This window comes from Nilaparvata lugens, chromosome 1, assembly GCF_014356525.2.
Source record: "Nilaparvata lugens isolate BPH chromosome 1, ASM1435652v1, whole genome shotgun sequence".
Lineage (NCBI taxonomy): Eukaryota > Metazoa > Arthropoda > Insecta > Hemiptera > Delphacidae > Nilaparvata > Nilaparvata lugens.
Window position 1 is genome coordinate 41,618,510 of NC_052504.1, and position 576,716 is coordinate 42,195,225.

General features: G+C 35.4%; 3 protein-coding genes and 2 long non-coding RNA genes across 9 annotated transcripts; 2 read left to right on the forward strand and 3 right to left on the reverse strand.

Annotated features, from left to right (window-relative positions):
* Positions 1–35,938: 35,938 nt before the first annotated feature.
* Positions 35,939–466,740, reverse strand: LOC111044247 (reversion-inducing cysteine-rich protein with Kazal motifs). Of its 3 annotated transcripts, XM_039434188.1 has the most exons (18): positions 466,608–466,711; positions 391,467–391,496; positions 364,881–364,933; positions 196,815–196,898; positions 195,058–195,072; positions 107,486–107,522; positions 74,077–74,240; positions 72,904–73,099; positions 61,630–61,763; positions 57,344–57,590; positions 53,170–53,446; positions 47,624–47,901; positions 45,865–46,050; positions 43,699–43,900; positions 42,802–42,956; positions 42,337–42,464; positions 38,074–38,333; positions 35,939–37,505 (listed from the first exon to the last, which is right to left on the reverse strand). In XM_039434188.1, exons 1-18 carry the CDS (start codon positions 466,678–466,680, stop codon positions 37,085–37,087), a joined length of 2,940 nt encoding a protein of 979 aa, XP_039290122.1. In that variant the 5' UTR covers positions 466,681–466,711; the 3' UTR covers positions 35,939–37,084. The 3 variants fall into 3 exon arrangements, with proteins under 3 accessions (XP_039290122.1, XP_039290138.1, XP_039290133.1); XM_039434204.1 differs by lacking the exon at positions 391,467–391,496 and having other exon boundaries at positions 466,608–466,740; XM_039434199.1 differs by lacking the exon at positions 195,058–195,072 and having other exon boundaries at positions 466,608–466,710.
* On the reverse strand, positions 217,960–219,606 carry LOC120352651. Of its 2 annotated transcripts, none has more exons than XR_005571999.1 (2): positions 219,468–219,589; positions 217,960–218,078 (listed from the first exon to the last, which is right to left on the reverse strand). It is a non-coding gene; the product is annotated as an uncharacterized LOC120352651 (long non-coding RNA). The 2 variants fall into 2 exon arrangements; XR_005571997.1 differs by lacking the exon at positions 217,960–218,078 and adding an exon at positions 219,149–219,169 and having other exon boundaries at positions 219,468–219,606.
* Positions 218,027–219,607, forward strand: LOC120352653. 2 transcript variants are annotated; one of them, XR_005572001.1, is made up of 2 exons: positions 218,027–218,067; positions 219,457–219,607. It is a non-coding gene; the product is annotated as an uncharacterized LOC120352653 (long non-coding RNA). The 2 variants fall into 2 exon arrangements; XR_005572000.1 differs by lacking the exon at positions 218,027–218,067 and adding an exon at positions 219,115–219,158.
* Positions 466,741–494,865: 28,125 nt separating the features above from the next.
* LOC120351023 lies at positions 494,866–495,354 on the forward strand. Its single transcript, XM_039426872.1, has one exon. The coding sequence runs from the start codon at positions 494,866–494,868 to the stop codon at positions 495,352–495,354; it is 489 nt and encodes a 162-aa protein (XP_039282806.1).
* A 65,692-nt stretch (positions 495,355–561,046) lies between these two features.
* Positions 561,047–563,296, reverse strand: LOC120351030. Its single transcript, XM_039426962.1, has one exon. The coding sequence runs from the start codon at positions 563,294–563,296 to the stop codon at positions 561,047–561,049; it is 2,250 nt and encodes a 749-aa protein (XP_039282896.1).
* Between the last annotated feature and the right edge of the window lie 13,420 nt (positions 563,297–576,716).

The window sequence follows — 576,716 nt, forward strand, 5'->3', positions numbered from 1 at the left end:
ATAATAACCAGTCCCGTCAAGGTTACTGAATTATTTGAATATTTCTACAAATATTTTTTTAAAATAAATTGAAGTTAAAATTCCAGGGCTTTTCATGTCCTATACAGTTATTGACCCGGGTACATAGGGTTAGTTTGGTTTATTTATAAAAGCAGAATAAGCATGAAGAGCATCTCCAATATCGACGAGATCCATGTTTATTTATTTATTTGGTTAGCACAAACAATTCAATGATCAAGAAAGGAAAAACAGGCTATATTGCCTAAAACTTTTCCAGTTCCTAATCTAGTTTCAAATTGTCCAAATATTATACATAGGTTATGTCCATTTCAATTTCTACACCAAATCACAATCTGAGAATATAGATTAGAATAAAACAAAAAAATTTAAATTTGGATAGATTGATAGTAAAACTTTCGTAAAAACATGAAACAAACTTCAAATTCACAAAATAAAGAATGAAACCACTTAAATTTTGAGCTCGAAAATATCACGTTCACCTTATAGCTACATTATGCTACATAGAGCCGGCTCCAGACTTGTGTCATTTGGCAAGCAGCGAATGTTCAGCGTTCGGCGAACTATTCGTCTAGATATTTGACGATTAACGAGCAAGCATCCTAAACACATGCATGGTTTGCCGAACAGGGGGCGCCGAACAGTTGCTCGTTTTGGGAATAGCAAATACTCGTCAACTGAATGTCATCTACCGTCAACATGAAACAGCTGTTATGTAGCTAAGGTGAACGTGATATTTCCGAGCTCAAAATTTAAGTGGTTTCATTTTTTTTAATTATGTGAATTTAAAGTTTGATTCATGTTTTTACGAAAGTTTTACTATCAATCTATCCAAATTTAAAATTGTTTGTTTTATTCTAATCTATATTCTCAGATTGTGATTTGGTTTGGAAATTGAAATGGACATAACCTATGTATAATATTTGGACAATTTGAAACTAAATTAGGAAATTGGAAAAGTTTTAGGCAATAGCCTGTTTTTTTCTTTCTTGATCATTGTATTGTTTGTGCTAACCAAATAAATAAATAAACATGGATCTCGATATTGAAGATGCTCTTCATGCTTATTCTGCTTTTATAAATAAACCAAACTAACCCTATGTCCCCGGGTTAATAACTCTATAACTTAGAACATGAAAAGCCCTAGAATTTTTACTTCAATTGATTAAAAAAAATATTTTAATAATTCAGTAACCTGGACGGGACTGGTTATTATCTAATTTTCATCAAGATGTGAATTATTCATTAACAAGCAGGTATCCCGTGCTCAACAAGGGTCTATTTTAAAAGTTGACTAATTAAAAACATGAGCGAGTAGAATCTTGAGGAGCTTGAAGTGGGCCTAAAACCATCTTCGGTTAATTATATACAAAATTTCAAGTTAATTTCAGTCCAGTAGTTTAGGCCTGATGATGCATGAAACATAATTTTCCTATCCCGTACATGTATAAGCCAGTTTTTTCTTTATTATAATATAGATAAGTTCTCCCACTTGGTACTAACATACGTGGGAATACAAGGAAAATCCACTAAATCCATAAAAGTAGATTTCTCAGGAAATCAATTTCTAATTTCTAACATCAATCATAATTTCCTTACAGTGATTTTTCACAATATAATATCATACAGCAAGAAATGAAATATTCTTCATTTGTTTGATAATTGATTATTTGATTTGATATGATTTAATATTCATAGTTTATACAATCAATTCAAAATGATGAAAAATCAAAGTTTGGAAAAATTGCACTCAGTGCATTTTCCTTGTACGCCCATGATAATAAAGTGACAGAACTCAAATCTTGTTTAGAAACCTTCAACTTAATGCCAACCTTACAAAATTGGACTGGGTATTAATTTAGTTACCAATTTTAACCATCTGTTTCGGAGAGGTAGTATCTCTAGATTATAGTTCTATATTAACATATGGTATGTACATTTCACATGAACATTCGTCCACTTTGATGTGCTCAAAAGTCCCACAACGAGCACAAATGTTCACTGCTTGCCGAATACCAAACATCCATCCACACTACTCGTGATTCGGCGAGTATGCTAGGTGTTCGCCGAATGTCTGGAGCAGTGAACTCTATACTAACTGGAATGGACTAGTAACACAAAGAAAGTGAGGCAGCTGGTGAAGATAGGCAACCCGCATTGCTGTGGGATTCGTCATTTTGTAACACATTGGCTCTTATGGGAAAATGCATTGCACAGTTGCAATTTCTATTTTATTTCTATATTGTATGTCTTATTCCATGGAAGCGTTATTTTTCCTTTATTAAGGAGTTTATTGTTAACTTTTTGAGAGCGAAAATAATGAAATAGGTTGAATATGAATAAAGAAAAGATTTTTTTCATTTGTGACTGCAGTAGTTTTAGTAATGTCAACTTTTCACAAGCAAGGGAATAACTTTGGGCCAGATTTCAGAGAAGCGTATCATTTATTAATTTTTATTTATTCAACAAGGACAAATATAAACTGTCATGAAATGATTGGGAATGAAAAAGCAGGCTCATAGTCCTTATTATTCCAATCCCGAATTTTGTTTGTACACAGTCCAAAGGAGGGCTGTGTTTAATTGAAACTATCACAGTCTGATGTTTATTTTGATAGGATATACTATTGTTTTTTGGATTATATGATTTATTGTTATTGTTAAAGGAAAGATTTATGATTTATTGTTTAATGAAATAAATGTAATAATATAGGCCTACTTACAGCAGGTGTGCCTACTTAATTATGTAGGTGTGCATTGGTGTAATTTCAAATCATGTAAGAGTGGGAGTTTCAGAAATGAAGCAAATAACAAAGAAACATGTTATTATATTATATGACTATGATAAGCAAAAAGTAAAATATGCTACATAATTACCAGAGTAAAATGAACAATTTGAGATTAAAAGGTTCCAAAAATTAATAAATTATAATTCAGCTGATAACAATATTATATTTTTTACAATAAAAGTAGGTAAATAAAATGAATTATGTAATGATAGCAATAGGTATTCTGATAACATTTCAAATCATGTAAGTTTGGGAGTTTCAGAAATGATGCATAGAAATCTATGAAGAAACATATCAATTGTATTATAATTATGACCATATCTCGGGCCACTCCCGTGTTTCGGATGGACACATTAAGTCGTCGGTCCCGGCTGACTAAAAAGCAGTCGTTAGGTCATGTCAGAGGCCCTGAAATTGATCAGTTGCAACCTGAAAACTCTGACACCAGACCTGAGCCAGCCAGGTCACTCGATATTATTATTATTATTATTATTATTATGACCATTGTCACGATGTATATCGTAACTAGAGAAAGGAATTGAATTTAGGGCTCATTTATTCGACGCTCGGCTATCTTTCATAGAATCTGAGGGGTCAACGTTCAAGCCAGCCACTGGCCTACCGCTCAGCGATGCTGCGCATCCTCTCTCCCCTCCCTCTCGGTCACTGAGGGAGGCTCGAGAAAGGCCAGCAAGAGGCAGTCGAGTTCGGAGAGCCAAGTCGAGCGGTCGAGAGAAGTGAGAAGGAAGCAGCGAGCAGCTAGCAACGTCACAGTACACCAGTACTAAGTGAACTCCGATTTCTTCAGCGACCGGGAGTTGTGTTGAGGCTAAAGTCGATTAGCCTCTCACACAGTGAACTCCACTGCTCTACACTCGTTTGGGCGAGTGTTAAACGACACTTAACCTGTTTGGACGACGGGTTGCCAGTTTCGACCAACGACAACACGTCAGGTTTGGTCGAAACCTGAATCCCCATTGGTAGGCCACCAGTGGGGCATCGAGGCGAGATAGGACATCTGGGAAGGTGTGGAAAAGCCTTTCCCGCAACTCCGCGGACGATCCGGACCCCAGGAGGACAGCTAGTGCCCGGCCAGTAGGACTTAGGAAAGTCCAGAGTGCTGGCCGCCGCAGCGCACTGGTCCAGTGCGGGATCGCAAGAGGACGTCTAGGAAGGCCGGGAAAAGCCTTTCCCGCAACTCCGCGGACGATCCGGGCCCCAGGAGGACAGCTAGTGCCCGGCCAGTAGGACTTAGGAAAGTCCAGAGTGCTGGCCGCCGCAGCGCAGTAGTCCAGTGCGGGATCGCAAGAGGACGTCTAGGAAGGCCAGGAAAAACCTTTCCCGCAACTCCGCGGACGATCCGGACCCCAGGAGGACAGCTAGTGCCCGGCCAGTAGGACTTAGGAAAGTCCAGAGTGCTGGCCGCCGCAGCGCACTGGTCCAGTGCGGGATCGCAAGAGGACGTCCAGGAAGGCCAGGAAAAGCCTTTCCCGCAACTCCGCGGACGATCCGGACCCCAGGAGGACAGCTAGTGCCCGGCCAGTAGGACTTAGGAAAGTCCAGAGTGCTGGCCGCCGCAGCGCACTGGTCCAGTGCGGGATCGCAAGAGGACGTCTAGGAAGGCCAGGAAAAGCCTTTCCCGCAACTCCGCGGACGATCCGGACCCCAGGAGGACAGCTAGTGCCCGGCCAGTAGGACTTAGGAAAGTCCAGAGTGCTGGCCGCCGCAGCGCAGTAGTCCAGTGCGGGATCGCAAGAGGACGTCTAGGAAGGCCGGAAAAGCCTTTCCCGCAACTCCGCGGACGATCCGGACCCCAGGAGGACAGCTAGTGCCCGGCCAGTAGGACTTAGGAAAGTCCAGAGTGCTGGCCGCCGCAGCGCAGTAGTCCAGTGCGGGATCGCAAGAGGACGTCTAGGAAGGCCAGGAAAAGCCTTTCCCGCAACTCCGCGGACGATCCGGACCCCAGGAGGACAGCTAGTGCCCGGCCAGTAGGACTTAGGAAAGTCCAGAGTGCTGGCCGCCGCAGCGCACTGGTCCAGTGCGGGATCGCAAGAGGACGTCTAGGAAGCCAGGAAAAGCCTTTCCCGCAACTCCGCGGACGATCCAGGCCCCAGGAGGACAGCTAGTGCCCGGCCAGTAGGACTTAGGAAAGTCCAGAGTGCTGGCCGCCGCAGCGCAGTAGTCCAGTGCGGGATCGCAAGAGGACGTCTAGGAAGGCAGGAAAAGCCTTTCCCGCAACTCCGCGGACGATCCGGACCCCAGGAGGACAGCTGGTGCCCGGCCAGTAGGACTTAGGAAAGTCCAGAGTGCTGGCCGCCGCAGCGCAGTAGTCCAGTGCGGGATCGCAAGAGGACGTCTAGGAAGGCCAGGAAAAGCCTTTCCCGCAACTCCGCGGACGATCCGGACCCCAGGAGGACAGCTAGTGCCCGGCCAGTAGGACTTAGGAAAGTCCAGAGTGCTGGCCGCCGCAGCGCACTGGTCCAGTGCGGGATCGCAAGAGGACGTCTAGGAAGGCCAGGAAAAGCCTTTCCCGCAACTCCGCGGACGATCCGGGCCCCAGGAGGACAGCTAGTGCCCGGCCAGTAGGACTTAGGAAAGTCCAGAGTGCTGGCCGCCGCAGCGCAGTAGTCCAGTGCGGGATCGCAAGAGGACGTCTAGGAAGGCCAGGAAAAGCCTTCCCGCAACTCCGCGGACGATCCGGACCCCAGGAGGACAGCTGGTGCCCGGCCAGTAGGACTTAGGAAAGTCCAGAGTGCTGGCCGCCGCAGCGCACTAGTCCAGTGCGGGATCGCAAGAGGACGTCTAGGGAGGCCAGGAAAAGCCTTTCCGCAACTCCGCGGACGATCCGGGCCCCAGGAGGACAGCTAGTGCCCGGCCAGTAGGACTTAGGAAAGTCCAGAGTGCTGGCCGCCGCAGCGCAGTAGTCCAGTGCGGGATCGCAAGAGGACGTCTAGGAAGGCCAGGAAAAGCCTTTCCCGCAACTCCGCGGACGATCCGGACCCCAGGAGGACAGCTGGTGCCCGGCCAGTAGGACTTAGGAAAGTCCAGAGTGCTGGCCGCCGCAGCGCACTAGTCCAGTGCGGGATCGCAAGAGGACGTCTAGGGAGGCCAGGAAAAGCCTTCCCGCAACTCCGCGGCCGATCCGGACCCCGGGAGGACAGCTAGTGCCCGGCCAGTAGGACTTAGGAAAGTCCAGAGTACTGGCCGCCGCAGCGCACTAGTCTAGTGCGGGATCGCAAGAGGACCTCTGGGAAGGCCAGGGAAAGCCTTTACCAGAGCCCCGCAACCAACCCGGACCCCGGGAAGACACCCGGTGCCCGAGGACTAAGACTTAGTCCCGACACGAAGCCCTTTCTCACGACTAACACTGCAAGGTTCCTGTTCCCTTCTTTCCGCGACCAACCCTGTTTGGCAGTGCGAAAGCACGGCCCCTCTTTCCTAAAAGAGGGAAACATTCCTCCAAAGCACTCAAAACCCTGTTTCAACCCCCAACCCGAGCGAGGGTGGTTGACGGACGCCCCACCAAGACTCCCGTCCCCTGCCGCGGCCCTCCCCAGTAGCCGACTGAGTCTAGCCGGCCCAGAGCGACACTGGGAACTCTGATAGAGATAGGTGTGGGCAAAAATCTACTCAGAAGATTGGCACACGAACGTGGGGCCCAAGGCAGGAGGAGAAAAACAGCAATGAGTGCAGAGGAGAAATGTAGTCGCGCCGGAGAAGACCAGGAGGCGCGAGAGGAAAACAGCGATCCAGGAGTGACCTGGATCTACAAACTCCACCGGAAAGAAGCAGTGGACCTGGCAACAGCAGCAGGGCTACCTACAACAGGTACGATGGCGGAGCTGAGGAAGGTTCTTGTGGACCATCACAGGAAGACGGCAGAGGAAGCCAGCAACCTGAACCAGGCTAGCAATGGAGCTAGCACAAGTTACCACGGGGCGGAAGGAGCAACGTCTCTGTGGCCTCCTGTAGAGGAAGATCATCAGGAGTCTTCCAGACTCGGGAAGCTGCCCGAGGAGGCCTCACCAGCCTCCGATGGCGAATCATGCCATTCATGGGTGTATCGATTGCGGAACAGAGACGCGGTCGAATTACTCCTAGACTCGATGCCCACAGATGGCACCTGTTCCGAGTTGTGGAGAGCGTTAGCGGAGCAGCGGCAGCGATGCCTCATGATGCTACCGCTGCCTCCCGCTGAAGAGGCGGTGATACAGCCAGCGCCACCGAGGTCAATGTCGGCGCATGTGGACGCTGGCCCACAGTATCACGCGAGACCTGCATTAGTGCGACCAGAGGAGTCGTCGGCGCACCAGTACAGGCCACGACAGGCACCGCACTCACCGGTCCGGGCTGCAGCCCACCATACACCATTTATGGACCCAGGGACGGTGTGCGATAAGGTGCGAGGATGGAGGTTGTCATATGATGGCAACGGAGACGCTCCCAGCTTCCTAGAGCGTCTCGAGGAGTTACAACAAGCCTACGGGCTGACAGGGGAGCAGCTGTTCCCGGCGCTACCAGAAATGCTAGCGGGAAGGTGTTCCTTGTGGATGCGGAACCGAAGAGGGTTCTGGCGGCATTGGAACGACTTTGTAATGGACTTTCGGTCCCGTTATTATCCAGCAACCTATGAGGAGGATCTGGATGCTCAAATCCTGGGTCGACGGCAGCGTGAAGGCGAGGCTATCGATGACTACGTAGAAGAACTTCAGACTCTCATGAGGAGAAGAGGAGATTGTTCAATCAATCACCGGCTACAGAGGCTGTACAAGAATCTTCTACCCCGGTACAAGCTGTACATTAGGGAAGCTGAAATCTATTCCGTGGACGACCTACTCAAGCTGGCCAGGCAGTATGAGAGGATAAAATCAGAGGAGAAGAGTGCTCAACAGCGGCAGAGGACTGTGAAACAGGAAGAGGTTCGTAAACCTGTGAAAGCACGCCCCGAGCCAGAGCCTACAACTTCACAATGGCGAGTGGAGCCGACTCCAGTAGGACCTACCTGCTGGCATTGCAAGAAAGAGTCTGAGTAGATTTTTGCCCACACCTTTCTCTATCAGAGTTCCCAGTGTCGCTCTGGGCCGGCTAAACTCAGTCGGCGACTGGGGAGGGCCGCGGCAGGGGACGGGAGTCTTGGTGGGGCGTCCGTCAACCACCCTCGCTCGGGCTGGGGGTTGAAACAGGGTTTTGAGTGCTTTGGAGGAATGTTTCCCTCTTTTAGGAAAGAGGGGCCGTGCTTTCGCACTGCCAAACAGGGTTGGTCGCGGAAAGAAGGGAACAGGAACCTTGCAGTGTTAGTCGTGAGAAAGGGCTTCGTGTCGGGACTAAGTCCTAGTCCTCGGGCACCGGGTGTCTTCCCGGGGTCCGGGTTGGTTGCGGGGCCCTGGTAAAGGCTTTCCCTGGCCTTCCCAGAGGTCCTCTTGTGATCCCGCACTAGACGAGTGCGCTGCGGCGGCCAGTACTCTAGACTTTCCTAAGTCCTACTGGCCGGGCACTAGCTGTCCTCCCGGGGTCCGGATCGGCCGCGGAGTTGCGGGAAAGGCTTTTCCTGGCCTCCCCAGACGTCCTCTTGCGATCCCGCACTGGACCAGTGCGCTGCGGCGGCCAGCACTCTGGACTTTCCTAAGTCCTACTGGCCGGGCACTAGCTGTCCTCCCGGGGTCCGGATCGGCCGCGGAGTTGCGGGAAAGGCTTTTCCTGGCCTTCCTAGACGTCCTCTTGCGATCCCGCACTGGACCAGCACGCTGCGGCGGCCAGCACTCTAGACTTTCCTAAGTCCTACTGGCCGGGCACTAGCTGTCCTCCTGGGGTCCGGATCGTCCGCGGAGTTGCGGGAAAGGCTTTTCCTAGCCTTCCTAGACGTCCTCTTGCGATCCCGCACTGGACCAGCACGCTGCGGCGGCCAGCACTCTAGACTTTCCTAAGTCCTACTGGCCGGGCACTAGCTGTCCTCCTGGGGTCCGGATCGTCCGCGGAGTTGCGGGAAAGGCTTTTCCTGGCCTTCCTAGACGTCCTCTTGCGATCCCGCACTGGACCAGCACGCTGCGGCGGCCAGCACTCTGGACTTTCCTAAGTCTACTGGCCGGGCACTAGCTGTCCTCCTTGGGTCCGGATCGTCCGCGGAGTTGCGGGAAAGGCTTTTCCTGGCCTTCCTAGACGTCCTCTTGCGATCCCGCACTGGACCAGCACGCTGCGGCGGCCAGCACTCTGGACTTCCTAAGTCCTACTGGCCGGGCACTAGCTGTCCTCCTGGGGTCCGGATCGTCCGCGGAGCTGCGGGAAAGGCTTTTCCTGGCCTTCCTAGACGTCCTCTTGCGATCCCGCACTGGACCAGCACGCTGCGGCGGCCAGCACTCTGGACTTTCCTAAGTCCTACTGGCCGGGCACTAGCTGTCCTCCTGGGGTCCGGATCGTCCGCGGAGTTGCGGGAAGGCTTTTCCTGGCCTTCCAGACGTCCTCTTGCGATCCCGCACTGGACCAGCACGCTGCGGCGGCCAGCACTCTGGACTCCCCTAAGTCCTACTGGCCGGGCACTAGCTGTCCTCCTGGGGTCCGGATCGTCCGCGGAGTTGCGGGAAAGGCTTTTCCTGGCCTTCCTAGACGTCCTCTTGCGATCCCGCACAGGACCAGAACGCTGCGGCGGCCAGCACTCTGGACTCTCCTAAGTCCTACTGGCCGGGACTAGCTGTCCTCCTGGGGTCCGGATCGTCCGCGGAGTTGCGGGAAGGTCTTTCCTGACCTTCTGGATGTCCTATCTCGCCTCGATGCCCCACTGGTGGCCTACCAATGGGGAGTCAGGTTTCGACCAAACCTGACGTGTTGTCGTTGGTCGAAACTGGCAACCCGTCGTCCAAACAGGTTAGGTGTCGTTTAACACTCGCCCCAAACGAGTGTAGAGCAGTGGAGTTCACTGTGTGAGAGGCTAATCAACTTTAGCCTCGACACAACTCCCGGTCGCAGAAGAAATCGGAGGTCACGTAGTACGGGTGTACTGTGACGTTGCTAGCTGCTCGCTGCTTCCTTCTCACCTCTCTCGACCGCTCGACTTGGCTCTCCGAACTCGACTGCCTCTTGCTGGCCTTTCTCGAGCCTCCCTCAGTGACCGAGAGGGAGGGGAGAGAGGATGCGCAGCAACGCTGAGCGGTAGGCCAGTGGCTGGCTTGAACGTTGACCCCTCAGATTCTATGATAGATAGCCGAGCGTCTAATAAATGAGCCCTAAATTCAATGCCTTTCTCTAGTTACGATATACATCGTGACACACTGTTCCTACTAAGGGAAGGGGGGGGAAAAGAGAGGGGGAGGAGAGGGGGGGGGGTGAGGATGGAAGGGGTAAACGGCAGACAGAAGGTCCCAAATGCCTGAGTACATTCTGCTGCCTCTCCGCCGGTCAACATAGACCGAACATAAACTGGGCGCCAGGTTGGTTCCTCGCCAACCGTGGTGATGCGTCGGCACCATCCGAAGAAATGAGCAAGCTACCCGCCAGATCCTAGGCCTAGCTTCAGAGAAGATCTTGAAGATCTGCGCCGTGCTTCGCACTGCGTTGAGACGCCGTGTTCGCACACTGCAAGAGACCGCCGTGTTTGCACACTGCAAGTGGCCGCCGTGCTTCCGCACTGCGATGGGGGACGCCGTGCTTTCGCACTGCAAGAAACGCCGTGCTTTCGCACTGCAAAGGACCGCCGTGCTTCCGCACTGCAATGGGGGACGCCGTGTTTGCACACTGCAAGAGGCCGCCGTGCTTCCGCACTGCGATGGGGGACGTCGTGCTTTCGCACTGCAAGAAACGCCGTGCTTTCGCACTGCAAGGACCGCCGTGCTTCCGCACTGCGATGGGGGACGCCGTGCTTTCGCACTGCAAGAAACGCCGTGCTTTCGCACTGCAAAGGACCGCCGTGCTTCCGCACTGCAATGGGGGACGCCGTGTTTGCACACTGCAAAAGGCCGCCGTGCTTTCGCACTGCGATGGGGGACGCCGTGTTTGCACACTGCAAGAGGCCGCCGTGCTTCCGCACTGCGCGGGGCGCCGTGCTTCCGCACTGCCAGGAACGCTATGCTTTCGCATCGCGAAAAAGGACGCCGTGCTCTCGCACTGCAGAGTTGCCGTGTTTCCACACTGCCGAGGACGCCGTGCTTCCGCACTGCAGATGAGAATCGCGGTGCTCTCGCACTGCCAGGAGGGGCGGGTAACACAAAAAAAACGAGGTGAACAACACCTCAGACAGGTTCTGAGAACCTAAATAACATTGCAAGGGAAACGCCGTGCTTCCGCACTGCAATGAGTCGCCGTGCTCTCGCACTGCAAAAATAAGGACGCAGTGCTTGCGCAAAAGGAACGCCGTGCTTTCACACTGCCCGGGGCGCCGTGCTTCCGCACTGCCAGGAACGCTATGCTTTCGCATCGCGAAAAGGACGCCGTGCTCCCGCACTGCAGAGTTGCCGTGTTTCCACACTGCCGAGACGCCGTGCTTCCGCACTGCAGATGAGAATCGCGGTGCTCTCGCACTGCCAGGAGGGGCGGGTAACACAAAAAACGAGGTGAACAACACCTCAGACAGGTTCTGGGAACCCAAATAATATTGCAAGGGAAACGCCGTGCTTCCGCACTGCAATGAGTCGCCGTGCTCTCGCACTGCAAAAATAAGGACGCGGTGCTTGCGCACTGCAAAAGGAACGCCGTGCTTTCGCACTGCCCGGGGCGCCGTGCTCGCGCACTGCTTGTGCCGAGCTTTCGCCCTGCATGGCCGTGTTTTCACACTGCCTTGCTTCGCCGTGCTTGCGCACTGCATGTGCCGGGCTTTCGCCCTGCATGGCCGTGTTTTCACACTGCCTTCTTCGCCGTGCTTGCGCACTGCATGTGCGGGCTTTCGCCCTGCATGGCCGTGTTTTCACACTGCCTGCTTCGCCGTGCTTGCGCACTGCATGTGCCGGGCTTTCGCCCTGCATGGCCGTGTTTTCACACTGCCTTGCTTCGCCGTGCTTGCGCACTGCATGTGCCGGGCTTTCGCCCTGCATGGCCGTGTTTTCACACTGCCTTGCTTCGCCGTGCTTGCGCACTGCATGTGCCGGGCTTTCGCCCTGCATGGCCGTGTTTTCACACTGCCTTGCTTCGCCGTGCTTGCGCACTGCATGTGCCGGGCTTTCGCCCTGCATGGCCGTGTTTTCACACTGCCACAACTTCCAGCATCAGACAGCTGGGATGAATCTCCAACACGACCAGGAACCCGTCATGGTCTCAGCAACAGTCAGCTGAGATACAGCTCCAATAATCCCAGGAGCTCGTCGAGGAAGTAGACTCAAGTTGCAGTCCCCATCCTCAAGAAGAAATGTGATACACAACAATGTAACACTTCACAGGAGGCAGAAGTTGATAGAGGCGAATTGGAGTCCAGGGAAATTACCAAGTGTCAGAGTGATTGATACCCTTTGTTAGTTCAGTGTATCAGCAACTTATTGCTCAGCAGCATATAAAATATGAGAGATTATAATATGATGAGGAATACTGAATTATATGGTTGACATGAAGCCACTAGTTGTGATGTTACACCACATATTTCGATTTTATATCACAATTAAATGTGGTCGAAAGAATAATTCATTCTCGATCTGTTATGAGGATCACAGCCTTCTCATTATATCACAATAATAAAATCGAAAATATAAATTTCAACTCAATATTCCACTTCTCACTGTTCATTTCAATAATGAAATCAATCACATGATTTACTTATGCAAAGTAACCATCCATTGGATATAAATGACAGTGTGTTTATTATAACAGATAACATCTGCTAATTAATTCACAATCCGTGAACATTTATTGCTCAATCTCTCTTTTCACTCAAGACTTATTTCACCCGAAATAAATCTTAATTTACTTTTTCAAAGTAATTATTCACACAAGGTGTGTATAATGACACAACAGCTGTTAATTAATTCACACTATATGAATATTGATTTTCCGAAAAATAATCACAACAATTAGCACAAATAATAATTATTGAATGAATCAATACACCGCCAATAAACTCATGATGGTAGGCTGAGTAAAAATTAGATTCACTCTCGAGACGTGATCTAATTACAAAACTAACAACAGCACGATCAAACTCAGACTGACTCAATAACAGTAGAATATCTGGAAAAAACTAGAATTCTCATGAATTCAATTTTATAAATTGTTATTGAAAAGGAGAAAGACAATTCTCTTGCACAGACTAGAAGCTTGGCGATAGCAGTTAGCCAGTTGAGATAACGTTTATCTTATCTTCACAGCACAGCACAAACAACTTTTTGATCCAACATAGAATTAATTCCAATTGAAATAATAATTATTTTATTCCAATTTATAGTAAGTCCTCCGACTTTATTTTCAAGTGAAATATTAGAAAATTTAAATCATAATCTGAAGCTAATAACCCCCGATTGTAGTACATCTCGACTCACAATCAAACGCAATTTATTCATTCCACATGAATAATTAATTGCAACGTAATTCACTTTTATCCCACAGTATAATAACGTCTGTTAATTAACTGCATCGTAACACCTTACACGGATTAAAGCAATTACCACCAGCTTCATTAAATGATTTCAATTATTATAACCATTACCTCATGGTTAAAATATTATTCGGATCACACCGATCTATAATATTTTCTAATATTCTATATCCACTCATTTCGCCATCAACTATTTATGGCAAGTAGAAAACAGCTACTGCAAGTTTTGTTTCTTAACCTGTACCTGGTTACAACAATATCGGTAATATACCGATCAAGAAAATTTAGTCTAGTTTGAATCGACCTTAGCTGTTATTAACTAGTCATAGACTGTAGAAAATTTTCTTGATTATCCTGCTTGGTCACATTTTAATATTGTAAATAAATTTCAATCTGAAATTATTGGGATTGCCTTCAGATCAAAAGAAACGTATTGATTTGTCAATAATAATTTTTTTCCATTTAATCCAGCCAGTGCTTTCTGACTGATTATATTAATTAAACTGTAATGGTTGAGTTGCCATTTAGTTTAAGTAGAACTCTATTTTATGAGAAAAATTAAACGGAATATGCTGTTTCCTTTTAATAAGCTATTGACCAATTTCTTTCAATAACAATAATATTGTCAGTCTTTTAATATTTTCATTATTTTCGGAATCGTGCTAATGCTATTAATTTTCAAAATCGGCTAAAGATTCATGCTATAATTCTGAATTAATTATTCTTCGATTTCTATGCAATTTTGTCTTTGACAACAAATTTATTTCCTCATTTTAAATGGGATAATTTATGAATCAAAAATAGCTCTAAAGCTGTGATATGATGAACTCTTACGATATTCACCCCTTCTCGCCTCTTACCTCCTTATGGCGGCGCGTGACACCTCTCTGGTATCCCATCCTCGGATAGGCAGCGACCCTCTATAGACTCGCTCGGCCTCCTGCTGTCCATCCGCTCGAATTCCGTCCACCTTTTCCGCAACTGCTCCATCACCATCCTCTTCTCATCTTCGGGCAGTGTGGCTGGAGCTTGGTGCCCTTCTCGTGCACAGTAACCTCTCACCGGCACTCAACATTTCCTGACCTCATATGGGCCAGAAAATTCCGGCAAACTTCGCGGCAAGCTGATTAGCACCCGAGGACAGGTGACACTCCTTCCTGTAGACTAGCTGTCCAGAGTTCACCTTCTTGTCCTCCTTTTCCAACTATAATACCGGTTGGCATTATAATTCTCGTTTCCAATAACTGAAACTACTTCTGTGTAGTTTCCAGCACGGCAGTCTTCTAGACTGCACTGCTCGACGAATATCTCCAGCGCCTTGCTGAAAATAATCCGCCTTCTTCCGCCTCCGGTACAGATTTTCCAGACAGTTGAACCTCCCTGATGTAGAGCTTGTAGCGTGGTAAAAGATTTTTGTACAATCTCTGTACCTGGCTACTCTCTGAAAAACCACCTCTTCTCCTCATCAGCGTTAGCAGCTCCTCAACATAGTCGTCTATGAGCTCGCCTTCTTTCTGCGCCTGTCGAGAATTTCATTCTCAAGATCCTCCACATAAGTAGGTGGATAGTAACGAGACCGAAAGTCTCTCAGAAATCGTCCCAGTGTCTCCACTGTTCTCTCCTATTCCTCATCCATAAGGAACATTTCCCCGTAACATTTCAGGTAGCGCTGGAAATAACTGTCTGCCAGACAAGCCATATGCTGTTGCAGCTCCTCGAGCCGCTCCATAAAACTTGGAGCATCTCCACTCCCATCATATGAGAGCCGCCACCTCGAACCTTGTCACACACGGCACCCGGGTCCATACAGGATGTAACAGGCACCGCTGGACTGGTAGGTGACCTCAACACATGCCTAGGCATGTTATCATGCCTCTCCGGCATCTCCGGCCTCACCAGTGCAGGCTCTGCCTCCTCGCTAACTAGTGCTGGCCTTCGCGCTCTTCGACGAAGCGCCTCCTCCCCATTATCCAGAACGGGGAGCATCGCAACAATCCGCTGTCGTTGCTCCAGTAGAGCCCTCCTCAGGCTCGTACTTGTGCTATCTGTCAGCACTGAGTCGAGTAGTAGATCAATCAAGCCTGATCGTGCACTCTGTACACCCAGGAGTTGCTGGAGTCTCCATAAAACTCTGGAGACGTCTCCTTGGGTATTTCTTCAGTCTGGAACATGCAGTGGCCTCCACTACTGGTGGCCACAAAGCTGCAGCTCCTTCCTCTTCCTGACCTGTGCCAGCTCCGCCACCGATCCTGTTTAGACCGGCGGCCTCCACCATTGTCCTCCGGTGGTTTTCGACAAGAGCTCTCCTGAGCTCTGCCATGGTACCTGTTGTAGGTAGCCCTGCTGATGCTGCTAGATCCACTGCTTCATTCCGGTGGAGTTTGTAAATCCAGGACACTCCTGGATCGCTGCTATCCTCTCGCGCCTCCTGGTCTTCTCCGGCGCGATTACATTTCTCTTCTGCACTCATTGCTGCTTTTCTCCTCCTGCCTTGGGCCCCACGTTCGTGTGCCAATCTTCTGAGTAGATTTTTGCCCACACCTTTCTCTATCAGAGTTCCCAGTGTCGCTCTGGGCCGGCTAAACTCAGTCGGCGACTGGGGAGGGCCGCGGCAGGGGACGGGAGTCTTGGTGGGGCGTCCGTCAACCACCCTCGCTCGGGCTGGGGGTTGAAACAGGGTTTTGAGTGCTTTGGAGGAATGTTTCCCTCTTTTAGGAAAGAGGGGCCGTGCTTTCGCACTGCCAAACAGGGTGGTCGCGGAAAGAAGGGAACAGGAACCTTGCAGTGTTAGTCGTGAGAAAGGGCTTCGTGTCGGGACTAAGTCCTAGTCCTCGGGCACGGGTGTCTTCCCGGGGTCCGGTTGGTTGCGGGGCCCTGGTAAAGGCTTTCCCTGGCCTTCCCAGAGGTCCTCTTGTGATCCCGCACTAGACGAGTGCGCTGCGGCGGCCAGTACTCTAGACTTTCCTAAGTCCTACTGGCCGGCACTAGCTGTCCTCCGGGGTCCGGATCGGCCGCGGAGTTGCGGGAAAGGCTTTTCTGGCCTCCCCAGACGTCCTCTTGCGATCCGCACTGGACCAGTGCGCTGCGGCGGCCAGCACTCTGGACTTTCCTAAGTCCTACTGGCCGGGCACTAGCTGTCCTCCGGGGTCCGGATCGGCCGCGGAGTTGCGGGAAAGGCTTTTCCTGGCCTTCCTAGACGTCCTCTTGCGATCCCGCACTGGACCAGCACGCTGCGGCGGCCAGCACTCTAGACTTTCCTAAGTCCTACTGGCCGGGCACTAGCTGTCCTCCTGGGGTCCGGATCGTCCGCGGAGTTGCGGGAAAGGCTTTTCCTAGCCTTCCTAGACGTCCTCTTGCGATCCCGCACTGGACCAGCACGCTGCGGCGGCCAGCACTCTAGACTTTCCTAAGTCCTACTGGCCGGGCACTAGCTGTCCTCCTGGGGTCCGGATCGTCCGCGGAGTTGCGGGAAAGGCTTTTCCTGGCCTTCCTAGACGTCCTCTTGCGATCCCGCACTGGACCAGCACGCTGCGGCGGCCAGCACTCTGGACTCTCCTAAGTCCTACTGGCCGGCACTAGCTGTCCTCCTGGGGTCCGGATCGTCCGCGGAGTTGCGGGAAAGGCTTTCCTGACCTTCCTGGATGTCCTATCTCGCCTCGATGCCCCACTGGTGCCTACCAATGGGGAGTCAGGTTTCGACCAAACCTGACGTGTTGTCGTTGGTCGAAACTGGCAACCCGTCGTCCAAACAGGTTAGGTGTCGTTTAACACTCGCCCCAAACGAGTGTAGAGCAGTGGAGTTCACTGTGTGAGAGGCTAATCAACTTTAGCCTCGACACAACTCCCGGTCGCAGAAGAAATCGGAGGTCACGTAGTACGGGTGTACTGTGACGTTGCTAGCTGCTCGCTGCTTCCTTCTCACCTCTCTCGACCGCTCGACTTGGCTCTCCGAACTCGACTGCCTCTTGCTGGCCTTTCTCGAGCCTCCCTCAGTGACCGAGAGGGAGGGGAGAGAGGATGCGCAGCAACGCTGAGCGGTAGGCCAGTGGCTGGCTTGAACGTTGACCCCTCAGATTCTATGATAGATAGCCGAGCGTCTAATAAATGAGCCCTAAATTCAATGCCTTTCTCTAGTTACGATATACATCGTGACAAGAGGGTCACTGGAGGTCGGAATGCCCTGAGATTTCTCTCTGCGTGGGCTGTAGAAAACCTCATCCCGGTTGCACCTGTGAGAAGGATCAGAAGAGGGCGACAGACAAAGCCGCAGTGGTGAGAACTAGGAACCAACTCCAATTGGAACTGGAGTTGCAGTTCGACAACAGACTGTATACCACAGTCGAGGTAGCTGGCCACCAGTATCGAGCTCTACTCGATACAGGAGCTGAATCCAACTACTTAAGCTTGGCAACGTTTGCGAGCTTAGAGGCAGCTGGGTGTGCAAGGAGAACTGCGACAGAGAGAGGCGCGATTCTGGCGAATGGAACCGCGGCGCGGCTATATGGAAAGGTGGAGATCAACCTGAAAATCAGCCAAGAAATTCTTCCCACAGTGATGACGATCATAGAAGGATTATCCCCGAATTTTTATTCGGCATGGAGTTCCTGCAGGAGCACAGGGTGAAAATCGACACCCGCGCACGCACGGCGGAATGGGAGCCTCAACTCAGGGAGAAGAGTGCTACAACTACCCAGAAAGCTGCGAAGGCCAGAGGAAGAGAGGTGAAGTCCGGTGCAGCCCCGATAGAGAGGCAAGGAAGGTGTCCACAGCCTCAGGAGACACGCGTCTTCATGCTAGTACGTGTCTGAGATGTCTGGCTAAATGCACTGGTCGACACCGGGGCCGAGTCGTCCTATGTCTCTGGAGAGGCAGCAAGGCGACTGAAGGAATCTGGCGATTGCCAGGTGAAACCAATTAGTCATCAACCAATCTTGGTGACTGGAGAAAAGCTTCCCGTAGTGGAAGAGCTGAAGCTGACTGCCGAGGTGTGTAGTAGACGAGTCTACTGGAGAGTGGCAGTGATCAATGAGTTAGAATCCGAAATGATTTTGGGATTAAGTCATTTAAGAGCGATTCAAGCAAAACTCGATTTGAGGCAGAGGAGGATGATATTACCTCCGGCTTTAGTGGGACAGGTGGCAGCAGTCGCTTCAGAAAGGGAGGAGTTCGAGAAATTCCTGGAGACGGAGCTGATAAAATTCAGAGATGTGCCAGGTGCGACTCACCTCCTGGTTCATAGAATCAGGCTGAAGGAAGGAGCTGAGCCGTTCCGACAACGTCCGTATCCTCGTAACCCGCTTATGCAAGCGGTGATAAACGAGGAGGTGGACAGCATGCTCGATCAGCGGGTCATTGAGCCGAGCAGTAGCCCGTGGAGTTCACCAATCGTCTTGGTGAAGAAGGCTAATGGAAAGATGCGGTTTTGCATCGATTTCCGGCAGATTAATGCACTCACTGAACGAGATGCATATCCTTTGCCGAATATGACAGGCATATTGGATAGATTGAGGAATGCCAAGTACATTTCTTCAATCGACTTGAAGAGCGGTTACTGGCAAGTACCGTTGGAGGAGCAGAGTAAGCAGCTTACAGCGTTTACTGTTCCTGGAAGAGGGCTGTTCCAGTTCCGGATGATGCCCTTTGGTCTACACTCGGCTGGAGCTACGTTTCAGCGCCTCCTAGACCGAGTAATTGGGCCGGAATTGGAGCCTTGTGCTTTTGCTTACCTAGACGACGTCATCGTTCTAGGAGAAACGATGGAGGCTCACATGCTGAACCTAGCTAGAGTGTTCAGTAGGCTGAGAGAAGCTGGCTTGATAATCAATCAAGAGAAATGTCAGTTCTTGAAGCGAGAGCTACGCTACCTGGGACACATAGTGACGGAACAAGGGCTCAGGACTGATCCTGAGACAGTGAGAGCGGTAAACGAGTTCCCAACTCCGCAGCGGCTCAGGATGCTCCGGAGTTTTCTGGGATTGGCGTCCTGGTATAGGAGGTTTGTCCCGAATTTTTCGGACCTTGCAACACCTCTTTACCGGTTGCTGAAGGTAGGAGTGAAGTGGCACTGGGGACCAGAAGAGGAGAGAGCTTTCCAAGAGATAAAGGGGGCTCTCACTAGATCTCCAGTGCTCACATATCCTCACTTTGAACTACCGTTCACGCTCCAGACAGATGCCTCTGAGTATGGACTAGGGTCTGTGCTTACTCAGGAGGTCGATGGAGAGGAGAAGGTCATCGCCTACGCAAGCAGAGGGCTCAAGGGGGCCGAGCTGAGGTATTCTACCACCGAGAAGGAGTGCCTAGCTGTGATTTTCGTCCTGAGAAAATTCAAGCCGTACATAGAGGGGTATGAGACTACAGTGATTACTGATCACCAAGCTCTAAAGTGGCTTAGAGCCATCCCTAACCTGACAGGAAGGCTAGCAAGGTGGGCCTTAGAGATGCAGCAATATAACTTGGTCATCAAGTATCGAAGAGGGAAGCTAAACGTGGTCCCGGATGCTCTCTCACGAGCGTTGCCAGGAGGCGACGTGCCGGCAAGTCCACAGGAAGGTCAGGAGGAGCCCACAGGAGCGGTAGCCGCCATCGTCATGGAAGACGACAGATGGATAAGGAGGATGAAGAACAATCTACTCCATCATCCACAGAAATACCCCGACTATATGGTAAGGGGTGAGGCGTTGTATCGTCACATATGGGCCCGTCAACAACCTCCTGATGCACCGGAGAGTGATGGCTGGAAGCTATGTATTCCGAGAGGTGCTAGGAGGGAGATACTTCAGCAGAGCCACGATGCCCCGACAGCGGGCCACCAAGGAGTATTCCGGACTTATCACCGGATAGCCTGTCGCTATTATTGGCCGGGCCTGTATGCGGACGTCGCGAAGTATGTGAGGCGCTGTGAGACGTGCATGAAGCATAAGGTGGAGCAGCGGCCTCCATATGGACAGATGAACAGCCAGAGGAAAGTGGTGCGACCCTGGGAGACTGTCAGCACCGATATTGTAGGTCCGCTACCTCGCTCGAAAAGGGGGAATAAATACCTGGTGGTATTTCAGGACCAGTTCACGAAGTGGACGGAAGCTCGGCCGCTAGCTCAGGCAGACAGCAATGCCGTAGCGCGAGCTTTGAGGGAGCTAGTCGTCACCAATTTGGGGTGCCGAAGCTGCTTATATGTGACAATGGAACACAGTATACAAGTAGACTTTTTAAGTCATACTGTAAGGAGAATAGCATCACATTATTCTATACCCCACCCTACACACCGAGCTGCAACCCTACGGAGAGGGTTAATAGAGTCATGAAGACTATGATACAGCTCTATGTGGGCGAGCACCATGCGGATTGGGATCGCTATGTGGAGGAATTTTGTTTCGCCATGAATACAGCGGTGCATGTAGGCACTAAGTATACTCCTGCCTTCCTCAACTTCGGAAGAGAGTTGAGAGCACCAGGAGATGCTTGTGGTGAGGAGGAAGACGATCCTCGACAGGAGGATGGAGGCACGAGTCGAACAGCCCAGCTGAGGAGGTTGCAAGTACTGAAACGTGCACAGAAACTCGTTTTAGATAATCTAAACGAGGCCTATAATAATACTAGGAGGTATTATAATCTTAGGCGAAGACCACTGGAACTAAGGACGGGCCAGTTGGTGTACAAGAGGGATTATCATCTCTCGTCTGGAGTGAACCAGTTTGCGGCTAAGCTGGCTCCAAAATTTTCTGGGCCTTATGAGGTAGAGAAAATGTTGAGCGCCTCTGTAGTGTTGCTGAAAGGAGCTGCTGGTAAAATGCTGACGGTTCATGTAAAGGATATAAAAATCTTGCCGCCCCTTCCCGAGGAAGAAGAGGAGGAAGATGGAGAGGACGGCAGCGGAATGCGAGCCGCCCGCGACGGCGGAGAGGACAATGATGGAGGAGCCAGTGTGGAGGAGAGCGGTGACGGCAGGAGGAATCGAGTAAGCCGGGTGTCGCTGCCCACTCGCCTGATGGAGTATCGAGGAAGAGTAATTCAACAGCAGCAGTAAGGTGAGTGACCAGGAGGAGAAATAATACCTAAAATTTGGAGGAAAATATATTTGGAAATATAGCCCGTTTATTTATGGGGTTTGAGATGATTGATAGCATTGGAATAGTTGAAACTAGCCTGATATTGGAGCATGAAATAATTATTTCTCGATTCAGAGAAATATGTGAACAGTAGGCCTATATTTAAAGGTAGTATTCATAACAATTTTCTTTCGAGTAAATGGTCCTGGTTTAACAGAGTCGAAATTAAGCTGAATGGCAACTCAACCATCCTAGTTCAATTAAAACAGATTAGCGGTTTCTAGGCTTTTTCTGTAAAGTCGAAAGATTATTGTTGCTTTTATTTTCATCTCCAACTATATCGCCATCTTATTGTCTCAGAGCTCTTAATCCAATTCCCCTTGCCAAGCACGGGTCAAAGAGATGGAATTTGAATTATTTCATTTATCATGTTGTCGTCCACAATTTGTGAACTGTATAACGATAATAAACATTGGAGGAAATTAATTGTCAGATTTTTTCTGAGTAATATTATTTGTCCATGAGGTTTTGGATTGAATATTTATTTTGATCATAAAATAAAGCCGGCGATAATTGCTTGGGTCCGTGGTAATAAATGTATTACGTTACAGAAATAACAGGAGTTATTTTTCTGTGGATAGAAGTATATTATGTAGCAACCGATTATTCATGGTATTTGAATAAGTTGCGTGTGATTAGGCAACCGATTATTCATGGAATTTGAATAAGTTGTGTGTGATTCGGCTACCGATTATTCATGGTATTTGAATAAGTTGCATGTAATTAAGCAACCGATTATTCATGGCATTTGAATAAGTTGCGTGTGATTGTAAGTCATAGTGTACTACAATCGTTTTTGTTGGTTTCAAATTTTGATCAATCTCTCTCCAATATTTTATTAAGAATGAAAATATCCATAAAGTGATTTTACTGAAATAAAATCTTCATTATCTCATTATTTCGAATTCATCTCGTTTTGAAAGAAACTGGAGCTGTATTGGTATTACAGTAGTCTATGCTTCATTGTGCTATTGTTTTAATTGTGATTTAGTCACGTTCAGTAGACAGGTCCGAGTTTCCCACGGCCTGTGCTTGTAGACATTTTCTATGGCTATATTTCTATCTTCAATAATATAATTCTAATAAGGAATTTTATGAGAAAAGGCTTGTCATCATCTCATATAGGAATTGGCATCGAGAAACAACATTTTTCCTATTATACCGTTCTGCCAGTTAAATCTGAATTTCAGTGCTACGTGCCTGTTGAGCGGTCGACGCATAGCGATAAGATAAAATAATCAATTTATTTTGTCTACTAAACAGATTATTCTCGTCCGATCCTGCATTGTTTTTCATTTTATGCAATCTAATAATTCCCGTTTATTCCTGTTTTTCCCCGTTTATGGTTGCTTCTCAAACTTCACTTAGTCAGTCCGTTGTAAGCTACCGTGTAGGCAACATCGGGTGACAGGCTACAGTAAAGCGACCTTATTACTAGTGACTTTTTGATTTGCATCTTTATTTCTTTCAACATTTTTCACTTCAAATAACATCTCCGAATTCTAGTTCTTTTTTTTGGTGCTTTTCCTGGAGTTGTGAGACTTGTGTTTTTTTTTATTATTATCTCCAAACTTGGTCAACGCCATCACCAACTGCTCTCTTTTAACATCACTCATCACCGCCTCTTATCTTCCTCCCTGTCTACGTCTTCGAGTCCCCTCAACGACCACTTTTTTTTTGAAAAAAAGAGGAGAAAATGCCGTCGTTCCGGGCCTGCTTTACGGATCAGGTGCTGCGGGAAATGGAGCGGCTGTCGGTGACCGAGAAGGCGAGGTTCACGCCTTTTCAGGCGTTGCGCACCCGACACGCGAACCGAACCCCTGAAGGACTTCGGGAGGTGTTGAGGAACTTAAAGAGAGACACTCTCCTCGGGTTTCCTCTGATTCGGGGGGGAGGTATTGCCCTGGCAGTGGTGAACAGGAAAGAGGCTACTACCACCATCTTAGACCCCGGCCACAAGACATCGGCAGACGATCATGAGGCCATCCATGCCATCATGGCCAAGTATTGCCAGGTGAAGAGAATGCGCTGCGTCACCAGATGGGAGGTGCAGGTTTTCCAACACAACCGGGAAGGCCTCACCCGGTGGCAATTGGAGCGGATTATAGGTCAACAGCTACTCCGGCTCCTCCAGCAGCGGACTCCGCCGGTTGATAGCATGGTAGAGGCTGCCTCCAGGGAGCTGTTCGAGGAGTTCCCCGCTCTGCGGACGAGCCGCGACCGCAACATTGTAGTCACGGTGACTCAACCTGCTCACCAACCTCTTCCTAGTCCGGTTCGGGCAGACACTCCACTGCCATCGTCATCTACAGTCGCTGATACCCCTATGGAGGTCCCGGAGGTCCCCACGGAAGATGAGGACGCCTTACTCGAGGGAGGAGGCGGGGGCTTCTCAATCTCACCCGCATACGGGACCTCTGAGGAGGCTGTCCGCCCCGCGACCCCTCCTTTTGCCGTAACGACGACTGCGACCCCGACTGCCCCTACCCCCGTTTGGGTGCGAGAAAGGGGACTCACTGAGGCTTGGGGAGCAGCCTCCACCGAACCCCGCGAACTTCCAGGGGGTTCCAGCTGCTTCCCTGTTACCAGCAGCCAGCCATCGTCACCCCCCCGTCCCGCCGCTGCCGTCCACCCAGCCGAATCCGAAGTCTTCGAACTCTCCTCTGAGGACGAAGAGGAAGACTCATCATTGCCGCCGGCAGTTCGCCTATCTACCACCGACTGCGGATGAGGCCTCGCCCTAATCACCATTGGGGATCGGCCTACGGTGAGGAAGGTCACCCACCAATCCTTCCACCCCAGAAGGCGCCCTCGCGCCGGCCGTCCGAAGATCCGAGTGCGCCTCCCGGACGGTCAACGGGCTTGGGTCAAGCCGTAGGTGAGTAGTCACGGACCCAAGGCAGTGTGAAAACACGGCCATGCAGGGCGAAAGCCCGGCACATGCAGTGCGCAAGCACGGCGAAGCAAGGCAGTGTGAAAACACGGCCATGCAGGGCGAAAGCCCGGCACATGCAGTGCGCAAGCACGGCGAAGCAAGGCAGTGTGAAAACACGGCCATGCAGGGCGAAAGCCCGGCACATGCAGTGCGCAAGCACGGCGAAGCAAGGCAGTGTGAAAACACGGCCATGCAGGGCGAAAGCCCGCAAATGCAGTGCGCAAGCACGGCGAAGCAAGGCAGTGTGAAAACACGCCATGCAGGGCGAAAGCCCGGCACATGCAGTGCGCAAGCACGGCGAAGCAAGGCAGTGTGAAAACACGGCCATGCAGGGCGAAAGCCCGCACATGCAGTGCGCAAGCACGGCGAAGCAAGGCAGTGTGAAAACACGGCCATGCAGGGCGAAAGCCCGGCACATGCAGTGCGCAAGCACGGCGAAGCAAGGCAGTGTGAAAACACGGCCATGCAGGGCAAAAGCCCGGCACATGCAGTGCGCAAGCACGGCGAAGCAAGGCAGTGTGAAAACACGGCCATGCAGGGCGAAAGCCCGGCACATGCAGTGCGCAAGCACGGCGAAGCAAGGCAGTGTGAAAACACGGCCATGCAGGGCGAAAGCCCGGCACATGCAGTGCGCAAGCACGGCGAAGCAAGGCAGTGTGAAAACACGGCCATGCAGGGCGAAAGCCCGGCACATGCAGTGCGCAAGCACGGCGAAGCAAGGCAGTGTGAAAACACGGCCATGCAGGGCGAAAGCCCGGCACATGCAGTGTGCAAGCACGGCGACTCATTGCAGTGCGGAAGCACGGCGTTTCCCTTGCAATGTTATTTGGGTTCCCAGAACCTGTCTGAGGTGTTGTTCACCTCGTTTTTTGTGTTACCCGCCCCTCCTGGCAGTGCGAGAGCACCGCGATTCTCATCTGCAGTGCGGAAGCACGGCGTCCTTGGCAGTGTGGAAACACGGCAACTCTGCAGTGTGGGAGCACGGCGTCCTTTTTCGCGATGCGAAAGCATAGCGTTCCTTGCAGTGCGAAAGCACGGCGTCCCCCATTGCAGTGCAGAAGCACGGCGGTCTCTTGCAGTGTGCGAACACGGCGTCTCAACGCAGTGCGAAAGCACGGCGCAGATCTTCAAGATCTTCTCTGAAGCTAGGCCTAGGATCTGGCCAGGTAGCTTGCTCATTCCTTCGGATGGTGCCGACGCATCACCACCGGTTGGCGAGGAACCGACCTGGCGCCCAGTTTATGTTCGGTCTATGTTGACTGGCGGAGAGGTGGCAGAATGTACTCAGGCATTTGGGACATTCTGTCTGCCGTTTACCCCTTCCATCCTCACCCCCCCCTCTCCACCCCCTCTCTTTCCCCCCCCCTTCCCTTAGTAGGAACAGTGTGTCACGATGTATATCGTAACTAGAGAAAGGAATTGAATTTAGGGCTCATTTATTCGACGCTCGGCTATCTTTCATAGAATCTGAGGGGTCAACGTTCAAGCCAGCCACTGGCCTACCGCTCAGCGATGCTGCGCATCCTCTCTCCCCTCCCTCTCGGTCACTGAGGGAGGCTCGAGAAAGGCCAGCAAGAGGCAGTCGAGTTCGGAGAGCCAAGTCGAGCGGTCGAGAGAAGTGAGAAGGAAGCAGCGAGCAGCTAGCAACGTCACAGTACACCAGTACTAAGTGAACTCCGATTTCTTCAGCGACCGGGAGTTGTGTTGAGGCTAAAGTCGATTAGCCTCTCACACAGTGAACTCCACTGCTCTACACTCGTTTGGGCGAGTGTTAAACGACACTTAACCTGTTTGGACGACGGGTTGCCAGTTTCGACCAACGACAACACGTCAGGTTTGGTCGAAAACTGACTCCCCATTGGTAGGCCACCAGTGGGGCATCGAGGCGAGATAGGACATCTGGGAAGGTGTGGAAAAGCCTTTCCCGCAACTCCGCGGACGATCCGGACCCCAGGAGGACAGCTAGTGCCCGGCCAGTAGGACTTAGGAAAGTCCAGAGTGCTGGCCGCCGCAGCGCACTGGTCCAGTGCGGGATCGCAAGAGGACGTCTAGGAAGGCCGGGAAAAGCCTTTCCCGCAACTCCGCGGACGATCCGGGCCCCAGGAGGACAGCTAGTGCCCGGCCAGTAGGACTTAGGAAAGTCCAGAGTGCTGGCCGCCGCAGCGCAGTAGTCCAGTGCGGGATCGCAAGAGGACGTCTAGGAAGGCCAGGAAAAGCCTTTCCCGCAACTCCGCGGACGATCCGGACCCCAGGAGGACAGCTAGTGCCCGGCAGTAGGACTTAGGAAAGTCCAGAGTGCTGGCCGCCGCAGCGCACTGGTCCAGTGCGGGATCGCAAGAGGACGTCCAGGAAGGCCAGGAAAAGCTTTCCCGCAACTCCGCGGACGATCCGGACCCCAGGAGGACAGCTAGTGCCCGGCCAGTAGGACTTAGGAAAGTCCAGAGTGCTGGCCGCCGCAGCGCACTGGTCCAGTGCGGGATCGCAAGAGGACGTCTAGGAAGGCCAGGAAAAGCCTTTCCCGCAACTCCGCGGACGATCCGGACCCCAGGAGGACAGCTAGTGCCCGGCCAGTAGGACTTAGGAAAGTCCAGAGTGCTGGCCGCCGCAGCGCAGTAGTCCAGTGCGGGATCGCAAGAGGACGTCTAGGAAGGCAGGAAAAGCCTTTCCCGCAACTCCGCGGACGATCCGGACCCCAGGAGGACAGCTAGTGCCCGGCCAGTAGGACTTAGGAAAGTCCAGAGTGCTGGCCGCCGCAGCGCAGTAGTCCAGTGCGGGATCGCAAGAGGACGTCTAGGAAGGCCAGGAAAAGCCTTTCCCGCAACTCCGCGGACGATCCGGACCCCAGGAGGACAGCTAGTGCCCGGCCAGTAGGACTTAGGAAAGTCCAGAGTGCTGGCCGCCGCAGCGCACTAGTCCAGTGCGGGATCGCAAGAGGACGTCTAGGGAGGCCAGGAAAAGCCTTTCCCGCAACAACGCGGACGATCCGGGCCCCAGGAGGACAGCTAGTGCCCGGCAGTCGGACTTAGGAAAGTCCAGAGTGCTGGCCGCCGCAGCGCAGTAGTCCAGTGCGGGATCGCAAGAGGACGTCTAGGAAGGCCGGAAAAGCCTTTCCCGCAACTCCGCGGACGATCCGGGCCCCAGGAGGACAGCTAGTGCCCGGCCAGTAGGACTTAGGAAAGTCCAGAGTGCTGGCCGCCGCAGCGCAGTAGTCCAGTGCGGGATCGCAAGAGGACGTCTAGGAAGGCCAGGAAAAGCCTTTCCCGCAACTCCGCGGACGATCCGGACCCCAGGAGGACAGCTAGTGCCCGGCCAGTAGGACTTAGGAAAGTCCAGAGTGCTGGCCGCCGCAGCGCACTGGTCCAGTGCGGGATCGCAAGAGGACGTCCAGGAAGGCCAGGAAAAGCCTTTCCCGCAACTCCGCGGACGATCCGGACCCCAGGAGGACAGCTAGTGCCCGGCCAGTAGGACTTAGGAAAGTCCAGAGTGCTGGCCGCCGCAGCGCACTGGTCCAGTGCGGGATCGCAAGAGGACGTCTAGGAAGGCCAGGAAAAGCCTTTCCCGCAACTCCGCGGACGATCCGGACCCCAGGAGGACAGCTAGTGCCCGGCCAGTAGGACTTAGGAAAGTCCAGAGTGCTGGCCGCCGCAGCGCAGTAGTCCAGTGCGGGATCGCAAGAGGACGTCTAGGAAGGCCAGGAAAAGCCTTTCCCGCAACTCCGCGGACGATCCGGACCCCAGGAGGACAGCTAGTGCCCGGCCAGTAGGACTTAGGAAAGTCCAGAGTGCTGGCCGCCGCAGCGCAGTAGTCCAGTGCGGGATCGCAAGAGGACGTCTAGGAAGGCCAGGAAAAGCCTTTCCCGCAACTCCGCGGACGATCCGGACCCCAGGAGGACAGCTAGTGCCCGGCCAGTAGGACTTAGGAAAGTCCAGAGTGCTGGCCGCCGCAGCGCACTAGTCCAGTGCGGGATCGCAAGAGGACGTCTAGGGAGGCCAGGAAAAGCCTTTCCCGCAACAACGCGGACGATCCGGGCCCCAGGAGGACAGCTAGTGCCCGGCCAGTCGGACTTAGGAAAGTCCAGAGTGCTGGCCGCCGCAGCGCAGTAGTCCAGTGCGGGATCGCAAGAGGACGTCTAGGAGGCCAGGAAAAGCCTTTCCCGCAACTCCGCGGACGATCCGGACCCCAGGAGGACAGCTAGTGCCCGCCAGTAGGACTTAGGAAAGTCCAGAGTGCTGGCCGCCGCAGCGCAGTAGTCCAGTGCGGGATCGCAAGAGGACGTCTAGGAAGGCCAGGAAAAGCCTTTCCCGCAACTCCGCGGACGATCCGGACCCCAGGAGGACAGCTAGTGCCCGGCCAGTAGGACTTAGGAAAGTCCAGAGTGCTGGCCGCCGCAGCGCACTAGTCCAGTGCGGGATCGCAAGAGGACGTCTAGGGAGGCCAGGAAAAGCCTTTCCCGCAACAACGCGGACGATCCGGGCCCCAGGAGGACAGCTAGTGCCCGCCAGTAGGACTTAGGAAAGTCCAGAGTGCTGGCCGCCGCAGCGCAGTAGTCCAGTGCGGGATCGCAAGAGGACGTCTAGGAAGGCCAGAAAAGCCTTTCCCGCAACTCCGCGGACGATCCGGACCCCAGGAGGACAGCTGGTGCCCGGTCAGTAGGACTTAGGAAAGTCCAGAGTGCTGGCCGCCGCAGCGCAGTAGTCCAGTGCGGGATCGCAAGAGGACGTCTAGGAAGGCCAGGAAAAGCCTTTCCCGCAACTCCGCGGACGATCCGGACCCCAGGAGGACAGCTAGTGCCCGGCCAGTAGGACTTAGGAAAGTCCAGAGTGCTGGCCGCCGCAGCGCACTGGTCCAGTGCGGGATCGCAAGAGGACGTCTAGGAAGGCCAGGAAAAGCCTTTCCCGCAACTCCGCGGACGATCCGGGCCCCAGGAGGACAGCTAGTGCCCGGCCAGTAGGACTTAGGAAAGTCCAGAGTGCTGGCCGCCGCAGCGCAGTAGTCCAGTGCGGGATCGCAAGAGGACGTCTAGGAAGGCCAGGAAAAGCCTTTCCCGCAACTCCGCGGACGATCCGGACCCCAGGAGGACAGCTGGTGCCCGGCCAGTAGGACTTAGGAAAGTCCAGAGTGCTGGCCGCCGCAGCGCACTAGTCCAGTGCGGGATCGCAAGAGGACGTCTAGGGAGGCCAGGAAAAGCCTTTCCCGCAACTCCGCGGCCGATCCGGACCCCGGGAGGACAGCTAGTGCCCGGCCAGTAGGACTTAGGAAAGTCCAGAGTACTGGCCGCCGCAGCGCACTAGTCTAGTGCGGGATCGCAAGAGGACCTCTGGGAAGGCCAGGGAAAGCCTTTACCAGAGCCCCGCAACCAACCCGGACCCCGGGAAGACACCCGGTGCCCGAGGACTAAGACTTAGTCCCGACACGAAGCCCTTTCTCACGACTAACACTGCAAGGTTCCTGTTCCCTTCTTTCTGCGACCAACCCTGTTTGGCAGTGCGAAAGCACGGCCCCTCTTTCCTAAAAGAGGGAAACATTCCTCCAAAGCACTCAAAACCCCTTTTTCAACCCCCAACCCGAGCGAGGGTGGTTGACGGACGCCCCACCAAGACTCCCGTCCCCTGCCGCGGCCCTCCCCAGTCGCCGACTGAGTCTAGCCGGCCCAGAGCGACACTGGGAACTCTGATAGAGATAGGTGTGGGCAAAAATCTACTCAGACCATATGATAAGCAAACAGTAAAATATGCTAAATCATTATTATAATATTGTAAATTGAACGATTATTTATTTGAAACGGAAAGGTTTAAAAAATTAATCACAATTCAGCTGATTGCAATATCATATTTTTCAAAATAAAAGAAGGTACGGTACCTAAAATAAATTATGTCATCTCATGATGATAACACAGAATTATTAATCATTTTTTTGTATTTATTCTTTTTTGAATAAGGATTAATTTGTTCTTCAACTATGTTTCTTTATTTTAGATGCTATAATGTAGGCCTAAATTTTCAATTAGCATAGAGACTATCACCGTATACTAGGAATATAACCAAATTTGTTGTTTTATTTTTGGTCAAATAAACTGATCAATATAGAAAAAAGTATTGGAAATGTATGCAAAACAAAAAGGTTTCTTCAAATTAATTCAAAATGATGAAAAATCAAAGTTTGGAAAAATTGCACTCAGTGCATTTTCCTTGTACGCCCATGATAATAAAGTGACAGAACTCAAATCTTGTTTAGAAACCTTCAACTTAATGCCAACCTTACAAAATTGGACTGGGTATTAATTTAGTTACCAATTTTAACCATCTGTTTCGGAGAGGTAGTATCTCTAGATTATAGTTCTATATTAACATATGGTATGTACATTTCACATGAACATTCGTCCACTTTGATGTGCTCAAAAGTCCCACACCGACCGGGAAAACAACGAGCACGAATGTTCACTGCTTGCCGAATACCAAACATCCATCCACACTACTCGTGATTCGGCGAGTATGCTAGGTGTTCGCCGAATGCCGCATGTCTGGAGCCGGCTTAAGCAATATTTTTTACTAGAATATTATTCGTTCTGATGTTTTGGTTTCATGTAATAAATTATACTGATAAAGTTGAACAGTGAGCTAAAATAATAAGTTGAATTCTTGGCAAAACTAGATTGATAACTGCGACACAACAATAACATAATAGTAAATAACGGTTATTAAATATTGATTACATGGGTATATATTGGAATGATTTGCAAACAAATAACTAAAACGTTTATTATAAATGCTGTAATTCACAATATCCTCTTATTTACATATCTGTATAAATTCAGGGTACATTAACACCTTATACTATTTTCATGGTGAACAAACCAACAGATTCAAGCAATTCAAACCTTTTCAAGAGTATTCTTTGGTACGGTATACTATTTGACTACATTATTAAAGACGAGTTTCAAAGAGCCAAAACTTTATAATCAACAACACTTTTCATTATCACAGTTGAATTACAATTCTTCAAATCGTAATTTCAGTTTGAGTAATTTGATAGACAAATGCTTGAATAAAAAAAACGAGTTTTAAGTCAATTTTTAGAGCTGATAGAAACTAATTTTGAATTGTGACAATAATTTGACTGATTGAATTGAAAATAATTCTTCTATGTATTAAAAATCCTCTACTCTGGTATGCCAAATATGTATTGTATTATCATTATACTGAACTAGAAAATTCATTCATTGAAACTTTAGAAAAATATAACAATCATATTCTATAGAATTCATGAGGATGAGTGAGAAAAATCTCCTCCACAGTCTTTCATGAATGCATCATTATTTTAATTAATGATTTAGAAAAATAAATATAGACAAAATTCATCATCATCATTCCATTCAATTTTCCATACTCTCATCTAGTTCTCGAATTTAAAAAAATAGATTCGATATCTCACAAAGATTTTTATTTGTTTAAAGTGACATGCCTGATGAAATAATTAGTTTTGAATGTCATAAAATATGAATTAGCTTTAAAAACAATAATGTAATAGATCTCTCTAGTGAATGTTATTACGTTTACCTATATTCAAAGTTGATAGTTACGTTCACCTATATTCAAAGTTGATAGATTTCCTCATACTCAATTAATTATGGCAAAAAATAGAAGGATATTGGTCACCTGTGAAATAAATAATAATTGAATTAGACATGGAACGTGCATCCGATTCTGTTCACATAGGTCTCCCTACGAAATCAAATCCATAGACTCATTCAATATTATCCTCAAAAACTTATGACCAACTCGTTCGTTCTGAATTTTTTATGAGAAATCATTGACTTTCAATTTTCTCTCACTGGGGTTGAGATTGACATTTGAGTTCATAAACTAAATTCACCCAACCACAAAGAAGAAAAAACTACAGAAACACATAATTGACTGATAGCATTCTTCAATATATTCTAAATTAACTTGACCAACCACTGTGAAACAATTCATTGTTAGTGAAAACCACATTACATATGAATATCGAATAAAAAGAAATTTTTTGAACTTGTTCATACTTTTTGTTTGATTATTCCAACTCTGAAATCAGCATGATGAAATGAAGCACTACTGAACTGAATAAATTTTTCAGCTTGTATGAGCTTGCTTGTCGTTTCAGCAGAACAGAAGCAAAATTTCAAATTTTATCATCATTATTGCCCATTAATGATGGTCAAAATATTATTATTGAGTTAATGTTTTAGAGGACAGCATATTGAGCATGATAGAAACGACTAGAAAATGCTTCTAAGAATTTCTCCTGCTCAGCTATATCTATGACTTACATGGGATGTGTGTGGATAAATAAATTATCGACTAGAATTAATAAATCTGCATCCTAAAATCCACATACATGAAAATAACGTTACATCCACTAAGTTTTTAATATAAATTATTTTGAACATGATGGCATTTTAAAAATTCTTTGGAAATTTTTTTTCAAAACGAATTATCAATGTTAGTTGGTTTTTCTACTCTACTAGAAATACTTCACATACTTCTTGCTTGCTGTTAATTTCCTTATAATAATATAAAGTACTGTGAATTCTATAAACAATAACTTTATTCAGAGGTCAACATAATAATTAAAATACTAATTGCTATGAAAGTGAATTTTTGGCAATATTATTAAATACTACATACCAAACTATGACAACACTTGAAAAATAATATTATATAGATATGAAGTACAATATTATTGAAATCGCTCAGATTCAATCATGATCAAATTTGCATAAACTTTACAGGATAAAAGAATATTATCGATTACTTCCATTCAAGCGAGAGTCATTCAACATGGTTCATAATGAGCTTCTATTTTACAATATTTATTATCTTCAACAATTAACATCAATAATAGATAACCTAAGGACACACTTTTACAGTATTGAAGGCACATCGTTTCATGATAACAGTTATCGGATTTATAGAATTATATACATTTTATCAACAATACAAATTATTATAGTAGACTTTAAATCTTATGTACAAAGAATGTTGAGGGAAGTTCGAACTGTCTTTAAATCTCTACTGAAATGTGTGCAATTAATATCATGTTGTGTGAGACCTGATTTGCAGAATGAGAACTGGCGTGAAATAAGCTTCTTCATTTGTGTCTTCATTATCAGAAGATATATGAATACTATTCAAAAGAATCATCCAGAATAAATTTTCTTTCAAATAAGCTGACGATTCTGATGAGAAAGTTGGATAATTTTATTGAAAACTGAAATATTTAAGCTTTTCCAGGAATAATTAGGAATTGGTGAGTATTCTCAGACTGACCCTATTCTATTAATGGGCATAGTGGGCCACTCACTGCCTTGGATGGAGAATTTCAGGGGCGCGAATTCTAGGCAAAATTAATAGTGTTTTTCAAACGTTATATTCCATACTGAACATTACAACATATAGAGGCCTATATCTCTAATCAAGAAATTAATAATTAGAACATAATAGACCTAGCGAGAAGGAGCCAGTTACCCAGTAACTCACAGTAGACCCCAGAGAAGAATCGCACGAAGAAAATGAATTAATAGAAATCAGAAATGGCTTTCATTCGATTGGTTTCCAACATTTTAAAGACTCGGTACAATTATTGGACACTTGAGGAATAAATATGTAACATGACATATCCGTCTTCCACTTCAAATTAAGATTCCAGGTTCATCCAACATTTGAAATTTAATTTTGATACATTTGAACACACTCCAATCAGAGAAATAAAATGGTAACATTATACGGTAGACAATTACTGCATTACTCAACTAAACATTAACTAATTCTCGCTTGAATAATGAATAGTTATTGAATTTCTCTGTATTAAAAACAGAATAAACTGATTGGTATTGTGATTTAAAAATATATACATATAAAATAATTAGTAGTAAACATAGTACACAAGTTAATGCCCAAATTTATCATTTTCAATCATACTAGTCCATACAATATTAATATTAAGATCTGGCTGCTCAGAGGGCCCTGATGCAATACCCACGTTCATTGTAAAAGGCTGTGCTCCTGTTCTTGTGAAACCTCTTAATTATATTTTAAATCTATCTGTAAAATCTGGCAAATTTTCTCAAAAGTGGAAAACTGCTAGAATAATACCTGTTTTCAAATCTGGTAAAAGAACTGATATTGTAAATTACAGACCCATTTCTATCTTGAATTGCTTTTCAAAAATATTCGAAAAAATTTTGCACTCAATTATATTTAGGCAGGTCAAGAGTACCATACCGGATGAGCAACATATATTCTTGCCAGGTCGCTCGACGGTGACCAACCTAATGACTTTCAGTAATGAAATATCACAAGTATTGGATGGAGGAGGACGTGTTGATGTAATCTATACAGACTTGTCCAAGGCTCTCGATACTATTAGTCATAGGCTATTGTTGAGGAAGCTTGGGCAGATGGGTTTCAGTAATAATTTAGTGAGCCTTCTGCAGAGTTATTTGCGATCAAGAATGCATTATGTTTAAAAAATTTGAATCTAGATTGTTCGAGTGTGCATCAGGGGTGCCTCAGGGTTCCAATCTTGGGCCCCTTTTATTCCTTTTGTACTTAAATGTCCCTTCTATTATAAAAAATTTCCTCCTGCCTAATGTATGCAGATGATCTTAAATTGTTTAAGGAGATCAGGAATGTGGATGATAGACTTGTATTGCAGGGTGATATTGACAATTTTTCCCATTGGTGTGTGAAGTTGATGAACTAAAAATTAATGTTCTAAAACGCAAATTCCCAAGTTTTAATCGCCAGATAAATCCACAGATGAATTCATACTGCATAAACGATAGGCCATTGAAACAGGTGATGCACTTCAAAGACTTTGGAGTTGAGTTTGCTTCAGACTTATCATTCAACTTGCATATTGATTCAATGGTTTCTAGAGATAATCAACAAATGGGCTTTATCCTTAGAACCAGTTCGCCGTTTAGTGATGTGACCCCCTTGATTTTGATTTATAAGTCACTGGTGAGAAGTCTGCTTGAGTATGCATCCGAGATATGGAATCCATACCATGTGGATAGAATGAGTACTCTGGAACGGTTACAGAATACAGTTTTACGATTCGTGTACTTCAAAAAATTCAAAAAGTTTTGTCCATTTGACTTCCCAACAGAGTCATTGAGAAGTTTATTCCATGTGACATCCTTGAAAGTAAGGCGTGATGTTAGAGCGCTTATTTTCCTCTTAAATAATGAAATTGATTCACCATATTTACTCTCCAAAATGAATATATATATATATATATATATATATATATATATTTCACCAGTGACTCGGCGCTCTGAGTTTTCTTTTTCCGTTCCTCGATCCAGAACACTTAAAAGTTACAACTCCCCTCTTAATAGAATGCAAAGAACTTATAAAAGTTTGTCTGGGCGCCTAGATGTCTTCTGGTTTTCTCGCGCTAAATTCCGGAAAGCGTTATATGATAATCTTGTGTAAGCATGATCTGATCAATTGAATAGTTGATGTGTCAGTGTGGATGTGCATATGGTTTGGGACATCGTTTAGTTATAAATGTTATTTATTCTATTGATAAAATTTTTGTTCATTATTTTTTATTATATTCTTTTTTTTTTTTTTATTTTTAGAATTTTGAATTCTCAATTTGTTTTATTTTTACTTTTTTCATAAGTAGGTATTTGAAATCTTTGTATTTTTCATTTTTGAATTAGGTGGCATTTTTGTTGTTTGTATTAGTTATTATTGCATAAGTTCATATTATTTTTATCATTATTTTTCTTTTTTTCATTTGTATCTGTACAATTTTCATTGTCAAGGAGACTCATTTGGAGAGACCCGTTGTCTCCATTGTGAATAATAAATAAATAAATAAATAAACATTATTGAACTTCTTCAAACCAGGCTTAAGAAAATATCCCTCACCGGCTTTGCAAGTTTTATGATGGTGTCATTTTTTAAATGTTATCTACCCTTTGTAATAGGGAGTAACGCTTATATGTTATGTACCCTCCCTCGTAGTGTTGCGTAACAGTAGGCCAGGGCGTAATATTCAAGAATGCTTCTTTTTATCATTGTCAAAAAGTAAAAAAAAATGAACGCAATGCCTGATTATAACTCATTAGTTGGATATGTTCTTGATTTTTAATGTAAATTATTGAAAGAACGTGATCTCAAATCAGTAGTTCTTGATGCACACAATCCTTCACTGTTATGGTTTGGCCAAGTCTTGTTATCTACAATTTACTCATGATCCACAAACTATTATATGGGAGTAAATTACCCACAATAGTTACAACACAGATATATCCACCCGATGCCTCATTCAACATTTATTAATTGAATATGATTATACATCAAAACATAAACATACACAAGAAGAAACCCAGTTTCAGAGATGCTGTAGTATTGATCCATAAGAAAATAAAAAACAAAATATTATTTTTCTTACTTCTAACTAAGAAAAACGATTGGTTTTTAAATAAATTAAAAATACTACTAACGAAAACACAACTTTTGTTCGAATAAACCTATAAAAAATCCTAGATATTTTGTTTTTATTTTATTATAGGTACACGAATAGTTAATAGAAGTATTATTCTACAGAAAACACTCGCGCTGCAACTCGAATTAGTTTGATTTGATTAGAAAACTGTAGTATCAAAAAGGGTACATATAATTATTCACAGATAACAACAGGAAACGATGCAACAAGGATCGTGAGGAGAGCAAAGACTAGGGTGGGTAGTGCGACCACCTGAGCAGGAGGAAGAGCGAGGGCGCGAGTAGGTGCGAGAGAGAGAGCAAGTCGAGAGAGAGCAGCACTGAGGCGGTGTTGTAGGTGACCGAGTGAACGACTGCCGCCGCGGTCAGAGCGCTGAGGCTCAGTTCGCTCATCATGCGTGGACTGCTACGTCTCACCAGACTGGACAGTTTTTCTGCCTCGCGGACGCACGCCTCGAATTGGAGAGCGGACGCGTGTTTGTCGGTGGGCGTGATTAGGACTAGAATGTCGAGTTGGACGGTGAGGATGCCGCGTACCACACACTCGGCCACCTGTATCTGTCGCTCCAGGGCGCTCAGCACTGCTTCGACGGTCAGGGCGCTCATGCTGTTGCCACGCAGCGCGTACAGCGCTCGGTCCACCTGTTTCTGGCTGTAACATAACAAAAACCAACACCATTGATGATCACTTGCACATAATCATGAGAACCATCTTGATTAGCCAAGCAAAAAATCAGATCAATGATAGATGGCAACATATCAGCAGAATTGGCAAGGCTAACAAATACAAATTTGCCGAAATCGAAGCCAATCTAACTCATTCCAACCAGTTTATTTATATGTTTTTTATTGACAGAGAGATCCTTTTGGATGTTCTGCCGTGCTGTATTAACCAATGTCAATTCCAACCAGTTAGGCACTCTGATGAAAGAAAAAAAATCAATGAACAAGTTAGAAAAGGAATTTTGAGCATGAAATCTTCATTGGAGATAAATAACATCCTTGATCCTTCTTAAACTATTGGCTACAAATAGGATTGTAGCCTATATTCTTTCCTATTGAAGTACAACATTATTGAAGTCAATAGGAAAAATATCATCCTTTCCTATTGAAGATGTTCTATCCTATTGAAGTACATGATATATAGGTACTCCTGATGATAGGATTCAAAACATTATTCTCATAAATAATTTAGAATGGGATAAGTGGCTTTTGCTAACCTGTACAAGAGGTTGACAGCGCCGGCACAGACGGGGCAACAGGCGGTGGGAGGCGTGATGCCGACACAGTCGGGCCGTGCGAGGGGGGGACAGACGACAGCGACGTGACGGCACTGTGGCTCAGCGTGGTCGCCGATCAGCCCCACCGTCATGCATGTGCCCACGTAGTCGACGGTAACGCGACGCGCCAGGGCGGCACACTCTGACGCGTACGTGTTGCCGTCAATGCCACACACTGTTCCTGTTCTCTTGCAAGAATACTGAAACACATATTCCGTCAAATAATTCATTTCTTCCTCAAATAATAACATAATATAATATTAATATTATTATAATATAAGTAAGCATTAATGTATACAACTCAGTGTATAGTAAACACTTGTTGAAAACCACCCGCAACTCGCATTTTCAATTTCAAAACAAATCTTTTTATTTGTCCCAAAAATCATAATAACAATGGTTTCAAAAGAAAAAAAAGTAGACTACAATATCAAATGAAAAATGAAATACCATTAAATAGGATGAGTTAGGATAAGATATATTTATACAGAAAGTCCCGGCAAGGTTCGAAAAAACATGAGGTCGAGTGTTCAATGATAAACAATAATGTATTAATAGTATATTTCGCACCTAGAGCAGAAAAACATTTTTGCCCATGGTGCGAACGCTATTTTTCGCCACACACAAAAATAAGCAATATATATACCGGGTGATTACAAATGAAATAGACAGTTTGAATAGCTTGTAGAGAATTTATTATTTAAAAGTTTAGATCATTACTTACATGATTACATAGAAGAATTCTTGAAGTTTTTATTGAAAATTTACAGATGTTCAATGTGTGCACCATTTGCAACACGACAGATATCAACACGGTAGTCAAATTCTGACCACACACGACTAAGCATCTCACGGTTAACTGTAGCAAGAGCATTTGTGATTCATTGTTTAAGATCATCGATATCAACAGGAAGCGGTGGTACGAAAACTTTGTCTTTTACATAGCCCCACAAGAAAAAGTCGCAGGGCGTTAGGTCCGGACTATGAGGTGGCCACGGCTGAAACACAACGTTTTCCTCACTTGCACGGCCGATCCATCGTCTAGGAAGATGTTCATCCAGATACCCTCTGACATCTGAGTACCAGTGAGGCGGAGCTCCATCTTATACAAAAATGAAGTTACAACTATCTTCATGGAGTTGAGGCATTAACCATTCGGTTAACATGTCCAGATAAATTCTTCCGGTTACTGATGGTTCTTGGAAGAAGAAAGGCCCGTAAACCTTTTCACAAGATAAAGAGCAAAACACGTTCACTTTAGGAGAATTGCGTATGTGCTGTACAGTCTCTCTTGGGGTTTCTGTTCCCCATACTCGTACATTATGTCTCTTAACTTTTCCACTAATGTGAAAAGTGCATTCATCACTAAAAATTAGGCGATTAAACAATGTGTCGTCATTTTTAAGACAATGTTGCATCTCTTGACAAAAATTTTTACGTACAATTTTATCATTGTCATTTAAACTTTGTACTAACTGCAATTATAAGGTGTCATTTTCAAACGTTTCCGCAGAATTTTTCACACAGTAGGTTGAGGAATTTGCAATTCTAAACTCACTGATCTAGTGGATTTTCCTGGACTTCGTACAAAAACATCACGAACACTATCAATTTTTTCTTTTGTAACAGAAGGTCTTCCAGTACTCTTCTTCTTACACACACATCCACTGCTTTCAAAACGTTCATACCAGTCATAAATTGATTGCCTTGTTGGTGGTGGTTTACCGTATTTTGTTCTGAAATGACGCTGCACAACAGTAACAGAGTTTGTTTTGGCTAATTCAAGAACACAATAAGCTTTCTCCACTTGAGTAGCGGCCATATTGCTAAACTAAACTGGCTGTTGTAACACGGAGCAGCCGACAATAGCCAGCAACAGTTCTACCAACATAAACTTAAAGAAATTCCCTACAAACCTATATCACTTACTATGTTGAAATACACCAGTTTAATTTTGTACAGGCTATTGAAGTTGTCTATTTCATTTGTAATCACCCGGTATATATTTATATTAGAATAGTTGTTTACTAAGCACTTCCGATAGCAGAAGTGGAAGGTGATAGCTCTAGCAAATCTGAGGTAATCTGAATATCAGGAAATTGTCCAAGTATTTTTATTTTTTAATCTGATTTGTCTAAATAACTTAAAAGATGATGTTCAATTATGTGGGAGGTTGAGTTTATACTTTTTTATTCTTTCGAATTACAATAAATGATATTATTATAAATGTTTTAATTATTGAATAATGAACACAAATAATGAAAAGTTTTTTGATCACCTTTCTTAGTTCCATGTTCTTAGGCCAGAAAGAAACCTGTTCTGACATCAGACGAGAGTCGTCTGCAAACAATGTCTTTCAGATCTACGTAGGGACTGGAAAACAGCTGCTTTCTGTGCAGTGTGGCGAAAATAGTTATTTTCCTACAGATACCCTGAAAAGTGACCATTTCTGCACTGATTGCTGGCCACAAAGAATCACTTTTCCGCACTAGTGCGCAAAGTGAGTACTTTGTGTACTCCAGATTTGCAGCATGACAACACAAAATAATTAGTAGGTAATATGGAGCACCAGTGCAGCAAAATCAAAATTAAGTTGGTAACTCATAGTGAGGCCCACGTTATAATAATATCAAGGACATCGTGGACAGCTGTGGCCACCACCCACACAGCACACAGCCCCACCCCCCCCCCCGCCATTCAAACACTACTACATTATTCTATTTTATTTATTAATAAAATTACACAGAAAAAAATTTGATGGATTTCAGGGAATTTCACCCATACTTACCCACTTTTCATATTCAATGGTAACTGTAGGAAAAATTAAAGTAAGTAAAGTAATTACTCGCCTACGGCTCGGGCGTAAACGCTTCTTTCGGTGGTTGCACAATAGTTATTTGTGCAACTAGTGCGCAAAGTGACAGTTTGCTGCACCAAAAGAAACGTTTAAGGAATGGTTTGTTGAGTGCACCAGAGGAACTTTGCGCACGTACTTCACATCTAATTTTTCCTACAGTTTCCTACAGTAATTATGGGTAAAATCCCCTGAAATCCATCAAATGTTTTTCGGTGTAATTTTATTATTAATAAATAAAATTGAATAATAATGTAGTAAATGAATGAAGGGGCGGCTGTCACTCATGTGGTGGCTGTCGCTGTCCTCGGTGTCCTTAATATTATTATAACGTGCAGTGAAGTATACCACAGTCACTGTTACCAACTTAATTTTTGTTTTCGTGCACTAATCCTCCATATAACCCACCAACTATTTTGCGTTGCCATGTTGCAAATCTGGAGTGCAGAAAAAATTTTTCCTGCACTAGAGCGGAAAAGTGATTCTTTGCGTTCTGTAATCAGTGCAGCAATGGCCACTTTTCAACGTAACTGTAGGAAAAAATAATTACATAAAACGTTAACAATGGGCACAACTATTGAGTATTGACTCATTGTATATTCAAAAAGTGCTGTAAAATGTCTAAGTATTTGCTTGATCATCAGCTCCAATGAGAAAAAATATTGTACCTTTTGTTTAATTCAGGTTTTCCTTGCATTAATATTTTTTCCTTGTTTATTTATTTTTGTAAATTTTGAAACTGAAGAAAAATGATGTATTTCTTTAAATGATCTGGTTTTCACTTTTAAAATTTCAGTATTTTTTAATCAATTTTATTTCAAAATTCCATTTCTAAAATTTTCTAATGCGGTTTTGATTATGTTTTGCATTTGGTATTTTATTTGTTATAGCCCAAGTTAGTTGTATGATTTTGTGATGTCATTACCTACTCTATGAGTAGTATTACCCTATTCTGTAAGCCAGACACTTGAGATCCAGAATTATTATTAAATACCGGTAAGCGTCTTGCAAAAGTGAAAAAATATTACTACCCACTAAGCTTATGATTCATTTTTTTTCAATTTGTGAGTGACTTTATAGTATGACGGTTCAAATGATTGAAAGCTGGATCAGTCTACTGGTACTTAATGAAATCCTCCCAAATTATCTGCTTGAAATATTATCACTTATGAAAAAATATCACAAGCACTAATGAAAATAGCGAAAGACTAGTTTATGTTGTTACACCATTCATCAATCTCTAGTAAACTGAATCTTAAACATCAAATAGCACAATGACAGTTATTCATATAGTGTATATTAGAAAAAAACACAGATTATTCTTGAAGAGAATCTCTATTTAAACTTACCAGACATGGACCGTGATAGTCAAGCGTTTTTCCATGTTGCAAGAGGAAGCAGATATTTTGATGTTCATGACCGCTTGTATCACAAACTGGATCATAAGGAAGGTCTTTACACGAGTTTCTGGCATTAACTGAAAAAATGCCATAAATAAGAAAAGTAAAATAGTTATTCCATTTTTTAATATCATTTTCCATGAAGTTTTAGAATCAGAAAAATATTTTCCATATTGGATGATGAGAGTTTCAAATACAGTTTATCAAATTCCATAAATTACCGTATTCTGAAAATTTATAATAAGCGATCCATATAATAACCTTGCTTGAATACCGTAATATTGACAACCATAATATTTTTTATGATCATCCATATTATATTATAATCAATATTTGTTCGAGCTTGAGTAACTTTCACTCAAAGTCTCAGATTCACAGAAACATGACGCATATTTTACAGCAAACAGCACTCACCGCATGAATATTGTTGGCATGGTTTGTGTAGAAGAGACAAGCAGACTTGTCTATCTGGGATACAAACTTCGTTTTCGTTGCAAGGATTGCTTGCACATGGGTTTTTACTCTCACAAGCTCCAAACTCGAAATCTGCATCTGATAATCCAACACATCTGAAAAATGTTGTATGAAGTGAGTAGACTAGCCTACATTTTTTAAACATAGAGCACAGTTCTAATAGAATAAATCCACTCAATATATTATTCTTAACATATTCCAAGTTGTAATGGAGAAGTGAGTGTTTACGTTGCATGTAACACAACTATATTATGAATGTTCACGACTCATACTAGTATACTATTCAATATTATTGATCAAGGTACCGTATTGATTATTTTTATATTATTTCATATTAATTAGAAAGACGTTTCCGTTCCACCGTAGAACCATGCTTTTTGTGAAAAATATAATTGTGAAAAAAATGTAAACTTTATGATGATTTATGAAGAAAAGTACCATATATATTCAACTTTCTCAGTGTACCAATATTTCATTTGCAGAATATTTGAAATAAAAATGAACAAGAGGTAATTGAAGATAAACTGCGTTGAAATATAATAAAAGAGATGATATGCTTGAAGTAAGGTAAAATGATTCTATTTAGAAATGTTGATAAAAAATAAAATATCTTTGGAATTTTTACTCCATGTGAGTAAATTTTCATCCTTATGAGTTAGCCAATTTTCAAAACAAGAGAAAACCTGAAAGTTGAGACGATTTAAAAAACTGATTATTCCGATTAATATTATGGTAGTACCGTATTGATATGATTTGAGGCGAACAATAACTTTGAGAGATAATAATTGAGAGGATAATTTCAAGAATGGAAGCACAATTATTATTATTAATACTCACTTGGCAAGGCATGAGCTTGGATACGTGTTTCCATTTCTGCCACATACTGGTACATGATGAGGTGGACAATTGCATGGCAGACTTGTGTATGCTGAGTCCTTCACAGAAAGAGAGGAGACTTCACACTGCTTTTTCGAACATGATATTTCACCAGCATAGCAGCTGCATAAGTTGCATTCCATGTAAAACCAGGATCCATGATCTGTGAATTTGATGAAATTGTGAATAAAAATATTTATTGTATAACGAGGTAGGTAGATTCTTTTCATATGAAACATTTTCTTCATTTGAAAATGTTTTTACCAAATCGTCACAAAATATTCGATGCATAGTGGATATGAATAAGATAGTCACCATTTCAAAATAAATAAATGAAAATATTTTCTATTGAAATTTAGATAGATCAATATGGAATCTATTCATTTTCTCTCGCAATCAATCTGAAATATTAGACAATATAGGCCTACGCTAACATACAATTATTTAAAAGAAATACGGTACATATTGTGGAACTTTTTAATGTAAAAGAAAAATCACCCTATTATTATTCAAATTTCTATAATATATTCCTACAATTGTGATAAAGATAATGAAGCAACATACATTACAACCTCATTTTTTCTTTATCTCGACCATCATAAATGATCAAGATCATGAAATAAGTTTTCAAAATTAAATAGGATATTAATAAAATTTATAAGCTATAATAACATACATTTTTGTGAAAATGTCTTATGATTATACAATTTTGTGAAATTGAGTTAAGCCTGATTCCTGGTTTAACAAAACACCATTGATTTTTATTTACTCTATTTATTTAAAGTTAACAAGTAAAAATATCGATAGTAATAAGTACACGACATTGCAGGAGTCATCGCCATTACAGTGATCATTGAATAGCTCGAAAACACAGAGATGTCGCTGCCATGGCGAACACAAGCTGCCAACTGTATAATATTGAACACAATAATATCAAAAATAAAATATTATAATACTTGGCGTATATAGTAACGTTTTAAAGTGGTGGCATGTTTCGTGCTGGTAGCCTATAGCACATTGTCAAGCCCAGAGAGTCGTCAAGTCCTAGTTCTCTGGATGACAATGGGGTGGTACCGGTATACCAGCACGAAACATGAGTGTTAATATATTTTTGTCAGAAAAGTATTCTTATTATAACTTATTTAGACAAGTGGAGAGGAAGAATGGATAACCAACAGGACATCCACATATTTATAAAATCATTTGTTATTCAATTAGCAGCTTTTGGAGAAGCATATAAATTTTGCTGAGAAAATCCATAATTTTAAGTTACACATGAAACTTATGGAATATTATCATGTCGTGTGATCCTTATACGGTGCCTACTACCAATCTGCATAATCTGAATAGGTGAAGAATGAATAAAGCTGCGTTTACACCAAACTTATTAACAAAATGTTTATTTATCCGTCCTTATAGATTCTATTAGATTGAACGCATAACTTATCATACACATGATGTGCATGTATATTCTTGTCAAGCTCGATCCGTTCAATCTAATACAATCTATAAGGACGGAAAAATTAACATTTTGTTAATAAGTTTGGTGTAAACGCAGCTTAGACCTAATTTAAAATTCAAGGCTTGTATGTGACATCAACATGACACTCGTCATCTTCGATGCTTCAATTCCCAAACATGTAACTTAGCTCTTGAATTCCCCCGAAAATGTAATTCTATTGAAGAAATTCATCTTTTTTGAATAATCATTAATAATATATCTTCAAAAAAAATCATGGGAACGACTCGTGAATTGGAAGCCAGAGAATTTTGAGATTGAAGTACAATTGATTTTTATTCATTCTCTCTCAATAACATATCACCACCTAAACATAAACATAGTGAGTTTTATGAATGGATATTCATAGTGGAGGCTACCAAGCTGCCATTTTTCTGACAGTATGGAAGATGAGGCGCATTTCTCTTTTCATTTTCCCGGTTTCATGTTGCCAAGTTGAAATGACTCAAAACGTTTCAATACGGTACTAAAGACTAGTAGCCAATGATGCTCATCTCAACTTTTTCTTAACAGACTAAACTACACAATTCATCGTTAGTATTTTCTTATGAATTTAATTTTGGTTCAATGAAACAGACACTTATTACATCAGCCTTTGGTAAACATACCAATTTTCTTGCTGCCGAGCCAGCACGAGTCCAAAGGAAAGCAGGGCATCGGCTGACATTGATCAATTGTTCCTAGAGATGAGCACTGGCATATTTTCAGGCAACCCTTCTGGCCGCTCGGTACTGGAATGCGTACATACGACCCAGCCGGCACCGTGTACTGCGATACTTCTCCCAGTTTGCAGCCTGAAAAAGTCAATTGATCAATGAACTGCATCAAACTAACAAAAACTATGGTTTTTGGAAAAATCGAATAAATCTTTCTTGTATCATTTATCTTTTGAAATAAGATGGAAATATGTACCACCATTCAATATACCTTATCATCTTTATCCCTTATCGGTGTACCGTACACAATATTTGATATATCTTTCATGATAGATTCTCTTATCAATAAAATCTGAAATGCATTTAATGGGTATTTCGATAAAAAGAAAGTATTGCGAATGATCAAATCAGATATATCAATAAAGGATATATTAATACATAATTTCCGTAAAAACTATTTCAACATTCTATCAGTGAGAACTATGTGGAAGGAAACTCAAAATCAACAAGAATGATTCATCCAATGGAGAGCCTTGTCATGAAAAACTCATATCGTTATATAATATAATTGCATGGAATTATAAGCTCTGTAGATGTACAGATGTACTATATAGCCTAATATAGCTAACGATCTGTGATTATTGCATGATGAGTTTTGAGATTCCTATTGCAGTTGGTTGACACTGCAATAATGAGCTGGTATCCTTCATAAATATATTTCTGTGTTTTCAATTTGCCTCTACATTAGAAAACTTCAACCTTATTATTTATAAGTACACTAATGTCAACAACTATAATATTGTTAAAAGTGATTCAATATGAATTTGATGAAACTGAGCTTGTAGAGCATGGAATTCTTTTCAATTTAAGACGAATCACAAGGTCCTATCATGTCTTAGACCCTATTTAGATGCTGTTGATTGACAGTAAAATCGTGAGAAAAATGAAAAACGGAATCGTCATATTTTATTTGGCTGTCACTTTTCAATTGTAATCGCATATGAATAGAATTGTTTATTGAAATGGAAAGAGCAGAGAATTTCACAAAAACTTAAACTACATAATTTTCACATCGAGTATTCCACGATAGAGAATGATTTATTAATAAGCCTCTAATATAATAGCCTCTCTATTGGAAAACTCTAACCTTATTATTCATAAGTACACTATAATGTCAAGAACTATATATTGTTCCTGACGAGAATTCATTCCGTTTATATTTGATGTATTGTCAATACTTGGAAGAGTTTAGAACTTCAATTGTTGCTAGATTGGTTTTATTTTATTCTATTGTGACTATGTCATATAAATATTAAATCGACCATCTGATGGTGGCCTGCCGCCAGAACTTGACGATCCAGCTGGTGGCCCTAGTGGATGTAATGAGCGCAATGCCTTGCAACTTGCTCGGTCACTTTTGGCAACTCACTGATCACTTATAATAAGAGCCAAACTCTAGCTGTCCTTCAAGGTCTAATTACAAGATAAAAATGTTGATCTTCATTATGAGTTCTACAAAAATTGCATGATATCGCTAAACAATACTAGATAGAATGTGTCATTAATGAATAATACTAAATCAATACGGTATGGATTTTGCACCTAGATAAAAAAGTGAATCACAGTGTAGTTTGAGCTGGTAGGCCATATAGTATTCACTTATCAATCAATAAAATATGCATGTGTCCCATGAGTATTTAATGAAACATACCTTGAAAACATTGGTATGGTTGACATCCGTTGGAGTGGTGACAGTTTCTGTTAACCTGGCATATTTGACTAGAATTGCAAGGATCGCCCTTGCAGGGCTGGGTGAGCTGATCGTGTGGTGGGTGATATGGGTGATCAGAAGGTGCAAGGTAGGGTGATAATGATATACAAGGAATAATGGGATTGTCTGGAGAGAGACGAGCACAAAGCGAAGCCGCCGAGTAGCCTGGCATCTTGGCCCAATCAACGCAGTGACTCAGCAGCTCAAAACAGTCATCCCTGCAAATAGAAGAGCTTTTTAGAAGTAAAAGATTTTGAATATAACAAATAATTTTTTTATAAATAAGAGATACTACTTGAGTGATGTTTGTCCAAATTGAATTTTTCTCTCGTTAATTCTAACAGAAAAATATTTGTAAAAATTATAAAGCTGATGAAACAAAAATGTCTATAGCCTACTGATGTGAATGATTCTATAATAGTGATTCAATTCAATTCAATTAAAATTTCTCCACCAAGTTAACACTTTCGATCTCAAATTACTAAAGTCTTAAATAAGTTAACCCCATTCGATCACAAATGATCGAAATCTTCTGAAAAGATCTTTCGGCCACACTACCTGTCGAGGTAGCAAAGTCATTTCTTCAATATTGAATTGTGCTCCAGCCTAAAGGGTTATTACATATTCAAACAAAAACCTTTCGAAATAAATAAGGAAGAATCCTATTACGTACATTTCATTGGATTGTGAAATTCATTAAATAAAAATCGCTACAGGATAATCCTTAAATAAGAGATTGAATCACCCTTATCATCCTTAATCATAGCTGCCATAATCTTATTATCTCTCCATCTTGAGCCTCCTCTAAAGTCTAGTCAATATAGACATAAAAAAAGGGTGTGCTTGTAATTTATATTTTTGTTCTGATTTTCTAATATATTATTTGAGTACATAAGAGAAGTCAAGAACCAATTTTTTCATACAACATTTCTTTGTGCTAGTTACAGAGTGGCCCAAAAACCTCATATTTTCGACTCATTTTCCAGCTATATCTGCCAAATCTCGTAATCGAACAGAAAAATTTGCTCTCGCTTTTTTCAGATTATAGAATTCTGAATAAAATGAGATCATTCGGAACTCTCTATCTCCAATGAGTACTGAGTTATGATGTAATCAAAAATTACCGGTAGTGAAATTTGAAAAAAAAATCAATTTTGATGAATTTCAGTTTTTGATCAACAATATCTTCCTATTGTTACCATTTAGATTTTATGACGTTGTGTCTTTTCACCATAAAATAATTTTGAGGTAAACAACTAATCTTTAGTAGAATTGTGGAATTAAAAGAATTGATAGCCTAGTCAAGGCATCACTCAAATAAAATCGAGTATTATTTATGATAAAGAGTAGTCATATATTATCTATAAAGCGATAAGAGAACCATGCAAATTTATAATCATGCAGTAATGAAAATTCTTTGGCAGAAATAAAATTATAAAGCGGCTTGTTTATTATTGGCGGATTGTGGAAAAAAATTGCTTGTACAATTTGAGGTTAGAATCCTTTGTTTTGATTTAATACGTCAATCGATCTTAGATCAATTGACAATTTATTGGAGTAATATCGAATAAATCAGCTGATTGCTCAATCAACTATTATGAATAAATTAATTATATTTTACTCAGATGATTGTAAATATTATTTATGTTAAAGAAGGTTTATGTAATGAGAAAACAGTGATTATTATGTTATTTGAATATTTATTGAAATCTAAAAAAGTATGAAAAACTAAGAGTATACAAAGCTCACATAAAAAATTAAATGTATATCGCATTATAGCTTCATATATTGAGATTTATTTATTGGAATGTTCACAGGCTATTATATAAGCTATTTATGTATAAATTTTTATTTATCTTTGTATAACAAAGTTGGGGAAACCCTGAATCTTAGGTAACCAATTACATCACGTTTTACTAAGACTAGAAGCCAATCAGAGGAAGGCTTACTTATTGTTAGAGGAAGAGATGAGAATTTTCTGAGAACTGCTTCTATCTGGCTTGTGATCTCGACCTATATGGCAGATAGGATCTCTTTTCAATTAATCTTTAAAAGCATCAAGCCAGTCCCTTTTTAAAATATCAAGTATGTGTAATTAATGTTTGACTGTTTGTGAACTCAGTGTTTGTTAAAGAGTTCTTAACTGTAATTTATTCCCGTATATATATCCTTAATACTGATAGGGACTTATACATAATCTGGACCATACACGAGCCCTGCAGAGTCAAAAGGATCCGACTAATTTAATTATTGGAGATAATCAATTATTCTACAAGAACTTCAGAACATCATTATAGTGAGTGTGCTGGTTATCCTAATGAGCTCATTAGCAGGCCTTTATCAGTGAATTGGGGAATTAATCAAAGCGCTATATAAATATTATTCAAGTTTAAAAAATTTGCAATGTGGCGACTGCTATTAAGCATATAGAACTAGAGTGATCTATATAAATATATATTTAATACTATTATAGGAAGCTTATTTCCGTGCATGGCACGAATCCACATAAATATAGTACCCTGAGATTTTAAATTATTAATTTTATCAATTATTATTCATTGATCAAAGTATGTTCCATTAAACCTATAGACTGGAGAGGTTCCAAGTTGTTAAATTCTGAACCGACTTGAAGTCCATACATCAGTAGGTATTAATAAAGTAAATATTTTGTAGGTCATAATATTGTGAATGCTAGCAACTCCTATGATAACTGATATATTAAAGAATTTATTTATATGGAATTATAGTTATAAGGAAGTTTTATATAAATTATAAATTTTATGGGAATATATTTGTGTTTTATGTCAGCATACAAGATCTTAGAAGTTTCTATTATTTTCCTAATTCATCTCGTGATATACAGTTTGAGCTGACTTGGTACCAAGTATTTTTATTCTGCAGCATATATAATTAGTGAATTAATTAATATTAATCTTATTCAGAGCACTTATTACTTATCATCCTTTGATGATAGTAATACTATTCAGCCAGCACAATATTACTGATATTTGTATTATTAAGTCTGCAATATATCATATAAGGATCCAGAGAACTTCAAGAACTGGCGTTGTAAGTCTCAAGGAATTTCGGAAGGATAAATTAGTGCATACCTGTATTCATGACGAGCGTTTTAAGGATCAACTAGAAAAAACATAGTTGATTTTCATTATTCTCGATTGAGTATATGGTTACTGATAATCAGTCACTAACTATCTTTTTGACTTCCTTATTGGTAATCTTCAATATCTTCACGAGAGCAGCGGTAGGAATTGTTAATCAGCAGTTATTGAAACCCATGGTGGTTCATTACATTGAGAATATTCATGCATCTACCACTGAGCTAGAGCTGTGGTCTGAACCCAGTATATTTGCGAGCCGGACGGCCTTAACTTTTCGCAAATTTATTTGCAAGCTAGGGATATTAACAGCTACACTGGTATATATAAAATATACCATTTCACAATGTATAATTCAAAATTCCTCTGGGCGTATTTTTGTGCTCTACAATCTGAGATCAGGTAGAGCGCTCTATCTCATATAGATTTCTAAGTACACCTGACAACAATGCTCCTTGTATTGTGAAAAACTCCTAATTTTCAGCTTCAACCATCATCACCAACTACATTGTCCTCACATTGATATTTCGCACAATGACATAAGTTCATGAGATTATGTTCTATGCAGTCAGATGCACTTCATTTCAGTATTTCCTAGTGGAGAGGCGCGCTTAAGGATACCTTAAGGATCAAAATTTCAAACACATAACTTCTGACACAATGCTCAGATTTCATCGTACTACACTTCATTCTTCTCGGCTCGTCAAGGCGGTCCAAAATCATGCATCATAAGTCAAATTCATTTATTGTTTTAGTGCACTTAAACCTATATTCCAATAAACAAAAAATGACCAATGGTTTGAAGAAATTAGTTCTGGACTTTATTCTTATGTACCCAAATTATATAGCCTATAAAAAATCAGAACCACAATATGAATTGCATGCACTAATGTATATTTAGTGACTGGACTACGATAGCATACGTCTGTACTGAACAGTTATTTCTCATCTCAACTCTGAATAGAACCCCCAGTACATGTCTTCAGATGTATTGGCAATAAGTTGAACATTCAAATCTCTTCACTCCTCTCATACACATAATACAGTCCAATGTATGACATTTCTGAAATCTTGCCTATTTTCTAGTAGCCTACCTTACTAACTCAATAGTCCAGTCACTATATACTTTGGTGTTTGCAATTTATATTGTAGTTCTGTTTTTGTAATAAATATATTGTTTGGATACATAAGAGAAGTCCAGAACCAGTTTTTCATGCAAAATTCCCTTGTGCTAGATACAGAGAGGCCCAAAAACCTCGTATTTCCGGTTCATTTCCCAGTTTCCAGCTATTTCCACCAAATCCAGTCATCATTTTCTTGGATTATGGAATTCTGAATGAAATGAGATCATTTGAACTCTCTATCTTTGATGGGTAATGAGTTATAATTTTTCCTTAATGAGTAAAATTTTAAGAATGAATACATTTTTATGAATCTCAGATTTTGATTTTGACAATTTTTCACGATTGTTACTATTCAATATTCTTTTTGGCATAATTTTGTGCTCTACAACGTGAAACCAAGTAGAGCGCTCTATCTCGTGTAGATTTCCAGGTACACCCGATAAAAATGTATTTTTTTAATCAGGTTTATCTTCAAGTAGGTACACCTACTTATATTTTGAAAAAACACCTAATTTCCAGTTTCAACCATCTCCATTAACTACATTGAGATTTCGCACAGTGATATAAGTTCATGAGATCATGTTCTATGAGAATCATCATTTCTGTTAGATGCACTCCATTTCAGTTTTTCCTAGTGGCGAGGCACGCATAAGGACATCACGAAAGGATCAACATTTCAAACATTCATAACTTTTGACGCAATAATCGGATTTCCTCGTACTTCAACACAATCTTGTTGGCTCGTCAAGGCGGTTCAAAATCACGTATCAATTAGTGGATTGATAGAAAATCATTAATATGGAACAACATTTTTTGAATTTCGTAGAAAAGACGTTAATTCTACTCCGATAATTCGCATCATACTTGTAGGAGAATCTTTGCAACAGTGTGATTGATCTGGAAAATAATGATTAACACTGTCAAAAGTGTTTTATCACCAATGATCGATAACCAAGAATAAGTAGGATAGTTCGAAGGACCTGTAGCCTACTGAACTCCAGTCACAAAATTCAATAAGACCCAGATTTCATTCTAAATCTGTAAATTTTTGTGGATTACGAAAATCTTTATTTTATTCTCAACTCAGACGTGTTGCAACTTTAATGTTTTTCTCCTGATTGCGTCAGCTGATGGATTCTTAGAAATCTGTTGAAATGTCACAACATAATAAGAAACGATGGAGTGAACAATTGAAAATGTTATTGATTTGTACAACAAATAAAATATTGCAAAATCACACGCTCACCTGCAAATTCTGTTAGCATGTGAATGCCTGTGACAGGGCTTTATCTGCAGGGTGCAAGCAACAGCCTTCCACATGTGCGGCGAGCAGCGAGATATGTTGCGGACGTGCAGATTGAGGCCGGGAAGGCTGAGGAAGCCCTTCTGCTGCCACAGCGCCACGTCATAGCGAGCCGCTTCATCCGCCTGCGACGAGCAACTTCGAAAAAGTTCGGTCGGCCTGTTATTGAAATTGGTGCAGTAGCTGAGCCCCTCGCAACCCAGTTCACAAGGTTCTTCAACTGGAACATACATGCAAACTCATATTAGCAATTCGATGTGGAATGAAATTTCATTTTGCAACAGTAACTTCGTGTTCAGTTGAATCCAAACTCGTTTCAAGGAACCATCTTCAATTAGCGATCAACGTGTGATACTCGAAGGAAAAACTTTGGATTATGGCAAGGAGGGAATACACTTTGAAGGAAAGAAGGAACACGGAGAACCGTGTGATTTGAAATGATCTGTGATTTGAGAACTCTGCTTGATTACAACACAATACTCACTCTCTAATCCAAGTTCATATAAACCTTAGAATGAGAAATACAAGGATTTAATTCCTCTCAAATATCACCGTATCTAATCGTACAAATTTGATAAGCACTGTGTTTTCGGTTCATCTGTTGAAAGGGAAAGGGCATATGCTTCAGGCCACCTCCACTGATGGAAGCTTCGCGATGTAAACCCAATCAGAACTGTAGCCAATCGTATTCATCTCTCACTTTCATAATTATCGACTGACAAGCCTAGGGCTCATGTGAACATAATTAATACTCAGTATTTGTGAACAAGACCATTTTATCAAATATTTATCATTGTCAACTGTTATTTATCAGCATATACTAGTAGCTCTGTGTACAGTAGACCTCATCCACAAGTATTTAATGTCACCTGTTTGAAATGTTAGGTACTCATCTCCATTGAGTACTGAGCTATGATTTTTTTTAAAATGAGTGGAATTTGAAGAAAAAATCAATTTTGATGAATTTCAGTTTTTGATCAACAATATCTTCCTATTGTTACTATTTAGATGTATAATTCAAAATTCCTCTGGGCGTATTTTTGTGCTCTATAATCTGAGATCAGGTAGAGCGCTCTATCTCATATAGATTTCCAGGTACACCTGACAACAATGCTCCTTGTATTGTGAAAAACACCTAATTTTTAGCTTCAACCATCATCACCAACTACATAGTCTTCACATTGATATTTCGCACAATGACATAAGTTCATAAGATTATGTTCTATGCAGTCAGATGCACTTCATTTCAGTATTTCCAAGTGGAGAGGCGCGCTTAAGGATACCTTAAGGATCAAAATTTCAAACACCTATAACTTCTGACACAATGCTCAGATTTCATCGCACTACACTTCATTCTTCTCAGCTCGTCAAGGCGGTCCAAAATCATGCATAAGTCAAATTCGGTCAAAAAGTGGAAAATTTATTGTTGAGTGTACGAAAGCCTATATTCCAATACACAAAAAATGGCCAATTTCTATATTCAAAGCTGAATGTCTTTTGAAATACAGTACTTCTCATAAAATTTCCAAATCTAGTGAGGATATAAAAATTGTCCCCCTCTGCCCACTCCAATAAATAATACTTTCAATTCCAATACCATTCGAAAGTTACAGACGATTTCAAAAATGGCGATTTCAGTTTTCACATTTTTTCTGTGATTTTACAGTTGATCAAGAGTTTCTAAAACGAGTCTGATACATCATAGAAACTATCGGTTGATTCCAAATTGTAGATAAATTCATCCTCTACAAGCTCAGTTGTCTAAAATCCATCTTGAATCACATTTCCCTATCATAGTACTGCCAAAACCGTTAATATGATAAAAATATCTACAATTTCCGGATTTTTTTCAACAATCAAATCTCACTTTACGAAAATATTTTTCCATAAATCGTTTACAGCATGTGAAAAAGAAAATTATAATGTACATTTCAAGATCAAGTAATGATTTTTATAATAAGGGGTTACCAATATACATAGCTTTGAATTTAGAAATTGGCCATTTTTGTGTATTGGAATATGGGCTTTAGTACACTCAAGAATAAATTTTCCACTTTTCGACCGAATTTGACTTATGATGCATGATTTTGGACCGCCTTGACGAGCCGAGAAGAATGAAGTGTAGTACGATGAAATCTGAGCATTGTGTCAGAAGTTATAAGTGTTTGACATTTTGATCCTTGAGGTGTCCTTAAGCGCGCCTCTCCACTAGGAAATACTGAAATGAAGTGCATCTAACGGGTGATTCTCATAGAACATATTCTTATGAACTTATGTCATTGTGCGAAATATCAATGTGAAGACTATGTAGTTGGTGATGATGGTTGAAGCTGAAAATTAGGTGTTTTTCACAATACAAGGAGCATTGTTGTCAGGTGTACCTGGAAATCTATATGAGATAGAGCGCTCTACCTGATCTCAGATTGTAGAGCACAAAAATACGCTCAGAGGGATTTTGAATTATATATCTAATGGTAACAATCGGAAGATATTGTTGATCAAAAACTAAAATTCATCAAAATTGATTTTTTTCTTCAAATTTCACTCAGTTTTGAAAAATCATAACTCAGTGCTAAATGAGGATAGAGAGTTCCGAATGATCTCATTTCATTCAGAATTTCATAATCTAGAAAAAAGGAGAGAGCAAATTTTTCTGTCTGATCACGAGATTTGGCAGAAATAGCTGAAAACTGGAAAATGAGCCGAAAATACGAGGTTTTTGGGCCACCCTGTATCTACCTCAAGGAAATTTTGCGTGAAGAAATTGGTTCTGGACTTCTCTTATGTACCTAAATAATATATTAAAAAATCAGAACTACAATATAAATTGCATGCACCAATGTACGTATATAGTGACTGGACTAAAATAGACCTCACTACGTTCTGTCAATAATTCCATGTTTATGTACAATCCTATTTCCATGCTCAATAATAGCTCTCTTGGGCTGTATTTTGTCAATTCCAGAGGTTTTAAACTCTGTTTGCCAACTTCAGTGTACAAGTTTCAAGGTATTGATTAATGAAAGTAGTGAGTTTGAAATTTTCTATACTTTATTAGACCCTCACAAAAATAAATCTTTTGTTGAACGTGGAAATTGGTTAAACTGGGATTCACTTTTGCTGAATGAATTCAAGTTTACAAATTGTTTACAAGCTCATTAAACTGGAACACTTATTTGAACAAATCGAGTTTACAGAATACCATTTTTAAAGTGAAGAGATGCTAGAAGCTAGACGATAATGTAGCTATTTAACTAATTCATCTACCAATACTATGAAAGGAAGAATAATTTATCAAAAATGTGTTGCAGAGGTGCAGAGAATGCAGTTATACTGGGAATTTATGAGCGTCATAGCTCGATTCAAGGGAGTGGAACAAAAGCTGTAGTTTTATCTACGCGAAATATAATGAATAATTGAACGTTCACGTACATTTTTTATTTAAATGAAGAAAATATTCAAAATGCGTGCTTTTGTGTGTACGTGTTCATGGTTCCCATTTTAAATTGTTGCTAACTTGTAATATTGCAAGAATTTTGAAGATAATCACATTGTAGCATTTATAACGGCATCCATTCAATTTCCAATCAACTTATATTCTCCAGTATTTGAAACCTTTATTCAATTTCAATTTGATCATCAAGGAGCTACTAGACGTACAGGCTTACTCTGTATCAGCAGAATTTCTAGGTAGGCTACCTATCTAGGTACCTATTATTGATATTAGTCCGCTGAAATCTGAAGAATCTAAAGATGCGTACAGATATACGCGCCGCGAACATGAGCAATTAACTTTTAATCAGCTGATGCCAAGATTTTTATATCTGTATCTTACCTTTTCTGTAAAAATACAGATATAGTCGGCTGATTAAAAGTGAATCGCTCAAGTTCGCGGCGCGTATCAAGAGAACCTTAAGAGGACGAGAACCTTAAGAGAACGATTTTATTTTTTCTTTAAGTTGGGAATAATTAGTCTAAATTAGGATTCTATGAGTTCTCTTAAATTCATTTTCTATCAGAGGTCATAAGGTATCATAAGGGTCATAAGGTACTAGATGTATAACATAAAATATAAGAAATATTTGAGTTTGCACATAAAATGTAAAAAAGAACGTACCCTCATCAAGACACTGAAGCAGTTTATCTTCAGTCAACTGCGAGAGACATTCTTTGGCAAACTCTTCCCAAGACCGCGTCCACTCATTGGAGAATGTCTTGAGGCAGAGACGGCGGCAGGATGGCTGAACGGCTTTGAAGCAGCAGTGCATTTTGGCCGAATCCATGCCCATGCGTTCGATTCTCGACGACTCCAACGAGCTGGGTACCGCCTCGCCTCCTTGCAGGAAACACTGCCATAGGGCCTCCTGAGATTGAATTCAATTGTAACTGATAAATTAGTTCTTAACAATAAATAGCTACATAATATATTAACATACAAGGTGTACCGTAACTGTGTCGTAGGTTATGGCATGTAGTTTCATTATATTTTATTTTCCAATTACTTTGGAGATTCAATATTCCATCTCGCAGCCTTCACGAAAAATTATTCTCTTTTAATATTCTTATGGGTTTTATCATTCTTGTTTATTTCTGTAGAGGGATTTATCTAGTGGTATAGGTATGGATAGAGGGCCTATAATATTAGTAGGACTAGTAGGCCCATAATCCTCATTCAGAGACTATCATTGAGATACGCGAATTCTAAAATAATTGAGTGAATGTTGATTCAAAGCCCTTGAAACGAATGAGATAATCAGTAGAGTTGATGTTTCTTATTCATACTTATTGAAAACATAAATATAGTTCCTATACTTTGATATTTTTCTCAACACATGAGATTCCGATTTATTCTTTGTCGACAATAGAATGAAAAATATTCTTTCATTACTATAACATTGAAATAAGAAAAGTTAACTTCCTTACATTTTCTTCATGTTGAATCATAGATTCTCCCAGCACCCAGGTAGCACAGAAACGTTGAAATAACGTTAGAAACACGGAATACCTTAACATTGAAATTCAACGTTGAAAACACGAAAAAATGTCCTCCGTTTCCACATTATTTTGAACGTTGAATAATAGTTGAAAAAACATTGTAACAACCATTATTTTCAACTATAAATAGACGTTGAAAGCACGTCGTGACAACCATTATTTTCAACTATCAATAGACGTTGAAAGCACGTCGTGACAACCATTATTTTCAACTATAAATAGACGTTAAATTAGCCATACTTTTGAACCGGTACCTTATCAATTACATGGCAATATTTCTAAAATCATTTGAAAAGAAATGAAAATAATGAAATCATATTTCCATTTAATTTCAAAAAAGGTTTTGAGATTTTTCCATATGACTTCAATTTTGATCCACAAAAATTAGTATGATAAAAGTTTGTTTAAAAAACTCAGATGGTTACAACCAAATTACCATGGTAATTACTCTGCCAAGCTCAAAAACATTTTATGTCTGTAAGAAACAAAACTTGAAACTATTATTTCAAAAATTCAGCAGTTGTTTAAAAATCTTGAATTTTTAGTAAGATAATTTCATCTGTGGTGAGCGAAAATAGCTCAATTCTTTCTAGCAAATAATATAGATCATCTAAATTTTTACTTGACATTTATGCCAGGTTTAAACTATGCCAATTGGCAAAACAATAATAAATTGTCTTCTTAAACCATCAGCTGATGTTGTCAATTAGTTTTTATCTAGCCATGCCTAGATGATGGTTTTAGAATTAAAAGGTTCAATTATTGATACTTTAGACCAGCTGTACATTTCAGAAGACAATATTATTGTCTTGCCAATTGGCATCGTATTTCAATAGCAGTTTTCAGGTATGATGATAATTTGTGATTTATGCAATAGACAAACAAATATTTTATTACAGTGTTTCAATAGAAAGGAACTTTCAAAATAACTTTCCACTTTCATTCCATAATACTTTTTAATTACTGACAAAATTAGATTGTTTTTTTTTTCTCCACTGAAAATACTCTGACTGTCCCATATTTTAGCCAATCCTTGATAGCGTCTTCAATTTGGGTCTCAATGCCCACAGTCGACCCACAAGATTTTTTGATAGAATCTGAAACATAAGGTAATATAAATTTTAATGAGAAATTCTATAAATATGAAGGCAGATGAAATTTTGCCACCACATAGGGGTTATTATTTGATACAGATGTTGCATGGTTAAAAGGGATTTTTTTTATTTATTTATATTTTTTACAAAGAAGTACTGATTGGGAGAGAAAAACTAAGGATACTCCTTGTACTATTTCTCTCCCAAATTTAAATAACATTTTAAAAGTCCAAAATAGGGTTATGATTTCACTTTACTAAAATTTAGTTCATTTTCACTCAAAAACAACGAAAACAAAGATGTTTAAATAGAATTGCTTTTAACAACAAGTAAAGAAATTTTTCTTAAGTGCACATCTATAATATTCTGTTATACACATTGATATTTTGAATCACAAGGCGAGGTGATGACTGTTTTCTAGATGAAAATAGTCCATTACTATACAATAGTCAGACGAGAAAGTCACGCCAGCTGTTCGTTCAAACGGACTAAGAATAAAGTGAGAATATTGGGTTTCCAAATTTTGTAGCATAGACGAATTTTAACTTGAAATACTCCTCTTTCATTAGGCCTATAGAACTAAACAAATAAGGCTCCATATAAAAACGGTCAAAAATTTATTTTTTAGATTTATGAGTAAAATTTAATAGTTACTGTAGGTACATACTTAGTTTTATGAAAAAAAAACAGTTGTATGCCGATATTTCAACCATTTTTTATTGGCCTACTAAACTTTGTAAACCTAGAACAAAAGTTCAAAATCACAATGAAATTAATCAAAAATATACTTGACATATGTGTTATGAACATGCATAAATTAATTGAAAATTTAATTTCAAAATGAACAAGTTTGAGCTAAATTTCGTCACCATGGAATGAAGATATTTGGAATATGTTAATATTTATGAGCTGAACTCCGGACACCCGTTTTCAATTTCTTGGATCACCGAGTTAATTACTGAACTTGTTAAAAGCAATCACTTTGATATTAGCCTACATAGACTATTTATGAGTGCCATAGCAACAAACTTTCATTGTTTGCAGGCTAAATTGGGTTATGTTTGACAAAAATTTATATTTTTTATTATATTAAGTTCGATTGAATTTCTCAACACAAGCAGTCCTGTGACAAAAACAATACATAGATAGCATAATGAAAATATTTGTGCAGAAATCAAAGTAATTGTGATTTATTCGGAAGTTAAGTAGTAGGCTACATGTACAATACTTAAAACCAAGCTCATTGTATTATATTAATTTTTAATATATTAAATTGGAGCCCTCTATGTAATTTAACAAATATACCTAACCCTAATCTCAAAATGTAAACACATGTAAATAACACACAATATTTGTTTTCAAGTTTAGACAATAAATCACCAAACAATCTTATTTTTTAAATGAAAATAATAAATTAAATAAACTTACCAAGTCAAAGTGGAATAGGTAGACACTTCTAAAAGAGTTCACAGCTTTCATCAACGTGATGATAATTCAAACATGAAATGGCATCGATTGGTGGTGTTCGTCGTTGAAGAGGGTTGCTAGATCCGTTTTTGTATAAAGGTGCATACAGACTCTCGCTCTGCTCCGCAACCGAACGTCACTCCAGCAGAGCGATTGATGATCGAACGGGGAGCAAGAGTAGTTTGACCGGGGAACGCGAGAAGATCTAACATCTTCCGTAACGTTCATGATGGGTGCGTGGGCGGTCCAACTGTGGTTCGATGGTGGTACAAAGGCGGTACGTGGGCGGTACGAGGGAGGAGCGTGGTCGGTGCGGGTTGGAAGCCCGAATATGTGTATGCAGCTTAAGGACTACTGTAGCGCTGTGAGTGGTGGAATTGGAAGCTCGTTTTCAACGTGTTTTCAACGAGAGGGCAACCGTTGAAAACAACGTTGCATTTAAAACATTGAAAAATTCAACTGCCAATGGTTATTTGACCTCAACAACCAAATTTCAACGTTGGAAACACATAGGTGTGCTACTTGGGTAATAATTTAATTGAAACCAATAATTATGGAGATACAGGAAACACATTTTGTATATATCCCAGCTATAGACGTGATAATAATAATTATTGCTGATTGTAACTGTTTAAGAACTGATCAACGAGATAACGCTCAATCAGTATAATCAAATAGGTTGATTCATTGTTGCTAAATTATTGAAAAGGAGATTTTTGAACTTAGAAATAGTATTTCTCTTTTCAATATAGAATAGCTCAATGCCTTATAACTCGAAACTTCAATTCCCTATAAAAAACTAACTCAAGACAAAAGTTATGAAAACGGATCAATGAAGTACACTCACATGTAGGAGTGGCGGTCCACAGCCACCTTCTTGTAAACTATCAATAATTTCTTGATCAGTAGATTTTGTTCGTAAACTTGTACGACACGCTTCTCTACAATCGACTTTGGTTGTTTTCTCACAGCAATGTAAATCTGGAATAGAATTCAAACAATCGAGAATAAAATTCATGAGATTGGATATTTTATCAGGATATTCAATATTGCAAGAAAAGGAATGAAAAATTGCAATAAAAATGTGACTTTTTATTGTTGTCAAACATTTATCTCCAGTCTACATGTTTACAAGCTTGTTGCCTCTTTTATAACCTCTTTATAGAATCAGAAGTTGTATACTCTGGCCAGACTGCGATGAGCGCTGAAAGATTAAGCCGACCCTCGCTCCCCCACGCGCAGGCACACACATTTAGGCCTACCTGCGCCATTGATATACAGAGTGAGCATAAAGTCTTGCCCTGATTTAAAAAAATTATTACATAATAACCGTTTGACATATCAATTTATATCTGGCGCTGTTACATAGGTTAGTGTTAGTAGTTTTTTTTTAATATCACTTATGTTAGTAAACTTCAACGTATGCCCCCTTGCAGGGCCGGAACAAGGGGGGGGGGGGGCAGAGGGGGCGGTTGCCCCGGGCGGCAGGGTTGAGGGGCGGCAAATTTCTGGTTGCAGAAAATTTGTTTAATACAGTTTTTAATGAAACGAGCCAAACGTCATAAGTAACGTCAATTAAGTAATTTCAAAACTGCATAATGTAATAATCAAACAATAATTATAATTTTACAATAGCAATCAATATAAATCTATTGCAACGAGTAGAAAACACTGAGCGAGTGAGAGCCCTAATAGCATAATAAGCAGCACAGCAAAGTTTGTTTACAATTCTAGCTGATCGCCATCCCACTCAATGCCAGCCTCACTGCCATGCCGCCCCCAATTAGTGTTGCCAGATGAGGGGAATTTCCGCCTAGTTGAAAGGTAAATTTTTACTCTTAGAGTAAATTTTTAAATAAAAGAATTACTCAATTTGAAAATATATTTTACTAATTCTTGTATTTCTATGACTTTTTCACTTATACTAGCTACATCGGTACTTCAATATTACTGATAAGAGGATAAATATTGAAATGTGGGGGAATTTTCAATCGAATGTGGGGAAAAACAGCCTCTGGGATTGTGGTATCTGACAAGTGGCAACACTGAAGCATCTTTTGCTGCTTTGCTAAGTGCAAGTTTGCAAAGGAACTAAAGTTAAAAGGTCGTGGTTAGGTTACAGTGAAACTCGTAATGCTTTATACTGTATTCCATGTAGGTTGTTTTCTAATACAATACCATTAACAGAAGCTAAGTTATCTTCACTTTGCAAAAAGAAGGATTTGTTTCATGGAAGAAACTAAGTGACAAAATACCTGATCATGACACTGCACCATACCATCAAAACTGCTTTGGTCAATGGAGGGCTCTAGAGGCTAATCTTTTACCAGGGAAAGGGGGTATTGACAAAAACTTGCAAGATCAAATAAACAAAGAAATATCTCATTGGAAATCTGTCTTGCACAGCATAGTTGATGCTATCTTGTTCCTAGTTAAACAAGGCAAATCTTTTAGAGGAACACATGAAACTAAAGATTTTGGTGCTCCAGAAAGTGGATCTTTTTTAAACACCATTGACCTTATATCGAGGTACAATGTGCATCTTTGTCAACATATTGAGCGACATAAGAAAGGTCAGGTTCCTACTTTTCACATCAAATACAGGATGAATTTTTAAATATTATAGCAACCGAAATCAGAACAGATATCATCAAGGACATTAACAATGCAAAGTATTATTCATTGATATTTGACTGCACTCCTGATATCAGTCACAATGAACAAATGACTGAAATCCTTCGATATGTCAAACCAAACAGCTCAGAGGTTGAAGAAAGTTTTTTGGATTTTTTTACAGTAAGCAACAAAACAGGCGAAGGACTTACACAAGAAATTCTTGAAAAAGTTGAAAAAGATGGGCTTAATATAAAAAATTGTAGAGGACAGTCTTATGATAATGGAGCCAACATGGCTGGGAAGTACAAAGGGGTACAGGCTAGAATTCTAGAGAAAAATGAACTAGCCTATTTTGTGCTCTGTGTAGCCCATTCGTTGAATCTGGTAGGGGTACATGCAGCAGACGCTTCAGTTGAAGCACAAAGCTTTTTTGGAACTTTGGGGAGTTTATACAATTTTTTTGTTGCTTCCACTTCACGATGGGAAATTTTAATGAAGCATGTACCAACAACTCTGAAATCACAAAGTAAAACTAGATGGTCTGCTAGAATCGAGGCTGTTGAAGCTGTGTACAAACACTTTGGCAAAGTCATAGAGGCACTAGAAGAAATCCTAGATCACCCTTTCTCATCATCTGACTCAAAATCAGAATCTAAATCTTTGCTTAACAAGTTGAAAACTTTTGAATTTATTGTTTTGTGTTGTTTTTGGTATTCACAACTGAAAAAGATTGATGGTGTTAATAAGCTTCTACAAAGAGAAGACTTAACAGTTGACCAGGCTTCCAGAAACATTCTAGGACTTTGTCAGTTTCTGAAAACTTCACGAGAGTATTCACAGTCTGAAGCACTTTCTGAAGCAAAGTTGATTGCACAAATGAATGATATATCTCCAGAATTCACAGAAAAAAGGAAGAGGAAAAGGAAAAAAATGTATGACGAACTTTGTGAAGATGAAGATGAAGCTGTAACCCACACCCCTGAAGAGCTGTTCATTACATCCATGCTGCAAATTTCGGATAGGTTAATCATGGAAATGAGCAACAGATTTAAATCATTGCAGAATATAAATGATAAGTTTGGGTTTTTGAATGGCAGCCAAATTAATGAAATGAGCTTAGAGAACTTGAAACTCAAAGCTGGTGAGTTGGCAGACACATATAAGGAAGACTTGAACAAAAAGGAGTTGATATCTGAAATTGAAAGTTTCAAAGGCTTTGCATTAGAAGTGGATAATAAATTGCAAACGTCTAGTGCTTCCACTTCATTAGAACCCATTTTAAAGAACAAGCTGGAAGAAATGTACCCAAATATCACAACAGGACTTAAAATATTCCTCACACTACCAGTATCGGTTGCTATCGGAGAAAGGAGTTTCAGCAAGCTCAAGTTGGTCAAAAATCACCTAAGAAGTTCTATGTCTCAACAAAGACTCACTGATCTTAGCATTATTACCATTAAACACAAGCGAGCCTCAAACATTAGTTTTGATAAAGTGATCAAAGAATTTGCCTCCAAAAAGAGTCGTAAAGTAATCATTAGAGATTAAGTTATGATGCATCTAAAGTCTATACTACTACGACCTACATACCATTATTTATAGTGTGAATATTTGTATGAATTATAATACTTTATAAAAACTATCTCAACTTTTCTTAATTTATTTGTTTACCTGTTCCATTTTTGTTTAATTTGTGAGGGATTTTTTTGTGGGTGAAGAGGGGGAGGGGCGGCACATTTTAGTTTGCCCCCCCTCAAAAATTGTCTAGATCCGGCCCTGCCCCCTTGGTAGCCCGGAGAATGTCGAAGCGGTATTCCAGTTCTCGCCAGGTGTTTTGTAACATGTGTTCTGTCACAGTAGCAGCTTGTATCCTAGCCTTCAATTCGTTGATGTCAGCAACTGGTGTGGCGAAAACTCTGTCCTTGATATATCCCCATGGAAAAAGTCAAGGGGAGTAATGTCTGGAGAGCGGGGTGGCCAGGGTGTTGGACCATCCCTTCCAATCCACTGATCTGGAAATGTCATCTAGGAAATTATGTACTATCAAAGCCCAGTGGGGGGGTTCTCCATCTTGCTGGGAAATTATCCATGATTGATAATCTTCTAACTGTGGTGCAATGAACTGGTGCAACACGTCTAAGTAAATTTCAGTGCAAATGGTTTTTTTCCATGAAGAAAAACAGCCCAAAAACCTTGTTGTGCATTAGGCCGCACCAAACATTAACTTTTACACTGTCTTGCTGTAACTGTACAGTAGTGTGTGGATTCTCTGATCCCCATATACGGACATTATGCCTATTCACCATTCCACTGACATGAAAGGTGGATTCATCTGTAAAACATATGCAATTTAAGTAATCGTTAGCGCCATCAATCCTGTTGAGAATCTCAGTTGCAAATTCTGCACGTCTCAGCAAATCATTCGGTTGCAAGGCCTGCATGATTTGCACTCTATAAGCATGCAACCTAAGCCTTTTATGAAGAATTTTCACAACACTTGCTTGCAGTATTTGAAGTTCACGTGATGCTTGACAAGTTGATTTGGACGGACTCCGTTGAAATGATTGCCAAACATGATCAACATTTGCTTCACTCACACTAGGCCTGCCACTTCTAGGAAGATCTTCAATGCTGCCTGTTTCTTTGAACCTGTCATACCATCGCTTTATTGATTTAACATCAGGAGGGCTGCATCCATAAGAAGCCCGAAAATTACGCTGAACACCGATGGGTGATTTTGTTTCGTGAAACCAAAGCACACATTGTGCTTTTTACTGCTTCGACGCTATTTTGAATGCAACTAACAGACAGCGTCATTGTTTAGGACCACTAGCGCCATCTATTGGTAAAAAAAAAAATACTAACACTAACCTATGTAACAGTGCCAGATTCAAACTATTATGTTGAATGGTTATTCTGTAATAAATTTTTAAAATCAGGGCAAGACTTTAAATATGCTCACTCTGAACTATATGTATACTACTCAGTATACAGGTAGACAGACCGTCCCTTTACTCAAACACACGAAAGGAGACTGTGCTTGTGGGTGTGAGTAGTAGGAGGGTCGGCTTAATCTTTCAGCACACATCGCAGTCTGGACAGAGTATAACTTTCTAGGTGAAATAATGAATTTTCATTGGATCATATCATACCGCTCATAAGAAACCATATCTAGGAAAAACTAGATTTTTGCATGATAGCATGCACGATAGCATGCATGTTGAAGCTATCCTTCTCATTACATGAGAATTACAAAAGATGAAAACAATATTCAGAATTTTGTATGGACGAACTGAAAGAAATAATTGGCAGTAGATATAAATTGACAATCCTGGTGCAACATGTTCCAGACTTCCCCACCTAACCTAACCAAACCTAACTAAAAAATTCAACCTAACCTAACCTAACTAAAAAATTCAACCTTACCTAACCTAACCCAACCTCAAGGTCAAGGTTGAGGTCAAGGTCGAGGTCAAGGTCAAGGTCAAATTTTCAAAAAAAAACTTGGAAAAAAAACAAACTTAGGAAAAAAAAACTTGGGGGAAAAAATTGAAAAATTAATAAAATTTAATAATAAAAAATTTAATAATGAAAAATCAAAAGTAATAAAAATAAATCAGAAGGTCTCTAACCCACTCTGGAGTGTATATATAGTGTTTACAACAGTGGGGGGACCATCAGTGTTCAGTCAAGAGTCATACAGGACACATCTCGCACGTTCAGCTTTCTAGAACCAGACATTTCAGCAAGACTTTGTGAAAAGTATCCTAGGACACATGGCCACCGTTTTGATCTTCAATAAAATAGCATATGTTCAATAAATGTAGCAATGAATTGCTGATTTTTATTCCTCAAATCCTCTTCACCCACATTTAGTAATGTAAGAAGAAGTGATCATTCTATAGAATTACAAGGAGCTTGAATATCCAAACAGTAATGAGATATCCTCTGGGTAGCATGTATGCTTTCAGATATGAATTCTAGAGTATGATCAAATCATTGTATCACAAGGAATATTTTTTCCCAGTTATATTTCCCAGAACAGCATCCAATAGTATTCAGTCAGTGTTCAGTCACTGTTCAGTTACTGTTCAGTCACTGTTCAGTTACTGTTCAGTCACTGTTCAGTAACTGTTCAGTTACTGTTCAGTCACTGTTCAGTCACTGTTCAGTCACTGTTCAGTTACTGTTCAGTCACTGTTCAGTAACTGTTCAGTTACTGTTCAGTCACTGTTCAGTCACTGTTCAGTAACTGTTCAGTTACTGTTCAGTCACTGTTCATTCACTGTTCAGGCACCATTCAGTTACTGGTTAGTCACTGTTCAGTCACTGTTCAGTAACTGTTCAGTTACTGTTCAGTCACTGTTCAGTCACTGTTCAGTAACTGTTCAGTTACTGTTCAGTCACTGTTCATTCACTGTTCAGGCACCATTCAGTTACTGGTTAGTCACTGTTCAGTCACTGTTCAGTCACTGTTCAGTCACTGTTCAGTTACTGTTCAGTCACTGTTCAGTCAGTGGCACTTGGCACTTGGGGTCCAATATGTATAAATAGCTGAGCTCAAACTCTCAGACCTCAGTATACTGATAAACACTGACCAGTTAGTATATCAAACAAAGGAATCATAAGCCAACATTGGAGGAGGTTGCTCCTACCATATTGGAGATTGCTAGGCTGAAGTGTGGAATCAAAAGGAGGCATAAGGAAATCATGCTGGGTAGACGGATTGCAGAAGAGAAACATGTAGAACACTTCAAACCTCTAGCTGAGCCACTAGCCAACCTAGTCGAAACTCTCCAACAGATGCCAGTTTAACAACCACAACTACTTCCATCAAGAGCATCCAAGAAGCGTCCCAGGTATCTAAAGCCTAGAAGAAAAATGCACTCAAGGCATGTGAAGGGTAGGCAGAGACAATCCAAGCCAGAGTTGGCATCATCAGAACATCGTCCTTCCTCAGCAGCATCAACACACCACATATATCCTACTCCACCAACAACACCAATTGTTAAACATGCCACATATACAAGGTGTGGACTTACTGGTGCAAGGAAAGCAAAACATAAGCTCCAACTCTCCAGCATTGATGAAGAGTCACCAACATTTGAATCATGGAACTGGAGAAGTTTCAAGTCCAATAGCAGGCACCTCAGGAGTTGGACGACAACTATGGGAAGCAGGAAAGTAGGCATTTGAAGAGGATGATGGTGAGGAGTATAATATGAGTAGAGGATATGATGATAGCAGTGATGAGGAGCTGTCTGGAGATGGACAGGATGATGATAAGAATGTTGAACAATTATTGAATGAAAGTCACAGTACAATAGTTCAGAATATTCTTGATCTAACTGATCCAGCTGGAAAACAGGTAGCTGATTACATTAGAGAATCATTGATCAAGGACAATGACAATTCTGATTACATTTTCGGGCCAAGAGTGAGAGACAATGCTTACCACCTGGGCAATAAGTATTTAACTTTTGGAGAAAATGGTGATGAAATTGTGCTGACTGACCCTGTAGATGAGGAAGAAAAGACCTTCACAGCCACATTGGGACTTTGTGAGTTGATTTTCAAGAAGAATCCAAATCGTGCATTAGTTGAATCTGCTGACAGACAGGACTATGGAGAAATATTGAACTGGACCAGTGTGCACAGACAGAACAATGATCCAAGAGGTGAGATTGTTAACTACAACAAAGCCAAGTATAAGAATACAATCAAATGCCTTTTGGATGATGGCAGAGATGGCAGTCAAAGACATTCTGATAGACAAGTGACTGGGAGAGGATCATGCTCCAAGGCATGATTTTCGTAAGGAGAAAAGTCGGAAGATCTATAGAGGAAGAGGTGTTCTGTCAGCTATCAAGGGTGCTGCTGGAACAATAGTTAATAAGGCAATCGACATTCTACCAGTTGAACTTCATATCCCTGGCTATCAGTACTGTGGACCAGGAACAAAACTTGAGAAGCAATTAGCACAAGTTGATCCAGGAATCAACAAACTTGATCAGGCTTGCAAGTAGCATGATATTGCCTATTCCAAGAGTGGTGATACAGCAAGCAGAGCAGTAGCAGACAGCATCTTGGCAGAGAGAGCCTGGGACAGGGGGAGATCTGAAGATGCAGGGGTGTTGGAAAAAGCTGCAGCACTTGCAGTCACCAACATCATGAAGGCTAAGGCAAAGTTTGGGGGAGGTATGAAAAGATCACTGAAGCAAGTCAGCAGGGTGGCTAAGAAGGGGAAGAAACAAAAGATTCAACCATCAAAGAAAAAATCAATGAAAGGAGGTCGAGGTCTTTACTTGAGACATCAGAAACCAAAGGTTGGTACAGGTCTTCACTTGAGACAGCAAAGAACAGCAACACCTTAGACACTAGGTAATATATTGAGGTACAATCAAAATCATAATGCTGTAAATATATGGATATATATTGGATACATAGCAGATTAGATTCATTGTGCTGGAATCATCTGTGGAGAACAGACATTTTGTAGATCAACTGTGTATCTGGAACAATAGAGAAGATGGTACTCCTATTCTCAAAGTGGGGGGACTATGGTGAGACAAATTTACCATCAATTTTCCATTTGACCTGAAGAAGGATGAGGATCATGTAGAAGATAAGGAAGAGGAATCTGATATGGAGGTAGAGGAGAACGATGAGGAAGAGGTGGAAGAGAAAGAGGATGAAGAGGAGGAAGAGGAAGAGGAGGAGAAGGAGGATGATGTAGTGGTGAGAAATACTACTACACCTATACTTTCGACTCAAAGGAGCATGAATTACCTGAAGGAAAGAGGTTGTGAGGTGATTCAACAACAATGACAGGGTGTTGTCTCTGACTGAAACAGTGTTCTAGAGGTATCACTGAATATCAGTCAAAGACTATCAGACATCAACATGGACGACATGCCAAGGACTATTGCTGGAAAAGGAGTCTACTACCTGGGACATCACCTGCTTGACATGGGCCAAGGAGAAACATCATGGATACATCACTTTTCTGCACCCTCAATATAGTAAACAACTTAGATTATGGAACAGAGATATATCTGTTTGTAGTAAACTTTTCAATGAAATAGATGATGAATTGATTAATAGAGAACTAATTGTATTCCAAACTGTTTACTTATTATCTACCATCTCCTTAGATATAGTTTAGCTATAAGTACATTAGGATGCCAAGTGCAACTGACTGAACAGTGACTGAACAGTGACTGAACAGTGACTGAACAGTAACTGAACAGTGACTGAACAGTGACTGAACAGTGACTGAACAGTGACTGAACAGTGACTGAACAGTGTCTGATCAGTAATTGAACTGAATGACTGACCACTGAGTGGACGACCCAACCATGCCATACAGCCATGTTGAATACTGGTGAGCATGGTCCATGTGACAGGAGGAGTGAGGGTCATTGAAAATGTCCATGTAAAATAAGTCATGTCTAAACACAGAGGAGGTGGAGTGGGAGTCGTTGAAAATATCTATCTTCAATGCCATTTTGATCTAGAGCAACATGGCCATGTTGATCTAGAGTCTCCCATGGACATCTTGATCTAGTAGGTCTATCATGGACATATTAAGCTGGTGTGATAGAGGTCTCCATGACCATGTAGAGTGATAGGTCCTGCATGACCATCTTGAGCTAGAGTCCCCCCCATTGATGCCCCTAATGCTGGTGGGCGTGGCCATTAGTCATGTGACTGAACAGTGACTGAACAGTGACTGAACAGTGACTGAACAGTAACTGAACAGTGACTGAACAGTGACTGAACAGTGACTGAACAGTGACTGAACAGTAACTGAACAGTGACTGAACAGTAACTGAACACTGACTGAATACTATGGAATGCTATTATGTTGAATATAACTAGGAAAAAATATCCTTGTGATACAATGGTTTGTTCACATTCTAGGATTTATATCTGAGACTCTTGAAAGCATGCATGCTACCCAGAGGATATCTCATTACTTTTAATTTTTTTCTCCTAAGTTTTTTTCCAAGTTTTTTTTTCTAAGTTTTTTTTTTGAAAATTTGACCTTGACTTTGACCTTGTCCTTGTCCTTGACCTTGACCTTTGACCTTGAGGTTAGGTTAGGTTGGGTAAGGTTGAATTTTTTAGTTAGGTTAGGTGGGGAAGTCTGGGACATGTTGCGCCAGAATTGGCAATTTATATCTACTATTAACATTTATTTACAGGCATATAACATCTTTTAAGTATTGTTGCATATTATTACTAGATTATTAGGAGACTAAGGCGCGGTTGCACAAAAGCATGTTGGATTTCATTCGTGATTAAGTATCACGAGAACCAATCAGAGAAGCCTTCTTTTCAAAAAAGCCTTCTCTGATTGGTTCTCGTGGTATTTAATCATGCCTTTCAAAAGGCTTTTGTGCAACTGAAATTGTGCTATTTGTACAATTCTATAATTCCCCCAGTTGTCCTCAAGGACCAACTTATGCAGAAGTTCATCCACATTCGAATTCGATGAAAGGCTAAAAAATCTAGCCTAAATTTTTCTATTTTTTCCATTTCTCTTTAGGGGTATAGAAGGACAGATAAAAATTTTGCAATGCTAAAAGTGCAGCAAATCTGTGCACAAATTCACTTTCAAATTGTGGTAAAATGCCATAGAGATGCGAGCGATTTATATTTTCTCTATTTATCCTATAGGGATACGATCTATAGACGGTCAATACGAGAAAGCTAGCATGCCGACTAGTTTGGTATTGTCTGGATTCTTGTTTTAACGGGACTGTATTCTAACTAGAGAATTTGGATAGTTGAACCCTTCACCAATGCATTCATCTAAAGCCGCGTTTACACCAAAGTTAATGTTATTATTAACACTATTATTAGTTTATTATTAGTTATTGTTAACACCAAATTAATGTTAACAATATGTTAATAAGTATAAATTTTTATATTTATAATTATTAATTATATAAAATAATATCATTTATATATAAATATATGTGTATCATAAGTTATGTTCAATCTAATAGAATGTATAAGGATTAAGTTATTGAAATTTTGTTAATAACTTTGGTGTAAACCCAGCTTAAGAGGTATGATTCCTCATAATTCTCAGAGAGAAGAATTGAATAATGGGAAATTTGGATAAACCGCCCTGATTTCTGAATAAGTAATCTTTATAGTATTTTTATCGGATGAAAAATAATCATTTCAACTATTCTAGATGGTTTTATTACACAAAATAGTCCACGAAGTTGTAGTTTTTGATGGAATTTAAGTAACTTATTAGTCACTATATTATGCCAGTCTCACACACATCGATTCTAGACGTTTGATTTTTTGCCGTCCTTATGAATTCCATCAGATTAAACGGAACTAGACGAACATCATATGTCTGACATAATCTGTCCAATCTAATAGAATTTATAAGGACGGCTAAAAATTGTCTGTCCAAAAATCGATGTGTGTGTTACTATAGACTTAATATTGGAAGTATTAAATTGTTAGAAATGATACTCACACTTATGAGCATTGCTGACGGTAGACACTCTAATAAAATTATTTATACAGGACATAACTCTAGGACTAGAATCGCTGCAGGCGACTGATAGGTTTTCACGCGCCTCGCGATTCGGAGTCAGCTCGGATCTGAACACCGTTTGGCACGCAGTTTGGCACTCGGCATTTCGCGCCGATCCACAGCAGTCTTCTCCCACCTGCAAACGACATTCATCACATTCCACTAAAGTGTTGTTTACAACGAAATTAGGGAATAATTAATACAGAACATTTTCGATGAAACAGGGTATGAGTAATTATTAATAATATATTATCATCATCATCATGTACCATGCTTCCTAAACAGTTGTGATATTTGTCGAGCTGAAACACTATCGGGTCTTTCCACCAACAGAAGCCATCCCATAGATACCAACATCATGAATAAGGCTTCCTAAACCTGTGTGTTTAACAAATTAATTATAATATAGTAATATAATGCTCAAAGTGAAGTTTTCAAATATTGTAGAATTTTGATGTGTGATGCGAACCTTGTTTAGTTTTCTGATACTACAAATAATATCGAGCTGGATGTCATTCAGGTATTTTCTGTACCTGGTGCTTGATTTTAATGTATTATGAACTTGATAATTATTCAGTTCATATAGATTAAGTATGCAACTTATTCTATTATATTCCTATCTATATTTATTTATATTCACATTTATTGCTTTATTGTTCTTTATTATCAATAAAATAGTATGGATTAAATGGAGAGAAATTAACAAATAGATTGAATCGTGGGATTAAGCTCTTAATCACTTCTGTGATAAATAATAACAATAGTTAAGGTGGTTGTATATAATGATAAATCTATTTGTAAAGAAATAACTTTAATTGTAACCTTAAGCCAGTTACAAACATAAGTTATAGATTTTTTGGACGTTCGATTTTTTGCCCTCCTTAAGAATTTATTCTATCAGACTTAGATGGAACTTGACGAACATCATCTGTTTGATATCATCTGACTTATCAAATAAAATTTATATGGACGGTAAAAATCGTACGTCCAGAAATCGATGTGTCTGTAACTAGACCAGATTATTATTATTATCCCCATAAGTACCACTGTAACTTATGTTGTTTTAGGTTTGCTCATGATACTCTGGTGGTTTATGCTTATTCTTTAACATACCTGCTGTCTGTCAAGGCAGTTGAAGAATGATATTTCGTCACTCTGCCTACAATTTGGTATCAGATCATGGCGGGAGCCTGCCGAAACACACGCTTGTTGGCATTTCTCTGAGTGCGGCAGAGAACAGCACACCGAGCCCGACCATTGCTCCACTCTATTCAGTTCTGAAAAATACCATAGTGCAAATAACTATTCCCTATTTATTGTTTTATCAACTTATTGAATTTATCAATAATTTACAATGACTAGAGATTTATCGTTAAAATAGAAGCACATTTTTGTTTAGTGAAAGGAGCTTTTGATCCTTAATGTCAATATGCATACTAATATCAAAAGCACGATTTCGATACTGTTATCTTCTTTGTACTAGTCCTATTGAAGAAGATTGTAAAACCAAAACAGAGAATCCGATTCAATGTGAGATGTAATCAGTGATTATTCACAAAAATGCCTATTCTCAGAATAACAAGTGAGAAGTTTGTTGGGAAATTTCAAAGTTATCAGTTGACAGGATTTAACAATAATGGCACTTTATCCAGGTATAGCCGCCCCGGTCATTTGAACTGTCACCTTTATGTATTCTAAATAAGATTTAGGAAAGCGCGGACAAAAAATAACCCTGCAAACGGTCTTAATCCGTCCCTTAAAATTACCCGCTATAAATTTCCAGCTATGGCCGTAAGCGAGAGAACGACTGCCTTTTACCAGAAATATTAGAGTAACTGTGAAGAACGGTAATGTAGAGCAAACTGCAAAAAAGACAGAATTTATTAGGAATGAGGCTATTTAATGCAGCTGAAAAAATGACTAAGAGGCGATACTCTCCAGCACGCAAAATCTAAAAAAGCACAAAAATCATAAAAGTTTTTATGACACATTTTCAATGGATTACGCTCATTTGACGACATATTAAGCCAATTTTGATGCCAAGTTATGGACAGCTGTCCTTTTGCAGTGAGCTAACGCGATTGCCGTGGCTTTGCAAATTTTTAACTCATCATTTTATAAATGAACAGCAGTTTTTCCAAGTTGAATTCTCTCCTTTCTGTAATTTGCAGCGATCGATGGTTTTGTGCATAGTCAACTGGACTACAATTGGTTGTAAATCTACTTCTAAATCTATATCGGTTGTCAAGGTACTGAGCTTGGTGGCAGTTCCTACGGTGACGTTTCCTACGAGACAAAATTAAATCGTGGACCTTCCTACGAAGAACTGTTAGAGCCCAAAAGATATAAATAGCATGAGCCTAGGACTCCCACCACATGAGACTCAACTCTGATTTTTTAGGGTTGGGGGTAAGAGTTTGGACAGTTTGTTCTTGAAGGCCGGTATCCTTACTTCCAACATTCTGTACACTAGTACAGTATGCAGAGTGAGAGGGGATGATGTGTGAAAGAGACATTCTCACCCCTACATCCCTACCACGCCAGTCACTCTTCTACCATTTGAAAGTTGGGGTTCATGTTATAAATCGTGGCCTATACCTGTACTCAACTTGTATCTGTTACACGTGTCTCAAAGTATATGGTTATGTTATTCGAAATTTTACTGCTACTCTTCTGCATCTATGTGTGGGAGTGGGAGAGACGTTTGAGAAGTCCATGAGTATTTTTAGAACATCATGTTCATTTTGAAACGTTTATATTATATTATAGGGCTAGAATTAATTCTCTTAAATGTTGTTTTCCATCACGAACTGCTTATTATTTAATCACTTTTTGCTATTAGAAAAAACGACTAGCAGTCAGATATTTTACAATAAATGAATTAATCACTCACTGTGAAATGAGATCTTTCGGCAGGTTCGCCATCTTCTTGGTTGTGACAACTTGGTTGTAAAATATCTGACTGCTAGTCGTTTTTCTAATAACAAAAAGTGATTTAATTAATTTTCACTATTCTCATTATTTCATTATCATTCATTTTCATTATAAAAGCTTCATTAGCGAGCTATACAGAGTGAAAGATTTCGCCCAGAATTCAGTTCCTCTGGTGAAATACACCGATGCTGAATTGTTTGGGCACTAGTTTTTGAAAAACTTATGCTGAATTCATATGGAAAAATATCTGAAAAATTGAATAAAACTAGTCTGGAAGCTGTAGTGTGAGTAGTTTTTGAGAAAAAAGTTTAAATATGCAAAAAATCTAAGTAGAAAAACACAGACTTCTACGTTTGATGCCCAATAATTTTCTTTAATGACCAGTAAACAAATAATTTTTCGCAATAAAAAATGTAGAAAATTTAATTCTGAAAAGAATGATGTGAGCTGTGTAAATTGAATTTAAATAGAAGTTGAATAAAATGTATTATTATGTATATATTATATATATATATTATTTTTAGAATGACTTAAGAAGTTACTTTGTAAGAAATATCACTAATGAGAGTCCAACCATCAGCTACATATATAAATATATATATATATATATTTAAGAATGGCTTAAAAAGTTACTTTGTAAGAAGTATCACTACACGAGAGTCCAACCATCAGCTACATACAGTACATATATGAATATATAAAATATACGGTTATATATATATAAACGTATATTTTATATATTTATATATGTATGTAGCTATTATGCTACATATTTTTTTATTATTCGAAATCTCGTGTAGTAATACTTCTTACAAAGTAACTTTTTAAGCCATTCTTATATATATAACCATCAGCTACATACAAATAACAGTAACATTTACATTACTAGACAGATAACAGTACAAGATTCAAGTTGAGTAGAGGTAGCAGTTCTTCGTAGGGAGGTCCACAACTGAATTCTAGCTCAATGGAAACGCCACGTTTGATAGGTTCGTTGGAACCTCCACCATAGGAAGTGCGGTAAATGAACGGTGAAGAAGCTACCTTCAAGTGTACGAGTTTTGTTGATGTATATACGACCTTTGCGGTAGCCCCATGAAAAATAGATACAAGGTGACGGATCCTGTAAACGAGGAGGCCACTCCACATCTCCACGCAACGAAATGAGGCGTCCAGGGAAGTTCTGTCCTGGAAATTCCATAGTTTCTCTTGATGTATGGCATGTCGAAATCATACAGTAATATGTGTTTTCTAAATTGTGGCAAAAAGTGGTGCAATATTTTCAGATATCGATCTGGATTGATACTTGACAGTGACGTTTTTTCGAAAAAGTAAGGGTGCAATGCTGAAGTTTGCACTAATGCCACAACAAACAGTCAATTATTCGCCATTCATACAGAACATCAATCTTAGAGAATCTCAATCTTCATCCAACAACATTTCCTACACGTACATTTCGCTCCCCCCCCACCTAGCCAAATGGCAATTTGAGCATTACACATAGTTTGTGCATCGTTTGTGCACGAATGTGCACGACCACTTTGCATTTGTGCACGCAAACTGGACAAATTATTTGAAAATTTAATTAGGGGGGCTGGGGGAACGATAGCCCCCCCACTTAGTGTAATTGCGATTTGAGCATTACACATAGTTTGTGCATCGTTTGTGTACGAATGTGCACAATCACTCTGCGTTTGTGCACGCAAACTAGACAATTTTTTTGAAAATTTGATTAGGGGGGCTGGGGAAACGATAGCCACCCCCCCACTTAGTGTAATTGCGATATGAGCATTACACATTGTTTGTGCATCGTTTGTGCACGAATGTGCACGATCACTCTGCATTTGTGCACGCAAACTAGACAAATTATTTGAAAATTTGATTAGGGGGGCTGGGGAAACGATAGCCACCCCCCCCCCACTTAGTGTAATTGCGATTTGAGCATTACACATCGTTTGTGCATCGTTTGTGCACGCAAACTGAACAAATTATTTGAAAGTTCGATTAGGGGGGCTGGGGAAACGATAGCCCCCCCCCCACACTTGGTGTAAATGCGATTTGAGCATCAGACATCGTTTGTGCACGAATGTGCACGTACATGTAACGTTTGTGCACACTTTTTAAGCAAGGAAACGGGTCATCACAGGAGTGAGGTATAGTAGATAAGGTAAGGTGGGCTGGGGAAATGCTATCCTCCAAACAGTCAGAACACTCCAATTTTCGGTTCAATCGTTTGTGCTTCGTTCGTGCACGAATGAGCACATACATGTAACGTTTGTGCACACTTTTTAAGCAAGGAAATGGATCGTTGCAGGAGTGAGGTATAATACAACGGCCAAGGGGGCTGGGGGAAATGCTATCCCCCAAACCGTCAAAACACTCCAATTTTCGGCTCAATCGATTGTTCTTCGTTTGTGCACGAATGTGGCAGGATCTGCCACAAAAATTATCATCCAATGTCATACTTCCATTATATTGTACTATGTATGTCTATAAATATAATATAAGGAATGAGAAAATAGCACTACAATAGCAATAATAATAATTAATTATCAATCATGAGATATTTTTTTATAGACAGTGAGTTTTTTATATGTTTATTCCTTCACTTCCCGAAACAGAACTGTGAGTTAAAAAATTTTCTTCTAAAATTTTTTCCTCTTTAACCCCTCTTTGACTCTACTCATATTGTTTACTGATATTTTTTGCTTCAGATATTGAAATCCCATAAATATCGATGGAAAACTATCAGTATTTTTAAATATCGATTTTTTGATACTCATCCAAAATGCTTAGACATTAATTTTAATCTGTTCATTAACAGAATGAACAGATTTGGTAATCTGTTGATTGAATGTAATATAAAAAACTGACCCAACTTTTATGTAAGAGAGATGCATACAGAATGGGTGAAAAGTCCGAGAACGGCTCATTGCAACTTCATTTTTCTGATTAATAATGTGAATATCTTCAAAATGGTGGATCCAATATGGCAGACCAGATTTTCAAAGTCATACTAAAGTAGTATGTTCAATTTGAGAAGGATTCCCAGTCACACCCACCTTGGAATCACATTTTTTATGAAATACTAAGCCATTCTCATACTTTCTTCTCTCCTTTCTGCTTTGATTAATAATGTGAATATCTTCGAAACTATTTGAGATATCGATATGTTGTTTTTGGCATTCACTTCTTCTTGAAATTCCGTTTCAAAATCATGTATTGCATGACGACCTTCCTATTTAAAAAAATAAAGTTGCATTCAAAGTGGTGGATACAAGATGGCGGACCAGATTTTTAAAGCCATAGTAAAGTGATATTTCAAATTTGAGTACGATCCCCAATCACACCCACAGTCAAATTACTTTTGTTTATGAGATATTTATGTTTATATTGGTTATTGGTTATATTTATATTGGTTTATATTGAGGTATTATGGTTATATGTTTTTATGTTTATATTTATGTTTATGTTTGTGAGCCGTTCTCAGACTTTTCACCCACTCTGTATATGAACAGAAATGGTATTTTGAATTATGAAAAAAATGCCTTTTTAACTGAGATCAGATTTTATTTTTATACAAACCTGAAATGGCGGCTAATTTAAAAAGCCAATCTGAATTTCAAAAGAACAGAAATTAAGTTATTTGGTAGGCATTCTATTCCAATTTCTTTCAATAATAGGATGGGCACGTTAAATTGTCGGTTTCACTGAAGTATGACAGCGGTGAGGCCCATTGACGGCCTAAATGGTATATTTAGGATACACTAACAACATTATAATAGTATGGCCATGAGAGCTTTTTTCTCGCCGCCGCCATAAAGATTCCAAATATTTGAATAAATTTTGTAATGTAGCTTGAAGGGGATTGTAGGTAAAATTGCTTGCCTTTAATTATTAAAGCATATTTTACTTATGAATATAAAGCATATTTTCTGAAAGATGAATCTCCAAAAAATTACCAATCTAATTTTGAAATATGTTGTGATATTGTAGTTGGGGATATAAATAGGTAGTTAGTTTTATTAGTTTACAGCCGAGAAGTCTGACGAAATTATTATAAAGCACAACATGAATATAAACTGTGGAAGAGCCAACTGTTCTAGCCATAGTACTACTTTATGAATTACGCAAACATTTAGCACAAACTTTTATTATTAATCCATCCAAATTTAAAATTGTTTGTTTTATTCTAATTTATATTTTAGATTGTGATTTGGTGTAGAAATTTGAATGGACATAACCTATAATATTTGGACAATTTAAAACTAAATTAGGAAATTGAAGAAGTTTTAGGCAATAGCCTGTTTTTTCTTTTCCGATTATTGTATTTTTTGCTAACCTTAAGTAATTTAAAAAGAAAATACATGATAGCTGAAGACTTGTTTCATCAATTTCCATCACATTTTCCTGAAATAATCCTTCCCTGGGGGCGGCAAGGGACCTGGTTACCTACAACCCTTCCCCCCCGCTGATAGCGGGCCCGAAATTTGAAAGTGGTATCACATGATAGCTGAAGACTTGTTTCATTGATTTCCATCACATTTTCCAGGAAAACTCCGTCCCTGGGGGCGGCAAGGGACCTGGTTTAATACAATCTTCAGTAATAGGGTAATATGGTAATAGGGCAAGGAAAGTAAAAATAAACACTAGAATATGAATTTCAAGCACCAATGTATTAGTGACTGGACTTTAGTTCCTAGCGCCAAAGTATTTGATTAAAATAACTAGCTCCACGTATAAGTATATTGGATTCATTTCAGTATTGATGACTGCATAAAAGGCGGACGTACTTGCACAATCTTGCACATATTGCAGTGTTTTGTCTTGTAAAATTGGAGTGTTCTGACTGTTTGGGGGACAGCATTTCCCCTGCCCCCCTTGACCACTCTACTGTACCTTACACCTGCAACGACTCAATTCCTTGCTTAAAAAGTGTACACAAACCTTATATGTACGAGCACATTCGAGCACAAACGATTGAGCCGAAAATTGGAGTGTTCTGACTATTTGGAGGATAGCATTTCCCCATCCTCCCTTGCCACTCTACTATACCTCACTCCTGTGAAAACCCATTTCCTTGCTTAAAAAGTGTGCACAAACGTTACATGTACGTGCACATTCGTGTACAAACGATGCACAAACGATGTGTAATGCTCAAATCGCAATTACGCTAAGTGGGGGGGGGGGCTATCGTTTCCCCAGCCACCCTAATCGAATTTTCAAATAATTTGTTCAGTTTGCGTGCACAAACTCAGAGTGGTCGTGCACATTCGTGCACAAACGATGCACATACGATGTGTAATGCTCAAATTGCCATTTGGCTAGGTGGGGGGGCCAGTGAAATGTACGTATTTCACGCACAGCAGACAAGGCAAGGCTATCTCTTGCTCGGCACTCTCATCAACTTCTCACAACGTCTACAGGAGTGTTGTGCCGAAATTTATTTTTTTTCAAAATTATAACTTTTCCTAGATAAAATTTTATTAGAGTGCTGGATTGACTTGCGATTCTCACGGTATCGGTGTAGTTTCATTATGTAATTAAGCACATTATGTAATTAAATTCTAGTATTTCCTCTATTGTTTTCCAACGTTTTTCTTTGAATACTTAGAATTGTTGTAGACGCAAAATCATAATAAAAAATCAGTTGAACGTCCATTCTATTGCTGAGTCTTCTACTTTGACTGAGGGAATTTTCCTGTACATATTCTGTCCTTGTTAGTTTTATTCCTTTCTCGTTTTATTGAGGGAAATTATTGTCCCCACCACGTCCTTTGTAATTTGGTATTTTTAATGTATAATATTGCTAGCCCTGTTACCTATTTTTTTAGCCTGATTCGGTCGACTTGGAGACCTGAACGAGAGACCGCTTTTAGATTCTGTAGAGTACAGACATGTTTTTGAGCTAAATTATATCTTTGTCTGATTGAATCATGACATACTCATCTTGCTTTTCGTTCTCTCTTGGAGACTAAAATTTTATAATCGGGTGTGCCCAAAGAAGATAATTTAGAATAAAATTTAGAATTTAGAAATAGGCCGACACATCTAGAAAATACCTGAGTCTATACCTAATTCATGCAGGTGAACGGGCTAGAGTCAAGAAACTTCAATTAATCTTGCCATGCCTGATTTAATAGGTTTATACTATAGAAAATCACTACAATTTGAAATAATTGAAAAATACAAACAGTTTCAATAAACATTGGCAACTAAAATTGAACAACAGAAACAACAATTTCATGTTACTTTGTTGACATTCTTCATCTGATTCGGGGGCGCATTACTATCCCCGTTTAGATAGCAATACGTCACAAAACCAAACAATATCAGTCATCAAATAACAAATAATTAACTTCAACATAAAATTACTCAAGAAAGAAAAGCCCGTTGAACCCAAGTTTCGTCGATAGTAACCCATATAACCATTTCATAATAATTTTGAATCCCCACTTTTGATTGACATTCTCGAATGAACCTTTGTTTCACTACACTGCACTTTCGTTGGTCTGTACGTTGCTTTATCGTCGGGGTTACAGTACCTTGTTTTTGGCGGTGAGCTTTTACCGGTTGAATTTGGCTTGACGGCGACGTCCTCTTACGTCCCTAGACCTGTCGTCTGAAGGGTGTCTTGAAGCGGTGTTACATAAAGTTGTGGAACCAAGGGGTGGTAGTACAAGAAGTTGGTTTGGGGACACACATGAACCGCTGTAAATAAATGTATTACAGCATTAATTTCTAACTCTTCCTACAATTCATCAAAAGCTAAAACAGGAGTTTATTCTGTTATTTAATTTAGATTTTATCTTGACGATCTGATTTCCTTCTCAAAATTTAACAGATTTAAAACAAATTTACTTGCCAGGGTGTCATTAATCTACAATGCAACTTTATGAAAACACTCGTAATAAATTAATATAATGCTTTTAGAAAAATGAATACTTCATTAATTATGATGTTAACTTTTATGATATTTTTCGTTTGGTTTGCAAAATCAAATATAATTCTTCATATAGTAGCTCGACTAGTATTATTGGAAACTTGTGCGCTAGCCAACATTTATTAATATTAATTTCATGGAAAAGAAAAACTTTCTTCTTTGTCTATTAAGATTTCTATCATAAAAAATTTACTAAATCATTCAAAAGCCTTAATGACATAAGAAAACAGAGTCTGAAAAATATAAATTAAAAAAAATGTCATAAACTCAATATGAACAGTTCTTAAAAGTTTCATTTCAATTTAAAGGCTATCTTCCTGACTTTCAGCAATACTCTACGATAATATATCTCCAGGAACAATAACTCAAATGTAACGTAACTGAAAACTTTCTATACTTCTGTAGAAAAAAATTATAAGTATCTTCCATCACTAATAAAATCAAAAGGATTATTCTCAATCAATATTATTAACTTGAAAAATAACAGGCTTTGTTGATAAAATCTTTTGATTGAAGTTTCACTTAAATAATTTCCCTAAATTATATTTTAACCTTAGTTTACGTACCTTAGCGGTTATTTGAAGAAACAATTATTCGTACATGATGAAGAAACACAATTAAACCTTTCAGGACATGGCACTACTAGAAAATTTAAACTTTAATAAAAAATAAAACTAGCTCCTACATTAACTAATGAAATACTTGTAAACCTGCCCAAAAAGGGCGACACATAATGACTACATCTTTACTCTTGTAGTGCTCCTAGCAAAGTGTCCTCCGGAACGTAATCTGGTCTGTCGGCTGGGGAATCCCCACTACTGTATTTAGAAACAGGTCTCCTATTGGGCGAATGGAATCAATTTGACCAATCGTCGCGTGGCTTCTACAGCCTTTGGACCAAATAGTAACTGCAAAATCGGTAGTTTGTTATAATTTCAATGCTTGCTGTTTTCCAACTTATCGCATTATATGTCACGACAAGAAGGCTAAGTTTTAGAGATAATTCCATAATCTACATTCCTCGACGACTCGGAGCCACAATTTTTAAATATCTATCATGGGAAACTCGAAGTCATGGCCGTTCATAATAGAGAGAGAAAATAATTTATTTCGCTAACTCACTTACAATAATGGCTCTAGTCTATTGCGTATTAAATTTACTATTATAACTTGGGAAAAGGCCTGAATTAAAGACAGTGCCCGGCACACGGGAATCATGTATTCCATCAGTTTTTAATCGCTCATCTTTTCTTCAATAACTTGTTTATGGAGTATTTTAATTAATTCAGAGCGGTTGACTGCTGCACTTTATTATTATTGTAGGCTTTGGATTAGTAACAGTCGAAAACCCATTTTAGGGTTTTTTTGTGTGTGTGTATTCTTAAATACTCTGTACTGTAGAGTACAGACATGTTTTTGAGCTAAATTATATCTTTGTCTGATTGAATCATGACATACTCATCTTGCTTTTCGTTCTCTCCTGGAGACTAAAATTATATAATCGGGAATCATGTATTCCATCAGTTTTTAATCGCTTATCTTTCCTTCAATAACTTATTTATGGAGTATTTTAATTAATTCAGAGCGGTTGACTGCTGCACTTTATTATTATTGTAGGCTTTGGATTAGTAACAGTCGAAAACCCATTTAAGGGTTTTTTTGTGTGTGTGTATTCTTAAATACTCATTCGAGGATCGAGCTGTAACTATGCCTTGCTGTCGAACGAGGGCTGACGAATTCGCCGACCGAGATGGCCGGTGATATCGGACATCTGACCTTGCCGTGCGGGGCTGAAAGACGATCTTCGATCTGACGCCACTAGCCCGATGCCTGGAGGCCATCACCCTCCACCCTCATCCATCACCTTCTGGACACCGGACTCGAGGACGACAGATCTTAGATAAGTACTTGATACCCCCCACTACAGTATCAGATGTGCCCCCGTAAATTTGGTCTCTTAAAGACATGAATTTTTGGTCTCTTAAAGACGTAAGTTATTCTATTTGGTCTCTTAAAGACATGAGTATTTGGTCTCTTAAAGACTTATTGTATTTGGTCTCTTAAAGACATGAGTATTGGTCTTTTAAAGACAGATTGATTATTGATTATCCATGTAAAGATGTATAGTGTAATATTTTCTATATTATTTTCATTATTATAAGAGCAGTCAGTCAACCACATATCTATGTTTTTATTTCCAAAACCCTCAAACTACTAGAATTAGGATCACTTTATTGATACGATTCAAGTCCGCAGACCTCATGGCCTAGCACAATTTCAACAACTAAGCCTTCTCCGACAAAATCATTTGTCACCTGGAGATCGGCTCTGTGTTTGATCAAAAACGGACGCTACTCAATATTCCAAAACACTTTTTGCAAAATGGAATCGATTTATTAATGACAGTTTATAAATACAAATCATCAATCTCGCAGTTATCACACTATCAAAATTCCCAATGATCATATTTTGAACTCATCTATTGTAGTCTTGGATATTTTCTTAACTATTTGTACAGAATATCCTTGATTAGAGAATGGAAAGTGTTCAATTCCTATACATAGACTATTCCCGTATCATGTTAATGGAGAAATATTGGTACTGATATTCAGAGTACAAAGTACGTCCCACATACAGAGGAATTATTTCGACTGTGATCATTGTAACGAATGAAACAAAGTATCGTCGAAATGAACGCACAATGTCTCTTTCCGCCAAATTTGGTAGCAGGGAGAGGAAGTCCATTCTTGTTTGCCGAAATGCCGAAATGCAATCATGACGAGTGCTTGGAATAAAAAGGCAATCAGTTTGGGAATCCAGAGGGTTGAGGCATTCCTGCAACCCCTTCCCCGGCCTACTACTGGCCTGCAAAAACGTAGAGAAAGTAATAGCAGCATGAACGAGACCAATAGCGAGCGTCTCATTGAACTGATAAGCTCCTGAAGAAAATTTTAATCATTCATTTCCTTTCACTCTCATCCTCCTCCGATTTTCCTAATTGTCCTCCACTCTCATTTAGTAGGGTTGCGATTTCGTCTGTAAAAGTGCTCTATGATCGATATTGAAATGCAAGAAATACAAGAAATGAAATTCTCGAATCGATGATTCCAATGACTCCACCATGCTACAACAAGATTCTTTATTTGAATATATTTGTTGATATATTCATATCTGATATATCAATATCGTATCCACTCTTAGATCTGGATAAATATCAATGTTCCCCATGATGATGAATGAGAAGACAGATCATAAAGCACTTTAGAAATCATGATCAAAGAAATTTAATAGGATTGCAAATTATATAATAATTTATTAATATGAAATTAAGTAACAATAAATTATGTTTCAATTGAATATTATTAGCGTCTCGATTGGATTGATCTGCCTCTCAATCAAAATTGAGAATCCATCTTGATTGAGATGGCACCAATTTATTGATATAATTGATGTGAAGCAATGCCTTTTGATGTCATTGATATAATATGTGGCAGTATTACGGGAGATGTCATTGCCCATTGATGTCATTAGGGAGCAATATCGTAAGCAATGTCATCGCCTATTGATTGCTTATCATTGATAATCAAATCCCATTCCATTATTATGGATCCAGAACATTTTTGCTCGTATCCTCTAATATTGATTGATAAAATGTAAAACTTATCAATGAAACCGATTTTTATTTCAAGCTTATTTCATCAAACGTGTCTGCTCTTCTCTGAAATAATGAGTCTGAATTCGGTGTCATTCAGCGCGTCTCACACTCCGATGGCGATTGAAGGCAATGTTGTAGGTATGGAGGGAGGGGTGTAAGGGGGTATGTTTCATACACATACAGACAGAATAGATGTCGGTCGATGATGATACAGCCGTTGGGTAATGTAGTGACGTTCTGATGCGGACAGTGAGCCATTAATCTCTCTCGACAGTTGCAAACGGCTCGGCCGCCGATATTTGTTCTAAAAAAGAAAATGATCGGTGCCCGTTATTTTTCTGTAGCGCGGCAGTTGTAAGTCGGGGGGCAGTTGAAAACAGAAAAATGAAAAATGCGAAAGTATGATGACACCGCTTCTTGCCAGTATTGGGCCAACCCTCTGCTACAACTCCAGCTGGAATGTGAAAGCCCTTCTCCGCCAAACGTACGAGTTGTTATTGTTTCATAAAATGCGCCGCTCAACTTTAGTGTGTCATCTCGCCCCCATTCTCCATCCTCCTGCATGTGTTCTGTCGCCAGCAGGACCAGTCTCAGCGGTTGCTCCTCAAAACTCACTCACCGCTGACTGGCGTTGTCACATTGTCTCCAAATTCAACTTTAATAGTAGACGGATGACTGAAATAATTAATGATGAATACGTAAGTTGCGCACACTTCATACAACTGCCAGTGACAGTTATTCGCCTAATTGTGTGATACATCAATCAATTCTCTATTGAAAAAGAATTTAATGTGTTAGCTACTCATAATTTGTTTAGTGGAGAGACTTCAGTTGAACTGTTGTTCCTGGAACAAAAATAGAATATAGACCCCAAGTTTGAAGTCCAGTTTATGAAGTCATTTAGAAGAGAAATATTGTTAGGAACAGACATGCCATATTTTATCACAAATACACCAGATCAACTTTTGCTCATTCATTTGATGTAGAGGATATCTATAATTCAAAAATGATATTTTTGAAAAATTGACCTAACCAGTCGATACATTCTGTGGATCTAGGATTACTCGTATGTATGTATTCTGTTCTGAAACACCCTCTTCAAAATGAGCGAAAGGCTTCTAGGGATGGATGAAATTGATACTCTACTCAGGAACTGTTTCCTCAGTTACCTGGCCAGAGGATTCGGAGAAAAGAAGATCGAACTGCTTTGCAGAATGTACATTTTTATGTTTTCTCCTTACATTTTAAGCCACTCTCCCGTCTTTTCAAAAACAGAGGCAGTAAAACTCAACATGTGCCAAGGCTCTTATCACTATTCAAGAATACATTACTATCTATCTACTTGAAAAAATCATGTAATCTTTTTGTGAGTTTTTAAGAAGATTTTCAAAGAAATTATCTGCTGAAGAGCCGTAAGATGTAAAAGATATAAATCATATTACCTGACTGAGGGAGCTTGGAATATTATGAATCAGTTTTATGATGAAAGTGTAGGAAGAATGTATTTTGCAGTATGTTAAACTAAGAAACTTGGCATCCATTTCATTCATGTAATAGCTTTCCATTCACACAAAATTCCAATTTTTTTGTCTTCAATAAGCAATTCATTGAAGTCTGAGAAACTGCATGATGACCATGTTATATCATGGATGAAATAATCAGTGTAGAGTTGAGCAATAATTTGATAATAATACAAATTATAAACTTCCAGTACAAAACTACTGTGCTTGAAAGCTAATTTTGGAATTTCAATTATGAATACTATTAGAAATGAATATTAGTCATTGATGATAAAGATATTATTGAGTTTCCAATTTCCAAGTTTACTCTATCACCATTGAACAAGTAATTTGAAATATAGAAAGAGATTCCATTGAAAGAGTATTGAACTCTTATTGAACTGGACTTTCGAATGGGCTTTCGAAGATGTGATGAATTTTTAATGCTGATCAAAATGAAGGCAAATGTTACGCTGTTATTTTAAAAAAAAGCTTCCAAACAGACTCTCTTTTCTTCTATAGTGGAATCCTCGGGAGGACCTCCAGGATTTATCACGCCTTTCCGTGGTAGAGAGCTTTGTTGCTTTCTCTACAATCGTTTTTCAGCCTTTACAAATGGCTGCATCACTGTTTCACTTCGAAATACAATGGATCAAGAGTGAAATCCCCTTTACAATTCACATTTGCTTCTTCCCTAGCTCAGTATCTTCGAGTGAGTAATTGATCTTCTGAATTAGTGAGGAAGATGCTGGAATTATTTCAATGAGTGAGAACTTCAATCGATTATTGAGGAATCTTGTAATGAATTAAACACTTGACATACAATTGTCGAATATCTAGAACATTGAACTCATCATATATTTCATTTGATGGCGTTCGAATGAGTTTATTCAGAGCTGTTTTAATAATTCGTTTCTGTGTAATGAGTAGAGGATTGAGTATGGATTTGTACGCCCCTCCATAGGCTAAAATTCCGGCAGTTATCACAGATTGGACGTAAGCAAAATAAACTTTTCTCAAATCATCTATTGTTAAGAATTGGCGTAGGTTTAGGAATATGTAAATAGATCTCCGGATTTTGTTTTTCAAGTGGTTTATGTGGTCTGACCATTTTAATTTATCGTCAACTATAATGCCCAAATATTTATATGAACTGACTCGCTCAATGGACTCGCAGCGGCAATGAATATTGTTAGGGTTTAAACAAGAATGTAAAGTTATTGAGTCAATGGGAGGATCCTGACTTTTTCGCAGAGAAACTTCAATGAATTTGGACTTTCCTATATTGAGTGTTAATATATTTTGGTCAAACCACGCTTTCAACAGGTGTAGGTCAGTGGATGCCTTTTGATACATTTCGTCTCTATTTCTACCGGTAACATGTAGCGCTGTGTCATCAGCGAATAAGGAAAGGCTGCCAGTGAGAGGTAGTTTAGCCAGGTTATTGATATAGATTAGGAATAATAATGGTCCCAATGTGCTTCTTTTTGATCTCCATCGATTGTCTCGAGAGATTGTCTCGTGGGGAAACGCCTTGTTCTTCTCAGTATCATTTTAGCACCTAGAATATCGTTTGTGAAGCTGTAAGGTATGAAATATTGGTTCAGACTTCTATATTGGTTGAGGACTATATATTGGATTTAAAATTTTCTCTTCACATTCCTTTGATAAAGGATACTCTGCTTTTGCACTTTAACTTGGATACTTTGGAACTAAACTAGTTCGTGCGGCTTTGTACTTTGAAGTCTCGCCTTCTCAATACATGTACGTTGAGCAGGTGGCTTGCTTCCTCGTTTACCTGTTGATGAGGTCTTGCCTCGTGTTTTTCTACAAATCATAGGACTTCACTAATGACTGTCACCACTCCCAGATCGCGATGGAGATCAGATTTCCTGATCAGAATTCCTGATGTACCAAGGATCGTCCACACAACTCCTGAGTATTTTATCCTGGAAGCGCTGGATTATGTCAGCATTGGATGGTCGAATGCAGCGCCATAGGTGAATTTCGTGGGTCCATATCGGCTTGAGAATTTGCTTGTAAAAATCAATCTGTTTAGAATTGGCAACTTTGATGTCCTCCCAAATAGCCAGTACATTCCTTGAATATGATACCAAGTTGTTCTATTTTATTATTTACATGCTTCCAGCTAAGCTAGTCATCTAGCTTTATGCCCAGATATTTTGCGGTGCTGGAGTATGGCCAAAATACTCCTATAATTATATTGCGTATTCTCATATTAATATTCCTATATAAATTGAGTGTTATGTGGGATAAATGTTTGTGAAATGTGAGATATGTGTTTTTGTTTGTAAGATTAACATGAACTACCTTTGCTCCATTCAAATTAATAAGCCAGTGCTTTGTGCTTTTAAGAGCCATGTGATTGCCAAAACATTCCTAAAAGGATAATGAGAGAGAGAGAGAGAGAGAGAGAGAGAGAGAGAGAGAGAGAAAGAGAGCTCTCAATAGTAATTCCTGAAAATTTATGTTTTAATGTATAACACGCCTGAATCAGCAAACACAGTATTGTACTGAATCAGCACATCCAGTGCTGTATTTGAACAGTACTACACTACATCCCTTAAAACTAGCCCTTGCCTCATCCATTGAACCCTCATACTAATTCTACTTTAATCGAGCATTCCAGTCCAAACATTTCTGAGAAAAACCACTACCATTCCAATTCATTCTTCACTCTTGATCCAATTATAGTGATATTTCCCATAATACAAATGAAAAAGCTCACCTTTGTTTTAATTTAAATTTAATACAAATTGACTCTACATAACTGCATCAGTAGCTGTCATTACTTTTGGAGAACTCTTTAAATGTGGTGGGATACAAATTTTTAGCAATAAAACTGATGTTAGAGTGCGTGAGCCCTCAGTGAGAAAGCATCGAGAATTGGTGAAAGGCAAATAAACTGAAAGTCAATGTCGAGAAGACCTGTTTGATGGATTTTTCTATTAGTAATTCCAACCGCCCGGAATTCTTCAATTTACTTAATTTCAAGTTGGATTCAAAGCAAATCAAATAAACTGGTGCTTGTGGTTTTCTAGGGATCGAGGTTGATTCTGGATTGAGGTGGAATCATCATGTGGACGAGGTCGTGAAGCGACTTAGTAGGGCAACATTTGCGATATCAAGATTAACGACGAGTCTGAACAAGAAAGTAGTATTCTCGGCTTATTATGGTTACTTTCAACCGCTACTGACCTACGGCTTGATCTTCTGGGGCTCATCAACTGGAATTGTCAGAGTTCAATTCAATTCAATTCAATTCGTTTATTTCCACTTGGCATACAATACATGTACATATTTATATTTGATATTCAACAAAATAAGAATCACATTTTTACAAAAACAGTAGAAATAACATATTGATTGAGTGGAATCCCCCCAGTAAGACTATGCGTCTGAGATTGGGGGACAGTTCCTGCAAGCAGTATTATTCAATAAGTAGTTATAATTATGGTATTATATTTACTATAAATTACAATGTGTGAAATTAAAATTACACAACTAAGATTCAGATAACAGTAGGTGAATTATAAGTGATAACATAATATAGTGTTGGGTGTAGCTTGATATCTAGAGTGGGAGAGCAAGAGGACACAAAAACCGGAGGTAATTTATTGTTTTATAAGCCTCTATTATGTTTTGAAAATCTAAATACTTGAACGTTAGGTATGAGTGTATAAATGAATTTAGCATTTCGAAATATTAATGTATAACGTTATTCCCCAATGCATTTACTCTTGCTAGGTGTAAGGTGAGTGAATTAGCCTCTCAAGGCACAGAAGCGAGTGGTCAGGATGATGCTGGGGAAACCTCCCAGAACCCCTTGCAGGCCACTGTTCCATGACGCTTCCCTGTCTATACATACTCGAGGCTGCACTACATGGACTCAAACATAGAGCTTCCTGGGCTAGAGGATCAGATATACATGGGTACAACACGAGGTCTAGGAATGCTCTAAGACTAGATGCTCATAGAACGTCTTTTTTCCAAGGTAGTGCTGATCACATGAGCAGGAAAATATTGAACTTTCTCCCACCTGTTATATCTGAGATTGACTCTGAAGTTTTGTTAAAGATTGAGTTGAAGGATTGGCTGATCGAAAAATCCTTTTACAGTATAATGGAATTTTTTGAATTGAGACATTTTTAAAATGATGTGATTCTTGCCATCTTGGCAGCGAATTGAATTATTTCTTGTTATTTAAATATCTTAATATTTTTACAATGTAATTTACCATTGTGACTATGTATTTGACTTGTGCCAGTATTGTATTATTGTACAATGCATGACATCAATAAAATTGAAATTGAAATTGAAATTGAAATCATCCGAGTAATTGGAGAACGAATATTTTGAGAAGGACGATTGAAAATAATTATTATTGTGTCATGACTGATTATTTACTGTTTAATCATCTGCATGAATAACTCATCCAAGAGTAACACAATTTACACATTGTTTCAAACGTGAACAATTGAGTACAGCTTTGATCCTTGTTGAGACCATCAATCACTGTATTGCATAATTGCTGCTCATAACTCTGATGTGACTTCCTCTAACTAGACATCCAAGAGTATTAATTTGGCTCTGACGCATTTGATCTCAAGTAGCTTGTCGTCTAATTCTAGATTGATGATTACTCACAGGTGATGTAGTTTAGTCTAGCAAATCTTCGAATAATCTGTATTAGAAAACGTTGAATTATCTTAAACACATCGAAATTTCTGTCAAGTAATAGAGAGAACGAGTTGTGCGTCTTCAAATACTCAATATATAGGCCTATTTTATTAAAAAAATATAACAATAGAATAGATATTTACAAGTACTTAAAATGCTGTGATTGCGTATAGGGTGAGCGAAGTCGGTAAAATGTTCCCTTATTTCATATATAGAAATCGTCGAAACACAAAGAATTCCTCTATGATTGTGCACAAGCTGTTGATCTCCAATATGGAGCCGAAATGAATTTCGGATCTCGCAACTCACGATAAAAGGGCGTGCACATCTCTCCCATTTTCCATCAGGGGATTCACTGACTCTACCAGGTGTTTCATCTTCAACTTGTGACTGAATTATTTTTCCGTAAATCATTTTCTCCGATCAAAGCAGCATCTATATAATATATAAAAGCGAAATGGCACTCACTCACTGACTGACTGACTCACTCACTCGTAGAACTAGAAATCTACCGGACCAAAAACGTTCAAATTTGGCAGGTATGTTCAGTTGGTCCTTTAGAGGCGCACTAAAAATCTTTTGGCAATATTTTAACTCTAAGGGTGGTTTTTAAGGGTTTAAAGTTCGTCTTTTAGCATATATATTCTTCTTATTCTCTTAATTATAATTGAAAAAAGGCCATACCATATGTTAATATAGAACTATAATCTAGAGAGAGTACCTCTTCGAAACAGTGTTGTTAACTGGTAACTAAATTAATAATTTTGTCAGGTTGGCATTAAGTTGAGTTGACTTTGTTAGGTTGGCACCAAGTTGAAGATTGAAATGCATTTTTCGCGGAAAAATTGATTGGGCACTGCTACTTCAATCAGAGCTATTCCTGGGAATATTATATTACTAGCCATCAGGCTCGCTTCGCTCGCCATATCCGTTTAGCCAGACGTTTAGTCTGGACCCCCGATTGGATCGTCCTAACATATGATAAAAATGCTCAAATGGAAAATGCAGGCGAGCGAAGCGAGCCTGCTGATCTCATTCTTGGACGATCCAGTCGGGGGTCCAGGCTAGGCGGATATGGCGAGCGAAGCGAGCCTGACGGCTAGTTATCTATAGAATTGAGTTGTATGTGATTCGTTGAACGGAGTATGATTTTTTTTGTAATCAGCAATAATTTATTGTAATTTGTAACTGGTTAAATAATTTATGTTTTTTAAGAAATAAACTTTTTTGTTTGTAACAGAGAAAATACAGATACAATAATACCTGATACTGAATCTAATTATTTCTTCAATAGAATGCGAATGAAAATGATAATATTAGACAAAATATCTCCTATGATTTGAGTTACATCAATTTGATCGGACATAGGAAGAGTAAATTAGGAACACAACATTTGAACACATTAGTCTCTTTCATTCCAGTTATTCATAGTGGTAAGGTATTGGAAGTATAAACAGTAGTAGACGAAGTATAAGGTCGTAACAGTCATTTTGAAATTTTCAACAATCATTATTCATCCAGAATAGTATTGGGAAGAACAAGAATAGAACAACATAAATGGTCACCACACACTCTTGGATACTCTTTTACTGAGAAATGTCGATTAGAATGAATTTAATATCATAATTTGATCACGTGGAGAAAGATCAAACCAAGAAACCGTATAACGTTCTCTAATTTTACTATCCTTCTCCAAAACGAGATTTTAAACCTCTTTGATTTGCTGGAATCAATCGATTCCCTTTGCTTGCCTCTTGATATGATGATTGCATTTTTGGTGATTCAAGCGGTCCAGCAGGTTGAATCGTGATAAAGAGCCATCACTGCTCAGCTGAACAGTCATACTACTAACTGTTCCATCTCGGAGCACGCATCACGCGCACGTGCTGAGCAGAGAGGACCGACGTTTCCTCTCGCAGACGCGGCACTTAGTTGGGATCGAAGCTCAGGTGGGAATGGTGCAGGAAATTACTTGGAAAGTGGAGATGAGGTTGGAAAAGAGTCACGGATTCCAATGACATTCCTGCTCAACTTCTGATCCAACGACCGGTGGAATGTTCAATAGATCTGAAATTGAGAGCTCTCTACAAATATTGACTCTCCGAGATGTCTTCCGCCTCGCTACGCCTTCCATCAAAGCAAGAGTTCAGAGTCCCGATATGATATTTATTATGATTTGGCTGGACCAGATAATTTATTTTGCCTCAATATAATGTCAACGTTGTGTAATGTGTAAAAGTAGTTGTAACTCCTTCATGTTTTATAGCTGTATTATAGCATGAGCTACAGAACAAGTCATTGACGTATTACATAATATACTAATTCATAATGGAAAATTTATAGTGAATAAAATCATATATCCTCTTAATAAACTTACTTCAGTTAGCTTTGTAGCATTCTCATACATATTCGGTATAAGAACAAATCAGTAATTAATTTCAATTGATATAATATGTGAATTCATTCATTCATTCAGTCATTATTAAAAATTATTCGGAAGAATATTTCCTGGCTATGCAGATTGATAAAACTGAAAATACCTACGTAGAAATTAGAAATACTATGATTCAATGTTCGTTGAGGTAAATTTCAATTGCTTCTGAGTTCAGAAGCTATTCAATTTTTTTTACTTTCCTTGCCCTATTACCATAGGTGAGGAAAGTATTGCTTTCCGAAAAAAATTAAGGTACCCCAATTTCTAAATTTCTATACGTTTCAAGGTCCACTGAGTCCAAAAAATTGGTTTTTTGGTAATGGTCTGTATGTGTGTGTGTATGTGCATCTGTGTACACGATATCTCATCTCCCAATTAACGGAATGACTTGGAATTTGGAACTTAAGGTCCTTACAAGATAAGGTTCCGACACGAACAATTTCGATCAAATGCAATTCATGATGGCGGCTGAAATGGCAAAAATGTTGTCAAAAACAGGGTTTTTCGCGATTTTCTCAAAAACGGCTCCAACGATTTTGATCAAATTCATACCCAAAATAGTCAGATAAGCTCTATCAACTGCCACAAGTCCCATATCTGTAAAAATTTCAGTAGCTCCGCCCCATCTATGCAAAGTTTGATTTTAGGTTCCCAATTATCAGGCTTCAGATACAATTTAAACAAAAAATTCAAGTGGTAAAGATTCAGCATGAAAATCTCTACAATTAATGTTCAGTAACATTTTCACCTAAAATTGAAAATAAGCTCGAAATTCGAGAAAATATTATTGTTCAATTGCAAACTCTTGGCAACTGTTGATTCTATTAAATCATTCACTATGAAGAGATAGCAGACCTCGTATGTCTCCAGCGTTATTGTCCTGTCACCAGCTGACTCAGATCTTAGAATAGTGGACTTGAGATGCGCGGGAACACTGGCGTCGGGTAATCAATTTTCATAACGGCAAGGAAAGTTTTGTGAATGCGCTACACCAGATTTTTAATTCATGTACTATTATCATTAACGGAATAATAAGCTATTTTTTATTGAATGGAAATTGATTACTATTATCATTTGATTGTTCATCTACTCTACTGCAAAATTTAGCAGTATGGACATGTCCCCTTTCTGCATCTAGCGATTCAAGTACAATATTGAACAAATTCAGCGGTTTTTCATAATTCAAGTTGAATTTGTAACAACTCTTGCAAATAATGAATTATTTTTTCAGTGATTACGTAAGGTGATGAATAGGGAAACGGAGAGTTTCTTTTTCCATTTTTGATCGCCATCAAATTTACACAGCATTCAGAAATATACGAGACCACATTGTGGCATCGGTCATTCATCACTGACATTCAAGCGATTGAATGTAGGTAGACTGCATTGTAATATGAACGTGTGTATTTTCATGCATATTCTTCAACTGCAGGAAGATGGAAGTACAACAGGAATGCCATCCAGCTGTGCTCTGTTGAAATGGCGCACTCCCACTCCTGTGAACAGTGGAAATAAATTCGGACAACATAATCCATGACTCTAGAACTGTCACATCTGTCTCAAATGCGATAAATACTACAAGTCTAATTTTGTTTCGGTTTTTTCTCTCCACCAAGCGACTAAAATATATGTGTGCCACCAGAATAAATAATACAGGAAAAAGAGCGGCGACATTGAAATCGGCGTGCTTGTGGGCAACAGCGAACTGTGCTTGCTGCTCGCATTTCTACGTGATTTTATTATCTTGTCTTTTTTACGAATAATGCGATAATTTCTAACTGTTGTTTAAAACTTTGTAATGCATTTTTATCTTTAACAAAATTACGTGCAAGAGATGAATTTCTCGCAATTGAATTATCCATAGGAAATGCGATGATAGAAATTGATTTGGAATTGACCTTGAGCTCTCTCCAGTTCTTAGCCTGATCAATATAAGCAAGTTATAACAAACTGGAAGCTTGACGAACTGGAAATATGCTTAATATAACCATCTTCGGTAAATTAGGAATCTTCATTCAAAATTCCAAGTTCATCATTTTAGTAGTTCAGAAGTGATGATGCGTCATTAGTATACTTTCTATCCTGTACATGTATAAGCTAATTTCTTCTTTATCACATTATCGATTTCGATAATGTTAAAGATGAGATTTTGTTATAGTCCTAATTGAGATATAATAGATTTTGAGATGCTCCTGGTAATATTCAGGCCAGAGAATGAATGGAACTAAACATAATATTATTTATAAGTTTAAAGAGACTTGCCCGGCCCGGGACAAGATATTTATCTCGGGCCACTCCCGTGTTTCGCATGGACACGTTAAGCCGTCGGTTCCGGCTGCCTAGAAAGCAGTCGTTAGGTCATGTCAGAGGCCCTGAAATTGATCAGTTGCGACCTGAAAACTCTGACACCAGACCTGAGCCAGCCAGGTCACTCGATATTATTATTATTATTTATAAGTTATATACAATATAGTTATATATGTATATATAACTTATCCTATATATAGGACTTACAGTGTGCACTCGATTACATCAACGTCATTGAAGGATTTTCTTGTAGCATCCCACAAACTAACAAGACATTTCATTACTTTAGCTCCACATTTTCCAACCTATAGGTCTACCTTGTGTATACTTTGTATTGTTAATGTGTGATGCACATGGGTGATATTGATTTCAATAATGCTGCTCAATTTGCTGAAGGTCGACGAGGACTAAAAACTGGTCTTGGAATCTTCTCCTGGGAGCCATGATTTCTCAATTTTGTGAACTTTGAGGTAGAATCAACTCGTGAGGTGGAGCAAAGGTCTAGTAGGCTAAGTAAACTGTCTACTAAATTCTTCTTTCTCCTAGATCCTACTCATGTTTTACAATGCGGTCTACCTGTTCATGAAACAAAGAGCATTGAGTAGTAATTTGGATGCGGTTGTGAGTGGGGCTCTTTGTAAACGAAAAAGTAGTAATGAAGATGTAGGACTTCTTTTTGTACCACACTACCTATACTCCAAATTCACCACTTGTTTTCTCACTCAATTTGAACAGCTTGCTGCAGAGTTAGAGTATTACAGATAAGTCGAAAGAATACTGCAATCTTTTTTCGTTTTAGTACCTAATTCCAAATGTACCATTCGCTATATCAAGGTTAACGACGAGTCTGAACAAGAAAGTAGTATTCTCGGCCTATTAAGGATACTTTCAACCGTTACTGACATACGGCTCGATCTTCTGGGGCTCATCTACTGAAATTGTCAGAGTAATCAAGACACAGAAGCGAGTGGCCAGAATGATGCTGGGGAAACCTCCCAGAACATGGACTCAAACATAGAGCTTACTGGGCTAGAGGACCGGATATACACGGGTACAACACGAGGTCTAGGAATGCTATAAGACTAGATGCTCATAGAACGTCTTTTTTCGAAGATATTCCGAATCATAATATATGAGCAGGAAAATATTGATCTCTTCCCCACCTGTTATATCTGGGATGAACTCAGAAGTTTTGTTGGAGTACAGTGTAATGGAACTTTTTGAATTGATTGTTTTCAAAATGATATGATTCTTGTCAAATTGTCATCGTACTGAGTTTTTTTTTTGTAATCTTAATATTTTTCACTATGTAAATGTGACTATATATTTGACTTGTGTCAATATTTTATTATTGTACAATGCATGACATCAATAAAATTGAAATTTGCAATTATTGAAGCGCATCGATAGTAAATTATTATTCATATACATGTGAAAATGTATTAAATTGATTTGCGCCTGTATGAAACGTGATTATGATTTATGTTAGAAAGGAAGATAAGTTGAAAACAAGGTCAATCGATTTCAACACAGCACTTGCTACGATATAATGAATTTAGTGCGAGAATATGAGATTTGAATGATTAAGTTTTTAATCAGTAATAACGAATTTGTCGGAATTATTCCCTCAAATATTCGGTAACATGATATAAGTAATCGTACACATTAATATTAATATAAGAATGCTGGAAAAGTTTGGACTGAGAGGAGAACACCCTTGACATTTTCTCAATAATATCATGATGCATGATGAATAGAATGGAATTTCTCCTAAACAGATTCCACCTCGATGAGGTTCCCAGTTTGGTGTCAGAAGAAGCCTGCTTCTAATTTCTCGCCAGTAAGTAATAATTTTGCAGCACATCTGCGCGAGTCCAGTTGGAGGATGTTCTCTCAAATAGCTTCCGAAATGCACAACATTAATTAACTCGATATCAGGGAGCGTTGCTGAAAAGAGGGAATGGGGCGAGACTAATTTGCAAGTACATCAATTAGATCGAGTCTGCCCTAAGTATGGGTCACTTATAATATTAGATTTTCACATTGAAAATGTTTGCTTCCCTCTATTTTGTGGATAAATACTCAGTTACTGTGACCTGTGACCCTCTCAGCTGAATTTGATGGGGAGAAACATTCTGTTATTCAACATTTTCTCATGATCTCCAGTAGTTAGTTGAGGACATTGAGTATAGAGAATAGAAATGATAGGTTTTCGCAATATATTGAAGATTTCAAGCTTCTATAAATATTAAATCTGAAAGATTAGGGTAGTGAATCAGAAAAAATATTGGTGACTGCAGTACTTTTTGCGCCTACATACACGAGTATAGACAACCTGCAACACAAACAATATACCTGCATCCATACTAATAATATACTCGTACATGTGCATTGCGGAAGAAACCTAATGTATACATCTGTAGATATTTTTCCTGCTATAATTTGGGTCGTTCCATTATCTTACTATCATGGAAAATTAGGTATATTATGAGAATTGATTTAGAAAAAGTGATTGAAGTGTGATTTGATTTATTCTGATTTCATTTTTATACGTATGGTAGCATTGACATTGTTTGGGAACAATAAGATTATCGTTTAGAGAAAAATGTTGCAATAATAACGTAGCGAACAGTCGAGAAAACGGCTGGCCAATCTGCTCCATTTTGGTTCATTCAAATGTAAAGGAAGCGCTCAGTGTTTCAGATACGTAATAATCCCTACTCTGCGGAGTTTTTCATTATCATTTACTTTTCGAACGCAATGGAGTAAATAAGTTGGGTTACAATAACACTGCCCAGAAGAAATCCAAAATTTCATTCGACAAAATACGTGTCAACACCGGTGCCACAGAGAATCGCTGTAGAAGAGTGGATTATTCAGTTTTGTGGGCACATAACGCTGCGGATTGTGTATAATGGGTAAGAACATCTCTTCCAGCAGCACTAACGATTATTCTTGCCGGGTTTGTATGGCAATATGGCACCGAGGAATGTCTGTTTCGTGAGCGCGGCGTGTACCAAAGTTGAAATATGTGCTTGAGCAGCTAGATGGCTTTCGAATGCAGCCGGCTAGAGGAATAACAGGCGCTCGAGCGATCAATTTGCATACGGTGTACCACCGTACAGTGTCTTCTGCCAGAAAACGACGTCGCATCACCACTTGTTTACATTTCATTCGTACTCACACCAACACTTGCTGTTCTAAGCTGTGGAATCACAACACACTGCCACACACTATCTGTCCCATCCTCATTCTCTTATGAGTCTCATTTTTGTAACTGTACACTTTCCGCTTGAAGCTCGTGTGATCCTTGCACGTGGAGCACGAATGGTTTTCATGATGTTTTTGATGATAATATGAGTCAACTCATTGGAATAATGAAGAAGCGGATATATGTGAGGAGCTAACCTGAGTAGCCTTTTGGAATCGTTTTGGTTTTAAAACATATTCTTAAAACCCAACTATTGCAATTTCAATCGAATTCTGAATTTAAATAGAGAAACTGTCAATGACTGTGAACCACCAATCTCGAAATCTTTTTGGTTTTAATCGATAAAACTGATTCAATATTTCTGATTCAGATCAATATCATGCATGGAGGAATCATACTCATTGGTAGAGAATGAATCGACTCAACTAACGAATGATACTGGTATTGTTAAACACACGAAAGGAGAAAACCTTTTTATCTTCTTCAATAATTCTTCATTTTAGCTACAATTAATTTCAGAGCTGTGATTCGATCATTATTTCATTGCAACCAATAATTTTCCGTTTGATAGGAGATGAGCTTGTGACACCTCTTGTGAATATTATTGGAAGAAATGTCGTTGAGTTCCTGAGAAAGTAAATTTGATAACTCCCAAAATAGCTCAGAATTTATATTATTTTTAACGGATTATTCAATTTATATTCATTTACAGAGTTCCATACGAAGCATTTCTGAATGAATATTAATTAAAACGTTTCTCCTCTTTCAAAAGTTACATGAATTCTCCATGTCTGACTGGAGGCAAAAAGAAATACTGATTGAATGTGGGAAAGCTTTTCTATCTGAAATCAGTATTTTTCAATCCACATAAGCATTTATAAACCCAGATAAAATATTATTAACCATAATAATATGATAGATTAAGAAGGTAAGCCAGTGATTCAATCGATTTAACCCTCTATCTAGCCGGCTTTTTCACCAACACAGAAAAGACAATCATCTGAAAATCGACTTTCCTAATTTTCTGCAGGATTCTCCCTTCTCTTATCCATACGAGCGCAGAAAAGAGAAAGAGTGAATTGAAAAGGAATTATTGTTGGATTGTAGTGTCAGTGCGAGTGTGTTGGTGTGCTTTGTGTTGATGGGTTTGTGCAGTAAACGTGAGTGTGTAACACTGAAATGAGATTTGGGAAAAGCAGCAATAGCAGCAGCAGCAGCAGCAGCAGCAGTGGTAACAGCAGCAGTGGGCTGTCAACAGAAAGGATTTGACAATAATGAAAGTAGACGACGAGAAAAAGGAAGTCGGCAGAGCATCATTGTACAACTGTTGATTCAGAGCTTTGAGATATTGGCAACCAATAATATCACGGCGAAGATCCGGATACGAAGAGCGGATTTGTTCACAGTAAACTCGAAAAGATTAGGAAATTCGGCTGCCTTCCATCAAACTCCGCTCTTTTCTCTTTGTGTGGCAGATCAACTCCAACACGACAATACAGTCTACCAAAAATGGAAACAGGTGCACGTGATGCGAGAAAAATTCAGATGATTGATTGTCTGTTGGAATATTATTGACCGAGCGAAGTGAGGTCTAAGATTCAAGTCGACGGTTTGGCATTTCTCTTAATGTTCAAATGTTTATGTGTATCGGTATGTAAATATAATTAAATGTATGTAATTATAATGTAAATGTATAATGTTTAATGTAATGCGTATGTTGCGCATTTACGGCGAAACGCGGTAATAGATTTTTATGAAATTTGACAGGTATGTTCCTTTTTTGATTGCGCGTCGACCTATGTACAAGGTTTTTGGAAATTTTGCATTTCAAGGATAATATAAAAGGAAAAAGGAGCCTCCTTCATACGCCAATATTAGAGTAAAAATCAGACTATAGAATTATTCATCATAAATCAGCTGACAAGTGATTACACAGATGTGTAGAGAAGCCAGTCTACTGCTGTATTTCTATAAGGTCTATAGTTTCAATCAGGTACTTGTGGATGAGAATACTGCGTGAGGTCTACTGTTCACAGAACTACTAGTTTGGTAACTGTATTTTACAAATTAATTATCTACGATTCCTCATCTGCTTGATTCAGATTGCTTGATTCAGTTTGAAGAGATTTTCCACCCATCATCTTCAATATCTTGAGTCCAACACAAACTGGAGGTGATTCTCAACTTGTAATAAGACAGCGTTTGGCCACAAAAGATCGCCCTATCACTTTGTATATTATCATTCGTTTGTCGCGTATAGTGGCTGAAAGACTAAAATGAATAATATTAGATAATACCATAGAGAAACAATAGCTTGAGTAGATATCCCATGGTATAGGACGATTATGTCGGAACTTTTACTGTTATCTCAAGCCGATAGTCCACGTTTTTCTTTCCCAAAGAGGTGTGTGACGCTGGTAGTCTCTCATATTCTGCCGTTCATACACTCTCACACTAACAAAACAGTAAAAATCTACAATAATCGATAGTAATCGACTTGAGATAACAGTAAAAGTTGCGGCATAAATGTCCTATACCATGGGATATTTACTTACGATATTGTTTCTCTATGACAATACCTACAATGAGATGATGAACATTCATTCATATATTAATCTTCATCAGCTGATCATCATTGTTACACAGTTTGGAGCAAGGAGCACATATAAGTTCTTTCGACTATTTTGAGATGTGGATGATGAAATTATCCATCAATTTCGAAATGACAAACATTGTCAAACTTGATAAGCCAAATCAATCTTCTCCCAAACCAGAAATCATTCAGTGAAGCTGATTTGAACAAATCAAGAGAGTTCAGTTACATGAGAAGTCAAGTTCTCTAGTTCCAATGGAAAAAGATTCTCTGTGATCGAACTCACCTCCGCCTCAGGGCTTTTTTAGAATATCAGTTCGTGAGCTCTAATAGGCTGCATTTGACAGATCAGTTAGTCTCTCACAATTTTCGTGTAAAAAGTTCCTTATGAACGAATATTGCCTGCCTAGTAGTAAACAATCTAAGGGAATTCGCAATTGACATGCGTCAACTTATCATGATAATTTACCTCTAGCTATTGCGAATACTTGTTTTGAATATGATCGGGTGAGCAAGTAAGTCAGAAGCAAGATGCATTTCCAATCAGAGAGTATGGATTGTAATTACACTCTGTCTACAATATTAAATTTCGCTGATTCAGTTTCCAAATCTGAGGTTTTATCTCAAGTTTATCTCCCATCATTTAGGTTAGATTCTATTTTTTTGCATTTGGACGGAGGTTCTATTATACATTTAGTATTAACAAATTTAGATTTTAGTTTCTTCATTTCCTCCGACATTAGACTACATTGATTTTTTAGATTTAGTGTTTCTTTTTTATGGTCTTCATCTTGTAATTTTATAATCAGTTCCAAAGATTTAATTTCTTCTACCATCCCTAACCTTTCTTCCTCAGACGTTTTTAGAGTTACTTCTAATTGGTTTTTTAAATTAGTGTGGCTACTTTGTAGTTGAGCAACTTTTTCGGCTAAAGTAGTTTGAAGAACTGGGGTTTTTGGTTTTGGCGTTTTTGAATTTTGGTTTTGGGAACGCGTAAGTACTCCCGCTATGTTTACATTTCTATTATTAACCTTCGGTGTTCTACTTGAGCTCATCTTCCTATCTAAGAAATTATATTACTTGCAATAATAATAATTGATTTATAAATGATAGGATTTTAATTTGGTTATAATTTTAGTCAAGTAAACTATCTATGTTTATTTTTAAATCTCGAAAACCTAACCTCAAACTAACCTCTAAACGGTGTTTGGCTTATTAAAATAGAATTAAGAATTAAAATCTAAAACAAAATGATAAAACGTCATCAAGAAACAATTAATAATGAAATAAACACAAAATTTGTACTTATCCGTGACTATTTATAACACAAAATCTTCCAAAACCCAGGAGCGAAATTATGTAGGACTTTCATTCACAACCTCTCAAGGTCAAATGAATGGTATAGAACTAAAATGGTTTGAATCATATCTCATAGGTAGAAACCAGTGTGTTGAGCTTACCAAGGTGGATGAGAATGAAATAGTAAAAATTAAATCTCAAAAACTGGAGGTCCAGGCTGGAGTACCTCAAGGATAAATTCTTGGTCCCTTACTGTTTCTGTTGTATGTGAACCAATTACCAAAAGAGTTGAAAGATCACAGAGCTCTGTTGTTTGCTGATGACACATCGCTTATCTTTAACAATTATTTATTAGATAGTCTAGAAATACATAAATGCTTTTACTGGAGTACAGTCAATTGTCCAATTCTTGAAGCAAAGGCAATTAACAATAAATAGTAAGAAATGTCAATTCCTACAATTCAAAAGTAAATATAATTCAGTAGAGGATAGAGAAATAAATGTGTTTGTAGAGGAAAATGAATTAGACCAAGAAGAGAAAGTAGCATTCTTGGGAATTTTATTGGACAGGAAATTAACATGGCATCCTTACATTGAGAGGATATGTAATAAGATATCATCTGGGGTATTTGTCCTGCGGCAGCTTGCTAGGCTGAATGATAAAAAACTACTGTTAACTGCTTACCATGGACTTATACTATCTCATATTAGGTATGCTATTTTAGTATGGGGTAATTCATCTCAACAAAATATGGACAGAGTGTTTAAGATTCAAAAGAAGGCATTCAGATGTATAGAGAAAGTGAATAGGTTAGACTCTTGTAGGCCTTTATTTAAAAAGCTTGGTCTATTAACTGTGCCATCTTTGTATGTATATAAAGTTGTAATGCATGTGAAAACGAGTGGTGTGATCCAGAATTCAGATGTTCATGAGTATAATACGCGAAACAGATCAGATTATCATATAATGGGTCACAATAGTAGGTTATTTGAACAAAAACCAGATTATATTGGTAGGAAATTTTATAACAAGCTACCTCAAATCTTGAAAAGTAATGATGATTTGAAGATTTTCAAAAAACAAATGAAAAAATATTTAGTTGATAAAACTTTTTATAGTGTACAAGAATTCCTTTCAAACCTAAACTAGGTTGAACTACTGTACTTAGTATTAGAATTATTATGTAATAACATGACTTGTCTTATACTCCATGACTGGAGTCTTTAGGACGTAATCTTGAAAAAAAAGTGTCTCAACAACTAACAATAATTACTACTAACCAAACTACTAACTAATAAATACCGAATTCGTATCGTACTAACCAACAAAAAATGCGAAGATGTCAACCCACCATGAGCTAGCAATCATTTCATTAAAGGAAAGCAAATCACTTATCCATTCAGAACTCACTTAAGAATCTCAGCATGAGATTCATCATCTGAAGATGAGTAGTAGTGAGCACCAGTAGATATATTTTGTTAGAAGAGAAAATGGGAATTAAGAGAGATCATTGGAATGGGAGTTTTATAATATGAACACGATACAGATTCCAGAGAGTTCTAGATCATTGTCTTTGGTGATGTGATCGAAATTCAATGGAAATATAACAAAACATGATAATGTAGAACCTGAAAGGCACAAAATGACCAGTGAAAATCTTGTAGACCTACCCCTATTCGATCCACTCTCAATGGCTTTTAAAATCTTATCGTCTGGTATTGGTCAATAAAACATAGACACTGAATAATCGAAAAGGATAAAATTTAGAATTCCGGAAGTATCGAAATGTCTGCAAGGCTTTCATGCGGGACCCACTTGAAAGGGAGCACTTCCAACGATAAATGATTATTGGGGGGATTGTGGGTGAGAATGAGGAGATTTGTAAGGGGGTATATGTAAGTTGAGGAGGAAGAGTGGGTAGAGAAGGTTGCGGAGGGGAGAATGATGCGGATGAGGAGGAGGTGTTGAAGGAGAAGGTGATGAGGAGGAAGAAAGGTAGGAGAAGAATGATGAGGTGGTGATGGAGGAGTGGGAGGAGGAGGCGATAGAGGCAGAACAGGAGATCAGTGATAAACAGGAAGTGGAATTGCCAGTAACCGAATGGACGTCTGTAGCAGTGAGCAGTGACCTGGCACTCTCTCGGACAAGCTAATGGGTTGGACAAACGACTAACGTAAGTAGCGGACAAACCCTTTTCCCGAGAACCCCCTACCCATCACGTTGACAGGGTTCAACACAATTGGTGCTCTGAAATCAGAACACTCACTATTTCCCCTCCTCCTCGCGCTGGAAAAGCCTCTTATTTAGTGAACTACTCAGACGAAAGTTCCTTGAGGTTGGTTCAATCTCTAAAACAACACTTTGAGCAAGGACAACTTATAACAACTGATATGAGGTCTACGATTACATACAGAATTGTCGGTAATTACTGCACATACTATTATGTACTGCCTCATCTTTTATGTCCAATCAAGATATATGAGTGTTATCAATCATTCACTAAGATTCATGTATTGTTTGTCAAAATAATGTATAGTGATGAATAAAAAACTACTGAGCAATTGAATTACTTTAGTTGATTTCAATTACATGTGATGAGTAGGCGATTGCAGGATCCCTTATATCTGCATGATAAGATTATTGATAGTTTTCTTAATTTTCTTAATTTTCTTTGTTGTAGGGTTTCTTACATAACATTCCTGTATGAATCCCGGAATACAAGTTTTTCTTCACACTGTAATTTATAAGGTCATATTACATTTAGCATGGAAAATCACAATCCATGCCACGGGAATTCAATAAATTGTAATTATGGAGAAATTTTCTCAGCAATCACACAATATTCTCAATGAATTTTTCTTTCACTTGGAGTTTGCATCCGAGGCTGGGACAAGAATTAAAAACGTGCCGAAGAATGCTTTCAGAGAGTAAAGTTATGGCCTTACCTTTCAATGTTTCATTCATGCAGTTCCAGAAGGAAGCCTGTAACAAAGAAAAAAAAGAATAAGCAAACATAGTTTATTTGATGCATGTGACGCAATACAACATTCAAGTCATTCAAATAATAGACCCAGTTTGATTTTCCTCAGATTAGAATATATTAGTGACAGTAAGAGTAAGATTATAAGCCATTTTATTGACTTTTTTCTTTAGGGCTACTTTTGATATAAATAAAAATATAAATCTCAGTACCCTTTTAAATTATTCTGTCACAACATGTTTCGGACATTAATGCCGTTTTCAAGTCGATTTTAATGCCTTTTCAATCATTTTGTTGTGACAAAATATTTTAGAAGGGTACTGAGATTTATATTTTTATTTATAAGATTATAAGCTATACCATGACAAACCAACCACAAAATTAAATAATCACAATCAATCAATTTTAAATTATTAATAATAATTTATTGATTGAAATTACAATCACTACGGTAAGTACAGCTCTTGAATAAATTTATATTTATCCTTCAAAAAAGAAAAAGAAATCAAGGATCGGATTGTTTTTCTCACAAGGAGTGAATTCAGTCATAACTCGAGGAAGGTGAAAGAAACTTTATTTCGCCAAAATAAAAAATACAGATTCACTAAAGAATATTTTCAATAATTATTCAAATTTACATACATAATCATAGTAACTAAAAAATACATTGTACGAAATAAAAAACACTGCATGCAAATGACCTAGATAACAAAGTCACATCCGCATTACAGGAGCATCATTGAACAGAAAGAGGTTCTTTAAAGTAAGCATTTTGAAGGTGATGAAAAATAATTCTTACAGTTTCTGACCTAATAATGATCTAATAATATTGATCTATTGTATAATTGTATCTCTTGTCTCTACAATATTCAGAGTAGCTTCAATTTCCTTGGGATAAATAATTTGTCCCTAATTAAATAATAATTAGTGCGAATTCCGCTAGTAGAATGTAATCGACGTACAGTACTAATCAACTATTGGACACCTCCTTTGTCACAGACTCCTGCTAACGACCTCCGCTTTGGGTGGAATTTGGAAGTTTGATCGAAGTTTAAAGATGCATTTGGCAACTGATAGTGGAACCGTGAATCAAGTGCAGGGTGCGACGACCCATTCAGTGTTTCTCGCATTTTGGAATTGAAGTGGCGCAATAAATCAATCCCGAATATCATTGGATTTATGTTCATCTGCTAGTCACTTTGCGAAAATTTCCGCAGCGGGATTGGGTGAAGGTGGGGGTGATTGTTTTGGGCATGTTCCAGCTTTGCCAGACCATCTTACCAACCAGCCCTCTTCTTTTTATTCTCCTTTTGTACTCCTCTTCCTCCTCCTCCTAATAATATTTCGTTTTCCTTCTCACTATAAGTTTCATTGACTTCTGCTTTTTCAAAAAAGGGAGCTAGAAATGCCATGGTAATAGGGAGAGGAAAGTAAAAAAATAAGAATTATAATAAATAGATTTCAATAGAAAATGAGAAGAAAGTATTACTTTTTTCTCACTTCTCTCTTCTCTTATTCGACTTATTTCTTGTTCTCCCAATTCTTCGCTTACTCCTATTCCACACTTCTCGACTCCTTTATTCCATCTCGCATACCTACTTCATATCACCCTTCACTACAACTTCGTCTTTTCGTTTCTCTTCTTAACCTGCCTTTCTTACACTCTTAGTTTTTAATTCATTTCTCCTCCATTAAAACTCCATTTATTCATTCTACTCCTACCTTGTTACACCCTTTCTTCTCCATTTTAACTTTTTTTTCTCATCATCCTTCTTATAATCCCAACTGGTTCTTCCTCACATTCTAATAAATTATTCTCCTTTCACGATCCCTTGGCTTATCTTCATTTTTATTTTTCCTTAATAATATAAAAGTAATATATACTTCTCTCCGTCTTCATATTTGCTGTATTCTTCGTTTCATTCTTCATCCTCCTCTTTTCTTCCCATGCTATTCTATACTCACTCTCTACTGCATCCACATTTCCTCCTCATCGAACTATTCTATTTAGTTCTTTCTCCTTTTCCTTCTCGTTGCCCTCCCATTCTTCTTCTCCCCCATCCCACCCATATCTTTTCTCCCGCACCATCTTCTTCTTCGTCTTGCTTCTCCACTATATCCATTCGGGCTTTCCCCCTCTCCGTCATTTTCGGAAAAAATATTGCTCCAGTTTTTACTGTAACCTTCTTTATCGTCTCCAACCGCCCATCTCTTTCCGCTTACGACATTCACCATCTCTTTTCTTCGTATCGAATGTGTGTGTGTGAGTGAGTGCTCACACATCGCTTTATGAAACGTCGCACGAGTGTAGTCGTATAAAGTTAGGGTGACAAGAAGGTTATGAACGAACGAAAATGTTTGAAAAATTAAGTCGAGTTGTTGTCGCTGCCAAAGGAAAGTATTCCAATCTTGCCAGCAGAAGCTTTTCTCTGCCACTTGACAGAGCTGGGCAACTTCGTCGAGCTCGGCTGCTATTCCAAGTTTAATTCTGCACCTGGCGTTTGAGAACTCGGTGATACTCCAGCGAAAGATGTTTTGCGATGACCTCTTCTCACCCGAAATTGCCACGTGTGTAGAAATAAAATCCTTGACTATTCGTTTATGATTACTGGAGGATTATATGAGAACGCATAGTTTTCAGAACTGGGCGACAATTAAGTGATAAATTCAATTCGTAGAATCATTCTATGTTTATTGTTCTCTTACTGACGTATAAATTGATTTTAGTCAAAAACTATACATTAGAAAGCTTTAACATGTAAATTAGCTTTCACTCCTTTATGAGATCTATATGAACGATGTAAATAAATTACTAAACGCTCAACTAATCATGCTACAGAAAACGACCTATTTTATTGAAGTAATTGTTATCGAACTGGCGGGTAGATCTGGTAGCGGGCCCAACCAGTTCGGACATCGGCCCAGTCCTGCCTATACGACCCTGGAAGAGGCCCTCTGACTTCAAGTGGGTTGAAATCTCAACCCACTTTATGATCTTCTGAAATTAAAATTGAAAAATGGCAAGATTGTGTCATTTGCAGATGATACAGCAATAATCTTCACCAGTGCTGATTGGAGGAGTTTGTTCAGCGATGCAGAAAAAGATATACTGACAGTCAAAAGATGGCTTGACATAAATACCATGAGTTTGAATGTAAACAAAACAAAATATATAACATTTTCACTAAATTCAACTGGACAACCAGAAAAACTAAAATCGTTTCAAGCTGAAACTGCATTAACTTTGCACAAATCATTCAATATGTAACTGCCCGGAAATAGAAAAAATAAATAATACTAAATATCTTGGAGTGATAATAGATGAACACTTTAAATGGCAATCTCATATAACTTTACTGTGTAAAAAACTAAACTACATTTCTTATAAATTCTATAGATTAAACAAAGTATTGAATATAAATAACTTAAAAACCGTTTATAATGCCATAGTTCAATCAGTTTTACAATATGGATTAGTGATATGGGGTGCTGCATATGATGTACACATGCAAAATCTATCTATCATTCATGAAAATATAATAAAAACTATCTTGAATAAACCAAGATTTTACCCAACAAATCTAATTTTCCTGGATTTTGATGTTTTTACCGTGAGACAACTATATGTCATAGTCTAAATAAAATATGTTCTGGCCAGAGAATTCGAATTGTAGCGCCAGAATGCCAGACTGTGGTTCTGCAAATAGCAGGCTTGTGTTGGAGCCGGCGCAAACCGTCCTGCTTGCTTGGCATTCTGGATGTTTTTTGTGAGTCGTCCTAGTTTTGTCTGTCTTGTCTCGTCAGCCCGTTGTCTTGCAAGACAAAATTTGTGTTTGTCTGTAATGTAAATTGTTTGAGTGTCGTGTGTGTGAATCATGAATATAACAGCGTAAATAGTATTGAATTGAATTAATTTGAATCGGATTTGAATTTTATAAAGAATCCAGTTTGAGCTTTGTTCGAAACACAGTGTATGACCTGCAAATTGAACACAGAATCAACGAGAAGGCAGCCCGTAAGCAATAACCTGTCTATTCCCCGATTTCGTCCCACCCTGAACCTGACCAGAACACCTAATAAAGGCTTCGAAGGGCAAGCAGTCAAGATTGGAATAAATTTGGTGAGTTTTTGCTCTTTTTTATTGTTTATTAATGCAGAGTTTAACTGTACAAATAACCTGGCTCAAATTGAAGATTAAATTTTGCCCCTTGTTTGTATTTGATTATTTAAATAGTAAATTACAGTCCTCTGGTAGCTCTAGCCTGAGCTTTGTTCAGAACAAAATACTTAGTAAAAAATAAAAATATCTTCCCAAAGTTGATCAAGAACATTTATCATTTTCAGACCGGGTGTAACAGAGGAATTTCAAGTTTAACTTTCATTGATCAGAAGACAGCTAATTTACACAAGCAGTAAACTGATCAACGCAATCAATACCTTTTGACTTGGATTTCAAAATTAGTAAAAAGAGCATCAATGAGTGGATCAAGAGGGAATATTATTTTCTTTACCATAAATATAGCAAATTAATTTAAATTATTTTATTTTCATATTATAGTCTTTTTTCTGCACACTATTTTGTTTGATTTTTTATGATTCTGCTGTTATAAAGTTTTGTAATTATTAGTTAAATTTAACATTAACTTTTTGCATTATTTAGAAATATTATGTTTTTCTTTCACTATTTTGCAACTCTCACCAGCGGGCAGACTTTCTTTTTGCTGATGATGCCTAGATTTTATATTTTATTTTAATTCTATTCAAGTATATGTATGGGCAATTATGCTTATTTAATTATATTTTCAATGATATGTCATATTATAAAGAGTTTGTAATATGTTTTGAATATTCTAATTGGCAATAAATGGAATAATTGAAATTGAAATAATATTCAGAGTAATTATCAACTTGTAACACTAAATAATACTTAATGATAATAGCACAATACAACCTATCTCTTACTCCAGCCGCCAAAAAGACTACAATTGAAGTAATTTTCAACAATTTCAAGGGAAGGTTCGGTCAAATGTTAAATCGATTAAAGTGGCCAGAATAAACTCACTCACCCGTGATAATAATTCTGAGGGTCACTTTCATTGGGGTCCAAAACCGCATCTTGGCTTCTGGATTCGGGTTACAGTCACACGAATATGTTGTTCCCACGAATTAAGTTGTTCTCACAGAAATAATCACACGAATAAGTTCCACAGATTATAACGAAAAACTATAGACAAACTTTATCGTTTGTACCACACGAATAAGTTCAACAAAATTTAACAATAAAACTGGAAACAATCTTTATCGTCAGCATCACACAAATACTTCCAACATAATATAACGAAACACAAAAGACAAATTTTATCATTCATATCTCAAGAATAAGTTCAACAAATTATAACGAAAAACTGGAAACAATCCTCATCTTCCGTATCACTCGAATAATTTCAACAAATATAACGAAACACAAAGATAGATTTTATCATTCGTATCTCACGAAATAGTTCATCATAATACAATGAGTACAACGAATATCACGAATTACTTCAACATAATATAAACACTAAAGACAAATTTTATCGCTTGTAACACGCGAATAATTTCAACCAATATAACGAATCAACTGGAACCAATCTTTATTGATCGTATCATTAAAATAAATAAATTCATAAATGAATAAATAAATTCAACCAAATATAACAAAAACTTATTTTGCCGCAGCGTGTCTCGCGTTTCGAGAGTAACCGTTCCCTCAGGAGTCCATCGCTGACTGACTCGAGAGCCGTCCATGGACGTTACCCTAGCCTAAAACGCATGAAAAACTCACCTTTTCCCACGGGAGAGAAGAGTGAGAGGCTCAAAATTGGATGGAGAAAGAGCTCGTGGAAAACTGTCACAAGATTGCAGTTTTTTCTCCACGAGGCAGAAGAATATGCTGTACTGTGCACAATTCTTAAATTCTAAAACGCAATAATCTATTTCTCACACTAGAGAAAATTGAAATACCCTTATACGTCTAGAAAAAAATGAAACATTATGCAAATTCAGTCCGTTCACGTCATCGAGTCCAAAGTTCAATGATTTTGAATGGCATATCATGAGAAATAAAAAAATAATTAATTCACCTCCTCTCAATAATTCTACCCATCACATCATGAAAATAATTTTTTCTACAACTGTGCGTAAAAAAAGAATTTACATACTCAATTATCCTCGTAAAACAGCTTATTTCTGAGGAGAATCTACTTTTTCGCTCGCTAACCATTCGCGCATGTGCAGTAGATTTACTTTACGCTCCCTCATCATTCGCGCATGCGCAGAAGAGTTTCTTTACGCTCCCTAATCAGCTGATTGTAAGCAGCTCGCCAAAAAGTCAAATTTTAACCTAAAAAGTCGGTAATTGTAACTCCGCCGATATAAGTAATTAATAATTAAGTATTAATAATCAAGTCAAATCAATATTCTATTGCCTCAGAAAATAATACAAAACAATAAATTATGTAAAATAATTCATTTGAATATTAAGTGCAAAAAATAGAAGGTTAAATTCCTTGAAATTTATCTGCGTTACCAGCAGACATTGGTCATTGGTGTGCTGATGATGAGTAACTAAACAGTTCCAAAATTTAGAATCGTATATCGACTGTGTGCTGGCGACTGGTAACAAAACAGTTCCAAAATTAGAATGGATTTATATTATCTCAACCAAATTAAATTTATTCAGAAACAATAATACTGTACATTCTACAGTGGAATATCGATTTCCAATTTTTATTCTTGCCCATAAAGGGTTTAGGGACAAGTAATCTAAGAATAAATCCAATAAATTTATATTCTTGGAATGAATAAAACATTCCTTCAAGGTAAAGCATTTCCATGAATTTCACATGATTTTACTGAATTCAAGGATTGATATCCTGAAATAATGGAATTGATATTTTTAAACGTCAAAAACTTAGTTTATAAATTCGAGATCGTTTGCTAATTGATCAGAAATGGAGAAAGTATGTCACTGTATTGAAGGATTGATATTTCATCCGCTTCTACGCCATACTGCAATCTCGTAAATCTCACGTCGGATGATATCATATAGCACTCATTAATTTCAGCCATTATTAGAGCACAGAATGACGTAGTCCCGAATAAATTGGATGTGACAGTGTTGGACAAATGGGTCAGAGTGTGGTGGTGAGTCGGTGACGATGAGGGGTGGGGAAGAAAGGGGGTGGCTATTGGGGGAGGTTGAGATGCAAGCGAATTCTATCATCGGCCCACATATTGGACGTGAAGTTGCCGCATTTCGCAATTATTATCATGCGTGCAAATGTGTTTGCGGCCGTTGGGGCTACAACTCTTAGCGCCGCCATAAATTGCAACTAACAGCAACCAGAGATATTGTCAGCGCCCAGACTCGTACTGGAGTCGGCGGACGGCAGACGGCAGACACTGTAGTGCCCGTTTAAGAATAGTAGGCACTGTTATAGTACCTATAGCTATGTACTATCCTTGTGTTGTGCCTACAGTGCAGAGACGGTAGTCGGCCGCTGTGTAAGGGGTACCCTGTGATCTGATACCCTGCCTACAGAGTAGCGAAGAACCGACGACATGATTCATGGCGATGGGTCACTCTTTCAACCAACCAACGATTCCGGACGTTGAGCGTTTCGTTTACCACTTACTGACTGGAATAATAGGTTTGCCGACTGAATAATGTTGTTGACAAAAAATTTTTTTTGGAACATTGAGGTGATAGATGGAAAATTGGAGTTAAAAATCTTGACATGGACCATTGTTTGTGATGCTGGACTATTATGTTTTCGTTAGTTTGCAGAATTAGACATGAATTTTTTTATTTGTATTTATTTATTATTTTTACAAGAAAGCACTGCCCGAGAGAGAAAAACACTCCTTGTACTATTTCGCTCCCAAATTTATATAACATTTTAAAAGTCCGATACAGGAAATGATTTCAGTATTCTAAAATCTGGTCCATTTTTACTCCAAAATAACAAAATCCGATGTGGTACACTCACACAACTTTCCTTGCTCATTGAACTGTAAGCCCCATTCTTAAACGAGAATAAGTAAGGTGAATAATGACGATTGGCGACAACATATTTGAAACTACGATCAGACCTCTGTATATGTGTATATATAATTGTTTTCAGAGTACTTTTTCCTTTGTGTAAATTATAAAATTTGATGATTTTTTTGAAAGTCGTCAAAACAGCTGTTCTACAGATGAAATATCTCGTCTATGTGTTCTTTTTATGAACTGCTCTACCTACCTACCTCATGCACGAGAAGGAGGTTACAAAGTCCATTTCTCAAGGATCGGGTGGACCCCCATTAGTTTACCAGAAAGGAGACTCATGCCAGTTGATGGAGCTGATAAATAGCTATACAGGGTATGAATTTGAAAAAAATCGGTCAAGTCATTTTTGATAAAATCGTGAAAAACATGTTTTTTTAGTAATTATCCGCTATTTTTCTCAAGAATATTACGGAGCTCCTGCAATTTTCCCAGTATTGGGACTCATTTCAGTTGATAGGGCTTATAAATAGCTATCCATGGTATAAATTTGAAGAAAATTGTTGGAGCCGTTTTTGAAAAAACCGTGAAAAACATGGTTTTTTAGTAATTATCCGCCATTTTGAATTCAATTTTATTGAATTTCTTATTGTCGAATCCTCATGGTATAAGGACCTCAAGTTTAAAATTTCAAGTCAATCGGTTGATTAGGAATGGAGTTATCGTGTTCACAGACATACACACACACACACACACACACACAACACACACACACACACACACACACACACACACACACAAATTGAAGTCAAGTGTATGGGAGGGACATAACCTACTTTTTGGAATATTTATAGTGTATAAATCAAAATTCGGGGAAGAAACAGTTTTGGGCTGTGCCTGTTAAGCTGCGTTTACACCGGAGTTAATAACACACGTTTTTTAAATGTTTGTTATCAACTGATGTTGATTACAAAAGTCAATAACATCATGTTAAGTTGCGTTTACTCCGGAGTTGATAACATGAGTTATCAATAAGAAGTTGACAACTTGACTGAATCGAAAAAAAATCTCTTGAAAAAGTCAATAACTCGTGCTTTTAACAGAAAAGTCCTTGTTAGCAGGGGTGCCCAGCCCCCCCCAAGGCCAATGGCGCATGCCCCCCCACCAATTCAAGTGTAATGCCCCCCCAATCCATGTGTAATGACACCCCCCAAAGTACCCCAACTCCCTACTCTTTAGTTTTTAACATTAGTCAGTGTATGACAATAAAATTCACATCTTAAGGTGCTTACAGATATACGCGCCGCGAACATGAGCAATTCACTTTTAATCAGCTGATGCCAAGCTTTTTATATCTGTATTTTACCGTTTCTGTAAAAATACAGATATAATCAGCTGATTAAAAGTGAATTGCTCATGTTCGCGGCGCGTATATCTGTACGCACCTCTACATTCTAATCTTCCAAAGGACATTTACCTTTGGTCTTGTGAGGAATTCTTTCTGTTTTCATAATATTGTAAAAATATATACCATCGTTTCTTATCTCTTCAAAATAGAAATAAAGTATTTTTTTGATATTATTTTTGAGACTAGCAGTGCACCCGTTCTTGTTCGGGAGGACTAGAAAGAACTTCATTATATCAGGAAAAACTACATGACACATATTTTAATAGGATATTAAAAGATAAGAAAGGGAGGCTTTGCTTTTTGAATGTTAAGGTTACTTATAAAAAGTTGAATAATAATATCATTGATAATTCTTTATTGCAAAAGAATATTGCATAGCAATCTTGGTAAACATTCATACATATTTGGAACGATTTTATTCATACAATATATAATGTCGGCAAGTTTAGGTATTCTAAATCCTATACTATTAAACGAGCAATTTCTGTTTAAATGTTTTGATGTTTAAATTTTTAGATGTTTATATGTTTGTATTTCACCGGATCTCGAAAACGGCTCTAACGATTCTCACGAAATTCAGAACATAGTAGGTTTATAATATGAAAATTCGATTACACTAGGTCTCATCCCTGGGGAAACTCGCTGAAGGACATTAAAAGAACTTATTCATCCTTGGAAAAACAGCTGATAATTTCGGCGTCTGTTGATGATGGAAGTGAGTGAGCGAGTGCATGTGTGTGGGACTAAGACAAAATTATGACTCAGCTGTTGAACTTTTGTACATAATTCAATCAGGTACTTAGTGACAGTTGTACAAAAGCCGGTTAAATTTCAATCCTGATTAATTCCAGTAGAACCAATCGGATAAGCTATCTTTTTGAGATGGTCTTCTGTGATTTGGTTCACGTGACATGAATCAGGATTAAAATTTAACATGCTTTTGTGAGAGAAATTTTTGCATTCCTCTGCGAATTAATCTCAATCCACTGTGATTAGATAGAACCTTTCTGTATGAACTATGAATATTTATTATAATTTCTTCTTTCGTAATAGTTTTTATATGCTTTTGTAGGTACTCTAGAGCGGAGCTCGGTGCCCCGATATTTATCATGAATTGGAATAGGTTGTCACTGATGTTGTGTTGTTGGTAGTATTTACTTTTCAACATTACAGGAGTAAATAACACAAGTCGAACAAAATGTACCTTTAAATGGTTTGGCTTTTGGAATAAAGATATCATCTGAACAAGTACATTTTGTAAATTCTATCTATTAATACCAAATATTGGGGCACCGAGCTTTGCTCGTTATTTATTCATTGATAAACAGATTTATTTCATTGATAATCATTTCTTTAAAATGATTTGGGAAGTACTAACAGGCACAGCCCAAAACTGTTACTCACCCGAATTTTGATTTATTCACTAAGAAAAATATATTTCGTCTGTAATTTATTCACAGACGAAATCATCATCTGTTTTTCCAAGGATGAATTATACTTTTCATGTCCTTCAGGGAGTTTTCTCAGGGATGAGACCTAGTGCAATCGAATTTTGATATCATAATCCGCTACTATATTCCGAATTTCGTGAAAATCGTTAGAGCCTTTTCCGAGATCCGTTGAACATAAATAACCAGATAGCCAGATAACCAGATATAGAAATAGAAAAATATAAACAGATATACATAAATTGCTCGCTATTATAATAGGATAACAACTTATAGTCCAGTCAAATGGTCGTTTTTCAGGAAACAGCCCCGAAATTTTTTTTTCGATGGTTCTATATATATTTTGGGGCGCTGAATTCTAATCTGAAATTTGCTGACACACCAGAAGGCGACTTCATCCCAAAATTTTGGAGTTTTTATGTTTTCCATTTAATCTCGAGAACCTTGAATTTTTCGAGAAAAAGCATTCTCTATATAATATTAAAGATAATAAATTTCCAATGAATTGAGTGGTCACGCAGGACTACTTTTTGGATTTTATATCTGAAGTGTTCCACAAGATACGCAACTTTGAATGTGCGAGAAATTTGCGATATTTTCCCCATTCTCACAGTCTCGCATATGCAATGTTGCGTATCTTGTGGAACACTTCAGATGCAAAATCCAAAAAGTGGTCGAGGTTGTGATGAATTTTCTCCTCTTTTCACTCCCATGAAATATACTTCTGTTTTCAATACCGTTAAAAAGTTACAGCCAATTGAATGATGATCTTTATTTTCTCATTTTTCTTGCGATTTTACTGTTTAGAGTCTCTAAAATGAGTACAATGCATGATAGAAACTTGCGATTGGTCTTAAATGAGAGAAAATTTCATGCTCTATAAGCTGAGTTGCCCTAAATTGATCTTGCATTACTGTTTATATCGAAAAACTGTCGAGACTGTGAAAATGAGAAAAATATTGCATATTTCTTGCAACAGCAAGGAAACTCAAACACAGGACCATTAAAAATTAAAATGAAGCAAAGGAAATCAGAATAATAGTGGATGATGAAGTTATAATTTATTTTTGTCAAAGATTTACCTTCAAACTCATAGGCTTAAAATTACTAAAATTCCTGCATACAAAATATTATCAATTTATTGTGCTTATGCTTCATATTGAGTTACACTTAGCAAAATATAACATTTTAAAGGTGGGAAAAATTAACTACATTAGGATATCTCTATTTAATACCTTGATTTTTTAATCATAATTCAAAATGTTGACATAAAATATACAAAAAATCATGCCCCCCCCAAAAATGTTGATGGCGCAAATTGCGCCATGCCCCCCCCCTTGTGGGCACCCCTGCTTGTTAGTAACAAGATTTATGTTATCCATCGAGAGTCGGTAAAGATCAGAGGAAATGTTTTAACTGCAATCGACAGTACACAAACACACAGACACCACTCACAACAACAGCAACCACAACTAACCCCAATCACAGCCAACTGTCTTGTAATCAAACGCATATTCTTCAAGCTATTCTGACAACACTTAATAACAAAAGCCTCTTTTATAACATCAACTTTTGTTAATAACAGGTTACTATCTTCCCCGCAACTCCCTCGCCCAGCATCCCTACCCTACAAATACAGCTGTTCCCTAAATCACAGCTGCAGACGAAACACGTGACAAAGTTACTAACTTTGGTTGATAACAAAACTAGCAGCCAAAAGAAAATGTTATTAACTTAGGTTGAAAGCTTTTGTTTTAAACTCTGTTGTAAGCGCATTATAATTTATTTACATTAGATCAGATGAAGATCATTATGTTAATGATCACACACATGTTTCAATTTAAAGTATTTTGAAGAAAAGTTTTTGCTTTTTATTCCGGCTATATCATATTCATTTGCTTATATCATATGAATACTCTCGTTAAATGAAATCATATGGAAGTAAATTATATTGATAACCAGATCTTGTTAATAACAAGGAATTTTCTGTTAAAAACATGAGTTATTAACTTTTATCGAGAGAAATTTTTGACGATTCAGACAAGTTAATAACTTTTTGTTAATAACACGTGTAATAACACAAGGTGTAAAATAACTCCGGTGTAATAACACAAGTTTTAACATTTCTGTTATTAACTGATGTTAATTAAAAAAGTCATTAACATCATTTTGAGCTGCGTCACAGACACCTCTAATACAAGGCCCCGGCCTACGATAATTATTGCAACGTCGCAGTGTAGGCCTAGAATCTAATACATGATTGGTGAAAAATATTTAAAAAATACCAGCTGATCTTTTTCACCAATCATGCATTAGATTCTAGGCCTACGCTGCGACGTTGCAATATCGTAGGCCGTGGTCTTGTATTAGAGTTGGTTATGGCTGGGTTTACACCGGAGCTAATAACAAGATTTATTAACAAAAGTTATCAACTTGACTGAATCAACAGAAATTTTTCTTAACAAAAGTTAATAACTCGTGTATTTAACAGAAAATTCCTTGTTATTAACAAGATTTATGTTATCCATCGAGAGTCGGTAAAGATCAAAGGAAATGTGTTATGTTTATAACAAAAGCCTCTTTTATTGCATTAACTTTTGTTAATAACAGGTTCCTATCTTCCCGCAAACCCCTCAACCAGCATCCGTACCCTACAACTACAGCTGTTCCCTAATCACTACAGCTGCAGATGAAACATGTGACAAAGTTATTAACTCTTGTTGATAACAAAACTAGTAACCAAAAGAAAATGTTAATAGCTTATGTTAATAGTTATTTGTATAATCTAGAGTGAAAAGTAAAACTTTTTCTCCCTGTGGGAAAAAGTTTGAAGCCCGAGGCGAAGCCGAGGGCAACAATTTTCCTGAGGGAGAGAAAGTATTTTTCGCTCATGATATACACAACATTTTTCCTCCATCTACATTCTTTATAGAAACTGCAAATCAAATCATTTTAATAACTTACCTTATTGGTGACATTGTTTTCCAACAACATAACCTGAAATCTAAAACCTGAAAACCGGTTGTCTGATTGGCACTCCCAATTGTGCTATCTATCGGCAAAAGTTGTAACAATTATCAGCTGGGCGGCTATCAAAAATGGCTGACTCCAGATCACGCGTTTCAGATTTGAATTGCAGATGAAAAAAATTGTTATTATTATTATTTTCATTGCATCCCAAACATCCGAATAATCAGACTGAGGATAAGTCAAGAGGAGCAACCTAAAGGAGGTTCTCAACACATATCATAATACATTAATAAAATACTGTAGGCTAATTATACAATAGTCACATGAAATATTATATATATATATACAGTATAAATAAAAACGCAGTTAGTCAAGAGTACCTATGTACAAGGACCCGGGAAGAATAAAAGACAAGGAACACTATCACTTTAGTATGATAGTGTATGATAGTATGAGTACAGAGTGATATATCACTCCTGCAGAAACTCATCCACAGAATAGTATGGCCATGGAATAAGCATACCACAGAATTATGATGGTCAGATTCTCAAGATTCTCGATAGAGCGCGCTTGTGTTCAGATTTTGATCACATAATATTATGATCACGGAATAAGCATACCAGAAGTGCTTCTTTCCTCTGTGGTATGGCCTTTCTAGCAGCAGCCTCTTTAACATTCCTCTGAATCTTCGTAAGTCCACCATGTCTCTAATATCCTGAGGTAATCTATTATATATTTTTGGGCCCATATATTGCTGAGATTTTTCAAACATGGCGGTTCTATGAGCAGCCACTGATAGGGAGGCTGAGTGCCTTGTATTGTATCTGTGGATTTCATTATTGCAGGTGAAGTATGGTAGGTTTTTGTGAACATATGAACAGATCTCCAAGATATACATTGACGGCAGTGTAAGTATCCTGCTACTCAGGAATAGTTCTCGACAGGGATATCGGGGGGCTTACCAAAAATAACTCTTAATGCTTTTTTCTGAGATCTAAATACTTGGATGAAGAATTTTGATCTTCCCCAATGGGTTATGCCATACTTGAGTAAAGGAAAAAGATAACCCGTAATATACCATCATTAGGGCTTTGAAGCTCAATGTGTTTTTGAGCACTCGCAGAGAGAAAATAGCCAAGTTAACCCTGGAGCATATTTTTTGAGTGTGTACTGACCAGTCCAATCTACTATCTAGTGTTACTCCTAGAAGATCAACAGCAATGCTCTGCTGGGGTACACTCAAATCGGCCAACTCATTAAAGTTTCTGGCTGCAAAATGGGGGGGTTGGAAGGTAATGAACTTTGTCTTACTTGAATTCATAGACAGACCATTTGCAGCAAACCATCACTTGATATTCAGTAGCTCTTCCTGTGTTTGGGTGACTACAGCTCTCAAACTTGAATTAGTAATAATAGAAGATGTGTCATCGGCATACTGAATAAGTGGCTTAGTAGAGCAAGATGACAGATCATTTACATATATAATAAATAATGTGGGACCAAGAATGGAGCCCTGTGGTACACCAGCATTGATTACAGCCCATTTTGATTGATAATTTTCATTGTCATTGTTTATTAGGGTGGCCTGCATCATCTCTTTCAAAAACGAATTGAACCACCACAGCTCCTTTCCCCAAATGCCATATTTTCTCAACTTTTCAACAAGAATATCATGATTTATGCAATCGAATGCTTTTGACAGATCGCATAGCACTCCACATACCTGCTGGGAGGCGTCTAAGCTTGCCGACACAGTATTGAAAAATTTTATTTGAGCAGCTTCTGTATCAAGTCCCTTAAGAAGCCAAATTGTGTTTTTGAGACTATATTGTTCACTCTCATAAAATGAAGAATTTGTTCATTAGCTGCCTTCTCAAAAAGTTTGGAAAAGGCTGTGAGGATGGCAATGGGTCTCTAATTGTTCAAGTCCTCTTTGTCATTTTTCTTGAAAATAGGTCTCACCAGTGCATACTTCATTTTATGAGGGAACTCGCCAACAGTAAAAGACTGGTTGAGGATCCTGGACAAGGGTTCAGGCCAAGGGTCACCCAATATATCAGCAACCATTCTGAAAACTTTCACTGGAATTTCATCCCATCCAGTTGAATTTTTATTTTTAAGCGATTTAATGAGCACCTCCACTTGCTTGGGACTAAGAAGTTTAAATCTCATCCTAGAGCTGCAGTTACCTACCACGTTTCTTGTTGAAGCAAGCAGATTGTGAGTACTTCCAACACGGTTTGGAACATCGATGAAAAAACTGTTAAAATCCTCTGTTACTGAACTAGGATTGATTCTTGCTATAGATGGGATTGTACTTGCTTTATCAAATTTCACTATGTCCCATGCAGCCTTTACTTTGTTGTTGACTATCTCTAAGAACTTTTCATGATATTTCCTTTTGGCAAGTTCAATGACACTTTTGAATATTCTATTATACGATCTGTAATAATTTTTAAAGTTTTGATCCTGTGTTTCCATGTACAGTTTATGTAATTTTCTATTCTTCCTACTTGACGTTACAATTCCAGCAGTAATCCAACCCTTTCTATTAGTTTGTTTTATAGAAATGGCACGGAATGTTTCATTGAATATAGGCAGGAATTTTCCTAGAAAGCAATCAAAGTTCTCATTGACTGTGAGAGACTCATTGAAATCCCAATTTACAACATAGAGCTTGTCTCTGAATACCTTGAAGTTTTTAATAGAGAAGCTTCTCATTTTCACACTTTTTGAACTTTTGACTCCGGTATGACTCTCTCTGACATGGGTAAAAACAACCCCCCATGGTCAGAGAACCCCATGCTGAGGACAATTCTGTTGCTGACTTCCACATTGTTTTTAGAAAAGATATTGTCGATGCAGGTAGCAGAAATTGATGTTACTCTGGTTGGGGTGTTGAAATTGGGGGATAAGCCATATGATGCAAAAATTTCAACCAAAGTTTTAGCATCCTCGCTGTCACCAAGCAAGTCCACATTGAAATCCGCTGAAAAAAAGACGTTTTCATACCTGGCTCCAACACCAAAGTGATGGAGGAAAGAGTCAAAAATTTCAAAAAATTCTCCTACATGCTCCTACATGGTCTGGGGATCCTATAGAGGGATATTATTAGTACCTTAGGTCTGGTAAGCTCAATGTACGATGCCTCAAATACCTTTTCTTTATTAAATACATGTGAATCACCTCTAACTTTATATTTAACATAATTTCTCACGAGTATTGCTGAGCCGCCATGATTATCTACTGCCCTAGAGAAACTATCAGCACAAGAGAAACCAGGAATCGAGTTAAGTAGGCTGACATTTGAAGTGTTCAACCAGTGTTCATTAAGACATATTATGGGAATGAGTGTGTGGAATCCAGAAAGGAAGACTTGCAGATCATTTCTATTGCTTCTCATTCCACGGATATTGATATGTAGCAGATGAGGAATATCCTCCTTCAAGCTACTTGATAATATGCCCCTGGGTTGCGAACCACTCAGGTGAGAGGTCATGCCACTGCGCCCCCTCTCAGCCACTTCATTAAAAAAGTCTCCCTTACAGCAGTGTCTCTGAATGGCACCCTATCTCTGATCAATTCTGAAAATCTGTTACACAAAATGTGTTTTCCTGACTTGTTTAAGTGTAGTCCATGCCTCGTGAAACCTCCCCTACTTAATCTCTCATTAATGAAGCAGATTCCCAGGTTTTTGACATTCTTTCTTGCAATTGTGTTTATATATTTATGGATGAAATCATTTGCCCTGTCTATTGCCATGTTCAGTTCGGGTTTATCAAATCGATTAGGAATGGTGGTTACAATCAAGTTGGTTCTTAGACTGATAGGGATCAGGTAATCCAAATTCTCTTTAAACCGGTCGAAGTTTTGGGATTCAGTGTCATCAAAGTCATTTGTACCTCCCATTACTATCAAGTAGTCCTTGGGTCCAAAATTTGATGTTTGTTTGTCCGCTCCATTTATCACCTGGCCAAACGTAGCATTTGGCTTATAAAAGACTTGTACACCAGAATTAGGGAGTCGAGCTTTGACAATCTCACATATATCACGTCCATGACTATCAGCTAAGATAAGGATTTTGTTTTTTTCATTTTTTACTCGCTTTTTTTTCTCAGTTCTCGGTTCATCTTCCGGGCGTTCCTGCTCTGCACAAATCGTTTTGTTTGTTTTATTCGGTATTCCGATTGGTTTCGTTGTTTTTGTTGTTTTCGGTGAAATGCTATCAATGCAATTATTATCGTTGGATGATGCATCTGATATAGAGTCAGCCATTGAATTGTTTAGTATACTATAATATTTTTTTGTTGCAGGGATCATGGGATCAATGACTTTGTAATTAGTAGCTGTGTCACCAGGAGAGTAGAAACCTCGGAGATTTTTTAGCTCTATCTCGAATGATTTATTTTCGCTCCTCGAGGCAGTATTCTCGGCCTCCAAAACCTCAATGCTTATTTTCATCTGCTCTATCAACGTTTTATTCTCCATCAATTCCTTGTCAACATCGATTGAATGATCCACTACATCGCTCCATTGCTGTTTGAGTGTAGTTAAATCCTTCTTCAGTTTGCTGTTTTCTTTTCTCAACAATACAATAGTTTCATCGTGATCGTCACATGAGTGGCTTAAATCAGAATTCAAAGGAGGCGCAGATAAGTTCGGGGTGCTATGTAATTTAGATTCATTAAACATATTAAACATATTGGGAATGGCCGAGAAAATTTCAGCAGTGTCATTGAATGACTTTTCAAAAGCTACGACTTTATCATCCTGCGAGGTATTTTCCTGCATTTGAGACTACTAGCTTTGTTCAATATGTGCTGGAAAACTCACAGGATCCCTACAGAGTGGGAAACCTCGAATGTGGTGTCAATACACAAGAAAAAGGATAGAGCTAACCCAGAGAATTATCGTGGAATAAGCCTCTTGAACACTGCATACAAGTTATATGCTGACATCCTGAATAGACACCTGAGAGTTATTGCAGAAACACTGATAGGAGAAGAGCAGATGGGATTTCGCCGAGGAAGATCATGTATGGATGCTGTATTCACCTTAAAGCAGATCATTGAGAAAAATCGTGAATACAATTGTGAAACTCACATGGCGTTTATTGATTGGCAGAAAGCATTTGACAACGTTTCAAGGGCCAAATTGTGGGACATAATGCTCGTAAAAGGATATCCCAAACATCTTGTTGCTGCAATTGCGGGTGCATACACCAATACAGATATCGTTATCACGTCCGGCAATTATAGAAAAACGGGAAAAATCAAAATAAATAAAGGTGTAAGACAAGGGTGCCCAATGTCGCCTACTCTCTTCAATATATACACTGACGAGATTCTGGAAATTTGGAATCGATATGTTGACGCTCTGCAATAATGTTTCTATGAATTCATTACTATATGCTTACGACACTGTGATCATTTTCAACACTGAAGATAAACTACTAGGTTGGACTTTGGCATGAAAATCTCACCTCAAAAATCCAAGATAATAGCATTCAGGGGAAAGTGGCCAGTCAGATCAAAAATCGTGATAGACAATCAAGTGAGAGACTTCAGCTGCTTGGGATGCCGCATTTCATTCGATAAGGATGAAGATGTTGGTGAAAAAGTGGCGAGATTCAGTGCGGTCTGTGGCACTATAAGACGAGCTATAGGAAGGCGAACGAGACAAGATACCCAGCTGAAGTTTTACAAAACAATGGCGATACCGTTAATAACATACGGTAGTGAGGCATGGATCTTAAACAGACAAACTGAATCTCGTATACAAGCTGCTGAAATGAGATTTTCACGAGCGGTCAAAGGTTGTAGTAGACTGGATAAAATAAGAAATGACAACATAAGAGCTGAATTGAATGTAGAACCGCTATTGGATATTCTGAAGAAATATCGGGAAAATTGGTCTACTCATTTATTCAGAATGCCATCCAATAGGCTCCCAATATTAGCATGGGAGTACAAACCCGAAGGAAAGCGAGGCATAGGAAGACCAAGGAAGAAATGGATGCCGGTACAGGACAATAGAGCCTAATCCTTGTAAGAAGATGATGATGATGACGACATTATCAGTAACCAGGCTACCTACTGAGTCATTCAAAGACAACTTAGATCCATTGGCAGTAGCATTCGGTGGATGATTATGAATAATTGTCAGATTTGACTCTAGAAAGTATGCGTGATCTGTTTTTACTGTACAAATGCACTTCTTATTCAGACAACGCCAAACTATATGACCCTGGGGTGTAGTTCTAGATTTCCTGAATTTATAGCCATTATAATTCACCGCCAAGTTTCCCGTACTGGTTGTCGTCATCTGTAGCTTCATATCAAGTGCAAAAAACCTCTAACCAGATCAGAATAAAATTAGTATGGAAATTAAAAAGCCGTAATTCCAATAGCAGTACGGAATCAGAAGAGATGAAAAATTATTGCTTACTTTAAGAAAAATATAAATTTAGATGAATGGGAAAATTCGTGAAAAAACTATGAAATGTAAATCATTATAAAAAAATATTTATGCTTAGTGATAAGAAAGAAATTATTCACTCGGATTTATTTTCTTTCTCTTTTATATTTTCTTTATATCTTTTATTATATTTTTCAAAAGTTTTAATGAGAGATTAAATATTTTTCTCGGTATATTATAATTATTCTATAAGAAGGTTTTTATGAAGGAAAGGACAACAAATTTGAATGAATCAAGATAAATTTAAAAGTTACTATGTATCAAGTAATGAGAAATTGGGAATGAGAGATTCTTGTAAAAGAGAAAATTCTACTTAAGACAAAGTGATCAATTTAATAAACTGCCTCTAGTCATATGTTAGGACAGGTTTAGAAAGACATTCACAGGAGAAAAATATCTAATACGATTAAGTGATAAATTTATCTGGGATTAAGAAGATTGCAGATTGATCAATTTATTCTAGGAATAATTATTGGAAAAGTTCAGAGTCAAACGTAATCAAAGAGTTTAAGCTACTTATGTAAAGGCTAAGGAAAAAGTTGAACTACTAATGATATATGTTAAAAATATATGAAAATAATGTTAGAGTTAAATTAATTTATTAGATTTTAGATTTATAGACTATTGGAATATTGTTAATAATTTTAAAAATATACTCTCTAGGTTATGAAATGCTACGAAAAACAATGAATAACATTAATGTCTACAGGAAGAATAAGAAACAGTCAAGCCTATCTTATCTGAGCAGAGCAGCTACGAAAACACTCCTTCTATCACCACGGCCTGAGCCGAACTCTCTTCAGAATTTAGTTTTTTGTTAACTTCCTTTTACTCATGATGATAATATAAGTTATCACTCTTCAACTTCTACAATAAAAACTCAACCGAAAGCAATCTGAAATATTTGTTGGCTGGTATTTTGAATAGAATAAAATATTTTTAAATATCTATAAATTTTTATCATCTACTAATATTAAGTATGTAATATCATACAAACATTTCATGAGTTGATAAAATTTCTGGTTGTGGTATTGAATTCAGTTGACTCAATGATAGACACCTCTATTATGCTTCCTCATCTGAGCTTAGACCTTCTAACATATTTCAAATTTAAGTTATCAAAATAGAGAAGATTCCCATGTTATTGAAATGGAGTTACTTTTACGCTCTTTTCGTTTTTCTCTTTTTTCGGCCCGAGAGCGAAAAAGTGACACTTTAGTATTATGTTCCAGGGAGTAAAGTAAGCACTTGGACAGTAGCTGGAGGAAAAAGTCTGGTGTAAACGCATTATGATTTGTTTACATTAGATCAGTGATGAAGATCATTATGTTGATCACACCTGTTTTAATTTAAAGTATTTTGAAGACAATTTTTTGCTTCTTATTCCGGCTGTTATATCATATGAATACTCTCATTAAATGAAATCATATATGTCAATTGTATTGATAACAGGATTTTGTTAATAACAAATAATTTTCTGTTAAAATCACGATTTATTAACTTTTGTTAAGAGAAATTTTTGACGAATCAGTCAAGTTAATAACTTTTTGTTAATAACTCGTGTTATAAAATCCGGTGTGAACGCAGCTTAAGTCCTTCCCCAATCATTTTAGAGAATTGAGTTCTGTTTATCAATAAATAAATAAAGAGCGAAGCTCGGTGCCCCGGTATTTCTCTATGATTCCTGGTGGAATTTCGATAATTCATCGACTTGACTTTTGTTATGGCTGGGATTCAGCTGTGCAAATACTGACAAACTTATTCACTGTACAAACTTATGACTCGTTCAATGTTGATGAGAACAGAGCACAGAGGTACCGTAAGAGATAATTCTAATCTAATTCCTACATTATTCTTTGTGGTACGATGTTAGATGCATGATGTAATTCAATACTTCTCTCATTATTATCATTTTCATTATGGCGAAATTTGTTCTCAACATACTGGATCAACGTTGAAAACTGTTGAATGAAAAAGACTCAGAAATTGTCAAAAAACCACAGATTTATTGATACTTAGAAAGATAAATCAGTGGTTTTTTGACAATTTCTCAGTCTTTTTCATTCAATATGAATAATTACCACAATATCAACCTCTCAACTACACAAAGAGTTAAAAACTGTATTTTTATGTCTCGCATTTCTGGGCCTAATCAATGAAAACTTGAATTGAAAATTGAGAGATGAACGACGTGAGAACGAGTAGCAGAAGCGGAGGTGCAGAAATAAGGTGAGATGGATTGCAAGTATCACGTGTCAGGCGAAAAAGCCTGATTGATTGGTCTGAACCTGCGAGAAACATTGATTAATTCATTACCTTCAGCCTGTTTACTTTTTTGGCGAAGTTTTTGGAGCAAGATGCATTAAAATATTAACTATTCATCAGCTAATAGGATTGTAGCCGAATCATCCTCTTGTAAACTCATCGATCTTCGGATTATTCTATTCTTCTAAAACCTGCTTCTATGAGAGAGGCCATCAGTAATTCTATTAGTCGGGTTTTCTCTATTGAGAGCTACAATTGATTGAGTAATCCTCTTGTCGTTCTTATCACAGAAAATATCATCGAATCCAATCAAATTCATTATTCGCATTATTAGAATAGGCTACAACACATCTCATTATGGAAATCTTCATTGTTGGAACTCCATAAAAGTTATAAGTATAATGAAATAAATCGTAACAACGTTTCAAGGTCCCCTGAGTCCAAAAACATGATTTTTGGATGGATGTTGGTCTGTGTGTGTGTATGTGTGTATGTATGTGAACACGATAACTCCATTCCTAATTAATCGATTGACTTGAAATTTTAAACTTAAGGTCCTTATATCATGAGGATCCGACAATAAGATAAATGAAATGAAATTCAATTCAAGATCGCGGAAAAAATGGCGGATAGTTACTGAAACACCATGTTTTTCACGGTTTTCTCGAAAACGACGAAACGATTCTCTTCAAATTAATATCATAATATAGTTATTCATAAGCACTATCAACTGGAATGAGTCTCATTTCTGGGAAAATTGCAGGAGCTCCGTAATATTCTTGAGAAAAATAGCGGATAATTACTAAAAAAACATGTTTTTCGTGATTTTCTCGAAAATGACTTGACCGATTTTTTTCAAATTCATACCCTATATAGTTATCTATCAGCTCTATCAACTGGTGTGAGTCTTTTTCCTGGAAAACTAATGGGGTCGACCCCATCTTTGAGAAATGGACTTTGTAAACTCCTTCTTGTACACGAGGTAGGTTGAGCAGTTTATAAAAAGAACACATAGTCGAGATATTTCATCTGTAAAACAGAGCTGTTTTGACAACTTTTAAAAATATCTTTGAATCTCACAATTTACACAAAGGAAAGAGTACTCTGAATACACAGAGTATATAATACATAATTATATTATATACACATATATAGTAGTCTGATCGTAGTTTCAAATATGTTGCCGCCAATCGCCATTATGTTATTCCCCTAAATTATTCTCGTTTAAGAATGAGGCTTACAGTTCAATGAGCAAGGAAAGTTGTGTGAGTGTACCACTCCAGATTTTTCCAAAAGAAAACCCAACATTGAACCCACATCTTCAACAACAAGAAAAACTATTTTCCAAATAACATTCTCTATTGTCAGTGTGTCAAGATCATACATCTAGATAGCCTTGGACTGGAATATCAAGCAATATCTAGTCATCCATCACATGATATAGGATCTGAGAAATTTGCAAATAAGAATATCAATTATTGTAAATAAGTGTTCATTTTCATTTTTTAGAATCTTTCAAGGTCTCATATTCTGTGATCTTCACTTTAAGTTCTTCAATCAATTTCCATAATTGTGCAGTCTCTCTGTACTGTTATTAGACGAATTTTTGATAGGTTCTCAGTAGGTTCAGTTCTTGAATATCACCGAAGTAAGATTTTAATATGGCAAGCCAAGCAGGCCAGAAAGATGGCCGACTGTAAATTGGCTTCCGGCAGTTGAAGAGAGGTTTTTGACAGGCGGCTCTTTTTCAAAAGATATTGAGCTAATCCCGGGCATCAGTCGTCGCTGGGCCGCTCGGCGCGTTTTGCTGCTGATAAATTGCCGCGTCAGACGCCGTCGATAGTTTTCCGGAATGAGACGCCGCTGGAACCGTCGAATGCCAACTGTACAAATCGCTTTCCAGCAACGAAAAATAGCAACATCACGCAAAACAGCGAATACTCAGATTGTGGAGGTCAAGTGAAATCCACACGCGGCCCTTCTTCAAATATATGAGGAAGCAAATGATTGAGTTGCAAAGGGTAGTATTTTGTTAGCTGGGTCCTGTTTTCTGAACCAAACATTAGAAAATAGTTGAATGATTTTAATCGAATAATCGAGATCTTCCCTGCCATACAACCCTAAAAGGTCTTATAATTGCCTACTGTAAAAAATAATTTCCGAACGGTCAATTCAGAACCATGATGAACTAATGATTTTTGAGTAAGATTATCGAATGAGATCAATATGATTTCGTTGTAATCATTTTGATAACGGGATACTCCCCCACAAAAATTGAAAAGTCCTCTCTCTAGTATATAAGGCAGAATACCAAAACAACAAGCATAAGGCTAGCTACACACAAATCGATTTTAGTCGTTCGATTTGTTATCGAACGACCAAATTCCAATGGTAGCACAATGAAATAAATGGGTTATTACAAACACATCGATCAACGATTTTTATCGTACGGACGCCGTGTAGTGGTCGTCTCTTGTCTCGACTGAACACGGTGCCGTGTAGTGGTCGGTCAGTGGTCGCAAGGTCTATAAATACAGGTCATGACACAATCCCGTGATGCATTGCAAAATCGCCATTTTATGGGGTCCTGGTTCACGAATTTTTAAATTCATCAGCTGTTATCGTTATAGATTGAACAACATGATGTGTTATTTTGTAATATTGTTCAAGGAATATTGCTTGGCTTTGAATTGTAGAATAAATTGTTCCGACACAATAATAATATTTAAACATTTAAACATTTAAACATTTAAACATTTAAACATTTAAACATTTAACATTTAAACATTTAAACATTAACATTTAAACATTTAAACATTTAAACATTTAAACATTTAAACATTTAAACATTTAAACATTTAAACATTTAAACATTTAAACATTTAAACATTTAAACATTTAAACATTTAAACATTTAAACATTTAAACATTTAAACATTAAACATTTAAACATTTAAACATTAAACATTTAAACATTTAAACATTAAACATTTAAACATTAAACATTTAAACATTTAAACATTTAAACATTTAAACATTTAAACATTTAAACATTTAAACATTAAACATTTAAACATTTAAACATTTAAACATTTAAACATTAAACATTTAAACATTTAACATTTAAACATTTAAACATTTAAACATTTAACATTTAAACATTTAAACATTTAAACATTTAAACATTTAAACATTTAAACATTTAAACATTTAAACATTTAAACATTTAAACATTTAAACATTTAAACATTTAAACATGACTGCCAAAAGTGAAACCTTCAAGCGCCGTTGAGCTGAAATTAATAATAAATTATCAATATTGTATGTTAAATTATATTGATATACTTTACTTTGATAACTAAGCTATCTTTTAGTTTCACAGTTTCTTTCATTCAAAACACTGTATTTCAACTGTCTGATTTATTTTGACTCTCCCTTGCACACGGACAAATCATACGCGCAGGAAGATATTCATTAAATTATTGTTACACTATTATTTTGTAGAATAAATACATTTGAATTCGAATTATTGAAGAAGGAGAGAAAACGGAGAAAGATGCAAAAAAACGCCGGAGGAATGCGAATTTTTGGCGTATCTTCAACGAAATTTTCGAGTTCTCTCTCATCACAAACTCTCATGACCCTAGTTGGATCACTATGAAACTTGAACGTTTTCTGTCAATCTGTTCTCTAGAAAAGCTGAGAAAAGCAGAAAAATGCTAAAAACATAGATTATGGGCTATGTTTGAAGTTACTCTAAATCCCTTCTATAGTTGAGTTTTTACACCTCAGTGGAACCTGTTTACCAAATTTCAACATTTTCTGTTCGTTCTCGAAAACCTTAAGAAAACGCAGACAAATTGAGTAAAGAGTCGCTGAAAAGACGCTAAAAAGCCTTCGATTTTCGGCGTATCTTCAGTATGATCTTGAAGTCTTTCTAATATAACAATTTCTTCAAATCTGAAATGTTCTACTGAATATGAACATTATATATTCATTTTTCTGATAACAAATAAAAACTGATAACACTAAAAAAACGCAGGGATAACTCCGATCTTGGTCGTAACTTTGGATTATTTTTCAAATTTGTCCTTAGTGCACCCCTAGAGGGCCAACTGAACACACCTATCAACTTTGAACTTCATGGTCACGTGAATTTTCAGTTCTGTTGAAGAGTGAGTGAGTTTCATTTCGCTTTCTTATATACAGATGAAGATAGTTTGAAAACACTTATTTTGTGTAGTCAAAATGAAGAATTCTTAGAAACCATGAGACTACAAAATATGCTCAGGAGTCTACGATCTACTCCTACTAGAACTTGTATGAGGCAATTCAGCACTATCGAACTATTAAAGATTAAAATTTGAAGTGTTTTCCTCAAAACAACACTGTAAACAGTTCTATATCTTTTCTGAATAAATTTTTTAGGAATTATCAAAGTTGTAAAGTCTTTTTTGAGAAACATTGTATAACCTCGAAAATTCCTTCTCTGATGACGGTGAAAACGCCAAATGTGGGAGCTGGACGTTTGAATAAAATTCGATGCGTATGAAGTTGCCGCTTTGACCACATGCACCACTGTATTCACGACCACTACACGGTAGTCGTATATAGTCGAGGCTAGAGACGGCTGCTACACGGCATCCGTACGATATCAATCAATCAATCAATCAATCAATCATTTATTGTCAAGGAACATAAAAATGTTACAAACAACGTCATTTTCTACAATAGATTATACAAAGACCGACAATACAATTAGTAAACAGTAAAATAATACAATAAAATAATAGCAGACACTTAGACGCCTAACACAATTTACAATATATCACAGTTAGCTTTGGTCAGACAAAAAACTCTCTCACAGAATACAGGCACCTTCCTATTAGCAAATCCCTCAAGTGAGTCTTGAATTGTGGAACGTTCATCGTTCGAACGTCAACATCAAGTTCATTGAATTAATGTTACACTATTATTTTGTAGAATAAATACATTTGAATTCGAATTATTGAAGAAGGAGAGAAAACGGAGAAAGATGCAAAAAAACGCCGGAGGAATGCGAATTTTTGGCGTATCTTCAACGAAATTTTCGAGTTCTCTCTCATCACAAACTCTCATGACCCTAGTTGGATCACTATGAAACTTGAACGTTTTCTGTCAATCTGTTCTCTAGAAAAGCTGAGAAAAGCAGAAAAATGCTAAAAACATAGATTATGGGCTATGAAGTTACTCTAAATCCCTTCTATAGTTGAGTTTTTACACCTCAGTGGAACCTGTTTACCAAATTTCAACATTTTCTGTTCGTTCTCGAAAACCTTAAGAAAACGCAGACAAATTGAGTAAAGAGTCGCTGAAAAGACGCTAAAAAGCCTTCGATTTTCGGCGTATCTTCAGTATGATCTTGAAGTCTTTCTAATATAACAATTTCTTCAAATCTGAAATGTTCTACTGAATATGAACATTATATATTCATTTTTCTGATAACAAATAAAAACTGATAACACTAAAAAAACGCAGGGATAACTCCGATCTTGGTCGTAACTTTGGATTATTTTTCAAATTTGTCCTTAGTGCACCCCTAGAGGGCCAACTGAACACACCTATCAACTTTGAACTTCATGGTCACGTGAATTTTCAGTTCTGTTGAAGAGTGAGTGAGTTTCATTTCGCTTTCTTATATACAGATGAAGATAGTTTGAAAACACTTATTTTGTGTAGTCAAAATGAAGAATTCTTAGAAACCATGAGACTACAAAATATGCTCAGGAGTCTACGATCTACTCCTACTAGAACTTGTATGAGGCAATTCAGCACTATCGAACTATTAAAGATTAAAATTTGAAGTGTTTTCCTCAAAACAACACTGTAAACAGTTCTATATCTTTTCTGAATAAATTTTTTAGGAATTATCAAAGTTGTAAAGTCTTTTTTGAGAAACATTGTATAACCTCGAAAATTCCTTCTCTGATGACGGTGAAAACGCCAAATGTGGGAGCTGGACGTTTGAATAAAATTCGATGCGTATGAAGTTGCCGCTTTGACCACATGCACCACTGTATTCACGACCACTACACGGTAGTCGTATATAGTCGAGGCTAGAGACGGCTGCTACACGGCATCCGTACGATAAAAATCGTCGTGTTTGTAATCACCCATTTATTTCATTGCGCCTTTATGAAAAACTGGACATTCGATTTTTTATCGAACGACCAAAATCGATGTGTGTGTAGCTAGCCTTAGTTTATGTTTTATGGAAAATACGACAGTGATACATTAATAATCTTGAGATTTTGATGATATCTGAATATAGAAAATCCTCTGACAGAGCTCTTAAAATTAATTCATAAATTTCTATAATTGAAGTGAGTTTCCCGATGATTTCCATTGAAGTGAATTTGCAAGACGGAACTATTTCCCTATCAACCGTGGTTGGTAACCTATGAAAACATGTGGTTATTAGTTAAAAAGTGGAAGGCACCCGGAAGAGAACTTTTACATCTGTTTATCCAGAGTAACAACAATGCAAGTAAATTGTGATTAGTGAGCCCTGGAGACTTTCTTAGCTGCTCACTAAATCATTGCAGCCGGCTGAAATACATATTCCTCGAGGAACACCTCGCTTCATTTTCAAACCACAACACTGTTTTACTGCCTGCCTCACTTGAACTGCCTGCCTCACCAGAACTGTAAAACAATGTAAATGAGTCTGATATTCATCTCGTTTGGCGAGCACACTCAAACGCGAATAATTCACTGGCCCAAAATGTTTTTTCGCCGACAATCTAAATAAGAAAGAGCAAACAGAAGTGGGCAGAATCACATACAAGCAATTCCCATCACAGGGATCGAGATTCCTCTTCTGAGCGTTAAATTCATCGCATGAGAAGATTAAGCACAGTGTCCGCTGTTCAATTTACTTTACGCGTGTTGTAAAGCCGCGCACTACCGGAACGCATTCAACCCAACCATCTGTAATTCAAAATCTGCTGATTCGGGAAAAAAGTTGAATTCCCTTTACTACTTTGCGAGCTCTGCGAATGATAAACGCCTTCACTTCTCACGCGAATCGCTTTCAAGTTTATTTGGAGGCGGTTGAAATTATTATCAACGCGAGGGAAGCTCGCCTGCCAAGTTGAATTTTTATTGTGCTGATGGTGACTGGAAAAAATGAAGGGTTGAGTAAGTTTTACGATTTTGCCTGAGTTAAGATGAGAGTCGGTTAAATTTTCCGCATTTTTATTATTATTCTATGATCAATCCAGGATGACCTCTTCATATTTCCAAGTGAATCTTCAAAGAGAAATCCTTCCTCGAGTTTCACTCACGGAGGAGTTGGTTTGGAAAAATCAAATTTACTTTTGCAATCGAACATGAAACCAAATCAATCACTCAGTAAAAATTGAGTGCGAATTGAAAGGCGAAAATTCTTCATGAATTTAGTTATGACTTTTATATTCAAACCAATCCAAGGTATAACGAAGTAAACTATTGAATTTTTCTTCGAGGACGATTCTCAAAACAGTCGAGCAGGTTGATGATAACAAGTTTGAGAAAAACGAGGAAGTTCCAAGAGGAGTAAGGATAACGCCTCTAGTACTCCATCTCAATCTTCACAACTTGAAACTACTCAATTTCTGTACTTCAAGGAATTCATGAACGAGGACTTTCAGGAAAGGAAATGATAGAATTTCTAGGAAAGTTAAATCCATCTCAACAAAATTTATCCAGAAAATTTAATAAATCTTCAAAGAAGTATAATCTCCCTTATCGTGGGCATACTATCAAAATTCCAATTTCTTATGAATTATTGAATTTGTTATTTCAACTTGCATTATTTTGATGAAATAGAGATTCCACGGATCCATTGGATTTTGACAGTTACCGCATTGGAGGCTCATTAAGGACAATTTTTTCTCAAGTTTATTCTTCTTCCAGAATTCTAGATTTTATTGAATGAGCGAGCCTTAGCGAGATCTTACTTTCAATCCAAGGCTGAAATCATTGTTTGCCTGTGTGTCTGTTTGTTTGTTTTTTGCCCGTATGTTAGCTAGCTTAATTTCTGATCTTTATTGTCTTCTAAGTCTGTTGTATTCTACCTTGATATTATCGGTTCTAAGTGTCCTAAATTTATGAAATAGCTGCTCAGATTTATATTTCAAATTTCTTAATTCAGGTGTGTACCATTTATTTTTGGCTGCCCTTGAACCTGTCCTCTTCTGTAGCAATGGATACGCTGTGTCCACAGCCCTCAAGAAAAGACTGTAGAACTTGTCAACTTTCTTTTCAATGTCTACCAATTCATAAACGGCTATCCAATTTATACGTCTAATTGATGCTACAAATAAGGACGTTCCATAATCGCTAACCATTCTTGATAGGTGTATTCCCTGTTTCTTTTTGGCACCGGATTTATTATTAATTCTCACTTTAAGGGTTAGAGCCAAGTGATCGGAGAGAGCAGTATAAACAATTTTACTTTCCCACCTAGTGTGATGAATATCAGTGACGATGTTATCTATACATGAACCACCTGTATGTAAGTTTGGTCGTGTCGTCTCTTTCGTTGTGATTCTTAAGTTAAAACTGGCCAATAAATTTAAAAGATCATCTCTGTACTTGTTTGCTACGTTGAAATCAACATTGAAAAATCGTTCATGAAAAATCATTGATAAAAATCGTCGTGTTTGTAATCACCCATTTATTTCATTGCGCCTTTATGAAAAACTGGACATTCGATTTTTTATCGAACGACCAAAATCGATGTGTGTGTAGCTAGCCTTAGTTTATGTTTTATGGAAAATACGACAGTGATACATTAATAATCTTGAGATTTTGATGATATCTGAATATAGAAAATCCTCTGACAGAGCTCTTAAATTTAATTCATAAATTTCTATAATTGAAGTGAGTTTCCCGATGATTTCCATTGAAGTGAATTTGCAAGACGGAACTATTTCCCTATCAACCGTGGTTGGTAACCTATGAAAACATGTGGTTATTAGTTAAAAAGTGGAAGGCACCCGGAAGAGAACTTTTACATCTGTTTATCCAGAGTAACAACAATGCAAGTAAATTGTGATTAGTGAGCCCTGGAGACTTTCTTAGCTGCTCACTAAATCATTGCAGCCGGCTGAAATACATATTCCTCGAGGAACACCTCGCTTCATTTTCAAACCACAACACTGTTTTACTGCCTGCCTCACTTGAACTGCCTGCCTCACCAGAACTGTAAAACAATGTAAATGAGTCTGATATTCATCTCGTTTGGCGAGCACACTCAAACGCGAATAATTCACTGGCCCAAAATGTTTTTTCGCCGACAATCTAAATAAGAAAGAGCAAACAGAAGTGGGCAGAATCACATACAAGCAATTCCCATCACAGGGATCGAGATTCCTCTTCTGAGCGTTAAATTCATCGCATGAGAAGATTAAGCACAGTGTCCGCTGTTCAATTTACTTTACGCGTGTTGTAAAGCCGCGCACTACCGGAACGCATTCAACCCAACCATCTGTAATTCAAAATCTGCTGATTCGGGAAAAAAGTTGAATTCCCTTTACTACTTTGCGAGCTCTGCGAATGATAAACGCCTTCACTTCTCACGCGAATCGCTTTCAAGTTTATTTGGAGGCGGTTGAAATTATTATCAACGCGAGGGAAGCTCGCCTGCCAAGTTGAATTTTTATTGTGCTGATGGTGACTGGAAAAAATGAAGGGTTGAGTAAGTTTTACGATTTTGCCTGAGTTAAGATGAGAGTCGGTTAAATTTTCCGCATTTTTATTATTATTCTATGATCAATCCAGGATGACCTCTTCATATTTCCAAGTGAATCTTCAAAGAGAAATCCTTCCTCGAGTTTCACTCACGGAGGAGTTGGTTTGGAAAAATCAAATTTACTTTTGCAATCGAACATGAAACCAAATCAATCACTCAGTAAAAATTGAGTGCGAATTGAAAGGCGAAAATTCTTCATGAATTTAGTTATGACTTTTATATTCAAACCAATCCAAGGTATAACGAAGTAAACTATTGAATTTTTCTTCGAGGACGATTCTCAAAACAGTCGAGCAGGTTGATGATAACAAGTTTGAGAAAAACGAGGAAGTTCCAAGAGGAGTAAGGATAACGCCTCTAGTACTCCATCTCAATCTTCACAACTTGAAACTACTCAATTTCTGTACTTCAAGGAATTCATGAACGAGGACTTTCAGGAAAGGAAATGATAGAATTTCTAGGAAAGTTAAATCCATCTCAACAAAATTTATCCAGAAAATTTAATAAATCTTCAAAGAAGTATAATCTCCCTTATCGTGGGCATACTATCAAAATTCCAATTTCTTATGAATTATTGAATTTGTTATTTCAACTTGCATTATTTTGATGAAATAGAGATTCCACGGATCCATTGGATTTTGACAGTTACCGCATTGGAGGCTCATTAAGGACAATTTTTTCTCAAGTTTATTCTTCTTCCAGAATTCTAGATTTTATTGAATGAGCGAGCCTTAGCGAGATCTTACTTTCAATCCAAGGCTGAAATCATTGTTTGCCTGTGTGTCTGTTTGTTTGTTTTTTGCCCGTATGTTCTGCAATAACTATTGAAAAATTTGATCAATCAGCTTAAAATTTTGAAAACATATTCTTCAAACCTTTTTACAGATCAAGTTCATTGGACAACGAAATCAACTCACTCCTTCGTCCTTTTATATAATAAAATAGCATTGAAAGAGCATGAGGAAAAAAAATGTTGTGGTCGGTTTCCGAGCTCGGGATTTAGCTAAGTTCTAGACAGCTGGAGTCAGAAAGCTTTGGCTTTCCGAAATGGGGTGTAGTCGTAGATACAGTCAAAGTCACGTTTAAATTAAATTCCTAGAAATAGAAAATTGAACACAAAATAGAATAAAGAGAAAACTATGTAAAGTTTCAGCTATTTTGAATTATTTAGGAATGTTTCATTTCGTCAAGGAATAACGTTCCCAATTATAGAAATGAGAAAATAAAGATTTATTATGCTGCAACTATTTACTTCGACTACGCCCCGTTTTGGAATAGTTATTTGTGCAACTAGTGCGCAAAGTGACAGTTTGCTGCACCGAAAGAAACGGTTTCTTGAGTGCAGCAGAGGAACTTTGCGCACGTATTTCACATTAAATTTTTCCTACAGTTACCATTGAATATGAAAAGTGAGTAATTATGGGTAAAATTGCCTGAAATGCATCAAATGTTTTTCTGTGTAATTTTATTATTAATAAATGAAATTGAATAATGTAGTAGTAAATGAATGAAGGAGGATGTCACTGATGTGGTGGCTGTCCTCGAACTCGGTGTCCTTAATATCATTATAACATGGACCTCACTATACCACAGTCACTGTTACCAACTGAATTTTGTTCTCGTGCACTAATCCTCCATATAACCCACCAACTATTTTGCGTTGCCATGTTGCAAATCTGGAGTGCAGGAAAAATTTTTCCCGCACTAGAGCGGAAAAGTGATTCTTTGCGTTCTGTAATCAGTGCAGCAATGGCCACTTTTCAAGGTAACTGTAGGAAAAGCCAATTTTCTGACTCCAGCTGTTTAAAGTCTAGAACATACCTAAATCCCGAGCTCGGAAACCGGCCCTATGTCAGCTGGATTATTAATTGATGCAATCTCTACAATGTGTTCACTCATTTATAACAGCTGATGCTATTTGGGAGCTTTATGCGCCGACAAATGATTTCAGGTGATTAATAAATACCAACTGATCAATTTACAACTTTGACATCAACTCGCTTTCATTTCTAGTAGTTCTGTGGACAGTGGACCTTGTGCAAAGTTATAAACAATCAATACTGTCCATCAGAGTGAATTCTGTCCTCAAGTGTCGTGTAGGCGAGATAACTGTGTGAGAACGGGCAATTGCTGATTGGGTTGGCGTATCGACGATGCTAATCATCTGTTGTTGATATAGATGTCTGGATATCTGGTTATAAAAATTATAACCAAAAGATAATTTCCTACAAGACATATTGTCAACTGGTCAGCCCGAGTTTAAAGCAGAGAAAGGTAGAAAATATACGTTGTTACTTTGAGTTATTAATTGCATCCAACTAATAATCCACTCGACAGTTGATTTATTATGAATAGTTGAGTCTGATTCTCAAAGTAATTCAATATTGGAATATGCAGAAGATTCCTTTTCCTTCCATATTATTATTATTATTCTATATTACATGGAAAATTTCCAAAAACCTTACATGTACATCGACGCGCAATTTCCACTTAAATGTGGGACAAACATGCATACATAAAAACATACATTATACATACATGCATGAAAACATACATACAAACATAAAGAGAAATGCAAAACAGTCGACTTGAATCTTAGACCTCACTTCGCTCGGTCAATAATGTCTGTCTGCCTGTCTATTTTCTGTCTGTAACATACACGTGATCCATTTTCACACATACTACTTGTGATAGCAGTTGCTATAACTTTAGTATTATCAAGTTAGGGATTCTGAATCTTGTTTCTGGATTATTATTCACCCATATATAGTAAACTATAAAGTTCTATGGATTCCAACAGGGTTGGAGAAAAAAAAGGAAACAGCTTAATATTCCTTTTCAAAGATAATTTACAGTGGGTTTCATTGGGGATCCTATTTGAACTGAAAAAAAAACTATATTTCTGGAGCTTTGAAATTTTGGTTCGCAATCTTGGATCCACCATATTGAATTCAACTTCATTTTGTTCAATGAGATGGTCGTCATGTGATACTTGATTTGAAACCAGAATCTCAAAAGTGAATGAATGGTGAAAACCGCTTATCAATTTCTCAAACCGTTCCAAAATACTGGAAAATCATTCAGAAATTGAATGAATGAATGAGTAGACTACATAAAAAATACAACAAAACAATTTCTTTGTTCAACGAGTTGAATATACGAGTAGATGTTAATATTAGTGTTTACAGACACTTGAAAAAGTAAAATTAGATAATTTCGATTTTTAGATTTTTCAATGTGCTTATTTATTTCATTTTCTGTTTGTATATTTGATTGTGAATATCATTGAGCTATCGATGTCATTCATTTTCTCTTTAAATTGATCACATGATCACCTTCCAATTTGGAAAAATGAAGTTACATTCACAATGTTGGATTCAAAATGAAATTGGATTCATATGACGGATCCTAGATGGTGGACAAAAATTATGAAACGACAAAAAAGTATTTTTTCTACTATGGATCCCCTATGAAACTTACCGTCAAATTATCCTTGTGAAAGAAATATCAAGCTGTTTCCATAATTTTCACCAACTCGATAGGCCTAATTACAACTTGCGGAGTTCAGGAGCTAGTTCTCCAGCCCATGGGGTCACTAGTTGTATCTATTAAAATTGTTTTATGCTCTCAACCCTTATCTTATCCTTAATAGACAAATCAAATTATAATATTATTTACGCTTAAGGAATAAATAGAATAAATATTTTTAACAATTTGAGAAAATGCGATTCTAAGATTCTCTAAATAGAATACTGAAAACCAAAAAAATCAAAACAGTACTTTTTTCTGTTCACTCAGAACAGATTGGGACAACTTGGGAGTGAAATGTGGAACATGTTCATACATATATAGTACATGAGTTCATTCATGTAGTGCATTAATAAAATATGAGAATATAATTGGGTTCGAACCCTGTTTAAAATTCATGCGTCAGGAGTGTCCCACTACTTCTCTTGGAAACAGTGAAAGAAAACTGGCTCAATATTGTTACAACAGCAAAATGGGCTCCAGTTTCATATTAGATGGAAACATTACTTTAGCAACACAGAGAAAAATAAATCTGAATACTGTTTGTGATATGCGGAACTACAGATATCGTCGTTTGTTAACCTTCCAAGCTTTTTCATTTGGAAATGAGCAAATAAAACGGGTGGAATGAGTTACTAGCCGGTTCTATATGATGCTCTCTCTACCTACAATTGGAATTGAATTGATCACCCGGAACTTTCTCAAACGCAGTACAACTTTCGCTCGCTATTGTTTGAACTGTATTCGGGAACGGCAAAGCAGTGGCTACTGTGTTCTATTGTGCTGAGTTGACTGAAAATGGGCAACTTGATAAGCCAGCATAGAAAGAATCGAAAAGGTTTCCATTTGCATGAGAATTAGGGTGTTTTGCAGAATTTTCCAACTTCTATTTAGAGCTTATCTAGAATAGTATACATGAAGAACAAAAGATTACACATGCATTAAGTTAAAGTATACATTTCTTATTTTAGGGGAGAGAAAACCGATTCATTGGAATATTGTTGAAATGATTGTTTCTCCCTTAATTGGAGTGAATTGAATGAATTAGATGTCAGGTACGGAAAAATATTCATGACCAGAAGTTCTAGTTTGACTAGCTGTGAGAGCATTCCTGATGAAAATGTGGTCATTTGACCTGAATGGTTTGCTGAAAGTAACTTATTGGCAAGAGGTGATTAAGCCTATGTAGCTATGATACCCACTATAACAGCGGTGCCTCATGCCTAAGACAGTGATTTCCATGACATTTTTGGAAGTGGCGCAATGTTATTTTGGTTATAAACAATGCTCTATTGAGTTTAAAAGACTATGAAAGTGTCGTTCAGTAGTTAACACCACTAGAAGCTCATTTATTTCGATTGAATTCATCATTGGTTTGTATTTTTTCTGATATTTCAATTCCATTCTTATTGATCAACTCAATTGTTATTATTTACATCGAACTTTCCTACTAGATCCATAATATATTTCTAATGAGCATATAGAGATGAATGTTAGGCAATCAGTACCCAGTATTTATATAGTAAGTGTTGTTGAGCGATAGATGAAATTTATATTTTGTAGAACCATACTGTAAATATGTTAAATATACTATGCATCAATGTATATTTTTTCTATTAGCAAAGGACTACAAACTCCAAAGTGAAAGATTGAACAAGTGTCTGGGGGCTGTTGAATCACTAAAGGGGGAAATTGTTCAGTTGAAAAACGAAAATTCTACTCTAAGAGAGCAGGTTGAAGATCTCGAGCAATATTCCCGGATTAACATGCTTGAAGTGAAAGGAATTCCTCAAGAACCCAATGAAAATCTGGGGTCAATAATTAGCAAAGTGAGTGAAGTCCTGGGTGACAAGTTGAGTACGGATGCTATCGATGTCTGCCACCGAACGGGGAGGAGGATGACGTCGGAGGAGGGGAACGTATCATCACGTGAGGGACCGGCGCCTATTCTCGCCAAATTCGTCAGGCGGACGGATAAGGAGGCGATTCTCAACAAGCGAAGAGTGAAGAGGGATTTCTCTACTAGACATATGAATCTCCAGATGGACAACAGCATATACATGAATGAATGTTTGTCACCAAGCCGGAAAAAGGTCTTCGCCACTGCGAGGAATGCTTGGAAAGCGAAACAAGTCAAATATCTGTGGAACAGAAACTGTAAAATACTGATAAGGAAGTAGGAGGGTTGTTCTGTGATAGAATTAAAATCGAGTGAGCAGCTACGGAACTTATTTAAGGTATGACTTACGAACTGATAATGATGATTTTCCTGGTTGTATAAATAATCGTTTCTCATAAATCATCTATTCCACTATAACAATAAAATCTAATGGAGAGTACTGTAAGTGAAATTATAATTATTCATAGAAATATTCGTAGTATGCGACAGAATTTTGATAACTTTCTTGCCAGTGTAATGCAGTTTCAGTTTATGCCCTCTGTAATAATATTGACAGAGATATGGTTAGATGAAAATGAAGCTAATTGTTACCAAATTGATGGGTATACAATGGTAGGTTGTTATAATGATAATTACCGAGCCGGAGGTACTGTAGTTTATTTGAGTAGAGATGTAAAATGTGAGACAAAAAAAGTTGATTTATTATCAGCTGACTGTATTTACTGTCAGTGTTCATGCCAAGGCTTACTTTTTTCGTTCTTGGCGGTATATAGATTACATCTATATTCACCGGGATTGTATATAAACGAGATAAACGAATTCCTGATAGAACTGAATGAGATAGAAAAATATCCCAAACCATTCTTCGTTATTGGTGACATAAACTTAAACCTATTATCTAATGAGAATATCGTAGATGAATATAGAATAATTATGAGTTCTTTTGGATCTGATTCATTGATAAATGAACTCACAAGACTAGTTAACAATACAGGATCGTGCATCGATCATGTTTTTGTTCAGTTCACTAAGACTAAATAACAAAATAAAGGATATAGAAACTGAAATTTTACATTTAGATATAACCGATCACTCATTGATAAAGATAGGAATACAATACGAAAAACCAATTATAAATCAAATTACATCGAATGAAACAAACAGGGAAAGTAGAATAGACCACAGAAAGCTTAAAAACATATTAGCAGCAACGGTATGGAATAATGTTCTAGGAAAAACAGTGAATCGTAATGTTGAAACAGCATGGGAAAAATTTATTACATACTTGCAGAAAACAAATAACGAAACTGTAACTTGGGAAACTATGAAAAATAAGAGGTTAAAACCAAGGTCAGAGTGGATTACACAGAAATTAATCAATAAAATACAATTTAAAAATTCTCTATATAAAAATATCAAGAGCAACCAAATAATCCGATAAATAAGGAAAAATATTTAAAATATAGAAATAAATTGAGAAATGAAATACGTATTTCCAAACAAGATTATTTCTTAAAGCTATTTGAAACTTGCAAAAGCAACACTAAAGAACAATGGAAAATTGTAAATAGATTGTTGGGGAGGGGGGAAAAAAGAAAGACAGTTGAAAAAATAACACTCCAAAACGGTGAAACAATTGAGGGTACAAAAGAGATAGCTGAGAGTATAAATAAGTACTCTCTTACTATTGATTGATTGATTGTAGAGAATAATAGAACTATTGTAGAGAATAATAGATCTAAATTGGAAAACTGTTTGCAAGATCAAGTACTGGCTGATGTTTTCCCAATACAATATCAAGCTGGATCTATGTTCATCCAGCCCGTGAATGCAGAGGAGATGCAGGTTATAATAAAAGATCTCAAGATAAATACTGCACCGGGAGTGGATGGTATCTCGACTCAAACAATTAAAGAAATTCTAGATTACATCCTAGTTTAAGTTGAGCTCTGCAATCTGAGCTTACAAAAAGGTGTTTTCCCCGAAATATTAAAAAAATCCGTTGTAATCCCAATTCCCAAAAGTAGCAAAAACATAAACATTGATAACTTTAGACCAATAACACTATTATCAATATTCGCCAAAATACTTGAGAGGGTGATGAAATACATGATTCTGAACGACTTAAATTATAGAAAATTGTTCAGCTAGAACCAATTTTGATTCCTCCAAGGTAGAGGTACTGAGGAGGCAATGAAAACTTTGCTATCAAAGGTAAATAACAGTTTCAATGAAGGCTTGAAATTCTCGGCAATATTCCAGGATATTTCGAAAGCATATGATTCCATTGAACAAGATTTGCTTTTGAAGAAGCTAGAGAAAATATGCATAAGAGGAGAGGCAAATGAATGGTTTCGGAGCTACCTTAGAAATAGATTCCAACAAGTAAGGCTGAATAGTGAGTTTAGCGACTTGGGGTTTGTTGATTACGGCATACCGCAGGGATCGGTTTTGTCAGCAGTTCTTTTCCTAATTTATGTGAATGACCTATGCAATGGAAAGCTTTTGGGTGAAATCGTATCATTTGCGGATGACAAGTCTATTCTCTACAACGGCCAGAATGAATTAGCAATATATGCTAAAATGCAAGAAGATATTAAGTGTATTAACTGGTGATTTGTAGGAATTAATTACTGCTCAACGCAAATAAGTCGAATTTAGTTCATTTCAGGCTCAAAAATAACAAATTGAATGATACCTTGCCATTACTAAAATACCATAAGTTCAATTGTGAGGATACCTTGCTTGATTGCCATTGCGATTTCATAAAAGAAACAGATTGTGTCAAGTACCTTGGTTTGCTAATAGATAATAAACTTTCATGGTATGTTAATTTCCATAAGGAACTTCTACTTTATAAAAAAATATGTGTCCAAGATATTTTCTAGTACATTTGTATCATACTCTGGTTGAGTCAAGAATTAATTATGGACTCATATGTTATGGAAGTGCAAATACAACAAATTTGAAACCTATTATTGTAGCACAAAAGCATTACAATACTTTACAATAAGAGTGATGTGGGCGAAATTGAGGCAATAGAGGCCCCCTCTTCCATTTAACCCACGATGATAAGTTACATAAAAATAATAATATACATAACAATTTGAAATTAAATGATAATTGAAAATTATAAGGACACAACTAAATCAATTCACTACAAATTGAATAAATTAAGAGGAAAAAAAGAGAAAACTAAAAGCAAGAAATCTTATAATAGTGAATAAATCACACACACACACACACACACACACACACACACACACACACACACACACACACACACTATACGAAGAAAGGCCCCACACAGGATTACCTTTGGGGCTTCATTTACACTATGATGATAAACATGTATTGTGCATGCGTGGGTGTTTGCTACACCAGTTATGTTATTTTATTTCAATTTGTTTGTACAATGCTTGTTTTTGGTCAAATAAATTATTATTATTATTATGTACATAGAATACATTATTAACTTTATACATTCCGTATATTGCTATATATGTATATGTTGCTTGTGATGAATACGGTAACCAAGATCAAAGGCTCTATATTATGAACTAAAATTCGACAACTAAAACTGTCATCGTTGTGATTTTCACTGTGTGTTGAAAAACTATACGCGAAGGAGTGAACTGTATTATAATATCATGTACACTCACTCACATGTAGTCCAGGAAACCAAGTATTATAATAAAGTATTAGTAACATATCGTTCTGTTTTTTAATGTATATCATATTCGAATATGGAAATAGAACATTATTCCAATCAAAAGAAAAAGTTATTGAAACAAAATAATTAATCAGGGAAGGCACGTTGCAACTGAGTGAAATGTTTTTCCAGTTCAAGTACTCCGGAAAGGGAAAACACAAATTCTGTTTTGCCAGTGCGTTGTAGCTTCAATATTTTCAATTTTCAGCGAGGCTCGATAAGCCATCAATAACAATAACAAACTGATTTTTTTTGGCAAAAGTTAAGCAATTATTGGAGAATATGTAGGTGGATAGATTCATCGACAATAGGTCAGAAATATCCTCAAGCCAAGAGAAGCGCCGAACTTTCAGATCAAGTCTGTTGATCCATTTCCACCACGCTTCATTCTGCGAGTAAATAAAAATGATGTTCGTTCTACTCGCATGTTAGTGGAGTAACAATTTCCTGAGTCTGGATTATCTGATGAAGTTTAATTGGATAATTCAGCCTACACGATTCATTTTTTCCCAATAATAATAATTAACGCTCAACATTGAGCATAATACAAGAAGAGCAGGGTGTTTATTCCAGCGCAAATAATACGCTGAATTGTTATATTCTGTATTTTAATACAGAATATAATAATTATTTATGAAGGTGGATCATTTTCTCATCATCCACAGTCATAACAACATTTTTTTCAATGGGTAGGATTTTTCCACTCTATTATAATAATTATTCCAATTATAATGAGAATTATAATATTATATTACTAATCATGTTCATAATCGTGAACATTTATATGTATTTTCCAATCTATTTGAATGCATTTTTCATGACAAGTTTATAGATTATCTCAAATCATGAAAAAATATTTGAATGATATGAATAACTCGCTGGCAATAAATTATGAACGGAATAAAGAAAAACTTGTTTGGTATCAGAAGTGATTTAAAAATATTGTTTTGATGAAATTGAGGAAATTATTCCCGTTTATCAGACGCCAAGGCTTCTTCAGCTGGAGATGTCAACACAAAGAATGTTCATAAGTCCCACTTGGTAGCCTAAACCTAATTAATATTTGTTGTTCTCTTACATTCTATATGTATATCCCATTATAATTAATTTGTCTGTGACCCTTCCTATATCTTTTGTTTCAAATAAATGTCATGTTGTACCTTACCACATTGAAAGAAATTGCCTTCAGATCGCCTTGAAAATCAGAAGGATATTTATTTATTGATTGATTGATTGAGTACATTATTCATGAAGATTACAATATATACTGGCTATATACAATAGCTTACAAAACAGCAAAATCATAGATGAATTTACAAAATGAAGACTATGAAAATAGTTATTAATGAACTGTATATGTTTTAAAAAAAGCAATTTGAAATAACTATAGATATTGTTATGCATCTACATGAATTGGCGGAGCTTTGGACTTATCAAAGTCCATTCTTCGGGAAGAATATTCATGAAATTAATAATATTTTATTGGAGGTATTGGAGAGTGGAAATAATTATGCATCGTTATTGAAGGAATGAATTTATTATTTCACCCTCAACCTTAATAGATTTTATAATAAATGTATACGGCATAATATCCTACAGTCACCGGATATCAGTTTACTGTAAAAAATCGTGACGATTAAGATGAACTTGTCAATTAGATGAACTTGTCAATATCATAAAGATGTCACCTCCAGCTTGGATATCAGAGAAAAGTAATTATTTGCAGATTCCAAGAAAGCAGATTTTATCTAAGATATTGGATATTGTTGAGTTTCATCCTGTATTGGAAAAATCAACAAATGGTCTGCCTCTGCTTCATTTCTGGATGGAAAGGTTGAGATGCAGTCGGTCCTCTTCTCTATCGTAATAATAGATGATACTCAATAAAATTAATAAATGATAGGCTGAATTGATAAATGATATAGCTAAATTGATGAAGATATGATATACTTTTCAATTAGTCATTGAGAATTATATACAGATTGAATTTCAATGAATTCATATCTTCACATGGTATGGCCTTCTCAATTCTTTTCTCTATTTCCGAGTGAAGGATTTTTTTTTGGTGACCCGAATTTCTTCTCACAAATTTTGAAACGTTCTATCGAATTAGGCGAAGGGTAATCTAATAATGAAACCAACATCCTCCTGCGTCGCCGCCGCGAATCTCTTTGGAACTCATTTCTGTCGACGATATTAGAATAGAGACAACAATGCAGACCTGTCACCAAGAGGGCGAAATGCAGACCTTTGTCAGCGCGGCCGAATCGAAAGGAAGCAAGAAATGGAATATGAAGAGAACTAGGAAAAAAGAATTTCGGAGGCCTGAGCTCCGGAACTAGCTGCCTCGGTCTATTCAGCGATCTTGCGCCAGCTACCATTGTCGTTCATTTATACAGAGTGAAATGAAAAGACCGAGCATTGTCACCCGATTTATTGTCATGTTATCCTGCATTCAAAGACGCAGCTACCGATTAAATGATGCCTCATTTGGGTCACCCTTCGACCCCTCGATGTCACCTCCCTTCTCCACACACACACACACACACACACACACACACACACACACACACACACACACACACACACACACACACACACACACACACACTCACGCGCGCGCGCAGGTTGCTGAGACGCTGGCCAAGTAAAATGATAGCACGCTCAGACATCTGATACCACTTCGCAAGCTAAGACCTCCATTCTTCGAGAAGAATAGAAGAAATCCGTGCAGCTTTCTCACAAATAAATTGAAGAGAAAATAGTAGAAAAAAGCTCAAGATTCTTATCCCAGAGTGAAAAAGAATTGAGGACTTATATTTATTTTTATTGTGTTCACAGTTTTAATTTAATGTAACTGAGACTCTGATCACAGCTCCTTGTTTACAAAGTTAATGGAAAATTCGCAATTAGAATCTTCTCTAGATGTAATAATGAAATAATATTTAATGTTAAAGTTAAATGGAAAATTTTAACCAATTTCTTTTTTGGAGAAAATGGTTAATTTTGAAGTTAATGGAAAATTCGCAATTAGAATCTTCTCTAGATGGAATAATGAAATAATATTATTTACCAGAAGAAAACAAGAAGCTGACAAAAATCAACAAGCGTCAAGATCTCTTAAATCTTGAAAAATCTTATTTCAATAATTTAACTCTTTCAGCTTGGACAATCCTTGAAAATAAGCAGTTGAAAATTTAATTATCTAATTAAATTTTTTTTTCAGTTTCAGTTGAAAAAATTTGACGGTTTTATGTAGAGATTACATGAGGTTGTCGGGAGCGGAGTAGCAGATAACACTTGATGAGAATATGGGCAGTGTCCTTGCTTGGCAGTTAGCTGACAGAGCTTTTGATTGATGATCAGGGACGAATGTGGTGCAGCAATTTCATCCTAGCACATGTAAACTGCTTTAGGCGATAAATAGACATTGCGATCAAATAGGTAACTTGAATGCATGTTATATTTTATCAGGAATAAATGTCACATTCACTTGTTATGTGACGTGTCACATACGTGCTCCTGCATTACTGTTCATGATATTTTTACCTCCGTTGTTGAGGTCAGTCTTGAAAAATATTCATGTTGAACTCTGTGCAGCTGTATCGAGGAATATCCATAATACTAACTTGATAATGTTGATCTCAGGATTGTAAGGAATAAGATTGGAGACGAGAATTTGTTAATCGGAGACGGAATATCATAAGTCTTGAGGAGAAACCATAATTTGAGATTGTTCAATCACAGTTGAAATCTGTATTTCACAATAGAACAGAAAAGAGAAGGCAGAAGGTTCTATGCTTATTGACGTTTGTTCTATGTTTATCTATACTGGCAGTATTCTTTTAGTAGAGACTGCTGGTCCGTCCCGCCCATTCATATGTGACGGCAGCTCCTCTTCAGACAGCATTCTCTTCCAAAAGTGCCTTCTCCTGTTGTCAGAGAGGACAGGGCATCTAGAAATGTTGTATAGTATATCCTCCTCTTATTTTTCATTATTTTATTGCGAATGATGCCCACGCGAGCGTTATGCTTGTGCGTGGGTAATTTGAAGCATCTCAGATCGAGCATCTATGACTTCACATCAATTCTTCCTTGGAGCTGCCTTGAAGGCCCTTATCAACATTCTTCAGAATCCCTTGAATATCGCATGTTAAGAGACCTGTGGCAGGAACTCCATACATCCTTTGAAATTCCATATAGTTATCATGCAAGAAGACCCTCATCGATGAACTTCATGCACTTAAGATGTAGATTCAATGTGTAAAGTAGTGTCTCCAAGACTCAAGAGCAAGTACAATGATACCCACATTAAAAACCTGAGTCTTTCCAGGGAGAAATGTATAGAACCAATAAAAGCCCAGTATTCGTATTAGATACTATCAGGTAACCTTTGCACCGCAAGGATCCAATTAAAAACTTGACGATCTGAAAACTTGTTCAGTAGCTCATACGTGATGATGCGTCATTCGTGTATTTCTCATTAGTCCAGTCAACGAAAGATTATAGAGGGAAAAGTTTGGAACACTATTTTTCACCCCGCAGCTCTTTTGAGAATAGTAAGGAGGTAAACATATCAAAAGTCCTCACTCCTACCCCCTGTGCTAAGGGGGTGGGGGTGGTTTGAAAGTATTTTGGCTTTTTGCATATATCTCAAACAATATGCGTATTTCGGAGATTTTTGACGAATAGAAAATTAAGGTCACAAATTAGCCTACAAGTTTCATTTGTAACATTTTTCCATTTCATAGTTTTCTAGGTAAGCGCTCTCGAAGGTGTCACATTTCGAAGAAAAACCCTTCCGGCTTCGACTTTTCATCTTTTTGGCCTTATAAATTTTCAACGATTGATTGAAATCATCCGTGCTAATCATGAGCTCATAGAGCATCATATTCTCTTCAATTTCATGGATTATTTCATTATTTTACGCATCCCCCTACGACTGTTGCAGCCGTTATAGTGTTGAGTGTAATATCTTCAGTTTAACAACAGTAGATCTATTTGACAGGGGAATTTGAAGGGATTGTTTGGAGCACACTATTTGACTTCGCCGCTTTGTTTGGATCACTAAGAAGGTGAATATATCAAAATTCCTCATCCCTACCCCTTGTGCTTGAGGGATGAGGGTGGTTTAAAAGTTGCGTTTCCTCATTTCTGGCTTACAGGCATGTACCTTGGAAACAATGCATTTCAGCGACATGACTGACGGAGCAAAAATGAAGCTAGATAAATTTGCTACAAGTTTTTTTTCGTAGAATAATTTTGTGATATCTCTCTTAGTTTTCGAGATATATTCACACATTTTGAAAGTGTAAAATCTTTGAAAAGACAGTTTTTCTTCCAAATTTTTCAACTTTCCGGGCTTATTTCTCAACAATAATGAATCGAAAAAATAAGTACTGAATGTTGGGATGTAGAGCAATCAATTCTCTTCAGTTTGATGTATTATTTCACCAATTTTTGCTTTCCATCAATTGTTATAGCAGCTTTGGTGTTGAGTGTCAAATACTCAATACAGCTACAATAGATCATTTGAAAATGTAATTTGGACACAATATCTGGAACACAATTTTTGACTCCGCAGCTTCATTTAGACTAGTTAGGTGCTGAACATATTGAAAAATCTCATCCCTCACCCCTGTGCTGAAGGTGGAGTACCGACAAGTTGACACTTGTTGCTGTATTGAGAACTTCACACTCAACAATAAAGCTGCTAAAACAACTGATGGGAAACATAAAGTGGTGAAATAATACATCGAACTGAAGAGAATTGAATGCTCTACATCTCAACGTTCAGTAATTATTTTTTCGATTCACAAAACTTGTAGCAAATTCATCAAGCTTCATTTTTGCTCCGTCAGTCATGTCGCTGGAATGCATTGTTTCCAAGAAACATGCGTGTAAGTCAGAAATGAGAAAACAATCAGAAACCACCCTAATCCTTTAAGCACAAGGGGTAGAGATGAGGTCTTTTTATATGTTCACCTTCTAAGTGGTCCAGACAAAGCTGCGAAGTCAAATATTGTCCTCCAAACATTCCCTTTAAATTCTCCTGTCAAATTGATCTATTGTTGTTAAACTGAAGATATTACACTCAACACTATAACGGCTGCAACAATTGTAGGGGATGCGTAAAATAATCAAATCAAATCAAGTTTTATTCAATGATATCACTTAAATGACAAATTTCATTATACAAATAATATTACAGATCATTGAATACAATACTGCTCGCTTAAGAAAAATCTTGTCTGCAAACAGGAGTGAAATACATTCAGAACTCAACTAAAAATGCTTATCTATAAACTCAAATGAAAATACTTATCTTGATTTTAAATTTATCTCAATATTCATCCCACACACACAAACACACACACACACACACACACACACACACACACACACACACACACACACACACACACACACACACACACCATGGAGAAATCATGGCAAAAAGCTTATTAATCTCAACCGGAGAATGATCCATCAGCCATAGGTGTAATTTAGATTTAAAAGATTTTAGATTATTTGCATTTTGAATCTCGATGGGCAGACTATTGAAAAATTTAGGACCCAAGAAAATGAAGCTCTTTTGAAAGAGAGTGCAATATGATTCAGGTGGAATTATTAACCCTCTAGTATTACCTTTAGTATTATAAGCAACATCCGCACCTCGATTGCCACTTAGCCTAAAGAACATGGAAAGAACTTTGAATACATATAAATGACGCAGAGGCAATATAGATGATTCTCTGAAAAGGGGGTAAGAGTGAGCACGTCTACTTTCACCACAGATAACTCGAATAAAAGCCTTCTGCAATATAATAATTGGCATAAAATGTGATAAATATGTCGAGGCCCAACAAGAAATACCATAACTCAACCTGGACTGTATAAATGCAAAATACATGTTCCGAATAATTTTATTTGGGAAAACATTTCTGATGTAATAAAACTTTCTTAGGAGAAGGGAGCAAGATCTTTCTAGTTTCCTGATATGCAAATTCCAAGTTAGAAGCTCATCTACAGTCAAGCCCAAATACTTTATAGATATGGTTTTGGACACTATACTACATTTACATTCCTCAATCTCTTGGAATAAACAATTTAAACTATGATACCTAAGAAAGTCAGGAAGATCAAATGAAGAAGGCAATGAGAAACAGATAAACTTGGTTTTGTCAGAGTTCAATGCCAGCCTATTTACTCCAAACTACAAGCTTAAGTCATTCAAATAGCTCTGCATCATAGAATGTAACTGTTCAGCGTCCTTAGCAACATACGCCAATGCTGAATCGTCAGCGAATGAAGTGATAGAGCCGTGAAATTAATGAGAGAAAAGATCATTAATATAAATTAAAAATAAAACTGGACCTAAGACAGAACCCTGTGGGACACCACAGCGTAGCAAAGGCAACGTTTCGCTTCGCACACCCTTCAGTGAAACGCACTGCCTCCTGTCACTCAGATACGACCCAAACCACTGAAGAAGATTTCCGCTGATGCCGGCCTTGTTCAACTTATCCAATAAAATTGAATGATCAGCAGTGTCGAAAGCCTTTCTTATATCCAGAAAAAGCCCTGACACCCTCAATCCCTCAGAGTTATTCAGTCCTGAATAGATTTGAGACATGAAGTGGTCCAGTGCAATTTCAGTACTCAACCCCTCCTGAAATCCAAACTGACATGAATTTATTATTTTGCAAAAATTTTAGAAGACGTTTTTTATTAATTTTTCGAACAGTTAAGAAAATATTGAAAGGAGAGAGACTGGTCTATAATTCCCCACCTCACTCTCATCTCCTCCTTTGAAAATAGGAACCACATTGGCAAATTTCAACAGAGAGGGAAACTCACCATTGAAAATACTAGTATTGAATATATCCACCAGAACCGGAACAATAGGCATTGCAATTTCTTTTATTAGGCGTGACGATATTCCATCCATACCAGGAGACTTGCCATTTTCTAAAGAATTTATCAAGGAATATACTTCATGGTAATAAATGTGTTCAAAAAAAGCTGTAGAGCAGGCAGTACCACTTTTAAAATGTCTAGTATAGGACTGTTTTGACTCATTATTGAGCATACTAATAGAATTTATAACTTCTTCCGGAACATTGACAAAATATTCATTGAATATATAAACTATGGATTCTTTATCTTCAATAACAGTTGCATCCTTCCTAATACACTCAATAGGTTTCCTAACTGAGGCCAGTCCAGATACTTAATTTATTATCTTCCATTGGCCTCTGGATGACAACTGACCAATCTCTTCAAAATACTTTTGTTCGGCCGCCTTTATCCAAGTCTTTATCTTATTACTATAAACAGTGAAATGTTTTATCTGCATGTTATGTGGAATTTTACGAAACTTTCTATACAATTTATCACGGTTGTGAATCGCAACACAAAGAACATCAGTTATCCAGGGCTTAATAATTTTTTAAATGTTTGATTTCTAATTCTGTAGTGAAAAATTGATCTGGATCTATTAATGGAGGTACAAAGAATATCTAAAAATATTTCAAATTTCAAATCTACATTACTACTCAAGACAACTTCGCTCCAATCATGTTCATATAATAAATTTCTAAGCAGTTCATAGTTAATAACTTCTTTTGAGCCTTTTATAATACAATTCCCATTTGATAATTTGGATATAAACAGTGACGTAGCTCTATGGTCAGTTAAGTGAGTCTCAATGACACCACTTCTTACAATACGTTTACTAGCAGACCTTAGAAACAAATTATCAATGCAAGATCCACTTTCATTATTTGAAACTCTCGTTACAGAGTTAATCAAAGATGTAAATCCATTTGAAGACATTATTTCAAGATATTTATCAGTTTTAGTACTAGTATTATCTAAGAGATTAATATTCGAATCACCAACTACCACCACATCACCCGCTGAAAGACGATTAAGAACATTATCAAGACTATTGGAAAATAAATCAACATCATACCCATGCCACCTTTACAAGCTAAGAATTGTCAATGTATATGTTCCCAATTTAACCTGCAACAAAATAGCATCCGCTCCCACTAGTTCGCAGTTCAACCTGATAACATCATTATCATTCATGACAAGAACTAGAATTCCAGATGCTCTAGAGAAACTATCACATGCAATATGATTACTATATCCTTGAATTGAGAACAAGGACGCGTCATCAGGAGACTGTACCCAGATCTCAGACAAAACAATAACATCAGGCATGCACAATCAGCAGCTCAAGTACGAGAGGAAAGCATAAAAATTGCAATTCACGCTTCTAATATTTTGATGGAGGATTATAAAATCATTGACATCTGTCAAGAAACAATTGTTCACCTCATTGACATCACTGAAAAATCTGAAATTATTATCCATTTTCAATACAAAGATTCATACACTTTAAACCCCAATTTTGACAATAGAATAATAATTTTAATAAACTTCTCCATGGTTTACTCATTCTCACACACACAAATACCCATCCACTCATCCAAGAACCAATGATATTTATAATCATTACAAAAGAAAATTTAAAGAATAAAAAAAAACTAAAGAGCCAACAAGAAAAAAAAATCTGAAGAGAGGGAAAATGAGAGAGAGAAAAAAACGGCTCACCCCGGACCACCAAAATCCAAGCCTTAAGCCACACAAGAAAAAACAAAACATTACTTTGCTATCAGGAGACTCTTAATCATGAGATGTTTGTTTAGATTGCCGAGAAGAAACTAAAAACGCGATAAGAAACTCGATAAAATTCTCTACTAATCAATATCTTTCGCACTGCTCAACAAAACAATTATTTGAAGACGGCATCATAATATTTCAGAAAGAGCTCATTGAACTTTCGGCACGCTCTAGATAATCAGCAGAGAGGATAAATATCAGTGACACTTCTCAAGATTGCCTTCACCCTTTCCAAAAGAAAAATTTCGAATCAATTTAAACAATAAAACGAAGATAACAATAAACAATCAATCACACCTTTAAGGAAAAAAGATAAAAAATAACAATTACAATAGATGAAAGAATGAATAAGTAAATTTAAGTTTAAACGCTCTCCAACGAAACAACTGGTTACACTTTCATCCCATTCTCTATCAGATAGCCTACTCACTATCTCACTAAGTTTATCAACCAACATCAACCAGTGTTGATACCACGCAGTTTTATGCCTCAATGCTATCATTATAAACGTTATAGTTCTTATCTGACAACTACCTTTTGAAAGTACAGTACATCACAAATCGTTCGACACACCACAATTCATAAGAAACATATAATATTTCCAACTCACCCTCCTAATAGCATAAAATAAGCGAAGAGCATGCTCGTCATTCTATACTTAAGAACTATTACTGAGAACTAGAAAATACCCGAACACACCCACTCATTCTCTAAAGATGAAACAGTACTAATTCACCTGCACAGTAGCACAGAACGAAAAATAATAAAAAACTTGAAAGAAAGAAAAAAAATCAATTTAGAACCTGATAAAGTTTATCCGACAACAATCGATATGAAAGTATCATACAACAAACGAAAAGTAACATCCCATTCATTCATCTAATCTCGAATTGCAGTAGAAAGAACAAAAAAAAATTCAACAGGTATAAATGGAATAAAGAACATGCTCCTCATTATAAGGGACTTCTACAGTTTTGGAAAGTTCAAATCATTTACATTTCTAACAATAATTGGAGCTCCGTTCTCCTCATTTCGAATTCGAATGCACCCCACTCTGTCGACCCACGCGTCCCTGATAGAACCGTTCTTTTTGAGTTGACGTGCCATACCAAGAAGTTTTCGTCGAGTAGCAGTGAGGCTCCGGTTGATGTAAATGGCACCCTGACCCTCGAGTCCGTGCACCTGCTGCCTCTTCAGGACTCCACACTTCTTTCTCCGCTCCATCAGTTCGTCCGCGTCCAGACGCCTGACAAACCTGACGACTATCGCTGGTGGCGGTGGTGGTTTCGACGTCGCTGCTCCGGGATTCCCAACAGGCCTCCTTTTTATCACCTCCAATCTATGACAGGCGTCCACCATAGCTGGAGTTATGTTGAAGCCAACTGCCCGTCCAACTTCAGCTAATGTCTCAAGCACGTTCTCCTCCGTCTTCTCAGGAATACCCTTAATCTCCAGTGTATTCCTTCTCGAATACTGCTCCTGCTCATCCACGCGCTCCTCGATCACAAGTAGCTTCTGCCGAGTTTCATCCAGCTCCCTTTTGATAAATTTAATAAGCACCTCCTAATTATCTATTATTTTATTTTGCTTATTAATAATCTCACTAAGTTTGACCTGCCTTTCCTGACTAGTCGTTACAATAGCTCTAATTTTCTCAATGCTATCGGACAACCCCTTTTGGCCACTAGTCATTAAATTTTTCGAAGACTCGATTGAAGCACAATTATCTCCCAACTGATCTACACCCTGATCCCTACTAGCCTTAGCTAGTGTAGAGTCAGTTTGCTGAACGCTTAGTGAACGATGCTTTCTTAAACACTCAGGGCAGGACCACGTTGACCCCTTTATGAATGGTAAGTCCTCTGGCTTGATGTTCAGACAGGCAATATGATAATACGAAGTACATTCAGTGCAGCACAGTTTTTCCGTATTACGACTCACCGGTTGCTTACATTTGCCACACGAACTCATTTTAAATAAATACAATTGATCCGAAACAAACTATATTTTCTTAACTCACTACAAACACTCCAATACAGGTTAAACGGCCTAAGCTGACTTTAGTAGTCCATAGGGCGAAACCAGGATCTAATCATTACTGAGATAACAGAGCCGAAAACAATACTACCGTCTCGTCAGAGCTCCGATTGTACACTGCTTTCAGTACACTTATTTCAATAATGAAATAATTCATTAAATTGAAGAGAATATGATGCTCTATGAGCTCATGATATGCACAAAATGTTTTCAATCAATCGTTAAAAAGTTATAAGGCCAAAGAGATGAAAAATCGGAGCAGGTAAGGGTTTCTTCAAAATGTGACACCTTCGAGAGCTCATACTTAGGAAACTATGAGATATATGGGAAAATGTTACAAATAAAACTTGTAGACTATTGTGAGCTTTAATTATATATTCGTGAAAAATTTCCGAAATATACGCAAAAACCAAAATATGGTACTTTCACCCCCACCCCCTTAGCACAGTGTGTATTTTTGATATGTTCACCTCCTTACTATTCTAAAAGAGCTGCGGGGTCAAAAACTGTGTTCCAAACTTTTCCCTCTATACCTTTTTTTGAACATTCATTTCCTGGACTATGGCCCGCCATAAAGTAGACCCACGCTAATCCACGAAAAGCAACCCACGCCATGGGATATTTTGTAAACCATTGCTAGGCTTCTCTTGACATCTGTGTTATACATGCATCCACTTGTCAGTTGATTGATTATTAATAATTCTATAGCAATGGTTTACAAAACATCGCACGGCGTGAGTTGCTTTGTTTTCGTGGATTAGCGTGGGTCTACTTTGCGGCGGGCCATATCCCGTAAATGCATGATGTTTAAGACGATTCTTTCCTTTATTATATCGTAGAAGGCCCTAGACTTATAGATTATAGTTTATCCAATAACTTATAGGTTTTAAATTTCAAATTGAAAATTAAATAGATATTTCAATCCTATTGATTCCATGTTCAATAATAATAATTTATTTGATGTTATGAAGATGTTGACGACGTCTGTAGGGTGTGATAAAAAATGAAGTTGGATTCAAAATGGCGGATAAAAGTTTTGAAGTGGTAGGAAAGTAGATTTTTTAATTCGAATAGGATCCTTGATGAAACCTAAGAAAACACTGCGAGGTGGCAAAGTAGTGAGAAACAGTTTGAATGGGACAGGGCAGCTGGAGAAAAACTTTGCCTGTTCAGTGCTCAGGCAGACAACTACAGCTTCTGTTACCAATGAAGTTTCCAAACTTATTTTGCCCGGTAATTGTCTATGTTAATTACCAGACTACCACTGGCGTACAGCATCCCTATAACCCTTTCTCCTTCAAACACCCTCACCACCTCTCACTATCTCCCTAACGAACCGGAGACACCATCCCCAGTTTGGATTGCAGTTTCAAATTAATTCCACTCGTGCAGGCCGATTAGAATACTTTACAACTGCCTATAAGAATGGCGGTACTTCTACGCAGGAACAAGGTTCTGAAACCGCAACTCTTGACGCAAGTTTCAATGTCTTTCTGTTCTAAAAAAGTAGGCTACGGGGAAACAAAATTGACATTCTTTGGTATGTGAGGATGAGAAAAGTTAATTTTATATCATTCCATCACAATGTACATATTTACCTGTCAATTCTAATTCAATCATTTCACTTCATAGGATATTTTTCCAATCTTGAAGAAGGCTCAAATGTTCAAATACCCACTTTTAGAGGTGTCAGCTTGAATGTCTGACTGAAGCCATCCTGTACTAGAACCAAAGAAAGAATTTGTTTCTGGAAAAGTGATTGAAGTAGCGATTATTTTGTTTGTCGGGTTACCTTTGGATTCTGAACTGTCAGCTTTTCTGGAGAAAAGTGAAAAGGGAAAACTAACTGATTCTCTATTGCATTGATATCGCTTCGATCGAGTTAACTCGGATTAGAATCTAATTCAAGTTTTTATTGCATATTGTCATTCACAGATTGTAGGGAGGACGAAACCTATATAGTTATACCTGAGAGAACCCTAATCACGTCATGAGAAATTTCTAGTGATAATAAGACGTAATTGAGTTCATGTGTTTAATTAGCTCTTTCATTAGAGTCGGAACGATATTTTTGATGATGGGAGAGATCTGTTATCCGATAATGGAAGGTTGAACGTTGAACGTTTGCCGGGTCAACACATTGTGGATTGCAATATAGTGTGTAGCGATATATTTAGTATTATAGTGTGAAGACACTGGGCCTACAATAGCGAATCTGGGCCAGTCTAGGCAGAAGCCCTTCCCTTTCCCTCCCTCAGCAAGAAGGACGCCTATAAATCAAGTGGAGAATGATGTCAGATCCTCACACTCACACACACTCTCTCTCTCCTCTCGACACGACACCGCACTACTTTGACGGATCAATTGAATTGATTTCCCATACAATTCACGAGGCGTCGCTTGATTTATAGCGGCTGAAAGAAATTGAATTGCTCTCTTATCTATTGCACGTCGATCGCGCCATCCTCTCTGAATATACTATAAACAAAAACCTTCACGCATTCTCTGAAAGCACCGTTTCCAATTTCAAACGCCGGACGGAAAACAGGTGCCATTGTGATACCCACTTCTTACATTTTTTTTTTTTTCAAATCCTAGCTGCAATCTTCCAAGTGTATTGAATTGCTCATGGAAAGTACAAAATTACTTGTCTTTACTTAGTCTACAATAATAATACTTTACAATGACATTCTAGTTTACAATAGGCATCGTCAATATTACACAATATTGATTTTTTAATACGAGGGTATTGCTATATCTTCAAGCATAGAGATTATAATTTGATCAAAAAATAAAATATGATATTGTCTCTAATCTTACTAAATATAATTTCATCAATGGTAATTATTCCCAACACGATTTTTCGATGAAGCTTAGTACAAATACACAATCAAATACTCAATGAACCTAGAATTATTCTAAAAAATCTGGTGTGGCACATTCACACAACTTTCCTTTGCCTTATGAAAATTGATTATCTGACGCTAGTGTTCACGCGCATCTCAAGTCTACTATTCAAAGATCTGACCCAGCTGGTGACAGGACACTAATAATGGAGACACACGAGGTCTGCTATCTCTTCATAGTGAATGTTTTAATAGAATCAACAGTTGCCAACAGTTTGCAATTGAATAATCACATTTTCTCGAATTCCGAGCTTATTTTCAATTTTAGGTGAAAATGTTACTGAGCATTAATTGTGGAGATTTTCATGCTCAATCTTTTCCACCTGAAATTTTTCGTCTAAATTGTATTTGAAGCCTGATAATTGGGAATCTAAAATCAAACTTTGCATAGATCTCCTGGAGCGCATGGAGCTCCTGGAATTTTTACAGATATGGGACTTGTGACAGTTGATAGAGCTTATCAATGACTTTTTTAAGTATGAATTTGATCAAAATCGTTGGAGCCGTTTCCGAGAAAATCGCGAAAAACCCTGTTTTTTATGACATTTTTGCCATTTTAGCCGCCATCTTGTATTGAATTTGATCGAAATTGTTTGTGTCGGATCCTTATAGTGTAAGGACCTTAAGTTCCGAATTTCAAGTTATTCCGTTAATTGGGAGATGAGATATCGTGTACACAGACGCACATACACACACACACATACACACAAACAGACCAATACCCAGAAACCACTTTTTTGGATTCAGGGGACCTTTTAACGTAAAGAAATTTGGAAATTGGGGTACCTTAATTTTTTCGGAAAGCAATACTTTCCTTACCTATGGTAATAAGGCAAGAAAAGTAAAAAATTATACATTCTCCTATGGTCAATATAGAAAATCTGGTGTGGCGTACTCACAGAATTTTCCTTGCCGTTATGAAAATTGATCACCTGACGCTAGTGTTCCCGCGCATCTCAAGTCAACTGCTAAAAGATTTGAGCCAGCTGGTGACAGGGCAATAACGCTAGAAACACACGAGGTCTGCTATCTCTTCATAGTGGATCATTTAGTAGAATCAACAGTTGACAACAGTTTGCAATTGAAAAATCACTTTTTTTCGAATTTCAAGCTAATTTGCAATTTTTGTAGGAAATGTTACTGAACATCAATCGCAGAGATTTTCATGCTCAATCTTTTCCACTTGAAATTTTTTGTCTAAATTGTATTTGAAGCCTGATAATCGGGAATCTAAAATCAAACTTTGCATAGATCTCCTGGAGCTCATGGAGCTCCTGGAATTTTTACAGATATGGGACTTGTGGCAGTTGATAGAGCTTATCAATGACTTTTTTAAGTATAAATTTGATCAAAATAGTTGGAGCCGTTTTCGAGAAAATCTCGGAAAACCCTGTTTTTGATGACATTTCAGCCGCCATCTTGGATTGCATTTGATTGAAATTGTTCGTGTCGAATCCTTGTAGTGTAAGGACCTCAAGTTCCGAATTTCAAGTCATTCCGTCAATTGGGAGATGAGATATCGTGTACACAGACGCACATACACTCATACACACACACACACACACACACACACACACACACACACACACACACACACACACACACACACCACACACACACACACACACATACACACATACAGAACAGTACCCAAAAACCACTTTTTGGACTCAGGGGACCTTGAAACGTATAGAAATTTAGAAATTGGGGTACCTTAATTTTTTTCGGAAAGCAATACTTTCCTTTCTTTCCTAGGGCAAGGAAAGTCAAAATTTACAACCATATGCAATCATATCAAGTCGTTGGAAATTGCCTCTAATTCCGATAATGAATCCATCCAATTATTTAAAGTACAGTCAATGATATGATATAAAAAGAATAACATTGCCACCTACTTTTTTATTAATACTATCAAAACTATACGAAATAGGTATTTAGTATTGAACAGGATTTCGATGATATTGAACTCGATCATAATCATATTTAAAGCATAAGAATTCCAGATCAATAAGAACATACCTTTTGTTAAATGAATCAATAACATACAGTGATGTACTATGTAGGTTGTTTCTTCAGGATGAGCTCAGTCTATGAGTACTGATTTCATGATTTCATTGCAATCACTCAACAACCTCCTTATATAAGAAGTAATATACTCCAGTGTACTTAATTATTTCTGGAACTGAGTCGGAAACAGTAATAATGTATTATGGAGTTTGGAAGCCATGAAAGTCTGACTGGCTTTTTGTTGTTTGCGCCAAAGCAGAGTTTATACTCATAGTAGAACATTTCAAGAAGCTTTCTGCAATGTGGCCACCTCTTACACACTTGAAACGATAGTTTGAAAACACATTCACCAGTTACCCTTTGCCAACTGATATTTCTCAATGATCTCCCAACAACTTGGCCAAATCTAGTGTGAAATGGTCCTTCCTGCTCTACTTGGTATTTTTGTTAGAAGTTCTTCCCTCAGAAACCTACTCTCAGCTTCCCAGTGGCATTTCTGTATACAGTCAGTTGTTGAACGTGATAAATACCTCTTCTTCACTGCGAGTAGCAATTCCAGTCAGCTTCAAAGTTTGAAATAGCCTGCCAACTGCATGTCTGAGTGGAAATAGTCTTTGAACACTCAAAGTATTGACAGAAGTATCCAAAGAAGTACTGTATACTGAAATATTTGTTTGAGTAATGTTCTATTGTCAGGGGCTTGGATGCAGACTGTATCTTCGAAATTCTTGGAGGGAGCTGAAAATCAAAGGGGGTTGCATCCATGTGCTTGGTGGGGGTGGGTACCCCGGCCATTGACCATTGTGTATTATGAGCAATGGTTAAACGATAACCGGATTCATTTAATCATATTATGAATATAATTATATGAAAATTAGTTTGTATCTTACAATAAATATTGAATAGAGTAGTATAATTATTCTTTTATGCATTACACATTTGTAATTTCTTCTAGTTCTCCAGTAGATTCTTCTATTCAGTCAACCTAAAATTCTATCTTCGGATGCTCGTTGGCTATGAACTTGACAAATACTCGTCTATTCCAGTGGATAGTGATAAGAAGCAAGGGTGTTATGGAGATCAAACAAAGGGAAGCAGGAATGGAGCGACAGTGTTCACACAAAGGTGATCACACATATAGATCGAACAAGCAAACAGCCGTTGCCTGCCAAACTCTCCGGTGTATCGTTACCATCTCAAAGCGTTCGCCTTCCTTTCATGGAGGCGATGCTCCACATATTCTCATACGATTCGGAATAATTTTCACATCACAACTTCGGCTTCTAATACTGTGCCCACAATACATATCATAGAGATGAGTTCCTCAGACCAGAAACCAACATGACTGTAGGTCATAGGCCTACTGCAATCATCTGATGAAGTTAGGCACATTCCTTCTCATTACCATTGTACTCATGTTCATTCCTTCAAGATCATGAAATGGTTAATCTATTGCACTTTATAAAGCATTAATGGAATAATTACGTTGGATCTACTTTGTTCTACATGGTTTGATCAGCACAAAAGCCATGCACCTTTGGTAAATGTTGTAGTCCTGACATGCAATACATTCAATATTTCAATAATGTCAAAGGTAGTGCAATTTTTGTGATAGTACGCGCCGGTACGACCTACCGGTACCTCTTGGGACGGAGCCAAATAAAAAGCTTTGATCTTTTTCTCTCAAATATTTTATTTTTTGGATTTTTCCCATGCTTCTAAATAGTTTTAGAACATATATTTTTAGACTAAAGCTTGAAAAGTTTTCTTGGTGACGAATCCCATTCTTCATATCCACTAGACACTCCCCCCCCCCCACAATAACTGTTTACCGGGACCTGTAATGTTACAAAACAGGCCAAGCACTGGAAAAGGATATTAAATTTATCAACACTGTCAAAATATTTCATGCAAAATTTCCTTGTGCTAGATACAGGGTGGCCCAAAAACGTCGTATTTTCGGTTCATTTTCCAGTTGTCAAGTATTTCTGCCAAATCCGTTAATTGGACAGAAAAATTTGCTCATGCCTTTTTTTCTAGATTAGAAAATTCTGGATATAATGAGATCAATCGGAACTCTCTATCTCTGATGAGTACTGATATAGGGATGTCAATCCCGGGATCCCGGGATCCCGAATCCCGGGATCCCGGTCCATTTTTGATACCTAACAATCCCGGGATTTTCGGGATTGTAAACCTGAAATTGTGAATCATATTTTTCCAAAAACAATTCAATATGGAATTTATTTACGGTGATGAATATGAGTTTTTATAACTAATTTATTGTTCTAAGTGTTTGACTAATTTATTCTACAGGCACAGCCTACAGTTGTATATTATACATAATATTGATTGTATACTGTACTCTGTACTGGCTTAATAGAATTCGCATTATCAGTTCGCATAATTGGCAGAATGGTTGTTGATCGGTTGTTATGTCTCTACACTTGTTTCTGTTTACACAGCACCACAATTACCAGTCTAGATTTAGATGTTTTATTCAAAATCCCTTTGGGCCTATTTTTGTGCTCTACAATCTGAGATCAGGTAGAGTTCTCTATCTCATATTTCCGGGTACACCTGACAACAATGTGAAAATCACCTAGTTTTTAGTTCCAACCATTATCACCTACTAAATTGTTGTCACATTGATATTTCGCAAAATGATATAAGTTCATGAGACAATGTTTTATGAGAATCACCCGTTAGATGCACTCCATTTCAGTATTTCCTAGTGGAGAGGCGCGCATAAGGACCTAAAGCTCAAGGATCAAAATTTCAAACACCCATAACTTTTGATACAATGCTATGATCTTATCGTATTACACTTCATTCTTTTCAGTTCGTCAAGGTGGTTCAAAATCGTGAGTGAAATTTGGTCAAAAAATGGGAAAATTGTTGTTGAATGCACTGACGCCCATATTCCAATACACAAAAAAAGTCAATTTCGATATTAAAAGCTGCATATCTAAATATTTCAGATAAAATTTCCATATCTTGTGAGGATGTGAAAATGTTCCTCGTCTTCTCACTCCAATAAATAATACTTTCGATTCCAATACCATTTGAAAGTTACAGGAGATTTTAAAAATGGCAATTTAAGTTTTTTTCTTTTTTTGTGATTCTTTGTAATATTCTCTATGATAATGGGTTACCGAGATACATAACTTTGAATATAGAAATAGGTGATTTTTCTGTACATATTGAAATACGGGTGGAAGTACTCTCAATAATAAATTTTCTATTTTTTAACCAAATTTCAATTATGATGCATGATTTTAAACCGCATTGACAAGCTGAAAAGAATGGAGTGTAGTACGATAAGATCTGAGTATTGTGTCAAAAGTTATGATTGTTTGAATTTCTGATCCTTGAGGTGTCCTTATGCGCGCCTCTCCTCTAGGAAATACTGAAATGAAGTGCATCTAACGGGTGATTCTCATGAGCTTATGAACATAGTGCGAAATATCAATGTGACGACAATTTAGTTGGTGATAATGGTTGAATCTAAAAATTAGGTGTTTTTCACAATACGAGGAGCATTGTTATCAGGTGTACTTGGAAATCTATGTGAAATAGAGCCCTCTACTTGATCACAGATTGTAGACCACAAAGATATACCTAGAAGGATTTTGAATTATACATCTAAATGTTAACAATCGGAAGATATTGTTGATTGAAAACTAAATTTCATTTTTATTTATTTTTTCTTTGAATTCCACTCATCTTTGAAAAATCATAATTAAGTAATCATAGGAGATAGAGAGTACCGAATGACCTCATTTCATCCAGAATTTTTTAATCTAAAAAAAGGCAACATAAAATTTTCCTGTCCGATTAACGGATTTGGCGGAAATAGCTGAAAACTGGAAAATGAACCGAACATACAAGGTTTTTGGGCCACTCTGTATCTAGCACAAGGAAATTTTGCATGAAGAAATTGGTTCTAGACTCTACTTATGTATCCAAATAATTGACCGAGCGAAGTGAGGTCTGAGATTCAAGTCGATTTTGCATTTCTCTTTATGTTTAAATGTTTATAATTATGTTCATATGTTGCGCATTTACAGCGAAACGCATCAGCAATAGATTTTCATGAAATTTGACAGGTATGTTCCGTTTTGAATTTCGCGTCGACGTATACATTAGGTTTTTCAAAATTTTGCATTTGAAGGATAATACAAAAGGAAGAGGAGTTTCCTTCGAGCAGCAATAATATCGAGGCACCGAGCTTCGCTAGTTATTTATTCATAAACTATTGATAAACAGGAAAACAGAACACAATTCTTTAAAATGATTGGAGAAGGACTAACAGGCAAAGCACAAAACTGTTTGTTCCCCGAATTTTGATTTATACACTATAAATAGTCCAGAAAGTAGGTTATGTTCCATACACTTGCATTCAGGTTCAATATTTTCAGTCCAAACATTTAAAAAAAGCCCAGACAACGAAGTGTTATAGAGGGAAAAGTTTGGAAGACAATGTTTGACCCCGCAGTTCTGTTTAGGGTAGTGAGGAGGTCAAGTCCCCACCACTACCCCCTTTGCTAAGGGGGTGGGGGTGGTTCAAAGGTACCATTTTTTGGTTTCTCACATATAACTCGAAAATTATGCATTTTACAGACATGACTATTCTATAAGGAATTAAAGCTTACATAATTTTCTACAATATCGAACTCACAATTTTTTTTTATATCTCTTTTACATTTCGAATATCCGCTCTAAAAGATATGACATTTTTGAAAAAAAAACACAATTTCCTTCAATTTTTTGCTATTTTTGCTCTTATAATTTTTTGAACATCGATGGCAAAAATCTATGCTGATCACGAGCTTATAGAGCATCAAATTCTCTTCAATTTGATGTATAATTTCACAAGTTTACGCACATCCCCACGACTGTTGCAACAGCTTCAGTGTTGAGTGTGAGATCTTCAGTTATGCAAAAACTGACCAATTGACAAAGAAATTTGGTGAGAATGATTTGAACACAGTTTTTGACTTCGCAGCTTTGTTGGGACCAGTTGGGGGGTGAAAATATCAAAAGTCCTCATCCCTACCCCTTGTGCTAAAGGGATGAGGGTGGTTTAAAAGTTGAATTTTTCAATGTTTTGCTTACAGGCTCATATCTTGAGAAAAATGCGTTAAACCTACATGACTAACTATTCAGAAATGAAGCTTGATAAATTCTCTACAATATTTGTTTTGTGGTTATTTGTGATATCTTCAATAGTTTTCGAGATATACGCTCTTAAAAGTGTAACATTGTTGAAATAGCAGCTTTTAATCTTATTTTTTGATGTTTCAGGGCCTACAACTCACCAACAATGCATCGTAAAGACAAATGCTCACCGTAGATTTGTAGAGCTTTGTTCTCTCTTCAATTTGATGTCTTATTCCACTACTCAATTTCTTCCTTCTATTGTTATAGCGGACTCAATGTGGGGGTTGAAATTTTGATTTTGTAAGTATTGATCACTTGACAATGAAATTTGTGTCTGGAACATCTGGTACACAATTTTTGACTTTGTAGTTTAATGAAGACTAGTTGAGAGGTAAACGTAGCCAAAATACGCATCTCTAGCCCGTCTATTGAAGGTGTGGAACTGCTAAGTTGACACTTGTTGAAAAGTTGAAAATTTCACCCCACATTGAATCTGCCATAACAATAGAAGGAAAACATTAAGTAGTGAAATAATACATAAAATTGAAGAGAAAACAAAGCTCTACAAATCTACGGTGATCATTCATCTTTACGATGCATTGTTGGAGAGTTGTAGGCCCTGAAATAGGATTAAAAGCTGTTATTTCAACAATTTTACACTTTTAAGAGCGTATATCTCGAAAACTGTTGGAGATATCACAAATCACCACGAGACAAATATTGTAGAGAACTTATCAAGCTTTATTTCTGGATAGTTAGTCATGTCGCTTGAACGCATTTTTCTCAAGATATGAGCCTGTAAGCAAAACATTGAAAAATGCAACTTTTAAACCACCCCCATCCCTTTAGTACAAGGGGTAGGGATGGGGACTTTTGATATTTTCACCCCCCAACTGGTCCCAACAAAGCTGCAAAGTCAAAAACTGTGGATGGATTTTTTCCATCGATGTTCAAAAAGTTATAAGAGCAAAAACAGCAAAAATTGAAGGAAAATTTGTTTTTTTAAATGTCACACGTGAAGCTAGAATTGATCATTTTGACCTGCAAAACCGTACAATCGAAATAAGTGGATAACATTATTCCAAGCAAAATCTGGTCAATACCCATGATAAGTGAAAATGGTGAGTAGTGTTATTTCAAGCATAATTCTCATTGTAGATGGAATCGGTCCCAATATAATAATTGCAATCGTTATTTGGACAAGACTGATTCGTGAATGTGTGAATAAATATCAGTCACCTGAGCTGCTGTAGGCCTATCCTCATGGTTCAAGGAACAGTAGAACAAATTTGCATGGACAAAACGTGGAAGAAATTTCCCTGCTTAAGTTGCATTAATTACCCAATTGTCAAAATTAATGTATGGATTTGATTAGTATTCCAGTAGAGTTCCTAAAGGATTTCAACAAATTAATAATATTGTCCTCTTATCATCCGATGAAGTGCATCTTTTAAAATATCGTGTGATATTTTTTTAATAAGAAATTATGAATTCAGAAATGGACCAGAGGCGTGAAGACAGTTAACTGTAATTTGAATTTTTCAAAAGTGTAGACTCTATCTTCAATTTCATTATCTACTATTTACATAGAAGTTCACATAGACTCTCAAGGAATGGACTAGATCAGATTCACCCACATTGGCAAATATTTAGATGTTTAGACAAGATCCCAACGATCCCAAGATAAGTTGGTTGATGTACGATCCATTTGTTAATCCAGAAATTCATAAATGTTCCGTTGGCTCAAAACAAAGATCAAAGAAATGCCAGAGTCTATTTCAAGTTTCAGTCATTCGTGGAATTGGACCCATTCCAGCACGCGTGGAATAAATTTAGGCCTACAGAGAGAAAGTCAGCCGCTTCTAATCTTAAAACAAAGAGATCAGAGCTTTATAGGTTGGATTTTTAAATGAGGGGAGAATTCTTATTTGTTCTTACGATCATGAGAGGGAATTGGGTATCTTGATTATTAGGGGAGCTCACCATCAATATAATAAGACCCGTGCGTCCAAGGTGAAATTTTCACGAAGATAGAATACTATTGCACATGGTTTGCAAACGGAAATAGGTACGCGCAACAAATACGATTGTCAGCCACATAACATTAGATCACTCTTTTGTAAATCTCTTTGAAACTTCAAACCAATTTCTAGATATGTTAGTTATAATATTAAGCTGGGTCCCAAAGAATTGGAGAAAACTTCGTATTCCTTCTGTTCTGCAAAAATGTAAATGTTGAGAGCTTATAACTATCATCGCAGAATTCTGAGTAATCTCTAGCAGATCTTAACGAAGATTGATTGCTGTGCTGTCGAGGGTATCAACAACATTTAAAAGTAGAACACTATAGATAGAACAATCACTGTCTACATGAAACACGTGCCATTTGTTTTTGTACAACGCACATACAAAATCATTGCTCATGTAATAACTTCCATCCAAAACAAATGAAACTAGAAATAGTTGCACCGTGAGTCCATCATGTGAACTCATTGACCAGGTGTCATTTGGGAGGAAGGGGCTAACGATTATAATAGTATTGGAAAAATCAAAGCATGATTAAAAATAAGTTGTTTATATAGCACATTCTTTGATGAGTTAAGAGAGAATATTTGAGAGTAATCAGATATTGATGAGTTATATCAGAGGATATTGGTAAATATTTCTCTGAACTGCTCACGACATCTGTTCAACAGATGATGAAACTACACTGGTGGGCTATTATAATTTCTAATGTAATAATATTATATAAATTGTATGTATTGTCAATAAATGGATAAATGGATGAATAAATAAATATACCTTTAATGAATCAATTTATAATTGATCAATTATTGAAGTAGTTTTCCAACTTCTGATAAATGTCTTATTTGAGAATGTGAAAGCTATATATATATATATATATATATATATATATATATATATATATATGGATAAATGTAGACTGGACTAAGGCACTGGTCATGTAAGTACCAGCAACTACCGAACTGTATTTTGTAACGGTGATGGAATTGTTCAGTCACCATGGTGCAAATTTCAAGAGTTAAGTCGCAAACTCGACATTTGTTGGAACTTTCCTGTTTCGTCAGGATTCACTATGAACCCCAAAAGTTGAACGTAGTGCAAGGGAAACTCGTCATCCTTTCAAACTTTCACTTCATTGGAGTATCACCAGACAAATGCATCTGGCTTCGTAGATTAGCCTCAGAAGGATCTCTATGGAGAATATGCTGTTAAGCAATCAGTTCTAGAGCAGGCCATATGGTGTTGAAAGAAAAGCGGCCTCTCAAGAATCTCTGTAAGTAATAAGAGCAGCAGAAGTGATTCCATCCAATAAGACCAACAGTAGGCCACTAATGTTTCTCTCGATATTTTCAAAATGAGAAATGAATGACATTGGAAAGAATTGTAACATGTTGGAGGAGAAGGCTCTGTTAGAAAGAAACAAACCATTTTTTCCATCTTTATTGTTTTTCTCTATCTTTCTTGCAGTACAGGTACTATATTAACAATAGTACACATAAAATAACCAATATTAAAATCATTCAGTAACACATTACAGCTATTTGATCGACTTTGACTATCGGGTACATCTACTCTGGGTTTTCGAGAACTCCAAGTTGGATGAGTTTAAGTTTCTGTTTTCAATAAGTTGGAAAGGCTAGAACATTATTTTCATGTATCTTGAACAACTTGAAAGTTGTGATTTTTAGATGGAACTGGAAATTTGAAGAAAGGATAGTGTCACATTTGCATGAATTGGAAAAAATTAGGAATTAGGAAAAATTTTTGTATTTAGAACATTGAAAATCTAGGAAGTAATAATAATAATAATAGAATCTTTATTTCACTTTCTTACATAATTCGCAGTTGAAAAGAATACATTTTTTACAGCAATGGCCACACGGCCGTCTGCCAGGAGTTGGCTTTTTAATAATACATTTTTTTATCTTATAAATCATACATACATCTGCAAACCTGAAATAGAATTTACAAAATAATAGATCAATAATTATTGTGTCCTTTTTATTTCTAAATTCCTATCTTATCTCTATTTCATGTCTTTAATTCCTCAATGAGTTGCGAGCGATATCTCCATGAAATTCTAATATATTTTATTAATAATTTCTCCCAGCTCTCACCATTTAACTGCTCTATTACTTGCTGCTCGGTTAATTCACGTTTACTCCAAACCTCACATCTAATTTCTGATAAAATAGAACATCTTCCTAAGAAATGATATGTGTTCTCCTTTAATCTGTCATTACACATTGAACTAAGTGTTTGGTCTCCGTCTCTATCTATTCTATAATTGAGAGGCCACAAAGCCGCTCTTGACTTCAGTATCATGGCAGCTTCTGCTCTATTAGACTTCGCATTTATGTAGTCCCTGCCACCTAAATCCTGTTTTAATTTGGCATAGATATCATGATACCTTGACATTCTTGCCGTCTCGCTACACTTTTCGCAAAATTCCTTTATCATGCCATAAGTAGATCTTGTTGTGCTTCCTGATTGACAATACTTGTTCGGCTCACGCCTACTTCGCATTGATATTTGTTGCCTAAATTCTTCCATTCCTTGAACCAAGCCATATTTTTTTCTATCATGACATCCGCTAAAAAACTAGGCAAATGCGATGTTGGCAACTTCAATACTTCAAGAATGTACTCATTGTGCAATCTAAAACTATGAAAAAACAGAAGATTTTTCCCTGTTCCTAAATACAAAATGTAATTGGGTGTACATCTAGGTAGGGAATATAACTTTTTGATAAAAACTCTTTGAAAAATTCTTCAAACATCCTGTAACCCCAGACCTGTCCACTATAACTCACAATCGCTCTAATTGCTGCATTGGATACCTCCCATTTAGCTTTGACTGGATTTGTGTTGTTATTGATTATACTGCTCCAAACTGTATTCACTCCACACTTAGCTGCTGACACCCTATCTTTTATGTGAGTTCCGAACCTCATGGTGGCCGTGAAGGTAACACCCAGATATTTATATGCTTTTACTATTTCAATATTCTCTACACCCCAAAACCATTCTTCATGACTAGCCAATCTAGGAAATATAATTGTTCATTATTTTGAAGGGACGGATTCAAGGATCCATTGTTCAAAGAACCCCACACGTCAACCGAAGCTTATTGTGTTCCCAAGTAGTATGTTAGTTAGGCAAACCAATACCTGTGTTCTTCACAAGAACAAGGAGTTTTTCCCTATACTAACATTCCATTCATCACCCGGTTGCTTGTTGCAATAATTCAGTGTGATATGCTTGGCAGTCTCTTCAGACTGATTAGTCCTCGTGACCTACGTGAGTTCCACTCCTGGACTTCTTTGAAGGTCCTTCCGCTGAGGAAGGGATGGCTAAGTTGCCTCTAGGGCACCCGGCCACCCTTGACTCAGCCCCTTGACCCACATTTGTGCCTGGAGTTTCACCCATCTGTGGTTTCTTGGGTTTTTCTTTTTGCCCCTCCGAAACTGCCCTGATGGGGCAGATCCCGTGGGTTTGAAGGCAAGTCAACTTCTGGAGTTGCCTTGAGGTCCATTTTAGTCGCCACCTACGACAAGCATGGATACTGTGGGTGAATTTTTTCTGGTTTTTAACACATTGTTGAGTACGATGATCGACTCAAAGCTCCCCCAACCCACATGGGGCTATATCTAGGAAGTAGATTTCATATTTCTTTGTCAACTCTATTTCTATTCCTACTATTCAGTAGTAAGTGTATTTGTCATTTATTATTGAAACTTAAGTAGATTTTCAATAACATCGTGAAAGATTCTTGGTTGATGGAAAAGCCGTGAGACCATTGGTATGTTCTCTTTAACTCTGATCAACATGATTAATTCCAATATCATTCCAGAAAGTTTGATGAAGAACGATTACTGAAGTAGTTTGAGAATTGGATACATTGCTTGGATAACTATCCTTCATGAAAGTGAACTTGTGGGGGGAGAGTAATGTGCATGTGGCCTGATATCTGTTAGTCTGTCGACCCACTCAACTAATCAGGCTCAAGTCCTTCTCCATTGCCTTAATTGATCCTGTAGAACATTCTTCCAGAGGGCTTCCAGTGAAACTTTCCACATATCCACCACTTAGTTTTGAGACACTTGTACGTTACAGTTGACTATATTCAACATTAGACAGACCTAGGATTGGATTTCACTTTAACATCTGTTCATTATGAGCTGTATTTCTCACTCTTGTTTCTAAATCCTAAGAATGGACAGAGTGTTGGAAGCTATCTTTATCCATCTCTGGTGATCTTGAGTCAGTACGTAATAGAGAATGAATTCATGAAAAGAATTACCTATGATGTTGTTAAGACTTGAATTGTCTTGAGACTTGATTGAGATAGAGTGAATAGAGTCTGAGAATATGATTCAGTTTCAATATTCTCTGATGAACAAAACATTCTACGCAAGTGAGTGATTTTAGAATAATGGATGGAACTTCACATGGAATATGATAGAAAGGTATCAAATCACTCTGAAATAACAGGATTTTGAATGTACAAGAATAAGAGACCTGTAAGTACTGTAAGTACTATGATTTGTTGACGATTTCATACTAAATTTAATGGTAGAATTTTCTACACAAGTTCACATCAATAAAAATATACAAATGGATAGTTGTTTGGTATTCTTTCATTTTATGAAAAAAACACATTATAAACTCACTACATTCAAAATATTCATATTATTAAGTAACACATTATAACTATTTGATTATTTGACTACCGGGCTACTTGTTTCCACTCGAGTACTTCGAGTTTAATGGAACAGGAACTGAAATAATCTGCATATACTGTATATCAATTGAGAATATTGTCAATTTATCTCAACTGTTCAAGGCGGAATGTAGGCCTATGCCATATGCATGACGATGCATTGATTGAAGGAGTTGAATAGAGGCGATAGGATTATTCCCATTCAAACCTGAAATATGTCTTTCATCAAGTCGCCGTGATTCCAACTTCAAACGAGTAATTCGCTTTCTCGCGTTAATTATAAAGGAAACAGTATTCACCAGTAAAGGTAACATTCATCTTTATTTGATTGCAGACGTGTGATTCCAAGCGTGATCATTGCCTTTAATTACGCTAGTGTTTTAGGAAGAAACTAAAGTTTTTGAGCTTTGGAGAACCCTCACTTAGCTGCGCCTACCCCTTGAGTGCTTATTTTACACATCACTTTGAAAGGTCTTTCCTCTCTCTCGAGATTCAAATTAGCATCTTCTTTTATTGTAAGATGAATTTTAAAAGCTTTTAGCCCCCGGCTGAATTAGAACCCCGTTTATTTCGAGAGGCCAGCGCGTTTATGAAGTAGCACAAAGCTTTGAAACTTGCACATTTCCTGGAATTTTTCAAACGTGTCAGTGGGGGAATGGAACGTCCCTTGTTGGATCATCGAACCTGGTCAATTCCTGGTGCTTTATCTATTATTGAAGAGGGTACAAGAATCTCCTTACCGTATAATCCAACACATCCGACTCAGTCAAACGTAATCAAACATAGTCTTTCAAAGTCTAAATGTTATTCATTCATATTTCGTTTTTCAAATTTTTGATGTTGATCAATGAAATGTAGCGCCAATATATACTAATTGATAAGCAGAAATGCCATCATCTTCATCCTTTAAAATTTCTCATCAATATATACTTATATTGAATTCAAACTCCCTTCAACATTATTTCTACTGTTCTTTCAGCTTCCATCCTAGCTCTACATTTTGCTCAGTAGAGAGAGACCAATTATTGAATACTATGCTGGCAATGCTCCCCATTCTCAATAATATTTAATAGTGCCACGAGGAGGAAAAAAGTTCTCATATACAGTGGAAAATAGTTGACAACTCATTCCATCTTGTTACATCGTTTCTCATCCCACTCAAGCTCAAGTCGTTCTACCATTATAGTTCCACATGAAACTAAAATGCGTACTGCATTGCGAAAGGATTTACATCAGCTTGTATTTATTATTACACTCATACATAGAAAACGGTATTCATTCGTTGATAATAATTACAAGATTTTCAATTTCAATGCTATTTGGAGCTTGAAGAAGGATACACATTATCCACGTAAAAGGTACGATTGAAGTATGACAGAATTGGAAGCATAATATCAGCTTTCATTTTGATTTCCACAACCCCAATGAAATATTAAAAACAAGAGTCATCGTCAGCTTCCCAGTGTCACATCTAATGAATGCCCAAAGCACCACATGCCTCAATTCAGCCGTAGCCTAGCCGGAAACTGAAAGGCACGTGCCTGTTAAAAGACAGAGACTTTGAATGAGTCCTTCCAGGACTTTCTTATTCATAGTTTCTATAGATCATCTTAGACATTTCGGCAGATGCGTAACGAATTAACATCCTTGGACATGTTCTATTAATAATAGTCGATCATAAAATAAGTGTGGCATCAGACTAGTATAAAGTTGATAATTTTTGTGATTGGAATCGAGAACGGATGACTATTTTAACCTAAATAACTTGAAAAGTAGCTCCTGGTTTTATTCTATGGAAATGAATTTCCAATCACGGTCGTTAGTTCAAGTCTTCAGGTAGGAGTCCTCAGAAGTCCTCAGGATCATGTTGTGCAAATGTATACCTTCTCATTTAACGAGCGTTAGCGAGTTCTTACTTTTGACTCAAGGCCAAAGTTGTTGTCCGTCTGTGGGCTTGTATGTTCTACAACAACTTTCGAACAATTTGATCAATCAACTTGAAATTTTGAACACAAAATTCTTCGAAACTTTTTACCAGTCAAGTTCGTTAAACGACAAAATAGATTCACTCCTTCGTCTTTTTCCAGGTCATAAAAATAGCATTGAAAGTGCATGAGAAGAATTTTTTTGTGATTTATCATTTAGTCAGCTGGAATTACTCGCATGCCATTTCCATACTTTTTTCCATTCATTCAAAAAAATCGATTTTATTTGAGACTTATCACACAGACTGTCCTTTAGGCGCCAACACATGATTTCAGCTGATAATATAATACAACATAATTTACAACCTCTTCGGCAGCCTGCTTTGCATAATGTCTGTCTGCCTGCCTATTGTCTATCTGTAACATACGCGTAATTAATAATGCAGTACTACTTTTGATAGCAGTTGCTATGACGTTGGTATTATTATTCTAGGGATTTTGAATTTTTATTCCGAATCATTTACCCATTATGTAAACTATTTAGTGTGAAAAATGGATTCACATAGGCCTAAGGGGTAAGGATGGGTATCGATACATCGATGTTTAAAAACATCGATGTTTACTGTTCCATGTTTTTCACTTATCGATAGTTTTACCTAGACATCGGTCATCCGATGTTTTTCCCAACTAAAAACAATTCTAATAATTTTTTAATTTGATGTATGTTTTTTTTGTTCGAAGAGGATTATCTTGAGAGCTTATAGTAACAATATAGAGCAATAATAACAGAATATAATCTTTATCTTTGTCATATTTATTGTAGTATTCTGTTTAGTGTTTTTCGTGAATATAGATCACTCTTGTGAAAGATCTCGCGTAAGTTTGGACTTCCTGCTGATTGTTTTTTATAAGCCCTATCAACTGACATGAGTCTCATTTCTGAGAAAATTGCAGGAGCTCCGTAATATTCTTGAGAAAAAGGACAGTTACTAAAAAACCATGTTTTTCACGATTTTCTTAAAAACGGCTCTAACGATTTTTTTCAAATCCATACCCTGTATAGTTATTTATTAGCTCTATCAACTGACATGAGTCTTTTTCCTGGGGTACTGATGAAGGGTCCACTCAATCCTTGAGAAATGGACTTTGTAACCTCCTTCTCGTGCATGAGGTATGTAGGTACACGGTTTTTACTTTTTCTTCTTCCATATACCGTGGGTAGGTAGAGCAGTTTATAAAAAGAACACAGTCATAGTCAAGATATTTCATCTGTAGAACAGCTGTTTTGACGAATTTCAAATAATCATCGAATTTCACAATTTACATAAAGGAAAAAGTACTCTGAAAACAATTGTATATACACATAAGCAGTAGTCTGATCGTAGTTGCAAATATGTTGCCGTCAATCGTCATTATGTTATTCCCCTGAATTATTCTCGTTTGATAATGAGGCTTATAGTTCAATGAGCAAGGAAAGTTGTGTGAGTGTACCACACCAGATTTTTTCAATCAGGCTCTCTGTATTTTTATGTGAGACTGTTGGATACTCTTGAAGATTCGCATTACTTCTGTGTTCCGTGTCAAGGTTAGATACTATTGGGGTTTATAATCTTGAAATCCCAATTTTGAAATATCCACTACTACTTCGGCCTATTTTCATTTGAATAAATTTAAATTGTTTCCATATTTTTATATTTTAAACGGTTCATTATATTTCATAATTTCTCCGAATAACTCAATCAATTAATAATAGTATTAATAGGCATGTGGTAAGATATGTGATGATGATGGAATATGTAGGAAAATTTGACAATATATATATATATATATATATATATATATATATATATATATATTATTGATCAACTCACCGATATAATATATAGTCCTCATAAAACCGGTCGACACGATACGACAACGACATAATTATATGACTGTGTTATCTCTCCTTCACCACACATTCAGTGTTGAAGCACGTTCAGTCCTCAGCACATCATCATACGGCACGGTTCGACACATACCTCCCAAACGGTAAGATTTTTTCTTCACCGCACTTCCGAGATGTGACGTCAAACTAAATTGCCAAATTAAGGAAGGAAATAGGATAGGTGGTGAATGGAATTTGATATTTTATTTTATTTCGAATTACTTTATTTTTTTAATAATTTGGAAAATATTATCATCTGTAGAATATTTTTGTTTTTGGCCGAATCTATCAGCTGTATGGAAGGAGCGCTCTCTGCTATCGGAAATAGGAGATAATGAACTCAGAGATTGGCGCCTACTTTCAAAATTCTTTTGATTTAGGCTGTTTCTATTTTTATTGGAAAATATGCCGTGACAATACCTATTTAGAATAAATAAGTTTATTGAATAAGAGGTCGGATTATTAGTTTCTTAAGAAGAAAGAGTTTTTTACTTTCCTTGCCCTATTACCATAGGTAAGGAAAATATTGCTTCCTAAAAAAAATTAGGGTACCTTAATTTCAAGTTTTCTATACGTTTCAAGGTCCCCTAAGTCCAAAAACATGATTTTTGGGTGTTAGTCTGTGTGTGTGTGTATATAAAAAATAGAAGTTTGCATGTACATTGAGGTTAGAATTGCTTATTTACACTTTTAAATGAATCAATCGATCTAGAATAAATCGATAGTTATTTGATTCAATACCTAGCGAATCAGCTGATTGTTCGATCAACCAGTATAGGTTGAATTATGAAGTTTACTCACAAAAGATGTATTATATATATTAAGGAAGGTTTATGTATAGAAATACGGACAATTATTATTGCTATATGAATATTTATTACAATCTAAAAAGCACGAAAATCAAGAGTATACAAAACTCATATAAAAAACTAAATGTATATTATATGCTAACATCGTATATCGCGATTTATTTATCAAAATAGTTTAAGACAATCACTCCATATATTTATATAAAAACTTTTATTTATTTTTTTTCTATTATAAAGTTGAAGAAGCCCTGATTCTGAAACAACCAATTGTATTGAGTTTGCTAAATTAAAAGCCAATCAAAAAGAAGCTTACAAATCGTTCAAGGAAGAGATAAAATTTTTCTGAAAACCACTTTCTTCTGGCTTGTGATCTCGTCCTGAGAGGATGCACATGGAGTTTAGGGTTCTTTCTTCCTTTAAATTTTTAAATTATCAAGCCTATCCCTCTTTTAAATGTGAAATATTTGTAATTAATGTTAAATTATCTGTGAACTCAGTGTTGTTGAAGAGTTCTTAATTGTAATCAATTCCCATAAATACATTTTAATATGGAAAGAAATCTATAAGAAATCTGGACCACGCGCGAGCCCAGCAGAGACGAAAGGGACCTGCATAATTAATTATTGGAAATAATTACTTCAATCTACGAGACCGTCAAGAACATCATTAATGTGAGTGGTAGATCAAACGAGCTCGTTATATGGCCTTTCTGTTCATAGTTGGGGAATAAATCAAAGCGCAATATATATAAATTAACTTAAGACAAGGAAAATTCGCAACGTGTTGAGTGCTATAACATAGTTTATAAGAACGTTTTATGAATTTATTTGATATATGTAGGAAGCTTACTTCCATGCACGGCACGAACTCATTAAAAACCCTGAGATTTTATTTTATAAATATCAATTTTATTAATTATATTTGCTAATTGATCAAAGTATGTCATATCAAATCTATAGACCGAACAGGTTTTAAATTGTAGAATTCTGAATTGACTGGAAGTCCAAGCATCAGTATTAAGTATAATATATTTATAAATTTTAAAGCTCATAATTGTGAATGCTAGTAAACCTTGTGATAATTATTCAGATTTTAGAAAAGAATTTATTTAAGGTAAATTATAGATATAAGAAAATTTTATATATATTGTTTTATGGGAATATATTTTGTGTTTTATGTCAGCATACAAATCATAGAAGTTTATTTTATCCTAATTCATCTCGTGATATACAGTTTGAGCTGTCTTGGTACCAAGAAAAAATATTCAGCAGCATATAAAATTATTGAATCAATTAATATTGATCTTGTTAAGAGCATTCAGTACTTATCATCCTTTGATGATAGTTACATTGGTCTGCCAGAAAAAATATATTGATAATTATATTAATAAGGTTCCAGTTATATCATATAAGGATCCAGAGAGCTTCAAGAACTGGCGTTGTAAGTTCTAAGGAATTTCAGAAGGATAAATTGGTGAATACCTGTATTCATGACAAGCGTTTTAAGGATCAACTAGAAAAAACCATAGTTGGTCTTTATTATTCTCTATTGTGTACATGGTTACTGATAATCAGTCATCAACTATTCTTTTGATTTCCTCATTGGTATTCTTCAAGAACTTCATTGAAGCAGCGGTAAGAATTATTAATCACCAGTCATTGAACCCTGTGGTGATTAATTATATTTGGAAAATTCATGTATCTACCACTGAGCTAGAGTTGTGGTTTGAACCCAGCAATTTTGCGAGCCGGACGGCCTTAATTTTTTGTGAATTTATTCGCAAAATAGGGACTTTAGCAACTGCTCTTGCAAATATCAAAAGCACCATCTCACATAATGTCACCCAACCAGTGGGGCAAAGGTCTACGTCTTCACAATGTGTGTGTGTGTATGTGTGTATGTGTGTATGTGTGTTTGTGTCTGTGAACACGGTAACTCTATTCCTAATTAACCAATTGACTTGAAATTCCAAACTCAAGGTCCTTATACCATTAGGACCCGACAATAAGAAAGTCAATAAAATTCAATTCAAGATGGTGGAAAAAATGACGGATAATTACTAAAAAACCATGTTTTTCACGGTTTTCTCGAAAACGGCTCTAACGATTTTCTTCAAATTTATACCATGGGTAGCTATCTATAAGCCCTATTAACTGACATGAGTCTCATTTCTGGGAATATTTCAGAAGCTCCATAATATTCTTGAGAAAAATGGCGGATAATGAATAAAAAACCATGTTTCTGAGGTTTTTCTCAAAAATGACTTGACCGATTTTTTTTAAATTGATACCCTGTATAGATATTTATCAGCTCTATCAACTGGCATGAGTCTCCTTTCTGGGAAACTTATGGGGGGTCCACCCCATTCTTGAGAAATTGACTTTTAGGAAGTAACCTCTTTCTCATGCATGAGGTAGGTAGAGCAGTTTATAAAAAGAATACATAGTCGAGATATTTCATCTATAGAACAGCTGTTTCGACGACTTTTGAAAAAATCATTTAATTTCTCAATTTACACAAAGGAAAAATTACTCTGAAAACAATACATACACATATACAGTAGTCTGATCGTAGTTTCAAATATGCTGCCGCCAATCGTCATTATGTTATTCCCCCAATTATTCTCCCCTTTAAGAATGAGAAACACAGTTTAATGAGCAAGGAAAGTTGTGTGAGTGTACCACAACAGATTTTTCTTATTACAATTATATATTTCCTCAACATGCGTTTGACACTAATATTAATCTAGCTCTGGAAAAGAGGTCCTCATTGTGAGGAGAGCAGATATCCATATAAAAAAACTTAATCCATTTTCATTTCCTAAAAAATCTATCAGGTATTGAATGAATACGATATGAGTATCAATAATTGCTAAAATTAGCTTAGAGTTAAATTTCAAGACCGAATCTTCGGGGGTATCCCGAGAGGTTTCTGGCTAAACTATGGAGATGACAAATCTTGTGAACTAGAGTTGATGTATCTTTCTAGTCACAACCTGACTCCAATTATTCAAAAGACTGTTACTTGAATAACACAAGTCCAAAAATGCTGAAATTGCAGTTAGTGGAATTAGTGATTGTTAAAATTAGTGACTGTTAAAATATTGGAACAATAGCTCCGGATAGAATTGTAGTCACTTTAGCTCTTCTTGTACTTTTAAGTATTTCGAAATTTATGAAAAATACATACCAATAACTTAATCAACTTCCAAAATAATATTGAGTTCCAATGTATACCAAAATAATATATTTTTTTATTTACTATCCTATTATACTAAGCGAGCAATTTCTGTATATATATTTTTATCTGGTTATGTGGTTATATGGCTATATGGGTATATATTTATGTTCAACGGATCTCGATAACGGCTCTAACGATTTTCACGAAATTTGGAACAAAGTAGGTTTATGATATGAAGATTCGATTGCACTGGGTCTTGACCCTTGGATAACTCACTGAAGGACATTAAAAGGATAAATACGTCCTTGGAAAAACAGCTGGGAATTTTGTCGTCTGTCGATACCGTAATGGAAGATAGTGAACGAGTGCATCATAGTATATCTTTTTGTAATTGATGATGTGTTTGTTTTTTGAAGTGTGAATAAATTGTTATTTGATGAGTGATAGTAGCTTAACCTAGATTTTGATTTGGACTGTAGTATAAATTTGAAGATATTGAGTTATGAAGCAACAGAAAATTAGGTTTTTAATTCGAACAGGATCCCCATGAAACCTACTCTACTGTCAAATTATCCTTGTGAAGAGATATTTTGCTGTTTCCATAATTCTCATCAACCCTCTGTAATTACAAGTTGCGGATCTCGTAGATCAATACAACAGTTTATGAGCGAGTTCTCCAACCCAGGGTGTCACTAGTAAGGTACATGTCATGTTGTATACACAAAGTGTCACAAACATATTGGCAAATTCTTTCACACCACATTCCTCATAAACAGATGACAGATGATTTCCAGTTTCCAAAACTAAATATCGGGGCAGCGAGCTTCGCTCGTTATTTTTATCTATTGATAAACAAAACATAATAATTCTCTAAAATGATTGTGTTTATATTTTAGCCACACTGCACAGAAAGCAGCTGTTTTCCAATCCCTACGTAGATCTGAAAGATATTGTTTGCAGACGACTCTCGTCTGATGTCAGAACAGGTTTCTTTCTGGCTAAAGAGTACCCTTTCCGGCCGCTAAATTTCAAGTATGCTAAAACAGCTGATCAAAAAACTTTTCATTATTTGAGTTTATTATTCAATAATTAAAACATTTATAATAATATCATCTTATTGCCATTTGAAAGAATAAAAAAGTATAAACTCAACCTCCCACATAGTTGAACATACTCTTTTAGGTTATTTAGACAAATCAGAATAAAAAATAAAAATACTTGGACAATTTCCTGATATTCAGATTACCTCAGATTTGCTAGAGCTATGACCTTTCCCTTTTGCTTTCGGAAGTGCTTAATAAACAATTATTCTCATATATATGTATTATTTATTTGTCTGTGTGGCGAAAAATAGCGTTCGCACCACGGGCTAAAATGTTTTTCCGGCTCTTAATCTTTTCTAGTCCTCGGCCTACGGTCTCGGACTTGAAAACCGATTTCGAGCCGGAAAAGTCTCATTTTCGGCCCTAGGTGCGAAATATACTATATAGCTGGCTATACGTCAGCTTATGAATTTCGGGGATGCGATATTTTGATTTTCCACATAATCACTCGCTCACTTTTTACTATCCACAGACGACGAGAGTCTCAGCTGTTTCCCAAGGATGAGACCTGGTGCAGTCGAATTTTTATATCATAAACCTACTATGTTCCAAATTTCGTAAAAATCGTTAGATAAGAGCCGTTTTCGAGATCCATTGTACATGAATAACCAGATAGCCAGATATAAAAATATAAACAGTCATACAGGATAAATAGGATTTTCACTTTTTACAATGATTTTATTACTCCTTATAGTGAAACTTTTTGTATGTTTAGACAAACACTTGTATTTCTCCTCAACGCAATCAGCGATCTACTAGCTGCAGACCTCCAGCAAAACCAACAAAAGCTCAAGAAATCCGTTTCTAATAGAGTAGCATTGGCAAAACACTCTAGATTTTTCCTACTGATAGTGAAAAAACAATAGTTATGAGAGGTAGAGCATGGTCGACTTCAGTAGTTTACTGAAGGCGGTCTTGCTCAAAATCAATGCCAATTTTTCTTCAGAAAAAATGTGTGATATGTTCGATTCGTCCCTTTACAAGCATAAATCTTCACACTAAACCTTCGAAAGATCATATTATTATGAAAACTTCACATATCGTAATAAAATTTATACACTTTGTCAAAATTCATACACTTTACCGATACACTTATTAGTAATAAGTATATATAAAGATGAACATAATCTTAATGTGAGATTGGACTGGCGTGTACACGTGCTTCGTTTGACGCCACAGAGCACAGAGTATCCATCCAGTCATTTGTCAATTTGACAAGAGTATCTTATACAAATCATTTTTCATTTGTATACTAGTGGTATGTGGTGTAGATCTCACGATTTAATCCTGGCAAACATAATCGAAATCTGGAATTTGACAGACCCCGCGTGCATTGACCGACGTCACGGACGTTGAATCGTTTGAGTGTCATCCTAAAATAGAAACCGCATCCAGGTGGCGACTCTCGGCGTCTGATCAAAGCGACGCCGCTCAAACGTTTGACGGTCAAACGACGCTGATGGAATAGCAGCCTAACAGCTGGCTGCCAGCCTTGTTGAACGGAAGCCAATGCGGCATAATAATACAGTCGGCGGCCAATGAGATGGACAAGCCAACAAACGGCGGGATGACACAGTTCACAGCACTCCAACTCAAATAATCCTTCAAGCGTCTTCAAGGGTCACATCACACACGTTTGGCATAGATTACTTTTTGGATTCCATTTCTACGCTGTGAGTTGTGTGTATAAAGCAAGTAAAAGCAATTCATTAAACAACAGGAGCTGTAATAGAAGTCAATATTGTTTCTTAGAATTGAAGATTTTGGTTCAAGTCCAGAAGATAATGAGAAAATGTTAATTATATTGTTGTGGAATATTTGAAGGTACAGCATTTATTCTCTACTATCTGTTAGATTTCAAGTAAATAATGTCACCACACATTTCTCGAACTTGCCTACAGGGCTTGAAATGATAAATAACAAGCAACTTGCGCGATAAGATAATTCACCTATCAATTATACAATTTTTCATGTGTTTGTTCACAACATTAGACAGCCAAAGCCAACACAATATTCAATTGATAATTGCTGTCAATCAGCCAACTGAACCAGCATTACTTTGCCTGTCATGGAAAGATTCAAACCTAGTATTATTAGTTTTTTAGCAATAACTATCATTACTCTTACAGAAATGTGTTTTCTGAATTTGTTTCTTAATTGGATGATTCAATTTTCAAAGATTTTCATTTAACTGTTCTCACGAAAAGTTGAGGATGCTTGCCCCTTTCTTTTCAACTTCTATCAACACTGGGGAAAGGGCTATCTGCTTATGCAACGTCACTTTCCCAGGAGACACGGCTAGAGAACTCTTCTTTGTTGGTTGTAGTGTGCGGACGTGACTTGTCCGGTGGTTGAAAAATTAAAACTCGATATGATTGGATTATTAAAGGACCTATAAATATGTGATGTGAGTGTGTATGTTAAACGTGTGATTGCTGATACGAAACCAATGCTCTATCAGCTGAGGAATGAAACTTATCTGTGGATATATTTGGTGAGTCCGTTCCTTCTCTAAAAATGGCCATAAAGTCAGTGAAAGGAACGTTAGGTGGAAACTATTTATGACAATTGAAATATGTATCATTTGCAGCTTTGTTATGTAGGAACAATTTGGTACGGATTGTTTTAAAATGTCAAAGATCAATATTGTCTACTGTTCTAAATTTTGTTGTTTAAGAGGTGGTAAATATGAATCAATATACGTGTTTTAAGTGAGAAAAATTCAATCTTTCAAATCTGTCATACGTGTTCATACTGAAAAATGCTTTTTAATCGTGCTGGAATGGCTATGCTAGTTACTCGTGCTAGATGATCGAACTTGAATAATTTCTGTGAGAGATGGAATTGTTAATTCTATTCAATAATCTCCCTTTAAATAATTACTGTCTCCAATGTAGGTGTGATACAAGTATGGATATCCAATCCATTATAAATATTGAAGTGGTAAAAAAACTTTTTTTCAATAAAAACCTATGAAAAACAGTTTTTCTGTTGTACCTGGATTATAAAAGTATTTCTCTACCACTTCCGTTGATTTAAGTGATTAAATAACAGAAAGTCAGACAGTTGAATAAGATTCGTCAGTATCAAAATATAAGTTTCCAAATGTTAGGAGTTGAACGCTACAAAAGTAAAAGTTGAGTAAACTTTTTGACAATTGCAGCATTCAGTACAAGGTAATTGGATGGGAGTACACTCAGTTACGATCCTTCAACGCTGAAATCCAATTATCTAAATGTCCTTGCTCTCTAATGGTTCGCAGATGTAATTATCAAGAAAGCCATGGTTTGGGTCGAGATTATCATCTCTTATTCAGATTCTCCCCAAGTTTTAGGAGCCCACGATTGAAGCTCACTTTTTATGTGTTTCTTGCATTTTCTTAAACTCTTGCGAATAGTGGATGTATGAATATTATCCAAAAACTCCGGTTGAATCTAATGTAATCCACTATATAACTTCCTACTTCGCAATAGAAATACTTCTAATATCAATGAGCGAATGAATGTTTATTTTATTCATTGAGTAGGTGGAATGGCTCTCCATAGTTAAATTAGGACTTCTACTTTGCAAAGAGAAATAGAAGAGATAGAATGGGAGAATTGAGAACAATGAAAAAATCTGTTTTTTCGGGAACTCCTGAAAACATGTGATTATTCTACCAAATACTATCATGAATAGAGGGAGAATAATAAACAGGTAAAATCAAATTAATGATAGAAACATTGTGATGAATTGAATTGAAAAGTTAAAGTCAAATGAAACAGAACAATACTGATTGTTGGAAATAACTCTTTGCGTCTAAGGCTGAACACTTAGGACATGCATGTCCCCCAGACATGTATACCATGAAAGTATGGTATATGTCGTCATGCAATGTTGTGTCATCACAGCGAGATGCTTCAAGCAAAATTTTTTGAACTTAGGTTTTTTCATCTACAATTTTTGTTGTTTATTTTTTCTTCGCTGCTCTAAGGTTGAATTAGTTTTCTATCATTATAATTTCTATTTTCTAGTGATTTATTTTTGTAAATTGTTGTTTATTTTATGTTATAAGCCTCTCGCTGATTACAAAACATGAGTGTGGGCATGATACACATGTATAACACATACACTATCATGTTCATTATGCATGTCCTTCCGTTAGTGGCCAGCCTAAGGGGGGTCACCAACGACAGGGAAAGTTTGTCGAGCATGTGTGAACGGAAAATGTCTTCACACGAGAAAATACATTAACACAAAGGACTTGAAACGAAAAACAGCTGATTGATAGCAAATTTTATCATAGCAAAATAAACAACCAATAGGTCTAACAATGAATAAACCTCTGGACAATTACAAATTAAGATTATTTATATGAAAGTTAACTCAAATAGCCAAAATAAACAACAAAAAAATCGATGATAAAAGAAACTAACTTATAAAAAACTTGCACTATAACAAAATTAGAAGCATGCGTGTACATTTAATGTTCAAAACACCTTCCCCGACGTTCGAATTAGGTACATTATGATTCAGTACGGTATTGACTCTGTCACACTTTATGGCCAAATCAAGGAATAATTCAATGAAATGAATTATTGCTATTTTCAAAAAACAATGAATATCAAAGAAATTCTGTGGATCAATGTCGACATCACAGAATAAGTTTTATTTCGTTAGCATTTGAACTTGCAACTATAAAATATGGGAAATGGGGAAATTACCAATGGGGAATATGAATAATTACCACAATATCAACTTCTCAACTACACAAAAAGTGAAATCTGCTGATGGAATCATAGACTGAAGAACATCCCTATGGATCCAATAAAATAGAGTCTCGCTGGGGTAAATTAATATAATCTGTCCTATGAAATTCAAAAATATTATTCCCAGTTGAGAATTTGCTATCCACTATTAAAAGCTGATTAACTAACATTAGAGCTGCTTTGCTTGCAGCTTCATACAGCCAGTAGCAATTTAAAGCAATAACTGAATGAGGTCAAACTACAGAGGTAAACGTGGTAAACCTGAATTGGAATCAACATCATAGAAGGGATGTATGAAGAAGGAAGAATGCTGAGAGAACTTTTGCTCTCGATTCAATAAGAGTCGGAGCCATTTCTCATTCATCGCGTTAAATACTGATTCCTCCTCAGGAATGCTCTAATTTGTTTGCCTTTAGATTAAATGCACTTCAAGTTTGTTCGAATCTGATTTTAATTCTTCCAGAATTCAATTTAGCGCTGAATGTTGCTTGAAAGTAATGAAAGGGCAATTCCAACTCCTGTATTGGTGATTTGAGTAATGTTCACAAATTCTCTTTAGTTCAACCCTATTCAAGTTTTGTGTTTTGTTTTTGTATGCAATGCATATTTCCTCTACATAATTGAAAAATAATAAAATCTCTGCGATTTTCATGTTCCTATAATTCACAGGAAACATGAGTAGAAAGTGAATATAGAAACATGACCATCATCATCAGGTGACAGCTAAACTGGTTTTATAAAATCCTGAGATATTCCAAATTCAGAGCTCATCACTATTCGAAGTTAATTTCAGCACTGAACTGTAAACACAAACATATTTGAATATTCAACTAATGAGCAATCATCTCCACACTTTCAATATATGACTACATCCATAGTGTGACCATGTTAGTGTGAATTGGATTATGATTTCGAAATGTGCTTCCTTAGTTGTTCATGAAAAAATACTGCAGTCTAATGAAATTCTAGAAATAATATTTTTTGAGAAAATTAGGATTCTCAAGGGTTCTCTCCCAGCTAATTGTGTGTGGCGAAAACTCATTTTGATAATTCAATGAATAATGGTGAGAGAATTATGACAGAGCAGAGACTTATATAAATAAGGGAGACGTTAGTAAATAATAACTTCGATCAATCACGATGGTGATGATGATGATGGAATGAAATAGTTGTGGCTCGAATGTTTGAAACTTTTCACAGCACAAGCTCATTCTGATGGATCCACGGATGCTCTGAATTGGTTTGAGTGAAGGATGGAGATATTGATGTTGATGCTGACTGATGAAGCCACGCAATCAATTTGAAAGTAAGGCTGGAAAGTAGTTTATATCAGACCACATCTCTTGAGATGAAGTTTCATTATTAAGACAACTTCGCTTCACTTTTCTGCGGTCTGGAAAAGAGCGGGAATTGATGACGCTTGGCAAACAGAGTTCCCAATGCCATATTCAATTCATCTCATGTACCACACCCGAGAAGTCTGCTACTTTTCACTGGTTGTCTTCAAGCCAAAATTCATTCGTGTAGTTGGCCCCTCGAAAAATAATATATAAGGAAAATATACATGTAATAATTTATTTCTAATAAAGAATGTTGTTATCTACGTGAAATATTGATAAATTGTATAAATGATGAGAAGTTCCAAAATTGAACTTATGTAATTAAATACTTTGATTGAATCATAAGAAAATTGGGGGAAGAATGTATCAAATAATCATTGGAGAATTAATTTACGTGATCCTTTTCCCAATAAATTAATCAACAGTTGAAGAGAAGGAAGTCAGTTACATAAGATCTATACTCCCACACTTAACATTGTTAATTTTCTATTAAAATATTCAAGATGAATATGTTCTCAACAACTCCACTTGATCCAATTTCTCCAAATCTTTGGTATGGATCTACTTATTCCTCAGTTATCCTCGCCCAGCGATGGTCACGCGTCATTGTAGAACAAAAAATTAAAATTGAGATCAGTGATGGAACCGTTTCATCCAATCAGAATCCACCTCTTTGTAAACAATATTTTTTAAAAATAATAAATCATAATTATTTCTTAAAAACTGCAACATCTTTCCTAATAGTTTGAGAAAAGTAATGAATGGAGCATTAGAACTACCTACGTCAGCCTGAAGTGAATATTTTACATCCGTATGATCTTTCTTAACATTATTTCAACTTCAACTAGGAACTTATGTAATTAATAAGCACAATAATATCAGCAATATTATTTCAGTGATCATTCTTAGGGAAGGGCGAAAATAAGAATTTCAATTCCACACTTTCTCAAAATACTTGACAGTTATGTATTATACAATATCAATCGATCAAACAAAAGAGCGACCTCACCACATCAATCAATATATCGTATGCCCTCATTCAACACGTTCGTCGACATTATTATGTTCACAGTTGCTCCTGCTATTGACACGGTTGTCACTTGGTTTGATCATTGAGCGGGAAAAAGTGTCACTAACAAAGTTTGACAGACTCTAACTGAGGTCGATATCAAATAATATAGAGCTCAGTGTAGTATGTCTACACACCACTCGATCACAAACATAATTGTTGAATGAGTGAGAAACGGCTATGGTTCAAACTGCCAGCATTCCTTATGAATAATATCAATGCTTCTCATTTGATCAATGCTGTTAAATTGAGGTGAATCGCACTATAGCAGCTTGTCACCTGCAGAAACAAAAGATGGGCCTAGACAGAGTATATATACGAGTAAACTACAATCTACAATCGTAGTTTACACGAGAGTGGAAATGGAGATGAGAGCTGCATGGCACTGAGTGCAAAATGGCTTTAATTAATTGCCATCATTTCACCTCACCATTGTAATTGGAAATCATGAATCATACTGCAAGATGAATTTTCATGAGAATTCGGGATGAGAACGCAGGAAGCATACGCGTTAGCAGCATATTGCTCAGCTTGTTCAAATATAACAATCTGAAATTTCCGCTACATTAAGAAAACAAGAAATTTTTATCGTTGTAATCTCTGTTCCGTCTGAATGGAATATAATGTAACTCTGGTTGCTTTCAACCAGAAATGTGCAAAATAAAGTGGAATCAGATGGCGAAGCGCTGGAAATGTTTTTCCGATGTTCACTTTTGTAAAAATATCTTAGCACAGCCTGGAGGCGATTGTGCGAGTAAAAGATATTATTCTGGGCCTGGTCTTTCGACCTAATTTACAAAGGGCATTCAGTTCAGTTGACTCTTTGTTACGATCAGTGTCAGCACACAATTTTTTTTGTACTGCGCTCATTGAATATAAAAGGTCGATCGTTTCAATTTGAAGTAATTCACTAGAAGATAGAATGTGATTTTCAATGGAAAGTCCAAAAACTGTATTCTCTAAATCGATTACAAATGTGTACCAGTTATCCAGATGGAATCGATGAATCCAGATCAGGAAACCGTAAAAGTTCATCTATTTTTATATCAACCTTAATCTTAATTGTACTACAATGAAAGACTTTTCTCTATCCATAACCAATTTCTTAAGAAGACACAAACGAACAGCGAAAGATGAACTTATTTTGATAAGTTATATTGAATACATCTCAATCAGTCCAAAACAGTTAGAAGAATTTCCATCTTCTTAAATATCCCGTTAATATTTTACCAATTATTCAACGTTATTCAAGGTACTTTGAAATAATATTCAACTGATTTTTTTCATATCATCAATGCATATCCTACTGAAAATTAATCTAAAATAACTGAGTAAAAGTTCAAAGAATGTACTCAAATATTATTGACTTACCTGCATTTTCTTCCTCTGCTGCGCAAAAGTCAAACATATTAATACCACGGAATATCAAATTGGAACAAATTATAACAATAGATAAATGAACATGCAACAGTCACACTAATGATTAATCTTTGCATTAAAAAAATAATTTGTCATAAATACTCTTGAAGAGATGCAATTCCATGGAATGATGGTGTGCAAGATGATTAGAGGCGATATAATTATACATTATATGTATTATTTTAGTTGATTAATATTCTGGATTCCATACAAAATCATAGATCATCGCATTCAATCGTAGTCCTCTATCGACAACTTTTGAATAGAATATTCTCAATTTAGAATAATGAATAATGATAATAATAAAGAGAAATGAATTATGTGATAATTACCAATTATTGGTCTCAGTGTAAAATGTAAGGTTTGTATGTATAGAGTCCAATGATAAATCTCTGAATCTAATTAAAGTTACATACGTAATCAACAAGTCTAAAATTACAATCGAGTATAAACTCATACAAGTTTCTGATATATAGATATTATAATTGTTTCTTGTCATTGTTGAACTCATTCAACTAGGGGTGGAAACATTCCCAATTACCAGCTCAATCATTGGAAATAGTATAGTGGGATTTAGGCTATAAAGTCAGTTCAAATAATAGGAGGATATTGCTGCCACTCCTTCTCTCGTGGCATCTCTTTTGTTGTCTCCTGTTGCCTTCATGCTTTCTATCATGGATAGCTGTGATACAAGTCAACCCGGTTTATCTGATAAAATATGAATAAATTATTGAATCTTGTAATAACTATCAATTTTTTACTATTTGAAAATTCATTAAAATTTTTTTTCCTTCCATGATTCAATAAAGAATTTCCATTACAGAGATTGAATATTCGGGTAGTTCTTCAATTTGGAATAATATATTATTCCTTCATAGCCTGAAACTATTTGGCAACGGTACGGGGTTGGAAAAGGTGAACAAACCTATATATGCTTCAAGGCTGTGCAAATTCTAAAAATACACTTTCTACTGGTGATATTCATCAAAGTTTCTCGATTTGTATACCTACTATCAAGCTATCAAAATGAAATAGTTTTCTCAGGAAAACTTTTTTTTCCGATCATTACTATTTGAGATATGAGCGCGTAAAGTTTAAATTTTTGGGCCAGAAAATTTCATTCAAGCTCGGTAAGAGATGATTCCATGAGATTCAGAGGATAGATTGATTCTTCATGGTATTGTCGATCTAGTAAAACAAAATTTTCTGAAAATACTGTATCAATTTTTGAGAAAGTTATCCAATTTTCCAAAAATGACCGAAAAAAACTCAACTAAAAGTTATTATTAGTATAAGTTTTATTAGATTAACAATACCATGGAGAATCTATCCTCTAAATCTCATGGATTTATCTCTTACCGAACTTAAATAAAATGTTCTGTCCCAAAAATTTGAACTTTAGGCGCTCATATCTGTAAAAGTAATGATCGGAAAAAAATATTTTTCTGAGAAAACTTTTTCATTTTGATAGCTTGATAGTATACAAATCGAAAAACTTTGAAAAATATCACCAGTAGAAAGTTTATTTTTAGCCTTTGCACAGCCTTAAAGAGAGACAAGGATAGCACACCAATGTTGATCAGGTGCTGACTTTATAACGTGAATCTCACCATGGATATGTTGAATCCTAGATAAAGGACACTAATATAGGACATGAATTTGATATGTTGAAATAGAAATAGATTGGAAATGTAATAGAAATGACTCACCAAATTGGGAGAGCAGAAATTATGTACATCTAACAGTCGTTGGTCTCTCACTTCGGCATCAGCATGAGTTGTCACGAGCATCAGCTATCAACACAAACATAAATTCATTCAATTAACAAAAAACTTTTCCAGAGTTGAAAATTTACAATATTGATCTACTACGGAAATACGTGAATATAATGAACAACTTATTCGATAAAATCGATTATCTTAATCATGATCTCATTTATAATCCTATGGAATATGAATTGAATTCAACATAGGTGAGTATATAGCAGCCGAGTTTTTTTCGACCAACAGTAGTTAAATATTGTAACGAGCAATATCCATATTGAACTCTGCTACTGTGTGATATTGTGGGCTGTGTATTAACAATAATTGTTTCCGCTGGAAAACAATAATTTATTCACTTCACTTGACTAGTACTATACAATTCTACTGATCACTCCATGCTGATTTTATACAGCTGATGTGCAGGTACAGGAGGGATTTCAGGAATCAAGCTTTATATTGAGGATTTGCAATAAGCGAGTAGAGATGAAGTTGATCCTGTACGTCATAGTAATTGATAATGAATAAATAATAGTCTTAAATTAACTCATCAACAAAATATTATGATATCTATGATTCAGTCATTTCAGTATGAATAATGATAATGGAAAATAATTCATTAGGATATTAAAGTTGAGCATTACAATATTATTAGCCATATTAGCTATTAATGACTTTTTTATTTAGTGCTACTTTTAAATAAAAATAAAACTAGAAATCCAAGTACCCTTTTTAAAATTAGATTCATACTTGGATTTCTATTTTTATTTATAGCTATTATTGACTATACTCGGACTCTGATAGTTCAGCAAGTTTCAACGTACTATCAATCTTTGATGAATCTGATGTAGTGAATGATTACGTTATTTTGGTTTCTTTGATTATAGGATTCATGTTGTATCAAACATCAAAAACCAGTATAATGTAAATGAATATAGTATGAGATTCATGATTAAGAGCTGACTTTGAAAGCTCAATCAGTTGAAGCCAGAGAGTATCGAATGTAGCAATGTAGAATGTAGAGTATAGAATTACATTAAGATTCGCTCCAGCCAAAGAGTGTAGAATTACATTGTAATAGCATTAATGAAATATATTCATGGGCAAGAAGTAGGCAGAAAATATGTAGGCTTGAATAATAGTATCAAGGAACGTCATATTATAATTTGGAACTCGGTCATAACATAATTTTTCTCATTATTCATTACCTATTTAAAAGAATTCTTCTGTGTATGTGCTTATACTCATGTGTATTAAGAGCTTATTTTGACATAAACAAGCATGGAAATCGTTATGAAAGATATATTAGTTATCAAATGAATATATTGTATAACTTATAATATTCAATGATTGTTGACAGAATGACATGTTTGAAATTATGATTATGATATCATTGATTATTATGATACTCATTAGATTCATTGAGTTATAATATAATCACGAAATCAGTGAATATGAAGAGATATGATGGTTATTTGATGATTTATTCATTTCCGTGGATACATGACTGAATAACATGAAACTGATCTGAACCTATCCACTCATCAACTTAATCAACAATTATATCGTTGATTGTTCCAGACACTTCCTGGAATGGAAATATTGTACCCTGTTATTATTCATTTTAGCTTCTCAAACTCATCTGTTGATGCACAGATGAAGGGAGAACTTCCTGGAACGGAAATATTGTGACCTGTTATTCGATTAGCCTGTATTTATAGAGAAATTTGTTGCCACCTCACCTGTAAATTATTTGAAACACGAAGAGCCTAATGATGCGCTGTCAAGCATAGGTGATGTGATTATGATGTGACCTACATCCCTTTCATGCCATATTCCTAACTGATTAGCTACTTATCCTGCAAAGGAACGAGTCAAGGTTACTAAGAAATAGTATTTTTGAATGTTATTCATATCTATTTCCAAAAATCCTCTTCAAATAGCATTCATTGACATAATGTAGGCTATGCATGTAAGGGAAGTTTTCTTGATTTGAATGAAGAATTTATAGGAATGATTTGAATGAGGGAATATACTGGAATAAATTCATCCTTGAAATATAATTCAACTTTGAAAAACTTCAACATGTTTTGATAATTAGGAACAATATAAATGTTTGAGAATAACTGGAAATTCCCTAGTATCAAAATCCCAAAGTCAATGTAGAGTCTTTATCGTTTGTCTAGTAATATAAAATATTTTGTAAACAATAATCTTCTGCAGTGACCGGAAAGTCTAACCAATGGATGAGAACTAAAGTCTTGATAAATTTGATTGAAATGGTTGCATGTAATAATACTGCTGCAACCAGTCCAGATGAAATAAGATGAGACTTGGCATTCTACCCGAAGAGATAATAGCGTTACAAATTTTGTAAAATTGCAACTTTCATGAATTTCTTGTACAACCATACCACGGCACTGCATGTGAAATATCATCTCCGATATTTCAGTGGTGCTAATAAGGTTTAAAATTGAAATGTTTTTTTTTTAAATATTTTGTTTTTGATATAAATGTTTATATAAATATAATTTTATATCAATGTTTTTGAAAATATGTGCGAGAATATATTATTTTGATATGAATATCCTACTTATTACGATATCCTTATAATCTGAGAGGAGTGATATTTGAAAAAAAAACATTTTTCTTAATTTTTCAATTATTTAAAATAAGACATTTTCTTTCCAATCTCTTTCCAAAGGTTTCCAACCTTTAAAATTTTTTAAGCACTACTGAAATATTGGGGATGATATTCTACATACAATTCTATGGTTATTGAAAATTCTAGAAAGTCGCAATTTCACAGAATTTGGCAACGCTGTTATTTCGATGGGTGTAGGGCCAAGTCTGAACTTATTTCATTTAGACAATAATTTTATTCCTTGAAGAGAGGAAATCACAGGGAGAGAATATTTAAGCTTGATTTCCAAGTTGTATTGTTCTCTTTATTGCAGCTGTCCTCCACTAATGTTTCCTCTCTGATCAATCAGGAGAAGTCAAGAAGAAACTACTGATAAGTAGCCAAGTACATCCTCTTATGTGCACGACTACTGGAGGATTGCGAGAAGTGTCGGACTGTTGATGTCTCATGGACACGAATAGAAGCGAGACACGAATAGACTTTTGAGAAGAGACAATTATGAAATAAAGTAATGAAAAGTACAATAACAAATGTTGAGAGTAATAAGAGATTTTCTGTGAAGGAAGAGCCTCATAACACACGTTCGGGAGGATTGAGTGTTGATCGAAAAGATCGATACTGTCTGGTGATAATAGTTGAAGCCGGGTGAGTTTGTGCCAATCAACAACAGAAGGGTTATTTACGATAGGCAATCACCGGAGTATAAATTATTCTCCAGTAAACAACAATCTCTCAGGAAATAAATCTTCTGCTTAGGGGCTATTGAACTGACGACCGTTTGTCTGATGACTCGAATCGTAATTTCCACTTACTGTTGCAGTCAATTCGAATTGATTGCATTGCTGTGAGTATTGTGAGAAAAACTCTCAGTCAGATGATGATCTTTTTCAGTTATTGAGGATTGAAAGCTCTTAACTGAGAAATCCACTTCACTCGTAGTAAGCAGCTCAAATAATATAAAAACAAATTTTATTAAAACAAAATATACCCGCTATCGTATTGCCATAAACCATAGAGGAAAGATAGTATAAGAAGATATAGCATGATATAGGGCGTTTATGTTACACATTTTAGGGCCAGTTTCCAAGCTTGGGATTTAGGTAAATTCTAGACTTTAAACAGTCAATAGTTGCAGCAAAATAAATCTTTATTTCTATAATTGGAAACGTTTTTCCTTGACGAAATGGAACATTCCTAAATTCGAAATAGCTGAAACTTTACACTATTTTCTCTCTATTTTATTTTGTGTTCAATTTTCAGTTTTTCTAAATTCAATTTTAACGTGACTTCGATTATGACTACCCGTTTCGGAAAGGCAATTTTCTGACTCCAGCTGTTTAAAGTCTAGAACTTAGCTGAATCTCGAGCTCGGAAACCGACCCCTTATATTGTTTCTCCAAACTCCTAGTCCACGTACTTAGTTCTTTATCGTGAAGCTATGTGATAGTGGTATTCTCTCATAATGTGCCGTCCATATACTTTCATCCGTCCAAGGCAATGATAATCAACAATAGTTAACAATATTCCGCTTGGAATTACAATGAAATTTGGAACACGAAAGTCCTATACCTTGGGGTATCTTCTTATACGGAATCACTCTACGTTGTATTGTATTGTAACTTGTGGCATAGTCAATTCCCTCGCCAAGAAAAATCACTTATCAGAGCTATCTATAACAACGCAGTAATTCTTTAAGATGTCAAGCATTGTATTTTTGAGGTTTCACTGTATCATACCAAACATAGAAATTCCAAGGATTATATAATCAAGCTTATCTTTAGTGCTTATTGGGAATCCGACTTTAAAAGTGTAAAGTGAAGCCTGCTTGTGCATACTTTACATGAACATCATAGGTTTTATTTTCATTTTCATGAAAGGCTGTTTTTGAGTGTTAAGTCTAAAGTACACTCAAATTACTAAACCTTTTTTACGGGAACGACTTAAAAAGTTGGGATTCCGTTAGACAACCAATACTTCTTTGAATCGAGTCGAGTGATATCAAGTGATTTTAAGGAATCATTATATCAATTAACGAACGAGCATCGTACTTTTTTGAGTGAGATCAAATAATATGGTTCTATATGCTATCGGCTAAGTGAAGGAGCAGCGATAGAATTGATTGAATGAAGTCGTTATCACATTCTTTTTCAATAAACGGCACTGACCATGACCGAGAAAGGGATATCCATGTTTTTAGAACACAATCCACGGTGTTGTCAATGAGTTGTTTGTATCACTACAACGATTCTGTAGTGATGTTTGTCAGCAGGGCCGTATTGTGTACATTATCGCTGAGGCTTGACTCGCTTAAATCTGCGGCAAGAGACTGTTAGCACACCATAAATCACTCTCCCACGAGACGTGTAGACGATTCCACCGGCTGATAGCGGGGACCCGAAACCTGTCCTGCGACCTCACTGCACACGTGCACAGAGAGCGGCTTTCAGAACTCAGTAGAGCCAGAACCAGAGCGCACTCCCTGGGTGCACTTCGCTCAGTCGTGCTGTTGTCGTCTGTCGTGAAACTTCGCTGATATCGAATCTGCTGCTTCATAACTTGCAAACACCCAACACCCCTCCCAACTACAGTTGTCACCAAGATCGAAATCAAGCACGCCTGCACCAGTTGGTCAATTGCTAAGGCTGCAACGAGTTGCCAACCCAGATTGCTTGCATCGATTCCATGTGAAATGAATGAGAGTGAACGAGAAGTTTGTCAACGTGCTAGCAAAGTGGAGCTGAGTAGGTGGATAGGGAAACAGATAAATCAAGTAGTAAAAGTTGCTTATTCCAACAATATTGTATTAGTGAATGCAGGGATGCTCACCCCATTGTTTGGAAAACCATCATTTCTGAACCTCCTCTAAATTACAAACCTCTGTGGGTACCCCCGGTTAATGTCTTGACTTGATCAGTATCTATCGGGCCCACAACTCCCTTTCAATAATTATCGATCAAAGCGTTTGTGTCATACCACTTGAATTTTGTTTCATTGTGTCGCGTTATTTTTTTCAATAACGGGTTGCCCTGCTTGGCTGCAGTCGATAGAGCATGAGTAATAAAATATAAAACCCTGGTTGTGGTTCTTAGAATATATATTATACCAATTTCTTATTGGCTCGCCCAGGAGCTCCCGCAATTCTCTGCTCTTGCCGGTTACTGACGTCAGCTGCTCCAACAGTTCACAATTTCTGTGACTGATTTGTCGAAACCCGCAAGTATAGATGCGAGAACTTGCACTGCTACAACTTAATATTATAAATTTGAGACTCTTCTGGTCGTATTTAATGATATTGGATAATTTATATAAATCTCTGGAACGTATTATTTCCAAAGATTCGACTATCAATCCTGTATATCGCTGTCTAAACCAACTTATTCGGTGAAGAATATAGTCGGATGGTAATCTTACCAATACTTCAATACTGGTAACTAGATAGATAAAATGAGATTGGTCATGCATGGAAGTGGGTAAACAAATAAAGGATACACCATACAAATTGATACAAGTATATTACACAAAAATCAACGAATAAATAAATATAGATATATATAGAGCAACAAGCAAAAAACAATAAAAATAAGAACAAATTATATAACAAAAAGAAGGTATCACAGATTAGCTCACTAGTTTTTTAGCACGAAACGTTACCATGTGCTTCTTAAATCATTAACCATATGCTGTTTATTGAACAGAGGCTGGCTCAAACAGCACTCTGGTTTGTGGACTGTATAAATTACATCGAGAACTTTTGGGTTGTCTGGCGTCGGGTAGCAAGTTGAACAATTAAAATGGCTAAGTGCACAATAACATAGGCCTACCTTCATGTCCAAATCCTCCTTGCTTCCAGGATCCCGGGTCCAGATCACGATACGAGACGAGACGACACTTGTAATAAATCACAATAAATCAATAAATCAATAAATACTTGTAATAAATCAATAGATCACTTTGCAAAAATCGACATTATGAGAAGTGAGCTGTTCGATTGGCTGTCAATCGGCAACTGGCTGCGATTATGCTATACGCATCACCACTTAATTGCCCCCTCCACCACACAACGCCAGACAATAAAGGGGAACATTCATAATGTCCAAACATATGCATTTATTTTATGCAGCTCAGATATCGACTTGCTGTTGCTTGTCGATTAAAAATCTCAATATATATCTTCTTTCCAAATTAATAAAACATAATCAATTGATAAATCACAAATCTCAAATATTAATATATATATATCATGGCTTAAGGTTCGGCCTCTGATGGAAATAAGATAAATTAATTTATCCCGTGAACATGAGCTTCATTTAGCCTATACCTTTATAATAAAAATGATGATTGGGTGAGCATATATATATATTACAACATTAAATTTAAATATTTCTTTCATCTGTGCATCCTCAGATATGTAAATCTGATATAGTTCTCAACTAGTAAAATACGTTTTTGTACTTTTCAAGACTTGCACAAGTTTTATATTAATTTCAATATTTATATAACCCTTCGACAAGCTAGCTTTTTAGATCTTATTTCACTCGAAGCACTGAGGGCGCCCTAGATTTATATATTTCTCTATAATTATCACTCATGTGCTGAATTTCTCAAGATGATGGTGGCGATCCGAATTTCCTGTCGTCCTGGATTTTCTGGTGGCTGAAGTTGTCTTCTCCAAGGGAATAAATAAATATCTAAATGACTTACACTTTAATACAGCATCACTAAGTCTTATACAAATTGATTAATGAATTCAAACTTTAAATCTTTCAAACGTGCAATTTAACAAAAGGGGACTTGTGCTCTATAAAATTTGGTGGCGTTCCATGGTGGCATCTGGCAAGCAAGTGGGCTCTGATCTACCCCTATTCTCTACAATCATACTTCCATCTTCCAAATTGGCATACATTTAAATATTCCACTACTACATCATTATAAAAATCAAATAGTCCATGCCAATCTGCTAAGCTATTACCTATATCTTAGGTATTACATTTTATAATTACTCGGATTACATCCGATACATGAACTGAGTAGTGATAGCTTATAAATTCTTATCATTTATATAAAATCGGGGTGTTATTTTTGAATCGGCTCGTTATTGCCACCCATCAACTACTGCAATTTGATTGGTTCATCTAAAAGTTACAAATGTATTCATGCGCCTATTGAATATACATACTTCCTTAATATTTTTATTTATTTGATGTATTTTGTACATGCTCATTTTATACAATACATTTTTATAAACCTTTCAAGTTGTGTTTCCATTTACAATAGCATGCCATGTGGTTACCAAATCCTCTAGTTGAATGCTATTTGTTTACAACAAAAATTTGCCAAAGGTGTCTGGCTAAATTTCAAATTACACGGCTTGATCGATTATTTAGGTTGCCGACCAGTAAGTGTTATAGCCTAACCTCAAATTCCAACATTTTATATAATATAATAAATAGCAAATAAAATTCTTTTCTATTTGGCTGTTCTAATTTATTGTAGCCAGGATACCCGTTATTATCTAATCTTTCACTTGTTGCTATCACACCCGGCGATAATAGAGCAGCTGTTTGCTCGAGACCTATAAAATCTGTTCATTTAGCGATTTTGCTTGCTTATCAAAATTAGTTAATTACAATTGTAACAATTGAAATCAATAACTTACTATTTTTTTCATTATCTCTATTCGTATAGAGATAGGTGATTGATGAAAGACATATTATATATTTGTCATTTCAACAGAAAAAATCTGGTGTGGCACACTCACACAACTTTCCTTGCCGTTATGAAAATTGATCACCTGACGCTAGTGTACTCGCGCATCTCAAGTCTACTATTCAAAGATATGAGACAGCTGGTGATAGGTCAATAACGCTGGAAACACACGAGGTCTGCTATCTCTTCGTATGAATGATTTAATAGAACCAACAGTTGCCAACAGTTTGCAATTTAATAATCACATTTTCTCGGACACACACACACACACACACACACACACACACACACACCACACACACCACACACACACACATACAGACCAATACCCAAAAACCACTTTTTTGGACTCAGGGGACCTTGAAACGTATAGAAATTTAGAAATTTGGGTACCTTTTTTTCGGAAAGCAGTACTTTCCTTACCTATGGTAATAGGGCAAGGAAAGTAAAATGACTTGGTCATCAAAACAATCATCTCATTTCATGAGAATTATTGAAGCCAGACCAGAGCACTGACCTCACATTACTCCTATCTTAAAATATATTATATCTCGTCTGAGTGGGGAACTTTCCTAATAATTTATGTTCTACAATTTTTCTTAAAAAAAACTATATGAGTGGTAACTATCTTCTACCAAACCAGAAATAAGCTTACTGTGGTCAGACATATTTCATTTTCGCCACAAAGAGTAAGCTGTGACTGATGGCACTCAGACACTCAATTTTCACTTCAAAGAGGTCATCCAAGCATTCGTTTTTATCATATGACAACTCAGAGGCTTGTTTACCGTTGCTGAAAGATATCACATATCAAACTGATCCCAGCAAAAGATCAGAGAACTCACAAGCATTAAGTACGTCAGACGATCGACTCTTGGACCCCCACTCTCTGACAAAGTTGACCGAAAAAAATGAAAATCAAAAGAAACCTCAAAGTACAGAGGAATGCGGTAGGTGGGTCAGATGCTGTGCATTCTCTTGGAGCTCTTTGAGCCGCTCACAAGAGAAATAAGCATGCCGACTAATTGCTGTCCTAATTAATTTCTCCACTTCCAAAGGATTACACGAAACAAAGGAACGCCACTTCGTGCGCCGATCAACTTTTATCACAAAAAGGGGTTGAAAGTATTTCAGAAATGAGTGTTGTTATTGTAATAGAAATATTTATAATCTGTGCGGAGCACGAACGCTTTACGACTATATTAACTAACTAGTACCTTGTAGTCATTGTACCAGCTAATTATTCTATAACAAGGATCAGAACCAACCACAATCAGGAATGCGGCAGCACTGCTGTTTTTGTTGATCCTGTACCATTGAATTGTTTGGCGGCAACAAATTTCTTCACTCTCTTCTACTTTCATTTGAAACAATATTGAACTATTTTGGAGATTCAAAGAGAAAAACAAGACGAAATTCATTGAGCTCAGGTTTTGTGAAGTGAGGTCCCCAATACAATCGGGTAAGAGGAAGGAAAAGCTGCTTTCTTGATTATGTACTTCGTTGTGCACTTCTATTGATGATGTGGAAATAGTTTAGAATCAAGATAGTTGTCTTTTTTGTTGAATGTTGATGTTCAATTCGTTTCTTTCTATAACTCTCTATAAACTTTAGTTAATGCCAGTACTGCATATCATACATATAGTTCACATTTTAAAGACTAAAGAATCGAAATTTGAAGTTTATTCTAAAGATTTCTCCGAATTTTGTATTCACGTTGTTGGGGTTTATAATCTTGAAATCCCAATTTAGAAATATCCACTACTACTTTGGCCTATTTTTATTGAATAAATTTAAATTAGTTCCATATTTTTATATTTTAAAAAGTTTATTGTATTTCATAATTGCTCCGAATAACTCAATCAATTAAGAGGCCTAAGTTACACACAACACACACACACACACACACACACACACACACCACACACACACAACACACACACACACACACACACACACACACCACACACACACACACACATACAGACCAATACCCAAAAACCACTTTTTTGGACTCAGGGGACCTTGAAACGTATAGAAATTTAGAAATTGAGGTACCTTTTTTTCGGAAAGCAGTACTTTCCTTACCTATGGTAATAGGGCAAGGAAAGTAAAATGACTTGGTCATCAAAACAATCATCTTATTTCATGAGAATTATTGAAGCCAGACCAGAGCACTGACCTCACATTGCTCCTATCTTAAAATATATTATATCTCGTCTGAGTGGGGAACTTTCCTAATAATTTATGTTCTACAATTTTTCTTAAAAAAACTATATGAGTGGTAACTATCTTCTACCAAACCAGAAATAAGCTTACTGTGGTCAGACATATCTCATTTTCGCCACAAAGAGTAAGCTGTGACTGATGGCACTCAGACACTCAATTTTCACTTCAAAGAGGTCATCCAAGCATTCGTTTTTATCATATGACAACTCAGAGGCTTGTTTACCGTTGCTGAAAGATATCACATATCAAACTGATCCCAGCAAAAGATCAGAGAACTCACAAGCATTAAGTACGTCAGACGATCGACTCTTGGACCTCCACTCTCTGACAAAGTTGACCGAAAAAAATGAAAATCAAAAGAAACCTCAAAGTACAGAGGAATGCGGTAGGTGGGTCAGATGCTGTGCATTCTCTTGGAGCTCTTTGAGCCGCTCACAAGAGAAATAAGCATGCCGACTAATTGCTGTCCTAATTAATTTCTCCACTTCCAAAGGATTACACGAAACAAAGGAACGCCACTTCGTGCGCCGATCAACTTTTATCACAAAAAGGAGTTGAAAGTATTTCAGAAATGAGTGTTGTTATTGTAATAAAAATATTTATAATCTGTGCGGAGCACGAACGCTCTACGACTATATTAACTAACTAGTACCTTGTAGTCATTGTACCAGCTAATTATTCTATAACAAGGATCAGAACCAACCACAATCAGGAATGCGGCAGCACTGCTGTTTTTGAGTTGATCCTGTACCATTGAATTGTTTGGCGGCAACAAATTTTCCACTCTCTTCTACTTTCATTTGAAACAATATTGAACTATTTTGGAGATTCAAAGAGAAAAACAAGACGAAATTCATTGAGCTCAGGTTTTGTGAAGTGAGGTCCCCAATACAATCGGGTAAGAGGAAGGAAAAGCTGCTTTCTTGATTATGTACTTCGTTGTGCACTTCTATTGATGATGTGGAAATAGTTTAGAATCAAGATAGTTGTCTTTTTTTTTGAATGTTGATGTTCAATTCGTTTCTTTCTATAACTTTCTATTAACTTTAGTTAATGCCAGTACTGCATATCATACATATAGTTCACATTTTAAAGACTAAAGAATCGAAATTTGAAGTTTATTCTAAAGATTTCTCCGAATTTTGTATTCACGTTGTTGGGGTTTATAATCTTGAAATCCCAATTTAGAAATATCCACTACTGCTTTGGCCTATTTTTATTGAATAAATTTAAATTAGTTCCATATTTTTATATTTTAAAAAGTTTATTGTATTTCATAATTGCTCCGAATAACTCAATCAATTAAGAGGCCTAAGTTACACATGTGGTGGTGATGGAATATGCAGGAAAATTTGGCAATATATATATATATATATTATTGATCAACTCACCGATATAATATAGTCCTCATAAAACCGGTCGACACGATACAAGCTGTATGGAAGGAGCGCTCTCTGTTATCGGAAATAGGAGATAATGAACTCAGAGATTGGCGCCTACTTTCAAAATTCTTTTGATTTAGGCTGTTTCTATTTTTATTGGAAAATATGCCGTGACATCGCCCCCTTGATTAAGGTTTCTAGAAATTGAAAGCTTGATCACAATAATTTTTAGTGAGGCCAATATTTTACCATAAAAATAATACAACATTTAAATCAGGACATTTCGCCACATTGAAACTTTTACAATAATCAAACATAAATATCACAGCTCTGGTAATCACCTTCAGGATTACAAATAAACGGTTATTAGATTATTGAAATATCACAGTCATGTCGTCATGTGTATTTCTTACAAGTGTGAAGCTTAAAGCCCACTTAATGAGTTGCAGGTCAATGCGCCTTAAACAACTTAGAATAATTAATGTTACTTGATATCTGATGTCTTATGCAACAGAAATATCTAAGATAACAGAATAATAGTACCATGCAGGATAACTATGAATATTTGCACAATGTGCAGAGCCAAAGGAGATAGCTCCCATTATACAAGTTATGAGCAAAGCATTTTTAGCTCTTATACTCTATAAGTTCCTGAAGGTGATATTTGACAATACTAACTCTGGTAGTAGCTGATGATGATAATAATATTGGCAGTCCATGGTTATTAGGCTTTAATACTTTTTGAATTAGATAAGATTTCATACAAGCTCAATTTATCGTATAAGTTGTTGATATCAATTTTCCTATAAATTATGACTTATTATGGTTTTGTTCATTTATTAATTCTCTCAAAATTGTCTTGATAAATTGTGAACGATCCTTCTTGAGTATATTTATTACAACATTTGAGTTCATTATTCTTTAATTTTTCACATAGTAGTAGTGGATAACATACAATTTTATAACACTTATGATAAGAAGAATGATAAATCATAACATTTGTTTCAATAGAAAATTGCCTTGACATGCTGGACATAAGAATAATATTAATTATATGATAATCATAAGTAGTAAAAAAAGGGGACTCTGGGACACAAGTGTCCCAGAGTCCCCCTTCATCTCAAGGTCACCCAAGATGACCAAACCTAACCTCAAGGTCATCCAAGATGACCAAACCTAACTTCAAGGTCATCCAAGTAAAAAAAAAAATTGAAAAACAAATTTAAAAAAATTTAAAAAAAAATTAAAAAAAAAACCGAAAAAAAAATAAATGAAAAAAATTGAAAAAAATTTAAAAAAAAATTGAAAAAAAATTAAAGAAAAAAAAATTGAAAAAAAACAATAAATAATGAAAAATCAAAATTAAATAAAAATAAATTAGAATTAATTTCATGACCTTTGGGAGTGGTGGGAGACTGTTGGGGTATATATATATGGGAGCTCCTAACCATAAGAGCTATCATTGTGTTGCTGACTAGTTGAAGACAAGTGCTCTTTTCAGTGTGTGCTACAGTGTAGTGCAGTTTTTAGTGAATAGCAAAGTAAGTACAATCTATATTGTTTATTATTATTGTTGGTTATTATTTTAAAAGATTCATTTTGATGAATACTTTGTGTGGGGGACTTTAAGATGTCTCCTCACACATCATGATGATCATTCAGTTTGAGAGAGAGAGAGAGAGAGACAGAATAAATATTATTTAGAATTTTAAAAGACCCATTGTGATGAATTCTATATTGTTTATTATTATTGTTGGTTATTATTTTAAAAAATCCATTTTGATGAATACTTTGTGTGGGGGACTTAAAGATGTCTCCTCACACATCATGATGATCATTCAGTTTGAGACAGAATAAATATTATTTAGAATCTTAAAAGACTCATTCTGATGAATATTTTGTGTGGGGGACTTTAAGTAAGATGTCTCCTCATCATTATCCAGTTTTTTTTTCTTTAGAATTATTGATTTGAAACTCAGTAATAATGATTTATACTATTCATTTTTTTCTTATTATATAAAACTATTCTTGTTGAATGGGTGGAAAGCATTGTAAAATCCAACCCCCATACTAGAGAACCACCCATACCATCAACCATATTGGAGAACCACCCATACTAACTGCATGTATGTCGCTTTCAGACAATATGGAGCGCAATACATCAACTTCCTACCCTTCTCCTCCACCACCCCGCCCTGATAGCCCACCTCCACCATACAGCGAATTGACCCCAGTTACCCATCGATCAGTCACCCCCTCATCCCCCTCTCTACCGTCAGTTCCCTCCACAGTACAGTTCCTAACCACCCCGTCCAATATCTCCACTCCCACCACAAGATACACCGGTCTCAAGGTCACCATCAATTCTCGAGCCATCCCGACCCAGTACACCACCCTCCCCATCAATGATAGACAAACCATCCTCTAGACCAAGAAGCCGAATGTCCGACATCAGTGTCCTTTCTCCATCATCCTCATCATCATCCTTAAATATGCTTCCTCCAACACCACTAATGATGGATGTAAGATGTGTATCACAAGCGCAGAGGCATGTACTGATCTGGCTGAGAGCAAACCTTAACCTTGTTCCCAACTATTTCCAATGCTTGCTGGACAATAGTGATAGCGACAAAGAAGATCCTACAGATCGGAGAGATCGCTATATTGCCATCTGCCCTGTCTGCCATATTGCAGATCAATGCAACTTACTATTACCATGCATGCACCTTGCATGCAAAAATTTTACTACTGGTGCCCCACCCAAATGTTCTTGTTGTAAAATATGTTTTTCGGGATGGCTTGAAGTCAATCAAACTATCCACCCTTGAAGTCAATTAAACTGTCCTTAAGCATACCCCTCAGTACAGCTACACCCATCACCTTTCGTGCATTTTGATTTTTTATTATTTATTGTTCTTTTCATTATAATTTTTCTTTTTTTTAATTTTTTCTTTTTTTTTAATTTTTTTTAAATTTTTTTTTAAATTTTTTTCTTACTTGGATGACCTTGAAGTGGGGTTTGGTCATCTTGGGTGACCTTGAGGTGAAGGGGGACTCTGGGACACTTGTGTTCCAGATTCCCCCTTGTTATACTACTATCATAAATTGTTTTTTTTATCATTCATGCAAATAAATAATATTTATTTTTTTTAGAGATTAATAATACTGTTCCTTATAATAATAATTGAATTATAATAATTTTTCGGGCGCCGTATTGTTTATTTTAATAAACATATTCTTTTTTTATAGATTTTTTCAAAATTTTTATTTCTGTAATATTAAACCCATGCAATGATTATAAATATGATAATGTGCTTTGCACTTGATTTATCATTCTTATAATAACAAAAAATATAATATAATAACATTTAACATTTAATCTGTAGCTTGTGCAAGTCAGTGCTATATCTGCTATACAATGAGGATTCTTCTGGGCAGTGTCTTCATTTTGTAGTTGTTGACCAATGATCCAGTGTAGAAATCTCAGGAATAAAGCATTGATGATCTTGTAGTCATGATATCTTTTCCAAGTGTTGAGATTCTCTGACTGATGCCTGACTGCAGTTAAAACTTGAAGATAATTTTTCTTTCCTCGCTGGCAGTACAGTCTTGGTTTACTGTAGCAAACGTTTGGGCCTGGCCAGACCAAAATGAGAAATATATCCATGATGAACGATTTTTTGAAGTCGCCTTTCAGTGAGAATAGAGCATTGCATAAAATTGAATAATTCGGGAACATGATGTGGGTTAGAAGTGATAATATTATAAGAGTGAAAACAACGATGCAGCCCCCTGCTTGAAGATCAGGTGGTAGAATGTAGTGTGTCTCCCCTTTCATTTTCACTCGCCCCCTAGTTGGACAGCAATCCTCCAATGGCTCGAATCGTTGACAGCATACTTTGTTGTTGTTAGTTGACGTATTTTTGTAGATGAAGGAGTTTGTGTTAGCAAAATATTCTCTTGGACAACTATGAATAGGCCTTTGTTTCTTGACAATATCAGAAGTTTTGGTTTGTTGCCGATATTGTTTTTTTGAGGAACGGTGAGCAGGGATCCGAGGTGAATTCATTAAATGTCTGCTGGGCTCTGATCCATTCCTTTTTCATCAGTTGAACAAGATTCACCCTCCAATAGTCAGCTTCGTTGGTTGGATTTACGGTTGACAGTGTTTGAATTTGACGATCCGTTTCGTTGCTGGTAGGAGTTGCTGGCGTTCTTGGCGGTAGGCAGCGCTTCAGTCGTTGATGACATTCCGGGTTGGTACTCTATTGACAGCTCGTCTTCTGTATTCCTCGCTCTAGAAGGCTGTGACTCGAAACCATTCCCAGTTGACACTTGTGTTCGCTTGTTTTGGTTGAACCAGTTTCCTTGGTTTCGGTTAGCATTTGAATTATTATTGTGTTGAATAAATTTTACTGTTGGAATTCCTCTCATTATCCTCAAATTGTCCTTTCTTCTCTTGATTTCTTCCTCTTTGATTATAATTAGTTTGTCTGTTATTGTTTTCATTGCTGTAAGTCGACCATAACCTAATCTAGAGTTAGAAACAGTGTGAATACGTCGAAGAGATCTTTCTAATTCCTTGAAATTCTGTGAATTTTCAGCGGCAATTATTAACTGAATTTGTTTAGGTAATCCTTTCAAAATAATAGAGATTAGGCTAGACTCGGATAATGGTTCGTCCAAAAACGTATTTTTGTATCTTAAGCTAGCAGCATAAGCTGGGAAGGCTATGTGGTTTTTTGGTTGAAATTTACTTTTAAGAATGTCAAATAAACATTCTTGTTTTAATTTGGTAGACAAGTATCTCTGCTTGAAGTTAGCCAGAAATTCGTCCAACGACTGGAATTCATCTTTTTCTGATAAAAATGAAAAATAATGCATCTGATTTTAGAAGAGAACAAAGTTGTAATTTCCATTCAAACCGAGATATACCATTTAGCTCGTGTACAGTTTGTATTTGGCGAATAAATTCAATGGCATTCAATGATTTATTCTGGGGGTCAAACACTCCTGAGGTAGGTGTTATTTGGCTAAACCTACGCTGTTCTAGGTTACCAGAACTGGTGATATTCATTTTATCTACTCTTAGGTTCAATCTCTTAATAGACTCAGTTGTACCAGTCATATGTTCTTCTAATTTATCATAAGTTTCTTGCAATCTAACTGTACACTGTTCATTTTTCTGTGCAACAAGTTCTAATTTACCTATTAGGTTGGCCTGTTTATTTCCTAACCTCTCTAGAGTCGTTACAGTACCCTCTTGTTTCTCCTGTAAAGTATCGACTTTTTGATTAATATTTGCCGCTAAAGAATCTACTTTTTCTACTACAATAGAATCAATGCTGTCAAATTTATTTTGAATTTGGGCCTGATGCTCTTTCCACTCTGTTGTGAGACCTGAATGAAATGATTTCCACTCTTTGGTCTGTTGTTGGACGAAAACTTTATGCTTTTTTTCTAATTCCAGACTCATATTTTTAAAACCTTCTTTTACTTCTTCTTCAAAACGTTTTCCTAACTCATCAACTCGAGTTGAAATCTGTGTGGTTGTTTGGTTTGATTTCTCATTCAATTCTACACTTACTTGAGAGCCGACAGTATTTATTTGTTTTTTAGTTTCTTTGGAAACAGTTTCAACCCGAGAAACAACTTGATTAATACCGGTTGTAAGTGCATCCATTCTCTTACTCATGGTCTGTATCAGATTGTACATAGCAGCCATAGTAGTGGGAGAGTTATTCTCAACTTGAGGGAAATTATTTCCATTTTTTTTATTTTAAAAATATTTTCAGATTCAGAATCATCAGGTACTTTGACTACTTCTGGTTCAGCATCAGAATTAGGTTCTGAAAACTTATCAGGCTCTTGAATTCTATCTAAATCAAGTTTAGGAGATTCGATCTGGGTTGAAGACATTTGATTTAGATTTTCAGGACAAAAGTTTGAGGAAGATATACTGCCTAAATTTTATCTTGCATACTTGATTCATCCAGATCAACGACTGAAGGAGATTCTTGGTTTGTAGCCATTTCTAACAAAATCTTAACCTTTCAATTTCCTAAATCTTTGAACCTTATACCGCAAAATATAAATTTATCAATTCTGTAAACATAAATTATAGTCTAGTCGTTTTTCCACCACAGAAATAATGTTTATTATCTACTTGCACAAGCATACAATAATACATAAGAACTTATAATAATTGAAGCTTTTTTCATGAGTATATGTCGTGCCTTTCATAATAATTTTACTCTTGGAATGAGTGTGCTCAATAAATATTACAAAAATAAATGGTTTTCTTCACAATAAGTTATTCCTGCAGTGTTGACTCGGTTCATTTACTGGTAACTTGAATTTATTACTTAATATAATATATCTATTTCCTGCATAATTATCTCTATCGTTTGTATTTTCTAACATCAATAAAGCTATGATTTATTATAATACAATCAAAAATTTGAAGCTTTCTTCAGACTTTGCCAATAAATTTAATAATTATAGCTCTTGGCTTTCATTTTATTCCATACACTATAATGAATTATTGACTAGGTTATCTTATGTAATTTTGCATTAATTTATACATTTTGCTCTCAATTACAATTTTAAGATAGACATTAGGCTTTCAATTTTTATAATAGATTTAGGGTTCCTTGGTTCTGGCGCCACGTGTTGGGGTTTATAATCTTGAAATCCCAATTTAGAAATATCCACTACTACTTTGGCCTATTTTTATTGAATAAATTTAAATTAGTTCCATATTTTTATATTTTAAAAGGTTCATTGTATTCCGTAATTGCTCCGAATAACTCAATCAATTAATAGGCCTAAGTTACACATGTGGTGGTGCTGGAGTATGCAGGAAAATTTGGCAATATATATATTTTATTGATCAACTCACCGATATAATATAGTCCTCATAAAACCGGTCGACACGATATATGACAATGACATATATGTGTAATCTCTCCTTCACATATGAAGCACGTTCAGTTCTCAGCACACATCATCATACGGCACGATCCGACACACACCCGACAAACGATTAGATTTTCTTCACCGCACTTCCGAGATGTGACGTCACACTCAATTGCCAAATTAAGGAAGGAAATAGGATAGGTGGTGAATGGAATTTGATATTTTATTTTATTTCGAATTACTTCAATTTTTTAATAATTTGGAAAATATTATCATCTGTAGAATATTTTTGTTTTTGGCTGATCAATCTATCAGCTGTATGGAAGGAGCGCTCTCTGTTATCGGAAATAGGAGATAATGAACTCAGAGATTGGTGCCTACTTTCAAAATTCTTTTGATTTAGGCTGTTTCTATTTTGATTGGAAAATATGCCGTGACAACGTTCAAAAAGACATATATGATTGCTATAAATTTCCCAGATCAATTAATTCTATTAAGTCAGGGACAAACCTGTTGAGCCTGCGCCACACACATCATTCAGCGTTCCGATTCTACTCATAACTGATATAATTATTCTGTGTGTGAAGGAGTGGTGGTGGGACATGATGGACATGACTGTGTGACATGCACTATTCCAGGCCGTTCATCATCACTGATCACAATATGTGGAAAACTGTAAACATGATGTATTTCACCGCCATCCTCCACCCCATAAAAAATCGACTTACATCTTTTTAATTATTCTTCATTTATTAGTAGAAATGAATCTCACGAATTTTATTAAATTCTTATTCATTGATGTTCCCCGAGCTGTTTATTCTATTAGAACAACATCTGCTATTCACATTGATGGTGGTTTTCCTAAATTATTTCTTGAGAACTCGAACATTGCATTAATAATTTTAAACTGTCTCAATCAATACCCAAGTGATTAAAGCTAACATCAAGTGATTCTCGTTATCAATTCCTATGTGATTAGAACTGATTGGCAGTTTAGAACTTCAATACCATTCTTACCATATTCATTATGAACATGAACTTTATCCTTCATCAGAGTGTTTTGTCATCCTGATTATGAAACAAACAATATACAAAATACAAACTTATTAATCCCAATATTCTGGGAAACAAGACGGCTGCATGATATTTCAGGAACGTTTACCTGGAACAATACATCTACAGAAGATAATACCATCAAATGTTTCTCAAGTCAAAAAGCTCACAATTTTGACCCATTTCAAGAGAGTTGAGCTGCTATCATCTACTTATTCGAATAAGCTGCTTATAACAAAGCACTCTGTTACTTCATTTCTTATCACGAGTTATTCAACTTACTCCAGGCAGAAACAAAACATCACTACTATACGGTATTTGTTCAATTTATTAAGTTGGCTAGCTCACTGAATTATCCTACACTACTAGTAGTTCCCTGGAACTATGTATAATTTACCAGGAAGCTTTCTATTATTGTGTTATCTAAGTTGACTTCTGAATGTGTATTTTATGCTTATAAGGATAGTTCTGATGTACGAATAATACATGAAGCTCATGTTTTGTTCAGGATGGGTCGTATGACAAGTTCAATGAGCAAAATGACAAAGAATCTGGAAGATAGGTATCAGAAGAGTGTGGCAATCCCAATCTCAGCCAGACTGAACAAAGAAGAGAGCGTGCGTTGTCTGGCGTAAAGCCAGCCAGCTCCACGAACCTAATCTCAAGTTCCAGGTCTTTATATTTTCTTTCTTCCTGAGTAAGAAAATTTTCATCACGGAGAATCTGTGTTTACGCTATGCTATACGATAAGACAGCAAAGGATTGCCCTCAATTGCGAGGATTGCAGGCTCGAGTACACCTGAAAAGGATCAACAGGAATACAGCTCTCCTCCAATGGCAGGTATTTTCCCATCTTTTAATTCCCAATATTGAGTTCTACAGCCGGAACGTTCCTAGAAAGCTCAGCGTGGGAGTCTAAGGATTTATTGAGAATAATCTTTTTCGATGAATTCTCTTTCGATTATAGTTATTAATAATCTCACAAATTCATCAAATATCTATCATGCCAATCTCCTTTTTGAAATGTTGAAAAATGAGCTGTTTGAATTATTTCTTGTATTCTATTTCGCATCGAAAAAGTCGATTTTCCTTCTCATATATATTTGAAATACAGAATTTCTGAATACATACAACAGAAAGAATAAGCTACTGGGTGCTCATGATGTATATTTGAAACTTAATTTAGGATTATTAAAATAAGATACCTTAGGGATAACAGCATAATAAACTTGTAAAGTTCATAATTATATAAATTGATTGTGACCTCGATGTTGAATTAATCTGGAATTCTGGGGCAGAAGATAGAATTTTAGGTCTGTTCGACCTTTAAAAGATTACATGATTTCTTATCACGAGTTATTCAACTTACTCCAGGCAGAAACAAAACATCACTACTATACGGTATTTGTTCAATTTATTAAGTTGGCTAGCTCACTGAATTATCCTACACTACTAGTAGTTCCCTGGAACTATGTATAATTTACCAGGAAGCTTTCTATTATTGTGTTATCTCAGTTGACTTCTGAATGTGTATTTTATGCTTATAAGGATAGTTCTGATGTACGAATAATACATGAAGCTCATGTTTTGTTCAGGATGGGTCGTATGACAAGTTCAATGAGCAAAATGACAAAGAATCTGGAAGATAGGTATCAGAAGAGTGTGGCAATCCCAATCTCAGCCAGACTGAACAAAGAAGAGAGCGTGCGTTGTCTGGCGTAAAGCCAGCCAGCTCCACGAACCTAATCTCAAGTTCCAGGTCTTTATATTTTCTTTCTTCCTGAGTAAGAAAATTTTCATCACGGAGAATCTGTGTTTACGCTATGCTATACGATAAGACAGCAAAGGATTGCCCTCAATTGCGAGGATTGCAGGCTCGAGTACACCTGAAAAGGATCAACAGGAATACAGCTCTCCTCCAATGGCAGGTATTTTCCCATCTTTTAATTCCCAATATTGAGTTCTACAGCCGGGAACGTTCCTAGAAAGCTCAGCGTGGGAGTCTAAGGATTTATTGAGAATAATCTTTTTCGATGAATTCTCTTTCGATTATAGTTATTAATAATCTCACAAATTCATCAAATATCTATCATGCCAATCTCCTTTTTGAAATGTTGAAAAATGAGCTGTTTGAATTATTTCTTGTATTCTATTTCGCATCGAAAAAGTCGATTTTCCTTCTCATATATATTTGAAATACAGAATTTCTGAATACATACAACAGAAAGAATAAGCTACTGGGTGCTCATGATGTATATTTGAACCTTAATTTAGGGTTATTAAAATAAGATACCTTAGGGATAACAGCATAATAAACTTGTAAAGTTCATAATTATATATAAATATGATTGTGACCTCGATGTTGAATTAATCTGGAATTCTGGGGCAGAAGATAGAATTTTAGGTCTGTTCGACCTTTAAAAGATTACATGATTTGAGTTGAAACAGGCGTGAGCCAACGTTTTTAATTTTATTTGCTTGTGTTTTAGCAGAAACTAATCGTTCTCCATTTGATTTTTCTGAAGGTGAATCTGAACTAGATTCTGAGTTTAATACAGAGTATAGTTCTTTTAATTTCTCGTTTATTTTTTTATCTGAATACACTAATATAATTTTTATAAGAACGCCGGTTTGAACATAATCATGTAATCTTTTAAAGGTCGAACAGACCTAAAATTCTATCTTCTGCCCCAGAATTCCAGATTAATTCAACATCGAGGTCACAATCAAATTTATATAAATGAACTTTACAAATTTATTATGCTGTTATCCCTAAGGTATCTTATTTTAATAACCCTAAATTGAGGTTATTAATTTAATAATAATTTAGAATAATAATAATTTAAAATTAATATTCATTTGCAGTCTTAGCTTGCCTAAGCATTGTCTTCAAATAAGCTACGGAGCTATAGTTTACTTTGACATCTGTGCAACGGAAAGTGAATTTATGGCTTCGTAAATGAGTTAACAGCCTTAAAGTTTTCAACTTTATGTGACGACTCTGCAACCGGGCATCATTGTTGATCAGGTATGGAACCACAACAGATAGTTGTGGATATTCCATTCTCATTATATTATGAAATTGTTTCAATTAAAAAAAATGACCGTTCATATCAATATTTATTGAATGAGATATGCAGGTTTCAGTTATCATTCCCCATTTGTTTTTATTTCAAGTAGTTCAGGACAAGTAGATTCAGCCTCTTTTTTCTTCTCAGTAGAATATCATACAGAATTGATAATTTATGTGAACAATAGTTGTTAGTCAAACTCTAATAATGTAATATCTCCGGAATTTGAGTTGAATGATTTTTGCATTTTGTAATTCATTATTTTTCTACGGCCAACTCAATATCACCAATTCGAAGAGTTCCCTGGGCAAGTACTAACTAACTTGTGAACACTCCCAATGGATACGTTTATGGTATAGGATTTATTGGAATAATGAGGTACAGTAGAATAATGGCGTAGAGTGGAGTCATGGTAGAGAACTAGTTTTTTGTAGAGTAGAGTGTGATAGCACTGTGGGATAGTACTCTACCACTTGCCTTCCTCCACATTTTTAGGTTAGTTCTGTTCACTAGACAACACACATTACCTATTATTCTCAATTGTAGTGGAAACAGTTATTCAACCAAGTAAGTGAAGTAGAATTAGCATGCCAGTTACTCTAGTTAGACCACTAACTCTACTAGTGAAAAGGTGAAACCCAGGCTTATGAGTGAAATATACAGCAAAAAGTAGGCTTCTGTATAACAGATAGAACAACTAAAATAGTAGAACATATCATGTGGTTGAAATACAATTTGGTATAACTGAGTATTATAGAGCGTCTCGGATTATTACAGTCTATTCTATTATGTTCTTGCCACTCACAGCGTAAAAGTATTACAAGCGCGGCGGCTGAGGTAGTCGGGATGGGAATACTCGGAAAAAGATTTATCTACTACTCGATAGGAATAGGATCATGATCAAGAGGGGAAAAAGGAGGAGGAGATGGAGAAGGAGGAGGAGGAGATGAAGGAGAAGGATGAGTATGAGAAGGAGGAGAAGGGGAAGGAGGAGGAGAAGAAAGAGGCAGAGGCACCGATATTTACGGAGGCTACGAAGTAGCAGCGTCCCGTGGGATCGGCATAGGGCTTGCCTGTTTACGAGCGGATGATATGAGGAGATGGAGAAGAAAAAGGGTGAGAACAAGGAGAAGGAAAGGAAGAAGATAGTGTATGAGTTGAACAATAAGCTAGGAGGCGGTCGTATTGTCTCCCTTCTGGAGTCGCACATACAGAGTCCCTTTTGGGCCAACCGCTGCACCGAAAAAGGCTCTTCTTCATTCCAGTCGAAGATGCCACAAAAAAAAACACATAAGCAGCACTCGGAAATTTCAAGAAAGATGAACGACTTGATAACAGTTCGAGATGGGAGCAAAACACCGCTAACATGTCTTATATAGATACATAAGGAAAGTTTGCAGTAAATCATACAAGGGAAAGTTCTCAAATTGACATGCATCTCCATAGTTTTTACGGTATTGAAAGTAATCCTCATGACGTTTAGACTGTGATTCAGGGAGGATTCTCGTTATTGATAATGTTTGATGGAGAAGGTGAACAAGGGAATGTGGCCGATTATTGATATCTGTAACTGTTGCTTTTGGGGTTATGCGGGTTCAATAGTATTCGAAAGAAATACATTTTTGAAAGTACCACTTTTATATTCACTATTCTCAATGCTTGAATGATAATTCAATATGTGGAAAAACAGTCACTGTTCTGTTATTCAATCAGAGTTGTCAATTCGAATCAATTAAATGTAACTTATTACTCACACATTATTTGATAAATAATTCAGAAATTCAATATTTGATTGAATGTAAAAACAATAGAACCCACATGGAAGTATATACTGTAATTATGTAATGAATGATGAGGAGAAATATTTGAACGGGACCATTATTAGTCTACTGATTAATTCACTTCTATCAAAGTTTGAAGTTGATGAAAACTGTTTAAATAATTAAACTGTTGAAGACGTTTTGAAACTATTGATAAATTGATTGGTGAATATTGAGGGATAGATGTGATATTGAGTCAACTTTTCGGAAAAAAATGGAGCTCTTTAATGATCTATGCGTATTGGAGTTAAGTGCAAGTCCCTTTGGGAATGTAGCGTTGACTGAGATACGCTGGGGATGTGTTTGTGATGGGGGAACAGCAGAGAACTGCAAACATGTGGTCGGTCGGTCCTGTATCAATATTTATTTGCACCATGGACGCGATAAGCAGTCATGTTGAGTATTATATCTGAAATATTTGGAATTGATTTCTAACTGTAAAGCGGAACAAGCTACAATATTGAACAATGAGTAATATTCTAGAAAAATAATTTCCAACGTAGATTATCAGTAAGAATGATTGTATAGTGTTATAATATTTTAAAGAATTGCTGCAGTTACGCAAAGGATCACTGGAATACTTATAAGCAACCAGAGAGAATGAAACTGATTTCCTATTATATATTCCCTGTACAACTCTGTAAGCAACCTACAACAGTGTCTGAATGACAACCTTCAAAGATATTCTTGCAATTTAAAAAAAAATCAACGAATCGAATTTTGATCAGCTGTACTCATAATGAATGAGTTTGTGACTTTTTGGCCCGGTCGCACAAAAGCATGACAAATTTTAACCATGATTGAATGCCAGGAGAACCAATTAGAGAAGGCTTTCTCGGAAGTTTTTCAAATAAGTGCAATATTTCTTGAGTTTTCAATTTTTTTGTTCTCTTTGGTTCATCCATTTATTTTAATTCTCACATCCATCTTCAAAATCTACAAATAACCATTACTGGACCGAAAATTAAGTGTCGAAGTGTGAGTGTGATTTCATAAACTAATAATACTTTGGACAAAAAAAAATTCTATCAAATTTGGGAGGGGAATGATTATATCACGATTGTAGTGTTTTGTACGATAAACATAAATGTGCATAGTGCAACATAAATGCAATGTGCATAGGTGTGTAACATAAATGAATGATACCTTCTCTAAATTTTTTATTGTATAAAAAGTATATATGTAATGAATATGGATAAAAGTATAATATGACACCATAGATGATAAGATACATACTTGAGCGAGGGTGAGAGTCTACTTATTCTTCCAAAGAGAACAGTAGATACAAGAACTATCATAACATCATGAATCGATGTGATTATAGAGACCGTATGTTGGGGAAAATATTAAGCCTGCCTCCAATACACGCAACAGGATGGAATAAAACTTTTTTCATATCACCCAATAACAACGGCTCACACAAGCTGCTACAGTAAGTTTACATATATCCCAAAACTCTATTGATAAAATTTCAAACTAAACTTGGAAATTTTTTGGTAGTACTGTTTGTTGGGCCTACAAAATGATGGATATGATGTAAAAGAATATCCAGATGCACGATTTAGAAAAACTATAATGCTCTGTAGATAATAATAATTTTATTTCAATCAGTGTAAGTGGTAATAAGCAATGAGTAATGAATAAATTTGTATAGAGTTTCCAAATAGAAATTTATTGTTCAATGTTTTCGAATAATAGTGATGGAAATTGAAGAGCAATAATGAGTAGGTAATGACATAGGTAAGGAAAGTATTGCTTTCCAAAAAAAATTAAGGTACCCCAATTTCAAGTTTTCTATACGTTTCAAGGTCCCCTGAGTCCAAAAACATGATTTTTGGGTATTGGTCTGTGTGTGTGTATGTGTGTGTGTGTGTGTGTGTGTGTGTGTGTGTGTGTGTGTGTGTATGTCTGTGAACACGATAACTCCATCCCTAATTAACCGATTGACTTGAAATTTTAAACTTAAGGTCCATATACCATGAGGACCCGACAATAAGAAATTCAATAAAATTCAATTCAAGATGGCGGAAAAAATGGCGGATAATTACTAAAAAACCATGTTTTTCACGTTTTTCTCAAAAATGGCTCTAACGATTTTTTTCAAATTTATACCATGGATAGCTATTTATAAGCCCTATCAACTGAAATGAGTCTCATTTCAGGGAAAATTTCAGGAGCTCCGTAATATTATTGAGAAAAATGGCGGATAATGACTAAAAAACCATGTTTTTCACGGTTTTCTCGAAAACGGCTCTAACGATTTTCTTCAAATTTTTACCATGGATAGCTATTTATAAGCCCTATCAACTGACATGAGTCTCATTTCTGAGAAAATTGCAGGAGCTCCTTAATATTCTTGAGAAAAATGACAGTTACTAAAAAACCATGTTTTTCACGATTTTCTCAAAAACGGCTCTAACGATTTTTTTCAAATCCATACCCTGTATAGTTATTTATTAGCTCTATCAACTGACATGAGTCTTTTTCCTGGGGTACCAATGGGGGGTCCACCCAATCCTTGAGAAATGGACTTTGTAACCTCCTTCTCGTGCATGAGGTAGGTAGGAACACGGTTTTTACTTTTTCTTCTTCCATATACCGTGGGTAGGTAGAGCAGTTTATAAAAAGAACACAGTCATAGTCAAGATATTTCATCTGTAGAACAGCTGTTTTGACGAATTTCAAAAGAATCATCGAATTTCACAATTTACATAAAGGAAAAAGTACTCTGAAAACAATTGTATATACACATATACAGTAGTCTGATCGTAGCTGCAAATATGTTGCCGTCAATCGTCATTATGTTATTCCCCTGAATTATTCTCGTTTGATAATGAGGCTTAGGTTTATTTAGCGAACTATATTGGAAATTTTAAGGTAGGGTTATAAAAAGGGTACTTTGTTCCGTGGATGTTTTTTTTACAAGAGAAATATTTGATCAAAATAAGGGGAAAGGTTTTTAAGCGAAAATAGATGTAAAATTTTAAATAGTTCAATGAGCAAGGAAAGTTGTGTGAGTGTACCACACCAGATTTTTGTATTTTGTGAAGCTTGGAAAGTAGGTCTCCCACAGCATTAATTACATGCATTGATGCTTGAATAAAGTTTATTCAAAGCTCAGTATCACTTCCATGACAATTACATTTTCTAGAATAAATGATCAATCAACTATATAATTCATGAATCAACCTGGCTATTTTCAAATTCTAGATGAGCAATATACAGTACTTGGAAATCTCTGGTAACGTCGAATAAGAAAATAATCAAGAATAATATTGAACAATGATAATTGGTGTCTCTGAATCTTATCAATCATATAAATCATCCCATCCCATCTTGTATATTATCTATGCATATCTTATATCTTAGGTTGATAGATTGATGAAGTCAGTTTCCAGTGACTCTGCATTAAAGCTTCACCTCTCATTGTCATTGTACAGTGAATCAAGCATCGAGCATCTGCCGGATGACTGAACCGATGTGCATCTGAAACTGGAGCGCAGTACCATGGAACACGATTAGTCAACAATGTGTGAGAGTCGAGAGCACTGAACAAGATTTCAGTGGAATTGATAATACACCTGAAACAAGAACCCATATCTGTCCAAGCACTCTTGAGAGTCCTTCAACCGAATCCTCAACTCGAGCCACCGTGTCCATCAACTTCAGTCCACCGATACTCTGAAAGCGACAGGATACGAGTCAATCCAGCAAAACCACATATATAGCCTAAATAGAGTATTCTATGACACATATAGCCAATACCACATAATTATAGCCTAATCCTCCTTTCTCTGTCAATTTTAAGATCATTTTAATCAGGTTTCAATCCGTCGTAAAACTGGACTTATTTGATGAGTGTAAGAATATTACTGTTCACGTTAATGACATTTGAGAAGTAAATTATTACCCATCTCCTAATCATTCAAATTATTACTAATTTTGTCACTGAGGAAGCTCTTGAAATAATTGTTTGTGGACTTTCACGGCTTCAAAAAAATCAACATTTGGAAGAAAATGATAGGAAAACTGTATCACAACTGATTGGAAAAGAATACAAATATGAAACCCATCGAAAAAGCTGAGCTATCTGATTCCTGCTTCTACGAATATTCATGAAAATAACTTCTCTCAAGGAACAATACATTATGCTCAAATGACTCAATTTAGCCCTCCAAGATAAAAAAAACTCTTATAAAATTGTAAATTACAACTATACTACCGTGTATACAAATATACTACTGTATATTGCTGATCTATTAAGAAAATAAGAGCACATTCTTCCAAGATTCACAGCACTATCATTTTGAAACTGTATGATTCATTCCATTGTACTCTACTGACAAGCACTGCATCATGTTCACCCTACCAGACTGCACTAGACTACTAATTCTGAAAAGAGCACCTGTCACAACGTGCACATTCACAGCACTCTAGATGACTTGCTGATTCCATTTGCTTGGACATCCGGAGACTTATTTCACCAATGAGTGCAACGCCAATCTTTGAGAGGCGGAGGGAGGGCGTTGCGTATTGGAGTGTTGTATTGGATTCGAGCTTCCGTTATTCATGAGATGTGAATTTGATTTAGTGAGGAGGATAGGAGGGCGTCGTATCCCTGACCAGCTCTTTTCCTCTTTCGCTGGTGAATAATTTCCCTCCGTAATTCTTTTGATGCGACGACGACGCCTTCTCCGCGTTTGGAAAAAGTGAGTGGATGCCGGTTGGAATTCGCCGGGCCATAACTCACTTCGCCCGCCTGCCTCAGGCCGACCGCCGTGAGCGCGCATATTTAAAAAGAGGGTCGCTCAGCTGATATGTGGCACTGCAGCCAAGGTCCCATTTTCAGTTGTTGTCAGAAATAAACAACATTTATTTCCAGATAAACTGTTTCTAAAATAGTTTTCCACTCTCTCAAGGCGTCATAAATCATTACTGCTATCTCCAGCCTGCGTTCTTCCACCAACTTGATGTTGTCATCTCTACCATCTTATTGGAAGCTTCAAATTGCTTTATGAGCTTTCTTGCCGCGTTCAATGGCATCGCAAGGCGCCGAGAAAATGGCCGTCAACATAATTCTCCATGAAGCCTATGAACGTGGTCCGGCGTTTTTAGTGGCGGATGAATTTCCTGTGGCCTCATTTGGCTCGTTACTTCATCTGGTCTGGGTGTTTGGAATGATGATCATAAACTATCATTGCTCTGTGAATATTTTTTAATAGTTCGTCATCCTCTTTTTAATGACGGATTCCAGGCTATCCAGATCTTAGATCTTTGTTTTAAGACATATGTATCTGATCTTACAATAATCAAGTTATTACTATATTCTATACTATAATTACTGAGAATCCTCAAACAATACTCATCGTTGAAAAAATAGTCTTTAACATGTTCGGAAAGTAATTTCAATGAATAGGTTTTCCATGAGGTGGAGAGGAATCAATTAGAAAATAGATTGACTATAATATTATAGTCCAGTCAAATGGTCGTTTCTCAGGAAACAACCCTAAAAAAATTTTTCTTGATGGTTCTATATGTATTTTGGGGGCTGAATCCGAATCTGAATTTTGCTGACACGTAAGAGGGCGGCTTCACCCCCAAAACCCCCCAAAATTTCGAAATTTTGAAAATTCACTAAATTTGCGATATTTTCCTCATTTCCACAGTCTCACATAGTCAAAGTAGAATATCTTGTGAAACACTTTAGATAAAAAATCCAAAAAGTAGTGAAGTTTGTAGAGAATTTTCTCCTCTTTTTGCTCCCATGAATCATACTTCTGATTTTAATACCGTCCAAAGTAACGGTTTAGATTTCTATTTTCTTATTTTTCATGCGATTTTACTGTTATTCAAGAGCCTCTAAAACGAGTACAATACATGATAGAAACTTGCGATTGGTGTCAAATGAAAGAAACTTACATTCTCTATAACCTAAATCAAGACCAAGAAACATTTTTCATCATTTCGGGTTACCGAGATACACAGTTTTGAATATACAAATTGGCAATTTTTTGTGTATGTAAATATGGGCTGAAATATACTTGAGAAGGAATTTTTTATTTTTCCATCAAATTCCAGTCATGATACATGATTTTGAACCGACTTGACGAGGTGAGAATAATAAGCTGTAGTACGAGGAGATCTGATCATTCTGTGTAAAGTTATCAGTGTTTAAAGTTTGCTCCTTGATGTATCCTTATGTGTAACCCCCCCCCCACACTAGGAAATACTGAAATTAAATGTATCTAACGGGTGATTCTCATAGAACATAACCCTCGTAAGATGATTTCAGTCGAAAAATGTATTTTTTGTTAGAAAGGCCTTGAAAAGGTATTATAATGAAAAATTTGTATTTTGAATGTAGAACATGATTTTTATATTTGGGTGTATTCCCCCTCCCCCTTCTACAAAATTCGAAAATTCTCAAGGAATCCTGTTCAGTTATTTCACGTTATGTGTGGTTTTTTATCATGAATAGAAAAATATCCAAGTTGTATACGGTAAATAATAATATCGTGTGACCTGGCTGGCTCAGGTCTGGTGTCAGAGTTTTCAGGTCGCAACTGATCAATTTCAGAGCCTCTGACATGACCTAACGACTGCTTTTTAGGCAGCCGGGACCGACGACTTAACGTGTCCATCCGAAAAATCACCGTATGTGTATACGGTAGAAGTGGTAGGTTTGCATAATTTTGAAAACCCCTTAAAAATACTCCTTATTTGAAATCTCGTCGCTCCGGAACCAAAAGTGGTCCTGCGCGACCACTCAATTTATTGGAAAAGTTATTATCTTTAATTTTGTAGAGAATGGTCTCTCTACAAAAACATGTTTTCGAGATTGGATGGAAAAATTGAAGAAAGTCCGAAATTTTGGGAGTTTTTGGGGATTTTGGGGGTGATGCTGCCCTCTGGCGTGTCAGAGAATGTCATAATAGAATTCAGAGTCCTAAAATACATATAGAACAGTCGAGAAAAATTCGTTCGGGGCTGTTTCCTGGAAAACGACCGTTTGACTGGACTAATATAGTTTTGAAAGAGTAAGCAGTATTCTTACAGTGTTATGACAGTAGTAATATTTATTGTGGAGATAACATGATACTTGAACAACTGATCCAGAATTATTGCAAATAATAAAAAATATGCAAATACTAAAACGAAAAAAGATTGCAATATTCTTTCGACTTATTCTCACCAACATTGTTTTGGGCTCAGGTTATCTGTAATACTCTAACTCTGCAGCAAGCTGTTCAAATTGAGTGAGAAAACAAGTGGTGAATTTGGAGTATAGGTAGTGTGGTACAAAAAGAAGTCCTACATCTTCATTACTACTTTTTCGTTTACAAAGAGCCCCACTCACAACCGCATCCAAATTACTACTCAATGCTCTTTGTTTCATGAACAGGTAGACCGCATTGTAAAACATGAGTAGGATCTAGGAGAAAGAAGAATTTAGTAGACAGTTTACTTAGCCTACTAGACCTTTGCTCCACCTCACGAGTTGATTCTACCTCAAAGTTCACAAAATTGAGAAATCATGGCTCCCAGGAGAAGATTCCAAGACCAGTTTTTAGTCCTCGTCGACCTTCAGCAAATTGAGGTGATTTTTTATGAGAATCGATAATGAAATCAATATCACCCATGTGCATCACACATTAACAATACAAAGTATACAAAAGGTAGACCTATAGGTTGGAAAATGTGGAGCTAAAGTAATGAAATGTCTTGTTAGTTTGTGGGATGCTACAAGAAAATCCTTCAATGACGTTGATGTAATCGAGTGCACACTGTAAGTCCTATATATAGGATAAGTTATATATATATATATATAACTTATAAATAATAATAATAATAATATCGAGTGACCTGGCTGGCTCAGGTCTGGTGTCAGAGTTTTCAGGTCGCAACTGATCAATTTCAGGGCCTCTGACATGACCTAACGACTGCTTTCTAGGCAGCCGGAACCAACGGCTTAACGTGTCCATCCGAAACACGAGAGTGGCCCGAGATAAATATCTTGGCCCGGGCCGGGCAAGTCTCTTTAAACTTATAAATAATATTATGTTTAGTTCCATTCATTCTCTGGCCTGAATATTACCAGGAGCATCTCAAAATCTATTATATCTCAATTAGGACTATAACAAAATCTCATCTTTCACATTATCGAAATCGATAATGTGATAATGAAGAAATTAGCTTATACATGTACAGGATAGGAAGTACACTAATGACGCATCATCACGTCTGAACTACTAAAATGATGAACTTGGAATTTTGGATGAAGATTTCTAATTTACCGAAGATGGTTATATTAAGCATATTTCCAGTTCGTCAAGCTTCCAGTTTGTTATAACTTGCTTATATTGATCAGGCTAAGAACTGGAGAGAGCTCCACGTCAATTCCAAATCAATTTCTATCATCGCATTTCCTATGGATAATTCAATTCCGAGAAATTCATCTCTTGCACGTAATTTTGTTAAAGATAAAAATGCATTACAAAGTTTTAAACAACAGTTAGAAATTATCGCATTATTCGTAAAAAAGACAAGATAATAAAATCACGTAGAAATGCGAGCAGCAAGCATAGTTCGCTGTTGCCCACAAGCACGCCGATTTCAATGTCGCCGCTCTTTTTCCTGTATTATTTATTCTGGTGGCACACATATATTTTAGTCGCTTGGTGGAGAGAAAAAACCGAAACAAAATTAGACTTGTAGTATTTATCGCATTTGAGACAGATGTGACAGTTCTAGAGTCATGGATTATGTTGTCCGAATTTATTTCCACTGTTCACAGGATTGGGAGTGCGCCATTTCAACAGAGCACAGCTGGATGACATTCCTGTTGTACTTCCATCTTCCTGCAGTTGAAGAATATGCATGAAAATACACACATTCATATTACAATGCAGTCTACCTACATTCAACCGCTTGAATGTCAGTGATGAATGACCGATGCCACAATGTGGTCTCGTATATTTCTGAATGCTGTGTAAATTTGATGGCGATCAAAAATGGAAAAAGAAACTCTCAGTTTCATCACCTTACGTAATCACTGAAAAAAATAATTCGTTATTTGCAAGAGTTGTTACAAATTCAACTTGAATTATGAAAAACCGCTGAATTTGTTAAATATTGTACTTGAATCGCTAAATGCAGAAAGGGGACATGTCCATACTGCTAAATTTTGCAGTAGAGTAGATGAACAATCGAATGATAATAGTAATCAATTTTCCAAATTTCCATTCATTAAAACATAGCTTATTACTCCGTTAATGATCATAGTACATGAATTAAAAATCTGGTGTAGCGCATTCACAAAACTTTCCTTGCCGTTATGAAAATTGATTACCCGACGCTAGTGTTCCCGCGCATCTCAAGTCCACTATTCTAAGATCTGAGTCAGCTGGTGACAGGACAATAACGCTGGAGACATACGAGGTCTGCTATCTCTTCATAGTGAATGATTGAATAGAATCAACAGTTGCCAAGAGTTTGCAATTGAACAATTATATTTTCTCGAATTTCGAGCTTATTTTCAATTTTAGGTGAAAATGTTACTGAACATTAATTGTAGAGATTTTCATGCTGAATCTTTACCACTTGAAATTTTTTGTTTAAATTGTATCTGAAGCCTGATAATTGAGAACCTAAAATCAAACTTCGCATAGATGGGCGGAGCTCCTGAAATTTTTACAGATATGGGACTTGTGGCAGTTGATAGAGCTTATCTGACTATTTTGGGTATGAATCGTTGGAGCCGTTTTTGAGAAAATCGCGAAAAACCCTGTTTTTGACAACATTTTTGCCATTTCAGCCGCCATCATGAATTGCATTTGATCGAAATTGTTTGTGTCGGAACCTTATCTTGTAAGGACCTTAAGTTCCAAATTCCAACACACACACACACACACACACCACACACACACCACACACACACACACACACACACCACACACACCACACACACACACACCACACACACACCACACACCACACACACACACACACATACAGACCATTACCCAAAAACCAATTTTTTGGACTCAGTGGACCTTGAAACGTATAGAAATTTAGAAATTGGGGTACCTTAATTTTTTTCGGAAAGCAATACTTTCCTTACCGGTAATAGGGCAAGGAAAGTAAAAAAATTGAATAGCTTCTGAACTCAGAAGCAATTGAAATTTACCTCAACGAACATTGAATCATAGTATTTCTAATTTCTACGTAGGTATTATCAGTTTTATCAATCTGCATAGCCAGGAATATTCTAGAATATAGAAATATTCTTCCGAATAATTTTTAATAATGACTGAATGAATGAATGAATTCACATATTATATCAATTGAAATTAATTACTGATTTGTTCTTATACCGAATATGCATGAGAGTGCTACAAAGCTAACTAAAGTAAGTTTATTAAGAGGATATATAATTTTATTCACTATGTTTCACTATAAATTTTCCATTATGAATTAGTATATTATGTAATACGTCAATGACTTGTTCTGTAGCTCATGCTATAATACAGCTATAAAACATGAAGGAGTTACAACTACTTTTACACATTACACAACGTTGACATTACATTGAGGCAAAATAAATTATCTGGTCCAGCCAAATCATAATAAATATCATATCGGGACTCTGAACTCTTGCTTTGATGGAAGGCGTAGCGAGGCGGAAGACATTTCGGAGAGTCAATATTTGTAGAGAGCTCTCAATTTCAGATCTATTGAACATTCCACCGGTCGTTGGATCAGAAGTTGAGCAGGAATGTCATTGGAATCCGTGACTCTTTTCCAACCTCATCTCCACTTTCCAAGTAATTTCCTGCACCATTCCCACCTGAGCTTCGATCCCAACTAAGTGCCGCGTCTGCGAGAGGAAACGTCGGTCCGCTCTGCTCAGCACGTGCGCGTGATGCGTGCTCCGAGATGGAACAGTTAGTAGTATGACTGTTCAGCTGAGCAGTGATGGCTCTTTATCACGATTCAACCTGGTTGACCGCTTGAATCACCAAAAATTCAATCATCATATCAAGAGGCAAGCAAAAGGAATCGATTGATTCCAGCAAATCAAAGAGGTTTAAAATCTCGTTTTGGAGAAGGATAGTAAAATTAGAGAACGTTATACGGTTTCTTGGTTTGATCTTTCTCCACGTGATCAAATAATGATATTAAATTCATTCTAATCGACATTTCTCAGTAAAAGAGTATCCAAGAGTGTGTGGTGACCATTTGTGTTGTTCTATTCTTGTTCTTCCCAATACTATTCTGGATGAATAATGATTGTTGAAAATTTCAAAATGACTGTTACGACCTTATACTTCATCTACTACTGTTTATACTTCCAATACCTTACCACTATGAATAACTGGAATGAAAGAGACTAAAGGACTCGCCACACCAAGCTCGCCAGTACCGCCGAGGTAGTACCGCTGGTGGTAGTTTTCTCGGCTGAGCACGCCACACCGAAAAACGTCCGCTAGCGGTAGTCTCCGAGTAGTGAGTCTAGTAGTGGGGGGGAGGGCGTGACTACAGCACTCAGCACTGCGCTACCTCTTCGAATCGCCTGCCATGTATTCAGGTTGAGCGCGCCACACTGAGCTCGCTTTGTCCGCCGTACTACCTCTCAGCGAACTTTTGTTGAATCGCCTAGCAGGCGGTCATAGGTGGTAGTGCGCCGTACTACCGCCGCGGTAGCGAAATCGGTGTGGCGCGCTCAACCTGAATACATGGCTAGCGATTTTTAAAACTTCGCTACCGCCGCGGTAGCGAGCTTGGTGTGGCGTGCCCTTAAAGTGTTCAAATGTTGTGTTTCTAATTTACTCCTCCTAAGTCCGATCAAATTGATGAAACTCAAATCATAGGAGATATTTTGTCTAATATTATCATTTTCATTCGCATTCTATTGAAGAAATAATTGGATTCAGTATCAGGTATTATTGTATCTGTATTTTCTCTGTTACAAACAAAAAAGCTTATTTCTTAAAAAACATAAATTATTTAACAAGTTACAAATTACAATAAATTATTGCTGATTACAAAAAAAATCATACTCCGTTCAACGAATCACATACAAGTCAATTCTATAGATAACTAGCCGTCAGGCTCGATTCGCTCGCCATATCCGCCTTGCCTGGACCCCCGACTGGATCGTCCAAGAATGAGATCAGCAGGCTCGCTTCGCTCGCCTGCATTTTCCATTTGAGCATTTTTATCATATGTTAGGACGATCCAGTCGGGGGTCCAGACTAAACGTCTGGCTAAACGGATATGGCGAGCGAAGCGAGCCTGATGGCTAGTAATATAATATTCCCAGGAATACCTCTGATTGAAGTAGCAGTGCCCAATCAATTTTTCCGCGAAAAATGCATTTCAATCTTCAACTTGGTGCCAACCTAACAAAGTCAACTCAACTTAATGCCAACCTGACAAAATTATTAATTTAGTTACCAGTTAACAACACTGTTTCGAAGAGGTACTCTCTCTAGATTATAGTTCTATATTAACATATGGTATGGCCTTTTTTCAATTATGATTAAGAGAATAAGAAGAATATATATGCTAAAAGACGAACTCTAAACCCTTAAAAACCACCCTTAGAGTTAAAATATTGCCAAAAGATTTTTAGTGCGCCTCTAAAGGACCAACTGAACATACCTGCCAAATTTGAACGTTTTTGGTCCGGTAGATTTCTAGTTCTACGAGTGAGTGAGTCAGTCAGTCAGTCAGTGAGTGCCATTTCGCTTTTATATATTATATAGATGCTGCTTTGATCGGAGAAAATGGTTTACGGAAAAATAATTCAGTCACAAGTTGAAGATGAAACACCTGGTAGAGTCAGTGAATCCCCTGATGGAAAATGGGAGAGATGTGCACGCCCTTTTATCGTGAGTTGCGAGATCCGAAATTCATTTCGGCTCCATATTGGAGTTTAACAGCTTGTGCACAATCATAGAGGAATTCTTTGTGTTTCAACGATTTCTATATATGAAATAAGGGAACATTTTACCGACGATGTTCCTTCGCTCACCCTCTACGCAATCACAGCATTTTAAGTACTTGTAAATATCTATTCTATTGTTATATTTTTTTAATAAAATAGGCCTATATATTGAGTATTTGAAGACGCACAACTCGTTCTCTCTATTACTTGACAGAAATTTCAATGTGTTTAAGATAATTCAACGTTTTCTAATACAGATTATTCGAAGATTTGCTAGACTAAACTACATCACCTGTGAGTAATCATCAATCTAGAATTAGACGACAAGCTACTTGAGATCAAATGCGTCAGAGCCAAATTAATACTCTTGGATGTCTAGTTAGAGGAAGTCACATCAGAGTTATGAGCAGCAATTATGCAATACAGTGATTGATGGTCTCAACAAGGATCAAAGCTGTACTCAATTGTTCACGTTTGAAACAATGTGTAAATTGTGTTACTCTTGGATGAGTTATTCATGCAGATGATTAAACAGTAAATAATCAGTCATAACACACTAATAATTATTTTCAATCGTCCTTCTCAAAATATTCGTTCTCCAATTACTCGGATGATTTCAAATTAAATTTCAATTTCAATTTTATTGATGTCATGCATTGTACAATAATACAATATTGACACAAGTCAAATACATAGTCACAATGGTAAATTACATTGTAAAAATATTAAGATATTTAAATAACAAGAAATAATTCAATTCGCTGCCAAGATGGCAAGAATCACATCATTTTAAAAATGTCTCAATTCAAAAAATTCCATTATACTGTAAAAGGATTTTTCGATCAGCCAATCCTTCAACTTAATCTTTAACAAAACTTCAGAGTCAATCTCAGATATAACAGGTGGGAGAGAGTTCAATATTTTCCTGCTCATGTGATCAGCACTACCTTGGATAAAAGACGTTCTATGAGCATCTAGTCTTAGAGCATTCCTAGACCTCGTGTTGTACCCATGTATATCTGATCCTCTGGCCCAGGAAGCTCTATGTTTGAGTCCATGTAGTGCAGCCTCGAGTATGTATAGACAGGGAAGCGTCATGGAACAGTGGCCTGCAAGGGGTTCTGGGAGGTTTCCCCAGCATCATCCTGACCACTCGCTTCTGTGCCTTGAGAGGCTAATTCACTCACCTTACACCTAGCAAGAGTAAATGCATTGGGGAATAACTTTATACATTAATATTTCGAAATGCTAAATTCATTTATACACTCATACCTTACGTTCAAGTATTTAGAGTTTCAAAACATAATAGAGGCTCATTAAACAATAAATTACCTCCGGTTTTTGTGTCCTCTTGCTCTCCCACTCTAGATATCAAGCTACACCCAACACTATATTATGTTATTACTTATAATTCACCTACTGTTATCTGAATCTTAGTTGTGTAATTTTAATTACACATATTGTAATTTATAGTAAATATAATACCATAATTATAACTACTTATTGAATAATACTGCTTGCAGGAACTGTCCCCCAATCTCAGACGCATAGTCTTACTGGGGGAATTCCACTCAATCAATATGTTCTTTCTACTGTTTTTGTAAAAATGTGATTCTTACTTTGTTGAATATCAAATATAAATATGTACATGTATTGTATGCCAAGTGGAAATAAACGAATTGAATTTATTGAATTGAATTGAACTCTGACAATTCCAGTTGATGAGCCCCAGAAGATCAAGCCGTAGGTCAGTAGCGGTTGAAAGTAACCATAATAAGCCGAGAATACTACTTTCTTGTTCAGACTCGTCGTTAATCTTGATATCGCAAATGTTGCCCTACTAAGTCGCTTCACGACCTCGTCCACATGGTAATTCCACCTCAATCCAGAGTCAACCTCGATTCCTAGAAAACCACAAGCACCTGTAGATTTGATTTGTTTTGAATCCAACTTGAAATTTAGTGAATTAGAGAATTCCGGGCGGTTGGACTTACTAATAGAAAAATCCATAAAACAGGTTTTCTCGACATTGACTTTCAGTTTATTTGCCTTACACCAATTCTCGACGCTTTCTGTGACGCGCTCTCCCTGCCTCAGCAATTGCTGCAGATCATTCTCAACAATAAGAAAGCTCGCATCATCTGCAAATAGAACGCTACTGGCATGAGGAACATTACTTGGTAAGTCATTTATATACAATGAGAACAATATCGGACCGAGGACTGTTCCCTGTGGTACTCCCCTTTTTATCTGGCAAATTTTCGACCTGTATTTATGATTCACTACTTTTTGTTTTCTGTCCTCAATTTCTACAACCTGCACTCTATCAGTGGTAAATGATTTCAATCATTCTAATGCTGAGCCTTTAAATCCATAATGTTGCATCTTTTCTATCAAAATATCATGATCAATACTATCAAAAGCCCGTATTAAATCGATGAAGAAACCCAAAGCCTTTTTTTCAGCATCCAGTGACTTGTATATTCGGCATAAGAAGTTATTAATGGCATCAATAGTTGACTTTCCACGTTGAAACCCGAACTGGCTTGAGGGGAGAATTCTGTCAACTTCAAGGTGTTTTGAGATGGTAGTTATAGCCAATTTCTCATGCAACTTGGAAAATGAGCTCGTGACTGATATTGGTCGAAAATTACTCACTTCTGTAGTGGATCCTTTTTTATGGATGGGAATAACTTTGCCCACTTTCAATTGACAGGGAAATGTTCCTGAGCTGAACGATAGATTGATAAGCTTCGTTATTACACTTCTCATTGCATCAAAGCACTCTAATATACAGCTTGGATATCATCCATTCCACTCGACATTTTGCTTTCAATATTGTTCATAGCTGAAGAAACCTCGTCCTCTGTAAATTCAGGGAATCTCTCCAATGTGGCGCCTACAGACTTTACATTTAACAGTAAGGACTTGGAAGATACGTTAGATTGAGGAATTTCATTGGTAGCATTTATAAAGTACTCATTTATCATATTTGGTATGTCAACAATAGAATCGATTTGAACTCCATTTATAGCTTTCGGATACTTTGTTTTCACGGTATTTTTGACTGTCTCCATTTTTATTAGTTTCCAAATTAGTTTAGATGTATTCTCTGACGACTCAAGCATTCTCTCTGCATAAGCTTGCTTTTATGAATTAATTAAATGTTTTATCATTCGTGATAAGTCCGTCAGTCTATCCCTATACATTATTTCATTTGGAAATCTTCTCGCAAGTAGTAGAAGGTCTCTTTTAGCTTCACAGGCATATTCTAGTAGCGGTGATGTCCATTTTATTTTATTTTTGTCATTTTTCTTCTTCCGATAAACAATTGGGAACGACTCACTGAATGCTGCACAATACATACTCAAGAAATGATTGAATTTTTCATCAACACAATCTCCATTATTAATCACCGTTGACCAGTCTACCTCCATAAGGCGTTTGCAGAATTTTTGTTTCGCATCCTCTGAAAATATTCTTGATGAGAAGAGATATCCATCACTTCTATCGGTGTTCTCCAATGAATAATTCACAATTTGAGCACAATGGTCAGAGAGTCCTATTTCGATAATATCTACATATTCAACCTCAAACAATGCTGTCACGAAACAAATGCCAATCAAGGTTGAGGATGTCTCTGTTATTCTTGTACAACTCTTTATTATTCCTCTTAGTCCATATGCATCAAATAAGGATTCCAGCAGTGTCTTCCTCCTACTTGAATCAACCATGAAGTCAACATTGAAATCACCGAGCACTATACAGCTTTCAAATCTATTTGTCATTATAAACAGAATTTCCTCAAGTTTGTCAGCAAAGTTTTTGAAATCATTATTAGGTGGCCTGTAAATACATATAATAGCACATTTCATGTGTACTGCTACCGCCACTTCGAAATCATTGCCCTCAGTCTGTTTAATATCAAGTTTATTAGCCACTATCCCTTCTCTTGCATAAATTGCCACGCCACCTCCTTCTCTGTCGATTCTGTTGTAAGATGAAATGAGGAAGAAATTAATAATGTTTACTGCGTTATCATTCTGAAGCCAGGTCTCCGATAGGCACAAAAAGTCAATCCGAGTTTTTTTACCATTTTTTCTTATATTTCCAAGTTGAATAGCTAGTTCATCCGTCTCGTTTCTTAGACTTCTCATATCATAATGCACCAAATTGAAGAAATTATCATGTTTATTCTGTTTTTCTGAAGTTGTTACGTAAATCAAATTGCTATTGAGGCTACCGGTCCTTTCTCTAAAAAACTTTTAGAGTTTCTTGGGTTTCCATTTTCCACAACTGGAATTTGAATTCCACAACTCTGGCTGGGTTTCTCAAGTTCTCCGGCCCATTCCGTGTTACCCTCATTTGCTCACCGACAATATCCGAAATATTTTCTGTTACTTGTCTTGGTTTCATTATTATATCTCTTAGTCTTCTAGCGATTATAGATTTACCTTTTCTATAGATTAGAAAATATAAAGCGATTATAGATTTACAATGGTTTTCACTTGCAACGGCCTTCTGTAGATCGAATTTTAAAAATGGTGGTGTTGCCATATTTATTGCAAATACATATGCCAATCAGGTACAAGCTCTTGATTTGTCTTCTCACTGTCATGAAATTCATCATGAATTCGCAGGTATTATTGCAAAAAGATTAAAGCTCTTAATTATAGTAATCTAAAGATCACCAAATGGCAATCTAGAATTGTTTTTTGATGCATTGGAGAGACTTATTTTGTCTTTGAATAAATACAAACACAAGTACAATTTCATAATTGGTGGAGACTTCAATGTAAATATTCTAACTATGGACTCCCGAAGGTCAGACTTAATCAATCTTTTGAAGTCCCTTGACCTATATTTCACTAGTTTTGAAGCTACTAGACTTGAATCAGCCCTAGATAACATTGCAACAGATTTAAATCCGGAATAATTCTCTGTGAAGGTTGATCCAGTTGCATTGAGTGATCATGATGCACTTTGCTTTCATGTAAAATCTAATTTTTTAGTGAGTAAGCATCCCAGTAATGGAAAAAGTTTGCAAGTACAAAACTTCAGGCCTATCACTCCAAGTGCTTTAGACTGGTTTTGCTATAGGCTTAATTTGGTTGATTGGAGCAGAGTTACCGTACATGATAGTGCTGAATGTAATTTTAATTCATTCTTCAATAGATTCAATGGACTATTTTTAGATTCTTTCCCTGTTGTCAAACGCACACCTGGCCATAATAATAAAGCAAAGAAAAAGCATATCCATTCACCTGCTTTGAATGTCTTGAAAAATTATGTTCTTATTGCCTATGATAGATTAAAAAAAGAAGGTACATACTCAGCTAGGTTGACGTATAATAATATTAAGAAGCTGTACAGATGTGAATTGAAAATGGCTCAACAGAACCATAATGTCAAGTTTATTGAATCGGCTAACAATAAATGCTCAGCGGCTTGGAAAATTATTCGAAAAAATTCCAAGCCTGCTCAGTCTACTGTTACAACTGTATCCTCTGAAGAATTCAACCAATACTTTATCAGTGCTGTAGCAGAAATTCATAAAGTGATCGAGCCTTCAGCTGTTTCTGCTGAGGAGCTTCTGGTATCTTCCCCAAAAACGCAGACTGTATTTGTATTAAAAGAAGTATCATGTGAACAAGTCTCTTACATAGTTTCTAGAATGAAGTCATCCACTAGCAAAGATATTTATTCCCTTTCCAGCTCCTTCATAAAACAAGTCATTGAATTTATTTTACAGCCATTAACATCTTGTTTTAATGCCTGTATCAGAGAATCAGTTTTTCCATCAACACTCAAGCATTCTAGAACAGTGCCCATATACAAGAGGGGGGACGAAGATTCACCAGAAAACTTTAGGCCAATATCGGTACCACCCATCTTTAGTAAGATATTTGAATACATTATTGCCTCACAATTATATGAATTCTTTGAATCAAATAGGTTGTTCAGTGAAACTCAGTACGGATTTAGGAAAGGTAGGTCAACTATTGATGCTGTTAGTACCATTGTGGCTGACATTGAGAATGGTTTTAATGATAAGAAGCACACAGGATTGGTTCTTTTCGATTTGACTAAAGGATTTGATGTGGTGGATCACAACATTTTATTAAGTAAATTAGAATTTCTTGGTATCCAAAACAATGCTCTTAAACTATTAGAATCTTATTTACAGGGTCGTATCCAGACAGTATGTGTTAACTCAGAGTTTTCCAAGCCAATTGCTGTACCACATGGCGTTCCTCAGGGGTCCATTCTTGGGCCTCAACTTTTTCTGGTTATGATGCGATATTGGGTTTAGCATTCGGTCCAAGGTGGTATGCTATGCTGATGATTCATCATTAGTTACTGCTGATGTGGATCTCAGTGCTCTTGAACAAAAGATGTCCAGATGTCAGGGCGAGGCAGAAGCCTGGCTTAAGGCAAACCGTCTATTTTTGAATACAACCAAGACCCAGAAGCTAGTGCTTGGTTAGAGACAGAACAGTCAGAGTGCAAAAAGTGCTAAGCTTCTTGGCATTACACTAGATTATAAACTCACATGGATACCTCATATAGAAAGTGTCTGCTCCAAACTTAGTAGGGTTATATACCTTCTTCGAAGGCTCAGGGATTGTGTACCCGAACACTATTTAAGAATGTGCTATTTCGCTTTTTTTCAGAGTGTCTTTATGTACGGGTTGGTCTTGTGGGGTTGTGCCCCGGATGTGCAAAGAGTGTTCTTACTACAGAAAAAGGCTATAAGAATTATATCAGGTGCAGCGTATTTGGAGCATTGCAGGCCATTATTTATAAAGGAAAAAGTTATGACAGTTTACAGTATGGTAGCTTTCAAACTCCTACTTCAAGTAAAGAAGTATATAGGATCATATAGATGCAGAGTTGACATCCACAGCCATAATACACGAAATAAGACAAAAATAGATGTACCTTACACAAGACTGAAAAAAGTATTAACTAGTCCTAATCATGTATCCTTGAAACTTTTTAATATTCTGCCAGACTCAGCCAGAAACTTGCCTTTAACAGTATTCCGACAAAACTTGAAAACCTTCTCTTACAGTTCCCACTATACTCGCTTTCTGATTTCCTCCAGCTGCCAGTAGAGAATCATTTTTTGGAAACCATACGTGAAAGTACTCTGTAGTATTTTATATTTTTATGTGTTTATATTTAAATGATGCATTATGTACGTTGGATTATTTTATTCTTGATATTATTGTTTTATTGACATATATGGAGGAAACCTTAAATAGAGGTTTCCAATAGCATTGTTTGGGTCCTAAATGGAATGAGACTTTTATTCTATTGTTCTGTTATTTTATTATGATGTATTTATAATGTATATTTTGACGTTTCCGATAGCATTGTTTGTATGCACTAAAGGAATAAAAATCATTCTTATTCTTATTCTTATTTAAGTGTAATCCGTGTCGTGTGTGTTCACCAGCTTTCAAATTCCACATATCTAGTACTGTCGCTTTATTACGTGCAATATTCTTCAGTCCTGAATTGATATCTTCAATAGCAGCATTGATGTTAGATGAATTAGGCACATCGTATCGATATGGAATTGTTCCTATGATGATATTCGTCTTTTATGAGAGAGTTAGAAATCTACACAATTGTTGTTGAAATGCTCTATTACAATTTCCCTCCATGTGCCAGTTTACGTCGTTTGTACCTCCTATAACTATTAAGAAATCATCGACATTCAGATTAGCCACCTCTTTGCTTTTCAAAACCGCATCCACTATTTTTGTGACATTTCCGCACCACCAAGCACCAAACCAGACACCAAAAACTCTTTAGACAATGTATTGTTCAAATTTGTCGCCTGATCTTGTGTTCCATCAATTTTCAGGTCTGAATTCTCGAGTCTCCATTTTTGTTTGTTGTTGAGATCATTGATTCGATTGGTGAAACTTGAGAAAAAATCTCTTAATTTATAATTTTCTCCTATAACAGAATTTATTCTATCGTAATTTTCCCTCATCTCGAGTTCTAATTCTTGTATCACTCTGTGGAGAGAATTATTGTTCGCATTTAAGATTTTTATTGTTTGTTTACGGATACCAACTATATCTAAACTGTCACAATCCGGCTTGCATTTTTTAGTCGTCAGTCCATAATAGGTGTCTGTTTGCGTATTGATACTTCGAGAATTTGTGTCCAGTTCAATTTGAGTTCCAACATCATTCTGGTTTAGAGATGAATTACTACTAATACTTTTCATATTCTCGATTTCCTCGATAAGCGCATCTCTTTGACAAAGTAACTCATCTATTCGCGCAGTCAGTTCCTCCTTCTCTTTGTGTATAGAATCGTCTGTTTGACACTCTGCGTCATTTAGCTTACTCTCTTGTTGACTATTCAATTTGGAGTCGAGTAAAAATCTTTGCATTCTGTTGACTACTTTGTTCAGACGTTCAATTGATATACATTTTGCCTGAGCATTTGTGAAATTAGTTGGGAGAGGGGGTAGTGTATGCTTGACATGCTTCACACTTATTTTCACGTTTCCAAGCATTGCATCGGCTGTAATGGAACCTGTACAACCCTTATTACTACATTTCCACACCACGTCGCCATTAATTAGCGGATGACTAGCGGATTAAATGAATAATGAATAGATGTATTAATAACAAATAAATAAAAATACTATATTCATGGCGATTGCTCTTTGATTGATCGATCATTACTGATGCAATATATTCAATGTTATTCTGCTTATTTCATATAAAATCTGAAGATTTCAAGTCCAACAATTTGAATCCCTGAATTTAGATGATAGAGGATTATTCAAAACGTAATAAATGGGTGAGATATGACTTATTGATTGGAGCTATACTAATGTGTATCCTCACTGTCAAAATGTATTAGAACTATTCATTGAAGGGTTCAGGCAAATTGACATGGAAAATAAGAATAACATTTAAGAGAAAATAAGAGAAACATTTTTCCTCAGAATTGAAATGAAGAAATATTAAAGCTTCTTCCTAAATCACTCAAGTCACTCAAAGTTTTCTACATGTTCGTTCAACTCACAGAGGCCAATGAATGATGAGAATATAAATTTTTAGAAAAGGCAGCCTTTGTGATAGATACACAATTATAATAATTATTATCAGATAGAGCCTCTTCGTAAATCTGATGACGTTCCTTTTCATTCTTCCTTTTCAATCTTGATAAACTCGTTTCCAGGAGCGCTCTTGAAACAATCCATGCCCCATCTCTTTATGCAGTTATATTATAATACACGATATAATCATTACAATAATTGTATAATTTTTCATAGAGCCAATTATATTTTTCTGAATCTCATCCTGAATAATATGATTCACAAATCTCTGACAGGATGAATTTATAAATGGAAATGAGGCATTAGATAGATCCAATCGCTCTGCCAATCGTTCCATCTACTTTGTATATTACCGTATTAAAGGCCGATCAGGGAAAATTGCGATCCTTAATCACTCTGGTATTCCTCATTTGGTGGAATATTTCCTCGGAAAAATAACATTAAACGATCGATAATGTTGCCAAATTAATTTCTGGAATAAATCAGTGGAAGTTTTTGGCTCAATGTTATTTGTAATTTCTCTCCGCTTGTTTCAAATTCGTTTTGCTGTTGAATTAAGTCTTCGTTCTCCTCTAAATATAATTGTTGATTTATTAGTTGTGTTCACACGGGACAAACAAAAACTTGATTTTCAAGGAAAAATAAAAATAGTTGTTGATTGGATTTCCTGACATTTTCAAACGGGAACAATGGTTTAGAAAGATCATCCCTTTTTAATTGCCAATGGTGGAACGTTTGACCTAATCCACCTGATAACAACCGAACTAATTCTCTAGTTCCAATAATGATATTCATGTTACTGACAGAAGCACATACACTCACAAATTTCCAGTTTATAAAAACTCCCTTTTCCTCTAATTATTTCCTGGTTTGCTCATTTGAGCCACAAGCATTATCGCTTGTTTTCATCCTAACAATGGAAAGGGAATAGTGTCTTTGGACAGAAAGGTAATTGTAGCGGCTATTGATCAGCAGGTCTCCTTTCCACCTTTGTATGTGGTCATACATCGCTCCCTTTGCGGGACGGACACAATCGATTTCAAATTCCGTCCCGAATAAACGAGCATCTTTTCCCTCTAGGCCACAGCCGGCTCTCAACGAAACGGGCATTGACTAGGGACACTAACCAATCCACAATCAGAAAGAACCCATAGTCGATGTAGCACAGGCATGTGAAAGCTTTTTCTCTATCTATCAATGTAAACAGTTCAAGATGATGTAAAACTTAGTAGCTGAGCTATTTGTAATAAATTGGAATCCATCCTATACTATTAAACGAGCAGCTTCTGTTTATATGTTTAGATGTTCAGATGTTTATATGTTTGTATTTCACCAGATCTTAAAAACGGCTCTAACGATTCTCACGAAATTCAGAACATAGTAGGTTTATAATATAAACATTCGATTTCACTAGGTCTTATCCCTGGGAAAAATCGCTGAAGGACATTAAAATGATAATTATTATTCATCCTTGGAAAAACAAATGATAATAATTATTTCGTCGTCTGTTGGTGATGGAAGTGAGTGAGCGAGTTCATGTGTGTGGGACTGTGTCAAAATTATGACTCAGCTGTTGAACTTTTGTAATCATTCAATCAGGAACTTAGTGCCGGTTGCAGAAAAGCCGGATTATTTTCAATCCTGATTAATTCCAGTAGATCCATCTTTTTACTTTCCTTGCCCTATTACCATAGGTAAGGTAAGTATTGCTTTCCGAAAAAAATTAAGGTACCCCAATTTTTAAATTTCTATACGTTTCAAGGTCCGCTGAGTTCAAAAAAGTAGTTTTTGGGTAATGTTCTGAATGTGTGTGTGTGTGTGTGTGTGTGTGTGTGTGTGTGTGGTGTGGTGTGTGTGTGTGTGGTGTGTGTGTGTGTGTGTATGAGTGTATGTGCGTCTGTGTACACGATATCTCATCTCCCAATTAACGGAATGACTTGAAATTTGGAACGTGAGGTCCTCACAATATAAGGATCAGACATGAACAATTTCAATCGAATGCGATTCAAGATGGCGGCTAAAATGGCGAAAATGTTGTCAAAAACAGGGTTTTTCGTGATTCTCTCGAAAACGGCTGCAACGATTTTGATTAAAGTTATACCTGAAATAGTCATCGATAAGCTCTATCAACTGCCACAAGTCTCATATCAGTGAAAATTTCAGGAGCTCCGCCCCATCTATGCGAAGTTTGATTTTAGATTCCCAATTATCAGGCTTCAGATACAATTTAAACAAAAAAATTCAAGTTGAATAGATTGAGCATGAGAATCTCTACAATTAATGTTTTGTAACATTTTCCCCTTAAATTGAAAATTAGTTTTAATTTTGAGAAAATGTGATTATCCAATTGCAAATTATTGTTGATTCTATTAAATCATTTACTTTGAAGAGATAGCAGACCTCGTGTGCTCCAGCGTTATTGCCCTGTCACCAGCTGGCTCAAATCTTTGAATAGTAGACTTGAGATGCGCGAGAACACTAGCGTCAGGGTGATCAAATGTCATAACGGCAAGGAAAGTTGTGTGAGTGCGCCATACCAGATTTTTGAAATGGTCTTCTCTGATTTGATTCACGTGAAGTTAATCAGGATTCAAATTTAACCGGCTTTTGTGCAACTGGGCCTTTGCGAGCGAAATTTTTGCATTTCTCTAGGAATCAATCTCAATTTACTGTGATTAGATAGAACATTTCTGTATGAATGCTATTATGATTTCTTCTTTCGTAATAAATTTCTTATGCTTTTGTACTCCAGAGCGAAGCTCGGTCCCCGATATTTGAATAAATGAGATAAATCTTAATCATCGACCTTTGTATTTTATTCTTCATTTTGGAATTTCGAAAGCATCAGGACAGAGTACAAAAATAAGATCGAATTTCGAAGCTATTATGATCTTATGAGAATGAAAGAAAAACGATAGAATAATTGAATTGGGACTATTCAAAAAGTAGGCTGTAACTCATAGAAGTTTCATCACTTCATAGATCTTTCATGATTTCACCTTTCAACGATATTGAAAAATTAACTTACGTTTGAAAAAAATGTGAAGCAGCTCCAATCAAAATTATTCGCAACACAAAGGAAATAATCGGAATGAATGCATTTGAACAATAAAACTCTACCTAAAAAAAATATGATGATGAAGAAATAGCAACAAAGGATAAATTCTAAAGTTGGCCAGCCAGAATAAATAATATCTGGTTACCAAGCTCCGTTCGAAAGTAGTGAGGCACAGGAATGGAAATTAAAAATAATAATGTTCTAAAATTGTTATTAAAATCAACTCAAGTACCTGTGAAATAGTGCGGCAGCGTATTGTGTACTTGCATGCTTTTATATTACCCTATTCTTTCATATTACATTTATCAATCCATCTGATTGATTTTGACTAGTTCTAAAAAGATGGTTGAATGCGAAGTGTTTGTTAGCATTATTCATGAGGGAATGCTGACAGCTCATCAGCTGCTACTCGAAGGTCGAATATATCATCATTTTTATAAGGACCTCAAACAGTTATCCCAGACATTTTCCTTGGTTCAAATGAACTTCTGCATCATAAGCTTACTGCATTTCAAATGTTATTGAAATCGTTAGATCCTTTCTCAATATACGTCCGACAAACAAACATTCATACAGAGGTAATTTCTCCCTTAATATGATAGAATTATTGTAGCAGACTTTTTACACTTCTCAATAGTCGATCAGATGTCTCTCCAATGGTATGGTCTCTGATGGAGAGATGGCAGTTTTGAATGAGCATTTTTTTAGAAGAATTTACAATACTTTATAGAAAAAATCTGGACTCTCATGAATTCTCTATCATTTTACTTTCCTTGCTCCATTACCATAGGTAAGGAAAGTATTGCTTTCTGAAAAAAAATAAGATATTGAGAAATTAAGAGTGTGTGTGTGTGTGTGTGTGTGTGTGTGTGTGTGTGTGTGTGTGTGTATGAGTGTATGTGCGTCTGCGTACACGATATCTCGTCTCCCAATCAACGGAATGACTTGAAATTTGGAAATTGAGGTCCTTACACTATAAGTATCCGACACGAAAAATTTCTAACAAATGCAATTCAAGATGGCGGTTAAAATGGCGAAAATGTTGTCAAAAACAGGGCTTTTGGCGATTTTCTCGAAAACGGCTTCAACGATTTCGATCAAATCTATACCTGAAATAGTCATTGATAAGCTCTATCAACTGCCACAAGTCTCATATCTGTGAAAATTCCAGGAGCTTCGCCTCATCTATGCAAAATTTAATTTTAGATTCTCATTCATCAGTCTTCAGATACAATTTAAACAGAGAAATTCAATTGGAAAGGATTGAGCATGAAAATCTCTACAATTAATGTTCCGTAACATTTTCACCTAAAAATGGAAATAAGCTCGGAATTCGAGAAAATGTGATTATTCAATTGCAAACTCTTGGCAACTGTTGATTCTATTAAATCATTCACTATGAAGAGATGGCAGACCTCGTATGTCTCCAGCGTTATTGTCATGTCACCAGCTGGCTCAGATCTTAGAATAGTAGACTTGAAATGCGCGTGAACACTAGCGTCAGGTGATCAATTTTCATAACGGCAAGGAAAGTTGTGTGAGTGCACCACACCAAATTTTCACAAAAATGGGAAACCATTCAATCGGCTGCAATCCCATTTCAATAGCTTTTGTTCTACTCATCTGAAATTTCGCAGTCATTACTTTTGTTGATGAAAATTTGCTATTTCCACCTTTAATATTTCAAAATGAATGTTTTGAGATGTCAATTCAATTCAATTCAATTCAATTTATTTATCCTTTTTACAACATAGTTATTGTACAAAGTAGTTATGAAATAAATAACTTAAAACTAAAACAAAATAACTTAAAATAGCAGGTTAACAAAAACACGGAAGGTCCCTGCAAAGGCAAAGCCTGTGCGCAGGGGCCGAGTGTTACAAAAAACTACAGAACCAAAGTGAAAGCATAAAACAAAAATATAAAATTATAAGTATGAAATTTGTATAATAAAAAATCTCGAGAATACAGACAATTAACAAGAAATAATGAGCTTATTTAAGAGAAAAAAAAAGAGTTGAAAGGTGAAAAGTTACAAGAAATCGAACAAATCAGTAGAGTTATGCGATGTGATCCATTGACTTATTTCGTTAGAAAGATTTCTGGTCAAATTGTTAGAGATAAAATGATCAGGTATTACGTTAACAAGTTTATGGACAATGTAATTGAACTGCCTTCTACAAATGGATAAAACTGTATGATGAGATTCGAAAGTGATGGATGAGGGACGAAGATTGTACGGTGATAAACGGAGATTGAAAAGATTACTATGCTTATTCATGTTTATCAAGTTTTTCGTGTGAAGCTGCCTGACAGTCAGCACATTCAGTTCCCTGAAAAGATTGTCACTAGGGAAACGTCTGGGCTTTCCAAGAATTGCCTTTAATAAGGTCTTCTGAATAACAATTATCTTATTCAAGTGATTCATGTAGGCAGCGCCCCAAACGATAATCCCATATTGAAGAAAAGACTGGATGTAAGCACAATAAACCAATCTAGAAACGGCTATGTTACTCAATTTATTGATAGTGTAGAATTTGTTGATCCAGTGTTTAAGCTTATTACAAGTGACATTGATGTGGACATCCCACCGAAGATGTTGATCAACAGTGACACCCAGGTACTTGAAGAATTTTTCTCTACCTAATTTTGGACAACTACAATCTGATGGATCTGAAAGGTTACAACCAGGACTATGAATATGAATATGAGTGAGATCAAGCGGCAAACCAACAACATTCGGTGAAAAGGCTAAAAATACACTTTTCTTCGCGTTGAGGGTAAGAATATGCTCATCTAACCAGGCTTTAACAGTTCTTAATCCAGATACAGCCCTATTTTCAACCTCTTCCCATGAATTACCAGTAAATATTAAGGCGGTGTCATCTGCAAAAGCAAGTGTCACACAGTTCTCAATATCAAGTTTGATTAAATCATTAATGTAAATGAGAAAAAGGATAGGAGATAGCATCGTGCCCTGTGGGAGACCAAAATCACACAAAAGTCTAGAACTAGTTTTATTTTCTAAGGTAAGCTTTTGATGTCTATCACTCAGGTAACTGGTGAATAATCTAAGGGGTACACCACGAATTCCTAATTTCTCCATCTTGTTCAGTAATTTTGAATGAGGAATGGTGTCAAAGGCCTTAGCTAAATCCAGGAAATTGGCTATTGTTTTCTTATTATTAGTGAAGTTATTGGCAATTGTTTGAGTTAAGAGAGTTATAGAATCAATTGTATTTTTGTTAGTCTGAAAGCCATACTGCTGTTTATGAATGACCTCGTGTTTGACTAAGTAACCAATCAATCTAGACTTGATTACCTTTTTCCATTATTTTTGAGAAACCACTTAACAGGCTCATTGGGCGGTAATTGGTTGGGTCCTTACGATCCCCCATCTTATGAAGCGGTATAATATTCGCTAACTTTAAACTAACAGGGAAGTGCCCTTCTAAAAAACAACGGTTTATTATTACTGTTAATGGTTTAACAATGTGTGGAAGTATAATTTTCAATGTTCTATTGCTTATTTTGTCAATTCCCGGAGCAGAGTTATTGTTGAGATAGCTGATATTCCATTTTCGTTTGTGGGTGATAGGAAAAAGGAGCCATGACCATTTACAGAAGAGTTCATGAACAGATTACCATCAGATGCATTGGGATTATTACTTATCAGCTTTTCAGCAAAAGTTTTACTTACTTCAACAAAATGACGATTTAAGATGTCTGCATCAATTTTAGGAACAACATTCTTACGGCTCTTACCCAATAATTCATTCAACGAGTCCCAAACTCTCCTAATATTGTTTTTATTCTGATCAATCTTGTTTTTATAATAGTCGCATTTACACTGTTTTAATAATTTATTAAGCATATTTCTGTAAGAGATGTATTCGGCTTTTGATATTACATTAGAAGGCTGTTTAGAGAGCTTTTTAAAAAGTTTATCGCGTTTAGCAATTGCTACAATAAGTCCCCTGGTGATCCAAGGCTTCAAAAGTTTTAATCTATGTGGAATATGTACTTTAACTGTAGCCTGTTCTACATGGGATGAAATCTTGTCAGTCAAAAAAAGCATTTGATCATCCAAGTGTAAATTAGGGCTTTTAACACCTCACTCCAATTTTCTTTTTGAATAGAAGACAATAATTTATCATAATCAACTTTATTGTAATAATTAATAGGTTTGTCAGACCCATCAATATCAGCCGCAAGATCAACGTGAACACTAGTACAAAAATGATCAGTTATATTAGTTTTCATAATGGAGCTGATAACATTATCAGAATTGAACGAAGAGTTCTTGAAAAAAATGTGATCGATACATGATTCAGTATTGTTATAAATTCTTGTAGGTTTATTTATGTAGGATTTCAAACCATTTAACGATAATATTTCAAAATATTCACTGGCTAAATTAGTATTTCTATTCAAATGAATATTCATGTCACCAGCGAATATTACGTTAGATTTATTCCTTAGATTTAACAAACAGTCATTCAAGCTGTTCAGAAAAATATCAACATTGGATGAAGGCGATCTATAGGCCTAAACAGGGATAACAGTTATCTTTTCGCTAACTCCTGGCACTTGTATATCCAAACAAATAGAGTTGGTTTCATTAATCTCACAATTCAGCTCATCTACAATCAAGTTACTTTCAAAAAATATACAGATTCCGTTACATTTATTGATTTTTCCTATTTTATTAATTACTGAATAACCATTTAGGTTAAAATTGAATTCATTATCATCGACCACCCAAGTTTCACTAAGAATTATAATATGAAAGTCAATTGAACAATTACTAATTATGTAAGAGAACTGATCGAAGTTTTTTTTCAAACTGCTAATATTTAAGTGGATGACATTAAAAAAAGAGTTGCATTCTCTATTACCAAACAACTCAGTTCGACACTGGAAAATATTCTCAATTTCAATCGTATTGTAACATTCGAGGGAAATATGTTCGTCAACGTCATTGACAAGAACCATACTTAGAAAAAGTAAGAAAGAAGAAAGAAAGATAGAAGAAAACGGAAAGTTGAGAAGAAGATATGGAAAAGCTTAGAAGAAGCCAACATATGCATGTTGAGTCTCCACAATCTTATCGTAATGATTCATATTAGAGAGAGAAAAAAGATGACCATATCTGATGCAAATAAAATCAATTATTATAAAATAACGAAACTACCGTAGTTACCTCGGCAAAATATAAAAACTAAACTTAGAAATCCTAATCTCCAACCAGACTCTCACGCATCAAGAAATCCTGATTACTAATAATAAAAAGATTTTTTATAATAAAAATAATAATAAATATGTTTTATAATAAAAATAATAGATGCTTTATAATAAAACTAATAGAAAATACTTGTTGAGTAGTTTAACAGAAAAATCAAGACACCCAGGACGCGAGCACAAGTTGAAGAGAGAATAATAAAGAATTTTAAGTACTAGAAAAAAAATATAATAATGAATTAAACAAAATTGGCTATATATATAGATACCTTAATCATGTAGTAGACTAGGGCACAAACACTCACTCACTTTCATTCATACGAATGCGAGCCTTGGAGAACTGAGAGACCGTTTTCCCATTCTTTTTCCAAAACACCACACCATCTCGACTCCACACATTTTTAAATCCAATCTTGATACACAAATCTTTGAAAAACGTACGTCTTCTCATGGTAAGGTCCTCATGAATGGAGAATCCCACTCATGTACACATGATGTTTTCCAATTTTTATTGAGGTTTGAGCAAAAAGAATAGAATGCAATTGTAAAAACTAAAACTAATTGAAAATATGTGAATACATAAAAAATCAAATTAATTACTTTTCATATTCTCTGAGAATAACGTGGATCCCCATAGAATATATGATATAGAATCATTGCACTCTTTTATCAATTTCCCCTCCAGAATCATGAAATAAATTCCTACAATAAAATCTTGCATGGATGATAAATGAGTAGTAGGATCAACATTTGAGGATGTATCTTCTGAAGAGTAGTCCAGTCAATATATATATGAAAAAGGGGGTGTGCTTGTAATTTGTATTGTAAATCTGATTTTCTAATATATTTTTTGGATACATTAAAGAAATCCGGAACCAATTTTTTAATGCGAAATTCCCATGTGCAAGATACAGAATGGTTCAAAAACTTCGTATTTATTGGTTAATTTTCCAGTTTTCAGCTATTTCCGCCAAATTCAGTAATCGGACAGAAAAATTCGCTCACATTTTTTTAGATTATGAAATTCTGAATAAAATGAGATCATACAGTAACTCCTATCTTTAATGAGTACTGAGTTACACTTTTCCACAAATTTTAAGAATAAATCAAATTAGATGAATTTAGTTTTTGATAAACATATCTTCCGATTCTTACCATTCACATGTTCAATTAAGAATCCCTTTAGGCGTAATTTCAATCCCTCCAGGCCTAATTTTGTGCTCTACGATCTGAGACCAGGTAGAGTTCTCTACCTGATCCATATAGAGTTCCAGGTACACCTGCTAACAATGAACCTTGTATTTTTACAAACACCTGATTTGGAAAAAAAAGTTTCAAAAATTATGATAAAAGTTTCTTATTTGGAAGTAAATAATTTACTATTAATTATTAATAAGAAAAATTGAAAATTCCAGTTCATTCATTTCTTGAACTAAGAATTGTGTGTGAATCGAATCATGAACTCTACATAGCATCTGGACTGTTTATTTTAAATGGAGGTTAAAAGCAATCTTGAGCGAATGCCTGTTAATTTCACCTGGATTGTATCTATTGTCTATGGATGGATAAATAATTTCCAGCTTCAACCATCATGACCAACTTCATTTTCCTCACATTGAGATTTCGCACACTGATATACCTTCATGGGATCATTTTCTACGAGGATAACCCGTTAGATGCACTCCATTTCAGTTTTTCCTAGTGAAGAGGAGGGCATAAGGACACCTCAAGGATCAAAATGTCAAACACTCATAACATTTGATACAATGATCGGATCTCCTTGTACTACAGCTCATTTTTCTCGACTCGTCAAGGCGGTTCAAAATAATTTATCATAAGTAAAATATGTTGGATTAAAGGAAAATTTATTCTCAATTGTACTTTAACCCATATCTCCATACACAAAAAATGACCAATTTCTATATTCAAATCTATATATCTCGATGACGCATTATTATAAAAAGATACAAATACTTATTGTAAAATTGTAGAATAGGATCATCTTCTGTTCCATTTGCTGTAAACGATTCATGGAAAAATATGTTCCTGAAGTAAGATTTGATCGTTTCAGAAGATCAACGAATTGGAGATATTTTCTTGATGAATAAGATGATGCATGAGTACTGAAATGCAGAATAGAATAATTATGAAGTATATGGAGTCATGTGACATACAACTTTTTTCGTATGGATAGCCTTAGTAATTCTGTTCACGGCGCCATTTGGTAATTTGACTTAAGGCTTTCATTTCATGAAACATGGATAGGTTCTTCTTGTTCTGTAAGACTCTCAGGCCAGTATGAAGATACTCGGTTTAAACGAAGAAATGTCAGCTGTTCGTTTAAACCCCGTATAAAACACATTGTGATAAATGCAATAATATATCCAAGTAAACGTGGTTTACTTGGATCAACGTGGTTTACGTTAAACGTTAAACGTTAAACAAAGCATATGGGCCCTAATCTTCCAAATTAATGAATAAATTAACGTTCTTGGGAAGAGACTCGACATGAGCAATGAATAGCCTTGTTTCAAATGCAATTTTGAGAGCACTGCTCAACCCTCCGTCGGGCGCAGCCGGCCTCAGAGGCCAACCAACAATATAATTTCCATCTTCACTTCATATAGGCGGCCGAGCGCCCCACCACTCCATTTTTTCGTCTAAATCTATCAACCTCACAACATGCTAGCCTCAGTCAGTCGCCAACTTTTGCATAGTTCGTGTTATTTCAACATGGCTTCACAGGCCACATGCGCCTGATTATGTCATAAACACAAGATGCTGGCCAATGTTTATTTTTTATGCCTACCTGAATGTCGAATGCTGTGCATCAATGCACAAGTGATCTCAATTGGAAATCAACTTGAACCTCAGAAAGGAGAATATATCTAAAAACTTTGTTTCATCAGATAGTGATGGGACAATTAGCCCGGCGAAGTCCCAATACAAGTGAAATGCCAGTTCAATTGCAAACTCGCTTGAAAAGGTTTTTGCCCAATGAACTTGAAATATTGAATGACCAACAATACCTCCCAAAAGAAGAAAGTGTGGAGTATGTGTGACTGAAACAGGATTCAGGAGAATGACAAATTAGAAAAAATGACAAATTTGGATGACAAATTAGGCCACTGTGCCAAACCTGTTTGACTGCAGCTAATTTGGGAGCCTAAACATCACAATGACTAATTATTGAAGATCAGTTCCAATAATTTCAACAAATAGCCTAAATTGCTAAAAAAAATTTTCTTTTACAATTGATAATTTTCATTTTTAAGTTTAACCATACTAGTAGTGTTCAAAAAATCAATTTTTTGTAATATGTTCGGTATAATTACTTAGAATAGATCCTACCAATCATTACCCTATTAGTATTTTGAATTATAATTGATCTAGTGTGAAGTGGTGGTTAGAATATGAAGGTGGCCTCTCAGGCCGGGTGCGCCCGATTTCGGTTCGGCCATAGGTGCGCCTGACGGAGGGTTAATCATTTTCAAAATTTCAAGAAATATTAGCATAGTTCTGAGTAACCTACAATCTATTGTCGTTATGCTTTGACAATTCAATAGAATTCTGAGTAACCTACAATCTATTGTCGTTATGCTTTGACAATTCAATAGAATAGCAATAATTGTGAAACGATTGAATCTATCTCGGATTATTTCAAAAGTTGCCAGATGCAAGCTTTTACTACTCACATGCCAGTCACGTTTTGTCACAAGTTAACCGTGTGAAATTCTATTTCAAATTCTGGCAGTAGGTCTATATGTTTGACAACAAATGAGCAACTTGTCAACTGGGAGTTCCTTTGTCACGATGAAACTTTGAAACACTCTCAGAACTCAGAAGAAGGTAGGTAGACCTGGTTGTGTCTGTATCTGTGTTGTGGTGGGAAACTACAGTTGGAGAATTGCCACATCCACTCCAAACTGTCAGCATTGGTTGAATGAGAAGCATTGATGCTATTTGTAAAGGATGCTGACAGTATGAAGTGAGCTCATAGGATGCGAATTATATCGACATAGCAGTGCACTACGACAGACTGCTGTCGATCGTTGGAACTACATCGTTATAATGAGGAGCGTTCAGCAGTGAACTCGTGTGGTCTCTGTGCCGTCAACAGCTTTCTCTCTCATTTGTCTAAATATGAACAAGGTGCAAACAACCGAGAACGTGTGGATCCGCATAGATGAAGTTTATCGCATTCTGCACTTGATCAGAAATTGGGATGACTAGATCTGTGATATTGGAGGTAGTATTGAATATCAGTGGGTGTAATTTGATGTATACTAGTTCTATTGTACTCCACTAGGCGAATTATCAAATCATTCTAATGTTAATGGCGAAAACTCTCGATATTGTCAGAATTATCAATCACAAATTAATCAAATATTCCACCCCTTTCTTGAATTGTGTGCTTTGTCAATAACTATTCATATTTTGTCAAATGTTATAACTATTCATGAGCAGAGCCATCTCATTGATGAAATAATTAAGCCGTTAACTTGAAGAAGGAGGCGGTTGTGATGAAGCGATTCGTACCTGCTATTGAAATCCGAGCTCGCGATATTGTTCACATTGCAATCATGGCCTCAATTCGACTTTTCGACGTGTATCTCTGCTACAAAACTGTTCATTCGGCACTCGGTCACGAGAGCAATCAAAACGCTTACATTGATCAATCAAAAAGTGAACAGATATTGGAGAGTTTAATGGAGTGGAAATTATTGCCCGTCGAGCCCAAATTATTCTATATTGGATGTGATAGATACAAACCTGGTATTGGTCAGATAAACTGTGATTGGGTCGCAGGACCAGGAACTTTGATAAGGACCAATCATTCATTACTGCTTTAGCATCGCAATCAAGCGAATGAATTGCTGGACAATAATAATACCTACTCTGGTGCCAATGGCTTATTTAGAGCCTTCCGCCGTGCATCCGATGCGGATGCATAATCTTGACTGTTGCTGCTCAATGTCAGGTTACAAATATATCAACCGAAATCATGACTCTCAATTGATCCACCTCAATATGGGGATGAGTGCTGTGTATGCGCTCAATTGCGACATTATTATATGAGTAATCATCCCGGAAGCGACAATCGACAGATTACACTCAAACTAATGACCCATGAATGTGATGTTCACTTCCATAACAATCAGATTATCAAATGTTGCCAATGATCGGTGTGATTATGCCGGTGAGATTAGCGTTTTGACTGGAAAATTCAACCACAATCGATAAAATCTGGAACAAAGCGGAAAGTTGTCTAATAAAGAATTCAGAATCCGGCTGAACAAGAATTTATTTATAAACTGCTGTCAATGCAGCTTATGCTGTGGAATATTTCATTCCCAACAGCACATAAATTTTCAAACGTTGAGCATCGATAGTAGGTATCAAAGACTGTAATAGTTTAATGACAAATTTTAAATTCATCATTATGAAATTCAAACGATAGCTTCTACGAATTTATCATCCAAATGCAATAATTATCAAAAAAAAAAAAAAAAAATTGCATTGTATAGCAGGCTCGATTAACATTCTTGAAAAAATATGAAGTATTGTATCGTGTGAAGTGAACTTGGAAATACATCAAATACGAAGACTTCAAAATGATTATTATTATATGAAGACTTCAATTCTAATTTCCTTGTCCTATTACCATAGGTAAGGAAAGTATTGCTTTCCGAAAAAAATAAGGTACCCCAATTTCTAAATTTCTATACGTTTCAAGGTCCCCTGAGTCCAAAAAAGTGTGTGTGTGTGTGTGTGGTGTGTGTGTGTGTGTGTGTGTGTGTGTTGTGTGTGTGTGTGTGTGTGTGGTGGTGTGTGTGTGTGTGTGTGTGTGTGTGGTGTGTGTGTGTGTGTGTGTGGTGTGTGTGTGTGTGTGTGTGTGTGTGTGTGTGTGTTGTGTGTGTGTGTGTGTGTGTGTGTGTGTGTGGTGTGTGTGTGTGTGTGTGTGTGTGTGTGTGTGTGTGTGCGTCTGTGTACACGATATCTCATCTCTTAATCAACGGAATGACTTGAAATTTGGAACTTAAGGTCTTTTCACTATAAGGATCCGACACGAACAATTTCGATCAAATGCAATTCAAGATGGCGGCTAAAATGGCGAAAATGTTGTCAAAAACAGGGTTTTTTGTGATTTTCTCGGAAACGGCTCCAATTAAATTCATACCTTAAATAGTCATCGATAAGCTATATTATCAACTGCCACGAGTCCCATATCTGTAAAAATTTCAGGAGCTCCGCCCCATCAATGCAAAGTTCAATTTTAGATTCCCAATTATCAGGCTTCAGTTACAATTTGAACAAAAAGAATCAAGTGGAGTAGATTGAGCATGAAAATCTCTACAATTAATGTTTTGTAACATTTTCACCTAAAATTTAAAATAAGCTTTAAATTCGAGAAAATGTGATTATTCTATTGCAAATTATTGTTCATTCTATTAAATCATCTTCTTCTCTTCTCTTCTCTTTACTTATAAAAGGCTAAGCCCCGACAGACTGAAATCACACCACAGCCCAAACTACTGAGCCTAAAAACTTGAAATTTTGCACGATTGTTTATGGTAGCCTGAAAACATCCATCAAGAAAGGATTTTCAGAAATTTGCCCCCCTTAGGGAGCTGGGGCCCCCCCCAAAAATGTTGTACTTTTTAACCGCTCATTGCACAGCAAAGTCATGAGGAACGTTTTTGTTCAGCTACGAAAAAAAATTAGATCTATGCAGAAAAATTCCGATCAGGAGCACAGGGGGGTCCAGGAGAGGGCATTTTTCGAAAATTTTCATGTAAAATCACACTACAGCTCAAACTAATTGTCCTACAGACTTGAAACTTTGCACAAAATATTCTTCAAACATGCTAGACGCGCACTAAGAACGGATTTTGAGATATTTTGCCTCTAAGGGTTTCAAAGGATGAAAAAGGATCATATTTCGTAAGGTTATGAACATGGTAAGATGAATGCCATATGGAACTGAGATAATTGACACATGATATTCTAACATAAATGTTATAATCATTGGAAAGCTTAAAATAATTTCATCAATCAGCTGATCGAATTTGATTTTCCATAGATTGAAAGCGCTAGCTTGCCACGTGTTTGTTCCATTGTTGTACCATTGTCATACATTCCGATTAGAACAGAGCACAGAGATTTTCTTTGGTTAGGAGTTTGTTGATAATTCTTTTTTTCAAATTTTATTGCAAACAAAAATCACATTGAAAAATTTCTTAATAGACAACAAGATTTAAAAAAAAAGATGTCAAACATAAACCTATATTCATTTGTAGCATGGCCAGAAAAAGACAAACTTGAGTACTAGCCGTGAGTTCATTCAATATAACTCATATTTTTGTGTATATATTTTGTGAACAAGAAGTACGAGTTGATGAGAGATGTGAGTAATATCTTTCATTTGATCTAAATGGTTATTCATATTGTAGTAGTCGGGGTCACTTCAATCGAAGTTTTTTATTTTGTAGCTAATAAATGTCATACATATTGATTGTCCATAATGTAAGTGATTAAACTAATCAAAATTAATGGCTTACTGGTCCTTCACAGAACTTATAGTATTCCTGGTGATTGAGCCTGTCTTTTTTCAGTGTTGACTATTTATAATAAAGCTTTATTTACAACTAGCTTACCTGCGAACTTCGTACCGCCAAAAGTCAATGTACACTTCACTTTATTTGGTGAATCATGAAATTTATCTGACAATCAATATTTTCATTCACATCTAAATATGGAATTCCTATATGCTTAGTCATGCAGCATTCATTATTCCCAAAACATATTCTTCTCAATCAATTGGTAGTAATATCTAACAGTAAAGTGTTGAATTAAAAAAAATAGATAGGATAAATTAGTGTTTCAAAGATGAGTTCAATGTTTTCATAGTTGTTGATTGTCAATAGATGGTCCAGGAAATATGCGATGTATGATGAATCATCACCAGGAATTACATATTCTTTCCATCTTCCATTTTAGGATTTTCAGGATGAAAATAAGCTAAGCTAAATTCAAAAAAATTGTTAATTATTCTGACATTCCTCAGTAATAATAAATGCAATATGAACAACTCTCTTCCATGAGGTGAATAATTTTTTCCAACATTTTCCGGTTACTCAATGATAGGGGAGTGATAATTTATTATTTGTATAGGTCTTCTAAGGAACCATTATCTACAGCTGGTACCAATCAACTACACTTCAACTCCAAACTAACGTTGTAATACCAGTAGCCTACACAATTTATCATAGGGTGACGTGTTTATTACAGCTGGTAACTTTAGATGCTAAATCATATTATCTCAATATGATCTTGAATCATGATCATCTTTCCGTTCTTCGGTAGCCGCTAGGCCGACAATTTCGAAAACATAGGCCTGTAAAGTAGATTAATAAATAATCATTATTAGCCACCCTATAAAAATTCCTGGTCAGAAACCATCCCCAATATTCACACAACATATTCCCAAAGTTTCATGCCGTTATGTTAAGTATTTTTCAAGTCATAGGGAACAAACACACAAACAGACATTCATTTTTTATATATATAGAAGATAGAAGATTTCATTCGGCTCAAACAAAAGCCTCTCTAAATGGAGGTATAATGATAAGGTTGACAAATTTCAGTTCTGTTGTTTTAACATTTTTTTTTTTAAATCACTTTCGAAAAGTTCATGTAGTACCTACTATTGTATTTGAGACACTTCTGGCGCTATCATAGTTTCACAACTATTCTGTTCCACACTCCTATCTCTTGCAGTTGTTAACCATATCTATAATAAAATAAAGAGTTGGCTTATGCACGTACGGGATAGGAAAATTATGTTTGACGCATCACCACGTCTGAACTACTGGACTAATTAACTTGAAATTTTGCTTATAGGCTAGATTCTTAATTAACCAAGGATGGTTATAGGCCTATTTTAAGTTCTTTAAAATTTCATTACGTCAAGTTTTCAGATTATCAAGTTTGAAAATAGATCCTTGCGAAGCACGGGTTCCTGCTAGTTCACTATGAAGAGATAGCAGACCTCATGTTGTGTGTCTCCAGCGTTATTGCCCTGTCACCAGCTGGCTCAAATCTTTGAATAGTAGACTTGAGATGCGCGGGAACACTAGCGTCAGGTGATCATTTTTCATAACGGCAAGGAAAGTTGTGTGAGTGCGCCACACCAGATTTTCCTTTATAGCAGAGCTAGATGTAGCTGCTCTGTCCTTGTCGCAGCTGTTTGCAGCTGTTTAGTGCCTGCTGGGTTTACACCAGATACATATACTGTACTCATTTGTTATCAGAGTGCTTGCTAGTGGGTTACTACTGCGCATTGCGAGTATTTCTTTTTGAATTACATATTATTGTGCCATGATAGAGAATGAATTTGACTGGAATGGGGACAAAATTATCCAATATCTTCTTTCTTTTCTCTGTGCTGAAAATACCACAGTAGCTGCCGCGAAAGCTGCGGCAAAACCTTCTTCTTCGGCATCTGGCTGGGAACTGAGCAGTGAATAGACCTACTGGTTTATTCCAAACTATCTCTGCTACAAGTAATGACATCAAAGTTAATTATAGCAGAGCTATATAATGTAGCTAAATATAGCTCTGCTACATAAAATTAGCGTTAAATCTAGTCTACTTATAGCAGAGCTACATCTAGATGTAGCTGACAGAGCTCAAATTATATATAGCTCTGTGTGAACGTAGCTTTAGTAGACGGTCTACTCAATTTGATGTAGAGTGGATTGAAATCATGATAAATTCCACCACTTTCTATGTACTATCTTAATAATTTTTCCGCTGTCCAAATTCATACACTTCAAATCGTCTTTTTCCGAAATTGAACTCTATAATAATATTAGAATTATACAGAGTGATTCTTAATTATGATAAAATAATTTAATACGTGATAGTAGAGTTAAAAATAAGAAAAAAGTTATTACTATCTTAATAATTTTTCCGCTGTCCAAATTCATACACTTCAAATCGTCTTTTTCCGAAATTGAACTCTATAATAATATTAGAATTATACAGAGTGATTCTTAATTATGATAAAATAATTTAATACGTGATAGTAGAGTTAAAAATAAGAAAAAAGTTCTTATAAACATATATCCATAAACGTATCATTAGCGAGCTATACACAGTGAAAGATTTCGCCCGGAATTCAGTTCCTCTGGTGAAATACACCGATATTGAATTGTTTGGGGACTAGTATTTGATAAACTTATGCTGGATTAATATGGAAAAATATCTGAAAAATTGAATAAAACTAGTCTGGAAGCTGTAGTGTGAGTAGTTTTTGAGAAAAAAGTTGAAATATGCAATAAATCTAAGTAGAAAAACACAGACTTCTACGTTTGATGCCCAATAACTTTCTTTAATGACCAGTAAACAAATAATTTTTTGCAATAAAAATTGTAGAGAATTTAATTCTGAAAAGAAGTAAGTTGTGTAAACTAAATTTAAATAAAAATTGAATAAAATGTATTCTTATGTAGTACATTACACCATGGAAATTTGCTGTTTTATGAGGAGAGAACTAATAACTCATAGGTTGTAGCAAATACCTTAAAGATGCATAGACTCACATGCAGCGTTAGTGTCGTACTTGGAATTGAAATCCACCATTGAGGGGGCAACCCATAAGATTATTACATACCAATGCCACCAATGCCTTTGTGATCTATAGTATTACAAATAAAATATAATATCTCGTGCTAAAATACCCCAATGGCGGCCTTCAATTTCAAGTAAGAACCATCATTGGGAAGGCATAGGCATTGTGGGTCTATATCTCTTTATGGTCTTTGGGTTGTAGTTGATTGCAAATAAAATATTCGGTTTTTTATGAAAAGTTTATTTTTATATCAATGTAACATATCTAAATGACATTAAACTTATACCAAAAGACTGAAGATGATGTTCAAAGTGACCTCCTTCGTTCTGAATGCATAATTATGACGTTCAGACGTCTTCTCATCGATTGTCGGACCCGTTAAAATATTCCAGGAGTCTGCTTTATCATTTCTATTCCGTTAAAAATCCTTAATCGGAGTTCTTCAATGGTATCAATCGGAGTATTGTATACTAAGGTTTTCAAGTGTCCCCAAAAATAAAAATCCAAAGGATTTAAGTCTGGTGACCTAGCTGGCCATGGTACTGGCCCACCTCGGCCTATCCATTGATTTGGAAAGCTATGATTCAAGTGTTCACAAACAGCAACACTGAAGCGTGCTGGAGCTCGCTCCATCATGCATGATTCTCACAAAAGCAAAGTGGAACGGTTACAAATAACTGGTTAATAGATTAAACAAAAAACACAGCGCGGTTACAGTAGGCCTAACTTATAGTTTGTTTTTTTTTCAACAATGAGCTACAATATTTCTGAAAATAATTTTCAGCTGAAAATTTCTTTCGAATATTTTCTTATTAAAAACAAAATGAATCAGCTGTTCTTAAAATACATGTTTTATTTGCAATCAGCTACAACCTATGAGTTATTAGTTCTCTCCTCATAAAACAGCAAATTTTCGTGGTGTAATGTACTACATAAGAATACATTTTATTCAACTTTTATTCAAATTTAGTTCACATAACTTACATAATTCTTTTCAGAATTAAATTCTCTACAATTTTTATTGCGAAAAAATATTTGTTTACTGGTCATTAAAGAAAGTTATTGGGCATCAAACGTAGAAGTCTGTGTTTTTCTACTTAGATTTTTTGCATATTTCAACTTTTTTCTCAAAAACTACTCACACTACAGCTTCCAGACTAGTTTTATTCAATTTTTCAGATACTTTTCCATATTAATCCACTATAAGTTTATCAAATACTAGTCCCAAAACAATTCAGTATCGGTGTATTTCACCAGAGGAACTGAATTCCGGGCGAAATATTTCAATCTGTATAGTCGCTAATGAAGCGTTTATGGATATATGTTTATAAGAACTTTTTTTCTTATTTTTACCTCTACTATCACGTTTCAAATTATTTCAAAATAATCAAGAATCACTCTGTATAGTAATATGAAGGTGAAAACTGAGATTGTTGCGGATAAATTGTGTTAATATTTAAGCATGTAGTGCACCAAGATTCCTGTACTATTAATCTTTGTTGATTCGAAATAAAAGCCAAAACCTGTCCAAGAGTAACGTCAGCTACAGACGTAAGATCCGTTCTAATAGATTTACTGTGTCCTCACTTCAAGGGAAGGAAACAAAAAGTGAGTAACCGAAGAGGTTTGTTTTCGTAGGGAATTCTGGAAGGCAGGAGAAGGCGCACCTTATTTATGGCCGGAAGCTGGGAAGTTGTACACCTCTCGGATCCCCGTTCACGACAATGCCACCACACATTGTTCAGCTGCACGGCTGCTATTGACTAACTACTTTTAGCAACGAATTTCGGGATAGCCCTCGAATAAATGAATTTCAAAACTGGTTAAAAAGCATAATTTTTCATGCAGAAGAAATGATTATTTTTTATGTCCCTAACATTTCGTAACAGGTATGAAACCTCGACAACGATACAATATTATGATTATAGTGAAGTAGTGAGATAGGGCTTCTCAGTGCAAAGAGCGAAGAGACTGGTTTGTAAAGAAGAAAAGCAAATGATTCATAGATTGCTGTCGGAGAACAAACCACAAGAAGTTATAGGAATGGCCAATTCCTACATTTTTCATTAATTTTCTCCTATCATCAACAATCAACCTTTGATTCAAGACAAATATTTGACTAGTGCAAATTGTATACTCAGTACAAATGGCTTTAAACTTCTTATTCTTTAATATTATTAAACTTCTTTTCATCTTTTATTTTTTCTTTGTTTCATGACATTGACAGGTAGATAATATTCGGATGAATTGTTACATATTCATTGAATCTCAATGTAGTATAATTTCATTGGAATTATCAGCAAAATCTGGAATCCTGGAATGCCTTAGAGAATTGATCAGTCTGAAAGTTTACGTTATCATTGAGGTACTAAAAAATCTAGAATCACGAATTTTATTATTCTAAATATTTACAGGTACCAAAGGAATAATTTGACGCTTTCAAAATACTATTCGAAATCGAGTTAGTAACGACTACTGGATCGAACATCGTGCATGACGCAAAGGTCGCGTGACATTGATTATTTCCTCGACCCCAGAAAAGCAGCAACGGTATACAGCGGCACTGTTACGACATGAATGATGAAGTCGGGAGTCACGGCTGACACGACTGATGGAAGCAAGCGTTGAGCACACAAAAGGAAGCGACACGTCCATTTCACGGTGAGCAGTCGCGACAAAGGAGTCTCGCCGGCAGTCGCAGACGACAACGACACACTCAGCATGACCCTTCGTCTCGTCACAGCCATTTCCATTCTTCGCAAACGGATGGAGCCAATCGCGCTCCCCCTCTTGCGAACAGATTGACTAGATATCCGACAGACAACTTGACAATCTATTTAATCCTCGACTTTGAAAAAGACGAGCAAATTGAAATCGAACAACTTGTTTGTTCCACTGTGGCGAAGTAGCGATTTTGATCTTTCATTTTTGATGGTCTGCTCCGTATTTATATGTATTGCTCAGATAGGATAGTATTTGCTTCAAAAGGAAGATAACTACATGAATCGTTTCATAAACTTTAATATTCTGGTCATTTGATCCATTAATGGAAAAATTTCGTTATTTTTAAAGTTTCTTTATTGTTTAACGTTATTTCGTTATTTCCCATAAAAATCTACAGCTAACTTTAAACAAAATCTCAAATTAAATGAAAATAACTTCAAAAAGGGAATTACTGGAGTTCAATTAAAGTAAATAACATCAAATTAATCGCGACCAATTAATCAATTATTTATTTGTGCTGTGGATCATCAAGAAAAAATGATCATCCATTTATTGTTTTGAAAAGTATTGTTAAAGTTTATGGTCGAATTTCATTGTATGTACAGAAACTTGTCAAATAGTTTTCTACTTAATTCATGTATTATTGAACTTGATCTTTATTGGTTTTTTCAAGTTATTTTATTGAATTTGAATTTTGTTAATTATTATGGTCGTTACTTGGAATTTCTTATTTGATTTGAGCTTGAATATTTTCTTCTTTTTGAAAATATCTTATTAAAGTTTTAGATTTTTTTGTGGTCGCTACTTAACATTATATTCTTTTTTATTTCATTGAACTTTAGTATTTCCTTTTTTGAAGTTTTTTTATTGAATTTGAGATGTTGTTTAAAGTTACGGTAGCTGTACAGTTCTATGATGCATAATAAAAAGTTTGATAGTTTTGATTTTGATATTTGTTTTTTTTATGCAGTAGAGTTTATTATTATTTGTAAAGGGGTTTATCCTTTCCTCAAATTAGATTTGAAATTTTTCTTATTTATTCATATTCCAATATTATCCCTATAAGTAGTAGTTCTCACATTACATCTTCTCGACTTCGGACTTCGCGGGACTTCACCTCGAGGACTTCGGGACTTCGCGGGATTTCATGGACTCAATGACTTAAACACTCAATGACTCGTGGGATTTCGCGGACTTCACGAGCTTCTTCGAGATGACTTCAGCTTCAGCACAAGGCGACTTGTGAATTGTCACTGCACTCTACGAGATCGATTTTCCTGAAGATCTGGAGTATATTATGCAAGCAGAGACGTTTGGCTGTTAACACAAGCAGGGCCTGAATTTTCATCACGTAGTATGCTGTACACTACTCAACAACGGAGATGACATCAGGCGCTAATCAGAGCTTTAGTATACCGATGCACGAACTGCATCTTCTGTGGAAACCATAACAGATGGATTTCAATACTGAGAGATTTTTTCTGCTGCTCAATTGAGTTGGATGGCAGTTGGATGAATTGAGATCCAGTGACTACTCAACTACCATATTACTGGTTGGACACACACCTACTCCTACATGCGAGCTGAGCTGCCAGAGATTTCTGCTTCGACAGTTAAGAGACGGCTCGATTTCAACCAGAAATACAGATGCCTTACGATCGTCATCTCATCTCCAGTACATGGTTCAATATTGTACTTGTGGCTGGAGGCCTGGAGGAGTTGAAGCAACTATTATGATCATCGACGAACAGCGGACATACAAGAATCAGACGAATACAGGAGGACATCTAACATCAGACAAATACGGGAGGACTTCACGTTCAAGGACGACTGCTAGTTCATCGCTCAGGACATCGAAGTATCATGTACATCTTTGAGAACTACTTTAACCTATATCTTCATTCCAGAACCCCTGAAATATGAAATTGTATTTGTTGAAATTTTATTTATTTAGAGAACTTGGTTTGTAGAGCATTGATTTTCTTCATATATTTGCCGCTTTTATTAATTGTTTATTTATGTTTTATTCGGAGCCCGGGTTTAAGACTGAGGGTCCAGTCTGCCGGTGGGCGGGTGATATGTTATACATGACATCAAAACCCATTCAATTTTATTGAAATATTATTTTGTGAGTTGGAAATCTGGTCGCGGATTTAATTATTAAATGAAATTGATAAAGCGAGAAGATCTCCAATGTGCAAAGATGAAACGTGTGTTTTATCACGTTTCGTGAAGGCAATATTATGGTTTTTAGCTCCATGCTATACAAACAAGAGTGAGTCGACTTTTGGTCTGTGAATGCATGTTTTTTTTCACATGAATAGATTTTGAATTTTTCTTTCGAGGCCCGTATTCTTCAAACCGTTTGTGAAGTATAGTTGTTGAGGGCATTGGTCACCTGAAGGATTCTGTCTTGAGAATTCAATTATAGGCTGTCACAGTTCGGGCAGTTTAAACCTGCATAATTGTATTTTTAGGATTTGAATCTTGTAGGGAAAGCTGGTGCTTTGACTCAATCTGCTGGCAAGTTTTTCTTTTATATTTTTTATTTATTTAAAGTCGGGAGTGGTTTAACCGGACCTTTAAGGATCAGGCCAAGGGATAATTTTCAAGGTAAAGTAATATAATAGTTTATTGTACATTTTTTTCTTTCCAGACCAATAATTCTAAATAATAATTTGTTTTTTTTTAACCTGAACGGCCACTATAGCTGTCTCATTACCACCGTTGATTACAGATATTAGTTTTTTTTTCTTAGCTGGAGGATGAATTAGCTTTGAAAAGTCCTAAGAATCGTATTTTATCACAACTTTCCGTAGCAAATATTATAATAATTAATATTGATACTCAATTCCTTGATTCGAAATTGCAGTTCAATTTTATTTTCCTCCAGTATGAGCTGAATGCTTAGAATATTGTAGATTGACTGCGTTATTAAAATTGTGAAACGTGAAATTATTTGTTGATGAGAGATTTCGAGATGAATCGGTGAGTTTTTGCATGATCAACCATTATGAGCATGAGATAATAACCAAGAGGTGGTTTTCAATCATACAATTCCCAGTAAGGAGAAACGATACCGATAATTTTGTATTATTCGTCCCTGCTTCCGGTACCGGTTGAAATCTATTTCCAACCATAGAGAGAAAGCCTTTAATGGTTTTCAATTTTCACTTCTCACTTAACCAAATAGAACTTTGGTAATCTTAATAATTCATATTCAAAATTTAACTTAACCATGGGACTGCTAAAGATTTCTCAAATCTTATTCATTCAAAAATGCCGGGTACAGATTTTTAAACACCTGTCACAAAACATTTAGCGAGAGTATAAACCTGTCTGGCTGTTTGGTCATTGACAGAATTCATGAATGGAGATTGATTCAGTTTCAGTTGAACTTACAAGTTTCTAGTTGAAATAACTTTGAATGCTGATAACTTGACATCACTCCAGCCCTCTTGGTCATATTTCTCCATTAGGCAGAGATCCCATCAAGGAGTAAATCGATGTGAAAAATGTAGTACTGTATCAGCTTACCCTCCATTTCAGACTAAAACTTTACTCGAGTGTTAACAGTCCATTTATTTCCATTTAAAGTTGCCCAAAGTAGAGTTACCGACTTGAAGTTTGCTAAAAATCTTATACTTATAATCTCGGAAATGAGGATAATAAGGATAAAGATAATAAGGAAAATGCACTGAAAAACCGGCCAATACATTTGAAGGAAAGACGGGAAGATGGAGATAATTTTTCAGCTATCAAAATTTGAGAAAGAGACAGTTTTGGGTACCTGTTATCTTCTTAGTTCTGTTAATGAAAATTGATAAATAAGTAATAGGCTATCAATGCAATGTTGGAATATGTGAGTTGATCTGAATTATTAAATTGATTACATTCATTTGTAAGTAAAAGAAGTGCTTGAATCTAGTGAGCCAACTGGGAGTTCTCATACTGGGAAATATGAGCCTTTTCCTTAGAGATAAATTCAGAAAAATTATCATAGTTTATGAAAAATTCAATTTTTAAAATACTCGATAAAAATTCTAATTCTTATCAAATTCATTTAGAACTAGTTGCAGCTTTCATGATGATGAAATGTAACTGATGTGAATATGAAAAAAGATAGTAAAAATTGTGCGCATATAGTGCAAGCTGGTTGATAGTATGTGGATTTGGATTCTCGTTCAATAATATTATAATCAAAAGATCATGAGAAAATTCAACTCATGAAAAGCTAACTGAAATATAGTAATACACCAATAACTCTATGAATCAAACACGATGGATTTTTGATGTGATAATTCACATGTTCTATTGAAACGAAATACGATTGAAAAGGAATAGAAGAAAGAAGTAACACCCTTCACAAGTAGCAACTATCAATTCAAATTGAATAACTAATCAATCATTGATCACTTTCGAACTGTTACTAATACCACAATTATGATTATTCATTTATTCATATTATTTATCCAATGACATACATGTCACAATCATATTTCACTAATCAGCAGTGATAGTTTATTTAGCCTGTAGCCTACTGCCTACTATAGCTGTAATACAGTGCTCAATCACCTTTGACGTGACTTGACACCCTTTGAGCTTACCATGCTGCTAGCTAAATCAAGCAAGATTCACTCCACACTGTCAGTATTGGTTGAATAAAAGTTTTGATGTTATCCATAAGGAATTCTAGCAGTTTAGTGTGAATCTGACTGGAGTAGGTATAGACAAAGCCCATCACCGGCCGTAACAATCTACTGGAGAATTGAATTTTGATGAGCGAACAACTTGTGACGCATTAATTTATAATTAAACGGTCTTTGTCCAAGCTATCTGTATTATTAATCTTGAACGATACAATACCAGAATTGATCAAATATATAGTCTTCAAATAGACAACAGACAAATTGCTTCTTTTCTTCATGGGTGGCATTCCTGTTATGCCGAAACTTTTTTCCTAACATAGTGTTGTACAAACTGAGAATATTCTTTTTAATTCCAGTTGAAGAGTTATTGGAGGCTCTTGTTGTGACTCAAGCTGTAATTCAAGTAGTTTGAGCTTCCTTTGTAGATTCTGTAGCAAAACGAAGCAATCCTTATTATTAAAGCCCTTCTCAATGATTTTACGGTTTCCAAAAATTAAAACAGCATCCAATCGAAAAGTTTTTATAATCTCATATCGCTATGATATCATAATGCTTTGATGAGTTGTTGAAATTAATCATCAAATTATTGAACTGGATTGTTTGAGAACCAGTGTTGATTGAATTCATTCATATGCATAGATGTTTATTCTCAATGTAGTCATGAAAACCGTTACCTCCTCAGATCTAATAGCAATCTATATTTCTTCCTTAAGTATTATATATCAATTCGTTTTCATTTATCATAGACTGGATTATTGGATTATTTTCATGTTATAAGACTTAATTTAGGAATAGAAGAAGTTTTGTACTAGCGCTTGTTTTTTCATTACGATACTGTAATTCAAATTCAATGTACAAATAAATGAATAAATAAATATATCACTCGAATAAAATATTTCTCCTCTAGAAAAAATTAAATTTGCATTACAGGATCGCTGATCTCTATTCGAGTACAAACCGCATTAAACTTCGCCTTGTTTTACAAGCAAATTTTCACAGGCTGTCTTAGCCTGTCAATAGTAGCTTATATTAATCTATAAGTTTGGGATAATTGAACAAACGTTATCTCGTAATAAGCTGTTATGTTGTTCTACTGTTCTTTTCTGAAGAGATTTTTTGAAAGGAAAATTATAGACGATCTTGAAAGCATCGTATCAGAGTCAAAAGAATGTTTTCTTGCATTTAGTTCCTGAAGATGATAATCAGTCTACATTGTAGTGAGCAATAGGAGACTCCAACTGGGAAACCATGCAAATGACTTGGTTATCTTTGAGCCTCGCCTGAGCCAACTTTGTCAATAATTCTTTTTCTATGTCATTAAATTCTGTACTCTCCCTTCCATTCCGATATCATCATTCATAATGACATTCCCATTCATTCATCTACGACGACGCTTTCTCATGCTAATGTTTCCGCTTAGTATCTTGAATAAACGATTTTCATAGAAACTTAAGTTTTATTAGAAGGGTAATGAAACAAATAATTCAAGTTTTCACATGAAATATAGAAGCCTGAGAAGAGCTAACAGTATCATTATTCAACAATGATGAAAGAACACAGTAAAGATAACAGATCAAAAAATCAACAAAGGATTTTCATTGATCACCAAATTGATCGTAGCTTGAGAAAATTCTGATACAGCAATCATGCTAATAATTTTTGCATTTGTGTGGCTGAAAACTATTTCAGATATTGGAATAGGTACTGAAAAACCGTGAAAATACTGAACAACATCGTGAAGAATATGATGTAACTTCATGAGAAGTGCAACGAGAATTCTTCTGGTTGAAGATTGCAAAAGCAATTCATTATATTATCATGTTTTTAATTCACGTACGTCACAAAACAAATCATGAGCTTCAATTGTACCTAGCCAATAGAGAGAAGTCCACATGGATAAATGGGATAAATGCTTTTATTGAAGAAGGGTAGAATCATGCTCGAGCAAAGTTTTGAAACCGTATAGTTCATAACTTTCTTGGCCCAACTATAAAAGAAATCAATAATTTTCTTGTATCCGAGTTTTTGTAATTGAAGCACTACTGAATCGTGTAATGAGTAGCATGAGTTAACTGTTTCATCATATGAAAGATCGTTTCACTAGTGACAGCATTATTATTAAGAGTGGGATGTTCATGCTTCTGCACACCATCAACTAGCAGCAGCATAAGAGTAACAACTATTTGACACACAGCATGAATGACGCTATAAATGAATTCGGTCTCGATTAGATCAGCAGGTAGGAAAGATTGGATCAGAAACTAAGTTAGCAAGAGCTGGCTCATATCAAAATTATATCCGTTCTGAAATCGAGAAGCGAAGGGGCAAAACTTATTACGGGCCACATAGAAGTTTTTCAACATGACTGGCCCTGGCCCCGCCGAAGGGGGCATTTGCGCTTTTAACCACGTGCCGAGTGCTGAGTCCTGGCTGTCGGATTCCGCTTCGCTTCAACGACTTCTAGAACGATCCAACGCTCGCAACCGTGAAAAATTCCATTTATGTGGAGAATATCGATCTCTACTGATAATTTGATTAACTGAGTTAGGGATTTGAAGAGAATAGCTCCGTCAAGATAAGGAATGTTCTCTACAATGATTGACAGAATGCTCGCATCATTTTCCAGTCTCATTTCATTCATAGAACTTTCTTAAAATCTATAGATACTTTTTCTACTGCCGGAAGGAAGGTTGAACATAAATTTGAAGAAATTATTGGATTTGATTGAATACTAAACATTGTATACTAAATTTTGTCAATTAATGATGATTTCATGTTTCTTGGTTAAATTGTACATTTTTTGATGATAACAGTTGTTTAGTTACAGAGAGAGAAGAACCAATTAACTTAATGCCATGTGCTGAAGACAAGGATGACATTCGAAAGAAAATCATTTATTGGTTCCGTTTTGAGTCCTGTCATTCCTGTAGTATCCATTCACTAAGACATATTTCGAAACAACAAAGAGAATTGCAAAATACTTGTCAGGCTGAAGAAGTATTCGTTCAAAACTTCCTTGAAACAGGCAGCCCATTGAAAGTGTGGGTGGGCTGTGGCTATAATGGGAAATGCTAAAGGAATTATTCACTCAATGACTGTGTCATTCAGATAACTGAAAGTTATGAATGAACTTTATGAAAGTTATGGATCTCTTGTAAACCTGAGTAAATTTCAAAGGTGCATTTTAACTTTTGATAAGATTTTTTCTATACTTCCTCTTAAGAGAACTATGGGAATTATATTTTGAGTTTTAAGATAGTATGAGGCAGTAATGAGGCAGATAGAAGATCATAGATCAGAGTAAGTGTCAATATTAAATTACGGTATATGATTTGTAGAATTCATAAAAATATTTCATATACATCAAAAAGAAAGTCAGGAGTTACTTTTCAATAATAGAAGAAATTAATTGTATGTATTTCCGGAATGGGGAGGTGTTCGAATAGGGAGTGATCATTACCATGTAACACTTATAGTATATTGAACAAATTTCATGGAACAATACATTTTCAACATATTCAGTAATGTTCTAGAAAGGTATTTTGATACACTATACTTTTATTAGAAACCCTAAATTGATCCGATACAAAATATCAGTTAAATTCAGAAACATTAATCATGATGAACATAATGGAAAATCTGAAATCTGAAATCAAAAATCTTGCTTTAAATGTAACAAGGCCATCGATTTACTTCTCTTAATTCACTACTATCATCTTGTGCCTCCTCTACATTGAATTCGGCAATCATATTGATTGGTATAATTGAGGCTCGGTGATCAGTGAAATAGCTCGCGATGATAAAATACATATTTATATGTACAAAACGATTGTCCATGTAAAATTCAATGATTAATGGAAAATTGAAAATTGAATTGACTTCAATCCCAAAACGGAACGATCAGCAAGCATGAATGAGTTGACAAGTGCATTAAGAACGTTAGTAATACTTTTCAATATTGAGTAAGAAACCTGTTGAAAAGCATAACGAGGACATAATCATTGCAGATACAACAAAGCATCACTGCAATGTCCTTTGCCATGTTGGAAGTCAAGATAACGAATGTAAACAACATGGTATTCTATTCTGCTTCAAGCTGAGCCGTAATAAACTGGAGCACGAAGTAAAACAATTGAACCGAAGCCAAAACAAACTTTCATTATCTATTACTACCGTCGAGTGTATCCTCATATGGGAATTATACACTGAGCGGATTCATTCCTTACTTCTTCAGCTTTCAAAATCAGATTCATATACGGTATGAGTTAATCTTATTATAAAATACTTCCTCGCCTTTCGCTTTATGATAATTCAAAAGTTTTCTCTGTTCTGAAACGGGAAACGTGAGCACAATATCTTTTCATTCATATTTTGTTTCAAATCCCTAATCATTTTTACAAGAAAAAAATTGAAATACACTATTATTTATTAGTAACACTCAGTAATTATTATTATTATTGGAGGATGTAGCAAACTATTTACAAAAAATATTAATGACTAGGTTGCCTAACTCACTCCTAACATTCATCAGTATAAAATTACGATTGTTATGAAACAAATCCTATGCATAGGTTGCCTACCTTACTCCTGCCATAGATCTATACACAATAATGTAATGATTGTCTGTAACTGTAACTAGTAACTGCGTTGAGCATCAAGAGGTGGAGATTCATGCTTGATTTTTCTAATTTCATGCAATAATTCTCTCACATGGGAGATCGCTGCCATCATTACCTAGCCTATGCATAGAGATCTATGTGTTGCATAAAGTATTTTCAAAGCCGTTCGTACATAATGTTATAATATACTGAGAATGAACTTCAGGTCAAAATAATTACAAAATCTAGCCCATGCTTCAAAGATTTCCAAACCACACCAAAATTTGTCAGATATTAGAAAAACTCAATATAGAACAAAGTGATTATTAGGATGAAATGATTATCATAGAATGAATTTTATAATAATTATTGAATGATTACGATGCTTGACTATGTTTGTTGTGACTTGTTTAATATGATGACCGATTACAAAATGTGATATTGATAGTGTTTGGCGATAACTGTCTCGTTATATTGTCATAAGACATCTAGGAAGTATCGGGCTTTCTCAACAAGAAAATGCAGAGAAACACTGAGTAGCTTTAACATACCGCATAGACTCCTTCTCAGTACTGGAAAGATGCCAAGCCATTCCTTCTCAGATGGCTAATGTGTTCAGTTCTACAGACACATTGTATCGTAACACTCGATTGTACATTCAGTAGAACATTCTCCTGACATTGAAATTGATGTGATGAGTCTACTTTTCAAACATTCGTAGAAAAGAATCTCATTCACACCGTATATTTTATTAGTTATGAAATTACTATTGAAATATACGAGAGGAGTTTTCATGGAATTTGAATAAATCAACTCTTGAATAAATAGAGTGTTTATGGTAATAATTGATTCACGATGCGCATCCTAAATACTCACTATTCTTGAATAATTAAATAGCCTACTCTTAAATGAGGAGAACCACAACGTGAGGATCAGAATGTATGCACAGCTAAACCAATTCTCTGTAGCAATATACAACAAAGTTGAACAGTCCTGTTTCTCTCGAAATTTGATTGCATCATTCTTATCTATTGTTCAGATCACTGCAACGTGAAACAGGACTCTGAAAATTTCTGTTATTTACCATATTAGACAGTAAAGATTCAGGAAATTTGAATAATGTAATCATTTGATGTAAACTAAATTATCCAGTTTGAAATTCAAAAGAATCATAAGAGGAGTCCGAAAAACACTATACAGATAGAAGAGATGACTTGAAATATCAAAGCCCACTTGAAGTTCTTCCACCCAAAATATAATTATTAATTGATCATCTTTCATTATCACAGTTGTTTTCTTACCAAATGTTCTTCTATTATGAGCTACAAATAGCATATTTCCATAGCATTAAAATGCTTGATGAAAAATCAATTGCTTCAATTGTACCATAATAATTATATCTAATAATTCAAAGAGAATCATTACGCGGTGGAAGAAATGTTGATTAAGAAGATAGAATCGTTTTGAAAACATGGTATGGAACAGGCTGGTGAAGAAAGTACTGCACATGAAGTAGTTAAGATGAAATATGATGTCTTGGTAGAGACGATGTGGTTATTACGTCAAAAAATAAGAATAATAAAGAAGAACTATGATATTTCCTCTCCTAGTATTATTACAACCATCAACAATATCAAAATTTCATATCGTACATGAATTGTAGTAGAAGGAGAGTATTGAAGAAAATAAAAGAGAAGGCCGTAATAAATGAAGATGATTCGGGTATTGTGTGTTGGTGTTATTAGAGGAGAAAACCAAGCTGAGAAGCCTACAAGAGAAGAGGATGTGTGATAATGGGTTTGATGGGCTTAGCGTCTGTTCAGTGTTCACATCACCGCGAATGGTAGGCGCAGGCCTCCACAATACTGCGATTCTAGTGACAGGTGTCACAGATTGTCTTGTCAATACTGAGAGCAGCTCAGCTTCCACAGTTATATACAGACATCTATAGACAAGAGCGAACTGACATTTTGTCAGATTTGAATTGTAAAATATTTCTTAAGGAAGTTCTACATGGTTTTATAGTTTTATCAATAATTCGTAAATCAGAATAAATACATTCAATGACTCATATAGAATATTGGTGTTACGATTAGCCTTGGGGTATACAGACATATCACTTAGATATAAATGTTAGGCAGATATAAATCTTATAAAGGATTAAATCATTTAATGTTTCATGTAACACCCACAAATCATTATTGTTTTTTAATAGCTAACAGCTAATAAGATTCAACTAAACATGAAATCAAATAGCATTAATCAGGTAATGAAGATATAGAGAGCTGAATAAGTACAGTATATTTTGTATTATTTTATATTTTTTCTTTATTTTCTAAAACTAATTGTAGCTGAATTGATATGATATTACTAGCTTTTGTGAGTCGGAACTTGCATTATAGCTGGAATTATAGCCCTAACTTGAATGTGAGAAGAAAAACATAAAATCATACAAACAGCTATATCACAAATAATAATAGATCACTCCAATATACCAATTCTTTGTCATTATATCTAGTACCACCAAGAATGACGTAAAACGTATTTTCTTAATATATTAAGCATCTCATTGTAGATCAAACCATCTATAAGACTTATCGAATAATGATTTTTGGAAAATAGTTCTATAAGACTCAGTATAATACTTGCAAAAACGTTCAACCGCAGTTTGCATCAGCACCTAATCTTCTATAAATAATGTACAATACCAAATCTTCAACCACTGATTAGCAAGAGGAAAAAATGTCATATTGATTTTTATCATCGTATTATAGTCAACAGAGTATTATTTTCAGTTGGTGAAGTTTCCGGTATTATGATAATTGACATTTTTTGAGGGAAAATATCTGGGTCATTTTCTTTCGTTTGCAGATGAACGACGACGGTTGCTCCTAAGAATGAATTTAGAAACGCAACAAAACAAGCGGCAGCAGCAGGCAGCTTTTGGTTTGGTCTCGACCTCTTCTCTTGATTGTTTCCAAGGCCGGAGGCAATTAACGCCTCGTTAAGACTTCCTCCAGAATTTATATTCACTTTCATTCCTCTTCTTCAGCTCCAGTTAACAAACGTAAACGATTCATATTTTTCTTCTCTCGTAATGTGACGAGGAGTAAAAGGGTAGTGCCAAGTTATCCAAAGTTTTCAGGTCTCAGGATCTTCTTTCAACTAGTGTGTGTTTGCTCGTCTCTCACGAGAAGTGTTAATGATGGGCTGATTTTAGTAGAACTTCAAGTTATAGCCATTTTGTACCTAATTTTTCATTGAATGTCGACTATAATTTATAAATATATAAATAAATTGAAGAACACTAAGTTCAAAGTGATAGGAAAATCAAGAGAAAAGATGTAAGATATTATTGATTAATTGTATGTAACACTTATGGATACTATTGTAATAGTGATTATTCAATCAAAAGGCTTTTCCTGATGGAATGATTGAGTATCAGAAACGGAATGTAAGTAATTTCCTTCCAAACAACATTCTAGCAGTTTCACTCATATTCAGTGTGAGAAGAAGAACGAGGGACGACAAAATATCACCTTAACCCTTGAGTTGATTAATTGAGCCACATGTGACACGCTTTTTCTCTTCTCATAAACACCGTTGGTATTCCGTGTATATTCTCATGAAATCCTATTTTTCATTAATCAAGCAATCGATATCCATGGCTTGTGGTGAGATGTCAGAAAGCCCTAATTGGAATTGACAAACAGAATTCAATCAAGGAGGTTCTCATGCCTTGACACATCAGCACTTTCATTTTTGGCTAATTCTTTTCACTGGGCTCCCTTGTTCATAATTTTCTCGTATGTTGTTCATTTTAAGTCGGTTTCCAATGATTTCAATTCGTAATATTTGTGAGCGATCAGACTCATAATATTATAAGTAGTATCTCATTTTGTTTTTCTTGAGAATATTAAATTTGATTCGCAAATTGGATTTTCATTACACTTTTGAAAATTCCATTCCATGTCGGTATTCCAGAACGATTTCTATATTTTTACATTTGTATTTTCCTTATCCTGATAAGATATAGTTCATTAATTTTTGGCAGATACCGTAGATCAAATACGGAGAATTTTCATAAGAATATTTTGAACTTCCATCAGCAATTCATACCATATCTTCACCTATTGTTTCTACCAACCCAGCAATAGTTTTTTGCTTATTCATTGTTTTGCTAGACTAGATCAATAATTTATATTCTTAGTACAAATTCATGCTCTATTGTATTCATTATCAGTCAATCAGATTAGCAGGGTGGTGTGTGTGTGTGGTGTGTGTGTGTGTGTGTGTGTGTGTGTGTGTGTGTGTGTGTGTGTGTGTGTGTGTGTGCGTCTGTGTACACGATATCTCATCTCTCAATTAACGGAATGACTTGAAATTTGGAACTTAAGGTCCTTTCACTATAAGGATCCGACACGAATAATTTCGATCAAATGCAATTCAAGATGGCGGCTAAAATGGCGAAAATGTTGTCAAAAACAGGGTTTTTCGTGATTTTCTCGGAAACAGCTTCAACGATTTTTATCAAATTCATACCTAAAATAATCATCGATAAGCTCTATCAACTGCCACAAGTCCCATATCTGTAAAAATTTCAGGAGCTCCGCCCAATCTATGCAAAGTTCGATTTTAGATTCTCAATTATCAGTCTTCAGATACAATTTAAACTAAAACGATTAAGTGGAAAAGATTAAGCATGAAAATCTCTACAATTAATGTTCAGTAACATTTCACCTAAAATTGAAAATAAGCTTTAAATTCGAGAAAATGGAAGAAATGTGATTATTCTTTTGCAAATTATTGTTGATTCTATTAAATCATCTTCTTCTCTTCTCTTCTCTTCTCTTCTCTTCTCTTCTCTTCTCTTCTCTTCACTTATAAAAGGCTAAGCCCCGACAGACTGAAATCACACCACAGCCCAAACTACTGAGCCTAAAAACTTGAAATTTTGCACAATTGTTTATGGTAGCCCGAGAAAATAAGATTATTCAATTGCAAACTTTTGGCAACTGTTGATTCTATTAAATAATTCACTATGAAGAGATAGCAGACATCGTGTGTCTGCAGCACTATTGTCCTGTCACCAGCTGTCTCAGATCTTAGAATAGTAGATTTAATATGCGCGGGAACACTAGCGTCAGTTGTTCAATTTTCATAACGGCAAGGAAAGTTGTGTGAGTGCGCCACACCAGATTTTTAGAAATTGAATTATAATCACGACTCAATATTTCATTCCCCACCTAAAATTTTCATATTGCTGTGCCACTAAATTAACGATAAATGGATGTTTCACATGTTGATTGAGGATAATTATGTCCTTGTAAACTATAATTTCCCCTGTTTAGGGACTTTCAACATGTATTTCTCATTCAACTAAACCCTTCACGAAATAAGACTAACATCCACAAACTGCGATGTCAGGATAGTAGCTGAACGACACCAGATAATACTGTAAAATAAATAACACACTTGAGGATTAAGGATGTCACTATGTAACCATTATTCAACGTCAGATCTCTTGAAGATAAAGTCTAGCTGTGATAGTAAGGGAGATTGCCATATTGGCGGAGACTGTCACCAAATTTATTCTTTTACAGCCAACGGAGACACAGATTTGAAAAATGACGGCAGCCTTAAGCATAAGTTAGGCAAGCTGTCTGACTAAGTACAACGCCACGGATAAATCTGAGCACAATTCGGCCAGAAATAGCTTGAAACACTATTTTGGTTACTGCGCATGTAACAACTGTAACAATTCACAACTACATGGTGCTCCAGCTGGGAACTATAATGGAGAAGGGTAGCTCTCTTGTGGGAAAACGTAGAAACCTATGATAGGGCCATATCTGCGGATAGAGGAGGCAGCTAGGAAAGAGGAGCAGTTCCTTGCGCAAATTGTGGGAATGCTAGAAAAAGAGCGTGGGCTCTCTCTGTAAATCGTAGATTTAGCCCACGTGCGCGACTCACCACACCACATCACAGAACTGTGGCATCAGGAGACTGAGCACTCGCTCACCAAAAACGCTCTACGAATTACCATAAAACGAATGGGCAACGTGAGTAAAGTATGCGAGCATCGGCTTTCAAAAACAAGACTCTGCTCAATCGACCGGAGATTAGCGTTTGTTCGGCTGGAGGGTTGAACCGATGAAACTTTGCTTTAGAATAAACTGGAATAATAATATTCGAAGAGAATGTCCTAGGAGATTCACAGGCCCACAGGCTCACCATTAACTTTAACCGCAATTTCTGTTACATTTGCGCATGATCCATCATCCAGTTCGTTATTTCAAATTCCAATAAATTCCACTCAGGGAAAAAATCAGAAAATGATTCATTTTAGAAAATCTCATCTTGGTGTTAGTGTTAGTAGTTCACACTTACATCACACATCATTACACATTCTCTAATCTCCTAATCTATCTAATAATAGACAAATCATATAAAAAATACAAATCATCCATCACTATATTGATTATACAAGGATTTATTCCAAATTCAAATTTATTGATTAAAGGAATACACACTTTACATTCTTAATAATACAATTTATATCAAACAAATATAATGAGCCCCAAGATGAACCGTGTTGGGCTTCAAAAATTAAATGAATAATCATGATGTTACAAATAAATCAATCATAAACATGTGGCAAAAAATTATCAAGAGTATTCATAAAACAAAATTTCTACAATATGAGAAAATAATATTGATGATAAAATGTTGTGCTGCAGCAGTGATTTCACTGCTATTCATATATTCAGACTTCATTAATTGATTGAGATGATCGGGGTTGGAGAAAAAGTACTTGGTGAAGAAATACAATGATTTCAAACCTCCTAGCAATGTTACCAAAAACCTGACTAAGATTTCAGTTTGCCTATTGTTAAAAAATATGCATTGTTAAACATGTATCTATAATTGCATTCCAGACTAGCATCCTTTTACACAAAAATCTTGTCTCCTATTTTTCAACCTCATATATTGATACATTACACACAGCTCACATGGTTTGCGTTTCTAATCTAATAACTTCTTGCTCAAGAAACACGAAGAAGAATATTTCTCTAAGGACCTTGATCTACTGCATTGATATGGGCTCCACTCATTCATTCACACATGCAAAAAGAGAGCCGAATATCATTATGTCAGTATAGGCTACCTAGAAATGCTTACAATTATAAGATATAAGAGCTCTAACTCTCATACTCGCTGTTTCTAATGAAGGATTAATTCGAAATTCGAACTTACAACTTATGTACCGTACTACTTGTTTGAATTATTTGAGAATTTTCCAAACAGAAATATTCAGAGATTATTACGATAACCTGTGCAAGTGATGATATAGTGTTATATGGAACTCCAATCATGTATGTAATTTAACAAAAAATTCTTACATTTTCCCTATATATCAAAATAATAATTTCTCTGGTCATGGGTACAATTCCACCAGAGGATTCATTGAAAAAATTGACATATAACATAATAATAGTAATGTTATGAAAGTACAATTTATAAGGTACAATCATTTCACGAACTATTGATACAAAAATATTAGTTGGTTGAGAGAAATGTGATCTCCACTCACATGCACATAATATGGTCTCTCACTCACATACATGAATATGTATCGGGATCCTACTATTTCTGATCAGTTCAATTTTTCAAATGTCAGAAAATGAGAGTTTCTAGAAATTTCATCTTAAGCCCGTAATAAACACCGTTTTAACTGGCTAGAATAAGAACACCCAAATTTGGGCTTGGTGTAATGCTGACACGATTACATGAAAGAATGGTAATATTTATGATAATGTAGTTTAATCGGGGTTCAAACCGAGATCTGATATTCCTCTTTCATACCAAAATTGTGCATATGCTCCTTATTATTAGTAATTTGAAACCTCTTGAGAAAATTGGTTCTGTTATAAAGCCTCTGCAACTGGATTCTCCTTGATGGTTTGACATTTCTTCTAATTGAAATTGACGAAAATTGAATTGGATCTTCCCAGAATTCACCTCCCAACAAAAGCATAATTTTAAACTAATCACAATGGGTACTCAGAATTCCAGTATTTATATAGTCTTTCTTCAATAATTATGCTCTGTAAATATTGTACTTGATCTGTAATAAAGAATTGCAATTTGCAGGCACGTATATTTGAAATTTTGAATAGTAACATTTTGTTGAAATTGAAAAACTTTGCTGGGGTAATATTATTATATTGCAAATAAACAAACCTTGAATTCGGCTTCGATTTTTAGTTGAATAAGTTTCTATTCCCCAAAGTTCTTGGAGAGCCATAGCGGCAAGAAGCAAGGTGTGCCTGATCGATTCGCGTTTTTGTCTTGCAAATCAGTTTCGGGCCGTTTATTTCGTGGAGGAGTGAGTAGGGGGCATGTGCGCCTACTCACAGCGTTGTTGGCCTGTTGTAGCTGTTGGACATACTTGCGGTTTTATCGGCTCGCAAGGATGGGTGCTTCAGAACCAGTCCCCAGCCAACCAACAGTACCCACGGATAAAGCAAGCAAACACAACAGGGCGCACAGTACAGAGCAGGCGCACGCTTATAAATAAAAGAGACGCACGACGAATATGAAATAGCGCCTGTTTTATGACACCGACCTGCCTTCTGCGATCAGGTCTCAGCCATAAATTGGCTGAGCGCTACATCAGCCAGCTCTATTATCTCAACTACACACAGTTCGACTTTGCCAAACTCTCTCAAACTACTGTTCCACCAGATTTCCTAAATTCGTAACTATTTGCCAGTGCTCTCACGTCCAAATATATACAGTATACTTGACAAGTATTGATTTAGTGCGAGGGTTAAAAGATAAATTGAAATAACCGCTTTCTGATAACTATTTCGTACCTACCGTTCTGTATATCAATATTATTGAGACTTATTGAAGCTGGTGTTCTCACATCTAAACATAAAGAGTAAGTGACAAGTGTGAATGTCAAAAGGGAAATTTCTACAGATTCGATTATTGGAGAGCCGCATCAGTAAATAAAAAAACTTCAATGACAATTTATTACTTAAATGTTTTCACTCACATTACTATTGCGGTGTAAAACAGTTTTGGTTACCAGTAGCTAGTACAGACAGAAATAGTTTCACATCTCAATAATGAAGAATACTGCACTCAACAAGTAGTATTGATTTAAATGCGAGAATTAGAATGAGCAGGCTTCATCCAATTGAATACAGAACGGAATTGACAAAGCAACAACAATGCCAATAGATTTGATAATTTTATTTTCAATAGCAGTAGAATGAAAATGTCGATTGGCAGAACAAAGTGACGTTATAAGTTACCTAATATCAAAGCAACGCTACAAAATTAGTCATACATTTTTGAACGAATAAACTTGAACTTTATAAATAATAAACACATTCAAATAAGTAACATGGTCCTATTTTTTCAAGTGATACCGTTTTTGTTCGGATCTTTTAAGAGCATGCCTAATACTTGCTACTCACTTACTCTGGATGGAAATTCATTTATTACTTCACCAGATATATAATAAGAGCTGTCAAAAGAAGGTGCAGACTGATGAATATGTTCTTTTCCATACCTAGAACAACAGAAAGACGCATTAGGAAGGGATTTTCAATAAAAGCGAGGATTATCCAAGAGAATAGTAATTGATGTATTAAAAAATTAGTACAGTAGACTTTAAAGACAATTTGGTATGGCAAATGACGATGAATGTTATCCAATAAGTTGAATGTTATAAAATTACATAAAAAAGACTAGAAAGTGAGTGAGACGTTTTTAAATAGATAACAACAAATTCTACGAATAAGAACATCAGATGAAAGCTTTTGTGCAGAGTTTGTTTAGAATTACGTGAAGCAAGATTTCCATAACATGGATAAATAACCCAATATTATTGAAAGATGAAAGCTGATGAACTCTCGTCTCCAGGGAAATCACAACTTATTATATCACTTTTCCACTAAGATTGTTTATTAAAGGTCTTATATATTAGAAAGAAAACGCTGACTTCCTTTGCTCTTAATGCGAGAAGCTTTTGTGAGGAAAGTCCATTGAGAGTGAGCAGCATGAAGTAATTTTGGCTCGACCCAGTAATATTGAGAGTATGACAACCATGCCATGAAATGAATGGGGACGGACGGTCCCGTCAAGCTCACAAAAGTTCACTGATGCCACAACAATATTGCAATGGCACAGCGCGTTAGGATTTTCTCCTTTTTCTCTTTACTTCTAATATTACTTTGCAAACGAAAAGCTATGTTTACTCTAGTCCATTGGACTACTCGGATTGAAATTTCAGTCACGCTCATTTCATAGAAAAACTTGATGTATAGAACCAATTTAAAATTGGAAGCACTGATAGTTCAGATTTTAAATCTATCTCAATAAAAAAATTACTATCGTCGACACTATACAAGTATATAAAAAGTTAAAATGTGCTCTATAGTTTATTGGAGAGGAGAGCCCAATTTCAAAGAAAATTCGTTTTGAAGGAGTTCATAGAATCGATAATCAATTTAATTTCTAACAAACTAGAATGTGTACTGAACTAATACGTTCGAAGTAAGGGTAGTGAAGGAGTAGCTCCTGGAAGGACTGTGCCAACGTTAAAGTCGAGCAGCTTATAGATGGAAGTTACTTTGGAAGAGATCAGAAAGCTTCAAAAATGAGAATACCATGGAATACGTAGCAATTGCAATCATTCTCCAAGAACTATTATTCACGGACTATTTACATCATCTCTGAGAATAAAGATCGATGACCCCTATTTATTGGCGGAATCAGTTTCGGGTAGAATATTGAATAATCAATTCAGAAGACAATACAGTAGAGAATAAAATGAATATATTATTCTTATTAATTTCAGTCAATTATTTGATCGCAGTAAATATGATAAACCGAGGATCCATTATGGGAATGCACATTCTGAACAATTCAAATTTTTGAACTACGATACAGTATTGTACATTGATAACCACAATAAATTAATGTGTGATTCACTGAAATGTCACTTCCGTGTGTCCTCTGCCCTACAATCCAGTAACCTTGCTGCTAACCAGCAGCATAGTTTGTAGAATGACGAAGAAAATCTCTAAACTGAAGCATATGTTCATAACCAGCGGTCCTTGATAACGAAGTATTTAAACAGTAGCCATATGTTGAACAGAGGTTTCTGGTTAGTGTGCATCTGTATGAGAGAGATCAGTTGAAAAAAGAGAGAGGGAAAGACTGATTAGGATATTTAGATTATGTGATTGAGAAAGATAGAGAGAACCATCGTGAGAGCAGGAGAGAGAAAAAATAGGCAGTGAGTGAGAGATTGGGGAAGAGAGAATTCTGTGTGTGAGAATTTGGGTAAAAGAGGGGATGTGCTGCCACCATGCGGAACCGAGAAGGTGTTGGGGCGTGGGCGTTGGATGTAGTCATGAGGAAGCAGCTGTCAAAGAGAAGGCGCCTCTTAGTTTTCTAGTCACTACTTCTTGTCTTTTTCCATATTGTCCCCTCCAACAGAGTCATCAGCTTCATTCCGTCTCGTTAACACACAGCCGGAGGCCCGAGAGGGATTCCTCCACTTCAGCTTCTTCTTGAAAGTGCCGCTTGGAAAGATGCTTGTTTATTCCACTTTCCTTAACTGTTGTAACGATCATTGATTCGTCGTCTCCCACGATATCCACGAACAAGCTCCAACCTCACTGCCGTAGACGTGCTTGATGTAAATATTTGAATTGGTAGAGCTTGGAACCACTTTTTTGTATTTACAAAGGTAACCAAAGACTTTCCCATATTTTTCAAATAGTGCACAATTAACATTTCTTTCAGTATTCTATTTCAGTAAAGACCTCTCTGGACATATATGTGCCCGTGAATTCTGATTTCTGTATTGCGCCTATATTAGATGCCATTGTTGATCCAATCCTCGATAAAAATTTAATAATCACTGCTTCCAGACAGAATGTAGGAGTATACAACAGAGTGATGGAGTATGTTTAAGAGTGATCAACGCCAATATACGGCGCAGATTAGTGGGTAGTTTGTAATATTAACCCTTAATGTGACAGTATATCCTAGGGAATATATCTCATAAATTGTTTACACAGCTGATTTCCCACACAGGCACACGCATCTTATGTTATCGACAGACGACGAAATTATCATCTGTTTTTCCAAGGATGAATTATCCTTTTCATGTCCTTCAGCGAGTTTTCTCAGGGATGAGACCTATTGCAATCGAATTTTTATATCATAAACCTACTTTGTTACAAATTTCGTGAGAAACGTTAGAGCCGTTTTCGAGATCCGTTGGACATAAATTACCATGAATTACCGGGGACCGAGCTTCGCTCTTGTGTACCATAGCTTTAAAAATTTATTACGAAAGGAGAAATTATAATAATATTCATAGTTCATACAGAAATGTTCTATTTAATAATAGTGATTAGATAGTGATCTAATTCCCCGAGGAATGCAGAAATGTTTCTCACAAAGGCCCGTTTGAACAAAAGCCGGTTAAATTTTAATCCTGATTAATTTCACGTGAACCAAATCAGAGACCATTTCAGAAAGATGGTTCTACTGGAATCAATCAGGATTAAGAATAGCCCGGCTTTATTGCAACCGGCACTAAATACCTGTTTGAATGATTACAAAAGTTTAACAGCTGAGTCATAATTTTGACACATTCCCACACACATGAACTCGCTCACTCACTTCCATCATGAACAGACGACGAAATAATTATCATCAGCTGTTTTTCCAAGTATGAATAATAGTTGTCCTTTCAATGTCCTTCGGCGAGTTTTCCCAGGAATGAACCCTAGTGCAATCGAATTTTAATATTATAAACCTACTATGTTCTGAATTTTGTGAGAATCGTTAGAGCCGTTTTCGAGATCCGGTGAAATACAAACATATAAACATAGAAACAGAAATTGCTCGTTCAATAGTATAGGATAAATAACCAGCAAATATAAAAATAGATTTATACAGATATACAGAGATTGCTCGCCTAATATAATAGGATTTTTAAATCTTCTTCATTATTTTGTGATTCCAATCTCAACTGTAACATAGATGCAGCATCGTGATCCGTGGAAGAGGTTGCTAGGATTAGTAACTACATCAAGAGGAGACATTTTGAATTACGCTGCCAACATGGATTCCGTATGGAAGAAATTCCCAGTGATCAAAGTAAGAAGAATTCTCTTCATGGATTTTAATTGAATGAACAATATTTCTAAAAAACTTTGTCATTGAATCTGTAAGGCACATTATGTAGAAATAATGAGTTTTTAGTTTATTGTAAAAATGTAGGAAGGCATCTAAAACTGTGTATCCCCTAAAGCACACTGCCTGATTCACAGCTTGGAGCTGTAATTTTTAAGTTAGTGTGGAAACAATGGATGGGATTTATCACGCTATTTTTAGACTACTACACGTTGTATTTATTGACTACAGCCAATGGAATGATGCTTTCAGCGTCCACTCATTTTCAATCGAAAAGTATAGAATGTATAGGATAACATGTATCACTTTATTTTAACTAGTAAGTTTCAATTAGTGTACAGAGTGTTTTGAAGGATCTTCCTTATATTATAGATTAAATGATGAATTCAAATGGAATACAACATCAATAAGAATCAACAATCAATCGTACAGAGAATAGAGTGTTTGCAAATGAACTGATTCAACCATCACATCACTTCTCTTCATTAATTTCACAAGATACAAAATCAAGTGACTGAACAAATATCATTTTTAATGACATCCATTCAAATTGGACGTCACTTTAAATCTAGTAATTTTCTTGAACCTCACGAATAAGTCTTAATTCTTGATTTCTAGAATTGATAGAACATAACTAAATGAAAAATCAAGTTTATTTTTAAAACTCGATAACACATGATCTAAATCTATTTCTGAAGTACCATAATCTAAGGAAATTGTTTTACTTGAGAGACAAATTGAATCCATGAAGCGATGGATGCAAAATGATTGAAAAAATATTTAGAATAAGAAGATACCTTCATAAAAGTATAGAATGTATAGGATAACATGTATCACTTTATTTTAACTAGTAAGTTTCAATTAGTGTACAGAGTGTTTTGAAGGATCTCCCTTATATTATAGATTAAATGATGAATTCAAATGGAATACAACATCAATAAGAATCAACAATCAATCGTACAGAGAATAGAGTGTTTGCAAATGAACTGATTCAACCATCACATCACTTCTCTTCATTAATTTCACAAGATACAAAATCAAGTGACTGAACAAATATCATTTCAAATGACATCCATTCAAATTGGACGTCACTTTAAATCTAGTAATTTTTTTGAACCTTCTTTATTACTAGAATTGATAGAACATAACTAAATGAAAAATCAAGTTCAATATTCAATAACTTCAATAATCTACAATATACACACTCTATACTTCAACAATAAACACATAGATATTCTCCATAGTTCCCATCAAACGGGAGCTTTTCACTTGTGGATCAAAACTGAAATAATCTGATAACAATCAAGTCATTAAAACCATTAGCCCTGACGAACGTGTAAACATTCAGTGGTAGATAGAAATATTCATGTTTTAAGATTTCTTCTACATCGTGCTTCTGTAGCCACTACTTTCGTGTTGTTACAAAACGAATATTATTTCTCCGACCAAGGACCCCCTACTCTCAGTAACAGATAAAGACGAAGATGTGTTTTCCTGTCTTGCTGGAATGATATATACGAACGAACTAAACTCGTTAAACTTTTCCGTGGAATATTACAAACTAATATGTATGCATGGGCCCGGAATAATTCCAAGTTTTTCTCGATCAACCAGAGCACAGCGGCTATTCAAGGAGTAGACAGGGCTCAGGGCCGGCCGGCTTCAAATTCCAGCAAAACTCACTTTCCAACATTTTCAATGCTTGATTTTTGTTACTCTCATCATACAATCCATGTATCACCTCACAAACCATCAACATTTGCACTGATGAGAAAACAGGAGATCGTTTCCAAAATGTTTATAATAAAGGCACATTCTATTCTATTATTCATTTTATTTTATTTATTAATTCACACAAACCGTGTGAAAAAATTGGTTGATGAAATACTCGTGCAATATTTATGTAATATTTCCTACCAAATTCAGGTGCTTATGTCTGAATGAATGAATGGATAATTGCTTTTATTTTAGCATTGTTTTCTAGATGATCTTATACAAGAACATAATTTTAGTTAACAAGCATTAAACCCTTGGTCAACGACCGTCAGGGTGAGGTTTTTCATGAGTAGACTCCATACAGAATTACACATTCTTGTTTTTCAAATAATTTTTCCTTAGTGTTCATTCAACAGTTCACAACGCACTATCCATTGAACTCTGAAATCAAGTAGTGTCTGTATTCCCACGCACCAACACAGTATGCACCTATCTTTAGCCAGTCATCTCCGTTTAGGTAGTTCTTCAGATCTTCCCGTGACAATGCTGCCCTGCCAAAGTATTGCCACCTGAACTCGACGAGTATGGGACATTGTCCAATGAAATGCTTGACATCCTCCTCCTCCTTCCTATTGCACAATGAGCAGAGTCAGTTCCCGTTGAATGAATACTTATTGAGTCAGATCAATTCATTTCTTGCTTTGAAGAACCACTTGATGAATTGAAAGCTGGAGTTTTGAGAAATGTAATCATTGCAGTGATTGAGCTCTCGGCGAATGGTGTACCGCTGGCTCATGGCGACCCGCTGCATCTGTTGATCTCGCAGCTTACTTCCAATCCGGTCGATTTTCAAGCTACCTGCTGCTATCTCCTCCCATGGAATGCCAAATAAGTCATCCAGCATCCTCCAGTCATCATACAGAAATAGCTTTCTTCGAATCATCAATTTCAATAGCATACATGGATATCTTACTTCATGCAGATTCAAACATCGCTTTACAAACTGAAGGTGTAGCCTTATTGTATGCAGGAAGATTGGACAGACTCCGGTCTCCAGAAGCAAAGCCTGATTGGGGGTGTATGATGGGAGACAGTATACCTTCTTAAGGAAGAAACGCTGGATACTTTCAACAACTTCATAGATTCTTCCTCCCCACACCTGTGCTGCGTAAGAAATTACAGACCTTCCTACTGCATCGAAGATTTGTAGCTTTGATTTGAATGTTACTGAATTATTAAGGAGAATATCATTGAAGTGATTCATAGCCAGCTGAGAGTGATTTTTCTCTAAAATGCTCTGTTAATGATGGTTTTGTGGACAATCTTACTCCCAGATACTTATACCAGTTAACAACCTCTATTGGCCTCTCCTCAAAACACCACTTTTCAAGCCTCCCCTGCCTTCCACCGTTTCTGAAGATTACGATTTTGGACTTATCCAGATTAATCAGCAAGTTCCACTTTCTACAATAGTCCTCCAGTCTCAGTCCTCCTCTAATCATTCTGATCATACTCAGTTTATCTGATGCCAACAAGACAATATCATCAGCATAGGCAAGCATTTTAATGCACACGTTATTCAGTCTTATTCCTCCTTCCATATAGTCCTCTATGTCATTGAGGAAGAGTAAGAACAGAATCGGGCTAAGTAAACAGCCTTGCTTGACACCTGTCTTTGGAAAAATCTAAGACAGACCTTCAGACTTCCATACCCTGGCTGATGTGTTGCTGTATATCCTCTGAATAATCTTTATCATCTTCTTTGATAAACCAATTTTCGATAGTTTGAAAAATAGACACTCTATGCCTTCCCACTCTATCAAATGCAGCCGAAAAATCGTCAAAAAAGGCATAGACTTTCTGCCTTTTAACTGCTAGGTGCATTTTAATAATGGCCATCAAACTGAAGATATTGTCCACTGTTGAGTAGTTCTTTCTGAAACCCGCCTGGAACTCGTTCAGGATGTTGTGATGATGGATCCACGTTTTCAGCCTCTCAAAGATGAGACCAGTAAACAGTTTTGCTCCAGTATTACCAAACGATATTCCCATATAACTACAGATCACCTTTCTTGAAGATTGGAAACACAATCGAAGTATGGAAGTCCTGTGGGACGACATGAGAGAAGTTGTAGATGCTATTGAAGACTTCCAACAATCTGTTCATGAATACTGTTGGAGCATTCTTGTAAAATTCGTATGGAATTCTGTCTTCGCCTGGGGCTTTGCCATCCTTCACGTGAAGAATCACCTTATCTAGTTCCTCCTTTCGAAACGGTGCATCTAGAAAGTCATCACGCACATAGGGTTCAGGATACAACATTCTATCAGCCAGTACTATTGGATTCAACAAAAGCTTGAAATGCTGCTGCACCCAGTCTTTCAAAGAAATACTTGCTCCTGCCATATGTTGCTTCTTCTTCAGTTGCCTAACCAGTTTCCAAAAATCTCTGGAGTCTCTCACCGTCTGAAAACTATCTGCACATTTCTTCCAGTAGGCCATTTTCTTTTCTCCACAGAGTCTTTCGTATTCCGATTTCGCGTGATTGTACTGCCTCTTTATAGCATCTGAATCAGTTTTTCTGTACTCATTTAGTAATTTGAAGGTTTCTTTTCTTTTTCTATGGCATTCTTTGTCGAACCACTCAGCTTGCATCCTTGAATTTCCTTGAACATTTCCCTGCTGCCACCCATGCAAGTGATGACTTTTATTAACAGCTTCAATAAGATAGCACCAGTCATCTTCCAAGTCAATATTCCAGATATATTTCCTTTCAATCACTTCCTGTAGCCGCCTCCGGTATTCAGCTCTTCTTGATGAGACCCATTCCAGCTTCGGTCTAATTGGCAATATGTTTTTGGATTGTCTTCCTGCTCCTGCAATTTTTATAGTTGCTTGTTTAGGTTGATGGTCAGAAAATACAGCTGGGATGACTGCGAAATCCGATAGACAGCTCAGCAGTTCCAAAGATACAGTACATACGCCAATCACAGAAGATCCTTGATGACCCAAGAATGTGAATTCACCATGTTTATCGCCCACCGAGCGTCCATTCAAAATAATCAGACCAAAGTTCTCAAACAATTCAAGCAGCATTTTTCCATTTCGGTTTAGGAGTAAATCCTTGGAGTTTCTATGGAAGGTCTGCAGACAATGTGTACCTATAATCAGCTCCCTATCTAGTGTTTGCTCATTGCTCATCCTCTCATTTACATCAACTATAAGCATAATATTCTGTCCTTCCAGTTGCTCAAATACCTCCTGGATAAAATCCCTCCTGTTGAAATCACGCATCCAGTGATTACAATTCAAATAAACTGGCAATATACTAATCATAATACAAGATTCAATTTTGATTCTCACAATATAATTATTTTCGACTTTAACAAACTTGGGATGAATCAAATAATTATTTCCTCTTTTCACTCCATAAATTTCTCCTCCACTTGCTCTACCGTAGCATGTAGCTCTTAGCAGGTAGCAGGAATCCAAATCATTCCAAATTGGGGAAACTTTTTCTCAACTAGAAGAGTGCTATTTTCATCTTCGATAAACATCTCAAAGAGGAGAAAAATATAGTAATTCTGAAGGAAATTTGAGAAATTTGCATCATTCAATTTATTCTGTATTCCAGCCACATTAAATGCAACTACATTCAGAGTTAGCTTGTCGTTCAGATTGATTTGTTCTGAACAACAGTTTTGTTGAAAGGCTTTACTAATTATTTCTTTTGCTGATGTGCTTTTGTCTGTTAAACAGCATATATCAAAGGTTGTTTGTCAACTTGAAAACTATTAATTCTTTCAGACTAGGTCACTTTTCAGATCAGGTTGACAAGATTGATAGGTATTACTAACATTGCTAACCATTCATAGATTGTTTATTATCATATTACAAATCGATGATCGTAGTTCGACGAGGTAAAGTGATGCTTGCAAATCATTTTATGAAGTTTGCAGGGGATTCTACAAAAGGACGTGACAAGAACAGATCAGCGGAGATCGGAGAACCAGCAGGAGTCGATGCAGCCCATGTTTCTGACTCATTGGAATACTCTAGGATTGGTCCCCATCATGACACGCCCTTACCAATGCACAAGTTTACAGCTGATGTGAACTCAACAGAAATTGAACAGCAACTTCGGAGTTCAATTCAGACTGCAGTGACAATGTTGTGGAAAGTTTGTCTCCTGATATGTCTTACAATAGTCTTAATTTAAGTTTTTTAGGATTCGCGAAAATCTAAATGCAATGTCTGAGACCAAGTCTGCGCCTAATCAACAAAACAAACAGAATCATTTTAATCTAATGCATTGGAACACACAGGGAATCACTCAGAGCAATTAATTAGATGAAGCTAATTTATTCATTGACACATTAACAATTAGGCCACATATAATCTGTCTGACAGAGCACTGGGCTAATGATAGTAATTTATTTCTATTGCATAAGTTTCATAATTGCAAACTTATTTCATATTATTGTAGACCTGAAAAAATAATAGGAGGTTCTTGCATCCTTGCTAGGAATGATTTAAATTTCGTATCAATAGAAGATTTTGAAAAATTCAATCTTGAACAATCTTTTGATTGCTGCAGTGCAAAAATTACTGGAGATTTGAACCTCATAATCATAAACGTCTATAGATCACCTAAAAATTCCAAACTATCATTGAATCTATTTTTTGAACATCTAAATGGTGTGCTGGATTCATGATCTAGAAAATTCCCAAGATACAAATGTATTAACTAGAGATTTTAACATCGATACGCTTAGAGAAACATCACATTGTTCAAGTTTGAGTGGTTTGCTCGACTCCTATGGTCTGTCTCTCCATTTTACAAAAAATGCAACTAGGCTCGCGTATAATTCTCAGACATGCATTATACATGCTGAATATAGCTTCAGGCACGGAAATTGATAAAAGGAGATGTAAAAACGTGATAATTGATAACTGTCTATCTGATCATACAGTTCAGATAGTTCAGTTCCCAAAAGAAGCATTAATATCTTCTAGATCATTCAAATCTAATTTAAACATTCCAAATAAATCTTCAAAAGCTATAAGAATATTCTCTAAACATAATATTTCCAAATTCAAGCTTCTCCTGAATCAAGAAAAATGGTCTGACTTGTTTATTATGCGTCATACAACATCAGACTCAAATTCTCTTTATAGGAAATTCACTCATATAATATTTATAACAGAATATTTTGAATAACTGGCAAAATCGCTAAAGGTAAAGATTTTATAGGTCTCAAGCAAACAGCTGCTTTGTTATCGCCGGGTGCGATATCAACAAACTAGAGATTAGATAATAACGGGTATCCTGGCTACTGTTTCGAACAGCCAAATAGAAAAGAATATTATTGCTATTTATTTAATTATATAAAATAATGAATTTTTGAGGTTAGGCTCTATGATACTTACTGGTCGGCAACCTAAATAATCGGTCAAGCCGTATAATTTGAAATTTAGCCAGACACATGTGGCAAATTTAGTTGTATATGTAGTGCTGTTCCTGGGGGAGTTACTATCGCCTCCAAGGATAGGTCGACACACGTATAATGAATCTTGTGTGGAGTACAAATAGTCCCACGTTACTAGCCAAATTGTGTAGTGCTGTATTTTGAATGCCTCACGTTGCGAGCCAAATTGTGTGGTGCTCTTCCTGGGGGAGTTACTATCGCCTCCAAGGATAGGACGACACACGTATAATGAATCTTGCACTGAGTCACCAGTATTGAGGTTAGAAATTCTGAAAATGCGTGTGTGGACGCTGAGTGAATACCAGACTGATTGAGTCACTACAAGATTCGATACAATCGTCTGAATCGCGGGAGGCGTAAACACTCGCTCACCCTTGATTCTTCTTATGACAGATTGTATAATGATAAAAATTTTTAAAAGTAGTGTAGCGGTTGCTAAACATCGAATACGGATATCTTAAAACTATTACCTGTGATGGAACAGCATACAAACTCATACAGGTCGAGCAAAAATCCCGATGTAGATAATTTACGGGACTGCGTCTCTAATAAGTTCCGAAGGATTAAGATAGGGTACTAAGACCAGATATCATTCGGAATATAATTCGAGAACAGAGTCTTGTCGGGCTTTATGCTCTATTGTAGGAAATTATATGATTTCCAGCTGCATCTGCTATACAGTCGACGAATTCGCTCCCAAGTCGAAGTTGGTAACAGATAAAAGCTGATATATGATGTAAAGACAGTAGATTTTTGCCCCACTTGTTGGGTGACATTGTGTAAAGTGGTAAATTGCAAACCCTTTAGAGGTGATGCGGTATTTTTGATATTTATAAGAGCGGTTGCTAAAATCCCTATTTTCCACATAAATTCGCAAAAAGTTTAGGCCGTCCGGCCCACAAAATTGCTGGGTTCAAACCGCAGCTCTAGCTCAGTGGTAGGTGCATGAATTTTCCAAATATGATCAATCACCACAGGGTTCAATGACTGGTGATCATTAATTCTTACCGTTGCTTCCGTGAAGTTCTTGAAGAATACCAATGTCAAAAAGATAGTTGGTTACCAGTAACCATGTATCCAATCGAGAATAATGAAGACCAACTATGGTTTTTTCTAGTTGATTTTTAAAACGCTCGTCATAAATACAGGTATTCACCAATTTATCCTTTTGAAATTCCTTAGAACTTACAATGCCAGTTCTTGAAGTTCTCTGGATCCTTATATGATATAACTGGAACCTTATTAATATAATTATCAATATGATTTTTCTGGCGAACCAGTATGACTATCATCAAAGGATGATAAGTAATGAATGCTCTTAATAAGATCAATATTAATTGATTCACTAATTTTATGTGCTGCTGACGAATATTTCTTGGTACCAAGACAGCTCAAACTGTATATCACGAGATGAATAAGAATATAATAAAAACTTTTATGATTTTGTATGCTGATATAAAACATGAAATATATTCCCATAAAATAATATATATAAAATATTCTTATATCTATAATTTTCTTTAAATAAATTCTCCTCTATAATTTGAATAATTATCACAAGGCTTAATAGCATTCACAGTTGTGAGCTTTAAAAATTATAAATTTGTATTTAATACTGATACATGGACTTCAAGTCAATTCAGAATTCTACAATTTAAAACCTGTTCGGTCTATAGATTTAACCCTAGATTACTACCGTGTTTTGATATGCCTGTTTTACTACCTATACGTAAATTTTACGTACAAGTCTTGTTTTTTTTCTTTGGGCTAGTATACTTCTATAAAGAAAATTCCTGCTAAAAATAATCTCTTTGATATATTCATCAAATATATTTATACTCAAAACATGATTCCAGGGTAGAATTGGGTTTAGATTTATAAATTTTTATAGTTCTGATCTTGACTGTGAAGCCAAAAAACCTTTTGTCAATATTATAAGAGGCAATATTCAGTGGATGAAATGAGACACAATAATATTGATCAATAATATCATTCTCACATATAATATTGATTTTCACACTTAGTTTTCCACACAAAATTGTCTTTACCATCTAAAGTTTCAACCGTCGGTTGTACAATAAGAGAGTGCTGGACTTCCAAATTATCAGTTAAATCAACATTATTATTCATTTGTAGAGGACCCCTATTTCTACTCAACACCCCCCTATCACTGGATGTTTTTGATGTTGCAGAATGAGAAGATTTCTTCCTTTCTTACTATTTGATAATTTCGAAGTAGATGGCTCAGTGATGTCCATTTCTTTCCTTTTCTTATAAGTCAATGATTTCGTTGTAGAAGGCTCTAGTGTAATGTCTATTCCCATTCTTTTCTCCTTGTTTTGAATAGCACTATCTTCGATATTCAAATCTCCAATATCATTTAATATTTCATCATAAACATTTTCAATTTCTTGTGGAAAATATCCCGGGTCAGCATCACTGTCATACCCATCACTTTCTTCAATCTCAACTTCATCATCATAACTTATTTCATCAATAATTTCTTCTTCATTCAGAAATGTTTTTTCACTCATTGTGAAGTAGAATAAGTAATTGAAATGAACTAACCAATCAACTAAATAGATAAAATGAACTAACTAACAGCAACTAAATGAACTAACTAAAATGAACTAAACCTACTACTAAAAAGGAACAGGACTAACTGAAATGAATTGATCTAACTAAGACATCAAGGACACTGGAATGTCACTCAAAAAGCTGTCTGCAATGACTGCTCATTATGTAGGAGTGCCGTTATCAGATACCCTCAGTTACTACCTATACGTAAACTTTACATGAGAGGTTTGAATAATACGATAAAATCGACACAAAACGCACGCGAACCGAACCTTCCACTATGCCAATATCAGGCCAACTAACTGGAGGAAGCACTTGTGGCGTGGGAAGTGTCTGTGGTGGCGATTGTAGAAATGGCGGACGAAAAATTGCCGCTGCACGTAAAATTTATGTAGCGGTAGTAAGCTAGGGTTAACATGACATACTTTAATCAATGAGCAAATAATAATTAACAATTCAATGATCTCAGGATTTTTATGAGTTCGTGCCGTGCATGGAAGTAAGCTTCCTACATAAATCAAATAAATTCATAAAACGTTCTTATAGACTATATGATAGCACTCAACACGTTGCAATTTTTTTAAACTTGAATTAATTTATATAGCGCTTTGATCAATTCCCCAGTTCACTATTAAAAGGCCTTTAAAAATGAGCTCGTTTGAACTAACACTCACAGTAATGATGTTCTTGAAGGTCTTGTAGAGTAAATTAATTATTTCCAATAATTAATTATGCAGGTCCTTTTCATTTCTGCTGGGCTTGTGCATGGTCCAGATTTCTTATAAATTTCTCTCAGTATTATAAATATATTTATGTGAACAGATTACAATTAATAACTCTTTAACAACACTGAGTTCACAGATAAACAAACATTAATTACAAATATTTTACATTTAAAAAAGGGTTTGGCTTGATGATTTTAAAATTTAATAGGAAGAAAGAACCCTAATTTCCATGTGTGTCCTCACAGATCGGGATCACAAGCCAAAGAGAAATGATTTTCAGAAAAATTTCTTTTCTTCCTTGAATGATTTGTAAGCTTCCTTCTGATTGGTTTTCTAATTTTAGTGAGACTCAATATAATTGGTTACTTCAGATTCAGGGTTTCTCCAAGTTTGTTATAGAAAGATAAATAAAAAGTTTTTATGTGAATAAATGGAGTGATTGTCTTAGATTATTCCAATAAATAAATCTTGATATACGATACTATAAAGTAGTGTACATTTAATTTTTTATATGAGCTTTGTGTACTCTTGGTTTTCATACTTTTTTAGATTGCAATAAATACTCATGCAGCAATAATAGTTGTCCCTATTTATTTACATAAACCTTCCCTAGTGTATATAATACATATTTTGTGAGTAAACTTTATAATTCAATTTATACTGGTTGATCGAGCAATCAGCTGATTTGTTAGGTATCGATTCAAAGAACTGTCAATTTATCCTAGATCGACTGATTCATTCAAAACAAAAACAAAGAATTCTAACCTCAAATGTACATGCAAACTTTTATTTTTTATGATCTGCTAATAATAAATAAGCCACTTTATAATTTTTAATTCTGCCAATGAATCCTCATTATTGTTGAATTACAATTTTGCATGATTTTCTTATCGCTTTGGATAATATGATTACTCTTTATCACTAATAACATTCAATTTTACTTGAGTGGTACTTTGACTAGGCTATCTTTCCTTTCTATTTTATGATTCTATTAAAGCTCAATAGTTCATTTCAAAAATATTTTGTGGTGCTAAAATACCACGTGACAATGAGCAGGTAAGGACAGAGAAAAGGTAATCTTGATCTGACTCCACACACTACATCCACTTAGATCTGTTCCAATATCCAGGTTGAATCGATTATTTCAATGATCGTACTTGATGGGTTCTTGATAATATAGAACGTGTCAGACGCAATAATTGACAGGCTCAAGAAATAATCGAACTCAGAAGACGAATTGAAAAAGTGGAAATATAATATAATAAAATATATAGTTTGACAGTGCAGATGTAAAGCTTGAATTACAGATTGAGAATAGTTTAACATTAACAAAAGTGATTAGAAGTTTGCTTGTGCTTGCATGATACCAAGCATTATTGTTCCAAACTTCTTCCTCTATACATATAATTTGAGCATTCGTTGCCTGGACTAATACAAATTAAATTGAGTTACATGTTAATTCAAATCCAAATTTTCACCCCTTTATTTTGGTTCCAAGCGGAGATTAAAGAAATAAATCATATAATGGTAATAAACTTTATTCAGATTTATGCGAATTCACATTAAAATGATCCCACATTATTATTTATGATAGTATAGTTTAGGACAAGAGAAATCAGCCACCATAAATTTTATACTAACTATTATAAATGGAATTCCATGGAAGAAAGAATCATTGGACTGGCTGCTTTTACACTTTTGGATAAGTGAAACGAAAAGTAAGCGATAGGCTATGCCAAAAATTCCAGAATAATCAAGAGATCCATGGATACCAGAGTCAACAAATTCCAAATGAACTTAATTTGGAATTTAATTTCCAATTGCATCAAACAAAAGCAAAAATAACATGATCACTGCTAAGTTGATAGCTGTCGGGAAATATCAATTTCCAAGGAATAAAGTCGAGGTCGAATCTTAAGCCCCTTCCAGTATTCCACAAAATTCGCAGCAATTAGTCTACTATTCTACAGAGCACTTCCAACACATCAATTAATATCATAATCAATTATTCAAATAATTGGATTCAATAATTTTCATGCCAAGTTGTGGCCTAATTTCTTTATTTATTGCCGATAGAGGGTAAATCATAAGATGCTCCTAGCAAATGGTATGTTTGGGATACAAAAAATTGAGCCTCATCTCTGAGGTAACTTGAGAGGAAAAACGATCATCTGAGTGGCAGCTGATTGAAACAGAAATTTCCATCGTTTGTTGAAAACGAAAGAGAATGGAAGAGAGAGAATTAACAGCTGTTATTATAAAATTGTCAGCAATGTAATTCGAAAAATTTAGTTATAGATATTTCACAAAAATAATCTCATCCTCTAATTCCAGTAGCGAAGCACGGGTGCCCTGCTAGTAGAGTATAATATTGGTATAATATTGATCAGGATGAATAGCATTGCTAGTGGTGTGATCTCCAATGACCTAAATGATCAAATTTGAAAATTAATTATCTTGGCAATAAACCTTGATGATCCACAGTAAAATCTTACTTACCAATTTCCTTATCACTTTTTAGATCATTTTCTACCTCAACTTCATGAGTGACAAAATGAATTGTGAGCAAAAAGATTAACTTTCTGATCTGGCTGCTAGATATGATTCAAAGGGGAACGTCATTGTCCCAAGAATTGAAGCACAATGCCCTGAAATAGAATGAGTTGCTTTTTATAATCTCGCACCCCTACTCCGTGACAAATTCAATGCATGGTTGTTAGCTGAAGTTTTCCAAAAATTAACACTTCTTGATCTCTCGCTATACTTTAAAATCCATTGTCTCGACATTTCAATCACGATACCCCAAAATAAAATTCGAGTTTTCATCTACTCTCACCCCAACTCCGTGACAAATTGAGATGTTGTGAGCTGACTTTTTACAAAGATTAACACTGTTGGGCTGCTGTTGTGGTGGGGATATGCTCAGTTGAGCGCATAAAAATAGAATCGAGGAAAGAGGAAGGAGTTATTTTTCTTATTGTATGGAAGTGTCAGTTATTTTTGTAGAAGAGCTTCGATGCTCTCCAGAAAATCCGAAGACAGAAAAAGCGAGAAGTGTTTCCGTTGTTGAGGGGGTCAGAGTGTGGCAGGGTGAGTGTTGTGGAGGGACAGGGAAGGGCTGACAGGTGGGTCCGTCTCGTATTATTTCTGTAAATAGCGAGTTTCTTGCACTTCTCTATCTTGAGTTGTCAGCCAACGGAAAGAAGATCTACTCAGTCGTGACCGATTACTCTCACACTTCACACTTTGAAAAAACCGACTGAGCTGAGCACTATGACAAGTTACCAACGGTTAGTAGATAGTCTTTACTTATATCGCTTGTTAGAGCAGAAACCAGAAAGCATTGAGGAAATGTTATTTATTACTTATCCGATAATGTTTATGGTTTCTGAAACTAGGAGAAAAAATTGAGTGTCAATTCTTTTGTGTTTTATTCTAACCCACTATTTTTCATCAAACGCTGATCATTATTTTTTCAGCTCATCAAATATTATTTTATGTAACTGTTGACTGATGGATTGTTTATCTATATATATAAAAGCGAAATGGCACTCACTCACTGACTGACTCACTCACTCGTAGAACTAGAAATCTACCGGACCAAAAACGTTCAAATTTGGCAGGTATGTTCAGTTGGTCCTTTAGAGGCGCACTAAAAATCTTTTGGCAATATTTTAACTCTAAGGGTGGTTTTTAAGGGTTCAAAGTTCGTCTTTTAGCATATATATTCTTCTTATTCTCTTAATTATAATTGAAAAAAGGCCATACCATATGTTAATACATAACTATAATCTAGAGAGAGTACCTCTTCGAAACAGTTGTTCTGGTAACTAAACTAAAAATTTTGTCAGGTTGGCATTAAGTTGAGTTGACTTTGTTGGCACCAAGTTGAAGATTGAAATGCATTTATCCAGGACCCCCTAAATACCAATTCATCCAGTTAGCCAAAATTAGCGTTTTCTCAGCTTTTCTGCGTTTCCTCACCTTTTTCAATAATTGATGGAAATATTTAAAAAAAATTCAGTACACAGGTTTAGCTAAGGTGGAAGAATTTTGTTCGCCAAAGATACCCCGATATAGTAACAGGTGTTTTTTTAGATCAAATTGACATAATACGTTCAAATTACCCGCTGAGATTCCGCTGAGGTCTACATGCAGGCGAGCGAAGCGAGCCCGCTGATCTCATTTCTGGACAATCCAGTCGGGGGTCCAGAATTCGGTACAGAGGTTCCACTGAGGTCTACATGCAGGCGAGCGAAGCGAGCCCGCTGATCTCATTTTTGGACGATCCAGTCAGGGGTCCAGGGGGCGGAGTCCCCTGGCTAGACGGATATGGCGAGCGAAGCGAGCCTGACGGCTAGTCAAATAATATGAATATGATTGAATGAGAAATTGTCATCATGAAAGCCAACCTCCGACATGGAGAAGGTACATGAAGAAGAAGAAGATGATTGAACATATTGAAAGTTCATCTCTGGAAACTTCATCTAGAAGACTATCTATTGAGAGTTCATGAAGCCTTGGATTTTCTCAGAGTTGATAGATGAACTCAGATATTCTTTGAATGATCAGTTGAAAAATATTCGTTCACAAATTCGTTATAGCCAAATATATTGATGTGTATGATATCAAGAAGGCCTACTCAATATATTTAAGAATACTTGATTCCCTTTCCAATTGACACGACGAACTCCAATACTAAGGCCATTCACAAGTAACTTAATTTAATTTATTTTGGCACTCAAAAATTGCCTCATGACGAGAAGTGTCCTGTCAATAATAATATAAAAAAGGTATTGAATCAATTGAGTGTTTCATTTCAATAGGCCTATTATTGACAGAGCGAAATTAGGTCTAAGATTCAAGTCGACGTTTGTATATTTATATGTTCCGCATATACGGCGAGACGCGGTAGATTTCCATGAAATTTAACAGGTATGTTCCTTTTTAAATTGCGCGTCGACGTATAAAGAAGGTTTTTCTTGAAATTTTTCATTTTTCAAGGATAAGTATACAATAAAAGGGAAAAGGAGTCTCCTTCGAACGCCAATAGTACCCAATAGTACCGTAAAAATCATAATATTATTATTATATAAATCATAGTATTATTATAGAATTATTCATCATAAATCAGCTGTCGAGTGGATTATTAATTGCATGCAATGATATTGCATCCAATGTAATTTGGTAAAAAATCAGCTGTCGTGTGGACTATTAATTATTGGAAGGCATGCAATATTGATACCTCGAAGTAGCTCATCATTTTCTCTGCTTTCAACTGGATAAGCTTTTAATGATAGTAGCACAGTTGTTTACAACAAATTATTAGCATTGTAATGCTAAAACCTATAATTAATATTGATAATTATTGTCGATACAACTCAAACAGCCATTAGTTGTTCACACACCGATATCTTGCCGACACGTCTGTAGTTTTTAACTGCGCGAGGTCTACTGTTCACAGAGCTAGTAGTTTGAATATGTATGATCTTTCATCTTCTTCTTGTAACGCAGATGTCCAATGCCAACTCATTTTTCAACCATTCAAACAGATTTTTCACAAAATCCACATTGTTGTTGGGTCTGAAACAAATTCCGAGCATTTTGGATGCAAAAAAATCGACAACAGCCGATTGAGATTAGTAAAATAAGTGATAGAACAGTGGCTTGTCGAATACGAGCAGAATCAATTTGTCACCCTTTATTATTCCGTAGTTTGTGCAAAAGAGGGCGAAGATTTCCAATCTTGACTCGGAAGTGATATGCTTGCTCTCAGTTGAACGACACTTAGGAACGCTTAGTCTACAACATTTTCAAGACGTTGCGAAATCGCGTGCGAAGTGAATTGGATTTTTCTGTCAACAAATCACCGGTTGATTTATTGACGATCGGAAGAGGCCTGAGTCGTCGAATTGTTCGAGAAAAAAGGACGAGGACGCTGCAGGAGCGTCGCGACGAAGCAAACGCTGCAAATAATGAGCCGGTTTTTGTTCGCAACAAAGCGTTCACTGCAGCAACCCCTCTGGACCACACCCCCTCCTCAAAACGGGTCCGACTTTAAATAAGTTATTACCAAGGACTATTTCTTTTGGGGTCCGTGGACGACGGTAAATCCGCCGCTGTTTCAGAGAAATAATATTTACATCGGACTTGTGCGCTACTAATGAGTGGCATTACTTTGCAAATGGCCGGCGCTTTCCGTAATTAAAAGTTACTGTATTTCAGTAAACTAACAATTCCTTTTTAACTATGGCCTAGTTCCACCAAATCCTATTTGCTTCTTTCTCTTCCACTTCCCTCTCTAATCTGATGGGTTGAACCGGAAAAGTTTGCTACAATCGACGTTCGGTCAATGCAATAAAACTTATTTAAACGCAGTTGGCTGCTTCCACCCCCGACCCACGACACAGGCGACAAGTGTTGAAATCTGAAGAGCGTGACAAATTCAATTAGCAGTGTTATTCAGCCACGCTCAACCGACTCCTCGACGCCTTTCTTTCCTTCCTTCCTGTTTACAGCTGACGCCCGAATCAAAAGCAAACTTTCACCCGGTTTCAGCTGATGCTTCATCTTAATTTTCCCAGTGGTTTATTACTTTCAATGACTCCATTTCATACTAATCTTTAAGAACTCCATATCAACGTTTCTTTTCCATAGTAGTATTTGAAAAATGCAACAGATCTGAAATTATTAATTTGTCTTTCTTTTCATGATCGTAGAAACGAAAGAAACGATGTAGACCGTAGAAACATATGAACAGAGAAACCATCAAACAAACCAATCAGAAAATATAGAGGAGCAGAATCTACGAATTTCATCACTGTAAAAAAATGTTTCACGTTACATAATAATTTTCTTCATTTTATCTTGTAGTATTCTATTTTCATCCATTTTCTTGTTTAAGCTCCAAACGGATCATCTGTATTATATTTTGAATATTGTATTATTGAATATGTAAAGTGTGTTTATACAATGGAGTTTGAATTTCAGTTCAAATTTGAACTTTGAATTCTAAACCTAAATTTTCAGTTGAAATTTGAAGTGAAGATAACTATTATTCTTAGCTCGAAATTAGAGAGGTTAGATTTTTTATAAATCTCTCTTTTTTCTCTTGAAAAAACTAGAGATGTAACCAACAACAGGTCGAAACGTTCATCACTACAAAAGTAAGTGCATTTTACTCCAAAAGTGTTTTTTCAAAATTCAAGTTTAGAAATTGCTCGTTTAATAGTATAGGATACATGAATTATTGAAGGATTGAAACTTATGGTGGTATGGAAATGTGACAATAATCTCACTCTATCTCTAACTGGATAATGATGAATTATTGAACGTTATCTTGTGAATCGATCCAATTGCGTAGAGAGAAGATTATCATTCGGGCCTGATTAATCAGAGGGACGAAACAGTCAGCGCAGGCCGAGAGATGTGACACGCAGGCCTACTTGCTACGAAGGCAATCATCTCATCTGTAATTACATCATCAACAATCATGATTGAAGGTGCCAGCTTCTCGATAGAGCAGGCGCTATATTATAGTTGATGATGAACTTGATTGTATGTTGCACATCTGCGTGTGTTGAATATATCAGCATCTCCAGATGACCATTGTTATAACGTTTGCATTCGAGTATTCCTGTTACTTAGAAATAAATCAAGAACTAAATTTCTAGCATTTTCACTGACGGACTCCAAAAAACCTGTACGAAATACAATCAAGTTACATCACTGCAAAATAAATCGCATAGACTGCAATTGTCCATCAGTAGAACGAACAGATAATATAAAATATTTAGGAGTTATAATAGACGACTTACTTTGGTGGGACAAACACATCATACAGCAAACAACAAAACTCAGGAAACTGGTTTACAGTTTCATTCAACTCCGACAGATACTCACACTGGATACGTTAAAAATTGTATATCACGCATTGGTAGAGTCAATAGCAAGATATGGAATCCTGGCATGGGGAGCTACGTATTTCTGCCATATCAATCCTGTTTTTAAAGTCCAGAAACTCATCCTCAGAATAATGGGACAGAAACATCCACTCTACCCTTCAGATTCTCTATATGAAGAGCTCCAACTACTGAGCATCCGACAAATTTACATTCACAAATTACTCACATTCATCAGGAAAAACCCGCAGTTCTTTCTCAACATGGACCACACCCACAGCACGCGAAGAAGGAATATTGATCTAGCAGTCCCCAGGATGACAACAACTGCCGCCCAGAGAACAGTCACATACTTAGGACCGAAGATTTACAACAGGCTGCCAATGGACATCAAGGAAATGGTACTGGTTAATATATTTAAAGCAAAAACAAAAACTTGGATAATTGAAAATAGAATAAATTATAGTGAAGACCTTATTACAAACTAGATATTATGAATATTATTAATTCATTTTTTTATCAATCCTTCTAAGAGACTATTCTCAAATATTTTTTTCTTTTAGAATCTAATTATTTTCCATCAATAATTTTCTATTTTATATATAGGTATTCATTTACTCATTTTAATTTCTTTTTTCTAAAAATTTTGCTTTTTTTCATTTTATTTCTCACATAAACATTATTTTTCCTTTTAGTTTTGTAATTGCACAATAAACCAGATTTAACAGCTCACATAACACAGATGTTCATAATTTATTTAACAAGCATAATATTTGTGGTTTCCCAACACATATTTTATATATAGTGGGGGCCACAGAAAAAAAAATAAACATTCAATCACAATGTGCCACTGCGAAGCGTGGCAGGGTACAGCTAGTAAATTTATAAAATGTTCTTATGAACTATGTGATATTATACAACACGTGGTGACTTTTTATTTAATTCAAGTTAATTTGAATAGCGCTTTTTTATTAATTCCCCCACTGTACGTAGAAAACCTAAAACGAGCTCGTTTGACTTATCACTCACTGAACTGAAGTTCTTGACGGTCTCGTGGATTGATTAATTATTTCCAATAATTAATTAGGTAGGCTCCTTTTCGTCACTGCTGGGCTAGCGCGTGATCCAGATTCTTATAAGTTCCTTTCCGAATTAAAGATATATTTATGGGGAATAGTTACAAATTACGAACTCTTTGACAGCACTGAGTTCACAGATAATTTAACATTTGATTCAAATACTTCACATTAAAAAAGGGTTTGGCTTAATAGTTTTAAAATTTTAAAAAGAGGAAGAAAGAACCCTAGACTCTGTGTGCATCCTCTCAGGTCAACGACACTTAGGAACGCTTAGTCTACAACATTTTCAAGACGTTGCGAAATCGCGTGCGAAGTGAATTGGATTTTTCTGTCAACAAATCACCGGTTGATTTATTGACGATCGGAAGAGGCCTGAGTCGTCGAATTGTTCGAGAAAAAAGGACGAGGACGCTGCAGGAGCGTCGCGACGAAGCAAACGCTGCAAATAATGAGCCGGTTTTTGTTCGCAACAAAGCGTTCACTGCAGCAACCCCTCTGGACCACACCCCCTCCTCAAAACGGGTCCGACTTTAAATAAGTTATTACCAAGGACTATTTCTTTTGGGGTCCGTGGACGACGGTAAATCCGCCGCTGTTTCAGAGAAATAATATTTACATCGGACTTGTGCGCTACTAATGAGTGGCATTACTTTGCAAATGGCCGGCGCTTTCCGTAATTAAAAGTTACTGTATTTCAGTAAACTAACAATTCCTTTTTAACTATGGCCTAGTTCCACCAAATCCTATTTGCTTCTTTCTCTTTCACTCCCCTCTCTAATCTGATGGGTTGAACCGGAAAAGTTTGCTACAATCGACGTTCGGTCAATGCAATAAAACTTATTTAAACGCAGTTGGCTGCTTCCACCCCCGACCCACGACACAGGCGACAAGTGTTGAAATCTGAAGAGCGTGACAAATTCAATTAGCAGTGTTATTCAGCCACGCTCAACCGACTCCTCGACGCCTTTCTTTCCTTCCTTCCTGTTTACAGCTGACGCCCGAATCAAAAGCAAACTTTCACCCGGTTTCAGCTGATGCTTCATCTTAATTTTCCCAGTGGTTTATTACTTTCAATGACTCCATTTCATACTAATCTTTAAGAACTCCATATCAACGTTTCTTTTCCATAGTAGTATTTGAAAAATGCAACAGATCTGAAATTATTAATTTGTCTTTCTTTTCATGATCGTAGAAACGAAAGAAACGATGTAGACCGTAGAAACATATGAACAGAGAAACCATCAAACAAACCAATCAGAAAATATAGAGGAGCAGAATCTACGAATTTCATCACTGTAAAAAAATGTTTCACGTTACATAATAATTTTCTTCATTTTATCTTGTAGTATTCTATTTTCATCCATTTTCTTGTTTAAGCTCCAAACGGATCATCTGTATTATATTTTGAATATTGTATTATTGAATATGTAAAGTGTGTTTATACAATGGAGTTTGAATTTCAGTTCAAATTTGAACTTTGAATTCTAAACCTAAATTTTCAGTTGAAATTTGAAGTGAAGATAACTATTATTCTTAGCTCGAAATTAGAGAGGTTAGATTTTTTATAAATCTCTCTTTTTTCTCTTGAAAAAACTAGAGATGTAACCAACAACAGGTCGAAACGTTCATCACTACAAAAGTAAGTGCATTTTACTCCAAAAGTGTTTTTTCAAAATTCAAGTTTAGAAATTGCTCGTTTAATAGTATAGGATACATGAATTATTGAAGGATTGAAACTTATGGTGGTATGGAAATGTGACAATAATCTCACTCTATCTCTAACTGGATAATGATGAATTATTGAACGTTATCTTGTGAATCGATCCAATTGCGTAGAGAGAAGATTATCATTCGGGCCTGATTAATCAGAGGGACGAAACAGTCAGCGCAGGCCGAGAGATGTGACACGCAGGCCTACTTGCTACGAAGGCAATCATCTCATCTGTAATTACATCATCAACAATCATGATTGAAGGTGCCAGCTTCTCGATAGAGCAGGCGCTATATTATAGTTGATGATGAACTTGATTGTATGTTGCACATCTGCGTGTGTTGAATATATCAGCATCTCCAGATGACCATTGTTATAACGTTTGCATTCGAGTATTCCTGTTACTTAGAAATAAATCAAGAACAACTTATTTGGAGCTTCATTATTCTACTTGATCATATAGTAATTAAGCTTTTCTTCTATATCATCTAACCATTGATTGTTCCTTAGAAAATATGAAAAATGTTATCAATATGGAATGAACTTAATTTCTACCTCAAAAGGTGAGTCAGAAATATTTTACATCATTCTAATGATCGTTATTGTGAAATTAAATGTAAATACGTTAAAATTGAAATATTTTTCATGCGTCAAGGACTAAGGACATAACTAATGATTGAAATGTGGCACATGTCCCGCGTGTCATTGGAAGTCTTCAAAATGGGTCATCCAATATTAATATCACGGTTGTCAACTCTGTTAACATTGGTTATGTCGAATAATTTTGTCAACCAACGGTCGATCATGACTCCTGCACCTTTTTTACTTGTATTCATTTATTAGGTTAGCACAAACAATACAATGATCGGAAAAGAAAAAAACAGGCTATTGCCCAAAACATTTCAATTTTCCTAATTTAGTTTCAAATTGTCCAAATATTATACATAGGTTATGTCCATTCCAATTTTCTACACCAAATCACAATCTGATAATATAGATAAGAATAAAACAAACAATTTCAAATTTGGACAGATTGATAGTAAAACTTTCGTGAAAACATGAAACAAACTTCAAATTCACAGAATAAAGAATAGAGCCACTTAAATTTTGAGCTCGAATATATCACGTTCACCTTAGCTATGCACCTTTAGCTATGCACCCACGTTCACCTTTCTTGTATGCACAAGAAGATCTCCTAGAACATATTGCCGTATGAATAGTGACAATAGTGTAATTGCAATACTGCAATCCAATACTTCAAGTGAGAAATGAAGGGAGAGTTTGCTTGTTACATCAAAAGGAGCGAAAACCTCTTGACTTCTACCTTATTCCAGACCTTAACTCCATTCTAAAAACCTAACCTCGAAGCTTTAATCCAAAGCCTTTTGCTGATGACACAACATGCATGACGAACATGTATGAACACACATGTTCGACACGTTTGTCTTGTCATTAGTAGTCACTCTCACACCAAGTTCTATAATAGAGACAAAGTAGCAAGAGATGTCTCATGGAATAAGGCGCTAATGTTTCAAATTCCAACGTAGTTTTTTCGTAAAGCCATGGTGCGATCACACAGGAACTTTCTAAGAGGCTGGAGGCCTTTGAAATGTGGCTGTACAGAAGTATGTTGCGGATATCTTGGAAAGAGAAGGACACTAATGTGGGGGTCCTGCATCGCATGAGTAAGGAAACGGAAATCATGAACACCATAAAAAGTCGCAAGTTACAATACTTGGGTCATATTATGCGGAATAAGAAGAGACACACTGCTGCAGCAAATACTCCAAGGCAAAATTAACAGCAAACGAGGCCGAAGAAGAAGAACATCATGGCTAGCAAACCTGAGGCAGTGATATGACAAATAATCCACAGAGCTGTTTCGCATCACAACCAATAGAGTCAAAATTGCACTGATGGTCGCCAACATCCGAGCCGGATAGGACTCTAAGAAGAAGATGGTGCGATAGTAGTTCCTTATAACAGGAGGACCTCCTATGTATAGGAGATCCTGCTTATACAAATCGCTCATTATACTCTCTCCCGGCCAGGACAGTGATAATCGACAATAAACGGTTTGGTGTCGAAATATTATAACATGAGCGCCCTATTCTTCGAGATAAGATAATACTCTTATGCTATCTTTCCTCTATGTTCCACCTAATCCACTCCTAGAATTCTATTTCTATCTCGAAGGGTTCGAAATGAATTAGGTGACTTCCATCTCAATGCTGCACACTTTATGGATATCCAGCTGAATAATTGTTGAGCATTGAGCCTGATTGGTTGTTATTCTGTCTTCTTCTTCTTCATGTGCCGTCTCCATGGCGGAGGTTGGCTATCACGATGGCAATTTTCACCCTGCTTACAGCTGACTTGAAAAGTTCATTTGAGGTGCCCTTGAACCAATCCCTCAAATTGCGCAACCAAGATATCCTTCTTCGCCCCACTGACTTCCTACCTGTTATTTTGCCTTGCATAATGAGGTGCAATATTCCATACTTGTGTCCTCTAATTATGTGACCCAGGTACCTTAATTTGCGCTCCTTGATTTCACCAATGAGTTGCAGTTTCTTACCCATTCTCCTCAGAACCTCTTCATTTGTAACATGATCGGTGTATGAGATTCTCAGCATTCTGCGATAGGTCCACATCTCAATGGCTTGTATTTTCTTCTCACCCCATCTAATCTATGTCCATGCTTCCACACCATATAATAGTACAGGAAACACGAAACATTTAAGGAGATGCATTCGTAATTCAAGCTTGATGTCTCTTGATGTCAGTAAATTCTTAATCCTGATAAATGTGGAACGTGCTTTCTCTATTCTTATTCTGAGTTCTGAGCAGTTATCAGCATTGGAAGTTACCCATGTCTCAAGGTACATGTAGGAATTCATCCGCTCCAAACGGATTCCTTCAGCGAATAGATCCCCAATAGGAGGTTGGTCTTTGGTGATTACCATGTACTTTGTCTTTTTAGAATTCAGACTCAAACCACCTTCTTTGCTTGCAGTAATGACACTGTCCAGCATCCTCTGGAGATCTTCCATATTTTCTGCCAGCAGTACAGTGTCATCCGCATACCTTAGGTTGTTCATAGGTGTGCCATTAACTCTTATACCTCCAGTATCATCTTCTAGGGCCTTGCTGATGATTCTTTCGGAATAAATGTTGAAAAGGAGTGGTGAAAGCACACAGCCCTGACGAACCCCTCGTTTGATTTCCAGCTCTACACTCAACTTAGATTGCACCCGTACTGTGGCCTTTTGGTTATAATACAGGTTCCTTATCAGGCGGGAGTCACGAGCATCCAATTGCATTTCTTTGAGGATATCTAGTAGTTTGTTATGTTGCACCTTATCAAACGCCTTGTTATAATCAATAAAACATGCAAATACTGGCTGATTTACATCCAGGCATTGCTGCAAAATTACGTTAAAAGCAAAAAGAGCCTCTCGTGTTCCCAAACCATTCCTGAAGCCGAATTGTGTATCAGATAAGTTCTCTTCTAGCTTTTTGGAAATTCTCCGGTGTATTATTTTGAGGAATGTTTTCATTGTGTGACTCATGAGGCTTATCATGCGATAATCTTGACACTTTCTAGCATTTGTCTTCTTTGGGAGAGGTATAAAAATAGACTTCAGCCATTCAGTGGGAATTATACCAGTTTTGTAAATCTGATTATATAAATGTGTGAGTATTTTCACATAATCATCGTCAATGAGTTTGAGAATTTCTCCAGGGAGTTCGTCTGGACCTACAGCCCTTCCACTTTTGATGTATTTTATGGCAACTTAAACTTCACTCTTTAATATATCTGGTCCAGAGTCTTCACTGTTATCACAGCTGAGGAGCTCCCTTTCGTCATTAAAAAGTTCCTGTATGTATACTTCCCATGACTTCAATTGATCTTTCACATCTAGAATTATCTTCCCATTATCATCAGTTAAATGGTATCTGCTTTTATTTTGCATTCCAGTGAACTGTTTTATTTTCTTATGCATGTTATGAGAGTCATTTAAGCGTTCTAAGTTTTCTATTTCATCACATTTTTGTTTTAACCATGCCTCCTTCTCTTTTCCACATTTGTATCGAATCTCATTATGTATTCTCTTGTATCTTTGCTTGTCACCAGTTTTGAATTTCCGACGTTCTTCCATAAGATTGAGTATATCCTCTGTCATCCACTGCTTGCTCCTATGTGTCCTTTGGCATTTGAGATAATTCCTACTTGGCTGTAGTAAAGCCGTCTTAAATTCCCTCCATATTGTTTCAGGCTCGACCACTCCACATATCTCATCATCTATAGATTCCAGCTTTCCATTAATTTCCTGACAAAGTCTTGATTTGAGGTTGACATTTTTGAGCTTCGTGGTGTCTATCCTGATGTGTGTATTTGATGGCTTTGTTTTTTTCAATCTAACTTCTATCTCTGCCACCAAAAGATTGTGATCGGAGTGAACATCAGCACCAGGATATGTCTTAGCACTTTTAATTGCATTTCTATACCTCTGGTTAATCATAATATAGTCAATCTGGTTCCGAATAGTTCTCTCTTCTGAGTCCTGAGGTGCTTTCCAAGTATAAAGTCGTCTTTTGGGTAGTTCGAAAAGGGTATTTGTGACAACCATATTGTTCTCCTGGCAAAATTGAATAAGGCGATCCCCTCTCTCATTTCGTTCTCCCAGTCCAAAACGACCAATCCATTGGTTATGTTGACCTTCCCCAATCTTTGCATTCAGGTAACCCATGCCTATAGTAACATCTTGATGTTTTATAACCTCCATCACACTATGTAGATCTCCATAGAACTTTTTTATTATCTCATCCTTTTTCTCTGCGGTTGGAGCATAGACTTGGATCAGATTCATTGTGCCAACGTCCAAATTCAACTGAAGAAGCATTACTCTGTCTGACAATGGTAAAAAGTTTTTAACTGCCTTTTTGATGGATTGGTCAATAATTACAGCTACACCATTGAGGTTTGAGCTTTCTGAACTACCTGAGTAATAAACAGTCTTATCCAGAACGTCTCTCTGTCCGTTATCCTTCCATCTGCACTCACTGACACCCATCACCTGTATACTCAGTCTATTCATTTCCTGGATAACATTGTGCACCTTACCAATTTCAAGCATACTTCTCACGTTCCAAGTACCTATTCTCAATTTACTTTTGAGGGTTTTCATCTTAGAAGCATCCATCAAAGTCGTCCCCCCCGGAGATCCGATTGGGGGACTTGAGACTCCGGACAATTTGATTTTGATGCCTGCCATCATGATTCTACTAGGGCAAATCACATTGATCTTTAATGTAGCGGTCGCCCGTTGCCATTTACATCCTTATGCCGTTTACCATTTAAACTGGTTTATCCGCCTTTGGGGCCGATTTCTCAACCCCCGGACAAAAGGGTGCCCTTCCACTGCTGGTACATCCACCCGAAGCTGTTCTCCAGCAGAGGTCGCTTTAGCCGACGATTACTCGGCTTCCTTAGTCGCCTCTTACGACAGGCATGGAGTTACCATGGGAGTATTCTCACCCACCCCCTCCCACAGGGGGATGTTATTCTGTACAAAAGCATTTAACTCACTGCTCCAACCAATTGCGTAACCCATTGTTCACAGCTGATGAAATTTTAATGTCGTCCAGTAGGTCACTAGGTAATATTATCTGCACTCTGTCTACAGTATTTATAGATGAATTGCTCATGGCATCATTTTCCATCAAGTCGCTCATGCAGTTCTAATCCTGCATTTACATATTGCAATATTCGTGAGTAAATTGCAAGAGTTATTCTAGTTAACTCCTGATCAGTTCTCTCATGCTTATCAAAATCCAATGCAATATTGATCACACCGTTGTAAAATCATGCTCTTTTCATTAAAATATGAATTTGCTTAAAATAATGTAGAGTATTTTTATACTCATGGAATCGTAGAGAAAAACTCTTCATATTATTTCCGATGATATAATATTATTTGAATGAAGAAACCTCATATGTTTTTTATATGATACATTTTCGATGATTCAGATCCAATTTCAATTTATTCCAGTGAGAGAGCAAGATTTCTTTTCTCTGTGTATTAGGAACGGTACTATATAAATCTAAAAATGTAATTCAAATCTGTATAATTAGTGTTGTTTCAAGGATATTGGAACAGTGACCAAAACGAGCACATTGATTTCAGAGCCAAACTTCTTGGTTCACAAAGAACGAAAGTTTGAATGTTATCTATGTGTGCAGAACTGTTGAAAGGGACCGCCACAAGGAATCAGCGACTTGAATTGATATGCAGGGTAAGTTCAGTGGTGCTGAGGGCTGGTGACTAAGGGCTGAGGGCTGAGGAAGCCCTATTGACATTCCGTCCTCACCGTTTCCGGGCCGTGACACGTCTATTGACGTGACGTCACTTGTTGGCTAACTCAATGCTTACCTTGGTGGCCCCAACTTCATTATTAATCATCCATCACCTCTGAATGCAACCGCTATCGATGAACGATTCTCGGCGGAGCAATAAAAAGCTTTCTTCATCAGCCCAAATCAACGCAAGTTGGAATTGATTCAAGACAGGTGTCAATTACTTTTGTAGATTAAGGGTGTGGGCAGACTTGCATGATCTGTTACGATTGTAGGGTGCTGACAAAATAGAGATAATAGATTTTTTTTTAGTGTATGGTTAGCTTTCTATAAAACTATTCCTGCCCCTTGAATGTTGCAGAATGTCAATAGAGGATAGGGTATTGTAACAGTACATCAATAGACTGTCGCATCTCTTTCTGATTGTAAAGACGTGCTTCATGGGGGGTTATCTCTTATGATAGGGTCCCACGTTGTGAAGCCATTGTGTGAAGTGGTACATTGTAAATCCTTTATAGAAGATACGGTGTTCTTGATATTTATAAGAGCGGTTTCTAAAGTTTCTTATTATAGAAAAATAACTAAAAGGTTTTTATATAAATATATGGAGTGATTGTCTTAAACTATTCTAATAAATAAATCGTGATACACGATGCTATCATGCAACATATATTTAATTTTTTATACGAGTTTTGTATACTCTTGATTTTCGTGCTTTTTTAGATTGTAATAAATATTTATGCAGCAATAATAGTTGTCCCTATTTATTTACATAAACCTTCCTTAGTATATATAATACATTTTCGATGATTCAGATCCAATTTAAATTTATTTCAGTGAGAGAGCAAGATTTCTTTTCTCTGTGTATTAGGAACGGTACTATATAAATCTAAAAATGTAATTCAAATCTGTATAATTAGTGTTGTTTCAAGGATATTGGAACAGTGACCAAAACGAGCACATTGATCTCAGAGCCAAACTTCTTGGTTCACAAAGAACGAAAGTTTGAATGTTATCTATGTGTGCAGAACTGTTGAAAGGGACCGCCACAAGGAATCAGCGACTTGAATTGATATGCAGGGTAAGTTCAGTGGTGCTGAGGGCTGGTGACTAAGGGCTGAGGGCTGTGGAAGCCCTATTGACATTCCGTCCTCACCGTTTCCGGGCCGTGACACGTCTATTGACGTGACGTCACTTGTTGGCTAACTCAATGCTTACTTTGGTGGCCCCAACTTCATTATTAATCATCCATCACCTCTGAATGCAACCGCTATCGATGAACGATTCTCGGCGGAGCAATAAAAAGCTTTCTTCATCAGCCCAAATCAACGCAAGTTGGAATTGATTCAAGACAGGTGTCAATTACTTTTGTAGATTAAGGGTGTGGGCAGACTTGCATGATCTGTTACGATTGTAGGGTGCTGACAAAATAGAGATAATAGATTTTTTTTTAGTGTATGGTTAGCTTCCTATAAAACTATTCCTGCCCCTTGAATGTTGCAGAATGTCAATAGAGGATAGGGTATTGTAACAGTACATCAATAGACTGTCGCATCTCTTTCTGATTGTAAAGATGTGCTTCCTGGGGGGTTATCTCTAATGATAGGGTCCCACGTTGTGAAGCCATTGTGTGAAGTGGTACATTGTAAATCCTTTATAGAAGATACGGTGTTCTTGATATTTATAAGAGCGGTTTCTAAAGTTTCTTATTATAGAAAAATAACTAAAAGGTTTTTATATAAATATATGGAGTGATTGTCTTAAACTATTCTAATAATAAATCGTGATACACGATGCTATCATGCAACATATATTTAATTTTTTATACGAGTTTTGTATACTCTTGATTCTCGTGCTTTTTTAGATTGTAATAAATATTTATGCAGCAATGATAGTTGTCCCTATTTATTTACCTAAACCTTCCTCAGTATATATAATACATCTTTTGTGAGTAGACTTTATAATTCAACTTAATATACTGGTTGAACGAACGATCAGCTGATTCGTTAGGTGTTGATTCAAATAACTATCGATTTGTCCTAGATCGATTGATTCATTTAAAAGTGTAAATAAACAATTCTAACCTCAAATGTACATGCAAACTTTTATTTTTTATGATCTGCCAATAATAAATAAGCCGCTTTATAATTTTTAATTCTGCCAATGGATCCTCATTATTGTTGAATTACAATTATGCATGTTTTTTTCTTATCGCTTTAGATAATACGATTACCATACTCTTTATCCCTAACAACATTCGATTTTACTTGAGTGGTTCTTTGACTAGGTTATCTTTCCTTTCCATTTTATAATTCTATTAAAGTTCAATAGTTCATTTCAAAAATTTTTTGTGGTGCTAAAATACCACGTGACTTGGTGAAAGATCAGGATTTGAAATCCTACAGGATTGTCTTATCAATAGAGTATTCTCCTTCTTAGATAAGCTTGAGAAGCGAGTATGTTTATCTTATTCCTTATGTATTGTGACTGATTATCGTATAATAAATAATAGCCGTGCAATAGGGAGAATGACAATTTCGCATATTATGTTTGTCAGCTGATCAACCTGAAGGAAAAAAAGCCGCCGTAGTTGGTGGACTTATAGGAATTTCCACTAAGATAAAACCACTAATCAGCTTTCTTAGAGGATCACCAACTACGCAGACATTTGTTTTTTTTAAGACGCAGGTCCGGTATATAGGAAATTCCTTGTTGAACGCATTGAAAAGCAAGTGAGAAGTCCAATATAATCATCGTCATCGTCCGAACTCCACTGTATAGGCATGACTGCCTATCTTTGAAATAGACTTTTACAAATTAAAACTTGTATTCATGCCAATACTTGCTCCAAAATTGAATCCCCAACCACAATTTTTGACAGTATATAACAGTTCATCCTCTGTAACAGCAAAGTCATGATGTGGAGTAGCTGTAGCTTTTAAGATTCACTCTGATCATTAAAATTCACGGATTCATAACATTCTAAACACAAGGTGTATCAGTGTGATACACCAAAGTGTTCAATTTCAGTTTGAAGAGACCCCACAGGAGACATCTGGAACTGATTGCTAAGTAATTACAAACTATTCAGACACTGGTGGCGTCCCTGTCGTGTCTCTTATCCCATTGGGCAAATTGAAACTCAAAGCTTATTGGAGAAGCTCGACAACTGGTTTTATTCATGGTTCCACCCTGCTTAGCCAATTAAAATCTAAACTGCGATTATTATGAGTTTTCACCATGTTTATTGAGAAATCAGCAATATTCTTGCTAGATTTTATGAGTAAATAATAATATTATAACAAAATCACTTATACAAATATTTTAATAAAGACTAATTTAGTCAAACATTTACATAATCATTAAACGAACAAATACTGGATGGGTAGTCATTCTTTTTCTGGAAAGCAAAGACACGGTTCTGGAAATATTCAGATTTATTATAGCTGATAGCTTCATCAGATGTATTCAAATTTAGGACCACCTAATAATAATAATAGGAAGTAGAAAGTAGAAAATAGAATGTGAAAAATATAGGAACAAATCATGTACTCGTATAGAAACTGGAAACGAACATCAAGGCAGTTCAAAATTTGGCCAATACAGTATTATATAGTTGATAATCACATCAATATCCAAATAATATATTTGTGTGTGAGCAAAACTTGAAACAACCCTTTCATCCTGTGCCTCATGTCCAGTCACCATTCAATGAATCACGGTTAGTAAGTCACAGTTAAGAGAAGCTCGACTAAACTACGTAACGTTTATAATGTCATAAATTGTATGAATAAGCTTCGGAATACTGACTACATTATGAAGCACTCATTCCAATCATATAATTATTCAATATAATTTTAAGAAGATGCAAAACTTGGTTGAATTACTTTTTTCAAAATAATATTAAATCTTCTAAACATAATATATATATTTTTATGTTCGATGAAGCTTATTTGAGGTTCATATAAGTGGATTGCAGAATAGTATCTTACCACTATTAAAAGGATTCCAATTTTACGATATTTCGAGAAACAATGCGTGCAGCTTATTATGAGCCTGAATAGCCTTCAGTCGTATTTTAGTGGTGCTTCCTATCTTCGAGTTCCAAATACTAACTTGCACATTAAGGACTTTGGAAAGGGTCCTACGGCTTAGTGCATTGGGGATAAGTCAATCCAACAAACTTTCAGCGTTTGACAGCGCAATAGACTGAAGGTTTATTAAATGATAGCAGAATAACTGAATCAAGTTGTTATAGCTTTGTTGAAATTTGTAATAGCTGGCATTTCAGAAGTACAGTTCAGTCAGTTTAGTTGTTTGTTATGATGAAAAGTTATAAAGCTGATGAATTGAAGAAATGAGAATAATTGTTGCTTAACGATTCACTAACGTTATCATTTATAGAGCAATATTCTTCATCATTGTATTGTTGAAGTCATCAAATGAGTGTGATGTTATTCACTTGAATAGACGGAAATGCAAATAAAGTTTTCTTTTTTGAATCAGAAAAGATACTGCTGCAATAAATTTTCCTTTTTCACCGTTTCAATGTTTAAATGTTTAAATGTTTAATGTTTAAATGTTTAAATGTTTAAATGTTTAAATTTTAAATGTTTAAATGTTTAAATGTTTAAATGTTTAAATGTTTAAATGTTTAATGTTTAAATGTTTAAATGTTTAAATGTTTAAATGTTAATGTTTAAATGTTTAAATGTTTAAATGTTTAAATGTTTAAATGTTTAAATGTTTAAATGTTTAAATGTTTAAATGTTCAAATGTTTAAATGTTTAAATGTTTAAATGTTAAATGTTTAAATGTTTAAATGTTAAATGTTAAATGTTTAAATGTTTAAATGTTTAAATGTTTAAATGTTTAAATGTTTAAATGTTTAAATGTTTAAATGTTTAAATGTTTAAATGTTTAAATGTTTAATGTTTAAATGTTTAAAGTTTAAATGTTTAAATGTTTAAATTTTAAATGTTTAAATGTTTAATGTTTAAATGTTTAAATGTTTAAATGTTTAAATGTTTAAATGTTTAAATGTTTAAATGTTTAAATGTTTAAATGTTTAAATGTTTAAATTTTAAATGTTTAAATGTTTAAATGTTAAATGTTTAAATGTTTAAATGTTTAAATGTTTAAAATGTTTGAATGTTTAAATGTTTAATGTTTAAATGTTTAAATTTTAAATGTTTAAATGTTTAAATGTTTATATGTTGCACATTTACGCAACTAATTTTTCACCATTTGTTACATTCTTTCAGTTTCGTACCGTTCAAAATCAGTGATTGCTCTCCAAATATAGATGTACAATATAATTTCATATATATATATATATATATATATATATATAATATATATATATATATATATATAAAAGTGAATACATTCATATAACAGTTCATCCTCTGTAACATCAAAGTCATGATGTGGAGTAGTGTAGCTTTTAAGATTCACTCTGATCATTAAAATTCACGGATTCATAACATTCTAAACACAAGGTGTATCAGTGTGATACACCAAAGTGTTCAATTTCAGTTTGAAGAGACCCCACAGGAGACATCTGGAACTGATTGCTAAGTAATTACAAACTATTCAGACACTGGTGGCGTCCCTGTCGTGTCTCTTATCCCATTGGGCAAATTGAAACTCAAAGCTTATTGGAGAAGCTCGATAACTGGTTTTATTCATGGTTCCACCCTGCTTAGCCAATTAAAATCTAAACTGCGGTTATTATGAGTTTTCACCATGTTTATTGAGAAATCAGCAATATTCTTGCTAGATTTTATGAGTATATAATAATATTATAACAAAATCACTTATACAAATATTTTAATAAAGACTAATTTAGTCAAACATTTACATAATCATTAAACGAACAAATACTGAATGGGTACTCATTCTTTTTCTGGAAAGCAAAGACACGGTTCTGGAAATATTCAGATTTATTATAGCTGATAGCTTCATCAGATGTATTCAAATTCAGGACCACCTAATAATAATAATAGGAAGTAGAAAGTAGAAAATAGAATGTTAAAAATAGAGGAAAAAATCATGTACTCGTATAGAAACTGGAAACAAACATCAAGGCAGTTAAAAATTTGGCCAATACAGTATGATAAAGTTGATAATCACATCAATATCCAAATATAGTTGTGTGTGAGTAAAACTTGAAACAACCCTTTCATCCTGTGCCTCATGTCCAGTCACCATTCAATGAATCACGGTTAGTAAAACACAGTTATAAGAAGCTCGACTAAACTTCGTAACGTTTATAATGTCATAAATTGTGTGAATAAGCTTCGGAATACTGACTACATTATGAAGCACTCATTCCAATCATATAATTATTCAATATAATTTTAAGAAGATGCAAAACTTGGTTGAATTACTTTTTTCTAAATAATATTAAATCTTCTAAAAATAATATATATATTTTTATGTTCGATGAAGCTTATTTGAGGTTCATATAAGTGGATTGCAGAATAGTATCTCACCACTATTAAAAGGATTCCAATTTTACGATATTTCGAGAAACAATGCGTGCAGCTTATTATGAGCCTGAATAGCATTCAGTCGTATTTTAGTGGTGCTTCCTATCTTCGAGTTCCAAATACTAACTTGCACATTAAGGACTTTGGAAAGGGCCCTACGGCTTAGTGCATTGGGCATAAGTCAATCCAACAAACTTTCAGCGTTTGACAGCGCAATAGACTGAAGGTTTATTAAATGATAGCAGAATAACTGAATCAAGTTGTTATAGCTTTGTTGAAATTTGTAATAGCTGGCATTCCAGAAGTACAGTTCAGTCAGTTTAGTTGTTTGTTATGATGAAAAGTTATAAAGCTGATGAATTGAAGAAATGAGAATAATTTTTGCTTAACGATTCACTAACGTTATCATTTATAGAGCAATATTCTTCATCATTGTATTGTTGAAGTCATTAAATGAGTGTGATGTTATTCACTTGAATAGACGGAAATGCAAATAAAGTTTTCTTTTTTGAATCAGAAAAGATACTGCTGCAATGAATTTTCCTTTTTCACCGTTTCACGATTCATTCTGGAAAAGATGATTATGATATTAATTATTAAAAAGAATGAGTCCCATTTATAACCAATGTGAGTTATCGTCAAAGTTTCTCTTGTCCCGAGGACAAGGGAATATTAGTCTATGAAGAATAATCTAAAAGTCATTAACTGGTAGTGAATTTCTGCTGGAAAAATACTTACTTGATGATTGATATTATTCTTATTGAAGAAAACTCTGAATTAATATAAAATTATACTTATTATTATGTGTAATATTATCAGTCATTACCAATATTAGTATTTCACTAGTCTGTTCCTGGCATAAAATGTGTTGTTACTCTCACTATTGTAGTAGCCCACTGTGCTAATGTGTAGAACTGAGTGTAAGTCACTAAGGGTTGTAAAATTCTCTACAAAAAACTTAGCTCAGAAGGACTATGTTACTCAGTAACCATGTACTAGAACTGCATTGCTAGTTGATAGAGAACAGAGCTGTTCTCAGCTTAATTGCACCTTCAGAATCGTTTATAAGAATGCCAAAATATTACTATGAAGTAATATTAGAATCATCATGCTCCTCAAATGACCGAGTTTTCTTAATTCGTTAATTAGCTATTTTTTGAAACGTTACTTGCGTGAGTCATGATGGAAAAAATGGCAAATAACCAATATATTATCGAACATTAGAGATTTTTATTTGTTGACCAAAGCTAGTCACCTAATTTCGAAGCAATTATTTGAAACAGAAAACATGATCTATAAATCTGTGTTATCATACTAATAGGCCCAGTTAACTGGAAGAAAAGTCGGTTGAAGGGTGAATTGACAACGAAACGAGCGTGACACAAGGCAGACGACACATGAGTCTAAACAGCGCTCAGAACAGGAAGAACAGGACAGGCCTGTATGTCCTATTCGACGTCCGATTTTCTTGTGAATGACGCTTATTAAGGATTCTGTTCACAGCTCGGCCTGGCAGCTTTCGACAAATGAAACGACTGTCGTAACAACTAACAACCCTTCAACGCTCTATTCCGCCCAGCGAATTTAACAGCTTCCACCGATTCTCGACTTCTGCCCAACATAAACCATTTGTCTGCTGAAAATTGTAAACACTCTTTGTAGCTGTCACTGCAATGATTATTGTGAGGCGGCCTATCGCTCAATCGGAACATCGAAAGCATTGCAATTGAACGAGTTTTTAAGAACTTAGAGAGCGTCATTAATTTTTAGATAATTAAAAATAATATTGCTCTGCCATACTAGTGGTGTTTATAGTCGTGAATATTATTATATAGTCGTGAATCAATTCCCATAATCAGCTGTGAACAACGTTGATCAACTCTTATTTGTCAATTTTGCACTCATCTGTTCCAATTCCCATCGGACTATTCTCTTGTGGTGGACTATAGTAAGAACTGAGCCTGTTTTTCCATTCCCAATCTATACTTATAAAATTCTTATCTCACTGACTCACTCACTCACTGATCACAATTTCTGGAAAACTACGGGATGGATTGCAACAAAACTTGGAATATAGCTTCCTTTTACGTCCTAGGTGCTCACTAAGAAATCTTTTGGCGATATTTCAACTCTAAGGGTGGTTTTTAAGGGTTCAAAGTTCGTCTTTTAGCATGTATATTCTTCTTCTCCCAATCTCTTAATTATTATTGAAAATGTCCATATCATAATATGTTACTATAGAACTATAATCTAGAGAGAGTACCTCTTCGAAACAGTTGTTAACTGGCAACTAAATTAATAATTTTGTCAGGTTGACATTAAGTTGAGATGACTTCATTAGGTTGGCAACAAGTTAAAGAACTAATTAGAATGCATTCATCGAGAACAAATTGATTGGGCACTGCCACTTCATCAGAGCTATTCTTGGGAATATAGATAATTTCTATTTTTCATAACAAATCTTTTTGACGGGAGTTGCTTCCATCAATTGATCCTATTCTATCAAGACTAATTCTGTTTGTATATCCGAAAGACAGCATCAATGCTCCCCATTCAAACAATGCTGACACAATGATGTGAATCCTACTATAATTTGGTTACTTTAGATCAGATGAAAATAATAATGTTGATGATCGCTACTGTTTCAATTTCAATCATGTTTGACATTTTTGCTTTTCATATCAGTTGTTATTATTATGTGAAATAAGCTCTCAATAGGGGTATTCACAATGTTGGAGTTAGCTGGCTAAGTCGCGCTATTCGCTAACTCCTGCTATTTGCTAAGTCTATGTTAACTCAATACTATAGTGGTACGTTGGAAAAAAATTAACAGACGAGATAGCGGATAGTGCAGGTTTGAGTCCGCTAACTCTAGATCTCTGTTAAAACGGCAGCCATATGTTTATAATCTTACTTTTTCAAACTAGCTTTAAGTTACACAAATTATCCGCTTGGATCGCTACTGCAGTTAGCTTATAGCAGATGGTTTTAGATGGAGCGTTCACAATCCAGAGTTATCAAATAGCACTTTAGCTGGCTGAAACAACATTGTGAATACCCCTATTAAATGAAATAATAATGATTAAAGTCAATCATACTCAGCAAGAAATCTCTTTTTGAATAATATGTGTGTTTGTGAATATGTATGTATGTCGGACGGATCTCGAGAACGGCTCTAACGATTTTGATTAAATCAGGAATATAGTGGGTTTGCGATAAAAAACATTATTTTGGAAAAGGTCTAAACTCTGGGAAAATTTGCTGAAGTTCCTTGAGAAAGGATTATTGGTCCCTCAAGTAGCAGCTGATCAGAAAAAATTTTTCATTGTCTGTTGAAAATGTAAGAGAGTGTGAGCAAATGAAAAAGATTATAATAGCTGTAGATGAGTTACCAAATTGGCTGACCTTATTTTAAAGTATTCATTGAACATGTGGAAGAATAGGTTCAGAAAGTGACCGGATGATAGCGAACGAAATTCAAAATCGTTCTCTCCAAACATATGGTAGTTGACTGTAATGTTCATTGTAAGGTGATAGAAATGCGACTAATTTCTTCAGCCTCTGTTGTATTGGTTCCTCTTTTGCTCTATGTTTGTACGCAGCCATGGCCTTGAGAGAACAAGTTGCACTGTCTGTTAATTCATAATCCGGACTAAATACCACGAGAACCAATCATAGAAGCCTTCTATTACAAAAACCTCTGCTCTGATTAATTCTCATGAAATTTAATCCTGATTGAAATTTAACAGGCTTTTGTGCTACTGAACCTGATATTTCCATGTTTCAAAATCAGCTGAAAACTAAATCGAAAAAAGAAACATTCCATCAGCTGCTCCTATTTCTTTCCATGATGTCATTACATGACACAAGACAAACCTGTTGATATTGATAGATCACAAGTAAATACTTCTAAATTTACATAGTTTACATCCAAATTTTCATCCCTAAGCTATTGGTTTCAAGCTAAGATCAAAGAAAGAAATCATATAATGGTAGTCAAATGTCAAAGTGATTGAATAAACTCTATTCATATTCATTTAAATTCACATTAAAATGATCTCACTCTAATCTTTATGATAGTAAAGTTTAGGACATGAGAAATCAGCCAGAATAAATGTTATACTAACTATTATGAATGAACTCTTATGAATGAATGGACTTCCATGGAAGAGAGAATTAGTGGATTGGCTGCTTTCACACTTTTGGGAAAGTGAAACGGAAAGTAAGCGACAGGCTATGCCAAAAATTCCAGAATAAGCAAGTGTTCCATGGATACTAGAGTCATCAAATTCCGAATCAACTTAATTTGGAATTTAATCTCCAATTGCATCAAGCAAAACAAAATAACATGATCACTGCTGATTTGATAACTGTCAACGGGAAATATCAATTGCCAATGAATAAAGTCGAGGTCGAACCTTAAGCCCCGCCCAATATTCCACAAAATTCGCTGCAAATGGACTACTATTCTACAGAGCACTTCCAACACATCAATTTATTATTCAAATGATTTGACTCAATAATTTTCATGCAAGTTGTGGCCTAATATCAAAAAGATTATAACAATTTTGATAGGATTTAGATTATAAATGTTTCACAAAAAAATTATTTTCTCTCAATTCCCGTAGCGAAGCACGGGTGCCCTGTTAGTCATTCTATAATTTTGTGATATTATAACTGACGGATGAATAAATAAATATCTGTCTGTCTATTCAAGTATTATACAAAAAGCGCCAGAGAAACTTATTTATTTGAAAAAAATCATGTACGTTGAATTGTAGAGGGGCAGGAGGGGGCGCATCTGGAGGAGGAAGTTCTCAAATTTATCCTTCCTCAAGTAAATTAGCCATCATGCTCTGGTCTGGAAAGCAGCGGGCCTTTGCAGTTGAGAGCTTCTTTTCTAATGGCCGATCACCTTCCGCGCTCGATTTGAATTTCCTCCCCATAGACTCGTTCCTGGCCATAATTCGATTATGTCGTGGGTTAACTCATTCCAGGAGTGTGGAAGTGTCACTAAACCCAGAAATGGACTTCAACGAACCATCAGAACTCCAGAAAATATCGAAAGAGTGAGGCAGTCAGTTGTGCATTCTCCAAGGCGTTCGGCTCGCAAACACGCAGCTGCTATGGCAATAATTTCTGACTCCACTGTTCAACGAATGTTTCATGAAGACCTTCAACTCCATCCCAAAAAATTGGCTGTTGTTCAAAAATCGACTGAAATTGATTATCTACCATTAACTATATAATTTCATGATATTATCAAAATTTAAATTTCCATCACCTAAATCTATTGGTTGTATTGAGTTTGTGAGGGTTGATAATATACCTACTGTTGTCTGGTGTCTTAGTTTGACTTTGATCCCTGTTACGGCGAAAGCCCAATCCAATTAGTGCAATAACAGTCATTTTTCTGTTCAATTGAGGTGAATTATCATACCAAATCGTCGAAGATATAAAATGTAAACGTTTAGAAATGGCGAATCGTCTTCTTGCAGTATTATCGTCCTCAGCAGGAGAGAAAACACACAAGATAACATTCCTGCTTGGGAAATTACACTACTTCTTCCAATGAATATAGTCGATCAACAAAATCCCAACTAGACAAAAGTAGTGTTAATTTTGATGTTGTGGAACTTTTCCATAATTGAATAGACTTAGAACGTTGTCAAAAATCCACTTTAATTAAATAAAAATTAAAAATTAATATTTTTTACAGGAGCATGCTTTCGTGTGTGCTCACACATCATCAGCTAATGATCCATCAACAGCTGATGATGTGTGAGCACACACGAAAGCATGCTCCTGTAAAAAATATTAATTTTTAATTAATTAAAGTGGATTTTTGACAACGTTCTAAGTCTATTCAATTAGACAAAAGTACATTAATTCTCAGGAAATAATTGTGTTCGGATGCTAACAAAATAGTTTTTATCTGTCACAGTTTCTTGACCACTACCACACTATGCACCAAGAAAATTTTAAGGAGCCTCAATAGCCACCTCCATGGAGACTCAGTCAACCCCTTATGTAAACACGACTATTACCACTTTATCGAGACTCTGGGTGGAAGCTTAAGAGGTAGAACCTGAAGATGAATTGAAGTGGTAGATGTCGGGTGCAGTGCACACACCTCAGCGGACGCGGAAATAAGTCATCAGCGCGTCAGGTAGAGCTCTTTATAAAAAAGCCCTGATAACCTTATTATTATATTATCAAGGGCCTTAGGTGCTAGGTTGCCGAACAAACAGTCTAGTGTCCTCGGGCAAACAGGATGGAGCTCATAATAGAGCTTCAAAGAACACATTGATGCTCTTACCTGTTACCTGGCAACTGAATGCGCCCGAGGGAATGCGCGAGTGACATTACTCGCACAAGTAGGGTACATGTTGTGTAAATAAGGCAATCAGGGCTTCTGTTCAAATGTGGACGTAGAAACCCAGAAGCAATCACACCCTCACGACTAGAGCATGTCATTTCAATGAGATGAAATGTGTATCATCCTGAATGAAGTTTTGAAGACGTACGGTAGTACTGGAGTATGATTCTCTACATTGTGAAATGGTATTTTTTATATATACCAGTGTAGCTGTTAATATCCCTAGCTTGCAAATAAATTTGCAAAAAGTTAAGGCCGTCCGGCTCGCAAATATACTGGGGTCAGACCACAGCTCTAGCTCAGTAGTAGATGCATGAATACTCTCTGACGTTATTCTTTATATTTAAATAACGATTAGCCTCCTGCTTGGCATCAGTCGGTAAAGCATGAGATTTGATATAATTATATAATTAGGTCGTGGTTTTCTAATAGGATTCAGTCTCAAAATCTTGATAGGCCTAGATATGGGCTTCTCCTATAACTCTTGTAATTCAATAAAAAATAAATATATATAAATATGATACTTATACTATAGTGTTGAGGAATAAAAAATAAATTGCACACCATAAACGTTTCATACATATATTAAACAAATAATGCAAAAAATAAATCGAGGCAAAAAATATATAAAGAGCGATAAAAAATATAATATAAAAATAGAACAATAATTGAAATCAGTAAAATATCACAGGCTAAACTTTATATTCTAGATTTATGGCACGAATCATTACCATGTGCCTTTATCTTAAAATCATATGCATTCTTTTGCATGTAGCTGCGATATGCGCTTGCTAATACTTGTTGACTTGGACAATTCAATTAAAAATATGTGCTTTAAGATCAGCTTGATAAATTAGCCACTAATAATCCAAATATATATATATATAATATATATATATATATATATATATATATATATATATATATATATATATATATATTAAAATCTCTAGTACTTAGTAGATCTCTTTATATCGAATATATTTTTATCTCAGGGTGCAAGATTCGGCACCTGACGGAATAGGTAGAACCATTCATCTAGTGAATTAGAGCTATAACAAACTATCGCAAATTATATTGCAAAAATTAAATATCATATGCATATGTTTTAATAGCCTAGATTTTATACTTCTTTGATCCAATAGAATTTTCTGAAATGTATTGATCTATCTTTTTCTTTCAATAAAATACCTTTAATACTAATTTTACTTGCGCAAGTATTACTCTTATTGATTTCTTAATTTATAATAAAAACCCTTTCGACGAGCTAGCTTTGATTATTAGATTAATTCGAAGCACTAGGGCGCCCATCACTAATTCAATATTTATCACTCACGTGTCGAAAATCTTCTTGTAAGCCGCCGATGTCGATCCAACTCCATGTGGTCCGGGAATATGGTAGCCGGAATCGTCTCTTCCAAGGGGTTATAAATTTATTTAAAAATGAAAATGACTTCTGCTTTACAATAGCATCACGAAGTCTTTTAAGAAATTTAATAATGTGATTTAACTTTAACTTTTACAAATTTATTAGCAAGGTACTACGCTCTAAAATATTTGGGGTCCTCTCCTGGTGGCATTTGGTTGGCGAGTGCTGGTTCTCCTTTCTCAATTTTACAAATCTTATTTCCGACTTTCAAATTAACATAAAATTTGAATATCTTAGTCCTCCGCCATTTAGGTTCAAATAGATCTTACAAAAAATGCCAAAATATTACTTAGATTGTACGATTAATAATTTCTTTGCTTTCGAGCCATCGATAACATAGACTATACAAAGTTTTAACACAAAATTCGGTACATTTATATAAATATATAGAAATATTTTTGAATTGGCCTACAGTTGCCGCCTATTAACTGCCGTTTTACTATTGGTGCATGCAAATTTTATTCGGTATTCATGCGCCTGGTACCTCTTATTTCCTGAATACACTTAATTATTTTTATTTGGTTTATTTGTTATGCTCTTTACATGCTAGCTAATATTCTATACATTAATATTAATTTCATGCTACCTAATAATTAGCCACGTGATCAGGTGTTTTTTCACATTGCACACTATTTGATTGCAATAGAGCTCTGCCAAGGGGTTTTGGTCAGATTCTACGTTTCTCGATTTGATCGATCTCTAGGTCACCGATCCGTGAATACATGTACCTAACCTCAATCTTCAAATATTTTATATAATAATCTATTTATGAGCAACAAAATTCCTTCAAATCCTTTTTAGGTTTTTGTACCATTTAGCCAGAACAAGCTGATGCTATCTAATCTTAGTTATTATCTATTTGGCGATATTAGCCAGTTACTTTATTTTCAGACCTATTACTATTTCGGTTAGGGATTTTTATCTACCCAAATTCGATACTTTACATGCGCCCCTGGGTTTGAATTCAAAATATTTGAGAATCACAATGTTTTTAATGAAAACCCACCCTTCAATACATCGATATATACTATACTTTATTTATAAATTATACTCTCATACTTCTATCACAGTTCGCAGACATATTTGCTGCATCTCCTTTATACCTTTATCAAATACAATAACAAATTCTCCTCCTCAACACACATAAAATATCATAAATATAAACTTCTAAACGCACTCCTCCTGACAACACTTAAAACATAATATTTTTAAATTCGCCGCTTGCAGGGCCGCCAACCTAACTACACACATTTCATGATTCTCACAATCGATTCCTTTCAGACAATAATTTCGATTCACAAACTTCTGGGCTTATATCTTATAGTATTTCTTAGGTCTTAATATAAATAATTTTCTATACATCAGGTACAATACTTTTCTTTTGCTAATGGCTCTTTGGTTTTTTGGTAGCTTGCATTCACTTTAGGTTTTTTTTTTTTTCAGGTAACAAACGTGGCATAACTAACGGTAATAAATATAAAACATATAAATAAATGTACTAACATTGATAAATATAATAAATAACAATAATAAATAACAATAATAAATAACAATTTTGGGGTTACCATACTTTTTTATAATCATATGTTTCCAGACATTACATATTTGATTTAGTTGGCTTTGCCCAGCTGGTCACTGGCTCTACAGAATTTGCTGTCGAATTTCATAACTAACCTAATTGCTGCATTTTTTTCCTTTCAAAGGTAATTAACAAATTTTAAACATACTATCCCCGCTTGTGTCCTTTTTTATTTGATGTAGCTAATTTAATTACATATTTAAAAATTGTTCTTTTTCTTATTGCAGGCTTCTAACGGTTGGAAGGAATTAAAACACTGGATTGTTGCCATGCGGTCCTATGCCAAGATTAAATTTATTACGAAGGTTAGTAATTGGCTTGATAGTGGTGTTTTCTTTGATTGCTTATCGTATTTATTTCAAATTCTGTGATATTTCATGTAGAATTGTTGTGGTTTACTTGCATCTTCTTGCATTCTGTTTGTAGATGTTGTAGGCTGGCTAGGTTATCTGCTGTTGATTTGTGAGGCTGTCCTATTATTAATCTATCTTTCTCAAATTTAAAGCCCTTGTATCTTGTGTATTCTTCCTTCAAATAACTCCTTGTTCCTTTAATAATAATTTCTTTTAATTGATCCAAAGTCTTCCATTTATTTTCTTTCAATACTATCCACATAGTTTCTTTATAAACAACCTTAATCACATCAGGAAACAGTTTCGTAAAGCAAGATTTTTCATAGGCCATAAACTTCTTCAATAATATTATCCCCTTCATTATTTCATTAACATCACAATTTTTAGCAAACATCACTGCCATTATAACAAACAATTTCACCATACAAGATTTCCAACAGTCAACAAATTCCTTCAACACTAACATGGTCTTAATTATAACATCACTTTTCAATATTATCACAGCCATCATAACAAACATTAAACACCATATCCAAACATTTATCATCTTTTCAATAGCATAATATCCAGGTACTTCCATTTTATTAATATTATTTTTTAATTCTTTCACTCTTCCTAGACACCGTTTATCCTTCATCAGTCTCAATAAGTAGTCCACTCCATTATTTCCCGCATGAATCCATAATAGTATTCCTATCAGTTCCGTTTCTGTCATATTCCTTGGCCTATTTTCCGGTCACATCGCTGATCATAGCCTTTAAAGCGTATGTGCCGCGGATGCACGCCGTCGGTCCGCTCCTGTCCTCCTCGGTGTCGGTCCGGTGTTCTTCTTTGCCTCTTGAAGCGTGCATGCGGCCGGTATGCGCGCGCGCGGTTCCTCCGTTTCTTTCGCTTCTTTCTCCGGGCCTTATGATGCATGCCTCTTTTCTCCTGCATGTTGTCCTCCCAGTCCTGACGTCGGTCGAGTGTCCTCGGGCGCTTTCGTCTCCGGGCCTTACGGTGGTCGCTCCTTTTGTCCGGTAGTCCGTCCTCCCTGGTGTCATCCTCTTGGTCCTCTATCCTGGGTTCCTTGGGGTGCCTTGGTGGGGTCGAATGATGCGCGGGTGCGGTGGCGGTCTCTTGATGCGCGAGTGTGACGTTCAAAGCGGATAGTATGGTGACGGTCTCCTCCTGGCAACTGTTTATTTTTAGCAGTGATTCTTCGGTGGCAGGTTGCTCTTCGGTGGGGAACAGGAAACTTAATAGAGGCTGATGCTTGCGGCTGGCTTTAATTGCATGTTTGGCGGCGGTTTTTTGTGGTAGGCTGTCTTGTATTAACATCTGTTTTTCTAATATTTTCGGTAAATCATTTCTAAAGGTGGTGTATGATGTTGAAATATCTGGATTTTCTTTGTTTGTTTCATTGGAGCTTGTAGGTGTTATATCGGGGGTATCATATAGTCCTGGTTTATTAGCTGTAGCTTTCTGTGTATCTGGTGTCGGGTTGTTGGGTGTTGGGTTCCGTGTTTTTTGTTGATTTGATCCTGTGGCATACGCTAATGTATAATTTGTACTAATTTGATGAGGTGGTGGTTTATAATTTCTATTATGATTATTCTGAGTGTAATCATTGTTTGTGTTAAATTGATCACGGCCATAATAATAATTTCTTTGTAGGTTTGCTGTGGATAATGGTTTGTTTGACAATTTTGAAAGCTTCTACTATTCCAATTATTTTGATTATGATCATAGCAGCGTTTAAATTGAGGAGTAGATCGAGAGTGATCATATGATACTGGTTCATAGTTTTGGCTGGTATACTGATTACTTTTTGAGTTGTGTTGATTCCGTGTGTATCTTTGGTCTGAACGGTGGTTTGACATTGCCATCACAGACTGTATGCCATATAAATGATTTATCAGCTGTTTGCAATCAGTAATGGGTTGTGTGGTGAGTGCCATTCTAACTTGATACGGTAGCTTCTTTAAAATAATACTTGCTAATGCCGATTCATTAATGGGTTCGCTCAATTGAGAATTTTTAAACTGTAGGGCAGTGACGAAATTGGTACATGCACCGTCTAAATTAGGGTTGAAATCGCATGATATAATGTCCGCTAGCACGTCCAACTGTTTACTTCTGCTCCAATACTGTTCCAGGAAGACAGCTACAAACTCATCCAATGATGTAAATTCATGGGCTCTACTCCGAAAGAACATCAGGGGTTCGCCAATCAATAAACTAGTCAAACGAAGACGCCAAAAATTCCAAGAGGTGGGTGTTAATGATTGAACTAGTTTTATCTGATCTATAAATTCTTTAGGTTGGAGATAGCGGTCTGTATTGTCAAAACGGCCTAATTCATTGAAACTGTGTAGTGAATCAAACGTTGCTATGGGAATAGGCTCTATATTCTCGTGCGGAAATTGATGTATTTGACTTTCAAGTTGTACTAACTTCTCTTGGGCCTGTTTCCAATGACTAGAAGCTTCTGTTTCATTATCTACTACTTCGGCATTTAATTCAGATGAAAATAATTGCTGTTCTCCAACGGCTGTCTCCAATGAATTAAGTTGTACTATGTTTTGATTTATATCAGAATTTGGGTGAGCTATTTCATGAATTTGCGAAGTGTTTTGTGCTGGTAGGTTATCTATTCTTTCGTTTAACTCACAAGTGACAGTATCTATTTTTGCTGTTAAATCGGTTGTAATTAGTTCTTGATTTTCAGCGGTAGATGCTGGTATTGTGTCCGCAGTTTCCTTACCCGTTCTTACCGATGTATCCTTCAATGATTCCCGCATTTCCTTCATTTCCGCCTTCAAGTCCTTCATTACCATGGTCATTGTTTTTTCTAAACTATTAGAAAATGACTTGATCATCCCCTCTACTATAACCCTTCTTATTGCTTCTTGGAGACATTTAACGGTTTATTACTGTTCACAGGATTCTTGGCGGTGATTGAAGAGATCTGGGCGTTGGACTCCATCGCGCCCCCCTCAGCGTCGATCTCCGCTACTATCGCCGTCTGCAGTGTGTCTGCTACCTTACTTTGCGTGGACGAAAAGAGACTCATATTTTAAAAATGGATTAAGTGTCAAGTGTTTGTTAAAAAAGTGAAAGTTTTGGCCAACAAGGCATTAATAAGGACACAAATGAGGATAGGCCTATGGACATTACAAGCCAGGTAACCTATTTATTACTTAAGCTCTTATAATATAATAATACTATTCATTGATTTCTGACTAGCAGTTTAGGCCCATAAAATATAATAGCTCTCTCTATAAAATATATTTTCTTTTTTACAATAACAATAATAAAAAATTTTCTTTAAAACATATAATTTCTCTTTATTTAAAGCTATTGATTCCCCAAAAAGTAATACAAATTTCACTTCGCCTGTTTTCCTCAAAACTCGTATAAGTTATCTATAATTTTCAATATGGTTATTGACTTAATTTCAAATAATTATTCAATGAGCTCGGCTCTCATCATCAGTCCCACGTTGGTACGGCATGTTTCTCTGCCGTATCCGTGGCCTATCACGTTGGGCGACATGTTTCTCTGACGTTATTCTTTATATTTAAATAACGATTAGCCTCCTGCTTGGCATCAGTCGGTAAAGCATGAGATTTGATATAATTATATAATTAGGTCGTGGTTTTCTAATAGGATTCAGTCTCAAAAATCTTGATAGGCCTAGATATGGGCTTCTCCTATAACTCTTGTAATTCAATAAAAAATAAATATATATAAATATGATACTTATACTATAGTGTTGAGGAATAAAAATAAATTGCACACCATAAACGTTTCATACATATATTAAACAAATAATGCAAAAAATAAATCGAGGCAAAAAATATATAAAGAGTGATAAAAAATATAATATAAAAATAGAACAATAATTGAAATTAGTAAAATATCACAGGCTAAACTTTATATTCTAGATTTATGGCACGAATCATTACCATGTGCCTTTATCTTAAAATCATATGCATTCTTTTGCATGTAGCTGCGATATGCGCTTGCTAATACTTGTTGACTTGGACAATTCAATTAAAAATATGTGCTTTAAGATCAGCTTGATAAATTAGCCACTAATAATCCAAATATATATATATAATATATATATATATATATATATTAAAATCTCTAGTACTTAGTAGATCTCTTTATATCGAATATATATTTTTATCTCAGGGTGCAAGATTCGGCACCTGACGGAATAGGTAGAGCCATTCATCTAGTGAATTAGAGCTATAACAAACTATCGCAAATTATATTGCAAAAATTAAATATCATATGCATATGTTTTAATAGCCTAGATTTTATACTTCTTTGATCCAATAGAATTTTCTGAAATGTATTGATCTATCTTTTTCTTTCAATAAAATACCTTTAATACTAATTTTACTTGCGCAAGTATTACTCTTATTGATTTCTTAATTTATAATAAAAACCCTTTCGACGAGCTAGCTTTGATTATTAGATTAATTCGAAGCACTAGGGCGCCCATCACTAATTCAATATTTATCACTCACGTGTCGAAAATCTTCTTGTAAGCCGCCGATGTCGATCCAACTCCATGTGGTCCGGGAATATGGTAGCCGGAATCGTCTCTTCCAAGGGGTTATAAATTTATTTAAAAAATGAAAATGACTTCTGCTTTACAATAGCATCACGAAGTCTTTTAAGAAATTTAATAATGTGATTTAACTTTAACTTTTACAAATTTATTAGCAAGGTACTATGCTCTAAAATATTTGGGGTCCTCTCCTGGTGGCATTTGGTTGGCGAGTGCCGGTTCTCCTTTCTCAATTTTACAAATCTTATTTCCGACTTTCAAATTAACATAAAATTTGAATATCTTAGTCCTCCGCCATTTAGGTTCAAATAGATCTTACAAAAAATGCCAAAATATTACTTAGATTGTACGATTAATAATTTCTTTGCTTTCGAGCCATCGATAACATAGACTATACAAAGTTTTAACACAAAATTCGGTACATTTATATAAATATATAGAAATATTTTGAATTGGCCTACAGTTGCCGCCTATTAACTGCCGTTTTACTATTGGTGCATGCAAATTTTATTCGGTATTCATGCGCCTGGTAACTCTTATTTCCTGAATACACTTAATTATTTTATTTGGTTTATTTGTTATGCTCTTTACATGCTAGCTAATATTCTATACATTAATATTAATTTCATGCTACCTAATAATTAGCCACGTGAACAGGTGTTTTTTCACATTGCACACTATTTGATTGCAATAGAGCTCTGCCAAGGGGTTTGGTCAGATTCTACGTTTCTCGATTTGATCGATCTCTAGGTCACCGATCCGTGAATACATGTACCTAACCTCAATCTTCACAATATTTATATAATAATCTATTTGTGAGCAACAAAATTCCTTCAAATCCTTTTTAGGTTTTTTGTACCATTAAGCCAGAACAAGCTGATGCTATCTAATCTTAGTTATTATCTATTTGGCGATATTAGCCAGTTACTTTATTTTCAGACCTATTACTATTTCGGTTGGGGATTTTTATCTACCCAAATTCGATACTTTACAACTCTCAATGTAATGAACCACCATGGGTTTCAATAACTGATGATTAACAATTCTTACCGCTGCTCTCTTGAAGATATTGAAGATTTCCAATGAGGAAGTCAAAAAGATAGTTGATGACTGATTATCAGTAACCATATATTCAATCGAGAATAATGAAAATCAACTATGATATTTCTAGTTGATCCTTAAAACGCTCGTCATGGATACAGGTATACACTAATTTATCCTTTCAAAATTCCTTGAGACTTACAACGCCAGTTCTTGAAGTTCTCTGGATCCTTATATGATATATTGTAGACTTATTAATATTAATATCAGTAATATTGTGCTGGCTGAATAGTATTACTATCATCAAAGGATGATAAGTAATAAGTGCTCTGAATAAGATCAATATTAATTAATTCACTAAATTATATATGCTGCAGAATAAGAATGCTTGGTACCAAGACAGCTCAAACTGTATATCACGAGATGAATTAGGAAAATAATAAAACTTCTAGAATCTTGTATGCTGACATAAAACACAAAATATATTCCCATAAAATAACATAGACAAAAATATTTCTTTATAAATATAATTTTCTTCGACTAAATAAATTCTCTAATATTTCAATAATTATCACAGGAATTGTTAGCATTCACAATATTGTGAGCTGTAAAAATATATATTTATTTATTAATACTGATATGTGGAACTTCAGGTCGAATCAGAATTTAACAAATTGGAACCTGTTCAGTCCATAGATTCGATAGAACATACTTTTAACCAATGAAAAATAATAATCAATAGAAAATAATAATTTTTTCGCCACACTTGGATGTAATGAGCTGGTTTACGTGCGTCATATGGAGGCCGAAAGTGATTGTTTTCCGACCAGGCCGGTAAAACTTTACGGCCCTAGGGCTGTAAAATGACCTTGAATAACAGCTGATCGTGTCTGATCTCACAAATCATAGAGAGATAATCTCATAACGACTGTAATAATCTATATAATTATGTATCGTGAATCGCGGTATTTTGTCTATTATATATTTCATAAATTACTGTTTCATAATTTAATATTTATAAATAGCCTCAACATATATAATGTTAGCTGCATTGTCCATTGTCAGAAAGGTACGCATCGCTAGTATTTAAAAGTGAAGAATTGAATTTGAAATCAAAGTACAATAATTGTATCAATATTTAAAATTATTAACAATTATTGTTTCTTTTTATCATCAGATTCCACTTCTTAATGCAATACAATCAACAATAATAATAAGAAAATACAGCAGAGTTCTGAAGTTTAAGGTAAGCCTACTGGTGAAACTCATCCTTGACTGAAAATTCCTAGTAATTTCTCCAAAATTCATGATTAAAACTGTTAGATAATATATTTCTTCAATATTAAACCATATAGAGAAAACATTGGGCCCACTCAAGATTGAATCTTCGAATGTTTTCTCTATGATTTAACTTATTTTCAGAGCAATATTTTGTTGTGAAAATGCCAGCAAACCGGCTTCAAATTTGCCGCTATACACTATATTATAGTAGTAGCCTAGATACGTTACCTGACTTAATTCAGAGTGAAAATTTTATTGTGAGACAGATAATATATTAATTTTAATAATATAAGTCATGAGCCAAAGTCTGTTGTACGCTTTTTAGGAGTGAAGTAAACTTTAGAAGTCTAGTTCACAGTACAGTATTACATGTCTGCTTAGTCTTATGAGTGAGGCCCCTATGTTCAACAATATGCAATGGCCGAGAGCGTAAAGGCATAATACATCAGTACTCATAATTCGGTGATTAAACATGATCAAGGTTCTAATCTTGGTCAATGACATTTTTTTGTCAATGAATTTCAACTTTTATTAGCTATTTTTTATATTAGTTATCGTACTTACTTTTTTTTAAATTTCAATCAATTTTTTAGATATATTTTGAGTAATTTGAGACAAAGCTGTGAAACATGCAATTATATTAATTTTTTTATCACATTATTTCAAAATAGTAATGAAAATTCTATTCATCCATTTATCCATGAGATATTGCACCGGGCGCAAAGCGCTTTTATGTGGTAAATGGATTTCATCCAATAAATGGATGAATTATTATTTATTTTGGAAGTATTATTCATAATACTGTATTATAAAGCCAGATTGCACAAAAGTCTGTTAAATATTTGAGATTAAATGTCATGAGAACCAATCAGAATAGACTGTAAATACAAACAATTTGAATGTACATTTGACCTCTCAGAAAAAAGTAGTAGAATCTGCTAGAGGATTCATGTTCTCAAACAATCATAACTGCACATTCGACTTCTATTTAAATAATAGAGATTTGTTGTATAAAAAGTATAATGATTGTATGATTCATTTCACATGAAAAACAAAGAATTAACTGTCAATAATGCTTATTTTTTATAATGTAATATGAATTTTGTATCTAGTATAATAAAATAGGTATTTAAACTATCAATAAATGATCATTTCTATAACTTGATATGAATTATTTTGTAGTTTTGATACCGAACAATAGAATACGATGATACTATCATAACCTCATTAACATTGTATGATTTATAGTAGCATAACCTTGAAATTTTGCTTTTAAAATTGCCAACTTAACATTATTATTATTTTTTTTTTTTGGTGTGGTGAAAAATAGCGTTCGCAACACGGGCAAAAATGTTTTTCCGGCTCTTGAACACTTCAAGTTCTCAACTTCGTCTCGAACTTGAAAACCGTGATCTCGAGCCGGAAAACGTACATTTTCGACCCTAGGTGCGAAATATACTATTATTACCTCAGGGTACCATATGTGGATTCGTGCCGTGCACGGAAATAAGCTTCCTATAGTATCTATATATATAAAAGCGAAATGGCACTCACTCACTGACTCACTCACTCACTCACTCACTCACTCGCAGAACTAAAAAATTACCGGACCAAAAACGTTCAAATTTGGTAGGTATGTTCAGTTGACTCTTTAGAGGCGCACTAAGAAATCTTTTGGCGATATTTCAACTCTAAGGGTGGTTTTTAAGTGTTTAAAGTTCGTCTTTTAGCATGAATATTCTTCTTATTCCAATATCTTAAAATTATAATTGAAATGTCCATACCATATGTTAATATATAACTATAATCTAAAGAGATTACCTCTTCGAAACAGTTGTTCTGGTAACTAAAAAATTTTGTCAGGTTGATCTCATTTTTGGATGATCCAGTCGGGGGTCCAGGGGGCGGAGCCACTACCTCCGTAAACAAAGCCGTAGTGCATTCGTGTGACGTCAACACAGGTAGGGCTCCCATACCAATAGAAACACTAGCTGATATAGATCAGCTGAAATCAACGAATTTTTATTGGTGGAGGAGCCCTACGTGTGCTGACGTCACACGAATGCACTACGGCTTTGTTTACGGAGGTAGTGGCGGAGCACCCTGGCTAGACGGATATGGCGAGCGAAGCGAGCCTGACGGCTAGTTAAATATATTTCTGTAGATCGCTCTAGTTCCATATACCTAATAGCAGTCAACACACGTTGCGAATTTTTTAAACTTGAATAAAATTTATATAGCACTGAGTTCACAAATCATCAAACATTAATTACACTTATATAACATTTGAAAAAGAGACTGGTTTGAGGCTTTAAAAATGATTGAGAAAAGACCCTATCTCCCGATGCTGCCGTATTGGTCGAGTTCACAAACCAGAGAGAAAACGTTCTCCGAAAAATTCTCATTCCTTCCACTAGCAATTTGTAAGCCTTCTTCTGATTGGCTTCCTAGTCTTAGTAAAACGTGATGTAATTGGTTACTTAAGATTCAGGGTTTCTTCAACTTTTGTTATACAAGAAATAAATAAAATTTTATATACAACTAACTTTATAATAGCCTGTGTGCATTCCAATAAATAAATCTCAATATATGATACTACAATGCAGTATACATTAAATTTTTTATGTGAGCTTTGTATACTCTTGGTTTTTCATACTTGTTTAGATTTCAATAAATATTCGAATAACATAATAATCGTTGTTCTCTCATTACATAAACCTTCTTCGACATTTAATATATACAATTTTTTGAGTAAAATATAATTTAATTCATAATAGTCGAGTGAGCAATCAGGTGATTTATTCAATATAAGTTCAATAAATTGTCGATTGATCTAAGATCGATTGACGTATTAAATCAAAACAAAGGATTCTAACCTCAAATTGTACAAGCAATCCCTTTTTTTATAATCTGCCAATAATAAACAAAGCCGCTTTATAATTTTATTTCTGCCAAAGAATTTTCATTACTGCATGATTATAAATTTGCATGGTTCTCTTATCGCTTTATAGATAATATGACTACTCTTTATGATAAATAAGATTCGATTTTATTCGAATGATACCTTGACTAGGCCATCTATTCTTTCAGTTTCACAATTCTGTTAAAGATTAGTTGGTTTCTTCAAAGTTATTTTATGGTGACAAGACACAACGTCATAACATGTACTGTGTTCTTAAAGATGGATCAAGGAATAAGGATTTCAAAATTATTATGGGTTGGTGACTATCTGGTACAGTTTATGAAATTTCCCACCTCATGAAAATGTATTATTAACAAGGATAGATTGATTAATAAATTCAAAAATATTTGATATTTTACAAAATTTAAAAAAATCTTTCATCACCAATTAAATAATATTGATAGATATAATAAGTACCTTTCAAAACAATTAAATATTAATATTTATAGATATAATGAGTACCTATTTGATATTCATACATTCTCAAACTACCAGTGGAATATCCTTTCAACATAACACTGTCATAGGATGATTTATTGAATCTTTCAGTCCGCCTAAATAACCAAAAATATAACTGAGAGGATCCTCCATTAACTACTTATGTTTACGAAATTTAAGATATGAATATAATAGAATATAATTGGAGTAATAATATGTGGATAAATAATTGGAAGAGTAAATTAATGCATGATTGATTGTTATTGCTATAAAATAATAATACTACCGGTGCTGGTGTCGCAGTATCCGAAACTGACGCTTCAGTTCATGGAGATGTTTCTCTTCCTCACCCCTCCTGATTCGTTTCGTTCAATACTCAAATCAGTGAATTATGTTGCTCAATAATTTTCTCGCAACTACTTCATAACTCCTTCTGCTGATGTTAATCCAATAACTCTTAACTCTATGTCCGCTATTGTTGTGAGCTAGCTTAATTAACTCAAAGTAATTGCAATCGGTTCAATCGCAATTGGCAGACAGTGCATGAAATTTGGATTGGAAATTTACTTTATGAATGAATAAAGCTCTATGTTCAATGCTGAGTTTACGAGCATTGTTCACGCCCCTCAGGTGCACGTAATAACGTTGCTATGTCTTGGCGGCCGCTCAAAGTCGTTAATATAATGTATGCTGTTCTGACATTTCGTACGGCAAACAATCGGCGCGCATCATTACGTTCATCAACGTTCGCTTCTATTGAGCCGTGAATCGATTCTCAATTCCCACTGCTTGCGTTCAATAAAATTCTCCATCCTATGAAATTAATGCATGTGCAGAAATGTGGACCAAAACAAATTTTTTACCAATATAAGAAACTATCACAATCATCGGATTAATGCTATTGGTACTATTATTCAATGTATTCGGATAGAATGATTGCAATCAACTGAAAAATAAATTAGCATTAGATATCAACAATGCAATGTCACCTTGTTTTTTCGTGATGTTAGAGACATTATGTGCGACAATCATAGTCAAAATACTGAAGAACCATAACAATAATACACAGAATTACATAATATGAGACGATGCAATTAAAATATTATTATTCTATATGAAGTTCATAAATGAATCTGGAACATATAATAATTATAACTATAAAATTCAAGTAATAAAAAATATAATGAGTCTATTGGTTGAAAAATAATAAATAATTATTATATAATATTATCATTTCCCATGAATGAGTCTTTGTGAACAAATATTTCAATTTTCAATTTTACTTCGTAGGAACCAGGCTGCAATAATTGTAGTTTTTTCAAACTAAATAGTGGTTAATTGTAAGCTACTAGGTTTATCATGGGCGGAGGAGTGGTTGTTTCTGGGTAAACAAAATCGTTAGTCAGGTTCTACATTATTTTCCAATCGTATTTGAGAAAGTATCAATTAATTTGCGGATATATAAATTGTAGTTTTTGAGAACCGTCATTTGTAATTAAGAAATCAAATGTAAATAAGAATAGTAAATTCTATTTGAGAAGTTATCAGTTATCACATGTAATCGAGTGAATATAAAATTGAAAAAATTCGAATGTAAATGAGTTTACTCTTAACACTTTACTAAACGTTATGAGTTCTACCAGGATTCATAATAGCAGAAAGCGATAGTAAACTGTACTCTAATTTGTTAACAAGATCATCCGGGTCCTTGATTTGATTTCTCCATAATAATTACAACTGACATAGTATCAATTGCAAATCTCATTCTCTCAAATTGGAACGATACATTCTCAAATTAAATTAACTATTCGCAATATGTGATAAATTCTCAAATAAAATTGACTCGAATACATTTTCTCGATTACAAAATTTTCTCTGACGTGGAATGCGTTATTGAAGGTAAAATAGTATGAGAGTAACAGTGGAATGTGAGAGTCCACGTAATCAATAAGGATTGGTAGAATAACGGAGCCCTTTTTGACCAGCAAGTTATTTATTCTGTAACAATGAAAATGCGGCCCACTTTTTCAATAAGTGTTTTGAGGATCTAGGGTAGAATTCTGATAATATTACAGCAATAAACAAGCCAGGAGCATTAAATAGCTTAGCCCACTTTTTCAATAACTGTCTTAGGATCTAGGGGAGAATTCTGATCATATTATAGCAGCAAACAAGCCAGAAGCTATGCGAGTCGGCATCTGACTTGAAGAGCTGGATCGAATAACTTACACGTCATGCAATTTTGACGTTTGAACATGTAATGGAATTGAGCCAGTGAGTTATAGTCTACGCTGCGTACAGTGACTCAATTCCGAGTGAGGTCGATTCTGGAGGTTTTTCTGTAGGTCATGACAGATTTATTTCGAAATAGATCGACCAGCCGCAGCACTGCACAGCACTCACCGGCATTGCGTCTCCACAGTTGGCAGCAAATACTTTTTCAATTTCTTTGTTACCGGAACACGAGCCAGCAAAATAAAGTTTTTTGAGAAACTCAACTTGGTTACCAATTCTTGTGTTGCGAAGCGAGCATCCAGAAAAAGAATACAGTGGATGAAATACTAACTGAAGTGTAACTGATATTTTTGGTTTTTTGATCGATGGGTTTTGGTTTTTGATTTGCTAGAATCAAGACTGGAGGTTTCTCTGTAGGTCATGACAAATTTATTTCGAAATAGATCGACCAGCCGTAGCACTGCACAGCACTCACCGGCATTGCGTCTGGAAACGCAATAATGTACGTAACTAAACAAAATTATAAATAAGTGTTGAATGATGTGTTTGGTTCAGGAATTGATACATAATTATGTCAGATTGTGCAAATATCTCTTCTTTATCAATATTGAACAATATTTATTCTTGTACCGAGAAGCGTCCAGAAAGAGCTGCAGCTGGTGAAATAAGGAAAATGAAAATAACAGTGGAGCTGTTATATGATTTTCTGGTTCGATTCGCTTTTATTGTGAACTCACAACTTATCTAAATGATAAAATATTGATAGCTCAATCAGTATATAAGAATGAACCTTTTTCATTATTTATAAGGATTTGTACTACTGTATGAGATGTTCAATCAAGAACCTTATTCATATGAGAAAAATGTACGTAATGCAAATGTACGTTCGTACTCATACGGATCCCCATCCGTTACCAATCATGTAGGGATAGTTACTTCAATTAAATAATGGTATTCAAAGGTGTTGAGATTCGATGAGAATACAATGAGTATTATCTCCAAAGAAGAGATAAATAGTCTAATAGGAGACATGTTCGGATGGCTTCAATTGACGAGTGATTAGTTGAGGTTTTTGTGCTGAGTAACTGAAACAAGCGCAAAGCGCAACACCAGAATAGAATTAGTTGCCGCCGAAGTTTCGGGCCCAACAAGCTCTTGAGCGTTAACCCTCGGATCGATTACGATTTGTTTGGATAGTTGAGACGAGTTTAACCGCAAACTTGGTTCAATGGAACAAGCAGCAGACGCGTCAAGAGTGTGGGAGTGTAGAGACAAAAATAGAGTAAGATCCCTGGCAGCTGCCTGCTGGTGTAAGCTGGGCCCAACTGGATATCAGTTTCACTTTTTATTGGTGTTTCGAATTTTATTTATAATAAATTATGAAAGTCACATCAGACTACAGCTTCCCCATCTCGGCAAAAAGTTCCATAAAGCTTCCAAAAAGATTGATACCTTTTCAATAGATTATCACATCATAACACCTCTCCTAGATTCACTTACATTCCACATTCGAGATCCATATTTTTCAATTTATTAATGACACATTTTCTGATCAAATATGAAGTAAGATACTCTATAACAGGTATATTGTATTCTGTTATAACTGATCTAATGCACTCATATGTTGCTCTTGAGGAAACATTCAATAATATCTTCTAAAATTCTCATTCTTCTTGAAAAAATATGCTTCAAGAAGCATTCATTATTCTGTTGGTCGACAGTCCAATTCTTTATCTATTTTCTAGTCTCATAAAAGTACTTGAAATATAGAGATTAGATAATTGACCAGTTCAATAAAAATAACTCGGATTCATGTATAGCATAATCATCCAACAGCAGGATCGTGAGCTTTAAATATTGTGTTCAAATCGAGCTCGATACATTAAAATTAATATTGATTCATATTTCCTTAATCTGTAGACAACAACAGTTGATAATCTTGAAATTGCACAGTTATCTGTAATATGCAGCGGAGGCCACTTCTCAGCTAAAGTTGCTGAATAAATTATTTTAGTTTGCAGTGCATGCAGCCTTCGCCTTCGCCATCCAAGACATCTGTTGTGCGGCTCAGAGCCAGGGCCAACTTCCACGATCGGCTGGTAATCTGAATTTGAAGTGCGAATTCACTTGAACGCACAAAGTTTTACTTTTAAAAGTCAAACTTCTCCAAGAACCTGGCAAACGAAAGTTGAAGTATCTTTTTGGCTTGAGTTCTGAGCGGTCAATGTTTCTGAAAGCTCATTCTTACTAGCGTATTCGCCTTCACAGAAGACTTACCTACTATTCATAGTTGACTATCAGAGCTTTGCAGGAAATCTTTGTTATTATGGAGCGACATTCTTGCAGAAATGCGCTGCATTCCCTCAAAATGTTTCAATGAAAAGTTCAAGATCTGGCAAAGATGATAAATAGTCTGTGATACGACAAATATGATTTAAAAGCATTCAATATAAGAGTAGCTAGGAAATTTTCAATCAACTAGGACTGGATGATCAATGAAGGTAATAATCGAAGTAATAGCAAATGATAGAAGAGAGGAGCTAGGATTCAAGTAAATGTTGTGCAGCACAGCCATTAACACATTCTAATACAAGCCGAAGGATCAGATCAAAGAGTAAAAAAGACTGACAAAATAAAATCGAATAGTTCAGTTTGTGACATGATTCAATAATATGGAACTAGGGTTATAATAGCTGTCTAGTTTGAATAACGACAGTTTCTACTCTCACAGATTACATTTTATCGTACATTCTAAAGTGAAGCTTCGACATCAGTCTTGGTTGATTCTTATATACGACATTCTCTTTAGGATTCAAGATTTTCAAAGTCAGGAATTTTAATGATTCATTTTAATAGGCTAAAATTTCAGAATTTATTCATCAAAAACCAAATTTAACAAATCCTTGAACTCTATGTAAATATAACTATTCAATATTTTTATGAGAACTATCTAATACATCGTTATCGATTGAAATGATTTGGAAAACTGAACAGATACCGATGCTTCGAGTGATAAATCAGTATCTCACAAAGCTGGAAATATTTTGGATACTTGATATTCAAAAAGTGTTTTGGAGGCTTGAGAAGGCGAAGTCATGTGAAAGTGAGGAAGAGAATAGAGAGAGTGATATTTTCTCGTTGTATGAATAGTGATGGACAGTGGTAATGGAAAGTCTACGAAAACAATACGTAAGATATGCAATATATGTTTTGAACATCGATAAAATTATGAAAATGAAACGTAATATAACTTGGCTCTATATAAAGAGGAGGCACACAAGTCATCATCTGAGTCTGACCGAGAAGTGATTTGGAAAAATGTGGTGTACTTTGTACCGGTACTTTGTGGTATGCACTGATGCCCGGTTTCACCAACCTCGATCAAATATAGCCTAGCCATGGTCAATTAGACCATGATCAAAATTTGATCACTCGTTCAAACATGCAACTGTTCCACCAACCTCGGGATTGATCAAAACTCCGTCGGTCAAATTTGAACATGGTCAACTCTTGTAGCTGTACATTTCTGAAGTTGGCCAACATGTTTGCTGGCTTGCTATTGGCTACATCTGATTTTTACGGATAGAAATTACTGAGATATTGCAATTTTTCAAATGCTAATAAATTGATAATTATTATTAAACGAAAATCCAAATTAAATTCTTTAATATAGTAAATATAGTAACACTCCATGATACTCAATATCAGTTTTGCTGCTCATATTCAGAGGGTATTTTGCGCTGAATGCTCTTTTTACTTTACCCTCAGGCCGTCAAAAATTCAGATTACTGTACTCTTTCCTGTAATTACTGTACTGATTTATATTCATTATTTCGGGGCAGGCCCCCTGGGCCCCCTTCTTATATACGCCCCTGGCACAGACGTTTTGTATAGTAACACATCTACATTAATTCATAATAATATTTCAAATTTGAATTGAATACTTTCGTACAAAGAATTTACAAATCACCATCATTTTTGACAGTTTTTTTCATGAACAAAAGAACATTCCAACTCTTATGAGATACATTGAAGCAGCAAGGTTGATCTAAGGATTGAATAATATAGGCCTACTGTGTAATAAAAGAGTAAAGCAAATCCTTTTCAAAATCCTCCTTTATTTTCTATACTAATTTAATTTACTAATTTTAAATTTATAAATTTACTAAATTTACTAATTAAAAGTTTTCGAGAACGAACCTAATAAATAACTTACTACAACTAAATCAATCGCACTAAAAACTTTGAAATTTTTCATTGCGTCAAAAACATAACCCACAAAGAAACAAGGAAATTGATCGAACCAGTCTTTTGACCGTGTTCAAATAATTTGATCGCCCGTTCGGCGGCAGTCAAACTCAACCATCGGATTGACCGTGGTCAAACGTAACTGGTGTTGATGGAACGAATTATTTCTGATTCAATCAGCTGATAGACTTTAACCATGTTCAAATGCCTTGACCAAGGTTGGTGAAACGGGGCATGGGTGTATTAAAATGCACTCTTGCTTTGTATCGGAGCTCCTATGTTGTATTTATAATTTTATCAAATAGAAGTACTGTATTTACATTCTACTTCTCACTATTATTATCCATTATATTTTTTTAATAAAAATAAACTTCGCCCTCTACACCCCGGTGAGGTAGGTAGCAGCCTCCGTGCTTTGCGGAGTTTTCGGAAATATAATTTGAAATTGATCAGCTTACGAGATCAATTCTTCTATCTCTTCCAATGATTTAATAGAATCAAGTTAGTTGCCTCTCTTATCAAGTTAGCATTTGAATAATCACATTTTATCGAATTTTGATCTCATTTTAAATTTTAGTAGAAAATGTTACTGGACATTAATTGTAGATATTTTCATGCTCAATCTTTTCAACTTGTAGTTTTCCGTTAAAATTGTTTCTGAAGCCTGATAATTGGAGATCTAAAATCAAACTTTGCATAGATTGAGCTCCTGAGATTTTAACGGATATAGGACTTGTGGCAGTTGATAGAGCTTATCAATGACTATTTTGGGTATGAGTTTGATTAAAATTGTCGGAGTCATTTTTGAGATAATCGCGAAAAACCCTGTTTTTGACATCGTTCTCGTAATTCAAGCCGCCATCTCGAATTGCATTCGATCGAAATTGATCGTGTAGGATCCTTGTAGTGTGAGGACCTCAAGCTCCAAATTTCAAGTTATTCCGTTAATTGGGAGATGAGATATCGTGTACACAGACATACATGCAGACCAATGCCCAAAAACCACTTTCTTGGACTCAGGGAACCTTGAAACGTATAGAAATTTAGAAATTGAGGGTTTTTTGGAAAGCAATACTCTCCTTACCTATGGTGATAGTGCAAGGAATGTAGAAAACTATACGGATGAAGCTGTTTTTGAATCATAAATTAGCTACAGAGAAAATCAACATCTTTAACTATTAGTATAGCATTAATTTGTTTTGTAAAATTACTCAAAAATTTTCCAATTAATGGTGATTTGAGTGTGATATTTTTGTTTTTTATTCTGTTTTCAACCGTCAAAATTTAAAAATCTTTGTTTTCGTTGTTTTTGAGTGAAAATGAACTAAATTTTAGTAAAGTGAAATGATAACCCTATTTTGGACTTTTAAACTGTTATTTAAATTTGGGAGAGAAATAGTACAAGGAGTATCCTTAGTTTTTCTCTCCCAATCAGTGCTTCTTTGTAAAAAATATAAATAAATAAATAAATCCAGCTTCCTAAAGTTCAATATGAGTCATATTACGACGATTATTGAGTCATATACGATCATATTATTTTATGACAAACAAAAATAAAATTGCTTTTTTACTGGCTCTATTGATGATTGACTTCAGCTGAAAAGCGTTTGAACTGAACAATACTATGCAGGCAGAATTAAGACATCGAAATAGTGTATCAATTTTGTAGAATAATAAATTATGATTCTACAAATTTTTGCAAGGAGTGTTGAATTTTTAGGGAATTAATTTGTATGGATGAGTATTTTGGTACCTGCGCAATAATACAATCTATAGAACTAATCCTAATATTGAACGTATCCAGCTCAATATATTTCGAGTTGTACTTTGAGTACAAAGGCACATTACAAACAAACAGTCCACTTCTGATTGAATGAAGGAGTAGCATTGCTTGACTGATTGAGGTCTCTTGATCACCTCCCAAGCTTGCTTGGTTTTGTTATGTGGATATTTATTTTAAGAACAGTCGTATTTAAAGTTAGTAGGGCGATGAAAAAAGCCGGAAATTCACATGGGGAAGATTCATGGCCGGGAGGGTCATGTCGAGACAACTGCTCGGCTAGATAAAGAGGATTGCAATCGTTATTTGCATGCCTGTCTGTTATTACGACGAGCCAGCCATTTCCATTTTTAATAGCAACTACACGCGTCACGAGCCAAGAAAATTCGCCATTCTCCAGAAACTTCAACTGCGAAACATATACGGCGAAAACCGTCTCTCTAAATCCAAAGTTTACTATTATTTCCGTGAACATATTCCATGAATCAGAGAGAAAAGTACTCTCCCAACGGAATCTATTATATTACTTTCGTGGAGTTTGTATGAAACGTTCGAAGAATCACAAGGGGTGTAGATATATTAGTGTGGGACATATGCAACTAACTCAACCTCTTGCATCCATGTTCATAATAACTGAATATTCAAGTCGAATAATAAATGGCTTGAAATGGTTGATATTGAGATGGCCGAAATAATATCGAAACAATTGTCTGATATCGATGAATTGTTCCCAATACAAACAATACAATCAACTTCGGTTGATGAAGAACTATTTCGGAAGCTCATGCACAGCATCCAAGCTGAAATGCTATTTTCCTAGTTCATATTATTGATTATATTCCGAGATAGCTGGAAATTTGTTCAAAATTGAAGTACAATTTTCTAACATGGGTCAACAATATACTTCTCAAATTCTTTATTATGTTCACATATGACATTATATATGTTAGTAATATAACATTGTCGATAATTATTATTGATTATGAATTATTTTATATACATTGGAATATATTAGAATAATCCTTTATTGAATGCCATTAAATCTCTTATGATGATTTGTCCACATTCCTTTTTTGGAGTTATCAATTTAAATGTCCCCCTACAAACGTATTCTTTGGATAAAACAGTATGAACATAGTCCTGGATCATAGTCTGATGTAGGATGCTATAGATGACAATATTATTTTTAATCCACCAATCAAACACAACATGGAACGCAACAGAACGATGTTTGTTTTGCAACTTCAAACATGAATGCAGTTCCAACCAATCTATGAATTCAGTCCTGTGACAATAAAACAGTGGTTGTACTTCAACTAAGAACGCCAGACAAATAAATATCTCATGGCTGATAATTGAGCGCTAAAATTGGCTCTCAATAATTATTATCGGGCGGTGACAGTTCGGACTCGGAGGCGTGTGATGCCGAAGTGGCTACTGATACCAGAACAGCAACAAACTCGCGGCATTTTGTTGACCGAATTTCTTCTCTAAGTCAGCAAATTTCCAGAGCAAATCAAACTGTCAACGTGTAACGGTTCTATACATGGTTCAATGTTGACAAATCCTGTCAACAGATGAGGTAAAACGGAAAACATTTTAAACAGCGTAAGAATCAATAACAGTCTATTGGTCAGCCTTTAATACGGTAAAACTCACCATTCGCTTCCAACCATTGCGTGACATATTCATGTTACAAAATTGCCATGGTGGAATCAATACCTGTAACTGATAAAGGCTCTGACCATCGAAAATTAAAAAATATTATATGGGAAGAGAGTTGTTTGAAAATGTTGTAAATGCTTTCAAACCCAACTTCGAAATCACCTCATTGTGTTTTGTTATTTATTCAACTTGAGACTGAACTAATAGTGTTGGAAATAGAACATTATTCTCCTTTCTATTATGTAATAGGGAGAACATCCCTCTTATCTATTATTAATGAAATGTATATTTTACGAGTAGATAGGCTTCTCAGTAGATTCGAACGTGGTCTACTCTCTTTTCAGCGTTATTACCTTGTTTTCCACTAAACATCATACATTATCACATGCTTGTAAATTATTCTAAAGTATGAAAGAGCAGAATAGTGTTTGGGGCGAGAATTGAGGGTTCTGGAAAATGATATATTCTGAAGGATGTGGAAATGACTGGCTAATAAAGATCCCACCACGCCCACTTTAGTTGACGTTGAACGTTGAAAATATTTTGAGACAGAAATATGCTACTTCTTTTATTATGCTGCATAATTCTATGTGTTTTTCAAGGAAATTTTGAAGTGGTTTTGTATTCTGGTTGAATTTCTGAGTAATCACTAATATTATTACTCTCCTACAGTGGATATCGCTATGGAGAAATAATTCTAAAGGCTCTCTCCAAGAACCGTCCAAACATGAATTAACGGAACCCGACTCCCAGTATCAGGAAATGTTAATGTTTCCAACACGTACGTATATGATTCTAAACCCTTACCTTACGGATCCATGTATCCGTAATATAACTTCCAGGTAAGACTTATACGTAAAACAATTTTATATCCCTTCAATTTTATTGTTCCATATAACACAATATTTAATAAAGCTATAAGAAAAACCTTTACAAAAAATAAACTCATTCTAGGTTACAGGACAACAAATAATGCATTCGAACTTATAAGAAAGAAATCAAATTCAAATGTACAGCAAGATAAGATTAAAAAATCTGGAATCTATGAACTTAAATGTAGTGATCGCGACAAATTCTATATCGGACAAACGGGTAGAAATTTCCATATCAGGTTTCGAGAACATATCCAAGCACTAAAATCTAAAAATTATACACAAAAGTCGGCATTTGCTGAACACTTGATAGATTCAGGCCATAATTTTACAGATATAAATTCCAATATGAAAATACTTAATTATGGCAATAAAAGTCAAAAACTGAATGTCAAAGAAGAATTCCATATTTATAAAGCAGCAAAATTAAACAGAGATAAAATAATAAACTTAATCTAATTAGACACCAATAACCCCATTTTTGATAGAATCATGCGAATTTAAACCCAAAATTTACAGTCCTAGTTCATAAAAACATATGAATACACTAACATATGATCAAAATAAGAATCTTCCATTAGTATTTATTATTTATTTACTTCATATCACTTGAAAATGGCATAAATGTCTGAAACATGGTGTGATAAAATATTTCAAAAAAAGGGTACTGAGATTTTTATTTTCTTCATATTTATAATTTCATATCCTTATATCTGGAAAACTCTGACATAGTATGTGGAATTTTCAGTAGGCTGCTTATTACCGTTCTCCCCTTTCACAAGTATTGAGCTCATGCTTGGACTCCCTGCTGCTGGAGCTTCCAACTTCATCATTTTTCATTTCACGTGCTGAGTTCATCAAGAGCTCGATCTTCCATCAAGTACTAAGCCCTCCACTCCTGATAGCACAGCGTGCGCAAACATTCAGTTTCTTCTCAATCGTGTGCAATCTTTCTGGTGATGCTCCAAACCTTCATGTTATCTAGTTCAGTTTTATGTGGTTTTCTCGCATTCCAGCCCGTTTAAATACAAACCTCTAAGTAGCATTGATCACTTCAACAATGCAATTCGAAATTACAATTTCATCATATATTTCAACCTGTATGGAAGTGGTTCCCGAATTCCAGACCTACAGTAATAATGCTAATAGTTCCACCCACAGTAAAATCAATCTACAGAAATAGAAAGGGAGGACTGGTGATGAAATCTTTTCGATGAAAATAATAGAAATTAAACAACAAAGTATTCATAAAATGTTAAATACAGACATGTCCTATCCACTATATCATCTTTCTATATATTTTCAATCTAATTGTTGGTTTGTTGAATATAATGTTTTTCAAGGAAAGCAAACATAAGGAAGCAAGAGTTGATGAATACATTATTTATTTATAAGTGCCAAATTTCTTTATGCGTGAATTCTCTGTGAAGATCAATTCATAAGCAGCACATCAAACGAAAGCATAGATGAATATCATATAAAATCGGAATTGCCTCAGTAAAGAAACAATGATATCGTGAATTTCATTTTTGAATAACGATGATTCATGCGGTTATAGTTTTTCTGTAATTTTGTTCTAGCAAGTGTGTCGCGCGATGGTTTTCCAACTCAAAGGCAGAGAACTCGAATTTATGCTTTCATTTCCCTGGAGGGACAAGCTCCAGAAGTGGAATTAGAATGTTTAATGGAGCAGCTTCACTTTACAATGCAAACTACTCCAACTGTTGCCCCGCACTTTAAGAGTATTTATTAGTCCGGAAGGTACTTTTATTCTTGCACTGGGTAAGTCTTCATTAGCCTGCAGGCTACTCTGTTCAGTAAGCCACTACACTCTGCCTTGTCACCGTCCAGCTAGCACTTTCACATCTAATTGTTCATTCAGTGTGACGTCTTTAAAGGGTTGATATTCTTTACATGTAGATCACTTGACAAAAATATATTCAAAATGCACCTCCAAGGTATACAGTATCTCATGCATTTAATTAAAGAATATTTTTAATTCAAAGGAGTTTCCATATTATGAAAGCTCTATCGTACAATTTAATACCTCTACAATTCAGTTAATTGATACAATAATTCAATTATCAAAATTTATGAGAAACAGCCTTTCCACTCATAGCTGCTTCACTTCCGGACATGATAATTTGAAACAGAGGTTACTTTGTTGTTATACATCTTTAATTGAATTATAACTTAGTCCTTATAATGAAGTGTTATGATGTACGACAGAGATTATGAGTTCTTTTCTCAGTAAGAAAACAGTCCCCGCCAATTTGACAGAAGCATTAGAAAATCCGTTGAAATTATATAACTCTATTGTAATCCCGATAAAAATTATTTCCTCACTATCCCAACATTATCCACTTATATAATACTAGCAGGTAACCCGTGAAAATGTTGTGTTGTAAAATGTAATCTCTTGATGTCCAGGATACATAAAGATATATATTGTGATGTACCAAAGGATTGTACAGCCCTCGAACTATAAATTAATTTATTCATAGGCCGTTATACGAGCAAAATAAATTCCATCACTGAAAAGCACTACAATCTTATCTGAGGTAGATAAACGACGGTTATCTAACCTACAGAGTATGAAACTAATGAATCAGTAATTATATACCTTTCAGGAATTTATCAACGGAAAAAACCATATATGCTTGTACATTTATTAATTTGATCAGTAATACAATATTTGAAGGTTAGAATTGAACCAAAACATAACCCCAAAACAGACCAAAGCTAACTTGTCAACAAGTAGCCAATTGAGAAGGCAGATTGATTAACGATCGATCGTAAAAATTATATAATATCAATTTTTTTCATTTTAATATTATAATTTCTATGCCGAATGGGCCTGAATATTTATTTAATGAACTGTCATGAAGATATATTTGTTAGAAATATGAAGACAAATTAGCTTAGCCCATATATAATGATTGAGGGTCGATATTTTAACATATAAAAACCATATAAACAAAAAAAAGACATATTTATTTATTATTATGTCCGTTATTATTACAAGCATGTATATTTTTATATGTCTACTTTATGTTATAAAAGCATGTCTATGTTCTACAAAATCATTAGCTACCCTTTGAAGTTATTTAACAAATGCATATCACCATAGAGGAAATTTTATTCTTTATTTGTGTATTTTTATAATTATATGGAACTGAATGATAATTTAGAACAACCTACAATCAGGAATTTTGCCCCATTTAAAAGCTTTAAAGTTGGACACATTTACACCACCCATTCAGCGTATTGGTTACGTCACAGAATCTGACCAATCCTGAATTAGTATGTAAATTTGGCGAGATAAATTTTGAGGAAGAAACTCAAGTGGAAATTAGAAGAAAGAGACTCATGGCCATTTCGCGGAAATCACCAGTGGGATACAGACCTAGTCCATATACTTAATTGTTCAAAAGCTTTAATTTCTGTTTTAATGTAATTCAATCTTTGTCTTTCTGTTTTAAAAAATTGTTCCAAAGTTCCTACAATAATCTGTGATACTAAGTTTTGCAATTTCATTTGAATAAACCCTGAAATTATAATAGTGAGGTCTGTTTGATGTTTTTTTGCCACGCGGAAGGATCCAGCTGGAACGATATATTCTATGGCCAAATATACTTCGAAAACAAAAAACGGAAACAAAAGTCTACGTAAGTTACTCGAATATATGAAAGGGGATCCCCATTAATCTATGAAAATTACACAGCATATAAGTTCGTCAATTTGAGAAAAGTCATGACTATAGGTTTAAGGGTATAAAGTTATCATAAATGATTTTTATTGTATTTAATAAATTTAAATATCCACACTGTACTTAGCCAAAAGGTCTACTTTCCTTAGGCGAAACCCCACCCTGATAATAATTCTAACTATTCATTTATTCTATTTTCTGAATTATAATTTTGTATCAATTTACTTTGCCTATTCAATTAGTGCAGTTTATGACCCTTTCCAAGGGCTATTACCCATTTCATTTTGTTCAATTAAAGAGTACCAAATTTTCACATAGTATCTGTAATTTGAAGATTCAAATCTGCTATCACTCAATATTCATTCTGTATCAGTTAGAAATCATAATTTGTAAAATCTGTTCATTAATTTATTCATTATTCTGCTGTAAAAGTATATCTCTCAGAATATATCCATATTACCGTTTCATTGAACTGGGTTTACTTCATTGCACCTCCAAGTTTGTTCTTTCTCGACTGACACATATTGATCGTGCAGGACACGTCCTGTTTCGCAATAGTCAGACATTATCGACTATTATTAGACTATTATTTCTTCTGGTGGTAAATGGTGGTCGATATTCTTATCGAATAATAAATCATTTTATTGGAATTATTCTGCCAAATCAAATAAAAAATCGACTGCCACTAGCCTACCACACCGAGGTGTAGTGAATCCTGCATTCACATCCAGTCAACGTCGCAAGGAGAGGTAATAGATCGCATAGACAACATTAGAATTAAACTCGGTACTCGAAATATTTACTATTTTGGTTCAGCATTTTGCCATCATATTATAACCCATAGTATTTTTCAGAGACCCGGTTCGCATGGATTTGCTATTCTGTTTGTTGTTTTGTGCGGTCTAATATCTCTTCCAACTATAGTACAATTATTGGAGTCTAAGTATATTGGTCATTGTTTGGAGAAGGAGCTCACTCCAAAAATTACTATATCTGTCTGATCCTAGTGACAGCATTGATCATATTCGGCAGATTCAAATTGAACTGCATTTTATTACCGAATTGGATTTAATTCTATCTCACTACATAATCACCTACAGCGCTAAGTTAGAAATTTACAGCCCTTACTTCGGCTACCTTTGTAGACCGCCAAACCATCCATCAAGCAAATTAATTTTTCCAACCAGTTTCATCCGTACACCATTCATTCTATTTAGACACTCTGAATTTAATGATACCACTTCCCCGGCCAAACGAAGGTTAGTCAACCTAACCTACAACTACAAACTGCTAAATATTATAACCTCAAATACCATAACTGTTCAATCATTTTCTTTAATTCAATCATTTTCTTTTTATTGTACATTCATGCCCCTCCACGGAGCGAAATAGGCTACAATATTTGCCGACACAAGGTGAGGCCTTCAATACTAAGAAATCGTACTCATGGTTGAAAAATTATTATCTTGGTTTATTGTCTCATGACTCAAAGTCAATAATTATATATTCTCGTGTCCCCTCCATGGAGCAGGATTATGACAATATATATATATATATATATATATAATATATATATATATATTGTGATGAATCTTTCAAATAGATCTCATGAGGAGAGAGAAAAATTGTGATTACCTTTTAAAATGAAAGAATTTGCTAAAGGATAGTTAGCGACCGAGCGATAAAGCTTACTTATCAGTAACTGTATTTTAGATAAGAGTACCGTTCTGTACCGAATATTTTCTAGAAAAAATTATTCAATAAAATTATAATTATTTTGCAAATAAAGCACAAATTATTTACGAATTGCTCATTGATTTTGAGGTTACACTTTGTTTACTATCGATCAGATGTTTTTAAAACAGTTCGAACGCAGCTGACTGATTCAAAGTATTGTCAATTGTCACGCTGGCTTCACGTAAGATATAATACCATCTCTAAAAATCAAAACTATCCATAAAGGATCAAGAATTTCAAATAAAAAAATAAAATGTATGTGTTATCGTTGAAATTATTTATTATTTTAGGAATTATATTATATGTCAGGTCTTATTGTAACTAAATAGGTCATAGCATGAAATTATATTATTGATAAAATGGCAGAAATTAATTATAACAGTCTCAAACCTAATAAAAATTGTATAAGAATATTAATTTATTAATGATTTAATTCAACTGAACCACATGGTAATTAAATCTCTTTGGCAGGTCTAAGCCAATCACAGTGCATAGAAATAGCACCAAGAAGGTGATCGTTTGAAAGCAACACATGTTAATCTATTATCAGACAACAACCCTGCCTTATCAGTTACACTAGCACATGTACATTGTATGAGAGGAACTATGTCCAGAAGATTAAGCAGTTTTAAGAATTACATAAATTAAATTATTATTGTAATTAAAGGAATTGTATTCTACTGCTTGCCACTGACGTCATGTTTACGTCACAAGCGTTCTACCAATGGCAAATTTTTATGCAAATTATTACATCGAGATTCTGAGAAGCAAGGTCTAGCCAAGAAGCTTAGAGAAAAAAGACAGCACTTCCCTTTTGAAATCCTCACCGTGCAGATCTCTTTTATAGTTACCAAGACCTATTTGTGAAAATTTCTTGTTCGATTTTAAATGTTCTATTTGTGAGCCGATATTTTAGGCCAATTTATTTGTTATTCGTAAATTTCTGTTTTCATCAATCGATAATTTAAAAGCTTAAAGTAAATTATACCTTAATTAATTCGGTGAAGGAGATATTAAATTAAAATTCCCCACGTGCTGAAACTGAAGCCTGTATTGCTGCCGATCAAACGATTTTTTGATCTAAAGAAGAAAACCACGACCGCCAAGGAAATTCACGTGAGTTATAAGTTTTAAAAGGGCCCCAATCTACGCTTCGAAAAATATTTCAGTGCAGAAACATAAATTTTTTCTTCGTTAAATTATTGGCCACGCCGACAAGCGCTTTTAGTTATTAAGAGCCTAAAATTTATTCATATTTAATTTATAAGAATTTGTAGTTGATTAACTATCCTCCGCTGCCTGAACCACGACCCCGAGCATTTTTAAAAATATTTTATAAATTCACTTTTTTCATTATTTTTTCAAAAACTGTTAAACTTTATCAATTGTAAAATTCTGTCGAATCATGCATGGTATCATGCAAGCACAAGAACATTTTTAACTCCTTTTGTTAATTCTAAATTATTATCAACCTGTAAATCAAATTCTGAACCTGCACTGTATGATTACATATTTTATTGTAATATATTTCAGTTTTGTTAATTCGCTTTCTGAGTTCGATTATTTCTTAAGCCTGTCAATTATTGTGTCTGATACGTTCTATATCATCAAGAACCGATCAAATACGATCATTGGAATAATTGAATTAAGCTGGATATTGGAACAGGTCTAAGTGGATGTAGCGAGTGGGGTCAGATCGAGATATTTATTCTTTGTCCTTACCTGCTCATATATCAGCTTTTATCTGTTACCCACCTCGACTTAGGAGCGAACGCATCAATTGTACAGCAGTGGCAGCCATAGATCATATAGATTCCTACAATAGAGCTTAAAACCCGACAAGACTCTGTTCTCGAAGTATATTCTGAACGATATTTGGTCCAAATACCGTATTTTAATCCTTCAGAACTTATTAGAGACGCAGTCCCGTAAATTATCTACATCGGGATTTTTGCTCGACCTGTATGATTTTGTATGCTCATTCTTCACAGGTAATAATTTTAAGGTATCCGTCTTCAGTGTTTAGCGATCGCTACACTGCTTATAAAAATTTCAGCTTTATACAATCTGTCATTAGAAGAATCAAGGGTGAGCGAGCGTTTAGGCCTCCCGCGATTCCGACAATTGTATTGAATCTTGTAGTGAATCAATCAGTCTGGTGTACATTCCGCGTCCACGCACGCAATTACAAAATTTATAGCCGCTACACCATTGACTCGGTACAAGATTCACTCTACATGTGTGAAGCCGTTAAAAAACGCACCACAATATATATATAATATATCGTGTGGTGCGTTTTTTAAAGGCTTCACACATGTAGAGTGAATCTTGCACTGAATCAATGGTTGAGGTTATAAATTTGGTAACTGCGTGTGTGGACGCTAAGTGTAGGCTACACCAGACTGATTGATTCACTACAAGATTCAATACAATTGTCGGAATCGCGGGAGGCCTAAACGCTCGCTCACCCTTGATTCTTCTAATGACAGATTGTATAGTGATGAAATTTTTATAAGCAGTGTAGCGATCGCTAAACACTGAAGACGGATATCTTAAAATTATTACCTGTGAAGAATGAGCATACAAAATCATACAGGTCGAGCAAAAATCCCGATGTAGATAATTTACGGGACTGCGTCTCTAATAAGTTCCGAAGATTAAGATAGGGTACAAGGACCAGATATCGTTCGGAATATATTTCGAGAACAGAGTCTTGTCGGGTTTTAAGCTCTATTGTAGGAAATTATATGATCTCTGGCTGCATCTGCTGTACGATTGATGTGTTCGCTCCTAAGTCGAGGTGGGTAACAGATAAAAGCTGATATATGAGCAGGTACGGACAAAGAATAAATATCTCGATCTGACCCCACTCGCTACATCCACTTAGACCTGTTCCAATATCCAGCTTAATTCAATTATTTCAATGATCGTATTCGATCGGTTCTTGATGAGATAGAACGTATCAGACACAATAATTGACAGGCTTAAGAAATAATCGAACTCAGAAAACGAATTAACAAAATTGCAATATATTATAATAAAATATATGATCTCACAGTGCAGATTCAGAATTTGATTTACAGATTGATAATCATTTAGCATTGACAAAAAGAGTTAAAAATGTTCTTGTGCTTGCATGATACCATGCGTGATTCGACAGAATTTTACAATTGATAAAATTTAACAGTTTTGAAAAAATAGTGAAAAATGAATTATAAAATATTTTTAAAATGCTCGGGGTCGTGGTTCTGGCAGCGGAGGATAGCTAATCAACTACAAGTTCGTATAAATTAAATATTGAACAAATTCTAGGCTCTTAACAACTAATAAGCGCTTGTCGGCGTGGCCAATAATTTAACGAAGAAAAAATCTATGTTTCTGCACTGTAATATTTTTCGAAGCGTAGATTGGGGCCCCTTTAAACTTATAACTCACGTGAAATTCCTTGGCGGTCGTGGTTTTCTTCTTTAGATCAAAATCGTTTGGTCGGCAGCAATCCAGGCTTCGGTTTCAGCACGTGGGGAATTTCAATTTAATATTTCCTTCACCAAATTAATTAAGGGATGATTTAACTTTAAACTTTTAAATTTATCGATTGATGAAAATAAATTTACAAATAACAAATAGATTGGCCTAAAATATTGGCTCACAAATAAAACATATAAAATCGAACAAGAATTTTTTTTACGAATAGGTCTTGGTAACTATAAAGAGATCTGAACGGTGAGGATTTCAAAAGGGAAGTGCTGTCTTTTTCTCTAAGCTTCTTGGCTAGACCTTTCTTCTGAGAATCTCGATGTAATAATTTGCATGAAAATTTGCCATTGGTAGAACGATTGTGACGTAGACGTGACGTCAGTGGCAGGCAGTAGAATATAATTCCTTTAATTACAATAATAATTCAATTTATGTAATTCTTAAAACTGCTTAATCTTCTAGACATAGTTCCTCTCATACAATGTACATGTGCTAGCGTATATGATAAGGCAGGTTTGTTGTCTGATAGTAGATTAACATGTGTTGCTTTCAAACGATCACCTTTTTGGTGCTATTTTTATGCACTATGATTGGCTTAGGCTTGCCAAAGAGATTTAATTACCATGTGGTTCAGTTGAAGTAATAATTAATAAATTAATATTCTTATACAATTTTTATTATGTTTGAGACTGTTATAATTAATTTCTGCTGTTTTTATCAATAATATACTGTTCATGCTATGACCTAGTTAGTTACAATAAGACCTGACATTATAATATAATTTCTTAAGTAATAAATAATTTCAACGATAATACATACATTTTATTTTTTTATTCGAAATTCTTGGTCCTTTATTGATAGTTTTTTAATTTTTAGAAATGATATTATACCTTGCGTGAAACTGGCGTGACATTTGACAATACTTTGAATCAGTCAGAAATCTCAAAGGCTGGAAAAAGCGGCACGGTAACAAGACAGAGAGATATTCAGTTTTCAGAATTGAAGAGACGCCGAATCAGAGCTGATAGATGAACGGCTGTATTTGATCAATCAGAGCATCGGCAGATCGACATACTTTAGAGAGGAATCGTCACGTAGACACAAACAAACTCCTCCAACGCGAGAGCTTTGCAAACCTCACTAAATTATCGAGGATGCGACTCAAATACGAAATCCTACACCCACGCAAAAAACAGGGTTTCCATGCTATTGTGACTTTCCCTGTCTGTTATCTTGCTAGTTGAGGAACTATTAGGTTGACTTAGGAACTATTAAGGTCATCTCTTTTCTGTATAGGGCAAAGAGATGACCTTAATAGTTCCTAAGTCAACCTAATAGTTCCTCAACTAGCAAGATAACAGACAGGGAAAGTCACAATAGCATGGAAACCCTGTTTTTTGCGTGGGTGTAGGATTTCGTATTTGAGTCGCATCCTCGATAATTTAGTGAGGTTTGCAAAGCTCTCGCGTTGGAGGAGTTTGTTTGTGTCTACGTGACGATTCCTCTCTAAAGTATGTCGATCTGCCGATGCTCTGATTGATCAAATACAGTCGTTCATCTATCAGCTCTGATTCGGCGTCTCTTCAATTCTGAAAACTGAATATCTCTCTGTCTTGTTACCGTGCCGCTTTTTCCAGCCTTTGAGATTTCTGAATGAATCACCACCTTCTGCTACATGTGCAGCCTTCCCATGATAATTTTTCGTTTCGCTTTTTTACAGTTCATCAGAAGTTCGATTTTCATCACGACTTTCCTCGTTTTTGCTAAATTTTTACCTCTTTTTTCAGATTCGGATTGCTGCACACAAACAACGGGATCTTGTCGTAGTGCTTGTGAACAGGTAAGAAACGAGCATGTGATTCAATTTCTATTCATTTCAATTCTAGCTTTGTTATAGTTTCCATTTTGATTATTGTTTCCTTCTTATAGAACAAACTTATTCTAGTTTGTACTACATCTATCTATAATATTATGGAGATTTATATATGGAAAGGATAAGAAATACATTTTTGACGCATCATCACGTGTGAACTGATTAACTTAACATTTTGCATGAAGATTCTCAATTTACCGAGAATGGATATATGCCTATTTCCATTTCTATTAATCTATCTATAAAAACTCTATAATATTATAAAGGAAAACTCCTCGAGTTGCATGTACTAGATAGAGAATACACGATTGACGCATTATCAGTTATGAACTAATGAACTGATTAACTTGCAATTTTTCATGAAGATTGTGAATCCATACCGGCTTATCCCCATTCTCATCAATCAATTTAAATTCATTCAATAATTGAAACAAATCTCTTCAGTTTGTGGTTGGAAGTTCATGTCCAACCAGAAACAGCTTTCTCCAAGTGAATCCGTCGCGTAATTGGTAGCACATGTGACTCATGAATGAAAGGTTGAGGGTTCGAAGTCAATCTAACTACATTTTTTTTTGTTGAGTATTTTAACTCTGATGAAGATCATTCAAGTAATATTGACGAAATTATATATATATATATATATATATATATATATATATATATATATATATATAATTTCGTCAATATTACTTGAATGATCTTCATCAGAGTTAAAATACTCAACAAAAAAAAATGTAGTTAGATTGACTTCGAACCCTCAACCTTTCATTCATGAGTCACATGTGCTACCAATTACGCGACGGATTCACTTGGAGAAAGCTGTTTCTGGTTGGACATGAACTTCCAACCACAAACTGAAGAGATTTGTTTCAATTATTGAATGAATTTAAATTGATTGATGAGGATGGGGATAAGCCGGTATGGATTCACAATCTTCATGGAAAATTGCAAGTTAATCAGTTCATTAGTTCATAACTGATAATGCGTCAATCGTGTATTCTCTATCTAGTACATGCAACTCGAGGAGTTTTCCTTTATAATATTATAGAGTTTTTATAGATAGATTAATAGAAATGGAAATAGGCATATATCCATTCTCGGTAAATTGAGAATCTTCATGCAAAATGTTAAGTTAATCAGTTCACACGTGATGATGCGTCAAAAATGTATTTCTTATCCTTTCCATATATAAATCTCCATAATATTATAGATAGATGTAGTACAAACTAGAATAAGTTTGTTCTATAAGAAGGAAACAATAATCAAAATGGAAACTATAACAAAGCTAGAATTGAAATGAATAGAAATTGAATCACATGCTCGTTTCTTACCTGTTCACAAGCACTACGACAAGATCCCGTTGTTTGTGTGCAGCAATCCGAATCTGAAAAAAGAGGTAAAAATTTAGCAAAAACGAGGAAAGTCGTGATGAAAATCGAACTTCTGATGAACTGTAAAAAAGCGAAACGAAAAATTATCATGGGAAGGCTGCACATGTAGCAGAAGGTGGTGATTCATTCAGAAATCTCAAAGGCTGGAAAAAGCGGCACGGTAACAAGACAGAGAGATATTCAGTTTTCAGAATTGAAGAGACGCCGAATCAGAGCTGATAGATGAACGACTGTATTTGATCAATCAGAGCATCGGCAGATCGACATACTTTAGAGAGGAATCGTCACGTAGACACAAACAAACTCCTCCAACGCGAGAGCTTTGCAAACCTCACTAAATTATCGAGGATGCGACTCAAATACGAAATCCTACACCCACGCAAAAAACAGGGTTTCCATGCTATTGTGACTTTCCCTGTCTGTTATCTTGCTAGTTGAGGAACTATTAGGTTGACTTAGGAACTATTAAGGTCATCTCTTTTCTGTATAGGGCTACTTTTTTTTCTATTACTATTAAGGTTAGTATGGGTATGCATCTCCCATCATGATGGGAGAAATGGAATACCAATTATTGAAACGTGGCTGTGCTGCATGTTCAAACTCAGACAGAAACTTGGAACCTGGGAGTTTTTTGTTCTTGGTTCTAAAAAATCCATTAAATTAGTGGAATGTTATTGATTTGATACATAAATGTCAACTGTTCCTATAGGATTGATTGATCATTGGCCATGAAATAACATTTTCATTCCATATTGAGAGAAAAATTAATGCAATTTATGAACTATGAGTAAGTTCTGATAAATTTTATTTTTTTATAATGATTGTCGAACGTTTATTTTGGAAAATCTATCAATCAACACCGTTTCAAAAGTACACTTTTTAAAAACCGTCTTTTTTCCCTTAATTCATTTTGAGTTCGTTATTTCATTTATATATTCAATTGTATGACTTTGTTGATGGAAATACTTCAACTAATAATACGAGTCTGTTTCAATTCGACATGCAACTAATTATTCCAAATTTCATGGTTACATGGTACCATATCGTTAAAGGTTATAAAATAGACATTTCAATATTCAAGATTTAACTGTCATCTACTAATGAAAGATTTAGAATCAATGAGGTTCAAGAGACAATAAGACCAAATCAAATCACGTAGACAAAATTTAAAAAACATTATTGTTTGAATTTTCACTTTTGTGAAAGTGAACCTGACATTGAAATGTTCGGCAATAATATATTAAGTTTGTTGACTTGCAAATGAGTATGCATGGTGTACTGATGAGCCGAATGCTAATCATCAGTTATTAGCCGACAAAGACAATGAAAGTGAGACGAAGATAGTCTTCGCGCCACTGTTGTTGGTAGAGGAAGCTGTAAGGGAGAGAGGGTGCGTTAATTAACATGTAGGGCGAAACGTAATACAGTGCTCAAGCTAATTCCAGCAGTGGAGAAATTACTTAGGGCACAATTGCTCTTTCTACTCAAGTTACACTATCAACGTAGCTAGACGATGATTGGTCCAGACCAGAATGATTATCGTTCACACATAGGCCTTGTTGTACAATTCTAAGTCCAGGCTCCATTAATAATTTTCTCAATTATTTCTCACAACCTATATATTCCAGTATTGTACTAGAGGCACAATTATTGTCTTGAATTATTTGTCTTTCAAACAATTTACCAAACCGTGATTCAACCAAACGTTGGTTCAATAATGCCATTGATCTTCCAACGGCTCAAATTTTAGTGAATCACGTAATTGATTCGAATTTCAATGGTCGTGACATAATGACATCATTAAAATGGAGCCAATGCAACAAAATAGCACTGATCTTCAAAGAATTTCCACTTTCCAATGAGATTCGATTTCAATCGGTTTCGAACAAATAGCCGTTAATGATTTTAGTATCCTTAATTGTATATGCCAATATAGGGTTACACAATGATGTAATGATGATGATGCTGTTGGTGAATGTAAGAATGATGATACAAACAAACAATTCAAAGTATTGAAGTAATCAGAAAAGATGAAAATTTTAGGTAAGGTTTATTCTCTATCGTTTCCTATTGAGTCTAATCTACAAGACTGGATAGATGAATATATTACTTAATGAATACAGTACTTGGATTCAGAATAAACTAAAATTTTCTTAGTACAGCAGCAATTCAAATTTCAAATACTGAAATCAGCAATTCAAATTTCTAATGCTACTGAAATTAACTAGAGAAGCCTATGATGTGGTTTGACTTCTTCTATTCATCAGATCGCTTGAAAATGTAATATACGATTTTTCCTAGATGAGTTAATAACCTGAAGTTGGCTGGGTATGAAAATTACAACGTATATCTGATGGCCATCACAATTCCAATATTCCTGATTCATCTGATGTTCCAAGCTCTGGTCATTGTAGAAAAATTCTTAATTAACCCAGTTCACGTTAATCCCTGAACTATCTAAACTAGGATTTGACAGAGGTGGTAATAGTGATGATTTTATTCATTCATAAAATGTGAAATGTGTATGCTTCAACAGAAAATTCATTCCTGGATTGGGTAAAACATCAGTCATTTGAACAGAAGATACATCAATATTACGCTCCCGATTGCATAATTATGTGATCCAATATTCCTGGAATAAAGCAATGATTGAGCACACTAGACTCTTCGGCAATCAGAACACCTACATGTGTTCATACCACTCATAGCAAATCCCCTCAAAGAGGAATCAGCTACACTGTCTATTACATCTCGGAATGTTTGCAATTTCTGGTATCTCTGTTTTCGACATACGGTTAATAAACTGGAACTGAATGATCAGTAATGCTTTGACAGTTTGCAATTTTAATGAAAACAGGGTTCATAACTCAAAAAAACGTTGTATGTCATGAACAATATGTCAACACCAAAAAATAGTGACTTATTCAACACAAATTCATTTGATCAGGAATCAAAAGTTTACTGATCTTCCTGCACTATTCAATGCGTAACGCAAATTATGATTCGTTTGAGTTTTCAGAATTCAAAAATAATATATTTCAGAATTATTCAGAAGGATCTTTTAAATACAAGGTCCAAAGCATTCGATCAAACTTATCTTTTCCATTCAGATGTGAAGACTGTTGCATTCTGTAACGTTGAATAGCTCTTGCAACTATGTTTGATACGATTTTGCGAATGAAGAATAATCAGATTTCATTTTGAGTTACTCAGAAAAATCTTGTACGTTTTTCACAAAAAAAGCTCTATTGATTCATATCACGTATACATATTTAACATTTTGTATGTAACAAGTAATTTCTCATCATGACATTAATGTAATGTGGATTTCATGCTCCACATGCACAATCTTCATGGTTGAACATCTCCCTCCTTCCTTGATGGATGATTTTGAATTCCTGTCAATCGTGTTGATAATTGGATGGAGGATTGATTGAGTGCTTTATTTATGTATATTACTATAATTATACAGGCTCATACACTTATATACAATAGGATTGATATGAGTATGGATGGATAGGATGGATATGAGGATCACAAGACCAAGACCAATAATGAGAGAAACCAATAGTATTCTGTATTAAGTGATCAATACCAATGACTTCTTACGTTAATGTTTATGAAATTGAACTTTTCCTCTAACACATTTGTCTTCAAGAGCAATATATTTATGGTGTAGATCTCTGGGAATCTATGTGAATTGTTTGCATGCTAAACAAGTAGTGTTGGAATATGAGTCGCATAAAGTAATGCGTAGAAGTGACCGGCAGACAAATGGATAAATAAAGACTGACTATGCACAAGCACAACGGCAGGAGATCGTGGGCCGAATTTGAATTCAGTGACGCTCATATCGCGAAGCAAATGTTTCTGGCGGAATAAAAAAGGGGAGACGTGACAAATCTGCCGGGAATTCTACTGTTCGAATCTGGCCGAAAGCCAGCGGCTTGGAGTTGGGATATTCGTATCGGTCTGTTCCGCTGCATCCGACAACTCCTTACTCTTTAGTTTCTCCTTTTCTTCTGCTTATTCTTTTTGTCTTTGAAGTTGGACGCTATTGGCATACACCCTTGGTATGCAAATGCATCCACTTCCTTTTGCAGAGCATTCCCCCGCCGGTAAGCTACCTGAGTTGTTGCAAGAGAATGAATATTTGAGAGCAGCTGAGTTATGTGAGAGCATCATGACTGGAGTGGAGACATTGGTATTATGAGATATTGTGCGGCTGGAAATGAGAATGTGGTGGCGGTGGTCGACGCCAAATTAATCACGAGCTCTTCCTCATCACCCGACCAACATTCTCGGGCCAGTCTTCTCTTACTCATATCATTTTCACTGTCACGGAAATAGATAGGCTGCACTGGATCCTCTACTTTATCATTTTCGTGTGGAGGCTCCATCAAATAATCTCCTCTGTTCAATGGATAATAGCATATAGCCTTATTTTGTCATCTGGTGTATTTGAACCCAATTTTGAGCTAATTCACCATAAAATCATTTCTGTGACGCGGTTTTGAAATGTTGTTGGATTGAACAATACTACAAGCTTCAAATTCAATAACAATAGAATAGAGATATAGATAAAGAGATAGAAGAGATATTTAGCAACTGACATCAACACTCTTGAAATTCTTGCACAAAAATCCTTCAGGTCACTTTGATTTTTGTTTGATATTTTCATACTGATTGTGGTAGAAAGAAATTGAGATATTTTGAGCCGGTTGCAAGTACGTCGATTAAGTATGAAGATTAATGTCGTTTGACAAATTGCTGTTAGTTTAACGGCATATCCAAGAAGCTCCGTTAGTTGTTAATGCCGATTAAGTTTCCAGGTTATTAACTAATTGAGAATTCAACAGTATCATAGTCTGGCAACAAAGTTATTAAACCAACACAAATGTTGTTATCCTGAACTATCAGAGCCATCTATGGACACAAAATAGAAATTAATATTAATATTAATTTGCACAAAAAACTACTGAAACAACCTAATAACAATGAGCTAAAAGAACTCTATACTCGCTATAGGAATACTTTAAACAAATTATTGAAGGAAACCAAAATCAATTACTATAGAAATAAATTGGATCAAAGTAGGGGTAATGCTAGGAAAACATGGAACACAATAAACGAGATACTTGATATCAAAAAGAGAGCTTTGAATAATGATATTGATCCTGAAGTCCTGAACAAACATTTTTCATCTATTGGTAGGAAGTTGGCAGAAAAGCTAAACAACGAAAATGTAACCAATATACAACCTCAAATCAGTCATCATAATTCTAACAACTCACAAATTGATTTCCATAACTCTTTTTTCCTATTCCCGACAAATGAATCAGAGATTATTCAAACGATAAAAACACTGAAATCCAATTCAGCACCAGGCGTAAATAACATAAGTAACAGTTGTTTAAAAAACATAGCTCACAGCATTGCTAAACCTGTAAATATCATAATTAACAGATGCTTTGAAGAAGGTTTCTTCCCAGATGAATTCAAAGTAGCCAAGATTGTACCTTTGTATAAATCTGGTGATGCTAAAAATCCGACTAATTATCGTCCGATAAGCTTGCTCAGCGGTATTTCAAAGGTTATGGAAAAAATTATAAAAAAGCGTCTCACACAATATTTGAGATTGAAAGATTTTATTCATCCCAGCCAATTTGGTTTTCAAGAAGGCAAAAATACAGAGGATGCTATCTCGTTACTAGTAAAAGCTTTAACTGAAAATTTTAGTAGAAGAAAGAAATCTATTGCAATATTTATGGACCTCACCAAAGCATTTGATACTATTCCACATTCAAAACTTTTGGAAAAACTAAACCGTATTGGAATTCGAGGATTACCATTAAATCTTTTCTCGAGTTACCTGAGAGGGCGATCACAGATATTATCAAATGGGAATAAATCCAGTACTGAATATATGCTCGACTATGGTTTGCCACAAGGAACTGTTCTTTCTCCAATCTTATTCATAATATACATAAATGACCTCTTGAACCTGCACTTGAAAAATGGTCAAGCAATTTCTTTTGCCGATGACACTACTTTAATTTTTTCTGGTCAAACTTGGGAGGCAGCTAGAACTTCAGCTGAGAAGGGTTTTTCGGAGGTCAAAGCTTGGCTTGACAATCATACTCTAACCTTAAATTATAAAAAGTCTTCCTTTATTACTTTTACACCAAATACTGCAACTCAACCATTGAATCAAATAATTTTGAAAAGTCACAAGAATAGCTGTAACGGACTAGGTTCAGGCTGTGACTGCCCTTCACTGGAGAACTCGAAGTCTGTTAAATACCTGGGAGTAATGATTGACCAACATCTAAGATGGGATACTCATATTCAGTCATTATGTCATGAAGCCAAATATCTAATACAAAAATTTTATAGAATTAGCCTCTTGAAACTACCACAGCTTGCCAAAATGACCTATTTCGCTTACGCTCAATCTGTTCTGCAATACGGGATAAGAGTCTGGGGAGGCGCAGCTGAACGACACATTGGTAATGTTTTCAACATACAAAAACATATAATAAAAATTGCACTTAACAAGCCGCGGCTCTACCCGACCAGAACACTTTTCGAGGAAAGCAAAATACTATCAATCAAACAGCTCTATTTAAAAAACCTAGCATTATACGTGGTAAAAAATAAAAATTTATTTAATATCCGGTATACTCCATACCATACACGTCGAGTTTTTAGATCTTCTGACATGACTGAAACAAATCTTAGTGTTTGTAGGATGCAATTTCCTTATAGGTGTGATAAGCTTGTGAATATAATTCCCCAAACCTTGTTTGCAAATTCTCCACCAAATAAACTAAAGATTGAAACCATAAATTGGATCAAAGCATCCACTGACTTCTCTGGTAACATAAGATAGTATTTTTGTGATTTGGATCGTTTCTCACTACTTTCTCCACTATATCAGAGCCCTAAGTTTTTCTAGCCCAATATTATCATTCGAGCTTACCGTACTCTAAAACAGCTTTATGCTTTTCTCATTTGCGTTCCTGTTGTGCTGTCTAGCCTAGCGATGTTTAAAATGTATAACTCCACTTTGAAGATTCTTCTACCTGCTTTTCAATTCCATTATTTACTACTTTTTTTGTATGTATTTTTTATCTCCTACTTTTTAATCCTACTTTATTTCATATTACTTTATGCCACTTTGTTTATAAATTTTTTGTAATCTATTTCTTTTTGAAGCTCACGAACGGACGTAAGTCTTGTGAGCTCCACATTCTATTTCTTGTAATAATTTTTGTATGTACATTGTCAATTTGATTTTCTATGTTGTACAAGAGATGAATGAATAAACTTGAAACTTGAAACTAAACTTGAATATATTATTGAAAACGGTGAATTTGAAACTGAAAAAGACGAACGAGATCATTCTCGTCTATTCATTTCATTCAGAAATATGAAAGCGTTCAATTTCAAATCCAATAAGAGGAAATATCTACATTATAGAGAACTGATATAGCATGAATAATAGGGAACGCGGAATTGTCTAACTGGAATTTGGCTAACTGTGGTTGTGGAAGTGACTGGCTAGGAACTCACTGATTCTGTCGCCGACAGAATTGGCTAACTCTGGGAACCCGCTGATTCTGGCCAGAAAATTGTGGAGAATTGGAAATGGCTAACTATGGAAGTCGCTAACTCGCAACTCACTGATTATGACGTCATCGTTTTCACCTTTCCCTTTCGTCATCATCTCCTCATCATCCTCATCCACCTCCATTAACCCCTCTACAACCACAAGCTTCTCCTATTCCTACTCCTACTCCTCCTCCTCCTACTCCTACTCACACTCCACCTCCTCCTCCTCCTACTCCTACTCCTCCTCCTCCTCCTCCTCCTCCTCCTCCTTCTCCTCCTTGTCATCATTATCCTCCGGCCAAATTATCATCTCTTTATATAATATTCTAGAGGGTATTGAATATATTGCCATGATTGAATTCTTATTATTGCTGGGGTTCCTGTTCTATTATATGAGTCTATTCATTCTATTATTATTGTTTTGTCATAATAACAAATTATTCTGATTTTATAACTTTGACATAGCTTTGTACTAATGATAATAACATTGTTGTTATTATTAGTACAAATGTTATTATATTATTATTATTATGACATTTAAAACAATAATAATAGAATTATTTGAATGAATTTGAATTCGAATTAATATTGTATAATATTACATTAATAGAATTAAATATGATAATAACATTGTTGTTATTATTATATATTCGTTTTAACTCTGTTCTGTAACTATTATTCGGATATTTTTAATTCAATTACATTTATTGAATGAGCGTTAGCGAGTTGACTTAAGCCGCGTTTGGACCGAAGTTATTGACAAAATTTTAACCTAATCTCTATACAGAGTGTCCACTGAATCAGGCTCAGGAAATTCCCGTACATTCCCCGTATATTTCACGTTCTTCCCGGTTTTCCTTGCTGGTTGAAACACATGTTTATTGGAAAAATATAATATTCTCAAATAACAATTTCAAAAGTGCAAAAGTATGTTATTCATCAAAATGTAGCACCATTATACGATTATAACTATGTATTTTGAATAATACAAAAAAGGCAATGTAGAAGGAAAATCGAAACTCTTTACCTACCCTTTATCTACCCTTTACCCTTTAAAACATTATAGTCCAGTCACTACCGGTATATATATTGGTGTTTGCAATATATATTTTAGTTTGATTTTTCAATAAATCGTTTGAATACATTAGAGAAGTCTAGAGTCTGGAACCAATTTTTCATGCAAAATTTTCAATATCCTCTTATTGTCACAATTTAAATGTACAATAATTCAAAATCCCTCTGGGCGTAATTTTGTGCTCTTCAACCTGAGACCGCAGATCTCAAAATCACGCCCAAAGGGATTTTGGATTATACATTTGAATTGTAGCAATCAGAAGATATTGTTGATTGAAAACTAAAACTCATTAAAATTGATTATTTTGTTGAAATTTTACTCGTTTTTGTGACTCAGAACACATTACATATAGATTGATCCCTCACATAGTATATTTTCTACTATTTGATTCTGTACATATCTTCTGTACATGTATTCGTAACAACTGGTTGAATCAGACTGACTCAAAACAAACTTTTCACATACCAGATTCTGCTAACCATGATAGTATCCTCACTGCAAGCTTTTCTCACTTGAAAACGTTTCATTACTCAGAAGCGAATAGTGTTATCAAATTAGCACCTCCACTCGACAGAAAAATTTCTCTTCCCAAGTTCCCTTGAAAGGCAAAATATCAAACTATGTGTTAAGGTATTTGATGAGAAAAATGTAGCAGCTTTAAAAGAATGCAACATTCAAAATGAAAATTTTGAAACCCATGGAGAAAATCCATGCTAATTGTGAGCTCATAGAGCATCAAATTCTCTTCAATTTGATGTATAATTCCACACTTTTACGCATTTCCCTACGACTTTTGCAGCAGCTTTATCTAGTGTTGAATATGAAATTTCCAGTTTTGCAACAATTGACCAATTGACAAATGAATTTTGAAGGAGTGTTTTGAACACAATTTTTTACTTTGCAGCGTTGTTGATACTAGTTAGGAGGAGAACATATCAGAAGTCCCCATTCCTACCCCATTTTTTGAAGTGATGAGGGTGATTTAAATGTTGCATTCTTTAGCTTTTTGCTTCCACGCTTATATCTTTGCAACAATGCGTTCAACCAAGATAACTGCTCTAAATTAAGTTTGATGAATTCTCTACAATTCCTGTTGAGTGGAGTTTTGTGATATTTCCAACAGTTTTCGAGAAATCCGGTCTTGAAAGTATGTAATAGTTGTAATAACAGGTTTTCATCAAATTTTTGATTTTTTTTTATTCAAAGTATGGGAGGTATAGAAAAAGTCGTGGAATGAATATTGTAGGAAATTATGTAAACTTCAATGTTTTATTGTATAATCATGTCCGTAAGATGTATAGTTTTTAAGTTATATGCAAGAAACCAAAAAAATTTACTTTTGAACCACCACCACCACCCCCTCAGCACAGTGGGTAGAGATGAGGACTTTCGATGTGTTCACCACCTTACTACCCTAAAGAGATCCGCGGGGTCAAAAATTGTCTTCCTAACTTTTCCTTCTATAAACGTTTTTGAGCATTCATTGCCTGGACTAGTACCCGCAATGCAAAAACGCATTCTTCGATGTGTTTATATTTTCATCAATAAATTGTAAATCTCTATGATATTTTTTATTCAATTTGCTACCGGCTGGAGAGGGTTGTATCGCAATTTGATGGTAGCAGAGAGAGAGAGGCTACTGCCCCGCACACCAATCTGGACCCTCAATGCACATACTGCCAGACAAATAGGGCCACCCGAATTGTGGTGCCTTGTGGCCACTGGGCAGGTTGCGCCGACTGCTGCGGCACAATCCTAAACACCCCAACGTATTTTGAAATTGTAAGGGGGATTGAGCTGGAGGATGTGCGGCTTCCAATCAGGTGCACATATTGTATGAGCCTGATGGGCAGATTGATGAGATGAGAGACTGAACTCGCACATTTTCATTTTAACTGGTACTATAATTGAGGAGAATTTGAAATAAATTGATACTCACAGATGGAAATTGAAAAACCCTGTTGTAAATATTCGCAGTAGCAGAAGTCTTCGGGGTGATTTACAGAATTTATTATGGATTTTCGTTTAATGGCAATTATTAATTTGATATTTGATATTATACTTATTTCCGGAGTAGTATATACATTATAAGATACAACAGTATTGGTGCAATTCTCATTATTTTGTTGACATTGAGCATAATTCAATCTACTCCTACTAGCAGATTTCCAGAGGTTGTATCTTTCAGACGGAAGTGGAACGTTCTAGAGCATTCTAGATCTAAATTTCTAATCCCCAGTTGCACAAAGGTCGGTTAACTTTCATTGAATCCGTATTCCGATTAAAATGCTCTATTTTTATCAAGATCAGCGCTGATTTTAGTTGCATAAAACAAAAATTTATGAGACAACGACACTTAATCATTCCATAAATCATCAATAAGCATTTTTAATTGCGATTAGTTGGCACTATTTCAACAAAGATTAGTTGGAATAAAGAGACTTTGTTTGCACCAAAGAAAAAAAACATCAAATGATATACTATTTAACATAAAATAGTTTCAATTGCCCACTCACGGGGAATTGAATGTGACTGATTCCGATTAGATAATTATTTATCACTGTCTTACAATTCGTTTTTGGATACAAAATTCAAATGATATATTGCTAAATGAGCTGAATATATTCATGAATTTCATCCTTGAATAAAATGAAGAACTCTTGTTGATTTCTCGTAGCAATTAAAAATTATTTCAGTGAACAATATTATTATGAATGGCCAATGAATTCGCATTTAATTCATTCATAATAATTTTAGTTCAATCATCTTCTTCCACTCTCATTATATATTATTCGGGTCGCTAGAATTGGCTAACTCGGGACTCGCTGACTCAATGTTAAATCTTGTCAACATCTATTGTTGTCAACAACAATAGATCAATTCACAGGGAAATTTGGAGGGAATGTTAGGAACACAATTTTTGACTTCGCAGCATTGTTTTGACTACTTAGAAGGTATATATATCAAAATTCCTCATCCCTACCCCTTGTGCTTGAGGGATGACTTTTGTATAATTCATGAGAGAAGAGTTGAAATAAATTTAGAATTATCTAACGTTTTATTGGATAATTCTATCGAAAGAAAAGGTGCCGGGGGCGAAGCCCCCTGCTGAGTGCAAAGTGCGAGTTATAAATACTAGGCACAGGATCATTCCTTAGAACTGAATCTTAGATCTCGAAGAAGGGTGGTGGCTTTAAACTGGTACAAAATTATATGACTGATTATATATAGTAATTGTTAGAGATCTTTAGGGTATAGTTTTCAAAAACACAGTAGAAATATCTTTAAGGATGAAGGTTTATATAAAGTTGCCGATTTTTTAAATTGAAATCAACTTCCTAGATTATAATTATAAGAAGGTAAATTTTGATATAACTTTTGATTAGACTAATCATCATACTATGTAACCTTTTTCTATTGTCCGAGGCTTATAAATTATGTAACTTTAAAATTGTTGTGACGTTGGCCATTCATTTTAAAATGTTTTATGTCAATAAATGAATTTTTTATTATATTAAGTTCAGCATGTAAAATAAAGAAATCCTCATCTTTTCATCCTCCAATTGACTTTCGTCAACAGAGGTGGTCAAGTGGTTATCAAATTGGAAAGAGAAAATTCTCTTTAATTTGATGGATTATTTAACCATTTTATGATTTCCATCAATTGTTAGCAGCTTCAGTGATGAGTGTCAAATTGTCAATACAGCATCAAGTGTCAACTTGTCGGTACTTCATTTTTAGCACATGGTTTAGGGATGAGGATTTTCAATATGTTCAGCTCCTAACTTGTCTTAATGTATCTGCAGAATCGAAAATTGTGTTCCAGATATTGTGTACAAATTACATTGATAAATGACCAATTATTGCTGTATTGAGAATTTTGAAATAATACATCAAATTGAAGAGAATTGAATCCTCTACAACCCAACGTTCAGTACTCATTTTCTCAATGCATTTTTGTTAAGTCATAAGCCCTGAAAGTGCATAAAGTTGTGAGAAAAACTGTATTTTCAAGGATTTCACACTTTTAAAAGCAAATATATAAAAAATTAAAGGAGATATCACAAAACTCCACTGTACAAAACTTGTAGGAAATTTATCTAGCTTAAATTTTGTTCAGTAATCATGTCCCTGAAATGCATTATTCTCAAGATACATGCGTGTAAGCCAGGAATGAAAGAACCAAACTTTCAAACCACCCTCATCCCTCAAGCACAAGGGGTAGGGATGAGGAATTTTGATATATATACCTTCTAAGTAGTCAAAACAAAGCTGCGAAGTCAAAAATTGTGTTCCTAACATTCCCTCCAAATTTCCCTGTCAATTGATCTATTGTTGTTGAACTGAAGTTTTTACACTCAACACTATAATGGCTGCAACAATCGTGGGGAGATGCGTAAAATAATGAAAAGATTCATGAGATTGAAGAGAATAAGGTTCTCTATAGGCTCATGATTGGCACAGTTTTTTTCATTCAATCGTGGAAAAGTTATAAGGCCAAAAAGATGAAAAAATCTGAGCCGGAAGGGTTTCCTTAAAAATGTGACTCCTTCAAGAGCTCATATCTAGAAAAGTAGAAAACTATGAGACATATTGAGAAATGTTAAGGATGAAACTTGTAGGCTAATTCGTAAGCTTTAATTTTGTATTCGACAAAAATTTCCGAAAGACGAATTTGTTTAAGATATATGCAGAAAACCAGAATATGAAACTTTTAAATAACCCCCACCCACTCAACACAGGGAGTAGGAGTGAGGACTTTTGTAAAGTTTACTTACTTACTACCTACTAAGTGTTGTGGGGTCAAAAATTGTCTGGACTAGTATTGAATTACACAAATGAGTTATAGTTTGCATCGTCTGTTGTTTTATGATGTAACGAGTTTTTTTTGGGGGGGGGGAGTAGGCAGGGAATCGACCTTCACTAGATTGGTTTGTATTTTTGAATGCTGAAAACTCTGTTATATACAGATCATTTTCAAACAAATTTCCCCTTATGATTGCATAGGCTACATTTACTTTTCAGGTGTTGGATTGCATAAATGCATAGTTGAAAGTTCTATTCTTGTAGCAATTCATTTTCGGAAAATTATGCCATACTAAAAATTCTACTGTGAACGGATATGGGTATACTAGATACTCTTATGAGAGACTACATTGAGTTCATAATCCATCTTGACTGAGACTCTGAGTCAGTAATGTTATATGACAATATTATATTTATTTGTTTGAGAATGTTTATTTTTTATTTTATAAGAAAGTTATATAATTTTTTGTAACTTTTGTGATATAAAATTGTTTTATAACAGTTAAATAGTATAAACGAGGCTTAATCAAAACACTGATTCTTCAAAATTGATAGTATTTTTTTCTTTTTTGCCTCCTTTCAATCCTGATTCCTGAGGTATGGAAGTATTGCAGCATTTCAAACTATTATTGGGTGATTGAAAATGTTATAGTCATTATTCAAGTTTCATCCAATTCAAATACTTGGATCAACAATCAAATAATCAAGTTGAACAACTCTTAACGGGAGAAAATAATGGTTTTCGGCATAATATTATGCCTGTTATTTCAATAACCATCAAAATTTTACATAAGATCCAATCATTTATATACCGAAATAAGCTACCAAAAAATATACGAGCTTAGTGTGCCGCAATCTGTTATCTGTCCCAGTGTGAAAGAGTGAACAGGACCGAGTGCGAGGGAATGAGTAGCAGACGAAGCAGACGATGACGTAGTAATCAGTGGATCCTCAGTTAGCCAGTTCCAGACTTAGCCATTTCTGTCGACTGCTGTTGAAAAGAGGGAGAGTCAGTGAATTCTCAGTCAACGAATTCCGGTCGATGCAGAAACAGCCACTTCCACAGTTAGTCAATTCCGATCAGCGCAGTTAAGTTTCATACGGCAGATTTAACATTGAGTCAGCGAGTCCCGAGTTAGCCAATTCTAGCGACCCGAATAATATATAATGAGAGTGGAAGAAGATGATTGAACTAAAATTATTATGAATGAATTAAATGCGAATTCATTGGCCATTCATAATAATATTGTTCACTGAAATAATTTTTAATTGCTACGAGAAATCAACAAGAGTTCTTCATTTTATTCAAGGATGAAATTCATGAATATATTCAGCTCATTTAGCAATATATCATTTGAATTTTGTATCCAAAAACGAATTGTAAGACAGTGATAAATAATTATCTAATCGGAATCAGTCACATTCAATTCCCCGTGAGTGGGCAATTGAAACTATTTTATGTTAAATAGTATATCATTTGATGTTTTTTTTCTTTGGTGCAAACAAAGTCTCTTTATTCCAACTAATCTTTGTTGAAATAGTGCCAACTAATCGCAATTAAAAATGCTTATTGATGATTTATGGAATGATTAAGTGTCGTTGTCTCATAAATTTTTGTTTTATGCAACTAAAATCAGTGCTGATCTTGATAAAAATAGAGCATTTTAATCGGAATACGGATTCAATGAAAGTTAACCGACCTTTGTGCAACTGGGGATTAGAAATTTAGATCTAGAATGCTCTAGAACGTTCCACTTCCGTCTGAAAGATACAACCTCTGGAAATCTGCTAGTAGGAGTAGATTGAATTATGCTCAATGTCAACAAAATAATGAGAATTGCACCAATACTGTTGTATCTTATAATGTATATACCACTCCGGAAATAAGTATAATATCAAATATCAAATTAATAATTGCCATTAAACGAAAATCCATAATAAATTCTGTAAATTACCCCGAAGACTTCTGCTACTGCGAATATTTACAACAGGGTTTTTCAATTTCCATCTGTGAGTATCAATTTATTTCAAATTCTCCTCAATTATAGTACCAGTTAAAATGAAAATGTGCGAGTTCAGTCTCTCATCTAGTCAACTCACAGTATTGGTAGGTTGAGATCGTGAAATAGGCAAAGCAATATCTTGAACACAGCCGTCTACTGTTGTAAATAAGCAAGTGAGCCAGGTTTGACTCTTGAATGGGATCGCAGCTCATCCCTCTGGGAAGGATACATCATGAACAGTGATTCCCATCCATTCTCTATTCTTCGCTCAAGAACTGATACTCTCGTATCGCGCCGTGATATCGTTACTGATTTATTATATAAGAGGGATTCACTCTCAGCTCATGCCGAAGTTGTCACTTATCACGGCGTCTCGGCTGCTTTTATCATGTCGCCAACAAATCGACTATCATTCTCCTGGCCTCGTCTTTCTCTATTACATTGTGTAGACGTCTCTTTCACCGTCTCACTCACTTCACTGCGTCCATTAAACGGCGAATGACAATCGTTCACACATTTCTGCCCTTCGTGCAGTCAGCATCATGTCATTACCACTGTGACTGTCTCTCTAATGTCGGAGCAATACTCAACGTCAACGAGTATCTGCTCACATTGTAAAATTCACTACGGTACCATTGTTATAATATCAGGGAAAGCAAAAATTGTATTTCAAAAATCATAACTTGATATTGAACAAGTAGTAAGTTTTTGATAAATTATGAAATATTGAATGAAGGTTTGTTCAGTTGATAATAATAATAACGATACATTTATATGTTCACAGTGATCATACAAATAGAGTTGAGCCAACAAACATAGTGAAAAAATACACTCTCTACAAAACAACAATATTACAATATTTTGATGTTGAAGGTTTTAATACAATATTTCCTATGAGAATTAAATAGGATCTGATCACTCTCAAACAAGATCACATATCATTAAAATTTGTCCTATTTTTCTAATGCTTTAATCACATGAATGAAAACTCTGTTTATTTTCTCCTCCGTCAGATTAGACAGTAATACAATTAACCTGTCCTCATTATTTACTATATTACGACAATATACTATCCAACAATTGAGTTCCACATCCTCTATACATTAACGGGTTTGGCAGTTCTACGATAGGGAAAAGTGATTAACGATGGATTTTAGGCAACTGAGCTGAGGATGAATTTATCTACAATTTGAAATCAATCGTGAGTTTCTATGATGTATCAGACTCGTTTTAGAAACTCTTGATTAACAGTCGCTACTTTTGAAATCGCTACTTTTAAAATCTTCTGTAACTTTAGAATGGTATTGGAATCGAAAGTATTATTTATTGGAGTAGGAAAAGGGGAAAAGTTTCACATTCTCACTAGCCTACATTTAGAAATTTCATCAGAAGTATTACACAAGATATATGCAGCTTTGAATATAGAAATTGGCCACTTCTTGTTTATTGAATATGGGCTTGAGTACACTCCAAACATAAATTTCTCATTTTTCGACCGAATTTGACTTATAAAGCATGATTTTGGACCACCTTGACAAGCCGAGAATAATGACGTGTAGAACGATGAAATCTGAGCATTGTGTCAAAAGTTATAAGTGTTTGAAATTTTGATCCTTTAGGTGTCCTTATGCGCGCCTCTCACCTGGGAAATACTGAAGTGCATTTAACGGGTGATTCTCGTACAACATAATCTCATGAGCTCATATCATTGTGCAAAATATCAATGTGAGGGCAATGTAGTTGGTGATGATAGTTGAAGCTGAAAATTAGGTGTTTTTCACAATACAATTAGCATTGTTGTCAGGTGTACCTGGAAATCTATATGAGATAGAACGCTCTACCTGATCGCAGATTGTAGAGCACAAAAAACGCCCAGAGGGATTTCAAATTATACATCTAAATGGCAACAATCGGAAGATATTGTTGATCAAAAACTAAAATTGATTTTTTTCTTTAAATTTCACTCATTTTTGAAAAATCATAACTCAGTACTTATTGGAGATAGAGTTCTGAATGATCTCATTCTACTCAGAACTTTATAATCTAAAAAAAAGCGAGGGCAAATTGTTCTGTCCGATTACTGGATTTGGCAGAAATAGCTGAAAACTGGAAAATGATCCGTAAATACGAGGTTTTTGGGCCACTCTGTATCTAACACAAGGAAATTCCGCAGGTAGAAACTGGGACTTCTCTCATGTATCCAAATAATATATTAAAGATTTGGAACTGCAATATAAATTGCAATTTATACAGTGTATACCAATGTATACAGTGACTGGACTATTGAGCAGAGCGATCGATATTTTCTCTTGATCATAAAAAATTATCCATCCATCAAATCAGCAAAGAAGGAAACAGTACTTAACTTCTTCCTATTCATGCCGATTTCTATTGATGTTGCAAATAAGTAGGCTATTATGTAACCTCACTCATTCTTCAGAAGTGACTATTATGTTGATTATAATATCAAAAGCTGATAGTCCTCTAATATGTCAGAGGAGCACCAAGTACAGCCATCATAGGTAATCGATGTTCTATTTGTAAGTAAAGTCTTTGGAGAGAGAATATTGAACTGCACTTGCAATTGGATATTTGTGAATGTTCCACTGATGTTATCTGTTGATTTCTCAACAGAACAGAACCCTCAACATTTAACATCGGTTTGAGCAGAAGAGATTAATATTGTGTATTCAATTTCTGATCTAGTCGATTAGTGGAATACAATGTTCTATCCCACTTTTATTTGACAATAAAGAGAAGTATCTATCTACTCATACAAGGAAAACATGCGTGTAGCGTTGAAAGCACACCATTGAAGCCAAAGAGTATTCACTGCAGGCTAAGATAATCTGTTTCAAAATCAATCAAGAGAAGTATCTACCTATTCATACAAGGAAAACATGCTTGTAGCGTTGAAAGCACACCATTGAAGCTAAAGAGTACTATCCACTGCAGGCTAAGATTAATTTGGTTCAAAATCTTTCATTTGCAAATAAACTAATATTAATTAGTTAAGTTTATATATTATTATTACCTAATACTAATATTAGTTGAACTAATATTAATTAGTCAAACTAATATTAATGGTTGAAGACCTTCAGCCAACTTTCAAATATCCGCTAGCCAAAGATCTTCAGCGGAAAGATACATAATTGTTTTGTTATAACGTACATTACTTGATACGGTACTTTTAGGTAGGTCCTGGATATTTGTCTTGAAAATTCTATTCTATAATATACAGTATTTTGGAAATTTCTTTTCATTGAGCGCACTATTAGCACAAAAGATCACTTTTTCTTTCGTCATTAATTAATGTATAAATTATTTTATTATCAAGATAACATTACAGCATGGAACAATTAGAAAGAACAATCGGATGAGAATTTACAATAAATACACAAATCGCATTCACAAAGCATTCGCGACATTTGTCAATTAGAAAAAAATGATTTGATATTATACAGATTACAGCATCACAATATTAATCGATCAAAAATGTTACTTATGAACGTCAAATTTGAACACTTGAAGACCTGCTGCATTATTGTGAATTGATACGTTAGCAGAGAGAAACAGCATGATGCGTTGGTAGAATATGTATTTTCAATGAGGAGGAGACCTTTGATCGAGATATTTGCCTAGAGCGTAGAGCCTAAAGCATTCAGTTGAAAATTTCATTCACGCAATCCAACTTGTTAAGGTGTTCTATATTTGAAAAGTACCTCAGTAGGCAGTAAAATGTCAATGATCTATCCTCAAGAGGAATAGCAAAAAAAGACTCTTCATCTCTCCACCCTAAACTCGAGAGTTCATCACTCAATTCAAATAATTAGGCTCAGAGTGAATAAACTCAGCACACTTCTGTTTAATGAAGTTTTCATAGAATCAAAACAAACACGTATAAGAACTTAATCCGTGTGAGTGTGAGTGCCATACAGAATGTTGCGTCGTATTCATTTAGGCTTGGAATAGAGTCACTGAATAAAATACGAATGAGTCTAGGTCTGGTAAAAGATGGTGGCCGTATCCATTTCCATGAAAGGGCACAAAAACGATAAGCTGATCCACTTTGAAACGCAGCGCAGCTTAAATCTTCACAGAGGTTGCGAAAGAGTAAGAGAGAGTGATATGTCAACTGTAATGCTGCAGAAGAGAGCAATGCAAAGTGGAATAAGGTATTTTCATTACAACTCAAGCTGATGTGTGATTACTCGGAGCTGATGCATTCCAACACTCTCATGCCACCCAAGGATTATCTTAAAGCTCTAAATGTACCCAGCTCTATTGCTACTGAAAATCTCACTGTCTCTCATCAGATCAAGGAATAATCTAAAATTATCGAGTTTTGAGGAAGTTATTATTGATCAGCAATAGAAATCTTTTTGGATATTACGATTGGAGCTGAATCAAGAAGTATTACGATACTATAATCCAAAAAAAGTATGAATATGAGATGTATTTGGAATATCACTCGAATATACAGAACAATAAATATTGTCTATCTAATACAGTAGATCTGGGTGTAGGTTTTTTATAATTTTCATCGAAACTAGCCTCAGAGAATAAACATTAATTTTTTTCTCACTATTAATATTCGACAATACAGTTCATCCATTGATAACCTGTTCTCCTGACGTTATGTGACCAGTTAATATGTTGTAGTCTGTTAGACACACTATCACAAACAGATTTTATATTATATAGTTCAAGAGGCTCCCTTCTCAACAGCCTCCTAGTTGGATCTTTATTTTGTAGTTGAAAACATTTCTTAGTGTTAAGATGGATTGGGATGAGATTTGTTTAATAAAGTGATATCAAACATCCTGTGCTAAAAAATAGTAATAAGTTATGATGGACCTACTCCTCAAATTATTGTATTTTTTTAATCAGCTATTCCCTGTTTGAATATTTTAGAACATCATTGTGATGAATCAAAGAGATTTAAACTTCTCTATGACTATACGCTAAAATTCAAAAAGGTAAATATAAAACAAGGTGTATAGCCTATACTTCGTGTAAATCTTCTTCAGAATTGGAGGAATTGGCGGCGCAGAGAAATGGAGGGAGATCAGCCAATTGCATTGATGGATTGAGTCATAGGTGGAAGCGTAGTTGTCAATTTGTCGAATAGAGTCAGTGGAGTCTGTGATTGCAGAGAGGAAACTTCCTAAGTTCAACATGAGCGCTTGAATACTCACTGGAAATTAGAGAACGCTGGCCGATACACAACGGCAATATAGCAGCCGTTGTATCCCTGCCACTGTATGGCTCCGTGAACTTGTAGTGCACAAGTCCGAAAAAATTCAAAAAAAATTGACAATAAACTACGAATTTTGTGTTGGCAGAATATTCAAAAATTAAATTTTGTACAAGCACCGTTTTTTTACACGCATTTGTAGTCGCGGTCAAGGTCATTTTCCAATGCTAATTTTAATTTCCCTATGCTGGAAGTGTGAACTTGTAGTGAAAATGTCAGAAAAAATCTGAAAACAATTGACAATAAACAACGAATCAACGAAACTACGAGACTTGACGTCTGATTATGCAAAAGTTGAATTTTGTACAAGCACCGTTTTTTTAACTCTTTTGAAGATGGAGTCAAGGTCATACATATCATTGATTATTTCCCTATGCTGGCTACCTGCCAGCTACGCCACCGCTCATGCAGGCAATATGCAGACGTGATAAAACGGTTTATATTAAATTGAATGAATAAAATACTGAATCCAAATCGAAAACATAATCTATCAAATCATCTAGAGCCACGGATGAATTTTGTACAAGCACACTATTCACGAAACAATTTCAAAGTTTAATATTGGTGATAGAAGTCATCTAGCGATTTTTTTATTATCACCCACAAAAGTCAAGTGTATCGCATTTCTCATGTTATTTTGAACTGAATGCATTGTTCAATATATATATATATATATATATATATATATATATAACATGATTTCTATTCTGGAACGAACTATGAACAAGCACAGTTTTCACGAAAAAAATTTCCAATGTTCAATATTAGTGATAGTGGTACACTGGAGAATTCTTGAATAATCAACCACAAAAGTGCATCGCATTTCTCCTGTTATTATGCACTGAATGCGATGTCAAACTTATATAGATTCATTCCTGATCATGAATGAATTCTGTACAAGCACACTTTTCACGGAAAAAATGTCAAAGTTTAATACTAGTTAAAGGACCACAAAAGTCAAGTGCATCGCATTTTTTCTGTTATCATGGATGGACTGAATGCATTGTTTAACATATATAGAATCATTCCTGATCATGAATGAATTTTGTAAAAGCACACTTTTCACGAAAAAAAATGTCAAAATTCAATACTAGTTGAAAGACTCCTCATGGGAACGTGGGAATTCTTCAAAAATCGACCACAAAAGTCAAGTGCATCGCATTTACTCTGTTATTATTGAATGAATGCATTGTTTAACATATATAGTGGTCGATTTTTCAAGAATTCCCATGAGGAGTCCTTCAACTAGTATTGAAATTTGACATTTTTTTCGTGAAAAGTGTGCTTGTACAAAATTCATTCTTTATCAGGAATGATTCTATGCCTGTTGAACATAGCATTCAGTCCGAAATAAGACATGAGAAATCCGATGCACTTGACTTTTGTGGTTGATTATTCAAGAATTCTCCATAGTACTTAAAGCTGATATTGGAAATTGTAAATTTTTTCGTCAGAACTGTGCTAGTACAAAATTCATCCGTGATCAGGAATAATTCTTTATGTGTTAAACATTGTATTCATTCCATAATAACAGGAGAAATGCGATGCACTTGACTTTTGTGGTTGATTATTCAAGAATTCTCAAGAGGGTACCTATAACTGATATTAAACTTTGAATTTTTTTTTCGTGAAAACCGTGCTTGTACAAAATTTATCAGTGGTCAGGAATGATTCTATATATGTTTGACATTGCAATCAGTGCATAATAAAAGGAGAAATGCGAATCACATAACAGGAGAACCACTTTCGTGGTTGATTATTCAAGAATTCCCAGAAAGAGACCTTCCACAGGTATTGAACTTTTAATTTTTTTTCGTGGAAACTGTGCTTGTACAAAATTTATTCGAGATCAGGAATGATTCAATATATATGTTCACCATTGCATTCAGTCCATAATAATGGGAGAAATGATATGCACTTGACTTTTATGGTTGATTTTTCAAGAATATCCCATAATACCACTATTACTAATATTGAACTCTGAAATTTTTTTAGTGAAAACTGTGCTTGTACAGAATTCATTCGTGATCAGGAATGATTGTGTATAAGTTTAACATCACATTCAATCCATAATGACATGAGAAATGCGATACACTCGACTTTTGTGGTTGAGTATTCAAGAATTGCCAAGAGGACACCTATAACTGTTATTGAACTTTGAAATGTTTTTAGTGGAAACTGTGCTTGTACGAAATTCATTCGTGATCAGGAATAATTCTGTATAAGTTGAACATCGCATTCAATCCGTAATGACATGAGAAATGCGATACACTCGACTTTTGTGGTTGATTATTCAAGAATTCCCAAGAGGACACCTATAACTGATATTGAACTATGAATTTTTTTAGTGAAAACTGTGCTTGTACAAAATTCAACCATGATCAGGAATGATTCAATATTTGTTTAGCATTGCATTCAGTCCATGATAACAGAAAAAATGCAATTTACATGACTTTTGTCGTTGATTTTACAAGAATTCCATATACTATCACCATTATCGATATTGAACATTGAAATATCATTTCGTGAAAACCGTACTTGTACAGTATGTTGAACATTGCATTCAGTTCATAATAACAGAAGAAATGATAGACATTTGCCATCGTTTGCCAATTCCTAGGTATACTAATATTAATGACCGTGTTCCCGGCATAATAGTACGATTTGTTAGGAGATATGATAAGGAAGAACTACTTAAAATGCATAAAATCAAAAGAAATCTAACATGTGCTAATTTGCTAATGTGGAGAAATTTAACATGTGCTAATGTGGTCTTCAATCGAATTCTCCAATTTACGTAAATCAATCCCTGGCGCCAGGAAGGTGAACGCTTTTCAACATTGCGAAGAAATTTCAAAGGTAGGCTACTTTGGCTATAAATATCTATGGATTGATCGAGCTAGCAATATTAAGTTGCGAATGCGGGATAAATCGGCGGTTCACATCATAGCTTGTGAGGATGATCTCAAAAAACTTGTAAAATGTTACCAATGTAATAATCATCGACTACCGATGATAATCGAATAAAAGAGACTGACCCGGTACCTCAGAACAATCCCTCACTTCACTAGGATTTTCCTTTGTTTCACACAAAAACTACACGGACGAAGAGATAATATGGAGTTAAAAATATGAAGGGAAAGTGTGATGAAAAGTTATTAGAAACTTTTGCTTTGTATGAATTGTTTGCTGTTACATAATCTTACTCGCATTTCGCATTCACATTGGTTTTTACAAAGTACTAATTTGATTATTATTTGTAGTTTTCTTGACCATTTTGAAGCAAGCTTTATTTTAAATATCTAAAATTATTTGATCTAGAAACTTTAGAACTTGTTCTTGATTCATTATAGCCATCACTAAGCTTGGAAGTAGGTTGATGATTGGATTTATGATTGTCAAATTATTTTAATTTCAATATTATCTATATTTTCTTTCGATTACAGTGTGAAGTGCGAAAGGTGTGTTTAAAGCTTACCAAAATTTTTGTTTCCAAGTCTATTTTATTAATTCAAGTTTACTTCAGTAATTCAATTCGGTCGAATTAGTTTCAAAATTGATTTATACTGATGAATTAGTAATCACTGAGAGGATGAGTGGTTAAGTGAGTGAACACTGAGAATTAGTTTTAATAATTCAATTAGGATATAATGAGAATTTCCTCCAACTAGGAGTGTTTTGTCTACATTGATACAGAGAGTTTTTTTTCTTATTATTTTTTCTTCTCTAGAGTCTTGAAGTGTGTTGCAATTACAGAGTAATAGGATGAAATTCGAGATATCATTTGACAACCTTTCAGTTTTAAGAGGAGAGTGATGTTTATTCGTCAGCTTTTCAGTTTTCTTGATGAGTTAATTTTAGTAGTTTTTTATTTTTTTATTTCTGTTTATAAATTATTCATTTCACCCTAGTAGGTTGAAGTTTGGCATACTCTTTCACTTCTCTTCTTGGAAAGTGCAGCAGACTATAAATTTTGAGCGTTTAGATAACTAGCTATTTCCTATCGGATCTTATCAATGCATGAACGTTTCGAGTAATTTCTATCTTTCATTTTATTATCTGGCGGGCTGGTGGGGGCGTTTAGTTCTCACCTTCTACTTCAAAATATTTTCTGATAAAATTTTCTTATCCTTCTACTTCTCTTTTCTTAATGAGTTTTTATTATTCTCTTCAACGTCTTTTCGTAAATAGGTTTTCACGGTATTTTTTCTCATCGCAACTGTTTTCTCAGCTTAATGTCAATTCATATTCCAGATTTACATGATGATGAACTTGTGGGTTATTATAATACTATTGAAGTTGATGATTTTTTTACCTCTGAGCCTCAAGAGCGGAGTCAACATGATGGGGAGTTGAACTTTTTCCACACGAATATAAGAAGCATAAACAAGAATTTTTACGAATTGGTGCATTATATTGGTAATGTGAATATCAAATTCCATGTTATTGCACTGTCTGAGACATGGATTACAGAAGACACACACAAAGAATAAGTAAATACTCAAAATGCGATGGGCTATGTTTATTTATTGATGAAAATGTTAAAACTGAATCAATAAACATCGTTATCGAAAAAGCAAACTATATCTGCATTTCATGCTTAATGAACAACGTTAAATACATAATAATATCTATTCATCGATCTCCAGCTCTGAATCTTAACGAATTTATTACGAGCTTAGATGCCTGTCTATATCAAATGAAAGACATGTCTAATATAATTGTATTAGGTGATATAAATCTTAATATTCTCGCACATAACCATTTATCAAACGAATACTTGAGTACTTTACATATTAATGGCTTTAAATCTTATATAAATAAACCAACCAGAATCTTCAATGGTGTAGTATCCTGTTTAGACCACATATTCTTCAAGGAAAATAAAAACAAAAATAATGTTGTAAGAGGCGTAATTTCAAAAACCAATATAACAGACCATTATAGTATTTCTGTACATTTAAATGAGGCTAGTGATAGGGAAACGAACCATAGGGAAGATGAAGTATGGACTAAGACCAAAATCGACTTTGGTGGACTTATGTGCGATTTACAAGGAGAAAACTGGTACGATATATCGTGCTGATAATATAGACACTATGGTGGATCTTTTAGTTGAAAAATTAAATTACTTGACACATAAAAGAACAAAAAAAATTCAATTAACTAAGAATAAGAGGCCTCTTAAAAAATGGATTTCGCCCAGCTTCGTAAATTCTATTCGTGTAATAGATAAGCTGCATAAGAAGCTGATAAAGCAGCCAAATAATATTCAATTAAACAACCAGTACAAAACATTATGGGAACATTCTGAATAATTTAATAAAACAATCCAAAACTGATTACTTCAATAAAAATTTGACGAACACAAAAATAATTCCAAAAAACTTGGCAATATATCAACGAGCTCTTAGATACTAAAAAAAATACCAAATAAATCAATATAGAGGCCAAAGTACTTAACAAATACTTTGCTTAGGTAGGAGAGACTTTTGCCAGGAAAATTTCTGATGACATAAATAATATACCCATTCCTCAATCTCAAACTAACCCATGAGATAAAAGTATCTTCCTCAGTCCCACTAACGCCACCGAAATACAAAAAATTATTGATCAATTAAAAAATAAAGCAACACCTGGAGCCGATAATTTTACTCGAGCATTTATAAAACAAATATCACACTTTATTACAGCACCTTTGGAATTTATACTTAATAAATGTCTGAGCAGTGGTTATTTTCCCAAGAAATTTGAAGAAGCAAAAATCATACCTATACCTAAATCCGGAGATCTCAGCAAACCTGAAAATTACAGACCAATAATCCTTTTAAGCAATTTATCGAAAATACTAGAAAATATTTCAAAATTGAGATTGATGAGCTTTTTAGAAAAAGAGAATATAATCAGTGATAACCAATATGGGTTTCAAGCTAAAAAGTCAACCAACGACGCGGCCATTCATTTGAATAAAATTGTATATGACAATTTTAATGAAAACAAAAAATCTCTAGCCGTCTTCATGGATTTATCAAAGGCTTTCGATACAATCCCACATAATATACATTTTAATAAGCTGGACGAATCTGGAATTAGAGGCTCAGTAAACAAACTTTTTTCAAGCTACTTGTCGGATAGGAAACAATATTTAACTTTAAATGGTCAAACGGATATCCAATCTACTTCACATTTTGGTTTGCCTCAAGGTTCGGTTTTATCCCCAATATTGTTCCTAATCTATGTTAACGATCTGTTGAAGCTAAATCTCAGATTTATTTTGTAAATTTAATCAATTGTACTACATTGTCCTTTGCAGATGATACAATAACGCTTGTTTTTAGTGGAAATAGCTGGGAGGAGCTCTTTAATAATGCAAACAACAGTTTAAAAATAGTGCAAAAATGGCTTCAGGATCACATTCTCACCTTAAATACCGATAAAACCAAATATATCACTTTCTCACCCAACATAAAATCACTGGAAAGAGTGCAAACTATGAAATACCTATGAATATCAGTAGACCAACACCTCAAGTGGAACAAACACATAGAATATTTATGTTCAAAACTAAAGTACTTGATACACATTTTCTACAAAATACATAAAATAAGAAATTTGGATATAATTAGGAAAGTATATTATGCATACGCCCACTCATTATTTCAATATGTAATAGAGGTCTGGGGCGCCGCCTTTGACACACATTTAAAAAAAGTTTTTATTTTGCAAAAACACATTATAAGAGTAGCTCTTGGAAGACCACGACTTTATTCAAGTAGAGAAATTTTCATCGAACTAAATGTCCCGACTCTGAGACAGACCTACATCAAAAGAGTAATTCGTTACATTAACAAACATAGAGATCAGTTTAAAATTCATACAACTCCCTATAATATAAGGGCAAACAGTAGAAATACATTTAACATACATCTCATAAAGCTTACTATATGCAGACATAAACTTCAATACTATTGCAATTATTTAATCAATAAAATACCACTAGATTTTGTTAACAGGAATATAACTGGGAATTTAAATAGAATTATACAGGAATGGATTGACAGGAACTTCTACTTTAAATTAATCTAATGAATGAGAGTTCGAGATACATTCGTGTATGTCTAAATTTTAAGATGTTTAGGATATGATTTAATATTTTTGCTTTTGTTTTGTATTCTTTCTTTTCTTTATTGCTATTGTGATTTTATTTTGTATCATGTAATTACAATTGATTCACACCTGCACTCAGGATCTCCTTTGCAGGTTGTTATTAAACTTTATTGTCAATAATAATATAGTGTATGTAAATTATAAAGGTATCTATTTTGAAGAGACAATAAAGCAATTTCAATTTCAATTTCAATTCCTAGAGGACTTTTAAACTAGTATTGAGATTTCAAATTTCATTTCGTGAAAACAACTGTGCTTGTAATAAATTCATTCTTGGTCAGAAATGATTCGATAACTTATGTATAAAACATTGCATTCAGTCTAAAATAACATGAGAAATGCGATGCGACGTGATGTTTATGGGTTCAAGAGAACTATTATCACTAATATTGAACTTTGCAATTTTTCCGAGAGAACTGTGTTTGTTCATGATTCATTTGTGGTTGGAGATGATTCAATAGATCATGTTTTCGACTTGGATACAGTATTTTATTCATTCAAAGTAATACAAACCGTATTATCACGCCTGCATATACTGCCTGCATGAGCGGTGGCGTAGCTGGCAGGTAGCCAGCATAGGGAAATAATCAATGATGTATGACCTTGACTCCATCTTCAAAAGCGTCCAAAAAAAACCGGTGCATGTACAAAATTCAATTTTTGCATATTCAGACGACACAAAATTCGTAGTTTATTGTCATTTTTTTCTGACATGTGCACTACAAGTTCACACTTCCAGCATAGGGAAATCAGCATTGGAAATTGACCTTGACCACGACTATAAATGCGTATAAAAAAACGGTGCTTGTACAAAATTAAATTTTTGGATATTCTGCCGACACAAAATACGTAGTTTATTGTCAATTTTTCTCGGACTTGTGCACTACAAGTTCACGGAGCTCCGCTGGATGCCTTCTCTGCTGCGCATGTCCATCCCAAGTCTGAAGTTAATTCAAACGAAGAATAGTAATCATTGTTACGTATTGAACATCAACTGAACAGAAAGCATGGATCTGGGCCTTTTATAACTTTCCAATACTATAACATGATCATTGAGAAGCTAAAGCACGGTATGAGTATATTGACTTATAAGAAATGTATTCTTCATTATAAAGCTCTCAATTCGAATTTATTTTCGCAAAAAACTCTCCAAAGCCGAGGAGGAATGATGCACACTGTATAAATAAGCATATAGAATACATTATTGTGATGAAAACATCTCTCATTATTTATATTACAATTCCATCACTTTTCTTCTTCAAAATTCAGCTGAAATATTGAATTCAAATTTAATCATAATTAAAGCTTATCTCAGATCAACTTCATTGAATAACTAAACATTTCAAGAGGAACATCATGTATAATGTGATTACATGCTGGAGCTTCTTTAAAGAGCTCGCGCCGCGCCCTGGAGCTTCTAACTAAATGAGCGTCTTGCCACTAATTAACTTCAAGCGTTTCCAGAACTTACAAAATAAGAAAAAGGCTTGCACCCGGTTTAGGAAAACTTGAAAACCAACACAAGCATCTCGGCTAAGATGACTCATTAGCTCACGACAAATTCTTTGGCAACGTGAATATGCTCGTTCTCTAAACGAAAAAGGATGGAATTTGAGTAGAATTTGCTGGGAAAGATACGTTACATTGAATATTGAATTTATAATGATAATTTCCGGAGGATCATTATAATATAACTAGCAAGAACCCGTGCTTCGCAAGGATCTATTTTAAAACTTGACGTAATGAAATTTTGAATAATTGAGAATAGGCCTATAACCATCCTTGGTTAATTAAGAATCTTTAAGCAAAATTTGAATTAATTAGTCCAGTAGTTCAGACGTGATGATGCGTCAAACATAATTTTCCTATCCCGTACGTGCATAAGCCAGCTCTTTACTTTATATAATTATTATAGATATAGTTAACGTGACTGTGGAACAGAATAGTGGTGAAACTATGATAGCGCCAGAAGTGTCTCAAACACAATAGTAGGTACTACATGAACTTTTTGAAAGTGATTTGAAAAAATGTTAAAACAAGAGAACTGAATCCTCATCATTCTACCTTCATTTAGAGGCTTTTGTTTGAGCCGAATGGAAATCTATTTATAAAAAAATGAATGTCTGTTTGTTTGTTCCCTGTAGACTTGAAAACTACTTGACATAACGGCATGAAACTTTGGGAATATGTTGTGTGAATATTGGGGATGGTTTCTGAACAGACAATTTAATAGGGGGGCTAATAATAATTATTTATTAATCCATTTCACAGTCATATGTTTTCGAAATTTTCGGCCGAGCGGCTACTGAAGAACGAAAAGATGATCATGATTCAAGATCATATTGTGATAATATGATTTAGCATCTAAAGTTACCAGCTGTAATAAACATATCACCCTGTGATAAATTATTGTGTACTGGTATTAAAACGGTAGTTTGGAGTTGAAGTGTAGTTGATTGGTACCAGCTGTTGATAATGGTTCCTTAGAAGACCTATACAAATAATTATTATCACTCCCCTATCATTGAGAAACTGGAAAATGTTGAAAAAAATTATTCACCTAATGAAAGAGAGTATATATATATATATTATATATATATATATTATATATATATATATTTTGTATAGTATATATGTGTAGTATTCAAATACTATAATTAGTATGAAAATACTATAATTCACCTATACAAATAATATTATCACTCCCCTATCATTGAGAAACTGGAAAATGTTGAAAAAAATTATTCACCTAATGAAAAAATAATATATATACTCTCTTTCATTAGGTGAATAATTTTTTTCAGCATTTTCCAGTTTCTCAATGATAGGGGAGTGATAATTATTTGTATAGGTCTTCTAAGGAACCATTATCAACAGCTGGTACCAATCAACTACACTTCAACTCCAAGCTACCGTTTTAATACCAGTACACAATAATTTATCACAGGGTGATATATATATATATATTTTGTATAGTATATATGTGTAGTATTCATATTGCATTCATTGATTACTGAAGAATGAAAGAATAATTTACAATTTTTTGAATTTAGCTTAGCTTATATTCATCCTAAAATGGAAAGAATATGGAATTCTGTGTGATTCATCGTACGTCGCATATTTCCTGGACCATATATCGACAATCTACAGCTAAGAAAACATTGAATATTTTTCTTTGAAACACTGATATAACCTTTTTTTTCAATTGAAAACTTTACTGATAGATACTACTACCAATTGATTGAGAAGAATAATATGTTTTCGGAATAATGAATGCTGCATGACTAAGCACATAGGAAGTCCTTATTGAGATGTAAATTAACATGTTGATTGTCAGATAAATTTCATTGGCGGTGCGAAGTTCGCTGGGTAAGCTAGTTGTAAATAAAGCTTTATTATTAATAGACAACGCTGGAAAAGACAGGCTCAATCACCAGGAATACTATAAATCTGTAGAACGTTTACCACGTAAAACACGTGGTAAGCTCGCGCTCTCAATCAATGCAAAATCAATTCGATCAGCTAATTGATGAAATTGTTTTAAGCTTTCCAATGATTACAACATATGTTAGAATATCATGTGTCAATTATCTCAGTTCCATATGGAGTTCACCTTACCATAAGCTTACTTAATAGGATCCTTTTTCATCCTTTGAAACCCTTAGAGGCAAAATATCTCAAAATCCGTTCTTAGTGCGCGTCTAGCATGTTTGAAGAATATTTGTGCAAAGTTTTAAGCCTGTAGGCCAATTAGTTTGAGCTGTAGTGTGATTTTACATCAAAATTTTCGAAAAGTGCCCTCTCCTGGACCCCCCTGTGCTCCTGATTGGAATTTTTCTGCATAGATCTGATTTTTTTCGTACCTGAACGAAAAAGTTCCTCATGACCTTGCTGTGCAATGAACGGTTAAAAAGTGAAAATTTTGGGGGGCCCAGCTCCCTCTGGGGGGGCAGATTTCTGAAAATCCTTTTGTAGTGGATGTTTTGAGGCTACAATAAACAATTGTGCGAAATTTCAAGTTTTTAGGCGTGGTAGTTTGGGCTGTGGTGTGATTTCAGTTTGTCGGGGCTTAGCCTTTTAGATATAGGTAGAAGAAGAGAAGAAGAAGAAGAAGAAGAGAAGAAGAAGAAGAGAAGAAGAAGAAGAAGAAGAAGAAGAAGAAGAAGAAGAAGAAGAAGAAGAAGAAGAAGAAGAAGAGAAAGAAGGAGAAGAGGAGTAAGAAGAAGAAGAAGCAGAAGAAGAAGAAGGAAAAGAAGAAGAAGATAGATTATTATGTTGCTTTGGCCTGTGATCTGTATAAATGTCCTGTAACAACTAAAGGTGCGTCCACACATGCCAAACCGAACCTCGAACCGCGCAGCAAACCGTGCATTCCTCCGAACATCTTGCCTTTCAACGAACATGAGCATATGTTTCATAATGTTAAAAATCAGCTGTTAATCATTCGCCGTTCCGTACTCCGAACCATTCGCCGTGCCGCTTGCCTATGTTCTAACTGATCGCCTCACCTCACTCCGAACGCTGAACTTTTCAGCCAATCAGAGCCCTTGATTATATTGTGCAGCTCGCTCCACAATATTTTGGCTATCCATCACAAGTGGAAAACATGCGAACATGAATACAGAAGTATGGGCAATTTTTTATTTGATTAAATTCATGTTTTGAAGAATTCATTGTTACGAATGATAAATTGATAGAAGCTTATAAATATTTTCTAATTCAAATGAAATAACTTCTGAAAAAAAATGATTGGATAAATACCAATATTGAAATATTATTGACCAAGAACTCAGTACATCGACAATTCATTCAACTAATTCTGTATTGATGAAATTATAATCATTTTCTCTATTGATAATCAATTTCATCAACTAACTGAAAAAAGTACTTCAATTTCCATGAATTTATTAATAGAATTATATAAATCTAAAGTGTAGGTCATATCTAAATTCACAAAGAGTTCGATTCTTGTTGGCAAGATAGATGTTGGCAAGATAGATAGATTCAATGCAGAAATCATTGTTATTTTACTAAAAGATAGGATAAAATGAATAGTTCTCTTTCAGGGGGAGTTTTGACAACCAACAAAACTTATTTTTCATTTGAAGAAATAATATCAAAAAGGTGCATAGGACCTTACTTTTTTGTTCAGCTTGCCAAAATACCCCTCATTTCAATATTAAAATTTTCGACAGTACAGTGAGTCAATCATTCTATCAAGGCTTGAATAATTTTGAAATTTTAATTAAATAAAAATGGTAGAGAATAATTCTCATGTAGATATCAACACCTTTATTTAAAGACGTTACAATGTGTTTGTATTACATGGAGGTCGATTGCGAAGTCGACACGGAGGATCGACCCAAACTGAAAGCTAAACATCGGCCCGACCGTTTTGTTCGTACCTCAAGTAAGCAGTTCCGAGAGTAATTCAAAATTATATTGTTCCATATCTGATACATTAGAAATATCCATGAACTGAAGAGCTCAAAATCGTCAATAATGAGGACACAATCATTGACGAATAAACATGATTGGCTTGAATGGATATTATGTTATGGTTATTTTAAATTTTGAGTCAGCAACACCATAGAGAAAACATCCATGAGCATTCCTATGCTTATTCTCTGGTAATACTGTGCTTTAATATGAAATATGAAGTGTACTATAAAATGCACAGCAAAAATGAACAACTGAACAGCATCATAGATCATTGTCTCTTTTCTGTATAGGGCTACTTGTAATATAAAAAGGAATAAAATTTATTTTCTCAAAAAACTCTCCAAAGGCAAGGAGAAATGATGCAAACTGTTTAAATAAGCATATAGAATACATTATTGTGATAAATCACAAGATATTTAAACTTCTCTATGAGTATACGCTAAAATTCAAAGGAAAGATATAAAACAAGGTGAATAGCCTAGTAATCATTGTTACGTATTGAACACCAATTGAACAGAAAGCATGGATCTGTTTAATGTTTAATGAAGTTTCCATAGAATCAAAACAAACACGTATAAGAACGTAATCCGTGTGAGTGTGAGTGCCATACAGAATGTTGCGTCGTATTCATTTAGGCTTGAAAGAGAGTCAGTCACTGAATAAAATACGAACTTGTCTAGGTCTGGAAAAAGATGTTGGCCGTAGCTATTTGCATGAAAGGGTACAAAAAACTATTTTTATATCTATCATAGATCATATTATTACTATTCCACAATGAACTAGCATTAATGATTTATTGAAATCCGATTTCCTCATTATGTTCCTCAACGAGGGTGTTTTTGAACAACTGTTAACTGTTCATCACAACCAGCGTTCAAATGATCTTTGGTTTGTGGTAGTTGATTTAAACATAAAATCACGAATACTCAAAAGGTTATTTTATTGTTTAAACGCATTCGCTATTAAATGCTGCTTATTATAATTTTCTATTTTTGTAAGCAAGACAAATCCATACTGAACTGGTACAAGAGCTTCCAGCTAGGAAAATGAAAATCGGTATACTACAAAAGTATTGTGAAATTCATAATCAAGGTGTCTTGAGATATCAATCAATGATTACAACAGCTGATAGCTCATAGATTCTGGATTATTACAATAATTTTGTAACGTTACAGTGTGGCGGATATTCATATATACTCGGATAAAATGTAGTATTCTCGATAAATGTTTCATATATAGCAACAAATTGTTGATCAATCAATATATGAAGCGTGTTTCATTGAACACGTGCATAATAATTGACTAGATTCGACTATAATTGGAAGTTACATGAGATACGACATGGACTATATTATGTTTCCGACCTTTGTAGTAATCAATATCAATCACGACTGATGAACTGGGACGAGCATTCTTGTAGCAATCAAGGGTTAGATGCATCCATTAAATCAGTATACAATGAACGAAAAACAAGAGACCAACAGAACAAATTGTAATATGAAACTATTGGGTACATGTGAGTGTCAAAAAATAATATTCGAAAATCCAATTAAAACATTCTCAATAGAATTCAGTTGGGGCGTTAAGTTTCAATCAATCAATCGAGCCTCAATCAAAGCAGCACCATGCCAGGAACTAATAAATTACATACAGTGCACATTGGTTGTGATCGGAACTGGCACTGATTTCTCAAGCGTAATGATTATTCACAGTCCGAAACGTTTCCAAACTACAAATGAAATCAGATACAATTTATCAAATTAATGGTTGCTGTAGAATTCTCGTCCATGTTCCATCACCTTATGATATACATGTATTATAACAAGAAATAACAGTTCAATCACAAAATTATGCGGTATTATTCTGTCATCAATATTTAAATAATTTCAAATTAGGTTTTCAATATTATTATTGAATGTTAAAAAGATTAACGTAACATTAAGAACATAACTATAACTGAAGTACTCGGTTCGCTGCAGCCAAGGAACAATTCAGACGATGTGTCTGTTAAAAAAAAATGATACCTCATACAATTAATAGATGAATAAATTCAATACAGAAAGAGTACCCACAAAATAAGTAGGATTAGCAGAGCGTGCTATGTGAAAGATTCTGCAGTCAAGAGTGAGGGCAGCTTCTCCTAAAAGTATGTTGTTTACATTGATGGGTGACATAGCTCCACGACTTGTTGTCTTGTTTTGATAGGTCATTGACTTGGTGATTCGATAAGAAAGATATTCTATTATGTCGAAGGTGAAACAAATAACTTGACAGCAGGAAAAAAGACAGTGATGTCGGCATGCTCTCGTATTTCTCGGGTGAGGTAGGACGCGGGAGATGACTGTGACAAGTGGTCTTTGTCTCCAAGTCTTGTGAGTCGGTTCTCAATCTGTTCGCAACACAAAACCAGGTGAGACTGGATTGACTTGTCTAAGTCGCTGCGATTTGTCAAACCACCTCCCAGTCAGTCTCACCTCTTCCCTCCACCCCTCACAATCGACCCTTGATTTATCGTCTACTTCACCCACACATGGGAGAACTCCCACTAGGAGACCATTGTTACTTCTTTATTCAATAGTATTGTCTTCTTTCACGATGTAATGTTCAAATAAAAAGCTGACTAACACTTCTAATAATAAACAAAGAAAGAAACATACAAGTGATGATTGTTTCTTCAGGTAATGCTCGAATCCAGAATAACCAACATAGATTTTGGAAGAATATCATCGCAAAGAAGAATACATAATAATAGTTTCTTATGATCGAATCTTACATCGGCTAGATTCCACTTAACAATTGAGTTGGTGGTGAGGTCCATGAGAGACTAGTAATAATGTGATACGTATCATAAAACTAGGAAGTCAATATTTGACTCGAGTCTGATGAATCTACGATTCATCAAAGAAGATTGAAGATGCTGAGGATCATGGAATAGAAAAATATTTCCTTACACATGAACTCGTATTGTATGCAGTGACAATTGCTACTTTGCTGATGATACTGCAATACTTGCAGAAGGGGAAACAGTACAAGAAGCAGCCACAAAACTACAGAATGCTACCAACAGATTCAGTGTCTAGACAAAAAATAGATAATTTGATTGAATGAGATGAAGTCCATTCATATAAACTCCACCAACAAAAATATCCATGATCCTATTCGAATAAATCTAAATGGGAATGTAGTACCACACAGCAACACCAGCAAAATACCTTGGAATGCTATTGGTCAAGGGCATGAACGCCTGCCATTGGCCCAGCTAGACAGTCTTCTCCCACTCAACGGTGTGACAAAATGGCTTACTGTAGAACTGTAGGCCTCACTGAGAGACTTTAGCAATAAAAAATAATATTTTAGGATAAGAAATAATAGAACAAAATTAATGGTTAGTCCTAGTGACTAGTTTCAATAGGCATGATAATAAAAAAAAAACATGAACTCTTCACCAGTAATCTGGTATTGGTGTCTTGAACAAGAGTCATTGTGGCTGTGTTTATCCTACCAGAGACAAGAAATATATGCTTATGCTTATCCTTTATCTATGATCCTACTACAGTAGTACTAGCAACCTGAATGCTAAATTATGCTTATTCGTAAGTATTATCATTCAGAGCCGTATTTATAGAAAATTTTAATTACGAATTTGAGCAAATATTTCAATTGGTTGTCTACTTGTATAAACCAAGCATTAAAGACATGAATGAATGAAGGCATTGATAATTAATTTATGCCCCTCCCCCCACCCGCCACAAACCAATGGACGAAAAAAAAGCTTCCACTATATACAAAAGAAATCTCTCTAGTATATTTCTATATTTCAAATACTGCTGACCTTCTATTGGGACCTGAGAGCCCCCTAAGATTTGATTTCGAGCCTCATCTTGTGATTTTGAGTTCTCCCCAAGAATGCCAAGGGGGGCCCTGATGAAAGGTCGTTCTTAAAAAACAGTTTGCAATCACCAAACCCTCAACAATGAAATCTCAATCTCTGATATTCATGATATAAAAATGTTTTATATGATAGTCTTAAGGCTTTTTGTTGGTTTCTTCAAGTGTTTCAAGTCTGATTCGAAGTTCGAATTACCCAATTATCGTAAACTTAGCCGCTACATCAAGTCCTTCAATAGATTGGTTTTGATCTACTAAGTTATCATTCATTATTCAGGCAACATGAAGTTGGTTGGAGTGTTGTTGAAGTATAGGATTCCCTAGTTGTTGAAGATTGGCCAAGTATGTAGAGTCGCTATCAGGATTCAGGTTGAAGTTGGGAGGTCGACTTGTTGCAACGATGAAACTACTGTTAGCGCCAAGCTGTTTCCCCTGAAGTATTAGTCAGAGCAGAGCAATTTGCGGCCGGTAAATGGGATCAAGATGGGGCTTAGCTTGGCTTTGACCTTATGGGATTTTGAATGCCCCGACAAAATTAACGCACTAATCTGCTTCAAGATGTCCGACTGCGGCAACGGATTGAACGCAGAGCACAGCTCCAATCTACAACTTCTAGCCGCCGAGTGGATTTGTGCATGAGTCACAAAGTACACCACAACTTCCAAGATAGGTTCCCAAAAGATTGAAGGAGAATTGCAAGTCGAGACTGCTCAACCAATTGCGTAGGATCAGAATATCCGACTTGTAAAAACAAGCTCTTCAAATTCATGGCAATCTTGATGTTCAACATTCACGTAGTAAACAGAATATATATTGCGGGCTTACAAACTACTGTTTTTGAGAACAATAAAGCATAAACACAATAGGAACGGTTGAATCAAGTGATATTATGTATGAATATGGATTACGATAATCTAGTTTTATAAATGTTTTTACTTGATATTTGTAACCACAATACTTATAACCTATCTATAATGATCATTATTATAAATTCTTACAGTAATTTTTCGAACTCTGATGGAGATTATACATTTTATTTCAGAAAAATAATGGATAATTATTAATAAAACAATATAAAAAATCTTAAAGCACCCTTTATTTGGAAAAAAAATTTAAAATAGTTTAACTATTCAATTCAATTTATTAAAACACACAAAACAAGACAAAGAAAAATGACAAAGAATTACAAAACAAATAAAATACAATAAAATGCTACAAATATGAAAAACCATGGGCTTTGTGGTTGGGTGTGTTGGAGAAGAGAAAAAAAAGAGAGAGGAAGATACCTATAGCCAACTGTGGTTTCCCATGTAATAGGCAGGCAAAGAAGAGAAGAGAGAAGTGATGAGTAAAAAAGGGAAGGGAGTAATGGGGGGAAGGAAGAAAAATAGAGGAATAGGTACGCAAATAAAAGTAAGCGAATCCACTGAAAAATGAAAAAAAACTAATGAAAAAACAATGCTGGAGCAGAAATCTTCAGTCTTATCTAAATGGAAGAAGAAATTACTGTATGTGCAGTTTTTTATATCTAGTTTAATTTTTCCGCTGATCTTATTGTCCATGCAGTGATCTTATTGTCTATACAGTGATTTGGAATAAGGTTTATTATTTTAGTACCTATGAAAATTAACTGCCTCCTTATACATTCAATATTAGTGTTATAGGTTACATATTTGTTTGCAGTGGCCCTTAGATTATAATAATTAAGAGTAGAGTTTAATGTGAGAGGAAAATCGGATCTATATTTTATTAAGTACCCAATTACGGTTTTTATGTATAATTGACATATAGTCATGACCTCAAAATCACTAAAAACCATATCCGTTGGATAGAACCTGGGTTTGCTTAATATAGTTTTAATTATCAGTTTTTGTGCTACAAATAATTCAGCAATATGACAGTTGAAACAGTATAAACATACAGTTGAAACAGCAATATTTAAACTTTAAGTTGAACTATTTTAATTTTATTTTTTTTAATAAAGGGTGCTTTAAGATTTTTTATATTGTTTTATTAATTTAAAAAGTAGCCCATGTGAATGAAGTGTTTCTTAATAATTATGATATTTCTTCATGTTTCCTGGATGCAAGAAGATTTCATTCCACGACACAAAATTGTCCCCAGTGCAAAGCACGGGCTACCTGCTAGTAAATGATATTATTTGTCAGAGATAAATTCCCTAATAGCTTCAGTAGGTTTATTACAATTGGAAAGCTATCCTCTATAATTGATTGAATTTCTCATTTGCGTACCTACTTATTAAGTTATTGTTCATCATCATTGGCTTTCATTATTGTTCTATATTATTGTGTCAAGCTCGGTTTAAGAATAGTATTTAGGACATAATATTATAAGTTTTATATGGATCATTTCTGCCTCAAAAGGAGGCATCTTGAGTTCTATACCCGAGATGATAATAATTTTGAAATGGAGATGGCCCTTCATTCATGAAGAGGAGTGGCACTGAGTTTACCGTTTAATCTCCAGTAGTACGTAATCATTCTGTTGACAAGTGAGATGTCAAGACTACTCATCAAATTAATAGCTACACCCTGCTCCATTAACTCTGCTTTACACTTCCTGCAAACTATGCAATGTTTGATACAATAGCTTTTCAGAAGAAGAGAGGATCTCTGTTTAATACAAGTTCCATTTAAACTCTACCTTCCATAATTCAGACTAATCCAGTCATTCTCAGTTCTATTAATATACTACGATTTTAATAGAACTAATTGATATATCTATCAATATATACAATTTATACTCCTTTGTCTTTATTATTTGTAAAGATCTCGAGTAACAGAATTGATGAGTAATTTAGTGAATAGATGAATTGGATGATCAACCAGTAAAATTGTGTTCCAGGTAGACCTAATAATATCACCTTGGATAAATCATACATCAATGTTCCATTGATGAAGCAACTTTCCGAGAACTATCAACAAATAATACCAGTCCTGCTAGTCCAATACACAGGGAAAATGTTGTGTTGTAAAATGCAATCTCCTTATGTCCAGGATATATAAAAAAGTATAATTTATTATTTATTATTTATTATTTTGTCAAAATCACTTGGATCATCAGAGATGAAATTCTTCAGCAAAAAAAGGAAAAAATGAGTTGGATTGATCTCGAACCCGCAACCTTTCATTAATGATTCACGCGTGCTACCAATTACGCCATGGTTTCACTTGGAGAAAGTTTGGTTTGGTTAATCATGAACTCTGAATCACAAATAAAATAGATTTGTTTCAATTATTAGATTGGAATGAATTGATTGATGAGAATGAAATTTAACCTTTATCCACCCTCCGTCAATTCAGAATCTTTATGTAGAATATTGCAAGTTGATTAGTTCAGTAGTTCAGGCGTTATGATGCGTCAAACATGTATTTCGTAACCCATACATGTTTAAGCCAATTCTTCTCTTTATCAAAGATTGAAGATTATTTCTTTATTATATTTTATAGATTATGATACCGTGATTTATTCACCACAGGATCAGTAATAATTTAGTTATTTTGGTATAATTTAATTATTAGTATAATTTAGTAGTCTAGTTGAAAAAATAGTTTTTCCGCTTAAATCACAAATGAAAAATACAATTAATCCATTTTATCTCATGTTACAAAGACCTCCTCCAATTCAAATAATTCTGGTAAGTGTGAATTAACTAAACTGTACTCTGTAATTTTTCACTATTATCCCTTGAACTAGGATCAATTTATTTTTAACATAGCTTGGAACACACACCCACATTATCTCAAACACCATAAATGATTCATCTATTTCGAGTCAATTCACCAATATTGTTGTAAGGATGAAAAAGACTGGTTGAAGCTTATTATAATGATTGACTGAGTTATTAAGATAGCATTTTAGTACGACGCGCACTTGTAAGAGTGACATGACATATCTCTTTGAAGCTGCTCCACGGATTTAGTATAATACTGAGCCGGCCTATTGTCTATTACACTGGGTTTCTCTCAAATGTTCGAGGGTTAAGCAAGCCGAGCCGCAAGTCGAACAATGAGTATTAACGGTGGCAACCATGCAGAAACTCCGGAATCACCATCTCTCACAGTCTCTTCCTCGAAGAGCATGCATTCACATAACATATTACACTCACATGTGTGTGAGTGCACATACACGCATCCCCCACATAATGACCAAGCTTGAGCGTCAGAAAGGTTTCCATCTTGAAATCCAGAGGACTGAGTAGTTTTCATGTATGTGGGAAAATACTTCCACTCAGAGTTGCAGAGAGCTTAAAATTCTGCTCTATTGAAAAGGTGTACTCGACCTCATAGAAGACGTGAACAGATTATCTGAACAAGCTCACAACTTGTCCTCTCACAAATGTGTCTGCTAAGGAAGATATAAACTCTATCTTTTGGAGGATTCATACAAGTACTTGGAAAATAATTTTTCACTTGATATCTCAATTTTTAAAACGAGCATCTAGAACACTTGAAAAATAGCAATGTAGGTACTTGAATTATGTGCTCCTCACAAAAAAATGTTTGAAGTAAGTTTTCAAGTATCTCCTCACTTGCAGGCCTACTTCATACTTGACAATGAATGATCAAGTTGATTAAAATTATTGTCTTCTTCTTCTTTCAAACAGGGATTAGGCTATTGCCTGTTCCAACTCACATTCAGCTTGTAATTATAATAAAGAATAATAATGAATAAAAATGTATAAATTTGTAACGTCAATATAATCTAATCTAATATCATCACTATCATCATAAGCATCACTACAATCGACTGTTTTCATTTTATAATAAATAATGATTGTTGCCATCTTTTTCGTGGCCTGCCTATGTCTCCTTTGCCTGCCGGTTTATACTTGAAAATTCTCAGTGGAAGCCTATCAGCTGACATTCGTTCCACATGCTCTTTCCATTGCTGACGATGGGGATGTTTCACAGAGACAAGTTCTCACAGAGACAAGTAGTGTTTTTGAACGATATTAGTGTCACAGAGACAAGTTTCACAGGAGCAAGTATTTCTATAAATGGCAGTCTCACAGGAACAAGTTCCCACAGAGACAAGGTGAGTCTCACAGAGACAAGGTCAGTCTCACTGGAACAAGTATTGTCACTGGAACAAGAAGAGGGGTAGAGTCCCATTCGAACAAGTGGAGTGTCACAGAGACAAGGTCAGTCTCACAGGAACAAGGTTGGTGTGGTGTGTTGCCTACACATGAAGATGAAGGCATTCCATTTGCTCTTATAAATTGCCATCTTTTTCGTGGCCTGTCTATGTCTCCTTTGCCTGCCGGTTTATACTTGAAAATTCTCAGTGGAAGCCTATCAGCTGACATTCGTTCCACATGCTCTTTCCATTGCTGATGATGGGGATGTTCCACAGAGACAAGTTCTCACAGAGACAAGTAGTGTTTTTGAACGATATTAGTGTCACAGAGACAAGTTTCACAGGAGCAAGTATTTCTATAAATGGCAGTCTCACAAGTTCCCACAGAGACAAGCAGTTTCATAGAGACAAGGTCTCCGTCCAAAGTAGTAGCGCTATGAATGGCAGTCTCACAAAAGCAAGTTCTCACTGGAACAAGGTGTTTCACAGAAGCAAGGTCAGTGTCGTAGAGACAAAGTAGCGACTGTAGGAAGAAGTTAGGCGTGTTGCCTACATCTGAACTTGAAGGCACTCCATTATTTGTTCTAGTAAATTGAATGTCTGCTGTTTTTTAATCATGCAGGTATATGATTATGATTAAAGGTTTATCATATAAGATAGGGAATGGTTGGTGACCTATTAGAATTAGATAAAAGATAGATAGAATTATGAAGATAACTTAAATAAATAAATTGAGTTCTATGCAAATGTAACATATTTCTACCAAACTCCAAAATAACTATTCCAATATATCTAATAAGTATATACTAGACCTTCAACCCGAAAGAATAATCAATATGAATATGAAATGGAATATATAAAAGCCAAATAGCCTACCACTGACCTATTCATCACCGCTTCTTAAAAACCACATGGCCAAAATGGTTTTTCATTATAATTCCTTCTTTCGTAATAAATTGTTTATGCTTTTGTACTTCTGAGCGAAGCTCGGTCCCCGATATTATGAGCTAATCATCTCTCCTTTTCCCGAGCTGCTGTCTCGAATTGTAAATTCAAATTGATATAATATTAACTTCAGGCAGTCACAGAGTAAAGCTGCGTTAACACCAATAGATTCTATAGATTCTATTAGATTGAACATAACTTATCATACTCATGATGAACATATGTGTTTTTCAAGTGCCATTCAATCTATAATAATCTGTGAGGATTAAGTTATTAACATTTTGTTAATAACTTTGGTGTAAACGCAGCTTTGTATGCCAAGATTTATCATGGCGTTCCGAGTTACGGATAATTATGGCAATGAAAAACTTCATTTCCCATAAAAATTTTAACAGATTGTTGTTCTACAAGCGTCTCCACATGTTAAAAAATAAAAATCCCAGTGAAAAACAAAAAGTGCCACTTTATAATTCCCAAATCATCTTTTTAATCGTAGCTCTGATTCAACTGAGCAATAACTTTCTGAACTTACTGAGTTAATAAAGTAACATTTAAAATTATCATAAGCGCAATGGGACTTGGGACTCCATCAATTCAGAATAAGTATTATACCGGTATTCATTTTTACAGGATTGAAGTGGTGCAAAATTTAGATTAGCACACTAATACATTTTATTTGTAACGAAGTGAGTTCATTACTTTCATATCAAAGTTTTACATACTTTTTCCATTATGATATAGTATATTGACGACTACTGCAAAACAATGTCTGGTAACCCTGGTAATGTAATGTAATGAAATGTGATCGTATGGTTGATTGGAAGTCTCCAACCAGCCTGATCAGATTTCTTAGTGGGGCCATTGGCAAACATTTTAAAAAAGCCCTGATATTATAACAATGACTTTATTCCTAGTAGATAGTATTTCTAGTAGATGGCTGAATATTCTCGTTACCACATTGCAAAGGATGTTCAGTGAGGTCTACTGTTATATGGACTACTAGAGTATTGTAACTCCTAATGTCAGATTGAGTAAGAGCTTGAAATTTAATCCTATTTAGTGTACTCCATGTTCAATAATCTGCCACTATCTTATATTAGAAGAAACTTGCCTCTGAATAAATTAAAAAACGCTCTAAATCTAATTCTGAATGAAAATGCTTATATTATTCCGTAAATTAATTCTCAAATTGTTGAAAATGTGATATTCAGTGCTGTGAGTTTATAAATAGTTAATGTTTTTTTCAATGTATGACTTAATTTATTCAATTGTACTGGGTGATGATAATTATGACTTGATAATTATGATTCATAAGATGACTACTAAGATGTTATGAATTGAATTGCTCATTTATTGTATAACAGACTATAAGCTGAATTCTTTAGACAAGGCCTAATCGCCTAATCTACATCCAAATTGTTTGTAATTATCGATCAATATATTTCTTATTCCTAGACGCCAGCTAAGAAAGGGGTTTCAATTTCTGTAGAATAAGCACGTAATTCAAAACTGTATGTTTTTCAAAAAATGTTGTGATTTCAAATTCAAATTTCGTTTATCACACACATATACGAGGATTTAGAATTAATGAGAAAGTGGCCGGAATAAGGTTTATGATTTTTTTTCTTCTGTATTTATACTAAGTGACGTATCAGTGATGGCTCTCAAACTGTAGGCTTATTATTAAATAACGAGTTTAGAGACCAGGAAAATGGGATTTATATTTTATTATAATAAATATTCAAAATTACGTTTCCAACCCACAATTATTCTCTTAATGTCATGTCCTTAGAGTTACTGAAAACCTTATCGGTTGGGACTAATCGAGGTTTATTTAGGGTGGTTTTAATTATTAGTTTATGTGTTACAAATAGTTCACCTAGATCTAGATGGCTTTTGAAACATTATTGATCTAACTAAAGCATGATATAGATTTTGGAAGCGGCATGTCTCTATCTTTTCAATCTTTTGAAACAGCATTTATTGTCTAAGGTTGGTGAAAGAAGTTTTCTGCATTCCATAACAACAATCTGCAGACTGACGTCTCGGGTATTAGAACCAAAAGGCCTTGCTTTATAGAACTATAAATACTTATTCAGTATTACAATCTTTATTGCCTTGCTTCCATGGAACAAGTCAAATGTTTCCCGTTAGGTACTTCTGGAAAGCCCGGTCAATTAGTCATCGGTGGTGTCCTCAGGTAGAACTACCCTGCTCATAGACTATGTTCACTGAAGCGTAAAACCAAAGTTAACCAAATGCTTCTATTTCTAAAAATTCTAGTGTCAGGTATAAAGTACTGCACTTTGGCGGCAGGAAATATTTAACATGTGTTTCCCATATTGTACCCTTCCTGGAAAAATAGATTTTTGGTTAGTATTGTTTGCCTCCCCTCTACGAGGATGCTTTACCTGTGCATTTGCGTTGCGAGTTCAATAGTTGACAAAACACATTCAGTCGACATGGAATTGGTCAAGGAAATCGTAAAGCTCCGCAATACTACATTATACCATATTGACGATGGATTTTTCTATCGGGTGACCTCCAGCGACCAAACGCGTATCTATTTAAAATGAAATGTACGCGAGTGTGCAAGTCGCGCCTCAATGCCACTTTGTATGGCAAATAGAACTTTTGATAGTTTTCATATCACTATCAATCATAATCATCTGCCCAACCCAACGTTTGTTGGTGTTACCACGTTGAGGGAGTGCATATTGCAACGTTGTTCCAGGGAAACAACAGAGCCACTACACATCTTTGATGGAGAGTGTGCGAAGTAAGTACCCACATCATCATTATTCTCAAGTTCAAGTACGTATTATATGGAGTATTATATGAAATCTAACCGCATGATTATAATACTTTATAAAAATAAAGAGCTTACCAGATTTTGTCTATTTTTCATGCGTTTTGTATGTAATTAAGGATTATTTTTTCTAGGTTGCATTTGTCTATTATGGACTTATCCTACATCTTTCTCTTTGAAATTAGATGTTCTACAATTTCTGTTGGAAAATATTTTGTGTTGATTGTACATGTAACATAGTAAATCTGCTTCAAACCAGGAACTTGTTTTTCGGGCCCAAGTTTCGCGTATTTTGTCACATATCTTAAAAATGTTCTGGAAACGGTTTTATTCAATTTCTCAGTTCATTTTACATAAAGTACGCTTAATTCAACATCTTAGTTAACAGCCAACAAATACCCGTAGGGCAGGAGAACTGAAATTCAGACGAAATCCTTCACTCTGTATAACTTGGTAACTAAACATTTTCAGACATACCGGTATGTCAATAAGAACTTTTTTCCTCTTTTGATGTGAGGAATCACCCCATGGCTTATGGGCACCTTTTTTCAGAACACTCTGTATATTATAATACAGATTATATTATATTTTATTTTTATTACAGATTAAAATACAAATCGGCTACCGTACTAAAATATTTTATCTATGGATAAGAGTTACAGACCAGCATTTCCTCGATTGAATAACTTGCTTTATTCTTCAACCATCCTTTTATTGCTCTCTTAAAACTATCAAGATCATAATTCCGTACTTCCAGTGATAACCTGTTGATAATTTTCACTCATATAATAGCAGTACATGTTTTGTGTTTTGGTAAGCCTAGCACGGCCCAGATCAATCTAACTACCTGTCCGTGTGTTATGCTCATGAATGCTTCCCCTCAAATTGAAAAGATAAAAGCTTTGCTTTACAAATATTAAACAATTCATAATGTAAATACATGGTGTAACATATTGAAATTTGTTAGGCAAGTAAAATCGCTATTTGGAAGAATTTTATAGGTCTGAAGTAAAATAGCTAGTCTATTATCGCCAAATGCGATAACAACAATTGAACGATTAGATAATAACGGGTACCATGGCTAAAATTAGAACAGCCGAATAGAAAAAGAATGTTATTTGCTACTTATTATATTATATTAAGTATTGGAAGATTTGAGGTTAGGCTTAAAATACCTACTGATCGGCGACCTAATAATCGACCAAGTCGCATAATGTGAAATCTAGCCAGACACCTTGGCAAAAATTTATTGTAAACAAATGGTATTCAACTGGAGGACTTTGGGAAGCACATGGCTAATTGTTGTAGAGGGAGAAACAACTTATAAATCCCAAAAAAATCTATTATCTGTAATGAATATACATAAACCACCAAATAAAAATAAATTAGAATATTAAGGAAGTGGGATATTCCTAGGCGCATGGATACATTAATGAATTTGCATGAACCAATCAAATTGCAGTAATCGAGGGGCGGCAATAGAGAGCAGATTCAAATGTATATATAAATATTTATATAAATGATAAGAATTTATAAATTATCACTACTCAGTTATGTATCAGATATGGTCCGAGAAATTATAAATTGTTATACCTAAGATATAGGTAATAATTTAGTAGATTGGCATGAACTATTTGATCCTTTTAATGGCGTATTAGTAAATCATTTAAATATATGTAAATTTGTAAGTCGGAAATGAAATTGTAGAAATAAGAGTAGAACCTGACCACTTGCCGCCTGCCAGACGCCACTATGGAACAACACTAAAATTTGTAGAGCACAAGACCCTTTGTTAAATTGTACTTTTGAAAGACTTAAAGTTTAAATTCATTAATTAATTTTTCATAAGACTTAGTGATGCTGCATTAAAGCGGAAGTCATTTAAACATTTATTTATTCCCTTGGAGAAGACGACTTCGGCCACCAAAAATCCAGGACGACCAGGAAATTCGGATCGCCGCCAACATCTTGTAAAAATTCAGCACGTGAGTGATAAATTATCGAAATATATAAAGTTAGGGCGCCCTCAGTGCTTCGAGTGGAACAACTATAAAAAGCTAGCTCGTTGGAAAGGTTATAAATATTAAAAATTATTATAAAACTTGCGCAAGTCTTAAGAAGGTACAAGAAATATATTTTATTAGCTAAGGGTTATATCAAATTTACATATCCAAAGGTGCACAGATTAAAGGAATATTTAATTTTAATTTTATAATATACATATGCTCACTCAATCATTGATTTTATTTAACAATTTGTAAAGATAATGTAGCTCCTGTTCACTGGATAAATTGATTTATCTACTTCCATCAGAGGCCGAACCTTAAGCCCTAAGATATATATATATATATATATATATATATATTATATATATATATATATATATATATATATTATTGAGAAATAAACTGAGATCTACAGATATTAATATATTTATAATTTATGATTTATCAATTGATTATCTTTAGGATTTTTGGAAAGAAGATATACAGTGAGATTTTTTTTGAAATCGACAAGCAGCAGCAAGTCGATACCTAAGCTGCATGAAAATAAATGCATATTATTAATGAATTAAAGCACATGTTAACGTTTCGTGCTAAAGAGCTAAAAAGTGGTGAGCCAATCTGTGATATTTTATTCTTGATATACTTGTTCCTATATTTATTGTGTGTGCTTGCTGCTCTATATGTTTCCACATTTATTTGGTTGTTGATATTTATTTGCACAATATATGTATCAAATTTTTTATGGTGTATCCTTTATTTGATTCTTCAATTCCATGCATGACCAATCTCATATTCATTTATCGAATTATCAATATTGAATTATCAAGAAAGTTATCATCCGATTTTATTATTAATGAAATAAGCTGGTTTACTCAGCAATATATTGCAATGTTAATTAAATCTCTGGAAATAATACGTTCCAAAGATTTATAGAAATTGTCCAAGAGCAGTAAACTGCGGGAACTCCTGAGCGAACTTATAAGAACTTTATCTAAGTTGCATTCTAAGAACCACAACCAGAGTTATATATTTTTTGCACTCATGTTTTACCGACTGCAGCCAAGCCAGGCAAACCGTTATTTATAAAAATAACGTCAGAATGGAAGTGGAAATATACCATTGTCTAAGAATAAAAGGCTTACAGGACGCCCTCATGCCCAGATTAAAGATAGCACGCAAAGCTCTTTTTCGACACAGAAAAATAATATTCATAATTCTAATAGGTTCTGATAACCCATAATGATGAAATCAAATCAAATCAAATCAAATCATTTATTTGCCATACAATAAATACATATTCAAAACATAATAAAAGAAAATACATAATTTTATAATCAAAAGTATAAAATAGTTAAAATAAAAATTAAGCATAAATAATACCAAAATCATAATTAGATTCTCAATGGTAATCCGGCATCACCAGCAAAAGGAATCAAGCCTTGCCCGCTGGTGAGAGTTGCAATCAGCTAGTTACATTGGTTGTTTCCTAGTTTTATACAATAATAGAGAAAAAAAATTATCCACGCTTTAAAATATGCTTTGAAAAATCAGATTATGCCTTCAATTGAAAAGAAATAGTTTTCTCTTATCCAATTTTTCAGTATTTTGTAACTAATTTTTGCTTCCAGATCAAAAGGCAATTCATTTTTGAATCTTGTACTTATATAAATGAGCTGTCTTCTAACTACTGTTAGTTCTGTTTTATAAATTTTATATTTATAGGTTGTATTTGGTCTTAAATCATATTGAACTATATCATTTAATAAAAATTTGTTTTTATACTTTATTTATATTTTGCTAAATTTTCCAAGTACAATTGCCTTACAGTCATCACATTAAATTCTTCAAATAGCAGATTCGTTGGATGCAATCGAGGTTTATTCAATTTTGTTTTAGATGTTCAATGAATAAATGAAGCCTAACAACTTGAAATATATTTCAAATTATTTAAGATTAAATTGATTCTACCTCGGTGCTAGTCAGCTTTACATTTGTACATGTATCATTGTATTGAATTATTAAATATTTGATGATTTTGGTAAAACGACTTTTTAATCCTGGACTAGTAGTTCTATGAACAGTAGACCTCGCGCAGTTATAAAACACAGTCTCGTCTCATACTGTCCATGAGAGTAAATCCTGTTTGTATGTTGTGTCGGCAAGATGTCGGTGTGAAAACGGCTAATGGCTGTTGGGGTTAGTGTATCAAAAATATGCTAACATCAAAAGCTAATCTCCTTCAACACACTGGCAACAGGTCACCCCGAGTTGAAAGCAGATAAAGGTCGAGAGAAAATACTATGTTTTCTTTCCGTTATTAATTGCATGCGTCATTGCATGCAATGAATAGTCAACACGACAGCTGATTTTTTACTAAGTTACATTGATATATTAATTGCATGCGTTATTGGATGCAATTAAAAATCCACTCAACAGCTGAATTATTATGGATGATTCTATTCTGATTGTTACTGTAATATTGGCGTTCGAAGGAGACTTTACCTAATCTATTGCTGCGTTTCGCCGTAATCATTGCAGAACATATAAACATAAAGAGAAATGCAAAGCCGTCGACTTGAATCTTAGAACTCACTTCGCTCGGTCAATAAATCTAATTTTAAGAAACCACAAATATCCTGGATGAAAAGGGGAATCAATTGCTATGTAGATTTGAATCTAAATGTCTAGGATACACTAAACAGTCCACTAAATTCATAATTTTCTCTCCACAGGAGAAACGTTTAAAGCTGGCATCAAATGATGTCACCACATTATTTACATATGTAAATTACATATTTATATATGTATGTCACGTGGATTGAAGGAGCGTTGTTTGTCTCTTTGTTTGTTGATTGAAGGAAGATTCTATTTTACTATTTAAATAAATCATAATGTAATTTACTTATCCACTTCGAGATTTACATAGTGATAATAAGCAGGGAATGAAATGTATAGCAAACACTTCAGTTGCTATGTAGGCCTACTGTATTGTATTCTGTAGTGTCTTATTTTTTACTAAAGTGATGAAGTATCAGAAAATACTATTATTCAGCATTGTTATGTATTATTTCCAATGTCATTTTTTTCTCTTTCTTTTCAATAATTCAAAATCTGTTATTATTTTAAATAAGTAGATAACTTAACTATTGTTTGGTTTTAATCATATTATTTGTATTATTTTTTTGTATTGTTCTATTACTTGATAGAGAGTTGAGTGTAAAAGAGGGTCGACTGCACCCTAACTTCGCTCTCTAAGAAAAATAAAGGCCGTCAGCATTCTATTCTATTCATGTCACCATATGTATATATATTAAAACACAGATGACATCCAATTTATAAGAGCAAATGGAATGCCTCTCTTCATGTGTAGGCAACACACCACACCAACCTTGTTCCTGTGAGACTGACCTTGTCTCTGTGACACTCCACTTGTTCGAATGGGACTCTACCCCTCTTCTTGTTCCAGTGACACTACTTGTTCCAGTGAGACTCACCTTGTCTCTGTGAGACTCACCTTGTCTCTGTGAGACTCACCTTGTCTCTGTGGGAACTTGTTCCTGTGAGACTGCCATTTATAAAAATACTTGTTCCTATGAAACTTGTCTCTGTGACACTAATATCGTTCAAAAACACTACTTGTCTCTGTGATACGGACCCCTGACAATAAGATGCAACTCTCTCATTCAGGCTAAAATTATTGTGAACAGTGAATAAGAAATATAGAAATCACATACATTTTAGGAGCAATGAATTTGTTGGAGAGTTACTTGAACTAAGTAGAGTTGTTTTGATCCAAGATGTTTTGTTTCTGACTCCTTCTACGTCCTATGATAGCGTAGCAGGATTAAAACAGTTCATTCAATTCCAATTTTCCCAAATCTTATCAAAACACATTTATTCCAAAATAGACTTATTCGAGATTGATAAATACAACTATTTCAATCTGTTAGCTTCCTATCAAAACTGGTTTATGACAGTAATGTACAATAATACTCAAGCAAACGCAACAAGGGAAAGTTTAGGCAACCCACTTAAAAGATTGCCGGATTGCAGTAGATTATACTTTTTCGCGCACTCAATTAACTTTTTGATCCATTTTCTAAAAAAACATTTGGTTGAAGAGAGTTATGTTGTGAAAAAAACATACACAGGGGAGGTGTACTCTCATCAGTATCTATTGAATGCTTCCAAAGTTGTATAAAATCAATATAATAAATGATATAATAATGACTAATCGATTCTCAGACAATTATTATATCAGGAAACGAGCGTTCTGATGTAGGGAATACACATGTATACACTTGTGATTTGGGAAAATACATCCAGTATTATTCAAGTAGGCTACTTCTTCAAAAATAGTTTCACAAGATTTAATAAACGTTTTTTGTTGGATTTTATGTTTGAATTTCATTGGGAAGGCTTTGATGTGCATCGCATAATGATTTGAAGAAATGATTCCAGTATTTATTCAATTACTGCTTTCAAAATTGTTGCTCAAAATTCATTGTTTCGTCAATCTACTGAAATTCAATTGGGAAATTGCAATCCAATCAAAATACAGACACGCGTGATTTAGAGAATTACTTTCAGTATCATCTCATTCAATATTACTAGCTTCAAAAAACTTACACAAAAATTCCATATAATTTATTGTTTGTTCAATTCTATGTCTCAATTTGATCAAGAAACGTGAGTTTTATGCGAATGCATACACATATTACTTGAAGAAGTACTTCCAGTACTGTTTATTCAATTACTACTTCCAAAGTAATTGCACAAAAATCGCGGGCGTGAAGAGGACTTGACTAGGTTGCACACTTGCACTGCACAGAGCATAGGTCGTGGCGTATTTGCACAAGCGTGTCTACATCAATGCTTGTTACCAAGTCTTTGATCTCGATTTGGGGGCGGGGGAAGAGCAGCAGCCTACTGGTGTAGCTGGCCTTGTAGACATTTCGGGGGTCACAACGACTTGCGACGTGACGCATCAAAGTGAGCCAGCCACAAAAGCGCGAGCGCAAACACTCACACTCTCACACACAGTGGCTTTTCCAAGTCTTTGATGAGAAACTGCCGCCGAGTTTATCATTGCAAGCAAGTAGTGACTCCGTCTTCAACTTGGTGGCTTTGCTAGCTTGTCAATTATTTATGAAAGGAAGCCGTGCGTTATAAGATTACTGGCGGTCTGCCTATCCCTTCCTTGCCTCAAAATGAACGTTCACGGCCTGAGAAATCAAGTGAATACATATACGATTGTGAAGTCAAAATAGTCGAGAATTCAGAAATTGAGTTTTTATATACGATCATGCAATCGAAATAGACGAAAAGTAAGAAATCTAGTTTTAATGTATGATATGAAATATTGAAATCACATACACTTTAGGAGCAATGAATTTGTTGGAGAGTTACTTGAACTAAGTAGAGTTGTTTTGATCCAAGATGTTTTGTTTCTGACTCCTTCTATGTCCTATGATAGCGTAGCAGGGTTAAAACAGTTCATTCAATTCCAATTTTCCCAAATCTTATCAAAACACATTTATTCCAAAATAGACTTATTCGAGAGTGATAAATACAACTATTTCAATCTGTTAGCTTCCTATCAAAACTGGTTTATGACAGTAATGTACAATAATACTCAAGCAAACGCAACAAGGGAAAGTTTAGGCAACCCACCTAAAAGATTGCCGGATTGCAGTAGATTATACTTTTTCGCGCACTCAATTAACTTTTTGATCCATTTTCTAAAAAAACATTTGGTTGAAGAGAGTTATGTTGTGAAAAAAACATACACAGGGGAGGTGTACTCTCATCAGTATCTATTGACTGCTTCCAAAGTTGTATAAAATCAATATAATAAATGATATAATAATGACTAATCGATTCTCAGACAATTATTATATCAGGAAACGAGCGTTCTGATGTAGGGAATACACATGTATACACTTGTGATTTGGGAAAATACATCCAGTATTATTCAAGTAGGCTACTTCTTCAAAAATAGTTTCACAAGATTTAATAAACGTTTTTTGTTGGATTTTATGTTTGAATTTCATTGGGAAGGCTTTGATGTGCATCGCATAATGATTTGAAGAAATGATTCCAGTATTTATTCAATTACTGCTTTCAAAATTGTTGCTCAAAATTCATTGTTTCGTCAATCTACTGAAATTCAATTGGGAAATTGCAATCCAATCAAAATACAGACACGCGTGATTTAGAGAATTACTTTCAGTATCATCTCATTCAATATTACTAGCTTCAAAAAACTTACACAAAAATTCCATATAATTTATTGTTTGTTCAATTCTATGTCTCAATTTGATCAAGAAACGTGAGTTTTATGCGAATGCATACACATATTACTTGAAGAAGTACTTCCAGTACTGTTTATTCAATTACTACTTCCAAAGTAATTGCACAAAAATCGCGGGCGTGAAGAGGACTTGACTAGGTTGCACACTTGCACTGCACAGAGCATAGGTCGTGGCGTATTTGCACAAGCGTGTCTACATCAATGCTTGTTACCAAGTCTTTGATCTCGATTTGGGGGCGGGGGAAGAGCAGCAGCCTACTGGTGTAGCTGGCCTTGTAGACATTTCGGGGGTCACAACGACTTGCGACGTGACGCATCAAAGTGAGCCAGCCACAAAAGCGCGAGCGCAAACACTCACACTCTCACACACAGTGGCTTTTCCAAGTCTTTGATGAGAAACTGCCGCCGAGTTTATCATTGCAAGCAAGTAGTGACTCCGTCTTCAACTTGGTGGCTTTGCTAGCTTGTCAATTATTTATGAAAGGAAGCCGTGCGTTATAAGATTACTGGCGGTCTGCCTATCGCTTCCTTGCCTCAAAATGAACGTTCACGGCCTGAGAAATCAAGTGAATACATATACGATTGTGAAGTCAAAATAGTCGAGAATTCAGAAATTGAGTTTTTATATACGATCATGCAATCGAAATAGACGAAAAGTAAGAAATCTAGTTTTAATGTATGATATGAAATATTGAATCAAAGTAGACTAGTCGAAAATCGAGTTCTGAGCGATTCCAGGAAAGCAATATCATAAAGGATCCCATTATATTGTGTGGTTTCCACACAATTGATGTAAAATTATATGATGTAAAATTATATGATGTAAAATTATATAAAGAAATCAATTATCAAAGAGATTGCTATGATTTGCAGAGGGATATTGATAGTCTGTCTAGATGGTGTGATGAAAATGGACTAAAAATGAATGTGAATAAATGTAAATTCATGAGTTTCACTCGGCAGTCCTCCACTCATGCAGGTGTATACTTTATAAATGGTATTCCATTGGAAAAGGTGGGGTCGTTCAAGGACCTTGGAGTAGTATTCAGCCCAGACCTTTCTTTCAATTCACATATTGATTACATAGTTAACAGAGCCAACCAACAGATGGGTTTCATTTTGAGGACGTGCTCGCCCTTCACTGATGTGGTACCTCTGCTACTCTTATACAAATCAATTGTGAGGAGTCTATTAGAGTATGCATGCGAAGTATGGAATCCTTATCATAATGAACAGATTCACATTCTAGAACGCTTGCAAAACAAATTTTGAGATGCATGTATTATAAAAAGCACAGGTTTTCTGTCCCTTTGATTACCCAACCGACTCCCTCAGAAGTATGTTCAATATTAAATCACTGAAAGTAAGACGTGATGTTAAATTACTTGTTTTTCTGTACAATCTGTTAAATAATAAATTGATTCTTCTACCTGCTTTCTAAAATTAACATATATATAATACCATTGCACGACGTTCTGGATTTTCATTTCATATTTCTCGCTCCAGAACGGTAAGACATTATAACTTTCCTTTAAGTAGAGCTCAAAGAATTTTCAATACTTATTCAGAGCACTTGGACATCTTCTGGTTCTCCCTCTCCAAATTCCGAAGGATTTCATATGATTTAGTTTTGTAGTATGTGGTCCATCATTTCGTGATTTGCGCTTGCATTCTTTTATTCAATTACTGCTTTCAAAATTGTTGCTCAAAATTCATTGTTTCGTCAATCTACTGAAATTCAATTGGGTAATTGCAATCCAATCAAAATACAGACACGCGTGATTTAGAGAATTACTTTCAGTATCATCTCATTCAATATTACTAGCTTCAAAAAACTTACACAAAAATTCCATATAATTTATTGTTTGTTCAATTCTATGTCTCAATTTGATCAAGAAACGTGGGTTTCATGCGAATGCATACACATATTACTTGAAGAAGTACTTCCAGTACTGTTTATTCAATTACTACTTCCAAAGTAATTGCACAAAAATCGCGGGCGTGAAGAGGACTTGACTAGGTTGCACACTTGCACTGCACAGAGCATAGGTCGTGGCGTATTTGCACAAGCGTGTCTACATCAATGCTTGTTACCAAGTCTTTGATCTCGATTTGGGGGCGGGGGAAGAGCAGCAGCCTACTGGTGTAGCTGGCCTTGTAGACATTTCGGGGGTCACAACGACTTGCGACGTGACGCATCAAAGTGAGCCAGCCACAAAAGCGCGAGCGCAAACACTCACACTCTCACACACAGTGGCTTTTCCAAGTCTTTGATGAGAAACTGCCGCCGAGTTTATCATTGCAAGCAAGTAGTGACTCCGTCTTCAACTTGGTGGCTTTGCTAGCTTGTCAATTATTTATGAAAGGAAGCCGTGCGTTATAAGATTACTGGCGGTCTGCCTATCGCTTCCTTGCCTCAAAATGAACGTTCACGGCCTGAGAAATCAAGTGAATACATATACGATTGTGAAGTCAAAATAGTCGAGAATTCAGAAATTGAGTTTTTATATACGATCATGCAATCGAAATAGACGAAAAGTAAGAAATCTAGTTTTAATGTATGATATGAAATATTGAATCAAAGTAGACTAGTCGAAAATCGAGTTCTGAGCGATTCCAGGAAAGCAATATCATAAAGGATCCCATTATATTGTGTGGTTTTCACAATATTATTAATTGGGTATCAAGAATTCTTCGAAATCAATTTCAATTTCGGAGTGTCATCTTCGACTGTCCATAATCAGTATTATCATCAGAATTATATGCTTTATTGGATTTTAGCTGTTGCTTTTATCTCAAAATGGCCATAACATTTACAATAGAAATGCATCAATACTCTTGATCATACTCAAATTGAACTCAGCTTCTAGGAACATTGAATTCAACCACATAGAATTTCAACTCTATTCAAACGTCTCTCTGAATTTGATTCGAGTGATGAAAGTTCACTAGTGAATTGACAATTTATTGGTGATTGTCTGTCCATGAGTTGATCTGCATTAATAATTGAATTAATAATTATTATGAGATAACTACTAAACGGAATACCAGATGAAATGCTGTCAACCATCCCGAATCCTTCTGCTACTACAATATTGTCAAGCATTGAAACAAATGCAATATTTCTAATTTATTTTCATCTGAAATATATATTATACTTAATAGTTTTGCCTGTTACATTTATGTTGAAAACATCCAACCACAGATTATCCAACATACATTCAATAGGTGTTTGTTTACTAAGAATATTATATATTTTTGTTGTCTACAGATGGTTGTCTACAGAAATAAATTGGAAGTTGCATTTGTTCAAATGACAATTAATGAATAATTATTATTAAACGAAAATCACAATTAAGTGCTGTAATTCACCCCGAAGACTTCTGCTACTGCAAATATTGACAACAGGGTAAACAGCGAGATGGAAATTCGATGAGCGATACTAAACAAACTTTATTTGCCCGGGAACACAAATCATTTTTGTATAGTAGAGCTCAACGAATTTCGATCTAGCTGTTTACCCTGTTGTCAAAATTTGCAGTAGCAGAAGTCTTCGGAGTGAATTACAGCATTTAATTGGGATTTTCGTTTAATAATAATTATTTTTTGTTGTAATAATAATTATTGCTCTCAAGTGGGAAGTATTATGAGATAAACAGTTAGTTGCTGTAGCCGAGTGGATTACTTGTTAGCTTGTAATTTGAAAAAAGACTGTCTAAGGAATTTCAAAATTCGATTCATTAGGCCAACATGAATAATGTTCTAAAATTCGGATTAGAATAGAAAATAGCAGTGAATTCACGAATTACTTCCCTAAAAGAGCAATTAGTTATACAGATAGCAGACAATCCAGTAATTGGTTGTTTAAGGCTCGGATTCCCCATAACATGATCAAATGACGTTTATCATGGGGAACTTAGGAAGGATTTCGCCCATAATGTACGAGGACTGTTCGATAAGTCGGCTGGATTGGTTTGTGTCCGCCTTAAGTCGCCCTATTTGCATAGGCTGACGAATCTGTGTTGTGTGTTGAGAGGTATATTTCGAACTACGTGTGAGAATGTTTGAAAACGTATTGAATTGAGTGGGCGGACGGGCGGACCACAGCAGACCACCACAGTCGTCCACCGCAACGACACAATGAACGTGGCACAAAGCGGCGCCGCGGCTACAATACGGGTTCGCGTCGACGGGGATTTACATATGGCCGGCCATTAGCTCATTCCTCCCCTCACCCCACACGCATATTGTAGCATAGTTTTGACGCCGCCATAAGTTTGAGTCCCGTCGTCGGGTCGCAATTCTACGTGCGTGGTGCGTTGCGTCCGGCGGTTTACATTAAATTTTAATTAGCAGCTTCTGTTCTAAATCCCACGACAAGGCGACAGTTTGCCACCAACCCCCTCCTACTCCTCATGCGACCCTACTACTCTTCAGGGACGAATGAAGTTAATCTTCTGCGCCTATCATTTATTCATTCCGTACCCAAACCAACCCTTGCGCTCGTCGAAAGAAGCAATTCAAACGTCACACTGTAATCAGGGGCCTTGCCACATCATGATAACCCTATCAAGGAAACATAGCTGGGAAGCAGCGTGCTATTAATGTTATTTGTGGTGGTGTGGTCAGCCAGTCTTGTGATAACTTGTTTCAAGCCACCTACTACGACATTCCTTGATTTATTAGCAAACAGATAACTTCTCCAAGTATCTAGACTTGTTAATAAGTGAGTTTTCGAGAACAGAAGTATGTGAGCTGTTAGGAACATATGTGTAAGTGAACAAAATAAATCTTTCTTGGAATATTATTTTATTCTTTGTAAAAATGTAAAAGGGAAACTGTGATGTGATTCATGGATGGTACTTTGGGTGGCTGCTTCACTTCTAATTGGTGTCTGGATTCCTAATCTATTCATTATTAATATATTATTTACCACTCATAAATGTTTTTATTCACTCCAAATTTCTTAATCACTCACAACCAATCCATTTACTAGTGGGGGTGCGATATCAAGGATCATTTTCTCTTTCTATTTGATTGTGGTCGAAGAAGACTAAGAAAGAAACAGGGAAATACTAGCTAAGCTGGATAGTTTGAATTAAGCAGGGTCTGGTAGAAGGTTTTTTAGAGATTGAAGCTTGAATATCAGATCAAGAATATTCCGATTTTTCAGAGCTCGCTTAAAAAAATTGGATTTCATCAACACAGAGGATTACACAAAAATAAAACCGAACTTGAAGTGAATTTATTAGTATCAATCTCCTAATTTGGAATAAATAGTTGAAGAAAATTCTCTCTCCAAGAAAATAAAATTAAAAATCTTAAAAGACTCTCAGGCTTTTAGGCGAATTCATAACTTTCTCCAATACTCAATGATTTTCGAATCTTGGTTCCCGAAAAGAACTTGATAATATGTCAAGGGCTTTGGACTCTGGATAAAAGTTACGAGATTTAAAACTCGAACAAGAATTCTGTTTCAGTGTTCGATCGTTTTTTTCGCGCTCCTCAAGGCAAAGCTCAACAACAACTTTTTGGATTGACGGCCTCTCAGTTCGAGATTTCAATCTCGTAAAGCCTCTAATCAAGCATGTACTTAATTCCTCATTTGTGAGATTCTTTTATATTTTAAGTTTTACTTACATTAACAACGGTTGGATAGGAGGAAGAACATGAACTCTTTGGAGTATGAATTGTTGAGAAACAATATCACGTCGTTATTGCAAAACATGTTTGATACAATTTAGATTTTTTCATAATCTCAGTCATTCGTATATGATAATTAGTCTCCTCTTATTTTTCAAAGCTCTTCCGATAATGTTAACCCTCAACTGGTGACCGTGGGTCTGTAATACCCATGTAAAGTTTTGATCAATTATAGTGACAACCTGCTTCCACCCATACAATCCTCTCTACTCATTAACTCCAAGTTGGTGCATCGTTAAAAGCAACTATCAATGTTAACCACTCTCTCGATTTAATTTATTCTAAGTCTAAATTTTGTTTAGGTCTCACAGACCCTACATCACCATTGTGTAATTTTTCATTAAAATTTGAATCCAACAGAATTCTCTTGACAAGGGATAGCATTGAGTAATCTAGATTTCTCTGAGATATTCTACAGGAAAGTGACAGTGATTCTGACTTATTTGATGACAGTAATGATGACTCAAATCTATAATCCACTCAGTTACTATAATACAAGCTCTGAGATCAGTGAAAAAATTGGTGATGCAGTTATGAATGACGATGTTGAGCAGTTACATAACATCCCCAATCACCTGCAGATAACAGACGAATCAATACAGTTTCTTGGTATGGCAGAGGAAGAAGCGAATTCAAGTGGTCTACAGCGCACTACAAGAACTCAGCTGCATGACATGATCAGGAATATTATCTAAGTCCAAACCTGCAAAGCAAATTTCCAAGAGTTTATATTGCCCAACATCACCAGATATGGTACGAGTTTAACATATTACCAGTTGAGGTTTGATATTATTCCATTTGAAAGGTATATTGTTCCTCTACTGAAGTATACCAATTGATTAATTGATTGGATAAAAATCATAAGACTCACTTTGTATATGATAGAATTATTCCTCAACCCTGATATACTGATGCCCACCTATTAGATAAGTGATAACTGGTTTCCATATAGGATATAAGTGGAAATCAGTACATCTGGGTAATGATTCAATAGGAGTGAAACATTTTTATATTCGAGAAATCCTTGAATATTTGAAGAACTTCTAGTCTTTAGTCGACAAATGAGCTTATAATAATTAAGATCATTGCCAATATCATATTGTACAGTGTGCCGGGCACTCTTTTTCATTCAGGCCTTTTCCCAAGTTATAATAGTAAATTTAATACGCAATAGACTAGAGCCATTATTGTAAGTGAGTTAGCGAAATAAATTATTTTCTCTCTCTATTATGAACGGCCATGACTTCGAGTTTCCCATGATAGATATTTAAAAATTGTGGCTCCGAGTCGTCGAGGAATGTAGATTATGGAATTATCTCTAAAACTTAGCCTTCCTGTCACGACATAAAGTGCGATAAGTTGGAAAACAGCAAGCATTGAAATTATACCAAACTACCGATTTTGCAGTTACTATTTGGTCCAAAGGCTCTAGAAGCCACGCGACGATTGGTCAAATTGATTCCCTTCGCCCAATAGGAGACCTGTTTCTAAATACAGTAGTGGGGGGATTCCCCAGTCGCGAGACCAGATTACGTTTCGGAGGACACTTTGCTAGGAGCACTACAAGAGTAAAGATGTAGTCATTATGTTTCGCCCTTTTTGGGCAAGTTTATAAGTTTATATAATTGGTTAATGTGGGAGCTAGTTTTATTTTTATTAAAGTTTAAATTTCCTAGTAGTGCCATGTCCTGAAAAGTTTAATTGTGTTTCTTCATCATGTACGAATAATTGTTTCTTCAAATAACCGCTAAGGTATGTAAAATAAGGTTAAAATATAATTTAGGGAATTTAATTAATTGAAACTTCAATCAAAGAGTATTTTATCAACAAAGCCTGTTAATTTTCAAGTTAATAATATTGATTGAGAATAATCCTTTTGATTTTATTAGTGATGGAAGATACTTATAAATTTTTTCTAAAGAAGTATAGAAAGTTTTCAGTTACGTTACATTTGAGTTATTGTTTCTGGAGATACATTATCGTAGAATATTGCTGAAAGTCAGGAAGATAGCCTTTAAATTGGAATGAAATTTTTAAGATTATGTTCATATTGAGTTTATGACATTTTATATTTTTCAGACTCTGTTTTCTTATGTCATTAAGGCTTTCGAATGATTTAGTAAATTTTTATGATAGAAATCTTAATTGACAAAGAAGAAAGTTTTTCTTTTCCATGAAATTAATATTAATAAATGTTGGCTAGCGCACAAGTTTCCAACAATACTAGTCGAGCTACTATATGAAAAATTATATTTGATTTCGAAAACCAAACGAAAAATATCATATAAGTTAGCATCATTTCAATCTAAATTATTCCTTTCCTAAGAGTATTATATCAATTTATATAAAAGTTAACATCATAATTAACGAAGTATTCATTTTCTAAAAGCATTATATTAATTTATTACGGGTGTTTTCATAAATGTTGCATTGTATATAATTGACACTCTGGCAAGTAAATTTGTTTTAAATCTGTTAAATTTTGAGAATGAAATCAGAACGTCAAGATAAAATCTAAATTGAATAACAGAATAAACTCCTGTTTTAGCTTTTGATGAATTGTAGGAAGAGTTAGAAATAAATGCTGTAATACATTTATTTACAGCGGTTCATGTGTGTCCCCAAACCAACTTCTTGTACTACCACCCCTTTGGTTCCGCAACTTTATGTAACACCGCTTCAAGACACCCGTTCAGACGACAGGTCTAGGGACGTAAGAGGACGTCGCCGTCAAGCCAAATTCAATCGGTAAAAGCTCACCGCCAAAAACAAGGTACTGTTACCCCGACGATAGAGCAACGTACAGACCAACGAAAGTGCAGTGTAGTGAAACAAAGGTTCATTCGAGAATGTCAATCAAAAGTGGGGATTCAAAATTATTATGAAATGGGTTATATGGGTTACTATCGACAAAACTTGGGTTCAACGGGCTTTTCTTTCTTGAGTAATTCCATGTTGAAATTAACTTGTTATTTGATGACTGATATTGTTTGGTTTTGTGACGTATTGCTATCTAATCGGGGATAGTAATGCGCCCCCGAATCAGATGAAGAATGTCAACAAAGTAACATGTAATTGTTGTTTCTGTTGTTCGATTTTAGTTGCCAATGTTTATTGAAGCTGTTTGTATTTTTCAATTATTTCAAATTGTAGTGTTATTCTATAGTATAAACCTATTAAATCAGGCATGGCAAGATTAATTGAAGTTTTCTTGACTCTAGCCCGTTCACCTGCATGAATTAGGTATAGACTCAGGTATTTTCTAGATGTGTCTGCCTATTTCTAAATTCTAAATTTTATTCAAAATTATCTTCTTTATCACCTTTGAAAAGGTAAAGGCACACAACTGCGCCACTGCTGCTGAATTTTAGCGAAAGGCACACAACTGCGCCGACTCTGCTACAGAGCATTTTATATCTCTGGAATTCAAATTTAAAAAACAAAATTAAATTTTCTAACTCATTCTAATTAGTTAAGATTAATTTTTCTGAGTCGATACTTAATAATTCATTCTGTGAACGTGTTAACTGTCAATATTTTGGGTTTGGAGTTGAATGAATAATTTATAGTTGCTACTCCAATTTTTCTGAAGTTTAAATAATTGTAGATGAAACAGGAAAGTTATTCAGTTATGTTAAACCATTAAAATGATAATCTTTTGAAGTGCTTAAAGATAAAGTCAAGCATCATTGATGCTTAAGTTGAAAGTATTCTGAAACTTCTTATTGAAATTGATTATTGACAAATTGAAGGTTTAACGGTAGAATAACATTAGTAGAAGAAACTAGCATAGGTGAAAAACAACTGATTCTAAGTGCTGAATAAATTTTTTGCATTCTGTAATTCCGTGAATGATGATAGAAATTATTGTGATGTCAACGTACGTATTCTGGTCTCACGCATCGGGTACTTGAGTATCATCATAGTATAGTAGTAGTGAAAGTGAATATTGAGATTTTAAAGGTCAACCCAAGTAAATCAGGAAAATTCGGAAATTATTATGGGAGAATGTTTGAGGAAAATCGGAAATTTTTTTTATAAGTTTAGGTAGATCGAAGGTAATCAGAGAATAAATATGAAACTGTTTTATTAGTTATTGTTGATATGAAGTTTTGAAAAGTGGATGAGTAGTTTTGGCCTTGAGATGTTTAAACTAAATAATAATTAGATATTGTAGATTAAAGTTGAAACAATGATCAAATCCTTGGGAATTTGTATAAAAATAAGTTGATTGAGATGAGGTTGTTAAGTCCCTTTATCAGTAATGTTTATTCTCGAAAAGGTGAATCAGTTTTATTATTGGAAATATTTTTTTTTAAGTGTGATTTTTGCGGTAGGCATGCGTAGTGATAGTGTAAAGATCCGTTGTGTTGGTGACGTTTCCTGTAGACTGTGGGGATTTTTTTTTGTTTGTTTAGTTGAGACTTAAGATTTAGAGGAGTACAAGGGGATGTCCTGCCTGTGTGTGTTGTTGTTGAATTTAGGTAATCGGCGCGAGTGTAGGTCCGTGTCCAGAGAGAACGGAGCACTGCCCGAAAGTTGTCCACGTAACAAATCAAGGAATCTAGCTGTGACTAACCTTGCAAATTTGTACGGTGGAATTGTATAATTTTAGCGAAAGGCACCGAAGATGGAGTGAGCTAAGATTTTTTTTGTATCTAGTAAACGGTCTGGTTCATTCGAGAGTTATGGGGCTCGTCAGTAGAATAACGTAAACCGAAATCTAAAATATTTAATGAGTCTTCGTAGTGATTGCAAGGAAAACAATCGACGTAAGGCAGTTTAGGGAAGCCCAGTCAAAAGGTTCGTTAATGTTTGGTAGGAAAGTCAGCCGCAAAAACACAAGTAATAATTAGTAAAAAAAGGGGGTATTATTGAGTTTAAAGTTGCTTAGAAATTTGGTATGGTAACGAAAATTGAAAGTTTTAGACAATGAATATTTAAAGTGATTAGTTAAGGTAAACAAATAAAATAGCAGAGAAACTTTTTCGAGTACCTAGGTAATGTTAAAATGGTTATCAGTGAAAGTAGAAATAAATATTGGAACACTACTGAACAGGTTAAATTAAAATAAAATTAACAGTGAAATTCTTCTAGTTGAATTTGAAATGAAAAGGGAAAATCTCTTGAGTTAAGCATGAGTTTAAAATATTCTGTAGTTGAGAGTTGAAAGGTTGATTAAAAATTTAATTGGGGATATGAAAGTAGAAAAATGTAGGAAAATTCATGTCAAAAAGGAAATAGAATTTCTGTTGGGAAAATTAAATTGAGGTAATTAACAGTAGTAGGACCCTTTAGAGATAAGTAGTCAAAAAGAATTAATAAATAAAAAAAAAAAATAGGAAAATCCTTAATGAAATGATCAATTTTTCTAATGATGAATAGTAAAATTGCAATCAAGTTTTCCATGTGAATAAGTTGGGATGTTTTGAGATCTAGTAGAGTAATTTAAACTAGTTGGATATGAAGTTTATAGTTGAGGAATAATTATGTGAGGCTCCAGTAAGGTTGGAAATGTCAGTGCACTTGTAAATCAGTAATAGTGTAATAGTAGTCTATCAATGTGTTGGTAAATTCAATAATGTTGATAATCAGAAGGCAAGCAGTAGCAGTCCAATGCTAAGATAGTTGTTCCAGCTGAATTTTCATATTATTAAACCATGCCTTGAGAATTATTCTTCCAGTGTTTAGAGAAAATGTCACGTACTTTGAGTTTGCGATAAATAATAGGCTAGCACTCGATCATAGTTTTGTTTTGACTAGCGTTCTGTGGTAAAGGTTTCCTACTGGAATATTATAATGAAAAGTGTTTTTCTCATGATTGTGGAATGCAAAATCACGCTTGAGTCGTGTTGAAAAATATCCGAAACAGATCAAAAAAAAAAAAAAAAAAAATAGGAAACAGATCAGTCTATTGAAGACAAGATTTTTTGTCGTGAGTTATAATTGGATAAGTTTTTGTGAGTATGGCGCCACTCTATAGCCTTGTCAGCCTTGTCTCTATACACTCAACGAGATGATTCCTAATGAATGAGAAGTAGAAAAGAGAAAAAGAGTTATGATAAAGATATTTACCGTATTTGTTATAAGGATTCATTACGGGTTCATGAAGGGTTTATTAGTCAAAGATTTTGTTATGTGACAATATAATGTATATAGAAGAAATTCCGGAATGTAAATAACTTGCGCAACTAGATTAGTCATTAAATTATGTTATTAACTTCGTAATATTAAATATATTTAGGTAGGTGAATTAGGTTTAATTTTATTTCATGCACGGCTGCATACTCGCGGTAAATGAAATGATTGTACAGTTTTCTCACGGTAGTAGATAATTGATTGTTTGGTAAATCGGGTGATGATCAATTTTTGAAGTTATCAACAGTCATAATATCCTATGTAGCAGTGTATGTATGTGATGTTTCTAATAATAATAAGTTATTTAGCATAAGACAATTTATCATAATATTCTATACTATACCCATTTTCAATAGCTTAATACTCATCCATTCATAGTTAAGAATTATACATTCACATAGTTAGGATTTAGTACATATAGATAAAATATATTCTCATTCATAAAATAATAAGAATAATGTCTAAGGCCTCATATTTTATATTCTATTCGCTTTATATTTCATATTATTTTGTTGATATCCCTATTCTTTATTAGTTTACCTTCCATGATTAATACAATTATAAACTTATCATAGGTTTATTCAGTTTAACTAATTCCGTTTTAGTTCACTTAATATAATTCAGTGATAGAGATTTCCTGCTGGAATACAATAATGGATAGAAAATTTTCATAGCTATGGAATGTACATCAAGCGTGTGTCATTGCTCTCCGATGACTTGCTAGTGTTGCAGTTTCAACCATTATTATCTTTGAATCGTAGCCTATGTAGAATAGTATTGCCTACTAAATTGCTTTTTATTGTTAAAAATATGTTGCACTCTCAACTCTATAGTAATGATAGTTAGATTTCAATACATTCAGCAGAGTGAAAAGGTTTCATCCTTTACTATTATAATCAATGTGCTTCATATTTTACAACAGCAGAGTAACATAGAACCAATTAAAACTATGATGTCTTTTAAACGTTTTCCCTTGTTAGAGTTTGCCAAGAAAATAACCAGGGACTCAATAAAGTGATTGAAGTATTCAAGATTATTATACTCGGTCCGTCTTTAGTGCCTACTAAAAAAGTGGACATGCCCATATTGTTTTGTCCTGACTCTTGCCACAGTTTTAAAGACTCTTGCCACAAATCTCTATTAGTTATACATTTTGCTGAATTTCGGAATGATTGAAGAGATTTCTTTTGAAGAGGGCCCGCTTCAAATTGAATCCTACTATCAATCCAGAAATTCGACTCTCCAAATCATACAGAATGCCTCTATGGTAACATATCCTGATTAGATTTCTTTTTGCGTGTTTCACACCGTAAGGAGGAGGAGTGTGCCGGGCACTCTTTTCCATTCAGGCCTTTTCCCAAGTTATAATAGTAAATTTAATATGCAATAGACTAGAGCCATTATTGTAAGTGAGTTAGCGAAATAAATTATTTTCTCTCTCTATTATGAACGGCCATGACTTCGAGTTTCCCATGATAGATATTTAAAAATTGTGGCTCCGAGTCGTAGAGGAATGTAGATTATGGAATTATCTCTAAAACTTACCCTTCCTGTCGCGACATAAAGTGCGATAAGTTGGAAAACAGCAAGCATTGAAATTATACCAAACTACCGATTTTGCAGTTACTATTTGGTCCAAAGGCTCTAGAAGCCACGTGACGATTGGTCAAATTGATTCCCTTCGCCCAATAGGAGACCTGTTTCTAAATACAGTAGTGGGGGGATTCCCCAGTCGCGAGACCAGATTATGTTTCGGAGGACACTTTGCTAGGAGCACTACGAGAGTAAAGATGTAGTCATTATGTTTCGCCCTTTTTGGGCAAGTTTATAAGTTTATATAATTAGTTAATGTGGGAGCTAGTTTTATTTTTATTAAAGTTTAAATTTCCTAGTAGTGCCATGTCCTGAAAAGTTTGATTGTGTTTCTTCATCATGTACGAATAATTGTTTCTTCAAATAACCGCTAAGGTATGTAAAATAAGGTTAAAATATAATTAGGGAATTTAATTAATTGAAACTTCAATCAAAGAGTATTTTATCAACAAAGCCTGTTAATTTTCAAGTTAATAATATTGATTGAGAATAATTCTTTTGATTTTATTAGTGATGGAAGATACTTATAAATTTTTTCTAAAGAAGTATAGAAAGTTTTCAGTTACATTACATTTGAGTTATTGTTTCTGGAGATACATTATCGTAGAGTATTGCTGAAAGTCAGGAAGATAGCCTTTAAATTGGAATGAAATTTTTAAGATTATGTTCATATGAGTTTATGACATTTTATATTTTTCAGACTCTGTTTTCTTATGTCATTAAGGCTTTCGAATGATTTAGTAAATTTTTATGATAGAAATCTTAATTGACAAAGAAGAAAGTTTTTCTTTTCCATGAAATTATATTAATAAATGTTGGCTAGCGCACAAGTTCCCAACAATACTAGTCGAGCTACTATATGAAAAATTATATTTGATTTCGCAAACCAAACGAAAAATATCATATAAGTTAGCATCATTTCAATCTAAATTATTCCTTTCCTAAGAGTATTATATCAATTTATATAAAAGTTAACATCATAATTAATGAAGTATTCATTTTCTAAAAGCATTATATTAATTTATTACAGGTGTTTTCATAAATGTTGCATTGTATATTAATGACACTCTGGCAAGTAAATTCGTTTCAAATCTGTTAAATTTTGAGAATGAAATCAGAACGTCAAGATAAAATCTAAATTGAATAACAGGATAAACTCCTGTTTTAGCTTTTGATGAATTGTAGGAAGAGTTAGAAATAAATGCTGTAATACATTTATTTACAGCGGTTCATGTGTGTCCCCAAACCAACTTCTTGTACTACCACCCCTTTGGTTCCGCAACTTTATGTAACACCGCTTCAAGACACCCGTTCAGACGACAGGTCTAGGGATGTAAGAGGACGTCGCCGTCAAGCCAAATTCAACCGGTAAAAGCTCACCGCCAAAAACAAGGTACTGTTACCCCGACGATAAAGCAACGTACAGACCAACGAAAGTGCAGTGTAGTGAAACAGAGGTTCATTCGAGAATGTCAATCAAAAGTGGGGATTCAAAATTATTATGAAATGGGTTATATGGGTTACTATCGACAAAACTTGGGTTCAACGGGCTTTTCTTTCTTGAGTAATTCCATGTTGAAATTAACTTGTTATTTGATGACTGATATTGTTTGGTTTTGTGACGTATTGCTATCTAATCGGGGATAGTAATGCGCCCCCGAATCAGATGAAGAATGTCAACAAAGTAACATGTAATTGTTGTTTCTGTTGTTCGATTTTAGTTGCCAATGTTTATTGAAGCTGTTTGTATTTTTCAATTATTTCAAATTGTAGTGTTATTCTATAGTATAAACCTATCAAATCAGGCATGGCAAGATTAATTGAAGTTTTCTTGACTCTAGCCCGTTCACCTGCATGAATTAGGTATAGACTCAGGTATTTTCTAGATGTGTCTGCCTATTTCTAAATTCTAAATTTTATTCAAAATTATTTTTTTTATCACCTTTAAAAAGGTAAAGGCACACAACTGCGCCACTGCTGCTGAATTTTAGCGAAAGGCACAACAGTAATCACTTGTTTTTTCAAGTATTTGCCTTTCTATTGTATTTTCTTAGGAAAACTTATGTTTGGTCGATTGTTGTACCGTTGCAAGTTGAATTGACATGAAAATGAATATATGCTATCCTTCAACAGAGTACTCTATTGCATCTTCTTGCAATGTAGATTCCATATCAAAAACATGAGTTATGTTGTGTGAGAATATAATTTTGGATATTTCTCAAAATCATGAAATGAAAGGAAATTGATAAGTCTCGAGCAAGCAGCTTTATCATTATCACCAGATACGATGTCAACAAACACTAGATTAGATAATAACGGCTCTCAAGGCTATGGTTTTGAACAGCCAAATGAAAATAAAAGTATTATTGCTATTTATTTAATAATATAAAATATATAATATTTTGAGGTTAGGTTCTTTGGTATTTACTAGTCGGCGACCTAAGTAATCGGTCGAGCCATATAATTTGATAATTAGCCAGACACCTTGTGGCAAATTAGTTGCGTATAAATAGCATTCACTTAAACTATGATCAGAGGGTTAGTTAGCAAGCATGCCATTTCAATGTAAAAGAAAAAGTGTTTTAGAAAACACAAAAATATTTATTATATCAAACGAGCATGAACAAAATGTAAAAAACAAAAAAAGATGAAGGAAATGGGATGTAACTTTATTCAGCGCATGGATACATTTGTAGTTTTAGGATATGTCAATCACAATGCAGTAACTGACCAGCGGTAAAAGCGAATTAATTCAAAATATACACGTATTGTTTATATAAACAGTAGGAAATTGTAATCTATTTAGAACACTGATTTATGTAACATATATTGTGATGAATTTTTTGAGTAAATCTCATGAAAGGAGGGAATAAGCTAGGAAAATTATAATTACCCTTATAGAATGAAAGATCTGCCAAACGAATAGTTAGCACCCGAGCGATAAGGCTTCCTTATCAACAGCTGAGTATAAGATAAGAGTACCATTCTGTACTACGCATTTTTTCCAGAGAATTATTTAATAAAATTAAAATTATTTTGCAAATTGAGTACAAGTCATTTATGAATTGCTCATTGAACTTTTGGAGGTTACACTGTTGTTTACAATATTGATCAGATGTTTTTGTAGCAGCTCAGACACAGCTGACTGACTCAATATACTGTAAATGTCATACCAGGTTTTCATGCAAGCTATAATATTGTTTCTAAAATTAAGAACTATTGATAAAGGACCAAGAATTTCAAATAGAAAAATAAAATGTATGTATTATTGTTAAAATTATTTATTACTCACGAAATTACATTATAATGTCGAATGTTTATAATGAACTAGGTCATAGCATGAATATTGTATTACTGATAAGAGCAGCAAAAATTAATTATAACAGTTTCGAACATAATAAGAATTGTATAGAAATATTAAATTATAAATTATTGATTCAACTGAGTCACATGGTGAATGAATCTCTTTGGCAAGTCTAAGCCAATCATATGTCATAGAAATAGCACCAAAAGAGATGATCGTTTGAAAACATCATATGTTAATCTGTTATCAGACAGCAAACCTGCCTTATCATATATGCTAGTGCATGTACACTGTATAGAGGAACTCTATCTAGAGAATTAAGCAATTTAAAAAATTATACAAATTAAGTTATTATTGTAATCAAAGGAATTATATTTTATTGCTTGCCACTGACGTCATGCCTACGTCATAATCATTCTACCAATGGCAAATTTTCATGCAAATTAATTACACAGAGATTCTCAGAGAAAAGGTTCTAGCCAAAGGCTTAGAAGAAGACAAGTCACTTCCCTTTTAAAATCCTCACCGTTAAGACCTTGTTGAAAGTTACCAAAGACCCATTAGTGAAATTTTGTTCGATTTTTATATATTTTATCTGTGAGCCAATATTTTAGGCTAATTTATCTATTATTTGTAAATTTATTTCATCAATCGATAACTCTAGAAATTCTAATTCAATTATTCCCTAATTATTTTGGTGGAGGAGATATTTAATTAAAATTCCACATGTGCTGAAACCGAAGCCTGGACCGGCCACCGATCAAACAAATTTGATCTAAAGGAACCACGACCGCCAAGAGGATTCACGTGAGTTTTATATTTTGGGGCCCCAATCTTCGCTTTGAAAGAAATAACAGTGCAGAAAATATAAAAATTTTCTTCGTTAAAGTGATGGCCATGCCGACAAGCGCTTATAATTATTAAGATCTTAGAGTTTATCTGATATAGAATTTATAAGAACTTGTAGTTGATTAACTATCCTCTGCTGCCAGAACCACGACCCCGAGCAATTTTAAAAATCTTCTATTACTTATTTTCACTATTTTTCAAAAAACTGTTTAATTCATCAATTTGAAATTCTGTTGAATCATGCTTGGTATCATGCGAACACAAGCAAACTTCTAATCATTTTTGTTAATGTTAAACTATTTTCAATCTGTAATCCAAGCTCTGAATCTGCACTGTCAAATCATATATTTTATTATATTATATTTCCATTTTGTCAATTCGTCTTCTGAGTTCGATTATTTCTTAAGCCTGTCAATCATTGTGTCTGACACGTTCTATATTATCAAGAACCGATCAAGTACGATCATTGAAATGATTGAATCAACCTGGATATTGGAACAGATCTAAGTGGATGCAGTGTGTGGGGTCAGATCGAGATTATCTATTCTCTGTCCTTACCTGCTCATATATCAGCTTTTATCTGTTACCAACTTCGACTGAGCAGCGAATTCGTCGACTGTATAGCAGATGCAGCTGGAGATCATATAATTTCCTACAATAGAGCATAAAACCCGACAAGACTCTGTTCTCGAAATATATTCCGAGCAATATCTTGTCCTAGTAACCTATTTCAATCCTTTGGAACTTATTAGAGACGCAGTCCCATAAATTATCTACATCGGGATTTTTGCTCGACCTGTATGATTTTGTATACTGTTCCATCACAGGTAATAGTTTTAAGATATCCGGATTCAGTGTTTAGCAACCGCTACACTACTTTTAAAAATTTTTATCATTATACAATCTGTTATAAGAAGAATCAAGGGTGAGCGAGTGTTTATGCCTCCTGCAATTCAGACAATTGTATCGAATCTTGTAGTGACTCAATCAGTCTGGTATTCACTTAGCGTCCACACACGCATTTTCAAGTTTCTAACCTCAATACTGGTGACTCAGTGCAAGATTTGTTATATGTGGAGCTATATATTTGCAGCACAACACAATTTGCCGACGCAAGGTGAGGCATTTAAAATACAGCACCACACAATTTGGCTATTAAAGTGGGACTATTTGTACTCCACAAAAAATTCATTATACATGTGTCGACCTATCCTTGGAGGCGATAGTAACTCCCCCAGGAAGAGCTCTACAATATAAAATAAGAATTTAAGACTAAAATATTCACTCATTGGATGGTAATATAACAGTTTTGTATGCACTATTTGACAGCTTTGAGTTACATCATAGCGGAGTATTTTAAATCCACCAATGAGAGTGTATATTTAAATTTTATGTACATTGAAACCACTTGCTTGCCAGAGGTCACCAGGGACATCCACCAATTTAGAGAGCACAAGACTAGATCCCTTTTTAAATAATTTTACGTTTTAAAAATCTAAAGTTGTTGGAATAATTAAAAATTAAATTTCATAAGACTCAGTGAAGTCGTAGTATGACATGAGTCATTAAATTCAAATAATCTCATTGGAGAAGATGACAGCAGCCCACCAGAAAGGCCTAGGACATTGAAACGAATCTGGATCGCCATCAAAAATGTGATTTGAAAAAGTTATTAAGGGGCCCTCAGTGCTTCGAAATAATCACAATTAAATATAGCTAGCTCATCGAAGGGTTATTTAAATATTAAAAATAATATCAATACTTGCGCAAGTCTTGAAACATAAAGGGAATATTCATAAGAAGCATTTATGAGATTAACTATTAAATATTTATTAATATATGGAATATTTATTAATATTTGATTTATTATAATTATATGCTCACTCATATATCTTTTTATCAGTGATTTATTAGATTTTTACGAAGCTCATGTTCATAAGATAAATTTATTCATCTGATTTCCACCAGAGGCTGAACCCAAGCCCTAAAATTTATATTTTTCATATCAATTTGGAAATATGATTTATAGGTTTTATTCAACAAGCAACAGCAAGTCGACAACTGAGCTGTATAATTTGGAAGTATATATGCTGATATATATATATATTCTCATATTATTTTCATATTTGTTGCTCTATTTTTTATTATTGCTTGTTGATATATTTCATGTAATTATATTTTTTATGTTTATTGAATGGTGTACCCTTTATTTATTATCCTATCTCCATACATGACCAATCTTGTTATAGTCTATTTTATTATCAATATTGACCCATCATTAAAATTATCAACCAACTGTATTCATCACCGAATAAGTTGGATAAATCGGCGATATACAGCATTGATTATTAAATCTTTGGAAATAATATTTTCCCAAGATTTTTTTAAATTATTCAGGACCTTGCATCCGATTTGGAAAAACTCAAAGGTCATAGTATTAAGTTGCAGCAGCAATACAAATTAATAGAATTTATAAGGTATTCTGATAGAGTGTCCCCTTTGATTCCGCTTGGTATCATCTTACATTGCTGACCACTTTGTCGAATGGTGGCGAGTGGCATTGATGACGATACTGTATTGTCTAGTACAAAAATCAGAGCCCTTATATCTATCTACCTCTCCTGCATCTATATCTGTGGAGTCAACCAAATCAGTCATAAGGACTGTGAACTGTTAAAGTCGCCGACGTTTGCAGCCATCGAAAGAAGAGAATTGTTTGAGCTCCTAGAAGAACTGGTAAGAAACTGGTGGTTTTTTCTTCCAGGAGTCACAAAAAATATCAAATATATTCAAAAATCTTTGCTCTACCGACTGCAGCCAAGCAGGGCACATTTGACGGCAAAAATAACGTGACAGTATGTTATGAGATACCGTTGTGTAAAAGCTACTAAGAAGTGTCTCATTCATTTGAGACCTCTCATTCATTTGAATAATGCAGTTGATCCCACACACATGTTAGTTTATATTCCAGAAGGATGTCGTATGTGAGCAGCAGAGAAGAATGATTTCAACCACCACCAAATCAATCTCATATTGCTCCAAAGTTGACCAAACCACTGTCTGTTGTTGTGAGGTTTCCTTCAACTCCGAGCAACTCAATAGCTTTGTTCAACCACAGATATCCTGTCTCAACAAGCACTCACGCATTGCTCCAGTGACAAAATATACATTTCATTTTCGTGACTTGACTTTTTCTATTGGAAAAATGAATTTACTGTTTGGTTTTTCGAAAGAAGATTTGTGTTGTCAATGCTATTTCGCTGTTTTGAAAATGTCTGATAAGGAAATTTACTTAGAAAATGGGGTTCTTTTCAAGACCTTCTTTCTATTTGATTCATACGTTCACAGCACCAATGGGAGAAATTTCAAAACAGAATCAATAATTCTTACAAAAATTCAGAATTAGCATTTCCATAACTTTTATCCAATAAAGTATGGTCTTTAGGCTAAAAACTTTATTCCAAATTGAATTACTCAACAACAGTCATTTCATTCTATTTGTGGACAAAGAAATTGTTCGAATGTGAACTTGAACTCATTTCAGCACCACATTGTTGGAACCAAAGTCTTGAGAGCTAACCAGAGACAGAATTAATTTATTTTTTTAGCAATAGTGAGAGCGTAATCTGCGGCAAGACGAATGAGAAAGAGCAATTACATTCTTCAAGGACCTGTCAGAAATGCTCGTTTCTCAAAATACTTGAGAGAGAAGAAGAAGAGAAGTTTTCGCGGAAGTAATAAGAAATAGCTTGGAAATGATAAACGCTGGAACCAAATAATAAACTTAGGAGGATAAACCGCCTTCAAACTATAGATGCGGAGAGCTATTCTTCTTTGGAGAGATTTCTCTTGGCGCCTTTTTTACCTAATTAAAAATGAATTAATTCGAATGAAAAGCGAAACAGCTCTTTTCGTTTCTTGCATTTGCTTTTTATTTTCTTCTAATACGTAACCAAGATAACGCGCAACAAGGCAGAAATTGAATTAGGACATAGGGCGGAAGGGAAAAAATTTACTATGCAACGGAAGAAATATAATTTACGATGGCCGAGGAATCCATTGCAGAAAGTTTAACATAAAAAAGTTATGCGGCTAATTTGAATGTCGAATTAGATTACTCAACCCTCCATTCGAAACGTTCTCATGCATTGGAGCTTTTATACAAATAAGTTACCTATCTGTACTGTCATGGAGAGTTTTTGAGAATAAGCCGCCCTTACCTGACGGAATCAATATTCCTAAATCTGTTTATTATATGAAAGCGGAATGGCACTGGTTCATTCCCTCACTCACTCACTCACTCATTCATAATCAACAGAGCTAAGAATCTTCTGAACTAAATACGTTCAAATATTTGGCAAGTTGTTCAGTTAACCATCTAGATGCGCACTAGAAACGGACTAAGAACGGAATGAAAAAGAAATCCAAAGATACGTCCAAAATCCGCGTTTTCTCAGCTTTTTCAAGAACTAATTGGAAACAAAATGTTCAAAATTGGTACACAGGCTCGGCTGAGGTATAAAAATATTGTCAAGTTCCCAAGTTCCGTCCAAGAACGGCGGTTTTTGAGCGTTTTCTCTGCGTTTTCTAAGCCTTCTCAAGAACTAATTGATATATTATTTGGTACAGAGGATCAGCTAGGATATAGAAGTTTTGTCGTGAGAAGAATTTAAAATTACGCCAAGGTACGCCCAAAATTGGCGCTTTTACAGCGTTTTCCAAGATAGTGTTCCCCAAGGTTTCCTACAGCATTTCTTTTCTCAAGTTTTTCATTGAGTTTTCAAAGCATTTTTCTACATTTCTCAAGCAAATTCATACTTGATAGGTTATATTGATGCTTGTTAAAAGTTCTTCATATAATTTCTGTTTCAAATTTTAAAGGAGTATTAGATTAAAATAATTCTCATGATATCCTAGCCAAGTTTCTAATTGAGAAATGATAGAATATACATCAATTTTTATGAAAATCAAGATTTTCTGCAACCCTGCACTACATAATTTAATGACACTGGTGATTAAATCGAGCATGAAAGTCTTTTTTGACTTTTTGACGGAAGGAAAAAAGCTGAAATTTGCTCAGGCCAGCGAAGCGACGACATTTTTTCAGTAAATTGATTCTACAATATTGTTTTGCATTGGTTGAGAAGTGGAAGGTTATAATTTGAAGATTGTTTCACCATGTTGCCCTAACATCGGATTATATGGTAAGGTGGAAACGTAACTTATTTGGATTCCTTGACTAATAAAAGACATATATATGATAATAATAACGTGAGTCTCTGCCACCAAAATAATAGGAACGAGAGAGCAGCAGTTACATTTTCTAATTAATACAATAAAACTTAATGCTTCCCAATAATGGAGGTAGAAACAAAAGTCCGACTTCTATCAGGGAGTTACTTGGAGATAACCACATCAAGGATTTAGTTTGTGATGTCTCAGCTGACGAGAGGAGTTTCACGCTCGATTTTATAAGTCCCATGACGATTAAGGAGTTGAAGAGACTAGAGGGAAGTAATCTTCAGTTTCTTACCTAAATCTATAAAGCCCGTCGTCTTCAGCTCTCTTCGAGTCTTTAAAACTTTCAACTCATTTTGACACAAAATTTGAGGCGGCTGCTACGGATCACAGCCGCGGAATATGACGGTCGATGAATAAATCTGCTTTTCATCTTGAAAACTTTCCAGCTCGGTCTTCCACTACTCAAATATGCAACTTTGAATATTCAAGCGGACAGAGGAGAACCGGAAAATAATTCAAGATTGAAATCATTCATGTTTCCGTTCCAGAGAAAGGAACTGACTACTTTTGGTGATGGCTTTTGTGAAGTTTTATTCGAAATAGAAATTATGCATTCCAAAAATAAATGTGCATGCTCTGTATAAATTTAACGTAGCATATTGAACACTGAAAACATTCGGACATTTCAAGTTGAGAGTTTTGGGATGGAAGAGATAAAAAGTATGCGCCAGAATTTCCAATTGTCCTGAGGTCCTATTAAGATTACATTGGCCTATTGAAATATTCGGATATTAATGAAAATATAAATGTAAGTACGCCTTCCAAAATCATTTAATATGGATTTATATTTTCATTCATATTCAAAACTAGCCTTAAAGAAAAAAGACTATTCGGATATTCTATTGATTGAGAACAAATTCATCAAACTAAATTATAAAATATCAAACAATATTATTCATATTCTATGATACGAATAATATAATCATATGAATAATCAGATTTCTAATATTCTGGACTCCTGATGAAAGCTGACAAATTCATGTTTCTCTTTTCGAATAGTATTTGTTATAGATATGGCAGGAATAATATCAAGAAAGAAGCATATTCCAAAAATGAATCTTCTCGTTATGAATGGTCCTATTTGTTGAAATGATTTGGGATGATTTGAATCACTAAATTACCCCTACTAGAAAAATATTGTATGATTTGATCGGATCGATTCACAAAGATTGGGTGATTCTTCACAAGATCTTTTCAGAAATCAGTTGAGGAAATATGCAGTAATTCCCAGTAACCTTGTAATCGTAAAGTGTTCTCAGATTTTTAAACTGAAATAAAATTTTTATGACTGAATAGTTTCTTCTGGTGAAGTAGAATTTAATAAGATGTTACCATTTATGGAGTATCAATGGATATTTTCCTACATAGAGTCAATTAACATACTAATTTTCTGATAACATCGAAAAAATTAATTAAAGTTTAACCCTGATAATTCCACGAAATTAGAAAGATCACACAAATAAAAGAAATGAAGAGGGAATTAGGAGTATGCTCGATACAAAGTGTTGTGCTACAAAATTTAACCCAGAGTCTTGAATACTTCAGCGAATTCTTCACAAGCCTGGCTGAAGTTTGGCAGAAAACCTTGACTGTAATTGAACTTCCGAGAAGGAATAAGCTGGGAAGGTTTTCTCCATTCCATTACAAAGTGACTTCCAGAAAAGTATATCGTGAAAGTTCAATCGATGATTGTATATGAAGCACGAAGTGAGATTTGAATTGGGTCTGCGCAACCTAAACCATATAACCTGGACACTATACTCTTCCTAATATCTTATCTGATTCATGAGACAATCTATAATCAATATGAAAAACTCAAGTGTCAGAATTAGAGAATCCTATTGATTTGAAGTCATTCGAACAGAAATTATAATAATGCGAATAATGCAAAGAGAAGTTCCATCTAATTCCATTTCCTCGTTTTCAATCCCGCTCCTCATTTGAATAAAACATTAAAATCGAGTCTGACATTCACGGTTTAGTCTCTCATACATGGAATTTCATAACGCGCAAAGCGTTGTCGAGTTGAAGCAACTATTATTGTGTGCACCATAAACGAGTTTGTCGCGTCATTGAGAATCAGAATAATTAGAGAAATCGATTTTTGAGGGCAAATGAGAGTCGCGCTTCCAATTTGCTTTCAACAGGCATAGAACATGGAGGTAACTCTCACTCACTCTTCACTACTTCTCTCTATAATATATTCTCCATCTCTCTTTTTCCCCTCTCTCTTACTCACTCATCATGAAAAAATTCTCATTCCAACCAACTCTTCTCTATATTTGCCACATTTCCAGTTCATCCGTTTCTTATTTCTTTCAACTCATTTCTCATCAGTTTGATAGTTCATCTGAGCTCCATTTGCCAACACTCACTCCATCCTTCACCCGCAACAAACTCTCACAGTCATTATCCTTCTCTGTACAACAGATAATTCTAGTTCCATTTTCCATCACTCTCTTTTTCCGTTTTACGCAACGAATTCCTCCTTATTTAACAGTTCATTCCTTTTCCATTTTCCAGCACTCCCTTTCCCAGCGAACTCTCGCAATCGTTGTCTTTGTCCAACATTCAACCCTTGACTCAACCCTCTCCTATTAGCTCATCAGTAGGATGCACAGTTCTTTTCTCACCCAACCGCCGCTAAGTGCTGTCATCCAGTTGATCGTATCCAATTTACAATTAATCAGTCCTGTCAATCTCGTTCTTACAGACCTAATGTCGCCGATTCAAGATAATTAATCACTTTCAAAAATTGCAACCTCTCACCTAAATCACAGATCAACAGATCTCCATTCAAACTTTTCCCCAATCTAGGTATTTGTAAGTCTATCATACAGGAAAATACTCAAGTATTTTCATTCATAATGCATTTTATTCTCATTTTGCAATTATGACAAATTTAGGAGAGTAACTTCATTATTAATAGATATCTGTAATGGATCAATCAGCCTCTCTAATGAAGATAACAATTCTGATATTAAGAATTTCGCTATTAATTTCGTTCTCGGAAATTTTGTTATGATCTCGGTTACGATCATTTTCTTACTTATTGTGCGAACAAGAATTTTCAAAAACTCTCTGTTGACAATTACAAATTTCATCGTATTTTATTTTTCTAATTTTTGGGATATGGAGGAGATTGAGATGCTTTAAGGGACTGTGCATTTCAAATTTGGCGTAAGCTATTTTAAAAATGTTTTTACCTGATTTGAGGAGATTAATGTACAGTATGGTAGTTGGAAGGTACTGCAATCAATAGAGCTATTGATATCTATGAAGATCTTCTGATAGAATCAGGGACTATTTTCACTTTCTAATAATTAACAATAATTTTTATTATTTGCTCATGAACTGGAATAATTATAATCTCAACTCATCAATGAAGTTCGATAAGAATTGAAAATATAGTTTTGTGATTGAACTTCTCATAATATGATAGAAGGAATTGAAGCAGAAGTCACTTATTTCGCTAAGCCTGGAACTATATGGGTTGAGAGCTGCGGAGTGAAGGAATCTCATTTCTTCCACCAATAAATTCTTCACTCTCCATTTTTCGAATGTTTGATGACATTATATATGTTCATATGTATATGTCGAGGATTCGTTTTACGTCAACCTTTGATTAATCTTTTGAACGATCGAAAGTTTGAAGTATCAATTCTATTCTAAACACAATGTCGAGCTTGAGGCGAACGCACAACAGCAGACAGATGTCTGCAGACAGACGAAGGAGATATCATTCCGAAGGTTGCAACGCACACAAACGTTCGTCTGTCTGTATATATGTGTGCTTACGTTTGCATTGTAACATATTTAATTTGGATTGATTAATGAGAATCCCTAGCTAAAATATTTATAGCTCTAAGTAAAGTAACTGGCTAATATCGCCAAAGAGATAACATAAAGATTAGATAATATCAGATTGTCCTGGCTAAACTGTACAACAGCCTAAGAGGAATTGAAATAATTTTTTGCTAATATATAATATATTATAAAATATTGAAGGTTGAGGTTAGGCATAAACATTTAGTGATCGGCGACCTAACGATCGACCGAGCCATGCAACGTAGAATCTGACCAAACACCTTGGCAGAAATTTATTGTGGCAAAACGGTATGCAATTTGAGGAACAGAAGGTCTCACGTGGCTAATTATTATGATGCATGAAACAAATAATAACATATAAAAAATTAACTAGCATGTAGAGAGCATATTTAAAAAACCCAATAAAAATAATTAAATGTATCCAGGAAATAGGAGGTTACCAGGCGCATGAATACTGAAATAATTTGCATGCACCAATCACATAACGGCAATTGATAGGCGGCAATAGTATGCCGATTCAAAAATATTTGTATATATTTCTGCAAATAAATAGAATTTGTATAAAATTGTTGTATAGTCTATGTTTTGGATATGGCCCGAAGGCAAAGAAATTATTAAACATACAACATAAGTAATAATTCAATATTTTAGTACGGTCTATTTGAACCTTGAATGGCGGAGGACTAGGATATTCAAATTTTATGTAAATTTAGAAATCGGAAATGAGAATTGTAAAATTGAGAAAGGAGAACCAACACTCGCCTGCCAAATGCCACCATGAGAGGTCACTAAAAATTATAGAGCGTAATACCTTGCTATATCTTGTAATAATTTAAAGTAAATTGAATTACTAAATTTCTTATAAGACTTTGTGATGCTCTTATAAAGCAAAAGTCATTTTCATTTTTAAATAATTTTTGTAACCCCTTGGAAGAGATGACTCCGGCTACAGTAGTTCAGGACCACCAGGAGTTGGATCGACATCAGCAGCTCATAAGAAAATTTCGACACGTGAGTGAGAAATATTGAAATAGTGATAGGGCGCCCTCAGTGCTTCGAAATTACATAAGAATCAAAGCTAGCTCGTCGAAAGGGTTTTCTTATAAATTGAGAATCTAGTAAAAAATACTTGCGCAAGTAAATATAGTATTAAAGGTATTTTATTAGAAGAGTAACGAGTCAATACATATCAGAAGTTCTATAAATCAAAGAAGTATAAAATCTAGACTAGTAATACATATTCATATGATCTTTAATTTCTGCAATATAATTTGCGATAGTTTGTTGTAGCTCTGATTCACTAGATGAATTGCTCTATTTATTCCATCAGGTGCCGAATCTTGCACCCTGAGATAAAATATATATTCATTACAAAGAAATCTATTAGATACCATAGAATTTAATATATTATATATATTTGGATTATTGGTTGTCAATTTATCAAGCTGATTTTAAGAATCTAATTTAAATGGAATTGTCCAAGTCGACAAGTATTAGCAAGCTGATATCTCAGCTACATGCAAATAGATGCATATGATCATAAAATAAAAGCACATGGTAATGTTTCGTGCTGTAGAATTTAAAGAATAGTATTTAGCCTGTGATATTTTATTGATTTCGATTATTGTTCTATTTTTATATTATATATTTTTTATCGCTATATATATTTTTTGCTATGATTTATTCTTTGAGATATTTGTTAATATATGTATCAAATTGTTTATGGTGTGCGATTTATTTTAATTCCTCAATACTATAAGATAAGTATTATATATATTTTTTTAAATGAATTATCAGAATTATAGTGGAAGCTCATATCTGGGCCTATAAAGATCTTTATGAGACTGTATCCTATTGAAAACCACGACCTAATTTTTATAATTATATTAAAATATTTCATGCTCTACCGACTGATGCCAAGCAGGAGGCTAATCGTTATTTAAATATAAAAAATAACGTGACAGCATGTACGCGTTTCATTTTTCCTCTGTCTGTCTACAAACCTGATAGATCTTCTGTCTGTTGTTTTGTGCGTTTATCTTGAAAAAAATATTCTAGGTCAAACTGGAAGATATAGTACGTTTCATGTGTAAAGTAGTAAAGTATAAGATCGCGTGTTCAATTCTCCATACTGTGCAATGCAGAATATCATACTTGACCAAATATGAAATATCGAAAATTTCTGTTGAGCTTTGCTCAATCTGGCAAAAATAAAAAATACATCTTTCTATGAACAGTGATCCCAAAGAGCGCTGTTTATGAGCAAGAGATAATATTGAGCTACACAAAGAAATTTAGGATACAAGTAACCCATGATAGAAAAAGCTTTTCATTGAAGATTATTTCTAACTTTGCTCAAGGATGTATACATTTTTATAAGTATCATTCTAGATTATAGGAATAAGAAGATTGAAGTTCCGTGTGAGTGCTTCATTCATTTATCACTAAGGACAAAAATATCAGAAAATTGCTTTCTAAGAAAATAATGCCTTTGAATGCCAGTAAGCTTATTCAAAATGTTGTTACAACCAACAAACTGGGAAAGATTCGGTTTGAAGAGCGATGGGTCTGAAGAATCTCTCAGACGAGGTAAATAAACGCCAAGAATCCACTCACAAAGACAAGATTCTGTTGTTTACTCAGCCTTCAAGCATGAGAATATTATCTCATTTGAAGTGGCTCCAAGTCGGCCGCAGCCAAATGCCATCGCAAATTCCAAGCTGGCTTCAACCCTGTCGATTTCAAGAATAAAAATATGGAATTCTGGTTTTCTTCCATGGTTATTAAGAATGGTAGAATTGCTTCATATCTTGCTTTTGCCTCACCCGCAATGCCATAGTTAAGTCATAGAAATTTTGAATTGGATTTAATTTACCAAAAATGTTTAAATTATGATCCTGAGGTGATTGAAGACGAATTTCAAATCCTAATACAGTACGTACATTCTAGGAGTACTGAGAAAAGTTTTATCATTAATCAATATTGTTAATAATATTAGGCGAGTATTATTACTAATTAATATTCTCAAGTAATATTATTACTTGTTAATATTCTCATTATTCAATTCATTGCCAACTAGGCCAACTCTTGACTATGAGGGCTGAACCCTTCAGTCTGCTGAAGACACCCTGCTAGCACTACCTGGTCGTGGGTTGGAATCTCGTCGGTAGGCATGGACATCATCTCATCAAATAATCATCTCTCACTTTCTATTAGTCATTACGAAATACACGTTCAACTGGCTGGGATGAAATTACCTGCAGAGTAGTATGGAGGCGGCTGTTGATCTCATTCTTGAATCTCTTACAAATGTCGTGAATATTTCTCTACTTAGTTTCCTCAAAAAATGGAATATGCAGTTGTTATACCGCTCTTCAAGAAAAATGACAAAAAGGACATGAAGAGCTATCGACCAGGGGCATTTCTTTCTGTTTTTCCAAGATATTTTAACTGCTTGCATTAAATAAATAAAATAAATAAAATAAATAAATGTTTATTTCCCAAAAAACTAAAACTACAACATCAATTACACAAAATATTAGATAAATTACAATATTACATTTTTTATTCAAATTTTTTATTCAATTTATTAAAAACACACAAAACAAGACACAACAAAAATACAAAGATTTACGAAACAAAAAAAACACAATAAATGTTACAAATTAAAAAAAAACAATGGGCTTAGTGTTTGGGTGTGTTGGAGAAGAGAAAAAAAAGAGAGGAAGGTACCTACATACAATAGTTAGTTACAAAAAATTCTTATAATGTGTCCTCTACTTGTTTAGTTTTTTCTGTGTGGAAATTGACCTACTCCACTATGGCGTACCATGTTCTAGAGTAGGTTTTGTTGTTTTTTTTTGTGCGTATTATTAATTAGTTAGTGTTTAGTAAGTCATTAGGTGGTTAGTTGTTGTTTGAAATAATATTTTCTATGTTCTGTCTTCCTTCGCTCATCAACCAATTGTTTACTATTGTTTTGAACTTTCTAGGATAATTAATCTGTTTAAAGTTTGCAGGAAGTAGATTATATAATTTTGGTGCTAAATGATTGAAATGTCTCTGGTATAGTGCCTTCCTTGCAACACTAGTGATGAGAAGATTCCTGTATCTGGTGTTATGGTTGTGGTTTCTGGTTTGAATTTATCCAAATAACGAGTTACCTGGAAAAGCAAATGATGATTTATAATAAATAGTTTGGTTTCCAAAAGGGTATGTCAACTGAAGCAGCAGTTCTCAAGGTGGTGACAGATGGCTCTTGATGGGGCACAGAGCACCATTGGTTTGTTCTGTGACCTGTCACGAGCCTTTGATGTGATGGATCATGAGATTTTGCTGAATAAGCTCCGTTATTATGGATTTGTTGGTTCTTTGGCTGATTTTTTCACTCCATATCTATGTAATAGGTATCAATCAGTTAAGGTTTACTATAGGATATGGTGGTTCAGGTGCATCCTAATAAAAACGTGTTGCTTGCGGTGTTCCGCATGTGGTGCATGCGGTGCACATGACTCCATTTTATTGAAACACAAAAGAAAGCACTGCGAATATTTGAAGGTATTGGCATAAGAAATTAAATGAGAAAATTCTTTATTGGGCGGAGTTGGGACATTGCCTAATAAAGAATTCCATTTCATTTTTCATTTCAAAGGATTTACACGTTCTCCAGCCAAACAACGCAGGTGGAGAGGAATCTTTGGAAACGAATGAGAATATCTTACAGCCGAATTAAGAAATAATGCGTGTCACAGTAGATGAGGTGAGAAGAGAAATAAGGAATCTGAATAACAGAAAACATCCTGGATTTGACATGATAACTGGCACAGTCCTCAAGCACCTACCAAGGAAAGCAATAGTGAAATTAACAAACATTTTGAATGCTTGTTTTAGACTAAAATTCGTACCAGGAATATGGAAGGTAGCAGAGGTTATAATGCTAATGAAGCCAGAGCCACAATGTGAAGAGCTACATGAAGTATCATCATCTAGGCCAATATCATTGTTACCTGTCCTATCCGAGCTGTTCAAAAGGATTCTAAAAAGGATTCTAAGTTTAAAAGGATGCTGAAACCAATAATTGAGAGACTGATAATTCCAAATAACCAATTTGGCTTCACAGTGAAACACTCAACAATAGATCAAGTGCATAAGATTATAAATGTGATAGAGAAGTGCTTAGAAGAGAAAAAAGATTGTTCAGCAGCTCTCCTTGATATAGGGCAAGCTTTTGATAAAGTATGAAGGTTTTCTTTTCAAACTCAAAAAAGTGCTGCCAAAGCAATATACAGATATATTACAATCCTATCTGACTGACAGATACTTTAGGGCCAGGCATGAAAGTTCATATTCTGATTTGAAGGAAATTAAAGCAGGAGTTCGTCAAGGCAATGTTCTGGAGCCAATTCTATACCTACTCTACACCAGCGATATTCCCAGCCTTGATAACAATACTACAGCAACATTTCGTAGACGATACAGCCATATTATCAGTAGACAGTGACATTCATATTGCAACAGAGAAACTACAGAGATCCATCAACAGAATTGGACTGGATCCATCAAGTTTGGACTAGAAAGTGGAGAATGAAATTGAATGAAGCAAAGTCGATTCACATCAATTTCATCAATAAGAAGGACCTGCTCATACCAATAACTATCAACAACCAAGTTGTACCATATGCTAATGATGCCAAATATTTAGGTATGATCTTGGACGAAAAGCTTCGTACTATTTATAGGCTTAGTCTCGTTCATTTTTTCAAGTAGTATTCTAGGATAGAAAAAATTAGCTCATTAGTATTTAGACTAGATGGCTATAGTATTGACAAATAAACTGTATGCATACAGAACTCGAGGTAGAAATGCATGTTTGTTCCAGCTCCCAATTCATAAACTCTCTCTGCTTGAAAAAGGGCCGTATTACTCAGGATTGAAGTTTTATAATAATTATGATATAATTATTGTATTCCAGATGATATTAGGTTGTGTGGTGGTTATAAAGTGTTTTTATCTAAGATAACCAGGACATTGGTAGAGGCATGTCCCTATACAATAGAGGAGTGCTGCAACTCATTCTCAGGATCCCGATCCTGAACTTGACATGTTGCATGCCACTTGAGCCTTGCTCAAAAATGTATGGCTTTACGCAACTAAATTGTAATAGAAAAAAAAATTGGCAAATAGAAGAAAAAATCATTTCATTTTTTTGCTAATACCTTCAATTATTCGCAGCGCTTTCTTTCGTGTTTTAAATATTGTTTTACTGAGAATAAGGCACTCAACTCATGCAAACCCTCATTTAGAAGATTGGGTCTGCTTACAATGCTTGCATTGTATTTTTCTCAGATTGCTGAGTATGCTCAATCAATATCCCACCCATATAACACTAGACAAGGAGGTTCACTACTTCGATACCCTGTGCATATGCTGACATTGATTGAGAAGACGCTATTCTATTCGGGTATGAAGATCTTAAACTATTTTTACAAAAAGCCTTGAAGCATAAAGGCAACGAAAAGTTAGCTAGGGAAGTTAAAGAATTGCTCATTTGGGCTCATTGAGACTGTTTTGAGATGTTCTGTTGAGGGAATGTTGGCTAGAGAGTGGGCTCTCAAACCATTGTTTTTTTTGCAAGATTATAAATTTTGACGTGTCACATGCTGTGCGAGCTCTGCTCGATTATACAGCTTTCTGTGACAAAAATCAAACTAAACTAAACATTACCCACGCACAAGCAATATCAATAGGCTCATGTGGACATCATCCGCAGAAAAAAGATTCAGGTTCGATAATATAGAACTATGCGTTGAACATTCAATGAGCTCAGTTAGATGAAGGTACATTGAAATTATTGATAAATCAATAATTGATAATCTAGCATCACTTTAATTGGTTTTATCTATCCTAGCTCATTTACTAATAAATTGAATTTATACAGAAATCCGATTATCTACGTTATAAACAAATTTTTCACATAAATGGAATCGATCACTATAAATAGTTAAGAATTAGCAAATATCATACTAATTTGGTGATGTGTTTTCAAATTACATCCGAAGGTGTTACCTGCAAATTAAAAGTGAATTGGATTCTATCACAGATATTTCGGATATTTCATGCCGGATCTGTAACAGTTCATTTTTACGATAAAGATATTTCCGGTAATGAAAACTATCCAAGAGATTTACTCAAGGATTCAGGATGATTTCTACTCTTCTTCTTTCTCTTCCAACCTCTGCTATCCTTCTCTTTCCCACTGTCCTCTTCTCGAGTATATCATCTTCGCTCCTCTACCGCAACACCAACAAACTGTGGTAACATGCACGGTCAAGTAGTCGTCATTTCTGTTTCTCCTCCTAGCACAGCTTGTGCAGTTCACAAAAACCCAGCGTTATTTGATTGTGGGCTCAGTGACGTTAATTTCATAAGATAGTTGCGTAGATAATTGAATTGCTGATTTAAGTCCTGTTGAACAATAAACAAACAGTAGTTGTGGGTCATTTCTGGAATTCACCTGTCTATACGGACGGGAATGACGTTTTAGTTGAGAATTGTACAGAAAGTAATTCTATTGCATGAAAACAACCTACACTCTTTATTGTTAAATATGTACAAAAGTTTAAATAAAATTTGAATCGATATCCAGTAGAGAAACGCTCATTGAGGATTATGGAAACTCAAGTTAGTTTTTAGAATGAGCATTCCAAACGAACTGAGAAAATCTTGAGTCAAGGAATTTTTAACAATATAGATATCAGCTGTTCATCTAGTCATAACGATTTTTTCTTCTTTCGTATGTGTGTGTGTGTGTGTGTGTGGTGTGTGTGTGTGTGTGTGTGTGTGTGTGGTGTGTGTGTGTGTGTGTGTGTGTGTGTATGAGTGTATCTGTGTACACGATATCTCATCTCCCAATTAACAGAATGACTTGAAATTTGGAACATAAGGTCCTTCCCCTATAAGGATCCGACACGAACAATTTCGATCAAATCCAATTCAAGATGACGGCTAAAATGACGAAAATGTTGTCAAAAACAGGGTTTTTCACGATTTTCTCAAAAACGGCTCCAACGATTTTGATCAAATTTATACCTAAAATAGTCATTGATAAGCTCTATCTACTGCCACAAGTCCCACATCTGTAAAAACTTTAGGAGCTACGCCCCATCAATGCAAAGTGTGATTCTATTAAATCATTCACTATGAAGAGATAGCAGACTTCGTGTGTCTCCAGCGTTATTGTCCTGTCACCAGCTGGCAGATCTTCGAATAGTAGACTTGAGATGCGCGTGTACACTAGCGTCAGGTGATAAATTTTCATAACGGCAAGGAAAGTTGTGTGAGTGCGCCACACCAGATTTTTTATCTATACTAGAAAAATATCCAAGTTGTATAGGGTAGAAGTGGTAGGTTTGCATAATTTTGAAAATTCCTTAAAATACCCCTTTTTTGAAAATTTGTAGCTCCGGAACCAAGAATAGTAGAATCCTGCGCGACCACTCAATTTCTTGGAAATTTTATTATCTTTAATTTTGTAGTGAATTATTTTTCTCCAAAAACTCAAAGTTTCCGATATTGAATGGAAAAATTAAAAAAAGTCCGAAATTTTAGGGGTTTTTGAGGGTTTTGGGGGTGAAGCCGCCCTCTGGCGTGTCAGCAAATTTCAGATTCGAATTCAGCGCCCCAAAATACATATAAAACGGTCGAGAAAAATTCTTTTGGGGCTGTTTCCTGAAAAACGACCATTTGACTGGACTTATTATTGTATTCATCCGAGAATGTGTATCATTTAGGAATACTATACACTTGAATTCTCCAAATAATAAGAACATTTAGAGGCTCAAGATACACAATAAATAACAGTATACAATATTCTAAAAATTTATGCAAAATATCCAATATCCTTTTTATTATAAATATAGCCTCACAGTGGTCTTAAATATGGTCATATGAAAGCGGTCACCCTGTGGATTGTAGAGCTTCTCAAGATTTCAACCTGAATTAAGGAGCGCTTATTTAAATTCATTAAAATATCAGAGAATGACAAGAGAATACTAATCCTACATCTAAATTGTTGTCCGAATTCTATAGCTGTTTCTGGCTTTTCTCACTATGGAATTTATCTATGCAAAAGCTAATCTCTAGATACTAAAATAAAATGATCTATTAATGGACCATCAAAGATGCGCATGACCTTTCGTTGATAACCTTCATTGCTCAGTCTCAAATCATTATACTAGGGACAAATTCAGTTGGCCTATCTGCTATCTGAATAACAATTCAATTAATTTTTCAATAGGCCTAAAGGCTTGATTGTTTGATTTGCCCAATTAAAACAGTAATTTCAAGTTCTAGTGATGATTTAAAACACAAACAGGAAACTATATTTCTTTCGTATCTGCTAAATATTTATCAGTAGATATAAATCACGTCATGATTATATTATTGAGAGAATACAGTTTATACTAAAATATTATGAATCACAATAATTGCAAGTATTTCTCTGATGCCCGGTTGCAGAGTCGTTACATAAAATCAAACATAGCTATGTGAGACATAGTTTAAAATCACTCACATAAATGGTTGGTCGTTGCAGTCGTTTGCGGAAGCCCATTTAGCTATATCTCGAATTATCATCACACATAGGTCACACTGCAGCTCTATTCACTTTTTTCCGTACATACCTCTATCCAACCAATGTCTTGGCATCGGGGAAAGTTTTAATCGACATCATTGTGAACATACCTAAAAGACCTCACATAAAATTGATAAACCATATGGCGACTCTTGATTTTTGGCGAGATTTCTCACCATATTTATTTGGTGCCATAGCGATTTGGAGCTTATAAACAGCTTGAAAAAAACTTAAGAGAAAAATAATTTACTTTTCCTCCACCTAATGTCTAAATAGCCTACTTTACTCCCTGAAACATAATACTAAAGTGTCACTTTTTCGCTCTCGGGAGGAAAAAACAGAAAAACTCCCTAGAGCGTAAAAGTGACTCCATTTAAATAACATGGGAAGCATCTCTATTTTAAAAACTTACATCAATTTGAAATAGGTTAGAAGGTCTAAGCTCAGATTAGGAAGCATTATAGAGTAGTCATTAAACCAACTAAATTCAATACCTCAACCAGACTTTTGATCAATATATGAAATATAAATTTCATGCTAAAATTATTACAAACTTGATATCAGTATACTATAAAAATGTATAAATATTTTTTTTATATTCCATGTTATTCAAAATACCAACCAACGAATATTCCTCATTAACTAATCAAATTTGAAACTGGAACGTCATCATAGTGTTGTAGTCGAGTCGGCGGCCATTGTTCTTACAACTTTTGCCGAAAGATAGCGCTGTCGGCGGTAAACTGTGTGATTATAAGACTTAATTTTAAGTTATGCTCTAACACATTTTACTGGTCACGTAAGTTTTTAAAAATGATTTTATTTGCAGTTTTTATAAAAATGTAGGTGGAGGAAAAATGTTGTGTACATCACGAGTGAATAATGTTTTTTCTCCCTCAGGAAAATTGTTATTTCAAACTTTTCCCTCAGGGTGAAAAACAGTACTTTACACTCTAGATCTACAAATAACTGTATAATACAGATGGGTTTTCTTAAACATCTTTCAAAAAAAGCTATCACAACCTCTAAAATACATGTGGTGGGAGTAGATATTGGATTTAACAGCACGACGTCGGGCCCATAACTTAAATGACCGTTTTTACTTTCCTTGCCCTTTACCATAGGTAAGGAAAGTATTGCTTTCTGAAAAAAATTAAGGTACCCCAATTTCTAAATTTCTATACGTTTCAAGGTCCCCTGAGTCCAAAAAAGTGGTTTTTTGATCAAATCCATACCTGAAATAGTCATTGATAAGCTCTATCAACTGCAACAAGTCCTATATCTGTAAAAATTTCAGGAGCTTTGCCCCATCTATGCAAAGTTTGATTTTAAATTCTCAATCAGCCTTCATATACAATTTAAACAAAAAATTTCAAGTGGAGTAGATTGAGCATGAAAATATCTACAATAATTGATGTTCAGTAACATTTTCACCTAAAATTGAAAATAAGCTTTAAATTCGAGAAAATATGATTATTCAATTGCAAATTATTGTTGATTCTATTAAATCATGCACTTGAAGAGATAGCAGACCTCATGTGTGTCTCCAGCGTTATTGCCCTGTCACCAGCTGACTCAAATCTTTGAATAGTAGCTTTGAGATGCGCGGGAACACTAGCGTCAGGTGATCAATTTTCATAACGGCAAGGAAAGTTGTGTGAGTGCGCCACACCAGATTTTTAGCGATTGGAGACAGAAATAAGCTTTATTTGACGACTCTGCAACGAAATCATGTGTAACTCTAATTGGGCGTTTTTAGTTTTATGGGAGCTATAGTTTACTTTGACATCTGTGCAACTAAAAGTGAAGTTATGGCTTCATAAATAAGTTAAATGCCTGATTTTAACTCTATGTGACGACTCTGCAACCGGCCATGAGTACGAAATTATTCATTTATTTCATTAAATGGAAGGTGTGGTACGCGATACTCGTGGGAGCGATAGGAGTTCCTCTAGATCGGCCAGATTTTAAATTGTCTTGTAAATAAAATTTTATGAACATAACCTTTATTTATGATTTTGAGGTGGGAGAAAAGGTAGGTAAAGCAAGACTCTTGCTTTACAATGGAAATATGTTGATATTCGACATTTTTCAATGATTTTAGATAATAAACACGAATAACGAAAAAAATAAATTCTGAACAATTCGTAATATACCAAACAAAATGAATGTCACCCGTAGCAATAATATCATCATGATACATTTCTACTTTTCCATTATTCCCCACCTAGTTTCTGTGTGCTTTGAGACTCTCTTCAATTATCCTCCTATGTTCTATTTATTTCATATTCGTCTCAAAGTACGAGACTATTGTTCAAATGTAAATAGTGGGCTGCAATTATTTCTCATTGAGTAGGCTACTATTACCTTGATGCAATTTCAACTTAAACAAGAATTCTTCACCGATTAATAAAAGTGGAATACTGGTTCGAAGAACCTTGAAAATAGTAATAAAACTATACTGATTGAGATATTCCATACTGAAAAATCTACAGTCTCTTTGAGAAGAGTGAGAGCTGCTGATTGATGATATTAGAGATGTTTTTAATATTGAAGTTTCCGTTTATGATTGCTACAGAGTAGTTATTCTGTGACCAAGATCTTCCAGGTGCGGCATCACTTGGGACCCTGTGATAGAAAGGTTTTGGAAGATATAAATAATTCAAATGTCGGAGTAGAAAAAAGAAGTTGAGGTAAATCATTTCCCTCGATTTGAGACAGGAAATGTTTTTGTATTGCATTGAATGAAGTCGCTTTAGAGTCCTAATGATAGGGAGAAAAATAGGAAAGGTCAATAAACAAGAGGCCACAGAGCACAAAAATGGAAGTGAAAGCCATTCTTTCTCTTCTCCAATCTCTTCTGTTGGTGACTGGAGTGTCAATGTGACTGCTGTCATTAGAAATTGTTGGTGATTCGCATTTCATCACAGTGGTATTTCATTGATCGGAATACACTTTTATCTATCGTACACTTCAACAGTTTCACCATTATGTCGTTGATTCTTCATTCTGAATTAACCATAATGAGAAATATTTCAAATAAATTCTATCAGCTTATAAACTGATAAACAGGTCACTTTTGTAGGATAAGTTCCACATTCATTTATTGCTTAATCAAACAATGCCTATATAATCCTTCAACAATGCCTCTGTCGATTTTTTACCAATAGTTTTTATCAATTACAAAATAATAATTGGTCCCTTGGCGAAACAGCGAAAAAATTTCTCATGTTTCACATGAATGAATAAAAATATTTATTCTTTATCCATCGTATTGCTTTTATATTGGTGTAGGAGCATGAAGGTTGAATAAGAATAAAATAAAAGTTGAACATAGCCATTGTTTGAAAGCAAGTGAAATATTGTGTTATTTAAATACATAATTTTTTCCAAAACATAAGGACTTTAATTATTTTAATACTAATTAGTCCAGAATATTCTTAAACTCATCATCAATTCGATAACAAATACATTATTAAATCATAAACCCCATTATATTTCATCATTGAAGTCTCTTATGGCAATAGGTTTTCTCGTAGATTGAGATCAAACTTGAAATTCACTACATGACTAAATTCACTACATGACTGAATTTTAGTAATCCAGTCCTACAGAAATTTTAGTGCTGAGTCCGTTCGAACGGAATAAAATGCAGTTTCGCGATTGATTCTTAGTTCAGCATGGCATTTATGTGCTCATAATCGACAAGGAACACATATTTGGCAAAACATCAACTTGAGTGATGAGAGCTCTGAGAAAGAAGCTGAGAGGGAAGAAAGTTTTATTTTTAACCATATGCATTTCGTCTAGCAAAACGGATTTCAATCTTATCCAGCCATTTATCGCCAATAACTATTAAACTCAAAATAAATAAACCATAAAGTACAAACTCCTGGAGTCCAGTTATCACTTATTGATAAAGGATGGATGTGATCTTCTCTCTATCAACATAGATCATCTAAATGATTGATTATAACTTATGCAAATGGCAAACTTGCATTTGGTTCTTCTTGCATCAATAACATTTCATGAGGCATGAGGCCGATAAACATGATTAATATGATTCAGATATTGACTGTGACAAATTTCAAGTCAGATTTATGGTGGTAAAAAGTGCCCCAGTTTCGGAGAGTTGTGCTAAATTATGGTTTCTTATATATAGATGATTCTACGATAACGAGTGGTTGAAGTTTGCATCAGAGCTTTATAAGTTACTTATAAACTTCAAACCCTTCACTTAAAGTCGCCACTGAGCACATGCCCAGAACTCCCTATATCACTTCCCATCCCTGGATAAATAGCGATACTTGTTGAAGGTCGACGTGTTTACTTAGAATCCGCTTAAGTATATTTAGGTTGGAAAGCAATATCCCAGAGATGATTTCCACATTGTCATAAATTCTATAAGATGAAAACTTTAGCTCTCTATGCACCTCAACAGTAAAAATCCTTAGATGGTTTCAAAAAAAAGACTTCATGGAAATAACACGGTGAACGCTTTTCCATCATCTTGGAAGAATAAGAAGATTGTATGTGATATATTTATAAATGAAGATATTTGAAGATATATTGAATGAAACCGGTATATTTTTCATATCACGTCAGATTAATTGCTTTTTCACGTAGAGTTGCGAAAAACTTCGTGTGAGACAGAAATCACATGTGCAAATTAAATATGGAATTCATAAATCAAGAAGTTTCAATGCATCAGGAGCAGTGATACTAAATCCCAAACAAACAACGTTTGCTCACTCATTTGAATAATAGCATGCCGAGAGCATTTTCTGAGGAGTGGTTAATATAATTCGTCAGTTACACTGATTTGCATACATATTTAACAGAAACCCAGCCTACAACTTTCTTGACTAGCGCATCCGAAGTTGTTTCATAACACACCAGTCAGTCACAGGAATAGCATTTGAATCCCTTGCAGAATTAGGCTACTTAATTTAGGAGCATAACATGCCTAAAATTTGTTTAAATTTAGTGCCACAAATAATTTGGGTCACAGTTTGTCCATTAAAATAAGATAAAATTAATTGAAGAACTTTCAAACCAACGTTACTCTATCGATTGGAGAGAAGAAAATAATTTTTCATTTGACAGGCAGCCACATAAAGTTTTTGATAACTTCTTATTAATTTCCTCGCTTCGTCGTGGCTGGTGGCTTGCGCCGCAAAAGCTTTTAGTCTAAGAAATATTATGATAATCATGAAATAATAAACATTGCTATTTTTAGTGAATATAACAAACAAAATAATATAAGCAAGGTTTGATTCCATTTGAACAGCACCACTGGAGTCTGGCTGTTGGCAGTTCTGCCAACCATTCAAACCTCATGGATTTCAGAGTTGCTTTCAATGTGCAACTATATTCGACAACTTATCACAGGTTGTATTACTCCAATTTCTGATGTCAATAATAGTCCTGCTAATAGAGCATTAGCTGTGCTAACTGACTATGATTTGAATGGGTCTGGTTCTACGTACGTGTTCATGATGTAATCATAATAATGAGATTGTCATCCAACAGGAACAGAATCAAGATTATGAAGAAGAAAACCTGAAGATGACTACTTGAAATTCGATCAATAATATTAAATTTCAACAATCGACTATATAATTATTGTGAAAAGTTTGTTTTCTTTGTCTGTTAACTATTTTTCTTTGCTCAATCAGGGGTGCTCAGTGCTCAACGGTAAAGAGGTTTTGCCGCATACTGTGCCACTTTACTGTACTGCGCATACTGGACCTATGATGGAGGGGTGTTGTCAGAGAAAAATCTTCGGTGTCCCAAAAACAGTAGCAGTTTTTAACACGATGGAGGTGTATCATCAGGCTTGGAGGGGTGTATCTCCTGTCTTAATACAGCCTTTATTTCTTCAATATATTATCATTGAATGAATGAAGGAATATCTGCACTTTGGTTCAAACGTATGATATTATAGATGATTTCCCTAATGTGATTATCTCCTCACTTCTTACCGCATATATTGTAAGATGTGATATTCAATTTTTTGCTAGAAATCTCTCAACTCTTTCAAATTTTTCAATTTCAAATAATATATCATGTACAGATACTGTAAGAAGCTGTGAATCAGTTTATCAATTGTCACAATTTTCATAGATTTATAAGAATATGAAATTCCGCATTTAGAGAAGTCTCGTCAATTTGACATCTCCAAAAATATTTTCAATAGAAATAAGATCATCAATCAATGAATCAATTGATTCTCACTACTATTAAACAGCTATCAATATTTTGCTAAATATATATAGAGAGAGGCTTTGGCATCGATCAATAATATCCACGACCAAAAATTAATTATACTCATTGCTGCCACCAAACTACCATCAATAGAGAATCTCAATCTTAATCTTTTGTAATATCAAAGACCCCAAGTGAAACTTTTTGATTGCTATACTAAGACCCTTCCAAACCAACAGTTTGAGCGGAAAGTTTTCATTCGCCGGAAGAAGGACTTATTCAGATGACAAAGCTTCGAAAAAGTTGAAGTGATGAATGAACGAAATAAAATGCTTGCCCTCGAATGATATTACTAAGGAAACTGCCAACCATGCTATTGACTTTGTGGGATTTGAAAGTTTTGCACTATTCATGCAAACAACAATCATTGGTTCTACGGTTTTATTAGTTAGTTCGCCAGATTCACCTTTCGGATCACCAATCCATTTGTTCACTTTTAACTTCAGCATCAGCATCAGCATATGCTGATTTTAAAACCAATGATTTTCAAGTTATCTGGAATAATAAATTATTTTGATTTAGATTTTCAACTTGGATATAAACAACTCACTATATACTCCCTGGTATAATTCATACAAAAATCAAAGCCTCAGAAATATCACGTTTTTCTTAGAAAATTGATGACTTATTTTTTATTAATATTGCATGTTGAAAGCAATTTTCATTGAGAATTTTTCATGAAATTAAAAAAAATCTTATCTCATGTATATTTATATCACTTATGCAACGCTCTCACGTTATCGATTTTTTATTATAATTCTATTTTTTTTCTTCCCTCACCACAAGTGAAACCTACTTTCATATTTTTCAAGAGGAAAAATATTTTTATCAAAATCAACTAACAAATAGAATGGAGTAGCCTAATTATTATAATCAAACTACTCGCTTATTCAAACACAGAATAAAATATTGCGTTTTTTCAGACAAGTTTGAGTTGATTATTATAGGAAACCCTAAATAATGATGGCTCTAATAAGTTGTTTTTGTGTTGAAATTAGAAAACCACCCAATCAGGGTGGACTAAAGCAATAAACTCACCAAAAATATCAACATACCCTGCCTGATAAAATACAGCATTTTCATGCTGTTATAAAAAACTAGCTGGCCCGGCGAGCTTTGTACCGCCAAATAGTTAATGCATCTCATGACAGACTAGCTGGATGCACACCTGAGGAGGCGCGATGCGGCATGTTGCATCCAGTTGCTTCCTACTTACTGGTTTGAATGGAAGAACTCACACACACTGAATCGGGCATGGCGTGGAATGGTGTGATGAGGCAATCTTTATAATATCAACACTTTGTATCACCAAGCCGCGCCTCCTCAGGTGTGCTTAGCTTAACTTAATCTGATGCACTATATTTTTATGAAAATTATCCAACAATCAGTATTTACATTATTTATATCGCAATATGGACTTCCTATGTGCTTAGTTAGTTGTGCAGCAGTTAGTATTTTTAGTTATAGTTGAATGCAGCTTGCTGGTAATTGAATGGTATATCTCCTTGCTGCTGATTTTCCCGTGCATCTATGAATGAAAATGAATGTCTGTTTGTGTGTTAGCTAGTTTGTTTGTTTGTTTCTCATAGTCTCGAAAACTACTCAACAGAACGGCATGAAACTTCGGGAATATGTTGTGTGAATATTAGGGATGGTTTCTGACTAGAAGTTTTAATAGGGGGGCAAATAATAATTAAATATTAATCCATTTTACAGACCTATGTTTTCGAAATTGTCGGCGGAGCGGCTAACGTAGAACGGGAAGATCATCATGATTGAAGATCATGTTGTGATAATATGAGTTAGCATCTAAACTTACCTGCTGTAATAAATACGTCACTCTGTGATAAAATTGTTTACTGGTATTAAAACGGTAGTTTTAAGAGCATAGGAAGTCCGTATTGAGATGTAAATGAAAATATTGATTGTCAGATAAATTCCATGATTCACCAAATAAAGTCAAGTGTGACATCAGATTCATTGACTTCTTGGCGGTACGAAGTTCGCCGGGTAAGCTGGTATATTCTAAATTTACAGCATTTTGAGTTCTACGACAAAAGTTTGGACGTCGTTCGTACCGCGGCATTATAAGGAATTGAAATTTTGTGAATCAGTAGAAAGAAAATTGAAAAAATCTGGTGTGGCGCACTCACACAACTTTCCTTGCCGTTATGAAAATTTATCACCTGACGCTAGTGTTCACGCGCATCATTCTTAAGTCTACTATTCAATAGAATTAACAGTTGCCAACAGTTTGCAGTTGAAATAATAACATTTTCTCGAACATCGAGCTCATTTTAAATTTCAGGTGAATATGTTACAAAACATCAATTATTGTACAGATTTCCATGCTCAATCTTTTCCACTTTGAATTTTTTGTTTAAATTGTAGTCTATCTGAAGCCTGATAATTGGGAATCTAAAATCAAACTTTGCATAGATAGGGCAAAGCTCCTGGAATTTTTACAGAAATGGGACTTTACAGAATTGATAGGGCTCATCAATGACTATTTAAGGTATAGATTTGATCAAAATCGTTGGAGCTGTTTTCGAGAAAATCACGAAAAACCCTGTTTTTGACAACATTTTCGCCATTTTATCCACCATCTTGGATTTCAATAGATCGAAATTGTTCGTGTTGGATCCTTATATTGTAAGGACCCTAGGTTCCAAATTTCAAGTCATTCCGTCAATTGGGAGATGAGATATCGTGTACACAGACGCACATACACTCATACACACACACACACACACACACACACACACACACACACACACACACACACACACACACACACACACACACACACCAATACCCAAAAACCACTTTTTTGGACTCAGGGGACCTTGAAACGTATAGAAATTTAGAAATTTGGGTACCTTAATTTTTTTCGGAAAGCAATACTTACTACAATATGGAAAGCATGGAAATTAAATAGATCTACTGATGGCTGTTGGATGACGCAATGATTATAACAGCTGAATTTTATTTCTGTGTCAGCTCACAAATCTTCTCCCAAAAATCTTCTTCATGTTGGATTACATGCAAACTTTGAAGGACCGTAGGAAAGAGTCCTGAAGTAGGATTATACATTTGATAGGCCATAAACCTGGTCTTGAACATAACGAACAAACCCAAAAAAATAATCAAATTCGGTGCACACATAAAAAAGTTGATGAATGTCAAAATTTGAGGCTCGATTTTTATTCATATAGACTAGCTGGCCCGGCGAGCTTCGTACCGCCAAATAGTTAATGCCTAATAGTTAGCTAAAATCTCACCTGGATGCAAAATGCCGCATCGCGCGGCATTGGTGTGCATCCAGCTAAAGTTTTTCATTAGATGCATTAACTATTTGGCGGTACGAAGTTCGCCGGGCCAGCTAGTCGATAAATAAAAATAACGAGCGAAGCTCAGTGCCCCGATATTATAGATAATACATGAATTACAGTGGGGCGAGCCTTTTTGCTTTTCACTCGAAGTATTTTTATACAAATTGATTGTTGATTATTAGCTCAGATTTTATTATCAATCTCGAAACGTCATTGATTTCGATATCTATTTATCGATTTTTAAATCGAGTATTTTACATTAAATCATATAATACTTTATATCTCATTTTATATTATGAGACGCGTATAATCTCTTTTTTTAATTATTATATTTGACTTTTTCTTTCTCCTCTCTAGGAAAGCTCTATTTTCTTCAAGTATTTGCTAGAGGTGAGTCGAAAACATCATGAATAGAAATGTTCATCAATTATTTTAGATTGAGATTCAGCTCTTATGGATACAATCAGTTTATCTTTATCATATGAGTTTGAGTTCAACTCAACTCATTATCACAATACATGTTTCTCTCAATTTTCTGGAAGTTGGGAATTGATCAACATTTTGATTGTTCTTCTACAGTATAACAAGTAGTTAGAGAACAGTATTATCACAATAATTAGCTATTCATTAAATTTTTTTTAGCACTCTTTATCTAGATATGTGTGGTGAGATTCACTTCATACTTCATATGATTCTAATGAAACATTATATTCTTCATTGTTGAAGTCATAGTAATCATATTTAAATATTATTTTTGAGTTCAAGCATGACATTTTACATCAGACCAATCAATGCTGTCTGAATATCGGAAGAATTCGCTTGAGTTCTCATCTGAAGGAAGGAAATTTTACTTATCCGATTGCATGTATTCCTTAATGATAGAAAAACATAAATTGCATTTTATGACAGAAAACATTAGTGGGAAATTTCATCCGATTAATCTACGAAGATATAAGTTATATTGAATAATAATATGGTATATTGAATAATATTTGAATGAAATATTATAAAATTATTAATTGTGAAAATTGATAAGAATCCAAAACATTGATAAAATGATATTCAAGTGGCAGAGAACTGACTGAAGTTGACATATATATCAAAACTGTGGATTACTAAAATCATTCTAGAAAATAAATATTATCAAAATATAAAACATGTTCTACTATTGGAAAATTTGGAAGACACGGGGAAACTTTTGGGGCAGGTTGTAATAGGCTACTTTCGGAGTAAACTGAAAGAAAAACAGGCAAAAACTGAAAAAACTGAGATTTAGAAAAGAAAACAATTTTCTACCTCTTGCACAGCAGAATCGAACGGCGAAAATAATCCAGAGTACGGCCACAGACCGCGCACACAACTCAAACATGTTAACATCCCGCGCTCTACGCGACAACTGCAGACTCGGAGCCGAAAAGAGCCTGCCGAAGGAATCAGGGGGTGGGCCCCCCTCCACCAACCTGATTAGAGAGCACCCCTCCGCACACGCGCACACACACATACTAAACAAACAAGTCGACTCGGTGGCACAGTGGCACATAGAGCACCACAAAGCGACAGTCACCAGTCACCAGTCACCAGTCACTAGTCACCCATGAACCCCACTACCACAAGTAGTGACATGCACTCAACTGTCAGCATTCCCGAAATGTATATTATAGGCAATGATTTCCATATTAACAATGCTGACAAAATGTAGTGAATCGCACTGTAGTGATACACTGGAAAATCGCTTGCCCGCCTCCTCCATTATAAACAGAAGCACCATAATTAGGCCGTCACTTCCACTCTGTGTTTTCAGGTGCTTTACACCACTTCCCCCTCCCACCATCTGTGCCACCTACCACCCCACACCAACTTTTTCATCTAGCACCACCACTCAACACGAAAACACCACCACTACCACCTTTGTTGGGTAGGCCTACGCTGGTTATTATTATCTAGTAATCTTGCACCTCCTCCACAACATTGCAAATTATTATGGAAATCTACAAATATGCCAAGTTGAAACAAAGCGATTCGCCCCATCAACAAAGCAAAGCTATTTGTCAAAGTGTTTGTATAATGAGCGAACATAAACTGGGTTGTGTAATTGGTAATTAGAGACCTCTACTCGTCAAAGACCTTTGTCGAAATCACTATTCAGTAGAGAGGGGATTAAGCAGTGAAAATTGAACCAACTATGGAGAGGAGTTAGCCAGTATTATTATACTATTCATTGAGCCATACATAGTGCAATTTTATCTAATTTACCAAAATATTATCACATGAGTCGATACGTAGTTAAGGTCAATTAGGCCAATATGACAAAACAAAATGCATGGCGCTGTTGAGAATCAGCCTTTTTCACATGATATGATTCAAGAAATATCCCTGAATTAGCCCTTCATAATAATTATGAAATACTTGGAACATCCTATGAATATGTAGGAGTTGGATTTAAATATGTATTATTTCAAAAGATTGAATGTAGAGAGTTGAATATAATAATGCTTCATTTCCAATCTCCGATTATATATAAAATTATTATATATAGAGAGATAAGGAAACTAAATGAGGTATCCATTAATAACTACCTTCAAAATTTGACAGCTGATGCCAGTACTGATTATTCATTATGGAAAGCAACAAAAAGAATCAAGCGACCAATATTACAATCTCCTCCAATAAGAAAACCAGATGGTACTTGGGCAAGAAATAACAGAGAAAAGGCAGATATATTTGCTAATCATCTAGAAGAAATCTTTCAGACAAACAACATTCAATCTGAAATTGATCCTGAAGAAGATATAATAGATGATTTAGATACAGAGATTGATCTAGTTTCTATAAATGAGGTTCGAGAAGAAATAAAATATAATCTGAATATCAAAAAAGCACCTGGGTTTGATCTGATTACAGGTGAAATCTTGAAGAAACTTCCAAGGAAAGGTATTGTCATGCTAACATACTTATTCAATGCATCACTCCGTTTACAGCATTTTCCTACAATTTGGAAGGTGGCAGAAGTCATTATGTTGCAAAAGCAAATGTCCTCAAGAAGCAAAATCGTACCGCCCAATATCTCTCCTACCTGTAATTTCAAAGCTTTTTGAGAAATTGCTAATGAAAGCTTGACTCCCATCATAAATAAATAAATAAATGTTTCATTGTAGTAGCAAGTGAGAACATCAAAATGCATTACAACGTCAAATAACTAACTACAAAAGTACATAACAGATAAATACAACTATTAGGTACTATAACTCACAATTGTACATAGATAAATCATTATAACTTATTCTACACCAAGAAATTGTTCTCTGATCTCAATGTAATAATCATCTAATAAGGCAATTACACTTCAAGATTTAATTGGAAAAATTCATTGATTGTATAAATACAATTCTTGGACATAATTACCTTCAATTTATTTTTAAATTTTGTAATATCCAGGTTTCTGATAGGAGGAGGTAGAAAATTGAATAATTCTATCGCTTTAATTATAGATAAAAGTTTTTTGAGTCCTGATTTAATTAAACCTGATCAGAACTAAAGTACTCATATTTCTTGTTCTATGTGAGTGATGCGAACCCAACTCATCATATAAATTAATATTCTCTTTTATGTACAGTAGGCTCTGGAAAATGAATAGTGCAGGTACCGTCATCACACCAAGATGAACAAACCCCTCTCTACAATGAGTTCGGGAAGGGAGACCACAAATCAGTCTGATAAATGTTTTTTGCATTCTCAGTAGCCTTACACTAGTGGACTTATGACCCCAGAGTAAGGTCCCTCGACTCAAATGACATTGGATGAATGCAAAATAGACCGTTCACAGTACCTTAGAACTCACACACAGTCTCAATATGCGTATCAGGAATATGCCTTTACTGATATTTTATTCAATTTTCATAATGTCTTTCTCCCAATCCAGATTCTCATCAATTGTAAATCCTAGAAAATTCGCAGAATGACTTTCAGCTTCTGTATAGTCCAGGCGCTGGCTTACATTGAGCATACATGAGAGAGGCAGAGAATTTGACTTCGGATTATTGTTAGGGGGTCTTTAGTGTATATGAAACTCGATGTCGTCACGTCCCAGGGTGGTCGACAGATTGGTGGGAGGGGGGCGAGTTGTAAAAAACGCGCGCTTATAAAATCGTCTATCCTGCAGTTACTATTCAAGGTACAGATTTGATTCTTTTCTCAATATCATATACACATAACTGGCTTTCAATGTGGTCCTCTACATTTTTGCAATAAACCGCAAAGTTTTTCCGTAGAAAAATAAAATATCTCGAAAAATGTATTTTTTTATTATGGACTTTTTGTTATTTCTCGAATATTCAAGTCGTTTGTTGATTTAGAAGAAAAGGTTTCCGATAAACGTTGTAGGCTGTTTCTTCCTGAATCCAATGATATATATAGTTTGGGGTTACGATCATAGATGCGGCGGTGGGAGGGGGATAAGTAGCACTGTTACGCTGCAGCGCAGTCCTCCTCATGATTAATGCGCGTATTGGCCTGTCTATCGCATCGCTCCTATTAGTCTATGCATTCAAATTATGTATATCAGGAAGGCCATCTTATGTATTTTCGGTCGCTGAACACGATTTTTCAACTCTCAAGCCTCTATAATTGATCATTCTCATCATAATATACAAATTATGGTCAAAATTACAAACTTCATCACATTCTGCAAGGAAATTAAGAAATGACTGTTTGAAATAAACGAAACTTGGGTTTCAAGAAATTTATTAAGATAGAATAATGATAATATTTATATGTGTTTTATGTGTTATTGTTTTTATTTCAAATTATGGTCAAAATTACAATCTTCATCTCATTACCATTATTTATGATTACATTTGTGCCGGGCACTCTCTTTAATTCAGGCCTTTTCCCAAGTTATAATAGTAAATTTAATACGCAATAGACTAGAGCCATTATTGTAAGTGAGTTAGCAAAATAAATTATTTTCTCTCTCTATTATGAACGGCCATGACTTCGAGTTTCCCATGATAGATATTTAAAAATTGTGGCTCCGAGTCGTCGAGGAATGTAGATTATGGAATTATCTCTAAAACTTAGCCTTCTTGTCGCGACATAAATGCGATAAGTTGGAAAACAGCAAGCATTGAAATTATAACAAACTACCGATTTTGCAGTTACTATTTGGTCCAAAGGCTGTAGAAGCCACGCGACGATTGGTCAAATTGATTCCATTCGCCCAATAGGAGACCTGTTTCTAAATACAGTAGTGGGGCGATTCCCCAGCCGACAGACCAGATTACGTTCCGGAGGACACTTTGCTAAGAGCACTACGAGAGTAAAGATGTAGTCATCATGTTTCGCCCTTTTTGGGCAAGTTTATAAGTTTAGATCATTAGTTAATGTAGTTAAAGTTTAAATTTTCTAGTAGTGCCATGTCCTGAAAAGTTTAATTGTGTTTCTTCATCATGTACGAATAATTGTTTCTTCAAATAACCGCTAAGGTACGTAAACTAAGGTTAAAATATAATTTAGGGAAATTAATTAAGTGAAACTTCAATCAAAAGATTTTATCAACAAAGCCTGTTATTTTTCAAGTTAATAATATGATTGAGAATAATCCTTTTGATTTTATTAGTGATGGAAGATACTTATAATTTTTTTCTACAGAAGTATAGAAAGTTTTCAGTTACGTTACATTTGAGTTATTGTTCCTGGAGATATATTATCGTAGAGTATTGCTGAAAGTCAGGAAGATAGCCTTTAAATTGAAATGAAACTTTTAAGAATTGTTCATATTGAGTTTATGACATTTTTTAATTTATATTTTCCAGACTCTGTTTTCTTATGTCATTAAGGCTGTCGAATGATTTAGTAAATTTTTTATGATAGAAATCTTAATAGACGAAGAAGAAAGTTTTTCTTTTCCAGGAAATTAATATTAATGAATGTTCAAATTTTAATACAATTTAAATTACTTTCTATGTGTTTACTAATTTTATTTAATTAAAGGTAAAAATTCCACAAGATGAATCTTATAAGGCAAACATTATCTTTCCTTAAAGTGAAATTTTCAATATTTTTTTCTTTTATTGTGTTATAAAGTGTCTTGTTTTATTAGGTGATAAATTCATAATTTCAGTTGATACTAGTTTTGGACTTGTATTTGTAGGTAAATCAAATCATAAACTCTGGAATGTTCATTTTTAATTAAGGTTCTGAGCAGTTTTGGGCGAATGCCCGTTATTTACACTTGGATTGCGTCCTATAGCTCATAAATAATAAATAAAATAAATGTTGGCTGGCGCACAAGTTTCCAACAATACTAGCCGAGCTACTATATGAAAAATTATATTTGATTTCGCAAACCAAACCAAAAATATCATATAAGTTAGCATCATTTCAATTTGAATTATTTGTGAAGAAAGATCCATTAATTCTGATAAAAAGAATCAGTAGTTTAAAGATAAAAATCTATATAAAATGAGGATTCAAAGAATGAGAGAATTTAATTAATTGTAATCATTAGATAACTCCTGTTTTAGCTTTTGATGAATTGTAGGAAGAGTTAGCAATTAATGCTGTAATACATTTATTTACAGCGGTTCATGTGTGTCCCCAAACCAACTTCTTGTACTACCACCCCTTTGGTTCCGCAACTTTATGTAAAACCGCTTCAAGACACCCGTTCAGACGACAGGTCTAGGGACATAAGAGGACGTCGCCGTCAAGCCAAATTCAACCGGTAAAAGCTCACCGCCAAAAACAAGGTACTGTAACCCCGACGATAAAGCAACGTACAAACCAACGAAAGTGCAGTGTAGTGAAACAAAGGTTCATTCGAGAATGTCAATAAAAAGTGGGGATTCAAAATTATTATGAAATGGGTTATATGGGTTACTATCGACGAAATTTGGGTTCAACGGGTTTCTTTCTTTCTTGAGTAATTTCATGTTGAAATGATTGGTTATTTTATGACTGATCTTGTTTGGTTTTGTGACGTATTGCTATCTAAATGGGGATAGTAATGCGCCCCCGAATCAGATGAAGAATGTCAACAAAGTAACATGATATTGTTGTTTCTGTTGTTCGATTTTAGTTGCCAATGTTTATTGAAACTGTTTGTATTTTTCAATTATTTCAAATTGTAGTGATTTTCTATAGTATAAACCTATTAAATCAGGCATGGCAAGATTAATTGAAGTTTTCTTGACTCTAGCCCGTTCACCTGCATGAATTAGGTATAGACTCAGGTATTTTCTAGATGTGTCGGCCTATTTCTAAATTCTAAATTTTATTCAAAATTGTCTTCTTTATCATCTTTAAAAAAGTGCAGGCACACAACTGCGCCACTCTGCTGTCTAGAGATTTAAATCTCTGGAATTCAAATTTTCTAAAAAATTAAATTTTTCATAACTTACTCTAATAATACTAGATCAATTTTTCTGAGTCTATACTTAATAATTCATTCTGTGAACGTGTTAACTGTCAATATTTTGGGTTTGGAGTTGAATGAATAATTTATAGTTGCTACTCCAATTTTTCTGATGTTTAAATAATTGTAGATGAAACAGGAAGTTATTCAGTTATGTTAAACCATTAAAATGATAATCTTTTGAAGAGCTTAAAGATAAAGTTAGGTATCATTGAAGCTCAAGTTGAAAGTATTCTAAAACTTTATATTGAAATTGATTGACAAATTAGATGTTTAACGGTAGAATAAAATTAGTAGAAGAAACTAGCATAGGTGAAAATAACTGATTCTAAGTGCTGAATAAAATTTTTGTATTCTGTAATTCCGTGAATGATGATAGAAATTATTGTGATGTCAACGTACGTATTCTGGTCTCACGTCTGGTCGTTGAATATCATTATAGTAGTAGTGAAAGTGAATATTGAGATTTTAAAAGTCAACTCAATTAAATTAGGAAAATTTGGAAATTATTATGGGAGAATGTTTGAGGAAAATAAGAAATTTTTTTTGATAAGTTTAGGTTGATCGAAGGTAATCAGAGAATAAATAGGAAACTGTTTTATTAGTTATTGTTGATATGTAGTTTTGAAAAGTTGATGAGTAGTTTTGGCCTTGAGATGTTTAAACTAAATAATTGGGTATTGTAGATTAAAGTTGAAACGATGATCAAATCCTTGGGAATTTGTATAAAAATAAGTTAATTGAGATGAGGTTGTTAAGTCCCTTTATCAGTAATGTTTATTCTCGAAAAGGTGAATCAGTTTTATTATTGGAGATATTTTTTTTTAGGGTGTGATTTTGCGGTAGGCATGCAAGTAGTGATAGTGTAAAGATCCGTTGTGTTGGTGACGTTTCCTGTAGGCTGTGGGGAATTTTTTTTGTTTAGTTGAGACTCAAGATTTAGAGGAGGACAAGGGGATGTCCTGCCTGTGTGTGTGGTTGTTGAATTTAGGTAATCGGCGCGAGTGTAGGTCAGTGTCCAGAGAGAACGGAGCACTGCCCGATAGTTGTCCATGTAACAAATCAAGGAATTAGCTGTGACTAACCTTGCAAATTTGTACGGTGGAATTGTATAATTTTAGCGAAAGGCACCGAAGATGGTGTGAGCTAAGATTTTTTTTGTATCTAGTAAACGGTCTGGTTCATTCGAGAGTTATGGGGCTCGTCAGTAGAATAACGTAAACCGAAATCTAGAATATTTAGTGAGTCTTCGTAGCGATTGTAAGGAAAGCAATCAGAATAAAGCAGTTTAGGGAAGCCCAGTCAAAAGGTTCGTTAATGTTTGGTAGGAAAGTCAGCCGCAAAAACACAAGTAAAAATTGGTAAAAAAAAGGGGTATTATTGAGTTTAAAGTTGCTTAGAAATTTGGTATGGTAACGAAAATTGAAGGTTTTAGACAATGAATATTTAAAGTGATTAGTTAAGGTATAGAAATAAAATAACAGAGAAACTTTTTCGAGTACCTAGGTAATGTTAAAATGGTTATCAGTGAAAGTAGAAATAAATATTGGAACACTAATGAACGGGTTAAATTAAAATAAAATTAACAGTGAAATTCTTCTAGTTGAATTTGAAATGAAAAGGGAAAAATCTCTTGAGTTAAGCATGAGTTTAAATTATTCTGTAGTTGAGAGTTGAAAGGTTGATTAAAAATTTAAATGGGGATATAAGGTAGAAATATGTGGGAAAATTCGTGGGAAAATTTGTGGGAAAATATGTGGGGGAATTGTCAAATCAAAATGAAATGAAAATTTAAATAATCATTCAAATTATTACGGAGCTCCTGAAATTTTCCCAGAAATGGGACTTATATAAGTTGATAGGGCTCATTAATAGCTATCCATGGTATGAATTTGAAGAAAATTGTTAGAGCCGTTTCTGAGAAAAACGTGAAAAACATGGTTTTTTAGTGATTATCCGCTATTTTTCTCAATAATATTACGGAGCTCCTGAAATTTTCCCAAAAATGAGACTCATGTCAGTTGATAGGACTTATAAAATAGCTATTCATGGTATAAATTTGAAGAAAATCGTCAGAGCCGTTTTCGAGAAAACCGTGAAAAACATGGTTTTTTAGTAATTATCCGCCATCTTGAATTGAATTTTATTGAATTTCTTATTGTCGGATCCTCATGGTATAAGGACCTTAAGTTTAAAATTTCAAGTCAATCGGTTAATAGGGATTGGAGTTATCGTGTTCACAGACATACACACATACACACACACACACAACACACACACACACACACACACACACACACACACAACACACACACACACCACACACACACACACACACATACACACACACACACACACACACACAGACCAACACCCAAAAATCATGTTTTTGGACTCAGAGGTCCTTGAAACGTATAGAAAACTTGAAATTAGGGTACCTTAATTTTTTTTGGAAAGCAATACTTTCCTTACCTATGGTAATAGGGCAAGGAAAGTAAAAATCAGGCTACAAAACAGCATTTAGAACCAACAACAACTTGAAAACCCAACTTAAAACACGAAAAATAGACAGCTCACAATTTGAAAAGACAGGAATTTATAAACTAAAATGTAATACATGCCCAAAATTCTATATTGGACAGACCGGCCGTAGCTTCAAAATAAGATACAATGAGCACATAAAAGCAGTAAATTCAAATTCAGAATCTACATATGCAGAACATTCAATAGCCACAGGTCACAATCACAAAAACATACAAACAGATATCGAAATCCTACACATTCTTCAAAAAAACCAGAGACTCAACACACTAGAACAATATGAAATTTTCAAACACCTCCACTGTGACAAATCCAAATTTTTGAATGATCAACTTAACTTCAAATTGAATGTAATATTCTCCCACATTTTGGCCACACAGTCCAACCCATAAGAGAAAGCGCCCCTGGTGTGAGGCTGATGAAGCTCCTCTTCAGGAGTAAAATGCATTCCTAAATACTCCAACAAATGTAAGTGTTTTTTCAAATATTTACAAGTAACACAGTGTCAGAACTTCAACAAAGTTAAAGAAAAATGTGTAGTGAAATAATTTAAAGTAGTGAAATAGTGAAATTATAGATTAGAACTGTAGGCTCCACTGGAAGACTTTAGCAATAAATTAATTCAGGATAAGAAATAAAAGAACAAAATTGGTTAGTCCTAGTGACTAGTTTGGTGACTGGTTTGGTGATTGGTTTGGTGACCAATGGTTAGTTTCAATAGAAATTAAAAAAAATATATATATATATAGATAGATAGATAGATATGTAAAAGAATTAACCGGGTACATCCGTTTGTTTTGACTTACTTGAGTCTGACGTTTTGTCGCCATCGCAGACAACATCTTCTGAGGGTGGATCTCTGAGGGTGGAGACACTGTGGATTTCGACGCCACCCTCAGAAGAAGTCGTCTGCGATGGCGACGAAACGTCGGACTCAAGTAAGTCAAAACAAACGGATGTACCCGGTTAATTCTTTCACATATAATATATCCATCCGCGAAACACTCAAATGTAATATATATATATATATATATATATAATATATATATATATATATATAAAATAGTATAATATTTATATATATATATAAAATAATGTTTAGGAACAAGTCGAAATCAATGAAGACTTGAAAATTTCAAAAATTGGTGGCCCACTATGAAGGTTTCATAGATTGTAAATTCTGAATTGAGTCAAGGATCAAGAACTCAAATATTGATATCAATCATAAATAATTCATGAAACACGCCTCCACTCAGCCCTCTTGCTGTGGATTTGCGTGAACGCTGTTCTCTTATGGCTTATCAATCAATCACAACTTCTCTTCTTGCTAATTTCTCATTTTCTTACTCCTCTGAGTATTCGAGAGCAAGCAAGCACCCAGAGCGAGAGCAATTTATTATAAATTTTTCGCCACTTGATAGTTTTGTCATACTTCACTCATTCTCAATAGAAAAGTACCACACTAATACAAACCTGGTTGTTTGCGATATAATATTAATTTGATAGCCTCCAATCTAAATACCAATTTCACTTTCGACCATCCTCACAAACACTATTTCAGCTGTCATTTAGTCTCGACTTTCATTCTTTGAAACCAAATTTATAAAATCGAAATGTTTTATTCTAAGTCAGTTTGTGAATCTAAGAAGCCTCCTGAAAGAAATGGAAGAACCATTTTTTTCAATATGAAGAACCAATGCATGCCTGTTTAGATATAAGCAAATTAAAAACTATCATTTCTTGTAGAAAAACACCGAGCAGAAACTAGAAAATCTATTTAGACTAGTTTTCAGCTTGAAATACTATTTTTGTGATTGAATATTTATGAAATACTATAAATTAAAAATATCTTTACAGCTGATTCTCTATATGATATTGAGCTATTCAAACGCACCCGAAAGAATCTGTACACATAGCTAGCTGTATAATATGTTTTGTAAATGATTGTATGTTTGTATGTGAGTCATTAATTTCAATCTATTGAGAGTCGTTGGAGCATTGGCTTCTCACAGAAACTCAATAACTTACGGCATTCTCGTATTTTCCTCTCAATTGAGCTGCCTGGTTACTGATAACCCATGGGAATGTCAATAGATAAGACGTTTGAAATAACTTTATCCCATTAATTACCATCATTAACGTGCTGAGAGAGAAACTCTTTGGCGGAATTTGCATTTCTCAATTGGAAACCTTCACATCGGCAATGGATGGATTTTGAGTTAGTTGATTATGCGCGCGCGAGTTAAAACACGCATTCCTGAACTTCCTGAGCGAGAAGCGAGAGAAACGCAGATAATAGCAAAGATGAGTCTACCAAGTTCACCTTCCCCGATATAAATTGAGGATCCGCCACTATGTCATTAAATTTACATTGAAGCTTAAGAGCCGGAGCCCACACGTTGGGCTCTGCCACTTTGTCTCTTCCTCCCAAAAGTTGAAGGAAGCCAACGCAAACGCAAGTTATGCGAGCATGGGCATCAACTACTCACCAACTAGATAACCACTAAATACTCTAATTCTATTATCTGGTATCAGATGCGAGAAAATTTTTCTGCAATGTGAAAATAAGTTGCTTGGTTATCACCTAGTTGCTCAATAATTGAAGTCCTTGAAAATTCATCAAATTTATCTGAATGGTAGTTTTGAATGGTATTAATTTAATCTGGAATCGAATTGAACATGACTGAACTGCTCCATTTGTTACAGAATTTGCATTTGATATAGAATTGAGAATTGAGAATGGAATATCTGATTTGATTGAATTTTGGAATAGAATGGAGGTTACAAGAATAGAAAATGAAGTTTTTTTTTCTATTGGTCAATACTATAGCCATCTAGTCTAAAGACTAATGAGCTAATTTTTTCTATCCTAAATTACTACTTGAAAAATTGAACAGTGAATTTCTCATTAGATACTCTTACTGCTATTGTTTAATTAATATGTACACTTATTGTCTGCACTATAGAAGCTAGATTCACTCAATCACTGCTCTGCTCTTTCACTGGACACTACTTGAACAAGCACTACACTAGTTCAAACGGTTTCCTCCTTTTGAGCCTCCGCACCAACCCTCCATTGTCTAGCAGCTGGATCGCCTCGACGTTGTCATGTTGGTGCAGTCGCCCCTCGTGCCTCTCCGCATGCCTCTGGATCTCGGTGGACACCAGATCGACGTGAAGGTCTCTATGAAGATCGCTGTTCCTGACATACCAAGGAGCATCCACAATGTTCCTTAGCACTTTGTTTTGAAAACGTTGAATGATATTGATGTTGCTTTCTTTGGTACACCCCCAAAGTTGTATACCATACGTCCATACTGGCTTTAATATTTGTTTGTACAGAAGTACTTTGTTTCGGATTGAGAGGACAGAGTTTCTTCCGATCAGTCAATACAGCTTCTTATATTTGATTCCAAGCTCTTCTCTCTTCTTCTTGACATGGGCCTTCCAGCGAAGCTTAGAAAATGAAGTGAGAGAATATTTTATTTTTGATTTAAAAAATATATTTACTCAATAACGAATCTACTAAAAAACATTGGATTCCATGATGAAAAAGAATTTATAAAATACATGTCAATATTCCACTATACATTCCAATATTCTACATTGAACTTTATAAGAAGTAGTAACTGTATAGCAAGTTTCTTCACTTTCCTGCTCTATACAGAAATTGTCCAGAACTATTCATTATCTCCATTTCCATACAAATGCATATTTCACAAGTGAATCCTAATAAATTCAATAGAAAAATCATTGAATGTTAATTGAAAAATTAATAATAGGCATCTTTTTCCGAACGAAAATTAATTATTCATTCAGATTTCACCATCTCATCAACGACAATTTCCCGTTGACAATGTTATTGTTGAATAACATTGCACAGGAATCAATCAATATCAGAACTCAAATCATTTATTGAACAGTTGAACCGTGTGGATTTCAACATATCCCCATCATAAAGGTCCCGTGTCTAGATCAGTGTATGTTGAAGGAAAATTGAGCCAATTTTCGAGAGTGCTCTGGATTTTCTATTCTTTTCGTTTTCAATCAAAATGTGAAGAATTCATGACTCAGATTCCTACACGTCACATGAATTTTCGTTGTGCTATCTCGATTTCCGTCAAATATATTTATTATTTTTTTCTGGATATCAATAAATTTTCTGTATTTTTTACTAACACTGCTTTCGGAATTCCTGTTAGGCTTAACAGTAAAATACTTCACCACGATTCAAATTTTTCCAGTTTATTCATCAGTCTATTTTTCAAATTGATCCATAGGCCTACAAATCCTGAGGAATATGTATTCTTGATCGAATTGGAGAACGTGATCACTTGGTATATGATGCGTGATAATTTTATATACTTGAATTTTCTGATGATGTGATTGATCTTCATTCTAATCTAATAATGTTCCTCCATCATTTCTATTCTCACAGAATTTTCTGTATTTTTTATCTGGCACGAGACGTTCATATTGAGCTGCATACAGACTTGAGCACCACAAACACATGCTGCTTAAAAGTCGAACTCTTGCTTTTCTCAGCTTCTCGTCATAATAATTCGTGATTTCCTTTCAACTGTCGATACGAAACCATAGAATAAATTAATAGGAAGAGGTGATAAAACTGAATCAATGCACGCCAAATGAATGTTCCAAGCTCCAATCCAAAAATTGACAAATAAAACGCTCTGCTTGTGGTCTGTTCGCGAGCACCATAAAATATTTTGAATCCCCTTCGTGAACACACAGACTGACAACACACATAGATTTTCGGAACGAGTCAGTCATACATGGAGTCACGGCTATGAAATCACGGTAACGTACCTTTCATCTATAAAATGATTTTTCCAAAAGTTCAAGTTTACAAGCACTCTCAAATGATAATCTTCAAATAAATCTTTAATTAATTAGTTTGAATAAATTTAATCACTAGAATGAATCAAAACTTAAATATTACAAAATGTATATTCCTTCAAAAAACACGATAGCTAATTTGCTAATTGACGTTCTGTTTAATTTCCTTATTTGCAAAGGAGAATGTATGGAGAAGTATACTCCGTAGTGAACCGAATGAAATGTAATGGATTTGGTGCAGTATTGAATCTGTACTGGTGAACTAATAAGAGTGAGAAAAGTCGTCTGCTCCTCCTCTTCCTTATACAGTTGTGTCGGCTCGTCGGCTGAACTTTAGTCGGCGCTTCCAAAGTTTGTCTTTCCTATTATTATGCTAAAATTCAGTTCTGTTCTCACTCCTCTGCTTAGTTCCGAAATACTTATTTCAACTTTTCACGAGTTTTTCAAGAGTTGGAACTAAAAATTTCGATTCAGTGTAGCCTATATTGTAATACACTTTGATGCTCTTAAATTACTTTGTTTTTTCAACCAATGCAAGAAAACTGGATCAGTGGGGGAATATTTCAGGTAGACATCATGGGAAGTATTGAGCAATTATTCGATAATGAACTTTGATCAACTTTTCCTATTTTATCTGGTATAATAAGAGGAATGTCAAGTAATAAGGGAATTTGTAACGAAAGATTGAATTATAGTTCATATTTATTTATTCATTTTCTCAGTCGTATAATTATTTTTACAGTTATATGAGGAGGCACAACAGGCTTATGCCCAAAACTGTCCTTTTTAAAATTTATACTACAGTCCAAATCAAAATCTAGGTTAAACTACTATCACTCATTAAAATAACAATTTATTTACACTTCAAAAAACAAACACATCATCAATTACAAATAGATATACTATGAATTTGATTTAGAATGATATACTATGTTTGCTACAATATTAAATTTGTTAATACACTATGTACTATTCTACACCAACAGCATCTAGTTACTATTCTGGTCTTTCTGAAGTTAACATGTTTCCTAAAAAAAAGAAATAAACGAATATTCTCGTGAGATCAGCTGAATGATCCCACACATGCACTCGTTCACTCACTTCCATTACGCATTACAGTATCGACAGACTAAGTCAAAGGACTTTGACTTTGAAGCATTGGTCAGATTTCTTGTTGTGCTCAGAGCCATGGGTAGGGATGGGTAGGGAAGTATTATTTTTAAAGGAAGCCCTGTGATTGTTGATCCGGAGGTTTAGGGCAGTGGTGGTTTCACCCATGTAGAAGGCAGGACAGAAGTTGCAGGAAAGGAGGTAGATGCAATTTTTGGAGATGCAATTACTGGATTGATGGATTTGGTGGGTGTAGTTGGTGATAGGACTGGTGAAGGAGATGAAAGAATCAGTAATAGGACAGGTTTTAGAGCGGGGGCGTTTACAAGGTAGGGTACCAGGTGGAGTTGGGATTTCATCAGAGGTGAGTGATTTGTTCCTACTGAAAATTTTCTTGAGGTTGGGAGGTTGCTTATAGATGAGGGTGGGTGGTTGCTGGAAAAGGTGTTTGGTAGAGGGATTGGAGGAGACGACATGGAACAGACCTTTAAAGACAGGTTTGAGGTTTTCAATTCCAGGGAAGTAGGTGGTACAGAGCTTTGGAGTTTGTGGGTTTTGAGAATTTTTTGTGGTTGAATTAATGACAGTTTTGGAGGAGATTTGTTTCTGTAACAACCGTTCAGGATAGTTACATTTCAGGAGGGATTGGTGGAGTTTTTTGAGGTACTGGTCGAGATGGGGATGACTGCAAATCTTTTGGCCTCGGATTGAGAGGGAACGTGGGAGGGATCTTCTGATGTGGTAGGGATGGCAACTCTCAAAGTGTAGAAACTGTTGAGTGTGGGTGGATTTGGTGAAAGTATTGGTGGATAAGGTATTGGAGTTGGAAAGGATTACATTGACATCTAGGAAGTTGATGGAGGATTCAGAAATATTCCAAGTGAAGGAGACAGAGTAGTTGGAGTAGTTGTAGTTGGAGTTCTGTCTCCTTCACCTGTAATATTTCTGAATCCTCCATCAACTTCCTAGATGTCAATGTAATCCTTTCCAACTCCAATACCTTATCCACCAATACTTCCACCAAATCCACCCACACTCAACAGTTCCTACACTTTGAGAGTTGCCATCCCTACCACATCAGAAGATCCCTCCCACGTTCCCTCTCAATCTGAGGCCAAAAGATTTGCAGTGATCCCCACCATTGTTTCAATTATTGTTTCAATATTTCTACTAGGCTGATTCAGATTGGCTCAGACTCAGATTGGTGGAAAAGTAGATGCAATTTTTGAGAAAGGTTTATTTGATAGAGAGATACAGGCACCTCTTTATTCCTCCTCATACCAGATCATCGTCATCGTCATAATTTTCATAATCATGGTTCGGCTTTTCTAGTCTATTCCGGCGCATATATCACTCATCCTTAACCTATACCTATCTCACCTCATGGAATAAAGAACCAAATCAGTTGGTATGTTCTTTTGTTCATATTGCGTTCTCATGAAATTTATCAACATTCTTTGTTCTAGTATGGTAACATAAGCAAAGTTGAAATCACTAGTATTCTTTCACATTATATGAGAATATACTTGGACAGTTATAATAAATATGAATCTCCAATTAGATATTCCACTCTCATAGAGTTTCCATATCCAACATACACCTCATTATGTGGTGAACGTTAATGATTGCGCAAGATAAATTTGATTATGTTGCTTACTATAAACACATGATGAGTTCCACTGACAAAGCCGAACGGAGTAAGAAATAAGAATATGGCAGTGTGGTGCACAGACAATTGAGTTTAATTAATTTGGTGAAGCCAAAGCCAGAGAGCCGGCGATCGCTTATTACACCACTAATAATAATTATTCTTGGCTGAAGTATGGGGCCTGGTCAGTCTCTATATTCAGTTGGACTGTTTGCTTCCTAATTGACAGAGTATAATAATTATTCAACTGGCTCATCATTGACCAAGCTATTTTCCACTTACGACTTAATGATTAAAATTTAATTTTGTTCAGATTAAAATTGATCCAATATTAAGATTAATACTGTAGTTGAGTTTCAAAGTTTCACCAAGCTTTGAATTATCAGCTATGAACTTAAGGTATCGAAGGTAATAATTATTAATATTTATCTACTCTTGATGGAAAGTGGTAGCTATTTGCGCCAAAGTTTACTGATTATATGAGTACACATTTTTGTAAAGATGTTGCCAAACTGGAGCGGAAGACGATCTGAAGTCTTTAAGGCTGTGTGAAAGACTACAAAACGTTCTACTGGTGATATAATTTTTTTAGAGTTTTTCTATTCGTATACTATCAAGCTATCGAAATGAAAACGTTTTCTCAGGAAAACATTTCCTTTTCTCATTATTAGCGTCTTAGATATGAGCGTCTAAAGTTTCAGTTTTTGGGACAGATCATTTCAAAGAGATAAATATTTATGAAAAGCTTAAGATGAATAGCTTCATGGTATTGTTGACTGAATGAAACGAAAATTTACTGAAAATATCAATTTTTAAGAAAGTCATTTCATTTACCAAGAATAGCTCAACTGTATATCACGAGATGAGTTAGGATGTAATAAAAAATTCTATGAGTTTGTATGCTGACATAAAACATAAAATATATTCCCATAAAAATGTGTGTATAAAATATTCGATATATCTATAATTTACTTAAATAAATGTTTTCTAGAATCTGAATAATTATCACAGGTTTTGCCAATATTCACAATAGTGAGTTTCAAATTCATAAATATATTATATAATACTGATACATAGACTTCCAGTCAATACAAAATTCTGCAAACAAAAACCTGTTCGGTCTATAAGTTTGATATGATATACTTTGTTCAATTAACAAAATTATAATTAATAAATTATTATTCAAACATGAGATCTCAGGGATTTATATGAATTCGGGCCGTGCGTGGAAGTAAGCTTCCTACATATATCAAATAAATTTATAAAATGATCTTATGAACTATGTGATATTATTCAACACGTGGTGACTCTTATTTAATTTAAGTTTCTTTCCGAATTAAAGATATATTTATGGGGAATAGTTACAAATTACGAACTCTTTGATAGCACTGAGTTCACAGATAATTTAACATTTAGTACAAATATTTCACATTAAAAAAGGGTTTGGCTTAATAGTTTTAAAATTTTAAAAAGAGGAAGAAAGAATCCTAGACTCTATGTGCATCCTCTCAGGTCAAGATCTTAAGTCAGAAGAAGGAGGTTTTCAGAAAAATTTGTCTCTTCCAAGAATAATTCTGTAAGCTACTCTCTGATTGGCCTTCAATTTAATAAACTCAATACAATTGGTTGCCTTGGGAATCAGGGCTTCCTCGACTTTATAATAGAAAAAATTAAATAAAAAAGAGTTTTTATACAAATATATGGAGTGTTTTCTTAAATTGAGTTCATAAATGAATCATAACATGCGATTTTAATACATCTAGTTTTTTATATGAGTTTTGTATACTCTAGATTTATCATGCTTTTTTAGATTATAATAAATATTTATACAGAAATAATGGGTGTTCGTATTTCTACACATCGACTTCCTTTAGTATACATAATATATCCTTTGTGAGTAAATTTTATATAATTCAACCCGTTATACTGGTTGATCGAATAATCAGCTGATTCGTTCAGCATTGATTCTACTAATTATCGATTTATTCAAGATCGACTAATTCTTTTCAAAATGTAGACAAATAATTCTAACCTCAATGTTCATGCACTTTTATTTTTTATAATCCGCCAATAATAAGTAAGCCGCTTTATAATTTTTTGATCTTACCAATGGGTTCTCATAGTTATTGAATCACAATTATACATGTTTTCTTATCGTTTTTGATAATGCTATTACTCCTAATCGCTAATAATACTTGATTTAAGTTGATTTATCCTTTGACTGGGTCTAACCTTCTTTCCAATTTTATAATTCTATTAAAACTCATTGGTTCATTTTAAAATATTTGGTGGTATTAAATTACAACGTGACAATGTCCGTACCTATTCCATACCATGTCCATGTCTATTCCTTACTCTATCCCTTCTTGTCTTCCCAACAGTTTTTCTATGGCACTTCATTTCCACTGTTGGACAAAATGGCATCCCTTATCTAGTTTTCATGATGATTTCATTGGCCAGCTTTCACTTCCATAATATAGCAAGATAGGTTCAATAACTGTCCGATATATTCGATTCTTAATCTTTTTATCAATTTATCCTTTCCCAAATATACAATATTTTGTTGCATAATAAGCGGCAGCTCCCTTTCTCATTCTGTTGAGAACCTCCCTATCTATTTTCTCATCCTCTGAAAACACTGTACCAAGGTATTCATTATTTTGCTACTTGTTTCATCTCATCCCCATCTAACATAACTTGCACATTTATCTCTCATTCCCTTCAACACACCTATGACCTCACTTTTCTTCACATTGAGAATCATTTGCCTCAATTTCAACTCCTCTGCCCATTCAGTTACAGACAAATAAGAACAATATCATCAACATACATGAGAGCTCTTGTACCAATTGGCCCCATATAGCAGTATCCCGCCAGCATAATATTCTGTGTCCTTCACGTTGAGTGATTTTTACAGCTTTTCATACTGTTCCCTATTGAACCTATTGTTTTCATTTCGGTTAAAACTGCAAAAAAGAGGGTGCAATGACATCGTAGATGCTAATAATATAAATGCTCTAGTGATCTTTGTCACCACTAAAATAATTCATGAATGTAACCAAAACTCCCTCATTTTTAGGTATTTTGGGAAATCTGACCTCAACAATTAATATTTGGTGGAGCTGGATTCAAATCCACAATTAGAATCGTTCTATTTATTCATAAGAGAGTGAGGATTTGAGATGAAAAGAGATGACTCATCAATTGCAAAATAAGAAATCGCCACACTTGTTTTGCGGTTTTGCTCTAGCCGCAAATGTTCAATGAGAAACAGCCGATTTGAAATGTTGTTTCGATCTCTAGTCATATTGCAGCGCTGTAGTGAAGGAAACGAGGACTCAGTGAGTGTTCAACACCACATGATACGCATACCTAGTTTCCTCTGAAAGCACTGCATCGAAAGAGGGGACTGAGTCTGTTTGGCAAACTTGGCAACTGCGCTTGTTGTCCAAATCGGAAGTTCTTTTAATAATTCATCTTCAGTACAGTGTACCGCAGAGTCTTTTGGAGTTTTCAATTTTTTCTTTGATTGAGTCTTCTATTTGTGAATTTGCTATACAAAACTCCAAAGTGTACTATAACAACGACACACGTTTTCAACAGAATTATTCTCCTAAATAATTCTATAATTAATTCAAAGGGAGTGGATAGAGATGGTCAAAGGTATAATAGTCACTAATTATTCCGCATGTGTAATTTCTTTCATGTATCTCTCCTACTATTACATACATTTTCTCCCCTTTCCTTCATCCTTGAAAAGAGCTTCTAGCAACTCTTTTTTCCATCTCTTTTAATTTCCTCAATGATCAAACACTACACAACATCGTGACTAAACAACAAAAAAGGAATCTCTCTTTTTGAATTTGAATGTTGTAGAAGGACTTTTGGAAGAGTTGCACTCAGCACGACTCTCCAGCCAATTTATTTCACTATTAATTTCGTATTTCTCCGTGCGCACTCCTTTTTTTAGTATAAGGATCACCAGAGCCAACCGAAGGCAAGAGGTGGAATCTAAATGATCTCCAGTGTGTGTCACAGCTGGAGCGCAGATTTGTTCACAGTTTGAGAGCGATATAAAGATGTAGTAGACTGTCTAGCTTATAGTTAGATGCCTGGACCACCTCAGCTCGTGATGCATTGACTTCCCACCAGGTATCAAAATTCCTTCTGCCCCTATCATCCAACAAACTCCTTTTCAACATTGAGGCTGGGTATTTCAGTTCTTCACTTTCAGAATGAGCTTCGTATTGTTGATGTTGGAAAGTCAATTGATTTCTCCAAGAGCTGAGAAGCTTATATACTCATTTGGTCGAACAACAACAGAGTTATGAACTTGATAATGACATAGAAAAAGTGAAACATACCAAACATAAGTTTCTATATTCTTATTCTAAGATGATCGTGAATGAATGATATGCATACCATTTGAACAATACGTGAATGAAGTTGAATGGTCTGATTAGTGAAGAAGCTTGATCAATGAAGTTTTTCAAATCACATGCATCTATTCAACACACATAATAAAATGACGTGAGAGCCAAAAAGTATATTACATTTTGTAATATATTATTATTTCTATCTCTCGCATTTATTCGCTTTTTCATATTCTGAATTAGTATCTTATTTCTCCTACAACTTGTTTTCTAAGCTCTTCCTTAACATGTGCCTCAGGATTGGAAGCGTGACATGTTCTCAAGTATTGAAAAATCTACGTATTACTGCTAGGCCTATTCATATATTATTTTCTATTTTTCAGATGCTTTGAATCAAGTCACCAGCACATTATCAAGGCTGTATCCTAATCAACTGAAGTAATCTGAATGCAATTACAATAAGAACCTTTTTTTTCGTGTAAGATGATACTGTTGTGTTTCAATATAAAAAAGATAATTAAAAGTTATAAATGAGAACTGGATGAAGGTAGATCCATGAATATGATATTAAAGATAAATCTTTGTGGAACAATCGTTGATACATCAAATATTTGAATCACTTCAAATTATTATAGTATACTGCTGAATGCTGATGATATTGAAGATAGCATATTCAAAAATTAAAATCACATATTTTCTGCTTCGTTGTTAGGTATTGATGGACTGATATTGGAAATTTCCTATAAGTATTTTTCATTCATTTTGAGACCTATAGATTCTTCTGTGAAGTCCCATCCATCACTGAGGGGCTTATTGGTGTCATCGCTCCACACCTCAAATGCAAATTCATTGCCCTAACGTTTACCATGACTTTTTTATCGCATCATTCATTGGCCATCACTTTCCAGAGAACCATTCTATTATCAGATTTGAGAGAAGTCAAATTATTTATCAAAGTGGGCCATCATCAAACTGAGATTTTCTTACACTGGAAGGACTTTTTGAGTGTATATTACAGATCTTGATTGATTGATTCAAGATAAAATTAAGAGTTGATTGATTTTTCAACCTTTCTCACTTTTTCAAACCAAAAAACAAAACAGCTTTTCCAATGTAATATTAGAAGTTATCCAGTATTAATCTCAACACTTTGTTATTATCAGATTATCTGAAGTTGAAGCAGAATAAAATTCTTTGCAACCATGTCCTACTCTGACCAATGAATATCCATTTTCTATAAATATGGATTGTATGAACTGTAATCTAGAGTCTGTGAGCCTGAAAATAGTTGTTTTAACAGCAAACTACTGAATTTTTTTATTGTAAAGCTGTTTCAAATAAGTTGTCAAGATTCCTGTTAAGCTCTTGAGTTTTTAAGTTGACAAAACTCTGCCAGAACTGTCTCAATCCTTGTCATTGTAATTTCATGTTCAATCAATATTAAAATAACAATATTGATAATATTATTATTCAATATGATGTTCAATCAATATTCGAATTCTGTACGAATTGAATGGAAAAAGCACTACAAGGAATTGTTGTTTTCTGAGAATGCACCCAAAAAATGCGCCTCCATATCCAGTAGACCCAACTCTAGATAGGAAAGGAGTTGCTTCAAGCGTTGCAGAACATCAAAAATAGAAAAGCTGCTGGATGGACTGAATGGTGAGTTTTCAAGAATGGTGGCCAATTATTAGAGCTGAGGTTCCCAAACCTGTTTAACGAGTGTTGGAGAAAATGTCAGATTCCAAAAGAACAACATTTTTTCAGTGAAGAGAATAATAGAGAAGAGAAGAGAATTCAATATTGAAACGCACATGGCTATCATTGATTTTGAAAAAGCGTTTGACAGAGTGGATAGGTGTCATTTGTGCGACATTCTTAGGGAGAGAGGATATCGCCTGCATCTGGTGAATGTGATAAAATCGCTCTACAATAAAACGCAAATAATAATCAACACAGGTTGGATCAACTAGACGAGATGATTATAAATCAAGAAGTTAGACAAAGGTACAGCTTATCGCCCATTTTATTTAACATTTATGTGGACCCCATATTCAGGGAATGAAGTTCAGAGTAGCTTCAGGAATTAAGCTACAGAATGAGGAATACCTGAATGCGTTATTGTTTGCTGATGACTTGTGTATTATACAAGACAATCAAAATGACCTGCAAAAATAAGTTCATTCACTTAATGAATATGTAAGGGATATAATTTGGAAGTTTCAATGAGAAAAAACTAAAATTATGGCATTCACAGGAGAATAATCCAACCAGGTCTAAATTGTATATTTGTAATATATTTGGGATGCGATATCAGTTGTAAAGAATAATTGGACATTGAAAAGAAAATTGGAAAATTTCAAGTGGTATCTGACAATATTAGCGGAACCATGGGGAAGAAAGCGAGGAGAGATACCATAGTGAACTTTTATAGAATAATGGCTGCTACTGTCCCCCTCTACGAAAGTGAGTTGGGGTAACAACGACACCATTTGAAGGGTCCGTCACAGAGACAAGTTCTCACAGAGACAAGTAGTGTTTTTGAACGATATTAGTGTCACAGAGACAAGTTTCATAGGAACAAGTATTTTTATAAATGGCAGTCTCATAGGGACAAGTTCCCACAGAGACAAGGTGAGTCTCACAGAGACAAGGTCAGTCTCACTGGAACAAGTAGTGTCACTGGAACAAGAAGAGGGGTAGAGGCTCATTCGAACAAGTGGAGTGTCACAGAGACAAGGTCAGTCTCACAGGAACAAGGTTGGTGTGGTGTGTTGCCTACACATGAAGATGAAGGCATTCCATTCCCTCTAATAAATTGGATTTCATCTGTTTTTTAATATATATACATATATATTATGGTGACATGAATAGAATGACTGCCTTTATTTTTCTTAGAGAGCGAAGTTAGGGCGCAGTCGACCCTCTCTTACACTCAACTGTCTATCAAGTATTATAACAATACAAGAAATAATACAAATAATATGATTAAAAACTAACAATAGTTAAGTTATCTACTTATTTGAAATAATAACAAATTTTAAATTATTGAAAAGAAAGAGAAAAAAATTACATTGAAAAAAATACATAGCAATGCTGAATAATAGTATTTTCTGAACTTCATCACTTTAGTAAAAAATAAGACACTACAGAATACAATACAATAGGCCTACATAGCAACTGAAGTGTTTGCTATACATTTCATTTCCTACTTGTTATCACTAGGCTATGTAAATCTCGAAGTGGATGAGTAAATTACATTATGTTTTATTTAAATAGTAAAATAGAATCTTCCTTCAATTAACAAACAACGTGACAAACAACGCTCCTTCAATCCACGTGACATACATATATAAATATATAATTTACATATGTGAATAATGTGGTGACATCATTTGATGCCAGCTTTAAACGTTTCTCCTGTGGGAGAAAAAATAATGATGAATTTAGTGGACTGTTTAGTGTATCTTGGACATTTAGATTCAAATCTACATAGCATTTGATTCCCCTTTTCATCCAGGATATTTGTGGTTTCTTAAAATTTCGATTTATTGACCGAGCGAAGTGCGTTCTAAGATTCAAGTCGACGGCTTTGCATTTCTCTTTATGTTTATATGTTCCGCAATTACGGCGAAACGCAGCAATAGATAACCATGAAATTTGACAGGTATATTTCTTTTTAAATTGTGCCTCGACGTATATAAAAGTTTTTTTTTTGGAAATTTTGCATTTCAAGGTTAATACAATAGGTAAAGTCTCCTTCGAACGCCAATATTACAGTAAAAATCAGAATAGAATCATCCATAATAATTCAGCTGTTGAGTGGATTTTTAATTGCATGCAGTAACGCATGCAATTAATAACGGAAAGAAAACATAGTATTTTCTCTCGAAATCAGCTTTCTACTCAGGCTGACCTGTTGCCAGTGTGTTGAAGGAGATTAGCTCTTGATGTTAGCATATTTTTGATACACTAACCCCAACGGCCATTAGCCGTTTTCACACCGATATCTTGCCGACACAACATACAAACAGGATTTACTCTCATGGACAGTATGAGACGAGGCTGTGTTTTATAACTGCGCGAGGTCTACTGTTCATAGAACTACTAGTCCAGGATTAAAATGTCGTTTTACCAAAATCATCAAATATTTGATAATTCAATACAATGATACATGTACAAATGTAAAGCTGACTAGCACCGAGTTAGAATCAATTTAATCTTAAATAATTTAAAATATATTTCAAGCTGTTAGGCTTCATTTTATTCATTGAACACCTATTTTATCATTATGGGTTATCAGAACCTATTGGAATTTTGTAGATTGCCTTTAATGAATAAATTGAGTTCCATGTAAATGTATTATTTCTACCAAACTCCAAAATAATTATTTCAATGTGACTTTTAATTGTTCAGTCAATATCAAATAATTTTGATACTGCAGTAACTTATACATAAGTGATATCAATGTAAGAAAGAACAGATTATATACTTCTAGATGAATGAAACAATATTGGAAAGATATTATACAACGGTATTTGAATCCACCTCTGACTGTTACTGTATGAGAGTACCACCAGTAATTTATAAGTTTTCAATTCGTCAAAAGAGTGGTTATAGATGAAATAGTGTATTCAACGGTTATAATCTTCTTCTATCTATATTTTTTCTTCTTATCATTGTTCATCTTCTTCCTCTTCTTCCTTCTTCTTCTTCTTCTTTCTTCTTCTTCTTCTTCTTCTTCTTCTTCTTCTTCTTCTTCTTCTTCTTCTTCTTCTTCTTCTCTTCTTCTTCTTCTTCTTCTTCTTCTTCTTCTTCTTCTTCTTCTTCTTCTTCTTCTTCTAGCTTTGTCCGGCAAGGACTGATTCGTTTTTGTATTATGGAGTCCCTTTTGTATAAGGTACCAAGAACAATAACAGGGATATTTCCAGGGCTCTAGAGAATAATGATACTAATTCCCTCTGTCATTTTGCTAAGTTGAAACGTGTAGCAACGTGAGTTGAAATGTATATTTGACCTAAATTTTTGAAGGCTGATCTTCGAATTGATAAAATGATAGAAACATGATCACAAGCAAATCCCTAAGAACATAATGGAGATGGAGACTATTCCTTTTAACATAATCATGTTTCCTCATCATTATCACCATCCTCAAATGATACGAGTCGATCCATTCGGCGTATTCACGCCGATCCATTTCATCTAGAAATACCATCATCTGAATATTATGGTAACAATGAAGTGTGTGCAGAAAATCTCACTGACACTGACTGTACAACTGTGAGATTAACTATTCTTAGTCAAGGACTCTAAAAGACTCTCTGTTGTGAGGCCGGGTGACATAATTATTCTCAAGTGACGTTTTCATGTGAAAATTTAGATTTTTCTACCCTCACAGGTTTTTACCTTGAGCATTATTGTTCTAAAAAAATTGTGTATCATTTTGTTCTTATATGTATGTGAATAATGTGTGTGTATTTATTTATTTTTGAGTATTACAATAGTGCGATAATATCCCTCTAGCTGTAAGCTATTTGAGGGATATATAAAAATAATCCTTTACATACAATAAGAACAATCAATAACAATAATAATATTTCTTAATTACCTGATTATATTTCTTCATTTTTGTAACTGATTGTTCTCTTTTGTCCATTGCACCATAAATTAACTTAACTTAAACCGACTTAACTAAACGAAATAAGACTTATAAAAAAAGACTTTACTTGGTAAGCGACAATTAACAAGATAATCACTCTGGGATATTACCTAATGTTACTCACTCTGAACATAAATATTCATTAAACCATATTATATCTTCATTGAAAAACTAAAATTATTTTAAACTCAAAAAATATAATAGATAGTCAATAAAAAATTCATAAACTGAAATAAACACAAAAAACAAAACTCAACTAATTTCCTGAAACTAATCAAAATGATTTATCCTTATGAAGTGCACTTTGAGTTTTGTTTGAATCTCATTCCTACTCTGTAACATTGTCAGCTCTAATGGCAATGAATTCCCGTGTGGGGATTTGCCAGTTACCTCCATCGGGCGCGTCCCCGTGTGGAATCGGGGGAAGCTCACCGGCCCTGCAGCCAGCAGCGTCGGGGGGTAGTGGCGAAATAAAATAGTCACCGTGAAACAAAAACTGGACTGGTCCTCCAGGTTGGGGTTGGCGTAGGGCCAACAACCCTTCCCCGGAAAAACTCACACTCGTTGCGAAACCCACAACAAAGCCTCGGATTGGACAGGATACTCGGATAAATAACAGGAACTCGAACTCAAATATGAATAAGGAATTACGGAATAAGCGTTCAAAGATTAAAATGAGAGAAATGGATTGGAGAGTGGCAACTTGGAATGTGAGAACGATGCTGGCACCTGGCAAGATGAAAGAAGTAACTTCAGAAATTTTACGCTATAAGTTAGATATAGTTGCCCTGCAGGAAATCAGGTGGCAAGGTGGAGGGCAGATTGATAAAAAAGAGTTCTCTCTGCTGTACAGTGGTCCGGAAAATAGAACTGGTTATGGTGGTACTGGCTTTTTCATCACTGCTGAAATGAGAAAGAAATTGCTGAATTTTGAGCCAATATCAGAGAGGATGTGCATGATTAGGCTGAAGGGGAGGTTCAGGAATGTAACTATAATATCGGTCTATGCCCTACAGAGGATGCGGATGAGCAAGCAAAAGAAGATTTCTATGATGTATTGACAAACAAGATGGATCAGATCGGGCAACATGATATGGTACTGGTGCTGGGAGATTTGAATGCTCAGGTGGGTAGAGAGAGTGCAGTGAGGACTGTGGCAGGAAACTTTTCACTTCATGATGAATCGAATAATAATGGCTTCCTACTTGCACAGTTTGCTGAGAGCAACAGGTTGGTTATTAAAAGCACCAGTTTCCCACATAAAAGAATTCATCTGGGCACGTGGAAAGTACCAGGGAGTGAAGTGGTAAACCAGATTGATCATGTGTTAGTATCTGCCAGCATGCTTCAGGAGTTCTAGATGTGCGTACAATGAGAGGTCCAAATTGTGACTCTGACCACTTCTTGGTTAGAGCTGTGGTACGATTCAGGCTGGCCAATATACGCAAGGAAAGAGGAATAAGAAGATGCAAGTGGGATATTGATAAGTTGCAGGTAGATGATGAAAGGCAAATCTTTCAAAACAATTTGGAAGGGAAGTTTATGCAGAATAACATGGAAAGGGTGAATTTGGAGGTGCAATGGGAAAGGATACGGAATAGTTTAGACAGTGCTGCTCAAGAAACCATAGGAGTGAAGGTAGTGGAAAGAAATCAGGAGTGGTTTGATGACGAGTGTGAAGAAGCTTTAAGGGAGAGAGATGAAGCTAGGAAAAAATGTTGCAAAGGAACACAAGAAATGCTAGAAATAACTACAATGAGCTAGAAGGAGAGCAAAATCAATTATAAGATCCAAAAAGCGAGAAGCAATGAAACAAAGGTACTAAACTTAGAAACATTGAGTATATCTAACCAGAGCAGAAAATTATACAGGGAAGTGAATTGGTTCAGGAAGGGTTTCAGGCAAGATTGAATGGGTGTAAGGACAAAAATGGATGTGTTGTTAGTAATGAGATGGTTCTAGAGAGGTGGACTGAACATTTCGAAGGAGTGCTGAACGAGGGGGAAGAAGAACAACCAAGCCAGGTGTTTGAACCTCTTGTGAGAGAAGAGGGAGAAACTGCAGAACCCACCTTTGCTGAACTAGAGAAGGCAATAACAATCCTGAAAAATAACAAAGCTCCTGGTGAGGATGGCATACTAAGTGAGATGATCAAGAAAGGAGGGGATAGATTGAAGAAAGAGATCTTTGAGTTGATTTTAATGGTCTGGAGAGAGGAAAGAATGCCAGATGACTGGAGACAAGATAATCTGTCCAATTTTAAAAAGGGAGATAAAATGATTGTGATAATTATCGAGGCATTTCTCTGCTTAGCATTGTATACAAGTTGTTCACAAATATACTTCTGCAAAGGCTCATCCCATATGCTGAGGCGATATTGGGCGATTACCAGGGGGGTTTCAGGAAAGGCAGAAGCACAGTTGACCAGATTTTTACATTGAGGCAGGCAATGAGAAGTGCATAGAGCATGACATAGTTCTACACTTGCTTTTTGTGGATTATAAAAGAGCATTTGATAGTCTTTGCAGAACGAAGTTACTTGAAGCCATGAACAATAACGGTTTGCCATCAAAACTAATTAAGCTGGTGTCGGCTACCCTGAACGAGACATACTCTAGGGTAAGGATATGCAAGTCTGTTGGAAGGCGTTTTCCTGTGAAGTATGGAGTAAGGCAGGGAGACGCTCTCTCGGCATTGTTGTTCAATTTAGCTCTGCACGAGGCAGTAAAGGACATTGCACATGAAAGTACTGTTGTGAATAGATTGTGGCAGGTCTGTGGATACGCAGAGACTTGTCATAATAGCAAGAACTGTGCCGGCCTTGAGAGAAGCTTTCACTCTACTGGTGAACAATAGTGTGCCAATGGGTTTGAAAATCAATGAGGCCAAGACAAAGTATTTAAGAGTGTCACCAGCCGTAGTTAGGGGAGCTACTAGAAATATGAAAATTGGACCCTACACATTTCAGCAGGTGGATGACTTTGTATACCTGGGAACGCTTGTGACAAGTAGTGGTAAGATCACAGCTGAGATACAAAATAGAATAATGGCAGGTAACAGGTCATTCTATGCAAGTATAAAGTTATTCAAGTCTCGACTACTATCAAGAGCTACAAAGTGAAGTTGTATAAGGCATTAGTCAGGCCTGTAGTATGCTATGGCTCTGAGACTTGGGTACTTAATGCTGGTGACATGGAAAGGCTACGAATTTTTGAAAGAAAGGTGATAAGAAGGATCCTTGGCCCTGTGTGTGAAAATGGACACTGGAAACGGAAAAAATTGTGAAATTGAGCGTTTCTTGGGCAGTGAGGATATCGTCAGATTTATCAAGGCTGGCAGGATTAGATGGATAGGACATATGGTAAGGATGAATGATGAAAGAGTTGCAAAATGTATATGGAGGGAAAGGCTATACAATAGAAGAAGAAGAGGTAGGCCTAGGAGTAGATGGACGGATGATGTGGAGAATGATTTAAGGACGCTTGGAGTTCGTAACTGGAGAAGGCAGGCACAGGATCGGGAGAGATGGAGGGGCTATGTCTGGGAGGCCAAGGGTTGTAACGACCTGAAGCGCTGAGGAGTAAGTAATGGCAATGAATTTAACAGAAATGGTATTCTGAATTCTGGAGCTCTTTTACCATAGGCATTATTATATCTCTGGGTTCTACAATTCCTATGTCTCAATGTATATTCTATTTCGTTCATTTCTCTATATTCGTTCTTATAGTAGTTACGTGACAAATCTGTGAACCTGGCTAAAGCTTCCACCGACATAATTCCGAACAAGTGACATTCAACACCATTAAAAAGTGTTTTTATTAATCTTTCTACGGCCCTATGCAGTGGCTGTTTTATATATTTGGGTGCTAAATAATGGATGGTGATTCCGTAGAAGAGAGTGCTCTGCACCATTGAGTAGTAGATCATTCTTTTAGTAGTAATGGGAAAGTGATAGCTAATTCTTGAACATTTAGAAAGAGCAGCTCTCATTATTTTCAAAAGTGGTCTATTATGGGATCTGAATCTCATATCATCATCAAACATTATTCCTAAATGTTTTAAGCTGTCACAAAAATCAAGTTTTTGACAATCACATCCGTTCATGTGTGGATTATCTAGACATTCTGCTTTATGACCAATTAACTTAACAAATTCATTCTCATTGACATTAAGTCTCTGATTTCTGAATACTATTACTCTAGTCTTTTGTGAATTTAATTTTAAACTATTATTAAAGAAATATTTAATTGCCAAATCCAGATCTTTCTGCATTAAACCTAACCCTTCTCCTAAATCTTTATGTATCATATATAAAATATTATCATCAGCATATTGCATAACTTTACTTTTAAATTTAAGGCTTGCGAAATCATTTACATAAATATTGAATAAAATCGGTGATAGTATGCTACCGTGAATCAATCCGCATGATTGTTCATAACTGCTACTAATGTAGGTACCTATTCCAATTTGCAGAGTTCTCTCCACGAAATAATTACTGAATAACCTTGGTAGTTTGCCTCCAACACCTATTCTTATTAATTTCTGAATCATGCTTTCATAATTAACAATGTCGAAAGCTCTTGTCAGGTCGGTTGCTACAGCTATAACAAATTTATTTTCATTTAAAGATCTATTGATGTCACCTGTCATATTCTCCAATAAATCAATTGTCGATTTTCCGGGGATAAAACCAAATTGACTCTCATTTATTATTCTATGTATGTTTAGATGTTGTTGCAATTGTGCACCTATGAAATGCTCAAGAATTTTCATGAAAACTGAAACCGAACCCACTGGCCTGTAACATCTCATATCTTTCTTTGAACCTTTTTTGAAGATTGGTCTAAGATGCGTTACCTTCATAAGTGGTGGTATAACTCCAGTCTCAACAATTCTGTTGACTAAGTGTATCAATATCAATCTCAAGTAAAATACATTATTGATTAAATCTTGTGGTTTGATCTTGTCTGGACCTGGTCCTGATTTTCTGTTTAGTTTATTAATGACCCAATAGAGTGATTCTAAGTTCATCTTTTTGAAATTCATACTTAATCTTTCTCCTACTGTATAATTTCCATAATTAAAACTATGTGCTAAATCAAATTTTTGTCCTATCATCCCATCATTGATGTCCTCAATTGCTGATTTGAAATTATTTTAAAAATTTTCTGTCAAGTCTTGTATGCTTTTATCATCTACCACTTCAAAATCACTCTTTATTGAATCTATTATTGTTGGTTTTCGTTTTTTATTGATAAATTGATTGATAATTTCCCAAGTTTTTTTTGTGTTATTAAAATTTTTAGAAAACAATTTATGGTAATAATTTCTTTTTTCTATACAAATCTTATTAAATTGATTTAAACCGTTTTAAATTGATTCCTTAATTCCACATTATTTCTATCTCTCTTCAACCTTTGCCATGCGAGATTTTTATTTTCAACCAATTGCTTGATACTGTTATTAAACCAAGGACTCTGTTCTTGTTTTTTATAACTTGGTTATTATGTTGAACAATAGAAAAATTGAATAGTCAAGATTGATATCCAGTTCCTCAAACTGAAAATAGATGCAGACGTGGATAACAAAAAAATTAGACATACAGTAGGCCTACTCCTCATATGCAGTTTCACAATTCTGTAGACGAAGTTAGAATAAATCAATAGAACAGTGAATTTCAATAGTGTCATGTACTATGGAAAAAAAATGAAAATGGTACTGGCTCAGTAGAACAAGTAGAATAGCATAGTACAGTCGAACCGCTGTATAACGAAGTCGATTATCCCAAGAAAAAATTCGCTGCAGAGAAGTATTCGTTATTGAGAGGTTCTGTCAAGAAAACTGCCACGATCCTATGGATCTTATAATATCGTATCACGGCGGTAAATAAATGAATATGGTACATATAACATATCATCGCGAACGTAGGTAGGGTACTTATTAGGCCAATATTAATATGGAAATTTGAAAATTCATGCTGTTTGAAAAAAACATGTTTTTTGAATAATTATAGAATGTAATAAGTAAACTCACCAATTTATTTTAAGAAAGCTTGATTTGTACTATTAGTGGAGTTTAATCAAAGTACATACTCTGTAGCAATATCTTTCAACTCTTCACACTACTATTAGATGGAATGCAAAATACGGTTATTTTGTCGATAACTACACTATAAATATCAAGTTTCCTATTTTTTATTGTTTCATATTTGAAAAAGTGAGTAATTTTCTGTTCAATTTTGCATTTGAATAAAAAATCATGTTCGATAAACAACTCACATCTATTCAAACAGTCAGACATGTCTGGTACACTATTTTTCAGTTTTAATCCTAGCCTGATAATTTTGAAAGCCTCTAGAACTTCTTGATCTGACGGATTCTTCTCCTCAGGTTCGTCACAGCTATCATCATCATAGTCAGTTCAAAGAATTGAAATGTATGACAAAAGCAAGAATGGGGAAGTCCAGTCGTTCACCTGCCTGGTCTACAATAATGACAAGTTCTTGGAATTCAATATCCAGTAACTTGCGTTCAATTTCCAACATGTGTTTCACCCTCTATTAACTGTCTATCTTCTTCCTACCTGAATTGCCATTATTTTCAGTCTATTGACCTTTCTGCTGAAACTAAACAATTCCTTGAAAATAACCAACTGCTTCCAATACACACTACACTTTGTATGTTGAAGTCAAGAGAAAACTTTGTTGTTGAGAAGTCCGGTAAATAAGCAGCCAAAACTCTGAAATGTCATGGGACCAGGTAAAAATTCGTTGTGTAGAGCATTTCGTTTAATGGAGGTTCGTTATGGAGAGGTTCGACTGTACTTTAAAAAGAACTCAGATATCCAGAGTTTCATTGACCGAGCGAAGTGAGGCTTAAGATTCAAGTCGACGGTTTTGCATTTCTCTTTATCTCCAAATATTTTTATGTTCCGCATTTACGGCGAAACGCGGCAATAGATTTCAATGAAATCTAACAGGTATGTTACTCTTTAAATTGCGCATCAACATATATATACAAGGTTTTTTGAAATTTTGCATTTCAAGGATAAAACAAAAGGAAAAAGAGTCTCTTTCAAACGCCAGTATACCGTAAAAATCAGACTATAGAATCTATTATTCATCATAAATCAGCTGTCGAGTGGATTATTGATTGCATGAAATGACGCATGCAATTAATATCCCAATGTTATTTGGTAAAAATCAGCTGTCGTGTGAACTATTGCAAGCGATGAGGCATTCAATATTGATAACTTGAAGTAGGTAGCTTGTTATTTTCTCCCGACTTTTCTCTGCTTTCAACTCGGTAAGTAGGTACTTCAACTCGGTATGATAGTAGTTGTTTACAACAAATTATTAGCATTCTAATTATAATAATTATACTTATATCAATAATTATTGACGATACATTTCAAACAGAGTAGGGGTAAAGTGAGAGTTCTGAAGAAAAGCTGAAGAAAAGCTGCCCCAAAGCTGGAGAAAAGCTGCCCCAAAGCTGCCCCCAAATCTGCCCCAAAGCTGATTCTTGGTTCTAACCTTGCCCAATTCAATGTAATCTGAACTAACTTAACCTAGCCATACCCCTAATCTCACAATAAATCTCAAATGAACATCACCATTCCCACTTTTTTTGGAAAAAACCAGATCCAGCTTTTTTTTATTTCTTGAATAACTAAGAAACCTTTAATTTTACAAAAAATTTACAAGAATAACTTTTTCCAGTAAATCTAATAACATATCCATCAACACCTCATTTGTCAAGATTGAACAGAGAATAAGGATCTTATGGAAAAAGTAGATCCAATTTCTTGAATAACTTAGAAACCAAGAATAATTTTTTTCAGTAACTTTTTCTGAAACTGAGCAACAAGCACACAGAATCTCTAATGATATTTTTATGTTGAGACCCTTTCTTAAGCAACACAAACCTCAGCACTAAACCCCCCCCCCAACCCCTGTGGGGGGATGACCCTATGTCTTCAACCAGCTAAGTTTGAACTACTTGAAAACTCACCTCAGGTTGTATTAAACATTTATTATAAAAATAGATCATGAGTGTTGATAGATTTGGTCGATATTTGTATGATAAAGATAATAATAGTGATATTAATGTTGATATCAAAAATTTGATTCAGAATTTTTCCAATTTTTTACAATGCATACCATTAGCTGCAACTTTCATACCAAACATCAATCTCAATAATGAAAAAGAGTGGAAGTATATGACTGATCCAAACTTAATCCAACAATTCTCACTTTCTTCTGGAATCTCTTTTGAAGAATGGTATGAAAAAATGTATTAAATATAGGTCAAAAATCTTAGGTTTTGGTGAGTACACCCAGAAAGAAATTGTAGATGTAGGTGAGTACACCCAGAAAAAAATGTAGGTTTGGTTACCCAGACCAAGAATATTATTCAACTTTAATGAAATAAATTCATTTGAAAAATCTAAGCTCATATAGATGGCGCAAATTTGACACTATATCATCACAGTCAGTATTTGAATATATTGTGCTTTGAAAGAAGCTGATAAATCAAATGATAATACAATGCTTTAAAATTAAATTTGAAGAAAATGGTTGGAGATCATTCTATGGGAAGACAAGAACAATTCTACAAATTAATGATAAATCAATGGGATGATACTAAAGGTAAAATATTGATACATTTGTAGAGTGTGGGAGATTAATACTTTTGATTTGAATATTGTCTAGTTTTTAACCAAATTTTTCGTTATTTTATAGAAGATTTTTTCAAATTTATAATACTCTTTTTACTGTTCCACTCAGTGGTGTATATTCAAACTCATTATCATAGAGGATTAAACAGTAGGCACTGGTTTTTTCTAAGAAATTATTTGTTGTTTCCAATGTCAACTTTATGTCTATTGCACCAGATTTCAATAGTTAATTTTGCTTACTACAGTCTATAACAACCAATGGTGCATATTCATCAAATGTTTTATACTCAATTGATGTACTGCTGTTATAAGGATAGTATTCATTTTGGAATTCAGAGAACATGTGATACAATAAATGTTTATTACCAGCAATATTTCCATAGGGGAATGATTGAGCATTTAAATAGAGATTAACATTGTTCAGATAACCAAAGGAATGCAAAAGCAGAATTTATCTAAATTTTTCCATCCAGTCAACTTCCATCCTGCATTCTCCATAATTTTTCCATTGAGTTTCGATTGACGTAGATAGTTTTTCATGGTTGTTGTCAATCCTACATTACATGTGCGATCTACTTCAACCCCTCCCAATTCATATCTGATTTCATCAAATAGGTATGCAACTCCATTATTGATAAGTGAGAAGTCCTTGGTTTCAACATCATTCTTATCTTTCACTTTGATTTCACCTTCAATTATGAGAAAACTTCTACTTGGAAGTGTATAAATATCTTCTTGTTTTAAACTAATTCGAATTCCATCATTGTAATTGAATGTCTGTTGAATATATGGTGTGTGAGTGATATACTCATATTTGGTAATACTCTCATCAAGATATACACTCTGATCAACAAGTGATATATCTGACTTGACTTCTTTCTTATACATTTTCATTATATATTTTTTCTTCTCAATACAACCTGAGGTGAGTTTTCAAGTAGTTCAAACTTAGCTGGTTAAAGACAGAGGGTCATCCCCCCCCCCACAGGAGGGGGGGTCTAGTGCTGAGGTTTGTGTTGCTTGAGAAAGGGTCTCAACATGAAAATATCATTGGAGATTCTGTGTGCTTGTTGCTCAGTTTCAGAAAAAGTTGAGTTAGGATCCCTTGAAAAATGGATTTACTGAAAAAAATTATTCTTGGTTTTTAAGTTATTCAAGAAATTGGATCTACTTTTCCCCATGAGATCCTTATTTTTTGTTCAATCTTGACAAATGGGGTGTCAATGGATTCGTAATTAGATTTACTAGAAAAAGTTATTCTTGTAATTTTTTTCTAAAATTAACGGTTTCTTAGTTATTCAAGAAATAAAAAAAATCTGGATCTAGTTTTTTCCAAAAAAGTGGGAATGGGGATCTTCATTTGAGATTTATTGTGAGATTAAGGTATGGCTAGGTTAAGTTAGTTCAGATTACATTGAATTGAGCAAGGTTAGAACCAAGAATCAGCTTTGGGGCAGATTTGGGGGCAGCTTTGGGACAGCTTTTCTCCAGCTTTGGGACAGCTTTTCTCCAGCTTTGGGGCAGCTTTTCTCCAGCTTTTCTTCAGAACTCTCACTTTACCCCTACTAAACAGCCATTAGTGGCTTAGACATCAATATTTCGCCGACACGTCATAACACCACATAATTACCCTGATGGAGACTGTGGTTTTTAACTGCGCGATGGTCTACTGTTCACAGAACTACTAGTTATTTTTCCAACTGATAGTTCAACAAATTCTATTGAGAGACATCAAAGGAAAATACAAGGTGCTGCATTGTGATAAAGTCACGTTAGGCAGACGCCAGTGTGTTTTTTTGATGAAAATGGAAAAATATGCACCAGAAGCTCTGCTTGCAGGAGATATTGAGGAATCTACAGAAAAGCTACAAAGAGCAGTTAATGAAGTAAACACATGGACAAATCATTGGCTAATTAAACTAAATGATACCAAGTCTGTACATGTGAATTTTACTAATAAAAGAATTCAATATATTCCAGTATATATAAATGAGAAAGTCATTCCACATGAAATACTGCCAAATATTTGGGTATGACGCTGGATGTCAAGCTCAAATGGAAAGCACACGTCAAGAAGAAAAAGGAAGAACTAGGAATTAAATTCAAAAAGATGTATTGGTTGCTGGGAAGAGGATCCAGGCTGTCCATATACAACAAGATTCTACTATATAAACAGCTACTGAAACCAGTATGGACTTATGGCATTCAACTTTGGGGCTGTACTAAACCATCCAATGTACAAATTATCCAACGATTTCAAAATAAGGTACTAAGAAATATTGTTGACGCTCCTTGGTACATCAGAAATACTGATCTTCACCGCGACCTCCAATTGGAGACAGTCACGAAAGTTTTTCAGCACTTTGCGGCCAAGCATGAAGAGAGACTCCACCAGCACGACAATATAGAGGCAATCCAGCTGCTTGATGTTGATAATCTGGTCAGGAGGCTCAAAAGAACAGAACCGCATGAGTTAGTGAAGTGAAATTTGTGTTGTGATTGATGGCTTGAGCTGGTGTTAGTGATAGTGAAATGTTCACCCTTCAATCCAAACAAATTATTATGGCCTACTAACTTGATTGTATGAAACTATTTTATAGGATACAAACTAGACTAATTTATAAATTGTAGTCAAAAACTAGACAAACTGAATCATAGGATGAGGTTTGAAAAAGTCCATTTAGTAAAATTAGGATAAAATAAATAGCTTATTAGTCTCTGACTAGGTGCTAATTATTAAATAATAAAAAAAAAATCAGAAGCTCTGGCATCCAATTATAAGATATTTTACCTGATTTCATGAAGAGTATGAATGAACGCAACTTTAGATCTCATCGAAAGTTTTAAAGATAGATTTATCCAAAAGTGCTTTTTACTCAAAGGAAGAGTATATTCAACATTACTTCACATGAATGGTATAATGTTTTCTTTCCCTGTGTCTTGTGTATTTGTTACTGTGGGCTGTGTCTTTTTTGTTCGACCCTTTAGATTTTTTGACAAGTTCCAGATCCCCCTGATTTAGGTGGGCAGTGAATGCTATTCAATCTATCTATCTATCTATGCATGTAACTGGTTCATGTATTTCAAACATGAAACACCATTATGTAATGCACTTACCAAATGCAGTCCCAAAATAAGCACTACCAAATGCACTCTCAACTGGACAGTTGGGTTAAGCAATTCGTTATTTAATAATAAGCCTACAGTTTAAGAGCCATCACTGATGAATACGTCACTTAGAATAAATACAGAAGAACAAAAATCATAAACCTTATTCCGGGCCACTTTCTCATTAATTCTAAATTCCGTATATGTGTGTGATAAACGAAATTTGAATTTGAAATCAACAACATTTTTTGAAAAACATACAGTTTTGAATTATGTGCTTATTCTACGAAAAATGAAACCCCTTTCTTAGCTGGCGTCTAGGAATAAAAAATATATTGATCGATAAATACAAACAATTTGGATGTAGATTGGGCGATTAGGCCTTGTCTAAAGAATTCAGCTTATAGTCTGTTATATAATAAATGAGCAATTCAATTCATAACATCTTAGTAGTCATCTTATGAATAGTGTAATCATTCATCAAATCAGTCCTATCAAGTCATAATTATCATCACCCAGTACAATTGAATAAATTAAGTCATACATTGAAAAAAAAACATAAACCATTTATAAATTTACAGCACTGAATATCATATTTTCAACAATTTGAAAATTAATTTACGGAATAATAAGCATTTTCATTCAGAATAAGATTTAGTGCGTTTTTTAATTTATTCAGAGGCAAGTTTCTTCTGATATAAGATAGTGGCAGATTATTGAACATGGAGTACACTAAATAGGAATAAATTTCTAGCTCTCACTCAATCTGACATTAGGAGTTACAATACTCTGGTAGTCCAGATAACAGTAGACCTCACTGAGCATCCTTTGCAATGTGGTAACGAGAATATTCAGCCATCTACTAGAAATGCTATCTACTGGGAATAAAGTCATTATTATAATATCAGGGATTTTTTAAAATGTTTGCCAATGGCCCCACTAAGAAATCTGATCAGGCTGGTTGAAGACTTCCAATCAACCATACAATCACATTTCATTACATTACATTACATTGCATTACCAGGGCTACCAGACATTGTTTTGCAGTAGTCGTCAATATACTATATCATAATGGAAAAAGTAGAACTTTGATATGAAAGTAATGATCTCACTTCGTTAAAATAAAATCTATTGGTGTGCTAATCTAAATGTTGGACTACTTCAATCCTGTAAAAATGAATACCGGTATAATACTTATTCTGAATTGATGGAATCCCAAGTCCCATTGCGCTTATGATAATTTTAAATGTTACTTTATCAACTCAGTAAGTTCAGAAAGTTATTGCTCAGTTGAATCAGAACTATGATTAAAAAGATGATTTGGGAATTATCAAGTGGCACTTTTTGTTTTTCACTGGGATTTTCATTTTGTAACATGTAGAGACGCTTGTAGAACAACAATCTGTTAGCATTTTTATGGGAAAGATTTCATGAGGAAAATGAAGTTTTTCATTGACATTATCATCCGTAACTCGGAACGCCATGATAAATCTTGACATCTAAAGCTGCGTTTACACCAAAGTTATTAACAAAATGTTGATAACTTAATCCTCACAGATTATTATAGATTGAATGGCACTTGAAAAACACATATGTTCATCATGTGTATGATAAGTTATGTTCAATCTAATAGAATCTATAGAATCTATTGGTGTTAACGCAGCTTTACTCTGTGACTGCCCGAAGTTAATATTATATCAATTTGAATTTACAATTCGAGACAGCAGCTCGGGAAAAGGAGAGATGATTAGCTCATAATATCAGGGACCGAGCTCCGCTCAGAAGTACAAAAGCATACGAAAGCATACGAATTTATTACGAAAGAAGGAATTATAATGAAAAACCATTTTGGCCATGTGGTTTTTAAGAAGCGGTGATGAATAGGTCAGTGGTAGGCTATTTGACTTTTATATATACCATTTCATATTCATATTGACTATTCTTTCGGGTTGAAGGTCTAGTATATACTTATTAGATATATTGGAATAGTTATTTTGGAGTTTGGTAGAAATATGTTATATTTGCATAGAACTCAATTTATTTATTCAAGTTATCTCCATAATTCTATCTATCTCTATCTAATTCTAATAGGTCACAACCATTCCCTATCTTATATGATAACCTTCAATCATAATCATATACCTGCATGATTAAAAAAACAGCAGACATTCAATTTACTAGAACAATTGATAATCCTTATTCAAAAGGCTAGGCCTATATGCTTACATAACCTTCAAGTAGGCTTATAATGATGCTATCGCCTATTGGTATCCTACCATTGATAGTCGTGAAGGTATGAAACTCTTTAGCATGATGTGTTTAGAAATTGAAATCATTTCTTTGACCGAAAAATAGGCCAAGGTGGCTATTTACAAGATTCTGGCCAATGATTAATATGTTTTTTTAATGAGACGGTTACCATGATTACTATTGATTGATTATCTATGATAATCTGCTTCTTTCTCAGGATTCTTCATATTTTTTATTTATTATTTATTTCTAAGATTTTTTTTATTGTAAATTAATAATGTAAGTGTTATTTCAAAATCTTCATTTTCAAGATTCAACCATTCTTCAATAATAATAATTTTTGTATGGCTTTTATTGGTGGGGAGTTCCTGGTTCCTGATGGAAGTTTCACCTCACCTGGATATATCATCTGAGCCGTCAATGGGCCTTATGACTGTCATACTCCAGCCGGGACCAACAGTTTAACGTGCCCATTCAATAACACAGGAGTGACCTGTTCAAAAACTTTTGGCTCTGAGTGGGGTTTAAATCCGGGATCTCTAGGCTGCTACGCTAGCACTCTATCCACCATTTAAAAACTATTCAACTATTTTCAAAATTCCTATTTTTAAGAAAATACGGTTCATGTTTTTGTTTAAAATTAGGTTAGCATCCAAGCCAATGATTTGGTAGATAAATGTGATCCAAGCTACTTACTACCTATTCTGGCCAGAGAATTCGAATTGTAGCACCAGAATGCCAGACTGTGGTTCTGCGAATAGCAGGCTTGTGTTTGCCCTGGCACAAACCGTCCTGCTTGCTTGGCATTCTGGATGTTTTTGTGAGTTGTCCCAGTTCTGTCTGTCTTGTCTCGTCAGCCCGTTGTCTTGCAAGACATAATTTGTGTTTGTCTGTAATGTAATTTTCGATCAGAAATTTCTTGTAAATTGTTTGAGTGTCGTGTGTGTGAATTATGAATATATCAGAGTAAATAGTATTGAATTGAATTAATTTGAATCAGATTTTAATTTTATAAAGAATCCAGTTTGAGCTTTGTTCGAAACACAGTGTATGACCTGCAAGTTGAACACAGAATCAATGAGAAGGCAGCCCGTAAGCAATAACCTGTCTATTCCCCGATTTCGTCCCACCCTTAACCTGACCAGAACACCTAATAAAGGCTTTGAAGGGCAAGTAGTCAAGATTGGAATAAATTTGGTGAGTTTTTGCTCTTTTTTATTGTTCATTAATGCAGAGTTTAACGGAAAGAAAAAGACGTTGATGTCAATACCACTATATTTGTTGAAAATCTACAACATCTTCACCACACATTCCTCCAACCACTTCACCTCAACATATTTCCTGTTACCATGAAACCTGGTTCTGAAATGTAAATTTATTTTAAACAAATATTGTGTTATTGACAACATCAACATCTTCTCCTTTCAATTATGGAGAAAGAGATGAGAGAAATTCTACATCTCTTACCATACAATCAAATTATTGAATAAAAAAGTTTTCTCCCATTAGTAATTTTTCAGTTATGAGCTTCTAAAGTTGGGACAGATCATTTCAAACTCGGTAAAAAGTGAATTCATGAAATGATGAGGATACATTTTCCATGGTATTGAGAAAAATGATTGATTGAATAAAGTGAAAATTTCCTGACAATATACATTTTCGAGAATGTCACAAAAATGCCCATTTTCACATCATTCACAAAAAATGCCCGAAAATAGTTAACTGAAAGTTACTTTTATAAATGGAAGAACTCTCTCAAAATATGTATCTCTTACCGAATTTGAAATAATCTGTGCCAAAAAATTGAAACTTTAGGTGCTCATATCTCAAAAAGTGATAATCAGAAAACAAATCTTATCCTGAGAAAACTACCTACAGGTATTTCATTTTGATGTAATTGAAGACTCGGTGATTCACTTTTGTTCAAAATACCCTTGGACATTGTTTTGACTAGCTTTTTCAAATTATTTACATTTCTGATGGATGGTTTATTGGAGGGGCAGTGATAATCAATGATCAGCATATCTAAAGAATAAACTGAGTGAAGATTTGTTGAATGGCCTAGCAAGTGAGGAATGTAACATTCTATCCTAATCTAATGTTAATCATATGTTACATATAATGTTAATTATATTAGGATAGAATGTAACATATTATATGTTTATTATATGTTAAACTAATGTTACATTCAATCCTTACTGGGCCTAGCTTGACAAAGGAGTTTTTTTAAAAAATAAAGGTCAGAAATTCATCAGTCGTCATGATAAATCTATTTTACTTTCTATCCTCATTTTTTATTCTATTATAATATTTTTGGGGCTACCTCAAGATTTGTTTGGGTTACAAATTGGCCATGAGGTGACACTCGTATCCTTATGGAGTGGCCATTATGTGGGGTCTTTATGGCGGTACATTTAAAATTCCAATCTGCTCATAACAAAATCATGCATTATGCTTTTTAAAAATAATATTCTGGTTCAGATAATATATGAATTCAAGTTTTAGATTTTTTTATTATGAAATTTCAATGATGAATGGTTCAATGATTCATTTTTCAATTATTAAAAATATTGTTCCTATTCTTGTAAGCTGTTATGATTCATAAGACATTGGGACAAAAGGCTAACCACAAAAACAGTTTCAGGTTCCCAATCAAATCTAAAAATAACAATTCAGTTCCTAGTTGGAATCTAAATATTATTATTTTGTTCGAAGAATTTATTTTACAATTCAAAGCCAAGCAATATTCTTTGAACAATATAACAAAATAACACATCATGTTGTTCAATCTATAATGATAACAGCTGATAAATTTGAAAATTGGTGAACTAGAGCCCCTAATGGCGATTTTGGAATGCATCACGAGATTGTGTCTTGACCTGTATTAATAGACCTTTACAGACCAATAGGCTACAAGAATTGAAAACATTCGAAGAGTCAATAGCTTCTCTGGCCTATGTATCCGGGAGACTAGCTTAATCGAACTGTTTCCATTTCTGTTGAATGGCTTATTCAAGGACAATGATCAGCATTTTTTATTAATAAACCGAGTGAAGATTTGTTGAAAGGCCTAGGTAACAAATCTTGACAAGGCAGGTCTTTACTCTTCACCAAATAGAGATCTAAAGGTCACCAGTCGTCGTGGTAAATCTATTCCAGTCTCTTTTATTATTATATTTTTGCAAACACCTCAAGATTTGTTCTGTAACAAAGCCTATTCCAATGATGCAGTCGGTGTACCCCTCTCGGAATGGGCACTCCTGCCTTCTTTTGGGCCATCTTACATACTTGCTACTCCTTTTAATCATTGCTCGGCTCATTTGAAAATAACATAGAACAACATGAAAGAACTAATTCAACATGAAAAAATCAATCACCAACAATAGAATCATACATAGCAAGGGGTGGTGAAAATTATGGAAATAGCTTGATAAAGCCTTCTATTTGCAAGTATAATTTGACAGTAGATCTCATTGGGGATAATATTTGAATAAAAATACTTGATTCAAAAATCTAATTTAAAAATTCAAAGTAACTTGTTTAATTCCATAAAGATCCCCCACAGAAACTTACTGTCAAACTATACTTGTGAAAGAAATATTGAGCTGTTTTTATAATTTTCACTAACCCTATCTATAATCTTCACATCTCGTTGGAGGTTTCTTTTTCCTAATATTACTATTATTCAGAACGTTTGCATATTTAGACAAGAAACTTGCTTGAAAATCAACTTTTATTAAATTGTTGATTTGCTGTAATGATTTCCTTTTTTAGGCTCCGTACATCATCACATACTGATGGAAGTGAGGAGAGAGTAGAAGGAGATGTATAGGAGAAGAAGCTTAACATGGAGTATAAAATTGTAAAAATTGTACCAAAAATATTATTTTATTATAATTAAAAGTATGAAATTGTAAGTACTACTGTATCAAGAATATTAGTTTGACATTTTATTATAATTTTTATTTAACTTGGTCCAACAGAATATTATTTTATGTATGTCTAAATAATTATAGGATTTAGTTTGTGTTACATTAAATTTTTATGTTTGTTACTCTTTTCAAATTATTATATAATTTAATCAATTTAAATTCATCCATGCTCATATTCTATTGATTAATTACTATCCTTTAATCCTCTAGCCCATATATATTATAATATTAACATTTTCAAATTGTATTCTGATACCTGTAAAGTATAAAACTACAAAAATGTAATAAAAAAAGATATGTACAAGATGATACATAACTGATAGATATATAATATGTGCATTGTTTACATATCTGAAAAATATCTGGTACATACCTGATCTATATCAGTTATGTATCAGATAGGTATAAATGTCCGCTTTTGTGATATGTACCAAGCGAGTATCAATCAGTGATACATATATCAGTTATGCATCACTGATATGTAACAGATACTTGTCAATGAAACATATCAGTTATGTATCACTGATACGTAACCGATACTTATCAATGAAACATATATCAGTTACGTATCACTGTTACATAACTGACATGTATCAGTTATGTATCATTGATACTTGTTTGGTACATATCACAAAATCGGACATTTCTACCTATCTGATATATATCAGACATGCATCCGTATGTTTCTGATATGTATTGTAGGTTTCAAGGATACGTATCTGATACCCATCAGATACATAACCGTGCTGTGTGGGAAGCAATGGCTGCGATCGGAGAGATCATTTTAGAAATGAAGATATCCGATCTGAGCTGGGAATATTGAATTTGAATGGAAAAGTTGTTGAATACTGAATACAATGGATCTTTTTATCATATAGAAAGAATGTCTTCAAAAAGGCTTCCCCTTCAAAATTATAGAACAGAAGGTATAAAAGATCAATTGGAAGGCCACGTAAGAGATGGAATAAATGACATGTTAAGTATGAATGTGAGTTTTTGTAACTGTTTTGAACTCTGTAACTACTGTATAAGCTGTTTGTGAGTCGGAACAGGAAATAGCCTAATCCTTGCACGTAAGATGATGATGATGATCAATATTCAAAATTATTGTCAAAAATTTTTATTCTTATGATAAATGACCTTCCTGCTGTTCTAAATTGCCGTTCGATACTGTATGCTGATGACACAACATTTATCAATAAATGTACTGACCTTCAAAAATCTTAAAAATCTAACTGAGACCACTCTGATGCAAGCAGCGACATGGTTTAGGGCTAACGGCTTCATGCTCAACGAGAATAAAACACAGTCTATGCACTCCACCCTTAGAGGTGGCTTAGATTGTGTGGATGCAATAAGCGATGTAAAATTTCTGGGGATATTCATTGACAGATATTTGACTTGGGAAGCTCATATTAATTATATATCAAGCAAACTTTCAAGAGTGATTTATCTGATCAGACAACTGAAAAATCATGTTCCAGATAATTATTTGAGATCGATATATTTTGCCTTTTTCCAGAGTATTGCAACATATGGCATACTACTGTGGGGAAATAGTAGTCATGCAGAAAATATTTTATTATTGCAAAAGAAGGTGGTCAGGGTTTTAACTGATTCTCATAGACTAGCACACTGTAAGCCTCTTTTCGTCCAGCTTAGAATAATGACAATAGTGAATTTTTACATTTATACTGTATCGTTGCATGTTAAAAAAACTCATCCAATTTAAAATTAAGGCATCAGTAATTAAGACTCAGTAATGTAATTTTGTATGTACAGTTGCTGTAAAATTTGATTTTCATCTTCTGTCTTACTGTAATCAATATTTGACTTTGCCTATTGTTCTAAGAATTTAACGGCAATAAAATCATATTTATTTATTTATTTATTATTCAAGGAAATTTATGGATAAATCAATACGCTCAATCAATGCTATTTTCCATAGCATTTTTAATCTAGTACAGAATTCCATCTACGAGTAGATTACAAAAGGTAGACCTATCCTACTTCATTAATCCATAATAATTTTCATTGCAATGATCTGTGTTCGTGTAACAATGATTGTTCAATTCTCACATACAGAATATATCACTCTAGATTACAGGAGACTGGAGGCATCAATTCTGATGGTTGCACAGTGGTATGTTATGAGAGAGCACATTGTAACGCTTTCTAATAACAGATATAGATCAAAGGAAAATAGTTCAGCTGGAATTGTTGGTTCTATCTTTTGTAAAATGGATAGTTTTGAATAATCCATCAGGCTTGTGTCCTCTAAATTGCCAACGACATGCGATGTCGGTACGAGTAGGGATAGAAGCTAGAACAGCTTAATGGAATATTCATTATAGGTTTGGCTGCAGAAATCCAGCTGTAGTGAGATTTGCTTTAAACTGTCAGCTTCCCTTATGAATAGCATCAATGCTTCCCATTCAAATAATGCTGGCAATCGAGAGTGATTCTCACTATTCACTGTCTCATATTTGTGTTTTTCAACCACAGCACAGTTTGTATTAGTCCCTCCCCTTCACCCATAGTTATAATCAGCTTTGGATGTATTCTGCTTTATTGTCTTGCTGCCCAATATCCTTTCATTTCCTTTCTCATCCCGATATTCATAGTACTGTTACATTTTTCAGTTCCATCAAATAGCAGTGATACTGATCCATCATAATTACGGTATGTTCCAATGCATTTATTATCATTTTCTGCAAAAAATGCTCAAGTGATTTTTTTTTATATTTACCAGATGATTACCAGAATCATATTCTAAATAAACAGAATTGTGTAATATATGTGGTTTTGGTTCAATCCATGCAAGGTACCTAGAATCATAGAGAAACAATAGCATAAGTAGATATCCCATGGTATAATGAGCCAATGTCGCAACTTTTACTGTTATCTGAAGCCGATTACGGTCGATTATTATAGATTTCTACTGTTTTGTTAGGGTGAGAGTGTATGAATGGCACAATATGAGAGACTACCAGTGTCACACAGCTTCAAGCGAAAGAACTACTTGGACTATCGGCTTGAGATAACAGTAAAAGTTACGACATAAACTCCCTATACCATGGGATATCTACTTACACTATTGTTTCTCTATGCCAGAATAGAAGGTACTAGCAATACCCACTATTTAAATCTTCAGGCCCCACAACTAATTAATGACGTCATAACATGTAAATTGATTTTACCTAGATCATAGTAGTTTCTACTAGCTTATCAATGTAACTTTTGTTACTTTGTCGATTTTTTATTGGATGGAATACTATCTAAATTTCAGATTAAAGACATTTGAAATTCAATAAATAGAAATTTAATTGAAATAAAAAAACTTTATTCCACAAATGCAATAATTCATTCATACTTTCAGCTTGATAGACATAGGCCTACTCGATTCAGTGATAGATTTATTGATAAATTCATCTCAACCAAAAATACCTAATAATAGCCTGTATCAGAATCGAAGGAGAGGTAAATTTGATTTCAAAGATAAACCAAATTTGATGTAACTCTTTTTTAGGAAAGAGGCTCCCACAAACTTGATCACAATAAATCTTAATACAAAGAAACCCATCAGGAGACTGTTTTTCAGTTAGGTAAAACCTTTAATATTATGATGTTATGGACAGTTCCAACACTTTGCATTTACTTTTTAATTTATTAGTTCAAAAGTTCTTTCACACACTTTATCTACACTGTTCTTCCACACTCTACTTACACTGTCATTTCACATTTTATTTACACTGTTCTTTCACACTTGGATTAAATTTTCCACTCACACTTTATTCACACTATTCTTCTACACTTCATGTGAACCGTTGTTTTGTAGAATTGAAGTTCTTCCTTCTTATCGCTCGTTTCTCAAAGTATTCGCTCTTATTATCTCAAAGTTTCATGTTTCGAAAAAGAAAATACCGTACGGAAACTTTTGGAGTCTTGTTATAAATCCCGCGACAATTAGGTACACAACAGTATCTCATGATTTAAAACCCAAAATTCATTATCACTTTTCATAAACGAATATTAGAAGAATGATAAACAAACCATATTCATTGAAATGGAAGATTGTGAAAATTGAATTTTTGTAATTCTAATTTTGTTGATTACCATATCAGATGTGATAACAAACATCAGCGCTCTTATTTCGCTTGCTTACCGCCAGTAGATCATCGATCTACATTTTATGATTACGTCATAGTTTATTAGAGATCAGTTGTGGCAATACCTACTATTACCATAGAGAAACAATAGCATAACTTACGCTATTGTTTCTCTATGCTATTACTTAGTACTAAGTAATAGTAGGTATTGGTTGTGGGGCCTGAAGTAATAGTAGGTATTGGTACTGGCAATACCTACTATTACTTCAGGCCCCACAACTAATTAATGACGTCATAACATGTAGATTGATTCTTCCTAGATCATAGTAGTTTCTACTAGCTTATCAATGTAACTTTTGTTACTGTATTGATTTTTTATTAGATGGAATACTATCTAAATTTCAGATAAAAGACACTTGTATTTTAATAAATAGAAATTTTATTGAAATAAAAACACTTTATTCCACAAATGTGATAATTTATCCATACTTTCAGATTGATAGACATAGGCCTACTCGATTCAGTGATAGAGCTATTGATAGATTCATCTTAACCAAAAATACTTAATAATAGCCTGTATCAGAGTCGAAGGAGAGGTAAATCAAAGATAAACCAAATTTGATATAACTCTTTTTTAGGAAAGAGGCTCCCACAAACTTGATCACAATTAATCTGTAGTACTTAGAAACCCATCAGGAGATGTTTTTCAGTTAGGTAAAATCTTTAATATTATGATGTTATGGACAGTTCCAACACTTTGCATTTACTTTTTAATTTATTAGTTCAAAAGTTCTTTCACACACTTTATTCACACTGTTCTTCTTCACTCTAATTACACTGTTATTTCACATTTTATTTACACTGTTCTTTCACACTTTAATTAAATTTTCCACTCACACTTTATTTACACTGTTCTTCTACACTTCATGTGAACCGTTGTTTTGTAGAATTGAAATTCTTTCTTCTTATGGCTCGTATCCATTTTCGTTTCAAAGTTTCATCTTTCGAAAATGAAAATATCGTTTTAAACTTTAAAACCGTACGGAAACTTTTGGAATCTTGTTATCATTCCCGCAACAATTAGCTGTCAATCAATCAATCATATTTTATTCAACAAATGTACAGATACATTGAATAACGTCATACATAATAAAATAACAAAACACACAAAACAGTCAATAACAAATTCATCACAATCAAATATGTAACAATTCTTCAAATGAATATAAGGACAATCCTATCAGATATTTCTTCAGCTTGGCTCTAAAGATTGTCAACTCCTCTATGGATTTTAAATTTCGGGGCAGCATGTTAAAATATTTCTCTCCCATGAAAGCTGTCTTCATTTTGAAAAATTCTAAATTATGTCTCTGTACTATTCTTCCGGATCTAGTATTATATCTATGTGAAATACTACTTCTCTTTTCTAAATCAGTGAATTTTTTAAAGTACATTATTACATCGAAAACATATTGCCCATAGACTGTCAATATGCCTAGCTGAAAAAAAAAATTGTTTCACCGAGTCCCTCCTTTTTATGTTCATGATAATTCTCAGTGCTCTTTTCTGCTGAACTAATATTTTGTTCAAGTTTTTTTTCGATGTGCAGCCATAGATACACAGGCCGTAAGCTATATTGGAATGAACCAATGCATAGTAAATTGCTTTCAGAGCATTCAGCCCACACACATTGGTCATACGCCTAAGAGCAAACAGGCCTGGTGATATTTTCTTCAGCACATGATTGACATGCTTGTTCCAAGACAAATGTTCATCAATAACCAAACCTAGGAATTTTGTGCTAGTTGAATGCTCTAAAATGTTATCATCTAATATAATGTTTGGACTTGAAACACTTCTGCACTGCCTAGTTGAGAAAGGGACTACAACTGACTTATTGGGATTTAGGAGGAGATTTCGGCTGTTCAGAAATTTATTGATTGCTGTTAGACCCTGGGCTGATGATTTCTCCACATCCTGTACTGTCTTACCCGTAAAAATAATGTTGGCATCGTCCGCATAAAGACAAACAGATGCCTGTCCTCGGATCACCTCAGGTAGCCCCTTAATGTAACATAGAAACAGTAAAGGGCCTAATATTGAACCTTGCGGGACGCCGTAATGGAGACTATTGAGCTCAGAGCGATACTTCATTTTATAGTTAATTGAAGAGGTTACATCAATCCTCTCCAATTCCACATATTGTTGTCTTCCCTTCAAGTAGGATGAGAACCAGGACAGCTCTTTCCCCAGCACTCCCATGCCCTTGAGTGACTCTAATAAAGCATCATGATCGGTATACTCATGATAGGTACACAACAGTATCCCATGATTTAAAACCCCAAATTCATTATTACTTTTCACAAACGAATATTAGAAGAATGATAAACAAACCATATTCATTGAAATGGAAAACCGTGAAAATTGAATTTGTAATTCCAATTTTGTTGATTACCATATCAGATGTGATAACAAGCATCAGCGCTCTTATTTCGCTTGCTTACCGCCAGTAGATCATCGATGATCTACATGTGATGACGTCATAGTTTATTGGAGATCAAGTTGTGGGGCCTGAAGTAATAAATAGTAGGTATTGGTTGTGGGGCCTGAAGTAATAGTAGGTATTGGTACTGGCCACACGCATCTCGATCTTTTAATGATCAGAGTCAGATGATCGGTGTGACGTCATTGGTGCTCTAAATATCTATTCTTCCTACCTTTTCAATGTTAAATTACAACTTTGTGAGTCTTCTTCTCAAAAAGTAAATAACTTTCAAGTCCCATCCACATCCCCTACGATTCATACAATATTTATCTTCAATTTTTCTAGAAATCTAATACTTTTGGACAGCTAGATCTTCCAGAATGATCGATTTTGTAAGAGCCTGCACATCGAATACCTGTTGCTTTCTTATTGAAAATTAACATGCTTTCCCTGACTCTTTGTAATTCAATTACTCAATGCTAATGAATTTGATAAATCGATCATTGAATAAGGAATTAAAAACGTGGAAACATTGATTGCACAATAATATTATTTCTCTCAAAATCCTTTATCTTGTCTATGTACTGTATATGTAGAATCACCAGAACATCTTGCCTAATCCCTTATGAGGATATCTTTTTTCAGGAAAATTATGGCTTTCACATACTTGATCACGAAATAGTTTTCTGGTTGAATCTCTCTAATTGGAAAATACAACAAAATATAAGGGCGAATATATATATCAAAATCGTATGTTATGATTTATTTATGGAATCAATTTAAGATAAACACTCCATATATTTGTATAAAAACTTTTCTATTTAATTTTTTCTATTATAAAGTCGAGGAAGCCCTGTTTCCAAGGCGACCAATTGTATTGAGTTTATTAAATTGGAGACCAATCAGAGAGTAGCTTACAGAATTATTCTTGGAAGAGACAAATTTTTCTGAAAACTTCCTTCTTCTGGCTTAAGATCCCGACCTGAGAGGATGCACATGGAATTCAGAAAGAAACTTGAAAGAATCTGGATCACGCGCTAGCCCAGCAGAGACGAAAGGAGCCTACCTAATTAATTATTGGAAATAATTAATTTAATCCACGAGACCGTCAAGAACTTCATTTAAGTGAGTGATGAGTCAAATGAGCTCGATTTAGATTTTCTGCGTATAGTGGGGGAATTAATTAAAAGCACTATTCAAATTGACTTAAATCAAATAAAAAGTCACCACGTGTTGAATAATATCACATAGTTCATAAGAACATTTTATAAATTTATTTGATATATGTAGGAAGCTTACTTCCATGCACGGCCCGAATTCATATAAATCCCTGAGATCTCATGTTTGAATAATAATTTATTAATTATATTTTTGTTAATTGAACAAAGTATATCTTATCAAACCTATAGACCGAACAGGTTTTTATTTGCAGAATTTTGTATTGATTGGAAGTCTAAGTATCAGTATTAAATATAATCTATTTATGAATTTGAAACACACTATTGTGAATATTAGCAAAACCTGTGATAATTGTTCAGATTCTAGAAAGAATTTATTCAAGAAAAATTATAGATATATTGAATTTCTCATATACACATTTTTATGGGAATATATTTTGTGTTTTATGTCAGCATACAAATCATAGAAATTTATCTTATCCTAACTCATCTCGTGATATACAGTTTGAGCTGTTTTAGTACCAATAGATATTCAGCAGCACTTAAAATTATTGAATCAAGTAATATTGGTCTTATTCAGAGCACTCGATATTTATCATCCTTTGATGATATTCACTTTAATCGGCCAGAACAAGTATATTGAAAATTATATTAATAAGGTTCCAGTTATATCATATAAGGATCCAGAGAGCTTCAAGAACTGGCGTTGTAAGTTCTAAGGAGTTTTGGAAGGATATATTGGTGAATACCTGTATTCACGACGAGCGTTTTAAGAATCAACTAGAAACAACTATAGTTGGTCCTTATCATTCTCTAGTGGTACATGGTTACTGATAATCAGTCATCAAATATTCTTATAATTTCCTCACTGGTATTCTTCAAGAACTTCATAGAAGCAGCGGTAAGAACTATTAATCACAGGTCATTGAACCTTATGGTGATTACTTGCATTTGTAAAATCCATGTATCTACTACTGAGCTAGAGCTGAGGTTTGAACCCAGTAATTTTGCGAGCCGGACGGCCTTAATTTTTTGTGAATTTATTCGCAAAAGAGGGAATTTAGCGACTGCTCTTATAAATACCAATATCATCGCTCTATCATGAGAGGTAACCATCCAAGGGCAAAGGTTTACAATTTGACAATATATATATCAAAGCATGCATACCGCGTGGGGAATTCACAATAATAATTGAGAATTGTATTGAATACATATTCTCGTATTGTGAAACACATACTTTTCTTAATTATTTGTAAGAGGAATTCTGAATTGATACTTGTTCTCTTACTGTAAAACTCTCATTCTTCATTCATTTGTGAAAGGGAAAATCAACTCATCATGATCCAATAATAATGTATTTAATATGAACATGAATCAATCATACATTGAAAAGTATACGTGTGAATATGAATTCATTATACTATAGGATACTATAAGTATCCTACAATATATTCCTTGATAATATATAATTTGATAATTCTATAAGACAAGTGTTCGGTTGAATCCCTGTTTGAAAGACTACGAAAGGATGACAAAATCTCCAACCAACTTGGAGGGGAATTCTATTCTAGAAATTGAACTCTCATACACTCAAAACAGGATAATGTGTGGTGAATTCCAGTTCTTTCCAATCTCCACATTATTTTCTTATAACCGGAGAGATATTAGTTGGGCGTATTCAGAGATATTTTTTCAAATTGAATTTATTCAGTTTATAATGCATTCATGATGTGTGTTAAACTATCATCCCATACTCTCTTTTGTTCCATATTGGGGCTTTCATCACCACATAGAGTGTGAGTGATGTATATGTGATTAAAATTATGTTTCTAGATTGTGCCTTGGTCACTGAGTAGAAATAATTTTGAATCCAAAGTTCTTTATCAAAAATTCAATTGCGATTTATTTGTTGATCAATCCAATTGATTGTTTATAACAAACAAAATCATCAAATATAATAATTATCATAAGGGAGGAAAGTGGTGCGCTTACCATCTTCATCTTCATTGATCATGCACATTCTCCTTCTGATGGAATGTCCTGTACTAACAACCTTTATTCTCTGCAACCGCTCTTGATTTCATTTTTATCAAATTAATATTAGCTTTTCCTTCATATGTCTTCTGCATTGAGATTGGTATTGAAATCAGTTTTGAAAGGATAGATATTGGTTGAATTTGCAGAAGAATATCACATTGAACAGAGGAGACAGCTCAAATGTGTACAACGTAATAAATAACGAGAAAGCTCAAGATAACTATTGAAGTATTCAAGCCAAGCCTAATTATTATGATTATAAAACAGTGATTGAAAAACTATAGGCCAAGTGTTCGGTTGAATCCCTGTTTGAAAGACTACGAAAGGATGACAAAATCTCCAACCAACTTGGAGGGGAATTCTATTCTAGAAATTGAACTCTCATACACTCAAAACAGGATAATGTGTGGTGAATTCCAGTTCTTTCCAATCTCCACATTATTTTCTTATAACCGGAGAGATATTAGTTGGGCGTATTCAGAGATATTTTTTCAAATTGAATTTATTCAGTTTATAATGCATTCATGATGTGTGTTAAACTATCATCCCATACTCTCTTTTGTTCCATATTGGGGCTTTCATCACCACATAGAGTGTGAGTGATGTATATGTGATTAAAATTATGTTTCTAGATTGTGCCTTGGTCACTGAGTAGAAATAATTTTGAATCCAAAGTTCTTTATCAAAAATTCAATTGCGATTTATTTGTTGATCAATCCAATTGATTGTTTATAACAAACAAAATCATCAAATATAATAATTATCATAAGGGAGGAAAGTGGTGCGCTTACCATCTTCATCTATTGATCATGCACATTCTCCTTCTGATGGAATGTCCTGTACTAACAACCTTTATTCTCTGCAACCGCTCTTGATTTCATTTTTATCAAATTAATATTAGCTTTTCCTTCATATGTCTTCTGCATTGAGATTGGTATTGAAATCAGTTTTGAAAGGATAGATATTGGTTGACTTTGCAGAAGAATATCACATTGAACAGAGGAGACAGCTCAAATGTGTACAACGTAATAAATAACGAGAAAGCTCAAGATAACTATTGAAGTATTCAAGCCAAGCCTAATTATTATGATTATAAAACAGTGATTGAAAAACTATAGGCCTATATTATCATCCAAAGTATTACTAGGAGAAATAGGCTACATTCAGTACCTTTTTTCCACTTTATAATTGTTGGGATATTAAAACTTTGATTAAAAAATCTCCAGTAGAGAACCTTTGAAGCCATTCGTCTTTTCAAATGTTGCCAAATCAAATATATTCATTCCTTCTATGAATATCCCTTCTCGTAGTATCAAATGAGAGTTCTCTATCTCCAAACCGGTATGCCCTTACATTATCGGAAGATCAATGAGTTCAAAAGTGATGAATTTCTAAAAAAAATTGATGATAAATATTGTATGAATCGTAGGAGATGTCGATTAGACTTGAAAGTTATGTACATTTTTTAGAAAAAGACTTACAAAGTTGGTCGAGAAAAATAAAGGTAAATATTGTATATGACACACAACTATCTCCTGCTTAAAGTATGTGGATATGTGTATATTATTTTTTTCCTGAATTAAGAGTGCACTCCTAAAGGAATAAAGATGATGAACCGGCAACATACTCTCCTGATTCTATGTAGACCTAATAATATACAGTAGGCTACACAGACAAGATATCAAGGATTTTGAGAGAAATAATATAAGGCCTATATTCTAATTAATGTTGTCACGTTTTCAATTCCTTATTGATCGATTTATCAAATTGATTAGCATTGAGTAATTGAATTACAAAAGAGCCAGGAAAAGCATGTTAGTTTTCAATAAGAGAGCAACAGGTATTCGATGTGCAGGCTCTTACAAAATCGATCATTCTGAAAGATCCAGCTGTCCAAAAGTATTGAATTTCTAAAAAAAATTGAAGATGAATATTGTATAAATCGTTCGTAATGTCAATGGGACTTAAAAGTTATGTACTTTTTGAGAAAAATACTTACAAAGTTTCTCAATTTAACGATGAAAAGATAGGAAGAATAGACTTTTAGAGCACCAATGACGACCATCGACCAGTTAGTTTGGATTTGTTACTGCGCATCTTTTCGTGGCCACTACCTTGTATTCTAGGTACATTGGTTCAATCTATAAGAGAGAGTAGGTTTGTGTTTGTTCGTTTGTTCGCATCAAAACATGTCAATAGCTTGTGGATTGCATAGGCTACTGGAAAAACTGGAATGATTTAGATATCCAAATTTTGTAAATAAATTATAAAAATATCAATCTCGTGCACCGTGTGAAGCCTTATTTGGATATACTAATAATTATATCCTCCACGTTGATAGTGATTTTTATATGAAATGCTACTTGGGTGCCCAACAGTGATACTATGATCCCTATCATGCAAATAAATTTGCAGAAATTGAAGGCCGTCCGGCTCGCAAATATAATGGGGTTCTAGCCACAGCTTTGGCTCAGTGATAAATGCATGAGTAATTTTATAATAGTGGACCATGAAGGGTCTAGACAACTGATATTTACTAAGTCTTACCGCCGCTCTCTTGAAGAAATTGTAGATAGAATACCAAAAATAAATCAAAAAGATAGTCGGTGACTGGTATACAGTAACCATATATCCAATCAAGAATAATGAAACTCAACTATAATTTTTCTAATTGAGTCACAAAACGCTTAGAATGAATATTGGTGAGCACCAATTTATCCTTTCGAAATTCTTTATTACTTTGTGATTCTAGAACCTTGTGATATAAAGCAGACCTATTGTAATAATTATCAACAAATACTTGCTGACTGGAGAAAGTGACTATTATCAAAGGATGATAAGTAATAGTTGCTCATAATAAAAAAACAAATTTATATGATTCCCAAATTGAATGTGTTGCATAACAATAGTGCTTAGTACCAAGACAGCTCAGACTGTATATCACGAGATGGATCAGGTCAAGAATAAAATTTCTAAAAACTTTGTATGCTGACTAAAACACAAATATATTCCCATGAATGATCGAAACAATAGAAATATATCAACATTGAAATGCTTATTAATATTTCCAATATCACAGGAGTTTTATTATTTACAAAAATATTTGCTATTACAAAATATTTATTAGTATTGATATATAAATTCAGATCAATTAAGAATTTAGCAAAGTTGTACATGTTCAGTTCATAGATTCAATAAATATATTTTAATCAATAACAAATAATTCATAAAATGATTGCTTAAAATCTTGGGGACATGAATTCATGTTATGCATGGAAATAAGCTTCCTACAGATTTCAACATATATTTATATAAAAAAGTTATTATGAAATATGCTTTCTTTTTGAACATGTTGCGAAGTATTCAAGCTTGAATCAAATTTTATATAGCGCTTTTAATTAACTCCCCAATTCACTAAAAAGGCCTTATAATTGAGCTCATTAACCATATCACTCATTCAATAGACGTTCGCTGAATTTCTCGATGAATAATTTATTATCATCAATAATTAATTAGCCAGATCCTCTTGACTCTGCTGGGCTACGGTATGGTCCAGGTCATGAATAATTTTTCTATTAGTATTAGTATTAGCTTCTGAATGGGAAGCTAATACTATTAGTATTAGTATTAGCTTCTAATACAAGCAAAGTGTATTAGTATTAGTATTAGCTTCCAATACTAATACTAATTAGCTTCTAATACTAATTAAGCTATTAGTATTAGCTTCTGAATTGAGTTCACAAATAATCAAACAGTTAATATACATAAATAATTTGACATTTAAAAGGGCTGGCTTATTGATTTAAAAAAAATAATTGGAAAAAGAACCCTATTTTCTGATGCGTCTATATCCGACGAATTCTCAAGCTAGAGAGCTGTGCTCCTACAAAATTTTCACCTTCTTGCTCTAAAATTGTAAGCCCTCGCCTGATTAGTTTAAAGGTATTTGTAAGACGTTATATGATTGGCCATTCAAGATTCAGGGTTTCCCTAGCTCTTTGTTTCACAAAAAAAAAAAAAAATAGTATTAATTATTAATACTTATTGTAGGTTACTAAATTGTATAGTAGGTCATAAGAATTACGATTAAATGAATCTTATTGAACAATGATGCGAAAAACTGTACTAATTCCATACATTGATCTCTATGTGATCTCTATATAATCTTGTTTTTTCGTGGTTCTTCAGATACCAATGAATATTCGAAGTATCACAATAATTAATGCTTTTAAATTACATACAGTTCCCTCACATATAATACTTGGGCTGTGCAAAGGCAAAAAATAAACTTTCTACTGGTGATATTTTTCGATTTGTATAATATTAAGCTATCAAAATTGAAAAGTTTTCTCATGAAAACATTTTTTTTCCGATCATTACTTTCTGAGATATGTGTGCCTAAAATTTAAATTTTTGGGACATAACATTTCAAATTCGGTATGAAAACTTTTTCATTTTGATAGCTTGATAGTATACAAATCGGAAAACTTAGAAAAATATCACCAGTAGAAAGTTTATTTTTAGCCTTTGCACAGCCTTAAAATATTATTAGTCCAGGCAATGAATGCTCAAAAAAGGGTATAGAAGTTTGGAAGACAATTTTTGACCCCGCAAATCTGTTTAGGGAGGTTAGGAGGTAAACATATCAAAAGTCCCCACCCCTACCCACATTGCTAAGGGGGTGGGGATGGTTCAAAGGTACCATTTTTTGGTTTCTCGCATATAACTCGAAAATTATGCATTTTACAGACATGACTATTGTATAAGAAATTGAAGCTTACCTCAGAGATGAGGCCCAAATTTAACTTTCCTTGCCCTATTACCATAGGTAAGGAAAGTATTGCTTTCCAAAAAAATTTGAGGTACCCTAATTTCATGTTTTCTATACGTTCCATTACTTTCCTTGCCCTATTACCATAGGAAAGGAAAGTATTGCTTTCCAAAAAAATCAATGTACCCCAATTTCTAAATTTCGATACGTTTCAAGGTCCCCTGAGTCCAAAAAAGTGGTTTTTGGGTATTGGTCTGTATGTGTATGTGTGTGTGTGTGTGTATGAGAGTATGTGCGTCTGTGTACACGATATCTCATCTTCCAATTAACGGAATGACTTGAAATTTGAAACTCAAGGTTCTTACACTATAAGGATCTGACACGAACAATTTCGATCAAATGCGATTCAAGATGGAGGCTAAAATGGCGAAAATGTTGTCAAGAACAGGGTTTTTCGCGATTTTCTCGAAAATGGCTCTAACGATTTCGATTAAATTCATACCTGAAATAGTCATTATTGAGCTCTATCAACTGCCACAAGTCTCATATCTGTGAAAAATTTTAGGAGCTCCGCCCCATCCATGCAAATTCTGATTTTAGATTCTCAATTATCAGGCTTCAGTCACAATTTAAACAAAAAAAATTGAGTGTTAAATATTGGTCATGAAAATCTCTACAATTAATGTTCAGTGACATTTTCACCTAAAATTGAAAATAAGCTCGAAATTCGAGAAAATGTGATTATCCAATTGCAAACTGTTGGCAACTGTTGATTCTATCAAATGATTCACTATGAAGAGATAGCAGACCTCGTATGTCTCCAGCGTTATTGTTCTGTCACCAGCTTGCTAAGATCTTTGTTTATAAGTAGACTTGAGATGCGCGAGAACACTGGCGTCAGGTGATCAATTTTCATAACGGCAAGGAAAGTTGTGTGAGTGCGCCACACCAGATTTTTTGTATCACAAACCTACCCATTTGCTAGGAGCATCCTATGATTTGCCCTCTATCAGCAATAGATAAAGAAATCAGGCCACAACTTGGCATGAAAATTATTGAATCAGATTATTTGAATGATTGATTATGATATTGATTGATGTGTGTGGAAGTGCTCTGTAGTAGACTAATTGCATCGATTTTTGTGGAATACTGGGCGGGCTTGAGATTCGACCTCGACTTTATTAATTGGCAATAAATATTTCCCGACAGTTATCAAATTAGCAGTGATCATGTTATTTTTGCTTTTGTTTGATGCAATTGGAAATTAAAATTCCAAATAAAGTTTATTTGGAATTTGTTGACTCTGGTATCCATGGATCTCTTGATTATTCTGGAATTTTCGGCATAGCCTATCGCTTACTTTTTTTTTCACTTATCCAAAAGTGTAAAAGCAGCCAATCCACTGATTCTTTCTTCATGGAAATCCATTCATAATAGCTAGTATAACATTTATTGTGGCTGATTTCTCATGTCCTAAACTTTACTATCATAAATATTAATGTGGAATCATTTTAATGTGAATTTTCATAAATCTGAATTGAGTTTATTCTATAACTTTCATTATTGACTACCATTATATGATTTCTCCCTTCAATCTTCGCTTGAAACCAAAAGCTTGGGGATGAAAATTTGGATTGAAATTAACATGAAACTAAATTTAATTTCTATTAGTCCAGGCAACGAATGCTGAAAGAAAGGTATAGAGGGAAAAGTTTGGAACACAATTTTCAACCCCACAGTTCTTTCAAGGATAGTAAGAGGATTAACATATCCAAAGTCCTCACCCCTACCCCCTGTGCTAAAGGGGTGGGGGTGGTTTGAAAGTACCATATTTTCATTTTTCGCATATATATGTCGGAAATTATGCATCTTATGAACATTTGTATTCTGTGCAAAAGTGAAGCTACTTATAAGATTATCAACAAGTTTTGTCTTTTACATTTTTTTCATATCTCTCACAATATTGATGAAACTAGAATGTGCTAATTACGAGATTGTAGAGTATTATATTAATATCTTTCATTTCATGTATAATTCGACCATTCCACGCATTCCCATACGACTGTTGCAGCAGTCTTAGTTTTGAGTGTCTTTATTTGATGGGAAGTTTAGAAACACCCCTTGTGCTTAGTTCCGCAGACGTTCCAATGAATATTCAATATGAATGTTCATACTGGAGCACACTGCCAATTTATGATGACAGAATAGTGTGATATTCGAAGAAAGTCACTTGTTGAAAATCTTGAAATTTGACACTGAAAACGAAAACTGCTGCAACAGTCGTATGAGAATGCATGAAATGGTCGAATTATACATAAAATGAAAGGTAATTTAATGCTCTACAATCTCGTAATGAGCACATTCTAGTTTCATCAATTTTTGAAAAGTCATAAGACTTGAAAGAGTGAAGAAATTGAAGAAAAAGTGATTTTTGAAAGCATCACTTTAGAACATAAATATCCCGAAAAGTATCGGATTTATCGAAAACCTCTACCTCACAAAACTTGTAGGAAATTCATTAAGCTTCATTTTTATGTAGTTGATTATGTCAATAGAGGACATTGTTTCCAAGATATGAGAATGTTAGTAATAAGTGGAAAATGTAACTTTCAAAGCACCCTCATCCCTTCAGCACATGATTTAGGGGTTGGGATTTTTGATATGCTCACCTCCAAACTAGTATCTATAGAGCTGCAAAGTCGGAAATTGTGTCCTAAACTTCCCATCCAAATTTCATTGTCAACTGATCTATTGTTGCAGAACAGAAAAATTCACTAAAACTGATGCAGAAGTCGTAGGGAAATGCGTAAGATAGTGAAAATATACATTCAATTGATAATTTGATGCTCTATCAGCTCATAATCAGCACGGATTTTTCTCATCAATCGTTCAAAAATTATAGGGCCGAAAAGATGGAAAAATTGGATGCAGAAGTGTTTTTTCAAAAAATATCTCAGGATCTTTGAGAGATATGGAAAAAATGTAGAGTACAAAACTTGTTGTTAATCTTACAAGCTTCACTTTTGCACAGAATAAAAATGTTCATGAGATGCAAAGTTTCCGAGATATATGCAAAAAATGAAACAATGGTACTTTCAAACCACCCCCACCCTTTTAGCACAAGGGGTAGGGGTGAGGACTTTTGATATGTTAATCCTCTTACCATCCTTGAAAGAGCTGTGGAGTTGAAAATTGTGTTCCAAACTTTTCCTTCTATAATCTTTCGTTGACTGGACTATATCTAAATAGAAAACTTTAGTATTTACTTGTATTACTAATGAATACTTGTGATTTATCAATATCAATAGGTTTGTCTTGTGTCATGTAATGACATCAAAGGAAATAGGAGCAGCTGGTGGAATATTATGTTTTTTCGATTAAGTTTTCAGCTGATTTTGAAACATGAAAATATCAGGCCCAGTGCACAAAAGCTTGTTTAATTTTAATCATGATTAAATTTCATGAGAACTAATCAGAGCAGGGTTTTTTTTCAATTGCTGAATGGTTCTCGTGGTATTTAGTTCAGATTGGGACAGTGCAACTGGCTCTCTCAATGCCATGGCTGCGTACAAACATAGAGCAACAGAGGAAACAATACAACAGAAGCTGAAGAAATTAGTCACATTTCTATCACCTCACAATGACATTACATACAACTACCATGTTTGGAGAGATCGATTTTAAACTTATTTTGCTATCATCCGGTCACGTTCTGTACCTATTCTATCAGTTGTTCCATGACTACTGCAATGTTTTAAAATGTGGTCGCCAAGTTTGGTAGGTAACTCAACTACAGCTATTATAATCTTTTTCACTTGCTCACACTGTCCTAAGTTGTCAACAGACATGGAAAACTCCACGGTATATAGAAGAAGACGGTTGCTGTTACGCGCATGTTTGTGCTAAATTTCTGGTGTAGCTGACGTCATTTTATATCCAATCATCTGTTTTCAACAAAAATACGTTTCATAAATTTCTAATAGGTGTTAAAAGCCTCGGTTGGTGGCGATGACGCAATCTTGCTGGCTGGCCACTGCGCACACATTTCATGACCCCTACCGTTTTCATCTAAATACCGTGAAAAACTCTTTTGTGATCAGCTGCTACTTGAGGAACCCATGATCCTTGCTCAAGGACTTTCATCAAATTTTCCCAAAGTTGAGACCTTTTCCAAAATAATTTTTTTGTTGCAGAATTCCTGATTTAATCAAAGTCGACCCCTGTCACCAGCTGGCTCAAATCTTTGAACAGTAGACTTGAGATGCGCGGGAGCACTAGCGTCAGGTGATCAAGTGATCAATTTTCATAATGGCAAGGAAAGTTGTGTGAGTGCGCCACACCAGATTTTTGGGTATTTGTGTGTGTGTGTGTGTGGTGTGTGTGTGTGTGTGTGTGTGTGTGTGTTGTGTGTGTGTGTGTGTGTGTGTGTGTGTTGTGTGTGTGTGTGTGTGGTGTGTGTGTGTGTGTGGTGTGTGTGTGTGTGTGTGTGTGTGTGTGTGTGTGTGTGGTGTGTGTGTGTGTGGTGTGTGTGTGTGGTGTGTGTGTGTGACGCAAAAAGGCAGCCCGGAAGCAAGAACCTGTCTATTCCCAGATTTCGTCCCACCCTGAACCTTACCAAAACACCTAATAAAGGCTTTGAAGGGCAAGTAGTCAAGATTGGAATAAATTTGGTGAGTTTTTGCTCTTTTTTATTGTTTATTAATGCAGAGTTTAACTGTACAAATAACCTGGCTCAAATTGAAGATTAAATTTTGCCCCTTGTTTATATTTGATTATTTAAATAGTAAATTACAGTCCTCTGGTAGCTCTAGCCTGAGCTTTGTTCAGAACAAAGCCAATAATTTTGAGTAGTTCAATCACTTACATTATAGACACTGGATACATTATGGACAATCAATACATATGAAATTTATCAGCTATAAAATAAAAAACTTTGATTGAAGTGAACTTTGATTGAAGTGACCCAGACTACTACAATATGAATAACCATTTATATCAAATATAAGGAATTACTCACATCTCTCATCCACTCGTACTTTTTGTTCACAAAATATTAACACAAAAATATGAGTTATATTGAATGAACTCAAGGCTAGTACCTACTCAAGTTTGTCTTTTTCTGGCCGTTCTCCAAATAAATGTAGGTTTATGTTTCACATCTTGTTTTTGTGATCTTTTTGTCTATTAAGAAATTTGTCAATGTGATTTCTGTTTGTAATAAAATTTGAATTTGAAAAAAGAATTATCAACAAACTCCTATCTAAAGAAAAACTCTGTGCTCTGTTCTAATCGGAATGTATGAGACTCCATGTACAGCTGATAGAAGGCGCAAACAGAACTGGCCAAGCATACAACAATGGAACAAACACGTGGCAATTCGATCAGCTGATTGATAAAATTATTTAAAGCTTTCCAATGATTACAACATAATGTTAGAATATCATGTATCAATTATCTCAGTTCCATATGCCAATGTATCTCATATCACACTTGACTTTATTTGGTGAATCATGAAATTTATTTGACAATCAATATTTTTATTTACGTCTCAATACGGACTTCTTATATGCTTAGTCATATTATCTTATTAATATGATCTTGAATCATGATCATCTTTCCGCTCTTCGGTAGCCGCTCGGCCGAAAATTTCGAAAACATAGGTCTGTAAAATGGATTAATAAATAATTATTATTAGCCCCCCTATTAAAATTTCTGTTCAGAAACCATCCCCAATATTCACACAACATATTCCCAAAGTTTCATGCCATTATATCAAGTCTACAGGGAAAAAACAAACATACAAACAAACATTCATTTTTTTATAAATATATTTTTATTCGGCTCAAACAAAAGCCTCGTCTCTAAATGAAGGTAGAATGATAAGGATTCTGTTCTGTTGATTTAACATTTCCTATCTCTTGCAGTCGTTAACTATATCTATAATAATTATATAAAGTAAAAAGCTGGCTTATGCACGTACGGGATAGGAAAATCATGTTTGACGCATCATCACGTCTGAACTACTGGACTAATTAACTTGAAATTTTGCATATAGATTCTTTATTAACCAAGGATGGTTATAGGCCTATTTTCAATTCTTCAAAATTTCATTACGTCAAGTTTTACAAAAGATCCTTGCGAAGCACGGGTTCCTGCTAGTTCCATATATAGTTTTAGAACTTGAAATAGTAAATAGTGGATAATAGCGAGTAAGAATGAAAGGTAACGTAATCTGAAAGCTGAATCTCCAAAAAATTATAATCAAATTTTGAAATATGTCGTGATATTGTAGTTGGGGATATAAATAAATAGGTAGTTAGTTTTATTAGTTTACAGCCGAGAAGTCTGACGAAATTATTATAAAGCACAACATGAATATATATTGTGGAAGAGCCAACTGTTCTAGCCATAGTACTACTTTATGAATTACGCAAACATAAGTAATTCAAAAAGAAAAGACATGATAGCTGAAGACTTGTTTCATCGATTTCCATCACATTTTCCTGAAATACCGCCCTGGGGGCGGCAAGGGACCTGGTTACCTACAACCCTTCCCCCCCCCTGATAGCGTAATTGTTGAGCCCGAAATTTGAAGGTAGTATCACATGATAGCTGAAGACATGTTTCATTGATTTCCATCACATTTTCCTGGAATACTCCGTCCCTGGGGGCGGCAAGGGACCTGGTTTAATACAATTTTCAGTAATAGGGTAATATGGTAATGGAAAAGTAAAAATAAACACTAGAATATGAATTTCAAGCACCAATGTATTAGTGACTGGACTATAGTTCTTAGCGCCAAAGTATTTGATTGAAATAACTAGCTCTACGTATAAGTAGATTGGATTCAGTGCAGTATTGATGACTGCACAAAAGGCGAAAGTACATGCACAATCTTGCACATATTGTAGTGTTTTGTCTTGTAAAATTGGAGAGTTCTGACTGTTTGGGGGACACCATTTCCCCTGCCCCCCTTGACCACTCTACTTTACCTTAATGCTGCAACGAGCCAATTCCTTGCTTAAAAAGTGTGCACAAACTTTACATGTACGTGAAGAATGATATGTGCATTCAGACTCCTAAAAGAGGTTCTTCCTCTATCTCAACTCAGAGTAGTTTACTTTTCATATATTCAATCAATAATTTCATATGGTATGGCCCTGGGGAGGGGCCTCATAAGCTACCTTGGAGCCCCTAGCAGTAGCACAGCGTGCAATTATTAAAAACTGCCTGAACAGGGATAGTCGCTACCCAACAGAGTTAGTTTATCAGGAATTCCATGTAATGGATATCAGACAGATTTATATCAAAGCTTAAGTAATTTTCAACTGGCATAATAGAAACACAATTTTCATTCTATCGAATCATATCTACAATACCAGACATCAAAATAACATTGGCATTGTGCAGCCACGCCAACTCAACAATTGTACCAAGACCAACAGCCACTATCTATGTCACATTCTGTACAGGAATATCCCAAACCATCTGAATCAAATGGAAAATGTTGTCAGCATTATCACCTTTAAATGCTGCCTTAAGAGGTGGCTGTTTGAAATTGGTAGGGACGCCGCATCACGGGTCATCCAATCCGCCTATATCCATTGAACATTACTAATTTATGTATATATTATAATTTTTTTCCAATACTACAGAAATTTAGGGTAAACTGTATTAAGTGCTCTCAACATCCTTTAAAGAAGCCTTTCTATTTTTTCACTCCACAGTACCTTATACACATATTCTTTTGTTTTATTATTCATTGTAAATCTTCAACTGTTATTGTTAATATAATGCAGTTCAAAGAACTCATTCCCCACACCCAGACTTGTTGTCTTTGTGGGGTATATTCATTATGCATATATGTCTCTGCCGCTGTATTTTTTTCTCTTGTTGGTGAATAAAGATTTGATTTGATTTGATTTGACGTGCCCAAACGATGCACAAACGATTGAGCCGAAAATTGAAGTGCTCTGACTGTTTGGGGGATAGCATTTCCCCAGCCCCCCTTGTCAACTCTTCTATACCTTACTCCTGTGATGACCCATTTCCTTGTTTAAAAAGTGTGCACAAACGTTACATGTTCGTGCACAAACGATGCACAAACGATTGAGCCGAAAATTGGAGTGTTCTGACTGTTTGGGGGATAGCATTTCCCCAGCCCCCCTTGCCCACTCTACTATACCTCACTTCAGTGATGACCCATTTCCTTGCTTAAAAAGTGTGCACAAACGTTACATGTACGTGCACATTCGTCCACAAATGATGTGTAATGCTCAAATCGCAATTACACTAAGAGGGGGGGCTATCGTTTCCCGAGCCCCCCTAATCGAATTTTCAAATAATTTGCTTAGATTGCGTGCACAAACGCAGAGTGGTCTTGCATATTCGTCAACAAACGATGCACAAACGATGTGTAATGCTCAAATCGCAATTACGACAAGTGGTGGTGTGGGGGGGGGCAGTGAAATGTACGTAGACGACGTGATGAAGCGTCAAACATAATTTTCCTGTCCCGTACGTGTATAAGCCAGCTCTTTACTTTATATATATAGTTAACGACTGCAAGAGATAGGACTGTGGAACAGAATAGTGGTGAAACTATGATAGCGCCAGTAGTGTCTCAAACACAATAGTAGGTTACTGCATGAAATTTTTGAAAACGATTTTGAAAGAAATGTTAAAACAACAGATGTTGGAACAAATGTTCAACCTTATCATTCTACCTCCATTCAGAGATACTTTTGTTTGAGCCGAATGTAAATCTATATACATAAAATGAATGACTGTTTGTTTGTTTGTTTGTTTGTTCCCTATAGACTTGAAAACTACTCGACATAACGGCATGGAACTTTGGGAATATGTTGTGTGAATATTGGGGATGGTTGCTGAAGAGAAATTTTAAAGGGGGGATAATAATAATTATTTATTAATCCATTTCACAGACCTATGTTTTCGAAATTATCGACAGAGCGGCTACCGAAGAACGGAAAGGTGATCATGATTCAAGATCATATTGTGATAATGATTGAGCATCTGAAGTTACCAGCTGTATAATAAACATGTCACCCTGTGATAAATTGTGTACTGGTATTAAAACGGTAGTTTGGAGTTGAAGTTAGTGTAGTTGATTGGTACCAGCTGTAGATAATCGTTCCTTAAGACGACCTTAAAGATGACCTTAATCGTTCCTTAGAAGAACTATACAAATAATTATCTCTCCCCTATGAGACTCCATAATACAGCTGATAGAAGGCGCAAACCGAACGGCCAATAATACAACAATGAAACACACAGGTGGCAATAAGCTCGCGCTCTCGATTTACGAAAAATTTATTCGATCAGCTGATTGATAAAATTATTTTAAGCTTTCCAATGATTACAACATTATGTTAGAATATCATGTGTCAATTATCTCAGTTCCATATGGCATTCACCTTACCATGTTCATAACATTACTGAATAGGATCCTTTTTCATCCTTTGAAACCCTTAGAGGCAATTATCTCAAAATCCGTTCTTAGTGCGCGTCTAGCATGTTTGAAGAATATTTGTGCGAAGTTTTAAGTCTGTAGGCCAATTAGTTTGAGCTGTAGTGTGATTTTACATGAAAATTTTTAAGAAATGCCCTCTCCTGGACCCCTCTCCGCTCCTGGTCGGAATTTTTCTGTATGGATCTGATTTTTTTTCGTAGCTGAACAAAAAAGTTCCTCATGACTTTGCTGTGCAATTAGCGGTTGAAAAGTACAAAATTTTTGGAGGGCCCCAGCTCCCTCAGGGGGGCAAATTTCTGAAAATCCTCTCTTAGTGGATGTTTTGGGGCTATCATAAACTTGGCTTGGCTTGGCTTTGTAGGCTCAGTAGTTTGGGCTGTGCTGTGATTTCAGTCTGTCGGGGCTTAGCCTTTTCTAGATATAAGAGATTAGAATTTCTATCATTTATAGGCCTACACATCAACACTGAATTTGAAATTTATTCCTCGCTCTGACATTGGAAAATATCCATTGGAAATCAATATTAAATACAGTTTAAATGAATGAATTGGATCCTCATCCAACATTCGTCACCACCCCTCAATACCCCTCGGTTCCTAACATTCGTCTAGATCGATGTATAACATAACAATTATATAGGCCTATAATGCTGTTCACTTGTCAACACAGTGTTGGTTTCACAAATATTATACAGTAGTGGTTTCTATAACGATCTAATTGAACGAGCGTTAGCGGGTTCTTACTTTTGACTCAGAGCGGAAGTCGTTGTCCGTCTAGAGTTTATGTTCGGCAATAACTTTTAAAAGATTTGATCAATCGGCTTCAAATTATGAACAGATATACAGGGTGATTCATAATTATGGTAAAATAATTTAATACGTGATAGTAGAGGTGATAATAAGAAAAAAGTTCTTATAAACATATATCCATAAACGCTTCATTAGCGAGCTATACAGAGTGAAAGTTTCCGCCCGGAATTCAGTTCCTCTGGTGAAATACATCGATGCTGAATTGTTTGGGGACTAGTTTTTGAAAAACTTATGCTGGATTCATATGGAAAAATATCTGAAAAATTAAATAAAACTAGTCTGGAAGCTGTAACGTGAGTAGTTTTTGAGAAAAACGTTGAAATATGCAAAAAATCTAGGTAGAAAAACACAGACTTCTACGTTTGATGCCCAATAACTTTCTTCAATGACCAGTGAACATATAATAGTTTTCCACAATTGAAATTGTAGAGAATTTAATTCTGAAAAGAATTATGTAAGCTGTGTAAACTAAATTTTAATAAAAGTTTAATAAAATGTATTCTTATGTAGTACATTACACCACAAAAATTTGCTGTTTTATGAGGAGAGAACTAATAACTCATAGGTTGTAGCTGATTGCAAACAAAACATGGATTTTAATAACATCTGTTCCAAAACAGCTGATAATTTCTTTTAAATATTTTCTTATTTAAAACAAAATAAATCAGCTGTTTTGGAATATCATTTCCAGAAATATTTTAGCTCACTGTTTAACAAAACAACAAACTGTATGTTAGGCCTACTGTATCCGCGCTGTGTTTTTTGTTTAATCTATCAACCAGTTATTTGTAACCATTCCACTTTGCTTTTGTGTTAACTTTTAAAAAAATGGCAGGTAATTTTAGTTATTATTCATACTCCGAATCAGCTGACATGAATTTAATGTATGGAATGGGGAACTACTGTAATAGTACTGAAGCAAGACGTTTGTATCGAGAGAACTTTCCTAACCGAGTATGTCCAAGTTCAAGGTTTTTCGCCACTATTCATCAATGTCTGTCTGAAACAGGTTCTTTGATATCCAAAGAGCACATTCATGCAGGCAGACCCCGATCTACTTGAGTTGGAAGAACAAGTACATAATGAAATTTATGAACATCCAGAGAAGAGCACGAGAGAATTGTCAGTGTAGTTTAATGTCAATCAATCTATTATTTGGAGGATACTAAAAGAGAAACAATTACATCCATACCACCTCCAGAAAGTTCATACTCTATTGACACAAGACTGTATTTCCTGTGCTGGTATTTGCCGATGATTTTTAGTAAAACTTGTTAGCCCAAACTTATTAACAACCGTTTCATTTACCGTCGAAGCACACTTTAAAAGAACAGCTATCGTTAACGTCCACAGCCAACATATTTGGGCAGATGAGAATCCTCATGCCATCAATCCTAATCGTCCACAACATGAGTTTTCAGTAAACATTTGGGCAGGAATCATAGGAGATCATCTACTTCTATTCGAGCTTTCTCCCAGGCTTAATGGCATAATCTACTTAAACTTTTTGAGAGAGGAGCTATTCAGCTTGCTTGAAGATGTACCTCTTCAGTTGCGCCAAAACATTTGGTTTATGCATGATGGAGCTCCAGCACACTCCAGTGTTGCTGTTCGTGAACACCTGCATCACAGCTTTCCAAATCAATGGATAGGCCGAGGTGGGCCAGTACCATGGCCAGCTAGGTCACCAGACTTAAATCCTTTGGATTTTTATCTTTGGGGATAATTGAAAACCTTAGTATACAATACTCCGATTGATACCATTGAAGAACTCCGATTACAGACTTTGAACGGAATAGAAATGATAAAGCAGACTCCTGGAATATTTGAACGGGTCCGACAATCGATGAGAAGACGTCTGAACATATGCATTCAAAACAACGGGAGGTCACATTGAACATCATCACTAGTCTTTTGGTATGAGTTTAATGTCATTTAAATATGTTACTATTCATATAAAAATAAAACTTTTCATGAAAAACCGATTATTTTATTTGCAATCAGCTACAACCTATGAGTTATTAGCTCTCTCCCCATAAAACAGCAAATTTTTGTGGTGTAATGTACTACATAAGAATACATTTTATTAAACTTTTCAGAATTATATTCTCTACAATTCTTATTGTGAAAAACTATTATTTGTTTACTGGTCATTAAAGAAAGTTATTGGGCATCAAACGTAGAAGTCTGTGTTTTTCTACCTAGATTTTTTTGCATATTTCAACGTTTTTCTCAAAACCTACTCACGTTACAGCTTCCAGACTAGTTTTATTTAATTTTTCAGATATTTTCCCATATGAATCCAGCTTGAGTTTTTCAAAAACTAGTCCCCAAACAATTCAGCATCGGTGTATTCCACCAGAGATACTGAATTCCGGGCGAAAACTGTCACTCTGTATAGCTCGCTAATGAAGCGTTTCTGGATATATGTTTATAAGAACTTTTCTTCTTATTTTTACCTCTACTATCACGTAGTAAATTATTTTACCATAATTATGAATCACTCTGTATTCTTCGACCCTTTTTACAGTTCATGTTCGACAACAAAATTCACTGACTCATAACATCAGCTGAGGCTATTTGGGAGCTATCATACAGACAGTCCTCCATGCGCTGACACATGATGTCAGCTGGTTAATGAACATTATTACAAACTTTTACATAAAAAAACTGAGATGGTTTGAGATATCAATGTGCGGTTTTTTGATACACTGTAAATCATGTATCACATGATAACCTTCTCATTGAGAAAAAAAATAATTTGGATTCATATGATTCAATTTTGAAGCGACAGAGTAAATTTTCATTCGAAATAGGATCCCCAATGAAACCTACTGTCAAATTATTCTTGTAAAAGAGATATTTAGCCATTTCCATTATTTTCTCAAAATCTATATTTTAATGTTGCGGATTTCAAAGATCACAATACAACAGTTCATGAGCGAGTTCTCCAACCCAGGGGGTTACTAGTTACGTATATTGAGCCACTGTAGAAATAGATATTGTTTCATCTATTCAAATCATTGCTCAAGACTCAAGATGTATTTCAGGCATGAAAAACATAATTCATAAAACATAAAGCAATCAGTATTATTATAAGAGGGTATCGAGAGTATTCAATATCCAGATTGTGGATTCTATTACCTTTGATTTGAGAATGGGGAGGATTTGGTATGAAGCGAGTAGCGTAGTGATAATAGAATGGTTGAGTGTTGAATCAATAGAGTCGCATACGTTCTGTTTTGATTACAAGCTTTCGATGCTTGCTTAGTTTGGATAGGTCTAGTTGGATAACAAACATCAGTTGTTGGAGTCTCGCAGTTGTTGGATTCACACAAAATTAGCATGGTTAAATACAAACAAGTAATGCTTTTGCAGCAACTGATGATGATAATTGAGAATTCGAAGTAATCTCTGAATTGAGAAACTGTGGACTGGGTCAGTGAAATAATTGTATATGCAATCAACTACTGATATTATTTGAATAAGTAGGATTAGTAATTATTTTCAGTTATTAATTGAACTTGTCACAAATCATTTCTCATATGACTATTACAGAGTAATATTAACTTGGTAACACTCAACAATTATAAACAAGACCATAAAAGAGTGTCTTTTCCTACAGGATAACCTGAAAGTAAAAGCCTAAATGAAAATCTTGTACCGTACCGGTATCTCAATAGGACAACTTCACATGGACAATTGAAATTAACACACTCGACTTTGTTGAACTCTTTAACACAGAAAAATTGAGTTATCACTATAAGCTCTTTTAGTAATCTCTGTTTTATTATTGTCACAAAAATTAGCTGAATTGAAATATTCAGAGTTGAAAAATGTACTTTTATTCATTTTTACACACCAATACATTTCTATTTCTAGTATTTATCGGCTAATAAAATATTTCTATTCTATTCTACTTTTTTCTATTCATTTGATCTCTTCACATCAATCCACTGTTATTTGAATGCAAACTACGTAGCTTTGTCATAAAACTATTCCGTGACAAATTCAATGGAATCGTAAATTATAATGCTAGAAAGATAGATATTGAATAATAAGTTCTCCACATTTTTATTCTCATATAACTCTATTTCTACTGCAACAATCAGTACTTGAGCAGTGAGCATTACTTATCCTGTTTCATTCTGTAGTCTGAGCATACGTGAGTCCTTCATGTGTAGGTTTTATCAAATGGTGCGTTAGTTTATGGCGGGAAAAGAGCTCTGCCGCCGCCGCCATTCATAGTCTAGTTGACAGCTACGCCGGAAGTTCACTACACAACTGTGTAGGCCACTAAATTATTGCCGCTATATAACACTGGATCTGAACAGGCTAGCAATTGCTTCTTTGTTCTAATAAAATAATGGCAAAGATTTTGATCCTTCCAACTCTGTAAAGGACTGTTATGCTGTGTTTACAGTGAGTGGTGCCAGGGGAAGGAAAATTTTAGATAGTTATCCTACAGAAGGAATGTATGCAATTTGTGATTCATGTAATATAATATTATGCTACTGTCAACATGACAATCTATAAATCACATTGCACTGTCGATCTCACCAATTGTATCAGTCTCTAGAATTACTAGATTGAAATTGGTATGTTATTGTCTTTCTATCTTACATTGGTTTCTATCAGCCAATCAAGACCACCCATGTTGAGAGATAGAATACATTTGATTGATTGACCTCAGTTAACTTGATGTAGTCTGCCAACAAAAAAAATGTTTGTGAGGTTGATGCCCACATGAGCACCCCGCATGATTTTGCTGGTATCGTAGCTCATGTATAATCGGATAAATGTCTGATTTACGTACCAACTTGAAACAGATGCTTGTTGCCCAGAATCATAATAGTATATTATATGTATTTTCCCGAGAGCTCGTAATCCACTTGAAACTTTGTGTTGATTCGTCTATTATCATAAATTCATAACATTAACATTTCAAAATATAAGACAATCGGAAAGTCTATTTGATTTGTTTCAATAAATTGAAAACTTTTCTTGGATTCTAATTTGTGAGAAAAAATAGCCAAGCAAAGTAAGACAACACAGCCTAGATAGCTCTCATGCTTCCATTTTCAACATTTTCCATCATTATTTTGATGTAGGTTGAATGAACGTGGGTGTGGAACACTGAGGAGCGGTCAAGTCAGGCGAAATTTCAAATATGTATATTTTAATAAACACAAAATATGAAACTTGATGAGCCCGTCTTCCTTGTTCCCAGAAGCATTCCTCCTTTTGAGATAAGCTTGCTTTTGATGCGTCAGTAAGCTGTACCAGCCAGAGTAGCGTAGAAGGGTATGGCATAAAGCTAAACGTGCATCAACACCACTTGAAAAATGGGGATTTCTTTCAACCTTGAAAGAGCAGAACGTTACCGGTACAAAATATATAGCACTGTGCTGATGTACCTTGATAAAAGAATTTGACAAGTATTTTAGGTCCATAAGTTTAATGACAGTTATCTATAAACCTAGTTTAAACCATTTAAACCAGCTGACCCAGAATATTCTCAGTTCAATTTCTTTACTGATCAATTTTGTGTCCAACAAAATGTTCTGGCAAACATCTGCATTAGAATTGGAGTCAGCCATCTGTTGACCAGCTCTCCTGTAACTCTTCATATAGGGTGATTCTTAATTATGGTGAAATAATTTAATACGTGATAGTAGAGGTAAAAATAAGAAAAAAATCTTATAAATATCTTCTCTATACTTATAAAAGGCTAAGCCCCGGCAGACTGAAATCACACCACAGCCCAAACAACTGAGCATAAAAACTTGAAATTTTGCACGATTGTTTATGGTAGCCTGAAAACATCCACTAAGAAAGGATTTTCAGAAATTTGCCCCCCTGAGGGAGCTGGGGCCCCCCCAAAATTTTGTACTTTTTAACCGCTCATTGCACAGCAAAGTCATGAGGAACTTTTTTGTTCAGCTACGAAAAAAAATTAGCTCTAGGCAGAAAAATTTCGATCAGGAGAACCGGGGGGTCCAGGAGAGGGCATTTTTCGAAATTTTTTATGTAAAATCACACTACAGCTCAAACTAATTGTCCTACAGACTTGAAACTTTGCCCAAATATTCTTCAAACATGCTAGACGCGCACTAAGAACGGATTTTGAGATATTTTGCCTCTAAGGGTTTCAAAGGATGAAAAGGATCCTATTAAGTAAGGTTATGAACATGGTAAGGTGAGTGCCATATGGAAATGAGATAATTTATTCATTGACATGTGATATTCTAACATATGTTGTAATCATTGGAAATACGGTAACAAAATAATATGATAGAAATTCAAAAAGAACATCTGTTATATTATTGCTTTCTACCTGATTCCACTCAACCTCAATAATATTGTTATAATAATTGATAAATATGTTTGATGATATTATTATTATTAATATGATAAGAGTATTGTTTTGATAATTAATTATTATCATTAATATAATAATAGTATTGTTTTGGTAATCAATAAATATTTTTATTTTCACAAACTCTCTATAATTTATATGGTGGATGCAGGGTGCCCAGCCCCCCCAAGGGCAATGGCGCATGCCCCCCCCCCCTCAATCCAAGTGTAATGCCCCCCCCCAAAGTATCCCAATCCCAACCCTCTAGTTTTTAACATTAGTCAGTGCTCAGTGTATGACAATAAAATTCACATCTTACATTCTAATCTTCCAAAGGACATTATTCACCTTTGTTCTTGAGGGGAATTCTTTCTGTTTTCATAATATTATAAACATATATACCATCGTTTCTTATCTCTTTTAAAATAGAAATAAAGTATCTTTTTGATATTATTTTTTGAGACTAGCAGTGCACCCGTTCTTGTTCGGGAGGACTAAAATTACTACAACGATTCTCACGAAATTCAGAAAATAGTAGGTTTATAATATAAAAATTCGATTGCACTAGTTCTCATCCTTGGGGGAACTCGCTGAATGACATTAGAAGAATTTATTCATCCTTGGAAAAACAGCTGATAATTTCGTCGTCTGTTGATGATGGAAGTGAGTGAGCGAGTGCATGTGTGTAGGACTGAGACAAAATTATGACTCAGCTGTTGAACTCTTGTATTCAATCAGGTACTTAGTGGCAGTTGTACAAAGCCGGTTAAATTTTAATACTGATTAATTCCAGTAGAACCAATCAAATGAGCTATCTTTTTGAGATGGTCTTCTGTGATTTGGTTCACGTGAAATTAATCAGGATTAGAATTTAACATGCTTTTGTGAGAGAAATTTTTGCATTCCTCTCCGAATTAATCTCAATCCACTGTGATTAGATAGAACCTTTCTGTATGAACTATGAATATTTTTATAATTTCTTCTTTCGTAATAATTTTTATATGCTTTTGTAGTTTGTAGGTACTCCAGAGCGGAGCTAGGTGCCCCGATATTTATCATAAATTGGAACAGGTTGTCACTGATGTTGTGTTGTTGGTAGTATTTACTTTTTAACATTACAGGAGTAATAACACAAGTCGAACAAAATGTATCTTTAAATGGTTTGGTTTTTGAATAAAGATATCATCTGAACAAATACATTTTGTAAATTTTATCTATTAATACCAATATCGGGGCACCGAGATTTGCTCGTTTTTATTCATTGATAAACGAACTCAATTCTTTGAAATGATTGGGAAAGGACTAACAGGCACAGCCCAAAACTGTTTCTTCCCTGAATTTTGATTTATACACTATAAATTTATAGTTGGAATATGTAATATTCCAAAAAGTAGGTATGTTTCATACACTTGAATTCAAGTGAAATTTTCAGTCCAAATATTCGAAAACATGAAAGTTCTAATTTAGATTGTTTACATACCAATTGAATAACAAAATAGCACTCACTAATCACTTAGAACTGTAAAATAATGATTAACTTGAATATTATGATATTATATTATACCATCTCATGTCAACAAATCAGATTACCGTATCTGATCGAGTCAATTGAAATTTCTAGATTTCTCGCGACATACGATAAGCTAATTGATTACACAGCTGATCTCCCACACAGACACAAGCATCTTCTGTTATCGACAGACGACGAAACCATCATCTGTTTTTCCAAGGATGAATAATTTATTATCCTTTTCATGTCCTTCAGGGAGTTTTCTCAGGGATGAGACCTAGTGCAATCGAATTTTGCTATCATAAACCTACTATATTTAAACAGATATACAGAAATTGCTCACTTAATATAATAGGATAACAACTTATAGTCCAGTCAAATGATCGTTTTTTCAGGAAACAGCCCCAAAAGAATATTTTTCGATGGTTCTATCTGTATTTTGGGGCGCTAAATTCTAATCTGAGATTTGCTGATACGCCAGAAGGCGACTTCACCCCCAAAATTTTGGACATTTTTTAAGTTTTCCATTTAATCTCGAGAACCTTGAATTTATCAAGAAAAAGCATTCTCTATATAATATTAAAGATAATAAAATTTCCAATGAATTGACTGGTCGCGCAGGACTACTCTTTGGATTTTTTATCTGAAGTGTTCCACAAGATACACAACTTTGAATGTGCGAGAAATTTGTGATACTTCCCCCATTTTCACAGTCTCGCATATGCAACGTTGCGTATCTTGTGGAACACTTCAGATAAAAAATCCAAAAGGCAGTCGATGTTGTGATGAATTTTCTCCTCTTTTCACTCCCATGAATTATACTTCTGTTTTCAATACCTTTTAAAAGTTACAGCCAATTTATTTTTTTTTTTATTTTTTTATTTATTAAAAACACACAAAAACAAGACAAAACAACGCACTTTGCATTTTCATCTTTATTTTCTTATTTTTCTTGCGATTTTACTGTTATTAAAGAGTCTCTAAAATGAGTACAATACACGATAGAAACTTGCGATTGGTCTTAAATGAGAGAAAATTTCATGCTCTATAAGCTAAGTTGCCTTAAATTGATCTTGCATCACTGTTTATATCGAAAAACTGTCAAGACTGTGAAAATGAGAAAAATATCGTAAATTTCTTGATTTTTTGAATCAAACGTATCTTACTTCACGATTATATTTTTACAAAAATCATTCACCTCACATAGAAGAAGAGATTCTTTTCTTCAAATCAAGACCAAGTATCATTTTGAGTTACCGAGACACACAGTTTTGAATCTAGAAATCGGTCATTTTTCTATGCATTGAAATATGGGCTTAAATACACTAAAAGAGGAATTTCCTATTTTAAAAAATATATAGTGAGATGATACATGATTTTCAACCACCTTGACGAGCTGATATGAACGAGCTGTAGTACAAGGAGATGTGATCATTCAGTCAAAAGTTATAAGTGTTTAAAGTTTTGATCCAGGACGTATCCTTATGTGTGCCCCCACCAGGAATTACTGAAATCTAACAAGTGATTCTCATAGAACATAACCCTCGTAAGGTGATTTCAGCCGAAATATGTTTCTTTTTTGTTAGGAAGGCCATGGAAAGGTATTATAATGAAAATTTGAATTTTGGCTGTAGGACATGATTTTCTATTTTCGGGTATATTCCCCCTCACACCTCTACTAAATTCAAAAAAGGTACCTCAGGAATTCAGTTCAGAATTAATATTGTTAATTCACGTGATGTGTGGACTCTATCATTGATCTGTTTCTATCATTACTAGGAAAAAATAATAGTTGTATAGGATAGAAGTGGTAGGTTTGCATAATTTTGAAAACTCCTTGAAAATACCCCTTTTTTGAAAACTTCTAGCTCCAGATTCAAAATCGTAGAGTCCTGCACGACCACTCAATTTATTGGAAATTTTATTGTCTTTAATATTTTAGAGAATGCTTCATCTCGAAAAGTTAAAGGTTCTCAAGATTAAATGAAAAACTTGAAAAAAGTCCGAAATATTGGTTTTTTGGAGTTTTGGGGGTCAAGCTGCCCTCTGGTGTGTCAGAAATTTCAGATTAGAACTCAGCGCCCCAAAATACATATAGAACCGTCGATAAAAATTCTTTCGGGCTGTTTCTTGAAAAACGACCATTTGACTGGACTATCATACAAAACAGAAAAGTAATGAAGCATTACAATAATTAATTGATTTTGATAACTGTGTCGTAAATAGGGTGTAAATTCGAAAGATTGAAAATGGCTTCATTTGATATTTTTCACAAATTTTTGACAAAAGAAGTTTTTTCTTCTGTCAAATTCACAAGAGTTTGCGATGTTGTTATATTTGCATTTTCATTTCAGAAACATTAATATCATCATGAAACGCCTTCGAAATTAAAATAATTATTAGATTAAAATGTACATTACAATTTAACTTATCATTGTGCTTTTGAGAAAATTAGGTTGCAACAGCAAGGAAACTCAAACACAGGACCATTAAAATTAAAATGAAGCAAAGGGAACCAGAATAGTGGTGATGAAGTTATATTTTTTTTTGTCAAAGATTTACCTTCAAATTCATAGGCTTAAAATTACTAAAATTCCTGCATACACAAATTGTATTTTTCATGCTTTATATTTAGTTACACTTTGCAAAATATAACATTGTAAAGGTGGGAAAAAGTATTAAAATTAACTACATTAGGATATCTCTAATTTAATACCTTGATTTTCAGCCATGATTCAAAATGTTGACATAAAATGTAAAAAATCGTGCCCCCCCCCCAAAATGTGGATGGCGCAATTGCGCCATGCCCCCCCTTGTGGCACCCCTGGGTGGATGTGAAACAGCTGCATCAAAGAAATTATCTCAAAAACATATGTTTAGGAAAACCATAGTTTTGAAGACAGCAACCAAAAATATAGCTGAGGGAAATAAAGGTAGGAAAGGGAGAGTTCTGCTACTGACGTCCAGTCATGGACGTGATTGCAGTGATCTCCTTGATAAAAGATTGAAAAATAAATTTGATGTCCAATGTTTTTTCAAGCCAAGTGCATCAATTAATGCAGTTGTAGAGTCAGCTAGGGAACAAACTAAAGACTTTGATGAAAATGACTATCTAATTGTACTGGGTGGCTCAAATAATATAAATGAACCTAACTTGAATCATCTTCCTCAAGTAACAGAAAAAATCAAGGAAATTGTGCCACTCAGCAAAAAAACAAACTTAATAATAAGTACTATTCCTAATAGGTTTGATAGGCCAGAGTTAAATGAAGCAATCAATTCGACAAACAAATCAATCCATAATACAATCAACAGCCTAAAAAATAAGAATTCTAAACAACTGGGGATTTGTTTTCTAAATGAAAGGCTGAAAAGACATAACTTCACTAATCATGGGTTGCATCTAAATCGATCTGGCAAAGTAATATTTTGTAATAGATTGGCAGAGCTGATTGAAAGCCGTTTGCAATCCTCTGGTTTAAAAACAGTCAAAAAAACAAATAACGATTTTTTAGTAAATTGGCTCAAAACAGGGAAAGGGAAATAGCTACAAATGCTAGAGATAGAGTAGCACAAGATGGTAAGGTTTTTAGTATTTATCATCAAAATATTCAGTATCTTCGCAACAAAATTGACAGATTAGAAGTATTTCTTAAACAGGAGGATCCTGACATTGTTATTTTCACAGAGCATGGCTTAAAAATAAAGGAAATAAATGAAGTTAGGATTCCAGGCTATTCACTGAGATCAGAATTTTGTAGAATAGCTCATAGAAGTGGTGGTGTATGTATATTCACTAGCAATGCTAAACATACCCAAACTTATGAACTGGATTTTGTTAAGAGATTTTCTGTTGAGATGGATTTAGAGGTGACGGGACTAAGGTTAAAAATTGATGATCGATTTGAGGTAGCAGTGTTAGGTATCTATAGGTCACCAAATGGAGACTGGCAAAAATTTTGTGAGCTGCTCCACACACTTTTGGAAATTACAACCGCTCGTTTCACAAATGTTATAGTAGTAGGAGATTTCAATACCGATTTTGCCAGGCAGATAAAATGACAGAGGATATTAGAGATATTATTAATATGAATAATTTAGAAATTAAGGTCCACGAATATACAAGAGTAACTCGAACTTCACAGACAATTATTGATAATATCCTCACAAATATAGAAGGTTGTAATGTCAGGTTAGGTAGCTCAGATCTATCAGATCATAACTATCAAATTTTAGATGTTAAGTTGCAGGGCCAGAATCCAAGCAGAAAAAAACTTTTGTGAAAGAAATTCAGCAATATGAGCTAGGAAATATAAATTGTTTGAAGCAGGAACTGCTTCAAGAAAATTGGAGTAGTGTTTATAACAGTTGTAACCTAAATTACAAATATAAGCAATTCATTGATACTCTAAGATTTCACATTAGTGTATGCTGTCCAATAAAAAAAGTCAAAGTAAAAAGTAAATTGGACAAAGTAGATGAATGGATAACTGAAGATATTCTTACTCAAAGAAATATTGTTAGGGAAGCCTATGAGGAATTTAAATTAGTGAGGGATGTTCCGAGTGAAGTCAAATACAAATGTCTAAAGAAAAACTATGCAAAAGAAGTGAGGAAAGCTAAGTGTAAGAAAACAGCTGAAATATTAACAACTAGTACCAATTTTAACTCTGCTGTTTGGGAGGTAATTAATAGAAATAGGAGAGCAGCTCAAAAAGATACAGTTACTAATGTCCCTAGGATAATCGATGAACATGGAAATTATATGGATGATAGTATAGACATTTGTAACTTTTTCAATAAGTATTATCAACAGGTTGCATATAATCTCCAAAAGTCACTGAACACTAATACTTATAATACAACTACATTAAATGCTGAGCCAATTGAAAAGGTATTTAAATTTCATCCATTATCAAGAGATGAGTTGTCAAGAATAATAAAAAATTTGAATAACAAAAAAACAGTAGGATTGGATGGGGTCTCAAGCAAAATTTTAAAAGAATGTGAAAATGAATTACTGGACCCTTTATTGCATCTCCTTAATACTTCACTAGAGCAGGGTATTTTCCCTGATGATCTGAAACAAGGAAAAATTTTGCCAATTTTCAAGAGCGGTGATTCTGAAAGAGTTGAAAATTATAGACCCATTAGTATTCTAAATGTAATAAGTAAAATTTTTGAAAGAGTAGTTTTAAATAGGCTATTGATGCACCTGGAAGAAATTAATTTCATATGTGATGAACAGCATGGGTTCCAGAAAGGGAAATCTACTAAGACTGCAATAGTATCCCTTGTTGAAAGACTAATAGATATAATAGATTCAGGTGAGAAGGCAGCCGCAATATTTCTTGATTTATCCAAAGCTTTTGATTGTGTGAACCATAAAATATTATTGGAAATACTAAAAACTGTAGGTGTGAATGGTATAGAACTAAAATGGTTTGAATCATATCTCATAGGTAGAAACCAGTGTGTTGAGCTTACCAAGGTGGATGGGAATGAAATAGTAAAAATAAATCTCAAAAACTGGAGGTCCAGGCTGGAGTACCTCAAGGCTCAATTCTGGGTCCCTTACTGTTTCTGTTGTATGTGAACCAATTACCAAAAGAGTTAAAAGATCACAGAGCTCTGTTGTTTGCTGATGACACATCGCTTATCTTTAACAATTATTTATTAGATAGTCTAGAAATAAATGCTTTTACTGGAGTACAGTCAATTGTCCAATTCTTGAAGCAAAGGCAATTAACAATAAATAGTAAGAAATGTCAATTCCTACAATTCAAAAGTAAATATAATTCAGTAGAGGATAGAGAAATAAATGTGTTTGTAGAGGAAAATGAATTAGACCAAGAAGAGAAAGTAGCATTCTTGGAATTTTATTGACAGGAAATTAACATGGCATCCTTACATTGAGAGGATATGTAATAAGATATCATCTGGGGTATTTGTCCTGCGGCAGCTTGCTAGGCTGAATGATAAAAAACTACTGTTAACTGCTTACCATGGACTTATACTATCTCATATTAGGTATGCTATTTTAGTATGGGGTAATTCATCTCAACAAAATATGGACAGGTGTTTAAGATTCAAAAGAAGGCACTCAGATGTATAGAGAAAGTGAATAGGTTAGACTCTTGTAGGCCTTTATTTAAAAAGCTTGGTCTATTAACTGTGCCATCTTTGTATGTATATGAAGTTGTAATGCATGTGAAAACGAGTGGTGTGATCCAGAATTCAGATGTTCATGAGTATAATACGCGAAACAGAGCAGATTATCATATAATGGGTCACAATAGTAGGTTATTTGAACAAAAACCAGATTATATTGGTAGGAAATTTTATAACAAGCTACCTCAAATCTTGAAAAGTAATGATGATTTGAAGATTTTCAAAAAACAAATTAAAAAATATTTAGTGAAAACTTTCTTTATAGACAACAAGATTACAGAAACGTCAAACATATACCTACATTTATTTGTAGCACGGCCAGAAAAAGACAAACTTGAGTATTAGCCGTGAGTTTATCAAATATAACTCAATATATTATATTTTTTGTTATATTTTGTGGATAAAAATTACGAGTTGATGAGAGATGCGAGTAATTCCTTATATTTGATTCGAATGGTTATTCATAATAGAGTAGTCGGGGTCACTGCAATCAAAAATTTTTTATTCTGTACGGTTACGGTAGCTAATACATTTCATACGTATTGATTGTCCATAATGTATCCAGTGTCTATAATGGAAGTAATTGAACTACTCAAAATTAATGGCTCACTGGTCCCTCATAACTTTATAGTATTCCTGGTGATTGAGCCTGTCTTTTTCAGCGTTGTCTATTAATAATAAAGCTTAATTTACAACTAGCTTACCCAGCGAACTTTGTACCGCCAATGTATCTCATGTTACACTTTACTTTATTGGTGAATCATGAAATTTATCTGACAATCAACATGTTCATTTACATCTCAATGGACTTCCTATGTGCTTAGTCATGCAGTATTCATTACTCCGAAAACATATTATTCTTCTCAATTAATTGGTAGTGATATCTATCAGTAAAGTTTTCAATTAAAAAAAAAGTTATATCAGTGTTCCAAAGAAAAATATTCAATGTTTTCATAGCTGTAGATTGTCGATATATTATGGTCCAGGAAATATGCAATGTACGATAAATCACACAGAATTCCATATTCTTTCCATTTTAGGATGAATATAAGCTAAGCTAAATTCAGAAAATTGTGAATTATTCTTTCATTCTTCAGTAATTAATGAATGCAATATGAATACTATACATATATAATATACAATATAAAAATATACACTGTTGCATTAGGTGAATAATTTTTTCAACATTTTCCAGTGTCTCAATGATAGGGGAGTGATAATAATTATTTGTATAGGTCTTCTAAGGAACCATTATCAACAGCTGGTACCAATAAACTACACTTCAACTCCAAACTACCTTTTTAATACCAGTACACAATAATTTATCACAGGGTGATGTGTTTATAACAGCTGGTAACTTTAGATGCTAAATCATATTATCACAATATGATCTTGAATCATGATCATCTTTTCGTTCTTCAGTAGCCGCTCGGCCGAAAATTTCGAAAACATATGTCTGTAAAATGGATTAATAAATAATTATCATTATCCCCCTTATTAAAATTTCTGTTCAGGAACCATCCCCAATATTCACACAACATATTCCCAAAGTTTCATGCCGTTATGTCAAGTAGTTTTCAAGTCTACAGGGAACAAACAAACATACAAACAAACACACAAAGTGACATTCATTTTTCTATGAATAGATTTCCATTCGGCTCAAACAAAAGCATGAAGGTAGAATGATAAGGATTCAGTTCTGTTGTTTTAACATTTTTTCAAATCACTTTAAAAAAGTTCATGTAGGTACTACTACTGTATTGTGTTTGAGACACTTCTGGCGCTATCATAGTTTCACCACTATTCTGTTTCACAGTCCTATTTCTTGCAGTCGTTAACTATATCTATAATAATTATATAAAGTAAAGAGCTGGCATATGCACGTACGGGATAGGAAAATTATGTTTGACGCATCATCACGTCTGAAATACTGGACTAATCAACTTGAAATTTTGCTTATAAATTCATAATTAACCAAGGATGGTTATAGGCCTATTCTCAATTCTTCAAAACTTCATTTTGTCAAGTTTAAAAATAGATCCTTGCGAAGCACGGGTTCTTGCTAGTATATCCATAAACGCTTCATTAGCGAGCTATTCAGAGTGAAAGTTTTCGTCCGGAATTCAGTTCCTCTGGTGAAATACACCGATGATGAATTGTTTGGCGACTAGTTTTTGAAAAACTTATGCAGGATTCATATGGGAAAATATCTGAAAAATTGAATAAAACTAGTCTGGAAGCTGTAGTGTGTGTAGTTTTTGAGAAAAAAGTTGAATTATGCAAAAAATCTAAGTAGAGAAACACAGACTTCTACTTTTGATGCCCAATAACTTTCTTTAATGACCAGTAAACAAATAATTTTTCGCAATAAAAATTGTAGAGAATTTAATTCTGAAGAGAATCATGTAAGCTGTGTAAACTAAATTTGAATAAAAGTTGAACAAAATGTATTCTTATGTAGTACATACACCACAAAAATTCGCTGTTTTGAGGAGAGAACTAATAACTCATAAGTTGTAGCTGATTGCGAATAGAATATTCGGTTTTTTATGAAAATTCTCATTTTTATATGAAAGTAACATATCTAAATGACATTAAATATATACCAAAAGACTAAAGATGATGTTCAAAGTGACCTCCGTTGTTCTGAATGCATATGTTCAGACGTCTTCTCATCGATTGTCGGACCCGTTCAAATATTCCAGGAGTCTGCTTTATCATTTCTATTCCATTCAAAATCCTTAATCGGAGTTCTTCAATGGTATCAATCGGAGTATTGTATACTAAGGTTTTTAAGTGTCCTCAAAGATAAAAATCCAAAGGATTCAAGTCTGGTGACCTAGCTGGCCATGGTACTGGCCCACCTCGGCCTATCCATTGATTTGGAAAGCTGTGATTCAGGTGTTCACGAACAGCAACACTGAAGTGTGCTGGAGCTCCATCATGCATAAACCAAATGTTCTGGCGCAACTGAAGAGGTACATCTCCAAGTAAGATTAGATTTTATTAGATTAGTATTACTTAGATTTTTTGCATAATTCAACTTTTTTCTCAAAAACTACACACACTACAGCTTCCAGACTAGTTTTATTCAATTTTTCAGATATTTTTCCATATGAATCCAGCATAAGTTTTTCAAAAACCAGTCGCCAAACAATTCAGCATCGGTGTATTTCACCAGAGGAACTGAATTCCGGACAAAAACTTTCACTCTGTATAGCTCGCTAATGAAGCGTTTATGGATAAATAATCCATAAACGTTGTTAATAAGAACTTTTTTTCTCATTTTTACCTTTACTACCACGTATTAAATTATTTTACCATAATTAAGAATCTGTATTGTGTTGACTGGGGAATCTGCTGTTTGCGCCCAGCGGTCAGGATGTACTTTGCTACTCACATATTGAATGTAAGAAAGTGAACGTCCGTGACGTCATCACGAGAGACGTCATTTCGCTCTCACTAACAGCCGTCATTACGTTCCCTGACTGGAGAAGCGAAATTCAAATTCACTCCAGTATCCTAAGGAAGCTTCAAGCAAAACACTACTGTATTATGACAACATATTAGCCAAGTTAATGAGATACAGATTTCTATCCTACGATTCCATTCTAATTGATAATAAAAGATTGGGCTAGAACCATGTTTGAACGATCAATCATTAATATTGAGATACGGTCATCTTGAATGAATGACCACTGTCAAGACCACTGTCAAGTTGGTTCCAGCAAACACATCGTCTCAATTATTCATTCTAGTATTTTGACTTTTCATTTCTGCATTTGTATTGATAACAGAGACAATGTAGGTGATATATACAGATATATATTTTGAATACTTGAAAATCTTTCAACACTTTTGAATTTTATAAAGGTGCATTTTGGTACACCTCAAATTTATTTGTTAAAAGGAATTATTAGGTCTCATGGAAAGAAACCAGAAACTTTTATCACCAGTTATATTATCAGTCGAATAATAGAGATAAGATAATTACGACTCTAAAGGCTATGATTATTTGCAACAATACGAGAATGGAAGTCAATTTTTTATTATTTAATAAAAATAATAATAAAGTATTGAGGTTAGGCTCATTGGTAATAGCGCTTGTCGGCAACATCAACAGTGGTCAAGCTGAACATCTGAAATTCAGTTAGATACTTTCCAGCAAAATAATTGCAAGCATACAATAGTGATGGCGAGGACAAAGGGGTTTTGTGAATTCTTGCAAGCCAAATAAGGGACATAAAACATTTGAAAAAATATAAAAATATTTATTGTGTATATACGAGCAGACAAACTTATTAAAAATATAATAAAAATGAAAAGGAAATGGGATCTAGTTTTATTAAGCGCAGTAATACAATAGCACATTTTGTACGAGAACTGGTGATGTACCAATCAGAATCTAGTATTGAGTAGGCACTAGAAATATATATTTCGAAGAGTCACCACGTGGTCTTTTTTTAAATTATAAAAATAAACAATTATTGTGAAAATTATGTATAATCATAACTTGCATGGGATCAGATTTAAGTGTGAACATATTAAATCTATGTATAATTGAGTATTATGCCTTTGTATTGCGAACTATCTGATAGAGCCAAATTACATCATGGGGATTTGTTGAAATCCACCAATAGTAGCAGCTATGTAAATTTTATGTAAATTTAGAAAAAGGAAGTATCATAAGAAAATGTGAAAGTGAGATCTCTCACTTGCTTGCCAGGGGTCACCAGAGTCACCAGCAAAAATTGAGATCCATGGACTGAACCATTATTTTGAAGTAAATCATACCAAAGTTTAAATTTTTAACTATAATTGAAGTAAATTATCATAACTCAGTGAAGTCGTTGTATGACAAGAGTTATTAAATTAATTATTTCCCTACTGGAGAGGACGGCATCAGCCCACCCGAAATAAGGCACAGGACACACAAGGCGAAATCCATGCCACATCTTTAAATTCGGGAAATATCTTTGCACGTGAGTTATAGATATTCAGAGGATCCTCAGTGCTACGAATTTGTGAATATAAAAAAGCTAGCTCGTCGAGGGTCAAAATTGAAAATCAAGCTTGATTTATACTTACTTGCACAATTAATTTAAAAAAAAGGGAAAGTCTTATTGAGAACATTGATGAGAACTAAATATTTAAGTATTCACAGAATTAGTATTTATCGGTATTTAATTTATTCTATATGCTCATTAATATTTTTTAATATCAGTATTATATAAAAGAATAACCAGAAGATTAAAGTCCCTAAGATAATTTATTTATCTAAATTCTACTGACGGATTTTTTGATATTGTTGAAATAAAGAATAATAAATTTTATTCGACCAGTGTAAGCAAGTCGACAGATTGAGACATATAATTATATATAATATATGCTGATAGTATAGTAAAAATACGAGATTTATTAATCGATGCTAGTAAGCATAGTAAGATTTTTAGTGAGCTATCTGTGATATTTTTCTTGCATTCTTTCTCATAATATGAGAATATTATTGTTTTTATATTTCTTGTTTCATATCCTATTATTGCTTGTTGGATCCATATGTGAATTATATATATATATATATATATATATATATATATATATATATATATTATTTGTTAAATGGTGTATCTTTCATTTATAATCCTGTCTTCACGCATGACCAATCTTGTACTAGCATATTTTATCATTATTGACAAATTAATAAAATTATCAACCAACTATATTCTTCATCGAATGTGTTGGATATATCAGCGGTATACAGCATCGATCATTAAATCTTCAGAAATATTACGTTCTCAAGATTTATTTATTTATGGTTCAACTTAATTACTGGAATCGAATTGACTGAAACACAGGGTCATAGAATCATACTGCAGTACTACAAATCAATAGAAAGTATAAGGAATTCGAATCAAATACCGTCTTCGATCACACTCGATATTATCTCGCACTGCTGACCCCTTTGTCAGATGGTAGCGAGTTGGATTGGTGTCGATACCATATTGTCTTGTGCAATATTTGGAACCCTTATATTTTATCTTTATCTTCGACATCTATAATTGTGGAGTCAACCAGAGCAGCGGTAAGGATTGCAGATCGATAAAGCAGCAGCAGCAGTTTGCAGCAATTGATAGCAGCATTTTATACGAGCTCCTCGAAGAGCTGGTAAGAACCATATGGCATTTTTATTTCAGCAGGCGCAAATATAAGAAATATTCAAATCTCATTTGCTCTACCGACTACTGCCAGCTGGGCACATGTAGGTCAAATACAGCTTTACACTTTGAACCTCCGTCACTCAGCATAGCAAACATATTCATATCACTTGAAAATTGCATAATTGACCGAAACATGTCGTGATAAAATATTTTTAAAAAAGGGTACTGAGATTTTTAATTATTTTCTTTATATTTATATTACAAGTAGCCCTATACAGGAAAGAGACAAACATATTCTCACTCATGGTGACAGACTGGAAGAGTCAATATGTGCTAATTATCAAAAGGTTGATGGGGTGGTGTAGTTTTGACAAACCGGGGGATTCCCGGTTCAACATACTGTCAGAGCTGGAAATTACATGTATTCATGATTCCAAAGTTAGGCAAAGTTGTTCTATTTTTCTCCACTGTCATTATAACGTGGACCTTACTATAGCAGTGATGATGTCACTACGTAAACATTGTACGTGAGTATGGGAGCTATGTATCACTCCCATTTGACCGCTGGGCGCAATCTGTGTATGTCCGTTGACTGAGTTTCAATACAAATTGGTCTGTGTTTCATACTTAGTAATCCATTCATCCCTTGCCCTGGGGAGGAAGAAGGTTGGCTACCTCACTTCTCAATAGGATTTCGCCGAAATCCGTGAAATTTTTAGAGGAGGGTGATGACATAGCTGTGCATTGCGAGGAGGTGGTCTGATAATATGTCAGCGTTGGTAACTAGGTAAGGGTGTGGTGATGGTGTTATTTCGGAAGAAAGGGCCGGATACCCGACGGTCTAAATAAGAACCTTATCCCTACCAGGATGAGTGATGGCTGTTCGCACATTCTTCCCTTCCCTCTCTTTTCCTCTGGTGGCGCCTGCCGATTCATTCCCTCTCTCCAACTCCCTTCAAGCCTCCTACTGCTCCCAAAGCATCGTTCGCCACTTTATCTTATCAGCCGATAATCACGCACACCGTCCTATCACAACTTAATCGCACATAAATTTCAAATATAACGGGTGCAATAGAGCGTCCTCTTGAACTACAAAATTCAATTTGAACAATAATGGAGTTCTTTGGACGTCGACGACGACAAAAATAGAGTTAGCCTGTATGAGTTTTGGAATTGCTTGTCAAGTTGGCTAATGTAGATGCGTTGGAATCGAACCCTCAACTGGGGTCACTGTGTCTGTCAGCCCCATGGATATTTTTGTTTTCATGTAGTGGCAACCTGCTTCCTACTAATCCTCTCTACTCCTCAATATCTTCAATTATGTGCATCCTGAAAAGCCTTGATTGACTATAAATAAAACACCTCTCTCCAGATATCATTTATTCTCAATCAAATTTTTTTTGGATCTCACACACCCACGGTTACCAATTGCGTTAGTGTTCTTAAAATTCTGAATTCAGCTTCAAAATTTGAATATTAAATTTCGTGAAATGTATATTAAAGTAATTAAATTTTTTCATGAATTGAATTTTTCCAAAAGTGGAAAGTGAATAAGGTATTGTCTTATCTTTAAATTATAATTGATTAGAGTTGGTAGATTGAGATAAATAGGCTACTCTAGAGCCAGAAAAGGCTCTAGGATGTGATTTCTTGTCGGAATACCATCAATAATATCATCCGTGCTTTATAAACTAGGTACTTATCATTCCACATCTTGTAGTTATTCCATAATTATATATATTGTTTGCATTAAATTTGTGAGCGATATTCTCCTATTAGTATATTTTTCGTGTTGATAAAGAGATTTGAACTTAGATTGATGATTACCTACAAGTAAAAAGTCAAGGAAATTCAATTATAATTTCTCAAATGGAACTAATGGATATAACTCAATGTATAGTAGTACTATAAAAATTGTTTGAATGAGAATAAATGAGATTGTAAATTTGTGAGATTGAAATGAGAACAGTTATTAAAAGTAAGAAATTGAAATTTTATTGACAATCATTTCTTGAATTCGTGATTTTATGATTGTAAAGGTTGTCACGTTATTTTTTTTTTCAATAACGAGTTGCCCTGCTTGGCTGCAGTCGGTAGAGCATGAATTATAAGATATATAACCCTTATTGTGGTTCCTAGAAAAATAATAATAATACCAATTTCTTACTGGCTCGCCCAGGAGCTCCCGCAGTTCTCTGCTCTTGCTGGTTACTGACGTCGGCTGCTCCAACAGTCCACAATTTCTGTGACTGATTTGTTGAATTCCGCAAATGCAGATGCGAGAATTTACGTTGCTGCAATTTAATACTATGACTTTGAGATTCTTCAAATCAGATTTGCTGTTAATGGATAATTTATATAAATCTCTGGAACGTATTATTTCCAAAGATTTGATAATCAATGCTGTATATCGCTGCTTTCCCCAACTTATTCGGTGAAGAATATAGTTGGCTGGTAATCTTAATAATTTTTTAATACTGGTAACTAAATAGATTATAACGAGATTGGTCATGCATGGAGATAGGGAAATAAATAGAGGATACACCATCAAAATTGACACAAATATATTACACAAAATATCAACGAATAAATAAACATATACAGCAACAAGTATAAAAAATAAAATAAGAACAAATATATATATATATCGAAAAATATCACAGATAGCTCACTTATTAGGTTTTGCTTTTAGCACGAAAAATTACCATGTGCTTCTTAAATCATCAATCATACGCATTTAGATTATGCAGCTCAGTTATCAACTTGCTGTTGCTTGTCGAATAAAATCTCATATACCTTCTTTCCAAATTGATATAAATAACTAATTAATGAACTATAAATCTCAAATATAATAATATGTATTTCTCAGGCTAGAGGTTCGGCCTCTGGTGGAAATTAGATAAATCAATTTATCCAGTGAATGTGAGCTTCATTTATATCTTTACGATTTACTAATAGAAGAATGATTAGGTGAGCATATAAATTATAACATCAAAATTTAAATATTTCATCCGTGCATACTTAAACATGTAAATCTGATATATAGTTCTCAATTAAGAGGACTCTCTTTTTTACGTTTCAAGACTTGCGCAAGTTAGATATTAATTTCAATATTTGAATAACCTTTCGATGAGCTAGCTTTATAGATCTTGTTTCACTCGAAGCACTGAGGGCGCCCTAGATATATTTCTTGTTAACTATAACTCACATGCCAAAATTCACAAAATGATGATGGCGATCTGAATTCTTCCATTGTCTTGGGTTTTCTGGTGGCTGAAGTCATCCTCTCCAAGGGAATAAATAAATATCTGTATGACTTACGCTTTAATACAGCCTCACTAAGTCTTATGAAATCAATTATTGAACTCAAACTTGAATTCTTCAAACATACAATTATTAACAAAAAGGGACTTGTGCTCTATAAAATTAGTGGCCGTTCCTCGTGACTTCTGGCAAGCAAGTGGTCTCTCATCTCCCTTATTCTCTACAATCATACTTCCATATTCCAAATTTGCATATTATTTAAATATTCAACTACTACACCATTACATAATCAAAATAGTCCATGTTAATCTGCTAGGCTATTACATAAATATTATGTGTTATATTTTATAATCACTCAGATTACATCTGGTACATGAATTGAGTAGTGATAACTTACAAATTCCTATCATTTATATAAATACTGAGGTTTATTTTTGAATCGACTTGCTTTTACTGCCAGTCAGCTACTGCATTTTGATTGGCTTATTCCAAAATTACAAATGTATACATGCGCCTGATAGAATATACACACTTCCTTAATATTTCTATTTATTTTACATATTTTGTACATGCTCATTTGACACAATAAATATTTTTAAGTTTATTAAATTGTTTTTCCTTTCACAATAACATGTCATGTGGTTACCAAGTCCTCTGGTCGAATGCTATTTGTTTACAACTAAAATTTGTCACAGGTGTCTGGCTAAATTTCAAATTATACAGCTTGACCTACTATTTAGGTTGCCGACCAGTAAGTATTATAGAGCCTAACCTCAAAAATTCCTTATTTTATATAATTCAATAAATAGCAATAAAATTCTTTTCTATTTGGCTGTTCGAATTGTAGCCAGGATACCCGTTATTATCTAATCTCTCACTTGTTGATATCGCACCCGGCGATAACAAAGCAGCTGTTTGCTAGAGACCTATAAAATCTTTTCATTTCGCGATTTTGCCAGCTATTCAAGATAATTTGTTATAAGGTTTAGCTACATGTATTTAAATTCATGAGTGCCTTTTTCTATGTTTTAAATCAAATCGTTGAAAATCCTTTAGTGTTAGAGCCAATGGGCTTCAAATCACGTTACTTAGTAGCTCAAAATAAAGTCGTTACCTTTAAGAAGCTTCTCGTACAAGGATGGCGGGTTCGCAGTGGACTGTAACAGCGGTTTTCTCATTCGGGTAGGCGGTAGCACGTTATTGTAATAAGAAATCACTTGCACTGGCTGGGGGGAAAACATGGGCCCATGTCGCAGCGAAGAGGTCGTACATTTATAAGTTCTTTCAAAGGGAGGAAAAATTGGTAGCGTTAGTGCACGTTTTAGAACAAGCCATCTTGACAAAGCGGAAACAGGCGAAGTAGTAGTGGGGAGTGGAACAAGCCGAGAGAGAGAGCAGTGCCATCTACAATGGGCTTGGCGATATCATTGCGGCTGATGGCAGTGGCATGTTAGATGGCCATGGGTGAGCGCGGTTGATTCAAAACACACAGCCAACTTACCGACAGATATAAGAGGGAAACTGCCGAAGTTATATTGGCGGTAACATACCTCCCCCTCAAAAACGAACAGTTTTTCATAGCGGTGGGAACAATCTCCAGCGGGTCGGTGACAATACACAGTGAGAGCGTTGCACAAATGACCAGAAAGGTGGCGCAGACAGGAACAGTGGTGTAGCTAGGAGCAGCGGTGTAGACAGAAACAGCAGTGTAGACAGGAACGGCGGTGTAGACAGTAACGGCGGTGTAGACAGTAACAATCCTCACGGATGTGAGCGAGGCGGTCTTCATGCGGTGTGTGCGGTAACTTGTAGAAGGATTCAAATGATGCGGTGAACTTTGCGTATGTCTCGAACAATGTTCCCAGATGCGCATTTGATAGTGACTACACGTACTAGTCCATCTTTACCAGGGTGTAGCGCAATAATCCTGCCTAACGGCCAGCTGAGAGGAGAGGTGTTGACAGATTTGATTATGACCAAATTGTTAAGTTGCAAGTTTCTTTCAGCGGTTTTCCATTTTGTGCGATTGATCAAGGTGCATAGGTACTCCTTGGACCAGCGATTCCAGAAATATTGGGTCATTTGGTTTGTAAGTCTCCAGCGGCGTGCGACCAATAGTTCCTTCGTCTCTATGGGTTGCGGTGGTGCAGTAAGAGGTCTACCAATTAGGAAGTGCCCGGGAGTGAGCACGGAGGCAGCTTCAGCAGGTTCAGAGGACAATTCTGTAAGCGGTCGACTATTTAGAATACTTTCAATTCCAACGAAAATGGTGTCATACTCTTCGTATGTAAGAGCTGTGTCCCCAATACAGCGGTGTAGCAGTGTTTTGGCGGATTTGACGGCGGCTTCCCATATGCCTCCTTGATGCGGAGCATAAGGGGGAATGAACTTCCAGTTTATGCCGTAGTTAGACAGAAAGCACTTCACTTCAGAGGGCATCGTCTTCAAGAGTTTTTCTAACTCATACATTTTTCTTGCGGCAGATGTGAAAGTCTTAGCGTTGTCTGAAAACAGAGTGTGCGGCGCACCTCTGCGGGCAATAAATCGGTGTAGAGCAGCGATGAAGTTGTTGACAGACATCGAGGACAGGAACTCTAGATGAGTAGCTTTGGTGGTCAAACATACAAATATGCACAGATAACCTTTTGTTGTTTGTGTGCGTTTCAATAAAGATGTTTTGCATGAGAAAGGACCAGCAAAGTCCAAGCCAGTTAAATTGAATGGTCTATTGGCGGTGACTTGTTCAGCAGGTAGCAGGGCCATACGTTGCTGTAGGTTGGTGCGGCAAAAGCGGTTACAAATGACACATTGATGTATTATGCGGCGAACTTGATTGCGGGCAGAGATTATCCAATACTGTTGGCAAACAGCTGCTTGTGTGGTGCGGGGACCGGCATGACAATTTTGAAGATGTATGTGTCGAATGATGAGTGAGGATACATGCTCATTTTTCGGCAGCAATAATGGATTTCTAGCTTCACTAGAAATCGGAGCGTGCTCAAGACGACCAGATAAGCGTATCAAATCGTAATCATCAATGTACGGTTGCAACGTTAGTAGATGCTTAGGACATTTTCCAGCTTTCAACTCTGTTATTTCCTTCTGAAATTTATCCCGTTGCACAACATGAACAATGAGTTTTCTAGCTATTTCAGCTTCACAGGCGGTGGTGTCAATTGAGGCAGGCGTTTCACAGGTTTCAATCTGTTTGACTATTTTGCAGCGATATTCATAACGGGCTGGTTTGATGCGGTTGACAAATCTTAGTATGTAGACAAAAATACGACATAGCTTTCCAAATTTGGATACACGTTCTATAGCGGTATACAAACGATTCTCAATTGGTTCTTCAACAGTAGCGAGAATGTACAGCGGGTTAGTTTTCATCTCAGGTACAATGTTGGAAACAAGATGATTGGACATGGGAAAGTCAGTGGCGAGACAACGAAACGCATTGGTAGTGTGCCACCAATCATGGCAGGAGACGATTTCAGCGGGAGTCAAGCCTCTCGAAGCAATATCTGCACAGTTGTTAGCAGAAGTAACGTGATGCCATGACTCAAGTTTTGTTAACTGAGTAATTTGCTGTACTCTGTTGGCAACAAAAATCTGCAATTTGTATGTGGGTGTGTTGATCCAATCCAAGGCAGTCTTGGAATCGGTGTAGAGTCGAATTTCTTGTAAATCATATTCGGACAGTGTAGGTAAGATGGCGGATAGTAAACGAGCAAGCAGCAAACAACCCATCAATTCCAGGCGTGGAATTGTCATAGTTTTCAGCGGGGCGACATGACTTTTGGTGGCTATGAGACGGCAGTTAACATATCTATTTTCAGTCTCTTCATGAATATATATACAAGCAGCAAACCCCTTTTCGGAGGCATCGGCGAATCCAAGCAGCCGGGTAGTAGAGCGGTTACAGGCAAGTAAACGCGGGATTACAACATTGTCCAAACGGGAAATTTCAGCGGTAATCAGCTCCCAATGAGCTCGAAGTGAGGCTGGAACCTCAGTGTCCCAAGCTAATTGCTGAGACCACAGCGTGCGCATGAATAGCTTGAACAGCATTATGAGAGGAGTGAGCCACCCAAGGGGGTCGTAGACTCAAGCGATGAATGATAGAACGGTTCTTTTAGTGATTTGCCCATTGAAAGGAGAAATGAAATAGCGAAAGTTGTCCGCGAGCGGGCTGTAGACAATTCCAAGAACTTTTGCAGTAGCGTTGTCATCAAACATACAATCTTGATTTTCCAAAAATTCTGCAGGCAAGTTAGCGATCAATTCAGGAGTGATTCGTTTTTAAATGTGTGCAATGAACTTAACATAAGTATCGAAAGAATAGACGTTAAGCAAAATATTCAAGAAAACAACGCGGAAATGTTTGGAAAAATTCACACTCTGGAGCAGAGTGTGAATAAACTAGCAAGTGAAGTTGCAAAAAGCCACAACAAGCCGATCTCATTTGCTGAGGCCGTGCAACTGCCAAAGAAGAGGACCGCACCTTCTACATTGTCGAGTGCCGCCTCCACTGCTGCAGCCAGGGAGTCTCCGCCCCGGACCAAGAAGCTGTCACCCAAGGAGAATGTGATCATCCTGAAGCCAGCAAAAATAAATGGAACGGAAAAGGAACAAAGCGGAAAAATTCGAGAAACAATAAAGAAGAACATCACCCGTGAACAAAATTTGAACATTAAAAAGCCGTTGATGTCCGTGGTGGGGGTGTGCTGTTAGTGCTTCACCCAAGGGCCAATAAAGAAAATGTTTTGGGTGATAAGGTCCTGCAACATCCAAACATAAAGGTAAGCGAGCCACAATCCAAATTGCCAAGAATAATTCTGTATCACGTCGCTGCAGATATAACTGCTGCTGAATTGGCAAACGATGTATTTGAGAGAAATCTCGAGTCATCGTCATTGAGTAGGGAAAATTTCTTGAAAAACTTCAGGCCGATTTTTAAAATAGGACCGAAAAACAAAAACACCGTGCACTGGGTAGTGGAGTGCACTGGTGAATTAAGAAAAGAATTTATTAACAAATCGCGGATTGGTATTGATTGGAGGGTGTGCCGAGTTGGAGACTATGTTGCCGTCTCTCGTTGCTTCAAGTGCCAAAAAATTGGACATATCAGTAAGCATTGCACTCAAGCACAAAACACCTGTGCTCACTGTTCCACTACAGGACATGATGTTAAAGAGTGCCCAAATAGAGACAAAAATCCCTCATGTTTAAATTGCCGCAATGATAAAAAGCTTTCGATCACAAAGTAGGTGACAGAGAGTGCCCTTCCTATCAAAAAGCGCTACAACAAATAATTGATAGAACTGATTATGGAATCTGAAAGAAAAATATTTAATATACTGAGGATAAATAAAAATAATAGTGATAGTAAAATCAAGCAATCAACCCAACACAAAATGATTACTTTAAATTCCATCCTTAACAAATTGATAGTTTCAACGTAACAACTAATACTGATAAAAGTAAGATAAGTCTGGTTTATAATTTTGGTGAGAGGGTTGATGTTATGATATCTTTTACAAAAATAGGAAATATTATTAAAACATCCAAAGGTCTCTCTCTGCTTAGAAATAAAAAGTATTTCTCTCTTGAAGAATGGAATCACCTGAATGTGTTACTGGATTCTAATTGTATAAGAGTTTTGTTTTCTGATAAGAACATTCCTATTTTCATATTAAATGATGGTGAAAATGGGGTACTTATTGATCTTTTGAATAGAATAAATGATTGGAGTAAATTCAATTACCCTTTGATTATAGGAATTGATTCTTTTAACAATCTGGGTGAAACTTATTTTGATATTCCTGCCACTGACTCTTGAGTACTGTCATAGGAGCTAGAGATTTGAAGTTTATTTTTTATTATCGAGGTTATTGTGAAATTAATTTTCTTAATATACCTAAGCTGTCTGATAGTCCGGGAGTTGAGTACCCTGTGGGATTCTTTGAAGGTAATAATAAACGTGAAGCATTCATAAACTCTATGATTGAATTACGGACCCTACTTCAAAACACTGATAACGAAAATGCTAAAATATTCTTCTTAGGGTCACGCAAAGAAACATGTCAATATCAGGTGATGAACTAATAAGCGTCCTGAATAACAATATGAACATCTATGATAATAATTTGAAAAGATTCCTATTCAAAACAAACTCTAAATACCGAATGGGATATTGCTTGGAGCAGGGTGGAAGTTACGTAGAATTTCAAGAGGATACTTTAAAATTCTCTACTAAAGAACGATATGTTTTAGTCACACGTAATACTACACTTATGCTGAATAGCGAATTAATAAAAACTATAAATAGAATAACTCTTCATGAGTGTAAACTTCCTAAAATAAAATGGTATGACGGTGTTCCCGGCTGTGGTAAATCTTACTTTATAGTCTCGCATCATGAGCCTGGCAAGGATCTAGTACTCACTCAAACACGGGCAGGTATTAAAGCAATCCGTGAAACTGTCATTGAAAGGTATGGTCGAAAACATTGTAATCGTCTTAAGCTTGATTACAGGACAGTTGGCTCATATATAATAAATCATAATCAGAATAAAACATACAATAGAGTTTTTATTGATGAAGCTCTACTTATGCATGCGGGTTACATCGGTTTTATTGCTAACTTGAGTAAGGCCTCAGAAATAATTGTAGTTGGTGACGCAAACCAAATACCCTACATTGAGAGAAGTAATTATGCCACAAGATGGCATAAAATTTCAGAATTCTGCGAACCTTTTACAAAACAAACGGTAACTCGTAGATGTCCTATCGATGTTTGTTTTGTCCTTTCCACTGTCTATGAAAATATTACGACGCTTAATGAAAGAGCTATCTCAATTCTGCCTACTTACAGAAATGGGGAATACCATCTGATACAACCCGACACTTTGATATTAACATTCACCCAAGAAGAAAAACTTATGGTGGGTGATACTATAAAGTGGAGAGAGGATGTTGCACTTCACACAATCCACGAAGCACAAGGGCTAACTCATAAAAATGTTATTCTAATCAGAATTAAGTACAAGGAGAATGAAATCTATAACAGCATGCCCCATGCGATTGTTGCCTTGTCTAGACACACTGAAACTTTCAGGTATTTAACAACCAGTCTGGTAGATGATGCTGTGGACAAACTAATTAAGAAACTTAAATTCATAGATAGTGAGGGGCTTGTTGAATGGAACAAGGAAAAGAGAAGTGGACCTGATGATATAAGTTATGAGTGACACTGAAGAGGTTCTTAATATTTTAGAAACAGAAAATGAAACAGATGTAATCGACGATTATTTGAACTATCACTTTCACGAGGACAGAAATAAAGATGCTGAGTGTTTCAATATTATGTCTATGAATATACGTAGTTTGAATGCTAATTTCGATCAGTTTATTTGCTGCCTCAATGAATTGAAAACTGATATTCACATTATAATATTAACTGAGACCTGGTTGACTGCAGATATGCCGTTCATTTTCAACATTCCTGGATATACGGCAATAAATAAGTACACTAAACAGAATAAATGTGATGGATTATGCATGTACATAAAAGATTGCATAAGATTCAATGAAGTTTCACTCGATATCTCTGATGCCAATGTAGTTAGTGCTGACTTAAGAATTGATGATTTTATTGTGAAGGTGATTGGGGTTTATAGATCACCAAGTAATCAAAATATTGATAATTTTCTTAATAGTCTGAGTAATGAAATCAGTAAAATTCCTAATGGAATAAATGTATGTGTGGCGGGAGACATGAATATAAATACACATTCAACTAGTGTTCCTGTTCAAGATTATCTGCATATTTTCAATAGTAATGGCTATAAGTCTTACATAAATGGTGATACCCGAGTAACAACCACAACAAATTCTTGCATTGACCACATTTTTTATAAAAATTCAGGCAACCATTCTATGTCCACTAAAGGAGTTATATTTAGGACAACCATAACTGACCACTACGCGGTTGTACTGAACTTGGTGAAGGTCCCTATCAATAAGGATAATAGAAACGTATTGATAAACACATTAACTAGAACCAACTATCATGCACTATTGGAACGCATAAGGAATGAAGATTGGGGAGAAATCTATACCGTGAATGGAAGCATTGACACTATTATGGATAAATTTGTCGATCGTTTGACCAGTCTCATCAATCAATGCAAGAAGGTAAAAGTGATACCTAACAGACTTCGTCCCCTGAAGCCCTGGATATCTGAAGGCATCATAAGATCAATAATCACGCGGGACAAAATGCATTCTAGACTCAGAAGAGATCCTAATAACAATATCTTAAAGAATGAATATAAGGCTTATCGTAATGGTTTGAATAAGATCATAAATCATGCAAAGGAAGTCTACTATAAAGGGAAAATTGAAAATTGTAATAACAACAGCATGAAGTTGTGGAAGTGCATAAACGAGGTTATAGGTGAGGCCAGTATCAAGGAAAAGAGTACTGAACTTGATGCTCACTCCCTCAACAATTATTTCACAAATGTGGGTAAATTACAAGCTCAAACTATCAATATCCCTGATAATACTGGTGATCGATTTCCTGCAATACAGATCGATAACACGTTTTTTATGAGACCAACGTGCCCAGTTGAAGTTGAGGCAACTATTAAAAATCTAAAGAACAACTGCAGTCCTGGTATTGATGGTCTAGGTAATATTACGCTGAAGAAAATAGCCAATTTTATATCTCAACCTCTCGCTTTCATTTTTAATAGATGCTTTGAGGAGGGATATTTTCCCGAGCACCTCAAATCAGCCAAAATAAAACCTCTATTCAAACAAGGTGACCCGACTAATCCCTGTAATTATAGACCGATTAGTCTTATCAGCAACCTTGCTAAAATAATGGAGAAACTAATAAAGTCAAGAGTTGTTTCTTTCTTGAATCTTAACAAAATAATCAACAAGAACCAATTCGGTTTCCAAAATGGTAAAAGTACATCTGACGCTCTAATAAAATTCATCAATACTTTATCTGATAAAATAAACTCCAATAAGAAAACTATTGCGGTCTTCCTGGATATACGCAAAGCTTTTGATACAATACCTCATAATACTTTGTTCAATAAACTGGAGTCCTATGGTTTCAGAGGAGTCTCGCTTAAATTGTTCAAAAGCTATCTGAGTAATAGAACCCAGTCCCTAACCATAAATGATCAATCTAGTGTAACTAACTTAACTTCTTATGGTCTTCCTCAAGGTACTGTACTTTCTCCCATCCTTTTCATACTCTATGTAAATGACTTTTTAAATTTAAGACTTCTAAACTCAACTGTGATATCCTTTGCAGATGATACTGCAGCTATTTTTCACGGAATTCATGGAATGAAGTTCATACTATAGCTGAAAATAATATGCTTTTAATTAAGAAGTGGTTAGATAAGAATACCTTAAGTTTAAATATTGAAAAAACTAATTACATTACTTTCTCTGCAAATAGAGTAGGGCAGCCTAACGAGAATCAAGATTTGAGACTCCATTCTCAGTGCAATTTAAACTTGGGTAATTGTGATTGTCCCACCATTAAAAAAGTCAATAATACTAAGTATTTGGGAATTATAATTGATGAAAACCTTAAATGGGATGTTCATATTAAATACATATGTAGAAAAATTAGATATTTATCCTTTAAATTTTACCAAGTTAACAGAATTCTTAATAAGAACCACCTGAAAATGATGTATCATGCTCTAGTCAAGTCAATTCTGCAGTATGGCATAGTTGTTTGGGGAGGCTGTTTCAACTGTCATATTGCTGAATTATTTGTAGCACAAAACTGATAATTAAAACTATATTAAACAAACCCAGGCTCTATCCAACGGATATGGTTTTTAGTGATTTTGAGGTCATGACTATACGTCAATTATACATAAAAACCGTAATTGAGTACTTAATAAAATATAGATCCGATTTTCCTCTCACAATAAACTCTACTCTTAATTATTATAATCTAAGGGCCACTGCTAACAAATATGTAACCTATAACACTAATATTGAATGTATAAGGAGGCAATTAATTTACATAGGTACTAAAATAATAAACCTCATTCCAAATCACTTTCTCATGGACAATAAGATCAGCGGAAAAATTAAACTGGATATAAAAAACTGGACATACAGTAATTTCTTCTTCCATTTAGATATATGACTCGAGATTTCTGCTCCAGCATTTTTTTTTTTTCATTAGTTTTTTCATTTTTCAGTGGACTCGCTTACCTTTATTTTAAGTACCTATTCCTCTGTTTTCTTCCTTCCCCCCATTTCTCCCTTCCTTTTTTCCTCATTACTTCTCTTCTCTTCTTTGCCTGCCTATTACATGGGAAACCATAGTTGGCTAGGTATCTTCCTCTCTTTTTTTTTCTCTTCTCCAACACACCCAAACACTAAGCCCATGGTTTTTTATATTTGTAAAATTTTATTGTGTTTTATTTGTTTCGTGAATCGTTGTAATTTTGTTTTGTCTTGTTTTGTGTGTTTTTAATAAATTGAAAAAAAAAATTGAGGCTAATTTGAGGCTATTCAGTATGATATATGGAGGGTATTTTTAAAACTTCACAAGTGTCCGTTTGTGAATCTGTTTGCAAAGAATGAGGAAATTCGGCCAAAATTCAACTTGGGCGAAAGAAAGGGGCTATTTATTAAAACGGCCAAATAGCTGTTGTTCCTTCTCCTAATTTAGAAGTTAATATCTTCCATAGAATTAAGGCGCTTTTCCCATGCATCAATATTATTCTCAGACATTGATTGTTTAACCAAAGAAAATACTGAAACTGGTTAACAATTATGCAAATTTATTGATGAATTATAATCATTAAGAATCAAGTAATAATAATTAATTAAATAATTGACAAATTGGAATAATAGAGTTTTCAAAATTTGGTAATAAATGTTCTTGATATGAGATAATAATATGAATGTTCTTGGTAATATAGTGCAATTAGGATTTTAATAGGGGTTACACGGTATTATAGGAGGATATAGTCCTGCACTCTTTCACAATAATTAATTGATAGAAAATTGTAGCTTTCTCAATTCACTGATTGGATAGAATAAGTATTTTTCGCTCACCAACTCGATCGTGGGGCCCCAATTCACTTAATAATTTTATTTCACTTGAAGATCTGGCGTGGAATGGCGACACCCAGGATTTAGTTTCACAATTCTTCCTCAGGAATAAGCTTATACAAATTGAACTTGCCTTCCAATTTAATTTAAGAGCACAAGACTACAGAGGAGCTACACATTTAACACACTGGATATATTACATTTAACAAGAAGAGAAACCATTTAAACATTAATTTTAATAGGACAAATTAAACGGGTCCTGATAATTCGATTCTCAGAAGGCAAGTGTCTCTTCTTCCCAAAAGAGGAAATCACCTGGTCTTCTTCTGAGAAGAAGAACCACGTGATTTGGGCAAGAACCAATCCTGTGCCTAATAAGGAAAAGTCCACCAATGGGAATTTTTCCACGCGGTTTTAATATTTAAATTAGACACAGAGGTTCGAAAAACACAGAAAATGACAAAAAATTATGTTAAACGGGAAGACTATAAATTAAAGCAGATAAACAGAAAATAAACAGGGTTGCAGAAATGAACAAGCTTGAGTTAGTTTTAAAATGAAAACAGACAATATAGAGATATCACAGTAGCACAGTAGCCGGCAGTATCAACAGCTGACAGATAAGGCTTGTCATCAATTTTGGCGCAATTCACTCTAACCTAATTATTGAAAATAAGGTAGTAAACATTGGTAGGCAGTTGACGAATGACTCTAACAATAAATTGGTAAATTATACGAAATAATACTGTAAGAATTTAATAAAACTATAATTAAATGAGTTTTACATAATTTGACGTGAGTACATTTGATTTATGCCTCAATTATACATTAATTTTAGAAAATATGCTGGCATAGGCTTTGTATCCTGACAAGTATTAAAAAAAAGCCCTGCTCTGATCAATTCTCATGAAATTTAATCCTGATTGAAATTAAACATGGTTTTGTGCTACTGGGCCTGATATTTTCATGTTTCAAAAACAAATGAAAATAATATTTAGTTTTCAGCTGATTTATATTATAAAAAAACATAATATTCCATCAGCTGCTCCCATTTCCCTTCATGATGTCATTACATGATACAAGACAAATAGATCACAAGTAAATACTAAAGTTGTCATTTTGGATAGAAATAGAATTAAGTTAAATGTTAGTTCACATCCCAATTTTTAACCCTTAGCTTTTGGTTTCAAGCTAAGATCAGAAAGAAATCATATAATGGTAGTCAATAATCAAAGTGAATAAACTCTATTCAGACTCATGCAAATTCACATTAAAATGATCCCATTTCAATATTATTTATGATAGTAAAGTTTAGGACATGATAAATCAGCCACAATAAATGTTATACTATCTATTATGAATGGACTTCCATGGAAGAAAGAATCAGTGGATTGGCAGCTTTTACACTTTTGGATAAGTGAAATGAAAAGTAAGCAACAGGCTATGCCAAAAATTCCAGAATAAGCAAGGTATCCATGGATACCAGAGTCATAAAATTCCAAACCAACTTAATTTTGAATTTAATCTTCAATTGCATCAAGCAAAAACAAAAATAACATGATCACTGCTAATTTGATAACTGTCAACGGGAAATATTAATTATTGCCAATGAACAAAGTCGAGGTTGGCTCTTGAACCCCGCTCAATATTCTACAAAATTCGCTGCAATTGGACTACTATTCCAACACATCAATGATTAGACTTAATAGTTTTCATGCCAAGTTGTGGCCTAATCTCAAAAATGATTATAACAATTTTGGTAGAATTTAGATTATAAATGGTTCACAAAAATAATCTTATCTTTCAATTCCCGTAGCGAAGCACACGGGTGCCCTGCTGCACGGGTCACCTATATAGCACAAGCAGTACAACTAATAACAATTTAAGGCTTCCTAGATCACATACAAACTTATTCTAAAAATCATTTGTTTTCCTTGGCAGCAAATTTTTCAACAATGTGCATAATTCAATCAGAAGAAAAAATAATATTTTTTCATTCAGAAATCAAATTTTCAAATGGCTTATTAGTATTTCACCAGAACGTATTGAGAGGTTATTCATTGTAATTAATCAATTTCGTTGTAAAACAGAAGTACGTGTACACTTGTAATTTCTATTCTTCAATTGCATGAATGGTGAGTGATGAATGAGCATGAGTGAGTGAGCATGAATGGCAAATTATAGTGATTCATAATTTTTCATGATCGTAACAAATTCATTTTATTCTTGTTAAACCCTAGTGGGATAAGTTAATTATCTACAAAATGATGATGTCAAAATAAAAGTGATTTGATTAAATGATTTTTTTAATTTATGCCTAGCGTCATCTGTTATTGCTTGAATGAATCTCTTATATGCATTCTGCTATTTTTAATGGCAAATTCAATCTCATCATCCCAAATCTCCAATCCTCTTTTCCGGCAAGATTTCCTTTTTTACCGAGCACCTCAACTGCAACTGTGGTGATTTACAATTAGGGATGTCAATCCCGGGACTGATTTCCAATCCCGGTATTTTGGGATTATCCAATATCAATCCCAGGATCCCGGGACTGATTCCGTGATTGGCAAAAATCAGTTTCATGCATTTTCAACCAATTATTGTTCCTCCTCAATTACATGTTCAGTAACAGTGTGTGTGGATGAAAAGGGCTCATTATAGAGGGAGAGGATATTATTTAAATGAAACATTACTTAGGAAACATATTAAAATTAAACATTCTATTCCTATAAATGTTTTCAAGATTAGGAGTAACTTTTTTCAAAAGCTGTACCACTACTAAATGAAATCTTGTAGAGCCAACTGTATTAAGATAGTGAAAGAGAAGATATTTATGATGAATCATTGGACAGATGAGAGAGTTAATAGATGTTGTTTGTTTATTTCTGATTTCCAAAGTCTTTTCAAAGTTTTGAGTGCATTTCAAGGAAATTACATCAGCACTATTGCAAATATTGCGCCGTCTAGACCAGTGAATATAGATTGTAATAGAGAATAGAATTATTAATATAGAATAGAATTTTCAATATAGAATGGGATTTTCAATATAGAATAGGGTTTCTTAAATTTCTTGTGTAAACAGAAACAAACGTAGAGGCTTGAAACCGATGTTGAACCGATCAACAACCATACTGAGAATGACGCGAACCCATTGTGTGTATTCTATTTAGCCAGTACAGAGTACAGTATATTATGTATATATGCAACTGTAGGCTGTGCCTGTAGAATAAATTGGTCAAACACTAAGGCTCAACTCACACTTACGCGACTCAGGTCGAGAAGAGACTCGACTCTACTAGAGAGCATGTGTTTCCAAATGGTGACACTCAGACCAGTCGATTCTAGTCTCCGCGACCTCACCATTCTAAACACATGCCCTCGACTAGAGTCGAGTCTCTTCTCGACCTGAGTCGCATGTGAGTTGAGCCTGAAAACAATAAATTAGTCATGCAAAACTCATATTCATCACTGTAGATGAATTCTATATTGAATTGTTTTTGGAAAAATACTATTCACAATTTCAGGTTTTTTAATCCCGAAAATCCGGGATTGACGCTGAGAAATCCCGGGATTCTTAGGTATCAAAAATGGACCGGGATCCCGGGATTGACATCCCTATTTACAATACATTTATAGTTTAGTCTTGTGTATGTATTGTAGATTGTTAAAATTATATTCATGTGATTGTAAAAATACATTTCGTTTCACTGCACTGAGAACGTACAATTCCAGGACAGTTTCCAGGTTGGAAAGATACACAGCTGATTTCATTTTGAGATTCCGGCTAACGCCTGGACTGGAAACATCATTCTCGGCCCTGCAAACACCCACTTCCCATCCTCGTGACGTAAATAGCTATTGTGTTCTAGATAAAGATGACTTGTTTTATCTTATAAGTGTTTTCATTCCTTGTATGTTTCAATTTTCCGGTTATCCCGGTTTTTGTGCCAGTTTCGGTCCCAGTTATAGTATACATCCTATACTATTGAACAAGCAATTTCTGTTTATATGTTTATATAGCTGTATGTGACTGGATCTCGGAAATGGCTTTAACGATTCTCACGAAATTTGGAACAAAGTTGGTTTATGGTATGAAAATTCGATTGCTTTAGGTCTCAACCCTTGGATAACTAGGACATTAAAAGGATAAATACTGTGAAATGCTACTTGGGTATACCCGTATCCGCCCCACGTTGGCTGTCATTTATGTGAAGCTGCTGGGTTTGTGGGGTGTCCAATATTGGCACTATAATCCCTAACATGCAAATAAATTTGCAGAAATTAAAGGCCGTCCGGCTCGCAAATATAATGGGGTTCTAGCCACAGCTTCAGCTCAGTAACATATGCATGAGTAACTTTACAATAATGGACCATGAATGGTCTGGACCACTGATGTTTACCAGGTCTTACCGCTGCTCTGTTGCATAAATTGTAGTATACCAGGAAAGAAATCAAAAAGATATAGTTGGTGACTGGAATGCAGTAACCATATATCCAATCATGAATCAATATATCCAACCATGCTCATCACGGATGCAGGTGTGCACCAATTTATCCTTTCGAAATTCGTTATTACTTACAACGCCAGTTCTGGACGGTCTCTGGATCCTTATATGATATATAGCAGACTATAACTATAATAATATTTATCAATAATTATTTGCTGACTGATAAGTGCGACTATCATTGAAGGATGATAAATAATAGTTGCTTGAAATAAGATCAATTTTCAATGATTCATTAATTGCATATGCTGCACAACAAGATTGCTTGGTACCAAGACAGTACAGACTGCATATCACGAGATGGATCAGGTTAAGAATAAAAATTTAAAAAAACTTTGTATGCTGACAAAAAACACAAATGTATTCCCATAAATGAGCACAACAATAAAATATATCAATATAAAATAAGCTTTCCAATATTTCTAATATCACAGGAGTTATTATCATTAACAATAATGTTTGCTCTAAAACATAAAATATTTATTTATACTGATATAAATGAATAAATATATATATATATATTATATATATATATATATATATATATATATAATCTCAAATTGATTCAGAATTTAGCAAATTTGAACATGTTCCACTCATGGGTTTGATAGATATATTTCAATCGATTATAGACAATTTAGAGAATTTTTCTTCAAAATCTCAAGGGCATGAGTTTGTGCTGTGCATGGAAATAAGCTTCCTATAAATTTCAAATTATATTTGAGAAAATAGTTCTCAATAAATTTATATTAATGTATAACACGTTGTGAAGTATTCAAGCTTGAATCAAAATTTATATAGCACTTTTGAATAATTTCCCCAATTCACTAAAAGGCCTTATTAATGAGCTCATCACTAACACTCACTCGAAAGATGTTTGCTTGATGAATAATTAATTATTCCAATAATTAATTTGCCAAATCCCTTTGACTCTGCTGGGCTATGGTATGGTCCAGGTCATGAAAAATTTTTCTATCAGTATTAACTCCTAAATGGGAATATTTTACAGTTGAGAACTCATAATATACACCGAGTTCACAAATAAACAAATATTTAATTCACATAAATAATTCAACATTAAAAATGGGTTGACTTGTTAATTTTAAAAAAAATTGAAATGGAACCCTATTCTTCTGATGTATCTATCTTCCATGGAGTCACAAGCCAGAGAGATGCCTTCCTAGAAAATTTTCATCTCTTCCTCTAAAATTTGCAAGCCCTCACCTGATTGGTTCTCAGGTCCTTGTAAGATGTGATATGATTGGCTATTCAAGATTCAGGGCTTCCTTTGCTTTTGTAATTAACAAAGTATAGAAAAAAAAAACTATTATTAATTATTAACATTTATAGTAGGTTACTAAATTGTATAGTAGGTCATAAGAGTTACAATTAGAAATATTTCAATAAACACTGTTGCAATAACTGTAAAAAATCAATATAATGATCTCAATGTGATCTCTAGTTACTCTTGTATTTGTGGTTTTTTAGATATTAATAAATATCCGAAGTGTCACAATTATTATTAATGCTTTTAAATTCACATATCATTTACATACATCTAATATTTTCAATCATAGTGAAATAAAACATATTTTGATGTGACTGGTAGGTCGATCAGCTGATTAATTGAACAATAAGTTGAGTAACTGTCGGCTGAGCTGAGATCATATGACCTACAAATCATAACAAAAATTCTAACCTCTAAGTTACATAGATGTTTTGTATTTTACGTTTGCCAAGAATAAATTACCATTTTTACTATATTTCCATTTATGCCAAAGAATTTAGACTAGCGGCTAGCGTATAGATAGATCTTTCATTGATCTCTTATCACTTCAGCGATAATAGCTGTACTTCTTATCACAATGGAAGAT

What these genes read in the sequence shown, in the direction of transcription:
- LOC120351030 (XM_039426962.1), bottom strand. Translation starts at nt 563,296, where the DNA reads ATGCTGTTCAAGCTATTCATGCGCACGCTGTGGTCTCAGCAATTAGCT.
- LOC120351023 (XM_039426872.1), top strand. Translation starts at nt 494,866, where the DNA reads ATGGTTCTAGAGAGGTGGACTGAACATTTCGAAGGAGTGCTGAACGAG.
- LOC111044247 (XM_039434188.1), bottom strand. Translation starts at nt 466,680, where the DNA reads ATGTTTGAGTTGTGTGCGCGGTCTGTGGCCGTACTCTGGATTATTTTC. An exon ending in GTCGTAGTGCTTGTGAACAG is followed by an intron (nt 196,899 to 364,880) that starts GTAAGAAACGAG and finishes TTGTGTTGATAG; the next exon opens with CTGATGCTCGTGACAACTCA. An exon ending in ACCATACCAATGTTTTCAAG is followed by an intron (nt 46,051 to 47,623) that starts GTATGTTTCATT and finishes TGACTTTTTCAG; the next exon opens with GCTGCAAACTGGGAGAAGTA.